This window comes from Mus musculus, chromosome 15 (assembly GCF_000001635.26).
Source record: "Mus musculus strain C57BL/6J chromosome 15, GRCm38.p6 C57BL/6J".
Taxonomy (NCBI): Eukaryota; Metazoa; Chordata; class Mammalia; order Rodentia; family Muridae; genus Mus; species Mus musculus.
The window spans coordinates 97434231-97921817 of NC_000081.6; the positions used below are offsets into that span (position 1 = coordinate 97434231).

Here is a 487587-nt window from a genome sequence, read left to right on the forward strand (position 1 = left end):
CCTTTCCCACCACACTGGTTTTTATACTGTTATTATGTTTGCATGTGTGTACACGCCTCTCCCTCCCCACTGCCCCCGTGGTGTGTGTGCGTGTCACTGGCTCTATTTTATTATTTTGAAGTCAGGTATTGCTTTGTAGCCCAGGATGGTCTCAAACTTGTTTTGTAGTGCAGGCTCAGTCCCAGGGTGCTGGGATTTCAGCTATGTAACCTGTTATGAGTGAATAGCCTCTGATCCAAGCAACCACCATCTTGGGAAATTCATCTTCACTCCTTTGTAAAAGAATTGTCCGCACTGAGCTTGCTGACAGTTTCTGTCCACTCACGGAGGAGAGGTGAGGGTCATGTGATTTTCAGAGGCGTATATGAAACTGCTTTAATTGTACATGGCCTCACGTAGAGTATATGGGACATATATAAAGAATATGGGACATAAACAACAAGGGGAGGGAGTCTCCAAATAAGCTGCTATAGGGAAGCCCTCATCCCTGCTCAGCAAAGGATTTCCAGGTCTGGCCTCTTGTTGTGGAAGAGCCCCACCCCCACCCCCATAACAACCCCTCCCCTATGCTTTTTTTATTTTTTTAAATATTTTTTTATTTTATGTATATGGATATTTTATCTGCATATACACCTGTGTGCCAGAAGAGGGCATCAGATCCCATTGTAGATGGTTGTAAGGCTACCATGTGGTTGCTGGGAATTGAACTCAGGACCTCTGGAAGAGTAGCCAGTGCTCTTAACCGCTGAGCCATCTCTCCATTCTCCCTCACCTGTGCTTTGTAAAGAAGTCCAATAAACTCAATGGTTCCTCAGAGTGACCTTCTAATAGGGTTACTCTGGTCCTCGAATTTTGAATCCATACTAGTCTAGGAGGAATCTCGTATTTATTTAATTTATTATGCTAACCCTGCTTACAAATAAAATCAGATTCCGAGGGTTCAGGACATGAGTTTTGGGAGGGCACGACCAAGCACACTAGCCAACATCGCCATCAGTCACCAGACATTTCAAATGTGAAAACAGATGCAGTCTGGCCCATGTCTTCTCAGGACCGTATTCTTCATCTCAGTAGATTAGAATTCTATCCTTCCATGAGTGTATTCTCTTGCCTCTACGTTTGACCCGTATCCAAATCTGACCACTTGTTACTGTTAGAACTTGGTTCTACATCTTCAGGCCACAACCAGGACTTACCAGAAGCTCTCTCTAGGAGTGTTAAAAAGTTGTCTGTTCTGTGGCCCTAACAACAGCTCCTAGTTTCTGGTTTTACGCTCCTTGCTCCTTGTCGCATAACTATGCTGAACTAAATCATGTGATGTGAAACTTCCCACAGCCACTAAGAGATTATGAAATGTTAGCTCTTTTCTTTCTCCTGGGGGTTGGTTTGGGGACTCTTCCTGGGGACTGCTGAAGATGGCTTTAGAGGCTCCTCTGCCCTTCATGGCAGTGACTGCCCCCTCTTCCTCTCTCTCTCTTCATCCCTATCGCTTGTTCTCTTATTCTGACTCTGAATGAATCCCCTCTCCAGGTTTTAAAGGGAAGCCTGAAGTGGGAATTTCTGGTTTCGTTGGGACTCGGTTGTGTCGTGTGATGTTTTTCTGGAAGCTGTCATATGAAAGGGTGTGTGCTGTTTCGCCAGAGTGGATGTTTGGGAGGACACGTGATGTTTGGAAAGGGTGTAAGTATAACCAGCAGACAGTGGATGATGCGCTGGCATTGGTTCGCTTTGCTGGTCCTTGTTGGGCTTCTCTGATGCTGGTCTTCACTGAAGACACTCTTGTATCGGTTTGCCTTGCTTTCTTCACCTCTCGTGACTTTGTAGAGAGAAATGCACCACAGAACTTCTGATGGTGTTCCAGCTGCTTCTTGCTGCTTCAGCGGACTTGTGCCGACCTGCTGAGCCTCGAGGTTTCTCCTGGATTAGGCTGCTGCTGTTGATTCATGGTTGATGTTTTACTAGTAGACTGGATTGCTGACAGTGAGGATTGGAATTGCCCCCAAAGAGCTCCTTCTAAGCAGGTTCCTCTTGTCCTATTCACCATCTTCCTCCCATATCTTTGGTTGTTGGGCTAACAGGGAGGTTGAAGCATTTAAGAACCATTGTTTAAATAGGTTTGTTTGTTTGTTTGTTTTTTTAAATATATAAGCCTACAGAAGCCTCTTATTCTCTTTAAGTCCTGCCCACGCTCAGATTCTTCATGCACTATACTGTTTCTGTCTAATGCTCTCCCTCCTACCTTGAACATGGCCTTGGGGTCTTCATTCTAACAAACCTCATCTCTGAAGAGAATTATGAATTATATGTAAGGTTCCTTCCCAGGCCAAGCCTTTGCTGTTATGCTTTCATTATATTTAATATAACACCCCATGCACTGTCACCCCGTGGTCTCCAGCATACACTATGCTCTCTCGCCTGGATTACTGTTATATCCTTGTCACATGTCTCTCTGCTCTTGTCTCCCTACAATCTATTCCATCTGCAGAGCCAGAATCCTCCTGTCAACACCCAGCTGAGACCAGGGCTCTCCAATGGCTCTCATCTATGTAGGAAACAGTAGAGTCCCTGCAACATTGGAAAGGCCACGTTGGCCACTCCAACCATGGACCTCATGTCCATTTGCCACAGAGCACTCCTTGAGCTCTATGAGCATCCAGACATGTTTTGCCACCAGAGTCTTGGCAATGCTGTTCTGTTTGTTTATAATGTTTTTCCCCAAATCTCTACCAGTCACATCCTCTCGTCTCTTTTAAATATTCTTCAAACAATCAGCGTTACTGTTTTCTTTCTGATTGCACCACTCCTCTGCCTCCTCCCAACCCCCTTCCTGCTGTTACTATTCTCCATACAATGCTAATTGTGTTTGTCCAGTGTCCTTTAGTACCATCTAATATAATATACAATATATCACCTTTTTGTCTCTTACTTCTACAAATGCATTTTACAAGAGCAGGAAACATTTTTCAGCTATAGGTATACCTAGAATGGTGTCTGTGTATGGTATTTGCTCTCTATTTAAGTAAATTTATTATATTAGGTGAAATGTGTGAGTGGAGAACTTCTTTCTTTTTTTTTTATACGATATGATTGAAGTGTTTTCTTGTGTAAATCTCGAGATTTATTTATTTATTGTACACTGTATAGCTGTCTTCAGACACCCCAGAAGAGGGCGTCAGATCTCATTACAGATGGTTGTGAGCCACCATGTGGTTGCTGGGATTTGAACTCAGGACCTTCGGAAGAGCAGTCAGTGGTTTTAACTGCTGAGCCATCTCTCCAGCCCCTGGAGAACTACTTTCTAAGTATAAAAAAAAATTGTAAAGAGTTATTTGATTATTTTCTTACATGTTGGGGGTTACATACACATTCTGAGGAATCCGGAAAAGGGTGTCAGGTCAGAGCTGAGTTACAAACAGCTGTGAGCTACCCAGTGTGGTTACTGACGACCAGACTCGGCGGGCTTTTTACAAGAGCAGTATGTGCCCTCAACCTGTGAGCCATCTCCCCAGCCACCTACATAGAGATTTATTAAGAATCAACCCTGAAGAAGGGAATTCTAGATTTACCAATTTACAAGTTGAAAACTTCCACATGAACAAGAAAAACGCAGAGGCTACTGAGTAAATGTCCTGGAAAAGCTACTCTCCCTTAAGCAAGGCCTTTGTGAGTTTTGGAGCAAACAATGCTCCCAATAAAACCCATGCTCTGAGCCACTGTCCCAGCTCTGGTAACAGACTCGCAATTGCTTGAGTCTGACTACATAGGTCTATATTTTCCACATAGTGAGTTGGTATAATTTGGAGGTTTTCCTACCACCTCTAGTATGCTATCTAGACTTATTTTCAAAATTCCTGTTAGCTCCTAGATCCAATTTTTATTTCTAAGCACTATATTAAGTTAACAAAACCTAAAAAAAATTAGGAAAAGAATTTGAGCCATTACTGGATTTTAAAGTAAGTTTTCTTTAAATGTAGATAGAATTATCTTAATGATACAAAATGGCTCTGCTATAAATAATCTTCAAAGGGATTTATATTGAAAAGCTTTTAGGTAATTAAGGCTAATTTTCGACATTGTTTTTCAATCAGGGAAGGTTTTTGACGGAGGCTGAGAACAGATTGAAGAGGTTGCTAGCTGATGCTTCTCTGATTGCTGATGTGCTGCAGGCCCAACCCAGAGCCCTTGCTACATTGTAGATGTTGTTTGTCCCTAGGGACCCATGCGGTAAAGGGCTGGTCCTCACGGTGACACTCCTGGGATTTAAAGGATGTTATCTCACAGGAGACCCTTAGATTATTAAGATCACATCCAGAAGGAAGTCATGTAATCCTGAACTCTTCTTCTTCCCTTTTGTTCCTTGGCTTATGATATCAGAGACTTTACTCAGCCATGAACTTCTGCTATGATGAAGCAAGCAGAAGACCAAAAGCAATGAAGCCAGTCAACCACAGACAGAAAGAACTCGTATGTTAATTTGCTTTCTGTTGCTGTGACAAACATTATGGCCAAAATCAACTTGGAGAAGATAGGGTTTATTTGTCTTAGATTTTGTAGGCATAATTTTTTTATAGCATAAATTTTAATAAGGGTCCAACCTCTCCTCTAGCCCACCAGCTAGCAGAAGTAGTGGAAGAGAAAAGTTATTAGGATATGGGGGAAGCAGACCTGCTCAACAATAGTTCTTTGCAGGTGAGCTCGATCTTCTTTGGCAGTAGTTCATCCCATAGCAAACATCATATATGAACCAGCAGCTGCAGTCCAGTCCTCTTGGCAGGTAGACACCAGGCAAGAACCAGCAACTGTAGTTCAATTCTGAAGAAATTGCAAGGCTCACCAATTGTCTTGAGGCAATGCTAGGAAGCAGCAATGTTGGTGTTACCACAAGCTGAACTCAACAAAGATATGTAAGGTGAACCAATACATGAATGTCATTAGCAAAGAATAGTGAGGCAGAGCAAACCAATGCTCAGTGCTTGTCTCCCACTGTCTGTGGGGTCATATTTATACTTCCTTCATCCCAGGTCCTTTCACCTGTCTGGTATAGCAAAACATCTTTTCACCTGTGTCCGCTTCAGAATGACATTCTTTCCTTTGTCTGCTTTAGCAAAACATCTTTTCACCTGTGTGACCCAGCAAAATATCATTTGTCATAACTGACTTTCCAAAGAAACCCGAAGTTTCCACTTCAGAGATGATAGTGTATCATTGACAGAATTCAAGACAGGAATTCAAGGCAAGAACCTGGAGGACCATTGCTTACTGGCTCACCTTCTGAGTCTTACTTAGCCTGTTTTCTTATATGGCCCAAGACTACTAGGGGATGGTACTGCTCATAGTGGGCTGGGCCCTCCCATATCAGTCATCAATCAAGAAAAGGCCCCCACAGACATGCCCACAGGCCAGCTTCATGAGGTAATTTCTCAACTGACAGTCCCTCCTCCCAGCTGACTCTAGTTTGTGTCAGGTTGACAAAAACTAACATATGCAGTGTCCAGAGCTTTAAGCCAAAATAAACCTCTTCTCTTGAGAGTTAATTATTTCAAATCTTGTTAGAGTAACTGACAGTTGACTTAGACAGGACCATTCATTAGCCTGTTTCTCACTACACAGATGAGAAAGCTAAAACCTAGGAGCCGTCTGAGACCATTCTCCTCTGCTGAGCACCTGAACCATAATCTTAGTTCCACTAGAATAAAGCCCTCGAGAGCAGTTCATTTCTCGGTGCAGTCCTGAGAGTTTAATATTGAAATATGAGAAATTATGAGAAGAGGCAAAGCCAATTTTTAAAGATTTATGTATGTATTTATTTATTTATTTATTTGAGCACTCTATATGTTTGCATGACAGAAGAGGGCATCAGATCCCATTACAGATGGCTGTGAGCCACCATGTGGTTGATGGGAATTGAACTCAGGACCTCTGGAAGAGCAGTCAGTGCTCTTAACTGCTGAGCCATTTCTCTAGGTCCCCAAACTATTAAAAAAATAAACCTATTTTTAAATTTTTATATGTGTGGGTGTTTTGTTACATGGATATTTGTGTACCACATGTATGCATATACCCCGTCTCCAGTGGTAGAGAGGGGGTGAAGGATCTGTTAGGACTGGAGTTATGGATGGTTGTGGACCACTATGTGAGAACTGAACCCAGGCCCTCTGGAAGAGCAGCCTGTGCTCTTAACTGATGAGCCATCTCTCTAGCCCTAAATTATCTTTTCTCATAAGAATAACTTTAAAAAAATTTTAAATATGGATTGGGGCATAATTTAGTAGAGTACCTTCCTACCATTCACAGGTCACTGGATTTGGTCCCCAATCCCACAGAGACAACAAAACAAAACCCTTTTCCTTCAGTTTTTAAAATATAAAATGTAACAGAAATGTAGGGAAATACATAAAACCAATATAACATGGAACTTACCAAGTCATTGTGGTGTGCCTATCTGTGATGGATAGTTTTATACCAACTGGACCCGAGCTAAAGTCACTTGAGAGGAGAGAACATCTATTAAGTAAATGTCTCTGTAAGATCAGAATTCAGGCAAACCTGTAAGACATTCTCTTGATTAGTGACTGATTGAAAAGGCTGAGCACATTGTGGGTGGTGCCATCCTGGGCTGGTGGTCCTGGGTTTTATAAGGAAGCAGACTGAGCAAGCCATGGGAAGCAAGATAGTAAGCAGCACGCCTCCATAGCCTCTGCATCAGCTCCTGCCTCCAGGTTTCTGCTCTGTTTGAATTCCTGTCTTGACCTTCTTTGATGATGGACAATGGTGTGGAAGCCTAAGCCCTTTCCCCGAAATTTGCTTTTGGTCATGGTGTTTCACCACAGTAATGTTAACTCTGACTGAGACACTATCCAAGAAATTCCAAGTTTTAGGATAAGAAAGAAGTGATGGCCCTCGCCCCACACCTCCTTTACCGCCTCAAAACTGCAAGTCCTTTCCTTATCCTGGCACGGATACATGTACCAGTACAGTTCTCTGCTTTGTATTAAGAGTTACACCATCTGACTCCGCACCCCTAAAGAACACACAATCCGTCTTCTGCACCCTCAGATAGGAAGCAGAGACACGAATGGAAGGCTGGTGCTCTGCTCAGTTTCTTTTTGATTTTGTCGATCCCTGCCCAGGGGTTGGTGTCATTCACGTTCAGGGCGGGTCTTCCCTCCTCCATTAAACCTTCCTGGAGGTGTGTGTCCATGGCGATTCTAAATCCAGTCACACTGGCAAGGAGAATTAACCATCCCAGTCTGTTACTGTGTTTCACCTTAACCAATACAGTGTCGAATTAAATACTTTGGAATACTGATAGTTTGTAGACGTAGTAACCTTCCCACCCTGTTGCTCCGTTTACCACCTCCTAAATATTGCAGTCTACCTTATGTATCAACCCGTATACATTCAAAAAACCTATCATACAATAATCTCTACTTTCAATTATAAAACTTTTTTTTTCCTCTTGAGACAATTTTGCTACTATGTAGCCTAGGCTAGACTGGAACCTACAGTGTTCCTAATAGTCCATGAGGGCTGGCATTACAGGGATGTATTGCCATGTCTAGTTAAGTTGCCCAATATTTAAAGAAAAAAAAAAGAATCAATTCTAAATTATATTTACCAAGATATTTGTCTTCTTATCATTCTTCCTTCAGCTCCAATGGTCTGAGTTTCTTTGTCATTTTCCTTCCTAGGTTTCATAGGGGTCCATGAGTAGTATAGTTTTAGTTTTCTTTAATCTGAAAATGCCTTTATTTCATTATCTTGGAATTTTTTCCCATGCATATATAGAAGTATAGGTTTCCTGTTTTTGTTTGTTTATTTATTTGTTTGTTTGTTTGGAGTGGACCACTTTTTTTTTTTTTTTGCACCCATGGTTTTAATTTGAGAGCTGTAGCCATTCATGCTGTTCCTATATTCCTAATGTTTCCAGGGAAGATGCCCAGTAAGAAAATAAAGTTTATATACACCAAAACTTACAGCAGATTCATGCAGGGTAAATCAAAGAAATTTTTTAAAAATGTTATTGTAAAGACATACATTTATGTGTATGTGTGCACACACATGTCCAGATGCCCATGGATGCCCTGGAATTGGAGTTGGAGGTGACTGTGAGGTGCTCGGTCTGAGTGCTGTATTCAGGTTCTCTGCAAGAACAGTAAGTGCTCTGAACTGCTGAGCCAGTTCTTCAGCCCCTAAGAATGATTCTTAAGCCTTATTAGTATCATTTCCTCCCAATAGCAATACAATGCTAGCGCTTCTCCAACGCGGTGCGGTGTGTACTTACAGCCACCCGTTTAACCCTCACCGCAGCTTGCCGCTCAGTCTCTCTGGCTACCTCCTCTTACTGAGTGAGAGTAAACAGAAACTTGGGAATCTTATCAACTTGCCCCAAGTCTCCCGGTAAGAAAATGAAACACAGGCTTATAACACAGCCAACATGCCCGGTGACTTGCTGTCCATGGCTCGGAAACCAACATCCATGGAAATATTAGGGAAAGGTGACATTTCTCCTGGGACAGCTTCTAACTTCATGTTTCTTTTTTCTTTCCTTCTTGACTTAAAGACGGAGAGTCCATTCTTCTGACCTATGCAAGATAAAAAGACTAGAAAGATAGTTTATGTTTCCTTTTGATTAGCAGATCCCTCCCAGCCCCAAAGACCTTTCTCGGTAGTTGTGGGAAGCCACATGTGCCGTTGCACGGTGGCGCTGGCTTCCGCTGGCCACCACGCATACATAGGCAGTAAAGTTCTTTTGCCAAGATGAGGTTTTGAGAATTAAACAAAATTAACTAATCAGATGAGAGACAAGTTAACCAATCAGATGTGAGACATGCAAATGAGGTATAGTGCATAACCAATCCAGGTGTGAGACACGCCTCTCCTAGGCCTATATAAGCAGCACCAGTTCTGGGCTTGGGGTCTCTTGGCCTCTGCAATCAAGCTCTCCCAATAAACGTGTGCAGAAGGATCCTGTTGCAGGGTCGTTCTTGCTGGCCAGTCCGGTGCGCGCAAGAGGTAGTCTCAACAAATGATGTCATGATAGCATTTTGGTGATCATCAAGCTGTCCCCACTTACCTAGACTATGCGATTAGTCTCTGCTGTCTTGAAGTGAGCTCGCTGGTGTCTTTAACACTGTCATTGTGCAGGGTTGTATTTTCCAGTCACTAATGAGGAAATATCACAAGGACGAACCTGAGCCTGGCTTTCTCTGTCTCTTAGAGTTGAACCCTGTAATTTCACTCCCCAGATTTGCAAATGAAGGTTATCTTACGATGTTTAGCTCGGTTGCTGTTCTCTCTGTGGGTGGAGCTGCCCCTCCTGTCGGGCTGACAGAAGCACACCTGCCTGCTGCCTTCACCAAGTCCTTCCTCAGGAAAGATAGCGTGGAAATCTCAAAAGCAACAGGAAGAAGACCTGCAGGATCTGGAGCCTTCGGTCCAGAACGTCTCTGCTGCTGCTGCTGCTGCTGCTGCTGCTGCTGCTGCTTCAGCTCTTGGGTGACGAGATACCAGCCTCCCTTAGGAGTGAAGGGACTCAGAGAAGCCATAACAAAATATGGGCACAGTGAGTATGCTCAGCTGAAGGCACTTAACCAGTAACACATGGGCAGACTATCCTCCAGCTTTCTCCTAGAACAGTGGTTCTTGACCTGTGGGTCTCGACCCCCACGGGCATCCAACAACCCCTTCACAGGGATCCAGTAGCAGGTATCCCGCATCTCAGATATTTACATTACGATTCATAAGAGTAGCAAACTTACAGTTATGAGATCGCCTTGAAAATAATTTTATGGTCAGGGGGGTTACCACAACGTGAGGAATGGTGTTAAAGGGTCACAGCAGTAGGAAGGCTGAGAAACCACTGTCCTAGAAACAGACCACGTAGTTTTTCCTTGAGGACAAAATGCCCTCCTCTTTCATCAGAGCCTAGGAAATGACAGCAAAGCAGACAAGCACAAGAAACCCAAGAATTGCCACAATTTCCAGCCTCTGACCTAAATCCTAGTGTTCTGTCGTCTCTCCGGAGTTTATTCTTTGTGTGAAAAGCTTTGGCCCTACCGTTTTGGGATCTTCATTTTCTTTCTTCAGACACCTACGTTACACACAGAGTATTCAGTTGTACGCCTTGCCCCAATGTCTGGTGTCAGTTTACTTCTTAGGTCAACTGGAGAGGGTAAAAGGGCAGAAGGAAGATTTTCTCTCCTGCAGTCGCAACAACAGATAGCGGTCCGGTCCATAGTTGGTGGACTATGGTATACTTTCCTAAACAGCAGCACATTCCATACAGTTAACACAACAGCCCTTCATTCCCCACACAGCAAGCTGTTTCCTATTTCCTAGTAACTGGGAAAGGTCAGGACCAAGCAAGAGTTTCCAACTAGAGGATGACGTGTGTGCTACAATGGGCATGGCTGGAGAAGTGACCCAAGCCCTTGGAGGAGCCCAGAAGATCGTGAGTTGGATCCCAGACATTGGATGGTTGGAGATTGATTTTTGCTTTTGATTGTGACTGTGCCCCGATATTTTCCCTCTTGAAGGAAGAAACTGTTTTAGTGGAGCCCACAGTTAAGAGACTTTTAATTGTAAAAAGACTTTGGATTTTAAAAGAGATGGATATTTTAAAGAGATTGAAATTTTAAGAATATGTAAAGACTGTGGGACTTTTAAAGTTATTTAGATCTTAGTGCTGTGTCATGGCTCCAGGCCAGAGCCTGTATCACCCAACATGAGGGGAACAGGATAGAAACAGGAGCCCGAGCCTCCTACCATCGTGTTCTCCTGAGGTAGCTTCTGTCTTGGTCGTTCTCTCATCAGGACCTACCTACTTCCTTCCCATCTCCTGCTCAGGTCAGTGGTTTCCGGAAGGTCGTGGAACACCCCAGCCACACCCCAGCTGCATGGTTCTAACCCTTGCCCTCCTTGCCAGGATCAGCCTCTCTCCAGGCGTTGGCATGGCTCCCTCTGTCCTCTGATCCTTCAGATCTCTGCTAAAATATCACATCACTAGAGATGCTGTCCCCGGATACCCTACTCTCAGCAGAGCTTCTCATTCTCCTCTGCCTGGGGCACCCCAACAGTGATAAACTGAGCAGAGTTCACTCTGTCCTGCTTCCCAGAGTAAATATATCTATTCTTGGGACTGCAGAGATGGTTCAGCGGTTAAAAGCATTCGCTGCTTTTCTGGGGAAGTTCGGTTCAGTTTCCAGTACCTATACCAGGTGGGTCACAGATGCCTGGGACTCGTCTCCAGGAAATCTAATGTCCCCTTCTGGCCTCTGTGGGTATGGCACTAATATGTGTGCGACACACACACACACACACACACACACACATAGATAAAAAGAAAAATTTTTAAAAAACCTATTCTTTGTGTATGTGTGTGTGTGAGAAAGCCATCAAAATGTCTGTGCTGATAATTTCCATATTTTATGCACAGTTTGTTTCCAGTACTGGGGATTGAACACAGGGCCTTTGTTTTGTGTGACAGGGTTTCTCTGTGTATCCCTGTCTGTCCTGCTCACTCTGTAGACCAGGCTGGAACTCAGAGAGCTGCCTGCTTTGCGGCCTCCCAAGAGCTGGGGTCAAAGGTGTGCGCCACTACCTCAGGCTGAACATGGGGCCTCGTGCATGTTCTATCACTAAGCTGTCTCCCCAGTCCTTGGTGCTCTACATGTATGAATTGGGTAATAAAACTAGTTCTTTTCAAGAAGAGTACACAGGCAGAGAGCAGAGGCTGTTGGCAAGAGGTCACAATGGTTGATGACCAGTTTGTGCTTAGTGCCTTCGTCAAAACACTGAAGCAGGCCAATAGAGTCTGAAAGCCCTCAGCAAATGAACATTCTTATTCTATTAGGAAGAATGGGGGTGCAATTTTGATCTAGAAAGTCAACATCCAGTGATTAGGAGAGCCAGGCAGGCACATCATCTCTCATGAAGTAAACAGCACCTAGCCATCTCCGTCAGACTGACTCGAAGATGGTGATTATACTCAGAAAGAAAATTCCAGGAACCTGCATTCTAATTAACATGGAAATGAAATCCACAGAATAAATATGCATCCGAAGTGTATGTGGTCCCAGGGCACAGCGTAGACAGATGCAGAATGATTTGATCTGGACGCATTAGCGACATGAGTGTTTGCTGGGAACATGGAGTGGAAAGTTGACATTCAGTTCAATTAGAAGGGCAGAGTGAACGGTGAAAGCAATTTCCTTTGTTCGGTTAAATCAGGCATCCATCGGATGGCAGCTCCTCTTTGACCTTCCTGGTAAGGGCCAGGGTGGCTTCTAATGACCATTAAATGAACAGCCAGCTTATTCTTACCAATGTTTAACAAGCAGGACTTAGGAAAGCTTATTCCGGATGGAAAAAATCAGTCATGGAGGGATCTGTAAGGATATCTGTGGCATAGTCTATTGTTTCAAGTTATCAGCGTCCAATCTGGGGAGTCACGAAGGACCGGTGAGCGATAAGACTGAACGGGGAGTACATCAGAAGTAATGAAGAGGCTGCTGCTCTCAGCCTCTTGCTACTTTGTGTTCCAATTGCTGAACAAAAACAAAACAGAAGACAATTCCTCTGGGTGATTCTTGACTCTGATGAAGAACAAGCCCAGCGTTTGCAAAGATACACAGTTTCGAGTGGCTGCTTTGGGGACTAAAGCTTAAGAACTGCGGTGGTTCTGTCCAAGGTGATAATTCCAGCTGCCCATGCAGCAGGGGCCCAGCTATTTCTCCAAGTCCCAATTCACCCTGCATGACATGGGAGTCAAGTCTCTTGACTGTTAAAGGCCAGGCTGCCATGCTGAACATTGTGTATAAACACAGCCCTTAGAACAGATTTTGCCACTCTGGTCTTACAGATCCTAAAGCATACCCCAGACTGAGTGTCTTGGCTCTTTAAAATGTAAACTGGTTAGATTATTATTAAGTTTAACTAAAGTATTACAAGACATCCTTTGAATTCTGTTTTAATATTATTGTTGCTGAAGTATATTTCAGCACACACAATTTTTCATATCTTAACAAAAACAGGACGACATAAATGGAAAGCAAAGGTTTTTTCTCTCTTCTCCTCTAATCCTGTTTTTTTCCTCCACTGAAACCTTGTAACAATGGCATTGTTAAAATGACCAGAATAAACCTTTAAGTTTCCCTCCTAGCAGTTAGGGACCTCTTGAATCTAATCTTTCACTCAGTTTTGATCAATAGCAGCTGGTCAAAGGCTAACGAAGGCCTAAGCCGGAGCTTGAAGAGGTTCTGGCTTCTCGTCTTCTTCGGAAAAAGACAGTCGCTGTGTGACCAGTCCCGGGAGAACTTGCTGGAAGAAGAGAACTGCGGAACTGCAGAACCACAAGTCATTATTTTGAGCCATTAATGGGGGGGGGGGGCATTTGTTATGCACCAAAAGGTGAATGTTGGCTTAGCTTCTGGCATCTCTGATCTGTAAAGACACAGGAACTTGGTTAATGAAATAATTCCAGAAGGAACCAGAGGTATGAGCTTATCATGATCCCCAAGAAGAGCATAACACAACTGTCTTAGTCAGGGTTTCTATTCCTGCACAAACATCAGGACCAAGAAGCAAGTTGGGGAGGAAAGGGTTTATTCGACTTACACTTCCATACTGCTGTTTATCACCAAAGAAGTCAGGACTGGAACTCAAACAGGTCAGGAAGCAGGAGCTGATGCAGAGGCCATGGAGGGATGTTCTTTATTGGCCTGCTTCCCCTGGCTTGCTCAGCCTGCTCTCTTATAGAAACCAAGACTACCAGCCTAGAGATGGTCCCACCCACAAGGGGCCTTTCCCCCTTGATCACTAATTGAGAAAGTGCCTTATAGTTGGATCTCATGGAGGCATTTCCTCAACTGAAGCTCCTTTGTGATAACTCCAGCTGTGTCAAGTTGACACAAAACTAGCCAGTACAACGATTATCATTACAACACAAAGGAGGCGGGAGAGAGGTATCGAATCAGAGAGGTATCGAATCAGACAGAGCATCAGACATGATAGCTGGTCCCTGCATCTGCTGTCAGTCTTTCTCCCTCCCCCTCCCTCTCCCTCTCCCTCTCCCCTCCTCCCTCCCTCTCCCCCTCTCCCCCTCTCCCTCTCTCCCTCTCTCAGAGGCCATGGAGGGATGTTCTTTATTGGCCTGTTCCTCTCCCTGTTCCACTTCCCCTCCCCCTCTCCCTGTTCCTCTTCCCCTCCCACTCTACCTCTCTCCCCCTCCCTCCCTCTCCCCCTCCCCCCTCTGTGTGTGTGTGTGTCTTTACTGTCTCAACCACACCCCCCACCCTGTAGTAGCGAAGTATGGATGGCTGTACCATCAAGAACTCATCCCAGAGAATTCTCACAATGGTGTTGGCGATTTTAAAATGTGTGTGTTGTGGCAGTTGCTGCCTGCCTGTTAATCTCACCTCCTACCACCACCCGGGGTTGAGACAGCATGAGCAGGAGGAAGCCAGAAGCTGCTGCTGGTTGAGTGCAGCCAGAGCCAGTAGGAGCCAGTCTCTGCAGACAGCCTGGTAATAGAGGTCAGGCGGCTGTGGGCAAGTGCATATGTGATCCACACTTGACTACTGCCCAGGTCAGGTGATTACTGCAGAGATGGCTCCTTGGGCGGCATATACAGTCTATATATTCTCAGCCTGAGACGAACTGATTTAGAAATGGTGCAGAGAGGAGGAACCCAACTGTACAAGCCTGTAATTCCAGCATTTGAGAGTCTTAAGCAGGAGGATGAAAAATTCAAAGCCAGCCTGGGGTACATCACAATATCCTGATCAGCTTGGGCTATCTAGAGAAACTGTTTCAAAAAGGGAGAAACAGAAGTTGGAGAAGATATTGTTTTGAGTATGTGACAAACTTCCATCTCCAATAGGAAGAACAAGAGGAACCGTAATGGGAGAATTCAGAGATAAATTCAGAGTGAACCTTAGGGAAACAGGAAGTTGAAGCTTTCTAGAAACTTCTCTTTATAGCCAGGGCTTTCGAGATTTCACAGCGAAGGGCTTCACGGTGTTCTAGTTCGTGAGGAAGGCAGCCTACCGAACCTTTCAATCTGAAGACACAGCCTGGATTTCATCAAGTTTTCTTCTAGTATTTCTCTGATTAAACTTTTCCTACCTCCTTTCCCCAGAGCCCTCACTATCCAGATGCCTCACTCCCTGTATTAGTCCTCCCCTGTTGTCCATGTAACTTTTGCCCAAATTTCTAGATTTCCCTGATCTTATTAAAGGTTGATTCCAAATAAATGAATTTTACTGGGTAATTTTTTTTTTTTAAGTTTACACTCAAAACGTAATGGGAAACGTCAGAGAGGAAGAGTTTTATGTTCTGTTATGGAAAGGCTATACAGACAGTAAATTTATAAAGTCCAAAGATAGGAAAGCTGTTTTTGTATAATAACAGCGGGGACAGAATTTATATCCAAATGATCTTATTTATACTAAGCAAACAACAAAAATGTCCGTGCTGGGGACTGGGGTTGGGGGCAAGCTCAGAGCTCTCAGAGCCTCTTTCTTCAGAGCTTTAAGCCTGGTCAGAGGTGATCTTCAAGGCAGCTTCACAGCTGAGCAGGCTGCCTCAGCAGGAGAGCAAGGGGCTGCATCTGCAGCCAGCACTGCCCCAAAGCACACCAGGGCTGGTGATGGGCACAGGAGCAGGAAGTGGGTGGACTCTGAGTCCCAGGAAGTCTCCAAGTGCAGCAGAGGGGGATCCCACAGAGGTCTCACCTCAATTGTGAGTTCAGAATTTCATTCAGAAGCAGCCTCTCTCTAACTTACAAGAAAGAGTGAAGGTTCCTGTAATTCCCGCCATATTTCCTTACAAAGCAAACGGAACGGAAGCCCCTGGGGGTGTCCTTGTGGAACTGCAGTAAGCTTTGATAAATGATCTGCTACTGACTACCTAGGCACGTGTCCACGGTGCCTGCTCTCCATGGATTACTAAGATCTATCCTGCCGACCAGAGTCTTGGTAAGCAAGCATAGTCCTACAAACAACTTTTTTTTTTTTTTCAGGGAACTTTTAAAACCCGAGGCTTACACAAAACCACCTGATAAAAATAGCCTGCTAGTTCTTGGGCTTTTAGTTTCAAAGTCTGTTTCCCCATCTGTTATCCAAAGTCTAGGTCTACACAACCAAGCAAAATGGAAGCTTGTGTAATTGTCCTTTGACTCAATGGCTAACAGGCGATCAGAGCTGGAAGGAACACCTGTGCTCGTCCGATTCAGCATCCGCTAAAGTGTGATCCCTTCAAAGCGTCTACTAACCTGAGAGTGGATGCCCAAGTTGCTTGTGTGGTACAGGCAGGGAGGGAGGTCGTTACCTTGACAGACAGCCGGTTAGATGGCTGGACCACCCAGATTGCTACTATTGTAGCTTTTTCTCTCCCTGGAGTCTACTTATCCCATTAGATTACAGAGTAAGTAGGTTCACTATGGTTGCTGCTAAGTTTTTTTAAAGTAACAATATGAAGACAGCCATAGCATCTCCCTATGGGAACGATTCTGACACTTAAGAGGCAGGCCTAGTGACCTGCAACAGTTCTCAGTTCCAGGCAAAGCTGAGTGTGCACTGCAAGGTCATCTCTTGCCTGGAGACTCTGGCCTTGACAGCATTGTGTTGCGCCTACACAAGGTAAGCTGTCTCAGGTGGCTCACGCAGCTCCCCGGTGGAGGCAAACTTTCATGGAGTCAGAAGAGGCAGCAGCAGCTACACTGGCCCTGCCTGTTGCCAGAGGGAGGATTCTATGTAACCAAGAAAATGCTCTTCTGTAAAAAGCTGAGAGCTGGTGGGCAGGAAGATCACAAGAATGAGGCTAGCCTTGGCTACATAGTGAGTTCAAGGCCAGCCTGGGCTGCATGAGACCTCATCTCAAAAACAATCAAACAAACAAATAAACAAAAACAAAAAAATCCTGGCCATCTCCCCACCCCCTACATTTGTATCTGTACCCAATACCCCAAATATTTACATCTGTATCCCAAATATTTAACTATTTCTTGCTCGGTGTCACTCTGGTGTGATTAGTGATGGTAGACCAAGACAGGGACCAAAGAAGGAGAGATGACAAGAAGTCATTTGTCCTCTGCTTGGAGAAACGTTTCATTGTTTTTTGTGACAACATGAATAGGATGATAGACTAACCAACCATGATGAGGAAGGGGCGTAGTACAGTGATAGAGCACTTGCTTGCATGTTACTCTGTCTTAAAATGAGTAAATGGATAATGTAGTGTGTGGGTTGTCATTGTCAGGCACCGGCCCTAAGTTTTGCAGTTTCATTTATTTCAAATATACTTTAAATAATCACTGAGTTTGCTATTAGTGTCATGTATGTGTGTGTACTGGGATCCGTATTTGGAAGGCAGAGAGCATCTCTGTGGAGTGGAATCTTTTTCCCAACTTCTCATGGGTTCCAGGGATTAAACTCACATCCCGAGGCGTATGCAGCAAGTGCTCTAACTGCTGAGCCATCTTGCCAGCCCCTAAAATATCCCCCCCCCCCCCAGTTTTTCAAGACAGGATTTTTCTGTTATAGCTCTGGCTGGCCTGGAACTCACTCTGTAGACCAAGCTAACCTTGAACTCAAGAGACCTGCCTGCCTCTGCCTTCCAAGTGCTGGAATTAAAGGTGTGCTACACTACCACCCAGCTCCCTAAAATATCTTAACTTTAAGGAGAGTTTAACAGTGAACTTTAGAGAGAAGAGGGACTGTAGAATATATTTGCAATAAGAAATTGTTTTTCAAAAACTGAGAAATTTGATTTTTGCTTAATTCTCTCTAATCTTGAATATTCCTACCATTAGTCTTAAAGGACATTAGTTCCTTTTGGATTATATGAACATTCTTTTATTGTTTTTAAAGATTTATTTATTTTATGTATGTAAGCAGCTGACATGCCAGAAGAAGGAATCGGATCCCATTACAGATGGTTTTGAGCCACCATGTGGTTGCTGGGAATTGAACTCAGGACCTCTAGAAGATCAGCCAGTGCTCTTAACCATTGAGCCATCTCTCCAGTTGAACATCTTTAATTGTAAATATTTCAGTGAGCCACGCATGTGGCTGTAGGGACTGGCTGGTGCTGTGTTTTATGAAGAATGGGGCGGATTCTCGGTAGTGTGGCACACATTTTTCATCCAGTCCAAATAAAGGGATATGGCACAGCAGGGGCTCTGTGAGAAGTGAGTGTGCTCTGGATGGTTAGAACGCCCAGATGAAGGTCTGAGTGCGGTCGGCACATAACTTGCACATAACCCCTATGTCTTCACTCGCTTATCTATCAGTACTGTGATGCGTGCATGCATCAAAGACGTGTTTCCAAGTGAGCCTGGAGCCTGTGCACATCGATGTGAGAGGTGAAGCTAAATCATAGGCTTTTACATTTTTTCCTTAACTATATATTCTCAGGTTTCTGAAATCAAAACATAGTGCTTATGGAATGAAAATAAAAGTTTATTTTCGAAAGAGCTAGAGGTTGCTATAGAAATGCATTTTGACCCAGACCCTAGAATGTATCAAAACAAAGATTGATCACTGAGTAGAACTATATAGTCAGCACATGTTTCTAACTAGAACAATTTGGTAATTAAATCCACCTAGAAGACCGGTGGGGCTTTATGAACTGTTAAGACGGCTGTAGTAGCCAGTGTTGCTCAGCATCATCTCTGGTCTATTAGGAGGTAGAGACAGAATGTTGTCTAACATCCATTGTTTCCAGCAAGGAGCAGGGCTGTTGACCACTATCTGCCACACCCAGAACAGACCCAGCACAGGGGCAGGGCAGGTGAGCTTAGGCAAGAATCGATAATCCATGACTAATGATAATGATGACGGCGACGATGGCGATGGATGGTGATGTTGCTGTAATCACAATAGGAACAAGATTAAAGGATTAAGGAGAAGCTGCTTTGTGCTAAGGGCTCATGGGAAGGAGCCCAGCTGATGATAAACAGAGGTTTGACTCCATCTACCCAGAACAGCAGGCAGGACCACAGGATCTGTACCAGGCTTTGACCATATCCCTGGCAGGGCCCTCAAAACTCTGTCCCACTAACAGAAAAACTGGTTCATGCTTCCAACCCTCTAACACCTTCAGTCCCTCCATATACTTATTTTATCATTTAAAAAGTAACTTTGGGGAGCCAGAGAGATGGCTCAGTGGTTAAGAGCAACCGGCTACCCTTCTAGAGTTCCTGGGTTCAATTCCCAGCAACCACATGGTTGCTCACAGCCATTTTGATGGGATCTGGTGCCCTCTTCTGCTGTGTCTAAAGAGAGCAACACTGTACTCACATACATAAAATAAATAAATAAATAAATCTTTAAAAAAAAGTAACGTTGGAGCTGGACAGAGATGGCTCAGCAATTAAGAGTCCTCATTGTTCTTCCAGAGGACCCCAACCACCTGTTAACTGCAGTTCCAGATACTCTGACGCCCTCTTCTGGACTCCACAGGTACTGTACTTTTGTGCATATACACAAAATAAAATCTTTTTAAAATATGAAAAATAAATAAATAAATAATATGGAAAAAAGACTTTTTCTCTCTCTTTTTCTTTCCCCTCCTTCCTTCCTTGTTTATTTATTTGTTTGTTTTGTAGCTTTGGAACATCAGCTTGTGTTTGGCCAATGTTGCTGTGCTGGGAAAACTGGAAGCATGAGTCATTCATATTTGTGGAGGACACAGAAAATAAACACAGAGATAAACAACGTGAGCCAGGTGTTAAGCACTGTGTACTTGTAACGAGTACAGACGAGGTCTGGAGACTGGCAGAGGTCCCTTCCATAGCATGACATGTCAGTGAGCAGGCTTTTGAAATCTGTAGGTTAAACATCCTAGGCGGAGAGGACGGAAAGAACAACGTCTCCAAGACAGACATCTGCTGGAGAGGCTGCAGAGGAGCAGCCTGGATGATGTGCACTGACCATGGGACCAAGGATGAAAGGGATTCTGAGAATCGGCCAGTGCTCTGATCCTGTAGGGCCTGCTATACCACAGTGGGGATCTGGAGTTTATGGTGGTTCAAGTGTTAGAGAAGGACAGCAATCTGGTTGCTCAGAGTTTATAACAGAATTTATTTGGCTACTGTGAAGGGAAAGAATTGGGTCTGTGGTGGTTTGTATATGCTCTGCCCAGGGAGTAGCAGGATTAAGAGTTGTGGCCCTGTTGGAGTAGGTGTATCACTGTGGGTAGGCATGGTCTTTAAGACCCTCATCCTAGCTGACTGGAAGACATTATTCTGCTAGCAGCCTTCAGATGAAGATGTAGAACTCTCAGAAACTCCTGCACCATGCCTGCCTGCCTGGATGCTGCCATGTTCCTGCCTTGATGTTAACAGACCGAACCTCTGGACCTGTAAGCCAGCTCCCAATGAAATGTTGTCCTTATAAGAGTTGCCTTGGTCATGGTGTCTGTTCACAGCAGTAAACCCCTAACTAAGATAGGGACAAATGTAGCTGCTGCCCTGGCAAGGTGGGGTTAAGGAGAGAGGCTGCCTAGCTCCACCTATGTCAGGAGGTAACTGGATGTGTAAAGTGAGATCCAGGCCTAGTCAACAGAGATTCTAACATCCAGCAGCTATAAGCTGTGGTACCTCCACTGTGATAGGAGCAAACATGGAGGAAGAATTTGGGTTGGGGGAGGTTCTGGGATTCCATGCGGGATCTGTGAAGCTTGGGAAGTTCATCACACATCCGAGTGTGAGTCTGTCAAGCAGGCATTTGTAGAAGTCTGTGCTCAGAGAGTTTGGGAAAGCCATCAGTGCTTAGACCAACACCGTCTGGTATGTGTATGATACAACCTGGTATGCTTGTAGCCCTCCTATCCTCAAAAGGGAGAGAGCAGGCAAAGTTAATTTTGATAGTGTGTTTTATTTAACCAAATATATATATAACCTCACAATTTTACCATGTCAAAGCATAAAAGTGCCAAGGAGGACTTTTGCAATTTCACGCACAAGTGACACTGAAGATTGAGGCTAGAGCCTTGTCATCAGCACTTAGGAGAAACAGCGTGTGTGGCTGGCATCATTGTGTTAGACAGCATAGGTCTATTCAGCCCAAAGACGCAATGAGAAGCAGTGGCCGCAGAATCAAAGAGAAAGCTGAGAAGCCCAAGGATGAGCCCATGGGAGCACTAGCACTTGGTGACCAGGAAAAAGAGGAGGATGGAAAAAAGTGGAAAAGGACAGGAATGGAATGTTGTGTATCCTGCCAGGGTGTGGGGCACTGCCTGAGGTGCACCCTGACCCATTCATGCCATTCTCTGAGATGTGACTTTGTATGCTAAAAACATGAGTGAGTGAGAGAGAGAGAACCTTAAATGAAGAAGACATGAGGCCCCCCCGTGGGGACCCAGAACTCAGGCCATCTGCAGTGAGAAATATGAATAAAAGATCAGATGGAATCAGGACCAAGACACAACCACAGATTGGCCAATGGGAGGGTCGTGTTGTACTGTGGTTAAGCCAGGCTTTCATCTACCCTCAGAGAGAGAGGGCACTTCTGGGTTTTGCTATCTGATCGCTATGCTTTTAGATCTGCTTTCTCTGCAACCTTGTATACTATAACAGTTAAAAGACTCTTTAATGACTTGCCCAACCCCAACACACACAATCAAGAAGCTGGAAAACCACTAAACAGTGCGACTGGTGGAGATCTGTGACAGCTGCTTCCTGTTTGGCAGAGACCTGGAAACAACTTTGCCAGTACAGGTTCCCAAGGGGTCAGACACGTGTAATCCGGATTCAGCTGGAAGTAAGAGGTAGGTGGGCCTAAGAATGGCTTACAAAGCACATAACTAGCCATTTCCCCTCCCATCTCTCTCAGAAGAACCCTGGCCCTTCCACCCAGGCATAAGAACAGGATAAACCAGGGCATCGTGGGATGGTTAAGAACAAGACACAGAGAAGAGGAGCTGGTATTGGATAAAAATCTAACAGTGACTTGTGGGATCACCCCACTTCTATCGCTGGCCTGCTCCAGCTCAGCTTCTGAACTATAGATTGGATAGCATGTCAGAAGCTATGACTAGACCAAGAGAAAAGGTCTCTGACATTTTCTTGATGATGATGTCATGTCTACAAGCACTATTCTTGAACATATGCTAAGATTCTGGGCATCTCCTTTTAGTTCCCCATTCTTGGCTATACGTGGTTAGCCAAGGACTATTTGAAGAAAGAGTCTAACATGAAAGGGCAAGATAAAAATTATTAAAAATGCTTTGGAGGTTTAGATTGTATAGGGGATGCTAGTAAGAGAAGATCTCTGATCTGGAAAGCCAAAATCAGATGCTATAAGAAAAATAGATCATTAATAAAACAAAAAGAGAACGCTTAAAAAATGGAAATATGTCACTGAAACAATAAGTTGACTATCAGGGTTGGCAGGTAGGTCGGCTGAAACAGTAGAACAAAAAAGGAGATAGGAGGAGGGGAGGATAAGAAAGAAAAAGTGAGTGATCCGCCAAGAGGCCTGGTGTCTTAATTATAGGAGGTGGAGAACATGGGAGCTAAAGAAACAGAAGCGAAGAAACAGAAGAGCAATTCAAGCAAACCTCCCCAATCTACACTAAAAGTTCAGCTGGGTCCCTAGCATGCCTCATACTGCCCCATGCAATCCAGAAATCACATGGCACAAAGGCATGGGAAAATCAGTAACGTAGTACAAAGAACAGCAATAAGGATGGCTTTGGACGCTTTAACAACAGCAGGAAGTAGAAGTCAATGAGAAATGATGCTCTTATAACCGACTCAAGATGGAGGAAGCAGGGTCGTTAGCAATGGGACAAGGCGACAGGACCCCCCCCAGCCCCCCGTGGAGCCATGGGACAAGGCGATAGGACCCCCCCGGGGGAGCCATTGGACAAGGTGATAGGACCACCCCAACCCCCCCCCCGGGGAGCCATGGGACAAGGCGATAGGACCCCCCCAGCCCCCCGTGGGAGCCATGGAACAAGGCAATAGGACCCCCCCCCCCCGGGGGGAGCCATGGGACAAGGTGATAGGACCACCCCAGCCTCCCCCGGGGGAGCCATGGGACAAGGCGATAGGACACCCCCAGCCCCCCGGGGAGCCATGGGACAAGGCGATAGGAACCCCCCACCCCCCGGCCGGGGAGGTAAGCAAGGACAGCTACTATGCGGGGTCAGATATGACCTGAAGGTGTCAAGCAGGTCTTCTGACTCAGGAAGACACGGCTCCACACAGAACGGACATTTACATAACATGTGAAACATACCATTCTCATCCTTTCCCCCTCAAACATGGAGAGAGCGTCTTCCCTCTATACTCTCCACCCCACGTCTCTGGTCCCTTCACAGCTAACCTCGAGACTTCTCTACATCCTCAGGTCCCCATCATTGCAGCCACTGTGTGGCATGGTACAGAAGAGAGATAGAGAGACAGGACACGTATATGGTCACAGAAAGTTCTAGTAGGCATTGTAGGGAAGCAGTAGGCACTGGGAGGGCAGCGAGCAGGGCCGGGTGCGTGGGTGCAGCTTAGGGAAAGGGTAGAAAATTCATTAGCTGAGAGTGAGGATGGGGGAGGGGATGCTATGAGTCTGAGAAGAGAGTCAGTTGTGGGAAATGAACCTTCCCAGAGAGGAGGACATGAAGGCGTGCTTTCCTTTTTCTTGACCCGATTATGCAAAAATTGGAATCAATGTTTTTTTGTTTTTTGTTTTTTTTTGTTTTAATCTTTTAAAATAGTTTGTTAATTCTCTGAGAATTAATAATTCAATGTACTTTGATCATATCCACTCTTCCTAATTCCTCCAGGTCCTCACCTCACTGCCCCCCTCCCCTCTCCTCCCCTCTCCTCCCCTCCTCTTCTCTATATCTCTCTCCTTCTCTCTCTCCCTCTCTCCATCTCTCTCTCTCTCTCCATCTCTCTCCCCATCTCTCTCCATCTTTTTCCATCCCCTCTCCCAGCCCCCAGTCCACTGAGTCCCATTTGGGCTGCCCATATACTCATGGGTATAGATCCTCCACTGGGGTGTGCTCGACAGCGAGCCATGGGTCACACCCTTAAAGAAGACTGACTCTTCCCCCACTAGAAGCCGTGAACTGTCAATAGCTTCTCAGTTAACGGTAGACGCGGGGGAGCTCCTCCCACTTCCACGGTCGAGCTGCTAGGAACCCAAAAGTACAGCGACTGTGTCCTGTCACATCATTTTCCCAGGCTTCCCTGACATCTGCCTCTTACGATCTCTCTGCTGTCTTCTGTGGTGGTCCCTTAGCCTTGGAGTAGGGATCACCATATTTGACTTTAATAGTATTGTCACTTGCAAGGCTGTTTTCAAAGCAGCTATCCCTAAGCTTGGCCAGCCTTGGCTGGGGATAAAAGCATAAGCCAATTTCTAGCTACCTCATCCCCAGTAATCCCCCCGGTAAAACCAGAGGATGCTGAGAAATCCCACAGCCAGGTGCTCATGGCCACAGCCTGTGCGGGGCTGCGGCAGGGCGGGGCGGGGCGGGGCGGGGTGGGGTGGGGTGGAGGGAGGCTTCCTGGAGATGTTCTGTAGTGGTAAAGCATGGAAACTTTCTCACTCAAGGGGCTTTTGATTTTTAAGAAACGGAAACCGGTGCAATCAAACTTAAACACAAAAAGAGAGCTGCTTCTGTGTACCCACTGCTGCTGGGGGGGCCGGGAGCAGCAGGGGAGTAAGTCATTTTCCTTCACTTGCAGCAAGTTTGTCTTTTTCAATTACACCACAAAGATGGGGGGAGGGGGTGCTGGGAGCCCACCTCAGCTGGTGGCAGAACCCAGCTACCAGCAGCCACGTCTCTGCTAGTACAGCAAACGGACCATTGTACATGAGTAGTATGAGACCACCCAATCCTGGTGCCAGAAAGGTAGCATGCACAACCATGGACCAATGGAGGAGAGGAGGGGCGGGGCGTCTCGAGAGTAGGTACGTGAACCTTGTAGGGACATCTAAACGAGAACCCATGAAGAGCCTACGACTACTCAGAGTCCAGTGGACTTTCAGCCCTATACCTTTCTTTGCCTTGAACCCCGCCCCCACGAAGTGGAAACTTAAGGGTTTTTGTTTGTTTGTTTGTTTGTTTGTTTTTTGTTTTTGGCGAGTCAGTTGTGTTAGATGGTGTTTTGCTACAGAACTCCAAGGTCAAGAGGATTGCAAGCCAAGCCCTTTTAGCCTCCTCTCTGGCTAGTTCTGGTATTATATTCCTCAATGCCCTCTGTATGACATGTGAGAGTCTCACCCTCCCCAAGCCTAGAAATTTACTTGTATACATTATTTTGTTAATATAGACATTTCCCTTAACATTGAAGTAACAACTTAGCCCCAGAACCTCTCGGTACTTGACACAGTAAAGATTTTCTTCAGCTTCCCAGTCGGGCTGACTCGAGGCAGGTGCCAGCCTGTAGTGAAGGGGCCTATGAGTATCTCTCCTTGGTTCTGTCAACTCTGCCCATGATCTCAACCATCCACGATCACGGAGAAAACTGATACCAATTTTCAAGCCTGTGACCCAAGCAGATACATCACAGCTGCTCAAAGCCCTTTGGCCGGGGTTAGGCTTAGGGCTCCACCTCAGAGGGGGCTGGACATTTGAGAAAGATATAAGAATGTCGAAGCCATCTCTTGTCCAGCAGAGCTGTCTGATCAAAGCGACCTGCACGGCACAGCCCCTTCTATGTTGAAATCAGCATGGAGGAGAAATAAAACTGTACTGAGATAATCTAGTGAGATTTGGGGGCCTAATTGTATTCCCAGTGTAGACACGGTCATCCCGATTAACACAGGAACGTGTAAGAAAACAGGAATGAATGAGAGAGACAGTGCTGCTTGTTGTCCTACCAAATTACCCTTGGCTTTCTCTGGAGGCTGACAAAGTTATCCAAAACTCACGGGGAATAAGGAAGGAGTGAGAACAGCCGGTGTAACTGCGCACGAAATCAGGAGGAGGAACCAACTTACTCACCAAGACAATCTCGAGGTTCAGAAAGTACAGAAAATGCAGATTAACATTACAGAGACGTCGTAGGAAATAAGGCTGCTTTTTAACAGAGAGCACGGATCCCAGAAACAGGCCCAGATACACCTGAGATGTAGCAAGCAAATTATCAGGGTGAAGAAAAAGTTCGAAAATGCTTCACTTCCTGTGTCCGGCCAAATTCGGCATGGATTGGTAGCTGAAATGCAAATAAAACCAGAACAAGGCTCGGGGGAAAATGTCCCCTCCCCCCTTTTTTCTCTTAATTTAGAACTGGGAAAGATTGAGAAACATCTTGGACAAGATTGGCACCCTTAGTCATATAAAAATTATGGGGAGGAAGCGGTGCAGCTGGAGCTCGGAGAACAGCCAATAGGAGCCAAGCCTAGCCGGGTCTCTTCTTCCCTGCTCTGGCTTCAAAAGATGAAATTAAGGGCATCAGCCTTATCCCGGTGAATCATGTCATCAGCCTTTAAAAAGACTATAGCTTCTGAAGCAAGTGTAATGGCCAATGACTGTTAACGCTAAAGCAACGTTGAAGGAAAACTTCTGGGTAGGCGGAGACCTACTATTCTAGTTCAATGGGTCAATAGTCTGGTCAAAGTACCACCCCTCAGGAAGGACAGCCTACCCCTAGGGAGGCAAGCCCACCTTAAGCCAGGCCGAAGACTAAGACAGGATAATTATTTCCTGCCCTCAGTACAGCTCCTATAAGTTAGGCTGCTTCGAGGTTTGTTTTGGATCTATTCCGGCTGAGTCCTGGCTCAGAACGGTGTGACTATTCTCTGCACCGCAACTCCCTCCTGCCCCAATGCTGGCCATAACGCAAGTACACTTTTCTCTGTTCTTTGGGCTTCCTTGCTCGTTCTCTAAAACCTCGCAGTCCGCTGTAAGACTGACCTCTACGTCAGCCCTGGTTGAAGTTTGCTTGTATTAAAATGCTAAATATTGGCGTTTACAATACAAGAGAATCTGCATGTACATAAAGGATGCTATGTATGCTATGTAACCTTGCCCCCCTAAGTTATCTCCTATTGGTTAAATGAAGATGCTGGCAGCCAATAGGTGAGCTGAAGAGACATAGGCGGGGTTTGGAGTCTGGAGAGAACTACAAGGAGAGAGAAGAAGGTGGAGAGAAGAGGAAGCCACCATGGAGTAGGTGAATCAGGAAAATGTAGCCACGAGGGCTAGCCAATTAGAGTGAAGAGCTGCCCAGATGGGACATGGCAAATTATAATTTGGGATTATGGATGGGAAATAGATTCTAATAGTATAGAGGGTAGATATCTGCCCAGCTCTAGTGCGGATTAAGGCTTATTATAAATATAAAGGTTGTGTGTGTGTCCTTTATCTGGGAACTGAGTGATCAAAGACCAGGTAGAATTCCTGGATTGGGATTAAACATTTCCCACAACAAGTGTCACCATACGTCAGACTTCCACTCAAGCTTAACTCCAGCCGCGAGCTTTGGTTTGTGGGGTTTGGTTTGGGTTTGGGTTTGGTTTTTCGAGACAGGGTTTCTCTGTATAGCCCTGGCTGTCCTGGAACTCACTTTGTAGACCAGGCTGGCCTCGAACTCAGAAATCTGCTTGCCTCTTTTGTTTTGTTTCCTTCTCTCCATTCTCCTCCTGAGCTGCTGCCTGCCTTGAGTATTTTTCTTTTAAGCTTTAATAAAATTCTCCTCAAGCTTCTTTTTTTGTTTTTTTGTTTTTGTTTTTATCAAGACAGGGTTTCTCTGTATATCCCTGGCTGTCCTGGAACTCACTTCGTAGACCAGGCTGGCCTCGAACTCAGAAATCCGCCTGCCTCTGCCTCTCGAGTGCTGGGATTAAAGGCATGCACCACCACTGCCCGGCTCAAGCTTCTTTTTGAGTCCCGTCTTAAATTCTTGTTTTAATGACACTAAGAACCCTGAGTGAGAGCCATAATTTCCCATGTATCACCTGGCAATCAGCCAAATGCACCCCAAATTTTCTGGTAACAGCAATTCCAGCTCTTGAGAAGCTGAGGTGGGAGGACTGTGGGTCACGGGCCAGCCTAGGCTTCATAGTAAGAGTCAGTCTTAAAGGGGGCAGGGGGCGGGGAACTATTTTTTGGCAGGACTAAGAATAGCATAAAATTAAGAAATAAACCGCAGAATAGAAAAAAAAAGTTTGCAATTTGCACAGCAGGGTTAAATTACTTTAGCCCGCAAAGAGATCTGAAGGATTGCAACAGAGATAATAAAAAGAATAATCTAATAGAAAAATAGGCCAAATAAATAAATAAAATAAGAACAAACATTACAACAAAGAAAAGCCAATAAATATATTAAAACACTTTTCAGTCTTTTGAATAATCAAAGAAATGTTAAGATAGAACAAGATACAACTTTTAATTACAAATGTAAAGTTCTGACCATACTGGAAAGTGTGGGAGATGGAACTCTCGTGAACTGTTAACAGAATACAGATTTCTGTGACTCCTTTTTAAAGGCACTTGGCAATAGCTGTTAAAATGTAGAGTACACACTCTCTCTTTGACTCAGCAACTCCCCTTCTAGGAAAAATTTCCCTAGAAACATTTGCACCAGAAACTAAATATAGACTGGACTCAGGCAGCATACGCTGTTATTTGAGGTAGTGAAAAATTAGCCAGCTGGCATGGTGGTGTGAGCATTTGATCCTAGCACTCAGAGGCAGACACAGTGGATCTCTGTGAGTTCAAGGCCAGACTGGTCTATGCAAGGCAATACCAGGTCAGTCAGAGCTGTGGAGTGAGACCCTGTCTCACAACAAACAAACAAACAAACAATACCCAACTAGATGAAGCCTTAATTACCTACCAGGAGGGGTTTAAGTAAACTATCATGCTCTGTAAATGTGAACCACAGGCCATTGTGATGAATCAATGCATTTGAAAAATAGGTCATAATATAAAAGAAACAATCCAAAAAGTATACTTTACACAAATATTTATGTGTAGGTATGTATATACATACATGTAAACATCTGGCTAAAACCAAACAATACCTATGATTATATTCAGCTATACTTACATTCCATGAAGATGTGTAAATCAGGAAGCAGGCTGTTTACATTTGATGCTAAACTTGTTTGAATTGTTTACTTAATTGCACATGTACTTTTTTATTTTTAAATTAATTATTAATGTGTGTGTGTGTTGGTGTGTGTGGTATAAGTGGAGGCATGTGTGTGCCATGGAGAACATTTGGAAGTCAGAAGAAAGCTTTCAGATGTTGGTTCTTGCCTTCCATCTTGTTTTTGAGGCAGGGTGTCTCTGGTTTCTGCATCACTGTAAGCTCTAAGGATCTGTCCCTGTATCTGCCTGTATTTACAGATGCTCAGCTACAACACCGTCCAGCTCTGTCACATGCATCCCAGGAATTGACCTCATGTCTTCAGGCTTGTGCTGCAAGCCTGTTTACCCATGAAACCCTCTTGCTGATTTTGAGCCAGGGTCTTAACTTTTACATCCAAAACTGGCCTGGAACTTTTATGTCAGACAGGCTCCAAATTGCTATTCTCCTGCCTCTATCTCCCGAGTGCTAGAAATAGACACACAACCCCACCTTCTGCAGAAATGTTTTAAACTTGTAAATATATCACTTCATGAATAAAACCCCAAGATTTAGATCACTAATCCTTCCATGTAATTATCAGTTTTATATTTTAACATTTCAATTTGTCTCTAAAAAGAGAATATAGGAAGACAAAAAAAAATGGAACACCAAAGTTGGTCACTCTGATAGTTTGAATATGCTTGGCTCAGGAAGTGGCACTATTCAGGGGTGTGGCCTTGTTGGAGAAGTGTGTCACTGTGGGCACGGGCTTTAGGACCCTCGTCCTAGCTGCCTGGAAGCCTGTCTTTCCCAGTGGCCTTCAGATGAAGACGTAGAACTCTCAGCTTCTCCTGCATCATGTCTGTCTGGATGTTGCCATGTTCCCACCTTGATGATAATGGACTGAACCTCTGAAACCTGTAAGCTAGCCCCAATGAAATGTGGTCCTTCTAAGAGTTGCTTTGGTCATGGTGTCTGTTCACAGTGTTGGACCCCCGAAGGGAGACCCTCACTCAAGTCTCAGGGATCGCGAGCCCAGAAAGCCACAACAGTCAAGCTTGCTGCAAACACACGAGGTTTTAATGGCACACAAACCAGCATGCTGAGGTCGAGACCCATACACCACACAGGGGTAGAGGAGTCTGACCCCAACCCTATTTTCTAGCAGGCTTATAAAGGCAAAAACCACAACCTAGGGGGAGGATCGGAGAGGAAATAGGGGAAGTCTAGGGGCGGATATTTACTTCAAGGCACCTGGGACATTGAAACATTTTGTGGTTGTTTTTCCCAAAAGTTCTGGGTAATTAGGCCATCTGGCAGGGGGCCGGGGCCCATGTTCTCAGGGCAGTCAGTATTTTTCTACTCTTCAACAGCAGCAAAACCCCAATGAAGACAGTCACTCAGAGTGCGTGGAAGGAAAACATTCATTGAGCATCATAATCAAGGAGGGAGCCACAGCCCGCAGCCACGGTCCAGCCACAGTCGCAGCCACAGTCCACAGCCACAGTTCAGTCCTCATGTCCAGGCGCACAGCATGAAAAATCTCCAGGTAGCCTTTCTCTAGCCACCTTCTAAAACCAAACCGAAACAGAGCAAACAAAAGCCCAGCTGACACCAGCAGAAGTCTCAGGTATTCTTTGAGTGTAGCCAAGGTGGATTCAGGCACTCGCAGAGAATTCGCACCAAGCTCCCCTGCTTCATGCATTAGTGGCTCACTGCCAGTTCCATCCTCCCAGGGAACACGAGCCTCATCGAGCCACACTGGGAAGTCTGACAAGAGTCAGTGCTGTCCATGCTGACTCCACCCTGACCGGTCCGTGTGTCCTCAGCAAAGTGACCTCACATCCCCCACTTATCCTCCCCCCCCACTCTGGGCAGTAAATGTTAATGAACATTGTGCAGTGTTATCCTGGGGCTTAAACAAACAGGGTATGTTCAATGCAGTGCCTCATTCCTGGCCATATTTTTTTTATCGTTATAACTTTTTAATATGATTCTGTGCTGTGGCCTCTGCTCCCTGCGTAGCTTCTACCCAGGCCTCCTCCAGGTTCCTCAGAGCTTCTGGCTTCTTTGGGCCCCACTGGTTCCCAAGGCTCAGGGCCTCTGTTGCTCTTTGCCCATTTCCACCTTCCAGTCCTTCTCCATCTGTGCCTGCTTCCGTCGGTGCCACAGGGGTGGGGTTATCCCAGTCCCAGTTCCCCCACCCCCAGCTTCCATTTTACTATACGTAGAAAACTGCAATGCAGTCAGTGTCTAAAGTCTCAGACAGCCACCGCCCACCAGTCGACTTGGGTTTTCCTTCCTTCCTTCCTCCCTCTCTATGTGCCTACGAGTGCCGATGCAGGCATTATATTTGCACATAGAGCCAGCAGTCAGTGTCAGGGTCCACCTTATTTTTTGAGAAGAGGTTTCTCTCTGAGACTGGAGCTCACCCCTTTAGCAAGACTGGCCAGCCACAGAGTTCCCAGCATCCTCCAGTCCCCGCTTCCCCAGCTCTGAGTTACAGGTGGGCGCCATGACACCTGGCTTTCTTGTGTGCGTGATGAGAATCCAAACTCAGGCCCTCCAGCTTACACAGCAGGCCCCTCATCTGCGGAGCCATCAGCCCGTATTGTCTCCAAGTCTCTCCAGTGCTTAGCATACAACCTGAGAATGCACATTGTTATATTAACTAAATGGTCAAAAAGAAGAGGCAGTGCCTGTGGCTACATCCCCAGCCTTCTGTGGACTATTCCCAGAGCCTTCCTTTTGGAAGCTGGGGTATAAGCTAGGCAAATGGAATTCTTCATTAGTGTTATTTGTTCGTGTTATCATACTAGGTGCTAAGAAAGCTATAGTTCAAAAAACAAAATTATAGAACATTATTTTTAGAAAGCTAATTGGCTGGGGCAGGAGAGATGTCTCCGTGGTAAAGAGCATGTGGTAAAGTTCTTGCAGAGGTCCTGGGTTTGATTCCTAGCATTTGTATCAGAACCTATACTGGGCTGCTTACAATTACCTATGACTCCAGTTTCAAGAAGATCCAACGCCCCCTTCTGGCGCTCACAGGCACTGCATGCACTCAGGCACACACAAATGCACATAAATAAATCTTTAAAATTTAATTGGCTTTTCTTTGGTGATTCTAGAGTTGGATAGCCTCTCACTTAACAAAATGGAATATGTTTTCCTATGAGGCTGGTGGGCTGGAGAGATGGCTCAGCAGTTAAGAGCACTGACTGCTCTTCCAGAGGTCCTGAATTCAATTCCCAGAAACCACATGGTGGCTCACAACCTCACAACCATCTGATGCCTTTTCTGGTATGTCTGAAGATAGCTACAGTATACTCATATAGAGAAGAAGAAGGAGGAGGAGGAGGAGGGGGAGGGGAGGGGAGGGGGAGGAGGAGGAGGAGGAGAAGGAGAAGGAGAAGGAGAAGGGAGAAGGAGAAAGGAAGAAGAAAGGAAGAAGGAGAGGAGGAGGAGGAGGAGGAGGAGGAGGAGGAGGAGGAGGAGGAAGAAGAGAAGGCTGGCTTCATTATAAGCAAAAAAACAAAAACAAAAAACAAAAAAAAAAAAACGGGGGGGGGCGGGACTGAAGAAAGCAGAACACATAGTAAACTGGCCATGTTGAAGTCACTCCTCTTCTAGAATTAAAGCAGTGGCCACTTCTTTACTCTGGTCCTGAAAAGGTCAGCTTAGGAACTTTGGGAAGCACTTGCCCCTCCGGAGGGGAGAGGCTAATTAGCATTTCTCAGATCACAGGGCCCGGAACAGACCTGACCTGTGAGTGGGGACACATTCCACAGGACTGACTCTTGCCCATCTTCAGACAAGGGAAGTTCTTGTTACCTCATTCCCTAAAGACCAATCAGTTTAAAGGGTGCATCGTCCTGCCAATCATATTGTGCCTAGTTGCTGATGCTCTATTCTGCCCCTGGAAACCATATAAATACTCGTCGAATGGGTGGGGACGGGGAGGGGTGTCGCTGCCTCTCCTTTGGGTCTGGGATGACCCCAGTGCACTGGAACAACACATTCCTCTTGCTTTTTGCATCGATCCAGGCTCCACGTGGTTCACTCAGGGGGTCCCCAGGAAGCTAAGGCTCCCTGGAGTCTTACAGTCCAGGTAAGCCAGTCCTAGGGTGCTGTGAACTATTTACTTCTCAGTGTACAACTCCTGAAAGTCTTGGAATCTCCAGGGTATCGTGAGCTGACTAACAGCTCCATGTTAGTCCTCGGTAGCTCCAGGCAGAGCTGGCACCAGAAAGACAAAAGAAAGAGCTTCCCAGCCCCTACCTCTGGAAGTCAAGAGGCGCTAAAGGGCAAACTGATAAACTGTCAATGATTTAACCAGGCAAGCTTGTGTGATGAGGCCTCTGCCAATGGGCTTTGTCTTCCTGGAGCATCCAAGACTGGGACAAGATGGTTCCAGGAGGGAGCCTGCCCCCCCCCCCCCATGGAGGCTTCTTGTCCCTTCTGTCAACACTGCTTGGTGTGTCGTATCTGTGTCCTTTGCAACGTAGTGGTAATCATGAGTGTTTTCAGGATTCCTGTGAGCACCTCGAGCAAATTAATCGGACTCGAGTTCAATGAAATTGAGGAAACCCAATTATATTTATATTTATAGTGTGTTTGCGAGATGCTCCAGTACAATAGCCAGAGGCTTGTGACTCATATCCCAAAGGGTGGCATGGGTCACTCGTGAGTCCTCAGCCTGGGGGAGCTGTCTCCAAGTGGTTTCAGAAACGAACTAGAAGCCCCAGCTGGTGCCTGCTGCAGAGAGGACTTCTTTGCTGGGAAGAAATTCCACAAATGAGCTCTCTTGTGTTTGGCAGGAAAAACTAAATCTGGTCGTCGTCGTCCCCCCCCCCCCCCCAATTGGCTGTTAGGATTCTCCTGATTTTTTATTTTAATTTAAACCTTGGCGTTGCAACCTTTAGATGATTACGTGATAACAGACACACGGGACTCCGTGCTCGTATGCTCTGCTGGGCCTCATACAGAAGCTTAGTGTACAGCAGAGCCGCCCAAAAGCTTTGTTCTATAATAGTAAACAAAACCAAGGATCCTGCGACTTTGTACTGGTTGCAGTTTTAGAAGCTGTGGGAAAGATACTTAATGTCACAGTGACTTGTAGAATAAATGGAAAACAAAGGTGAAGGGTGAGAGCCGTGGTGAAGGCCTCTGTTGGGGATCCAAATGGCAGTCAAGACCAAATTATTGGGCGGGGGGGGGGGGGAATCAGGGAGCAGAGCTACTTGAAAAGCCCGGGTGGGGATGAAGATGCCTTTCTTTGTGTGTGTGTGTGTGTGTGTGTGTGTGTGTGTGTGTGTTCGAGACAGGGTTGCTCTGTGTAGCCCTGGCTGTCCTGGAACTCACTCTGTAGACCAGGCTGGTCTCGAACTCAGAAATCCGCCTGTCTCTGCCTCCCAAGTGCTGGGATTAAAGGCGTGTGCCACTACTGCTCTGTGAAGATGCATTTTCAAGACAGGAGAAGGGTCAGAGGCTTGGATCCCGCGCTTCTCTGAGGAGGTCAGATGACTTCATCTACTACAGACTGTTAAGAGCTTAATAAGATATCTTTATTTTTGTTCTGCCCACAACAGGAAGCCACTGAAAAGCTCTCTAGAGGGAAGACGATAGCCTGACTCCACCCACGTGGGTCACTGTGTGGCCTTCATACAGAGAGCAGCAGGTCATCACAGCAGTGCCACGGTGAGATGATGAGGCAGCACAGCCGGGGTGGGCAGGTTTACGATGTCTCGGAGAAGAGACCTCACTTGCTGAGGAGCGCAATAGCCAGGGACAGGAGGAGTCCAGACTGATTCCAACTTAGACTGGAGAAAAGATGCAGACGATGGAGCCGTGTCCTTGCTGGGCGAAGCCTGGGGGGGGAAGCTGGCCTGAGGGACGGAATGTAAGGAGCTAAAAGCCCTGGTTCCCGTGAGGTTGAAGATGCTTCTGGGCTTTTAAGAAGAAAGTGAAGGCTGCTAGTGTCATCTGCAGCCTGGGGCCTGAGGATGGCTCTGGTTGGTACTTCAGATCTGCCAGCCACCTGCTGAAGAAGCGGGGGTGGGAGGGTGCGGCAAGCGTGGGCTGCAAGATGAGAGGAAGGAAGGGGAAGAAGCACGGTGGGAGAGGCAAAGAGGGAGACCTTGAGAAAGCTCTCCACTCAGGTGTAGGTGTATCGAAGGGAGAAGGGACAAGGGACTGCAAGCGTTGAGCTCCATCCACGTGGTGTAGCACGCCTATCATCTCAGGACCAAGGAAGCTGAGGCCAGCCTGAGCTACAGACAGTGAAAACCAAAGATAGGAGAGAGAGAGAGAGAGAGAGAGAGAGAGAGAGAGAGAGAGAGAGAGAGTGTGTGTCTCAGTTGGGAGAGGTTTGCTGAGCGTCCACAAAACTCTGGGCTCATTCCCCAGCACTGTAAACAAGGCATGGTGGTGTCAGCCTTTAAGCTTAGCATTTAGGAGATGGAGGATCTGAAGCTTAAGGTCGCTTTAAGCTACATAATGACCCAGCCTCCAACGCACATAACAGGAAGTGGCTCAAAAGGGACTCCACCTAGGAAAGGGTGTGCGCGAAGAAATTAAGAAATGGAAGAAAGGGCTGAGGGAGAGGTCGAATGAACACAGGCGGCTGTTTCAGGAGCCCAGTGGGGAAAAGTTTAAACACAGTGACTTAATGAGAAGGCCAAAGTTAGGCTTTAAATTTATGATTACTGTCCCTAAGAGAGCCATAGAACAAAAAAAACCGCCTCTAACCCGAAAGCCCATTGCCCCCAACCAGGTAACATCCTGGGATGCTGTTGTTCATGTTAGGTAACGAGCCCCAAGTTCTCACTCTGGTAAACAAGGTTAGGTAAACAAGGTTAGTTGCCCCGACGACGCACAGGCGGATGTGCTTGATAACACGTGGGCAGGAGGTGCACAGGCAGGACGTAGGCTTGATTCCAATTGCAAGATGGCACAAAATACAGAGCCTTGCGCCTTTAAGCACCCGACTCATGTCATTCTCAGACTAACATAACTTGCAACCGTGGCCTTTCTCTGGGAATCTTGGACCTGGCTAGCGTCAATCATCCTGGACAGTATTTAATAAAACGTGTTTCAAATTTAGGTCAAAATTGTGGTCATAACTCTCATTCTCTCCCAGTAGGATTAACATTAGGAAGAAGGACAGGAAATGGTATTTTTTAGGGTTCTGGGAAGCCCCTCTCTATGGTAGACTTGGAGACAGAGCTGAGAGCAGAGGTGGGCCTTGGCTGCTGTCAGATGAAGGCAGCGTGTGTGTGTGTGTGTGTGTGTGTGTGTGTGTGTGTGTGTGTGCGCGCGCGCGTATGCACAGAGGAGATGCTAAGGAAAACATTGAGTCCCATGGTGTCTACTTCCTCCGGGAAGCTTCAGAGAAGGGGGTTGGTCTGGAGAGATGGCTCAGCGGTTAAGAGCACTGACTGATCTTCCTAAGGTCCTGAGTTCAAATCCCAGCAACCACATGGTGGCTCACAACCATTTGTAATGAGATCAGATGCCCATGTCTGAAGACAGCTACAGTGTACTCACATATAATAAATAAATCTTTAAAAAGAGAGAGAGAAGGGGACTAAGGAAGGGCAGGGAAGCAAGTGTTGGTGCTTTGAGGGCCGAGAAACTAAAATGCTTCCTTAGAGGATTTCAAGGGAACAGGGAGAGAAGGAGGCAGTTCTGCAGACACCCAAGAGAGCCACTGGATTAAAGTGACACTAATTTCTACGTTCTTATTTTGTCACCTTTCGCTGAGTAGCGTGGGTAAAAAGTTGATCATCATGAAATATTCTCCCAGCATGTACTTTCCGGAACCGAGCCGGCCCTAAGCAACAGTGCCAAATAAGAGAAAGGGTTTTGCCGCAGGACGTTAGCTGTCCCTCATAATCTTTCCGTCCCCTTCTCCTCCCCACCATTCACACAGCCCACGAGCAACGTGGCAATGGAACCTGAATTCATCTCCCAGCCCTTGAAAGGACGCCAACCGTCAGAACCAACCCGTACTTGCATTTCTTTTAATGATAACTGTGAATGTCTTCACTGTGCACACAGGGCTAACAGGGACCATCAGGACCGAAAGGAAGGATGGTCTCTTTGGTAGCACCGACTGTCTCTCTCTACTACTAGGTGGGGGAAAGGAGGGGTGTCGGCCAGCCCTTGAGGCTCTTGTCTCAAGATGAAGCAGATGCTGAGGAAAGAGTTGGGAGATGAAAAGTGGAAGAGACTCAGAAATGCTGCAAACCCCAGCTCCATCATCCTTGAAGACAGAAAAGGGAAAAGAGGAAGGGCGGGAGAGCTTCTAGGAGTGGAGGAGGAGGGGGAGGAGGAGGAAGATTATTGTAGATGAGAGGGAGAGGGCACAGCAGAGTCAGGGACATCTGGTAGTGTTAGCATTGTTAGCATTTTGTCTAGGCTCCGCCCCATAGTTACCTAGCAACAGCCAGGTGTGCCTGACTGCTTGCCCCTTGGCTCTCTCTTGCCTTCTTGCTCTTGCTCTATCATCTTGTCCCTCTACCCCTCTCTCCCCATTCTCCCCCCCCCCCCCTTCTCTGCCTCTACTACCCTCTCAACTCCTCTCCGTGCACTGAATAAACTCGATTCTATACTATACCTTTGTCGTGTGGCTGGTCACTCTGGGGGAAGGGATGCCTCGGCATGGGCCCTCAGAGGCACCCACTTCCCCCACACCTGACTACACTCCTATCAAACACATTCCTTATCTTTATCTTTTTTATAAAACGCAACAGGTAGAATCCAGAGTGAACACGATCCTGAGTGGGACCGTGTGAGGAGATGGGGGAGGGAGGCGGGAGCTAGGAGAGAAAAGGGGAGACAAAAAGGCCAGCTCACCAAACTGGCTGAACTGTCTAGGAAAGGAGGATGGCAAGCCCAGCCCAGTCCCTGAGTTGCGAAGTTTAGGGTAAGGGGTGTGGTACGCCAGCTGGGAAGACTCTTAACAGTTAGAGACTGAAGGATGCTGGGAGAATCTGGCAGCCAGGTGCACTCTGCCATGCTAAACAGGCACTAGGCATGCCAGCTGTTTGTCCTGGGCTTGAGACCTAACAAAGACCCTCTTACACTAAAGCTGCTCTGTTTGAGATAGTGGCTCTTTATTTAAAACTAGAAGAAAAGCAGGACCGGATACATCAGCCTCGGTGTGTCTACCACCTGCAGCCACAGCACCTGCAGCCACAGCACCTGCAGCCACAGCACCTGCAGCCACAGCACCAAAGTGGACAGAGCGGTTTGTACAGCGTGTGAGACATCTCAAGATTGGCTCTGCTGATGGGGTGGGTGCCCTTGGCCAGGATGCCTGCTGGAGATCCACCGTCACAGGTGTGTTTGCCCACAAGCCGGTTTTACGAGTCTCACTTTGTATAAGCTGACAAGGAAAAAAAATTGCTCTTATATAAAATCCAAACAGAAAGGGTGAAGGAGAGGGACTTAGCACTCAGAGCCACTCACAGATCAGACATGTCCGAAATAACCGGGACACTGAAAGCTTCAGAACTGCAAAAGTTGCACTCCGTTTTTGCCTTCACAATGCCAGGTCTAGAAACCCTCCACAGCAAGTTTATTCTTTCCTTTCCTTCCCCGATCCTCTTCTTCTGAGACAGGGTCTCGGGTAGGCTGGCCTCGGGCTCTGTAGTGGCTATTCCTGGTTGTCAACTTGACAATATTTGGAATGAACTACAATCCGGAATTGGAAGGCTCACCAGTGACCCTTATCTGGAGGCTTGGAGATCCTTATCTGGATCTTGGTTTGAAGATCTTGAGCCATAGTGGCTATGGATTCCAGAAGATTGAATCTCCGAGTTTAAGGAACACACCTTTAATCTGGGCTATGCCTTTCATCTGGGATTAAAGGTGTGGTGGAACACACCTTTAATCTGGGCTACACCTTCTGCTGGAGACAATATAAGGACATTGGAAGAAGGGAGTCTAGCTCGAGCCCTTGCTCCTTCGCCTGCTTGCTGCGTGAGACTGAGTAACTGCTAGATCCTTGGACTTCCATTCACAGCTGCGACTGAACGATTGTTGGGAATTGAGCTGCCGACTGTAAGTCATCAATAAATTCCTTTATTATCTAGAGACTATCCATAAGTTCTGTGACTCTAGAGAACCCTGACTAATACAGAAGTTGGTACCAGAAGTTTGTTTGAATGGTTGGCTGAGGTGTTTATCAAAAGATGGCCTACTGGAAATGACTTGGAGATGCCTGATATTCCATGGCTTAGTGTTGATGAAGGGATTTTAAGACTTAGGGAAATTGCAATGCTAGAGTGGATATATTGTGTAAAGCATAATTGTCCACAATGGGAAGGTCCAGAAGATATGCCTTTCACCAGCTCTATAAGACGCAAATTGGTGAGAGGGGCACCAGCACATTTGAAGGGTTTTGTTCTTTCCCTTTTCCTTGTGCCAGATCTTAGCATTGGAGATGCTTCTGCTCAATTAGATGAATTAAATTCACTGGGTTTAGTTGGATTCCGAGGTAACAAGGGCCAGGTGGCAGCATTGAATCGCCCGAGACAAGGTGATTCTAGTTATTATAATGGACAGCGTAGACAAAAGAATGTTTATAATAACATACCCAGTAATGGTCAGCACAGGAGAGGTGAAATTTATAATGGCATGACTCGGTTGGACCTTTGGTACTGGCTAACCAATCATGGTGTTTCCAGGAATGAAATACATAGGAAGCCTACTGCATATTTGTTTGATCTGTATAAGCAGAAAAATTCTCAAACAAATGAAAGAAAGGCTACATTAGATCGTGGTAAACAGCCAAATGAAAGAAAGGCTACATTAGATCGTGGTAAACAGCAATCTCGGCCAGTGAATCAATTTCCAGACTTGAGACAGTTTGCAGATCCAGAACCCCTTGAATGAAGGGGTGGCCAGGTTCCGCTGAGGAAGGATCTTGATAAGACACTCAAAGGTTTTGCTGTTACCCTTTCTCCAGTTCTTCCCCAGAGGGACCTACGGCCTTTTACAAGGGTAACTGTACACTGGGGAAAAGGAAATAATCAGACTTTTCGGGGTCTGCTGGATACTGGTTCTGAGTTGACACTGATCCCAGGGGATCCCAAGAAACATTGTGGCCCTCCAGTTAAAGTAGGGGCTTATGGAGGGCAGGTGATTAATGGAGTTTTGACTGATGTCCGACTCACAGTAGGTCCAGTAGGTCCCCGGACACATCCTGTGGTGATTTCCCCAGTTCCAGAATGTATAATTGGGATAGATATACTCAGAAATTGGCAGAATTCTCATATTGGTTCCCTGAACTGTAGAGTGAGGGCTATTATGGTTGGAAAGGCCAAATGGAAGCCTTTAGAGTTGCCTTTGCCAAAGAAAATAGTGAATCAAAAACAGTATCGTATTCCTGGAGGCATTGCAGAAATTACTGCCACTATCAAGGACTTGAAAGACGCAGGGGTGGTGGTTCCCACCACATCTCCGTTTAACTCTCCTATCTGGCCAGTGCAGAAAACAGATGGATCATGGAGAATGACAGTTGATTATCGAAAACTAAATCAGGTAGTAACTCCAATTGCAGCTGCTGTACCAGATGTAGTTTCGTTACTTGAGCAAATTAACACATCTCCTGGCACCTGGTATGCGGCTATTGATCTGGCAAATGCCTTCTTCTCAGTACCTGTCCATAAGGACCACCAGAAGCAATTTGCTTTCAGTTGGCAAGGCCAACAGTATACCTTCACAGTTTTGCCTCAAGGATATATTAACTCTCCTGCCCTGTGTCATAATTTAGTTAGAAGGGATCTTGATCGTTTGGATCTTCCACAAAATATCACATTGGTGCACTATATTGATGACATTATGCTGATTGGACCAAGTGAGCAGGAAGTAGCAACCACTTTGGACTCATTGGTAACACATATGCGTACCAGAGGATGGGAAATAAATCCAACCAAAATTCAAGGACCATCTACCTCAGTGAAATTCTTAGGAGTCCAGTGGTGTGGGGCATGCAGAGATATTCCTTCTAAGGTGAAAGATAAGTTATTGCACCTGGCCCCTCCTACAACCAAGAAAGAAGCACAACGTTTAGTGGGTCTATTTGGATTCTGGAGACAACACATCCCTCACTTGGGTGTGTTACTTAGGCCTATTTACCAAGTGACTCGGAAAGCTGCTAGCTTTGTGTGGGGCCTGGAACAGGAGAAGGCCCTTCAACAGGTCCAGGCTGCTGTGCAGGCTGCTCTACCACTTGGACCATATGACCCAGCAGACCCGATGGTACTTGAGGTGTCTGTGGCTGATAGAGATGCTGTTTGGAGCCTCTGGCAGGCCCCTGTAGGTGAATCACAGAAAAGGCCTTTGGGATTTTGGAGCAAAGCTCTACCATCATCTGCAGACAACTATTCTCCCTTTGAAAAACAGCTCTTGGCCTGCTATTGGGCCTTAGTGGAAACTGAACGTCTGACAATAGGACACCAAGTCACTATGCGACCTGAACTACCCATCATGAGCTGGGTACTATCAGACCCTGCAAGTCATAAAGTGGGACGTGCACAGCAGCAGTCTATTATCAAATGGAAGTGGTATATACGTGATCGGGCCAGAGCAGGTCCTGAAGGCACAAGCAAGTTACATGAAGAAGTTGCTCAAATGCCTATGGTTTCTACTCCTGTTACAATGCCATCTGCTGCCAAACATGTGCCTATAGCCTCATGGGGTGTTCCCTATGATCGACTGACCGAAGAGGAGAAGACTAGAGCCTGGTTTACTGATGGCTCTGCACGTTATGCAGGCACCACTCAGAAGTGGACAGCTGCAGCATTACAACCCCTTTCTGGGACAACCTTGAAAGACACAGGTGAAGGGAAATCTTCACAGTGGGCAGAACTTCGGGCAGTACACATGGTATTACAGTTTGTTTGCAAGAAGAAATGGCCAGATGTACGATTATTCACTGACTCATGGGCTGTAGCCAATGGATTGGCTGGATGGTCAGGCACTTGGAAAGATCACAATTGGAAAATTGGTGAGAAAGACATCTGGGGAAGAAGTATGTGGATAGACCTCTCCAAATGGGCAAAGGATGTGAAGATATTTGTGTCCCATGTAAATGCTCACCAAAAGGTGACTTCAGCCGAGGAGGAGTTCAATAATCAAGTGGATAAGATGACCCGTTCTGTGGACAGTCAGCCTCTCTCCCCAGCCATCCCTGTCATTGCTCAATGGGCACATGAACAAAGTGGTCATGGTGGTCGAGATGGAGGTTATGCTTGGGCTCAGCAACACGGGCTTCCACTCACCAAAGCTGACCTGGCTACTGCTGCTGCTGATTGCCAGATCTGCCAACAGCAGAAACCAACACTGAGCCCCAGATATGGCACCATTCCTCGAGGTGACCAGCCAGCAACCTGGTGGCAGGTTGACTACATTGGACCACTTCCTTCGTGGAAAGGACAGCGTTTTGTTCTTACTGGAGTAGATACTTATTCTGGTTATGGATTTGCCTTTCCTGCACGTAATGCCTCTGCTAAAACCACCATTCACGGATTGACAGAATGCCTCATCTATCGTCATGGTATTCCACACAGTATTGCTTCTGACCAAGGAACTCATTTCACAGCCAGAGAAGTTCGACAGTGGGCCCACGATCATGGAATACACTGGTCTTACCACATTCCCCATCATCCTGAAGCAGCTGGGCTGATAGAAAGATGGAATGGCCTTTTGAAGACGCAGTTACAGCGCCAATTAGGTGGTAACAGCTTGGAAGGCTGGGGCAGAGTTCTTCAGAAGGCAGTATATGCTTTGAATCAGCGCTCGATATATGGTACAGTTTCACCCATAGCCAGGATTCATGGGTCCAGGAATCAAGGGGTGGAAAAAGGAATAGTTCCACTTACTATCACTCCTAGTGACCCTCTTGGAAAATTTTTGCTTCCTGTCCCCATATCTCTAGGTTCTGCTGGCTTAGAAGTTTTGGCTCCAGAGAGGGGAGTGCTCCTACCAGGAGCTACAACAAACATTCCATTGAACTGGAAGCTCAGACTTCCCCCTGGTCATTTTGGGCTTCTAATGCCCTTAAACCAACAGGCTAAAAAAGGAATAACAGTGTTAGGAGGGGTGATAGATCCAGATTACCATGGGGAAATTGGATTACCTCTTCACAATGGTGGTAAGCAAGATTATGTCTGGAGTGTAGGAGATCCCTTAGGGCGTCTCTTAGTACTACCATGTCCTGTGATTAAAGTCAATGGGAAACTACAACAGCCTAATCCAAGCAGGATGACAAAGGACGCAGACCCATCAGGAATGAAGGTATGGGTCAATCCTCCAGGAAAAGAGCCAAGACCTGCTGAGGTGCTGGCTGAAGGAGAAGGAAATACAGAATGGGTAGTAGAGGAAGGTAGTTATAAATACCAATTAAGGCCACGTAACCAGTTGCAGAAACGAGGATTATAAAGTAATATGAATGCCCATTGTAAATTTACTAATGCGTTTGCGATTGTACGAGGGATAGTTATATGATGTTAGGCGTATTTACAACCTTGTTATTGTTTCATGTGAACACGAGATATTATTTGTGTCAAGTTGACAAGGGGTGGATTGTAGTGGCTATTCCTGGTTGTCAACTTGACAATATTTGGAATGAACTACAATCCGGAATTGGAAGGCTCACCAGTGACCCTTATCTGGAGGCTTGGAGATCCTTATCTGGATCTTGGTTTGAAGATCTTGAGCCATAGTGGCTATGGATTCCAGAAGATTGAATCTCCGAGTTTAAGGAACACACCTTTAATCTGGGCTATGCCTTTCATCTGGGATTAAAGGTGTGGTGGAACACACCTTTAATCTGGGCTACACCTTCTGCTGGAGACAATATAAGGACATTGGAAGAAGGGAGTCTAGCTCTAGCTCGAGCTCTTGCTCCTTCGCCTGCTTGCTGCGTGAGACTGAGTAACTGCTAGATCCTTGGACTTCCATTCACAGCTGCGACTGAACGATTGTTGGGAATTGAGCTGCCGACTGTAAGTCATCAATAAATTCCTTTATTATCTAGAGACTATCCATAAGTTCTGTGACTCTAGAGAACCCTGACTAATACAGGCTCCCTGCGCAGCTTAGGATGGCATCGAACTTCTGATTCCTCTGCCTCTGCTTCTCAAGAGCTGGCATTAGAGACACGTGCCACCACATGTGACTCGATGTTTACCTCCTAAATGTCCATACTGAACTCTAGTTGGGTGTCACATATTTTAAAAGAGGTCGTTTCCCTGTAACAATGGTACCAAACGAGGGCAGCCTACTGCGTTTTCCCTACTATAATGTTCAGCCTTTTCTGTGTTTACTGTTTCCTGACTTTCAGGGACTTCTCAGCCTGCCTCTAGTAGACCTGTCTCCTGCTTCGCTCAGCTCCCATTCTGTCAGGCAATGACCTCGACAGCCCCACCCCCCTTCCCGCTTCCCCCACCATCACCACCTCATCAGCACAGAATCAAATCTCTCTCGGAAAATTTAGGGCCAATCACACCTCTTGGATCCTTACCATTTTTTTCTAAGACAGGAGTGAGTAACAACTGCTCACAAGACTGGTGATCAAAATGTTAACGTGGTGTCTCAGTTAGGGTTCCATGGCTGTGAAGAGATACCATAACCAAGGCAACTCTTCATTTCATCGGGGCTGGCTGACAGTTTCAGAGGTTCAGTCCATTATCATTTTGGCGGGAAGCATGGCAGCGTGCAGGCAGGCATGGTACTGGAGGAGCTGAGAGTTCTACATCTTCATCTGAAGGCAGCCAGGAGGAGACTGTCTTCTGCACTGGGTGGAGCTTAAGCATTAGAGACCTCAAAGCCCACCTACACAGTTACATGCTTCCTCCAACAAGGCCACACCTATTCCAACAAGGCCACACCTCCTAAGAGTTCCACTTCCCATGGGCCAAGCATATTCAAAACACCACACATGGGTAGGGAGGGGCTTGACTAGACGATAGTAGACCAACTCTGTCCCCTTCAGCTTTCCAAATCCCAGTCACAGTGCTGACAGCATCAAGATGACTTGAATATACATACCCTAAGCCCTCTTGTCTTTGTCTCATCACCTCGCCAAGTAGAACACGGGAATGGATGAGAATGAGGGTCAAGCTAGGTGAGCATAGAGCTGTACCAGTTCCATTCCCCAGTGTGGCTTCTCAGACAGATTACAGGAATGTCCAACCAAGGGTGAACCAGTGACTTTTAACTGGGAATGACTTGGGTTCCTCGACACAGCACATAGAGATATTTTTGGTTCTCACACAGGTAAGGATGTTACTGGCGCCTTTGAGTGAAGTCATTCCAGTGACTGGGCAGCCTCCCTCAACAGGGCCTGATTTGTCCCAATGCTTAAGGACCAAAAGATGAGAAACTTTGCTGCTGTGAGTGGCATCTGGACACATGTAACCCTCACCTCCATTGCAAAGCAAGCACCTCGGCTTCTGGAGACTGTGACAATAGAGCAGAGAGCACAGGGCAGTAGGGGGCACAGCACCCAGCTTCTCATCCTGACCTAACAACAGCTTTGGTGGGGGAGTCGTTTGCCATCTCTGGTTGTTCCCTTTCTTGCTGTGACTGGGATAGCCATTTGATGGGACCAGATTCCCACTATGGTGAGCCAGTGGTCCACAAGGATCAACAGGGTTGTCCCACTCACTGTCAAGCAGGTCTGTGTCTGCACAGTGGCTTGTTTTAGATGAATTTCTGAGCTTTCTCCTCCAATTACAAAGAAAATCCATAACCATTACTCTTGCGCGCGCTCGACTGGTCAGGAAGAACGACGCTGCAACAGGATCCTTCTGCACACGTTAATTGAGAGAGCTTGATTGTAGAGGCGAAAAGACTTCGAAGCCAGAACTGGTGCTGCTTTTATAGGCCTAGGAGGGGCGTGTCTCACACCCGGATTGGTTATGCACTAAGCCTCATTTGCATGTTCCTCATCTGATTGGCTACTCTCTCTCAGTACCTTACAGAACCTCATTATCATACCTCATTTGCATGTCTCACATCTGATTGGTTATACTCTCAGTACCTTACAGAACCTCATTATCATACCTCATTTGCATGTCTCACATCTGATTGGTTATACTCTCAGTACCTTACAGAACCTCATTATCATGCCTGGGCCAGGCAGTGTCTTTGCAAAAAACTTTACTGCATATGTACACATTGGTTGTTTGTCCAATCTTATGCGTGGTGGCCAGCAGTAGTCAGTGCCACTCAGCAACGGCACATGTGGCTTCCCACATCTCCCCCTGTTTGTTTTAATAAAATGAGGCTGGACTAGGCCTGTGCAATTATGCCCATCCGCCGTGGCTCCTGTTTTAGGTCGTTCCTCTAATGTCACAGCCTTACCCGTCATAGGGTAACCCTATCGCCACCGGGCTCCATGTCTTAGGTTGGACTGTGCACGAGGAAAGTTGCCCGTCTCTGGATACCGCAGTGCTGTGTGACAATAACTGCTAAATGACCTAGGGCGAACTCTGCAAAAGAGGCCAGCCAAAAAATGAATTAGTGGGGAAATCATGATCACCCTATTGATGAGCAAGGGCTGATCAATGATCATTGAGTCTCTCTCATCCCATCTCATGCTGACTAATTCTTGAGCATAGATAACCAAATTTCAGGGGAGGAGCCGTTTTCAATAGCTAAAAGTGCCTAAGTTATAATCACCTTGTCACGTTTTTGTTGAGTTCTGAATTTGCATACCAATCAGAGCATGAACACCAGTCCACAGCATATGACAGCACCAAACAAAATCACTCCCACCCATTCCTTAAAGTAAGAAAAAGCAGAGGTAAGCCAAGAGGTAAAGTCTCCAAGGGTCACTGGTTCCACTCTGGTCCCATTAAGGTTCAGGATCTGCATCTGCAGCCTCGTCTGCAACCTTTCCAGCTCCTGCGACCAGTTCCCCTTCAGGTAATTCGATAGGTCTGTACTTTTAATAAAAGAATTATTAATATACCTATTGGGACTAATGCATACATGCGATGTGGATGCCACACAACTCATTTGTATGCCATCCATCATCTGTTCCATGTCATGTTGTAAAATATCCACTCTCTGATTCACTAACATTAACCCTGAGGTGATATGAGAATCCACCCTTTGCAGGGTAAGCAATGCCTCAGACGTTTTTTCTGCTATCTGACTTATAGTGTCAGCAGTATTAATTTGATCTGCCCAATTAGAGATAATCTTTTTCTTAAAAAATATACAGGGTGTAAAAGGTTTATCCACATTATGCACAAAGCATAATGTATAATTTAAATGAATACTAGTACTCTTATACACCCATGGCTCTTGAGGAGTTTGTCGTGCATAAGGCACATCCAAAAAACATTCCTTTGCAAAAAACAAAGGCTAGGTAGAAGAATTGGAATGTACCAGTAAAGGTACTGGCCATGATCTTACTATGGCCCATAAAGGTATACTTATCCTGGTTTCAATCATCAGGAGCAGGAGAATCATCTTGGGGTTCATCTTGCTCTTTCACGGTCCTTGTCAGTCGCGTTGGGACCCAAAGTGGATTTTCTTCACCCTGTGGAAAAACACAAATAGCTCCCCGGGACCTGATTAAGATAGGATCCGGGCCATACCATTTATTATCAAGGACATTTTTCCATTTGACCATTTCATTGGGCAATTGAGGCCATTGTCCATGCCTTTCAGCTGGTGATCTTCCAGCATCATCTAATTTTAGAAAATTAAGAGTAAATATTGCAAGGGATAGAGCCATCTTTGGTGTCATAGCCTCTATTCCCCCTTTCTGTTTTTGCAAATATTGTTTCAGAGTGCGGTGGGCACTCTCAATGATGCCTTGGCCCTGTGGATTATAGGGCAGTCCAGTAATATGTTTTACTTGCATTTGTTTGTAAAATTGGCTAAATTTAGAAGAAGTATATGCAGGACCATTATCTGTCTTTAACACTAGGGGCTTGCCCCATGCAGCCCAAGCCTCTAAGCAGTGAGATATGACATGAACTGCTTTTTCCCCTGTCAAGGGAGAGGCATGTAGGACACCAGAACTGGTATTAATGGATACATGTACATATTGTAATTTCCCAAAAGATGGGATATGTGTGACGTCCATTTGCCAAACATCTAGGGGTCACAATCCGCGAGGATTAACACCCACGGAAGGTGCATTAATAAATTCTACACATTTACCACACTGTAGGACAATATCTCGGGCTTCTGTTCGTGTGAGCTTAAATTTTTGTCGTAATGTAGAAGCAGGGACATGATAAAGCTGATGAAAATTCTTAGCACTTTCTATAGACCTTTGTGATAGGAAAACCATGTCTCTGGTGGCTGAGTCAGCAATTGCATTTCCCTTAACCATAGGTCCAGGTAATGATGTATGTGCTCTAATATGTTAAATATAAAAGGGATGCTCACGCATCAAAATACAATTTTGTATTTTCCTCAAAATTTCAGATACAAGACTAGACTGTTTAAAATTTCCGGCAGTCTCTAATGCTAGAACCGCATTAACTACATAAACAGAATCAGAGATAATATTTATGGGCATAGGAAATCTTTTAAAAACTTCTAAAACCACCAAACATTCTACCAATTGAGGGGCTCCTGGTGTAAATTGCAACCTTACAGCCTTTTCATTGATTACATAACTTCCAATTCCTGTTTTTGATCCATCTGTATAAATATCAATGGCTCCCTTTATAGGGGTATTAGCCGTTACCTTTGGAAATATTACTGGATGTAATAACATAAAATGTAATAACGGATGTTTAGGATAATGATTATCAATTAAACCAGAAAAACTGCATCTAAGAATGGCCCATTCATCTATAGTAGCACACAGTATTTGCATTTGTGCGACAGTATAAGGGACAATTATGCTATCAGGCATTTTTCCAAAGTGAGTAATTGAAGTTTTTATCCCTTTGTGTGCCATGTTTGCTACCATGGTGGGATAATGCTCTATAGTCTTATTAGGGGATATATGTGGATGTATCCATACTAAAGGACCATCTTGCCATAACACAGCAGTTGGCAAATTTATGGTTCTTAATATGCATAGGTACAAAGGTTCTTGCTCATTTATACGATTTAACTGTGCTTTTTGGATAGCTCTTTCCACTTTCCTAAGAACATCAGAAGCCTCAGGTGTTAACTGTCTCAATGAGGTAATATGTGAGTCTCCTTCTAAAATTTGAAATAAAGGTTTTAATTCCGAAGTAGGGATCCTTAAATAAGGTCTAATCCAATTTATATCTCCTAATAATTTTTTAAAATCATTTAATGTCTTTAGATGATCTTTTCTTATACTAATCTTTTGTGGGGTGACACATCGTAAAGTAATAGTGGCTCCTAAAAAATGACTAACATTAGACTGCTGTACTTTTTCTGGTGCAATAATCAAGCCATTATTTTTTAAAGTTTCATTAAGCAAGCCATAAGCTTGCTGTATACTTTCTTCTTCAGGTCCACAAATCACTATATCGTCCATATAATGACAAATTTTTAAGGAGGGGAAACCATCCCTAACCGGTTGCAAAGCTTTTCCTACATATAACTGACATATTGTAGGGCTATTTGCCATTCCTTGGGGTAATACCCGCCATTGGTACCTTTTATCAGGCTCCATATGATTAATAGAAGGCAAGGTAAATGCAAATCTAGGTTTATCTTTCTTATTTAATGGAATGGAAAAGAAACAATCCTTAATATCTACTACTATAATTCTCTAATCCTTAGGTAGAGCTGAGAGTAGGGGGAGTCCTCTTTGTACAGGACCCATAACTTGCATTTATGCATTAATGGCTCTTAGGTCATGTAACAATTTCCATTTACCTGACTTCTTCTTTACAACGAAAATAGGGGTGTTCCAGGGTGATTGAGTAAGTTCCACATGTCCCAGGTCTAATTGTTTTTGTACTAATTCTTTAGCTGCTTTTAACTTCTCAGAGGGTAAAGGCCACTGAGGCACCCACACCGTGTCCTCCGTATGCCATGGAATGGGCAAAGGCTCCTCAGTGGCCCCTAGAAAAAACTCAGCCCTTTCTTATCTACTTTTTCTGTGGCTTTAACTGGTGAAATTCTACCTTGTAAGTTTTTTCCAAGACCTAGTCCAGGTATATATCCCATTCCTTTCATCATTTCCTTGCTTTTCTGAGAGTAATCATTAGTCAATATAAAGTTCATGGCTGACAACACATCTCTTCCCCATAAGTTTACAGGTAAAGGGAGTACATAAGGTTGAAAAAGTCCTGTCCTTCCTTCTTTATCTTTCCATTGTAAGGATTTTGCACTTATAGTTGGGGTAGCCTCATATCCTAATCCTTGTAAGCTATGTGACGATTGATTAACAGGCCAAGAAGCGGGTCACCAATTACTGGATATAATGCTTTTATCTGCTCCTGTATCCATTATACCTTGAAAGGTTTTTCCTTCTATTTGTAATTGTAAAGTGGGACGATTATCCAAATCTAAAGATATGTAGGCCACATTAGTTCCTGTAGAACCGAGTCCCTTATCCCCTCGGGAATCCTGGCTACTAGGGAACATGTTATGCAAACTAGGAAGAATCAGCAATTGAGCAATGCGATCTCCAGGAGAAATGGCTACAATACCTCGGGGTGCAGAACACATAATCTTAACTTGTCCCTCATAATCTGAGTCTATAACTCCAGGATGTATCATCAATCCTTTCAAAGCAGAAGAGGACCTACCCAACAGTAGGCCCACTGTATCCTTTGGTAAGGGACCTCTAAAGTCTGATGAAATAGGTTGGCACCCCATTTGAGGTGTAAGAATTACTCTGGAGGTGGCACAGATGTCCAATCCTGCTGAACCTGGAGTGGCTCTCCTCGGTCTCTGGGTGGCCTCATGGACACTGTGGTCTGAAATGCCCCATACATTTGGGGGCCCTGGGGACGGGGGCCCCTCACCCCGTTTTTTGGCTGTTGCACTTTAAACTGAGGTATTGGCCTTCCTTTTATATCTCTGACTGATCTACATTCATTTGCCCAATGTCTTCCTTTCCCACATTTTGGGCAAGTACCTGGTTCTGTCTTTTCAAACCTACTCTTTCTACCCTTTGTACACTGCTTTTGCATATGACCTGTTTGTCCACAATTATAGCAGGTTATTTCTTTTGCTTGCGCCATCAAAACTGCGGCAGCCAGCCCTGCATTTGAAAGAGGTCCTCCTATTTCTCTACAGGCTTTCATCCATGCTTGTAGCCCTTTCCCTTTCCATGGTGTGATAGCATTTCTACATTCTTTGGTACATTGCTCATAAACTAATTGTTCAATTAATGGCATTGCGGCCTCAGCATCACCAAATATACGTCCTGCCGCTTCCATCATGCGAGCCACAAATTCAGAGAACGGCTCATTAGTTCCCTGAATAATTTTTGTCAAGTTACCAGATACCTCTCCTCTATTAGGCAATGCTTTCCAAGCTTTCACTGCTGCCTGATTAATTTGATCATAGACCTGCACTGGGTATCCTAATTGATTGTTTGTCCATATACCCTGACCTGTAAGCATTTCAAAGCTCCATGCTTGTTGCCCTGCAGTAGCATTAGCACGGGCCTGACTCAAACACAGATCCTGCCATATAGACTTCCAATCTAGATACTGTCCCATCGTAAGACATGCCTTTACCACACTCATCCAGTCAAAAGGAGTCATGGCATTGTGAGCCAATCTATCAATTTGGGACTGAGTAAATGAGGCATTAACTCCATAGGTCCTTACTGACTCTGCTAGCTCTTTTACTTGTTTATGCGATATTGGCTCATAATATCGCTGTTGAGCATGATCCTGAAAAACAGGAAAAGTCTGACATATTTTTTGCAACCCTTTAGGAGTGCAAAAAGAGTGACCATTGCCAATTGCTTTCTTATCTGCATAAGGCGGAGTAGGTGGGGGAGCACTGAAACTCCTCCCTATTGGACCAGATCTTTCTGCTTCATACTCCGCAGCAGCCTCCTTCAAATCTTCCTCCTCTCCTGTTGATAATTCGGAATCCTCTGAGCTAGACAATTCTAACGACTCAGAGTCCTCGAGAGGAGGGTAAATTGACTTAATTTTCTGCTTTTTACTATTTTTTATACTATTTTTTGTATCTTTACATTTTGGGAGTTGACAATTAAAGCCATGATATAAGATCAAGGCAAGAAAGATAGCAACCCCAGTAACAATTATCAGATCTATTTCGTAGGAGAGCATGCCTCTCACATTAATTTCTTTCTACTTACCGGTACCACCGTTCCTCAGCTGAAGAGTTCTGAATCCACTCCGGATCCTTCTCAGCAGTCTGTTTTGCAGGAACACTTCATTACCACCGTTCCCCAGCTGAAGAGTTCTGAATCCACGCCGGATCCTTCTCAGCAGTCTGTTTTGCGGGAACCTTTATTAACTGCTCCTTCCCAGTGATGCAGTTCTGAATCCTCCCTGTAGCAGGGGGTCTTCACTCGTGCCTGAAGATGTTTCTTGTCCCGGGTTTTTGGCACCACTTCTTGCGCACGCTCGACTGGCCAGGAAGAACGAAGCTGCAACAGGATCCTTCTGTACACGTTTATTGAGAGAGCTTGATTGTAGAGGCGAAAAGACTTCGAAGCCAGAACTGGTGCTGCTTTTATAGGCCTAGGAGGGGCGTGTCTCACACCCGGATTGGTTATGCACTAAGCCTCATTTGCATGTTCCTCATCTGACTGGCTACTCTCTCTCAGTACCTTACAGAACCTCATTATCATACCTCATTTGCATGTCTCACATCTGATTGGTTATACTCTCAGTACCTTACAGAACCTCATTATCATACCTCATTTGCATGTCTCACATCTGATTGGTTATACTCTCAGTACCTTACAGAACCTCATTATCATGCCTGGGCCAGGCAGTGTCTTTGCAAAAAACTTTACTGCATATGTACACATTGGTTGTTTGTCCAATCTTATGCGTGGTGGCCAGCAGTAGTCAGTGCCACTCAGCAACGGCACATGTGGCTTCCCACACATTACCTTGAGAAATGGTTAATACAAAGGGTAGGGAGAAAAATAACCTATACTCCTTAGAAAGGCAATGTGTTCTATAGGCATCCAGACACTAGGCTCCACTATTTTTAAGATAGTTGTCACAGAGTAACTGTATGGGACACAATATGACCTTATAGTATATGCAGACAAGATCTCATGATTAGCCAAGACCACTGCCTTGTCTACCACTTCAAAATCTACCAGTACTCCAGCTATTAAAAAAAAGTGGTTAATATGAAGTCACTTCCTCTTGTGACATCATTTCCTCTTCCTCTTCCCTAAGGGGCAGCATAACCTATTGCCTTCAGTTGCTAGTGCTAATATGAAGTCACTTCCTCTTGTGACATCATTTCCTCTTCCTCTTCCCTAAGGAGCAGCATAACCTATTGCCTTCAGTTGCTAGCGCTAATATGAAGTCACTTCCTTTTGTGACATCATTTCCTCTTCCTCTTCCCTAAGGAGCAGCATAACCTATTGCCTTCCATTGCTGGAGGCGCTCATACTTTTCACCTTGGCTCTTTTCCTTGGCATTTGTAGTTTAGCTACTTTTGATCTTAAATCTTTAATTCTCTCTGATACCGGAAGCTTGCAGCTTAGTTGTGTTTCAGTGGCGTATTCACGCTGTCCCATAGTCGCTGTCCGGAGCCCTTTTATCTTGCAAAACTGGTGCCTGGGTTCTCTGTAAGATACCTCTTCTCTTCCTCTGCCCGGAAAAATGCAGGAAGCAGTCCAGGACCTCTTGAAGTACAAGTCTGTTCTCTAAGACACCTATCTGAAAGCCCACCAGTATTTTGTGTCATATATAAAGTCATTCTTCTCGGAAAAACACCGAATCTAGTCTTGTGTTTGGGAAGAAAATCTCTTAGAACTCAAGGGCTTTGTATCTTCCTTCTCCTGGGTGGAGGGGGTGGGTGGGGTCGGGGTGCTAAGGGAGAGGTTGGGGATGGTGGTCATTGACTATCAGGAACTACATTTCCAGGGATAGGGTATATGAGGTCTCTTAGGGAGTATGGGTAGAGAGGATCTGATTGGTCACAACAAAGCACCTAATTATCATATGGGGCAGAGCTAGAGCGGGACTTGTAGGGTGGGTCCTGCATCTGTGTTCAGGAGCACTCTACAATTAAGGTCAGGCAGAGAGAGGGAAGCCCTGCTGAGAAGGGGAGTCCTCCATGTTGCTCTAAGCTTGGAGAGCTATCCAGACACGGTGGACGGCTACCTCAATAGCAGGGCTCTCCAACACGGGGCCATAAGTTCACCCTCGGGAACAGAAATCCAGTCCTTTTGATCCCAAAGAGGCATAGCTTTCTTTCAGTTAGTTCGTTCAGAGCTCAGCTTTGCTCTTAGAAGCCCGAGGTTAGTGATTTTCCCAACTCTAAACTGTCACAGGTTTTCTTTAGCCATTTCCTTGTTTATTTTTAAGATGAAGTCTCAGGGTCCATGCTTGCCTGAGGATAGATAGATTGGGTTGGATTGCCTTGAACGCTGTACATTTGTGCCTCTGACTCTCATGTGCAGGAATTACCAGCACGCACAGACCTCTTCATGATCCTACGTTAACTACAAACACATCCCTTATTGAAGCACTTCTGGGTTCACAAACCCCTCTCCTGTGTTTTCTCACTGTCCTGTGAGGGGCACAGGCAGGGGCAGCGCATCTGCCTCCGGGATGTGGAAGTAGTAGCTAAGAGTGCAGCCAGCAAGCCGAAGAGGCCAGAGGGGATTCACAGCCTTCTGATGCTCTGACCCTTCTGTCACACCCTGTAGGACAGCCACCTAGAGGGATGCCAAAGCCACAGCCTTGGCATACTCTCACTTCAAGGAGACAGAACGAAGGAATGGGTTGGTCTTTCTAATAACTTCTGTTTCCAACTTACCACAACACAAAGATACAAAGAAACAATTTGCGGGCTGGAGAGACAGCTCAGTGGTTAAGAGTACTGACTGCTCTTCCAGAGGTCCTGAGTTCAATTCCCAGCAACCACCTGTAGCTCACAACCATCTGTAATAGGATGCAATGCTTTCTTCTGGTGGGTTTGAAAGGAGTGACAGTGTACTCATATACATTAAATAAATAAAACTTTGAAAAATAAAAAAAGAAAGAAAAGAAACTATTTGCATGAGCTCCTGTGTATGAGACGAGGGGAGATAGCAAGAGACAAAAAAGAAAAGCCAGTATTGCAAAGTTGATTGTGGACTACTGCTGCCGTGCAGATCTCGGAAAGAATTAAATTAGCAAGTGGCCCTACCTTCAATGGTTTCTCCCCGAGTTTAAATGAGGAAGAGTTTAAACTAGGAAATACGTTTAAACTATTAGCAAGACAACTAATTTCTGCTGTCTAAACTTGATGCACCCACCCGAAGAAATTCATCACTTGAACGTAGTTTACAGCATCGCTATTAGGACAGGTTCATGCTGCGAGAAAAATGTCATTATGGGAGCTCTGTCGAGGTGACCTTTCAGAATCCCTTTGGAACTGAAGAATGTGAAAAAGGTTAGTGACATCACTGAGATGCCTGCTGCTCCTTGTTTCTGTTTGCTCCATTCATTACAACTAATGACCCTCGTGCAAACAAATAGCAATATATCCAGGCCCCTCAGATAGTTTATCAAAGTGTCTACATCTCAACCGAATGCATTCTTATGTCTCTTGCCCAGAGCTTTTAGACTAATGCAGTAAAGTGTGTGTGTGTGTCTGGTTTTATGTGAACTTGGCACAAGCTTGAATTATCTAAGAGTAGGAAACTTGAGCAAATGTCCCCATAAGTTCCAGCTGTAAGGTATATTTTTAATTAGCAGTTGATGGAGGGGAGGACCCAGTATGTTGTAGGTGGTGCTATTCTTTGGCTGGTGGTTCTGGGTTCTATTTAAAAAAAAAAAAAAAGAGCAGGCTGAATAAGCCACAAGGAGTAAGCCAGCCAATAGGTAGCTTTCTCCCTCCTCCTCCTCCTCCTTCCCCTCCTCTCCCCCTCCCTCCGGGTTCTTGCCCAGTTTGAGCTCCTGCTCTGACTTACCTCAGTGCTGGAGTGTTACCTTAAGATGGAAGCTGAAATAAACCCTTTCCTCCCCACGTTGCTTTGGCTGTGGTGTTTTATCATAGGAATAGTACCCCATGTTGTTGGACTAGAAAAGCCATCGAGTGTTGAGAGCTCAGTGAGCTGTGTTGGGAGCTTGGATGATCAGACTGTTGAGAGCGGTGCAGACGATGGAGGCCTGGCTCGTGAAGTTTCAGAGGGAAGTAAAGACTCTATTGGGTCTTTTGTGTGAAGTATCTGTGGTCTCTGGCCAGTTAGGGCTGAAGAATCAGCTGTGATTAATTAAGAAGACAGCAGCGTCATGGAGGTAAAGTCTTCCGGGAAGTGATCTTGGGGTCAGCACACAGAAGCTAAGGGTTCTAAGGGTGGCCAAGGTTGTACCTCCTCCTGGCACCTGAACCCGATAGTGTAGGAGTCACCCAGGTGGAACTGGTTTTAAAGGCACCAAGGGGTCAGGTCATGGAGAGCAGTTGAGCTTGGCACTTAATGGCAGGGCTGGTAGTCCCTGAAGACAGCCCAGGAGAGGCTGTTGGTGAAAGGATAACCCAGTTGCAGCAAGGGACCTCAGCAACTTTGGAGATGCCAGCACCATGCAATGACCACCAAGAGCAGCAGCGGTGCTGGAGTACAGGCAGTCACGGCTTGGAAAACAGGCTGTGTGTGCTGCAGAGGGCAGAGCTAGAGAAGTGACCCACGCCCAGAAGATTGGAAGTGAATCCCAGGCACTGGACACTGCGTTAGTCCCACTGTGAGAATTTGGATTTGCTTTGCCCAGATTGTAGCTGTACACTCTTGAAATATGAAAGTATTTATTTTTGATCTGATGGGAGTTCACCATTGAGAGACTTTGGATCTTCAAAGAGACTGCTCATCTTAAAGAAACTGAATTTTTAAGTGTTTACATTTTTAAAAACTCTGAGGTTCTTAAAACTTGGAACTTTTATATTGTGATATTGATGTTAATGTGTGATCTTGGGGCAGAGCAAAAACGGAAAGGTTATAGTTTAGCAGCCATGTGTTTGTGTGTCGACTCAATAAAGGGTAGGTTGTGATGGCTATTTTTATTCTCAACTTGGCACATAAACCAGAGTTATCTGACAGGAGGGAATCTCAATTGAGAAAATGCCCCGATAAGTTCTGGCTTTAAGGCATTTTCTTAGTGATTGATGGGGAAGGGCCTAACTCATGTGAGCGGTGCCATCCCTTGGCTGGTGGTCCTGGGTTCTATAAGAAAGCAAGCTGAGCAAGCCATGATGAGCAAACCAGTAAGCAGCATCCCACCATGGCCTCTGCACCAGTTCCTGCCTCTAGGTTCCTTTTGTAGCCGCCTGCGGCCACACTAACTGGGTTCCTGAGTGGGAGGCAGGAGCTGTATGGAAGGAAACGGTGAGAGAAATAATGGAGGCCAAGACATGTTTCTGTTCAAGGCCCCAAAGTTTTACTAAGAGTCTGCTCTTATAAAGGGGGGAGGCCCATCCCCCGCCAATCCATTCTTGATGCCTGTTGCCAGCCTGTAGGAGGATCTGCCAGATGCGGTCTCCAGAATATCTCCAGGGCCTCTCAGCCGGTAGCAGCGTCTTGGAGAAGAGCAGTGGCAGGTGACAGAACAATAGAGCCTTCTAGGTCAGAAGGCTCCACCCCAGGTGGTCTCATACTCAGTGGCAGCAAGGTTTGCATCAGCCTGCTTCAAGGCTGGGGGAGGCTACAGTTCCTGCCCTGCTTGAGTTCCTGTCCTGACTCCTTCAATGATGAACAGCAACGTGGAAGTGTAAGCCAAATTAACCCTTTCCTCCCCAAGCTGCTTTGGTCCTGGTGCTTCCTCATAGCAAGAGTTTGTGTGTGCGCACGTGTTGAAAAAGTAAAACGTAGAAGCAGAGTTCTGGGCCTTTGGGCCCAGGCTTGGGAATGTGACCTTTGTGGCTCAATGCTCCAAGGTATGCTAATCATAAAACAGATAGTGACATTCCTCCACCCACCCGCTTCCTGGGTTCAAAGAGTATTCATTCAAAGAAAGTCACCCTGAACTACCCTGACCATTGCTGGAACCCGCTATGCAAAGGTGCTATTGTTAGGGGCTCTTAGAAACTGTCTTGAGAAATAACCCTCACAATTACCAGGTATTCCTCGTGACTCTTGTGACTTTGCACTTCCTTATGACTCTTAACTGGTATTTTTGGTATTTTCCAACAACGCCCTTCCCACCTCCTTGAGTTGTGGTTTCTTCCTTTAAATACCCCCTGACCCAGCCACTCGGGGTGCCACGGTCCTCTACCCCTGCATGATCGTGGCACCCGAGAGCGCTCTTGAATAAAAATCCTCTTGCAGTTTGCAGCAAGACTGTTTCTTGTGGGTGATTTTGGGGTGTCGCCTCTCCTGAGTCAAAACGTGGGGGAGTCCTCACGTTGTGGGTCTTTCAGTGTCTTATGTTTTTTTTTTGTCCTGAACATGTCCTAGAAGATGTAAACAAAGCAGACAGTCTCAAGGGTGTAGATTCCATTTTGGTTTATGTGAGCGAGTGTTTGCCTGCTGTGTGCCTGTGCATCATGTATGTGCCTGATGCCCTAGAGTGCAGATGATGGTGTTGGGACCCCTGGCACTGGAGTTACAGATCGTTGTGGGATAGAAATTGTGGGTGCTAGAAATTGAGCCCAGATCTTCTGTCAGAGCACCCAATGTCGTTAAGCACCGAGCCATCTCTCCAGCCACACATAGGTAACATTTTTTTTTTTTTAAACAAAGAATAACTTTTGGAAATGTCACAAGATGAAGGAAAACAAATTGGTGTGTTGAAGGGAGGCGAGCTGGGAAGGTTGCTGTGTGGGGGATTTAGCAGAAGGAGAGAACTGTTTTAGGGATGTTCACCTGCAAAGATTTCCTTTTGGTCCCAGCGTTTCACCTTCTTCAAGGCCAGACTGCTTTCCCCACCACACCACAGAGAAAGCGTTAGGAGCCATTCTTGTGTCTCAGAAACTTTGTCTTTTAGTCTGCAATGGCTATCCTTCACTCCCTGAGGCTTCCTTCTGCATTTTTGAATATCAAATGCCTTCCTTCAGATTTGAATAACCTTTAGAGGGTGGCAAGACGTTTCATATCACATGATTTAGTCACCATAGTATTTGTGACAAAGAAGATGGAGGAGCCAGATACTGGTTAGAGCCCTAAGTCAGGGTGACTGTAAAGCCCCAGCACAGACAGCTTAGCTCTGTTCAAGGAACAGCTGCAGGGAGGTGTGGCCTGGTCTCTTCAGAATGTACGTTTTGGCCTAAAGGTTCAGGCCTGTTTTCTAACATTTCCCTTGGTCTCTGGCTCCCTATACCCGTTCCCCTCCCTGAGACTAGCTTTACTTTGTCAGATATTTACGTCTATGATACGTAGCCACCCATGTTCTAGACACAAGTCTTTTCAGCTTCAAGTTATGATGATGAAATGCCTTGGAAATATGAAAGTTATTGAAACGTGGCTAGACGTGGGTTTATGCCTACTGAACTTGGAAGTTAGTGTTCCTCTCTGCATCTCCAATAGTTTCACCACTGGCAAAGGAGGAGATAGCTCTATTCAGTGGATGCCTGTTGTGAAAGCTCCTGTGGTAAATATATACAATATTTATGTTCTATATATTATTTAAAATAATTAAGAGAGAAAAAAGTGTGTCATTAATAAATATATTCAACTATAAGAATTTTTACAGTAGGGTGGGCTAGAGGGTTTGAAGCACTTATACCCAGGCCTGACAACCTGAGTCCAGTCCCCAGATTCCTGAAGGTGGAAAGAGAAAACTGACTCCTAAGATTATTCCCTGATTTCCACACATGCAGAGTGGTGTATCAACACACACACACACACACACACACACACACACACACACACACACACTTACTTATCAATCAGGTCAAGACTATCCACATGATAGTTGGAACATTGGTGAAGATTATGACTTGATATGTGTTGTTGCGCCCACCTCGGCCAGCAAGGAAGACACGACAATGGTCGGATTCTTCTCAACAGCCTTTATTGAAGGAACGCCTCGATGCTGCTACAGGGACCCCAGGAACTCAGGGAGGTCTGCTTATATACTCTCTAGCACAGGGAAAGGCTTTGTGTCCTCCTGGGATAGGTTGAACCGCTGTCACCTAATTAGCATGTACCCTCTCAGGAGGGGTTGGCGCCAGACTCTAGCTTACGCCTGCGCAGTGGTGTTGTTTATGACAACGGCATACCAGGAACCGGCGCCATCTTAGAGTTGGCTTCCTACACTGTGTCCCAAAGAGGTTACACAGTAGACAGTTGTTGGTTCAGGGGTCTCCTCTTTTCACTAGGGGTCCATTCTAAGATTCTCATGATGCCTGAGACCTCATTCATGTAGCACCAGCTCCTAACATATGCCATTTTCCTATGCATACACTGTTGAGGTCTGGTCTTCTGCTATGGATTGCAATACTCAATGCTGGCTCCCCGAGCCTGGTTGCCCCCAGGGAATCTGCATATACACAGTGATGCAAGGTAACCTTGCCCCCCAAGTCATCTGTGATTGGAGAATAAATGTGCCCACAGCCTATAGCCAGACAGAGAGAAGTAGGCAGAGTTTGAGTTCCCAGGCTTTGGGTCTGAGACAAGACCATGAGGATGAGAGAGAAAAGGTGAAGGCTGGAGAAGATGCTATGTGTTAGGCAAGTCATGAAAACATGGCCATGAGGGCTGGCCAATTGGATTTAAGAGCAACCCAGATGGAGCATGGCAAATTGCAATTCAGGGTTATGGATGGGGAAGTAGATTCTAACAGTGTAGAGGTTAGGTGTCGGCCCAGTTCTAGTGCATTATTATAAATATAAAGTAAACAAATTACTGTGCTTATTATAAATATAAAGATTGTGTGTCTTTTATCTGGAAACTGAAATATCAAAGACAGGGTAGAAACCCTCAATTGAGATTAAATGTTTACTATAACAGTAGAATAACTTGGCACAGATGTTTATGGATTTCAGGCCTAAAATCTCTAGGATTCTGGCTTGGGATCACAGGCAGCTCCCTGGTCTTGTCTGTGGCCCTGATTGATCAGTACTGGGTGAATGATCAATAAGCTATCCCTGTCTGACTGAGATTGGTGTACGTGTAGTCTGTGGGCAACTCCTGGACCCCAAAATGGGGAACTCTGACTTTGATAGCAGGGTTCTCCAGCATTCATTTAAGTTTTAAAGACCCTTGACTAATACACTGCTTTTACGAAGAAACTAAGTGGAAATAAAGGAAATTACTAGAGTACAATGACCACAGATAAAGTCCGTTCTGTTTACAACATAAGCAATGTAAGCTTAGGAAGCCATGAAGCTGTCTCTGAGGAAACAGTTGAATTGGGCTCAAGTGGCTGTCCCTCAGCCAGAGCTAAAAAGCCTAAGACCGATGGGAAGAAGCCGCTGAGGAAGAGCCTACCATAACTTTTAAAAGGAGTTTGAAATGTCACATTGGAAAAGCACCAAGCAAGAGTTCTGACCCTTACATGTTTATTTCTTCTCCCTTTAAGAGGGATCTGGGTTTCTGCCTTTCTTTCATAATGACCCTGTTGTCTTCATATTGTCTATGTTTCAGGAGTAGTCATGGCCTCTGTCTTGGTTAATGCTCTGTTGTAGTAAAGAGAACCACAGCAATGCTTACAAAGGAAAGCATTTAATGGGGGCTGACTTACAGTTCAGAGGCTTCCTCCATTGTCATCAGGGAGAGAAGCATGGTATCATGCAGGCAGACATGATGCTGGAGAGTTCTACATCTGGGTCCACAAGCAGCAGGAAGAGAGAGTGACATTGGGCCTGGCTTGAGCTTCTGAAACCACAAAGCCCGCCCCCAGTGACCACTTCCTCCATCAAGGCCACACCCACTCCAGCAAGACCACACCTACTCCACAAGGCCACACCCACTCCAGCAAGACCAAACCTCCTAATCCCTGTCAAGTAGCCCCCTCTCCCTAACGACCAAGTACCCAACTATGGGAGCCTTTGGGAGCCATTTCTTGTCAAACCAGCCTCCCACCTCTCTGAGCATTTCTAACATGTGAGAAGCTCACTGAGGCATTGGGTTACCGCTTCTGGTGCTTCTCCTGGCAAGTTTGCATGAAGGATGTGCCTGTCTGGCTTCTTAATTCAATATATAATTCCATGGCATTCAAAATTCAAATATAATCCCATGGCCCAAAACAAAACAAAACAAACAAAACAAACAAACAAAAAACCAGTTTACACAGATACCATTGAGGCCTTTTTGCTTTTATTGATTTTAGCGTATTTTCTGTTATTCTGCCTTTTTTTCAATTTGGCCATTTGTTTGATCAGGCTAACTTTACTAATAACTTAATGAATGTAATTTTAAACAGAATGCGGGTGCTTCTACAGTTTCTGTACAGTCTCACTGTGCTGGATTTAAAACAAACAAACAAAAAAAAAGGATTTGGAGAGTATTGTAGGATCAATAAACCCAAGTCATATCTTGATCATTTTGTGTTTATCGTCAATAAACCCAAGTCATATCTTGATCATTTTGTGTTTATCGTCAATAAACCCAAGTCATATCTTGATCATTTTGTGTTTATCGTCAATAAACCCAAGTCATATCTTGATCATTTTGTGTTTATCGTCAGTGGACATCAAGTCTGAAGTGTTAGTCCTAAGACAGGGGTCTAACAAACCTTCTGAGTATCCTTGCTTCTGCTTAGCTGCTAGAGTTTGAGAATGCCATCCCTTATTAGAGGCTGGTATGAGTTATACTTCCATTTTACTGCCTTTTAATTTAAGGTTTAAATCTTAATTTAATAATAATATAAAAAAACCCAACTTCATTAGCTGTTTCTAACCCCGAAATCCCCAGTTAAACCCGCCCCCCCATTATCTCAAGCCTGCTCCACTCCCATCAGACTTAAACCAACACAATTCAACTTGAAGTTTTAATTCCACAAGTTCAGAACTATAACTGATAAGCCATTTGTTGAATCTTCAAAAAGAAAATGATATTGAAGACTGGAACATAGAAAGTGATATTCAAATCATTAAAAAGAAATAAGCTTTTGAATAGTATTAAAATTTAGCAGATAGATAAATCAGTCATTAGGACACGGGCTGTCTTCTTTTACTTCCTATTGCTGGGATGAAGACCATGACCAAAAGCAACCTGGGGAGGAAAGGGTTATTTGACTTATCTATCTCAAGTCACAGTCCATAGAGGAAAGCCAGTGAGGGAACTCAAGGCAGGAACCCAAGGCAGGAACTGAATCAGAGACCACGGAGGAATGCTACTGACTGCCTGGCTCACATCCCGTTAACCTTTCTTATACCCTCCAGGATCTCCTGCTCAGGGCTGATTCCATCCACAATGGTCTGAGCTGCCACAGCAATCATCAACCAAGAAAATGCCCCACAGACTTGCCTATGCCAATTTGATTTAACGACATTTTTCTCAATTGAGATTCCCTTTTCCTAGACAATCCTAGCTGTGTCAAGTACTCAGAAGGCTAAGGCACACATGGATGCACAATAAGCTGATCTGAGCCAGTTCCACCCATCCTGACAATATTTCCACTCAGTTCAAGACCATAACCCATGGAAGGGTGCCACCCATAGCCGAGGTCTTCCCACTCAGTTAATCCCATCTAGATAGTCCTTCATATTCCTGGACAGAGGCTTGTTTCCTGGGTTTCTTAGATGCTACGCTGATGACCCATCTTGTCTATCACGATGCCCTTCCAAATAGACATCCATCCTGCCCCTGAAACCTACAAATGGTGCCTTCCATGGGCTTTACAGATGCAATTAAATTAATTGGGATGGAGAGATTAGCCCGGATTTTCCCAGATAACCCCAATGTCATCATCACAAGGTCTTTAAAGTGGGACATGGAAGGGCCAGAATTAGAGCAGACGATGTGATAATGGCGGCAGAATTGGAGTGACTCGAGCCAAGGTTGCAGGAGGGACTACATTCTTCCTGCCGAGCTTCACAGGAGCCATTCCCACAGACATCGTGACTTCTGCTCAGCAAAACCGATCGAGGACTTGTAACTTCCCCAATGGTAAGACAGTGTTTGTGATATTTAACACTATCGTGTGTGTGTGTGTGTGTGAGTGTGTGTGTGTGTGTGGCACACCAGGAGCCAGAGGTAAAGCTCTGTCTCCTGACAGCATCTCTAGCTTTGCACAAGAGACTCAGAAGTGGGCAGGCGCTCCCTGGTGGGATAGGTCATTTCATGGCTGTTGTTCCTAGAAGAAATGCAATGCCCCCTGCTGGCTCTACCCTGAGATGCCCTGTCACAACTAAAATATTAAAGTACAAGCAAGGTATGGTGGGGTTACCCGTCACACCCCCAAAAGGACTTCAGAGCAGCACACTTCCACCTTCTCTGACTCCATCTCCCCCTACCCCACCCCCACTTGTGTCAGGAGGCCACAGCACTCCTGGGAACTGTTGAACTTTTTCTTCCCCAGGCTTCTGGAGAACTCCAAGTTCAAAGGCAATGTGGATGTAGGCCCATGCTCCAGAACACTGTAGCAGATTTCTTTAAACTCAATAGAAAACGCCTTTTAAAAGGCAGTACTTAGGCCCAGTGTGGAGAGGCATACCTGTGGCCACAGCCTCAGAGTCCGGAAGGAGAAAGATCAAGAGGCCCAGGCCAGCCTGGGGTTCACAAGGTTCATGTCACAGACAACAACAACACAAACAAAGACAGAACAACAAAACAAGCAAAACCAAAATCAAAGAACAAAAATGAAAATGTGAGAAATCCCTTTGTGGGTTGTATTTGCTTTCTTACATATCCAGTTTTATAGGTACTGGTCAACGGGAGAAAAACTTTCAGTACAAAGATTCTTGCAAATGTCTGACGGAAGAGATGGGCCTCATAACAAAAGAAAACATGCAGATGTTAAAAGACAAACTTGGGTGCTTGAAAATTCTAATGAGCTTACATAAGCGCCAGGTGACTCATAGGTCGGGCAGCACACGACTCCAGGTAGATCTGTGCTCCAGCTCGGGTAAGAGAGAAGAGTTTTATTAGATATTCTTAGAAGCAAGGAAAAGAAAGTATGCTTGCCAAAGTGGAAAGTCCCCAGGGCAGCTGTTTCCCAACCTGTGGGTCATGACCCCTTGGCAAACCTCTATCTCCAAAATATTTACATTATGATTCATAACTATAGTTATGAAGTAGCAGCTAAAATAACATATGGTTGGAATTACCACCTCATGAGGAGAAGTATTAAAGGGCCACAGTGTTAGGAAGGCTGAGAACCCCTGGTCTGCAATGACGTGGGCTTTGTTCTGCCTCTAGTGCAGTCTAAGGGTCTGAGCCTCCTCAGCCCATGGTCACCCGATCAATTTATTAGTAACACCAGGGAGAGAGGAAGGGAGAGAGGGAGAGAGGGAGAGAGGGAGAGAGGGAGAGAGGGAGAGAGGGAGAGAGGGAGAGAGGGAGAGAGAGAGAGAGAGAGAGAGAGAGAGAGAGAGAGAGAGAGAGAGAGAGAATGAAGAATGAAAGAAGGGGGAGAGGAAAGAGAGAGCGAGGAGGGATGGGGGATGGAGCAAGGGAAGGAAACCTTTAGACAGAAGCAATCTTAACTGTTAACTTCTCCATTCCTTAGTCTGAAGATTCTACACATGGGCTGTGGCAAGGGAGAGCATCTAAGGTCTTTAGAACCTGGTCCTTGAGGGAGAGAGGGATGCAGGGCTGTACCCTTACAAGGCTGGGAATCTCTTGGCAGGCAACTACAGATCTACTCAGCCAAGCAGCGAGCCAATAACTGGCCTCCTCCTGCCCCATCCTGCCACACTGTCACGCTGGGGCTCCCTGCAGACTCCTGACAACATTGCCTTCAAGGGGCTGAGGCCAGAGAAGGGTTAATTGGGGTGGGTGCCCTGAGGTCTGGCAACAATTTTTGTCACTTGCTAAAGGAGGATAACTGTGGGTCCCAGGCATCTTCCTGTGATTCAGCCCTTTACTGCCTTATCCTGGGACTGATAGAGTCAACCTAGTGGAAGAACCAGGCCTCTCAAAGGGCTATCCTTCCAACACTCGCCCTGCTTAGCAAGAGCCTTCAACAGGCCTCTGAAATACTTAGACACTAGCTGGGGTAGAATGCAAACAGGTCCTAGCCGTACCATGCGTAGAAGGCCCAGCTTAAGACAACTTCTCTTTGAGACTCAGTAGTCTTATCTGTTACACAGGTCAAACGCTGCTCTCCTCATGATGTCTGTGACAGAATCACACTGAAGGTGCGCATGGAGTCATTCCATGGGTCCTAATTTTAGCAGACAAAGGCACATAAGTATGTGGTTTAATAACATACTTAAAGTAATACAGTCAACACCAGTAATATGGAAATCATTACTTACATGGTCACTGAAGGAAAGGAAGCAGGAGACCCATTTTAGGGACTGGTCCACTCATCTACTACCATGGGTAATTTTTTTTTTAAATTTTGGTTTTTTGAGACAGGGTTTCTCTGTGTAGCCCTGACTATCCTGGAACTCATTCTGTAGACTAGGCTGGCCTCGAACTTAGAAATCCACCTGCCTCTGCCTCCTGAGTGCTGGGATTAAAGGTGTGTGCCAACACTGCCTGGCTCCACCATGGGTAAAACCTGTTCTGTTCAACCGTTTTTGAGTTTCTAAGGGCCTGAAGATTAAGAACAGCCTCACACGAGAGGTGCCTGTGTACACAGGTGTGTGTATGTGTGTGTGGTATGTATGGTGTGTGTGTGAGTGTACTGTGTTTATGATTTGTATGTGTGATTTGTGTGTGTGTATAGGCTATTTACAGTGGGTGTGGTGTATATATGTATGTATGTGTGTGTATGGTATATATGGTATGTATGTGTAGGGTGTTTGCAATTTGTGGTGTGTGTGTTATATGTGTGTGTATTGTGTAAGTGTAGAACATGCACGTTTTGTGTGTAGTGTATATGGTGTGTATGTGTGTAAGTATAGGGTATTTTCAGTGTGTGTATGTTGTGTGTGTAGAGTGTTAACAGTATATGTGTGTGGTATGTATGTGTATATGTGTGGTGTATGTGGTATGTATGTGTGTAAGTGTAGGGGCTTTACAATTTGTGTGTGGTGTGTATATGAGTGAGTATAGGTATTTATAGTGTGTGGTGTTTGTGTGTGTGTATGTGCGTTGCTTCCTGAAGAAAAGACAGCTACGTTGCCCACACATCAGGAGTCAGCTTGTTGTGGTTTCTGTCGACATGCCAATCAGTTATGCTGGCAGAATTTATAATTTCTTTTACCGTCGCGTTTCACGGTCTTTTCCCTAAGGAAATGTGAAAAGACAGTCAAAGAAGAAGAGGAGAAAGAGCCAACAGGTGGGTGGGGACAGAGCGCAACTCAGGGTGAAGCAAAGAGATGGGAAGGGGAACAAAGAGAAGGAAGTGGCCAACAGGTGGAAGCCAGCCAAATTAGACTCGAGATGCAGACTTACAGGGAGGCTGTGTGCCTGTACATTAGCCATCCTGTTTCTGTTCCCATCTAGTCTCAGGCAGCGATGTATGTCTCGCCCTGCCTTTTATTTACATTTTTATTATATTTATTCACATTATATCATGTATGATTGCTCAGCCTGCGTATATGTATGCACAGACATTCTGGGTGCCTGTGGAGGTCAGAAGAGGGCATTGCATTTCCTGGAGCTGGGTTGCAGACAGTTGTGAGCCATGAGCCGAGCTGGGAGTCGGGCGCAGGTCCTCTGCAAGAGCATCGGGTACTCTTAACCACGGACTTGTCTTTCCAACCTCTATCTTTTATTTTGTTTATGGCTTAATGCTGAATTATCAGGCGCCAAGTGCCCACCCCCTGAAGCGCTGCATCTGTTGTAGGTTGGAGATAAATGAATTGACTGCCAAAACATCTGAGTGGGCGATACATGTTTGTCCTTCATGTGAGTCACCAGGGACTCCTTCCATCATTCTGTCTTGGTTGGAAACCAAGTATTCACCAGAGATAGGTGCCAATGCTTAACAACAAAGAGGGTTTAATCTGAACATATTCCTTGCCTACACACAGACTCAATTGCTTCCACGGTGCAGAAGTCTGGTCTGACTGCTTCTGTCAAACAAACCAGCAGACAGAGGCCACGAGGTTATGGCCCATGTCATGCTTCCCTACGTGATCAGGTCAACAGTATCCACCTACAGCCAAGCTGAGCAGTAGGCTAGGCAAGCCAGGCCGATGGCACTGCATGCTGGTAGTCTACAAGGACTAGCTTGCCTAAAGACACATCACAGAATGGTCTTTGTCCCTCTGTCCACAAGGGTATTTGTGAAGACTATATGTGGACCTGGGGACAGGGGATGTGGGGGAAAATGCATGGTAGGTCTTCCCATCTAGATACTGCCTGACATGGGCTCAGACAGACCAGCAGCAGCCCCAGACCCTGCTGTAAGGCACAGAGGTCAGGAAGCCTAGCGGGACAACTCCTAGATGTGGCATAGCTAGAAGCCACGTTCAGCTATCCCAGAGTAGATGTCTCTCCTGTCTTACTCAATGATCTATCACTGTGAAGAGATACCATGACCATGGCAACTCTTATAAAAGAAAACATTTAACTGAGGTTTGCTTACATTCAGAATCAGTCCATTACTGTCATGGTGGGGAAACATGGCAGCACACAGGCAGACATGCTGCTGGAGAGGGAGCTGAGAGTTCTACATCTGATCTTCTGGCAGTGGGAAGTGTGGGGAGCCTTTTGGGGTGCCATTTGGCAGGAATCTGACATTGGCCAATGACAAGGAAATGGGCTTCTGGCAGGAATCTGACATTAGAGCATGACAAAGAAGTAAGTCCAGGCAGGGACCTGACATTGGCCAAGGACAAGGAAGCAAGAATCTGGTTTTAGGGTAGAACAAAGAGGCTCTGATATATTGATCATCCTTAGAAACAGTTATCACCGGAGTGATCGTGTGGCTTTGTGTTTATTGTCTTGCTTGTTCTTTGATTATTGTCTTGCTTGATTCATTGTACTACTGGCCCTTAATACTTGCATGTAATTAAAATGGTATAAAATGCAGATTGGGAAAATTAAATTTGCCTTCAGTCTCAGAATTGACTGGGGTCATGCTACAATTTGTTTAACTATCTTTTTTTTTTTTCTTTTTAATCCTCACTCCCTCGCTGGAGAACCTGTTGACTGACTGAGTGGGCTTGGTCAGGGAAGAGCAAGTGAGCCACAAGACCTGGCTTGAGCATCTGAAAACCCAAAGCTCAACCCTGGTGACACACTTCATCCAACAAGGCCACACCTCCTAATCCCTCTCAAGTAGTGCTACTCCCCAATGTCCAAGAATTCAAACATACAAGCCTCTGGGAGCCATTGCTACTCAAATTACTACACCTCCTGTCCTATTTATCATATTCACACACACACACACACACACACACACACACACACACACGCACACACGCACACGCGCGCGCGCGACTTAGAGATCCACCTGGCAGGTGTGAGGATAGAGGGAGAGGATCAAGGGCGACTTTCCTGTTTTTGGTTTAGACGCCAGGTTGCTGCTATTTTCAGGGATGACTGAAGAGAAGCAGGATTCTCTTTTCAGAGTGGGCTGGGGATAATCAGATGTTTTGTTTTAGCCTCTGTGGGCTGGGGCAGGGCTAAATTTCTCAGCATGGTTGAAACTGAATCCCACATATAGACTACTCTCTGCCTGATTGAGAACTCTTTCTGGAACACTGATGTCGCTGATTCTGGAGACAGAGAAAGTCATTGAAATAATGTATACTTCATATTACATCATAAACATGGAAGGTCATATCTGTGTCTTCCCACAGTGTCAGAATTTGTTAACAATAAATGCACAAGGCACCATGTTCACCTCTTTGTAGGGGTCTGGTGAATTAGTTATACTTTTTTCTTGTGCTGGTGTATTTGAAAAGTCCTTAGGTGTCATCTAGTTTTCCTCATGTTGTTTCTTCTTCCTTCCTTCCTTCCTTTCAATTTATTTATTGAGGCAAGGTCTCACTCACTATGTGACCCTGGCTAGTTCAGAGCTCACTATGTAGACCAGACTGACCTTGAACTTGATCCACCTGCCCCTGCCTTCCAAGTGCTGGGGTTAAAGATACATGCCACCCACCTTTCTTCCTCTTTTTGTCATGTCTACATACCACATTTCCTTTTTCCATTCAGTGATTGACACTGATGCTGATTCTGCCCACATTTGTGGGGAGCTGAGGAAGCCCTGGGGGAATGTGTAAAGAGTAGATGAAGGCTTGAGTAAGTGTGTTGTGTTCAACATTGGCCCAGTGATGTCAAGGACCCGGTGCCTCAGAACATCATGGTGGTGGCCAGTAGAAAGCCACTTTCTTCATGACAGACAAGGATAGGGAATTAGTGATACATAGGTAAGTAGGTAGGTAGATCAATAAGTAGGTAGACAGAGGTAGATGATAGACAGATGAGAGAGAGAGAGAAGACAAATGGACAGATTGGTGATAGATAAATGATAAATTATAGATATATAGATAGATAGATAGATTAGATAGATAGACACCTAGATGATAGACAGATGGATATATAGATAGATGATAGACAGACAGATAGGCAAACAGATGAGACTAGAGAACAAGATAGCAAAAACTTACCTGCAATGACCCTACTTCCTCCAACTAGGTCCCACCTCCCAAAGTTTCCACCTTCCTAAAATGGCTCCACCACGGGGAAACAACCCAACACTTTATGAACTCATGGAGGGCACTTCATGTAGAAACCACAGCATGCCTTTACAGGTATACACTATGATAAAGCAAGGCCATGTGAAACTGTTGCTTTAAACTTATAATGAGCTTCTAGAATGTAACACTGCTTTGAATGCACTGTCAACAGTATCTCCTTTTTTGTGCTACATTTTATCTATGAGGTAACTTTTATAAAGTAATTTTGCCTAAGAAGGTATAAATTGACAGAAGAAGTTAATTGTGGCTTTGGGGGCTCTGCCCCATTCACCAAATGTATATCTGTGGCATTTGGGGCTCAGACCCAACCACTAAATGTATATATGTCTGACTGTGTATATGTATGTACATACATACATCTGTAGGTATATGTGTATGTATGAAACTGTGCATGGAGACTTGTGGAATTGTTTGGCCTGGCCAAAATATGTGTGTCTGTGTCTATGTGTGTGCTTGTATCCTCTCTTTTTCTCAAAAACAGTTAACAGACTCCAAGCCTCTCACCTGGCCAGCAAGAGGCCCTGAGCCCTAGCAATTAAGCCTCTTTTTCTTAATCCCCTACTGCTAACAACAGGAGTTAATTACCAGAAGCCCACAGCTTTTGGCCTTAGAAAGGCAGAGTTAAAGAACGAGAAAATTTACCAAAAGTAAGCTAGTTAGCCCCCACAATTGAACCTTTGCTCCTGCCATTGCCGACACCACTCATCGCTGCCTGCCTCAGTCTACCTGAAATGCTGGACTAGTCACTGGCAATGAGCTACATTTGTCTGCTTCTTTGTCAATATGAACATTTAAATGAACACGTGCAGAGACACGTGCTGCTCATAAGACTGGCGGTAAGCAGCTGTTTGGACCATCCCGGGACTGCGTGGGCTTTAACACTGGCCCTGCCAATCAAGGCGTGGGAGGCCATGTGATTCACTCTGTCTTTTTGTCTGTGCCTGTGGAGCCTCAGGTATGCTAAGCACACATTCTGCCCGTGCACCTCGTGTGTCCATCACTATGCTATGAATCAGGCCCAGAAGCTGTTTTTCTTCGGTGACTGGGTTTGTCTAGTAGAGGAATGCCATGGAATATTTAAGTTACAAAATGCTACATAAATATAAAGAATTCCTGTGGACTACATTTCATTTACTGTTGGTCTTTTTTTTTTTTTTTTTTTCATCATCACTCCTGCCCATTAAAGCCTTGGTGATTCTAAAGTTACACATACGATTGTTTTATCATTTAGAGAAAAATTATAATAATAGCTACTTGCACACCCTACAGAGGCTTTTTTTTTTTTTTTCTTTTCTTCAAGACAGGGTTTCTCTGTAGCCCTGGCTGTCCTGGAACTCACTTTATAGGCCAGGCTGGCCTCAAATTCAGAAATCTGCCTGCCTCTGCCTCCCAAGCGCTGGGATTAAAGGCGTGCACCACCATGCCCTGCTGAGACTCTTTAGCGTATTTTCTATACTACTATCTCATTGGAGCTTTGTAAGTAAGATAGGACACTGTGATTGGAATTGAGATGTCTCCCCCCCCCCCCCCGCCGCCACCCCGCGCCCCCCTCCCCCCCGCGCCCCCTCCCCCACTCCTGTGTTGGGCTGCTTGGTCCCCAGCTGGTGGCACTGTTTTGGAAGGTTGGGGAACCTTTAAGAAGTGGAGCCTTGCGGAAGGAAATGGGCCCCAGCGGAAGGCTTTAAGGTTTTTTGTTGTTGTTGTTGTTGTTGTTGTTGTTGTTGTTTTGTTTTGTTTTGTTTTTGAGACAGGGTTTCTCTGTATAGTCCTGGCTGTTCTGGAACTCACCCGACTGGCCTCAAACTCAGAAATCTGCCTGCCTCTGCCTCCCAAGAGGCCTTAAGGTTTTAAATCTGGGCTGGCTCCGTTTTCTATCTGTGCTCTGCTCCCATTCAATATAACCAATTACATTTGTCACATCACAGTCGTCTCCATCCCTTCCCTGATATGATGGATCGTGCCCCCTTAAATGCTAAGCCAAAATGAATTCTCTTCTCACATTCAGTCCTTCTAGTTAAGTATTTCATCGCCGCAGTTTGCCCCCCACTCCCACTTTTTTTTTTAATTAGTGGGACTGAAACACAGACGTCATGGGATGCACCCAAGATCACACAGCTTCGTCAAGGCTTTGGGGAGAGAGGCTGCAGGGCTTCTGTTCCTGAGGTCGGCTTTTATGCTACCAGACAGCTGCTCAGGTTTCAGCTCTGCATTGGTCCGTCTCCTACAACCCCAAATGTGGCACAAACATCCCACCCAGCACACTTTCAACTTCAGAGAAAATCCTATCCAAGAAAATGCTTGTACTACAAAGGTTTAGAAACACAGCCCCGTCTCTTCCATGAGCGCCGAAGCCACCAGGCCGAGCACGAATTTAGCGCTATATTAAAACCAAGCCTCGCGTTTCAGAAGCCAACTGGGAAAAAAAGTCAACTAAAATTCTGCATGGAGGTAATAAAAATATCTTTTATTATCCTCTACAGACAGATTGTAGATGCGCTCCAATGTTAATTTACTGTCAATTTATTCATTTTTATATAATGTCCTCCAGTCAAGGTAGATTTAATTCCATTTTTGTCTTGTGTACTTCCTTTCAAGGCTTCGTAATTTCTTTTCTATTTTTACCCATTCCACTTTTGCTTCCTGTCAATTTTTATATCAAAATCTGCTTCAGTTCCCTTTGGCAAGGTGCAGTAATAAAAATATTCCTCATGCTTGAACGTTTAAATTTGCCATTGCACTTTAAAATGGTTCTCTGTCTGTGCCAACGGCGTAACTCTTCATCCAACGGGCACGGCTCCCAGACTCGCAGACGGCAGAAACCTGATTTCTATAAGGGTTCTTCATCACTGTCTAAAATGATCTTCTTTCTCCCACTAACTGACCCTGCGCTAAGCCCCTACTGTGCGCTAGACAGTGCGACAGGAATACAACTCAGGAGATGATGTTGGAATGGTAACCAGCCAGCATCTGGTACATGGGAGCGGCACATGTGTTCTTGGGGGCGGGAGGTGGGGGGCACCCCTGCTGTCATGTGCGCAGTGGGAAGAAGCAGGATAGACACTAGTCATCTGAAGCCACCCGCTGCTTCTCTAAGCTAGGAGACTGTCATACACACACAAACATAGTCTGTCACACACTGGGGCCCTTCTGTAGTTGCAAAGGACACAGAGCCATTGGACCTAGAAGCCTGAGCCAGCAGTGGACAGTGCCGGATGCATCCTTTACTTATAAAGAAGTTTGTGCCGTTTTTATTTTGTTTTTGTTTTAAGATAAGCAACTGGGTTAATCCCTGTGAGTACTGCTCAGAACGGTGCCTGGCACACACCAAGTGTTCTGTCTTTACCGTTATCGTGGTCCCTGGTTTTGTACTTTCACGAAGCAGAAGCGTGGGTCCCGTGGCTAGGCCACCATTGTTGCAGTGTTCCTGGGAATGCTTGCAGTGGCTTCAGGCACCATGGGTGGGATGAAGCTGCAGAGTGTAGGTGGCACCTAACAAAACAGTACCATCTTTTAGCTGTATCCTGTACCATAGTCTACCTCAAGGGCAGGATTTCCCACACTGGGAAAAGCACAAAACAAGGTAATTTTGTCACATAACAACTTCATGAGAACTTCGTGAGATCAGGATGACTTTCAAACAACCAGTTGACGTGAACATAGATCTGTTCAACTACAGGTGTCTGCTTTTCCCATGTCTGTCCATACTTCCGGATGACAGATAGATAGATACATATATACTGTATGTTGTATATTTAGTCATGGTGAGGGGGGTATTGAGAGAGAAGGGAGAGATAAGAAAGAGAAGAAAGAAAAAGATGTATTGAGTATTAGAGAGGCTTCCTTCTTCCATGTCCCTTATATAGGATGCACCAGAAGATGTGGCTCAGATCAAAGTAGGGTCTTCCCACTTCAATTGATCTGGATCAAGGGTGGGTCCTCTTCCTTCAGTGATTTAGTTAAGAGAAATACCTCACAAGTGTACCCAGCTGCTTGGGTTTTACCTAATTCCAAATGTAGTCACGTTAACCAAGAATAGCCATCACTGTGTATTATGATATGCGATATATAAATACAAGAGGTAATCAACTTTATTTACATATTTCAATATATACTATATGTAAATTAAACATGTTTAAATATATTGTACAATTATATATTTACATTTTAAGCATAATATCATAATATAGTTATAGAGAGAGGCATGTGTCTCTTGAAGATGCATGTCACCTTGAAGCATGGTGGAAGATAGGGGAAGCAGACATTGGACTCCAGGAATTGACTTGGAATCCACTGTCATTACATCACACCTGTCTATAGTGCAAGGTTGAAGGCTGTGCAGGGAGTTGTATGGTCTCTTTTACCCCAGGTATATCTAAAAAAGAAAAAATACCAATTTTTTTATTTACCAATCTTATTATTTGCTACTTTGTCACTTTCTCACAATGTGGATGCTCCTGACAACATTTATAAAAATGGAACGTATTCACTAATTCATCCTACAAAGGACTTTTAGCAGCCATGAGTGGCCAGGCTCTGTCTCTGGCACTTGGGTATAAAGTGATAAGCCAAACAGGTTAAAGGTAAAACCAACACATTAGATGCCCACACTCTGCTGCTGTGTGTGAGAGGGCAGCAGTGAGTAGACTGGCTCCAGCTCTGATGGATGCCGCTGTTGAAAACAGATATGGGATTACTTCACATCCGGTTTAACACCTGGTAGTGCCTTGTACCTGGGATGCAACCTACATCCTTATGGGTCATGCATGATGCTGCCTATGTCCTATGGATCATACATGATGCTGATCTGTCTTCACTCCAACTTCAGCTCCTAACATCCATCTCCCCCTTTAGTCATCAGCAACCTCCTTTCCATCCCTCAATACATGCATCCTCTCTGAAGGATATTCTCCTTGTCGCTCTCCTCCCATGGCTTTTTGAATGACCCCTTCAGCCTCATTTTTCCCACTAAAGCATCACCCTATAAAGAGTTTTCACAGAAATTCTACAGCCCATCATCCATTCTCTTCCCCTTTATTTTTCTGTCCTTTCTCTTTGCAACACTGACCCTTATCTAAAAGAATCTGAGTTGCTTGTGTATTCTTTATTGCCTCTTTCTCTTGGCATGCAGATTGTGCGGGCTACAGGGACAGGATCTCTATCCTGCTCCCAGTGCCTAGAACTCCACTGAATGCCAAATCCTACTTGGCCATGTGTAAGGGATGGAAATGACATGCCCCCCCCCCCCCCCCAGCAGAACAGGGCATGGATCTCCATGAATGTTGATGGTTGTTATGGGCATAAGGCTTTTTTTATATAATAGTGTGGATATTTTCACATTCCACCTTTGAGAAATATCCTTTCTGCTAAGGCTAATGAACTCTGTGATATCAGAGACAGCATGAGTCCAGGAGGCAAGGATGTGTCTATGTGTCAGCAAAATAATAGAATGCTGTGACCTTTCAGGGCAGCCAGCTTTTAAGGCTGTGGGAAAGAACCCTGAAAACATGAGTTTGAAAATACATGATTTCTTAACTATGCAAAATATAAAGATGCAATATGAACTGTATAAGGAACTTCACAGATCAAAAGGAACGGAGGCAGCTGTACTATGAGCCAGCCTGTCAGAAAGAAACAAAGGCAGATATAAATGTAGGCAGATTTCTGAGTTCAAGGTCAGTCTGGAAACAGAAATTTAGGTCCGGGCCCAGGCATGGTAGGAATGGTGATTTCAGGTCAGGGTCCCACTCAGCTATCTTATTGTCTGTGTTTATCCTTGCAGTTGCTTTCAAAGAATCACGGGGCTGGGGCATGGGATGTTGATTCATGAGATAACACACAGGGAACCTATTCAGAGAATGTTTGGAGATAGGGCTACTCTGATGATATTCAGTATGTGCTTACTGGAGTTCACTTACATCTTTTCCTGAACTAAAACAACCTTCCTTGGACCGGTCTTTTGTTTCATTTTTGTATAAAAGTACACTGAAACTCCAGAAAAGCTGTCTGCAGCACAAGACTGTAGTCTGCCCCATTCTTTCAGGTCTGCAGATCCCGGTCACCAGTCACAGTTCTGCATGGGTCAGCCAGAGTCAGCTGGTAGAGCTGGCACGTGCTGGCTAGCCCTGACACACAGAAAGGCAACAGGAACCTACTCCTTACCGACCACTTGCAGCCTTCCGGTCCCCCCTAAAAGCAGACAGAAGAGATGCAAAGGGACAAGTGTAGACATGACAAATGGAGCAGAACCTAGAGGAAGACACTTCTGTGATGCCTCCAGGGTAAAAACTGATGTCGCCTTAGCTCTCTCAGCAATGGCTGGCTGGTGCGACCGATTTCATACCTGCATTCCTTCCTTCAGTTCTCCAGTGGGTATTTGTGCTGTGACTGGATTTGGCGTTAGGCTCTTTGGAGACTAGTATAAAAAGGAGACTTGTAGAAAATGGTAACTTGAATCATTTACACTCCATGAACAAACTGGTATTTACTTGATAGCATGATGCTGCTGAGCGGAGAGAAACCGTTGGGTGGTCCCCAAAAGTATTGCCTTCTGTATTCATACCCCCGTGTAAGGCTCATTCACATTGGCTGTGGGCTACTGAGACAGCAGCAAGCACAGGGTTGGTGAGGATTGAAAGGGCTCATATGAGAAAGCATCCCACCATGGTCCAAGTCCAAATTAGTTATAAAGAAAAATGAGAAAATGTGGGGTCGTGGGGAGTTCCAGCTACCCACTGGCCTTCACCAAGGCTCCAGACATGGAGTGTTCCAGACCTATCCGCCACTGTATGAGTGACCACAGCAGAAGAACTGTTCCCACTGAGTCCCAACAAACCCACTTAAAAAAAAATCCTCATAGCTATTGCTTAAAGTCACTAAGCCTAATTAGTCCTAGTTACATGACAATAAGCCATAGCCTTATACACTTTTTAAAAGAAAACAACGTATGCTAAAATTAATATCAGGCCTGGGGTTTTAGTTTTGATTTGTTGCCTGAGGAGGTCAGCTGATGGAAGAGGTTCGAGCGAAAGAATAGGTGAACCGTGGGAGTCTGTTCAGGAGCTTACACAACAGGCTCTCTGAGTACTGGTGACAGTGTTGTCCCACTCAGATCACCATCATGGCTGAGCCAAGTCTGACCCATCTTCCACACCACAGTGACACCAGCTGGTTTTAACAGACCCATTGTTCTATGTTTATTAATTCTTTAATTTTTTCTGTGTATGGAATTATATCATCTAAGCCAGTGAAAGAAGCACTTGCTGCCAAGCATGATGACCTGAGTTCAGTCCTGGATCTCACATGGCAGAGGAGAAAAATGACTTCCTCAAATGGCCCGCCATCTTCCTTGTGTACATTATCACAGAGAAAGGAGCTTCAGTTGAGGAAATGCCTCCATGAGATCCAGCTGTAGGGCATTTTCTCAGTTAGTGATCAAGGTGGGAGGACCCAGCCTATTGTGGGTGGTACCATCCCTGGGCTGGTAGTCTTGGGTTCTATAAGAAAGCAAGCTGAGCAAGCCAGGGGAAGCAAGCCAGTAAGTTGTGGGAAGCCACATACGCCATTACAAGATGGCACTGGCTACCGCTGGCCACTGCCCGTAAGTTCGGGTAAATAACCAATGTGCGCATGTGCATAAGGGTTTCACGCCAAGTCACAGCCCATCCCGGGAAATGTAAATGAGTCACTGAAAGCACAACCAATCGTGTATAGATACGCCACTCCTAGGCCTATATAAGCAGCGCCAGTTTTGGGGCTCGGCGTCTTTCGCCTTCGCTATCAAGCTCTTCCAATAAACGTGTGCAGAAGAATCCTGTTGTGGCGTCTTCCTTGCTAGCGAGTCGGGCGTCCACAGTAAGTAACATCCCTCTATGGCCTCTGCATCAGCTCTTGCTTCCTTGAGTTCCAGTCCTGACTTCCTTTGGTGATGCGCAGCAACATGGAAGTGTAAACTGAATAAAGCCTTTCCTCCCCAGCTTGCTTCTTGGTCATGATGTTTGTGCAGAAATAGCAACCCTGACTAAGACAACATGTAAACATAAAATGTGCGAACCCATTTGTTTCATTCTCCAACTTCTTGATGACACTGGTAGGCATGCACACATGCACACTTGTAGACACCACTCACACTAGTTGCTGCTACCTGTATGGACACCATACAGCCCTTGCCAGGGAACTGGGTTTCTGCTTTGCAAATTCATCCGGGGATCTGGGAGATTTGCTGAGGCACCAGGCTAGGAAGTAGAGTTTTTAGTAGAAGAGACTGAAAGCTTCTTTGAGGGAAGTTCATTCCCCAGATAGGTGTTAACTTTTGAGGGCAAGCTCTTGCTTCAACACTTCACATACAATTTTGCAAGTTGGGAGAAAGAGATCTCGCTTGGGTCAGCTAACGGAGTGTGCCATGGGCCAATATTCAGAAAAACAAGGCAGGCAGCCACTCATCTATCTGTTATAACCAGAACCTCAAGAGACCCCAAACTATCCTAAGCCTTCAGTAATCATAACCCACACTCAGACCACTCCATTTGCAAAAGGATAGAAACGTCTTCTCTTGAAGACTCAAGGGGTTCGTTCTAAAACAGTAGTTGGAAATCTAGAATCAACTCTACTCACATCACCTTAAAGACCCAACCAGAAGGTTGTGGCACACGCCTTTAATCCCAACACTCAGTAGGCAGAGGCAGGTTTGTCTCTGAGTTTGAGGCCAGCCTGGTCTACAAAGTTCTAGGACACCCAGGGCTTCGCAGAGAAACCCTATCTCAAACAAACAGAAAGAAAACAAGACCCAAAGGACGTGAGAAGTTGATTCTTTTAACTAGGGAGAGGGGACCAGAAATTGAAAGCTGATAGGGTGATACCAAGGAGGGATTTAGGCACCAAAAGTGTAGCTATATTGGGGTATGGGGCATGGAAGGAAAGCAGGCAAGCAAATGGAGCTTTGACAACAGAGGACAGATTTCCCTCTGCTTAATAGTCTTGCTGGATCCTAATGTTTAACACAGAGCCCGCCTCTTCCTAGCTATTTACAGAAAGGTCATAATGGGAACTCTCTGCCTGTTCACTAGTTAATGCTTCCCCCACCACCACCACCACCACACACACACAACCAACATTGGCTTGCAGGAACAGGGCAGCTTTAAGATGAACTGTTGCACGGGGCTGTTCCATGACACTGTGGGAAAGAGGGTCCTTCTGCAAACTTCCAGGCGTACTCCCATATATACCAGAGTGTTTGTTTCCCCCATTTTCTGTCATTTTGTCTCTTTTATCTGTCTGTAGCGTTTGTAAGAGAAGAAAGAAGTTCTCTACTGACAAGCCTTATTCGCCCTGCAATCTGTTTCCCTGCAGAGCAATTGTTGGAAAGATGGGGTCGGTAGTGTGAGAACCAAAGGTAAATGCTGGAGGTTACTGTTTTTGGCTTCACTCGCCTAAACAAGTTTGTTCAACCCAAATATGGACCTATCTCAGGGATCTGCTCTAGGGTCTAACACTGTTACTGATGCTCTGGTGTGTTTACAGAAAGGAGCCTAGCATGGCCTCCCTCCAAGGGACCCAGCAAGCAGCTGAATGAGACAGAGGCAGATACTTGCACCCAGCCAATGGTCTGAAGTCAGGGAACCCTGTGGTTGAATTGGGGAAAGGCACTGGGGAAAGGCTAGAAGAGGTCGAGGAGGAGGGTGACCCCATGGGAAGACTAGCAGTCTCAACAAACCTGGCCACCACCCACCCACCCACCCACCCTGGAGATCTCTCGGACTCTGAGCCACCAACCAGGTGACATACACTGGCTTGTCTTAGGTCCCCAGCACGTATACAGTGGAGGACTTCTTGATCTTGCCTCAGTGAAAGAAGAGGCACCTAGCTTTTGAAAGACTTGGGGCCCCAGGAAGTGGGGAGGTCTGGTGGGGTGTGGGGGGAGACTGGGAGGTATGGGGACATCCTCTTGGACATAGGGTAGAAGGAAGGGGATGGAGAGCTGTTGGAGGGTGGAACGGGACCTCCTTCCCCTCAGTCTCATAAAAGCATTTTCTTTGCTACTTCATAACTGCATTTTTCTACTCTTATAAATAGTCATGTAAATATCTACCTTTCTCCACTGGACTTAGGTGACCTCTGGGAAAGGGTTGTTTGACCCCTAAAGGGTTGTGATGACCCCCACACAGGTTGAGAATCACTATCAAGCCTACCTCCAGTTCTCCTTGTTGGGAGTTTGCATGTGTTAGTTCTTTATTTTACTTTAATGGGCTCTTAAGAAGCAGGAGGGTATATTTGTTGGAAGCATTTTCATTCTCTGTTTTTACTTTATGTCAGATAAGCATGTTTACTTGATTGCTGTAGTTCGTGCTTAGCTAGAAAGTCATGCTTGCGCCGTGTCTTCAATAAAACCTAGAAGGGAAAGGTGAGATGGTCATGGTGAGGAGGATTCTGTTTGGACTGGCTTTGTTCTCCTTCCAGCCTCTCGGGTGTTGAGCAGCCACAGGATGCATGAATCTGATGCCCTCTCCCAGGGATGAGCCACTCATCCATGACCTTACCCCGAGATGAATTACCGATGAAAGCCCAGGGGAGGAGTAGCTATGGAAACCACCAGGGAAGGATGTTGGCTTTTTCTAATGCAATGGAATTGGAACAAAATGAGTGGCATCCCTTTCTCTATTCCCATCAGCAACAAAAGTTCGACATCCTGGTTTCTCCCTTTACTTAGAGTAGACTACACAGAGAAGAACATCACGAAGATATGCTACTATTGCCTTGTTCCTCTTTCCCATCTTTCCATGAGTCCCTTTAAAAGCTACTTGGGAGAATTAACCACATAAGGTTTTAATTACTGAGCCTAAAACATCCACAAAACAAAAATGCCCCTAACCTGTAAGCTCCCTTGCCCAAGGACAGATATTTCCTGAGATGCTGGGGGCTATTGTTCATAGAATATAATAAGCCACGTGTTTCCACTTCCCTAAACCAGTGTGGTTGACCCAACTATGCCTAATATGCTTGATCACATGTGGGCAGAAGGTACATAGGCAGGAAGGATCGATAGATGTATGCTTGCACCCAATTGGATGAAGGAAGGCGAGATGTACGGACCAACATAGTTTGTGACCATTTTCTGGAAGCCTGGGATGGACCAGATGAGAATCCATCATACTGGCCAGATTTAATTAAGCTTTCTTCAAGTTTGGCTTAAAATTGTGGTAGTGGTCTTATTCTAGGTTATTTTCCAAAGAGAACTTCTTTATACTGTGAACATTGGATACCATCACTTTCAGAGCACAGGACCTCAGGCCTCTCTCCCTCTGTAGCGGTCTGCATGCAAGTATTGGTTCTGAGTCCCTTCTTTGCCTCCTGGCACAGAAGTTAAGACTTTTGTCGCATGAGGCTACCTAACTTCTCTCTGTTTTTAAAAATGCTATTAAATTCTTGTAGCCTCAATCAGAAATACTTCATGAGCTGCTAGAATTGATGATCTATGTCATTCTTGCAGCAAAAATGCCCCCCACCCAGCTCTTTGTACAGGTATATATTAGCTCAGGGAGAGTTTCAAATGGTATAATTTTTGTTTGACCCCAGGCAAAACCGGTTCTACCTCACGTGTAAGCCTCCTCTCACCCACTGTCATTCACGGTCCACCTTTTCTATTAAGGAGTCACTAAGAAGGCTCGGGACTGACCTAGGGTGAAGAATTTGGCTCCAGAGGCACGGGAATCATTCAGTCTTGTGGGCCGCCTGAGAATGCCACGCAGCGTATTCATTTCATAACTCTTATTGCTCCCCTAAAGAGAGATTGTTCTGCGTGTATGGATCCTCGGCTTCCTGTAGTCCACTTCTGAGACTGGAATTCTAACTGCTCTGCTACCATGGCACTCCCTGCCTCGTTTTGTTCGACTTTTTAGGTCAGCACAAGACCCACATGGTCATTTCTTTTTTTTTAATCTCAGGAGTTTAGCCAGTTTGATTATAGTCTAGAAGAGTCTCATGATGACGTAGAAAGTGCTAGAGGCCTGAGAACAGCTCCTCGTAACAAACCAGGAAGGACCCAGCTCAGCCTTCTAAAAAACAAAGCTGTAGACTTGAGAGAAAGAAAGCTATTCCTAAGAGGCACATGGATCTGTCAATCTGACTATAAGACAATCGAAACAGTGGACCCCAGAGAAGTTGGAGCTTCCCCAGGAATCCCATGCTGGGAGAAAGAAGGAGACCCAGCCAGAGACTCCACGCTGTTCTAATGACTGTCAGACCACCTCACCGGATGAGACTGTTCATCTTCCCAACACGGCCACATTGAGTACGTCTCCTTTTGCTTCTTTCTTCTTTTAATTGGCTTATTGGGGAGCAGTGATCAGACCTGACTTGGGGCACAGGTTGTGAGCCACAAGCTCGATAACGAAACCGGATCAGAAGGAGTTCTTGGTTCCCCTGTCCCTTGGTGCAGTGCTGCAGAGAGCTGCGCAGCCTCTCCAACAGACAGCCGTGCTTCGCTTCTAAGTAGGTGATTGACAGAAGAGAACCAGCTTAATTTGAGAGACATTATGAAATATATATCGACTTTGGAAGGTTCCTATAGAGCAGGTAAGGAAGTTGGAAATAAAAATCACTGTAGACTTGTTCCATGCATGCTCCTCCTAACGGAACGGCCTACATTTAATGAGAGTCCTTGGCCCACAAGAAACAATTGACAGAATAATTGGATCTTTCGATCTTGCTGTCATCTGAATGGCTGTTTCCCCAAAATTCACTGGTTGGAAATTCCCACCCCTAAGGTAGGGGAGTTGGGAGGGAAGCCTTATGAAAGATGCTTAGCGGATGAGAATGTGGTCCGTGAGAACGGGATTAACATCTTTACGAAGAATCTACGCAGCCTGGTTTTATGGGGGAAAGGACAACGTTGTAAACAAGACGAATAAAACGAGAACAGATTCCTGCTGCGTCTGCCAGCTATAGAGTTTCCTGTGAGCAAGACAGCAGAAGTGACCTTGATGTCACGAGAGCCTCCAGCCAGCTGGGGACCCAGACACATCAGAGTCTATCACAGGGCAGACGAAGGGCAGGAGGCAGCCTTGGCCCAGTGTGGGAGGACAGCGGGCCGTAGCATCCTACAGCTCCCTGGGGCCATGTCTAGTCCTCTGAAAGCTAATCAGTCTGTCACAGTCTGTGACCCTCGTCCTTGGCAGTGCTGACAGAGCAGAATGAGCTCAGGAAGAGAAATGCAGTGACAACCACGTCCCCAGGCTCTTTCTGAACCAGGGACAGGTATTCATCCATCCATCAGGGGGATTGTATGGACGGAGGGCACCTGCTTCCTTTGCCTGCTGGGTTGTGGTTGTTTCATACAGTGGTACCTTAATGGGCATGGAGCTGTGAATTTGGAGTTGGCTGGGTTCGGTTGTTCAGGATCAGGACGATCCAACCCTACAGCCAACACCTCACAGAGAATAGGCGCCTCTCCCAGGTTCTAAGCTTCTTTTTCATCCCAACACGCAGCCATTCTCGGCGTCCTGCACACATACGTGCATATTACGTTTATAAGCGATTCTATTCTCTGACATATCTGATGGTTTCCTGATAACTTCATCGTGCCGAGTCTTCAGATGGTCCACAGAGCTGTCTCTGCCTTCATCCTGCCCACCAGGATTGTCCTGACTCTCCCACCTCGCATCAAGCAGTTCTTCCTCAGAACCTTATCACTGCTGGGACCAGAGAGTATACTTGAAACTTGCAAAATACCCCTCTGAGGCTGGAGAGATGGCTCAGCGGTTAGCAGCACTGACTGCTCTTCTGGAGGTCCCGAGTTCAAATCCCAGCATCGCAACCATCTGTACAGCTACTCACATACATAAAATAAATAAATAAATCTTTTTAAAAAATACTCCTCCGACCCCATGGGGTGAGAATAGTATGGTATAATACGAAATCGGATGAGTTCTTTCTGTGAATTTTTAAAAAAATTTTGTTCTATAAGATTCCGGGAAAACAGAGATTGCTCCATTGGAAAATTCTATAAAATAGTTTAAAGGAAGCCGCACTGCTTCTGCGTAATTTCTTGCACAGATTAAAAGAGAAGGGAGCATTTCCCAGCTCACTTGATGGTGAGAGTGGCAAAGCCTTCTCTTGGCCCTAGTGTGGATCTTGACAGCCCAGACTGTTCCCCTACGGAGAATGCGCATGCGCATGCGCATGTGTTTGCAGGCGCTGCGGCTTCTCCATCAGAGAGCCCAGGCTACCAGGCCCTAGCTTTTTCTATGTCTGTTTGTCTGTCATTTCTTGATTGCTTCATCATGGCAATCAGGTCAAGACCCTGGAGCCATGCAAAGATGTGGCAATGCAGTGAAGAAGCCCTCTGGAATTGGCAGAGGAATGGATACTGAGATTAATAGGACAGAATGGGGAACCAAGACTTTTCTGCATGCACATATAGATAGATATCTGATTGTTTACAGAAAGCACAACAGCAGCTCAAAAAAAAACCGATAGCAGTGCAAACATATATATAAGTACTGGAACAACTTGATATCCATTGGAAAAACCGAAGAAAACTTCAATGCAAACCTCCTGTCGCATAAAAAGCTAATTTAAAATAAATCTCACCTTTAAATGTAAATCAGAGAAATTTTTTACAACATCACACAGGAGGGTAGAAACTTATTTGACATGACACCATAACAGAAATAATTGAAAACCAGATGTAATAAAAAAAAAAAAAAAAAAGGGCTGGTGAGATGGCTCAGTGGGTAAGAGCACCCGACTGCTCTTCCGAAGGTCAGGAGTTCAAATCCCAGCAACCACATGGTGGCTCACAACCATCCGTAACGAGATCTGACTCCCTCTTCTGGAGTGTCTGAAGACAGCTACAGTGTACTTACATATAATGAATAAAGAGAAAAAAAAAAGAAAAAAAAAGAAAACCAGATGTAGAGCTTTTTGCCTCTCTGAAGTCCAACGTGGAAAGACAGGTATATAACAAGAGAACATACCAACCAAGAATATGACAAATGGCTCATATCTCTCACCACAGTAAACCCCACTGTTCCCTCCCTAACATGTGGACTGTATCTCAAGCCAAGGTCAGCCTTTCCTCCCGTAAGTCGTGCCTCGTCAGGCATTTTTCACTGTCATGAAAAAAAGGAAGGAAATATGGTACCAGAGAGCCAGATTCTGTGATAAACCTGGTGATGCGTCTGTAGAAATGGTTTGCGGAAGAAATGGGGAAGAGTTCATAACTGAAGTCTGGAGAGTGCAGTCAACAGAGCTTAGTAGGTCACTCTGTCTGCTGGGAGTTCGGAAGACCACATACGACACAGTAAAGATGGTGACCATGATGCTTCAGAACGGAAGCTAGAAGCCACTCATGTTCTTTTCTGGCAGAGCACCTGGTTGGTTCCCTGTTGCCTATCCCTTGAAATATGAATGTGGCTGTATCAAAAGGCAATGGATTAAGTCATCTGGTGGAGGAAATTTAGGGTCAATAGAGCCTTCAGGCTATGGGATGGTTACTGCTCAATGCGCTTAGCCAGAGTTGCAGTGTGTGAAAGAGATGATGGTACAGGAAGTGTGGAAAGGGTGGGAACATGAATGTGGTTAACGTTGCAGACAATCTGCAAGAGGAAGCTACAGACACAGTAACTGTAATGGTTAGAAAGACAGATGCCACTGGAGAGGGACCCACTTTACACTGGGGCAACAGGAAAGATTCTATGAGGACAAACCCTCACCCACCAAAGACTCTGGAGTATAATAATAAAAACACATTTGGAGTGAATGTTTCTAATCACAGAGAGTCTCCAAGGGGAGCCTGCTGAAGCAGAGCCATAGAGGGGAACACTTTCCCAGGGACCATAGTGAAATGCTTTTCCATGGTCTGACACAATGGCACACAGGAGCATTTGTTCAAGATCAGGCCAGGGTGGCAACGAAGGTTGGTGTTGTTCACATATTGCCAATTTGTCTGGTGTATAGAATTCAGGAGTTGTACTGGCTGGTTTTGTGTGTCAACTTGACACAAGCTAGAGTTATCACAGAGAAAGGAACCTCCCTTGAGGAAATGCCTCTATGAGATCCAGCTATAAGGCATTTTCTCAGTGATCAAGAGTGGGAGGGCCCATTGTGGGTGGTGCCATCCCTGGGCTGGTAGTCTTGGGTTCTATAAGAAAGCAAGCTGAGCAAGCCAGAGGAAGCCAGCCAGTAAGTAACATCCCTCCATGGCCTCTGCATCAGCTCCTGCTTCCTGACCTGCTTGAGTTCCAGTCCTGACTTCCTTTGGTGATGAACAACAGTGTGGAAGTGTAAGCTGAATAAACCCTTTCCTCCCCAGCTTGCTTCTTGGTCATGATGTTTTGTGCAGGAATAGAAACCCTGACTAAGACAGGGTCCATGAGAACATGGAGGCTTGCATTAAAGTATCAGAAAGCCACTGAAGATAGGTAGTGTGTGTGTGTGTGCGTGTGCGTGTGCGTGTGCGTGTGTGTGTGTGTGTGTGTGTGTGTGTGTGTGGTGTGGTGAATGGTGTGTGTGTGTGTGTGTGGTGTGTGTGTGTGTGGTGTGTGTGTATGTGGTGTGTGTGTGTATGTGGTGTGTGTGGTGTGTGTGGGGGTGTGGTGTGTATGTGTGTGTGGTGTGTGTGTGGTGTGTGTGTGTGTGTGTGTGTGTGTGTGTGTGTGTGTGTGTGTGGTGTGTGTGTGTGTGTGTGGTGTGTGTGTGGTGTGTGTGCATGTGTGTGTGTATGTGTGTGTGTGTGGTGTGGGGGTGTGTGTGGTGTGTATGTGTGTGTGGTGTGTGTGCGTGTGTGCGTGTGTGTGTGTGTGTGTGTGTGTGTGTGTGTGTGTGTGTAGATTCCCTGTGTGGAGCTCCAGAGTGGGCTGCACATGAAACTGTGATGGGAAACCTAGGCTGCAATGGGGACTCCCGTCTACTGAATATCTGGGAATGTGGGCTACCTGATGATGCCATCAGCCACCACTGCATAGAACTGGCCCAAGAGAGAGGCCATGCACACTTCAGGCAGAGGGGTGGGGCTACCTAAGCCCACTGGAGCCCAGAGGATGCTACCTAGCTATTGAGCAAGAGGCTGCAGGGTCCGGTGTGTTTGTCCTGGTGTGTCCTGCTTTGTCCATCCTTTTGTCCCAATGGCTCCAGGAACAGTAATGATTGTGCCACTGTATAGCAGAAGTGTGCTCCTTGTTTTCTGACGTTTACAAAGCCTCTCAGGAGACTTTGGACCGTGCACTCTTAGGCACCGTTGCAACTGTTAAGACTAGGGAGACTTCTGACGTTGTGCGGTGTGCATTCTACATTATGAAGTGGCTGTATACCTAGGGCGCCTGGGACAGAAAGGTATGAGTCAAATGTGACATGTCTGCCACACACTACTGTATGTGAACACTTGGTCCCCCGCTGGTAATTGTTTTGGGGACCTCGGGAACCTTCAAGAAAGTAGTGGGGCTTGGTTGGTGGAAATAATTCACTGAGGATGGGACCTGAGGAGCAAAGCCTGCCCCTGTCGCTGTTTCCTGGTCTGCTCAGAGGTGAGAGGTCCCAGCCACACTCTGCAGCTGCCATGAACCCCACCGTTCCTGCCCCACCTCGATCAAATACATTCTCAAGAAGTAGCTACGAAATAGTCTTCCTCACTGAGAGAAAGAGAGAGGACAAAAAAAAAAAAAACAAAAACAAAACAAAAAAACACAACATCACTAGCCACAAAATTCAAATCCAGGCTAAAATAAGATGTCAAATAGAAAATCCTATGACCGTGCCCAAAGCTGGTGACAAAACAGGAAAACTCAACCTCTCCTACATTGCTCTACATGGCACAAACACTCGGGAAAATATGTTTCCAGTTTCTTAGAAAACTAAACACCCAACTGTGAGAATTCCATATGATTGTCACAGTTTATCACAGAAAATAAAGATGTGTATGTTAGCCCCCAAACCTGTACATATCTGCCAATATCACCATAGCCATTTGTAATAGTTAAAAACAGGAAAGACCAACATAATCTTTGTCAGTAAATGGATTAACTGTGTTTCCTCAATACCACAGAATACTATTTATTCAGCAGTAATGTGTGATGTTTATATATGCTCAGCCCAGGGAGTGGCACTATTGCAAGGTGTGGCCTTGTTGGAGTAGGTGTGTCACTGTGGGTGTGGGCTTAACACCCTCATCCTAGCTGCCTGGAAGCCAGTATTCTGCTAGTAGCCTTCAGATGAAGACGTAGAATTCTCAGCTCCTTCAGCACTACGCCTGCCTGGATGCTGCCATGTTCCCACCTTGATGATAATGGACTGAACCTCTGAACCTGTAAGCCAGCCCCAATTAAATGTTGTCCTTTATAAGAGTTGCCTTAGTCATGGTGTCTGTTCACAGCAGTATTATACATATCTGATAATATCACCATAATCATTTATAATAGTTAAAAACAGGAGAAACCAAAATCATCTTAGTGAGTAAATGGGTCAGCTGGGTTCCCTCAATACCACAGAATACCATTTATTCAGCTGTAACGTGTTCTTCTGAAAAGGCCTCTCCCTGCTTACATCTCACCCCACTCACAAACCTCTCATGCTTTCTCTAATTTCAAGGCTAGAGATGCAGATCTACCACAGAAATCCATTCTTCTCTCCTAAAAGAAATCCACTGGGAATCCAGACAGATGTGGCTGACGTCAGTCACTAAGAGCCCAGACCCCTGCCAGTTCTTCCTTCTGATGCTCCTAGCATGGTGTTCCTTCTCATGGTTATAGTAATTATAATGATCATTCTAAGAGGAATGTGAAGGTGTCAGTGACTTGGTTATTACATCCATTTTCAAAGCCAGCCTAGATAAGGGAAGTGTGAGAAAAGCACGAGCTCTCTCCACGCAGCCGTGTTCATCCTTTGACACTGCAACAAGACATTATCATCCACAACAAATGACACAGGAGCGAGGCAACACATACAAGAAAAAATATCACCCCAAAACCTTGTCTTGGTTGCTGTTCTATTGCTGAGGAGGCACCATGATCAGGGCAACTTAGAGCAGAAAGCATTTATGGGAGACTTGCTTATAGTTTCAGAGGGTTAATCTATGGTCATCATGGTGGGAGTGTGGCTGCAGGCAGATAGGTGGGACACTGGAGTGATAGCTGAGAGCCCACATCTGATCTGTAAGTTTTGGGGGGTGGGGAAAAGAGGGATGAGAGAAGAGGAGAGGAGAGGAGAGGAGAGGAGAGGAGAGGAGAGGAGAGGAGAGGAGAGGAGAGGAGAGAGGAGAGGGGGGCTGGCATGGGCTTTTGAAATCTCAGAGCCCACCACTGGTAGCCCACCAGATCAAGTGAGGCCACATCTCCTAATTCTTCCTAAATAGCTCCACCAACTGGGAGCCAAACATTCAAATATATTAGCTTATCAGACCATGTCTTAGTCAGGGTTTCTATTCCTGCACAAAACGTCATGACCAAGAAGCAAGTTGGGGAGGAAAGGGTTTATTCAGCTTACACTTCCACACTGCTGTTCATCATCAAAGAACTCAAGACTGGAACTCACACAGGGTAGGAACTCAGGGGCAGGAGTGGATGCAGAGGCCATAGAGGAATAGTGTTTACTGGCTTGCTTCCCCTGGCTTGCTCAGCTTGCTTTCTTATAGAACCCAAGACTACCAGCTCAGGGATCTCACCACCCACAACGGGCCCTCACATCCTTGATCACTAATTGAGAAAATGCCTTACAGATGGATCCCATGGAGGCATTTCCTCAAGGGAGGCTCCTTTCTCTGTGATAACTCCAGCTTGTGTCAAGTTGACACACAAAACCAGCCACTACAGGCCATTTTCATTCAAACCACCACAACTCACATGATGTGTTAAGTAAATGTACAATTCTGTGTTAGGCAGAAATCACAGATAACTTGGGGAGCAAGTGGCATCTGGGCCACAGGTTGGACATGTCCAAGAGAAAATTTCTGAAACACTGTAGACTTCTATGCCATTGGTCAAAACCGATCACATGACCATTCCTTCAAGGATGTTGGGAAATGGAGTCTCTTGGTTGGGTGGTGATATAAATAGCTAAAACCTAAGGTTTTGTTGTTTGACAGCAGTGAGCCAATTTTTTAGGGGGTTGGATTTTGTATAATTTGTGGTAATTGAGAATAATTTCATCTTTTTACTATCGAATTTTACAAAAGCACATAGCTTTATAGACTTTAAGATATGGTGTCTTAGTTAGGGTTCCTATTGCTGTGAAAAGATATCATGACCCCAGCAACTCTTTTTTTATATATATAAGATTTATTTATTGTTATATGTAAGTACACTATAGCTGTCTTCAGACACACCAGGAGAGGGCATCAGATCTCATTATGGATGGTTGTGAGCCACCATGTGGCTGCTGAGATTTGAACTCAGGACCTCTGGAAGAGCAGTCAGTGCTGTTAACCACTGAGCCATCTCTCTAGCCCCCCCCCCCCCCCACACACCAGCAACTCTTACAAAGGAAAAAATTTAATTGGGGGCTGGCTTACAATTTCAGAGGTTTCATCCATTATCATCATGGTGGGATGCATGGCAATGTGTAGGCAGACATGATGCTGAAAGAGCTGAGAGTTCTACACCTTGATTCAAAGGCAGCGGAAGGAGACTGAACCACGCTGGGTCTAGCTTGAGCATAGGAGACCTCTAAGCCCAACTCTTCAGTGACATACTTCCTCCAACAAGGCCACACCTCCCAATAATGCCACTCCCTATGGCCCAAGCATTCAATCACATGAGTCGGTGTGGGGGAGCGGGGTGCATATCTATTCAAGCCACCACATGTGGTAAAGTTTCCTTCAAGGACTTCAGACAGGCCTGTTTAAGTGAGGAGCCTCAGGACTCTGAGCAAATGATTTACTGTGCTCACAGCAAAGATACTTTGTTTCAGAGGGGACCAGCAATCCTCAACACAGCATCACTCTTAAAACAATGCCATTTCTTCTGAAGTGAAACAAAATGTCCTCTCTAACTTTTCATTCCTTTGTGGAAACAGAAACTTCAAATGCGAATCGCTCACTGGGAGCAAACAACTTAAATTCCCTGAGGCTCGCTCTTTCTGATCAGGAAAACAGAGATTAATAATACCACCATGGAGCTTAAATGAAATTGTATGCATACCATGAAGAGATGCATCAAGCTTATCCCATAAAAGTGCTGAAGCAGGCAGGAGGTAGGGAAGTGCTGGGGAAAGGTACGTCTGTGGAAAGGTACATCTTTGGAAATAGCTGGAATATTTCTCATCCAAAGTCAAGGAGAAGGCGAGACTGTTGAGTACCTACTATGTGTCAGTGTGAGCTCTAGATCTAGCACTCTTCATATTAGTTAACAAAGCATGCACAGTCATAAAAGAATGCCTCTAAAACCTGCAAAGTGAAAAATCGCCCAGCTTTGTAGAGGAGTCAACAGAAATGAGTCACTCTAAGCATGCCAGGTGACAGCAGATATATCACCCCTGTTGTTCTACAGTTTCTTGCCTTGGTGCAACTTCTTTTAATTTCACATCTCGATGTCGCAAAGATGAATGACCAGGCCCACACTGGGTGTATAGTGGCTTGGAAAGAGCCCCAGCACCAAGCTGGGGAAAGTACTGCTGTAGAAGGGACACACAACTGTCTGGGGGCTTGTGACATCCCTAGTCAGTTGTCCACCCAGCAATGGGACTTACTGATTGCTGATTGTTTATAACGTGCAATACTGTCCTTTGGTAGACAGAAAAGAAGCCACCACAGACCTGGGTGAGGTAAAGAGCATCCATGTCCTAATATATGTGGCAGTCTTTTTTTTTTTTTAAAGATTTATTTATTTATTATATGTAAGTACACTGTAGCTGTCTTCAGACACTCCAGAAGAGGGTGTCAGATCTTGTTACGGATGGTTGTCAGCCACCATGTGGTTGCTGGGATTTGAACTCCGGACCTTCAGAAGAGCAGTCGGGTGCTCTTACCCACTGAGCCATCTCACCAGCCCCACGTGGCAGTCTTTTAAAGATGTGTTGTGTATGTGTGTGTCCATGTGTGTGTCCGAGTGTGTGTGTGTCCGTGTGTGTATATGTGTGTGTGTGTCCGTGTGTATGTGTGTGTGCCCGTGTGTGTGTGTGTGTGTATGTGTGTGTCTGTGTGTGTGTCCGTGTGTATGTGTGTGTGTCCGTGTGTGTGTGTGTGTGTACATTGTTAAGTGATTACTCCAGAAGTAAATAATGACTTAATAACAACCCAATGAACTGATAAGAAGGGGGGAGGGAGAAAAAAAAGAAATGACAAAGAGGCAAGTTGGTTACAGGACATACATGGTCAGAAATGCAAGCTATGTAAAGAATAAATGGCATAGAACAGACTGTATGGCTAAAAAGGAGATTGAAGTCCGAGTTAAGATTCATGAGAGAAACTGGGTATGGGGTACAAGTCTGCATTCCCGGCACTCGGGAGATAAAGCAGGTGGATCCTGAGTTTCTGTCTAGCCTGGGCTACACTGGGACTCACTGCCTGGAAAACACAAGGTGTGGGGATATGCACAGTGCAGTATACTCAGGTGTATGTCTAGCACATAGGGGGATATGCACAGTTCAGTATACTCAGATGTATGTCTAGCACATACAAGGCCCTGGGTTCCATCCTTAGTACTGAAAAAAAAATTTCTTTGTTTTGTGTTTTGCTTGGCTATTGCTATTGTAGGCAGGCTGGCCTGAACTCACTGGGTAACCACAACAGCCCTAAATTCATTACAATCCTCTTATCCCAGCCTCCTGGACACTAAGATTACCCCTCCGAGCCTTGGCTTAGAAAGGATTTAGCACACACTACTAAAGAAATTTGAATGACAAGATGAGAAATTATTTTTGCATAAGACTAGCAGAATTTTTTTGTTAATCTTGTTGTTTTCATGAACATTTAATAACTTTTTTCCTTTTTTGTTTTACGTTGACAGTGTCCTGCCAGGCTGTCCTTGAACTTGTGGTCTCCCTGCCTCTCCCTCCCGAGTGTTAGAATTACAGGCTTGTCGAGAGCTGACCCTAAATTTTCATATGAAAATGTGATGTCTTAGTTTTTCTAAGACACCCTTTGTTCAGGGTCACAAAGACCAAGATATGTATTTAGGAATATACATTCCTAAGGCACGCATGCACACGAGCACACATGTACACACAAAACAAATAGAATGTTCTCGAAGAACAGTAAGTGTGATGCAGTTGCTGGGAACACACACACACACACACACACACACAGAGTTTGTCTTTCCCCCTGGACTTTATCAGGACTGTAACTTAACATCACCTGCACTGATCTCCACCTGCTTATATCCTTCTCTTGTTTCTTCCTTCTCTGGTGGTGGATGGTGTGGACCAGGGTACAGAAGAGACCGGAAGGCAGGGGAAACTGGACAACTCTGACTAAAACCTCGAGGAGCCTGTGAAGGAATTGCTACATCTCCTCACTTCCAAGAAGGAGCGCCAGGAAGTGGCTGCTCTTTCTCTCTGGATTCATCTTGTCTGTATGTGGTTACATTTTTGCTACTAGCCTGAGATTGCAGCCAACACTGCACGGTCAAGGGAAAATAGGAAGACAAGTCCACAATGATGTGTTTTTTTTTTAATTAAAAAAAAAGTAATAATTATCATTATTCCTTGTGTGGTGGGGAAGCGCTCACCATGGTGATTATAAGGTGGTCAAAAAGAAAACTTCGTGGCGTCAATTCTCTCCGTCCACCTTCGCATGATTTTGGGGCACTGGACTCAGACTTATACAGCAAACACCCTGAAAGCTGAGCCGCTTCCCCACCCCCACACAGATTTTCTTCAGTCACTGCCTCGAACACTCCTGAGTCCACATGACCTCATCCTGAGTGTAGGAAGAGATGGTAATTTTCCCAAGTCCATTTGTATTAAGATGTTAAAGGTTGAGTGTGAAATATCCCCCACAGCTGAAAATGCTCTTTGAGGAAATTATAGAGCTTTTAGGACAGGGGCCTAGCAAGAGCATCATCAGGAGACAGGCTTTGAGAAAGATAGGTTGGCCCTCCCTTCTAGCCCAAGTGCTTTATTCTGCTGAGATACTAAGTAACTGAGTTTCCTCCATTGTGGACCCCCACACTTCAGCTACCTCGGCTGAAGCATGCTGCAAGAAACCTTCCCTACTTAAATTGCTTCTGTCTGTCATTTGCTCACAATGACTGGAAAACAAAACAAAACAAAACAAAACAAAACAAAACAAAAAACAAATACAGATAATCGGCACTGAGAAGCCGAGTCACTACCTGACTCCGAGTGATAAACCTGACCTGTTGGTTCCAAGCCCATGACCCTGTTTTGCAGGAGTGTGGAGGGATTTAGAGATGCTCACTAGAGAGGTGTTATAAACAGGGCTCAATGAGCAACTCTGGGGGGAACTGGTAACCCAGAAGGCAGACAGAAACATGCACAGTGGAGGCCTGGCTCACAAAGGCTTGGATAGGAATGGGACTAGAGGCCATTTGTGTCACATGCAGGCAAAGAAGCTGGCTGTGGCCCTGCCTGTGTCCTGAAAGTTTTCCGGAGGCTGGGTTAGAAAGTAATGCACTGATTAATTTGGCAGAGGAAATTTCCAGACAGATTAACATCCAGATCATAGCACGGTTACCACTCAGTACTCTCAGGCCACAAAGGAGGGGAGTCGGGAGGAAGGGGGTGGAATTTTGTTTTTAAATAAGAACTGAGACCTGGAAAGGAATGAGAACTTGTGTAAAGTTGTGCACAGAGCTGGACAAGTCAGATCAGAGCAGCTGCAGATGCTGAAGAGCCACAGTTAAAGGGAAACCCAGAACTTCGCACCAGGGTGATAGAAAAGGTTTCACTAAAAGCAAAATCAAACCAAACCAACCAACCAAACAAACAAACAAAACCACTTATTCCATGTTCCAGGGTATAAAACAGCAACTTCATTTAAAAGGGGGTATCTCGACATTGGATGTTGCAGTAGAGGTTCCCTGCTTGAGCAGGGTACCTTAGGGGAATATTTGTCCCAGGTCATTCTCAAAGCCCTGTAGCTGTCCAGCGGCCAAGGATGAACTGGGTTTACCTGAAAGGGGAGCTGGAAAAGAAAAGGACAGGAGGGGACAGGAGGAGGAGAATGAAGCCAGGACAAGGCTCCAAGTTTAATATTCAGCACTGCGTTTATATAGAGCAAGCCCACAGACCCCATCCTGTGTATCAGCTGAATTACATTGCAAAGCAAGGCCAGCGGGCAGTCTATTCCTCTAAGTTCCTGTAGGAACTTGCACATGCAACCAAGGCGGATGGGTGATTACACCAAGGTTGTTAAGGTCCAGTGTGGCAAGCGCTCAAGGTCCTTCTTGCTCTGGTCCCGCTCGCACCAGCCCAAAGATTTATTTATTTATTTATTATATGGAAGTCTACTGTGGCTGTCTTCAGACACACCAGAAGAGGACGCCAGATCTCATTAACAGATGGTTGTGAGCCAACTGTGTAGTTGCTGGAATTTTGAACTCAAGACCTCCTGAAGAGTAGTCAGTGCTCTTAGCCACTGAGCCATCTCTCCAGCCCTGCTCAAGGCTGGAAGGACACAGAGGCCCACAGACTGAACTGGTGCTGTGGTGCAAGGTGCTCAGGCTACATCGTAAGGTGACAGCAGAGAGCACAGCTTGGTGGAGTCTATGGGGTCCTGGTGTTGCAGGCATTCATGATGCAAGAATTTCGGGACCATGGATGCTTGCACCAAGAGACCATGAAAAATAAAAATAAAAAATAAAATCAAAACAAAACCAAAAACAAATTGTAAGGCTGGAGAATGTGTATCAGGGAAAACCCAACAAGAGACCAATGTTGGAGATGCGAAGATCATGAGAACTTGCCAGCCCCAAGGTCCTGAGTGGAGCTAGCCAAGAAAGAAGCTATGTGTGCAACAGAGTTGTAGAGCTGTACCCAAGGCCATTGGAATCCAGGGGATGCCACCATAAACCAGACACTGGTGTGGAGTTGCGGTCTTTGGTGTTTGCCCTGAAGGGATTCCGTCTTGTTTCTGTCCGATCTCCCCCTCTCCTTGAGAATGAGGTGGCTTTTTTGGTGCCGTTGTGTGTTAGCTGGATATAAATTGGTCTTGGATTTTTCCGTCGGCTCATAGTTAAAGGGTGAATTTGACTCTCAAAAGAGACCTTAGATATCTTTGCCGTGGCAACCTTAAGATGGAGGGCGTTCTGAAGTCCCGTGGAAGTATTTTTGCATTCGGAGCTGCTCTGCAGCCCGCCGGGGCCAGGGATGGAATGCTATGGTTTGAGTGTAAGGCATTCCCCCACAGGCTCGCGTATTTGGCTGGTCACTTTGGGGAGCCTTTGGAAAGTTCAGAAGACTAATGGTTCACTGTAGGCAGGGGAGCACTGGGCAGTTTGGAGCTTTCCAGAAGCTATGAGTGGGTCAGAGGCTCCACATGGGGAAATAGAGGGGTCTGTTCTCTAGGTTTCTGAGCACAGAGAGGATTCTCATTTTTCTGTCTTGTTTCATTTAGCCCTTATGGAACTGAGGGAGAACTCAGAATAGTTCACCTCTCAAAGGTCAATTTTTGACAGGCAAAGACTGCCCACTTACAAAATTCTCTGTTCTTGTTAGTCTTTTCTTCCTTCCTTCCTTCCTTCCTTCCTTCCTTCCTTCCTTCCTTCCTCTCTCTCTCTCTCTCTCCCTCTCCCTCTCTCTCTCTCTCTTTCTTCTTTGCAGAAGAATAAAGAATTATTAAAGTAATCTTTATGTGCTTAAACATCAGAGCCTGACTTTGTAGTGTGGCCCAGAAATCGCCACAACAAATAATTTTAGCTTCAACATCATACAGTCTCCTCTCTTTTCTTCCCGCATGTCTCCTCCAAGAGAGGTTATACCTGGATTATATAAGACACTGTCTTTAAAAACTAAATTAATAAGAATGTGGCACCCTCACAGAGTAAGTTTCTTCTGTCTCAAGGTACATTCAGTGGCTCTGGGAACTGTGAAGAATTCTGAGTTAATTCAGTTGAAGTGATATATCTCTGGGCTCCTAACAAATGGGATTTTTCTTCCCTACTGTGGAGAGCTGGCTGTGTGACTCATGGCTCTGAGCCCCTAAAGGAAATGGTTGGAAATGGTCTCTGATGAGTCATTTTGTATTTGGACGGTGTGTTCCCCAGAACATGCAGGTAACTGCCAGGTGAGCAGTGAGTTCTAACTTTTTGTACAGGCCCCCAAAAAAGAGGCAGAAACAGAGATGAGATGAGATGAGAGAGAGAGAGAGAGAGAGAGAGAGAGAGAGAGAGAGAGAAGAGAGACAAATAAGAGGTGCAGAGAAGACAGAAGATTCGAGAAGTGCCATCAACACAAACTTCTCTGAGGCCTGTAGTTTGAGTGCATAGGTATTAACTCCTGCTGAGAACCCATGTGGCACACAGTCCTGGGTACACTAGACAGAAAACACATGCTGTCTGGTCTCAAGGGATTCCTGGTTTAATCACAGCTCGAATCAAAATCAGCTGAGATGCAAATGAGGCTTCCATGACAGTTCCACGTGGCAAGGGAAATAGACTAGACGCTACCCAGCCTGTTCAGGGCGGGTCAGGAAGACTTGCAGAGACATCTCTCGAAAAGACCTGAGTATTGACAAGGCTTGCAGAGCCAGGTGGGGCAGAGCATCGCAGCTAACAAGAGCTGACAGCCAAAGAGCAACTGTAAGGAAAGGGGCGTGGCTTAAGGAAAGGGGGCGGGGCACTGTAGCCAGGATTCACTGGAGTTTTTATCTCAGGGTGTATGTGAGAGAGAGCACTCCTTGCTCCTTTCGGGGCAGTTAAATCCCTAGTGTAAATGGCTTTACAAAGGGATTAAGGAGTTAGGGTTATATTTACAGTTTATGGGTAACACAAGAGTCTTACATAGTTTTAAATGAGAGTGAAATATAACAGTGTTTGCATTTTCAAAGAAATGCCCCACCCTGGGGATCGAACTTGACATGGATCGCTGGAGGCTCTCTCTGTGTGTGTGTGTGTGTGTGTGTGTGTGTGTAATGGCTCAGTGGGTAAGGCCACCAGTTGTTAACCCTGAGGACCTAAAGTTTCATTCCAAGGATTAAATGGTTGAGAGAACCAACTGCCAACAAGCCACCCTCTGACCTCTGTGTATATGTATTATGAAAGATTCTCACTGCCTTGACAATAACGTACAATCTATTCGAACATAAGCATTAAAAAATGGTAACCTCACAGGTACAAGCAAAGCCATACCACACCACACGGTTTGCTAACTGGCAATAGCATACCATAGCTCAGTACAAAGCTGGCTGAAGAATCTGCCTGACTTGCTCGGGTTCACGTCTTAGCCTCAGCACTAAATGAAGGCTGTGTGTGAGACCTGTGAAAATTAATCTCTAAGACAAGTTCTACCATCTCAAGGTAAAATCAAAGTCCCAGTGTTGCTACACTGGGTGCAGAAGGTTAATGCTGCGACAATGGCTAGAACCCAGCAGACGCTTATCAGGTGGTGGTGGTTCTGTTGAGTTGTGATGGTTTTCTTTCCCTGTGTGATTTGGGGTTCTCAGCCCAGGTAATACATCAGAGGTGGAGTCACTGCAGTTGCCCTTCATAGGCCATCTTATCCTGGAACACTTGGACTGAAAAATGGTCCAACGGCAGGCAGCTCTCGAAAGACTTAGTGATTTGCTTCCAAGAGGAAAAGCCAGGCGTGACTCAGGAATTAATCTGAATGTGTTGATAATGAAGTTGCTTCCAACCTAAGAATGAATTCACACAGGAAACGGAATGTTGAGCAAGCACCGGGTAAATTTAGAGGCTCACACGGCTCTAAATTTACACACATACGTGCACATTAAAAAAACAATGTGTATGCCTGCTTGCTCTTTTCATCTCCAGCCTTCCTGGAGAGCAGGGACGGCATATGCTTCATTGCAGAGCGTTCTTCTTGTCAGAACATGGGGAGCACTCCACCATGAGAAGTGGGGCAGGCATTTCTGGAAGACATCGAAATTGCCTATGAGACAGAAAGTCCAAACCACCCCTGGCTCACAGTCACGAGTCATTTCAACACTCTCTCCCCACCCCACCCCCCTGGTTTATAACAAGTTATATTTCTGCCTGAAATTTCCAAACCAGACCACAGTTGCTCTGTTTTTAAGTTCTCTCAGTCATATCAAGTTGCCCGAGAAGATCCATCTTGTTGGGTTGGCAGTTCTAGACAACCCATCAGAAGATGCTCAGGGTCCACTACTCCACCATTCTCCATGGTGAGTCTCTAGAACTTTGGTACACTGGAGGCTGGAAGGAACGACAACACATGTAACACAGTGTACCCCCTTGATTTGGAGACCAGGCGGAAGCCCTTCCCAGGAGCATAAGTTACTGGGATCAGTGAGCCTTTGGGAAACTTCTATTCACTTCTGTTTATTTTTAAGTCATCTTTAAAAACTAGCTTACAGAGTCCTGTTTGGAAGCTGGAAGTTTAAATAGCAGAAGATTTTGGACTTCCTCCTTGCAGACCCAGCTCCCCACAACTGTTCTGGAGTGGAGATGAGGGGGACCCGTGATTCTGAGAACACCAGGACCTGCGTGGTTGAAGGAAACAGTTGTTACAACGTGTCCTCTGCCCGTCATGTAAGTGTTCAGCACATATGCACACGCGTGCGCGAGCGCGCGCGCGTGCACACACACACACACACACACACACACACACACACACACCATAAATAAGCATGATAAGAAGAAAGAGGCCACGGAGCCTTTGAAAGGCTGCTGTATTTCTGAACTATCAGGTGGATAGCTATGGGTTTGGGGTATAGCGGAAGAAGAAACACAACCACAGATATCTTAAACCTTTAAGGAAAAACCCAGAATGTCACTTCATTTCTATCCAGAGTTGAAAAGTATAAGAACTACTTATTTGTGGAAATTCACAATGACAGTTGAAATAACGTTTGTGGGAAGCCATGACATTTCCTGGTTGCCATGGCAACCCTGTCTCCTTTCCTCCGCTGCTGTGTTCATTCAGGTGTTGCACCTAATTTAGGATTTGGCTTGCAATCTGACAACTGGGAAGATCTACCTGTCCCATCAATGAAGATGGCATGCAAATGCGGAATAGATGCTCAAATGCAACGGAAGGGTTCACCCAGGCAGCAGTTTCCATGGAGATCATATTCCCAAGTCAGTCACTGTTACAAAAACAAGGATTTACTCATCGAGCTCAGACAGAGGAGGGGATTTCTGTACTGCAGGTGTGCACTGGGCAGGTGTGAACTGGGCGCCCGTGTCTGGCTATTTTCCTGTGGTTTGCTTGCCCAGGGTTCACTGGTGCCCAGCTGGAGAACAAATGATTAAGTTCTGTTTTTCAACTCTGAGATAAGAGTAGACTTCGTAATTAGGATGCAAATCTTTAAGTAGGAAGGGAATGCAAAGGACTTCAAGATGGAGCCTCATTTTCCAAACACTGAATAAACTGAGAAGACATAGCTGGGTCACTGAACCTACTGGAGCCAGAGTCCAGCCTGATGCCCCCACAGCTACCATGGAATCTGCCATGCTCACTGCATCCAAACGTTCAAACCAGCGCTGCTGGCAGAAAGATTTTCAGGCCTTCTTAAATTAAGAATGAGTTGTCTTCGCTGAGACAAGAGTCACCAGGAAAAAAAAAATTAAACTTGTATACACATGACAAATATTCCTAATTTCCAATGTGAGTTTTGGTCCCCTCCAGTTATATGCACAGACAGATGAATACAAAGCTCGAAGAATTAAACAGGACCCACATGAAAAATGTTTCACCATGAAATATCTGTCACCAAGCATTGATCTTCTTCATGGGAGTCCTAGACTGCAAGTAATCCCTAGCTAGTATAAAACGTAGCTACTACATAAGGACCTTGGGTGCTCTCTTTGTTACCCTTCAGCCGATTAGCCAGGCCCCGTTACACCTAATGCTTAGGAGAATTAGGAGGGGAAAATAATAATAGCTGCTACTCATCTCCTCTCTCTCAGAAGATTTTCTACTTGAGAAAAATTATTCTAGACAGCATCTAGTTAACATGATGGATGGAAGAGCTTTAATGTCTTAATAAGAAGTCTATCTTTGTTTCAAGTATTCGTGTGCATTTTACTCTTTCTCTCTCAAAAAGCACGAAAATACGGATAGTTTAAAGCAGTAACGATTCTGCGCAGTTATTCCCTCAACAGGGAACAGGACAGTTGTCAGATTAACGCTGGAACGGGGCTGAGAGCTGGTTCCATGGTTAAAAGCACCGTCCACCTGGAGTTCAATGTCCCACGCCCACATGGCAGCCCAGGGATCTGACGCCCTCTTCTGGCCTCTGTGAGCACTGCATACATGTGGTGCACAAACATACATACAGGCGAAACAACTCTACTCTTAAAATAAAACTCCAAAAGTACAAGTTAAAAACAAAGTTGAAACCTCTGAGATGACAGGACACCATAGCTCTTATAACTCAGGGACAGACTTTATGGAGAGCGCATTTTTGTCGTGGCAGGGATTTGAGCGCACACTTAAAATGAAAAAAGGAAAGACTGAACGTGTGGCAAAACTGGGGAAGAGAAGGAAAATAAAGAGGAAGGGAGAGAAAATGCACAGGATACTTGTTATAGGAAGCAGGCATGAGTGTAGGAAGCCCTTCACACACTGCAGAGGTTTCAATCTGAGAAAATTATTGAGCACTGACATCCTCCGTCCTTGCAGCGAGGCAGGGGGATCTCCCAATTGTTCCTTTCTTGGTAAGAGAGAGGCTCTTTCCCAAACACAGCTTAGAAGGTCACTCAGTCTCCCTATCTCCTCACACCTCCTTGCAGCAGCAATGCAGGGGTCCATCTTGGACTTAACTCTGTAGATGTTCATGCCCAGGACTCGGAATTTAAGGCCTCAGTGTGTCAGTAAGCTGGCTCTCTGAGAAAAACAGAACTAGAGTGTTTGTTGATATCAACAGTGTAAATAACTCCTATTGTGCACGATTTCACGTTATAAATTCTTTAAAAATCAGTTCCAGGGAATTTGACACTCTCTTCTGGCTTCTTAGGAATCAGGTATCTACGTGGTACACAGACATGCATGCCGACAAAATACTCAGACATGTTTTTTTGGCTTTTTTGGCTTGTTTCATTTTGTTTTGTTTTAAAGTAAGTTATCTCAGGATAACAGGGTTAAAAGTAGAAAAAGTTTAGCAAGCCCTGGGTAGAGTAGAATCTGATATACTCTTTTATAAGGAGTTAATTTCTTTTTGTATTCTATATCTTAAGGAATTTGTCTTTAATAACTGCAGTCTAAAACCTTTAAGTTATAACTACAGAGAGACAGAGAGACAGAGAAGAGACAAAGAAGAGAGAGACAAGAAAAGAAGGAGAAGGAGGAAAAGAAGAAGAAGAAGAAGAAGAAGAAGAAGAAGAAGAAGAAGAAGAGGAGGAGGAGGAGGAGGAGGAGGAGGAGGAGGAGGAGGAAGAGGAGGAAGAGGAGGAGGAGGAAGAGGAAGAAGAAGGGGGGAGGAGGAGGAGGAAGAAGAGGAGGAGGAAGAGGAAGAGGAAGAAGAAGAGGAGGAAGAGGAGGAGGAAGAGGAAGAAGTAGAAGAAGAAGAAGAAGAAGAAGAGGAAGAAGAGGAGGAGGAAGAAGAAGAAGAACAAGAACAACAAGAACAAGAACAACAAGAACAACAAGAACAAGAACAACAAGAAGAGAGATGGAGAGAGAGAGAGAGAGAGAGAGAGAGAGAGAGAGAGAGAGAGAGAGAGAGAGAGAGAGAGAGAGAATGAATTCTCTGGGGTGGACAGACAGAAGCAGACAGTATCAGCAATGCCCTGAAGTAAACTTCCTCCCTCAGCCTCTCCTGCTTGACTAACACAAGCCACACGTGCATTCCTTCCTCTCCTCCTTTCACACTCTGCAAGGTAAAATCAGCAGTCATCTTCTGTTTACTGTCAGCGTAGCCAGGATCGTAGCTGAAATGAGAAAACATGGATAGTTTAAGAAAACGTGGCAACACAGAGCAATGAGCTCCTGCTCTGCTTTGCAGTCTGTGCGGGTCTGAGTGCTTGCAGACAACGGAATTCACTCCATCGAGCTGACATAAAATACGTTCACTAAAGGATATTCTAGAAAGCTCACAGAATCACTCAACATCCTAGAGGAACCGTTTCCTAAATTACCAATTAGAGTCCTAGCTCCAGCCCACAGGCCTGGCAGGCAGTGATGTCGCTGCTATTACCAACTCTAGAATCACCCCACCCTTGCTATGACAGAGGGCACACCTCTAGCACTTCCAGCCCTGGAAATTCCCTGTGTTGGCCACTCCTAACCAGCAACTTGTGTGCCGCCATGTTCTGCCAGTCTCTCAAAAAGCTTGCCTCTAAATCACAGCCCCATGAATCTGGCCAGCAAAGGTGATGGGCATATCTGCACCCTGGAGGTCAAGGGAGGTTGTGAAATGTTATTTACCCTGGGGAGGTTCTCAGTGAATGAAAAAAATATTAAAATATGGGCTGGAGAGATGGCTCAGTGGTTAAGAGCAGTGACTGCTCTTCTAGAGATCCCGAGTTCAATTCTCAGCAACCACATGGTGGCTCACAACCATCTGTAATGGGCATCTGATGCCCTCTTCTAGTGTGTGTCTGAAGACAGTGACAGTGTACTCACATACATGAAATAAATAGATAAATCTTTTAAAAAAATCAACTCATCTATTTATTTAAAAAATATTTTAAAAATTTAAAAGATATTCAAAACACTCAAGAAGGTTCACTCACTCTCACAAATGGCACTAATTGCCAAACCATACTTGGATAATAATTTTGTAGGCTTGTTACTTGTATTCTTCCCTTTCCTGTGAGGATCTGTTTTGTAAGGACATCAATCGTCGTTTCCCAGTTAATTCTAATATGGAGAAATCGAATGAGACACAGGTGGCAAGGAATTGCCCTGTGCTTTTGACCTTTTTTTGTATCGACTCTTACTTCTGAACAGTAACCAGCATCTTCTTGAAAATATGCACAGCATTCAAGGCCTTCAGCCATCTCGTCCTCTACTTACAGTGATGGTGAAATGGGTCAGCATACCTCCTTCAGGTCCAAAGCATGACAGCATTCATTCCAGAGATCGCTTTTTCCTTCTTTTGTTTTAGGGCACAGAGGGAAAGCACAGTTTCAGGATCCCTTGCAGCTAGGTGAGGACTGAGTTCTAGCCAATGAAATACATAAATAATGCACAAGAGATTCTCAGATGAGGACTTTTACAAGGAGCTGTGCTTTCCTTATGCTTTCTACCTGATAGGTGCAGAGGAAACAGCACAGCCACAGATGGAAGAAGACTGGGTCCATGAAACACCTCATAGACACATACATGCCACCCAGTGTGGTGGTTTGAATAAGGATGCCTTTATTAGGTTTATATAGTTGAATGTTTAGTCACCAGGGAGTGTCACTATTTAAAAAGATTAGAAGGATTGAGAGGTGTGGCCTCGTTGGAGGAAACATGTCACTGGGGGGGGGGGTGTTGATATTTTCAAAAGCTCACAGCAGGTTCTCTCTCTCTCTCTCTCTCTCTCTCTCTCTCTCTCTCTCTCTCTCTGGGTCAGGATGTAGCTCTCAGCTACTGCTCCAGCCCCTGCCTGCATCCCACCATGTCTCAGAGGCGAAACTTCTGAAACTGTTAGCCAGCCCCCAGTTATAGGTTTTTTTCTTTCATAAGAGTTGCCTTGGTCCATGGTGTCTCTTCACAGCAATAGAATAGTGGCTGAAATACCCATAAACATCCCCTTAGACTCTCATTTGAATAACTGGTTCACTTGTTTGAGCCACCATTAATTTTGGAGGTCTGTTATTTAACTTAATAGACTTCCACATTTAAGTCATAACTTGGACCTTATTACAGGCATACAAAGTGGACTCTTCCTTCATAAAGCACACATAAATATGTGGCTCTTCATGAACTGTAACAAGTTAAACAATGCACTTCTATCTCTAAATACTTCTCAGTGGCTTAGGGACCATGTGACAGGGTCACAGTGGCCAAGATGATGGTTGATTGTCACTCTTGGGGGTGTTAGTTCACCTGTGTCTCACGCAGCTAAATGCTGCAGTGCCTTTTAACTGTCTAACAAGAGTGTTCCCTTGATCACATTAGAGAAGATGGGCCAGGGGAATATTGCAAAGCCATTACAACTTTTGAGAACATTTCTTGAAGTTTTTGAGCTATTGTCTGTGGCATCATTGTCTGCCACGAGCAACCATCATTTCCCTATTATTATATAATCTTCTCTGGCCCTCTCAGCCAGGAAGTAGCAAAATACAGAAGAAATAGTCAGGAAAATGTACGTTCCAGCTCTCACCGTACTTATGGGAGAAGACAGAGCTACCCCCCTTTGAAGGTGCATTAACGTGGTCAGACTAATGGCATATTATTCAGCTCTAAGGACATAAATTTCCTGAGTAGGCTCAAGTAGGTTTTCCCAGAAATACTTAATGCACCTCAAAAAGCGAACAAACCTTACTCCCTTTTGGCAAAGAGAAAAGGTCTTTTAAGGGATAATTTCTTCACTTTTACAAATGGAAGAAACAACAGCTATTAGCAATAAATAGTCTGTTGAGCACACCTGTGTGAATCTGGGATTACATGGGGAAGATGGCCAAGCATACACCATTTTACTTAAAACATATGTGTGCCTTTTTCATTCTGTGCCTGTGTCTATATGCATGTATGATGCATGTATGTATGCGGTTGTTCTTTACTTTTGAGTTTTTATTGATATCAATATTCAGCAGCATACAACAAGACCAGCAAGATGGCTCAGTGGGAAAGACACTTGCTTCACAGCTGCACAGGCAAGGGTCCTGAGTTTGGTCCCCAGAACCCACGTAAAGGCAGAAGGAAAGACCCAAATCCACCAAGTTGTCCTCTGACTCCAGAAGATCTCCGTGGCACAATGTAACCCCACAGCTAAATAGAATAAAGGGTTTTTTTTTTCATTTTATTTTATATGTGCATTGGTGCTTCACCTGCATGTAAGTCTGTGTGAGAGGTAGGATGCCCTAGAAATGGAACTACAGACATTGTGAGCTGCCATGTGGGAGCTGGGAATTGAACCTGGGTCCTTTGGAAAAACAGCCAGTGCTCTTAACCGTTGAGCCATCTCTCCAGTCCCATAATAAAGTTTTTAATTTTTTTTTTTAAAGCAGTGTATGTTAACTTGCCTGAGGGCACTGCACTGACAGGTGAAATTAAATCCTTGTCCTATCGGCCTCAGAACCCAGACACTTGCTGCATTCCGCACCGGCCCCTCTGGGCTCCATCTGCGGAGATTTCGTAATGAGGGCTGAAACAAGAAGGCAGAGTTGTTGCTCTGTTGGCCCTCACCTAGGCACGTGCACGTCCAGGACATCTTATTCCATCCCATGCTTCCGTAACAGAATATCACAGACTGGGTAATTGACAGACAATGGGAATGTATTTCAGTGACGGCACCACAGGCTTGCAAGCGCAGTGTGTTAAGGGCTTGCTTGCTCCAGCACAGTGCTATAGAAAGCAACCTTGGGGAAAGGAGACACATGGGGGAAGGAGAGAGAGGGAGAAAAGAGGCAAAGAGGTTGAGGGGGGAAGAGGGGAAAATGCGTGCTGAGTTCACCCTTCACAAAAACTCTCGCAGGAATAAACCCACCTCCTGTGGCGATAATGTCAACCTATTTATTCATCAGCAGAGCCCACACAATCCAGCTACCTCTTAAAGACTCCACATCTCAACACTCTCGCAGGAGAAAAAGTGTCCAGCTTAGGAGATGCATTCAAACCAGAGTTCTGGAAACACACCAAAAGGACTGTGGGGTTTCAAGTGGGCCAGTTTCCCCACGGAGGACCGGTAAGTAGAGAAGGCTGCTGACACACGCACAGAATATGCTTTTGCATCTGAATTTGTAAAGTGTGAGTTATGCACGGTGTGTGTTCTGTATTCAAGTGGAAGACTCATTCCTCGGAGACAGTCACAAGAGGACCCCTCAGAACAGCCGGTATCGGCGGCTGCAATCAAAACTGAATACATAATGAGACCCACTTGGGCAGAAGGGCCATCCAGCTGAGGCTAAAGGACCCTGAACAATCTGTGGCCGTTTCTTTTACGGTGAAGTATGTAATTAGTGGTTGGTAATCTGTTTCTTAGACAGTTTCTTTAACTACCTAATAAATTTTTATACTCACTTTATTCCTCACCACATTTTATTGCTTTTGCCTCAAAGCTTTTTTTTTTTTTTTTTTTTTAAATGTCATGATAGCCATGATTGGGGTGTGTGGCATCTTTTGTGTTACCTGCTGAGAAGCAGCACTCGGCAAAAGGAACGCCACTGGTCACCAGTCAGGGACACAAGTGGTACAGCCCTTGAGGCATCATATGAATGTGTGACCAGACCTCCTCCTCTCTAGAGCATCTCTCCCAAGACCTTAGAGTCCTGAAAGGAAGAAGCAGTATTTGTTCAGTAGCCAAGCCAGGGACATCAGAGGAATTTTTCCTGCCTTGTTTTTCCCGGCCAGGACCTATTTATTATTAAAACAGTTAAGAAATCTTATCCTCGAGGGATGCCATGGTGTCAACTCAACACCTATATTATTTATATCATTGCTGTGACAAAATGCTTGATGAAATGCAACTGAGGGGTACAATGGTTCCTTTTGGCTCGTGGTTTGAGGGTAGAGTCCGCCATGGCACAGGAGTCACGGCGGCAGGCCCGTAAGGTGATGGGGCGGCACACTGCATCTGCAGTCCAGAAAGACAGAGATGGATGCTGGTGCCTGGTTTATCGTTTTCATTCAGTTTGGACTTCCAGTCCACGGGATGGTGCTGTCTGCATTCAAGCTCTGGAGAGTCCCCCACAGACTTACCCAGGGGTGTGTCTCCTCTGTGATTCTAAAGACGAACAAGTTGACAAAGAATCATCATACCCAACCATAGTTGCCCGTTTGCCCCTGGTCCCACCTGCTCCTTTAGCAGGCCCTACTCATGGCTCATTTCTCAGTACAATATGGTGTTCTCAGCTCAGGGCACCTCTAGACTCTGATTTTTGTTGGAATGTCTTATCACAGCAACATAAATGAAACAAAAATAAACTTAGGAGATAAAGGATTTTTTTTAGTTCAGAGCTCCAGGTTACAGCCCACTGCAGCGAAGTCAAGGCAGACACATCATATTCACACTCATAAGTGATAGTGATATATGCATGCTCTTTGCTCCTTTGGACTCAACTGCATTGCTCTACTCTTGAACATCGCGGTATCTCCTGCCTAAGGAATGGTACTGCCCACAGTGGGCTGTGTTGTAGAAATAGTTAATCCCAATCCGGGGTTTCTACCCTGCCTTTAACCATTAGGTCCAACATAAAACGCACATACAATCTTTATATTTATAAGCCTTAGCCAGCACATGAGCTGGGCAGATATCTATTCTCTATGCTATTATGTCTATTTCCCATCCAACAACCCCATTAGATAATTTGCCATGTTTTGTCTGAGCTGCTCTTAACTCTAATTAGCGAACACACACGGCCATTATTTTATGATTCTTCTAACCCATGGCAGCTTCTTCCTCCATTCACCTTCTTCTCTCACTTGTTCTCAGACTCGAAGCCCGGGAACTCTAATCCCCACCTATGTTTCTTCTGCCAGGCCATTTTATTCACAAACCAGAAATAACTTGGGGGCAAGATCAAATAGTGTCACTTGGGTCTATGTGTGGACTCTCTCATCTCTGGGGCAGCCAGGTCTCGGGGGCCTCACTTAGCAACAGACCAAACCTCAACACAATCTTCCCATATCAATTAACTTCATTAAGACAATCCTCCACAGACTTGCCCACAGATGAACCTAATGTAAACAATTCTTTAATTGACTCTTCCCGTGTGATTCTAGGTTGTATCAAGTTGACAAATTAAAGCTGACCATCAGAGGAGGCATCCTTGTGTTGTATCTGTTTTCATACACATGTGTCTTCTTCTGTCACATTTGCATAACCTGAACCTGATATTCTGATGTGATTGCCAAACTGTTGAAGAAATCTTATTATTAAAAACACCCCCGAGTGTAGTTGACATTTCTAAGGATTTGAATATCACACAAAAAACGAGGTCCCATGACACACCACAAAGCAGAGAAAGCACAGAACGACCATTTCTGGTTTTATGAACTAACATAGTCTCCATTTTTAGGTATCACCTTTGACATAGTTAGAGCCCAAACATCTCTCAACTCACATTCTTCTCTCAGGGGAAATAAAAGGAGTGCCATACACAAGGCAGTTAATTAATCCACCTTTGCCAGCACAGTGACTTCCACACAGGTCCCTCCATCTCTCCCTGGTACGTATTCAGCACCAAGCTATGGGACATAACACAGTAATACCAAGCGTCAAGCGCCATGGTCTCATGTGTCCCTTCAGTCCCCTAATAGCTTATTAAGCATTTTCACATCCATTATCTCGTTTAATCCTAATAGTCCAATGAGGTAATTAGGGCATCGCCGTCAACCACAGCTTCCGATGAGGAATCTGAGACTCATAAAAGAATACAGTAGGAAAACAAAGAGCCAAGCCTGCGTCTGTGGCTGCTCTAGAACCAGCAGAGTCTCGGGGTGTGGCTGTATTTGAAATGTGGGTCTTTGTAGATAGAGTTGGTTAAGGAATTCTATGTGAGGACCTCTTGGACTTAGACCTCAAGGTGGTATGGGGATTGGTGGGACAGCACAACGGGACAGCATGGGGGGACACGATGAAATGAAGTAGGGCGTGGAGCGGGGGAGCTGCAACTGTTTTTTTTGGGGGGGGGTTGTTGTTGTTGTTGTTGTTGCTGTTGTTGTTTTTTGTTTTTTTGTTTTTTAATGTAAAAACACGAGGTAGTTTAATGGCGGAGCTCCGGGTCGAAACGTATCTCACGCAGGAGACAGTGGTTTTGACCCTTTAATGGCGGAGGAGCTGCAACTGTTAAAAAAGGTTTTCCCAAGAGCCAAGGAAAGTGTGGCCCTGCTGTAATCCACCCCCCAGACACCTTACAGAATGTTCTTTCGGTCTTTATGTTGTGATTCGCTACAAGCAACTCTGAGACACCCATGGAGATTTTCCCTCATTCATTGCTTCCGCCCAATCCGAATGCTCGCTACAGCTTAAGGCGTCCCCATAAACACCCTCCTCAAAGCAAGGGGCCAAGTCCATCTCTGGCCCCTACCGGTTTCCAAAGGAATTGCACCCACTGCTCCAGCTGTAGATCACAGACAACTGCGAAGGCTTTGCACTGACCACGCGTCTGACTGTGCACCCAGGCCGTTTCAGCCCCCAGTGAATTCACTGGTGTTCCAATCCCACTCAGGAGCTCAAATATCCAGTGGCTAAGATGGGTCAGTCCTTCAGAGTTCTCCTCATAGAACTTTATTTTGGGCGACTAGAATGTCTGGAACTCTGTGAGTCAAGAAAAAGCCCCAGCAGAGGATTTTGGCTGTTGGATGGACTGTCTTGCACGCTGAGGACATGCGGGTATCCCGGAATAAGGAGTGTAGGTAGCTGTAGGTCACTCTTCAGTGGAACTATCAGCTTAAAAAGAGACTGGTGACAGACTGGGGAGATGGCTTAGTGGTTAAGAGCACTGGTTGTTCTTCCAGAAGACCTGTGTTTGATTCCCAGCACCCACAGATAGTTCTTGTTCCAGGGGATCCAACACCCTCCTACAGATATACATGCAAGCAAAATAGTAATGCACATAAAATAAAAATAAATTATTTTTTTCAGAGGGGATTGGTGTACATAGCTCCCGCTGAGGGTCCGAACACACCCTTGCAGAGCTGACATGGCGAGGCCCGTGTTTTCTGAACCTGCGGCTGACCCACTTCAGAGTCTTGCTTGTACTCTCTAGAGTCTGTGATCGGCTGCCTATTAATTAAGGCTCAAAATCAACGTGGCTTAGGAGGCTCACATAGCCTTTGCCCAAGACTTTTATTTCTCATGTTTGTTTGTTCTTATCCAAATCACTGCTCTGGCTGGCCTGGGTCTCTGTGTTAGGTCTCTGATGACAAGCAGGAAGTTTAGATTGACCAGAACCGTACAGTGAGCTTTCCCCTCCGCCATCCTTGCTCACCTCCAGATATAGAGAGCAGACTATGGTGTCTACACACAAAGTATAAGAACACTAAAAGCTCAGGAAGATGAGTTCTGGGGCTGGTCATTGCCTTCGTGAACGTTTTACCATGACTGTAATACCAACCACTCGAGCCAAACACTTAGGTCAAAGGCATAGTTCATAAGGTCAAAAGGTCAAAGGTCATAAGACCCCACCCCATTTTTGGGGGGGACACAATCTCGAGTTTGGGAACCTCAATGCTACCTTCACTTCTGATGAGCTGGCTATAGTTACAGGTTCCTATGACCTGCTTCATGTTCAATAATTCACTATAACGACTCGTCAAACCCAGGGGAACCTGGTACTTACAACTACAGTTTTATTATATGTAAGTCAGACCTGGCCAAGGGGGGAGAGATACAGAGTAAGCTCTAGCAGGGTCCCGAATACGAAGCTTCCCACTCCTCTCGCCCAGGTGGTGTTGCGTCCTCCACGCTACCCTACAGTAAGAAGCAAGACTCAGAGAATCTCTGCAACTAGACTACTTCACCCAAACTTTAGTAGGCAGAATTTCTACTGAAGTTTCGCTGCATGGGCGTGGTTGACCAGGTCGCATAACTGAACTCAACATCTCCCCCTTCTCCTTACCCTGGAGGTCTAGCCGCTAGCTCCTGGCTCTAATCCCATCCTGGGGCCAACTCCCACACCGAGATACCTCATTAGCATAAACATCTGTGATCTCGTCACATCCTTCAAATAAGCTACCAAGTGTGCCCTGAGTGATACAAAGTAGATAATAAGCATATTGTCTTCACCTGAGGAAATCCAAGGGCTTAGAGGATCTCTCGCAAGACTAGAGGGCCAAGACAGTCATATTCCTTGTTATATTCTCGAATGTACAAGAGGATTCATTCCAAGAGATAATGTTAATTCTCCCTGCCTGGGGGATTTATAAGGATTAAATAATATAACAGGTCTTTCTGACACTGGTGCTCCTCCTGAGTAGGATCTGTCGTTGTATCGCTGAGACCTGCCCCTGGCCACCTCGGAGATGCAGTGTTTGTCAGCTCTTGAGAGCAGCAGAAATGTTTTATGTGTTTTATAGACTTCATGGTAACTGTGCCTTGCACAAAACATTCTAATTCATACATATTTATTGGTGTTCTCGCAAGTCTGTCTGTAGTTAGAGCCACGGTGTTTGAGATGCATGTGCATCTGGCCTTGTTTTACTTAGATATAGAGCTCTCCCTGGACAAAGGCGAGAGTAGCAGAAGCCAGATGTGAAAGAGTGGAGGCAGCTGGGGGAATAGGCACAGGGGAGGCAGACTTCTCATCCCGCTGCCCGAACACCGCGTGCATTCCTCTTCACTCTAGACTTAGTCTCAGCATCGAAGGGAGTGAAAATTCTTGACACAAATCATTTGTTATAAAAGGATTTGAGGGCTGGGGAGATGGCTCACTGGCTAAGAGGCCTTGATGTGCAAGGACTGACCTCAAACTCCCAGAACCCACATAAAGAAGCCAAGCATGATTTCATAAGCCCAGAGGTGGGGGGAGGGGTGCAGGGGTGCAGGGGGGAGGGAATGTCTGAGACTTGCTGTCTGGCAGCCTAGCTCCAGGTTCAATGAGAGACCCTGTCCTGAGGAAATCGGTAGATAGTGAAGTATCAGGACACTAGACATCCTTCTTTGTGTGAGTTTACAGGGGTGTACATATAACATACACATGCATGTATGTATGCACACACGCGCACACACACACAAATAAATTGAAATAAAAGATTTCATGAGTATTACTGTTTCAAACATCTACAAAAGGTAATTAAAATTTATGCCATCTATAACAGAAACAAAATTATAAAATGTCTCAAGTGAACTTAGCAAATTGTACAAGGCTCCCTTGGAGACAGCTATAAAATACCGCTGAAGAGCATTTCGTTCTGAGCGTGAGAAGAATCAAACTTTGGAAACACTTGGTCCTTCAGAAGTTAATCTGTAAATTCAATCCAATCCTAATAAAATCTCCCAAAGGATTTTTTTTTAATGTAATATGGCAAGATTGAATTAAAATACATATGGAAAAGTGGTAATTGGAATAATTTTGGAATTAAAAAACAAATCTCGAGTCTTCCATTTCTAACTGTAATATAAGGTCCAATAACTCAAACAGAGCAGCATTAGAATAGGATTAGATAAGTAAATAGCATAAAATCTAAAGATGCTAAGTGCAGTGTTTCAAATGTGTGGGCAGGGTGTTTAATAAACGGTGCTGGGTTACCTGACCATCCCCTCATAAAAAGAGATGAGATGGTGGCTCAGTAGTTAATGGTGCTTACTGCTCTCACAGAGGACCCTGGTTCCGTTCCTAGCACCCACATGGCATGATGGTGACATCAGGAACCCCAGCTCCAGGGTATCCAGCTCCCCCTAGTGGCCTTTGCAGGCTACTGCACACACTTAGTGCCTACGAACTCATACATGTACACATACTGATAAAGTAAATAATTTTTAAAAGAAATGTTGTTATAGTTATCTAATACTTGTTATAAAAATAAATTCAAGGTAATCTATCTAAGTATATAACGGCATTTACTACATACAAATGAAAATGCACACATGACCTTGGATAAGCAGGTCCCTACTGGGAGGTTTAAAAGTCGTGGGAAAGAATTACAAAGTTGGCTAACTCAAAATTAGTATACTGATATGACAAACAGGTTGGAAAAAAAGGAGATTATTTCAAGTGGATGATTAGCAGAGAAGGTCCATAAGTGTATTAATAATAGATAAAAAGATTGATTTCTGGCACAGAAAAAGGATTATTTTCTACAAATGGGAGGGAATACAAACAATCCAATATAAAAATAGACAAAAAAACAAGAAGCGAATGCACAGAAAGAGATGCAAAGAGGTTACCAAGCAAGCAGAAGACCAGGATGTAAAAGCAATGATGTATGATTGTTAATCCATCAGATAACAATAAGGTTTAAACGGTCTAGTCTCAGAAGCAGCCAACAGGATCCAAAAATGACACATGTCTTTTGTCTCAATATGATCAACTTTAGTAATTTTGGAATACATATATGTGTTATATATAATATAATAAATACAATATGTTGTATTATATTACAAGAAGGTATGTTTAAGATATGGAAGAGTGAAATTGGGAAAACATCAAATGGCCTCTTAATAGAGAACTAGCCCAATAGCTCTACAGCTCTTCTGTAGAGTGTTGTATTATATAGGATGGAGCAGCATCATATAGCATGGTACAGTGTGGTATAGTGTGGTGCAGTATAGCACAGTGCAGTGTAGTGTGGTACAGAGTAGTATGGTATAGGGTTATATAGGGTAATATAGTATGTTGTTGCATAGTATGGTCTGGTACAGTGTAGTATAGTGTGGTGTGGTGTGGTATAGGGTAGTATACTGTGATTTGTGTGGCACACTGTCTCAACCATAGCAATGCATAATGTATATAATATGTACTTCATGGAACAGTGACATGTACTGATGTGGGAGATCTTGAAGGTGTGGCGTTCATGGAGAAAGTTTCGAAGCCACAGAGAATCTTATCATTCATATTTTTCAATGTGTATATTTTTGTATATCATATGTATGTGCCTGAGTGTATGTATTAATGCCCAATTTTATCTCTCTTTCTAACCTAACCCCACTATTTTGTGACCCTAGTGGATATATCTAGGAATTAGTCTTTTTTTTCCTCTCTCTTTTCCTTTGTGCAAGATTGTATTAAACGTCTTTATGGAAAAACATCCAGCCACTAAGATGCAGCCACCAAGCCCCTGTTATGCTGTGGGTACTGGATAGGGCATGGCCTGCTGTTGCGGCCAGCCAGCGGCTCACATGTCTGGGTTCTAGTCTGGAAGGCATTTTGGGATCTGGAAGAGAAGAGGGGGGCTAGGCAACGCAAGAAAGATGGAACCAAGACAACGGTCTGATCAAGGTTCGATTTTACTATTCCCGACACTGGGTTATTCTTATACGCGTTCTCACGACCGGCCAGGAAAGAACACAACAAACCAGAATCTTCTGCGGCAAAACTTTATTGCTTACATCTTCAGGAGCAGGAGCGCAAAACCCCAAGCCCCAAAAACGAAAGCCCCCTTCTTACATCTTTAGGAGCCAGAGCTCCGGCGCGCCAAAGCGCAGAGCGCGCTCTATTGTTTACATCTTTAGGCAGCGAGAGAGCGCAGGGCGCCAGAGCCAGAGAGAGAATGGCGGAAACCCCGTCCCCTTTAAGGAGGAGTTATCCTTCGCTTAGGACGCATCACTCCCTGATTGGCTGCAGCCCATGGCCGAGCTGACGTCACGGGAAAGGCAGAGTACAAGTAGTGGTAAAATACCCTTGGCACATGCGCAGATTATTTGTTTACCACTTAGAACACAGGATGTCAGCGCCATCTTGTGACGGCGAATGTGGGGGCGGCTCCCAACATCTCCCCCTTTTCTTTTAATAAGAGCAAATAGGCCACCCATATTAATGAGAGTGGAGATAGAGGTCAAATCCCCAGTGTGTAGGTAAAGGAGCCGTACACATAACCTCCTCCCAGGCTCATCACCCAGAGGGGTCCTGGTCTGGTCCCGTGTTGTTTTTCCTGGGGGAAGGACACTTGAACACTCAACCTTCTTGAAAGATGACATGTCTCCCTAGAATAGGCTCATTTTATGCCGCAGAGCCCTTCTATTGCAGTGCTTAGCCGTGCAACTCTCTCGGGCTGCTGAAGCACACTCACTCTATCCCGTGCAATGAGACTAGCCTCATGGGATATAAGAGCTGAGTGGCCAGCGACCTATTGCCTAAGCATAGATATATCAGGGGAAGCTCCATGTTCTAGTCCTGCAAGCGCCTGGGCAATAACCACCTTGTCTCTCCTAGTTTGGGCCTTAAGCTTACAGACCAATCAAAGAAGCAACACTAATCCACAGCAAAGTGTATCTCCAAATAATATCAATCCCACCCATTCTTTAAAGAAGGGAAATGTTGAGGAGATCCAATTGGGTAATCCTTTGGTCAGGGACAGGTCCAAGCGCATGGAGTTGACCTGAAGTCTCAATTCCCGAAGGATCTGTTCAAATTCAGCCGTCCAATTCTGTAACATATACTGAAAAAGACTTTTTGACAAATTAGCTGCCCTAGTAAATTTAACATACTGAATGGAAGTAACACACAATCCCGGAAACTTTTGTTTACACCCCAGCTGAGCTATTTGCCATAATATATCTAGTTGTTTCTGGACAAGATCTATGAGTTGATTAACCAGCATGAGACCTCTCTGTATCTTGACATTAGCTGAGGCCTGTTTATCTATGACTGTAGTCACTGAGGCTGACAAAGTGTTAATGGTGTCAGTCGTCTGGACCTGTCCAGACAGAGCCAAGGCTGTCTGAATTAAGGCCAAACCCAGTTTCTAGTTAGTGGTAAAAAAGCAGGGGAATACTTGAGCATTATACATCACCGTCATTAGGAGTGGAAATGTCGACATTATCCCCCAACGCTGCTCTCTCTTTATTATTGACGCCCTGGACATCACCAAGACGAGGGACATCAGTATTCCCTTGGTCAGTCTGGATTTTTCGGGTGAGTCTTTCTGGTATCCAAAATGGGTTGTCTTCATTCTGTGGGAAAACACAAACCGCTCCCCTGGATCTTATCAAAATAGGATCCGGGCCATACCATTTATTATCAAGGACATTTTTCCATTTAACCATCTCATTGGGCCTATCTGGCTCTGAACAATGACGTTCAGCCGCAGTATGGCCATGAGCATCAATATTTTAAAAATTGAGTGTAAAGAGTGCCATAGACACAGACACTCTTGGTGCTCGGGGTAAAGTCTCTTCAAAAGTTCCCCTCTTCTGTTTTATAAGATAGGCTTTGAGGGTGCGATGCGCACGCTCAACAATACCCTGTCCTTGAGGGTTGTATGGAAGTCCAGTCAGGTGGGTCACGTCCATCTGACGGCAGAACTGCTGAAATTTTTGAGACGTATAAGCTGGTCCATTATCAGTCTTAAGGAGTTTGGGTTTCCCCCAAGCACTCCATGCCTCAAGGCAATGTTGAATCACATGTGAGGCTTTTTCTCCAGTTAACGGAGAAGCAAACATGATGCCAGAACATGTGTCAATGGACACATGGAGATATTGAAGTTTTCCAAAGGAAGAAACATGTGTAACATCCATTTGCCAGACCTGTAGAGGTCGAATACCGCGTGGGTTAATTCCCACATGAGGAACTGGCAAGAACTCACAGCAGCTTTGACATTGAGTAACAATGTCACGGGCTTCTTTTCTTGTCAAGGAGAAACGACTGCGTAATGTTTCAGCCGTCACATGAAAATTGTTATGAAAATTTCTTGCAGCCTCTACCGGGGATGATAGGGCAGCAGCCACCACTTTAGTGGCCTTATCTGCCAAATCATTTCCCAGAGCCATGGGGCCAGGTAGGCCTGAATGGGCTCTAACATGAGTAATATAAACAGGAAATCTTCTAGATAACAAAACTAATTGTATCTGCTGAAAAATATTGGCAACTCTACTGGAAGGCTTAATCACTCCAGCCACTTCTAAAAGATTTACTGCATTAACCACATAACAGGAATCTGACACAATATTAAGGGGTTCTAAAAAGGTTTTTAAAACTTCTAAAACCACTAAACATTCTACCACTTGAGGTGAATTTTCATTATATTGTTTGGATACCACTTTACCATTAGCCACATAGGCACCTATGCCAGTTTTTGATCCATCAGTATATACCACAATCCCATTTTTAAGTGGGTTTCTTACTGTTATTTGTGGAAACACAACAGATTGATTTTGGGCAAACTGTAAAATTGGATGTTTTGGATAATGGTTATCTATTTGTCCTGAAAAGGAGGTAACTAAAACTGCCCAATCATTAGATGTGGCTGCCAAGGTTTGAACCTGTGCAGCGGTATAAGGTACAATTAAAAGATATGGACTTCGCCCAAAGTGGGTGATTGCTGCTTTTAGGCCTTTAAGGGCAAGCTGTGCAATTGCATCAGGATACCAATCTATTATTTTAGCTGGGGATACGTTTGGATGGATCCACAACAATGGCCCATTCTGCCACAAAACTGCGGTTGGCAATTGTGCTGTCTTAAAGACACACAAACTGAAAGGCTGCGAATCCTCAATACGTTGTAATTGTGCATTCTGTAAGGCTTTTTCCACCTTTTGTAAGGCCTGGTTAGCAGCTAGAGTAAGGGCCCTAGGGGAGGAGATATGAGGATCTCCTTCTAAAATACCAAACAAAGGCCTTAACTCAGCGGAAGGAATCTTTAAAAAAGGTCTGAGCCAATTAATATCTCCCAACAGCTTTTGAAAATCATTTAAGGTATGGAGGTGATCTCTTCTTATCTCTACCTTTTGGGGCACAATCTTATCTGGGGACACCACAGAGCCCAAGAATTGTCCTGTATCAGAAATTTGGACTTTTTCTGTGGCTATCTGTAAACCCCACTGACTTAAAGTTTTAAGTAGAAAAGGATATGCCTTTTGTAGCATGGTAAGGTCTTTATGGCATAGGAGGATGTCATCCATGTAAAGGAGCAAAATTAAAGAGGGGAATTGTTCCCTCACTGGCAAAAGAGCTTCTTGTACATAAAGTTGACACATAGTAGGACTATTGGACATTCCCTGTGGTAAGACCTTCCATTGATACCTCTTATCAGGTTCCATGTGATTAATAGAGGGGATGGTAAAGGCAAATCTGGGCCTATCCCTTGGACACAAAGGTATAGAAAAGAAACAATCTTTAATATCTATAATAATTAAATTCCAGCCACGTGGTAAGGCGGAAAGTACAGGGAGACCCCTCTGTACTGGGCCAAATAAGTTCATTTGCTCATTAATGGCTCTGAGGTCATGGAGCAGTCTCCACTTTCCTGACTTTTTCTTAATTACAAAAATTGGAGTATTCCAAGGTGAGGTAGAGGGTTCAATATGGCCTAGTTTTAATTGTTCCTCTACCAGTTGAATCACAGCTTCCAGTTTTTCAGAGGATAGGGGCCATTGAGGAACCCACACTGGGTCCCCTGTTTTCCATGGTATGGGTCGTGCTGCCCCAATGGCCACTAAGGAAAACCCAGACCCCGTCTGTCTTGGTTTCCATTAGGTGAGATGGGCTCTATCCTTCCCTGTTCTTGATGTCCTAACCCTTTTCCTTCTTTATAACCCATCTTTGCCATGATATTTTTTGCATTAGCTGAATACCCTCCCGATGGGGCGTTTTCATTGGACAAAATAAGGCCCAAATGCTGCATAATATCCCTTCCCCAGAGGTTAACCGGGAGTGGGAGCACATAAGGTATGAATTTCCCTTGCTGCCCTTCAGAGGATTCCCACGTCAAGGCAATGGAGCTTATAGTGGGACATGATTGATAACCTAGGCCCTGTAATGAATGAGATGACTCTGTGGTGGGCCATGCTTTGGGCCACCAATGTGTAGAAATTATACTTTTATCTGCTCCGGTATCAAGGATGCCTTCAAACTCTTTTCCGTTGATCTTAAGGCGGAGCTTAGGTCTATCATTCAAAGATACAACCAAATAGGCAGAATCATTTCCTGAGGAGCCCATTTTCTTTATCTCAGGTCCTGCAAATTTCTCCCTGGTATTATCAGGGAGGAGCAGCAGCTGAGCTATCCTATCTCCTTTACTAATAGAAAAAACGCCTTTAGGGCTTGAGCACAGGACCTGTATTTCAGGGGAATGTTGACAATCCATAACTCCAGGGTGGACTACTAAGCCCTGTAAAGTGAGTGAACCCCGGCCGAGAATAAGGCCCATGGTTCCCGGGGGCAAGGATGGTATAGGCTCCACTGGCACCGGCTGAATACTCATTTGAGGCATTAATAGGAAGTCGGAGGCGGCACGCAGGTCCACCCTTGTGGGTCTTCCTGGGTCGCCTCTCTGACTGCTTCCTGGGTCTGACAAACTGGTTCCCATATCTTTGAGGGCCCTGGGACCGAGGGCCCGATGACCCGTTTTTTGGCACATAAGCTGATTGACTATCAGGTGGGGGAAGGATTCTGCCCTTTATATCCCTCACAGAGCGACACTGGTCGGCTCTATGATAACCCTTGCCACACTTAGAGCAAAGAGTGAGAGTCCCTCCCTGTTTATCTGGAGCTCTGCAATCTTTCTTAAAATGCCCAGGCTTTCCGCAGTTAAAACATGTCCTCTGATTATTTCTGCCCATGGAGCGGTTTTGGGATTGAAGGATGGCAGCCACTAAACCTGCATTGCTGAGAGGTCCCCCAAGCTCTCGACAAACCCTGAGCCAGTCTTGTAAGCCTTTGTTCTTTCTTGGGGCTATGGCCGCTCGGCACTCCTTTGTGGCTTGCTCATAGATGAGCTGTTCTATCAGAGGCGCGGCTTGCTCTGACTCTCCAAAAATACGCTCTGCTGCCTCTGTCATTCTGGCCACAAAATCTGAGAAGGACTCCTGAGGTCCCTGGATTATCTTTGTTAACTGCCCAGTGGCTTCACCTGCTCGGGAGAGCGCCTTCCAGGCCCTAATAGCCGTGGAGGAAATTTGGGCATAAGCTCCCCAATGGTAGTTTGTCTGATCAGCAGAATAAGCTCCCTGACCCGTTAACAAGTCAAAAGTCCAATCTCTCTGCTCTGGAGTCAAAGCAGCTGCGTTTGTTCGGGCCTGCGCTTGTGCAGCTTCGTGCCAAAGAGCTCTCCATTCCATATATTTGCCCATACTAGGGAGAGCGGCTTTTACAATCGTTTGCCAGTCAGCAGGAGTTAGTGCCATGCCGGCGAGCCTGTCTAACTGCACCAAGGTAAAATTAGCATTGGTTCCGTATTTACGGACCGACTCGGCGAGTTCTTTAATCTGCACGTATTCTACCGGAGCGTGGACACGCCCACCCTCGGCTCCTTCAAAGACTGGAAATGCCTGTTGTATTTTCCTTTGTTCCTCTCTGGGAATGAATGAGTCTGCGCACTGCCTCTCTGCGCACTGTCTCTCTGCGCACTGCCTCTCTGCGCACTGCCTCTCTGCGCATTGCCTCTCTGCGCACTGCCTCTCTGCGCATTGCTGACGCACTACGCAGGGCGGGGGCTCCGCATAGGGCGGACCTTGAAACCGACTGCCCGGAGGTTGAACAGTACGCTGGCTTTCGCCAGCCGCTTTTGGCTTTTTTCTTGACCAATTAGCTGGCTGGTAATGGGCTGCTTCTTCCTCCCAGTCTGTTTCCTCAGAGGAGAATTCTTCATCTGCTTCAGAGCTACTAAGAGCTGGCTTCCTGAGCTCATCTAGTGACGAGTATCTCCTAGAGACCTCCGCTAATCGATCTTTTTTCTTTTCTTTTTTCTTTTCCTTCCTTCTAATCTCTCCCCAGGTATTCTTACCTGACCTAAACTTTTCCTCAGGTTCAAGACCCGTGGAAAGGCCTGTATACTTATTTTGTGTACCATATTTTCTCTTTGCTCCTACTCTCTCTCCCCGCTTTACTTCTGATAGATTGCCCTGAATTTCATCCAGAATTTTCAGCCCTATCTTAATCACCTGATAACATGTGAAAAGGAACAAAAGGGCTCCTAACACTAGAAAAAATTCAAGGCCAAACATACCTTGTAAAGCCATTTTCCACTTTACTTCTGATAGACTGTCTTGAATTTCCTTAGAAAGTTCAAGACCAGACTTACCTTGTAAAGCTGTACTCACTGGTACTCTGTTCCCCCAGCTGAAAAGTTCTGAATTCATGCAGTTGAATCCTTCTCAACAGTCTGCTTTACGGGAACCTTTATTACCGCGACCCGCAGTTCTGGTTCTGGAATGAGGGATCTTCCTTGCGCAGGTGATGGTAAACTCTCGTCCCGAGTTTTTCTTCCCGGGTTTCCTCTTCCCGGATTTTCTCGTCCCGGAATTTCTCGTCCCGGAATTCGGCACCAATTCTTACACGCGTTCTCACGCCCGGCCAGGAAAGAACACAACAAACCAGAATCTTCTGCGGCAAAACTTTATTGCTTACATCTTCAGGAGCAGGAGCGCAAAACCCCAAGCCCCAAAAACGAAAGCCCCCTTCTTACATCTTTAGGAGCCAGAGCTCCGGCGCGCCAAAGCGCAGAGCGCGCTCTATTGTTTACATCTTTAGGCAGCGAGAGAGCGCAGGGCGCCAGAGCCAGAGAGAGAATGGCGGAAACCCCGTCCCCTTTAAGGAGGAGTTATCCTTCGCTTAGGACGCATCACTCCCTGATTGGCTGCAGCCCATGGCCGAGCTGACGTCACGGGAAAGGCAGAGTACAAGTAGTGGTAAAATACCCTTGGCACATGCGCAGATTATTTGTTTACCACTTAGAACACAGGATGTCAGCGCCATCTTGTGACGGCGAATGTGGGGGCGGCTCCCAACAGGTTATGAAGCAGGGGAAGGGGCCCATTCCCGCCAAATCTTCCTGGGAGTCCAGGTGCAGGTGACCGCGTGTTTGGCTCCGGAACAGCAAGGTGGCAGGCTCCAGCAGTGGGAGTGGCAGATAGGGCGGCAGGCTCCACCCCGAAGCTCTCTTCTTGATAACAGTGAAACCTGAGCTGGGGGCGGCGGGGGGGGGGGGGTGGTGGTGGTGGTGGTGGTTACAGCCTGTGACTCTAGTTTCTCACCCTTTTGTTGCAAGGTGAGGGTGGATCATCAGACCATCCACAAACTTCATGGACTTGGCTCTCTGCCCTTGGCACTTCCCAGACGCCACAACCTTGAAGCCCGTGACCCCTCTCTCCACAATGAACAGCATAAAAGGCCCTTCACAAGCCTTCGTAGGGGTTTGTAACAGAGACTACCTGGGTGGTGACACATGGACGGCTTGAAGCCATCTATCTTTCTGCATAAAGCTCTGCGCTGCTCTCAGGGAAGTCGAACGTCTTCCAAACTGTTGCAGTCAACTCTGCGATCCCACACACTACTGCAGTCTACTCTGATGGCACGACCCTTCTCACCAAGAACATCCTGCGTTCTCATGGCTAAAACAGTGATTTCTGTCCTGGGCGTGTACTTCGGACTTCAACTCTGGAGTAGCGGTCCTCAGCCAGCGCCGAAGTGAGAAAGTCATAGTTCAGCTTTGAAGGTGCCATCAGCTGCAAAACTTGCTCTTCTTGGAAATCTGTACCATCGGTCATCTTGCCATTTTGCACTGGGGTAAGGAAAAAGTGAAATAGGGTTGTTGTTGTTGTTGTTGTTTGTGGAGGGGAGTTTAAGGAAGACTTTTTCGCACCTTGAGAGACTTCAGCAGAAAGAGCACTGTTCTGTGGCTATCTCCTGTGCTTAGGTCTGTACCCCCAATGTTTCATCGTTAGCTTCAAGAACATCGTACTGTAAGGGCTTTGCAGGTATTTGCAAGCTGCAAGCTGTTCCTGCTGTAGGCCTGACTGAGCGCCACCTATCTCTGTGTTCCTAAAGAGAGAGCAGTCTGCATGGAATATTATTCCTGATTATTTCTCATCTCCTCTATTGTTCTGCTTTGCCCCTTTAAAGAGTTGTCTTAAATCACGGGTATATTCTGATTTTATGTATGCACATCTGGAAAAACAAAAAAACCAGACAGGCATATGATCAGCCTCAATGCATACACAGCGCAATAGAAAATGAGCAAGCGGGTTTAATCAACACTCAAATAGAGGTAGAAATGACTCTGTCTTTTCATTACTTTGTAAAATAGTTCTTCGAGCATCAGTAGGCAGTGTGAAAGCGAGCAAGCAGGACTCCAAGGCGTGGGTGATGTCCTGGGCCATTTATCTCCAGGGAACAGGCTGTGTGAATCTCTTTGTCTGTGGGTGGGGAGGAAGTGAAGTGTGGAAGACAGATCACTCGCAGCATCACAAACACCAAGACTGGCCTGGTGGCTTCCCCGGGGGAGGTGGGGCAGTTTCCCTCCTTCCCTTGAGGCTACAAAATTTCTCAGGGCCCTGACACTTTGAGCCCTAAGACATGCCCCTCCAAGTCCATCCATGTTCACAGGTAAAGAGTTCTAACAGGCCTGAGCATGGCAAACATGAAAGACAGGTTTTGACCTTTAACCCCATTCCCTCTACCTTGCTAAAACTGTTACAGTCCCTCCTAAAGCTAGCACACAAGGTCCATTCCCTTATTTGGCCACTTCCTCCTGAGGCTGACCACCAAGGTCCAGCTATCAATCAAAGCCCTCTCACCTAATTAACCAATCAGAGCAAGCCAACTCATCCTGCATGCGTTTCCCCTTTGACCTCCACAAGCCGCTGTTTGCCCCTGTGCCATGTATGTCTCCTCTGTCTCCAGAGGCAGTAAATGTCCCTCGCCCTTTCTCTGTTCCCCCTTATTCCCTTCCCCTTCTCCCTCATCCTCTATCTCCTATCTTTGTTCTTTATCCCTGCTCTTTGTCCCTCTGGGGCAAATAAATCTTTGTGATAAGAACTTGGTCTTGGGATGTCTGGAGCCAACTTGGAGGTCCCTACAACAGACAGACAGCCACCTCAGCATTTATCACCCGTGAAGGTCCTTGGAGATTCTGTCACTTAGAATGGCTAGACGCAGCACCTGAAATACCTTTCCTCCATCTTGGGGCGAGTTAGGGTCTCAGCTCCATGTCCCAAATAGAAATGGAAACGAAGAAAGGATGAAGCGTGGCAATTTCCTTACAGGAAGTCTTCAGCTCAGTTTCCTCTGTACCATCCCCCAAATATGCCTTAAAGTTTACCCGTCAGGCCCTCTGCTCCAGTCAGAGTCTGACTTACAGAGTGACAGTACACAGCCTGGAGCTGCAGACACAGCTGACAGTGAGAGAGCCCTTTTCTGCAGGGTTGAGAACAAGCTTGCCAAGGTACGTGGGTGAAGTTTCCACAGGACAGGGCAAGGTGATGACCAAATGTGTATCACATAGGAGAACTGAAAGACAAGGAACAGGATGAAGAAACATCCTAAAAATGGCTGATGGGGCAGGGTAGGGTGGGTTGAGGATGGGGCAGGGTGGGGAGGGGTGAGGATGGGGCAGGGTGGGGGTAGGGATCCTCCTGGGGGAAGGGCTTTCAAGAGGTGGTGATTTTTGTCCAGTGTGGTAGTACCGGTACAATAAGGGGTGGGGCTGAGGCAGGAGGATCATGACTTCCGGAACATTCAGCCAACCTTCCAGATAGCAAGTGTATTAGTCAGGGTTCTCTAGAGTCACAGAGCTTATGGGTAGTCTTTATATAGTAAGGGAATTTGTTATGATGACTCACAGTCTGTAGTCCAACTCCCCAACAATGGTCAGCTGTGAACGGGAAGTCCAAGGATCTAGGAGTTGCTCAGTCCCACAAGGCTAGTAGACTCCAACAGAGGTGCTATCAAGTAAATGCAAGTAGGAGAAGAAGAGCAAATCTTCCTTCTTCCAATGTCCTCGTGTAGGCTTCCAGCAGAAGGTGTGGCCCAGGTTAAAGGTGTGTACCTCCATGCCTGGATCTGTGACTTCTTTCGTCCCAGGCTGGCCTTAAACTCAGAGATCCCCTTGCCTTAATTCCTGGGATTAAGGACCTGTACTACCTTGCCTGGGCCTAAGCTTTTCATGGTCACTGTGCCTCAAGATCTCCATGCATGCCAAGATCCAGAATAGAAACTTGTATCTCCCAGCCTCAAGATCTGGATCACAGGTGAGCCCTCCAATTCTGGATTGTAGTCCATTCCAAATATAGTCAAATTGACATCCAGGAATAGCCATTACAGCAAATCTCTGTCTTTAGAAAACAAAAAAAGGACGTCAAGAGCTGTCAGAGGGCTGTAGGGTGAGAGACGGCTGGGCTCAGACAATACCTTTCAGCACCTTTGTAGGGCTTCACACGTGAAGAAGCCAAGGTGCTGGGCTCCCACAGAGGGAGGTGGACTGGTGCACATTGGAAGAGTTAGAACAGGTGGAGGTCACAGTGAGCTAGACTTGCCTCCATCCTTGTGGAGAGAGAGGACAGTTTCTGAGGGTCTCTTCTGAGAACGTGATATAAATGAACCTTCTTAGGTCTCCGGCTTTTCCTGTCTTGCGTGGAAAAGACATGAATAGTTCGTTTTGGTCGAGTCTATCAGGATTTCCTTGTCAGGTTCTGAGCACTGTTGAAAGAGTTTTCTTCCATCCACACTCAGTGTTTTTGAGTAGAGCAAACACTCTCCATTAGCTTTAAAAGGAACGATCTGGTCTCAAATGTAAACAGCCTTGTTCAGAAGATTCTTCTCTACTTTCATTTCTCAGCACAGAGGGCTGGGTTTTTTTCCCCCATTAAGCCAGGCACAGGCTCAGCTTTCCACACATCTCTATGAACAGAGGAAGAAAAAGGTCACCGGGAGACAGTTACAGAACACAATTTGTGCTAATAAAATATTAATGATGCCTGGATTTGTGGCTGTGGTCACGAAAGATGAAGAGAAGGGGGCGGGAGATGGGGCCGGAGAAGAGGTAAGGACAGAGACTTTGCTCAAGTGTCTTCTTTCCTCCCTCCCAGCTGGGCTGCAACAGTAATGAGGCCTCTTGGGGACCATTTGCTTAGATGCTCAGATTTTACATTTTCTGTGTTAGAGGAACATCTTGGTCTGCAGTTCACACACACACACATACACACACACACTATAAATTAACCTATTGTAGCAACATCCACATATGCATGTATAGAATAGAGATAGAAATTGAGGCTCAAAAAGTCTGTAATCAAAAACAAAACAAAACAAAATAAAATAAAAAAACAAAAAAAAAATTCTGTAATCACAGCACTTAGCAGGTTGAGTCCAGAAGCAATTTGAGATCACCAGGGCTACAGGAGACTCTCTCAAAAATAACTAACTAAATGAATTGATCGGCAATTTAAATGTCTCTCTGTTTCAGATACACAGCACTCTCTAAGTGACTCAAGCAAGCAGCTGGTTATACAAATGGAGTGGCTAGATAGTCCTCAGTTGCCTGTATACTAAAGGAGCCTAGAAGAGTTGTCATGACAATTATTCTCCTGTAAAGTTTTCATTTCTGAAGATTTGATTTAGTATAACAATAATAGTAGTAGTAGTAGTAGTAGTAGTAGTAGTAGTAGTAGTATAGCTCTTTCTAATATACGAAACCCTAGAAACGTGTATGACAGGGCAAGACAGTGCAGAGGTTCCTCCATTTTGCATTCTTGTTGAGGTCATTTTATCTCCTTGATGAGAAGCCCTGTGGAAAATTACCCAGCTCTATTCTAGGAACCTGAGGTCCAGAGATCCTGGCTGGCTTATCTCAGCTTCTGTTAAACTGCCTGCTTATGCAGAATCTACCCTCCAGCTAGCTGCTTATCTTAGCCTCTGTTAAACTGCTTGCTTGCACAAAGGCTCCTACCGTAGTTGTGGAATGAGATGCCAGGATGTGGTTTTTGCCCTCAAAAACACTGTGCTTTAACACTTGGTACCTTAGTCCCAGCCAGCTAGAATAAAGACTTTCAATGGGCTATAAACTGTGTGTGAGTGGTCACCTTTGGTGAGCTCCCTATAGCATGTGTGGCTTTGTTAGATTCACCCGGTAGATTGAGTTACAGGTAGATTCTATGGTATTTCATCAGTCTGTGCTTTCATGTGCCATGTGGATCTGTGAGCCTCCTTAAATCCATGCTTTGGGTTCCTAATATGTTCTTTTGTAACAAGAGAACCTTTTGCTCAGATGTGCTGATGCTCATAAGGCCTCCATAGAAGTAACTATACATTAACCTCTGCTGTGGCTAAAATTGAGATGATGATGGGAAATGAATTAAATTGTAGGAGTGGGAAGGGACAGTTCTGAACAAGAAAACAGTTCGACGACAATTGATACCTTTTGCTTTTAGCTGTCTGGCTAACAAATGGTAGTTAAAAGTATATGGGGTAGTATACCATGTAGTTAGCCCACTGTGGAGAATTGCAGGCTGGTCTCCAGTCGAGCTGAGGTATGAACCCCGATGATCATAATTCACCTTCATGACACAGTAGGTGTTCCCTCATGCTCCTAGAACTCTGGCACCTGCCTAAGGTACCACCTCCCACAGCCCCCCACAAGAGAAGCATGGTCAGTAGTCACATAGACAATGGCCCAATCTTCTGACCTTCAGGCTAAACTCCTTCCCAGTTACCTAGCAACAGTAAAGACCATAAAAAGGGCTGTTCAGCCCCCCCCCCAAGCCTCTCTTACTGCTTGCTCTCTCATTCCTTTATTCTCTCACCTCTCACACTTCTCCCTCCTCTCTCTTACTCTCTTTCTCTCTAGCCTTTCTCTTCTCTCTCTCTCTCTCTCTCCTTTTCTACCTTCTCTCTTTCTTCCTGCATTTCTATAATAAAGCTCTTAAACCATAGAGAGTCTCTGCTCCATCAAGATCCGCTGCGCACTCTGGTCAGTGTTGGGAACCTCTTCCCTTATCCCTCTCTCCTATAACCCCAGGGCTGCAGGGTGTCGTCTTGGGGTCCCCAGTCGGGGACTGCCCCTTCTCCACCCCCCACCGAGTGGGTCAGAGGCAATGCCCACACAGGGCTGAGTGGAAAGTGCCAGTAACCGCCCCCCCCAACGCCTGTGTCCACCTGTCCAGAGCACAGGAACTCTGGCCGGATGTTGGGCCCCTTTTTTCTTCTCCTTCTTCCCCAAGGCCTTCCCCTGGGCCCCCCTTTTTTTGATCCCAACAGCCTACTAGTGTACTGAGCTATGAAACAGTGCTTATGGGGGGGACCTTCTCTTTAGAAGGTAGCACAGAACCTTTGTCAGGAATGTAAAGTCTTCACTAGCAGTCCAGGCATCTTACGTTTCAACCCCAGTCTCAATGCTTCATCAGTGAAAGAGTTTATGGGGCAAGTTGTGCCCATACATGACGCTCATCCATAACATGAGCATCAGACCATGCTTTTCTCTTCGTGTGTTCTGTGTGTTCTAAGAGAATATCACTGGCCATGCTATTTATGATGAACAGCCGTGTATGTATTAGCTCACAGTTCTAGAGCCTACAATGTTCCAGATCAAAGGGTGGGTATCTAGCAAGGAGTTCATGTTGCATTGACCCTTGGCAAAAAAGATCAGAGAAAGTGGTGGACCATAAGGAGGAGGAGGTGGAGGGGGGGGAGGAGGAGAAAGCAAGAGTGAAGGAGACTGAACTCACCCCCCTGCAATGAAACCACAGAACCCTTAGGCTCTAACCACCACTGGTCATTAGTCTCCAAGGCCCAGGACTTGAATGTGAAATTGGTTTCCCAGGGGCTGGAGAGATGCTTCAGTGGTTAAGCGCCCAGGTAGTTGTGGCCGAGGACCAGGTTCTGGTCTCAGCAAGTTGGGAAAGGTATCAGCAGTCAGTGCTTTTGATTCATCATAGCTCAACTGCATTCCCTGCCTAAGTTAAACCTGACACAGAAATAAAGAATTCGAAGCCTCCCAAGCCTTGCGCTACCACTGCTACCCACTCATCCCTGCTCACTGGAGACCTCCAGTGCCTTCAGGGCCGACCTTGTACCTTGGAGCTTGTTGCTAAATGTGCGCTCGTCACGTGCCTCGGATAACATTCTCAGAGCCCCACTGCTGCCCTATCCCACCACTCCAGTCTCTCAGGAGGTGCATCAATTAATCGTAAGCATGAATTCTCTCTTTATCCGGTTTAAAAAAGACAAGGCCTTCTTGCCTTTCTGAGGGTCTGGCATTAAGTAATAGCAATGAGTTTCAGACCTTAGAAACACACGTTGCAGTGAGATGATGGTTTTGAAAAGAAGTCAAAGGGATCTCACCCTCTCCCTTTTATTTCATATTTTAAGTGTTTTGTTTAAAGGTTTCTTTTACTACCCAGGTTCCAACAACAATCGTGTATCAACCCTCAATCAATATCGAATCTCCCATTGAGTAACCACCACTGTCTGGGAGCTATTTTTAACTCTCATCTCCTGTTTGTCCAGACGAGCTGAATCTTTATTGCCAAAACTTTTTTTTTTTTTTACTGCTCCAGAGATACAAGCCAGGGACCATATATGAGCGGACATGTCCTAGACTCTAGGTGAGGGTTTCAGGGTCCTGATATTCTATAGTACAACCACAGCCAAAGGGGCTTCTGTCAGCACATGCTTCCCAAATCAAGCAGCAAAGCAAAACAGATGATTTTGCTTTTGAAGATTTGTGTGTGTGTGTGTGTGTTATCTGCACACATGTTCACAAGTATGCACACCCATACAAGAGACTGGAAGAGGGCACCAAGTGTCTTCCTCTGTCAATCTTTGCTTGTTCCTTTAAGACAGGATCTCTCCCTGAACCTGGGGCTCCTGTTTTCTTGGCAAGGTTAGAAACTGGGAAGGGTCTGCAACCCCCTGTCTCTGCTCCCATCAAAGTTGAGGTTACAGGCAGGGCCCGGATGGCCAGCTTGATATGTGTGTACTAGGAGTAGAATACAGGTTCTCGGGAGTCCATAGCAAGCATTCTTAACCTCCACGGCATCACTTCAGCTACAAAAGTGGTGCTTTTAAAGCTCAAAGCTATGGTCTCTATCTTCCCTCCCCTTCTCCACCACAAGTTGTCTTCTATATTGGCTGACTTTAACACTCACTGCCCTGAGTGTGACCTTGAACTTATGGCCCTTCTGCCTCCACTTCCCAGTCGTAGAGATGCAAGGATGTGCATGACAACATACATGGTTTATGGGGTCCTGGGGACCAACCTGCAGACTTCAGGCATCTAGGACAGCACTCCTCATTGAGGAACATCCCTAGCACCTAATATAGCTCTTGACATACAATGTTCAATGTTTTTACATAATAAAACCATCTTTTTTCAAGAACCAAACCAAAATTTGATTGAACAGTCTCTTGACTTATCCAGAATTTGACTTCATAGTGATTTTTTTTGTCTAAAACTTATTAAAATAATACAGTTCACTTTTGAAGGGAAGAATTAAGTGTATACTTAGGTTTCCTGAACAAAAAAGTAAAGGCAAGTCTCTTAAGAGTAGATACCAGGCTAGGAAAATGATTCCCTGGGTGACACACATGCCTTGCAAGCATCAGGATACGATGCCCCTGTGTAAAAACCAGATATGGTCTTGAATCTCCATCACCCCAGTATTGGAGGGCAGAGACAGATGTACCCAGAGGGCTCACAGAGCAGCCAGCCTAGCCAATGGAGTGAACTCAGGACAGATAAGCAGAGAGCAACAGAAAAAGACACCAGACGTCCTTCTCTAGCCTCAGAATGTGCAAGTGAGGACCTCAGTAAGCACACACACATACATACATACACACCACACACACACACACACACACACATACATACACACCACACACACACACATACATACACACCACACACACACACCATACACACACACACACACCACACACACACACCATACACACACACATACCACACACACCACACACACACACACACATACACACCACACACACACCACACACACACACACACACACCATACACACACACATACCACACACACCACACACACACACACACACTCACCACACACATACATACACACCACACACACACCACACACACACACACACCATACACACACACATACCACACACACCACACACACACACACACACATACATACACACCACACACACACACACACACATACACACCACACACACACACACATACATACATACACACCACACACACACACATACATACATACACACCACACACACACACCATACACACACACATACCACACACACCACACCACACACACACACATACACACCACACACACACCACACACACACACACACACCACACACACACACACCATACACACACACATACCACACACACCACACACACACACACACACACACACCACACACACATACACACACACACATACATACACACCACACACACACACCATACACACACACATACCACACACACCACACACACACACACACACACACACACACACACACACACACACTCACCACACACATACCACACCACACACACACACACCTGCATGCATGATTGACAAAGATAGATAGATAGATAGATAGATAGATAGATAGATAGATAGATAGATAGATACATGGATAGATAGATAGATAGATAGATAGACAGACAGACAGACAGACATAGATAGATAGACAGATAGATAGATAGATAGATTATAGATAATTAGATAATACATAGATGATAGAATGAGAGGATCCAGCATGCATTTTTCCTAAGCTGTTATGAAATGCCTTGGTTCACGTTCCAAGCTGTGTGTATGTATAACCTAACTGAGGCTTTTTTTTTTAAGTCATAAAATCCCACCTATTTCAATGCAATTTATTCTAGACATCTCAGGAAATTGGATTCATTGCTTTTTAAAAAGAAAATAAATTTGGCAACTTAGTTCGGCCGCATCCAGTGTCATGTGTTTGGGCCCAGCACAGGAAGTTTGAAATGGCCATTCGTTCTTGCTGCCAGCTGGGACACTCACAGGCTACCTGACCCTCCAGAGTGCAGCACATTTAATCGGGAGCTAGAGATAACTGAACCAACGTTCACAGGAGTATCTTCCTAGCACCAGCTTTAAAGCACCGGCTCTCTTTGTTGTTTAAGACTGTTGTGCGTAGCCATGCTTTCTCTACAAGTTCTCTAGTAGTTCAACAGAGCCTACATATGACCCCTTTTCACTGTGAGTCTTTTGTGTTAAGAGAAAAAAAAGGGCTCCCAGTCCCAAGACTTGGCTATACAAATATTAAAGTATTGTATTTGCTCTCTGATTCTGAAGGAGCCACCATTCTATGACAATGTCGGTTTGGTTGGTGCGGGTGGAGAGAGACAAAGTCTGAAAATGGAAAATTACAAACAAAATCTTGGCTCTTTCCAACACTGAGCTAAAGCTACGGTGTTGCTGTGTGTGTTCTCAGTTTGTACTTTGGTGACACATCTATCAGACGAGGTTCCCATTCAGATAGTCTTCTAGTGAACGGGAAGACAGTGACAATTGGCAGACCTTATCCTCTACCCCCTGGCCCAAGAAGAATGTGCAGTGGGGGCTTAGAAGTGTCTTTCACTTGGCTGTACTTATCACCTGTCACTCGTCGTCATTCAGGGATAGCATTGTTCAGGAACAGTGTTTGACTTAAAGGCTAAGAATCACTCTGATAAATTATGCTACATTGTTATAATTTGGGACGTTAAGCTTCACTTAAAGCAGTTATATGGTGATTATATTAACAGAGACCGTTGTTCTTGATCTAGCTCGAGAAACTGAATCTTAATGAACATTTTACAGTTTATTTGGTGTCAAAATTAATTTATTATCCCACTACAGTGTCTGATTAAATAGCCTTAAAAATCACCTGTTGGGGCAGGAGAGATGGCTCAGCGGTTAAGAGCACTGACTGCTCTTCCGAAGGTCCTGGGTTCAAATCCCAGCAACCACATGGTGGCTCACAACCATCTGTAATGAGATCTGATGCCCTCTTCTGGTGGTAGCTGTCTGAAGACAGCTACAGTGTACTTATTTATAATAATAAATAAATAATCTTTGAAAAAAATCACCTAGCTTTATGTCTATGATAGTTTTTTTTGTCAGCTTGATATAAACTAGAGTCATCTGGGGAGAGGAACTTCAGTTGAGGAAAAATACCTCCATCAGGTTGGCCTGTAGGCAAGTCTGTGGGGCATTTTCTCAGTTGTGATTGATGTGAAAGGGTGCAGCCCACTGTGGGTGGTGCCATCCCTGAGCAAGTGAGTCTAGGAAGATGCAAGCTGAGCAAGCCATGATGAGCAAAGCAGAAAGCAGCTTTCCCCTGTGGCTCCCACCTCTGCTTCTGCTTGAGTTCCTGTCCTAAATTCCCCAGGGATGAGCTCTGCTCTGGACATGGTAGCCAAAAATCCCTTCACTTGCCACATTGCTTTTGGTAATGGTGTTTATCGCAGCAAGGCAAAGCAAACAAGGATGACTATCTCTGCTCAGTTATCTCACTGGGGACACTTTAAAGAGTACACTAGTGTCTAGAACCCACGACTATGCTTGGTATCTGTGCCACAAAACTTAAGGGGCTGCCCTTGAGCTTCTGAAAGGTCGGCTGGCCAAGTGGTACACGGCAACAAATGCTTCTCCGTCAAACGGTCTCCACGCCTTCACATAGGCTTTCCTGGCCGAGCTGAACAGTAATCCATCCCTGAGAAACAGAGCAGTAAAGTCAGCAGGTCCCCTCTCTCCATCCAAGTTGGGAATCACACTTCCACGACCAGCAGCAGACAAAGCACTCGCTACACCGCATGAGAACCCGAGTCTGGATCCTTAGCATCCAAAGAAAAACCCAGGATAGCAATATGTATTTATAACCCTGCCACGGAGGGGATAGAGAAAGACAGATGCTAGGGTGGTGGGCGGGTGCTGGCCAATCAGTCAAGCCGAAATGATGAGCCCCAGAATCAGTAAAAGGACCTGTATCAAAATGGGGGTGGGGGAGAGATAGAAGACAGGAGAACAAGAAAGAGGATATCTGTTGTTGACACTCCTGGGTTTCTGTGCATACACACACACACACTCACTCACACACACACACACACACACACACACACACACTTTCTCTCTCTCACTCACACATGCACACGCGCACACACAACCTCTCTCTCTCACACACACTCACTCACTCTCTCTCCCTCTCACACACACACTCTCTCTCTCTCTCTTTCTCTCTCTCTCTCTCATATACACATACACACAGGTCTGGACATACACAAGACTGACAATCGAGCATGCTTGATATCCAGGGAACCACCAGAAGGAAGATGAGCCCCTCACTTTAGATTCCGGTTGCCCCGGAGAAGCAAGAATTCCAGTCTAATTAACAACTGCTTAAGACCTTTCTCTCTTCCCAGCTCTAAGCCTGAAGTTTTCCAGGGATCTCACAGAGCCCCGTTTACAAAGACAGGAGCAAACCCCCTCATACAGCCCCAGTGACATCTGGTTGTACCTTCTCAGATTATAATTCCATCCAAGACATCTCCCCATAGCTACTCATTCATCCACTTGTGGAAAGACAGAGAAAAGAAGAAGAAAACGTTTTCTTAGCAACATTGAGAGCCATCAAAATAATGTGTGTGTGTGTGTGTGTGTGTGTGTGTGTGTGTGTGTAAGCTATGGCAGTTAAGCTATGACAGTTAACTGTGACACTCCCTTAAAGAGCCCATGCCCACTCTTGGACATGTCTTCCCACCCCCACCCTCCCGACACACACCATGCTCACAGAATTCCTTACTTTCTTCTGAGGGCCTCTCTTCCTCATAACCCACATGCTTAAACCTATATTAAAATATCTTTAATAAAACCTCCAAATCTGCCTCGTCATACCAGACTTGGTCAGAAATTCTTTCCTTCCTTGGAGCCACAAACCCTGATGTGGCCTGAGTTGGGATCCCCAAGAATCTGAATGGACTCCTCAGACTGCCAACAGCAAGGGACGGTGTCTCTCTTCTCCCACTGCAGGCTGAAGGACATCGAATGTGTGGGGTTTTTCCCACAATCTAGGCTATTTTCATACATATAATAAGATACCTTGGTGGTGGGGCCCCAAATCTAAACACAAAATTACACACATAACCTGAATGCGGTCGTATGCAATAATTGTAATAACCTTGTATGTAAACCATTCTGTGGTATGGAATTTTCCACCTGTGTCAGCACTCAGAAAGTTTCAGAGCTTAAAGCCTTTAGGATTTCAGCCTTCTGGATAAGGAACACTATCTGCGTGCATTTCACCATCTAGGGACAGACGGTCTTCATCAGCTCTCTACCACAAAGCAAAACCTGGATTGATTGATTGATTGATGGATGGATGGATTGATTGATTGACTTGCATCTGTCTGTCTGTCTTTCCTTCATCTCCACCTAGACAGTGCTTTTCCCATCTTAGCCTATTCACACACTTCCCAGCATCTATTTTCCACTCAGTTACGCCATGTTCGCAGAGTCACCCCAGACTGCTGGAACACCAGTCTCCTCATGAGTTTCCTTTTGTCTGATAACAATTAATATATTCCATAACTCCATGATTTTAGGGGGAAAGGTGACCTGCCTTCCACAAGGAAATTCCTGAAGTCCCAGAGTCAAACCCCAAGCTGCTAAGCTCTGTCCGTTTCCTCTTAGGAGGTTAGTCTTTATATTTAATGTGATTCTGATTCTTGCAGAGAACACATAGTAGGCTCTTGCTTTTTACCCAATCTGATGATCATTCAGTGTCCTAATTGTGTGACTTAGGCTATTTACATGTAACATAATTCTTCAATATCCTTTTCAACTCTCCTAGCTGCTTCTATACTTAGGATTCTTGTGATAACATTTACTTATTGACTTATTAGATGTAACATAATATGATTATTTTTATGCTTTCGGGCTTGCACATTTTTATGTGATACTATCTACCTTAAAATAATAGTATCTTATTTCACATATAACTTAAAGGCATCATCAGTCGGCAGCTGTGCAGCTTGCACGTGTCTGGGAAGCCTTTGTCGCTTAGTGTTACTCCTTGTTTTCCTGTGCCCTTTATCTCTAACCGTTGACAGGATTTTCTTTTTAGTATTGTTTATATGCAAAAGAATTACAGTGTATCTTGGATTGCTCATTTTCATCATGTGTGGGATTTTTCACTTTGTCTTAGAATTGTAAGTTATAGTTTACATTGACTGTGTGTGTGTGTATATGTGTGTGTGTGTGTGTGTGTGTGCACGCGCGCGCGCGCATGCATGTGTTCCTTTAAATATTTTTCTTCCCTCCTCTTTTAGGAATTCCACTTATACACACAATGGGGACCTTAATGTGTCCCAGAGGTCAGTGATGCTTGCTCTCTTCCTGTCTTCTCAGAGTATCTGAGGAGCTCTATTGTGATGGACCATCCTGACTCCATCTCCAGATCAGAACCCATTTTATTACAAGGTCAAAATAAGTTCAACCCTGCTTTCTGTAAACTTTCATCTGACCAGGTCTTGACCCAATTGTGTGGAATTTGACATGTTCCCCACCCTGTGCCATGACCTCCACCCTGATAAGATAGTCTACCAACAATTTTGAAATGTTCAGCCAAGTTCCTACAAGATCAAAATTCCTCTGGAAATCCCTGGACCCTTGAAAACTCCCTAGTCTGGGAGATACATAAACCCCACCATCTCCTGTGTTTGATGTTGTTCAAACTCCGTTTTAGGGAGGTAACCCTGTCTGACAGAAAATAAAGCTTGCTTAATTCAACCAAAGAATTTGGGTGACGGCCTTTACTCTTGTTTGCTGGGATTAACAATGTCTGTGCTCTCAAGCCGCTACTCTTTTCTTTGGCAGTAACATGAAGCTAAACAGATACAATTGTAGCTCAGATATTGCAGCTTCTATGCAAGTTTGATTTTTTTTAATCTTTTCATGTTTTTTTGAATATATTAATTTAATTCTGAGTCATTGGCATATGGAAGTTAATAGTGACTGCATTGATGGCTTTGTCTACAGTTCCCTATCTGCTCTGGATTGTCTTCAGCACACCGATTTCTCTCTCATCGTGGGTGACATTTTTCTTCCTCTTATGCCGGCAAGCTTTAATTGGATGTCAAACATTGTAGATTTGGTGTTGATGGATACTAAATATTTTTGTATGCCTACAAACATTCTTGAACTTTGCGCGTCGACAGAACTGAAGTATTTGCAAACAGTCTGAGTCTTGCTTTGAAATGTGTTTGCTAGGTGGGGCCAGAAGAACTTAGCCCTGATTTTGCCCTCCCCCTGAAACAAAGTCTCCCGAGAGCTCTAGCTGGACACTGCTCGCTGCCAGTTCTTCTCAAAGCTTCTTATTCAGCCAAGGGCTTAGGAGAATTCAACTGGACCACAGTTCTACCCGCTTCAGGATTCACCCCAGAGAGTTACCTTGTCCTGCATCCCCAGAATGTCTCCTCACCCCAGAGAGACCGCTAGGTCCCTCCCATGTTAAAATCAGAAAGTCTCCAGGAAGTGGTATGTGGTGACCTTAGGGACCGTGTCATTTGTTTCCTTATCTCGGGGACACTAGTCCTCCACAGCTTTAGGGTCTGTACCCTGAAAACTGTTGTTTCGTCATTTTGCTGAACTGCTGTTTCAGGAAAGAGGGTGATTCAGTTTCACTGCTCATTAGGGGCTGTCTGGAAGTTCCATGGACTCTACTCATTTTCTTTAAACTCTTAAAAATGTCTTGATGTGCACAATAGACTACATCACCGGTTTATTTATAGATAGTAGCTAACAACACTGAGAAATGGTTCCATGTGAAACGTCTGTGCTTTTTCTACCATTTCCTCTAGCATTCAAACAAAAGCCTTTCTTGAAGCAAGATCTTTCAATTAAACAAACAAACAAATGAAAATAAAACGGCACATCCTTCTTCTATCCTTCTTCCAGGAGCATGTATATTTGGGGAGAGTCAGTCATTGGCTCTTCAGCTCTTACCCAAACACTTAAGAAGTCAAGACACATTGAGGTCACCCTGTTATAAGCAACAGAAAGTGCAATAAATAGACTTCAGCCATAAAGGGAGTTCACTGTGCACATAGCTGAACAGTCTCGGGGAGAGGGGTCTAGCACCGCATGAGCAAGACCTCAAGGTGCTCTCTTCCTCCTCCCTCTTCCTCCTCCACTTCCTCCTCCTCTCCACTTTCCACAACCCATCCCTCTGTTGACACTGTCCTCAGACAAGTGCCGCCTGCCTTTAGGACTCTCAGAAAGCTATCAGCAACAGGGCTATGTCCATCATTATGATTCAGTAAGGGACACGAAAGATTGCCTTGGGAGTTTTCTGCTGAAGAAGCCAAGTGCCACCAGCAGCACCAGGAAATGCCCCTTCTTGTCTCCTTGTGACTCGCTGAATTAAGCTCTGTAGTGGTTGATGTTGACTGTCACCTTGACTGCATCTGAAAACAACCTCAGGACCAGCATCTGGGCACCAGCATCTGGGCAGGCCTGTGAGGGCCTTCCCGAGAGGGATAACTGAATGGGGGAAGACCCTTGTAGCATTGTGGGTAGCACCTTCCAGTGGAAGCAGATACCAAGTTCAGAATGGGAGATTCCTATGTGAGTGCCTGCACGTTTGTGTACCTGTTTGCATTTTGGGTGTACTCGTTAGTGTGGGTGTGTACTGGTGCAGGTGGAGATCAAAGGTTTGACATCAGCTGTCAATCATTTGACTAATACACGTTTGATCCTGAACCAATCACCAGAGCCAGGGTCTAGACTACTTCCACTAGCTAGGACTCTTCAGCCTTAAGGACTGAGCTACACCCCAGCCGGGAAGCACAGTGTGCTGGTAGCAGAGGGGAAGATGGGTGAAGCAATGACAACCACCAAGCATCCTTTAGGATCATCTTAGGAAGACACCTGAGTGTGTTGTCGATTGATCAGCCTGGCTGTTTACGCCGGACTGAAGAATTCAGTGTGAGGAAATATAGAACTGAGGGAACCCGACGAAGTCAGGGGAAAGCTTCCTGAGGACAGTGTGGGATCGCTGCAAAGAAGGTGGTGAAAAGAGATCCAGAGGGCTGGGGAGATGGCTCAGTGATCAAGAGCACTGACTGCTCTTCTAGAGGTCCTGAGTTCAATTCCCAGCAACCACATGATGGCTCACAACCATCTGTAATGAGATCTGACGCCCTCTTCTGGTGTGTCTGAAGAGAGCCATGGTGAATACATTTTTAAAAAAGCTTTAGAGAGAGAGAGAGAGAGAGAGAGAGAGAGAGAGAGAGAGATCCAGACACCAGAGAATTTGAGAAGACATGATCCCAGAGAAAGCAGCAGAAGAGGAGGGACATGCCAGGAAAGCTGACTGGGTAGAGCAGACCGTGCTTACTGCTCTGTCCAGGGATCAAATTTGGATGCCAGTACCCACCTTGGGCGGCTCATAACAGCCTGTAACTCCTGCTTGAAGGGATTCAATATCCCATATGGCCTTTATGAGCCTGGGCCTCCCACTGACAGGGAGCAAGGACGTCACCTCACTAGCTGCCCCTTCCCTTGACCCCAGAAAGGCTCATGTGCAAAAGACTTGGTCCCTAGTTCGTGGTGCTGTTGAGGCGTGCTACCCTCAGCAATAAGTTAATCCACAGACGAATTCTTAGCTGGAGGAGGTGACATCTAACTGGTGGAAATAGGTCAGTGAGATGAGCCTCTGAGAGGCATGCCCTGTGCCCAGGCTTGTGCACGCTCCTGCTGACTGCCCGAGCTGAGTAACTTTCTCTATCACAGCCTTCTGCCAAGATGTGTCCGCCTCACCCTAGCCTAAAGCACTGCACTGGGTGATGGAGCCAGACCTCTGACACTTTGAGCCAGAATAAACCTCCCATTCGTTTCCATTCTTTTTCTAAGTATTTCACCACATAATGAAAGGGACACGCACCACTGATAAGCTCGCATCTCTCTCTTGCTTGTAAACCCGAGCCCTGAGCACAGTGCTGGACAGCCATGACATTACTTGCAATCGTTATTGACTGACTAATGTGATCTCCCCATTCTGGGAAAAGAATAAGGAATGGTCGCTAGGCTTTCTGAGAGGGCCTCTGCAGGCAGCGATGCCTCAAAGCTGAATTATTTCTTTTCCCATGTAAGGAGCAAAGCCAGAGGGAGATCAGAAAGCGCAAGCTCAACTCAGTGACTTGACCCTGAAACAAATTAACAATACCAACACGGTCAAGAAGGACCCAGGGTCAGACTGTGTTCTCAACTTTACTAATATTAAGAGATCTTTCATATCAAAGGCTATCTTGAACATTTTGTTTTTGTTTTTTGTTTGGTTGTTTGTTTGTTTTTCTGAGACAAGGTTTCTATGTGTAGCCCTGGCTGTCCTGGAACTCACTCTGTGGACCAGGCTGGCCTCGAACTCAGATATCCACCTGCCTCTGCCTCCCAAGTGCTGTGATTAAAGGTATGTGCCACCACTGCCCAGCTGTCTTGAACATTTTGATTCACCTTCCCTCTTGCCTTTATTAGTACCATTTAAGGGACGATTTTGCTTATGCCTGAAGTCAGTTTATAAAATGTCTTTAACGTGTAATAATGGTGCATCGTAGTGGAGTAAAGTGTGGAACTGCAACACATGCACGTTGCACACCGATCAGTCCTGGCCAAGAACATTTCCCCTGCCTCACTCTTTCTTTAGGCCTGAGTCCTTCACACCCACTTCATAGCCCCTCGTTCAACATGTAATAGGATCTTATACACGGCAGTCATGTGTTGTGCTGCAGAATGCCAGAAGGCGCTCAGGCCTTCTGAGCTCTGGTAAGCACCACCCAGCCTGCCTTTAGTCCCTTCCCTCTGATCCTTACTCTCTCTTACAATCGTGTGTGTGTGTGTGTGTGTGTGTGTGTGTGTGTGTGTGTGTGTAAGAGAACTCTGCAGCAAAGGGGCTACAATAATTTTTTTTTTTCAAAAAGTGTCCAGTAAAGGATACCGTAGACAGCAGCTAGGTGTTCCAGGAATCCCAACTCTTGGGAGGCTGAGTCAAGAGGAGAGAGAGTTCAAGGCCAAGCTGGGCTGCACAAATCCTGCCTCAAACAAAACAAAGCGAAAGTAACTAAAATCAAATCAAAAACTAGAAAGGAGAAGAGGAGGAAGAGGAAGAAGAAGGAGATGAGGACATATAAACTGGCAAAGGCTTGGGAAGTGTCACGGCTCTGGCAAAGCATGAGAAAAGTCCTGAGCAAATCCTGAGAGAACCCAGAAATTTGTGGATGGCTGCATGCCGCACGAGATCTTTGTCATACAATAATCTGACGAAGGTCTAGTGTTGTCAAACACTCAGCAACGTTTCCAGCTGGTGGAACATAAACTCTGGGACTTCCTTTAAAATAACCCAGGAAAAAGGAAGTAGAGAAGAAAGCGGAGGGACCCGGGACACTAACTCTCGCAGCTGGGTAGCAGAAGTGTGGATGAAGGCTTGGGGGAGCTCCCTTAATGTGTGCTCAAAAGTCTCTTCGCAGGAAAGTGTAAACAAAACACTGTTACTTTGTAACGATTTTGTGGGACACAGGTGTATTGATCCTAGCTTACTTTCAACTTTATGGAAAGAGTTGTAAACATTCTAGAAGAGGAAGCACGCTCACCTAATTGTCCCTAGTGCGAGCATTAAGTGAGAATGGCATTCATGGGAGGCTCCAGGGCATGCGCAGGGGTCACCAGAGTCCCTTCGTCCTGGCATTGCAGGCTTACCAGAAGAGCACAGAATGGTGCTCTCCAGAACAGCTCAGCTTTAGCGGCAGAAACCTTGGCCTGGAAGTGCAGCTGTGGAGGACTTGCCAAGGGGGCATGCATCTCTGAGCTCCACCTGCAGCACCCGGCATGACAAGCAAACGGCACCAACAAAGGTTTAACCACAGGGACACAATTCTCTGAGAAGTCTGCAGGCTTAGGCTTGGAACAACTCAAAAGCCCCAAGAAGGCTCTGCACGTTTACCAATGGGAATAGTTGTGACTATCTTGTGTCAACACAGAACTTCGGTTTTCTGGTCATAGAAAAGGACTTAAGGGCTGGAGAGATGGCTCAGCGGTTAAGAGCACTGACTGCTCTTCCAGAGGTCCTGAGTTCAATTCCCAGGAACCACATGGTGGCTCACAACCATCTGTAATGGAATCCGATGCCCTCTTCTGTTGTATCTGAAGACATTGACAATGGACTCACACATACAAAATAAACAAATCTAAAAAAAGAAAAAACAAAAGGACTTAAAAATTCGAAGTTCATTCAGATTTCATAATTGTTACAGAGTTTAACTGTTACCTGCAGATACTGTATTCAGAATGTCATGTGTGGTCTCATCTTCCAATTCCTTTATCCCCTATTCATTTATTTAAAAAGCCAATGAGTACTTACACTGAGATGAACATCATTCAAGACTCGCGGGACATAGTAATGAGAGACTCAGATATTAATTGGTCAAATAAATGCATCATTATAAACAAGCCTGAGGACTATACCCGCTCTGGAGATGAGTCTGGAAAGCTGTCTAGAGAAGGAAACCTGACAGGTGAGCCACACAGAACAGATGGGAGCAAACCAGGCAAAGGGAGCGGGGCGGGGCAGAAAGAACATCTTAGAAGGAACTGCCTAAGTAAACACCTCAGCACTTGAAGGATGTGGTTCTGGGGCATTCCCCTGAGTACTGTTACCATAGCTACAGCTCCCATCACAGGACAAAGCATGGCCCTTTTACCTCTGAGCCTTGAGAATATGCTCTGGGGTCATTCATTCTTTAAAAAACAGCCAAGGCTTTTCCCAGGGTCTAAGCAAGAGAGGGTTGTGCTAGGCTTGGATTTTCACTGCCATAGACCACCTGAGCTTTCAAAGTGGATCCCAATTGGCAAAGGCCATCAACAGCCAGTGGTTGCCTGGGCTGGAGAGGGTGTGCAGAGAGGAAACCATGTATTAGGTATGAGTGCTTAGGAGGTGGAACCCGCAGGATTTATTGATGGACCAGACCTTGGCACCAGGACAGAAGAGGGGCCAAGCTCCCTACTTTGAGATGGGCTGGACGTTTCCTACCATCCAGGTTTAAGTTTCCAGGTAACTTTCCTACCTGGCCAACAGCAAAGAGGCAGTTTGCATGGCAGGCCCCGGTTCAGATTTCAGACATGCTAAGCTCAGCATGCTTTAACATTTCCCAATAAATTCAATAAGTCTCTACTAATGAATGAATACATTAAGCCAGTGCTGGAGGGGTGAGAAATCTAATGCCCAGGTTTCTTATACGTTGGGGGTGGTGGATTCTCCAGTGAATACACTGAAAGCTACACACTCCCATTCGCACATAAGCACGGCTTTGTATATAGCTCCAGATTGATCCACAGAGCCCCCAGGGATATTGAAATTCAGGCGAAGAAGACCTTCTGGCGCCTTTCATCAGAGCGATGAAACCTTCTTTGTTTGGAACTTTATAGCTGTCCTGGAAAATGCAGAAGGCAGACAGACACTTTGAGTGCTTTTAGTCACCTTGCTTGCTTCCATGTATTCTGCTACATCTTAAATCTGAGAAATTAAGGGGTGAGGAGTCTTCTCTTGCTCTTTTATCAAATATCTCAGTGACCAAAGGCTCGGCAAGGTAAGATAGTCTCCTTTTCATTCCAGCCTCCTCTGCACTGCCATGATCCAGGAGAAAAGAATGTTCTAGAGTGGGTGGGGAGATTTAGTTGACTAGCTGTGCAGTCTTGGGCAGGCTACTTGTCATTCCTGCACTTAGTGAGAGACATGTATCTTCAGGTTCACTGTCAACTTTGAAAGGTTCCCTGGATATCCCTCTGTGGGCTAGCCTGAGATCATGTTTTCACCAAGAGCTCACTTTCATGTTGACTCTCAGATTTAGAGAATACTTGGGTCTTGTATGCGTCAGGAGCTGGCCAGTCTTCCGAATCGACGGAGGGAGCTTGTGTCAGTCAGTGTTCTAGTGCTGTGAAGAGATGCCATGATCACAGCAGGTCTTAGAAAGAAAGCATTTAATTGGGGCTGGCTGGCTTACAGAGGTTTAGTCCGTTATCCTCATGGCAGGGAACATGGTAACAGGCAGGCAGGCGTGGTGCAGGGGGAGGAGTTGAGAGCTCTACATCCTGATCTACAGGCAGCAGGGAGAGAGGGGAACACTGGACAGGGCATGGGCTTTTGAAACCTCAAAACCCACCTCAACAATCCATTCTCTTCGAAAAGCTCACACCTCCTAATTCTTTCAATTTGTGTCACTCCCTGGTGGCCCAGCATTCAACTAAGTGGGGACATTCTCACTCAAACCCCCACAGGGCTCCACTTGCTCAGTTTCCCAACTGCAGGGCCTTGAGCGCTTTAAATGGTCTGAGCTTGTGGGAGAGGACGCTGCCTCTGCTTAGAGGGTCAGCTGTGACTGTAGTAGGGAGCTGTTCTGCATCAACCTGGCCCAGCCCCCATCGGCCCTGCCATCAGCCCCTCCGTTCGTCTCTGCAGCAGCACTCCGCAACTAGCTTCCTTTACATCCCCAGTGATACATTTATTCCTTGCCGATTCAAGTGACTTCTTTCACATTATCTGGGCAGAAAGTTAGAGCTTGTCTCTTATGTTCTTTGTAAGCGCTCTCATGGTGTCACTGTGGTCTACTGTGTCAGCAGCAATTGCAAGGGTGACAACAGTGGTAATGGTGATGGTGATGGTGGTGGTGGTGATGGTGATGGTGATGAGAGTGGTGGTGGTGGTGGTGGTGGTGGTGGTGGTGGTGGTGGTAGTGGCGTGATGGTGATGGTGATAATGATACCCCAACTTTATACGTGAGGAAACTCTTGCTAAAAGGGTTAGGTCACTGATTCAGTGTCACATAAAGAAGTCGTCGAGACATAATTTAAAGAGGCACAACACTAAAATTAACTGCTAAACTGTAGCTGTCCAGCAGCCACAGAGAACTGGGTACACCTGAAAAGGAGGGAGGCGAGGTGGAAGACCTCATCCTAGGTTGGAAAGACTCCACCCTAGCTGGGTGAGCAGAAAGACCAACTGTGGCAAACCATTAAGATCTGATTAGCCTGCTCAGGGCTGGGGGAAGGGCACACTAAACTGCTGTTTCTCCCATACCAGAAGAATAAACCTCTTTCCGGGAGGGGGTGTGTGGGATGTTTTAAAAAGAAACAAAGAAACTTACTATAGGGATCTACGTGCAAGACTTCTAGGAGAACTAAAAAGTAAGTCCATTATTTGAGTCTCCTGTCCCAGTGCTAAGTGCCGAGCTCAGGAAGCAGCTGAGCAGAGGTCACAGAACCCTGGAAGTCATCGTTGACGTCAGGGCTGCTCCAGCCCCAACTCAGAGACTACAGCAGACACAAAGTCTAGGAGACACTGGAAAGTTCACATCCTCTGAAGCCAAGTGTGACTGTCACCCACCCCTGATGCCAGGGTGGACAGCTCCACTCTCTCTGTCTCCCAAACATCTCAACCAAATCTAAACCACGCTGTTATAGTCAGCTTCGGTTGTCAACATGGCTCAGTTGGAAGGAGGGAACCTCTCTCTGCTGAGGAATTGCCTCCACCAGATTGGCCAGTGGTCATGTCTGTGAGACATTTTCTTAATTGTTACTTAATGTCCACTGTGGACAGGGTCATCCCTGGACAGGTGATCTGGGCTGTATAAGAAGGTTAGCTGAGGCTGGGCAATGGTGGCGCATGCCTTTAATTCCAGCACTTGGGAGGCAGAGGCAGGTGGATTTCTGAGTTCAAAGTCAGCCTGGTCTACAGAGTGAATTCCAGGATAGCCAGGGCTACTCAGAGAAACCCTATCTCAAAAATCGAAGGAGGAGGAGGGGGAGGAGGAGGAGGAGGAGAAAGTTAGTTGAGCAAGCCATGGGAGCCAGCCAGTAAGCAGCGTTCCCCCAGTCTCTGATTCAGTTCCTGCCTCCAGGTTTCTGTTTGAGCTCCTGCTCCGGCTTCCTTGAACTCTGTACTCTAACCTGTAAGACGTGATCAATCCTTTCTTCCCCCAAGTTACTTTTGGTCAGTGCTCTAATCACGGCAACAGAAAAACAAACAAACAAACAAAACAAACTAACAAACAAAACCCAAAGAAGAGCAACAGAGTCTGGGAAATGTAAGTCCCAGGCTTGCAGCCCCCGTGGTACAGGAGCAAGCATTAAAAGGTAGGAACAGCGGCCCAATCGGGTGTGCTTCCAGAGAAGGTGTGGCTGCTGACCTCCGGGTCCGCGCTAACAGTCTCCACCTGCTGGTAGACACGTGCTGGTGCAGGCCAGGTCCTTATCCTACCAAGCCGGGTCCCTGTGATGCTGAGTCACCGCGGCCAGCAAGTTCTGAATGACTGTGTTCCCTCTTGGGAGTGCTCTCCCAGCTTGGGAGGAAATCTCCCTGGCTCTGAGGAAATCCGTTGCCATACTGAGGAGAGAATCCATTAGTTGCTAAGGAAAGAGAATGTGGCCTCGTGGACCGCTGGACCCTGGTGGTTTGATCCTGTGGCTGGGGCCATGAGCCTCAGGCATGTGACTAAGTCTCTGGTTCTCGCTAGATTCCTGTGTGTAAAATCCTCTGACTTGACTCTCAGCTCCTTGCAGCCAGCCTGGCCAGCACCTGCGGCTACATACTTAGAATCTCTCAGCCCTGACCACAGAAAATCCACGCGAGAAGCACCTGTGTTGCTTTGTGGCCGGCAACATCTAATCTACGTCAGGGCAGGGAGAGATTTACCCATGACAAGGAAGGGCAAAGAGCCTGCAGTCAGCTACTATGGCCAGAAGAGCATTCCAGCCACTGGCTTTACCGCATCGTTCACCTTATTTCTCTAGCAGGAGCTCCAGTTGATATGAACATTGTATTGATCAAAATCCTAACAACCATGCCTTGGTCCCCTGCAAGTTCAGCTATGTATTTGACCTGCTGACTCTTAGTTTTTAAAGGATTTCAACACACACACACACACACACACACACACACACACACACACACACTTTTTTTCCCCCTGTTTAAGACACCTGAAGAAAATTGTTTTTCTTGCCTTACTTTAACACAGATGACCGGATCTCATGCCACCATCTGCTCTCTGTCTCAAGGCTGTGCTCACCTGTCCAGCAGTGGGTGACTCCACTGTATGTGCCAGCAGTACTCACGGGATGAGCACTGGGGAGCACCACCTACAGACGAAGGATGAGGATGAAGAGGAGGTGATGAGATCAAAGACAGGGAAAGAACAGATGGTGGCGACAGAGAAGAGCAGGACAGAAGACAAAACCCTCAGTGACAGCCACCTGGCCCAAGAGCCGTGGACTCATGGGTGGAACATTTGACTTTGGCAGGTCATGGTTCTCAGAGGTCAGAGGTCAGCCCTGCTGGTGTTGAAAGGGTTGGGTTATTACAAATTCTGTTTCTCCCTTTCCATGCAAGGACAATCATGTCCTACCTGTCCATCTAGCAATGTCCTTGTCCTGATAGATCTCAGGGTAGCAACAGAATAACAGGGGTGCAGAGCTCCCCAGAGAGGCCCCTGGGTCCACGCCAAGACCTGCCCCTCCATCAGACTCAGCTCTGGGGAACGGAGCATGCTGTAAAGGCCATTTAGGCAGAGGTGAATGCAGAGGACCCAGCCGGGTCAGAAACATGATCTGGCTTCTGATTTGACGCCTGCCCGAGTTAGCTTCTGCAGTAGGAAACTGCCTAGATAGAGGTCTGAGAGGGCCCACACCCGCGTACCACGAGCATAATGAGGCAGAGCTGGGAGAGACGGTCCATCTCCTTACTTAAGGCTTAGGTGCGCCTTTTTCTTTGTAAGTGATACATTATTTTATCATGGAAAAATTGGAAATTTGGCATCTGCCTGTCTGTCTTTTTCTCATACCCTGCTGGGCCCTAGCTGTCTGCCCTCTGTGCCCATACTTTCTGATTTGTTTGTTTGTTTGTTTGTTTGTTTGTTTTGTTTTCCAAGACAGGGTTTTTCTGTATAGCCCTGGCTGTCCTGGAACTCACTCTGTAGACCAGGCTAGCCTCGAACTCAGATATCCACCTGCCTCTGCCTCCCAAGTGCTGGGAGTAAAGGCATGCACCACCACTGCCTGGCATACTTTCTGATTTTACCTGTATTAATGACTAACCTTCTTTACCCATTTTCACATTAAATATCCAGTGTATTTTGGCATTTTTATATTCTGTTGGTATTGACTAAAGACAAGGTACAGGGGGCTGCATATCATTTAGCACATGTGACCCCACTCTAAAGCTCTCCCCTGACCTGTCCCCAGCCTCCTGCCCCACCCAGAATGCATTCACTGCTTCTCTGAACCCTTACAAGCCAGCCCATCCTGCTGAGCTCAGAAGTCCTGAGTTCTAACCATAGCCTGTCTACTGCAACATCTTCTCAGCAGTACGTGCACCACAGAGAACCACGGGCCATCTCCGAAGGGCTGGAAATGTCTCCACCGCTTTGGATTTCCAGTCATCTTAGAGTAAGAGTTAACAGCAGTTGACTTTGGTGTTCTCTGCCCATGCCACACTTCAGACGTTTTTAGAAATGTGGGGAAATGAGGAGCTAGATCTGCCGTGATAATTACCTGAAGCTCACTTAGCAACATGGGAGAAGCACTTGCGCATGCGCATGCGTATGTGCATATGCGTGTCTTTCTGCTCCGGCCTCATGAGGTCTACACACATTAATTAACCTCTTTTGTCTTTATTTTCTCTCTTTTTTTTTTAAAGATTTATTCATTTAGTATATGTAAGTACACTGTAGCTGTCCTCAGATACTCCAGAAGAGGGCATCAGATCTCATTATAGATGGTTGTGAGCCACCATGTGGTTGCTGGGATTTGAACTTGGGACCTTCAGAAGAGCAGTCGGCGCTCTTAACCACTGAGCCATCTCGCCAGCCCCAAAAACCCTTCTCTCTCTCTCTCTCTCTCTCTCTCTCTCTCTCTCTCTCTCTCTCTCTCTCTCTCTCTCTCTCTCTCTCTCTCTCTTTTTGGTTTTTCGAGACATGGTTTCTCTGTATAGCCCTGGCTGTCCTGGAACTCACTTTGAAGACCAGGCTGGCCTCGAAAACAGAAATCTGCCTGCCTCTGCCTCCCGAGTGCTGGGATTAAAGGTGTGGGCCACCACGCCCGGCTGTCTCTATTTTCTCATCTCTCATTTGGGGCTCATATTAGCCAGAATTCTTCAGAGGAGTAGAATCAATAATGTAGACTCCTTTGGCTTATATCACCAGACATGGGTAGTCCCATAGTCTCACAATGGGCGTTACAGGTTCAAGAGTCAAGGAGGGGTGGGGTGGGACCAGTAGCTGTTGCAGCCAAGACCTGGTAACTTCAGAGAGGATGTTTTGCTGAGAACAGACACGTGGTGTTTTTCTGGAAGCTGCCTGGTGAAAGGGCGTGTGATGATTTGCTGGAGCGGATGCCTGAGAGGACACGTGATGTTTGAAAAAGGTGAAAGTATAACCAGCAGACAGTGGACGAGGCTCCGGCATTGGTTCGCCTTGCCACTCTTTGCTGGTCTTCGGTGGGCTTTGTTAACGCCAGTCTTCACCGATGACGCTCTTGCATTGGTTCTCCTTGCTTTCTTTGCAAGTCTTCACTTGTTGTGACTTCATAGAGAGAAACGCACAAAAGAACTTTCTTCTGGTTGTATTCCAGTTTCTTGCTGCTTCAGCAGACTTGTTCTGATTGGTGGAATCATGTTTGGTGTTTGCTGAGTAGACTGGACCGCTAACAACAAAGATTTGCATCGCCCCCAAAGAACTATTTCTAAACAGAGTCACATCCTCCAATTCCTATTAGCCTTTCTTTCCCCATACCTCTGCTGGGCCGTGGGCTAGAAAGGAGATTAAAGCGTTAATCTAAGTAGGTTTTGAAAACTCTAAGCCTACAATGATCTTCTCTCAGCTTTTGACTGGAGCATCAGGTCCAACATAGCTTTGTGTTACACCGTGAGAGTCTTGCCCTAGAGTCAGTCACCAGACCTTTTCACAGAGAATGTTCCGAATTAACAGCCAACCATTAATGGTTCTGTATCTGAGGTCTTCATGAAGAAAAGTACTGAGTCACACGTTTATGGGAATTAGTGTTTTGTTCCCTGCTCATACTAAGCACACAACGGACGGAGGCACATCCCTCCTCCAGGTTTTCATGAGAAACTTTTCAAACCAAGATGACCTAAGAGGCCTGAACTCATTCTCCTCTGATCCCCTGCTTTAGATAATTTGGGGGCAGTGGGTGGTAAACCTCATGGCCTCTGTGCTCTAAGCAAGTGCTATACCAACAGAGCTACAGCCCCAGGCCTCTCAGAAGATGTGTAACCCCATGCCGAATGCTTGTTCCTTTCCTACATACATGGACACCCCACACTGCTAAAACTCTCCACATTCAAAAGGTTCACTGAAAGCAGTGGCTTTCATTGGAGAGCAACCAAACTGCGTAGGCAGCAACTAGAGCTATCTTGCCTATTGTTCTTGTTTTGTGTTAGCCCTCTCTTTAAGGACTGTTCATGTATAAAAGCTGTACTTGAGCATATCCCTCAATTTCCTTTACTCTGTCCGTCTCACCCCTTCCTGATTCTGTCTTTTCCACCCTTCCCTTCTCCTGAGGCTCCCAATGTTTCCTCTTCTTTCCTGCCAATATGTACATGGAAGCAGGAAGTTGGGGATAGATAGGAACGAGATGCGTTGTGCACATGCATGAAATTGTCATAAAATAAACAAAGGAGCCATTAAAAGTCCAGGAACCACACGTGAGAGAAAGCATAAGCTGCCCATCTTCCTGAGGCAGCTCTAACTCAGTTAACTTGATTGTCTCCAGTTGCATCTAGTCTCCTGCCATTCTTTCAGGCTGAAAAATCCCATTGTGTATGCACATGCCACATTTTCTTTGTGCATCCCTCTGTTGATGGGCGCCCAGGCTGGCTCATAGCTTGTGCTATGATGAGCTATGATGTGAAGTGTCTCAGTGGTATGTTGCCTTGAAGGCTTTTGGGTAAAATACTCAGGAGGGTTATGATTGGTCTTATTTTAGGCTTTTTTGAGCTAATGCCGTACTGGCGTTCATAGTGGCTGACATTCCCAACAGCAGACGTCAAGGCTTCCCTTCCATCCACATCCCCATGAGCTGCCATTTGTTTTCTGTTAGGTCCCTTTGGTCTATAACATCTGTTAGCTTCAGTACTTCTCTGTTTAGTTTTTGTGGGAATAACTTGTCCATTGGTGAGAGTGGGATATTCAAGGACCCTCCTATCAGTGTGTGAGGGTCAATGTGTGACTTAAGCTATAGTAGTGTTTCTTTTGCAAACTCTGGTGTCCTGGGGTTTGGGACATACATCTCGGTGGATTTGTCCTTTGATGAGCATGCTGTGTGCTTCTGTATGTCTTCTGAATAGTTTTGGTTTTAAAGTCTATTTCATCCAGATATTAAATAGCTGCATCAGCTTGCTTCTTAGGTCCATTTGCTTTGGATATCTTCTTTTAATCCTGATGTGGTTTTTTTTTTTTTTAATTTTTTGTTTTGTTTTGAACAGTAACTTTTTTTTACACGATTTATTTATTTTATGTATGTGAGTACAAATACACTGTTGCTCTCTTCAGACACACCAGAAGAGGATATCAGATCCCATTACAGATGGTTGTGAGCTACCATGTGGTTGCTGGGATTTGAACTCAGGACCTCTAGAAGAGCAGCCAGTGCTCTTAACCGCTGAGCCATCTCTCCAGCCCCCTGATGTGATGTGATGTTGAGCTGTGTATCTTAGGTGTAGCCAAAGAATGGATCCTGTTTTCACATCCACTCTGTTAGTGTGTGTCAGGAAACTGAAACCACAGATATTGAGAGACCCGATGCTGCACACCTGTAGTCACAGCTACTGGGGAGGCTGAGGCAGGAGGATCACTTGAGTCCAGGAGCTCTGTGTGTATTAGGCATCTGCACTAAGTTCAGCATCAATATGGCAACCTTCTGGGAATGGGGGCCCACCAGGACTCCTGTACTGCTGAATTCTTCTTCAGTGAATTCTTTCTTACACTCCCACCCTGCTGAGCCTTCCCTGAGCGATTTCATTTCTAGGAAACAAAGGCAACTGCATATTTTAAATGATCACTGTGTTTTTAGAGACTTCCCTTCTTAGCCAGGAGGTGTCCTCTGGCAAATGAGCCAACCCCCCCCCCACCCCCCTTTCTGGTTCAAGTAAAATATGTGACTCTCCTAGGGAAGGCAGCTTAGCATCTGGCAGCAGATTGCTGCATGTGAGCACCAACAAACAGAAACAATCACTGGGTAAGTCAGCAGCCCCGCCCTCCTCTCCGTGTCTTAATATTTGCTTTCCAAAAAAACAAAAAACAAAAAACAAAAAACAACAACAACAACAAAAAAAACAGTAGAGGCTCTGGAGAGCTAACTTATCTTAGCTTCTGTTAAACGGTGTGCTTTTGCCAAGCCCCCATGCAGCTGCTGAGCTTGTGGGTAAACTCAAGACCTAATATCTGTCTGTGGTCCCAGCTGCCTGGAATACAGACTTCAGTTGGCTATAACTGTCTGAGAGGTCATCTCTGGTAGGTTCCCCCTACCACTCACCGTCTCTCCCTCCAACTAAAATTTCATTTCACAGTGACATGAAAATCCTACTTCCAGAGAAACTTTTCTTTATAATCCTTTTTTTTTTTTTCCTGCAAGGTGTGGCAGCCGTGTTCATAAATACCTTAATTAGAATCAAAGATTCCAGGTTACATGATCCTTTCAAACTAGCCTAACCAGACAGAATAAGTTGGAATAATTGGCCCAACTTACATAAACATGGATATTTTATCCCAACACGCCAGGACCTGAGGCTGAAGGATTAAGAGCCCCAGTCTAGCCTGGGCTACATAGAAAGATTCTTTCTCAAATACAAAACAACAGACAAGCAAGACGGCAGGAAAAAGTCCACGGAAGGGTAATCCTACGTGGAGTGTTGAGAGTTTGAAGGGTGTAAGCTGGTCAAAGCAAGCGACTTAGCTGGCAAAAGCCTTTTAAATGCAGTGTGCCTTCTGACTTAGTGAATATTAGAATTTCTCATGAGAAAGCTCTTGACAATGTGGGTAAGAGCCTTAACTGTGAAAATGCTCAGCATTGCAGCAAAAAGATCCCACCTCGATGTCCAGTAACTGAGAATGTACTGAATGTACCGTGGCACAGTTAAGCACCATGCAGACGTTAGAGAAACACTACAGGAATATCTCTATCAACTTGGAAAGATGCGCATGCAACGTTTGGAATTCAGAAACCAGTAGACACCACACACACATACACACCCCGTTTGTGGAAAATGATGAACAGCAAAAGCATACATTTAATGTATACCACTAACCGTATGCGGTAGTATGACATCTCTGAGACGGAACGGTCGGTTGTTGACTTTTTAATCTAATTTCACTGTATTGGATTACCATGACTCTGTTACAATAAATTAAATTTCATGCATAATAAAAATATTAAAAATAAAATGCATTACGACTCAGCTTGCATGTACTAGAATATCCCCATAAGCCAGAGAACATTATAGCCACTGACGTCTGATTCTGATTAAACAGCCCACAAATCTCCTTATGGTGGGGATGGGGGCATTATCTGAGACAGTCAGTTTCAGACCCCGTGTAAGTCCCATCCTTGTTGTCAAGGCCAAACCCCGGGAAGAGTGGGCAGCCAGCTGGGAAGTGCACGAGGCCTTTCCACATCCTCCCAAGCACCAGTTTGTTAGTCCTTTCAGCCGAGGCCTTGAAATATGTTAAAAGCTCAGTAGTGTCTCTGCTTCAGCATTTGAAAAATAGACAACATTCACGGCATAGAAAAATGAGTACGTCTTCCGATGTCAGAACAGAAATAAAACAGAAAGACTCACACCGTTGGCACACTGCACGGTGTTCCAGGGAGCACCACACGAATGAGGCTGGGCTAAGCCCAAGAGCTTTGAAGGCAGGTAGACCCCCACCTTCGCGTCCTGACTCAGCCCTTTTACCAGACCTTGGATGAACTATTTAGTTTCTCTCAGTCTGTTTCTTGTCTTAAAAATAGGACGAAGGGTCTGAAAGAGACAGTGACCTTGTTAAGAGCACTCCCTGCTTTGCAGAGAAGCCGACCTGAGTTCCCAGCACCACCTGTGTTGGGCAGCTCACAACCACCTGTAACTCCAGCTCCAGAGGACCCAACACCTTCTGGTTTCCATAGGTACCTGCCTTCGTGTACAGACTCATACACAAAGATGCACACACATACAACTAGAAAAAAAAATCTTAGCTAATTGTTTCCTTGGTCATATTGAGGAGTTAAAGTAAAATGTCTGAACACCCGATACTAATAACACCTGCTATACCACAAATCCCTAGCAAATGAGCTGATTGTTATGACAGATTTTGGACACGACACACTACGAATGACTGCCATCTCTATACTTTCCTTGTGCCTCCTTACAACCGAAACCAGCTGACCCTCCTCAATACCCTCAATGCTTGCTAAACAAATTGCACATTCCTAAAATAATACTCTTGCCTTTGACTCGCTAATCCAATCGTTTGGAATTAATTCAGCAAAAGCCATTAAAATGGAGACAGGACTAAAGGTATCCCTTGTTTCAAATGTTACGGGTGATGGGGGAAAATATCAGAAATAATCCCCATGTCCATAAAAGGGAGAATAATTCAATAAATTGTGATATAAAGGTGATTTGAAACATCACAATTATTAAATATGATTCTAAAATCCGTGCAGAAATGTGGCAAACCCATAGGACCTTACAGACGATAGCAGAGTGTGCAGTGTGGGTACAGTGTGAGCACCTGCTCTGGAAACATGCGGCAAAGATGATCAGGGAACTTGAATGAGCAGTCAGCACGCAGGAGAGTCAAAGAGCGGGTGGATTTTCCTTGACTGTTGTCATTGTACCGTTTTATGATAAATAACTCACCGAGAACTACACAAAGCAATCGCATGGAGCAGAAAGACATCTGACCACCATTGTCCCGTAGTTACTTGGAGTTTGGAACAGTACTGGACCAAGAAAAACCTTGGAGACTTCGTGGGAAACTCTACATTAGTACTAAGGAAACAGGTCAGGAGAGACTTGGTTGGCAATGTAATGGTGAACATTATGTTTAAAGGTTTAAAATAACTGAGCTTAAGAGATCTATAAAACAGAAATGCCTCTAACCTGTAGGCCCCACTTGCCCAAGGACAAAGAACTTCCAGGAATCCTGGCAGCTGGTCTTGTAACTGCCCGACCTTTTTTATGTAAGTCAGCAAACTGCATGTTTTCACTTCTGTAAACAAACTTGCTTGCCCCTGACTGCCCACAGTCAGGACGCCTGCCTGATTATATGCAGGCAGGAAGTAGATTAGGATGTGTGCTTGCCTCTGATTGCACAGAGGCAGGAAGTAGTTAAGTTTTGCCATTATAAACCTCCAACTAATGTAACTCAGGGATGATGCATCTTGAGGGCAACCTTAGGTGCAGTGCTAACACCGTGGTTCTGCGGCACCAGTATCTGAATGAAGCCTCTTCTTTGTTACATTTATTCGTGGTCAGACCTGCAAACCTCAGAATGACCCCAAACCCATACCAGCTACAGCCTAAGATACAAGCTGATGCTGCTAGTTGAGCAGCCCGAGACAGTCCCCTCAAGAAACTTCAACTCAAAAGTATCTTCCCGTGACTCCTAAATTACCCCCATCTTTTTGTCTTGTGTCAGTTTGACTGGAGAGGAATTGAGACTAACGTTGGCTCAGGATACAGGCCAACACAGAACGGAGTTGAGGATGGATAAGGAAAAAGCACCAGCGTTAAGGAGAGGCAACGTATCTGGGATGTGTCTTGATTCAGTCTTGATCACAATGTTGCCTGTACTTTCTAACCTGTCTTCCAAGTTAATGGCACAAGAAGGCTCAGAGCTTAAACCAAATTTCCTTCTATCAATGCCTTCCAAACCCCCATCTTGTGAGTGTCCTGTGATCATGTATGGCACTGCAGTAGCCCTGAGATACGAGTCAGTCTCAGATATGCACTTCCTACTAAGCCTAGCTGTTTATCTTTAAGAATAGGAAGCCTAAAGTCAGACGTTTCTACTCAGGAGGGCTAGCTGAACTCCATTACAATGCACACGCATACATGACACCATGAGCCTCCCCTTATTATTCTGTCCAGCTTAGCTCTTGCTCTATGTCTGTGCTCTCCTGAACACCGAGGGGCTGAGATGTTGTCCAGGAGATAACCTCCTCTACCATAGGCCAGAAAGAAAGTCTTCTTGGCTTTCTCTGTCGAGCTTGGTCCTGTTATGAAGTCCTCAATTCTATGGGGGAAAGGACACAGTTAGTAACATTGTTGCGTTCTGTTTTCTTACAAGAGTAAGAAACAAGAGGGTTGGAACCTTCAGTACTTTTCCTGTGATAATTCACTCCACACGCTTAGAGGTTAAAAAGCAAAAAAAAAACGAAAAAAAAAAAAAAAACAACAAAACTCTTTAACACAGTGTCCATTGGGCTGTGGCCCAGAGAGGAGCTGGTTATGAATATAAGAGTCTAACTCATATACACCTTAGAGTTATGCATTTCCCATATGCTGTCATCTTTAAATTTCATTCAAGTCCTGGCTCCAGGTTATACTTTGAACAACTCAAGCAGAAACAGGAGACTGCAAGTCTGGCCCCTTGGAGGAGACGGGAGGTTTACAACAGCAAAGAGGATGCCAGAATTGCTTCCTTTTATTTTTCCATTATCTTTTTTTCTATCTCAGTTTCTTAGGTTCTGAGAACTGACTGACACACGTACAGTATTTATCAGCAACCCTATTTTTCCCTTTTCATGGTACAAGATGCATGAGAGCCAAAGTTAGGTTTCAAGTTTTAATTACTGTGGCTAAAAGATCCCTAAAACAAGCATGCCTCTAACTTGTAAGCCCCTGCCCAAGGAGAGAGACTTACTGAAATGCTGGAGGCTATTGTTCATGGAAGATTACCAGCCACGCGGGTTTGGTCCCCTACACAAGTTTGTTTGACCCAACTACACTGCATGTGCTTGATCACATGGAGGTAAGAAGTACCAGGCAGGAAATACGTCTGGATATATGCTTCCCCTAACCCCCATTGGGCTGGGTGAGACCGTACGAGGTTGCCTTTATAAGCCCCTGCAAAGTGTAACTCATCAGTATTTTCAGGGAAGCCCAGAATGGACCGAGCCTGAGTCCTTCATTCTGACCAGTACATAATTAAAGCTTGCTTCAAATTCAGCTCCAAACTGTAGTAGTGGTCTTATTCTCACCCAGTGGGATTAACAGGTGTCCCTTTATTCAAAACAAAGTGCAGATTAAAGGAGAACAATAAATGAAGGGGCTCGGCTCGGTCTTTTGATTTTAGGCAGTAGCTGTATGTGCACCACTGCACCACCGCATGGAAAAAGCCCGGAGGAGACATTAGCATTCTTCAGGGTAAGAATCGGCAATGCACAGATTTCCAAGGACAGGCATCGCGGTGGGAGATGTTCCTTAGATGCAAGAAGCCTTTAATCCCTGCGCAGATAGAACGGTGATCACAGCCAGGCTTTTAGGCTCTCCTTTGCTTACGTATTTTAACGTTCTTCTTTTTGAAGAGTGTTGTTACTTGGGGTCATCTTGCCCACTTGGCAGAATTTCTTGATAAGACCTTAGGGTTGAATTAATGGCCGACCAATAGTTGGAGATTGCTAACTACTAGGATGTGTCATAGGCAGTGGGTTTCAGTTACCATCTATGTAATCCAGGCATTTTGGTGTCTCCCCTCCTCTTCCTCCCGCTGTTTCTTTTCTTTTTCCTTCTTCTCCTCTCTCATCATGCATGCCCTTTCTGTCTTTCTCTCTCCCCTACCTCCTTTCCCCATGGCGACTTCCCTGACCCCAGTCCTTGGGGCCAGTGAACTTGCAGCTTCCCAATAAACCTGCCTTTAACATAATCTAATCTGGTTCGAATTGGCTCATTTCTCTGGCGACAGAAGAAGGAACCTATCAAATAAGGGTTTCTGGAGAGCCCAGTCAAACTGAGAACAAGACTTGGTGGGGGGGGGGGGGGGTAGGGGTAGGGGAGTGAGACAAAGGAAAACTGAGTCACAGAACAAATCCAGAGAGGAAACCAAGAAAATCAGCGCAGTGACACTCCTGACCTTAGCTAACCCAGTCTTATTTCTAGAGGTTGGGACTGTTGCTAGTCTAAAGTAGAGCTCAAGTGGTGGCTCTAAAGCCTCAATCTCTTCCTTTTCACATTTAACAGCCAGCCCTGCAACCAGTTCCGTTCCATCAGCGCCTCATTGTCCCTTTGTTCAAAGGAGGAAATTAAAGTCTAGAGAAGATGGGGCTAGGCCAGTGATGTGTTGTTTTTCTTCCTCTTCCATCTGGCCCTACAAGGTCATTAGAATACACTTTCAGCCCCTGCGGGGACATTTACATTTGAAGCAAAGTTAATTTATTTCCCAGCCTGGCAAAGGCCGTTTATTTTTATCTACGAACGTTCTGTACCCTCTCTTGTATTCTGACTGGCACCCCACTCCCTGTTCCCAGAAGGTCAGAAGAACCTTCTCTAGGCAGCGTGAGGAGGCTAGCCCTCAGAGAGGACAACAGCCTAAGGTTCACGCCAACACAAGCCTTGGAGCCAGGGAGGTTGGTTTCCTTTGGTACCCACACGAATAGTCCAAGCCTCCCTCCTTCAGGACGGTAGGCTGGCAGGCTCCCAAGGCCACTGGCCTCCCTGGTTCTTTCTAAAGATCTTCAGGAGGGTGGGGGTGGGGGATAGACCGATCTCTGTCTGGAGATACCCTTTGCATTTTTTTCCCTCTCATATGCAAAGCCTCTTGCTGATTCTTAGTCACCCTCTCTCCCCTGACTTCTGGGGTCCTGCCCCCAGTTGGCTGATTTTTAAAGAGCCCATAAAGGGTTTTGTTTCCCTACAAAAGAACAGTCTCTTCCTAGAACCACAGGTACACACAGCTGGTTTTTTGAAAGATCCTCTCTCCCAGCTCTGCCAAAACTGTAGACAAAGCTAGGAACTTAATACTATACCTTAGCAGACGGCAGTGTAGACCACTGCACAGCCATCCTTTTAAAGATGGGCTCTTACGCCTGGTGCATGAGATGGAAGGACAAGAGGGCCGGGCAAACATCAGTACCCTCTTTCGCACCTTTGTATCCTTTGAGTTGTAATCGAATAAAAATATCTTTAAGCATGTTATTCACCATTGGCCTTCTCTTCTCTTTGAGAAAGAGGGGCCAAGGGGTTGTGCAGTGTAGAAAAGAAAGCCCTAGCAACGGGAGGAGGGGTTACAGCTTGTAGATAGCAAGAGAACATGAGAGCCTCTGGGACAGCTATCCTGAGACATTTAGGGAGGGCCCTCTAAGTGTGATTTGGGGAGCATTGTGCTCTGCAATGGATTCCGTCCGGATGGGTCTTCTTGTATAGGGCGATATGTTCACTTCTAAACATCTCCAAACCTGAGGTTTATCCTCAGAAGTAGAGGGGGTACCATGAAGACACGCTGGCAGAACCCCTGAGATGTGTTGATAAAAAGATAAAGAGAGAAAGAATGTTTTATGGGGGTGGTTGAGATATGGGAGCAGGGGATGTCTCAGCAGGCCCATGCCAAGGCATTCCTTCCCCCTGAGGGACCAGCCACACGATGGTATAGTACAGTATAGTTTATTCAGGGCATGGGGAGGGGAGATAAGAGGGTAGTAGAGGCAGAGAAAGGCAGAGAGAGAGAGAGAAGAGGAGGGTGGCCATGGCCATGAGCACGTGGAGAGAGGGAGGAAGGGGAGGGCAAGGGCAAGAGATATAAGCAAGACGGCAAAGATGGAGGAAGAGGCAAGCAGCCTCTTTTATAGTGGGTCAGGCCTACCTGGCTGTTGCCAGGTAACAGTGGGGTGGGGTTTAGACAGAATGCTAACACCCTGAATTCAGAAAGAGACTCAACACCTAAGGCCACCTCCTTGTAGGGCAGCTGCTGTGCTGTAGTCTGCCTACCCCCTGGGACTCACACAGATGGCCCGATGGCCGGCACTGTTTACTGGAGACAAGGTCTTGAGCTCAGACTGCCCTGATAGCTGAGGATGACTTTGCATACCTAATGCCACAGCCTCTGCCTGTTGTAGTGACAAGTCTGTGCCACCATTCCCAGTTTATGCTGGCGCTTCATGAATGCTACCCATGACACGCCCAGCTGAACTGAGTCCCCATGCCTAGCTGTGATTGCATTTACAGCCTTTAGGAGGGACCCGCGACTGAGTGTGACTGTATGGTGCTGTGGATGTTAAAAGCAAACAAAATCGTTCTCGACCTAAAGGGAATGAGAAACCATTTTTTTTCCGGAGCTATTTTCAGTGTGTGTGGCCCAGGAACTCAGAATTAGGTTACCCCAAATTCTATGTTGCCACACGGTAGCCATTTCACAGCTGTTCATTGTTTTACAGACCAAAGGAAGTCATAAGCCAAGGCAACATTAAAATGCTCTGGCGGGTGCATCAGAGAGGCTGTACAGTGAGATGGGGGAGCTGTTCCATTGTAGAGCAAGGGAAGTGTAGTGATCCCCACCCCCACCACTCCAAAAAAACAGATAGGAACCGATCGGATGTAAGTTACAATAGGCCCTTTATTCTATTTTATTCTATTCGAGCTGGCTCAGGCCCTCCAGTGCACAGTTTGGGTGGTGGTGGAGCCCAGTTCTGGGCAAGACTTTATAGTAAGCAGCATACAGTGACAGGGGTAAGGGGGTAAGTGTGCAAGCATCTCATTGGATAGCTACTGTGGCCTTTAACATAATTGGCTGGTGCTGGGAGTCATATCATAAACTTAATTTCTGCTCTCCTCTGCATTGGTGGTCACAATGCAGGGAGCAGGCTTGTAACCTGGGGGGCACAGATCTGTTGGGGGAATAACCTGGAGATGCTGGTCTTGTTGAGGGGGTAACCTGAAGGCACTGGTCTTGTTGGAAATTAGCCTAGAGACTAGAGCTAGGCTCGGGTTTTGTTGGGGGGAGCTGGGGGGTGGGGGAGGCAACTTGGAAACTCATGCTAGGTACCGGCCTGTCAGTTTACCCGAGTTCAAACTTAGGTCAGGTTCTCTAAAATGGAGTCTGACCTTACAAGATTTGGCCTCTCACTATAGGCCTACGATGCGTTCTGAAGACATTCTTGGCTCTTGGATTGGCAGAAGGCAGTGTTCTGCTAAGTTAATAGCGTCTAAGAGGTTTTTATTTATTATCACAAGATGTTAGTTCTAAGTTAATGGCTTCTAAGAGGCTTTAATTTATTATCAGTGGTGTTAGTTCAGATACAGAGTGGGACAAGGAAGAGCTGTTCCAGAAGCTAAGCCTAGCCCAAGATTAAGTAATTAGCCTCCGAACCTATAAAATTCTAATCTCGACACAGCTCTGAAATTCCAATCAGTCCACCAGGGTCTGCAGATAACTCTGTCCAGCTTCTTTTCAGGAATTCTCAGTCAAAATGCTTTCTGTCATAAAGGGCATTTAGAAATGAAACTCAGCTTGGAAGGAAACAAGGTCCCCCTGCCACTACAGGGGCCTCATCTCCTTGACGGGCTGTTAGGCTTGTCAGTGTAAGCCGGTTTCTTTCTCCTTTTCAGGAAAGTTTCTCTGTCCATGGTCTCGGGGGGGGGGGGGGGCTCTAATCCTGGAGGGGTTGGAGAAGAGCAATTCCTTATGCTTACAGCAGCCCTTTCTGATTTACAAGGTATGAGGCTTTCACTGCTGTTGTGTTTTAGAAAAAGATAAGGAAGGAAGGAAGGAAGGAAGGAAGGAAGGAAGGAAGGAAGGAAATGTTTGGTGGAGGTGCGGTATGATATGGGGGAAGGGGGTGCCTCTGAGGGCCCATGCTGAAGTACCAGCCGCAGAATGGTATAGTATACAATAGAATAGTTTATTGGGAGAATGGGAAGGGAGGCCCAGAGAAGGGAGAGGGGGAGGGGAGGGGAGGGGGAGAGAAGAGGCCAGCCATGAGCATGAGAAGGGGGAGGGGAGTGGGGAAGAGAGGATAAGGAGAGCAGGGGCAAGAGGAGGAGAGAAGGGAGCAAGAGCCAGAAAGCAAGTGAGAGAGGATGGGGGCAAGCAGCCCCTTTTATCGTGAGCCAGGCACACCTGGCTGTTGCCAGGTAACTGTGGGGCAGAGCCTAGAGGAAATGCCTACAGCTTCGAAAAATCGAGGCATGCATATCACTAACTCGGTGTGAGAGGAACCAAGCCTTTCATTGATTGAAATCAGACCGTCTTACAGAGTCTGTGAGAACAGAGGTGAACATTGCCTGATCCCCGGACTGTGTCTCATGAAGCTCCCAGGCCCTCAGTAAGTGCCCCCCGCCCCCAAACGTGCCCGGCTCACTGAGCTTCCCACAACTGTGCTTGACCCAACTTCTCTGAACTGGACTCCACTGACCCAACTTCTCTGAACTGGACTCCACTCCCCCACCGCGCTCTGACTCCTCACGTTCACCTCACAGAGAGCAAGAACCATCCCTCCGTGCCAAAGGCATGCCAATAAAGAGGAGATCCCCAAATGACTCATATGTTTAGTCTCCCCAGTACCCAAAGGTAGTCAGTGTAGTGTCTCTGGCATGTAATGAGGCTGTTGATGGTTAGCAGTTATCCTCCCCAGGGAAGGTCAAAGCCATTAGGATCTGGGTCCTCCATGATTAGTATCCCCATGTGAAAGCTACCGGGAACATCAAGAGTTGAGACAAAGTAGCCTGTGCATAGTAATCAACCGTTGTTACATCCAAACTCATCTAGGCTCGAGCAATTGTATTCAGCAATGTGCAAAGTACCTTTTAGTGCATCTTGAACACCCAGGCTGTCACGGCAACTGCTAATTTGCCCCACCGCCCCCACGGCCCCCTGGCACTGCTTCAAGTGGACTCTGTACAGATGTTTCAGGGGAAAATGTTTTCCCTGCTCCTCTTGGCTGTCAGAGGTTTATATCATTAAGGCAGCAGCTTCCAAGTAAATAACTGAGCTGGGAATTGTCCAGAGTTGAGTGGGAGGAGGTTCCTGAGCTCTTGTGGGATCTACCTTTGAGCCCGGGTTCCCATACTATACAGCGGAGCTACAGAAAGCCCGTCCCACCCAAGTCTCTCTCTTCTGTCTCCACAACTAGAAACTATGCTTGTGTATCTCCTTACTCACTTAAAGACAGCCCCTTAGAACCAAGGCTAGAAGTGGGGCACTGTTTCTACTCTATTACTGAACCTCTGTCTTGAAGAATGGCCCTGTTCCAGGCTCTGCACACAGTCAGCCTCTGTGCACATGTCAGCAAATGGTCCCCCAGGCTCAGTTGCATTAAACAGACACAGTGAGAAAATAACTGTGAGGCCATCTATCAACTGTGCCTCCTCACCAGCAGCACATCCTAATGAAGAAGGGAAGAGAGGAAGAGAGAACGGTACTTAATATTTGTTGCTGAGTGAAAAAAGAATAAGAAGAAAGAAAATGACTAGTCCCGGATTTTGGCACCAGATGAATAATAAATAAATAAACAAATAAATAGGAAGGCCATGACTGTTCCTCCGTATGGTGAAGGAGAAAGTTTATTGTAGATGCAAGGGAGAACATAGCCAGAGGCAGGGACCTCAGGGGAGTCTAGAGTAGACATAACCCTGAGCCATGTGAGGAGAAGGTGCAGAAAGAGAAAGGAGAGGGGGCAATCACCTGCCGAAGCCAAGAGGACAAAAAGGAAAGAAGGAGGTGGGTAACCAAAATGGCTGGATTGTATAGGGAAGAGTCTCTGGGGGAGGAGCAGCCCAGCCCCTGGCTGGAGAACTAGGATAGAGGATGGGGAACCAGGTACGCCAGCTGTACCCTGTATCAGGTATGAACTGAGGGATGCTTGGACAACCTGGTGACCAGGTCCTCTTCCATCTGTTAAGTAGGCACCTCAGCCATTTTCTCCAGGATTTGAAGCTTAGCAGTTACAAATTCGTTGATTTATTTACATGTGCCAGTTGATAGAGCAAGAATGTGTCAGGGATTTCTTTTTTTTTTTAGATTTATTTATTTATTATATGTAAGTACACTGTAGCTATCTTCAGACACCCCAGAAGAGGGTGTCAGATCTCATTACGATGGTTGTGAGCCACCATGTGGTTGCTGTGATTTGAACTCAGGACCTCTGGAAGAGCAGTTAGTGCTCTTAACCACTGAGCCATCTCACCAGCGGATTTCTTCCTTCCTTCCTTCCTTCCTTCCTTCCTTCCTTTCTTTCTTTCTTTCTTTCTTTCTTTCTTTCTTTCTTTCTTTCTCTCTTTCAACCACAGAAAAATAAATTATCATGGTTTAAATTAAGTCATTAAGATTTCATTTGTCTTCTTGACCCGCATCTCACTGTACAGCCCGGGGTGAATCTGCATACTCATGTCTCATCTATGCACCAGCACACCCAACTAAAGAAGGTTATAATTTCCTTAAGTTACTATTCTCTCTCCCTCAGCTGAATAGTGTTGTGTATGACAGGAGGTGTAAGTCCTCACGGCAAATGTTATTGAATCTTACCAAGAAACTGCTAATAACCCAGGCCAAGGTATCTATGGAGTGGACACTTATAATTATTGGGGGACAGGCTTGCTTTTCTAAAAAGTTATTTATTTAAAAAGCAACAGACAGAGATGATAAATCATACCTGTAACCCCAGCAGTTGAGAGGATCTGGAGTTCACGGCTAACCTCCACTACTGGAGTGGACAGCCTAAGCTACATGAATCCCTGTTTCAAGAAACAACATCTATTTGTTATGCAGAAATATGGAGATGTATACAGTAGATGTGAAAATTGAAAATAAGTTTATTTTACATATTAGTCTTATATCCAGTCACCTTCTTATAATATCTATTTTTATTAAAAGATCTACATTTAAATGTTGAGAATAAAAGATAAAAACATAAAAATAAAAATGACACTCAATAGAAATAGTTAAATGTGCAGAGGCATGCAAAAACAGAATACCATGGCATCTTTACTGGCACTCCTGATTAGAAGAGGACATAATCTGGGAGTAACTTAAAGATGAAAGTGGGGTTTGGGCTTATATGTCCTGAACAGTGTTCATCATTGAGGGAAGTCAGGGCAGGGACTCCAGCAGGACAGGAACTTGAAGAAACTATGAAGAGTGCTACTTACTGGCTTGCTCCCAGGCTCATGGCCAGCCATTTTTCTTACTGTAGCCCAGACTCTCCTGCCTAAGGATGGTACCACCCACAGTAGGCTGTGTAGTTCTATATCAGTTATTATTATGAAAATGCCCCCAAAGACATGCCCACAGGCCAATCCGATGAAGTCAATTCTCCAGCTGAGATTTTTTCCTCCCAGATGTTGTAAGCTAACTGGTATACTGCCTCCTGGTTTATATGCCTGCTTCTCTTCTTCCTGCCAAATAATCTATATATTGAGTGAAGGAGTGACCTGAGCTGACACATTTTGAAAGGAATATATATATATCTCCAGCAGACAGAATGGCCCCCATTGGAATTTTCAGTGGCAAGGCCATCTATCCTGTTTCCAGGCATTCTTTCACTAGTACTAGAACTTTGGGATTCTAACATGGACTGAAGACCAGCAGCTTGCTAGGGTTCTTCCAGGTCTCCAGTACCGGGTTTGGATGGCTGAAACATTCAGTTTCATAGCGTTAATGATTATCGGTGTCTTGTCTGTCTGTCAGTAGACAGTCATTATTGGACTACACAGGCTGTAGCCTGTAAGCCACTCTAATAATTCTTCTATTAATATACATGTGTTCAATCTATTCAATCTATCAGTTCTGTCCCTTTAGAGAACCCCGACTAATGCACGCGAGGAGTGTTGCTGTGACAGATCTGACCATGTGGTCTTGGGGGATTATGGAAAATGATTTTTGGGTTGGGGACATCATTGAGTACACAGAGCTCAGTGGGTTGGTTTCTGGGTGCACAAAAGATCAGAATGTTGGGCTCGAGGCAGCAATGCAGACAATGAAGGCCCAGCTTGTCAAGTTTCAGAGGGATGTTTGAGAGTTCCTTAGAGACTCCATCAAGGCCGTTAAATGTTTTGAATTAAGAATATGTGGTTCTGACCCACTGGGACTAAAGAAGCAGCTGTGATTAACCAGAGATCAAATCCACCAAGTGAAACCTTTGCTTTGCTGGGACAATTGATACTGGTCAGCTGGGGCTGAAGAATCAGCTATGATTTGAAAGAAACTGACACAATTGAGACAAACTCTCCGGGGAAGTGCTTCTGAGAGCCAGCACACACACACACACACACACACACACACACACACACACACACACACACACACACATACACACACACACACACACACACACACACATACACACACACATACACACACACACACACACACACACACACACACACACACGGCTGTATCACAGGGCCACCCAAGGTTGTGCCTCCTGCTGCCACCAAACTCCGTAGCGTATCAGAGTCTCCCAAGTGGTGATGGTTTTGAAGTTATGAAGGACTTATGAAGTGCAGCTGAGGCTTGACATAGTGAGAGACCTACAGAGGCCTTTTGGTAAAAGAAGAACAGTTTCAGTTGTAGTAAACACCCAGGAACTGAAGAGGTCATAGAGCAGCTTGGTACCACGTGGCAGGGTCAGAATCCCTGATGAGAGCTCTGGAGAGAAGAAAAGTAAAGATGCAACCCAGTTGTAACAGGAGAGCCAGTGTTTCTACACACAGAAGAGAGGAGTGCATCTCTGTGAGCACGCTCTCGGGCTATGTGAGACTCTCCACTACATTATGATAAGGTGGGAAAGAGCCTCATCATGAGGAGACATTTCTAATTGTATAAATTACCTGGTCTCATGCACTCTCTTGTAGCAATATAAAACAAACCAAGACACTCAGTTATTAGTTATTATTCAAGTACTAGGATGATGCCTTAGGAGTTTCTTTACACAACTTCATGTCACATGCAAACAGAATGCCTTATTTCTTCCTCTCTTATATGGATGCCATATATATATTTCTCTAGTTATCCTGACTAGAGTCTTCAAGACCCTGTCTTGTTCATGACATCCCAGAAAGAGCTCCTGGTCTATCACCATTCAAGGTGCTAGTCACTGTGGTTTTCTTAGCTGCTGTCTTAGTTAGGGTTTTACCGCTATGACTGGACACCATGGCCAAGGCAACTCTTATAAGGACAACATTTAATTGGCCCTGGCTTACAGGTTCAGAGGTTCAGTCCATTATCATCAAGGTGGGAACATGGCAGCATCCAGGCAGGCATGGTGCAGGAGGAGTTGAGAGTTCTACATCTTCATCTGAAGGCTGCTAGCAGAATATTTGCTTCCAGGCAGCTAGGATGAGGGTCTTAAAGCCCACACCCATAGTGACACACCTACTCCAACAAGGCCACACCTACTCCAACAGGGACACACCTTCTAATAGTGCCACTTCTGGGCGGAGCATATACAGACCATCACAGATGTCCTCTATCAGAAGGGAGACTCCCTTTCTTGGTTTGTTTTTATTACAACAGAATGTTGAAAGACTCTTCCTATTTACTTTGCTTAAATAATAAAACTTAGAAGCTGAGGGTGGGGCTGTAGCCAGGTCAGTAAAGTGTTTGCCATTCAAGTGAGAGGATATGAGTTCAATCCCCGGCATGCTCCTGGGACACAGCAGCATGTGTCCTTATGATCCCAGAGCAGGGAAGAAGGAGGCAGAAACATCCCTGTGGGGAAGAAGGAGGCAGAAACATCCCTGTGGCTTGCTGCCCCATTAGTTTCTCTGAATCAGTGAGATTACGGTCCAGGAAGAGACTCTACCTCAAGCATAAGGTGGAGAGTTATTGCAGACATCCAAGGTCGACCTCAGGCACATGAACACTAACTTCTGACTCCATGGATCAACAGTTTGGGCTGTATTTAGCAGATTTGTTCTGCTTTTAGTCTTTACGGAGCTGAATAGTGGCTGAGCAGTGGGAGACAGCCTCACTCATGTGTCTGACGGCTGGTGCTCTCCCCCTGAGTCTCATTCTTCTCACGTCGTCTGTTATCTGCAAGGTTTCTAGACCATGCATCTTTACCAGGAGACCTTGAAGAACCGATGCAGGAAAGTGAGGACAGAAGACACTGCCCTCTTCAGGCTTGCTTAGAAATCACTCTTTGTTCTTTCACATCCTAACAGCAAAGCTAATTGCTCCATACACCCTAGATGCACGGGTATGGTAATAGGTTCCCCATCCTTATGGAAGGAGTCCCATCAAAGTGGGGCCAATGAATGATCCATTATTTTCCCATCTTCCTCTCTGCTCTCCTTGCATTTCCAACAGTGGTGTCTTCTTAGATAGGAAGGCATAAAGATCATTTTTCTCTGCAGTTTATGTCTTTTTCCTCAAGGGGGGAAAAGACATTAAATAAGTTTTGCTCTTAGGAAAGTAAGTAGAGAGATGTCAGAATAGGACATGATAAATGATAATGTACTGTTTGGAGCCAGGTCCCATAAACTCAATACACAAACAAAATCTGGAAAATTGTAAATAGAATTCTGTTCCTTCTGTTTTCGGTTTGGAGAATGGTATTTCTCCTAACTAATTACATTTACATGATTTGTTCATTAATTGTTTTGAAGCAGCTGTCCCATAACTAAAGGGAAACAATGATAGTAATTTGCATATTCTTAAATTATAATTAAAGTTCCAGAGACAAATTTGAGTCCTCACAGCATGGAACAGTTATGTAAGACTCTGTGTTCAGGAACATGCTCATGGGAGTGAACAAGGCTGATTTGCTAGGCTTTTCCAGTAGTGGGGAATGTGAGTGTGAACAGGTAAGTCCTTAGGGAGCCCTCACATTAGAACAGCAAGATGAAACACCTATTGATAAGTAGTACACATTCGGCTTCTAACACCCAGTTCAAGAGAAACCCTTGGGCCTGTTAGATTCCTTGGAAGAAATTTAGATGCACAATTTTCAACAATATCAGGACCAATGAAACATGTTTGAAAGATTTCAGCATCCGAGTAGAAGTTATAGACAAGGGCTCTCACACACCAGAGGAATCTGTTGATTGTCATGACTTCAAGAATCTAATACTGCACTGGGCTTTTAATCCCAGGGCTGGGGAGGCAGAGGAGGCAGAGAGGCAGAGAGGCAGAGAGGCAGAGAGGCAGAGAGGCAGGAGGCAGGTGGATCTCTGTGAGGTTGAGGGTGGTATGGTCCACAGAGCAAGTTCCAGAACAGCCAGGGCTGTTAGACAGAAAAACCCTGTCTTGAAAAAATAAAAAAATAAATGAATAAATAAATAAAAGAAGGAGGAGGAAGAGGAGGAGGAGGATCAGAATCAGAAGCTAGTAACACAAGTGAGTTTGGAATGTGTGCTCCTTTAAAACAGAGCCTACTTGATTTCTATAACTAATAATGGCTGCCATGTAACAAGCTTATCATGTTCTCTAGCCTGTTATGTGTACTCCATTATTCGGTCCTCAAGGTGCCTCTGTAGGCGGTCTGTATTAAGTAAACACACTGGATGGCTTGAATGGCAGTTTGCATCCTCATAGCACTAGAGACTGCAGCATCCAGAGCGGTGAGGGCCGTGTGGAAAGAGTTGTTCAGACATCTCTCCTAGCTCGTAGGTGGCTGTCTACCCCGTGTCTTCACACTCTCTTCCCACCATAGGTGTCTGTGTTCAGATTCTTCTTCCCATAACAGTCATGTTGGCACACCCTCATGACTCCATTCAACTTCCTCTCCCCGCTTTAGAAGATCCCTTCTCCAAGTGGCTGCAGAGATGGCTCAGAGGGTAAGAGCATTTGCAGTTCTTTCAGAGGACTGGGGTTTGGTTCTCAGCACCCACCCGGTGGCTCAGCACGGTCTGTAACTCTGGTTCCAAGACATTCAATGTCCTTGTCTGACTTCTGAAAGTGCCAGATAGTGCATACACATGCATGTGTATGCATAAGTAACCAAATACGTACGCATATTTTAAAACTCCCACCTCTAAGAGTACTTACATCCTAGCTCACCACCGGGCTGTGGTGTTGTGACTTAGCTTCAAAGTATGAACTCGAGTGGCATGGGCACCATTCGGTCCATATATTACTATATAATCCCGTTTTACAACTGAGGAAATAAGTCTAGAAGAATTGTTGGGTAGCTCTTTAAGATTACCAGAAGAGAGGGGGGGGGATAAGCGAGGGCAATTAGGAGTCAAATATGAGCAAAACATCCTAACGAAACCCATTATTTTGAATACTAACTATAAAATAGTAAGGTATGCCTCTAGGTCAGGTGGGCTCGGAGTCCTTCAAAAGCACCGTATGTTCACATAAGACCTTTTCCCTAACCCCGTCCCCCACCCCCAGGCTCCTGCACCTAGAAGCACCACATGACCTTTTAGCAAGTCTCAACTCCCCCGTTGTGGGCATCTGCCTGTGATTGCGCTAGATAGCGCACCACCAGACTGTGGTGTTCAACCCAGGGCTTAGTACTTGATGAATATTGAAATAAATCTTGTACCTCAAAAAGAACCATGACCTTGCCCAGCCAAATGGTGTACAAAATTGTAATATTGAATATCCTAGTACAGCATTTTTTTGTGTAAGAATCCTATGGGGAGGGAGATGGCTCAAAAGTACCCACTGTGTCGACGTTAGGGCCTAAATTCATATCCCCATCACATGTGGTGTCTTGCCCAGTAATGGGAGTGGGCATGGAGCTCACTGGGCAGCCAACCTAGCCAATTAGTTAACTCTGGTTCAGTGAGAGAGACTGTCTCAAAAACTAAGGTGAAGAGTAATTGAGAAAGACATCCTGATTAGAGCTCTAGCCATGTGTGTGCGCATGCACATGTACCCCCATGTACACATTTACACTCCCACGGGAACACAAACATGCTCACATCTCACACATATGTATACGCATATAGGAGAAAAAATAGTGTTTGAGATGCATGTCTTTCTTATTAACGGAAGCTTTGTTTGGGGGAGGGAGGCATTTCTGTTGTTCAGGCCTCAGCGGAAGAGATTTCCTTAGGGGTGGGGTGGAAAATTAGGAGCGATGATCCTCTAACCTGTGCTGAGGACAGGTCGGATTAGGAAGGGTAGATACATCAAAAGACCAGAGGATCCTTTCCTCTGGTCAGATTTTCTGAAGAGCAGTGCGGGTTGCCATAGCAACGGCAGCACTTTGTAGTCCCGCCCCTCCTCGCTTCCTACCTGCTGGTGTGGAAGGGCTGGAAGCGCCAGCCTTCCGCCGCAGTAGGGAGTCCTCCTCCAGGCTCTTGAGAGCCAGAGGTAGGGGAAGACTCACGCGAGACAACCGGGGAGAGACGACGGGGGTTGAACCAGCCAGGGGCTGAAGGAAAGAAGCTTAGGGGATGGGGAGGGACCTCCCCTGCCAGGAGGTGAAGGCTAAAGCGTGGGCAGGAGTGACAAAGGCATAAAGGAGGAAGCTGCCACCGTTGGCAAATAATCACAGCTGGGCCAGCAGTTCTCAGAGCTGATTATTCTGTGATCCCCGGCTTAATTGATTTTACACAACCTCCTGACTGCGCAATTGGGAGCCTCCAAACAAGAAAGGCAGTTTTCAAAGGACAGCTGCTTGCTCGAGTGGACACCCCACACAGAATTGTTTACTGGAGCTTCTAATGACTTCTTCTTCTCAACCGAGCCAGAAAATATCTTCCTAAAGACGAAGCGGGAAGGATGCCAGGGCTGTGGGTATTGCTACAGTGCGTAATGATCAGTCTTCCTAATCAAATCAGTGACTTTACTGCGAGAGTGCCCGTTTCTGCCCTAACAATATGATACGGGATTGCTAAACTAACAGCCATTACTGTTTTCTAGACTCTTCTCTCCGTTTATTCTAAGTCAGACATAATTCTACTTGGTGGTAATTTTTGCAAGATTCAAAGAGAGTAGAGGACTAGGGTTGATCATAAATTATATTGACACCATTGATGAAGACGTTAGGAAATCATGGAGTCAGAAAAAAAAATACTCAGGCTTATCGGGGTTTTCTTTTAGGGGAAAATGACCAACTCTATCAAAATCACAGAGAAAATTTATCCAAACAATACCCAGAGTCAATCACGGTCCATTGAAAAACAAACGGGAGAAATGTACAATTCTGCAGCCACTCCCAGCCAGTGCAGCCCCTCATTAACAGCAACAAGACAGTTAATTTACTTAGCAACCCGCCGCTGGCTTTCAGCCGTTGTCTTCCTCACATCTGCTGCTCCAGCATGATGCATTTAATAAATATGTTTATAAGCCAGCCATTTATTTCTGGCACCGTTTTTGCCCTTTTCTACACCAAACTTCATTCATGGGGAGGAGACGTGTTAATTGTCCCATCCGTACGTGACCTTTCGTACTATGCTGCTAGGAGATCCTCCAGAGCCTAACACTGAGCACAGTGTGAGCCGCCAAGCCCGGCAGAAGCTGGAGACAACATCTTTGTGTCATAGTCAGCAGTGAAACATCAGGCCAAGGGAATACAAACTCTGGGACGGAGCAGGAGTACCCAGGAAGTCTCAGCTCACGCTTCTCCTGACTCTAGATGGCAAAGTGTAGCGGTGCAGAGTAATGCTACATATTAAGGGGGACAGTTAAATAGAGTTCACTGCATTTGGGTTTATGAAAATGGCCCGAGACAAGGCAGGTAGCCTGTGATGCCACCTAGTTACCAAACAATCAGGGATTATTTGATTATCTTCAAAGAGATCCATTCTCCAAAATTTGCATGGATTGTCTATGAGTGAGGATGTTCGTTGTCGTGAGCTAACCAGATGGCTTAGCTGAGAGATGGCTCAGTGGTTAAGAGCACAGGCTGCTCCTCCTGAGGACCTCTGTTCGGTTCCCAGCACCCACGTGGTGGCTCACAACCATCTGTAACTCCAGTTCTAAGGGATCCCACATCCTATCCTGACTTCTGCAGGTACCAGACAGGCATGTGGTCCACATAGGTCATGTAGGCAAAGCACTCATATAGACAATAATCTTGGAATCTTTTAAAAATGTCCATCCATCACCCCATACGGCCATTGTTGACTGTGCTAGAAGTCCCAATGTCCCAGAGGTTACTTTTTTAAAGATGAGGGGTCAGCTCTCCAGAGGAACACAAGATGGGCCAGTAGGATGGGCCAGTAGAAAAACCCCTTAACCAGGAATAAATAAAATAGCCTCCTATTCTACAGGCCTACCACTAACAGTCATGCAACCTATGTTTCTGAATCTGTATCAATTAGCTATTGCCATGTAACAAGACAACTCAAAGCTGAAGGGATTAAAGTAACAGCTGCCTACTTATTCTTCTGTGACTGGGTGTTTCTGCTCATCTGGGAGCAGCTGCTCTCAGCTTGGTTTACTTATCTGTGGAGAGCCGTGCTGCGAGCAATCGTGGCGCTGGCCTCCGCTGTGCCTAACTAGTAAACAAGCCTTGTATGCAGGTGCGAGAGTGAACTCACTCCTAGTCACTCCCATTCTCGGGGTGTAATAGTGGGGTCATGGGCGAGCAACGAATCAGGAGCTGTCACGCCATATCAGGTGCTGAAACGTCACGCTGCGGGCTATAAAAGCGGCGCCATTTTCCCAGTTCGGGGTCTTCCTGAAGAAGTAAGCAATAAAGCTTTTGCCGCGGAAAATTCCGGTTTGTTGCGTCTTTCTTGCCAGTCGAGTGGGACACAATACTTATCCATCTGTGGTCACATGATGGCTCACTCCTTACAGAACTTAGTGTAGCCACAGCTAGGACAACTCAACTCTGCTTTACACAGCTTATCTCATTCTCCAGTGAACTACCACAAGTTTGTTCTCATAGTAGTAGAGAGGGAATGGTACACAGGTGATAGGGAAGGGTGGACCAGGGGTTTTTTCAGGGAGGGAAGAAGATGAGAATGGGAGGGAAGGAAGAAGAAAAGAAAGGGAGAGAACAGAGAGGAAGAGGAGGAGGAGGGAGGGGAGGAGGGAAGGGAAGAGGGAGGAGAGGAGGGAGGGTGGAGGGAGGGAGGGACAGACGACAGAGAGAGAATAGTGCGTGATCTTTTGGGACCTAAACTCAACATGGCTCTTTAAGCCTGCCTTTTCTCTGAGTGGTCATGCTTCCTAACTGGTTGCTGTGCAACGGCTGACAAATCGTGAAGTGTCTTTAGCAGATTTGACATAATAAGACAAAATTTGTAATGACATTTGGGTCACAGAACGTCGTGAGACTGTTTATTCATGCCCTTTGCCACATTTGAGGGAGGGAATGTCCTGAGAGGTATTTCACTTATGAATATCATTTGCCTTGTCCCAGGCGGCTTGCAGGCAGCCTGCTACATGAATGTATGCACAAATATCTCAGCAGACTAAGGAAGCACAGAACTGAGACAAGTCAAAATAGCTATTAGCGGGGAATCAAGGCAGGCTCAGAGTAGGAAGAGACACTAGCGCAAATATACAAATATTGCTATAAGGATATACTGTGAGTCTCATTAAGTCTTATATTGGCTCTGCATTTCCTAGAAATAACAAAAACTAAAAAGTTGGAGAGATGGTTCAGTAATTAAAAGCACTGACTGCTCTTCCAGAGGTCCTGAGTTCAATTCCCAGCAACCACATGATGGCTCACAACTATCTGTAATGGGATCTGATGCCTTCTTCTTGTGTGTCTGAAGAAAGCTACAGTATTCTCATATAAATAAAAATAAATCTTTTTTTTTTTTTTGGTTTTTTGAGACAGGGTTTCTCTGTATAGTCCTGGCTGTCCTGGAATTCACTCTGTAGACCAGGCTGGCCTCGAACTCAGAAATTCTCGCCTGCTTCTGCCTCCCAAGTGCTGGGATTAAAGGCATGCGCCACCATGCCCTAAAAATAAATCTTAAAAAAATAAAATAAAAAGGAAAAAGTCAACTTAGTCAGGGTTTCTATTCCTGCACAAACATCATGACCAAGAAGCAAGTTGGGGAGGAAAGGGTTTATTCAGCTTACACTTCCATACTGCTGTTCATCACCAAAGGAAGTCAGGACTGGAACTCAAGCAGGTCAAGAGGCAGGAGCTGATGAAGAGGCCATGGAGGTATGTTCCTTACTAGCTTGATCAGCTTGATTTCTTATAAAACCCAGGACTACCAGCCCAGGGATGGCAGCACCCACAATGGGCTGGGTCCTCCCCTCCTTGATCACTGAGAAAATGCCTTACGGCTGGATCTCATGGAGGCATTTCCTCAAGGAAGCCTCCTTTCTTTGTAATAACTCCAGCTTGTGTCAAGTTGACACACAAAACCAGCCAGTACAGAAGTGTTCCCCAAGTTGTGTTATCCAAGTTGTGTTGTAGTGGAACAAGAAAGATTTCCTGGCCCGTACCCTGCCTCCCAAGCCCCAGTGCAGTTTACTGAGAAGCCCTTCCTGTCCATTGCTCCACTGGATGCTTTCTGTTTCTACATTGCAGTAAGGTGTGCTCCTTAGGTCCTGAATGAAGTGAGCATATCCCACAAACCAACGGCAGTGACCACGTCTGGACGATGGTAAAAACTGCCTTGGGTATTCATGGGACAAGGTGAAAGGACACAGTATACATAGATTGTTTCCATTGGCAGTGTTTCCTTTTAAAAGAAATCTGAGTGTTGGGGTCACGAGGTGCAAATAATGAGGATAGGACTGCCGAAGTCAGAATTAAACCAAAAGCAACTTTATTCACCGCAGGAAAATGCTTCTAAGCAGTTAGGGTCACAGTCAGTCTCGGACGCTGACACTACGACCTTGAAAAGCACTCGAGCAAGCAGTCCCCCTTTGAAGCATAAACCCACGAGCAGATGTTCAGGGGATAATAAAGAAGGTATTTGTCAACTGAGGGTTGGTTCTCAAGCCGGGGGTGCAGCAGATAGCAAGATGGCAGTACAGGTTCAAAGCTACTCAAGGGAACAGTCTTGGCTCTCAACTGTATGGCGCTCCGCAGGCCAGGTGGTTTTACCACAATTGAGAACAAACGTAGGCCTTGAGGGCCTGAAGTAAGAGAGGGATGGCAAACCAGTGCTGGGAAGCACTTTGGGCTCCTCACTGAGCTCTGGGTGTTAGAGGGAACTCTGTGGAGATATCAATATTAATTAAACAAGAATTCATATTGAGTATGGACAAGGCAAGTTTGTAAACATATTGTGGAAACCCAAGGATTTGAGGAGCCAGGCCTCAACTGGGACATCCTTTCATGAGCCCATTGATTCCCAAAGAACTTTCCAGAACGAGTTCATAATAAATATTTCTCTGAGTGGAATTGGTACATCACGGGGCCAAAGATGATTGTTTCAAAATATCTAATACACTCCTTTTTGTCTTTGTAAGCTCTGTATATAGGAAAGTATCAGAACTTGTGTCTATAATTGTTTATACTAATATCAAAGGTGTTAACTCTAAATACACACACAAAAAAAAGGTGACTTCAAAACAGTCATCTTATGCAGGCTGCCCTGGATACTCCAGTGATTTCTAAGAAAAAGTGGAAATTTCTTCCCCAAGCAGAAGACAGACATACTTTCCTGTCTTCCAAATTGCTGTATCTCACAGTTAATAATCACCACTTCAAGTGGATATACAGAGCAATGTGAAAAAAATATAAAAGTTGCCAGAGTCAAAATGGAGTCACTTAGGTCAATTATATTTGTTAAAGTAAATAAGCCAGGCTGGAGAGAGAGATGGCTCAGTGGCTAAGAGCACTGACTGCTCTTCCAAAGGTCTTGAGTTCAATTCCCAGCAACCACGTGGTGGTTTACAACCATCTGTAATGGGATTCGATGCCATCTTTTGGTGTGTCTGAAGACAGCAACAGTGTATTCATATACATAATACTCATATACATTAAATAAATAAATCTTAAGGACTGGAAAGATGGCTCAGAGTTTAAGAGCACCAGCTGCTCTTCCAAAGGTCCTGAGTTCAATTCCCAGCAACCACATGGTGGCTCACAACCATGAGGTCTGGTGCCCTCTTCTGGCCTATAGTCACACATGCAGGCAGAATGCTGTATACATAAGTAAAAAAAAATTTTTTTAAGTAAATAAACCAGGAAGTTACGAAGGAAGGGCTGAGTTCTTATCCATGATTATCTGATAACAGTTCTGCTAGCCTGCTAGCCTGTGCAGATGCTACCAAAGCCTGCTGTGAAAGATGCTCTCCTGGAACATCTGCCCCAACAACTGGCTTCTCGGTCTCAGACTGACACCAGTCTAACCAAGGACGATTGTTTCAAAATAGCTCATGGGCTCCTCCCCACTCAGGGGTGGTGGGGGTGGGGGTGGGGGCTTCAAAAACACACTATGTGTGTACAGATGCGTTCCCACTGCAGGATTCAATCCCCTTCAGGAAGATAGTCCCAAACAAACACCACTATGCCTTGGAGAAAATCTCCCTTGTTTCTTCTTTACGCTTGAGGTGGCAGTAACATCTAGATACAAATATGAGCAGACAAAACCAAAATGATATGAAGAGCTCAGACTTCTCCCGACCCTAAATGCACAAGCTTTTGATCAGCCACGGGGAGGTAAATAAAACACGGGCCTATTGGGGCTGACGGAAGTCAACCTCAAAATTAAACATTAATTTTTTAAAAAGCTATCTGCATATGGGCTTACCTCTATAATTAGGAGCCTCGATTTGAGTGCCTACAATAAGAAATGAAAAGTACAAAGTCATGAGGATTAACAAGCTGCCTTCAAAACAAAACAAAGCTCTCAGACTTTCACAGCGCACAGGAGGGGTGTATGTGTGTGTAGACAGAGGAGGGAGGGCAGGGGGAGGGGGAGAGGAGAGGAGGGGGAGGGAGGGAGAGAGGGAGAGAGAGACCGAGAGACGAGAGACCGAGAGAGATTGGTGTCAGACTCATCCATCTGCCGTTCCTGGGATAACTCACCCTACTGGGAATGGCGTTAATGTTTTCAGGAGCATGGAGAGGTCAAGACCTAATCACTTGAAGGGCTCCCTCTCACCACTGCTACATTAAGGAGTTCATTTGCAGCACAGGAGTTTAAGAAACTCACTCAGAGATGAATGGTCTTCGAGTGTAACCAGGTGAAACAAAGTCGGCTAAGCTCCTTGAGGTCATTAGACCCGGTGCTCAGCAGTTTCCGTAACTGTAGAGCAGGCCCTGCCATGTGAGGCTTTCTGCTGCCCTTTTGATGCTTCTCTGGTGTACTGAGTTTGAGCCAACGCTCACGGGCGGAGCTCTCAGCCACCAAGCTTTAATCTCAGCCCTCTCTTGACTGGTTATTCTCAGACAGGATTTTTGTTACCATTCTGTCTAAACTCCCACAGTTACCTGGCAAAAGCCAGGTAGGCCGACCCACTATAAAAGGGGCTGTCTGCCTCCTCCTCCCCCCTCCTTTCTCTCGCCCTCTTGGGCTCTTCCCCTCCCCCCTCCCTTCCTCCTTCCCTTCCCTCTCTTTCCACATGGTCATGGCCAGCCTCTACTTCTCTACTCTCTCCTTCTCCCTGCCTTTCTCTGCCTCTACTACCCTCTTAATTCCCCTCCCCATGCCCTGAATAAACTATTCTATACTATACCCTCAGGGGGAGGGATGCCTTGGCATGGGCCTGCCTAGGCACCCCCTCCCCCCATAACTCACCACACCTTCATAGAACATACCTTATATCTCTCTATCTTTTTATAATCACATCAGTTTCAATTGCCCAGACAGGCCTATAACTCACTCTGTAGCTCAGGCAGGCTTTTGGCTTCTGATCCTCTTGCTGTCTTTGGAGCAGCTGAGATTTGAGACCTGCCCCACAATTCTGGGCCTCTCTGACTTTGTTTGATGTAAGCAATAAGGGAATGTCTCCACATAAAAGCCATATGGAGTCTTCCATTTGCACTCAAACTTCCTGCGCCCTTTAAGAGATGGGCCTTTAGAAAGAAGCCAGCAGAAACTCAGTGAGAGACCCCTATAACATGTAGCCCTTGAAACCTAAGGGAGCTAGTGTGGCAGATGATTAGCACTAGTGAGTGCCTCTATGACACACAGGACACTGTCAGAGAGGAAGAGGGGACTCAGATGCCCAGGGTTGCCCCCAAGAACAGCTTCCTGGTGTTTCCTTATTCTTTACGTCAAAGTCACCAGACAGGTCTTTTACAAACAGACAGCTCTGTGTTTGCACTCCGCTGTCACTGTTAGGAAAGGAACTCCCAGTGGCCGGTGCTGGATGTGGCCCCCTGGTGCCCCCACCTGTGCACTCAGCTCTTCTGATCAAAACCTTCTTCAGATCAAATCTGATATATACACATTCAGAGCTCAATGGAACCTCTCGGCCAGCCAGCTGAGGTTCTGTACACTGGAAGATCACGTTCCATACAACCACCACCAGCTTAACCCTGTTCTTCATTTACTACACACTGTACTGGATAAAATGAACAGAAGTCCCAGGACAGACCCAAAAAAGGACTGAGCTGCCTCCGAGTCCATCACTCATCTCTTTAGGATGCTCCCTGCATCCTGTGCCACCATTCCACTCTGTGTGTTGCTTCTATTGGAACAGTTTGCTCTTTTTCCTCGTCTTGTAAAATGAGACCGTAAGACTCTGGTGAGCCTTAGCTTACGGGGGACTCCCAGAATGGACCACTTGGAGCTGGAATTGATGCAAAAAGCAAGAGGAATTTATTGTTCCAGTGCACTGGGGTCATCCCAGACCTGAAGAAGAGGCCCGTTCATAAAGTTTTTATATGGTTTCCAGGGGCAGAATAGAGCATCAGCAACTAGGCACAATATGATTGGTCTTTAGGGAATGAGGTAGTAGGGCTTACTCAGCCTCTCCCTTCTGGCCTACATGCTCTCTGACCTGTCTCTTCCAGGAGGGGAGGGGTCCAGTGGAATTTTGGAAAATTCCAAAGCTCTGAGCTGACCTCTTCATTCCCCCCTTCTCTTTGTGCAAGCTTCAATTCTGAAGTTATTGCTGGTATTCTGATAGCTCATACTTCTGGTCTTCTGTATCTAGTTCTTTGTATCTTCTGCTTTCAGATCACTAGCTGTACTGTGCTCCCTAACAAAAGCAACCAAGCAGTTCAAAATGTCAACAATATCAGAACAATGGGGGTCCTAACAAGGTGGATATGAGGGTGGTTAACCAGGGGGAGGAGTTAAACCAAGACTTGAACCAGCCCTGACTCTTCATTTGGCTAGCCCTTCTCTCACCTTGGCCATTGAGTCTTTTAACAACCCCAGAATGGTCTATACAAAAGCAACACTACTCAGCTAAGGCAGCACATAGACCTCCTATTCTGCAGTATTATTTTTTTCAAGACAGGGTTTTTCTGTGTAGCCCTGGCTGTCCTGGAACTCACTCTGTAGAGCAGGCTGGCCTCGAACTCAGAAATCCACCTGCCTCTGCCTCCCAAGTGCTGGGATTAAAGGCATGTGCCACCACTGCCCAGTCCTATTCTGCAGTATTACTTCTGACAATGAAGTCAGTGATTCTTGAAGGTGACAGATGGAAGTTTCTATTTCTTCTACATCTAAATCAATGGCTCCCCTCAGACTTTCATAATTTTCTCCTTGTTAAGACCAAGCAGAGATCCTGGTGGCTGCCCAGGCCACCCCCAATTCCAACAGAAGAGGGACAGTGAGTGCTGTAACAGGTTTGGCAGATGGGCACATAGGATGGGGGGGGGGGGAAGGAACCAGAATCTAAAGGTACCACACCAGGCAGTCATGATCAAGACTGAGTGATCTTGAGTTTGAACAGATTGTCCATCTTCTGTACCATCCAGCGGGGGTCTCTGGGGTGTGGGGCATCTGCAGTTTTCACATAGGAAGTGTGCACTCAGGCTACAATACCATCCACCTTGAGGGCTGTGGGAATGGCTAGTAGCACCAGGAAGGCCCCTTCCATTGGGTTTCCAGTGACTGTGCCCGATGTCTCCTTACATAGACCCAGTCATCAGTCTGGAAGCAGCGAGGGGTCCCTGGCATCCCTGGAGCATTTACGGCAGACAGTGTTGGGCCAAATCTCATATTGTGGGATACCTCCTAGGAGGGCCCAGTAGACACCAAGGGAGTTGGGGTACCAAACAGGATCTCAAAAGGGGTCAGGTTAAAATGGTAGGCCAAGGGGAGGGGCACCAACCAGTCCGGGCCAGTCTCCAAGGTCAATTTAGTCAAGGTCTCTTGTAGGGGTTCTGTTTATTCTCACTACCTGCCCTGAACTCTGAGGACAGTATGCACAATCGAGCTTTCAATTAGTCCCCAATATCTCTGCCAATCCCTGACTTACCTTAAGAAACAAAAGCAGGACCATTGTCCAATCCAATTGCCTTGGGCACTCGTAACCTCTGGAAATTTTTCTTCTAATATCTTCTTAGCTACCACAGTAGCTGTTTCCTGCTTGATGGGGAATGTCTCAACCCATCCAGGGAAAACATCTACAGACACTAGAAGGTATTTGTAGCCATATCTTCCTGGCTTAACTTCTGCAAAATCCACCTCCCAATAAACCCCAGGCCGTCCTCCCCTAGGCCTTTTGCCCTGTTTACTCTTGGCTGCATAAGCATTTACTTGCTGGCACACCTTACACTGCTTTATCTTTCTGGCCCAGAACCTGAGGTAGGTATATATATATATATATATATATATACACGTATATATATATTGTATGTATTGTATATATTGTATGTATTATATGTATTGTATATATTGTATATATTGTGTGGTTATTGCCTTGGGCCATTGAGTCTCTTCCTTCTGATGTCTTGGGCAATGAATGATACTCACAGTCGCTGGCTTCATCAGATCCAAGATTTGCTACTTGTTTATTTCTTTACCCACTGATGTGAGCAGTCTCTCTCTTGGTATATAGCCTTGTGGACGTGGGCTGTGGCAAAAGCACACCTGCTATCTGTGTAGATGTTGATCTTTTTTGCCTGCTCCCAGGTCTAAGGCTTTGGTCAGAGCTATCAGCTCTGCCTTTTAGGCTGCCATTCCCAGAGGACGTGGTTCTGCCCAGACCACCTGGCACTCAGAGGTTTCAGGGGAGGTGGCTCTCCACAATGGTGGCCCCTGCCTTACATTGTCCCTCCACCCAAGTAGCTGCTACCATCAGTGAACCAAGGAGCAGTCAATCTGAGAGGTCCTTTAGCTATCCCTGGTCCTCAGCCTGAATCTGCTGGCTATCATAAGCTGGTGGGTTGAGGTCTGGGTCAGGTAACAGAGTGACCAGGTTGAGGGATGTGCAGGAGGAGGGATGTGCAGGAGGAGGGATGTGCAGGAGGAGGGATGTGCAGGAGGAGGGATGTGCAGGAGGAGGGATGTGCAGGAGGAGGGATGTGCAGGAGGAGGGATGTGCAGGAGGAGGGATGTGCAGGAGGAGGGATGTGCAGGAGGAGGGATGTGCAGGAGGAGGGATGTGCAGGAGGAGGGATGTGCAGGAGGAGGGATGTGCGGAGGAGGGATGTGCAGGAGGAGGGATGTGCAGGAGGAGGGATGTGTGGAGGAGGGATGTGCAGGAGGAGGGATATGCCAGATGGTCTCCTTTTGAACCAGTGCTGGCCGCCTTTCAGCATGTTGCCCAAATAACTTACTTTTCTCTGGCTGATTTGGGCCTTCTTGGCTGAGGCTCTGTATCCCAGTCCTCCCAGCTCCTCCAAGAGCCGTTTAGTCCCCTCTAGACAGTCCTCCTTAGTCTTGGGCCCCAGGTTTCTTCACAGGCAGGAGGGGAGTATTCCGAGGTGATTGGCACTTCCACAGGATCCCTTGTTCCAGGAGCCTGGTAGCGTGCAGCCTGGTTGCATCCTGGGCCTCCCTCAACATCGGATATTGGCGCACATACTCGGGGGAGGCCTGGGCATCTGGTCTCTGCTTAACCTCATGTACCTTGGTCAAATGTGTGGGTCGTCATGCAGCCCCTGAAACCTGCCAGTGGAGTGCGGTGGGGGAACCTTCAGGTGCCCCTTGCCTTTTGCCATATTAAAGTCCCAGTCAGGTCTAGTCAGGGAGAGCCTGCTGTCCACGTCCACGACAGCCTGGTCAATCAATGGTGCCCCTGTGTCCAAGGGGTATTCTTTCTAGTTTCTGGCTTCCTGCATTATAAATAAAACAGTCTCAAAGAGATTAATCTGCCTCTTGGAAAGGGGTGGGGCTTTGCATTCCAGTTGTACAAGTTGGCCAAAGAGAAGAGCCAATATTGCATAGCCTGATTGCCCTTTTTCAGAGGCCCATACACCATTAGTGGGAGAGCCACCATGGTATCAGGGGAGGTGGCTCTCAGACTTTGTGTCCGCATGGTGGGACTGAGAAGTTGGGGGTCTCCTCCCGTTCCTCCCTCCAGTAAAGGGGGTGCAATAGCCCTGGTTCCATATGGACAGAGGATCCCAGAACCACTACTGGTGCTGGTGGGACCAGGGGGGCAAGGGTAGGGGGATATGGAGGAGGAGGGTCCTGGAGCAACGGGTCTGCTGGTAAAGGGTCTTGGAGGATCAACTTCTCATGACAGCCTGAACCTGTGAGGTGGGTCTTGGGGAAAGAAAGGCTTTTATTCACGAGGGGAGTGTCCTCCACTAGACTTTTCCAGGTATCTACATAAGTCACTTGGTATGGGTGCCTGAGAGCTCCTGGCTTAAAGACTCTCTCCTCTCCCGCTTTGATCACCTGCAAGTCAAAGGTCCACACAGGTGGCTACCCTACTTCGAGAGTGGGCCATTCGGAGGAACACAGAGTAACTCACTTGTTCTTTTCCTCTTTTCCTAACTTCCCTCCTGTGGCTATCTAGGATGTTTAATGAGGTAGATACAGTCTGTCCAACGTCCAAAGGTATTGTCAGTCCGATGTCCAAGAACACAGAACAAGATAACCAACAAACACAGGGAATGACAATCAACACACAGTTCGCCCCTTCCATGGGCGCAGTTACAGTTAGTCCCTTCCACTGGGGCTCGCACCAGAGTTGCTCGGCAAGCTCCAGCAGCACCCATGACAAAACAGGTGCCTCTGCCAATATGGCAGGGGCCAGATAAACCAGGTTACTGCAAGACCAGTCCAAACAAATGAGCACCCCACACCAGCCGACCTCTCCCGACCCTTTTCCCTACTGTCTTCTCCCTTGGCAGCAAACCCTGTAGTGAGGGTGAACTGTAACCTCACCTCAGGTTCATCCCAGTTCCTCCAGAGCTTGGTCTAGGCAGGCTCTTGCTCCCTCTGCATTATAGACTGAGAAGGCTATGACAGGTTTCAAATTGTCAGTCTAGGAGACTAGGCCTAAGAACTGGGCAAGTCAGATAAAAGTAAGCAAACAAACAAACAAACAAAACAAACAACAACATCAACAAAACAACCCGGGCTTCAGGTAGCAAGCCTTGGGTTGGATTTTCCCAGCACCAAATAAGTCAGATAAGGGGACAGACACATCTATAACCTCTGCACTTCAGACGCGGAAGTGGGAGTTGCCACGTGATACGCTTGAGGCCAGTCTGAAAGACACAGACCCTGTCTCTAAAACCAGATGAAAAGGGCCAGGTAGCTAGCTAGCTAGGTGCAGCTTTAAGCAGGCCACTGAGAATGGACCCCTCCTTTCTGTTTCCCTGGTAACACGAGAAAAAGGAAAGCCCTTCTTTAGGATTGAAATTACTGTACGGAAAGATGAAGTGCTCAGATTTCGGTTGAAGCCGTTCCGGACCTAACGGACCTAACCAACGTTCTAAGCTACCTAAAAGCTACATACTGTTATCTCTTCCTTTTAAGGGTTAATCCAGGGAATTGCCTCCCTGGGAGACCACCTCTCCTTAAAAAGCTGGTCCTCCGAAAGTAGTGCTGGGAGTGGGAAGGAGTAACTGTCCCTTTAGCAAGATAACCCACCCATCTTTCCCAGAGCTCCGCTCTCCAGGAAGATGCTTAAGGACCCTCCCGCCCACTTTTTAACTTCCCCTTCTCTTTGGCTACTGGCCAAAACCCAAGCACACTCCCCCACACCTCCCGCAGCGCTGGGCGTGGCTTCTTCTGTCCCTCCCCCTTCTGGTATGTGTCTGCTTCCCAACCTCTGCAAAGAACTTGGTTTTCCCTCTTCCCTTCCCATCTCCTTCCTCTGAGCCATAACCACAATGGGCCATCTTCTATGTCAGGCAAGCACTGGCAATGACCACCAGGCCATGGGTCCCCAAGCTTTCTTTTCTGGTATTTTACCAGTGTCACACTTGAAAAAGAGCTATGACCTGGGAAATCCAAAGAGTAAAAAAACAGCAATTGCAGACTAAACTACAGAAGTAAATGGTCGCCCCAAAGCAGCATGGCTCTCAGGGGTCAACTGTAAAGCTTTGGAGAGTTAGAACAGGAGAGATGAAGAGGAGAGGAAAAGGGCAGCTAAGAGGGTAGAAGCTGGGGAAATAACAGGAGTTTTACCCTGGGCAGTGCAGCACTTTTTTTTAATGGTTATTTTGAGACCTGGTACTTCTGATGTAGTCCAGGCTGGCTTTGAACTTAGGACTATTCTCTTGTTTCAGCCTCTTAAGTTCTGGAATTTCAGGCATATGCTCGTGTGTATAATGTGTATGTATGTGTGTATACATGTGTGTATGTTTGTGTGTGTGTATATGTGTATATGTGTCTGTGTATATATGGTACATGTGTGTTTGTGCATGTGTATATGTGCATATGTGTCTGTGTATATGTGTGTTTGTGTTTGTGCATGTGTATATGTGCATATGTGTCTGTGTATATGTGTGTTTGTGTATGTGTATATGTATATGTGTATTTGTATATGTATATATGTATATATGTGTGTTTGTGTATGTGTATATGTGTATGTGCATGTATGTATATGTGTCTGTGTATATGTGTGTTTGTGTATGTGCATATGTGTATATGTGTTTGTGTATGTATATATGTATATGTGTATTTGTATATATGTATATGTGTATATGTGTATATGTGTCTGTATATGTGTGTTTGTGTATGTGTATGTGTATATGTGTATTTGTATATGTGTATATGTATGTATGTATGCATGTATGTGTATATGTGTATATGTGTATATGTGTATATGTGTATATGTGTATATGTGTATGTGTGTATGTGTGTGGGTGCATGCTCCTGATGGTCACTCTCAGCTTTCTGGCTACGATCAAATGTAGTGCTTGACTACAAGCACCACAGCCTTTTCTCTCTACAGTGCTAACCCATTGCTCTGGACACAGGAGTGTCAGAGAAAGGCATGCTTCTCTTCTTCCTCCACTTCCACCCACATTTGTTAGCAAAATGTCCAGGATCTACCATGGAACATGAAGGTTTTTCAAGAGGGAAAAAAAAAGCCTTCCACTTATGACAAATAAATCAAAAACTTTTCTCCAAAAAAACTGAGCCAGCTACTGCTTCACTCAGCACATCTGACATCTTTTAGGGAGGCTTCTCACCATACTGAAGACAACCCAGGCAAAGTGCTTGCTACCCGCAGGCCCTGAGCTGGAAACCTCGCACTTCCAATCCTCTCAGGAACCTAGCGATGTGCTTGCTATGGCTGTTCACGCTGACCTTCTCACCTGCCAGAGGAAACCCAGAGAGGAAGCCGGGTGTGATGGTGCACGCCTTTAATCCCAGCACTCGGGAGGCAGAGGCAGGCGGATTTCTGAGTTCGAGGCCAGCCTGGTCTACAGAGTGAGTTTCAGGACAGCCGGGGCTATACAGAGAAACCCTGTTTTGAAAAACCAAAAAACAAAAAACAAAAAAAAAAAAAAAGAAAAAGAAAAAAAAGAAATCCACAGAGGACCCTCATCTCTTCTGCTTTCCTCGCTGCTCTCTGGTCTCACGCTGTCACGGGCTATCAGCTCCTGTGGCTTCCATCCAGCTGTGCCATCTTCTGGCTCAGCCTGCCATAACTGCTGCTGACTTCGCACCCACCATGTAGATGAGCCCAAGTCAACGCTCTTTCCTGCCTCTGCCCTTCTGTGCTCCCCAGGGTAGAGCAGCACACTTGACGAGAGTCATTCTCTGATTGATTCCTGCCGTGAGCTTAACCCTGGCCCTGCAGCCATCCTAGCCCTGCCACCCATGCTGTGTTGGGAGCTCTGGCTCCAGAGTTTGTCTGTGGGTGATGGGAGCTTGAGGACTAATATGCCGCCTGGCATGCAATAAACACTCAAAAGTTACTGTAACGTCAGACATGTTAGCATTCTGTCTAAACTCAAAGAAAGAGCGTGGGGGGGGGGCTGTTGAATTATGACTGATATAAAGAATAATAGAAGTTTTAAAGCTTATTAATTTCAGACATTAAAATCCTTTAAATGCAGCAGTAACGCTTTTCAGTTGTGTGGTTCCTGTTGACTGATGCTGGCCTTCTGTCTGCCAGGCTTCTAACAGCGCTTCCTGCTCGCCTGCCGCAGAATCATCATCGTTCACGTGCCATGAGCCCTGATCACCGTTAAGAACCCAAACTGCATTCAGTGGGATTCCAGAGCTGACAGTGGCTTTGTGCTTGCACGGCAAACCAAAGACTGGGTGTTTATAAGAGGCCAGCGGAGGGCAAGGCAAGGGAGGGGGCAGGTTACCTAATGTCACGACCCACTGATATATGGCCATCTTCAGTCGCAGATGATGAGTTTAGAGATATCTCTAAACTTGAAATTCTTACTTAAAGAGAAAAGGGCCAGATGTGGTGACATATTACCTATCACCCCAGCACTTAGGAAGCAGAGGCAGGGGGATTGTTGCAAGTTGAAAGCCAGTCTGTTTGCACAGTGAGTATAAAGCCAGCCGGGGATGCAGCTACTTAAATATGTCTCCTTGATGATCATAAGGCTCGAAAGGCTGAAGAAAAATAATTCAATGGGATTCAAAAACTCCAATGATGCTGATATTCTTCTTTTGGTCTTTTTTTTTCTTTAATTATTGTTGTTCGTGGTGGTGGTGGTGGGTGGGTGTGTGTACGCGCACACATGCGTGTGTGTATGTTTGTGTGCACGCGTGTGCGCACATCTGTGAATGACTACATAAACAGGACCTGCTGGGCCGGTTTAGTATTGCTCACCTGGATAACCAATCAGAAGCTTCATCCTGAGGAGGACTAACTCTTGGCAGTCACTAGCCGCCTGTAGTTCTTTATCTGGACAGCCACACTCACTTGCTCACGAGACTGGACGTTTTTCATTCCCGGATTCTGTGCATGGTTTACCCAAAGTTACCAAGAGCTGCAAGGTTCTCTCTCCCACAGCCCTCCACAGCTTTCTCTGCTCATATGGGGGTGGGGGGGGGAATCACAAAGTTACAAAAGCCTTGCTGGTGGGGGGCACTACAGAGTGATTTATTTTGAATGTAACTAAATATTTAAATCTAACAGGAGGCATGAAAGAGATATAAGGGTTTTTTTTCCTATTTTTTTCTTTTCTTTTTCATGATGGGTAAGTATATAAAATTACAACAGTGCAAGTGTAAAACCCTGAGTGAAGCCCACTCTGCAGAGTGAGATGTTTCCTGCTCAGAGGAGACACAGGAGAGAGGCCTGTGGGTGTGGAAGGCCCAGCTCACTGTGAGTGGCACCATTTCTTGGGCAGGTGGCTCTGGGCTGTGTAAGAAAGCTAACTGTGAGCGACACCAAGCAACAACCCTCAGCAGTCTCTTCTTCAGGTTCCAGCTTGCACTCCTGTCCTAACTTCTGGCGGCGGTGATGGACTGTGACCTGGGAGTGCAAGCCAAAATAAACCCTTTCCTCTATAAGCTGCTTATGGGCCACTTTATCACAGCTGCAGGATAAAACTAGAACAAGGTCCCTGGAGAAACTTCTAGAACAGAATAGCCGAGGCTGTTAGTTCCTTCTGCGAGAAGCTATTCCCAGGGCCACGAAGGGGAGCTCCGAACCAGAAGAGCCAAAACCGTTCCCCACCACCAACCTTCCGTTTCGGTCTGACTCTTCTTTCGTACCCAGGAGAAGACAGAAGATGAACAATAAGGCTTCACTGAAGGTCTTGCTCTCTCACTATCCATTACATTAGTATTCACGTAAACACCAGACTTAGATTCTCTTCCCCAAAGCAAACAATTGTTTAGGCTTTGCACCAGAGGAAGAAAAGTTAGCATGACAATTATACTCCCGATTAAAGCTTTCCTGTCAGACTCCAAGCCTCGGGGCGTGCACTGAGAGGCAACAGCTGAGATGCTTATGGACAGGAGACAGAGGGATGGTAGCTTGGGACAGTGTCACAGTGGTGCTGTCTGCACGCATGGCGGCTGTTTGCCTGTCCTGCTGGGGAAGCCTGCTGGGGACGCTGAGATGTATAGTTTGGGACTGGGCGAGCATCTCCCACAGGCACCACCCACTGAGGTGCCCCGTGGCCTCAGCTCCCCCAAACAAGCAAAGTCTCACCACTTCATTTAATCTCCCCTGAGACCCGAGGGCACGGAACTGTTTTTAAAATAAAATACATTATCCTAATTAACCCACAAGTAAAAGCAGCCCAAAGCTTGTTTAAGAAAGTGTGGTGCGGGGCCTAGCAAACACAGAAGTGGATGCTCACAGTCAGATATTGGATGGGTCACACGGCCCCCAATTGAGGAGCTAGAGAAAGTACCCAAGGAGCTAAAGGGAACTGCAACCCTATAGGTGGAACAACAATATGAACTAACCAGTACCCCGGAGCTCTTGTCTCTAGCTGCATATGTAGCAGAAGATGGCCTAGTTGGCCATCACTGGAAAGAGAGGCCCATTGGACTTGCAAACTTTATATGCCCCAGTACAGGGGAACGCCAGGGCCAAAAAGGGGGAGTGAGTGGGTAGGGGAGTAGGGGGAGGTATGGGGGACTTTTGGGATAGCATTGGAAATGTAAACGAGGAAAATACCTAATAAGAGAGAGAGAGAGAGAGAGAGAGAGAGAGAGAGAGAGAGAGAGAGAGAAAGTGTGGTGGCTTGAATTAGACGACTTTCACAGTCTCAAGCCCTTAAACACCTGGTCCCCAGTAGGTGGTGCCGTGCGCAGAGGTGTAGGAGGTGCGGCCTTGTTGGAGGAAGTGTTTCACTGGAGATGGCTGGTTTTCTTCCCTCTGCTCTGTGCTTGATGCCTTCTGGTCCAGCTGTGATGCCCTCACTCCATCACCACGGGCTCTGTGGAGAGCCGTGCCACGAGCAATCGCGTGCGTGCCGCCAGTAATCGCTGTGGAGAGCCGTGCTGCGAGCAATCGCCATTATAAGATGGCGCTGGCCTCCGCTGTGCCTAACTAGTAAACGAGCCTTGTACGCAGGTGCGAGAGTGAACTCACTCCTAGTCACTCCCATTCTCGGGGTGTAATAGTGGGGTGATGGGCGAGCAACGAATCAGGAGCTGTCACGCCATATCAGGTGCTGAAACGTCACGCTGCGGGCTATAAAAGTGGTGCCATTTTTCCAGTTCGGGGTCTTCCTGAAGAAGTAAGCAATAAAGCTTTTGCCACGGAAGATTCCTGTTTGTTGCGTCTTTCTTGCCAGTCGAGTGGGACACAATAAGTGGCGCCGAGGAACCCGGGAACTACCATCACACCGGCGCAAGGAAGATCCCTCGTTCGCGGGGCGGAACCAGAACCGTGGGACAAAAGGCTCTACAAGGTACATACAATCTTGAACTTTCTCCAGAGTTAGAAGCCCTTTTGATTGTTTGCACGGCGATTGTACTTTTCCTTTCGGTTTCGTTTTGCTTCCACTGCTGGAACTGCTGACTGGTTCTTAGTCGCGGTCAGGCCTGGACAGCGCCTGGACAGCGACCAGTTTCAGTCACCGTCAGGACTGGACAGCAGCAGTATGGGAATCTCCCATTCTATAGTAGTGGCCTTACGCTCGGTCCTGAAGCAGTGTGGCCTAAAAATCATCACTAAGACCTTAGAGGGATTTGTCAGAGAGATAGACCGTGTCGCACCATGGTATGCTTGCTCAGGGTCGTTAACTGTCGCCTCTAGGGACAAACTGAAAGGAGATCTAGTTAGGGAACAGCAGAACGGCAAACTTAAAGCAGGGATCATGCCGATGTGGAAATTGGTGAAATCATGTTTAACAGATGAGGATTGTCAGCAAATGGTAGAAGCGGGGCAGAAAGTTCTGGATGAAATTCAAGAAAGTCTATCAGAGGTAGAGCGGGGAGAGAGAGTAAAAGTAGAGAGGAAACAAAGTGCACTGAAGAATTTAGGCCTTTCCACGGGCCTTGAGCCCGAGGAAAAGAGATATAAAGGAAAGAATGCCTTGGGAGAGATTAGAAAAAGGGATGGAAAGGGAGAGAAGAAGGGAGATCGAGCTGGAGAGGCACATAAGGAAAGGAGCCTCTACCCGCCACTGGATGAATTTAAGCAGCTAACTCTTAGTAGCTCAGAATCAGATGAAGGAGTTAGCGCCTCTGAAGAAATGGACTTGGAGGAGGAAGCAGTTCGTTATAAGGGAGAAAGGTACCAGCAAGGTAAAATGCAAGCTACTCAGTCCAGAAAAAGGCCAAAAGCGGCTGGTGAAAGCCACCTTGCTGCTCAGCCTCCGGACTGTCGGCTTCAGGGTCCTAGTGCACCTCCGCCTTATGTGCAGAGGCACCATTCAGAGCCTTATGTGCAGAGGTATCATTCAGACTCATTTATTACAAAAGAGGAACAGAGGAAAATGCAACAGGCATTTCCAGTTTTTGAAAGAGACGAGGGAGGGTGTGTTCACGTTCCAGTAGAGTATATACAGATTAAGGAGCTTGCAGAAGCAGTCCGTAATTATGGAGTCAGCGCTAATTTCACTGTAGTACAAGTTGAAAGGCTTGCGACTCACGCTATGACTCCTGGTGATTGGCAGACTGTAGTAAAAGCTGCAGTATGGGGATGTATCTTGAATGGAAAGCCTGTGGCAGGACTCCTGCCAGACGCAGGCAAGGGCCAATGCCACCATGGAAGGGGACCAAAGGACATGGATGTTTGAATTGCTTACAGGTCAGGGACGGCATGCTGCTAACCAAACAGATTATCATTGGGGAGCATACGCCCAGATCTCAGCTGCCGCTGTTAAGGCATGGAAGGCACTCTCTAAGAAGGGAGAGGCAAGTGGGCATTTGACCAAGATCACTCAGGGCACCCAGGAGTCGTTCTCAGATTTTGTGGCTAGAATGACAGAGGCAGCAGGGAGAATATTTGGAGATACAGAAGCAGCTATGCCTTTAATTGAACAGTTGATATATGAACAAGCTACCCAGGAATGCAGGGCGGCTATTACACCTAGAAAAAGCAAGGGACTGCAGGACTGGTTGAAGGTTTGCCGTGAACTTGGAGGGCCACTCACTAATGCCGGTTTAGCAGCTGCCATTCTACAAGGGCAAAAACGCCCTGACATGGCTGAGCTCAAACTCTGCTATAATTGTGGCAAACCGGGACACTTAAAAAAGGACTGTAGAGCCCTTGTCAAAAGGAGAGCGCCAGGACTGTGCACTAAGTGTGGAAAAGGATATCATTGGGCTAGCGCTTGTCGTTCAGTCAGGGACGTTCGAGGCAGGCCCCTGCAGCCAGGATTCCCTCAAGCAGTAGATAATGAGACCATTTCAAAAAACCAGTACAGGGCCCTCAGGTCTCAGGGCCCGAAAACATACGGGACCTCGACAGGCGAAAGGTGGACCCCACAGTCCCCAGGGCAACAGAAGGCTCAGCTGGACTGGACCTCCGTACCATCACCTGATTCATGCTGATCCCCCAAATGGGAGTGCAGCCTATTCCTACTAACTATAAAGGACCTCTGCCATCCGGGAGTGTCGGCCTAATATTGGACAGGGCTTCCCTTACACTACAAGGTCTTATTGTTCACCCTGGAGTCGTAGATCAAGATTATGAAGGGGAACTTCAAGTTCTCTGTTCCTGTCCTCAGGGTGTCTTTTCTATTTCACAAGGGGATAGAATAGCTCAGTTAATAATTCTGCCAAGCCTACATGGCTGTTTTCCCTCTTCTGGTGTCCCTCGAGCTACCAGAGGGATTGGTTCTACTGGAAACTATTCGGCTTACTTAATAATGCCTTTAGATTCCAGGCCATCTTTAGAGTTAGTTATAGAAGGGAAACAATTTAAGGGGATTTTAGACACAGGAGCAGACAAAAGTATTATTTCTTCTCACTGGTGGCCAAAAACTTGGCCCGTTACTCAGTCATCACATTCTTTGCAAGGTTTAGGTTATCAGTCCTGTCCCACTATAAGTTCCCATTCTTTGAGCTGGACAGTGCCTGAAGGTCAAATGGGATGATTCACTCCTTATGTTTTACCACTCCCAGTAAATCTCTGAGGGAGAGACATCTTACAGGCACTAGGACTGACCTTGACTAATGAATACTCGCCACAAGCTGTTCAAATGATGAAGAAAATGGGCTATAAAGAAGGAAGGGGATTAGGGAAAGGAGAGCAGGGTAAACTTGAACCTATCCCTCAAAAAGGTAATAATGGGAGACAAGGTTTGGGTTTTTTCTAGAAACAGCTGTTTAGGGTTCCATGCCCATACCATGGCTTACAGAGGAAGTTGTATGGGTTCCTCAATGGCCTCTCTCCTCTGAAAAATTAGAAGCAGCCACAAAACTAATTTCTGAACAGCTACACTTGGGTCATTTAGAGCCCTCTACCTCACCCTGGAATACACCTATTTCGTAATTAAGAAAAAATCTGGCAAATGGCACTTATTACATGATCTTAGAGCAATTAATGCACAGATGCGTCTGTTTGGACCAGTTCAGCGAGGGCCACCATTGCTTTCTGCCTTACCCAAAAATTGGGAAATTATAATTATAGACATTAAATATTGCTTTTTCTCTGTACCTTTATGCCCTCAAGATAGGCAAAGATTTGCGTTTACCATCCCAGTCATTAATCATTTAGAGCCGGATCAAAGATACCAATGGAAGGATCAAAGATACCTCAGGGGATGGCGAATAGCCCCACCATGTGTCAACTGTATGTACAATTGGCACTTAAGTCAGTTAGAGAGCATTTTCCATCATTACAGGTGATAATTTATATGGATGACATTTTGATTTGCCATAAAAATTCACAGTTATTGCAAGATGCATACCCTACATTAATAAAAACGTTAGGGCTATGGGGATTGCAGGTGGCCACCGAAAAGGTGCAAGTTGCTCGAATGGGAGCCTTCCTAGGGTCACTCATTTATCCTGACAAAATTGTTCCTCAAAAATTAGAGATTCGCAAAGATCAACTACATACCTTGAATGATTTCCAAAAATTGTTAGGAGATATTAATCGGCTGAGACCATTTTTGAAAATTCCATCAGCAGAATTAAAGCCCTTATTTGACATATTAGAGGGAGATACCCGTATCTCTTCCCACAGAGCACTTACCCCAGCTGCATGTCAAGCTTTACAAACTGTAGAAAAAGCCTTACAAGATGCTCAATTACAACGCATTGACGAGTCAAAGTCATTTGAATTGTGCATATTAAAAACTGCACAGTTACCAACAGCGGTCTTATGGCAAAATGGGCTCTTATTGTGGGTCCATCCTAATGCTTCCCCTGCAAAAATCATTGAGTGGTATCCTAATGCAGTTGCTCAACTTGCACTTAGGGGGATAAAAGCAGCCATTACTTATTTCGGGAAAGAACCTTATATGCTAACTGTACCTTATACTTCTGCTCAGGTTCAAACCCTGGCAGCAACAACTAACGATTGGGCAGTCTTGGTTGCCTCCTATTCAGGACAAATTGATAACCATTATCCAAAACATCCAATTTTACAATTTGCCTTAAGCCAAGCTATAGTATTTCCAATAATAACAGCCAAACACCCACTTCCGGATGGGGTAGTAGTGTATACAGATGGATCTAGTATAGGTGCATATGTAGTAAATGGCCAAGTAACATCTAAACAATATAATGAGACATCACCCCAGGTTGTAGAGTATTTGGTAGTTCTAGAAGTCCTTGAAACTTTTCCAGGACCGCTCAATATTGTATCTGATTCCTTATATGTAGTTAATGCAATTAATACGCTTGAAGTTACAGGCTTAATTAAACCATCTAGTAAGCTTGCTCACATTTTTCAAAAAATTCAGTCAGCCTTGTTACACAGAAGACATCGTATATATATTACTCATGTTAGAGCTCATTCTGGCCTTCCTGGCCCCATGTCTTATGGAAATGACTTAGCAGGCAAAGCCACTAGAATTGTGGCTGCTGCTCTGTCCTTGCAGGCAGAGGCTGCAAGGGAGTTTCATAAACGCTTTCACGTGACGGCTGAGACATTACGCCGCCGTTTCACTTTAACCAGGAAAGAAGCTCGTGACATTGTCACCCAATGTCAAAACTGTTGTCAATTTTTACCTACTCCTCATGTAAGGGTAAATCCTCGAGGCATCAGGCCATTACAGGTCTGGCAAATGGATGTCACTCATATTTCCTCCTTTGGGAGAAATCAATATTTACATGTTTCTATTGACACCTGCTCTGGTGTAATGTTTGCCACACCTTTAACAGGTGAAAAAGCCTCTCATGTTATACAGCACTGCCTAGAAGCGTGGAGTGCTTGGGGCAAGCCCACAATTCTTAAAACAGATAATGGGCTAGCATATACTTCTACTAAATTTCAACAATTTTGTCATCAAATGGATGTCACTCACCTGACTGGCCTTCCTTATAATCCTCAAGGACAAGGCATTGTGGAACGTGCCCACCGCACACTCAAATCTTATCTTATAAAACAAAAAGGGGGAGTTGATGAGATTCTGCCCTCAGTGCCAAGAGTAGCGGTATCTATGGTGCTCTTTACACTTAATTTTTTGAATCTCGACAAACAGGGACGTTCTGCAGCTGAGCGACATAGCTCAGACCCTGATAGACCAAAAGAAATGGTCAAATGGAAGGATGTTTTAACTGGTCTGTGGAAAGGCCCAGATCCTATCTTAATCAGACCCCGGGGAGCTGTTTGTGTTTTTCCACAGAGTGAAGACAACCCATTTTGGCTGCCGGAACGACTCACCCGCAGGATATTCATCAAGGATGGTGCAGAAGATGCTGACCTCCCGAGGACTGTTCCTGATCCTGACAATGCTGAACTTGTCTCAGGTTTCTAGTATAATGGGCGAACAGAGATGGGCTATTCTCTCGACTTTCCCTAAACCAATGCCAGTTCGCCATGATGCTATAGTTTTTCCAAAATTCTTTACTACTAATAAAGCATTGGATTTGCCATATTTACCCTATGATCCCACCCGAGCACCATTAGGAGAAAATTGCTCTTTACTAGAACAGGGTTCTTTATGTTTTCAAATTAATGGACCAGGAAATTGTATGAACCTCACAGCCCGAGCTTTGGGGAAGTTTAATGAGCATCGAGGAGGTTGGGTGAGCACAACCCAAGATACTTCCAATGTAGATATAACCTTTACAAATTGGACCTTTTGGCAGGAGGTAATTTGGGTTAATGGTACGTTTCTACCACCTAACTTTTCAGACAAAGAACGTCCACATCAACCAAAATTAGCCCCTCATTGTAGCTTGGAAGATGAAGGGCTGATCCTGCCTTGGTCTGATTGTCAATCCTCCATCACTCGTTGGGCAGATCAGAGTAAAACTTTTTCCTTTTCTCCCAACATGATAGATGACCCAGAGAAGGAATTTGTTATGAAAAAAGGGACTTTTCATACAGGACTTTAGAATGCATCCCTTTCACAAGTGGGTGCTTTGTGGAGTCAAGGGCAGTTGTACAGAACTCAATCCTTTGATTTTTATCCAGGGAGGAGCAGTTGGAAAGGCTTCTTTTACTGGCATCTCAAGATTTGCTCAGTATTGGGGAATACATGATGCCTCCCAGGACTCTTATGGATATACTAATACCAGTGTAGAGATCACTGGGTTCAATAAAAGTTTGGTAAACCAGATTAATTATCCATCTACCCCAGTCTGTGTTTACCCCCCTTTCTTGTTTATTCTTTCAAATGATTCATTTGAAGTCTGTTCCAATGATTCTTGTTGGATTTCTCAATGTTGGAATGTAACAAAGAACACCCATGCCATGGTGGCACGGATCCCACGTTGGATCCCTGTTCCGGTGGAAACACCCTCCACCTTATCTCTGTTTCAACAAAAGAGAGATTTTGGCATTACTGCTGCCGTGATCATAGCAATTTCAGCCAGTGCAGCTGCTGCTACAGCTGCAGGGTACGCTATGGTTAGTACAGTTCAATCAGGCACAAAATTAAATCAGCTTTCAGCAGATCTGGCTGATGCCATCACTGTCCAAACTTCTGCTAGTACCAAGTTAAAGGGAGGGCTGATGATTTTGAATCAGCGCCTTGACCTGGCAGAGGAACAGATAGGTGTTCTATACCAGATGGCCCAGTTGGGTTGTGAAAGAAAACTGGAAGCTCTGTGCATTACCAGTGTCCAATATGAAAAATTTACTTATGCAGCTAATCTGTCTAGACAGCTTTCTTTATATCTTGCAGGAAATTGGTCTGAAAGATTCGATGAGACTCTTGAGGCCCTGAGAGCGGCCGTTCTAAAGATCAACTCGACATGAGTGGACCTGTCATTGACAGAGGGCCTCTCCTCCTGGATTTCATCTGCATTTTCTTATTTTAAGGAATGGGTGGGGGTAGGTTTATTTGGTGTTGCCACCTGCTGTGGACTTGTGGTCATGCTCTGGTTGGTTTGCAAGCTCAGAACCCAACAAACAAATGACAAGGTTGTGATAACTCAAGCACTTGCTGCCATCGAGCAAGGGGCCTCCCCCGAAATCTGGCTATCTATGCTCAAAAATTAGTTGACATTGGTGGCTGGCCTCTTTTATAGAGTTCACCCTAGGTCATTTAGTAGTTACTGTCACATAGCACTGTGGTATCCAGGGACGGGCAACTTTCCTCATGCACAGATCAACCTAAGACACGGGGCCCGGTGGCGATAGGGTTACCCTATGACAGGAAAGGCTGTGACATTGGAGGTATGACCTAAGACAGGAGCCACAGCGGATGGGCATAATTACACAGGTCTAGATCAGCCTCAAATTTTAATAAAATAAAAAGGGGGAGATGTGGAAAGCCGTGCTGCGAGCAATCGCCATTATAAGATGGTGCTGGCCTCCACTGTGCCTAACTAGTAAACAAGCCTTGTACGCAGGTGCGAGAGTGAACTCACTCCTAGTCACTCCCATTCTCAGGGTGTAATAGTGGGGTGATGGGCGAGCAACGAATCAGGAGCTGTCACGCCATATCAGGTGCTGAAACGTCATGCTGTGGGCTATAAAAGTGGAGCCATTTTTCCCGGTTCGGGGTCTTCCTGAAGAAGTAAGCAATAAAGCTTTTGCCACGGAAGATTCCGGTTTGTTGCGTCTTTCTTGCCGGTCGAGTGGGACTCAATAGGGCTCCAACCCTCTAACTCTTGTGTACCTAATACAGGAGCTACACAGACACTTGCCCAACCCCAAACTCTATGCATCTCAGTGGATTTCTATACAGTTAGAATGGCCGTTCCGAAGGAATGAAGGCTCTCTTAAGGCTTTACACTCTCACTATCAATTAGAGAGAGAGAGAGAGAGAGAGAGAGAGAGAGAGAGAGAGAGAGAGAGAGAGAGAAATCATGACAGGATTGAAGCAAAAAAAAATCCCTTATGTCATCTATATACTATTTTAATCATCATTGTATATGTGAACAATTCAGGTTTAGCGAGATTAAGTGATAGGAAAGAAATTAAAGATATTAAATAATGGATAGCAAGATAAAAGTGCTTGCTACACAAGCCTGGTGGCCTCACTCGGATACCTGAACCTCATGTAAAGGTGGAAGGAGATGACCAACTCTACAGCATTCTCTGGCCACACATGTATTGTGGCAAATGTGCTCCCACACACATCGCGCACACGTGCAATAATAATTATTTATACATGGGCGTATGCAGGATGCAGCTGAGGTGCCTCCTGTCTTGATAGGAACAACAGAAGTGACAAAATTGCTCGCTTTCAAACAGAAGGTCTTCTTTTTCAAAACAAGCTCGTGTTCTCTGTAATTTCTACTTGCTCTTGAGTACCCAAGACATTGAAAGGAGGCTCATCAAACCTAAACAGTAGTGAACAGTGGGCACCACGTTAACATCACACAGCATTCCTGTAGACCAGCCGTTCTCAACCCATGGGTCATGATTCCTTTGGGGCATTGAATGACCCTTTCACAGGGGTCACCTAAGACCATCAGAAAACACATATTTACATTACAATTCATAACAGTAGCAAAATTACAGTTATGAAGTAGCAACAAAATTAATTTTATAGCTGGGGGTCAGCACAGTATGAGGAAGGTTGAGGACTATTGCTCTAGACACTGCCACCAAGGCAGAGTTTGATATGTCACCAAGCTAAGTGGCCCCAGGCCATGAGGCCACTGATCAGCCAAGACCCATCCGATCCTCTCCAGTCACCTCCTAGATTCTTCCTGCACTGCCACATGTCTATTAAGATACCATGAACTTGTCACATTATACACACACAGCCTGCTGAAGATGACAATATTATATTAATGTGCATTAAAGATTTCCTGGCATTAGAGCTATAGGTCTCCCAAATGAAGCACACATCCATTGTACTTCTGTGTGGTTATCAGGATGCAGGCACTCAGAGAACAATTGGGCAGCCGAGAACATTATGTCCTTTTTTTACAGTATTTCAGTTCTGGGTCTGGAAAGACCTCGGTTAGAATGTGAGGCAGAAAATCATACAAAATGAGTAGAAAATTGGAGTTGTCTGGCTGTTTAAATTTTAAAACAGAGAAATCAAAAATTTCCCCCTGACTCACACAGCACAAGGAGGTCCTGTGACTTCCTCAGCTCTCCCTACCATGGTGTAATGTGACTTTCGGTCAACCCCTGGGGACCAGGGCTTTCATCATGGAACATGAGCATGGAGGTTGTCTTCTGGAATATCTTAGGTCCTTTATCCACCATGACAGATTTAGGTGTCTGAGCATTCACTGTGACACTGATCTCAGGACAAGATGGGAGCCAGATGACAATGCCCTCCAGCTGATCCATTTGCCCCACATTATAAAGTGATAGCCACTTGTCTATTAAGCATGCCTCCATTACATTCAGCCTCGTTAAAGTTTGAGGCTAAAAACTTCCTGAACCAAGGAACAAATATAAAGCCTTGCTGTTGGGGAGTAGAGTAGGCAGAAGAATGTGAGGGAAGGTATTGGATTTACGTTTGTGGTATAATGGCACTCTCCAGCAAGTGCTTCAGGGGGAGGTGGGATGAGGTGCTGAGTGAAAGACCCTGGCTGGCTCCCAAGTTCTAGGACTTCTCCAGGAGCAGAAGACTTTCAGATAACTCATTACACTGTCAACTTGCTTGGGCCGATCCTGCGATTATGCTTTTGACAAATATTTGAAGGTGTCGTCAGTTTTTCAGAATTCCACAAGGGAAAGGCAGGCCACTGAGCAGGGTACAAGTGATCTTTGAGGGGAATAGGAACGAGGAGGGCTCTTTGGGAATGAACGAAATAAAGAAGGAGGGTAAAATATCGCTAAAGATGTTTGAAAAGTTATAGGGAGCTATAGTACTAACCATCTTTTAAAAACCTATAATTTGAATAACTTGGTGTACAAATATGCATATATAGTTTAAATGAAATTTTCCCATCTGAAATGACAACGCTCCATCCAGCAGACAAAGTCCATCTAACAAAAGCCCCAGAGCCAGGCCTGAGAAACCACCTTTTGAGTTGTTGGTCAGGGTTATTCAAGAGACTCCCTGAAAATACCATCTTCTGCAATTGCTGTGAGTTGCCCCCCACCCACCCCAGGCCAAGAGATGGGGTGAGTCCCTATTGCTGAAGGCACCATGCACTTCACACAAGGGGCTCAGAGGACCCTGAGCTGTAACTTATTTAAAAGTTTCCTCCCTGAAGACTACCTCACAGTCCCAGAAGGCACCATGCAAGCTTCCAAAGGAGGGAAGCAACCAACACTCCTACCCAAAATGTATGCCTTCCCAAAGCACGCAAAATTTGACCAGTGCAAAATATGGAACTGCTTGCTTGTTGTGATGGTTAATCTCAATTGTTACATGATCTAGAAACAGTTGGGGGTGGTGTGAATAACTGGAGAATTATCTCTATTAGATTAATTGAAGTTTGAAGATCCACTTTGGGTGGCACCATTCCCTGGGCTTAGACCGAATAAAAAGGAGAATCAGCTAACCAGATGCTTGAAGCCCCTGCTGCCTGACTTCTACTCCATGATACATTGTATCCTTTCTATCTTGAATTGAACTTGTCAGGGCTGTGATTATATCACGGCAATGAGGGAAAAATAAACAATAAATATTGTTAGCGTTTATTGCTTTTTATTGACATTTAGTACAAGACTCTAACCAATTAAAGTATTCTTTTTCAATGAAACATTCTCCAGCATCCTCAATCTGGCCTTAGGGCAATTACCCAATAGCGATATGTATAAAATTGATCCTAAGATATCAGACTTATCTGTTTGAATGATGTTTTCCACTTAGTTTTTGACCCTTGGGAAATAAAGCATTATACCTCATTCAGTCTCAGATTCTTGGATTCCAGCCTCATTACTAGTACATAATTAGGCATTCCTTAAGAGTATTCCAATCAGTGAGGAAGTGATCAACGGCTAAAGCCAGTGTTAAACTCATAGGCGAAGCAAACATGTCCTTGCTCTTTAAAACACACACAACAAAAAGGACATGTTTTTTTGTCTTTCCTGGTCTTCTAGAAGTCTGTAAGGACTGGTCTCAGGGTGAGTTCCTGATACCTTTCCTAAGTCAGTGATGCGTGAAGCCTGGATCCCTTCACAGACATCCTCCAGTGCTGTTCTTAAATATGATCCTGCAATCTGAACCACTCTTCCAGAGCAATCGTCACAGGCAGGACATCTCTCTAAAGTTTTTCTTCTTCTCTCCTGGTCTAGGGATATGTACTTCTGATAACTTATTTCATCTTTGAAAATTTTCTTTTGTCATGTTAGAGCCCAAACACTTGGATCCAGAGGGCTATCAGCATAACATCTGCCTAGACTACTATGTTTGCCTTTTCTCCCCCAAAGAGAGAAGATCTTAAACACAAAGCACCTATCTGCCTACAATACAATAGGAATCCAAACTCTGTAACAGTCTCCTTTGTCAAGGTCATATTTATTCTTAAAAATAGTTTGAATCACTCTAGGAAGCTGGTAGTGGTTCTTAATGGTAGAATGGTTGGCTTAAAGTGCCAGGAGCTACAGCTGTGGAAAAAGCTGTGATGGCGTTTGGATTAGCTTGATGACGTCACAGTGGGGCTCATTATAAATGTAGGAGGCTATAGCTCTGCTCTTGAGGAAAACTGTTCTGTCTAATAACAGCGGCATCTACTCCACTACCATTCTGTACTCTTCTGTCTTAGTTAGGGTTTCCATTGCTGTGAAGAGACACCATGACCACGGCAACTCTTATAAATAAAAACATTTAATTGTGTTTGGCTTACAGTTCAGAGATTTAGTCCCCTGTCATCATGGGGAAGCCAGATGGCACACAGGCAGACATAAGTGCTGGAGTGGTAGCCAAGAGTTCTACATCAGAATAGGCAGACAGCAGGAAGAGAGTGACACACTGGTCCTGGCTTGAGCATCTGAGACCTCAAAGCCTATCACAGGTGACACACTTCCACCACATCTTCTAAATATGTCTGTGAATCACTTCTAAGATACCCGTTGGTGCTTTTTTATACAGCCCCAGCTGTAGATTGAGAGACCCTAGGAGACTGATTTGCTGTCTATCATGCCATTTACATTCAGTGACATCTGTCTTGGTACCCAGGTATTGAAGCAGAGACGCAGGAATCACCAGAAGCCCTCCAAAATTTTTGGGAGTTCTGTGCAGCTAGGGGAGGGCAAGACCAAAGGTTTGCAAAGCCCTATGGGACACCAACCTCTAGGTGTCAGAATCAGCAGCTGTACTCACAACTCATCAAGGGCTCCAGGATCAATAAGAATGAGCCTGGACCACCAGCTTTGTGACTGGCAGCAGAGAGCCTTGTGGTACATACAGGAAACACTGTTGGGCCAGTTGGAGTGGTTCAGATGGGCACAGGGGCCCTGTCTTCCAAGAAGCTCTAGATAAATTAAGTCTCAACTTTCTCTCCCTTAGACTGAACCTAGTAGCCAGGACCTTTCAAGCCTCAAGGTCAGTTTGCTGTGAGACTGTGTCTCCTAGAAGTGTCTACACCAATAAAGTCTCACCAATATGATTACATAACCAAGAGCTGAACAATACAACAACAATAAATTTGCCAAAGCAGATGAGGAGAAAGACAGTGAGAGCTCAACCCTACATAAAGATGTACAGGCAACTAAGGAATGGTGAGAGCAAGAGAAATAGTTTTTCCCAAAGAAAAGCACAGCAACTTATTATCCAATACCCAATGATCAATCCTGAAAACATACAGGTAAGTAACATTATACAGTCTGACCAGGAACTCCTAGGCTGAGTTCAGTCAAGATGGAAGCACCTTGGCATTCCCTGCTCTCCTTGCTTTGGGCCCCCATTATCAGGATTACAGCTGGGGGCAGTGCTTGGAGCTAGAAAAACACTTGGAAGTGGAGTCACACACTGAACTGACAGTGTCTCACTGCCACCTTCTCTATCCTAGAGGAGAGTCCTCAAGAGTCAATAGACCTTCCTTCCTGACATCTGTTCAGATGGTTGGGGTCTGAGTTCCTCCAAAAGACTTTTGGATTTCCAACTTCAACTAACCTCAGCCAGACTCTATTCATCTCTGAAGCTTTCTTCAAGCTTTTACATTCAGAGACTGTTCAGAAATAGAAACATGTTGACAGCTGGTCAATGTTCCAGGCTTCTCCTGAAGGCCTGGAGATTGGTCAGAACCATCCATAGAGAATCTTACACCTGAATTTCGGATTGGCTACCACATGACATGCTTTTAAATAGCAGAAGAGTCCCATAAAGCATGAGAGAAGTGCTATGGTAACCTAACAGGCTAGATGAGAAAGAAACTCACTGGAGCTCATATTCTGGGGCATGGTCTGTGAAATCCCAGACAAGCCCCCAAGATCTTGCTGCATTTTTTTGTACCTGTGAAGGTGTCTCATAAGCTATAAAGGATAAATCTCACAGACTTGAGAAAATTTACTCTCAAGCAGTGTTTCTCTCTACCTTCCTAATTCTGTGACCCTACAATATAGTTTCACATGTTGTGCTGAACCCTGGATCATGATATTATTTCATTGCTACTTCATAATTGTAATTTTGCTACTGTTATGAATTGTAAATATCTGATATGCAACCCCTGTGAAAGGGTCTTCAATCCCCCATAGACTCATATGTTTGATTGCTTAGCCCAGAGGGAGTGGGACTATTAGTAAGTGTGGCCTTGTGGAGGAAGTGTGTCACTATGGAGGTGGGCTTTGAGGTATCATATGCTCAAGCTACATCTAGTGTTGCACACAGTCTCCTTCTGCTGCCTGTAGATCCAAATGTAAAACTCTCAGCTCCTTCTCAAGCACTATGCCTGCCTGCAAGCTGCCCCGCCATGCTTCCCACCATGACAATAACGGACTAAACCTCTGAGACTGTAAGCTAGCACCAGTGAAATGTTTTCCTTTATAAGAGTTGCCATGGTCATGGTGTCTCTTCACAGCAATGGAAACCCTAAGAGAATCAGCAAAGAGGTAGCACCCCACAGCTTAAGACCACTGCTCTAGCACAGCAGGAAGTACTGCTTGTGGGAGGTTCCCCAAGGGTAGGAAAACTATTTAAGCAGTGAGGTTTACGGGTTTTTAACTCCTTGAAGAAAACTGATGGGGTAAAGAATGAGTGCTCTTTTTCTAGCACACAAGATGGCTGACTTCTTATTGCCCCCAGACTGCCTGAGATAGACTGGTAAGTTTATCAAAGGGTCAGTAAGTAGAGCTATTAGTTTCTATTTTCTTGTCTTAGGCTTACATGGAAAGTTTGTTTTGTTTGTTTGCTTGAGTGTGTTGTTGTTGTTGTTGTTGTTGTTGAGATACGATCTACATATACATGTCAGGCTTTGAATTGGCTTTGAATACACAAATTCAATTGACCTAGGCCCTCTGCACACATGTTACAGTTGTGTAGCTTGGCCTTCCTGTGGGACTCCTAACAGTGGGAGCAGGGGATGTCTCTGACTCTGTTGTCTGTCTTTGGGATCCTTTTCTCCTACTAGGTTGCTCCATCTAGCCTTAAAGGGAGAGGAGGAGGAGGTACCTAGTCTTATCACAACTTGATATGCATGGCTGGTTGATTTACATGGGAGGTCTGCCCTTTTCTGAAGAGAAACATGGAGCGGTGGATAAGGGGGTGGACTGTAAGGAGAGGGGAGAGGGGAAACTGCAGTCAGGATGTTAATTAATAATCAATTAATTTTTCATTAACCAATTAATTTTTAAAAATTCAAGATCTTCCTTCCAACATTTTCAGAGTGTGGAGAGTACAGGCTTGTGTGAGCAGGCTGTGAAGGTCACTTTGGAAGGACCAGCCTTCTCCTCGGACTGTGTGTCGCACACATCTCAACCTCCCTTTCTGCATGAAAGATCATTTCCTGTCTGCTCTTTCCTCTCTTCCAAGCCTCACTCTTTCTTACCTTTTCCATCCTCACCTCCGACAAGCACTCTCACCCTAAGCCTATTTAACAATATGCAGTTCTCCAGCAATCCACTTCACATTTTGTTTTGTTTATTTTTTTTAATGTTTTGTGTTGTGTCTTTATTTGCCAATTCTTTATAGTCCGTCTCCCCTTGTTAGTCAGTGAGGTAGCAAGAGGAGGAATGTATCTGCCTTACAGATCATTGTACTGTCAGATTGGGAGATGACTATCAGCATCCTGACGTGATTGGTTGACTAGATAAATTAACGAATGGCCCCATGCCTTTGCCCATGCTGTCTGTTTCCATATAAGATAGCCTTTTCCTTTGGCCTCGCTGCTTAAATCACATTTCTCTTCTAATGCTCAGTTTAAATATAAATTCTTCTGAAAAATCTGACTGTAGTTTTCTTTTCCTCTCCCACCACCCACTACTTACCCACATGTGTACATATGCACACACACACACACACACACACATGAATGCACACACATGTATATGCCATGCAACTGGGTTTCTTTGTCTCCTGAACTCTCATTACAACCCTCCCTCAGGCATATGTAACAGGGACAAGTGGCCATCCAGGAAGCATTTGCCTTTCATGGTTCAGAGCTGGTGCCAGAAAGTAGCCATCAGACCATGATCTTCCTGGGACCAGGATGACGGAACCCTGACAAATCGCTTGTAGACATCACTTCTTAACCTGTCCCACAAACATGTCCTGGATCACAGTCTGGCTTCCTCTCACTTATACCTGCTCACTGACATCCTCTGAGTCGGGAAGGAGCTCTGAGTCTGTGGGAACTGGTGGAATGTTTGCAGACTGTCTGCCAACCACCCCCCACAGGGCTCGGAGCCACATGTAAGAAATAAATGGCAGGATGGTGAACCATAGGCTTTGGGAGCCACCATCCCAGCATTTATCTCACGGTTACACACACTGACCACAGGGCAGAGGCCATCCGTATCCCGACATCTGGCTCCAAGTAGTCCATGTTTTTTGAGCGGGTACTGGAGGTCACTGACCTACATTTCCAAGGCCTGGAGATCTATCTCTGTACAGCCGCTGTTGGAACGTGGTCCAAACAATGACCCATGCTAAACAATGCCTTGGGGAGCTCTGAGAGGGGTTCCAGGAAAAAAGGCAGAGGGTCTTTATGTCAGGTTCATTTTGCTTCCTAGATTGCTGGTGGATGGATGTAATTTTAATTCCTCCCACAACGAGCATTTATATTCAATTTCTAAGACATGTTTATCCTTGTTGGATGTCAGATCGTAGCTATAGAACCTAATCTGGTCAGTGTAGCCTGAATCCACATATGGCCTCCTGCCTTGCTTTTGTGCTTTCCCAGGTAATCTATATGTGCCTAGCAAGTGTGTTTAGCTGGGTCTGTTCTGAGAGAGTTTTCGGAAAGGGCAGCTCTGTTCATATATGTGCTTCCTGGTGAGAACTCAGACAACCTTCCTTCAGTCACCGCTTTCTTTTTCACAGTCAGTATAAAAGTACACTAAAGCTTAAGGAAAGTTGTCAATGGCATCAGACAGTAGTCTGCCCCATTCTTTCAGATCCTGGGTCTCTCAGACAGATCTGCAGAGTCAGTGGAAGCCCACAGCTACTATCCGTGGACTTCCTTACCCGGTAGCTCAGCTTTCATCCTCCATCGTAAGACCTCACTGATGACAATGGCTTTTGAAAGAGCAGTCTTCGCCTGAGACTGATCCTACCTTCCCCCCAATATGTTTGGTTTGTTTCGTTTGGTTTTAAATGGCGCCTCTTCCCGTTAATGAAATAAATGCTGCCCAATTTCCTTCCTCCTGTCCAGCCTAAACTAATCATGACTGATTCTGAATTGGGTGGATTTAATCCTGGTGAGAGCTACATTTCAGTGAGAGTCTGAAAAGTGTAGGTGGAAGTTAATCACATTTCTGAAACAAACAATAAAACCCAAGTGGATTCTGGGATGCCAAATAGAAGTGGACATTTCTGTCCCAAGCTCACGTCCAGACTGACGAGCAATGTCTCCGTCCATTTTGTGGTGTCAGACCAAGTCACCTGGGTAGGCTAGGTAGAGCAGGGACTGACTTCTCATAGTTCTAAACCCTTGGGATTAATTGTAAGGCCAATCACGGAGTATCGGCACCATTCGATGAAACATTTCTTACAGAAGGTGGACAGGATCTTTCATCCGAGTTAAGTGTCAGCTGGTCTTGGGTAGCTACATGTATACCAAAACAGTGACATCAGCACCATCCAGTGCCATACAAAGAGAGCTTGTCACTTCCATTTATCATCCATTGAAGGAGCGATATTGTATACAGCAGCCTGGATGGGGGCCCTACATTACTTAGTTTTCCACAACCTAGAGACAGTCTCCATGAGCCATCTAGCCTCCTCAAGCTGAAGTACTACCATCACCACAGACCTCTGAGCATCTCTCCATCGTTGATGGTCTCAGAAAGGCTAACTTGCACAACTGGGCCCAGCTCAAGCCCAAAGATTGCCCTGCAGCCTGCTGTGTATGGCGCTGGGACTGGCTTCCCAGTTCTGAGGGGTTCTGGCCCAGCTCTGTGACCCGTCCTCTCATCAATCATATGGAGCTGTCGAGAGGACCCCATACACTTTACGTCGTATACTGTGAGGTCATGTCAGCCAAGGTTAATCTGTTTTTAACTGTGTACTCTATCATGCATGTCTTCTGTGAACTGCTGTGCTAGCTTAAGAGGCTTCTGGCAGCTCACTAGCATAGCACTTGGCTTTCTGTTGATTTCTCCCTGGGAACTTGACACAAATCTTGGCACATTTGCCTCAAGAGGCCAGGACAGACTTCTGTATCTACATTTCTATCATCTCAACTTTGATTCTCTCTCTCTCTCTCCTCTCTCTCTCTCTCTCTCTCTCTCTCTCTCTCTCTCTCTGTGTGTGTGTGTGTGTGTGTGTGTGTGTGTGTGTATTTCCCCCTTTGGAAGATGGAAACTTTCCTGTTTTCCTTTTCTCTCCCGCCCTCATCAAAATCGCCTTCATAAAGACTTCCTGGGAACAGCACATACACGTCTGTTACTCACCGAAGACAGGAAGCCCATGGCAGATCAAAGTACAGATATTACCAAAGTCCAACTTGGTGAACCAAAGAGTTTCATTTACAGGAATATGCATGAGAGGTTAGAGACAGGAGGAAAAATGATTCAAAAATGGCTACATCACCAAAGCCCATCCCAACATGGATGACAGCTCACAAAAGCCAGGAACCTGGAGCACACTGCACAGCCTGCAGGCTGCTCAACAGTTTTAGAGAGTGTCCTTTCTGAGTGACTCGGGTGGTCAAACTTCTTCCAGGCAGCTCTACTGGGCTCAGACTTTTTTGCAGCTCTGCTTGTCTGAGAATAACTCTGAGAAGTCTCTATTGCTTACTCTGGGAGGGCGGGACTTAATGAATCTGGTCAGTTTCAGGAACTTCCTAAAGGTATTTTGAGTTGTTTACCGTCTGTCTTAAGGAGCTTCCCTGTGAGAGGGAATGGCTCAATCCCAGAAGAAACTGCTACACCACAATCAAAATGTCTCTAGTCTCTCTCCAATTCTGAGGCCATTCAATAATTTTAAATATTTGTCTGAGTGGCTTTCCACTTCTGGCACTAATAGTCTGTTTCAGCTCATTTAAGGTGCTATAAAAATTTTTTAGAGATTAGGTGTCCTAGTTATTTTTTTCCTATTGCTGTGATATGGCACCATGACCAAGTCAATCTATAAAAGAACATTTAACTATGCTTACAGTGTCAGAGGGTTAGAGTCTATGATGGGGGAGCAAAAGCGTGGTGGCAGGAACAGCAGAGAGCTCACATCTTCTTCCACAAGTAGGAGGCAGGAAAAGATACATTGAGAATGACAAGAGTTCTTGAAATTCAAAGCCCACCCCCAAGGAAACACTTCCTCCCCAAAGGCCACACCTCTTAATCCTTCCCAAACAGTTCCAGCATCTGGGGACCAAGATTAAAACAGATTAGCCTATGGAGGCCATTCTCACTCTGAAGTGACCGAAGTAACACCATCCTTCCCTGATCTCACTCTGACTCCCATTCTCATTCTGAAGTGACTGAGGTAACACCATTCTGCCCTGATCTCACTCTGACTCCATTTTGTGTCTTGTGATGCTTTTCAGCCCCTAAGACCCCAAACAGTCACATCTGTCTTGACTGTCTTTGGGACTTTCCATGACCCTGATTATGGCATCACCAACCTTTCTGCCAAATACATAGTCAAACCCAGTGCTCACCTAACCTACATCTGTGAATGATGTCATTGTGGGTCTCACCTTTACATCTACTGTACTTCGGAGCTTTGGTGCTGAGAGTTTGTGAGGACAAGAGTTGATAGCTAATAAAGGGCTCTGATTTGGCCTTATCTGTGTGGTAGTCTGCAACTACCTTACCTGAACGATAACAATTCAACCCACCACACTGGGTAACTGTTTTACTGCTGTGAAGAGACGCCTTCAAGAAGTATTTACCTCCCTCAGACCCATATCCTAACCCCACACACTGGAATCAGGGTTTCCAGATATGTCAGGATGGGAACATTTCAGCCCGTGACACCATTGAGTGTTTCCAAAGAGGTTTAAGATGCTAAGCTTTCTGCGATTGAAACTATCCATCACTAGTTAAGAAGATACAATCTGCTTCCTGTGGGCCTTGACACTTCAAAGCAACCTCTTTCTAAAGAAATGTCTGATTTACTCATTTTTAAAGTCATTGATATGTCTTGATTGCATCTGAAGAAATAGGAAAGAGAAAGAAGTGATGGGCTCAACTAGGAAAAAAAAATACTTAAAATAAAACCCAGCCGTTCCCAAAGGGCATCTTCATGTCAGTTCAAACTGTGCAGCTTGACTGATGTGGAGCTGTTTGTTGCCCATTGAGTGCCGTGCGCAGATACTTACCTCAGCCTCCACGCTCCGCAAGAACAGTTTAGGAAGTGCATAATTATTTCAGCAATTAAACCTAGCAAGTACTGAGAGTGGCTTAGAAAGCAGCCACATGGAAACTGGATTCTGAAGGATTTGGAAGATAAATACTTGACGAGGAAAAACAACTGAGACAAAGACTGAGAGACAAGAAATCAAGAAATCGGAAATGCAACAGAAAGGAAGACCCAGCAACAGGAATGGAGGGTGGATTTGAGCCTTAGAGGGGGAAGAGCAGGGCTGGGCCTCCTAGCTGTCAGCTGGTGCAGTCCCGGGACCTACTCTCTTCTTGTTAGCAGGTCACTTTCCATTAAATCTCTAAGGTCCCTGAAAAGCTGTTTATGACGGTCCATGAGAAGCCGCTAAACAGATACTTGCATTTTAAAACTAAAAACCCATTTAAAATGACTGCTAATGTGCCTAATATCCGGCTCCTCTTTCTGCAGGTCCATGTGGCTACTTCTTAATGTTTTTCCATTTTAAAAGTATCAGAGCTCCCTGTCCCTGCCACCCCCAGGAAGCCTTCTGCCAGGCTTTGCTTGATTAATTCTTTTATCTGCCTCGGAGTCCAGGGACCTAGAGTAATCTGGCGCTCCCCATTCGCTAATGCTATGACCTAGATTGGGCCCATTTCACTTAATAAACAGGAAACTTGTAGCCTCAGGCTGCCGATCCATCTGAGGCTGCTTCGGGCCTATGGTTTGTTTATGGAGGATGTTTTTGCCCGCAGTGAATCAGGCATCAGCTGCTGGTTTCTTCTGAGTTTATAGAAACAGACTGAAGTCTGCAAGAAAACTCCAGGCTCCTCAAACACGCTCATGAAGGTGTTATTTTTGTCTCTTAACATCCTCAGGGGTTGGGGGGAAAAGCCCTGTATATGTCTTCCCCAGATACACTTTGACAGTCCCTGTCCCCTTCTGATAACTGACTAGAGGCAAAACACATTGCCCACAGCACTTACCCACAGCAAAGCATTCATTTCCAAATCTCCTGGATTTGTTCTGATATTATTACACCATAAATGCACAACTGCAGTAGTAACTTAACTAGTACTGCCTGGGTATTCAACTAACTAGCACTGGCTGGGTATTCAACTAACTAGCACTGGCTGGGTATTCAACTAACTAGCACTGGCTGGGTATTTAACTAACTAACACTGGCTGGGTATTTAACTAACTAGCACTGGCTGGGTATTCAACTAACTAGCACTGGCTGGGTATTTAACTAACTAGCACTGGCTGGGTATTCAACTAACTAGCACTGGCTGGGTATTCAACTAACTAGCACTGGCTGGGTATTCAACTAACTAGCACTGGCTGGGTATTTAACTAACGAGCACTGACTGGGTATTTTAAGCATACCAGGTTCAGGGCTAAACTCTTAGTGTTCATTAACTCATTTAAGCCATAGAACACTATGCAGTAGACACCACCACCACCACCACCACCCACACACACACACACTTTATAGACATCCAAGAACACATATCTCAGTAAAACCATTAAAAACAGGGCCTGTCTCATTCCATGTAGACTTGGTTATAGTCATGATCTGGAATGCACAGAGCCATGGGACCTGAATCATTGTAACTACTTTAACCTTGCCTGATCTGTTTCCTGGCTCTCTTCCCTGGCCTGTTTCCTGGCTCTCATCCTTGCAAGATCTATTTCTCACCTCTGTAAGGCAAATGTGATTATGCCCAATGCTTCAAATGAAGAAATAGAAACTTTGAGAGTTTGCACGTCTTACCCAAAATAGAACTGTCCTATTTATTGTGGGGTATTCACCAGAGAAGACTGCCAGGACATGGGTTAAACCAATAGAAAGTATTTGCTAGAAACTACATGGGGAGTTCAGGATGCCAGTGTAGCACCAAACCTTTCTCAAGGTGAGCTTTTAAGCACAAAACCCATGTACTGGGGTGATATACTTGAGTTATCAAGAACAGTTAGCCAAAGCAGAACTACAGATGTAAAAAGGCAAGGTTAATACATTCTGAGACTTCCCCAGAACTATGGACTTTGGTGAATTAGGCCTTTGGTTTAGTTTTGGCAGGTGGTGCTGTCTACATGCCGAGCTTTACAGCCTGAATGGTACTTCCAACATGAAATCCATTGTGCTAAGGTCTGTCTCAGGGGCCCTGTTATAGTCCAATGTGGGGAGAGAGTGATGGACACAGAACATCTGGCTGAATTAGAATTTCAGATAATGAATAATATTTGAATTATATTTATTGCTGGCATCAGAGACCAGCTTTGCCGTCGCTAGTGGCCTCCGACTCCAATGATGACGTCACCGCTAGATGACAAGAAACCGCCTGCATCTGTTGTCACGACAACCGCCACACATTCCCAGCATGCACCTTGCCTGCCCGCTTTACTTGTGCATCTCAACTGTGCGCGGTGGTGCGCCTGATTACGTCACAGCCCGAATAAAAGGCAGAGACCCCCAGCCCCTCTCCCCTTCTTCTTCGTCGTCCCCCCCCCTTTCCTCCTTCCCTTTCCCGCTTTCCCCAATAAACCACTTCTTGTAGAGCTGCGCTGGCCTGGGGTGATCTTTCCAGATCCGAGCTGCCTTCTAACACATTTATTCTAAAAACAAGAATTATTTGTCTGAAGTTGAATGTCATATAAAATTAATGGTAAGCAGCAAATAGCCCGTTAGCATAAACACATCCTAATAAATACATTCTAATTCTTATCCAAACTCTAAATCTAACGGGGTGCTCTGTGTGTTCATATATCAACCTTATCCTGAAGTGACTTTATAGTAGGAAGCAATGCTTTGACTGTAAGGCGGGTTTTCTCCCCAGGTCCGGTCTCTATCCCATTAAGGAGTTTTTCCCTCAAGAAAACAGCCTCATACCCATTAGTCAAGCAGTCATGTAAATTAATAATTTTTTACTATAGGTAAATTGACCTAAAACAGGCATGAATCCTGTCCATACATGCTGGTCTCCAAATTATAAATGTATTTTCTCCAACTCAACAGGATTCTGTTTTCAGGCCTCCTCCTACTGAGCTGATGGAAGGTCTGCTGTGAGTGAGGGGTAACCTGATGAACCCCGTCTTGGGAAAGTACCCATGAAGAATAAAAAAATAAAATAATGACTGCCCTGAGAACATGGGCCCCAGCCCCTGGCCAGATGGCCTAATTCCCCAGAACTTTTGGGAAAAACAACCACAGAATGTTTCAATGTCCCAGGTGCCTTGAAGTAAATATTCGCCCCTAGACTTCCCCTATTTCCTCTCCGATCCTCCCCCTAGGTTGTGTTTTTTGCCTTTATAAGCCTGCTGGAAAATAGGGTCGTGGTCAGACTCTTCTACCCCTGGGTGGTGTATGGGTCTCGACCTCAGCATGCTGGTTTGTGTGCCATTAAAACCTCATGTGTTTGCAAGCTTGACTGTTGTGGCTTTCTGGGCTCGCGATCCCTGAGACTTGAGTGAGGGTCTCCCTTCGGGGGTCCAACACCCACAGTGCGTAGAGTGATCCTGTGCATTATAGTTGTGGGACTGTAGCCTGCAGGAAGTCAAAGGGAGAAACTGTAGCTTATAAACCCCTGGTTCTCCAAAGCAGGACGTACGTCACAATGCGGCAGAAGGCTACTTTATCACCCTGCTGGATTTTGTTTCTCTTCAAATTCCCTCTTGTCTCTCCCTTCATTCAATTAGCTGCTCCTGTTTACTTCCCCCTCCACCCGGAAAGGGAGAGATGCTCACTTGTGAGAAGGTCCGGAGACCTTGTCCCTAGGCTGAGCTTCAACTCTAGGTCCTACCTGGTGCCAAGTGCCTTAAGAGAAGAAGGCTTTTGGGTCAGTGTGTTGTAAGCTAAGTGGCTGCCTAAGGCCCTCTGAGTCCTGCAGAGCACACTTCCAGAAGGGTTGGGTTGCAGGCCTTGGCAGAGCCTCTGGGTGACTGTGCCAGAGAATAGAGGGACAGGTCATCTGGGCTCCTGTCACCTGTCACCCTCTCCTCCCCCTGGACACAAGCTGTCACACTTCCTTCTTCCACTCCTTGGGGAATCACACTTCCCTGCAGTTTCTGGTCAAGAACGTTTCTCTATTCTTCGGAATCCTTCTTGGGTCCCTTGAGGTTGGGGGTGGGGTGGGGTGGGGTGGGATGGGGCTGCGGCAGGGAAGGGGGGATGGAAACGTATGTACAGATATACAGAAGCAATGGAACAAAGCATTGGTTCTTTGAAAAGATAAACACGAGCCACAAACCATTAGCCAAACTAACAAAAAGAAAGAGAAGGCCAAAATTAATAAAAATTACAGGTCAATATGGAGGCTTTATAACAGATAGCAATGAAAAACTAAAAACAACTAGAATTTATCTTACAAACATCTATACTTACAAAGTTTGAAAATCTAAAAGAAATTGGTGAACTCCGAGATGCATCTGTCTATAGTTTTTATCACAGTGAAGCCGAGATGAGATAAACCATGCAAACTGATTGTAACAAATAACAGGATTGAAGTAGTAAATAAAAAAAAAAAAAGTCCAACTGGAAAAGCTTCACGCCCAGGGAGATTCCCTGCTGGGTTCTATGAGACCTTTAAAAATGAACTAACACCAATGTCTTTTTAACTATTTCATAAAGTAGAAAAGAAAAGAGAGGGATTTTGTCAGATTCCCTAATACTAATAACAGAAAAATTACACAATAAAACTTATAGGGTCTAGAGAGATGGCTCAGGGGTTAAGAGTACTGACTGCTCTTCCAGGGGTCCTGAGTTCAATTCCCAGCAACCACATGGTGGCTCACAACCATCTGTAATGGGATCCAATACTCTCTTCTGGTGTCTGAAGATAACTATAGTGTACTCATACATATAAAATAAATAAATCTTTTTTTAAAATGTTAAAAACATTTTATAGACTAATATCCCTGGTGAACATAAATGCAAAACGTCTCACTAAGCCAAATTGAACAGAATACTAAGGATGTCATTTTCAGGTTGGTCTCATCCCTTAGTTGCAGAGACAGGTCAACATAGGAAGGCCAATGCATGCCAGTCACCACCTAAACGAACTCAAGGACCCAAACTTGATTATCTGAGTCAATGCAGAAAAAGACTTTGACCAACAATTCAACATCATGGTAAAACCCTTGCAAGTAGCATAGTTCAACAAAATTAAGGCTATACATAATAAACCTACAGCAAAGATTATACTAAATGGGAAGAAACTCAGTGCGTCCACTGCAACAATGCGAGACAGTTCCTTTCTTCACTAAATGTAACACTTGGAGTCTTAGCGAGAGCACTGAAAAAAAACAAGAAAAAAAGAGAAGAGAAGAGAAGAGAAGAGGAGAGGAGGGGAGGGGAGGGGAGGGGAGGGGAGGGGAGGGGAGGGGAAAGAGAAGCAAAGCACACACATAGGAAAAGCAGAACCTAGAATATCTTTATTTGGAGATCATATGATTCTAGACGTAAGAGTCCCTCAATATTCCACCAGCAAATTCCTACAGTTAACAAGCCAACTCAGCAAAAAGAAGTGTAGGCGATTTCTGTCCACCAGTCCAGCTCTAGAGAAGGAGCTAGAGGGAGAACTTCAGTCTGAGGGGGTAACCACACCCAAGAGAGTAAACGGCCCCAGAACAGTAACTCAAAAGAGGAGGGGAGGGGACCTGTACCACAACAACAAGATAAGGGGGATTAATGAACACTGCTCATTCATTACTCTCCATACTAATGTTCTTAATTCCCCAGTAGAAAGACATAGACTAGGAGACTGGTTTAGGAAACTGGATCTGTCTTTCTTCTGCCTCCAGGAAACACACTTTATCAATCAGGATTCTCTAGAGAAACAGAACTTACAGAGAGAGAGAGAGAGAGAGAGAGAGAGAGAGAGAGAGAGAGAGAGTGTGTGTGCGTGTGTGTTAGGGAAAAGGGAGGTTTATTAGAATGGCTTACGGACTGTGGTCCAGATAGTCCAACAATATCTGTCTATCAACAGAAGGTCCAAGAATCCAATAGTCGTTCAGTCCGTGAGGCTGAATATCTGAGCTGGCCTTCAGTATGACAGAATCTTAAGGAGGTAGACTCTAAAGCCAGTGAAGGAATAGACTTGCCAAGGAGAGTGAAAGTAAGCAGGCAAAGAGAGCAAGCTTCCTTCTTCTGAGCCGTTCATACAGGCCGCCAGAAGAAGGCATGGCCCAGATTAAAGGTGGAGCTTCCCACCTCAACAGATTAGAAGCGGGTCTTCCCACTTTAAATAATTTAATTAAGAAATAAATCCCCCCCGGGGAGGGGGAGAGTATAGGGGACTTTCGGGATAGCATTTGAAATGTAAATGAAGAAAATATCTATTAAAAAATGGAAAAGAGAGAGAGAGGAAGAGAGGAAGGAAGGAAGGAAGGAAGGAAGGAAGGAAGGAAGGAAGGAAGGAAGGAAGGAGGGAAGGAAGGAAGGAAGGAACCCCTCAAGGCCCAGCCATTTGGGTTTTAGTTCATTCCAAATTAGTCATATCAACAACCAAGAATAGCCACCACAGCCACCTTATCAAGGACAGGCTTCATTTTCAAGTAAAAGAAGGGAAAAATGTATTCCCAGCAAATGGACCCAAGAAGTTAGCAAGTGTAGCTTTTTAAATATCTGAAACAACAGACTTCACGCCAACACCAGTCAAAAGAGATAAGGGAAGACACTACATACTCATCAAAGGAAAAAATCCACCAAGATGAGATCACAATTCTAAATGTTATGCGCCAAACAGAAGTGTGCCAGATTCATAAAATGAACATTACTACAACTAAAACCACACACTGAGCCTCACACAGTGATAGTGTGTTCAGACCTCACTCTCGCCAATAGACAGATCATCCAGACAAAAACTCAAGAGAAATGCTAGTATTAAATAATATCATAAATCAAACGGGCCTAGTAGACATCTACAGAGCATTTCACCCAAACATTAGAGAAAATACTTTTTCTCAGCAGCCCATGGAACCATCTCAAAAACTGATCACATATTAAAACATAAAACAAGTCTCAAAAGTCTAAAAAAAAAAAAAAGTGAAATACCCCGTGACAGCCCATCCACTAACGTAAACCACCACCCACTGAAGATGCTGACTGACAATAGAAATGGCAGAAAGTATACAAACTCATGGAAAATGAACAACTCACTACTGAATAAAAATTGTATCAAGACAAAACCCAAGAAGGACATGTAAAGCTCTTTGGAATTGAATGAAAGTGCAAACAGAGAACATAGCAAACCTACGGGACATAATGAAGGCAGCGCAGAGCACTAAGGGTATAACAAGAAAAAACAAAACAAACAAACAAACAAGAAAACCACACAATTAAATTTTAAAACTTGGATAATTTCATATTAATAACATACTCTAGAAAAACAGAAAGGATTAAAACCACAAAAGAATAGTGGGGAAGAAATAATCAAACTCCATGCTAAAATCAATGAAACAGAAACAATGCATGTATCAGTTAAAGACTTGGTTCTTTGAAAAGATCAACAAGATTGACAAACCTTTAGCCAAATTAACCAAAAGACAGAAAAAGACCATCCAAGTTAATAAAATTAGATATGAAAAGGGAGACATCACAACAGACAGATGCTGAGAAAGTTCAGAGAGTCATAAGAACATACTTTAAAAATATGTATTCCACCAAACTAGAAAACCTAAAAGAAATGGATAAATTTCTTGATACACACAACCTGCCAAAGTTAAATCAAGATGAAGTAAATAATTTAAACAGACTCGTAACTTCTTATGAAATAAAAGATAAAAGCAGAAACTAAAACTCTCCCAACTTAAAAAACAAAAAAACCTCACAGGGCCAGATGGATTCAGTGCAGAATTCTACCATTCTTCCTTCCTTCCTTCCTTCCTTCCTTCCTTCCTTCCTTCCTTCCTTCCTTCCTTCCTTCCTTTCTCTCCTTCCTTCCTTTCTCTCCTTCCTTTCTTTCTCTCTTTCTCTCTTTCTCTCTTTCTCTCTTTCTCTCTTTCTCTCTCTCTCTCTCTCTTTCTCTCTTTCTTTCTTTCTTTCTTTCTTTCTTTCTTTCTTTCTTTCTTTCTTTCTTTCTTTCTTTCTTTCTTTCTAAAAAGATTTATTGTATGTGAGTACACTGTAGTTGTCTCCAGACACACCAGAAAAGGGCATCAGATCCCATTACAGATGGTTGTGAGCCACCATGTGGTTGCTGGGAATTGAACTCAGGACCTCAGGAAGAGTAGTCAGTGCTCTTAACCTCTGAGCCATCTCTCCAGCCCTCTACCAGGCTTTCAAAGAAGAACTAACATCAACAGTTTTCAAATAATTCACAAAATAAAAACTGAAGGAACGTTTCCTAATTCTTTTTACAAAGCCGCTCCTTCCCTGAAACTAAAACCACACACAGACCTGAAAAAGAAAGAAAAGAAAAATTGCACCAATTTCCTTATGCAAAGAGATACAAAAGTTCCCAATAAAATATTTGCAAACTGAATCCAAGAACACATCAAAAAGATCATCCAACATGGTGAAGTTGGCTTCATCTCAAAAATTCAGGAATAGTTCAACGTGTACAAGTTAATAAATTTAATCCACCACATAGACAGACTGAAAGATAAAAACCATGTCATCCTCTCATTATTTGCAGAAAGGCCTTTGACAAAATCTAATACCCCTTCATGATAAAAGTCCTAGAAAGATTAGGGGTATAAGACACATACCTTAACACAAAAAAAGAGTACTTTACAACAAGCCCACTATGAAAAATCACTGTGGCTATTCCTCAGAAAGATGAGAATAGATCTACCTCAAGATCCAGCCATCCAGCTCTTGGGCATCTACCCAAAGGATGCTTCATCCTACCGTAGAGACACTTGCTCGGCCATGTTCATTGCTGCTCTATTTGTAAGAGCCAGGAACTGGGAACAACCTAGAAGTCCATGAACTGATTGGTGAACGGGCAATCAAAATGGGATGCAGTTACACAATAGGGTACTATTTAGCTGTTAAGAAAATGAAATCTATAGGTAAATGGATGTAGCTGGTCACAATCATCCTGAGCGAGGGGACCAGACCCCAAAGGACAAATGTTTCCTATTATAACATGCAGATGTTGCTCTTTAAGCTTTGGATGTGCGTGTTTTGATCCAAATAAACCATGGAGGTTAAGTAGCTAGGAAGGGACCACAGGTGAGATCTTCCAAAGAGGGGCAGTAGAGTAGTGTTGTAAGGAGATGAAGGGGAAAAGGGAAAGGAGAATTAAATACAGAGAGGGATGGGGAGGGGCAGGGCAAAGGAGGGAAGACAGACAGGGACAGTGCAAAGCCACATGAGAACCTACTGTTGCAGAAACATCCTAAAATATACATATATGAAAGTATTTAAATGGAGCTACCATACTGTAGGTTTAGATTTTTTTAAAACCCACTTTTAATAAGGGTTCTTAAATGTTTTAACATATTGCTATATCCATAGATCAGAACTGCCATCAACCGTCACAGGAGCTTCTTACAGTCGATGGTAATCAACCCAGAGACTCACAACTGGGCAATCTGGAGAGAGTCAGAGTCCTTGGAACACTCAGTCCTAAATGAGACGTCTGCATCAAATTCCTCCCCTTGGGGTTCAGGGAACTCGGCAGAAGAGGAGGCTGGAAGATCGTAAGAGGGAGAGGAGATGGATGGTCCAAGGGAACAGTGTCCTCCTGACACAGGAGGATGGGAATTCACAGAGACTGTGGTAGCACCCACAAGGCTTGCACAGGTTCAAACCAGACAAACCTCTAACACTGACCACAAGAAGTGGACACAAAGCCCCACCTAGAACCAAGAAGCTCTTGGTAATGATGCCTACTGTGAAGGAAAAATCAGTTTTCTCCAATGGAGCATGAGTGGGTATACAGAGGAGGTGCCGTATCTAGTAGGAGTAGTTGACCAACACTAAATGAATTACATATTAGTGTATTTGTGTGTGTGGTTTTTTTGTTGTTGTTGTTTTGATTTGATTTTTTAAAATCTCATTGGCTTTCTTTTTCTTTTCTTTTTTTTTTTTAGCTTTTTTGATTTTCAATTTTAGTTTTCATTTTGTTATTCCTGTTTGGCTTATTTGTTAGGGTGTTTTTGGTTTGTTTGTTTGTTTGTTTTTGAAAGAGGGAGAGAGAGAGAATGAAGGTAGGTGGGTAAGGCGATGGAAAGGAAACAGGAGAAAGAAGTGAGGGAAGAGAAAGAATTTGATCAAAAATATTGTGTAAAAATGTTTTAAATAAGTATACCTGATAAACTAATCAAGAAGGTAAAAGACCTCTACAATGAAAACTTTAAACACACATACCAAAAAAAAAAAAAAAAAAAAGAAGACACTAGAAGATGAAAAGTCCTCCCATATCTACAGATTATAAGAATTAATGTTGAGATAATGGCTGTCCTACAAATTCATTATAAACCCATAAAAATTCTAATGCCATTCTTAAAAGATAAAAAAAAAACAAAAACAAAAACAAAAAAAACAGCCGGGCAGTGGTGGCGCACGCCTTTAATCCCAGCACTCGGGAGGCAGAGGCAGGCTGATTTCTGAGTTCGAGGCCAGCCTGGTTTACAAACTGAGTTCCAGGACAGCCAGGGCTACACAGAGAAACTCTTGAAAAACAAAAAAAACAAAAAGCAAAATCTTCAAGATTCATATATGGAAGCACAAAAGACCCTGGACAGTCAAATTATTTTGGAGCAAAAGGAATAGCACTGGAGGTACCGGCATGCCTGGTTTTAAATCATACTGCAGAGGCACACGAACAGAAACAGCATGGCACTGGCCCAAAGCAGATACACATGGCAGTGGGTCAGTGGGATACAAGAGAAGACCCAGATTGAAACACACACGCACACAACGTTGTAAAAAAACAAAAACAAACAAAAAACCAGTGGATAAAAGACAAATCTTCCACAAATGGTGCAGAAAACTGGCTACTCACATGGGAAAGAATGAAACTAATTTCATCTTTCTTTCCTAGTACACAAATGTCAGCTCCAGATGGATCAAAGACCTGAATCTAAGTCTTGGAACTCTGAAACTGTTAGAGGAAGAAGCAGGAGAAACACTTGCAGGTTATAGGCAGAGACAACGGTTGTCTGACTAGGGCTCAAGTCCCTCAGGAAATAATGCCAGCAACTGACAGGTGAGCTTTCATGAAATTGAAAAGCTGTTGCACGGTGAAGGAAGCAATTAACTGAGCAAAGAGACAGCCTACGGAGTGGGAGAAAATCTTCGATAGCTACGTACGTAACAGAGTATTATATCTAGAATATACAAAGAACTCAAAGGAAAACTAAACAATCCGACATTAAATAAACTCAATGAATGGTCTAACAACACAGAGAATTCTCAGAAGATGAAACAAAAGTGGCTAATAAACATGAAAACTTCAAATTCACTAGGCATCAGGGAAATGCAAATCCAAACAAGGAAAAGACACAATGAAAACTTAAAAAATACATGCGCCTAAGGAGTGATGCTAACTGCGAGGCTGAGCGCATGCGCTATCCCTATCTAACGCGAGCGCATGCGCTATCGCTGTCTAACGCGCTCTGACCATGTGGCGTCCTCACTATGAACTACTCTTAGGCACTCTAAGAGTGAGCCAAATAATCTTCTGGTTATAAAACGCTTAGTCTCTGCTACTGTAGCAGAAAATAGAATAAGACTGGGAGTCAGAGATGCAGCAGCTGACACCGGCATGGGAATCCCAAGAGAGAATCACAGTAGCATCAATGTGGACTCATAACAAATGCCAATTTGTCCAAACTCTCCACAGTGTTGCCAAAAGAAAGAGTATCCCCATGGACCTGGGTTTCAGTGCTTATTCCTGCCCCAGCCCCATGTGAGCAAGGCTCACCAGTATCAGAGGCATCTGGGCATGAGATCTCCAAGGGGAAATCAAGTCAGGCATACTGAGTCGCGCCTCGCTCCCCCATCTGTCAGATCTTCTCGGCACCGTAGGGAGGTCTCTGCCCACACTGCCTGTGGGAGTATCGGCAGTTCTTCCCCACAGCTCTTCCAACAAATATTACTACACATGGTGTCAGAGGCCAGGGTCAGGCTGGTAGCCACTAGCCTTTCCCAGCATGCTCGATGTTACACACAAACCTGACTTCCCCATTCACTTCTCCCCTGGAGGCCTCCCTTTGTCGAGACTCAATCTATTCATCCAAAAGAAAGCCCCAGACTTGACAATGTTGTTATTGAGGCAATGGCTTCGAAGCCTCTGGTGGGAGAGGTACCAAACTGCTGCTGGGTGCGGCCTTACAGACACCAACTAGTGTCAATGTCTGAACAATTTCCCCACAGCAGGACAGAGGAAGGATCCTCAAAGCCACACAGATCTGGGGAGCAGGGAGAGCCTGAGAACCCCAGACAGGGGCAGGAGCCCTGGAGCCTCGTTTTCAATAGATTCACGCCTTGAATACTATTCCAAAAATAGGACCTAAAAGCCAGAGGGCTCCCGAGTGAAGTAGAGATTTAATTTAGATAGCACAGCGGGAAGAAGCGTGAAATCGGAACCGACAGCAGGCAAAGGGCTGGGATACTTCCTCCAGGACGTGACCCGGACTCTAAATGAGAAAACGTGGTTCTCCACCAGGACAGATCGTCACGTTCGCCAGCATTCCCTAACCAGTGTACCTACAGCTGCAGGGCTGCAGCCCCGCTCCGATGAAAAGCCCTGCTCCGAGCTGTAGGCAAATGAACAAGAGCTGCTGGTGCCAGGCCAATGAGGACCGTCATCGCCAGCGTCCTTCCTTCCTTGTTGATTTGGGTCATGGGCAGACCTATATGGTTCTGGGTTGTTAAGTCTGCCCGAGATGCATCTCAATTGCTATGTGTGCATCAGGGATGGCTCAGCCCACACACACTCCTCGCAACATTTCACAACGTTCCTCTCCATCCTGTAATACACGGTGTGTTCACACCCAGTGATAAACCACAACTACTCTCACTGGCGGTTATAGTTTGCCTTCTATTGCTGGGCTAAACACCATGACCAACAGCAACTTGGGGAGGACAGGGCTTTATTTCCATTTATTTCAGCATCATGAGCAGGAGCTCAAGAGAAAACTGGGGGCAGGAGCTGATGGAGGGGTGCTGCTTACTGATTTGCTTCCCCTGTCTTGCTCAGCCTGCTTTCTTACAGAACCCAGGACTACCATCCCAGGGATGGCACCACCCACAATCAGCAGAGCCCACACCCCACTCCATCAATCATTAGTCAAGAAAACACACCACAAGCTTGCCTATGGGCCAGTCTGATAGAGGTTATTTTCTCAGCTGAGATTCCTTCTTCCCAGATGGCCTCAGTTTGCATCAAGATGGGGAGAAAACAAAACAAAACAAAACAAAACAAAACAAAACAAAAAACCAAAAAACCAAAACTAACCAGCATGCTATGTTGCAAACCCCATACCAAACATTTATTTTAGTTAAATAGTTTTTACCTTATGATGTGGCTTTTTATTATTTATTTATTTATTTATTTATTTATTAACTGACAGTTTGGGAACTTTGGTCCCAGAGCTGAGGCTCAAACATCTGATTCTTCTGGGTAAGTTCTGATGCTGTACCTCCTCTCCAGACAGGATGCATAGAAGCCTGGGTGCTGTCCTTCGTTCATCTGCTCAGTAAACATTTACTGCATAACTACAAGCCATTCTTGGTGGGTAAATACAGTAAGCAGATAGGATTGCTATTTGAAAGGAGCTAATATTTCAGACATGGGGGAAAAAAACGTAAGAAATGAATGCCCTGGTACGTGGAAAAGATAAACTGAGTCACGATGCTATGAAGGAGGGAAGATGAGAGAAAGCTCATTCTTCAGTCGGTACATGGACCCCGGACTGGAGCAGGACCACGTTTGATAGCTCTCACTTTCATCCAAGGTGGCATACTCCACAGTTGTCGCTCAAAAGAAGCCCACCTTTCTAGGGTTTGTTTTTACGAGTAGGTTTTTCCTCTGTGGGAATTTCAGAGAGCCTGGCTCTTGCCTCATCCAGTCTGGTTCCTGCTGTCACTTAAAGCAACCTAATCCACAAAGAGCATCTTGCCTGGTTCAGTTAAAGAAGGAGAAAGGAGACCTGGCCCTGGGCCTCACCCTACAGAATATAGATAAATGTCCAGACACCACAGGGCAAGAGGTGTTCCAGCTCTGCACCCCAGTTCCCTCACTGGATTATCTTTGTGAGGAGTGACATGTGTACATGTGTCGGGGAGGTGTCCCAGCTTCCAACGGCTTCCTTGGTTGGCTGAGTGTAGAGATCTCTCCCACTGCTAAAGGACAAAACCTACATAAGACACAAAAGAACCCTTACACCTATGGACCCAGTTCTCATTTTCAGGTAACAAATTCTCAGGAGCCATGCTTGGTGTGGCTAAAGGACCCAGGTCTGTGCAGGCTGGGAATCCAGCAAAGAAGGACACCAGCTTCCAAGGACAATGGACAACAGGCTTAAGCCAGTTTTAGCTCAACATAGTATGCCCAATTCATGCCCTTGGGTGACAGGCTTTTCTGAATAGCCGCCAGCCACACATTCGGCACCATGAGCAAGCACACAGACGGGTATGTGAGTTCACCCTGCCTTGTCTCCCCTTCCACAAACTGCTGTCTGTCCATCACGGTTCTTTCCAATGGAGAGGCTAATTAAGAAAAAGCACACAGAGCCTGCAAGAGCCTAGACGAGCCAGAGAAAACTTTCACTGACTCTTGGAGATAGATCAGAAATTCATTCACTGAGAAAATGAAGTCTATTCATCCAGCTCCTTAGCCAAGTTCACTTTTATACAAACATGAATATATGTCGTGATGGTCCAGCCCGCTCGACAATAGCTGACAACTCCGAATGTGTCTCTCGGACTCCGCTTTCTCCTCCCTGTAAAGCTCCTATCTTCCCTTCCAGACCTGGGAAAGTCCTCGTCATATTCAAAGGCCTCGTTCACATACCATCCTCTGTGGCAAGCTTTTCAAAATGTTCATCCCACCGTCCACGAGGAAGCACACTGCTCCTTGGGTGCTGTGTTCTTCCTCAGTCAGCTCCCCACCGTTTATTCAACCATCCTACAAGGCCAGTGGCTTGTGCTCCCAGGTGCTGACCTGAGTCCACTATCCACAGGAAGGCAAGAGTCCTGCTTCGTTCATGCTTGTGGCCCTGGTGCCATGCACAGTGTCTGGCATTTATGTGTCCTCAGTCACCAAATGACTTCCAGGCCTCAGTTTCCCCTCCGTAGAGTGTCAAGGCCATCCACAAGCCAGGCTCTGTCCACGTGCAGTATGGCAATGTGAAGTCCTGCCTTGCCCTCCACAGACCACCTCACTAGGAGTTGATTCCTTTCACCTCTTCCAGCATCCTAATGAACAAGAGGCAACAATTCTGATATTGTGAAGTTTATACCTCAAGGGGGTGGGTAGGGAGTGGAGGCACACGCTAGCAAATAAGTAACTATGCCTGTCTTCGTCAGGGTTTCTATTCCTGCACAAAGCATCATGACCAAGAAGCAAGTTTGGGAGGAAAGGGTTTATTCAGCTTACACTTCCACGCTGCTATTCATCACCAAAGGAAGTCAGGATAGGAACTCACACAGGGCAGGAACTTGGAGGCAGGAGCTGATGTAGAGGCCATGGAGGGGTGCTGCTTACTGGCTTGCTTCCCCTAGCTTGCTCAACCTGCTTTCTTATAGAACCCAAATCTACCAGCCCAGGGATGGCACCACCCATAATGGCTCCTCCCACCCTTAGTCACTAATTGAGAAAATGTCTTACAGCTGGATCTCATGGAGGCATTTCCTCAAGGGAAGCTCCTTTCTCCGTGATAACTCCAGCCTATGTCAAGTTGACACACAGAACCAGCCAGTACAGTGCCAGAAGATATCAGAGAGCTCGAATAAAATTAAACAGTGTTTAAGAAAAGTTTCATGAGTAAGAGAAGAAGTTAGCGGCTCTCTTAGAGGAGGTGAGACCGAGCAGGTGGGTGCAAAGGCCCTGAGACAGCATAAGACAGCACTAACAGAGAGGAAAAGGAGCAAGGGGTGCTGGGAACGCAGTGACCACGGGAAGAATCGATAAGCATTAGTGGCTGAAACAGACAGCAGGTAGATCACGTAGGGGCTTAGTAGACTGTGAATAGGAAGCCTATTTCGGGACTGGCATAGTTAAGAGTACTCACTACCCTTGCAGAGAAACCCAAGTTGGGTTTCCAGCACCCACTGAATGACTCATGATCATTCATAACTCCAGTTCTAGGGGAGCACATATCCTCTTCTGGCCACATGGTGCACAGACATACATACACACATACATACACACATACATACACACACATACATGCATGCATACACATACATACATGCATGCATGCATGCACACATACATGCATACATACACACATACATATACACGCATACACACATATATACATACATACATACACACATGCATACATACATGCATACACACATACATATACACGCATACACACATATATACATACATGCATACACACATGCATACATACATGCATACACACATACATATACACGCATACACACATACATACACACACATGCATGCATGCATACACACATACATATACACGCACACACACATATATACATACATGCATACACACATACATACATGCATACACACATACATATACACGCATACACACATATATACATACATGCATACACACATGCATACATACATGCATACACACATACATATACACGCATACACACATACATACACACACATGCATGCATGCATACACACATACATATACACGCATACACACATACATACACACACATGCATGCATACACACATACATATACACACATACACACATACATATACATGCATACGCACATACATACATGCATGCATACACACATATATACATGCATACACACATACATACATACACACATACATACACACATACACACATACACACATGCATACATGCATATATACATACACATACATACATACATACATAGAGGCAAAACTCTCATATACAAAAATTTTAATTAATATTTAAAATTTTTTAAAAAGATGTTATATTTTATTAAAAGTGCAATGACATACCACTTACAGATTCTTTTATTTTCTCTTTTTTGCTATGTATTTTTTGAAAGGGTTTCTCTGTGTAATCCTGGCTGTTCTGGAACTCCCTCTAGACCAGGCTAGCCTCGCACTCAGAGATCTGCCTGCCTCTGCCTCCTGAGTGCTGGGACTAAAAAGGCCCTGTGCCACCACACGCACCTAACTTTCCAACTCTTAATCCAGCAGTGGCAAGAACTGACTTGTGCTTTTAGAAGTTTGGTGGCTGACGTGGGTAAAAAGATGCTTGCCATGAAGATAAACTGAGTTCTTTCTGTCCCTAGATGTGGGGCACCAACTCCATGGAGTTATCCTATAACCACACCTGTCATTCTCTCTCTCTCTCTCTCTCTCTCTCTCTCTCTCTCTCTCTCTCTCTCACGTATACATTAATAATAAACATTTTTACTTTTACCTTTGCGATAGAGAACGGCTTATAGGGACTAGAAGCAAAGAGAACAAATAGCAGACTAGGGAGATGTTGACTGTAGACTTTACCTCGTTGGTACAGCAAAGGGCTGGGAACTAAGTGAGCTTCAGAGAGGGAACTATGAGGACTTGGGAGAGGGGTGGCCTGGGGGCTATTGCACCAAGGACGGGGATGACTATCTCTAGATCTCTACCCATTCAGGCTGAAAACCACAGGTGGGGAAGTCCTGGAAGATTCAGTGTCTGGTGAGAGCCTGTTTCCTCACATGGTGCCTTCTTACTGCCCCCTTGTGGTACAGAAGGAGCAAGGCAGCTCTCAAGGGCTCCGTCTTTCTGTATTTTCGCCTTCCTAGTTGCTGTGATGCTACCCGGCAGAAGCAATTTAGAGAAGGAAGGATTTCTCTCGCGAGGACACTGCCCACTGTGGCAGCGTTCACAGCCTGGCAGCGGGAGCCTCGGGCAGATGCGTGCTCCATGGCGTCAGCCAGGAACAGCTGGCTGATAACCCTCAAGACCTTTCGCCTGTCAGCTAGGTGCAGCGTCCAGATTACACAGCCTCCCGAAACAGCGCCACCAGATGGAGACCAAATGTCCCGAAACACGAGCTTGCAGGAGATGTTTCACATTCAAACTGTAACATTTCCCAGAGCCAGCCTTCGAGACTCCACAGAATCGTGTAGAAGGGACCCAAACAATAATCTGTTAAAGATAGATTACCATGCACTAAATCTCACCCAGAAGCTTCTGCCCCTTGCTGCCCCCTTGTGGGCACAGGGATGTTGGGCAAGGAGGTCTTAATCTCACACCAGAAATTTCCGGGTGAGATTAAGAATTAAGTACAGAAGATATTTTTAAAATGATTAAAAGCCAGTGCAGTTTTGCATATTTCCACTGCTAATTACAACTGAAAGGACGTCGTGTACAGATCATTCTAAAAGACAATTCTAAACGCCTGGTGCAATGGCTTACACCTTTAGTTCCAGTACTCGGGAGGCAGAGGCAGGCAGATCACTTAGTTGGAGGCCAACCTGGTCTACAGAAGGAGTTCCAGAATAGCCTCGGCTACATAATGAGACCCTGTCTCAAAAGAAGGAGGAGGAGCAGGAGGAAGAAGAGGAAGAAGAGGGGGACAAGGATGAGTGGGAGGAAAAAAGCTGCTAGTAAAGTAGAGAAAAGAAGAAAGACTGTAGCTGGGCAGTGGTGGCACACGCCTTTAATCCCAGCACTTGGGAGGCAGAGGCAGGCAGATTTCTGAGTTCAAGGCCAGCCTGGTCTACACAGCCAGGCCTATTCAGAGAAACCCTGTCTCAAAAAAACAAAACAAACAACAACAACAACAAAAAACCAAAAAAACAAACCAAACAAACAAAAGCAGACAGACTGTCCGGGGACCTTGGGATATGAGGAATACAGTGTGAATTCCCCGAGCTTAGTGTTTTTCTCACATACCAAACAGCTACAAAGGCCGCCAGCAAACTAGAAACACCAATTGTGTGCATTGCAAGAAAGCTCCTAGGATCACCCATAGGGGACCAGCAAGAGCTTTTTCTCATTAGCCACCGCGGTGCAAAGGGTGGCGCTGACATTTTTCCCCCCAGCATTGAAAAGGAAGGCTGTCAGTCAAGAACTCTGGATCCAGTCAAAACATAATTCTTTCGACGCAGTTTTGGTTTTGTGAGCGTTGTGGTTTTAAGCAGTGGTGTCTTTTTAAGTTTCTATTTTGGTGCCCAACCATCGAGTACCATGTTGTGTTCATTAGATCCCTTTTATGAATGTATATGACCCCATTACTATAACTCACTTTTTCTAACGTTTTAATGTAGGGTAATGTCAATGGACAGTCGTGTGATGAAGTTCACAATGTACCACCTATGTACTTAAGAGTTTATGGGGTAAACCAACCAGCTTGAAACGTCACGATGGGCTTAAATGAAAAGCACAGCGCCACCTCCTGGCCAGAAGCTAACAGTGCAGCTGTTTAAAGGGCGCAGTTCTGGATTTACTCAAATCATCACCAGATCTATGAAGTGTAATTTAATTAACGAAATTAAGACTCTTTGGTTTCATAATAGCACATGTAAAGGAGAGTGTAATTAAATCCCAGTGTCTATCACTATAGTATGAAAACCTTAGTCCTGAGTTTGGGTCGTTGTCAATTAGTTTCATTGACCTGTAACAAATTCTCTGATTAACAGTTAGTGTGCTGAAAAGTTAATTCGTGATAGCTTTCTCCTGGTGCCTCGACGTGCAGTGACAAATCACGCTCTGAGAGACGATGTGGAATACATGGGTTCCACGCATGTATTGTACAGGTGGAGCTGACTTGGCCATGTCCGCTTTGAGCCTTGGGACTGAGGTGTTAGGGTTATTATCCGGGGTTTTGAGGTTGAAACGTGATAGAGTGTGTACGTAAGGGCAAAATAAAATTTCCCGTACGCACTGCCTCGAAAAAGAAAAAAGAAACAAAACAAAACCCGAAACTCGGTTGGCGCACGTCAGACCCACTTCCTGCCTTCTTTCTCTTTCAGGGCTTTGTCTTTTCAAGATTCTCCCATTGTTAAGGACGTGGAATTTCCTCGGCCTCAGCCTCCCAAGTGCTGGGATTAAAGGCTTGTGCCATCACTGCCCTCCAGCATATTAACAGCCCGACAGTCACCAGAGACATTTAGCCACTGTCCAACCGCACCACCTTCAGCGCCGTTAAAAAGGAGCCTTTTCACCGGCTCCTTCCCACCTGTATTTTCAGGATATTTCTTCCTTTTCAAAGTCCACTATGATGTTTATTTTAAACCGGGGGTTGGGGTGGAGGTATGTACTGAAATATATTGGGGGTTTGCTTCTTCAAAACACCCTCCAAGTCTCTGGAAAGACCTGATACACATCTACTTTGGGGTGGGCAGACAGCGTGCCAGCCTAGCCACGACTGGACACTGGTCGTGAGCCTCGAGCTGTGCGCCTGTCTGGGCAAGGCACCAGGAACTCAGCTTCTCTGTCTGACCTGCCTATGGCCCAAGGGCAGGGTGAGTCCCACAGCCCTCTCTGTGTGCTGGCTTTTTAGCTGTACCGCCATCATGGCTGGCACGGATGTTAGCTGTACCACCATCGTGATGGATGTACACGGATGCAGCCTCTGTGAGATGCCTCTTGTGTAAATGAGAGAACGAGCTGTTTCTGTCACAGCCCCCAATGTCCACCCCCACCCCACCCTACCCGGGACTCACTTTGTCCTTTTTCTGAATAACACATTCAAAAGTCATATCCTAATTTTTACTATTTATATCTGATACTAATCTTGTTTGTCAACTTGACTGTACCTAGAATCAGCCAAAACCCAGGCTACCGGCATTCTTGTGAGGAATTTTCTTCTTTTTTTTTTTTTAATATTTATTTATTTATTTATTTATTTATTTATTTATTTATTTATATGTAAGTACACTGTAGCTGCCTTCAGACACTCCAGAAGAGGGAGTCAGATCTCATTACAGATGGTTGTGAGCCACCATGTGGTTGCTGGGACTTGAACTCAGGATCTTAGGAAGAGCAGTCAGCGCTCTTAACTGCTGAGCCATCTCTCCAGCCCATGAGGAATTTTCTTAATCAGATTATTTGAAGCAGAAAGGCCCACCCTGAATCTGAGCTACAATTCTGGTGGCAGCCTGCATAAAGGACACAGAAGAAGGAAACTTTGCTCTCCTGGGCAAGCTCATCTATCTTGTTGCTGCTGGCATTCAATCCAACTTCTTTAGGTTCTCAACACAGACTGAAAGCCAGCAGCTCTTCAGATCCTCCAGGACTCCAATATACATATATGTATATACATGCATGTGCGTGCACATGCACACGCACACACGCGCACATGTGTGTGTGTGTGTGTATTCATTCTGACTAATGCAACACACTAAAGACTTACAAATTCAGCAGTCCATCTTACTAAGAAATTAAATTCACTTTCATGGTTGCTAACAAATGTGGACAAAATGTGCTGCTATTTTCTGAATGGCCAGCAGGTGGCAGTAATGCCAACAGAACGCCAACAGCCAGCCTGGGAAACTCTAGCTGTTGTGTCTTTGTGTTCTCAAGGTCAGCTTTTGTCACCGAGTGAAACAGAAGAAAGAACATAGACGTCTAAATCGTGGTAGCCTCTGCATGACCCCCAGGACAACCTGTTCTCCTCTTATTTTCTGAGTTTAAACATTATATGCAAAGCTCCGGGTCCAGTGACTAACACACGGTTGGAGCAATAACACGTTATGATTAAGTCCATTTGAAGTGGTGTGACCCACAAAAGAGAGCTCTACCGAGAAACAGAAATGCAAATCGTGTTCTTTCTCACTCAGTGTTCAAAACACGTTTGAGAGGAGTGGCTCTCTGAACATGATCTTATACAAGAGAATTGAACTAATACTCCTTAACAATGAGAAAAGGTCTTTAATGTTCAGGCAAGGGCTTTGTGCACGTTCAAAGGCTCTCCGTCTGGAGACCCCATTCCACGGCATTTGGATTCCTTCATTGTTCTCTTGTTTCGTGAATATCTAACTAAGCACTGCCCTGTGGAAGCCACTTTCTGCATAACCTCATAACCACACAGAGAGCAGATTCTTCCTAGTCCCCACTCGCCTTTGCTCAGGTTTGCTTTAAAAATAATAAACAATTAAGCGGCTTAGAAGCAAGCATTCTGTTCTGGGGGCTGAAAAGAAAAGATCGTGATACTGTAGACGCGGTGCTTGGGGAAGGTCCATCTGGTCACTGATACTACCATGGGCCCCGTGATTGGTGAAGGTCCCTCTGGTCATAGATGCTGTGACCCCGTGCCTGGTGAAGGTCCTATTGGTCACTAATGCTCCAATCTGGTGCCTGGTGAGGGTCCTGTTGTGTCTGGCCAGTAGATCACAACCTGGGTTCTAGCCTGGAAAGGCATTTTGGAAACCTGGAAGAGAAGAGGGGCTAGGCGGCGAGAGAAAGAAATGCAGCTTAGACAGGCATTCTGATCAAAGCTCAATTTTACTGTTCTGCACGCAGTTATGAAGCAGGGGAAGGGGGCCCAATTCCCGCCAAATAATCTCGGGGTCCAGTAGCAAAGCGGCAGGTTCCAGCGGTGGGCGTGGCAGAAAGATTGAGCAGGAAGCTCCACCCCCGAGCAAGCAGGTTTCAGGCTGGGGGAGGGGAGACTACAGGGTCCCTCTCCTCTGGTCCCAGATGCTGTGACCCCATGCCTGATGCAGGTCCCTCTGACTGCAGGCAACCATCTTGCTGCATTCCCGCAGTGTAGAGGGAGAGGGTAAGCTCAAGAGAGGAAGAGGAAGCCCTCTCCTCTCCTCTCCTCTCCTCCCCTCCCCTCCCCTCCCCCTGCCCTCCCCTCCCCTCCCCTCCCCTCCCCTCCCCTCTCCCCTCCTCTCCCCTCCTCTCCTCTCCCCTCCTCTCCTCTCCCCTCCTCTCCTCTCCTCTCCTCTCCCCTCCTCCCCTCCACTCTCCTCTCTCCTCTCCCCTCCCCTCCTCTCCCCTCTCCTCTCCTCTCCCCTCCCCTCCCCTCCTCCCCTCTCCCCTCCTCTCCTCTCCTCTCCTCTCCTCTTCCCTCCTCTCCCCTCCTCCCCTCTCCTCTCCTCTCCTCTCCTCTCCTCTCCTCTCTCCTCTCCTCTCCTCTCCCCTCCTCTCCCCTCCCCTCTTCTCCCCTCTCCTCCTCTCCCCTCCCCTCCCCTCCCCTCCCCTCCCCTCTCCTCTCCTCTCCTCTCCTCTTCTCCTGTCCTAAGAGCACTAGTCTCATCAATCTAGCCTTGTGACAGATCATCCATCTCCCAGAGGCTCCATCTCCAAATGCTACACACTGAGGCTCTGGGGTTTTAATGTACAGATCTGAGGTGGATATAAGCATTCAATCCATGCACTTAAAGCCTCTACATTTAAAGACCAGGCCTGATTTTGAAAAAAAAAAAAAAAGGCCGTAAGGCACCAGCTCCAGGAACAAACTGTAAGTCCCAGAAATTAGGTGATAAGACCATCAGCTCCAGAGACGGACCCTAAAATCCAGAACAGGATCATAAAACCCCCTCCCAAAGGAGACTTCTACAGTCCTTCCAAAAGCAGGTCTGCCGCAGCAAAACCCCACTATGCTGGTATTAGCTTGTCTTAGTTAGGGCTTCTAAAGGGAGCAGGGGAGGAAAGAGTTTATTCCGCTCACACGTTCTCATAGTTGGCCATCATCAAGGGAAGCCAGGACACAAGCTCACACAGGGCAGGAACCTGGAGGCAGGGACTGATGCAGAGGCCATGGAGGGTGCTGCTTACTGGCTTGCTCCTCATGGCTTGCTCAGCCTGCTTTCTGATAGAACCCAGGACCCCTCAGCCCAGGGGTTTCCCCAGCTACAGTGGACTGGGCCCTCTCCCATTGATCACCAATTGAGAAAATGCCCTACAGCTGGATCCCATGGAGCCATTTTCTCAGCTGAGGCTCCCTCCTCTCTGATGACTCTGGGCTGTGTCGAGCTGACATAAAAGCAGCCAGCACACCCTACAACCTGAATGCGGCCTCGCTCACCAAAATGTGTGAGAACTTCTCCATGCCCAGGAACCTGGACCAGCCACACTGTGGCTCTGAGCAAGTCCCGAGGGGGAGGGGCAGGATGGAAAATAAAGAGATAACAAAGGGAAAGAGTCAAAAGCTGGGGTCAGGAGGGCTGAGGGGCTGAAGACCCAGGCCAGCAAGTTTATTAACGGTACAGTTCTTTTATTCCTCAAACAGAGGGTGAAGAATGTCAGATGGTAGAATTATAGGGTGCTCAAAATATCCCAAATTCCACTTTGGCAAGGTACATTATGGGATGGCAAACAAAGCATTTCACACCTCAGTGTCTGCAACATTCAGTCACATACACACACGTGAGGAAAATGCCAAGTGCCAGTTCCTGGATTACTGTCCTTGCCCGCCCCAGGCCCTAGCATCCATCCATAGTGTGCCTTGCATGGCACAACCCTGGATTGGCTGATGGCAGGATGCCCACGTCCTATCATCAGGGCCTCTGGACAGTCTTCAATCCAGCCTAGCCCACGACAGTTCCCCAGGATCCTAGTTACTTTCCTAATAAAAAAAGACTTTGACAGAAGAAACATCTGAGAAAGAAGACAATGGGTCTTTCTCCATGTCCGCAGTCCAGGAGCCCAGGCTGGGAATGGTGCAACCGACAGTGGGTGGAGCTTCCTGGCTCAAATAATGCAACCAAGATAATCTCCCTGGGGCATGCTCAGAGGCTGGCCCATCTCCCAGATGACTCTAGATTTCATGTTGGAAGTTGAAATGAACCATCACTAGCCTCCCGCAGTCTTCAAAGACCACGGTATCTGATGATACACTATGAGGACCTGACCAGGAAGACAAAGGTCTATTTCCTAATTTTTATTTTATGTGTGTGTGTGTGTGTGTGTGTGTGTGTGTGTGTGTGGTGTGCGTGTGTGTTGCACTGTGGAGGTTCAGAGGCACTCCTGTGGGAGTCAGTTCTCTTCTTCCACTCCATGGGTTCTGGGTATCGAACTCAGGTCATCAGACTTGGCTGCAAGTACCTTTACCCACAGAGCCATCTCGCCAACCCTTGTATCCTAGGCATTACCCTGAACAGACAGACATACAGCCCACTGGATGCGGAACACCAAGTACTGAGCTCTTCTCACCAGTCAGTGGCTGAAAGGTTTTTGCTCTGCTTGGAGAGAAACCATGGGTAGACAAGAAACTCTTCAAATATGAACTTCTAGAACTTTCTCACCCCCTTGAGACTTAACAGCTGCAAGGGACTAGAGTGGGCAAGTGATATAGGAACGAGCAATGGCCTCTAATATGGCAGCTCTCGTGGAAGTCTACATACCAGAACCATTGCCCTCCCTGTACCTATAGATCGGCTACAGGGACCCTTGGCTACGGCAGCCAGTGGCACAGGTCTCAGCCTCAAGGATGTGTGTCCTTTGGAACTCTTGGCAAGAAGCGATGCAGATTGTCTTCTCTGGCTTCTCCCAGTCTGCTCTCTCCCCATCTGCCATCTTTTGTTTGTTCTCTTCTTCCTCCTTGGCCTCTTACACTCCTCAAAGGCTATTTGGTTGTTAGTGCCCACTGTGATCACTCGAGAGTACTTGCTTCTTGGAGACAGCCTGTGAGAGCCAGGGTATACAGCTGAGGCACCTGCCTCTACTCAAGGTCTGAGGCATCTAGAGGGCCATTCGGGAACTGGACGCTGAGCATGGCTGGGATGAGTCAGGCATCCTCTGCCACAGGGAGCAGGGACTCAATGGACAGGTGGGATTTCTGGGCAGAATCAATGCAATATGAGGCACCACACGGGAGGCACAGAGGGATTTGATCCCAGGGGATATTGCTAGTACAGAGTCCTCTGACGACTGATGCTTCTGCACCTGTCGCATGACCACAGGCCTCTAAGGCTTATGTACCGCCAATCTTCCGCACCCAAACATCAGTTGTCAGTACTTTGTTCTAGAGAGCCAGGTATGAGGCTCATGAGCTGGGCAGCATCAAGTCCTAGTGTGGGGTGCTTATGGGCATCTGTGGTTTTCAGCTGTCAAGCTATGAGGCAGCGAGTGTGGTATCGATACTGTTAGGTTCCCAGTGGGCACCTGCAGGACCCTCGCCTGTCAAGTCAAGGCCCAAGGCCTGAGCTTTTCCAACCATCAAGCTGCTACTTGAAACCAGAGCCAAGGCTGCTGCTCAGCCTACTGTCAAACCCTGCCTACTGCCAGTCTCCATGGTAACCACCCTTCTCTGTTTCTCCTTCTCTGTCACCAGCTCAGCCTGCGCTCTCAAGAGCAGGCAAAGAAAAGGCCACAAAGAGACGTCTATAAGACCTGATGTGGCAACACCAAGGGAGATGGCACAGAGGGTTCCCTAGGCAACTTCCAGCAAGCCTCACTGCCTATCCACACTATCCAAGAAGGGGTGCTTAAACCAGTCACAGCCTGACACTTGTCGTCATAGTCCCTCGGGAAGTGGTTCATCTAGGCTACAGTCACAGAACACACTGTTTCTAACAGCCTTGGCAGAGGCTGTGTCTTCAGGTGCCAAGGCAATCAGCGCCTTTCACTGCCATCTTTTATATCGTTGTATCAAGGGATCCACGGAGTATTCCAGATGGCTGGCGCTGGCACAGGGGAGTCAGGCTGGTGGATGGACTCAAGGCAGTGCAGGGCTGCACAAGAGTCCGAGAACTGCTCATTAGACACTCAGATGACCCTGTTCCCAGCGCTGGTGCTATGGGGAAACGAAGGAAGGCGTGCTCGCAAATATAAACTGAAAGAGCTTAGTACCTACAGTGCTTCAGACAGGCTGAGTGCCCAGACACAGGCGGGTCCTTGCTCTGTCTCACCCCAACCTTGGGCAAGCCCATAAGGTACTCGGGAAAGGCTGTGTGTGTCTAAACTTTATAAAAGCTTAACAGAACACACAAAACAGTCATGTGGAAAAGAAGTCTTTTTATTGCCCCAAATGATTCAACAGTCAGTATAAGGAAGTGAGCGGAGTTCCACTATAGACAGCTTCCTTTTTCTAAGTGATTTCTCCTTAAAAGTCCTGGGTATCATTCTAAAGTGGATTGACTTGAGGATCCTACAATAAATACCCGGCTTGAGAAAAGGAACCCACTAATTCTAGCCTCCCACACAAGTGGTGATACTCTAGACAGATCAGTTTATCAACATTAACTGGACTCCTGTCATGACCAGGTGAATATTACCACTGACATGTTTTTGTTTTGTTTTGTTTTGTTTTAAAAAAAAAAAAAAACCCTTTTGATATACAAGCAGCTTAAAGTCTGGCACGTAGCCAACATATTACAGATGAACAATAACAAATGGAAAGTAAATCAGATGGGCACAGGTGGTGTAGACCCACAATCCTGCAGTTGGGAGGCAGGGGCAGGAAGGTCAGGAGTTCGAGGCTAGCTGATTGCTGTACCTTAGTCTTAGTCCCCTCACTGACTGGATCTCTCTATGAACAGCATCAACCCTAAGAAGTCGGCCTCCTCAGCATTACCTTTCTTCTTCACCTCAAGGAAAGACTACAGTACACAAAGGCCACCAGGCATGTGGAGTGTCAGGCAACCTCGTACAGCATCTCTGCTCTCACTTATTTAGCAGGTGACACTAGGCGAACGACCCACATATGCTTCCATTCTCTTACTTGGAGACAAAGTCTGTGGCTCCTGATTTGCTAGAGAAACCTTGGCCTCTTTGTCACTGTACAGAAACTGTCATGGCCTGGATCTGACCCAACAAGTCTCCCAGTGGGTCCCGGGCTCACACAAGGATCCTCCTGCTGCCCACAAGTCTCCAGTGGGTCCTGGGCTCACACTCCTCCCTGCCAGGTGCTGATCCCCTCCCTACACTCTGCTTCCTCCCTAGCCTTGATGGTTCTTTGGAATCTTTTCTGTCTGAGCCTAATGTCTCCTCCATGTTTGTACTTAGGACCATGATCGCTGGTGGCCAGGGGCTCAGTTTAAATCTTAGCTATAACATAAAACAGCCAGTTCTAAGAGAACAGCTTCTCCTGGCTTCCTTCCAATTTCTGCTGACCGTAAGACAGGTGGGAAGACCCCACGTGAGAGCACTGCTTGGGCCTGCTGTGGTGGTTTGAATTGCTTGGCCCAGGGAATGGCACTATTAGGAGGTGTGGCCTTATTGGAGGGAGTGTGTCACTGTGGGGATGGGCAATGAGACCCTGTTCCTAACCACGTGGGAGCCAGTCTTCGCCTAGTGGTCTTTAGATAATAATGTCGGACTCTCAGCTTCTGCACCATGCCTGCCTGGATGCTGCCATGTTCCTGCCTTGATGATAATAGACTGAACCTCTGAACCTGTAAGCCAGCCCCAATTAAATGTTTGTGTAAGAGTAGCCTTGGTCGTGGTGTTTGTTCACAGTGGTAAACCCTGGCTAAGAACCCAGGCATACAAAGTCCTAATGCTTTGGCACTCATTGTTCCTGCCTCTGGGGTCTTTCCTAAGCATTTCCCATGGGTCCCTTCTGCACCACCCAGAAGATCTCATGTGGCTTAGGGCCATCACTCCCCCAGAGTCATTAAACTTCTAAAAGCAAAGTCAACACTAACCCAGAACCTCACAGAGAAAAGGTTTTGCAAGTAGGCATGGGTTATAGCATGCAACCTGTAACACGCTTGCTACACGACTCACCACCAACACTCATGGAAGCTGGACCAGGTCTGACGCCAGAGTGAGGACTGGGCAGTGAGTGCCAAGTCTAGACAGCTGTGAGCATCACAAACAGCCCGCAGCAGGAGCTGAAGACACTGTCTTGGTCCCATTGTTGGTAAAACGGTTGCTTTGTTTAGGTGCACGGGAAGGGAGAGAGACAACTGTGCTATCTAGTCAATACTACCCGCCCCACAGAAACCACTTTATTAATGTGGACAGGAAGTAGCTGTGTGTTATAACTATAAAAATTCATGAAAATATAAAAATGTTAATTGAGACACTGAGGAATGTAACTAATATAGCATTTAGTTATTTATAAAATGAAATATCGACCCTTATAGATGTAACTCATAAAAACTTAGTTTATTTGAAGCATCTCTCACTAGTTAGGCCACAGAACACTTACAGTGAATCAACTGCCATCCAGAGATAGGAAACTCCTCTCGGGTAAGGTTTCACTTTTGTAAAAAGTCAAACACTTGATTTCAGTAAGGAAAATAATGTACACAGAGGCGGCAACGTCCGATCATGGAGGTCAGCCGCCGTATCTTTTCTTGAGTTCTTCAACAGAATCTTCCTTCAGGTCTGATTTTTCTAAGTGATTGAATAATACATTTGTAACTAAAAAAGAAAAAAAAATAGATGGTATGTCACTCATTTTAAGACACTATGCAAAACATAAATTCAAGATTAATTTGACCCATCATTATTTGATTTTACCATCTTTTTACCATTTTTTTTACCATCTTTTACTAGTAATTACCATTTCTCATAAATTCTTGTATACTTATGGATATTTGTTTGTTTGTTTGTTTGTTTGTTTGCGTAGCCCTGGCTGTCCTGGAACTTGCTCTGTAGAGCAGTCTGGCCTCAAATCCAGATCTCCCTGCCGCCTCTGCCTCTGCCCCTCTGCAGTGCTAGAATTAAAAGCAAGTCTGTCCACCATGTCCAGCTAGTCTGTACATTTAAAGAGTAATCTAAGAAGAAGTTGTTCTTTCCGGACCGACCGTCTTGTGGCCAGTATAACCTTCTCCTCCACCCTCAATGACACCAATCTAAGCAGTCCCGGGAAACACTGATACTGCTGGCTTCTCCATGCTGAACTGGAGTGAGCCGTCCCTATCAGCAGCAGTAAAACAGGTAAGCACAGCTAACGGTTCTGAGCGCTTAGTGACTGGGTCCACACAGTCCCCATGTTCTCAGCAGACGGGAGAAACCCGGCCAAGATCCTGCTGCCAGGGTGATGTGAGGAACCAGCTCAGGCGCTCCACGTGCACCCTGGAGAGAGAGGACTCTCGTGTGCTGTGCACCGTCACACATTAGGGCCCAGTGCAGAAGGCAGGGTTCCTGCTCTCAAGAGCTTGCATCCCTTCTGAGAAAGAAAAAACACATATTCGCAAAAGTGCCACACCTATTCATCAGAAAGAAAACGGAAGCAGGGTGAGGGACGGGGTGGGGGTGGGGGCGTGGGAGGCAGGCAGGCACTCTAACCAGAGAATTGTTGGCCATGAGCGAGAACCGAAGGAGTGAAGACACAGGAGCGGATATTCAAGAGGGAAGAAGCAAGGCCCTGAGGGAAAAGGAGTTTGGCAAGATAGCTCAGCCGTCTAATGACTTGAGTTCAAGTCCCAGGACCCACATCAAGACTGAAGAACTTACTCCCAAAAGCTGTCCACCTACCTACACACACACACACACACACACACACACACTGCTGCTGATGATTTTAAAATGCAAAGCTAGTGTGGTGATTTTAAAAATGACAGAAAATAAAGTCAGAATATTAATAACAGTAATACTGACTGGGAGTTTGGGGAGATGTTTTTGATCAGGTAACGATAAGGCTAGGGATAGGTTTCATCTGGTTCAGTGTCTCATGCTTTTGGGTTCAACACCTAGAATACTACGCCAACAGTTGTGGTGGCAGCACCTAAAATCCAACACTCCCAGGCATAACAGGAGGAAGCTCAAGGTCACCCTTAGCTCTGAGGGAACTCAAGGCTGGCCTGAGATGTGTAAGACCCTGTCGCCACACAAAGGAAAGCAAACACTCAGAAGCTAAGCCATGGGGCCTGCGTGGTGTCTGGTTTGTGCTCTTAGCGAATTTACATCACTATTTATTTACTAGGCTCCATGAAGCTGTAAGGCCATTTGGTTTTGACACACTTTCTCTTCATAGTCATAGGTAAGCTCTGAATGTCCCCAAAGGTTTTTCTGTTTCCTATATATTCTGCTCCAAATGTCTCCATGCATTTCTAGCTATGCACGGTGGCACATGCCTGGCATGTTGGCACTTGGCTCTCAGGAGGATGCTGTAAGTTGGTAAGTTCTAGGCCAGCCAGAGCTACCCAGTAAGACCATATTTCAAAAAACACAAACAAGGCCTGGAGAGGACACAGATTTGGTTCCCAATGCTGACAAGCTGGCTCACGACTGACCAACTCTAGCTGTAGCCCAGGTGTACACACAGTGCACACACACAGGCTCACAACTAACCATAGCTCTAGCCTCTCTAGCATCACGGGGCACACACAGTGCACACACATATAAAATAAAAAATACTTTAAAGAAATCTTGCAAAATAATAATTAGCATACTTATAACTGGATGACTTATCTTCTGCCTAAATACAGAAATAGACCTCTGTGGTGGTTTGAATATGCTTGGCTCAGAGAGTGGTACTATTAGGAGGTGTGACCTTGTTGGAGGAAGTGTCACCATGGGGGTGGGCAATGAGACCCTCCTCCTAACCATGTGGGATCCAGTGTTCACCTTAGTGCCTTCAGATCAAGATGGAGAACTCTCAGCTCCTTCTCCAGGGCCATATCTACCCGGACGCTGCCATGTTCCCTCCTTGGTGATAATGGACTGAACCTCTGAACCTGTAAGCCAGCCCTAATTAAATGTTTCCTTTATAAGAGTTGCCTCGGTCATGGTGTTTCTTCACAGCAATGAGACCCTAACTAAGACAACCCCAGAACTCTGACTAACTGAAGTGTTCAGAGTTTGATGGTTCTGTCAGACTGTAGTGTAGGTAAGGATCGATCTGAGGGTCACCATCTGCACTCCTGGCCCCAGCCCTAGATGCCAGGCGCACTGCACTAGTAACGCTCTCAGTGCTATTGCTGAGACCATGCGGAGCCTCCAGCTCCTGCCGATCCTGGAAGGTCCTGTTCCCCACCCCTTGTCTAACTGACTTTTGCACTTCAAAATTCAGCTAAGAGACTCAGGGCAGCCTCTCAGAAGGGATCACACACACCCTGTACTCAGCGCTGCGGCAGGACCCTTTGCTTGCTCCACAATGGCAGAATTCAAACAACAGAGCCTTTGTACCACTGACTACATCCAAGAAGGTCCCAGAGCACAGCTGTTTCCTACCTGTGTGGCCTCACAGTGACCCCCACGCCATGGCTGCCTCCTGCGTGGGAGGATACAGCAGCGCCTACGCCTGAAATCCTGCCAGGAACTACAACACAAGCCTAACTGCATGGATCCAACTGCGCAAGCTGCTTCTCTTAAATGGACATGATTTGTTTGACTGTATACATCTTGTGCATGGTCAAGCAGTCAGAAATCAGCGCAGGAGGATGAGGGAGGAGCTGGGAAAGCTGCTTTCTCAGAACTTACGCTTTCTCTCAGGTCCTGACATAAACATCACCGCCATGTCAAACCTTCTCAGCTGAGAAAGTCGTTCTAAGACTTCAAAGATGAGAGCTGGCTTTTCCCTCCTGAAACAGTCCAAACATAAACATGAGTGGTCAGGTACAGGCAGAGGGGTTCTTTTTTTCTAGTAACAACAAAGTCTTCATTTCCCCAAGGGAAGACTGTGTTATCATAACGTAAATAAATGAACCAGGCCACTGAAGACATCACAGGCTCCTCTTCAGGAGCCCAGCACCCTATGGCGCTGCTCTCACACAGAGGTCTCTACACACTTCCTCTAAGAAGTCTTCCCTCACTTACACGTTCCCACATCAGTGTCTCTACAGCAGTGAACCTTACCAGGAAGCTGATGCTGCCATGTACCAAATATTAAGATTAAAGAATTAATTTTCTGGACCTGGAGAGATGGCTCAGTGGTTAAGAGCACTGACTGCTCTTTCAGGGGTCCTGAGTTCAATTCCCAGCAACCACATGGTAGCTCACAACCATCTGTAATGGGATCCGATACTCTTTTCTGATGTGTATGAAGATAGCTATAGTGTACTCAAACATATAAAATAAATAAATCTTTTTTTAAAAAGAATATATTTTCTAAACCGTTGGACATAATATTACAATGGGAGAATACAACTAAAAATTTCAACTTACTCAATGTAAAAGTCGTGTAGAATCTTAATGATTTGATTGAATACATCTGGATCTAGGTTTTTCTGAAACAACTTCGGATACAAAGATGGTTCGATATTCTTGGAAAAAAAAGAGAAAGTTGAATTTGACAATATTTATATTACATGTGTTATATAATAATTGCTCAAATAAAAATATTATGAATAATTCATAACACTAATACTTGATGAGACAGTGAGGTTTTACTTAGACACAAGTCAAAGAAGGATGGAGTGATGGGGACCTAAGACAGCCATGGCTTTAGCTGGAGCGCTTCCAGCTCATGCAGAGGACCTGGGTTCAATCCCCAGCACCCACGCAGCAGCACCCCTGCATCTCCAGCGCCAGGGAACCCAGCACATTCACACACACACACACACACACACACACACACACACACACACACACACACAGGGAACCCAGCACATTCACTCACACACACACATTCACACACACACACACACACACACACACACACACACAACCCAGCACATTTATTCACACACACACATTCACACACACACACACACACACACACACACACACACACACACGGAACCCAGCACATTCACACACACTCACACATACACACACACACAGGGAACCCAGCACATTCACACATACACACACACACACACACACACACACACACACATATATACACACACACACACACACTCATACATATACACATATGCATAATTTAAAATAACAAATAATTATAATAGTTAGAAAATTTCATGAAAAGAAGAGAGGGACCCTCATGAGAGAGCTCCCAAATTATAACTACAAACAGAGATAAAAGCAGACTTGCCTGAGATATTACTTGAAGTAATTGTTAACTACAAAAGTGTAAGACACTATTACTACACTTGAAGAAGACTATACTAATCCATGATTTGCTAAATTCACATGACCTAGCTTATTTTCTTGAGTTCACTTTCAGGAAATAAATGCCCAGATAGTGCTAACACTGCCTGGTACACAGAAGACCAAGGATTTCGGGGTTCCTCCCCCCAGAGGAAGATTAAATATTAAAGCTAAAGCTTAGTTAGGCAATAGACTATGACATTAGGCTTTAAGCCATTTCATACACAGCTCACTTCCCGGATAGAAAACCAGGATTCCTGATTACAGTCCGCCCGAGACAGCGCACAGCCAGCAGGGAGAGGCACGTTCTGTTGTGCTACACAAAAGGCAAGCAGCGCACTGCTGGCTCCCCTCCCCCACCCCCCAGCCCTGCTCACCTTTACATACTGATACAGCATCTCTGGGGAACTTCTCAACTGTCTGAAATCAGACTCGAGCTGGAAGGAGTTGGCAGGAACTGGAGGCAGACCAGCAGCGGCCAGCTGACCCGGCATCTGCTCTGCCCTCACGGAGGCCTTCTCACTCCCAGGCTGACGCGCATCCTGCTTCACCCCCACCTGTGCTCTGGAGGATTTCCGAGCATTAGCCAACCAGCAGCAGAACGAGCAGCCAAAAGCAATAAAGGAGAGAGCAAGGGGAATCCTAACATCGGACCTCGCTGACAGTGTGTTTGCTATCTGCATCCTGACAGTGTCCAGTTCTTTCAGTGTGCGTGTGTGTTTGTGTGCATGCACGTGCGTGCACATCTGGCTATGCAATGGCTGCAGTCGCCTGCTGGTTAGTGGATGAGCTGGCCCACTCTGAGAGGATCATCTCTATCTGGTATAACCCAGCCTTTCAGAAATCTGAATTATCACAACTTCAAGATATTTCAAGAAGGAAGAAATACTTCACTTTACTCAGCATTTCTGAATAATGCATACAATACCTTAAATAAACTTCTACTATACGCTAGTGTTTAAATACAAACTTCGTGTGTTTACTAAGTGGTGATATAAGATTAACCAGAAGCTGGAACCCACCCAGTGGGTCCGCACCTCCTCCACAGCCATCAGTAAGGACGCTGTGTGCACTATATATTGTTGTTGTTAATAACAATAATTAATAATAATTCTGAGTTGGAAGACAAGTGCGAATGTTTCACTCAAGGCTTTCCACAGACATCACCACACCCCACTCTCACCATGGCCCTGTGCCTGTATCCCTGGCTAAGGCCCCTCCTCCCTAAAACTGTCTCTCTTCTTTGATCTTGGCTCTCAACTCTAAACTATATTTAAAAACTGTTCGACAGTCTTCAGTATTGATGGATATAACAGTGGTAACACTTAAATTCCGAATTCTTATGACGCTTCCTTCTATCACATCCTCTCTCCTCTCAGCAGTGAAGTAGATACACACTAAGTTCTAGGAGAGAATGAGCACCGTCGACCTGGTCAGGAGTCAACCCTTTGCTCGTCTCTGACTCGCCTGTGACCTCCCCGGGGAAAGGAACTAGGATGTCCCTTAAGCTCAGTCTCAGTCCCAGTGCAGACGGAAAAGCTCGCTAGACCGTTCGTTAGTTAGCTGCTCTAATATCAAGTCAGAGCTCTTCTCAGTAAGCAGACTGCCAGTGCGGTGACCGTCGTTATAGAGACAGGGACAGGGACAGGGACTATACTCACTGTGGGGCTGAAGTGTCACTGACTGCTTCTATTTTCAACACTTTAGCTCTTGGCCTATCCCCTGCAGGCAGAGAGACGCCCTCGCTTGGATTCTTCTTGGTTCCAGTGCCCACAGCTGCCGTTGCTCGATCACTCTCAGGGACAGTGGCAGAACTATCTGGTGCATCAACAGTCTCTATCAAATTGCCAGTTTCTTCAATAAAAACCTTCTTGAGTGCTTTCTAAAACAATTAAAATTGATTCTTTAATCAACATATTAAAAGTTTTCCCATCTTAAGGTCACAAATTTAAAAAGACTGCTATGTTCTTCCAGCTAACATCCCAGTTAAAAGTTAAAATTCAATTTGTCACCCAGACAGACTTAGGAACATACTATGTCTGAGAACACAAACAATAAAACTCTTTGCCTTCCCAGGTACCTAAAGGTGGGAATTAGTTACAAAGGTGAAAGGTCAACTGCCAAGAGCAGGAAGGGCAGGACAGGCAGGCTGCCAGGCAGTCCATGGGGGGAGGGAGGGGAAGTGCAGACAGCCAGGACAGGACCCTCCTGACAGACAGACAGGATCCTCCTGACAGAATGCGTTCTGTGGGTGAGGGAAAAGTACAGCAAGGGAAGAGAGGGGCCAGCACTGCATGAGAGTCCAATGTGAAACTCTAAGCACTCTCCAGGCGTGCAACGGCTGGATAATCCAGTCCAGATTTGCCAAATCGCGTTTACGAAGTTGGTAGGGGCTATGCAGAGTGGTTTTCCAGTTTAATAAATAACCTTCCCTATTACCAAGTAAGCACCAAATAGGCGGCAGCCTCTCTTGTTGCTGCTGCCGTACTGTCAGACTAGCTGCCGTGCTGTCAGACTAGCTGCCGTGCTGTCAGACTAGCTGCCGTACTGTCAGACTAGCTGCTATCAGAGGGCTGGGGTTCACACCTGCATCACCGAATCCTGCTCTACGTGGGTTGCAGGGACTAACCTCAGGTCAGCAAGCCTGCACGGCTTTTGCCACTGCCAAGCCCTCTCCCTGGCTAACTGTCCACTTCTGTCTGTATTACTTTAATCACTTATTACGTTTACTTGTTGGGAGGGGGTCTCGTGGAGGTCAGAAGAACTTACAAGTCAGTTCTTACCTCCCACTGCATGGATCCCAGAGAATGAACTCAGAGTGTCAGTCTGATGACAAGCACCTTCACCCAGGGGGCCATCTCGCTGGCCACTACTTTAATCTTTTAACTGTTTTTGTTTTGTCTTTAATTTTAGTATTTATACTTCTATACTACATCCACTGTGTTGTGTGTCTCGATGGAAAAGGCACTTCTGTCTGTCCTTCCTTTCTCTAAAGCTAAGATGCACTGTTCTCCCTCCTGCTGTCCAGACCTCCAGCCTCTCCTTCTCATTCTTTACCCCCACTTTTCTGCTTCCCCATCTCCCTCGTTCACTACTTAAATGCTGATACTCTCAACTCTGAAACAACAACGCTATAAACTACATTTCCCCAACTAAAGCCCTAGTGGCCTTCCTAACCAAAAGCACGTCTTCTCTTGCTGTCAGCAGTTGGGGAAACTAAAATCCAAATGACACACAGACACAGTAAAATAAACACTGAAACCACGGGAGTGTGCACTATGCCTGCTCCCGGCAGGGCTGACACCCTCTCAATAAGGAGAACAAAGATGAAGAGGCGCCTGAAAGACCAGAAAGAACCTGAGCTCTACCCAGAAGGATCAAGGACCATAAAAGGGACCCAAATAAACAAGGACGTCAGCTCAGGCATGGACAAGAAGTCACCAAAGTGGAGGAAGTAGTCAGTCACTTAAGGAGAGATTCGCCAGGAAACTGACACCAACAAGGAACCAACAGAGAGCACAGAAGCCGAAGGACCAGCAGAACAAAACCCGTCAGAAAGCATCACCAATCGCCAATATCTAACAGAACTCCAGAGACGAGCACAAAGTTGAGCTGATAACAAAATGTCAAACTGACTCAAATTCCACTATGTGAGATCAGGAGGCTAAACTGTAACTGAAACGTAAGTTACTCTAGAAATCAAAGCTGGTAATTCTCCCTAATACTGTCATTCTACGGGATTTATTAAAAGAGTGTTAAATAGGTACGTCAGGAGTTTTCAATGTTTTAAGCTTTCTAACTCAACGTTTGTTTCCAGTTCTAACATAGCAGCGGTAACCAATGGCAAGGGAACGAGAGCGCTGACTCACAGGGGAGCCCCGAGGAGGATTATCCACAGCTTTCACCACATGGTGTCTCTGTGTGGAGTCAAGGAAGACATCATCCCAGTGGCCTTTCTCTATTAGTTCCTTGAAAAGAAATTTGAAACAACTATCAAAATACTTGAGTTAATTATATTAACCAACAAGCTTACGTGTCCAATAATACGATGGTATTATGGTGAAGAAAACACTACCTTTTTGATTCTGGAAAGCTCGGTCGCCGCTTGCTTATTTCCAGGTTCCAGAAGTAAAACAGTCTCAAAGTCTAACGAGAGAGAACGTTAACAAATAACAGTGAAATGATCAAAACACGACATCGCCGTCAGTTAATAATTCCTTTAGTTTATTTACGTGCTTTAGCTGTTTGCTACAGGTTCTTGTGTAGCCCAGGTTGTCCTGAGCCAGCTATTTATGATAACCTAAACCCTAATCATCTTGTCTCTACCACCCAAGTGCTGGGGTTGAAGCAAACCACCACACCCAACAGACAACTCCTATCTCTCAGTGAGGTCTGCTTGGGACCCTGGGAGGGGAGCAATAGTGAGAACCAGGTTTGTTAAGCTTTCACACGGACTTTCTCGGACCTCTTACTGCGCCCTTGACTTACAGATGACACAGAGCGACTTAGGAAGCACTGCACACTCACACCTAACTCCACTAAGATGAGAACACCATACCCAGGAATATTACTCAGTTTCTAAAAGGCAATGAAACCAGGTGTGGTCACACACACCTGAAATCCTAGTACTTGGGAGGCACTGGCAGGACTGCTGTGAGGTCAAACCTAGCCTGGTCTACAAAGCAAATGCTAGGACAGCCAGGGCTAACACAGCAAGACAGACACACACACACACACACTCACTCTCTCTCTCTCTCTCTCTCTCTCTCTCTCTCTCTCTCTCTCTCTCTCTCTCTCTCTCTCTCTCTCTCTCTCTCCTCTTCTCTCTCTCTCTCCTCTTCTCTCTCTCTCTCTCAAAACCCTGAAGCTGGTAAAGGCCCCTGCCACAGACCTGACTGCTCCAAGTTCTACCTCCAGGACCCACAGTGTAGGAGGAAAGAATTAACTCCCTGCCTCTGACTTCCACGTGTGTCTGTGACATGCACGCATGTGCATGCACATGTTCAGTAAATGAAAAAAAGAAAATGTAAAAACGACTCTAAGAAGAAACTGTGATGATGGCACCTGAGCACACGGAAAGCTTAGAAGCAGCTAAGTTAACAGAAGCAGACGCAGCAACACGGCCAGGAGACGGCCATGAGCCTACCAATCGGCAAAGCTGACGTGACTCAGGGGGCTGAGGAGTTCAAGTCCAGCCAGGCTAAGCAGTAAGACCCTGTCTCAAAAAAAAGTAATGACTACTAAAATAATCAGGTTAGTAGGAAACAGAGGCTGCCAGGGGCTAAGGGAAGAGGAAGATGAACAATTAGTATCTGATACACAGTTTAGAATAAAGACCAACAGGATTGCACAACACTGAAAATATACACTTGAGATGGTAAAAAAAATATCAAATTACTGCTGTGCAATCTTACCAGAACTTGATAAAACAAAAAGCAACGGGCTGCAGCTATGCCTGGCTCGGAGAGCAACTGACAGATTTAAATGTCCACATCAGAAAAGAGAAGCCTGAGATCTGCTATACCTAGTGACATCGAGGAGTTGGGAGAAAACTGGCCCAGGGCCTGGATTTAGACCCAGGACTCTGTCTTAGCTTCTCTGTCGCTGTGATAAACGCCATGGCCAAATGCAGCACAGGAAAGCCAGGGCTCATTTCAGCTCACGGCTCTCAGGTCACACTCCAGCACTGACCAAGTCAGGGAAGGGACTCAAACCCTGGGCAGGCAGTGGTGCAGGGCCACAAGGGGTGCTGCTCAGTGGCTTGCTCCCGAATTGCACAGTCGCTTTCACAGAGCACCCAGGACCTCCAGGCCAACAGGGCGGCACTGCCCACAATAAGCTGGGCTCTCATGTATCAATTAACAATCAAGAAAGTGCTTCCCAGAATTGCCTACAGGCCAAACGGTTAGGGGAGCTTTCTCCCCCCCCCCCCCCCCACAGATTTCAAAGGAAACAAAAAAAGAGAAAAAAACAGCAAGTGAGACCAAAGATGAAGGAAGAAGGGATGAAAGCAATGAGGGAAACACAGGTAGGACCAGGCCAGTTCTCTGAAGACTGACAAAAGGAACCTACAGCACAAGGTCAAAGGGCAGGAGGGAAAGCAACCAAACACACACACGCAAACACACACACACACACACACACACACAGACACACACCAGGAATGAGAAAGGCCAGGCAGGGGCGCTGGAGCAAGCATTTAATCCAGCACTCAGAAGACAAGACAGGGTTTGAGGACAGCCTGGTCTGCACACTAAGTTCCAGGGCTATGTAAGCGATCCTGTCCCCAAAACCAAACCAAAACAAAAAGAATAAGAAAGGAATCACTGTAGCCCTCACGTTAACCTCGATGCCCAGCTGCTGACGCCCTCTCTTCCTATTGCTTGTTTTTCCTGTTCACCTACAATTCAAGTTTTTCCTCAGGTGAGTGTGTCAGTTATTCTGCAGTGTGAGCAGGTGAGTGTGTCAGATTTTCTAGTCTTACCTTGCTTGGCCTCATTGATCTTTCCCAAAAATGTCCTTGCTGTTCCTCTTCTGGCAAACGCTTTTGAGTATGAGCCATCTAGTACGATAGCTTGTGTGCAGTCTCTTTCAGCTTCTTCATATCTATTGAACACAATACAATCACTAACTGAACAACAAGAAGCTTACAGACAACAGAATCCTGGGACTGGCGAGACGACGGCTCAGTGTTACCAAGCCTGATGACCTGAATCCATTGCTGGGACCCACATGGTGGAAGGAAAGAACCAAGTTGTCAAAGTTGACCTCTGACCTCCACCTCCCATGCCTCCTCTCGAGTGCTGGGGCTAAAGGTACACACCACCACAGCCAACATACTACTGAGTTCTTTTTGTAGGTTTTACTGCAGTCTGGTACCTCAAGAAGAGGACCCAGTTTGTTCAGGATCCACCCTCTTCCAGTACTAAAATCCTGCCTCCAAGGTCTGTCACTTTTATTATCTCAGTACCTCATCACCTTCTGAAGCTGACCACTTACCAAACCACACTCCACAATTTCCCTCCCCCCGGCCCTTCCTCGCTGTAACTCAGGCTTGCCTCACTAGGAATACAATGTTTCTTACATACAGTAGCGACACTAACAACCTGGATGTCTTTCTTTTTCTTTCTCTGCTGGGTGTGGTAAATGTTCCTACGTGTGAGTGTGAGGTCAGCAGGAAGTGTCTGTCTGTGGTCACTCTCCACCTTTATGAGAAGGAGTCTTTGGCTCAGTGTGGAGGTCACCAACCGATTGGCCTCCTGGCCTGGCAAGCCTGAGACCCCCTCCCAGGGCTGGGATTAAAGGCTGGGATGCCACGCCCCGCAGCATGTGGGTTCATGTGGGTTGTAGGATACAAAGCAAGGCTCTCATGCCTCCCTCCCCACCCCACACCCTCCACTTCCCACTCCATCCATCTAACGAGACACAGTCATGGAACTCAAACCACAAGACTGCTCCCTCAACAAAAGCTGATCGTGCACTCTATGTTCTACATCAGACTCTAATATGTAAAACTGCCCTCCAAGTACAGAAGGCTTGTGATACTCCGTGTGACCCTAAAGCAAATACCAGAAAAATAAACACAAATTACAAGTAAGAGTAGTATATCCTGCTATGTCTCTACATGTGACCCTACCTCAAAAGTAAGGAGACTCAGCAAGTACAGGTCCTTGCCACAAACATAATGACCCAGGTTTGATCCTCAAACCAATGTGGGAGAAAGAGAACCAATTTCTGCAACCTGTCCTCTGCCTTCCACACATACCACCCACACAAACAAATGTAATAATTTTTAATAACACACAATATACTCCACACTGTACAATTCTATTAAGAATGTAAAGATAACAACACTCACATGATACATACAGTACCACATGCACACACATTCCTTCTCTCTGCGTTTCACTCTCTCATTAACTGTGAGGAAATTACAGTTACTAAATCCCTGCTGGGGCTCGGCTCAGCACTGAAGCACTTCTCTAGTGTTCAAGAGGTCCTGAACTCTAACCTAGCACTGCTGCAAAAATAGAAACTAGAAGAAAGAAGGAGGATTCAAACACGGAAGATAGATGCAAAAATACTAAATCAACTAAAGTTAGCTTATCTACAGTCAATGTCCATCCTGAAAGCAAAATGGAGGCAGAACTAACCTCTGAATCTTGAGATAGGCCATCGCTCTGTTAGCTGGCAGCAGGGCGTTGGTGCGGTCCGCTGCTATCCCGCGGGTGTAGCACTCAATTGCTTGCTCGTATTTCCCCTCTTTGAAAAATCCGTTGCCCTGTTATTTTGGAGAGAGGTATGAAAGTCAAACGTGCTGAACATTACCTCAATTCAGATCTTGAGAAAACACGGATATTAAGTCAGTGGTTATACTATGTTCTCGCCCTAATGGAGTCTAGAGAAGGGGACAGCCCGTGTGTGCAGTGCTGCCCGAGCAAGCATGGGGACTTGAATTCTGGCTTCCGGAACCAGCGAGGAAGCCAGAGTTCAGGCCTGTCTACCCAGCAGGTCTAGCCAATTAACCTCCAAGTGCTGAAGAGATCCTGTCTCTACAGTAGTAATACAACACAGAGTAACAGAGAAAGACGATCTCTGGCCTTCACACAATTAAACCCAACCTCACATACACGTACACACACATACCACACATACACAAGCACACACACTTAAAATTACAGTAATAACTAAAGTCTAGTTTATGAGATACCTAGAATACATTAGCATGAGTTCTCTTAAGTGACAGTATTCTCTTTTCAGCACAAAAACACTGCAATTACCCCAACTTCATCAGTCACCTACTAATTAAACAGGAAAGGCCTAAGCATTACACCAAGTCTTTACCGACATTAGAAACTAATCAAAAACGCTTGCTGAGCCGGGCAGTGGCAGTGCACGCCTTTAATCCCAGCACTTGGGAGGCAGAGGCAGGCGGATTTCTGAGTTCGAGGCCAGCCTGGTCTACAGAGTGAGTTCCAGGACAGCCAGGAATATACAGAGAAACCCTGTCTCAGAAAATTTTTAAAAAATGGAAGAAAACAACAACAACACCCCAAACAACAACAAAAACCGCCTGCTGAGCTTGCTGGAGGGCATGGCTTACAGATAGAGAGCTTACTATCAGGTATAAGGCCCTGGGTTTGAGTCCAGCACTCAAAAGGGGGGGGGGGGGCGAAGAGAGGGGAGGGGAGGGGAGGGAAGGGGAAGGAAGGGGAGGGGAGGGGAGGGGAGGAAGGAAGAAGAGGGGAAAAGAAGAAGCAGGAAATAGAGGAGAGAGGGGGAAACTGTACAAAACAATTACAAATGCAATCCCCCCAGGACAGTGGTTTTCTGAGACAAGGTCTCCCATAGCTAGAGCATCTAGAAGCTCACTAGGTGGCTGAGGCAGCATTGATGGTCCTCCAACCCGCACCTTCGAAGAGCTGAGATCACAGGCGTGCACTGACATAGCCAGCTCCAAGTCAGTCTTTTACACAGCCCTCTCTTAAGTAGCATCAATACACCTAAATATAATGCACATTTTGTTTGTTGGTTGGTTTTTCGAGACAGAGTTTCTCTGTAGCCCTGACTGTCCTGGAACTCACTCTGTAGACCAGGCTGTCCTTGAACTCAGAAATCTTCCTGCCTCTGCCTCCTGAGTGCTGGGATTAAAGGAGTGTGCCACCACACCCAGCATACATTTTTTTTAATGTTGAGATTTATTAATTTTTATTTTATGTGTATGAGTGTTTTGCTGCATGCCTGTAGTGGCTATTCCTGGTTGTCAACTTGACTATATTTGGAATGAACTACAATCCAGAATTGGAAGGCTCACCAGGGACCCTTATCTGGAGGCTTGGAGATAGAAGTTTCTGATCTGGATCTTGGTATGGAGATCTTGAGCCAGTGGCTATGGATTCCAAAAGATTAAATCTCCAAATTCAAGGTCATCCAGGATTAAGGGTGTGGTGGAACACACCTTTAATCTGGGCTACACCTTCTGCTGGAGACAATATAAGGACATTGGAAGAAGGGAGTCTTGCTCTTGCTCCTTCGCCTGCTTGCTGTGTGAGACTGAGTAACTGCTAGATCCTTGGACTTCCATTCACAGCTATTACTGAACCATTGTTGAGAATTCAGCTGCAGGCTGTAAGTCATCAATAAATTCCTTTATTATATAGACTATCCATAAGTTCTGTGAATCTTCTGAACCCTGACTAATACAATGCCTATCTACGTATCATGTGTGTGCCTGATGCCCAAGGCCATGAAAGGGTATGAGATCCCTGAACTTGGAATTACAAATGGCTGTGAGCCATGATGCAGGTGCTGGGACTCGAACCCAGGTCCTGTGCTCTTACCAAGTGAGCCATCTCCCAGCTCCAATGTAAGTTAAACTAGATTGAAAATAAATTACAACCAGTAACCTCATATGTACATTTTAGGGACCTCTGTGGACCCACAAAAGGCTGTAAGTTCATTAAATTAGGGACTAGAGAGACGGCTCAGCAGTTAATGACACTTCGCAGAGGACCTGTAATTCCTCAGTCTTCTGAGGGCATCAGGCATGCGCGAGTGTGTGCGTGCGTGTGCGTGTGTATGTGTATATGCAAACAAATGTGTACTTTATGTTTATCGAATAGAAAATAAATATCTATCTTTAAACTTTATTTATTTACTTTTTCTTTTTTGAAACAGGGTTTCTCTGTATAGCACTGGCTATCCTGGAACTCACTCTGTAGACCAACTGGCCTCAGAGATTTGACCTGCTTCTGCCTCCAGAGTAACAGGATTAACAGCGTGTGCCACCATGCCTGACTATGAAATTAAATTACACTAAAGTATAATTAGATCATTTCCTCCTTAAAAATTCACTAAATTTTCTCAACTGAAAATATATAAATTTCAGTCAGAAAGTTTTGCGTGAATTATAGGCACATTATAAAATAAACTATAAATCGTCTATATTAGATTTAAAATTACCTACATATAAATACATATAGTTTGATCCCTAAACCTAAGCACGCTTATAGTCATTTTGCATGTGATTATTCTTCTGTATTAAGGCGTCAGTAACTCAAATGTTGAATAAGTAGCCTCCAGATATTTTAGTGTACTTAATTTCCACTTCCTACTCAGAAAAAAAAAAATTGAGGTTAGAGACAGAAATGTAACTAAAATACAAGAAAGTAGGAGTCGCCATGGGCGTGGTGGGGCAGACCCAGGCGCAGAGCCCATCGCTTACCAGGTCTTTCTCCGCTATGGCCTTCTGCCTGCCCTGCTGACCACCGGTTGGTTTGCTCTCCCCTGCAGCTGGCTTACTCTCCGCAGCAGCAGCTGCTCCAGGACCCGAGTTTTCCTTGGACGTCAAAGCCTAGGAGACACAGCACTCAACTAAAATAAAACAAGTAACGCAAGACGCGTCCATGTTAGACTCGAAATGTAAACTACTGAACCATGTTACAATTTCTTTATACTCAGGTAACTGGAATACTTTGTATTTTAACTCATCCTTTCTACTTACTAAAGTAAAAGCAATACATATGTATGTACATAAAACAAATGTAATATGCTCCACATTTCAGCTAAGATAAGCAGTATCCAGCAAATATAGCTGGTATTTACTAATCTACAAATACCTGCCAAATCTCTACACAGTCCAGGCACTGTTCGAGGTGCTGTTTTTCAAACATGAAATAACTGAGACCACATTACTACATTTCCCAAATTTATTGTTCAGTTATTATTTGACCTAATAGATAAGAAAGTACACTTGGCAACTATAATGAAGATGAGATTTTAATCAACAATTTATGTGAGTAAATGATATTTAAATCAGATTTCCTCGGTCACGGACACTTCCCTCCTAACATGCCAAGATGGCAGAACAGCTACAGCTTTAAAGGAAGGCCAAACGCCAGGAGCCTGCCAGGCCCTGCACCGTCACACACTCCTTCACAGCTGAGTACTGGCTACCGCAACTTTTCTTTTGAGACGTGCTCTCAGACTGGCCTCAAGTTCATTATGGAGCACAAGCTGGCCGCAAACTCGGGCTCTGCTGCCTCCCTCCACCTGGGCTGGGATTACTGGAGCCATCCGGAAACCCGTGTCCGCTGTGCTCCTACTGCTAGGAGGTTAGGCTCTCACTAACACGCAGCTCACTCAGCACAGAGTGACGAAATATACAGGCATCGATCACAGAGATAAAGCGCGCGCGCGCGCGCGCGCACACACACACACACACACACACACACACACACACACACACACACACACACACACACACACACATGGGGTCAGGGCGTAACCCAAAGCTGGGCTGGAGACGCTTCAGTGGTCAGAGGCACTGCGGCTTTTACAGAAGACCCAGGTCCAGGTCCCAGGACCCACATCAGTGGTCCACAACCACCTGTATGTAACTCCAGTCCCAAAGAATTTTATGCCCTTTAATGAACACAGACATGCACATAACTGAAAATAACATATATCTTAAAATTATTTCAACTAAAAAATATTTCTAAAAAAAGAAGGAAAACAATTTAAAACTGTCTGTCCTTGGAGGAAAAGCAAGAAACAGCCTTGGAAATCTCAGCCAACTCTTTTCTTAAAAACCATATTTTATTTTTATTTTATATAGCATTACAATTTACATATAATAAAATGCCTTGATGGAGTTGTAGGTAGAATTCAAGGAAAATAAAAATTTAAAGAATCACTTTCCCTAAGTGGGTCAACAAGCTAACCTGTAAAGATGCTTCCCCTCGAGGGGTCTGCATCACTGCATCACCGTGTCGCTACGTCACTGCGTCACTGTATCGCCTCTGCCTTACTGGTCTGGTTAAACTGAATAGTACATGAAATAAAATCATAATATTTATGTCTAATCCCAATACCTGGGTGACTGAGGCACGATGACTGCTTCAAGTTTGAAGCTAGCCTGGGCTAAATATGGTGAAATCATAAAAAAGAAATCTATTTGGAGGCAGGGAGCTGATGAAACAGCTCAGTGGTTAAGAGTACTGGCTGTTCTTCCAGGACCCAAGTTCAATTCCCGGCACTTACACGGCAGCCCTCAACTGGCTATAGCTCCAGTACCAGGAAATCCAATATTCTTTTGATTACCACGGGCACCAGGCTCACATGCACACAGGCAAAATACTCATACACAGAAAATTAAACTTTTTGAAAAATCTCAAGGATATACAAAATCTAAGGAAAAATGTTCACCGCCATGACATAAAACTCAAACCTAATGCGCTTAAATGGTTATAATTTACCTGATTAATTTTCCTGAGTTCATTTGTTGCTTCAAAGTTATCTGGCTCCAGTTCTAACACTTTCTCATAATCTAAGTAAAACAGGAGAGAGGGTGTTTGGAAGAGGATGTTTTTACAACCTGTGCAAGCCACAGCCACCAGCCACAGGTGACACCGAAGCAGCTACTCTACGGTGAAATGACTAATGGCAGCGATTGCGCTCCTAATCACTTTTTATTCTCTCCCAGGGCAGACAAAACCCTAAGGAAGTCCTTTCACAAACCAGGGTCCACCAGCCCGGGGGGTTATGCCATCAGGAAGCACAGAGCAAAACCCACGCACATAAGTTCTAGTCCTACTTTGTCATTATTACGCAGGTCTTGTTATGGAATAACAAGACAGAATTTACTATAAACAACCATGCTGTGCTTGCCTCCTGACTCACTACAGCCAATTCATCTCTCTTTGCAGATGAGGACTGAAGGTCAGAGGCATGAGTCATTGCTGTGGCAATGTCCAATTACATAAAAATGAAACAAAGTCTGGCCAGTGGCAAACAAACGTTCTTCCCCAAAATAAGATAGCTTTTAAATCTCAAATAAAAAAAAGGGCTGGGGGCTTAGCAGGTCGAGGCATCACCTGCCAAGCCTGGGCCTCTTCCACCCGTGGAAGCAAAGAACCGACTCCCTCCAGGTGTTCCCTGGCTCCCACTCACACTGTGGCACCCGCCATGAATTTACACGCACCTGTATGGTTTTTAATTATAAAACGAAAAAAATTAAAATTGCCAAAACAACAAGTTTTGTTCAAAACGTTCCGTAAAAAGAGCACTGTGCTGACGTGGTGTTCTCTGTGTGCTGAGAGCTAAATCTCTGAAGAAATACGTGAGGAGGACCCGAGGAGAGGAATACCTTTTCTGGCGTCCTCTAACTTCTGCAGAGCAAACCGAGCTGCACCTCGCCTGGCGTACGCCTTGGTGTAAGTCCTGCTCAAGGCGATGGCCAAGTTACAGTCAGACTCAGCAACAGCAAACCTGAAATGCAAAACAATTAAAAGGCGATTTACTTCCCAGTTACACGCACTCCTGCCCCTGCTTTTATTTAATTAAACTCAAAAATGACCTCTTCCCTCACCCTACCGCAGTGCAGGGAACAAAACCCAGGACTTTGCATATACACTGCTATATATGCCACTATATACTCTACTATAGTCACTACTGTATACAATATTATATATGTCCACTATTGTATGTGATACTATGTATATTCACTATAGTACACTACTACTCAACACACCCATCTATAGAAGCAGTGATTTTGGGTTTTTTTTTGGAGACAAGTTCTCACTATGTAACCCTAGGTGGCCTAACCTGAAATTCAACATGTAGACCAGGTCTGCCCTGAATTCCCAAACTTAGAGATCTGCCTGCCTCTGCCTCATGAGTGCTGGGATTAAAGGTGTGTGCCACCACTCCAGGCAATTTCTGTTTTTTTGTGGGATTTCAAGAGTCTATAAGAAAAGAAGAGACAAGTTACAGAAATGTCAGAAGACAGCTGTCATAACAACTGCTGAGCTGCTTGTGGGGCAGCACTCGGGAAGCAGATGCAGGGGGATTTCTAAGTTCGAGACCAGCCTGGTCAATAAAGCTAAGATAACCAGGACTACACAGAGAAACCCTGTCTCTAAATAAATAAATAAACAAACAAACAAATGTCAAAGAGTTATGCTTTGGAGTTATGGAGAGGAGAGGAGAGGAGAGGAGAGGAGAGGAGAGGAGAGGAGAGGAGAGGAGAGCCATTTTATACCCACTAAACAACTAAGAAGCCAGACCTGCGCCCATGCTGCTAAGGAGTCAGAACAGACACTCTCTGTAATGCCATGGAAACAGGAAGCAGCACAGTTACATCTCAGCCCAGAAGGCTACGTGGGCTTTCGCCACCTTTTTCACCTACTACAGTGTGCAAAGTGCTCAGCATGAATGAGAGACTCACAGCACTCCTGGCTTTGTGTGTTGAGGCAGGCAGACCCTTCTAAGTTGCCCAGGCAGGCCTTAAACCTAGGGTCCTTCTCTGCATCTGCTTCCCAGAGTATCTGGAATTACAGGCCTGTCATTAGGCCTATATTACCCTCCATAACTTAAAAATATGATATATGTATTATAGTAACAATAGAAAAATCTCAAAGCCTAGCCAGCATGGTGATAAATACCTTTAATCCCAGCACTCAGGAGGCAGGGCAGGAAGATCTCTGTGAGGCCAGTGTGGTCTACAGTGAGTTCCATGCCAGTTAGGGGCACAGAATAAAACCTTGTCTCAAAAAGGAAAAAAAAAAGAAAAGAATAAAAAGAAAAGGAAAGAATTAAAAAGAGAAGAGAGAGCAATGTCATTTCTATTTCCAAATAACTACAGCAGTGAAAATGTCTTCCTTCTGAATGTTTGTCTTTAGAAACGCCCATACTAGGCCAGCTTACGAGCATGTAATGCCCCCAACATTAACTGTGCACTTCAGAGCCGGCAGAATGCAAAGATAAGCAACTATTGGAATATAACTTAAGTTTACCATAGAAAGGTCTGCAGAGTAAATAGCAAAGACAGTTTTTCAAATAATACGAAGAAATTAACACCTAAGAACTTAACAAATTAGTTTTTCTTCTCTTTTCTTCTTCCCTCTCTCTCTGCCTCTCCCTCTCCGTCCCTTGCTAGTGCTGGGAGCGAGTGAACACAGGCTTCAAACAGGATAGTCAGGAGTCCCCAGCCCTCCGCCACAACAGCTTTCTAAAAATGAATTAGGTAAAGAACATCACTACTTGACTTCCGTGGGAGAGACTCCTTCGTACACCAACTCGGAGCACTTGGTCTAAGACCCAAATGTTTACAATGAATTAAATAAATTACTCCATAAGGGAGTAGCCTACAGGAATTTGCAGGGTGAAAGAAATGTGGTGGTATGCTTTCAGTCTCTTCTGCAGTTTATTAAAAGCCTCTTGGAAACCTCCAGGCAGGCATGCTGGTGCTGCCTTTGATCACAATAGGGAGGCAGAGATGGGTGGATCTCAGGTCTACACAGAGTTCCAGATTGTTACAGAATGAAACCTTGTCTCGAAGAAGAAAGAAAGAAAGAAAGAAAGAAAGAAAGAAAGAAAGAAAGAAAGAAAGAAAGAAAGAAAGAAAGAAAGGAAGGAAGGAAGGAAGGAAGGAAGGAAGGAAGGAAGGAAGGAAGGAAGGGGGAGGGAAGGAGAGAGAGAAGAACAAAAACAAAAAGCAAAGCAAGCAGAGAGAAGCCCACTGCACACACAGAGCCCTCACTTTTTCAGTCTGAAGTAAGCCGACGCTCTGTTTGTTGGCAGCACGGGATTGTAGGGGTCAGCATCCATGCCTTTCGTGTAGCATTCAATGGCTTCATCGTACTTTCCTTGCTTGAAGTACTTATTGCCCTGCAAGAAAAGAGAATCAAGCAATAGGGTACAATCCCAGCGCTCTGCCAGAAGACTGAGGCGATCAGCTCAGGGAAACCTAACAAAGGCAGCACTACAGTGTAACCTGAAAGGGAACCGGAGCCTTTCAGAGCCCTGAGGATGCAGGACTAAACACCCAGTACTTTAGATTCTGCTCCCAGGTTGGCCGGTTCCGGGGACAAGAGGACAACAGAACACCTGCTAAGTGTCCTAAAGCTCCACAGGTCACCTGACTTCAGAAAGAGGTCACAGAGATCAGAGGCCGGCCTGTAAGCCGTTCATTCTACAGTGAGGTGAGTCACGTCTTCAACAAGTCCTTGATGTGTGACAAGATGCCACAGTGATAGAACACGGACAATCGGAAGACCATAACTTAAAGAAAAAACACTGATTTTTATTTTTGTCCACCTGTCTAGGCGGCCACACACCCAGCAGAAAGTTCATCCAAAAGGCAGTATGATGGTAATAAGAAGGACCAACGGGATAAACTCTTAGGCAGGCAGACAGACAGACAGACAGACAGACAGCAAGCTGGGGCCTTAGAGCTGCCCCCTTAGCCCTGAGTGTGGGCTACTAACAAGCCAGTAGGACACTCACAGCGACACTGCAGTACTAGAACCATCCCCTCCACTTCTGCCTCTCAGTGCTCACAGCCTTCCTTCACATCTGGGCTTGTTCTACCAACTCTCTTCAAGGCACTGTCGGCATCTATCAGCGACTATAATCTCAAGCTGTTTTCCTTTTAATTTATTCCACTTTTCAGAACTGTTCTTGGGTTCTGCCAGAGTGTTGATGTGTGGCTATCACCATGTTCCTTTCAGTCCACGGGCTCTCAGGTAAAGATGATAAAACCACATGTACTGGAAATCTGTGGCTCTAACGCGTTACTAAAGGAGGCCGTGCGTTTACCCCACAACCAGGACAGACAGTGGGTCCTCGTCCTCTGCCACTGCCAGGGGCTGCCATCGCTTTAACATCACGGCTCTCAGGACCACAGGCCTGGCTACTGTGAGTCCCGATCTCAGGAACAGCAATCCTCTATGCATTTTATTAATTTCATACGGTTTGATGTCTCAAGTAATGACATCCCTCCTCCAGACTACCTTCAAATGACAACCCACTAAGCTATAAGCTCAGGTCCTCTCATGTCCCACTTGGGAAACACAGGTAACACTTCTGGTCCCAGCATAAAAAAAAATCTCCATGTCCCAGTTCAGCATCAGACCCTGAAGATTAAGGAATTGACATCTCACAGGGGCAAATAAGGCAGGACAGAAAGATGGAAAATTATTGATACATAAGATGGGAACGGAACCTTTCACCCCAGAGTTTCTGATTAAGAGATATTTTTGCTAGCTGAGAGGCAAAAATTCTAGGACAATTAACGTTTGCTGTGGAGGTGGCTAACATAAAAATAATATTCTCTTACGTTAAAATAGCAATGTCCCACACTTAAAGCCTGAATGTATATGACCTTGGGTGGGGTCTGATTTCTTCCCTAGACAGGATTTCCTGAGGATCCACTAGCAGTCAACTCCTACAGTGTTACCGACCTCCGCTCTGCTTACAGTGGAGATGGCCACCTTCCTGCATCCCTGTGTGGTTCATTCTCTCCCTCGTCAATACCACTTCTGTCAGGGGCTGCCACCTCATTTACGGTTCTTAGCAATCCTTCAAAGGCACCTTCAAACCCACCAAAATCCTGCATCTGACTGTTAGGCACATATCCAAGCTCTGGATTGTGTCTCTCCTCCTGAGTACCCCTCTTTTTCTTAATGTGTTTGCTTAAGCCTGTGCTAAAATGTATGTACTAAAACCTCCCTCTCCAAAGAAGAAATGATAGATCCTGAACGTCTCAAAAGATAGCCAGAGATGGTGCCTGATACAGAGAAGTGGGGTAATGCTTAAACCAACAATCTCATACTCACTTCGTTACTTCTGCCTACCACTAAAAGCAAGACTAATCGCGGGTGCTGTCCAAGCACTTGGATCACCTAACACATCAACTGCTGAGGTTTAGCAACGCTCTGTTCCCTTTGAACAGCTAAGAAAGTGAGCTACAAAAAGCTTAAAGAGCTCATCACAGATCAGAACCAGGTAATTAACGTGGCTCTAGAACAGGCTCCTGGCTCCACGCCCTCCCCAGTAAGGAGACAGCCAACACGACTTAAGTGTGACGATCTCTAGAACAAGGCTGAGAACTTTAGAATTCACTCGACTTCACGCACGGCCTGTCTCCCTAAGGGAACCCAAAACTAACCTAGAGTACCTTTTCTTTTAGAACAAGAGCTTTCTGGGAATCCACACGAATGCCATCTTCATCCGACTCTGACTCCTGGGACAGAGAATCGTGGGTGCTGTCTTCTTTGTCAAGCTCGTCGAGAATCCTGTCCTGCAAGCACAAGCAGATGAGTGCGCGTCCACCACCTCATGGGGCCGAAACTGTTAGGACACGGACGGGAGCCAAAAGCACCTCCTGCAGTCGGGTGCCACAGTCACCACATCTAGCTCTTACACAATACCTTTTATAAAAGGATTTTAGTGGTGGAGTGTGTGAGAACGAGACAGTGAGACAGACAGAGGAGAAGAGGGGGAGGAGGAGGGAGGGAGGGGGAAGGAGGAGAGAGAGAGTGCACACGCATTATACACATCTGCAGATGTCTGCGGAAGCCAGAGGGGGGATCAGATTCCCTGCATCTGGAATTACAGTTGTGAGCTGCCAGGTGGGTGCTAGGTAGGCTTCTATGCCCTCCGCATGAGGAGCCAGTGCTCACGATGGTCAAGCCAGCCTTCCAGCCCCACCCACTACTGTTTAAAAGATTACACTGTGAGTGACTGCCCTCCAAAAATCAAGCAACCGACATTATGGGGTGCTCATCTGCACCTGCCCCTGACACACAGATTGCGCTGCTGGATTAGTTGATGGTGTCCACCCCTCATCTCCACAGAGCAGGACAGAAGGGTTTTACCTGAGTGCTTGCTCCCTACCACCTGGCTGGGCTGCACATGGGGAAGGGACTAGCGTGCACAGGGGTAAGAGATTAGAGGGGGCGCCATCTATGTAGCTATGGGGACATCTTCATTGCTAGATACAGCTGGTTTGAAGAGTATTCTACAGCCCTGTTAGGAACCCCTCTCCAAGGCTCTCTAAGGGGCGCCCCCAAGCACCCTCTGGTAGAAATGTGCCTCAGTTTACCATCTGGACCTTGTTTTCCATCTTCCCCCAAAGAAAGAATTTTAACAACACAGTAAATAAATCTTTTTTAAAAACAGACAAAAAGACCAGGCATGGGAGTGTGCACTTTCAAACCCAATACTTGAGAGGCAGCAATAGGCATATCTCTGTGAGTTACAGGCCAGCCTGGTCTAAAAAATGAGAGGAAAGAAAAGAGAAGAAAAGAGAAAAAAAGAAAAGGCAAGCAAGAAAATAAATCAACAGGGTTGGAGGTGTTTCTGCTCTCAAGAGTCTTGCTGCTCCTGCAGAGGATCCATCCAGGATTGGTCCCCAGCACCCAGAGGTTACAACTACCTGTAACTCCAGTTCCAGATCTGACCCCCTCTTCTGGCCTTTGCACACAGGTGGATATTCTTATATATAAGCAGGCAGAACACTCACTCATAACTTCTTAAAACAAAACACCAAAGAAATGTTTATTCTAGCCACACAGCTTGTACACCTCTAACCACACAGCATGGAGCACGCACACCCCTAACCACACACTTTAAGAAGTAGGAGTCCAGAATCAGGTAGGCCGATTGGCCGGTAGGTTGCCTTCACGGGCTAACGTGCCAGTAGCTCTCTGGAGCTTTGGGGAAGGTTCTGAGGCAGAGGTTGTCTAATTACAGCAAGCGTCATGTGGGGGATGGGACTTGCATAGTCACAGGATCTATCTCAGATCTAGGAAAGCAGAGCCTTCTACTGGTCTACTTGTGCTAGCTGGGTTCTGTCAGCTTGACAGAGGCTGGGGTCATCTGGAAAGAAGGGACCTCATTTGAGAAAATGCCTCCATCAGATTGGCCTGTAGACAATTCTGCGGGGGTAATCAATCTTATCAACCTTGAGGGCCCAGCCCACCATGGGCAATCCCACTCCTGGGCGGGTGGTCCTTGAATAGCTTTTGGTCAGTGTTTTATTACAGTGATGGGAAGCACATTAGGACACCCACTTTCAGATGATATGGTGGTATATACCCGTCTGTAATGCGGCACTCCCGAGGCTGACACAAGAGGATCTCAAGTCCAAAGCTAGCCTACATATGACTACATATGAACCCCTTCCCCACCATTTAAAAAAAAGGGGGGGGGCGCGGGGAAGAACGCACAGGTCCTAAGGACACTGTTACTTTTCATGTCACCTGTGACTAGTAGCTGACTCCAAGACATGTTTAAGTACTAAAAAGTACATAACTAGATAAACTTACCACATCAAGTTTTGCCCAGGCATCATAGTCGTAAGATTTTATTCTGTTTTTCGTGTTTTCTTCTTTGGTTTTTCTGGAAGACTCTTTAGCTTTGCCTTTCTTCTTCTTCTTTCTAAAATTCCCATTTCGAATAGGAGGTAAATTCTAGACAGGAGAAGAGAAGAAAAAAAAGAAAGAAAAAAGCTTTGGCATTTTGCTCTGTTACTTCTATATAACTAACAATGTTTGAAATGATAGTTTCTTTTGTTTCTTTTGGTTTTTCTGAGACAGGGCTTCTCTGGATGCCCTGGAACTCACTGTGTAGTCCAGGCTGGCCTCCAAACTCAAAGATCAGGCTGACAGCTGGGCATGGTGGCGCACGCCTTTAATCCCAGCACTTGGGAGGCAGCGAATTTATGAGGCCAGTCTGGTCTACAGAGTGAGTTCCAGGGCAGCCAGGGCTACACAGAGAAACCCTGTCTCGAAAAAACAAAAAGAAAAAAAGATCAGCCTGCCTTTGCCTCTTGAGCCCTAGGATTAAAGGCGTGCGCCACCACTGCCTGGCACTAAATAATATTTTCAAATAAGAAATTCTTTCAATTTAATTTTCAAGTTCATTTTCTACTACTGATGATGTGGACTGGAGACACAGCTCAGTGGATAGGAGCTCTGGCTGTGCAAGCAAAAGGACATGAGTTTGAATCCCCAGCGCCCGGGTAAAAGCCAGGCATGGCCACACACCCTGCAATCCTGTGGGAAACACACAAGCAGATCCCAGGAGCCCTGGGGCCAGTCAGCCTTCAGGGTATGTCAGTTCACAGAAAGACCTTGTCGCCAAACATAAGGTGCGGAGCAATGGAGGAAGGCACCTCCGTGTGCACCACATGGGCACACACACACAAGTGCACACGTGTGGGCATACACCTCCCCACCCCACCCCCCACAAAAAGGAGTAATTATGTTTATAAGTTCAGCTCACTACTGATGAATGCTGCACACTGTTCAGTCACAAGAAAAGCATTAACATGAAATCTGAATTATGCCTTTAAATCCACAGCTATAAATCCAAACTTCAAAAACTCCCCGATTCTCACTTAGCACGGCGAATGAGCCGATGTTCAAAGACAACCTGGCATGCCTCCACTGGCTACATACGACATAAAAACCTAGCCAGATTTCAACACACTGGCTTAACAAGAGTCTTATCTGCATTTTAATGCCAATACTGTTTATAAATTATTAAATATATGATTATATTATTTTCAGATACAGACACCCCTACATATTTTGAGATTATTTAAGTATTATCACATGACCATCCTCTCACTAAATACCCACTAAGACTTAGAATAACTTTGATAGGTTAACACACAATTATTCAAAGCTCCGTAAGGAAGCAGAATCTCTGAAAATGTCTCCAATGATGCAAACCACTATAATCTCAGCATTTTTTGTTTTTGTTTTTTTTTTCGAGACAGGGTTTCTCTGTGTAGCCCTGGCTGTCCTGGAACTCACTCTGTAGACCAGGCTGGCCTCAAACTCAGAAATCCGCCTGCCTCTGCCTCCCAAATACTGGGATTAAAGGCGTGTGCCACCACTGCCTGGCTGATCTCAGCACTTTTATGTAACAAGATCTTATATAGCCCAGGCTAGACAGGGTTCCTCCTTGTAGTCTTGGCTGTCCAGGCATTTGCTCTATAAATCAGGCTGGCTTCAAACTTACAGAGATCTGCCTGCTTCTGCCTCCCAAGTGCTGGGTAGGATAAAGTGTGCGCCGCCACCACCACCTAACTTAAACTCTAGATCCTTCTGCCTCCACTGCCCGACTACTAGGATTCCAGGCAACCTCAGGACTCGACAGCACATTTTACAGGGCCATGCTTTATTTTTAAATATTTCTATAATTTAAATTTAACGATAACATGGCTGGGCAGGTCAAAGTGCTTGTTGCAAGCCTGTTGACTCAAGTTCGATTCCTGGAGCCCACAAGAGAGAACCAACCCCAGGGGGTTGTCCTTTGACTTGTAATCCTGTGCTGTGGCATGCTGGTGTGTGTGTGTGTGTGTGTGTGTGTGTTTGTACATGCACACCCACGTGGTACACACACTGATGATAAGTAGGTTCCGCTGCACATGAGCAGAGACCTTTCGCTCACCTCCTCGGCAACGCCACCCTGTCTTCTCAGCTCCAGGTCCTTCTCCTTCATGTCCTTCTCCCAGTGCTCCAAGTCCCTCATGAAGTCCTGCAGCTCCTCTGCGTTGTGTTTCACCTGGAGCTGCAACTCAACTGCCTTACTCGCCGAAGTCATCGTGTCCTGCCAAGTCTGGAGCACACAAAGTTTTGAGAATCAGAACGGCAGATGCATCTATTTACGATGAGGGGGTGCGTCCCCGTAAAACCATCATCACTTCAGCGTACTGTTAAGTAGAAAACCGCATTTACACCTGGTGAGATGGTGCATGCCTGAGAGCCCAGTAGTAACAAAAGACTCAAGGTCAGAGTAGGCCAATCAAGTGAGGAGCAGGGAGGACCAGGCAGCAGAGAAAAGCTGAGGGACAAAGAAGAGGTGAAAAGTTGACTCGGGGCAGACAGTAACACACCAGGCCTGGGGGTGATAGCCGACATTCTAAAAGTCACATAAAAGTAATTGACTGGTAATATAAAAATAACCCGATGCCTGATTAGATCGAGACGTTGGGAAGAAGAGAAAGATTTAAACGATGTTCTAGATTTCTGCTTGGTAGAAACTGGTAATATCTTTTTAAGTCAAGAAATCCAGCTCTGAGGGACTGGAAAGGAGGCTCCTGACTAGAGCACTCAACACGACGCAAGCCTAACAACGTTAAGGCTTGGTGATACCTAGTGGTACCCACACGATCCCTGGTACCCCACCCACACACAGGTGCAAAGGGAAAACTGACTCCACAAAGTTGTCGTCTGATGTGTGTGCCATGGCACATGCATGCACCGTCGCACGCCACATATGCATAGCGTGAAAATAAAACTTTGGCAAAGCAATGCAATTGTAAAAGGAAAACGCGCACGTTGGGGGAGGGGGCAGATGAGTAAGAGGATTGTTTCAGTCTGGAATATGTTGAATGTGAGCACTTAGGGGCCATCAGAAGGTATTGAGTAGATAGAAAGGACTAGAGAGAAATGTGGGTGACACCATTAATAAGGTAGAAACTCTTGCATTTGAACGTGCTCAGAGACTGTACTGACGGAAGCTCGGCAGGGCCTGAAGAGTGGCAGCCTTAGGGAACAGGAAGATCAGAAAAAGGAGGTGGCAGTACCTATAGGGAGCTGGGCCCATATGAGAGCTGCCACCCACCCACCGCCTGAGAAAATTAACATGTTAAGTAGGAAAGTTTAGCAGCGCACACACGTGCTCGTATGTTCATGGCGTTAGGTCATAAAAAGACTGAGAATAGTCGCAGGATTTTTACGGATAGAAATGAGTTAAATGAATCACGTTACATGGGACAGGGGTTAACGTTGTCTTTCCTAATGTAACTCCATTGGAAGCACATGAAGCTCACAGCGGTGCACAGTCGACCACTGCTTCTGGTTCCAGCTATCCAGGAGGCAGAGGGGGCCTCACAAATTAAACTCAACATGACGCCTTAGCACACCTTAAGAGTAAGTTTTAAAGGGCTAGGACATAGCATTTGCCAACATGTGAAAGATGCTGAAGACTGTAAGAGAGACAGAAGACAGACAGGCAGATAGATACAATGGGTAAAGTGACTGGACTAGGTACCTTAAGATAGGAATACTTGGAGGGAGGTTATAAGAGCTTTCCCCCCCCCCACCCCCCACCCCCAGTAAAAAGAGGCTGTTTAAAACGGCTCGGCCCGACAGTGGTGATGCACGCCTTTAATCCCAGCTCTCGGTAGGCAGAGGCAGGCGGATTTCTGAGTTCAAGGCCAGCCTGGTCTACAGAGTGAGTTCCAGGACAGCCAGGGCTACACAGAGAAACATTGTCTCGAAAAACAAAACAAAACAAACAAACAAAAAGTGTAAAACGGATCTTCTGACTCAGCCTCAACGAGGCAGTTTAAGCGTCAAGCAGTGTCCACTTTTGGTTATGCGCATGCATTTCATTCATAAACAAATCCCGCATAACGCTTTGCTGAACACAAACCAGTACACCTGCAAAACGAGACCCTTAAACGCTGCACGTCTTCAATCCCAGCACTCAGGAGGGAGGCAGAGGCCCGCGGTTCGAGGCCAGCATGGTCTACTACACAGCGAATTGCAGGGCAGCCTGGGCTACAGAGAAACCCTGTCTCTAAACAAACAAGCAGACCATGAGATGCTGTAAGGGCGGCAGCTCTCCTTCCACCCACCCCCGGGTCCTAGGGCAGCCCATGCTGCCAGGACGGGGTTCGTTCCGCAGGCAACCAGAAACTTCCAGAGCCTGGGGAACCACGTTCACGTCCCGTATCAAGCCAAGCCTGCATACCCTGGCCTGACGGAGCCCGCAGGTCCGCCGCCCTCGCGGGACCGTGGCTCCGGAGGTCCCGCCACCGCAGACCGCCCGAGCCCGGACGCGGAGCCAGCTCAGGCCGAACCCTGGGCAGCGCGCGGAGAGCGCACTCGGGAACCAGCCCCGGCGCCCCGCCGCTGCTCCCGGCCCGGGCCCAGCCCCGCTCTTCCACCCCACGCCCCTGCAGCCAGCGGGAACGGTAAAGCCTACTCACCCGCCACGGCGGCCACCAACCTCACCGGCTCCAGGGAGACGCACGGCGTCCTACACCACCGCCGGAGGTCTGCGCCTTCCCACAAGGCCCCGCGCGCCGCTCGAGCGTGCGCAGAAGGTTCGGCTCCCGCGCTCGGCTGCTCTTGCTTTGCTGGCGGTGGACGTAGACTGATGTTCTAACCTCTTCTAGACTAAGCGTGAGGATCCCCCAAAGTGCACCCATCTTGACGTATTGACCTCCAAAGCATAAAGCCTTTTACTCCCCTCGATTGTGTTTCTGAGAGCTGCCCTGCTTTCCACTAACGAGATGTTTGTAGCCTCTGAAAATCCTAGGAGAAAGTTACTGTAACTTCTAAGAACTGTCAATGCTGGAACTCTGCTGTTTTCTCTCTGAGTCTTGTATGTGGCTGCTGGTCTTCCTTGTGCTTTTTTGCTACTAATCTTTTTCCTTTTCTAAGATTATCTGTAGATTTCGGGCTTGTGTCTATCTTTAGATAGACCCTGGCTTATCTAAAAGAATGACTGAAACCTGTAATGCTTGCTTCTGCTTCCTTTGTGAGTGAAGCTGTTTCCTATGTAATAACTCTGTTGTACAATGCAATGGGTATAATTTTTTAAGTCCACAAACCAACTTTTTTCAAACTGAATGGAAAACATATCATCTCAAAGATCAGTTATTCATTCACAAGTTTGACTGAACCTTCGAATCACACAAGGGAGGCAGCCGTGCAGGTGTGTATCCCACACACGCTGATTTATGAATCTTATCCCAGAGGTTTGACATAATTAATCTTCGATACAACTTCAGCATCAGTCATTTTCAAAGCACTGGGTACAGCTGTGCAGCTGCAAAACACTAATCTACCTGCCTGTCAATGAAAAACCGCCCCTGGTCTTTCCTCACTAGGTCATATCATTAGGATCTTTCTTTCCCTCATGGTGTGACTGGTTGTCTTTTAAGTTCATTTAAAAGTAAAGATCAGAAACTGAAGAGAAGTCTCCATGGTTAAGAATGCTGTTCCCTGGCTGTCAAGATGGCTCAACGGGTAAGAGCACTGACTGCTCTTCCAGAGGTCCTAAATTCAATATCCAACAACCACATGAAGGCTTACAACCATCTGTACAACTACAGTGTACTCACATACAATAAATAAATAAATAAATAAATAAATAAATAAATAAATAAATAAATCTTTAAAAAAAAAAGAAAAGAAAAAGAAAGAATGCTGTTCCCTGTTGCAGAAAACTTGAGTTCCCAGCACCCATGTGGTAGTTAACAGTTCTGTAACTACAATTCCAGAGGATCTGACGCCCTCTTCTGGCCTCTTAGCACCAGGCGTGCATGTGGTGTGCATACATACATACATATATGCAGGCAAGCACTCTTACACATTATAAAAATAAAAGAGCATTATTTTCTGATGATATTGTAGATAAACTAGCTTTTAACAAAGTGTAACTGTTTCTGTAGCAAATCCTACTCTGTGTACTCCACCACCCACAGCAGGTGCCATTGCAGACAAACTAGGTTTAAAAAAATGTTTTTAATGTGGATGCTCGGGTACACCTTTAATCTTAGCATTGCAGAGGCAGAAGCAGGTGGATCTCTGCGAGTTCAGGGTCTACATAGTGAGTTCCTCACCAACCGGAGTCATGTGATGATACCCGGTCTGAAATAAACAAAAATAAATAGAAATAGGGCTAGAGAGGCGGCTCGCCAGTTCAGAGCACCGGCTGTTCTTCCAGAGAACCTGGATTTGATTCCCAGAGGTGGATCATAACTGTGTGTAACTCTGGTTCCCAGAGAACTGACATCCCGGGGCACCAGGCACACATGTGATGCACAGGACTACCATGAAAGCAAAACACTCAAACACATAAAGTTTAAAATAATTTTAATTTAAAAATAAATAAATAAAAATTTAAAAGAATCTAAATGTGTCTAAATTAGCCATAATTCTATTTAAAACAGACGTTGACATTCATAGGAAAGCAACTACATTTGCTATCTCACTTTCAGGCAGGGTTGATGGAGAAGGGAGACAGCAGGGGGCCAACCAGCTGCTCCACTGAAACTCCATAGCACCCTTGGGTGGTGAATCCTTCCCCCTCCCCCGATGTGTATACTGAATACAATCAATTGTAACAGAACCATCTCCATGGCCATTGCTTCCGAACTTTGAGGTACTATTGTCCCACTTGTGACAACCGTCCCCTCTGTGAGCTCAGACTGGACCATCTTCTCTGTAGATGGCATGCCTCTCTGCTTCTATTGACAATTATCTCTACATAGGCTTCCGTACAACAGGCAAACCATGTCTTCCCAACCCCTCCTGTGAATAAACTGTAGTCATCTCCATTGAGTTTACTGTTAATCTCTTCGACAGTTGTTCTCAAGGAAATAATCTCTTTATTTGATGTCTGTTGAAATTGTAATGGTCATGGGAAGTAAACACAAATATTTATCACTGCAAAAGCGAAACGCTGCAGTGACTTCTGAGAATGCTGTTGAGGTTTCATGCCGCAATTATTGATCTCGTTCAAACAGTTAAGTGCGGAAGGAGTCTGACCAGTGTTCTGGGTCTTAGGAAAGGATTACTAATTAACTTGTTTCCTGGTTGGGTTTGGTGTTTTGTTTTGCTTTTTTGGATTTCGGATTTTGTTGTTGTTTCTCGGGAAGACTCTCACTTTGTAGCCCAGGCTTGCTTATCTCACTCTTAAGCTCACAATTTTCTTCCCTCAGTGATGTGCACACATGGCATTCACTCACACAGACTCAGTCCTGCGGGGACTGGGGTTATAGGGATGAAGGACCATAATCAGCTCCTAAGTGCTCTACAAAGACAAGGTATGAGCCTTGAGACTCTGTATCATTTGGCTGTATGTAAAAGGAAGCCTGAAGTCAAATTGAAACAGATGTTTCTCTTTTTTTTAAAAAAAGACTTACTTACTTTTCAGAGTGTCTGTGTGAGTGCCCGAATGTATATCTGTCTACCATATGAGTGCCTGGCACCTGTGGACACCAGAAGAGGATATCAAATTGGAGCTGGAGTTTCAGGCGATTGTGAGTCACCTGGTGTGGATGCTGGGAACTGAACTCATGTCCTCTGCAAGAGTATCAAAAGTTCTTAACTGCTGAACCAGCTCTCCAGCCCTGCTATTTGTCTCTTATATAAGACAAAATGTAAACAATCCAGACTGGTATAATAGCCAGCATCAGTCAGATAGAGGGTCCTAGTAACGTGTGTGTGTGTGTGTGTGTGTCTGTGTGTGTGTCTATGTGTGTGTGTGTCTGTGTGTGTGTCTATGTGTGTGTGTGTCTGTGTGTGTGCGCATGTATCTGTGTGTGTGTGTCTGTGTCTGTGTGTGTCTATGTGTGTCTCTGTGTGTGTGTCTGTGTGTGTCTGTGTGTGTGTGTCTGTGTGTGTCTGTGTCTCTCTGTTTCTCTGTCTCAGTCTCGCCCCTCCCGGCCTCATAGTTTTTACTCACAACACAATCTCAAGCTCCAGTAATCTTATCTAAAATCAAACCAGCAGGGAGGGACAAAACCATGAATCGTACAATACAACCCTCTGCTTGTTAAGATGGCTTTCATAGCCGGGCAGTGGTGGCACACGCCTTTAATCCCAGCACTTGGGAGGCAGAGGCAGGAGGATTTCTGAGTTGAGGCCAGCCTGGTCTACAGAGTGAGTTCCAGGACAGCCAGGGATACACAGAGAAACCCTGTCTTGAACAAAATAATGTCTTCCCTACGGTATGGAGGGGTGGTGTGGCAGTTAGAAGTCCTTGCTGATCTTTGAGAGAACCAGCTTTCTGTTCCCAGCACCCATACCCACGGTGAGCAACTCACAACCATCTGTAATTCCAACTCACTTGCACACAAGTGGCAATCACTCACACCGATACAAACACATACATAGAAGTAAGAATAAGACCCATCTTTTTTTTTTAAATCCCTTCCAAGTGAGACATTGCATATAAAAGAGCTGCTTAGCACAGCTTTAACAAAGGTTACGTCACCCCTGACCGCTGCCAAGCTTAGGTCTAGACCCTGGGACACAGTAGCATCATTGTGTCTTTCTGTTTCCCAGTTATCAACTAAGGAGAACTTTAAAGAGACCAGTAAGAACTGAGAGGATGAGGGACCAGTGGGCAGAGGTTAAAGTTAATCTGGCAAAGGTCGATTGCCTCTCCTTAGTGCAAAGTAAAATCTGCATAAACCAGACAAATAGGAATGACAGCCTTGGGCTGGAGAGATGGCGCAGTAGTTAGGAGGACTCGCTGCTTTTGCAAATGTCCTGAGTAAAGTTCCCAGGACCCACATGGGGGTGGAGCCCACCACGGCCTCCTGTTCCAAGGGATCAAACACCCTTCTCTGGCCTCCACAGGCACTGAACGGGCATACGTGCAGAAAAAAATATTTACATGTAAAATAAAATTTTCAAATATGTGGTATCCAACAACTTTCATCCCAGCACTGGGGGAAACAGAGGCAAGCAGATCTCCATGAGTTCAAGGCCAGCCTGGTCTACATAGTCAGTTTCAGGATAGCCAGGGCTGCAGCTACCCCATCCCCAAAGTAAAATAAAATAAACCAAGAACAACAAAAAGCTGAAAAGAATGGCGTATTGTTTTTCCATTGCTAATTGCACACTGGTAATTAGTAGCTTCCTTGTGTTACTGTTAAAGACACTGATCTGAATAAGAAGTCTGTCCATGTGGGCAGACCCTGGTTAGACACATGGTGACCTAACTTCAGTTTCTATACTTTGACTACCAAGCCCTCCTAACCCTTCTCTTGCCCACCGGACCAGAGACAACTCCTAGGGAAGTCAAGACAAGGCCCTGCTACATCCATCTTTGGCTCTGTGCCTCGAAGGAGTTAGTCCTGCCTGACACCTTCCTCACACTGTGGCCTAAACAATCTGATCTGTCTGTCCCTCCAGCACCCTGCCTTCCTTCCACTCCGTCAACCCTGCAGCCACAGAAGCTGGCTCTGAGTGTCCTTCTGCTCCTTACGTATGTGGTCAGGGGCAGATTACTGGGGCTGAAACCACCAATCTCCATCCCTTCCTCACAAGTCTAACTCGTGTGACAGGTGTACCCGGAAGAATTCTTTTCTTCCTCTCCAGGATAGAGACTTGCTGAGCCTCAGCTGCTGCATCTAGATAGCACATTCACGAGCCAGACTGCAAAGCGTCCCAGTCCTGCTCCGAGGAGGCCAGAGACTGACAATCAAGATCAATAAATACAAGGATGAGACACATTTCAGGTTTTCTCCAGTGGCTTTAATTGGAAACTTGACGCCTCTGAGCTGTGGTACAAGCCTGGCTCTGCAGGGTCCACATCTGGCTCCTGAGCATCAGGTGCAAATAAACATGTCATTTGGGGTTGAAATTAGAAACCCCGGGGTCCCTCTTCTCCCAGCCCAGAATGTTTCAAACTACGGCAGCTGGATAAACATTAATATAGTTGTCAATGACACCAAGTTATAGATGGTTGTCCTCCTTTGATGCTCAGCCATCCTCCTGTGAGGGGAATTCTTTTGAAATGAAACAAAACTGTGGAATCAAACGCATGTCTGTAACTGCACTGAACATCTGCAAGTGGGAAACTTCTGGAAGCAGATGCTGAGTTGGCCACACAGACGTTTAGGACTGAGGAAACCACATACCCTAGCCCACATACCTCCCAACCCGTGACTCTGCACTGTCCTTGGCTGACTCTCTAAGATTCACCTGCTCGGTTCTAAGGCTTGCTTCTTTGGGACCCTACACAAGGCTGAGTCACAGCTGCGGAGTGTGTGCACTGGTGGCCACTTGGTAATCCTGAATTTCTACTACCTGTTCTCCCTAAAAACAACTGAAGACACCTTTACAGTCATAATACCTTCAGCCCCCCCCCCCAACCCCCAGCCCCAAGGAGGGAAAGGGCAGACCCCTCCCCTTCACATTAGAGGGAAGTATGGAGCCAAGGACTTGCTCATGGCTCCCAAACTCGGCAAAGAGATCTTGAGGGCCGCTCCTTTCTCTAGGCAGAGAGAGCTCTGTTTCCCAGTTCATGTTGCCAAAATACAGAGAGACAAAGGTTTGGCTGATTCTCTGCATTTTTCTAATTATATCTTTTTCTTCTTTTTTTTTTTCTCTCTCCCAAGTGGGCATTTCTAGATTCGAGATTCCTTTTACAAAACTGAGCTCTGGGATTCCTCCCAGACTCCTCCCTCCCCTCCCCAGTAAGGAGCAAATAGCACCAGGACCCTGCTTGTCCCTCTGCCCTCAGGACCCCAGCTGGCTGCAGGCTCTATTGGGAAGAAGACACCACGTAGGCTGTGGCAATGTACTTCTTGCCATTTCCGTAGGTGGTCTTATCCCAGGTGTAGGTCTGGATGGCCAGAGGATAGCCACCCAGGCTCAGATGGCACCTGTAGGGAAAGATCATGAACTGAATTAGTGGAGCCCACAACTTCACTTACGTCTGTTCCACATGGGGAAGATCTAGTCATCCCAGCAGAAGGGCCCCAGCCTCCCATAGAGTGACCTGCATTCCAAAGTCCCTGCTCCAACTCCCTGTTTTCAGCAAGCTTTCCAAGCCCAGACCTTGATGTCTCTCTGCCTCTGGGACAATGCCCTCATCCATCCCAGAGCAATACTCTGCACGCCTCGAGCCGAATGCTTCGGAAATTAGGTGTTTGCTTTCTGCTTCAAGAGTAATAGGACTAGAGCAAGGCACTGCGGCACACATCCATAAACCCAGCGCTCGAGAGGCTGTGAGGCAAGAGGCTCTGTAACCCTGGGTCCATGGTGAGGCAGAGCCCCCGCCCCCCCCAAAAAAAAACAAAAAGTATTAGGACCCAAAACAAGTTCTCAAATGACAGAGACCAGTTATTATCAACTGTTCTCTTTGGGACTCTCTGGTTCTCCCATACAGCCTCATGTGCCGACCGGGGAGGCCCAGGGAGGCTCAGGGAGGCAGGGCAATCACACTGCTGGCTTCTCGAATGCTCCACTAAAGGAGGGAAAAAGGCAGGAGATGGTTCCACTGCTCGATGAAGACTGGCCACTTCCAGGCTAATCTAACTACTTAACCACTGAAGGGGAGAACAGTGGTTTCTGAGTGCCCCAGCAGACTCACATTCTCCTGATGCTATCCTGGATGACAACAGTCGGAGATACCCCTCCTGCCACAGTCCTTTGGTCACCCAGCACTCACTTTTTGCCTGGCCTGGTGATGAAGCACAGAGAGTAAAGGGCAAACTCGAACTCAGGGCTGCTGCCAATGAAGACCGAGCCCACTTCTTTGTAGTAGCCATCCCAATTGAACTGCATGGCCAGGACATCGGGGTAGGAGTCCCACTGCAGAGGAAAGGACAGCCAAGGTTACGTGACAGAACCAGGCAGGCTCCAACACTCAGCTAGTATGTATGAAGGTCTATGAGGAGACATTGGCTTCTTTAAAAAGACAGAAGGGACAGTCTACTGTGCAGAGTGTCTGAGTCCTGCTCAGACCCACTGTCTGAAACTACGAGCTGCAAGGTCACTATAACATCCACGGGCTCAAGCCAGAATACAGGGACACCTGTTCCCTATGGCCCTCCACATGCAGGAGATCAGTTCATTGCCCCCAAATCGTTTTCTGGTTTAGGACAGCAAAAGTTTCAAATGAAACATGCAGATTAGCTCAGTTAGCCAGGCTGAACGTTCCGGTCACCCTTCAAGGTCATCCAGGCTGGGGTGGGGGGTGGAGGTGGGAGTGGGGGATGCATGTCTTTGTTCTCTACTTTAAAGCCTTGACCCTTGACCTTGACCCTCCCCTGGGAGCTGGAGCCCTCTGCCTCCTGTCCCCAGCAGGTTTGGAGACTTTACTGTTGGTATTGGGGTAGAAATCTGCTCTCTAACAGATGAGGACGTGATGTCCCTATCCCCTGTTGGGAGGTTGTGAGGGCCAGAGTGAGAAGCAGGTCTGACTGCTTGGAAGGCAGGGGAAGAGCAGGAAGTCCAGGCACCACCCAGGCTCCTCCAGCCCAGGTACTCACGGGCCCGTCGTAGTTGTGACTGTAGTAGTCCAGCAGACCCTCCTTCTCCTGCAGGTAGAAGCGGATCCAGTTATGAAAGCCAGTGACCTTGCCTTTCTTCACTTCGCCTGTAATGAAGAGTCCAAGGTGGGTGGGTGGTGTGGGCTCCCTTTCCATCTTCTCCTCCACAATCCCCTTTCTACTGCTCCACGCCAAGCCTGTCTCCAATGCCCAGGCTCTGACTTCTAGAATATTCTCCCGTTTACTTGGCACCATGCCTGACACCCTCATATGCTTGTCCTTTCTATTTTGGCTCATGACCTCAGGAGACTCCTTTCTCCTAGACAATCCACCTCCCTGGCCTATTCCTCTGACTGTTTGTGAAGGATCAAGCCAGGCTCTGTAGGAACTTTCAGGGATGAAGGGACACAATTGTCTCTGTAGGAAGTCCCTAAGCAAGTGATAGAACCAGAGAACTGCTCAGAGGCAGATGAGCCAGTAAACACATGCTCGCACTAGACAGAACCCTGGAAACTCAAGGCTGGTGTTGCCCTCTTAGATATTCTAAAGCGACTGGCATTCCTCAGCATGACTTCTCAGATGCCTTCACAGTTGGCCTGGGAGTCCCTCTCTGCTCGGTGGCTTGGTGGCCTGTTAACCAATGCTCAGGGCTGTGCAGACTCGAAGCAGACATCTTTATCCCTCCCACTCTTCCCGTCCAAGCAGAGAAGCCTACCAGAGAAGACATGTTCAAAGCCACTCGAGTCCCCTTCATCATTGCCTCTCGAGTACAGCCCAAACCACATGTTCTTCAAATCGTCCACAAACTCTTGTTCTGAGCTGTAACGGTCTGTGGAAAGAAAACAGAGAACTCTTCAGGAAGGAGGTGGGTCAGGTCCTGGGAAGCAAGGAAGGATACCTGTTCCAGAGCATCAAGAGAGACAGGGGTTCAGCAGGTATGGCCAGGCACTCATTATACATGGTCAATGGGCTGAGGAGTATGCATGTGTGCACATGAGCACGTGCGCACGCGCGCACGTGCGCGCGCACACACACACACACACACACACACACACACACATACAGGGTCTGTCTCTACAGCTTGCTTTTCATGGGAAGACATGAATAATAAACAAAAATAATAACTAATGTCTCAGATTAGTACAAAATCTACCCTATAACAACGTGAGGAGGAGATGGGAGTCAAACCTGTGTGTTTTAGGGTTTGGGTTTTTGTTGTTGTTTTAGATGGGGTCTCATTAAGAAGCCCTGTGTGTTCTGGAATGAGATATGTAAAACAGACAGGCCTTGAACTCACAGAGCTCTGCCTACCCCTACCTCCCAAGGCAAAGGAGTTGGAGCTGGGCCAGGAAGGGGGGCTGTTAGTGACCAGATACCTGCAGGATAAGGATTTCTCTACTCAGAAATCCGAGGAGACATTTCCAGGAGACAGTGAGCAGGAGGGGAGAAAGTCAAGTCAGAGAAGGAAGCAGCACCCAGATCCTTCAAGCCACAGCAGTAAGGCCAGATCTACTCCAGAGATATTACTCTAGCAACAATACACCAACAACACAGCTCTATGGAGCACTAGCTGCATTCACACTAGCTATATTCACACTAGCCGCGTTCACACTAGCTGTATTCACACTAGCCGCGTTCACACTAGCTGTATTCACACTAGCCGCGTTCACACTAGCTGTATTCACACTAGCCACGTTCACACTAGCTGCATTCACACTAGCTGAATTCACACTAGTCATATTCACACTAGCTATATCCACACTAGTCGCATTCACACTAGCTGCGTTCACACTAGGTGCATTTACACTAGCTGTATTCACATGGGCTGCATTCACACTGGCCACATTCACACCAGCCGCATTCACACTAGCCACATTCACACTAGCTGTATGCACAGTAGTGTACCAAGTGAATCTGTAGCAACACTGAATCTTCACATAACTAATGATACTTGTCAGCCTGAACTTGGAGATGCAGAAACTGAGGTGGACAAAAGTCACAAAACTCATGCAAGAGGACACACACTGTTAGCCACTGCACTTGACCCCACAGAATATGGCTTCGAAGATGGAACTCTTACATCATGGCAGGTTCTCTGTGGTAGACAATGGCCTGGTTGGTTTTTGATCAACTTGACACAAGCTAGAGTCATCTGAGAAGAGGGAACCTCAACCTAGATAGTGCCTGTCAGATTGGCCTGAAGGCATTTTCTTAACTGATGATTGCCCACTGTGGGCAGTGCTGTCCCTGGGCAGGTGATCCTGGGGTCTCTAAAAGAGCATATGGAACAAGCCAGGACACAGTGGCCCTCCATGGTTGTTTTTTGGGTTTGTGTGTGTGTGTTTTGTTGTTGTTGTTGTTTTGTTTTGTTTTTAGCAAAATTCTGCCTCCAGTTTCCTCCTTGACTTTGCTCAGCATTGGGCTGGACGTGTCAGATGAAATAAATGCTTTCCTTTCCAAGTTGTCTTTGGCGATGGCGTTTACCACAGCAACAGAAATCTAAGACAGTGGATGTGACATGAATGGACAAGACAATAGACATGAAGGGTTTTTTGGGGGGAGGGGGCAACTATAGACACATAGACATACATATACACATACATACATACATGTATACATACATACATAATAAACATACGCATACACACATACACATAGATATATACATAGATATACACATAATAAACACACATATATACACACACACATATTAACACACATATACACATAATAAACACACATATATACATACACACAGACACACACTCACAGACATACACATACACACACACCCTAACTCCTAGGCTTCAGGCATGAGAGCTGATGGATTATGGCAATGTTTCTGAGATGAGAAGACCAAGGGAGGAGCAGGTCTGGGGAAGAGGTGGGAACAGTGAGTTCCTTCTCTTTACACCGTGTTATGCAAATAACAGATAGCTGAGTGGAGTTGTTGAGAGGGCCACTGGGCCCCAAGGGGGAAGGTCAGAGCTGAAGTTTTAAATCAGGGACTTCCAGAATTATGTGGAGGATCCAAAAACAGATACCAGGAATATTCTCTCCTTTCAAGGACTTAGAACGCTGACGGGAAACAAGCCTGAGTAGACATGATAACAGACCGGCTTCACAGACCGAATAGCTACCCTTATTAGTACTTGCTGGGCTTCCTCTTTGATGCTCCGCAAGCATCAGTCCTCAAAGACCTCCTGTCACAGATAAGACTGGGAGAGGTGACATCCAAACTGCGCAGGTCTGCCATGTACCGCCAAACCACATCCCTGCCACCACATGATTTATATTGAGTAGCCGTTTGGTTAACTCACATTCTGGACTTTAGGAAATCAAATATCGAGTGCTGGCATCTGAGAAGGGCCAGGCGAAGCCGGTATACTAAAGAGAGGTGGAGTCTATAATAAATGATAATCCATGAATCTGAAGTTGAGTCAGCTCCCAAAGTTCTCACCTCTAGTTACCATTAATACACAGGGCACTAGAGACTATGGGATTTGTTTGTTTGTTTGTTTGTTTGGTGGGAGTCCAAGACAAGGTTTCTCTGTGGAGCCTTAGCTGTCCTGGAACTCGCATTGTAGACGAGGCTGGCTCAGAGCTCACAGAGATCCGCCTGCCTCTGCCTCCCGAGTGCTGGAATTAAAGGCGTGCACCGCTGCTACCACCACCACCTCCACCTGGCTGAGATTACGTTTCTAATAACGTGGACTTTGGGAGGCTCCTTGACACTATAACACCACAATCACACAGGTGGTAACAGAACTCAAGCCAAGTCTGTCTGACCTGAGTTATTTTCAGCCATATTCAAATATCTCAAGCTCTAAAGATATGCTGGCTTGAGCCATCGGAGCCTTCGTAAACATAACAGAACAGCAGATCCAGGGTGAGGGAGAGGGGATGAGTGCTGCGAAGCCTGAGCTAAGTATTGGAAAACGGCTTCCGGTCCCTTGTTCTCTTAGGACTTTCGGCCTGGCTAGACTTCCGGTTCTCTTACTAAGAACCAAGGGCTTACTTAGCCCAGTGGTTCTCAACCTTACCTCTTTGGCAAACATCATCTCTAAAAACATGTTTACATTATGATTCATAACAGTAGTAAAATTACTGTTATGAAGTAGCAAGGAAAATAATTTTATGGTTGGGGGTTGACACAACATAAGGAACGTATTTAAGGGCAGCAGCGTTCCGAAGGTTGAGAAACACCGGCATGCCTGTCTCTTGTGTGTTTACTGCAAAGCAGGCACCAGGGGGCATCCCAGGATTGCGTGTATCTTAAAGAATCCCTCCCGCGGTTCACCTCTAACAACAGTTAGTAACTGTTGTTGTCTAAGGTTGCAGACAGGTTTGCCTGCATGCAGTCCCCAGGGCCAGCCACGGAGACCCATACTGATCCGCGTCTGAGACAGAATCCAGCTTGCCAGAGTTCAGGAAAGGAATCTGGAGCACACTAACAAACAGAACCCAGAGCCAAGAAGTTCCAAAGCCAAAACCTTTTTTGGTCTGATTTGCATGAATCTGTATCTGAGGTGGTCCAGCCAGACCTCTTACCAAGAGACAGGCTCTCTGAGCCTTGGCTGGTTCCCTGTTACTGCCCAGAAGGAGGTGGCGGGGACCCAAAACCATGGCTTCTAACGTGACTCTGGGATTGGTGAGGTGACTGAAAAATGCCCAGAGTAGGAGAAGAGCTGGGGATGGGGACCCTCAGCCCCTTCAGAAGGTAGACAACTCACAAGATATGTGACATCCAGTCAAAAGATGGGATACATACTATAGGCAAGCCAGAAGGCCACTCTGCTCCTGCTAGGGCCCTGATCTCAGTGGCTTGTCTGTGGCCGTTTCTGGATGTTACTAGTCCCCATTGCTTGCTCTCACACCCTGACCCACCCCACCCCCACTCCCACAGAGACCTCAGCGGCGTCTGTTTCTCCTGGAGACACCTTACCCCACAGCTTTGAGCAGCAGAGAAGACTCACTCACTTTGGTGATGGAGAAAGCTATAGAGTTCCTTCATGACAGCCGTCTTCATGACCTCCCTGAGGAAGACACCCTGCTCCTCCAGTTGCTGGGCACTGAAATGCTCCCCGTGGCCTGTGGCCCGCTGGTAATTGTTGAGTAAGTTGATAAAGGCTGCATAGGTAGGCTTGGAGAACAGCTTCTCGTTGACGTAAGTGAAGAGCCTGGGTAAGTGGATGGAGACCCATTGAAAGACCTGAATGTGCACTTGAAACTCTCCTCCAATCTTCCAGAAAGACCAGGGGCAGGACACAGAGATGGCTTCAGGAGCTAGGGGCAACTTGAGGTGTTTTGGGGAGTTGGGTGTTGTTTTTGTGGTTTAGTTTGGTTTGGGGTTTTGAGTTAGGGTTTTTCTATGTAGCCCTGGTTGTCCTGGAATTTACTTCGTAGACCAGGCTGGTCTGGAATTCATAGAGATCCATTTGCCTTGGTTACCCAAGTGCAGGGATTAAAGGAGTGCATCACCATCCCCGGACTGAGTTACTTTTGACAGCCAACTCTGAGGTCTGTTTCCTTCCATCTCACCTCTTGGAAGGCCAGCCCCAGGAACCTGGCTATACAGCCACCTAAGCTCAAGGTGATTTCTTTGTTTCTGGACACCAGTTGTCCATGTCAGAGGGACATCGTCTCCCTGTGCATTTGCCTGACTTGAGGAACAAAGAGCCAAGGCGTCAAAGGAAGTGAGGGTGAAGGAGAGACAGGGTGAGGGGCACTCACGGCTCTGGGCTTCGATCCACTTGGTTCCCCGTCTCTGATGGGGAGATCCGGTTCTGACTGTTGAGCACAATGTCTTCCTTCTGGGCTTTGTTGGTATCTACCCTGTAGATGGTCTCGGAGATGCTCTCAAGCTCCTCCTTAGTGACGGCATCGCTGCTGTGGGAGAAACCCTCTGAGAGGAATTGGGAGGTGGCATGAGAACTAGAGAGAGGCAGAGCACCAACTGTCTAAAGATCAGTAGAGTCCCCCTTGTCCCCCTCTTGGCCCCTTCTGGAAGCTTACTCTAGTGATGCGGAACACCGCCCAGTATTTTGTAGTTAGAGGGCGGGACGGTAAAAGACCCCTAAGGCCAGCACGTGCCCCAGCCATGATGTGCCCAGAATGTCCATATCACCCTTCTGCACCAAGGCTCCCAAACCGAGGCAGGCATCACAATCGCCTGGAGGGCTTATCCGATTGGCTAGCCTAGTCCAGAGTTTCTGAGCAGTAGGTCTGGACCATCCTCTCCTAAGAATTCTCAGCTGCTGCTGCCGGTCCAAGGACTACACTGAGAGAACTCTAGACCTTTCCCGCGTGTCTGGGGCTAGGCTGACGGAGCAGACTGACCATGATCACCACCACACAGACTGTCAAAATCCTCACAGCAGTTTCCAAACTCTGGGCAGCGGTCATTACAGTGGCAAGGGTGGTGCTTGTCGTAGGCTTCCCGGCAGCGGCCCTGGCAGGAGCTCGGTGCGGAGTAGAGGTCTAAGAGGACAGAGAGGGGGTTGGGTCCCTGGCAACCTGCTAGAAGCCTGAAGACCAGCCCTTCTACCCACACCCTTAGCTAGGCTCCTTACTAAAGGTCTCCTGGAAAAAACCACCACCAACAACAACAAACAAGCATAGCTTCTTGCATACTCTGCAGTCAGGAAATCCTTTGCTTTCTGATGCTGGGCTCTACTCTGGCCTGTTGTTTTTATAATCTCCCCACTCTAAAAATAAAATCTCCTTCATTTCCCTCCTCAGGCCTCGGATGCTTTCCTGGCCACCCCTCCCATCCTCTTGGCTGCTTGGATCACGCCAGTGTCTCCCCTGGACAGGTCCAGATTGATTCTTCTGGCTTAGGCCTGGGTCCTTGCCCCTAGTGAGGCACCCTCTCCCCTTGTCACCCCTGGGTGTCCCCATCTGGGCTTCAGGCTTACGGCTGGTTGGGATCTTGTCCTCTGGATCCAGGAATGCCTCTGGCTCTGGGGGTCCTTCTTCAGCTATGACATAGGAAAATAAAGTCACCATCCATGCTGGGATTTCCTTCCAGCTTTCCCCCCAGTGCTGGGCTTCCTACCCTGGAGGCAAGCACATGTGTTGAAAGGGTATTCGCACATCCCATCCCAGCCCCCAATCTGACACAGGAGGCTGAGGACTGAAAAAATGGAAGGCTTTCCAAGGTCAGATGACGGAAAACTTAAACAAAACAAAACAAAAATAATTTCCCCAGGTGACAAATTTTCTACCATTCTGGCATTTGGTGCCCACTGCACCCAAAAGATATAAAAAGAAAAATATGTAAAAAAAGGAAGAGACAGGGGAGCCCCTTCTGGATTGAAAACCAACTTGAGTTGCCCCACATGAATAGAGCAGTTTAGCATTCTCCAAATGACGAGAGACTCTCAGTTGAGAACTTCCTGTCCCTATTAAGAGGGTGAGTGGGGACCCACCTCTCCCTGGGGGGCTGGGCAGGTGTTAAGTATTGTCGAAGCACGGTTTAAAATCTGTTCGAAATCACTGCTAATAGTAGGATGCATTCTTCTAGTTGTTCCTGTAAGCACTCCTTATGACGTTTGCCTGTAAATCAGCGTGGGATGGGACAGTTTGACTCCCTAATGGCAGCCTTAAGATGCCTGGGGTTACAGCTAGCCATACCAGCTGCGTGCCAGCTGCAGCGTGTGCAGGAAGCCACCAGATGATGGTGGCTGCTTACTCCGGATCCTGAAACCACGGTCCCCGGCACAACCATTTCAAACGGTTAGCACCACACTGTGCAATTGCCAGCTTCTGAGGACTGTAGCAATTTACACCCAAGCCAACCAGAGGCAGAGCCTTTGCCCTGCTGGCCGGACCCAGCTTAGCTGTGGGTCACACACAGCCTCATATAGGCTCACATGACTGAATACGGGGTCACGGAGAACTTGCCACCAGTAAAATGTCTCTGGACAGGCAGTGGGTGGGAAAAAAAAATGAAACCCAAAATAAAACATGTAATGAATCTGAGGTGTTTCTGGCAGGATTCAATCACGTGTCATGTGGCCTCACTGCAGGTTTGGCTCTGAACATACAGCATACCCTGTGCGTGTCGCCACGGCACGCAGGCCCAACAACTCTGTTCTAGTTCAGGCCTGCACAGTGTTATGAATTACATGGCCCTTTGCTCTCCTCCCACCCCTACCCTCCCCGTGACTGCTTGGGTTATCCCAGTGTCTCCCTGGACAGATCCAGACTCATTCTTCTGGCTTAGGCCTGGGTCTATTAAATGTTTCGTGAGACAGGCCCTCAGGTAGACCTGGCTGACTTTAAACTCACTATGTAGCTAAAGATAGCCTCAAACCTCTAGAACTTCTGCTTCCACTCCCCAAGTGCTACGGGTTACAGCTGTGCACCACCGTACTCGGCTATTACAGTGAATGCTTGATATACCTGTTTTATATAGCTATGTGCCCAGAGTCACGTAGAAGTCTCTCAGGCATAAAGGAGTCCCAAGTGGGAACAGTTGAAGAAGCTTGGTCTGATGGAGAGAGGAATGATCGCAACTATCTCAAAAGGCCGATGCCACAACTGGAGTAAGCGCCAAGCTTTATCTGCAGGCTGTGGCTGGTGCTAACACCCCTTCTCCTCCAACTACAGCATCAGGCTTCAGGAGCTGGGCAAGAGATGCCCACCTGTGCTGCCAGTCCTGGCACTGTGACGTTAAACCTAGAAAAGCATCCTCTCTCCCTCTTGATGGGCTGATCTGAACCCAAATTAAAAGGCAGCAACTGAGCCGGAAAAATTAAGATAGCCATCACAGCAGCAAGAGGACAGAGGTCAGGCAGGCTAGAGCAGGGAAGGGGGTGTGTGCAGAAGGGAACCATGGGAAATGTGTGCTGCTTTTAATACAGGCTTTAGCTCCTGGGGAAAAATAAGGTCAAGGACCATTGTGGATTATGAGATATGTGGCCACTCCGTTCATTGGACCATTAACACATGATTACCGCTCCTGTTGGGTCAAAGAACCATGCAGAGGGTAAATGAATATTTCTTACTGGTTAGGCCTGCCACATGCTCAGAATTATGTCTCAATAAAACTTGACCTCAGTTCCAATCTTGTTCTCACCCTAAGTTTCAAAAAAGGTCGCCAATAAGGCAACAAGGTGGTATGCTTGCTCCTTGGAACCCCTCTGTGGTGGTTTGAATATGCTTGGCCCAGGGAGAGGCACTATTAGGAGGTGTGGCCTTGTTGGAGTGGGTGTGGTCTTGTTGGAGGAAATGAGTCATGGGGGGGGGGCTTGGAGACCCTCCTCCTAACCACATGGGAGACAGTCTTCTCCTAGCTACCTTCAGAACAAGTGGTAGAACTCCAGCCCCTCCTGCACCATGCCTGCCTGGACACTGCCATGTTCCCGCCTTGATGATAATTGACTGAACCTCTGTGCCTGTAAGCCAGCCCCGATTAAATGTTGTCCTTTGTAAGATTTGCCATGGTCACAGTATCTGTTCACAGCAGTAAAACCCTAACTAAGACACCCTTGCACTCTGTAGCATCTTCCTCACTTTGCCACATTTATTTTCTTCACTGGCTCCTCATCACCCTTTCCTTACCCTTTGTAGATGTAACAGTGAACCCCAAAACCACAAAGCTACCAGCTAGAGGTGGCTTTGGGGGACATTGATTTGCTCTCTCAGATCTCCTAGTTAAGTTCTGTCACATTCCGGGGATTCATTCCACCTTTGCAAGTGGCAGGCGATTGAACAAAAAGAGAGACAGTAGTTGCTTCTTCAGCGATAGGCTCCTTGATAGAGGCCAGAGCCAATTGCAGGGTCAACTTCAGTTAAGAGCCATATAACAGCTGTGGGATCCTGGTGCTGTAACACTTACAGAGCCCAGAGGACCAGTACCCTAGACCCACACAAGAGCTGTAACACTTATAAAACAAAAGTCCTGGTATGGGAGGCCTGCCCAAGAACTGAATCCTAGAAAGTCCCTCCTGCTGTCCCTCCCATCTGCTGCCTCACTTGCTGCTGTCTGAGTGAGGCACGCAGAACAAGCTGTCAAGGACAGTAGTTAAAATGTTCATTATGTACCCAAGATTTCTATCCAGGTAGAAGAAAAGGATACCAAGCAGCTGAGGGGCAGCACCCCCCCACCACCACCACCACCACCAACTGCTGGCCGGACTCAAGAGAATGTTCTCAGGCATTAACAGATACGAGAAGCCATCTTCCCGTTCTTCCTGGCTTCACCTGGCAGAACAGCATGTTTGTCTCACTGCCCATTCCCTTACCAGAAAGGCTGAGTGACTAAAGCCTTGGCTCTGGGCAGAGGGGGATCTAGTTAGAATGGAGAGGAGGAAAGGCTATTTCCAAGGGTTTGAACTCCCCCTCTCATCACATGGTGGAGCCCAGCTGCCCAGATCCACAAAGAAAGGGGCAGCACTCCGGTGGCTCTGAATCAGTTGGTGAGATTGTTGGCTAGCCCTGCACCATCACCATCAGGACCACAAGTCAGGCTATCTGCTCAGATGAGGCTCAAACCATCGCTGAGTTAGTGCCAGGCTGTGTAGCAAGTGTTGGAAATCTACAAGCATCCTAGCTACATTCTATGCTGAATAGACTTTTGTGAGCTGAGCCAGACTTTCAACCAGTCCAAGATATTTTGTATAGAAAAAGATTAAAAAGCTCTGAGCTGCAGATCAGAAGGCGGGGGCTGAAATGGCTCTCAGGTTGGCTTTGCCTCTGTCAGCCAGCATGATGGCTCAGGGTGAACAGCCCTTTCCATGCCTGCTAAGTGATTCGCCCAGTGAGCCGGAGCCGGGCACGGCAGGAAAAGCTCGGTTCTGATTCTGTCAGTGAGCTCTGGGCCTGAGCCTGCTCGTTAGGACCTGTGCAAGTAGATATAGGTGCATTTTGTGTAAATTGAAGGCTGTTTCATGTGAGTGGAAGCAAACGTAGGAGGAGCACATGGCTGGGTCAACAGAAGACACCTTTGAGCAAATTAAGAAAAGGTGTTCCGCCAGGCGGTAGTGATGCATGTCTTTAGTTCTAGCAACCGGGAGGCAGAAGCAAACAGATCTTCAAGTATGAAGCCAGCCTGGCCTACAGAGTGAGTTCCAAGACAGCCAGGGCTACAAAGAGAAACCTTGTGCCCATCCCCAAAACAAAAAACAACAAAGAAAGGAGCACGGGCGTGGGAGACTCTTAGCAAACCTGGGTCTTCTCCAGAGCTCACATCTTGTGAGAAGGATGCTCATTGCATTTTGGTCTAGCTTGCCAGCTCAGCCAGGTGACCTGGCACAACCTGTATAACCACACAGACCTGTCACCCTGTCACCTATGACTGGGCTTTCCGTCACCCGTGACTATGCTTTCCTAGCTGGTGTGGGCCGCATGGTATGACAGCAAACCCAGAAAGGCTTCATGTCACAACAGCAGATGATCCTTCTACACGAGAGTCTGCAGTACTGCAAGCATCAAAACAAGGAGTCTGTTCAACTTATTTTTCAAGGTCTGGAGAGATGGCTTAACAGTTAAGAGCAGTGGCGTAACCGGAGGAAGTTAGATTCCCAGCACACACATTGGGTGGCTTGCAGCTAGCTGCCCATAACTCCAGTTCCAGGGAGCTAACACCTTCTGGCCTTCTTAGCTACACACACACACACACACACACACTTACTCACTCACTCACACTCACCCACACATGCTCACACAAATGAAAAAAATATTTGAGAAACATTTTGTCAACAAGTATTCCCTTAGCTGTGCCTGGGCATAAAAAGCCTGTAACTCTAGCATCCTTGGCAGTCTGCAGAGGAAGATCATAGTTCAAGGCCAGTTTGTGCTACATAGTGAGTTCAAGGCTGACCTTGGAAACTCAGTCATATCCTGTCTCAAAACAGAAAGTAGAAAACGAGCTGAGAATACAGCTCAGTAGAAGAGTACCTTCCTCACGGGTCTGAGACCCGTGGTTCAATCTCCAGTGCTGAGGAGGGAGAAATGCATTTGGATTTGTGCTGCTGGGGAAATAAACGGCCTTTTGGGGGAAGGGCATGTCCTGCTTTTTTTTTTTTATTTTGTTTTGTTGTTTGTTAGTTGTTATTGTTGTTATTTTGAGACAGATTCTCACTATGTAGCCCCAGCTATCCTGGAACTCATTGTATCTACCATGTTGGCTTCCAACTCATGGAGATGCCCCTGCCTCTGCCTTCCAGAGGGCAGGAATTTAAAGCAGTGTGCTACTCCATCGGGCATGGGAAAGGAAGTTTAAAGCCATGGCTGTTCAGGACGTTCCCTGGAGAAGCATGGTCTTTGTTATGACATTATAGAGGCCCTGCTATGTTCCCTGGTTCATGAAGATTGTGAGTGCTGCCTACCACTTATGTGTGTGCTTTCCAGTGTGACCAATAGTGAGTAATGTCACATATACCAAAGCGTCACTTTGTTTGTTCTCCGATTTGGGGCGCGGTGGGGGGGGTGGTACTTAAGCTTTCAAGATATTGTTAATCCTGATGGTTCCCACAGATCGTCCAAGTCAATAGCATCTGTTCTACTTTACTTTAGGAACTTCTTAGAAGGCCTGAGACCAGCAATCACCAAATCCCTGACCCTTGTAACCTTGTAATCTCTGCTCTCCACGATCTCCTCCTGGGTCCTAGAACCCTCTCCTCAGTCTCCAGCCTTGCTCTGGACATATGGACACCAGTCCAGACGTGCACACAGCCTGGCCTGCTGTGTCTCCGACCATTCATCCCACAGATGTCTCACCAGTGCACAGATGTTCATAGTCGTCACAGCAGTCATCATGCTGGGGACACCGGCGATCACACTGGCAGACAGCATCCCGGTTAAATTTCTCATGACAGCGAGATGCGCACGACTCCAGGTTTCCTGTGACAGTCAAGGCCACCGGTTCAGCACTTTAGGGACCCCACGCTTTTCCTAAATCGCCCCTGCAGGAGAGCTCAGGGACAGATAGGGGAGGCCATTGCTGCCTGCAGGACAAGCTTGCTTACAGCCTCCCAACTCAGTATAGACCTTCTCCACTCTCAGCCTGCTTGGCATGATCCCGGGCTTAGAGCACCAACCTGGGGCTCAGACTCAGGTGCCTGTTGACTTGAGGGACCCCATGACAGAAACAAGCAAAGAGGCAGTGTGTGAGCAGTAAGAAGACGGTCACAAACTCCCCAGCCGTGGCCTGACCAGAGTCTACCGCCACTTCCCAGACACGGCAGATGTAGCCAGAGCTTCCAGATTACCAAAAGAAACCTTCATTTAGGGGTGAAAATTTCTCAGATTTTCAACTCCCACCAGGCTGAAGGAAGAGGTCAGCGGCCAGAAGGAGAGTCACTGCTACTGTCTCCAAGTCTTCTGCCACTCCCCTAGGCCACCCCTCCCTGCTCTCCCGTCTTCTCCCCTCCTTCACCCTTCTTTCCACCCTGCTCCCCTGTCACATCTTTGCTCCTTCCAGCCTCTGGAATGCATTCTGTGCTTGGGTGGGGAGCGAGGCCGATGTGGGTGAGAACTGGGCTTTGGGACAGGATTCTGTTATGCAACCGCAGACCACATCCCATGCCCCAGACAAACCGCTTACAGAGGCAAGCTTTTGGTCACAAGAGGCATATGACCAGAACTTTTTGTTTTGTTTTCTCGGTTTTGTTTTGATTTTCAAGACAGGGCTTCTCTGTGTAGCCCCGGCTGCCCTGGAACTCACTCTGTGTAGACCAGGCTGGCCTCGAACTCAGAAATCTGCCTGCCTCAGCTTGGATTAAAGGTGTGTGCCACCACCACACCTGGCAATGACCAGAACTTCTGCAAAGAACAAGACAAGCACACAACCACTCTAAAAGAGAAACCAGGTCCCACTCTGCCCACTACTACAGCAAATGGGGAGCAGAAGGTGAAGGAGGGGTCGCTCCACTCTTGACTGAGGATGTTTTTGTGGTGGCTCCTGAGGTCTCGGGGTCGAGAACACTGAGCTGGGGGATTAGCCTGAGGCCTGTGCAGAAGGTCAGGATCAGAGTCAGAAGCCAGGCACTTGTTTATAACGCCAGGACTTGTGAGCCAGATGCAGGAGGATCAGGTGTTCAAGACCAACCTTGAGAACAGAAGTGCAAAGTCGGCCTGAGCTGCATCAGATTTTATCTCAAAAGAAGGGGGTTAAAAAAGAAAGAAAAGAAAGGGAGAGGGAGGGAGGAAGGGAGAGAGAGAGAGAGAGAGAATGAGAGAGAGACAGGCCATGAGCACCTGGATTGGTTCAATGAGGATTTAAAAACCTAACTTAAACCACAGGGCTGGAGTTGTCCGTGAACTTAGAACTACATCAAGGAGGGGCTTGCACTAAATTGATTGATAAAGTAACCCTTTTGTATTGCTATTTGGGCAAGGACTGGAGCAAGATGAAACTTGACATTTACAGCTGAGCATGTACCCAGACTAGAAAGGGAGAAAGAGAATCATTTTCGCCTCAAGTGAGACGTGGAGTTGAGGTTATATCATGCCTAAGGAGGGGTGCACAGCGGGGTGAGGCTGGACTCCGAATTGGAATCCTGGTTATCATGCCTTCTGGCTTGTGCAAGCCTGGGCAAGTTATTTAACTTTCTGTGTCTCTGTTTTTTTTAATCTGTAAAAATAGGAAAAAAAATTAGAGTCTATCCCATAGACTATAAGAATTAAGTGAGTTATCATTGGCAAGGCGCTTCCTGTGGCGTGTGACACAGAACAGAACCATTTCGGTCTTTGTTCTGTAAGTGAACAACAACAGCATCCCACATTCATATCAAAGATGGCAGATGTCCAGACCGGCTGCGGCAATCGTCCTGGTCAGGGAACCTGCACACAAACTACTTTGTCTGACTCCCTCCCCGGGTTCAGCTGGACCATGCTATGAGCTGGTGGTTAGCACGTGTGCGTTGGGATGGTTTGTTTACCAACTGACATCATCATCATTATGGGTCTATTCTTCACATCTGAGAGGTGTCAGGTCCAGGTTAAACCAGGTCCCGAGGCCATTGCATATTGAGTGCAGGGCTTCCAACATACCCAAGACGACAGGGCATTGCTCCAGTGGATTGTCCCCAAAGGAGGCCAAGTCCAAGGGCCCTTTTGCATCCAAGCACACAGGAAACCCTTCATGAATCTTAAGTCATCTCACTTGGCACCTAAATGCTAAGGTCTTAAGAAAAAAAAACGTTCAGTACAGGAAGGCTGGGTCAGCTGCTTGCCCTACTAGCCTGGCAGAACACCCAGAGTCCCGAGGGAGAGAATGCTAGCAAGCGAGGGGCCTTGCTCTTAATGGGCCACCGAAGCAGAGTCCAAGGGTGGAATTCCCCCGTGAGTTCTAGGGCTGGCAGGAGTAGGGGAACGACTGAATAGCTGGCTGTGGAGCCCAGGAGAGCTCTCCCAGTGGCCCATGCTGTGTGCGTTTCTCATTTCTGCATCTGAGCTTTAACCCCAGTAAGAATCCCATGGTAGCAGGTCTCACATTCCTCTGTGAATTTGTTTTGCTTCAAGGTAGCTCTGTGTCATAGGGGTGGCAGGCTGGGGTGGAAGGAATTTTTTTTCCTCACAGGGAATCTCAGTGTGCTGTAGTGGGGACATTAGATGACTCCTCACTGTGACTCTGGGTTCCCACCCAGTGCCTCCCTTTGTCACAAAGCCTTTGTATAAACCTCACTCACCAAGCTAGGGCTGACATCACTGTTCCAGCAGCCTTTGTCCCTCACCCCTCTGCCTCATCTCGACCTCTCTTCTGCCTTCCTTCATTTTGTCTGTCCTCTCAGCTCCGGGTCCCCCTTCCACTCCCCGTTCAGAACCCCGATTTTCTCCCCCGTGAAGAGCTACACTTCTTTGCCTCCTCTCAGACCATAGCATGCCACAACCTCCACAGCTCTTTCCCCACTGGCCATCAATAAAGGTTGGTGCCAAGCCTGGATAGACAGAAGATCCCTATACATCAGCCCTCAGGCTCTTTGGCAACCGAGGCATCCCCACATGATGGTCTCTTAGGGAAACCCAGATGTTATTTCCATGGAAACCCAGTGAACCAAAAACCTTCACCTCCAAGACCAGCAGCTTCCTGCCTCTGTTTGCTTGAACCAGCCAAGGTCTTGGAAGGCATCTGGCTTGTAGACCATGGCCTGTGCCTGGCCATGACCCCTGGTGTGGCCAATACTTCGGTATCCATGTCTGAAGATGCTGGACGCTCACTCCTGCCCGCTGCTGTCTCTCCATCCCCTCTCCCCTCACCTCCCATCCATGTAACAGCAGAGGCTAACCATCACTTTCAGCCCTAGTAGCCCAGGGCTGCCTGAACCTCTAAAACCACTACAGCCATACCCTCGGGGACCTCCTCCAAGGACCAGATGTCTCCCACGCAGTCCTATCCCAAGCTCCTTGACCATCCATCCTCCTACACTAGTTAGTCCCACACGCTCTCCTCTATTCCCTCAGTGGGCAGACCTGAGGTAAGGTCCCGAGCTTACATAGGCTTCTTTCTTCTTCTTTCCCTTCCTCCTCTTCCATTCCAGCCCTAGGCAGAGCTGAGTCCTCGAAGAGATGCCTGTAGTGTTGAGAGCCATGGGAATGGCTTTTCCCCTCCATGCCTTCCCTATTTAGGAATCCCCCTGGGGTTTCTCTGTGCGTCCCCTGATGGGGAAGATCGCAAAATTCAGCTCCTCCTAGAAATCTTTATGCTACAGACCCAACAAGTCCCAACGGGCTGAGCCCTCGACTGCTCCTCCTGCCTTGACTTATCAGATCCTGTCCAGAGTCCGAGGCAGGAACACCCTGGGAGGCTGGAATGGCAGGAACTCTGACTCTCCTGGAGCTCAGCTCCCTCCCTTGGCTCTCCTCCCTACCACCCACTAGTCGCTAATTAACACAGCAGTAGCAGCTTTTGCACAGTTACAGAACAGGACAGTGTCCCTTTCCTCTTCCAGTCCCCATCTCCTTCCATCACTACCTGCAAATGCAAGGCCCATCCCTTCTCTACCTTTCAGCTCCCCTAACCTGGGGCAACCCCACCCCCACCCCATCACACTAACCAGTCATTTGTTCTTTCCCAAGTAGGACAGGGCTCACCTCTGAGTCAGGGGCTTTGGTTTCCTCCTGAGCCCACCCATCTCCTAACTCCCACCTATCACCAGGCAGCTGAAGAGCGAGTGACCAAGGGCATCCAGGTAACCCCAACTCAGCAACCTCCTTCCCTTCCAAACCATGTAGTAGCCCCAAGAAAACAAAACCTCATCCAAGTATGGAGTCTGGTTTTTCTAGTGATGTTGGAGCTGATCCTCCAAGATCTCAGCTCTGCAATCCCTCCACATCATTAGCCAACTTCAGAGCCTGATCCTGCAACCTCAAGCAAGGGCAGGTCAAATGGTCCACTGGGTTAGGACATCATTCATCCTGTTATGCCCCAGCACTCTGTTCTTTAGGCAACCCAGCCTACGCCCGTGCCCACCAGAGAATGACTTACCAGCCCAGGCTAGACCACAGAGCATAGCCACTATAAAAGGAACACGGGCCTTCATGATGCCACCTGCAGCAGAGCGGCCGTTGGACTTCCCACCACAATCAAGATGAACGTCACAGTGCCCAGATGAGCCGTATCCCTCAGGCCGATCCTTTTAAAGACACCAGGACTTGTGGATCTGGTGTGGCTGGATCCTTCCAGGAAGGAAAGGGGGGAGGGAGGGATCACAGATGGATAGGAGGTAGAGAGGAGGAGGAGGGGGAGGGGGAGGGGCCCCACAGCTGTTTGAAGCCTAAGAGAAGGTGACTAAGCAGGCAGGTCATGCCAGATGTTTAAAACAGGTAATGCTTGCTATTTGTAGCTGGAAAATAGGCCACACTAGCAGACGCAGCAAGATGAACCTAGTTTGGCAGGTTCTCTATTCAAGTGAGGAGCACTAATGTGTTCCTCTTTGGATGATCTATTTTAAACACCCACCTACCCCCAGTCCCAGACCTGGCCTGCTGGAGACTGTAGTTCTAGATTCCCATTCGAATGGCGGTGGTCACATAGCTGGTGCGTTTCTCATTCAGTATAGAAATCCCTTCCGTGATCCCAAGTGCTTGTGGGATTTTCCCTTGGGTGTCATCATGCTTGAAGAGGTAGAGGTGCATCCTCTCTGGACTGCTCATCTCCCCTCACAGATCTCGTTCTTAACCCCTAGGACTTTATAGCCTAAGATGGACCAGCACAGAGAAAATTAGTTAAGGGATCTGGAGGGAAAGACAGCAGGACACTAAGTCAGCAGTCATCAGCTCGTTCACGCAGAGGTAACTTGGGGAGAAACTTGGATTTCCTTCTGGCTAGGTTTTACAGCAACTTGGCACAAGTTAGGGTCATCTGCGAAGAAGATGCCCCCATAGGCAAACCCGTGAGGCGTTTCCATGGTGGATGACTGACATGGGAGGTCCAGCCCACTGTGGGCGGTGCCAACCTTGGCCACGTGGTCTTGGGTTGTATAAGAAAGCAGGCTGACCAAGTCACGGGAGCAAGCCAGTGAGCAGCGTTCCTCCATGGCTTCTACTTAAGTTCCTACCTTAGGTTCCTGCCCTCAGTGATGAGTTGTGACTGGAAGATTGTAAGACAAATTAAACCTTTTCCTCTTCAAATTGTTTCGGGTCGTTTTACCACAGCAATAGAAACCTTAATTAAGACGGATGCTCACAGCATTGTATACAAGCACCCAGAAAAGGTGGAATGCACCCCCAACAGGATTTTCTATCTGCTGGTCATCTAGGAACCCCACCGCTTCCCCTCCTCGGCTCTCTTGCAGCTAGATGCTCACTTAGGCTTCTATCTTGACAAGCTTTTCCAGGGAGCCACTATGGAAACTCCAGAAAACTGGGACCAGCGTGGGGAAGGATCCAGGGAGGTGCATGGTGAAGGGTGAGGGGAAAGAATGCTAAGGGAAAGAGGCCAAGGCTGCTAGGGCTCAGGGCAGGCAGCCATCAGAAATGTTGGAAGTGGGTATCCTGTTTGGTGATAGCTATCCAGCCGCCATTTTATACTAAGTGCTATGTTGTAACGGGGTTTAGACCTTAACAATTCTCCCTGTGAGTTATATATCTATTCTCATTATTGATCTGTCTGCCTACTTACAACCTACCTATCTATTTCATCTGTGTGTCTGTGTATCTGTCTGTCTGTCTATCTGCCTGTCTGCCTGTCTCCATCTCTCTGCCTCTGTGTGTGTGTCTGCGTGTGCCTGTCTCCATCTGTGTGTGTGTGTGTGTATGTATGTATGTATGTATGTATGTATGTCTGCTTGTCTCTCTATTTGTGTGTATGTTTGTGTGTCTATGTTTATACGTATGAGTACAGGGACATGCATGCTACCGTACACATGCAGAAGTCAGAGGACAGCTTCGGGTGTTGGTTCTTGTTTAAGACACGATCTCTATAATCTCTGGTGGTCTTTGCCAGGCTCACTGGCCTGTGATCTTCCAGCCATTCTCCTGTCTGCACCACCTCCCATATTCCCAAAGGAGTTCTGGGATTTGCATATTCAGGCACTACTGTGTCTGGCTTTTATTTGTATTTTGGGATCGTAACTCTGGTTCTTGTGTTTTCATAGCAAGCTCTTTCTCTGGCCTTCCGGAAACCATTGATCTCTGCTGGTAAAAAGTACACATGAACTTAGCAATAGTCACTCACTGGGAACCAGGACCTGGCAGGATCAGAGGTGGAGATGGAGAGAGACAGACAAACAGACAGAGGCAGAGACACAGAGAGAGACAGAGAGACAGACAGACAGACAGACAGACACACACACATACACACACACACACCTACACACACACACACACACAGAGAGAGAGAGAGAGAGAGAGAGAGAGAGAGAGAGAGAGACTGGCCCCAGGAATATAAAATGCCCCCAGGCCAGCCTACTCTACCATGCTGATCCTGTGACACCAAGACCAATAATGTCAACACAGAGCAGAGTCTGGAAGAACTTTCAACTCTCCCAGCTCCGGGAGGTCTGGATTACATTTCCAGGGTGGGGGTGGGGAGGAGCAGATTCAGCTTCCAAAGAGATCCCAGTACATAAAGATGCTCTCTCCAGGCTGTGGCCTAGCCCTAGGAAGAAGGCCCAGCCAGGCCATTCCCATCTGATCTCACTAAGGCTCACAGCTGGCCACATGTGGGTTCCTTTCCTACAGCAGTTTGAATGCGACACAGCACAGTAGGCTTTTCAAGCCTTTTCCTTTGAAGTTTGCAGGCAGCCTGACTTTCAGCATCACGGTCAGTTACTGCCTGGGCCCACTCTCTCCTAGTCCTGGGCTGTAGGAAGCCGCCCTCACATTCGCCGTTGCAAGATGGCGCTGACATCCTGTGTTCTAAGTGGTAAACAAATAATCTGCGCATGTGCCAAGGGTAGTTTTCCACTACATGTGCTCTGCCTTCCCCGTGACGACAACTCGGCCGATGGGCTGCAGCCAATCAGGGAGTAATACGTCCTAGGCGGAGAATAATTCTCCTTAAAAAGGGACGGGGTTTCGCCATTCTCTCTCTTGCTTTTGCTCTTGCACTCTTGCTCTGGCTCTTGCACTCTAGCGCTCTTGCGCTCTGGCTCCTAAAGATGTAAGCAATAGAGCTCTTGCTCTCTTGCACTCTTGCTCCTGAAGATGTAAGCAATAAAGTTTTGCCGCAGAAGATTCTGGTTTGCTGCGTCTTTCCTGGCCGGTCGAGAACGTGTGTAAGAGTTGGTGCCGAAACCCGGGACGAGAAATCCTGGGACGAGAAAACCCCAGGACGGAATTTACCATCACCGGCGCAAGGAAGATCCCTCATTCCGGAACCAGAACTGCGGGTCACGGTCATAAAGGTTCCCGTAAAACAGACTGTTGAGAAGGATTCAACTGCGTGAATTCAGAACTCTTCAGCTGGGGAACGGTGGTAATGAAGTGTTCCCATAACACAGACTGTTGAGAAGGATTCAACTGCGTGAATTCAGAACTCTTCAGCTGGGGAACAGAGTACCCGTAAGTATAGCTTTACAAGGTAAGTCTGGTCTTGAACTTTCTAACGAAATTCAAGACAGTCTATCAGAAGTAAAGTGGGAAATAGCTTTACAAGGTAAGTCTGGTCTTAAACTTTCTAACGAAATTCAAGACAGTCTATCAGAAGTAAAGTGGGAAATAGCTTTACAAGGTATGTTTGGCCTTGAACTTTCTCTAGTGTTAGGAGCCTTTTTGTTCCTTTTCACATGTTATCAAGCGGTTAAGGCAGGGCTGAAAATTCTGGATGAAATTCAGGGCAATCTATCAGAAGTAAAGCGGGGAGAGAGAGTAGGAGCAAAGAGGAAATATGGTACACAAAATAAGTATACAGGCCTTTCCAAGGGTCTTGAACCCGAGGAAAAGTTTAGGTCAGGTAAGAATACCTGGGGAGAGATTAGAAGGAAAGAAAAGAAAAAAGATCAATCAGCGGAGGTCTCTAGGAGAAGGAGCCTATACTCATCACTAGGTGAGCTCAAGGAGCCAGTTCTTAATAGTTCTGAATCAGATGAAAAGGCTATTAGGGCCTGGAAGGCGCTCTCCGGAGCAGGTGAAGCCACTGGACAACTAACAAAGATCGTCCAGGGACCTCAGGAGTCATTCTCAGATTTTGTGGCCAGAATGACAGAGGCAGCAGAGCGTATTTTTGCAGATTCGGAGCAAGCCGCACCTCTGGTAGAATAGCTTATTTATGAGCAAGCCACGCAGGAATGCAGAGCGGCCATAGCCCCAAGAAAGAACAAAGGCTTACAAGACTGGCTCAGGGTTTGTCGGGAGCTTGGGGGACCCCTCATTATGCGTTACTTCCATTCAGTATGAGAAATTTACTAGGGCAGCTAATTTGTCAAAAAGTCTTTCTCAGTATATGTTACAGAATTGGACGGCTGAATTTGAACAGACCCTTCGGGAATTGAGACTTGCCATCATTCAGGTCAACTCCATGCGCTTGGACCTGTCCCTGACCAAAGGATTACCCAATTGGATCTCCTCAGCATTTTCCTTCTTTAAAGAATGGGTATGGGTGGGATTATTTGGAGATACACTTTGCTGTGGATTAGTGTTGCTTCTTTGGTTGGTCTGTAAGCTTAAGGCCCAAACTAGGAGAGACAAGGTGGTTATTGCCCAGGCACTTGCAGCTCTAGAACATGGTGCTTCCCCTGATATATGGTTATCTATGCTTAAGCAATAGGTCGCTGGCCATTCAGCTCTTGCACCCCACGAGGCTAGTCTCATTGCACGGGATAGAGTGAGTGTGCTTCAGCAGCCCGAGAGAGTTGCACGGCTAAGCACTGCAGTAGAAGGGCTCTGCGGCATATATGAGCCTATTCTAGGGAGACATGTCATCTTTCAAGAAGGTTGAGTGTCCAAGTGTCCTTCTCTCCAGGTAAAATGACACGGGACCAGACCAGGACCCCTCTGGGTGATAAGCCTGGAAGGAGGTTTTGTGTACGGCTCCTTTACCTGCACACTGGGGATTTGACCTCTATCTCCACTCTCATTAATATGGGTGGCCTATTGCTCTTATTAAAAGAAAAGGGGGATATGTAGGAAGCCGCCCTCACATTCGCCGTTGCAAGATGGCGCTGACATCCTGTGTTCTAAGTGGTAAACAAATAATCTGCGCATGTGCCAAGGGTAGTTTTCCACTACATGTGCTCTGCCTTCCCCGTGACGACAACTCGGCCGATGGGCTGCAGCCAATCAGGGAGTAATACGTCCTAGGCGGAGAATAATTCTCCTTAAAAAGGGACGGGGTTTCGCCATTCTCTCTCTTGCTTTTGCTCTTGCACTCTTGCTCTGGCTCTTGCACTCTAGCGCTCTTGCGCTCTGGCTCCTAAAGATGTAAGCAATAGAGCTCTTGCTCTCTTGCACTCTTGCTCCTGAAGATGTAAGCAATAAAGTTTTGCCGCAGAAGATTCTGGTTTGCTGCGTCTTTCCTGGCCGGTCGAGAACGCATGTAAGACTGGGCTGTGTGTATGGTTCAGCCAGCCACACCCACGCTGGCCTCTGTAGAACCTCCTCTGCTCACTGGCTGTCTGTCCTGACAGAGACTCTGCTCCGGATATCAGATATTGTTTCATGCCTCTGACACATCAGGCACCTCTCACTGGCACCAGTGAACCCCTGCACTGCCACTCAACCTTGTACCCATCCAGCCATTTCTGTGGCTCATCTCTGAAATTCCTTCAGAGGGAGGATCCCAAGCCCCCCCAGCTGCCAGTCTGGCCATCTCACATGTGTTAGAGAACGGTCACTATGTGTCCAGGAATGGTCATATGAATGCATGAGGGGACTGAGCAGCCTCACACCTTATCCCTTGTCACTAAGGACTTGACTAAAGATATTAGCAAATAGAGGCGCAGACGACTTATCCTGTGCACCGACGGGAATTGGACCGAGGAAGTAGGACCCAGAGATTCATGCTGAAGTTGTATTTTATAAGAACTGTTTTTAACTATTGTGTGAGCTTTTGTGTCTTTTTTCTTGTTGGTTTGTGTGTGTGTGTGTGTGTGTGTGTGTGTGTGTGTTTTGACACAGGGTTTTCTGTAGTCCAGGCTGACCTTGAACTCACAATGAAGCTGTGATGATTTGTCTATGCTCAGCCCAGGGAGTGGCACTATCAGAAGGTATGGCCCTGTTGGATAAAGTGTGTCACTGTGGATGTGAGCTATAAGACCCTCATCCTAGCTGCCTAGAAGTAAGTATTCCACTAGCAGCCTACAGATGAAGATGTAGAACTCTCAGCTCCTCCTGCACCATGCCTGCCTGGATGCTGCCATGTTCCCACCTTGATAATAATGAACTGAACGTCTGAACCTGTAAGCCAGCCCCAGCAAAATGTTGCCCTTATAAGAGTTGCCTTGGTCATGGTGTCTGGTCACTGCAGTAAACCCTAACTAAGACAGAAGTCAAGGGTGACGGTGACGTTGAATTCCTGCTCCTCCAGCTCCCAAGCTTGGGGCTTACAGAGCAAGAGCCTCCTGGTATTTATATACACGTATTTGTGGCCAAAAGAAATTGCGGGTAGAACCTAAACTCTCAAGCTCCCTGTGATGGCTGGGTTGTGGTTTCTCCCTCAAGAGCTCACATTTTGGAAGTTTGTTCCTAGGCATGTTGATGTAGAGGTGGCAGGTCTTTAAGAGGTAGAGCCGAGGGGTTGGAGAGATGGCTCAGCCGTTAAGGACACTGCTCTTCCAGAGGCCCTGAGTTCAATTTCCAGAAACCACATGACAGCTCACAAACATCTGTAATGAGATCCAATGTCTCCTTCTGGTGTGTCTGAAGACAGTGACAGTGTGTACTCATATATATACAATAAATAAATACATCTTTAAAAAAGAGAGAGAGAGAGACCCCAGTGGGAGGCGACTGAGGCACTGTCTGCAGAAGGGACTAAGGGAGTTCTCGGAGGGTTCCCAGGTTAGACCCCAGTGGGAGGTGACTGAGGCACTGTCTGCAGAAGGGACTAAGGGAGTTCTCGGAGGATTCCTGGGTTAGTGCTCCCTGAGGGGCTGTGATACAAGCGAGCCTGGCCCCTCCACCTTGTCTAGAGCTCCGATGTCTACTTCCTACAAACACTTCCTTATGGCGCCATACACCACTGGGCCCACACCAAAGCCTGAAACAATGGAAGTTCACATCATCTCCAGCTTCTGGCCTCCATCCTCTTTCTAAGCCAGACATTGCATGCCCAAAATCTCGGCTCTCTGGAGGTTGAGGCAAGAAAATATAAGTATCACGATGAATGTCTGTTAAATACTTCATAGTGAAACCTGGTCTCAAAACAACCAGACAAAAATTACAACTTTTTCCTTTATAAACGTATCCAGGGGCTGGAGAGATGATCAGTGGTTAAGAGCACTGATTGCTCTTCCAGAGGTCCTGAGTTCAACTCCCAGCAACCACATGGTGGCTCACAACCATCTGTAATGCATACAATTCCCTCTTCTGGTGTGTCTGAAGGCAGCTACACTGTACTCATATACATAAAATAAATAAATATATCTTTTTTTTTTTTAAAGAATCCAGTGTCTGGTATTTTACTACAGCAACATCAAACTAACTAACACACCACTAGTATATTAATTTGTTTTGGTGCTACAACTTCAAGGGAGGGTAAGAGGATAGATAGACAGAACCCAGGATTCTAGCAGCTTCTGAATTGGTAAGATAGTTTCCTGCTCTTTTTATGGATCCTGGAGTAAAGATGTGCATACTTGAAACACTTGCGGAATGGCAGGCAACTGTGCCAATGTTTGTTTTATACACCTCAACAGTGCTGATGAAGTAAAATTGCTGTCACAGGGCCTCCACCCGCTTTAGAAAGAGCATAGGCTTAGCACGCACACAAAGACACGGATGGGACTGGCAGACAGAGATAAGGAGCCTCAAGGAGACAGCAAGGCTGTGAGCAAAGGTGTGTGAGAGAGAGAGAGACCAGCCCTAGGCTGAGCAGGAGCCAGGTGTGGCAGGAGACACCTTACCAGCTTCTTGCCCTGGGTGTGTTGGCACAGTCAAACTGTTCTAGCTTCGTAAAGACGGTGACAAGACACAAGACTGCCGGGAGCAGTTCCTGGTCCACGTATGCAAACCTAGTCTGCCAAAATCACCGTGGTTGTTACGCTAGGGAGTCAGGCTCTGAGGAGTGTCTCCTTTTCCCAGGCACCCCTTCTTCACTCAAGGACCTGCAGATTGTTAAGAATGGAATGTCACTGTGCCACCCCACATGTTGGCACAGCAGATGCAAGGTGAGTTAGCCAGAATCTGAAAGCTGGGACACAGTGAGATGATCCCTATTTGAAGCTCTGGTTTGGGCCACCAGGACACAAGACTGAAGACACTGATCCTGAAACCAGGCCACATCTGCAGTCTCAGCCCTGCCGTTCATCACCTCGTACAATTCCCGGGCAAGTTTCCTGACCCCCCTCAGTCCTCAGTTTCCCCAGCAGATGCAAAATGGAGTGGGCATGAGACCCTAACAAGCCTCCGTGAGGACTGAATGGCTTAAGACTTGAACCTGTAGAACAGTGCCTGGCATGTGACAGAACTAGGTAAGTATTTTTTTACAAAATGAAAGTAGGGGCTGGCGATGTAACTCTCCGTAGGTGCATGAGCTCCCGGAGCCCACCCTCCGCAGCACATAAACTGGACACAGGGGTGAGTGGCTGTAAAAGCTCAGCGTCTGAGGCAGAGGCAGGAGGATCAGATGTTCCAAGGTTAATAGGAGTGAGAACAAGAAGAGGCAGTAATGGGCGAGTAAAATAGAAATACATTTTATATACATGAATGAAATGCCATAATGAATCCAATTGTTATGTATAACTAATGTACATTAAGGGAAATTAATTTAAAAAAAAAAGAGTGCTCACTGATCTTGCAGAGGTCCTGGTCTTGATTGCTGGCACCCAATGGCGACTCACAGCTGCCTGTAACTCACTCCAATTCCAGGGGATTTTATGCTCTCTTTGACCTCCATGAGCTCCTCTGTGCACATAAACTCACACGAGTGTGCACATATACAAGTAATAAGCACACCAATGCACACATAAATCTGTCTTTAAAAGAACGTTTAAAACGATCCTTAGCTACAGATCAAGCTCAAGGCCAGCCTAGAGTACATGAGACTTTCTCTCAAGTGGGAAGAGGCTCAATTTAAATAGGATGACTAGGGAAAGCCCCTTGTGTGTGTGTGGGCTGTGGGGGGGGGGGAGAGAAAAAAGACAGGGACTGGTTTAAAATAGAGACACAAAGCATGTCTTAAAAATAAATGTAAATTTAAACGTAAAATTTGGTTTCCGTCCAGAGGTCCTCCAGCGAGTCGCACTGTCTACCTCACTGCTGGAGCCTGGTTTCTGAGGTGCAGCCTGCAGCCTTCGCCTGCTCTGTGGGAAGTCAGCGTTCCTAATACTGCGGTGGCTCACAAGCTGCAGTCACCTGCAGCTGCTTGGTGTGAAGACCCAAGAGAAGAGGCAGGCACTCAGGGAGCCTTCCAACCCAAGGGCTCTCCTTGCAGGACGCCGGGGCAGGCACATCTTAGGACTTCCTGGCAGACCTGAATGAGACCTAGCTCTGCTTTGCCCTCTGAGAAATCCTGGGATGCCCCAGAGCTGCTGAAACACTCCATTTCTCCAGGCAACACCCTGGGCTTTGCCCCAAGCACCCTCTACTGCTATTGCCTAGGACGGATGGTTTGTCCCCTTTAAGGAAACCCTAGAAATGTTCGTTAGTGTTCTTAGGTTCTCCATCTACATTCCGCTTTCTCTAGGCAACCCAGTCACCCACCCATGCATCCATAGAGGCAGACGTTACTTAAGAAGTAGCAAAGATGTCAAGCTCTTTGCAGGGGACAAGAACGCTTTGCTTATCAACTGGGTCACTTTTAAGTTAGCCGATCAGATGTGAGGGTGAGCTCTGGCCTCTTAGAAGCAGGTACAGTTTATCTATCCCCATGTGGGGATAAAAACTGCCACTCAGTGCCCTTGCATGCTCGATCAGGAGCCATGCTCCCTTTTGTATACTGTCTTTCACTCACTGTCCTGAGGGTCACGGTGGCCAGCCGCCATCCACACAGCCACCAGAACCCACAGCTCCCAGCACTTGGAGTTCAAGCTTTCTCCCTGCTTCCAAAGGTGCTGGTGGGGGTTCAAAGCTCCTCCCTCAGTGTTCCATCCACCCCTCCTACCCTATCCATGTTCTGGGATGTCCCCTCCGGCCTGGAAGAGAAAATGTTCCTGAGCAGCTAAGTCAGTGTGGCTTCACAGCATAGTCCATTTATCACCAGCAGGAGGGACACAACTCCCTGCCTGGGCTGTAAGCCCTTCGTCCTGAGGTGCCCCAGTTAGGCTATGGGAGGACTACAGCTCTCCGATCTGATAGAGGAATCCCCCTAATCAACGGGGATAAGTAGACAGGCCCAGGTGAACAAGCCCGGGGCTCTAGCAGACACATAAGGTGACCAATTTTTGTGTCTATGGACACGTGGAAGGGATGGATTATGAAGTGCAACATCAGAGTTGGCTCCAGCCACTGGCAACCATACCCGCCTGAAACTCAGGCAGTTCACACCTGTGGTGTAGCAGAAGCGCCCTCAACAAGAGGCGAGGCTCTGCAAGCTGAGGCCCGAGGAGTCCTGTGAGCATGCGTTTCAGTGTGAGAGCAGTTCTGGGCCTCGGGTCTTCTGGCAAGAGGTGAGATTGGCAGCCAGAGGCTTTTACTAACTACTCTCTGAATGCAACGCGACCTCTCAGACCGTCCTCTTCTGATGGGCTTGAGGGAATCGATCCAGGAAGGTCAGGGCAGCTGATCTCATCCACAGAACCCTCCCTTCATGTTTGGAAATCAGATGCTATGCTAGAAGAAAGGACTCCACGCCTGGACTATTGCTGCTGGAGAAGAAAGTGACATCCAATGAGGTGGCACTGGGCCTGCCAGGGACATGGCTGACACTTACGCAGTCACTTCACCAGGCCACCCTGTCATTAAGCCGTTAGGTGACCTTAGGCAAATCTCTGTAGCTCGGTTCCTCTGACTGTGAAACAAGGTAAAAATAGCCTGAGCTCCTATTCTGTCATCAGATAAAAATATGGCGGTAGAGGGGAAAGCCCGCTGAACAGAGAGCAGAGGCACCATTCAATTCTCAGATGATTATTATCCTGACAAATCTCATGAATAGCAGCCACGTCAGAATGTCTCATTTTTGCCACCTGGGAAGCAGAGTGGTCTCTGTTTCAGGGCTGTTGGGGACAGAGAGCTAAGAAGCCTGTGAAAGCAGCCTGCTCCCTCCCAGCTGAGCTGGGTCACACTTTTGTGCTAATCCTCCTATGGTGGGCAGAATGGCTTAGAGGACAGGAGAGGGCTGGCTCCAACCTATCTACCCCTCACCAGGCATTGTGCGCTGCTAGAGGAAAACCTCCCCTAGCGAAGTCCTAGCCCAGCTCAGCCTGTGGCTATAACCCTTACAGGGACCATAAGGGAAAGGGGAGGGTCACAGACCGGTGCAATGAAACTTCCTTCCGTTCTGCTTCTCCTCACTAGACACACATGCAGACACACAGACACACACAGACACAAACACACAAACACAGAGACATACACACACATACACAAAGACATACACACACACACACACACACACATACACAAAACACACAGATGCACAGACACACATACACACAGAGACATACACAGACACAGACCTACACACACACACACACACACACATACACAAAACACACAGATGCACAGACACACATACACACACACAGAGACATACACAGACACAGACCTACACATACATACAGACACACACATATATCCATAACACACACACACAGAGGCACACAAGCATGCACAGACACACATATACACACAAACGCAGAGACACACGCACAGTCACACACACACTTGGGCCTGGATACATGGTTGCTCAGCTCTTGTCCACACACACTCACACGCCTATGCTCTACCTCTTTAGGTGACAGGTTTTTCAAAGGCTAGCTCTAGGGCTTTCTCCCTTGTCTCAGCAGACCTGTGATCTTGGTCTCCACCACCACCCACCCATACGCACCCTGGGCTTCTAGGGAGCAGGAGCAGGTTCCCCACCCTCTGCCTGAACACCAGGAGCCTGCTGCCACGAGGACTCTGTACTCTGAGCCTCCTGTCTTCCAGCGGTGACCTGGCTCGGACATCCACTCCCCAAGTCTGTGCTCCCTGCCTGTCCAGAGAGTTCTTCTGTCTTTCCCATCAGGCTCAAAGAGGTCCAGCCTGGGGTAGAATGGCTAGGAAGCTGCAGCTTGTCTAAGCTGGAAGACCCACAAGGAGCCCAGACTTCTGATCAGAAGGTAGGTGTGTCCAGCGAGGAGAGGACAACGTCTGTCTCATCGCTGGGCTGGTTTCACCCGAGTCCATGATGGGAGCAGAGCTGAGACTGACAGGCATGGTCTCCACTGCCACACTGACAATGGCTGGGAGGACAAGAATGCTCCAGGGACTCTTTCCTGACTCACGGATGCTTAGGCCTGATTTCATGATTGCTCAGCTTTGGTCTCTTCCATCAGATCTTCCCTCCCTGCCCACGGGCGAGGGAACTGGTTTGGTCATCCCTGGCAGTCAATCCATCCCGAGAGCTGTGTCAGACTCTACTCTGGGAGATGCAGCTTGTCCTCCGGGGCCACACACACAGGACTGGGACAGTCACTCTGGGAAAGGCAACACCTGCTGTCTTGTTTGTCACTTAACGACCAGATATCATACCCATATTACAGATGGACAAACGAAGGCCAAGAAAGACCATTGGTACACCTGGGTTCATTAGACCTGAGGTGTAAAGTCCTTGCCAACAGCTTGGATCTCTCCTGGGAGCCCGCTGACATGACGTCAGAGTGAAGTGTCTGGCAGTGTGGAGGCCAGGGGGGGAGGAGTGTGTCAAGTCTGAGCCTTGCCACTGCACCCGTAGGACAAGAACAGGGCTGCCCCAGCTGCCTCCGGCCCGCTGCTGTGAGCAGACCTCCTCAGACACCTGAGAGTCCTGCTGCCTGGAGTTTACACAGGGTCATCCTAGAGGCTGGGAGCTTTCAGATCAGATGCGTCTAGAGCTGCCAGGCTCCCAGCACGGAGAGTAGAGAGGGCAGCAGTCCTCTGTGGAGGTTCTAGGCCTGGATCTGTGTCCAGGCAGGGACTGAAGAGGCCGGGAAAAGAGGGCCTTAACCTCCACAGCCCATGTGGGATGGGGGGGGGGGGCGTTGGGGGGGCAGGACACTCATCGCCAAGGTGAAGAAATTGGTTAGGCCTCCCAGTCTTCTGTCTAGTCTCTTCTCTCACCCCCTTGAGGCCCCTGCTCAGCATCTGACACCTAACAGGATCAGGAGCTATCTGCTGGGAGGGGAAAATAGAGGATGTTAGCTGCAGCTGGACTCTCATAGTGTCTCTCTCCGTCTCTGTGTATGTGTGTGTGTGTATATATATATATATATATATATATATATATATATATATATATATATATATGGTTTTTTTTTTCTTTTGTTTTTTCAGAGAGCTGAGGGTCCCCCAAGTGCCTGGGACAACACTGGAGCCCATCTGAGCAACCGCTAGCCTCCCTGGAGCCCAGCCCGAGATAGATGGTGGGTGTCTGCTTTTCTGTACCCAGGGAGCAACCTCCTCCACCAGCTTTCCCAGCCACACACCCAGGCGGTAGAACACACACGTATCTTTGTTAATTTATGGAAACAATACAACTCCTCTGAGACCACCGCTCTAGGCAACAGCCCTGCCTACACCCAGCTGTTTATCTCAGATGTGTGGAGAGAAAAGCAGAACTCTCCACCCTCTCCCAGGCAAGGCCCCACCCAGGGCTCTCTCACACACACACACACACACACACACACACACACAAACTGTGCAGATGTGAGCTCACTGGCCCCAGTGAAAACAAGCACGAGGCCTGGCGACCACTGGATGGTACAGCTGCACGTACAGTCGTACAGACTTGCAAACATGCAGATGTACAGACGTGCAGATGCGCAGAAGGCCCGGTGGGAGGGCTCTCTACTGATCCAGAGTCCTGTACCTCCCAGCTCTCCTACCCACGGCATGGCCTCAATGTCCCCCCTTTCCTTGGCCGTGAACAAAGATCTCCATAGCTGACAGTCATCACAGGGACAACTGCCCCGACACTGCCCACTCCAGGGCCTTGAGTCCGCTCTGTGGAGAGCCCTGCCCAGCTGTGGCTGGCCTCTGGACCTCTTGGTTGCACAGGCTCTGGCTTCCTCGGAGAGAGTGCCTGCTCCAGCCAGTCCTTCCTCATGGTTCCAGCTCCCGGGAGAGGCGGGACAGTTCCCGCTGGTTGTCAATGACCTTCAGCTGCTGGACATAAGCCCAGGTGCTGGCTGGACTCCGGGTGCTCAGGGACTGCTCAGAACCTGGAGGAAGGGAGAGCCATCAGAGAAAGAGAGAGAGAGGTGCCATGGTCAGGTCACCACGCCTACCTCTCTCTCCGGGGAGCAGCCTCAGCTCTCTCCCCTCCCCTACCTCACATCCTCTCAATCCAAGTCCCCAGACTACTGTCTCTCCCACCACAGAGTCAGGAGGGCAGTGGATGCAAAGTCTGAAGAAAGAAGGTCCCTCCGCCCACCAAGATCTATCTCAGCATAGTACCCCTTCTCTGGGTCAAAAGGAACTAAAACAGACTGGATATGGTGGTGCGCGTTTATAATCCGGGAGCTTCCGAAGCTGAGGCAGGAGGATGGAGAGTTCCAAGCCCTGTTTCAAGAAACAAGAAATGGCCAGGCATGGTGGTGCGTGCCTTGACTCCAGCACCCAAGAGGTGGAGGCATGGGGATCTTTAGGAGTTTGGAGCTAGCCTGGGCTACATAATGAGTTCCAGGCCAGCAAAGCCAAAAAGTAAAGCAAACAAAAGCTGGAGGGATAGCTCAGGGCATGAACTGCTTGTCCTAATAACTTGTCTGTAATTCCCATGCTGAAACAGTCAGATCGCTGGGGCCAGTCTGACAGCCCAGGACACTTGTTAAGTTCCTGGCCAGTGAGAGCTTGTCTCACAAAGAAGAGAGAGCGGCTGCCCAAGGATGACCCCCCCCCCCCAAGGCTGAGGCTGTTCTCTGCCCACCGGCCCTGGTGTGTCCTCATATGCAAATGGCTGGCATCCAACCTCACACATACGCACAGGTGTATACACACATCAATAAAAATAAAACTTGAAAAAAAAGTTCCTTGTGATACGCGTGACGCATGCAGGTGTGAGATAAGGCTATTTTTTTTTTTTTAATGAAAACACAGGAAATAGCTCAGGCTTGGAATCTCAGCCTGGGCCACGAGGCAAGACCGTCTCAAATAAAAATCAACCAGTCAAAAAACAAAATGTAAAATAAAAAATAGGAGTAACTCAAAATTCATCGTAGTGGCTGCTGCGGAGAGCGAGCCAGTGGACAGCGGAGAACCAAGTCGCCATCTGTGTTCTCCGCCTTGGACTGAGCCACGGGTTCAGAGTATTATCAGCATGAATATATCAAGCCCAGGCCAGGTACCATCGGCTATGACTACTCCATAACGGCATGACCTCCCATCAGATAAGTACGTAGGATGGAGTTATCACAAGAACTTCACCTCCAGCACTCTCTTTTAGCTTGGGCTAGCGGGGATATCTGTCCCATTCAGGCGCCAACGAACTGTATGAAAGTGCCCGTACGTAAGCGTCTGTACGTACGTAAGCGTCCGTACGTAAGCGTATGTACGTACGTAAGCGTCTGGCTCTGTCCAGCTACGCCAGCTGTCAGTACCCTGTCCCGTCACTTACACGTGGAGATCCTTGATCCCTGGCTGTCCTCGTGGATGTGGGACACTCGGCTTCTGAGTGGTGATAGAGGCGCTGGGCAGAGAGAGAGGGAGAGTCAGGGAGATGGCCCCACGGAGCCTCCCTGGGGGATGCTGAGGGGCTGTCGCCCAGGAGAGCATCTCTTACCGGTACTGTGACTTCGGCAGTGGTGAAGCATCCGCACCGCTCTGGCCATCATCCGCTGAGGACAACACAAAGTCATGAGACCTGGCCTGTCAGCCCAGGGTGTCCCCTGCATATGGAGCTCCCTTTGAACCATTCTGATAGGGACTAGGGGTCTATAAAAGACAGGGTTATGAATGCTTCAACCTGGCACATCCACGTGCTCAATAGGAGCTGGGCAGCAGCTGGAAGACAGGGATCGGGGAAGGCTTAGAGATAGGAGTAGAAAGGGCTCTTATTGAACAGTGTGATGATTTTTTAAAAATAAGATCTATTTATCTGTATGATATATATTTATCTGTATGATATACGTGGTCACTGTCTTCAGACACTCCAGAAGAAGACATCAGACCCCATTAACCAGCTGGGCATTGAACTCAGGACCTCTGCAAGAGCAGTCAGTGCTGTTAACCACTGAGCCATCTCTCCAGCCCAGAACAGTGTGATGTTTGAGGCTATCATCTAGTAGCCCTAAAGGCAGACCCTCCCACATGCAGTAGAATGAGACAGGAACTACTTTAAAACAAAAAACAAACCAAAAAAAAAAAGGGGGGGGGGCGCACACAAGAATCCCAGCACTTGGGAGGCAGAGGCAGACGGATTTCTGAGTTCGAGGCCAGTATGGTCTACAGAGTGAATTCCAGGACAGCTAGGGCTACACAGAGAAACCCTGTCCCGGGAAAAACCAAACAAACAAACAAACAAACACCCCCAAAAAAACAAAAACAAAAAAACAAAAAACAAACAAAACCCCAAAATCAAAAACAAGGTCTCTCTATAGCCCAGGCTGTTCTTAAATATAGAATCCTCCAGTCTGCCTCCTGACTACTGGGGTTACTTGCATGCATGCCTGGACTCAGGTTCTATCAGTGGAAACCCACCCCTGCCCCTTCCTGGGCAGCTGTCACACTGCCAACCCAGACTGGAGGTGGGAGCCCACTTTCCTGAACTCACCATCTTCTCAAAGTTGATGAGGTTCTCTACCAGTGTGTGGTTCCCCTCATGGATGAAGGTCACGTCTGCAAAGGGAGGACTTTCTTTGCTAATAGGTCCCCAAACACCTCCCCCTCCTGCATCCCAAGAAAGCTGAGGGGCCAACCGTCGGAAGCCTAGGTCCTGTCCCAGTCACACTGCGCTTAGCCTGCAGTAGCCTCGGAGCCATGGCAACTCGCTGGTATCTCCTGGGGTATCTACCACAGCCTCGGCGCAGCCCTGCTGTGTTCCTGCCCTAACTTCTTTCAGCTTGTCAACCTCTGATTGAGCTGAGCGCTCCCTGGGTGTCAGCCCTTCAGCTGTCATTGCTACAGAGTGTTAAGGGGCCTACCTTTGAGCAGCAGGGGCATGAAGGGGATGACAGGAGGGGAGAGCTTGGTGAGAGCCAATCGGTACACTCGGTGGTTCCAGGAAGGGTCCTGTGAGGAAAGAAGGCTGCCCTGATGGAGGCTGCATATGATGGCCCACCACAGACCCAGGCCACACTCGAGAGACTCCAAGCCAGCCTCCCCTCATACGGAGGCTCACCGAGGCAGGGTCTGTGGTAGACCAAACAGCACTGAGGCCTGGCTTTCTAAGTTCCCAGTGACCCCAGGAAATCTTCATGGTGATTAATCCCAGAGGGCCCCAGGTTTCTAGGAAAACCTCTCAGCCTCTCTATCTCTCCGGTGGGTGTGTTCCCCTGAACACCCAGTTTTCTTGAGAACACCCAAGACTGAAAACACCTTGGCTTTCTTCTCTCTGGAACACTACAAAACCTTCAAAAAAGTTCCCACTCCCGTTTCATTCCTTACTTTAGTCTTACAAGCCCTTTTGTCTGGTCCACAAGCCCTTTAAGGGTCCGGGAGGGTCCAGTGACAGACACCCTCTTACCTGATACACAATGGGTCACAATGACACACAGTAGGTCTTCTGCTCACTACCTCAAGGAATACCTCTTTGCTGTCAAGTTCAGCCCAAACCCTTGGGCAGAGCAGCCAGAGCCTGGTATCCTCTGACTCCTCCTGAAACTCAGACCCAGGACATCCCCGGGGGCCTGCTGTGGTCGCATATCCAGGGCAAATGTCCTCTCCATGAATAGCAGAGGGTAGAGTATAGTTCACAAGCCCCTATCACTATATTGAGTACCCTCAGCCAGCACCCACAACCACAGGCCAGAGGGATCCAGGCCCTAGGTGGGCACCAAAAGCCATGAAAGGCCCAAGCCAGGGTCCAGGGAAGGTGGAAACGGGTCCAATACTCACCAGCAACCTTTCCAGGGCTGAGTACAGCTTCCGTACTTTATGGGGCAGGCGCTGTGAAGGTGAGACAGGTGAAGGGCCACGGCTGGGAAGAGAGAGCCCCCTAACGTCTCCCAGGAGGGCAGAAGCCTGGCCTTGGCAGAATCCCGGATACTCACCTCCCAGGTGTGGGCCAGCCGGCTGATGGCCGAGTTGCTGAGGCCAAACATGACCGCAAAGAAAGAGTTGAGGTTCTTCTGCTCCTTGAGGCTGTGAGTGAGCACAAGACCCAGACACCCTCAGAGGAAACAGCCAAATCCCCAGTGATGTAGGGTGGGTGGGTTAAGTAAGAGGCAAAGGCTCTGGGAACCCAAGAACAAAAAGAAGGCAGATTGGGCAACGCAGCAGGCAGGGAGAGGGGTTAAGAAAGGGTGGCTGCGGGACTGGCAACACACCACCCTGTCTCCGCACATTCCACTGTCCTCCCCATACCCCATCATCTCCACACACCCTGCAGTCCCAACAGGCACTCACTGGGCTGCCAGCTTGATGAACTTCCTGAGTAGCTGAGCCCGGGAGCCAGGAACAGGGCAGAGACAGAGCTCTGTGGCCACCCAGTACTGCAGCTCGTTGAAGCGGCGCATGAAGCGCTCCAGGTTCGCGGTGGTGACATCCCGCAGGTGCTGGGGGCCCAGTACATAATGGATCAGCTCCACCTGGACGGGCCAAAGACCAGGTCAGCATGCTAGGCCTGGTGTCCCGCCCACACCCTCCTCCTCCTGCTCTACCTCCTGCACCTGGTGGATCCTGTTGAAGAGGTTCCAGTCATGGTCGGTCAGCTGGCCTGCCAGGTCCTTGGCGCTCACTAGGTCCAGCATCTCAGAAGAACCCAGAGTGGGGCCCAGCTGCTCAGGGTGTGGGGTCTGTAGGAGAAGAATGCTCAGACACAGGGAGGACCTGGGACAAAAACTCTGCCTGTGGTGGTGAGAGGGACAGCGGACAGACAGACAGGGCACTGGGAAGTAGAGATGCTTCTCGGGTCTGTGGACGGTGAAAAATGGGCTCTCCTGAGGGGTCACTGTTCTGACAGTTCCCTCATGCTGGAACTCTGGCTTGAGACCCTGGAGTTAGGGTTAGCTAGCCCCTCTTTCCCCTTGGCATCTCTAAATGCTGTGGCCCACCCTCCCTTTTCTCCCAGTGAAGACTCAGGAGCAGCCAGAGGCAAGCACGTTCCTCCATTCTCTGTGGCCACCCCCCAGAACCCACCCTGCCTCCTGGTCCCAGAGTTCCTCGGGCTCTGGCAGCCTGCCTGTCCCTACCAGCTCATGCACTTCCTGTGGGTCGACAACAAAGAGCCGCTCGTTGAGCCCCAGGGATGTGGCCACACCACGGGCATCTGGCTGCAAGCCAACGACATCTGTGAAGACAGCAGAGGCTGTGCTGAGGGGAGGTGGTTGGGACAGAGGCCAGGGAGCAGCTGGAGGCCCTGCCTAGCTGAAAGTGTTCTTCTTCTGGAGATGGCTGGGGAGAGACTCTAAACGCACGGGTGCTCATGACCACACCTCGACACTGCCTGTGGCGTTGACTCAGGCAGCACCTGAGACTAGTCACTTATGGACGAGACATCCGCCTTCCTGACCCTCGATTTCCTCTTCAATAAACCAAAGCCTGTAAGGCTCACCCCAACTACTTCCCAGGCCATTTTTATAAGTGTGGCTGCTGCAGGGAAAAGATGTGTATAAAAAAAAAAACTTCTGGAAATTAGGAAATGGCCTATCTACCTCTTAATGTTGACTTTCATCACCTATGGACTGGACAATGCTTGAGTCTTCCGGTCTCTGGGCCCTTGAACAGTGGCTTCCAAAGTATGGCATACAAGACTACTCATGTGTCCAGAGAAAAACTTAGCTCTTCTATTTAATCCACTTTATCTATTTTCTTCTATTAATACATTTCTTCTATTTTGTGTATAGCTTTATAATCACATGTTGAGGAAGTGGTTTTATATATAATTTATATGCAAGTGTACACTTAGTGAGATTTGTATATTTTTTTAAAAAATTATTTTATTTATGTGAGTACACTTTAGCCATTTTCAGACACACCAGAAGAGGGCATCAGATCCCATTGCAGATGGTTGTGAGGCACCATGTGGTTGCTGGGAATTGAACTCAGGACCTCTGGAAGAGCAGTCAGTGCTCTTAACTGCTGGGCCATCTCTCCAATAGAGCATTGGCTAGTGACCATCAGTGGTCTGAAAAATGACTGCCACATAGTAGGATCTCAATAAAGGAGGACACTGAGCAGCAGTGACTCTCCAGGTAGCCACCAGAGGGCAGTGCTTTCCAGAGCAGAGCACACAGGTGAGCTCTAGAGTCACTCCTGCTGACTCCTGAAGGTTGAGGGCTTTTCTCTTAGCCACCCTTGCCACAGTTCCCTGATGACCCCAGTTCCTGACTGCTGGGCTCTGACCGTCAAGTCCAGGCTACACTACTCAAGGATAACAATGGCTTTTAGTGTGCCAAAAATCTCCCAAAGCAGGTCCTGATAACATAGACAGGAGTCTAGGAAGAGACGTGCTAGACTCAGGGTTGCATGCCTTGTGGGCATCTGCAGTCTAACAGCTACAGACTCTCATAAGAGTGCAGTCACTTGGCAGACAAGGACATGGAGACGCAGAGAGGCCCAGGGTGCCCCAGTTGGGTCGTAGTTAATGTGAAATTCTCTCCTAACCCTGGGAGTCTATGTTCACCATCATCCAGCAGATCTGTCATAGTTGCTGTAGGAACTAGCACATTGCTGCTGCGTAGATGATGCTTCAAAATGTTTTCTATCAGGGCCGAAAAGGTGGCTCAGCAGTCAGGGACACTGGTTACTCTTCCAGAGGACCTGGGTTCTATTCCTACCACCCACTTGGTAGCTCACAACCTTGTGTACGTCTTGTTTCAGGGGATCTAACCCCCTCTTCTAAGTTTCACAGGAATCAAACACATGTAAGCCTGCAGAGGCCATCCATTTGGGCAAAACAACCAATACGTATAAAATAAGAACAATACTATTTTTAAAACCTTATTTTAAAAGTGTTTGCAATCCTGGCTAGTTAGTTCATCATTCTGACACAAGCTAGGCTCATCTGGGAAGAAGGAACCTCAAGTAAGAAAATGTCTCTGTCAGGCTGGCCTGTAGCAAGTTCTTGATTAATGATTGATCTGGAAGGCCCAGCCCACTGTGGGCGGTGCCATGCTGAGAATGTGGTCCTGGGTTCTATAAGAAAGCAGGCTGAGCAAGCCACTAGGAGAAGCCAGTAAAAGCCAAGGCCTCTGCTTTGGTCCTTGCGCTGAGTTTCTTCCCCGACTTCCCTTTACAGGGGACTGTTTTTTGTTGTTTTGTTTGTTTGTTTGTTTGTTTTTCGAGACAGGGTTTCTCTGTGTAGCCCTGGCTATCCTGGAACTCACTCTGTAGACCATGCTGGCTTCGAACTCAGAAATCTGCCTGCCTCTGCCTCCCAAGTGCTGGGATTAAAGGCGTGCGCCACCACGGCCCCACAGCGGGCTGTTAAGCTGAAAGATGAGATATACATTTGTGTCTCCAAAGTTCTTTTGATCATGCTTTTTATGACAAAGCCAGGAAGCCTGCTGAGTAACTTAAAAAAGGAAGACAATCTAAAGTCAAAGGCTAGCCACAGGCTCACTAACTCCATTAGCTCTGGGAGTAGGCCGAATTCTCTTGAGCGCCAGCTTCCATGGTGGAAAAGAGGGGATAGGATTCCCTCCTGTGGGCTTAAGAGATGATTCAGGGGTTAAGACCACCAACTGTTCTTCCAGAGGTCCTGAGTTCAATTCCCAGCAACCACATGGTAGCTCACAACCATCTGTAATAGGGATCCAATACCCTGTCTGGTGTGTCTGAAGATAGCTATAGCGCACTCATATAAATAAAATTTTTAAAAAATCTTTAAAAATAAAGATATCCTCTGTCGAGACAGCGCTGGGGAATGAGTGAGTGTATAGGAATAGGCGCTCTGAACACTTTCTTCACTTCATTCTCACAAATCCTCTACCAGGCCCCGCCATTTTACCATCTCTGCTTTACAAACGAGGAGCTCATACAGAGAGCTCACACACCCCGGGTCAGGAGCCACAGCCAGTGAGCGAACCAACCGGCTGGGTCTCGAGCATTGCTTCTGAAACAGCCAGGAGAGATGTGGTAATCCTGCCTCAATTCAGGGCATGACAGTAACGGTCTGAATTCAAGGGAGTGGGTTTGGATGTGACAGTGCTCTCTCAGACCAGCGACACAACTCACCACCGGCAGAATTGACCTTCACCAACACCTGTCCCTTGGTCCAGTGGTCCTCATGGGCCAAAGCTGCCATCACTTCTCTCACCGAGGCCGTCACCGGCAGGTGCAGGGTCAGCACTGAGTGGTCAGGTCTGCAGATGTCGTAGGGGACTGGAGAGGAGGGGTGGAGATGAGCTGGAAGCAGAGGCCTGGTCTCCCCTCCCCACCAGGAGCAGGGCCCTAGCTCAGCAGCAAGAAGACTCCCATAGGCCAGAAACAGGATACAAGGCACAACAAAGTGGGTTGATATCAAGGCCCAGTGGGGAGTCCGGGACCTGAGGAAGCAGCACGGGTGGCTGAAAACCTGCTTGGCAGCTGCAGTAAAGACCCTGAGGAGGGCCAAGTCTTCCCCTAGCCCACAACAACAGCAGCCAGGCAAGAGGGACAGAGACAGCATGCCTGACCTGCTCAGTTACCCCACCCACCTTTGTCCCCAACTCGGATGGCACCCGCGCTGCTTGGGAGGGGTTCCTCCTGGTTAGGGAGCCAAACAGGTGCATTCCGGGCCTGAAAGGGAAACAGAACAAGGCTCCAGAGACCAGGGACAAGAGACAGGGGAAAGTCAGGGAGGGTCTCTGTCACCACCAGCAGGGACCCCCAAAGGATACATCCTACTACCAGGGGCTCTGCTGGACTCAGGAACCCAAAGTTCAGGGAGGGCAGGGAGCCAGGCTTAAGGAGACCCAGAGGTCAAGTTCAGGCCAGTCATCTGATAGGGGGGAGGGAGTGGGGTTGAGCCACCTCTATAAACAGGGCAGGCCAGGGCTGTTCCAGGATGGAAATGTCTGGGCCTGGTTGCTTTTCTTCTTTCCTCCCTTCTGCAAGCATTTGCTACAAAGTGGGCGGGCCCAGCTGTTTTTTTTTTTTCTCTTTCCTTCCCTCAGCTAGCATTTGCTACAAAGTGGACATTGTTCTGGATGTCTAAATATGCACGGTCGTCCTCAGAGAAAAATATTTTTAGTCCCGGTTGATAAATGAGGCTCAGAGAAGTGAAGTGATGGGCTACAGGCTACACAGCCACCGCGTGTGGCTAGAAAACTTGCTCCACACCCCCAACAACACCCCCTTCACCTCCCCCCCACCACCACCCCCCTGGTCCCAGTGGGCTGCAAATGTCAGCCTTTCTGTGAGCTGTCCTAACATGGGCTCACCTGACTTCCCCTTTCTCTCCAAATCTGGTACTTTCTCTCTGCCTCTAAATGGAGCTGGCCCCCTGCTCGCTGCCCCTTCTGGACAGCTTCCTCAGAGTCTCCCACCAGGAGTGCCACCTGAGCACCTGAACCTGTGCTGGGCTCACCAGGGCCCCAGCCTTAAAGTTACACCCCCATCCATCACCCAGTGCTCCAGGCTCTCACACCTGGGGGTCCCCTCATTCCTGTCCCTTCCGAGTTCATACTCCTCACTGCTCCCTAGAGATTACCACTTTCTTCTGGGTTCTTCACTTAAATGGGTCCCCAGTGCCGTCTCTCCTACCTCAAAAGTACCCCCCTCCCAACCGGGTGCAGCCACTCACTTCTAACCTATATGAGCAGAGCCACACTGAGCTGGGGACAGAATCCATCATTGCTTGTCCCCTTTAACCTCTCCAACAATTCCAAGGCGGGACCCTAGGAGGAGTCACTCTGGCCCCTGACCCCCTTCCTGGTCTCCTCTCCAGCCTCTAGCGCTGCCTGGAGCCCTGTTTGTCATCGTCAGCTCCTGGGACATGGTCAGCTCTCTAAGCCTCATGGTACGTCAGCACATCAGCGAGTCATCTTTTCTCCGCCTGCTCTCTCAGGCGCCTCTGACTGCATCAGGAGACTATTTCACAGTTCTGCTCCTCTAGTGACTGTGAACCCACAAGCGGGGGGGGGGGGGCTCCTGCCACACCATCTAGCATCCAGCAGGGTCTCTGACATTCCTGGGTGACTGGCATTGATTCCTCAGTGTCAGTCACATGCAGAAGCAAGCAGAGGCCCCTCATGTCCAGCCCTACATCCTGATGGGATGTGACAGATAGGAACATAGAACACATCGCAAGTTCTGGGGTGTGGGAGAGGAGCCTAGTATCTGAAGAGGAGAAAGGAAGAATTGTAGAAAGCAGGGAGAGGGGACCCCCTGGGTATGGGAAGTTTGAGGCAATGAGCCAGGTTCCCTTAGCAAACAAAGGAAAGCATCCACTCAGGATGGGAACGGGGAAGGCCTCTTGGGGACACACATTCTGGCTCTGTTCAGAAGGAGCAGGGTCTGAAAAGGTAAAGGGTAACAGAAGACAGGCCATGCAGAAGGCTAAATACAAATGTCCTGGGGTGAGGCTAACTGTGACTACAGCAGGAAGGAGCCTCTGGCTGGCGGGGCGGGGCCAGCTGCAGCCAAGGTGCTCACTTTTGAATTTACATCCCTATGACCAACCCAGCTTCCCTTCTTCCTAGTTCTTTCTCCTACTACTCCTCAACCAAATCTTACCTCCAGTCACAACTGCCACATCTCCTCCCCAGCCCCACCTGGAGCCCTGGGACAGGTCTTATCAAGCCATCTAAGCGCCTACACCACCACCCGCCAGAAACCCTTAGCTCTCTGGGATGAACCCAGTCACCCATCTCATCTCCCAGCTACAACTGCAGGCATGAATCACCTCCCAAAGGAATACAAGCTCCTCAGGGTAAGGATGAAGGTGTCCCCTTCATCCTTGTAGCTCTCACACAGGACACCAGCACAAGCCAAGGACACTTGGGTGTTGGGGGGCTGGAGGGACAGAGGGAAGATGGTGGGCTGGGCAGAGGGGAAAAACAAGAGGTAGGACAGGCACCTTGGTCTGAGGAGATACGTTCCCACAGCCATTTTCCAACCTGCAGAGAAGAGTGAGAGAGAGAAAGAGCCACTGAGGACCCTGGCAGGCAGGACACTCTCAGGGCCAGTGGCCACAGTGGTCTGGATCCCATCTTGCCCTTCCCAGAAGTTCAGAGGGATGTGAGAAGGGACATACACAGGGCAGGGGGCAAGGTGTGTTTAAAACCCGGATTGGCTTCTGTGGTTTCCCAGAGGCCAGAAGGAAGGAGGAAGCAGGAGCAAGATACAGGTTCTTGGGATCTGAGTGAGCTCTTGCCCCAGCTACCCCCAGAGATGTCTGAGGAAGTAAGATAAACTCAAAGGAGTTGATCGATGGACAGGGCCAGTGGACATCGGTACCATAGTCCACAGTAATTGGCCAAAGGGGAGATGTAAGTACGCAAGTGCATTCAATGTATAGAATGAACGAAAGGATGACTGTAGCATATGTGGGAACGGAACAATGGCTGATAAGAACCCCTCACGGGCTAAGACAAGCTGTCTAGCCTGGAGGCCTGGATGCACAAAGAGGATGGATAAGCTTTCGTCACTGGTCACCTGTGGTGTCGCCGTCTCTCTGGATACTGTTCCCTCAGCAAGTTGCTAAGTCGGGCATCTCTGCTCACCAGGTCTGAGAGTTTCTGGGAAGGGCCAAGAGTCAGCCCCTGAGATGGCTGCAGCTGTACCTTCCTGGGTCTGCCCAGCCAGCCCAGCTCTACTCCCAGGTACCTGGAGGAAGCTGGTGGCCACGGGATCCGAGTGGAGCATCGGGCTATACAGGGCCACCCATCGGCCAACTAGCCGCAGGATCTGCTGCCTCTTGTTGCAGATGTAGGTGCTGTGCTCCTGCTCGCTGCCTCCAGCAGGGTCTGCTGGCTCCACGTGGAAGGTGGACACCGGTCAAGGGAACCACAACAAGCCACTGAGGCCACCCGTCATACAGGACCCGACTGCTCAGGGATCCAGGGAAGGGTCATACGGCGGCCACTTTGAGATTCCTTCCCTCATCTCGACACACCATCCCACCCCCTTACCCACATCATCCTGTGGGTGGAAGGATATTGGTGCAGGAGGGCAGTGAAGAGCTGGGTGCTGGGCATGAAGACACTGTGGGTCAGCAGGAAGTCACTGAGGAACGTCTCTGTTGGGCAGGGTTAGGGTTGGGAAGGGATTTCAGCCCGAGTCATAGCTCACCTATATGGGCACCCGGAATATACGTCCCCTAAGTCAGCACAAACAAGGAGAGCAGCACCCAGCCCCTGTGACAGTTCTCTCCACCCAAGCAAAGATCACTTCCTGCCAAGTGCCAGGATGCACCAATCTAGAGCCTGCCGAGGTCAGGCTGCAGTACCCTCCCGATGACTCAGAGAACAGGGAGAGTGTCTTCTGTTGCTACCTGTTGGGTCATGAGCACTGGAATCCGGTCTCATAGCCTCCAACAGCAGTTCTAGGATTTTCTCTGGGGTGCCAGACATGACCGTATACCTAGGGGTAAAACAGTAAATTGATAGCATGTGCCCTAAGGACATCACCCCCACCTCTGCACACAGACATCAATAACTGATTACATCACACCTTACGATTGGCTAGCCCTATTCCATCTTGGAGAGGGGGCATTGATTATCCTCTCAGTCTCTCAGTGTCTCCCACCCCCAGATGGGCAAAGGGCATCAGCGTGGCATGGAAACAGAGCAAGGCTTGGAGGTGCAAGAAGCATACTGGGTAGGGCAGTGTGGAGCTGTGTCGGAAGAGACATGATAGGCTTGTTACCGGTTCCTGCCTGGGGTCGGGGGACGGGAAGGGCCAGCACCCTGAGAGGTTCTCTCCAGAACTAAGACCACTTTGCCGTGTTCTTCCAGTCTCATGGTTTTTGCTTCCACATCCTGGAGAAGGAGCCACATTCACGCTAAAACCCTAGGCTACCCTTCAGATCTCCTGTACCACCTCTCTTCCAAACCTAGAGCCCCAGAGGCCCCCTAAGGGGCCTCAGCTCTTCTCCAGATCCACCTGCATCAGACCTCTTTTCCTCAGTGCCTCCACAGACCCAACCCCTCAATCCCTGCCCCTGGCCCGTCCCTGTTCTCTCACGCCAAACTGTGGGTGTCCACTCCCAGCCAGATCCCAAGTGTCCTTACAAATTCTCTCTGAATGCCAGTGCCTCTGCCTGGATCCCCCACCATGTCCTCACCACCACCACCTCCCAACCCCCACCCTGAGGCACCTTGATGATGCGGTTGAAGTCCTGCTTGTCCACACGCAGAAAGTGACAGTTATTTTCTCGAAGGATGATGGTGGCTGCCCGAGGTGCGTCGTTCACCAGAGCCAGCTGTCCAAAGTCATCTCCCTCGTGCAACGTGGTCACCAGCCCCTGAAGCCAGAACTCAATCACAGCCTGTCCCTACCCACCAGCCCTTGGTAGGAGGGACAGACTCGGCCACATGTGTGGGATCAGCAGCCTTGGGGCTATCAAAGGGAGTGTCCATGAGGACATGAAGCAAAGACAGTTGACATCTATCCCAGTGGGCTGGAGGGATGGCTTACCTTGCCATGGGTCACCACATTGACAGATCCCTTCCAGATAATGTACCACGAGGTACCCTTGTCCCCCTGGCTGAACACTGACAGAAACACCAATCAGATTTGTCCCTTCCTATCACCCACCACTGCCCCATGGCTCCAGACACAGTGGCCCAACCCAACTTACACACAGTTCCTGCCTTGCTGTGTGGTTCAAAGAGCAGAACAGCAGCTAGTTCCCGCTTCACCTAGGGGTGGAGAAAAGAAGTTCAATAGAGGTAGCCTTGGGGAAAGAGACAAGCTGAGAGTCAGGGTATATCCAAAGACAGCACTGGAGGATAGAGCTATGGTCAAGACACTTGTCCCTAGGATGTGGCAAAGACAGTAAGGGAACGGAATGGACAATATTTAAACTGAGGTCTGGTGGTAAGAAACTAGGTGGAGAGACTGCAGAGATGGCTCAGTGGTTAAGAGCACTGGCTACTCTTCCAGAGGACCTGGGTTCAATTCCCAGCATCCAGGTTGACAGCTCACAACCATCTGTAATGTCAGTTCCAGGGGATCCAGTGCCCTGTCCTAGATTCTATGAGCACCAGGCATGCATGTTGTATACAGACATTCAGGCAGGCAAACACATCCATACACATGAAGAAATAAAACAATTTAAAAACTGTAATTTAAAAAAGAAGACCTTAGACAAAGGTCTTCCTCATAGCCATAGACAAGGGGAGGAAACTTCCCTCCTCCCTCCTTCCTCCCCTCCCCCACTTCCCATCTAGCAGTAGGAAGGGGTCTGGCTGAAGAACAAGCCAGTTGTGTGTACTGACCGAGTTAGAAAGGTGTGCCACCGCCTTGATATGCAGCAGCTCTTCAAAGATCAGGTCCAGTTCTTCATCCGTACGCTGACCTGGGCTGCAGGAGCAGAGGAAGCCCTGAGAATCGTGGACCGGAGCCAGGGAGGCGCCATGCCACGCCACCTGCCCGCTGGGGCCTGGGGCCAACTGGCCACTCCACAGCAATCAGTCAAGCCAATGGTTATCAATAGCAGGCTTTGTGGGTGAGCCCCAGGGACGGGCACTGTGCTAAGCACTGTCTGTGGACTGTTTCATTCCACTCTCACGAGGACATGAGCATGGTGATCCTCACTTGACAGAAGAGGAAGGAAGCTGGCTGGAGAGGCCCAAGTCACCCAGTGAGTAGCTAGCTGGTTGGACTAGACTTTGAATCCTGACCTCTTTCTGTCCAAAATCCACATCCTCTGCCAGTGGGTAGGGCCTTTAGATCCTCTGGCCCTACACCCTCAGGAATAGGAGAGATGGTCTGGGATGTGGGGGCTGAGCCTCTACTGCCTAGGTCCTTTCCCCAAGATGAATCAGAGAGTCTATGGAATCTGAACTGAAGGCCATGTGGGAATGGGAGCAGAAGCAGGCTCTTCACTCACGGCTTCCGGAGCGCCACGGTGAGTAGGGCATCAGGCCCTCGCTGGGACAGGAGGGCCATAGCCTCAACAAGCTCCTCTTCCACATCTTGAGTTCCTGTAGGCTCGGGCTCCGGTCCAGGGAACCTGTAGAATTGGGCATCTCGGTCCTGGAAGGTCCAGTCATGTTTTACTGGGGAGCCAAGATATGGCAGAGAAAAGAAAATCAGGTGAGGTGTTGATTGGACTTAATTCTAGCAATATCAGAATGCCTTAATCCAGCGGTTCTCAAACTGTGTATCGATACCCCTTTGGGGGAAATCACATATCAGATAATTATATTATGATCCATAAGAGTAGCAGGATTATAGTTATGAAGTAGCAACAAAATAATTTTATGGTTGGGGTCACCACAACACAAGGGGTCTCAGCCTTAGGGAGGTGGTGAACCACTTGCCTTAAACCTCTCCACAGCTCCCACCAGAGTCCACTCCCCAGGTCGGGTCTCCCTACCCCCCACCCAGTCCTAGTGCCCAATCAGAGTTCAGCTCACCATGACAAAGGGCACCCTCATCCAGCAACACTTGGCAGATGCCCACGGCTTGGCTCCGTGAGTGGACCCCAAGCCCCAGAGCCAAGATCCCATCCACTAGCTCCCGGCCAGAGCAGCAATGCCTGTGGGGAATGGCAGGGGGTCAGAGAATCAAAGTGGGAGGATGTGGAACTCTATCCAAAGGCACCACCCATCCAGGCCCACGTACAGCTCTTCTACACCCCCCACTCCCACCACCCACCACTCCCTAAACCCCCACTCCCCAGCCCACCCCCCCGCACCCCTTTTTAAAGCAGGGCTGGGCCCAGATGCTTGCCGGAGAGAAGGAAAGGGAAGAAGGCAGGCCGGACCCCAACTCACCACTCACCGATATAGTCGCAGATGGTATTTTCTGTCTCGGATGAGGGTAGGGTACGTGGCCAAGAGATGGCGGTGCAGGAGCTTCCCTGCCTTGTGCACATGCTCTGTGGTGGCCTGGGACGAAGCGGGGAAGGGGACCACAGACTTTGACCCTGAACACCGCCCCCTGCAGCCCATAGCCCCTCCCAACTCTGCCTTCCTCAGCTCATACCTGCTCCAGACTCACTCTGAAATCCAGGGAGTCCTCGCTGTTGGTAAGTGGTGTCTGAGGACAGTACGAAGAGTTTGCAGGTCAGTGGGGGCTCTTCGGACTCACGGAGTAGGACCCCTCCCTGCCCCTCTCAGAAGATACCTTTTCCCACACCAGTGTGCGGCAGGTGAGAACCCCAAGATTTCTATTCTGCGCAGCCAGGGCCCACACGTACTCAGGCTGCTAGGCAAACAGGCCCCGTTTGTAGCTGGTCGGGGGTGGAGCTAAAGGAAGTTAGAAGATGTGCTACAAGATTCAGGAGAGGCCAGGGCATGAACACCTTAGGAGGCCTGGGAACACCAGCTTCCGGCAGGGTCTACAGGCTGACCTCAGGCTCAGATCTGTGCCCAACCACAGGGTCTGGACTAAAGCTCTATGTACAGAATCTCTAAAGCGTAAATGAGCGAAACTCTCGAGCTTTTGGAGGGCCCCCACGAGCCGGCACAGAGTGCGTGTTTAACCACTGCCTGGTGTATGGTTGTGCACATATTAGCTTTTACTCTTTAAAAAGGCAGAGGTGTGGCCGTGGCTGACAGGCTTGTTTCTCTCTAGCAGATACTGCAAGCCACAGCCCTGTAAGGGTAGGGAAGGCCTTGGTAGCCCGGAACTGGCTTACCATAGAAACATTGCCTACTGATGCTCTTGGTAACAATGTTTCCATTAGGGGCTCCAAGGCAAAAGTGCCCTGCCGAACAGCCATGAAGGCCCTCACAGCCCTCTTGTCCATCCATCTGAAAATGGAGAGCCTATGCCCAGCTTCCGGCAGGCTGCTCTGTTCTCTACAAGCCCTCTCAAGGCATCCTTTCCAGCTCAGAGCATATCCACCTTCCTGACACCCCCACATCCTAGGTGTGCTAGGCAGACATGATGTGTTCCCTCACGACTTTCAGGGAAACAAGACTGGATGTGAATTCAAGCGCCCTGCATAACATAACCACGCAGGCGCAGGATTGTCAACCAGGTGTGGGTAAATTGGAGCTCCCACCCAAGGCGGTCTCATTTCCATCCATTCTGCCCACCACACCTCCCTACACTCAAGGAGAAGTGCTGGCTGGGGCTGTGGGATCCAAGACCTTTCTCTGAGACGCAGATCCGAGCAGAGGCATCTTTTCCCTCTACCCAAGCAGAGACCCGAGGTCTGACGTGAGTGCCTAGCCCAGCATGGGGTGGAAGTCACTGGGTGTCCCAAGGGTATCTCTGTCCGGGTCACGAGCCCAGGCCGGTGCCAGACACACAGCCCTAGAGACTTAAGGACAGGAAATGAGGAGGAGGAGGAGCCAGAAAGGGAGGCAGAGCAGGAATGTATCCAGCCAGGCCCTATGTTGGAACAAACAGTGCCCGAGTGCTAATGACTTCTTGTTATTTGTATCAAAATGCCCAAGTCAACCTAGCTCCTGTCCCAGCTCCCTGTGGCGCCCACAGCCCGGGCTCTAGCTGGACTCGGTTACTATTGTTGTTAGATTTTGTGTGTGCACATAGAAGATAGATGAGGGTTAGATTCCCTGGAACTGGAGTTACAGGTAGCTATGACACTGTTGCTGGGGGTCAAACTCAAGCCTTCTATAAATTCAGCAAATGTTCTTATGCACAGAGCCATCTCTTCAGTTACTTTATTTTCTTTTTGGGGGGGGGGGCGGGGGGGCAGGTGCAAGGTCTCCTGCAGTCCAGGCTAACGTCACTAAGTATCTGAGGATGACCTTGACCCTTTGATCAGTACCCAGGGCTCCATGCATGTTAAGTGAGCACACTACCAACTGACCCCTTCCTGGAATTATCCTGACCCGGGAAGCCACATGACCAAGGTGGTCACTTCCTGCCTTGCCCCAAGGGATGGGCACCAGAGTCTGCAACCAGAAGGCATTTTACTCTGCTAAAGAAAGCCTAAGCAGAGAGAGAGAGAGAGAGAGAGAGAGAGAGAGAGAGAGAGAGAGAGAGAGAGAGAGAGAGAGAGATTCACTGCCAAGGGTTACACAGTTGCTCAGCAAGGCAAGATCTGAGGTGCTAGATCGGAGGTGCTGCCTCTGTGTGAAGCAGGTGTTTGGATTCTATTTCTAAGCCAGCGAAAAAAGGTTACATAAGCCACCCTAACAGGTGGTAAACAGCACTCACACCGGAACTGCCTGACTCTACAGCCCATGCTTCCAGCCCTACCGCCTCTCCTGAGTTCAACCCTGTTCTCACGTCTTCACTGCAGGCCACAGCCATAGAAATAGCAGGGCCACTCTGCCCTCAGGACCATTCTACAGGCAAAGCAAGGGACGAGCCTGTGACCACAGCCCTCTGTGTCCCTGTCATGCTCCTGTGGATGGGACACTTGGGACCAGGCAGGGGGAGGACCGCTAATGAGCAGCAGTGGGCATGTGTGTGGCATCCAGATGCCTGTGTTCAGATGCTGGTTTCTGAATGGCAGCCAGAGTGTGTAACCTTATGCTGATTCAAGCTCTCCGTGGGCAAGCTTCTTGTCTGTGAAGGGGACTGGCAATAAAAGTACATACTCCCGAGAGTTATTATCATATTATTTAAGTAGGTTAATAATCTGAAACCCATAACCCATGGGATGGTGCCTGCTGCCCACAGTAACTGCTTGGCAAACGCTAATGCAGTAACTGGGTTTTTTTGCTTTTTTTTTTTTGTTGTTGTTTGTTTGTTTTGTTTTGACTTTTCAAGACTGGGTTTCTCTGTGTGGCCCTGGCTGTCCTGGAACTCACTCTGTAGACCACGCTGGACTCGAACTCAGAAATCCACCTGCCTCTGCCTCCCGAGTGCTGGGATTAAAGGCTTGTGCCACCCCACCCCACCACTTTCTTATTTCTTATGTATACCTACTGCCTTGACATAGGAGCTACAGCTGGCCCTGGACTTGGACTCATGAGCCTAATTGTCATTTTGAGGTCCTCAGTTGGCTCAGCCTTCACCTGCCAAATCTTCTTAGCCTGGGACAGGAAGGATCCCAGGTAAAAGACGATGTGCTGGCATTAGCCAGATGGCTGGCCCCACCCTACTTCCCTGTCACTAAGTGTCAGAGCTTGGCTGGAGAGAGAGTCAGGGACAGCCCCAGGACCCACCAGACCAGTTCCTTTGGTCATGGCTAAGGTTGTGCATGGAGCAGGGACACAGAGGGTGTCGGAGGTATTCTGCAGGTAGGTCTTGCAGCTCAGCCACTCAGCAGCTGTGGAGCCCTTCACCAGCTGCTTGACCTCTCTGTGCCTCCCTCCTCACATCTGTAAGATTGAAACCATCAGGACTGATCCCACCAGGCAGGCTGTTGTGAGCACATTTAGTATGACAAAGACGAAGCTGTCACAGGGCATGGGACACAACTACTGTGACTCTTAGCCACTATCATTATTTGGATGGATTTGAGAATAGAGCCACTTCCCCCCAAAACTGTCCGGTCTTGCTTGAGCCTGTGGGGCCCACCCAAGGTCGCTCTGAGCCTTCTTCAGCCCGTGCATGCACACACCCTGCTGCCACTTGCAGTGTCACAGGAACACTTCACGAATCAAAAGAGCCACAAAAGAGCCAAGAGGTGCAGCCTCCATGGGGGTCAGAGAGCCTCTTATGTCCAGGCTGAACCTACCTCACTCCACTCATAGGGATGGGCGTGGTGGGGAGAGGGGAAACAGTTATTCCAAGCAGCCTAGACCCATTGCCTCCATACCTGGCAGAAGAGGGCCTTGCTTTCAGACCTCTGACCCCCTTTACACCCCAGCAGCCCCCACACAATCTGGCCCGTCCTTTCTGAGGTCTTAGGGGAGAACGAGATTGAAGAGGACTTCTCCACCCTCTCAAACTTCCGATCCCAAGAAATTCCCCAGTGACCTCATTGTCCCGGTAACTGACCTTCTCCTACCCCCTACCTAGCTTCCCCAAGCTGGGAAGGGGACAGGAAATGCACAAGTAATTATAGCCTGAAAGGGAGGGCGGGTTCCAGCCGGCTAGATTGCAGCAGGAACTACTGGACTGACCCAGAGCCTGTGTAGGGTTGTGGGGTAGGACAAGCCTCCCCTCCCATCCCCGCCCCTATCAGAAAGACGCAGGGAGAGAGGGGCTAGCAGGGACTCAACTCCAGTGTCCAAGGGTCTCCTCTAGACCCACCTGGGGCTTTCTCAGCCCAGTGTCCTCTATTAGAAATGGAAGTAGTGTTTGGACAAGGTAGGAAAAGGAGATAACCAATGATGATATTTTTTTACTCAAAAAGACTTGCTGGTGAGAGATGATCCTCTCTAAGACTGTCACCCATTCCTGTCTTCTCTCCACCGTCCACACAGTACCCTCTGCCCCCTACACACACACACAGAGAGAGAGAGAGAGAGAGAGAGAGAGAGAGAGAGAGAGAGGGAGAGAGAGAGAGAGAGAGAGAGAGAGAGAGAGAGGGAGAGGGAGAGGGAGAGGGAGAGAGAGAGAGAGAGAGAGAGAGAGAGCATACAGACAGGACTGTTGTGCCCAGTAGTTGGAAAGAGAAGACTCCTGGAGCCTGGAGCCTGGTTCCTGGCTTCCCCCTCCCTAGCCCTGTCTTTCTCACTGGCTTCCTTCAGCAGTCCTTCTCCACCCTGAAACCTCTTCAGTCCCCCGTGGCCGGTGCCAAGCTTTATCCACGCAAATACCTCACCCCAGGAGCCAAAAAACAGATTCAGCCCAGTTCAATTGTTCACAAAAGGAGACCGTTGCCACGGTGATGTGTCAGGAACAGTAACCAAGCTAATTTCACCCCCATTTGACCTAGCCCCACATCTCCCACTGCCTCACAGAAAGAACTCAAACATGTAAGCCCATGCCTGGCACATGGAAGTGATGGATAAATGATAAAACCCTTTCCTGCTCACCCACCGGTGGCTGAATGGGGCAGCGCAGCATGCCATACACACGGGGCATACAGGCATACAGGCTCATTGTGTGACCAGCAAAACACACACTGCCACCAAACTTCAATGCCTTCTCTTCACCCAGATGAATTTGCTCTGGAGAAAGCTGCCTGGCCCACCAGCACTACAATCCCGACTCTTCCAGCCCTGACCCAGCCTGGCAGATGGCCGGTACTCACCCAGCGGAGTCCCTGGATGCAGCTGGGGCGCCGGTGCTCGAACACTAGCTGGTAAGAGCAGCAGCGGGGACGGTGCATTCTCTTCAACACCATATTGAGCAGCGTGCCCTCCGGAACCACGTCCGGGAGACCTCCCACCTGCGGTGCCCCCACAGCTGGACTCTCCACCACAGCTGGGCCCACCTGCCAGTGGTTCTCACCTGGCCAGCTGACCTGTGATGTGGGGAGGAAAGAGGACAGCCATCGGCCGGAGGAGCTGGACCTCCCCACTACCACCCCTGGCTTAGCGTCCTCTGGACTTGGACTGGTCATGCGGAGGTGCGGCAACCCTGCCAGGAGCCGGGGGAGGGACAGGAAGACCTGCCCCGGGTCCTGCTGGCTTGGCGCACCTAGGGGTCTCCACTCAACTCACAACGATGGGGCTCTTCTCAGTTCTGGCTGGAATTCGGCCCCACCTCACTACCCATGTCCTGAAGGCATGTCCACCTTTGTACACACACTAGATCCCCAGAAGCAGCTTTTCCTCAAATTCTCCTCCCCGCCACTCTCTCCCACCCAAACTCCCCCACGTGTCGGCTTCCTCTCCCGCCCTTTCCAGCAGCTTTCTTTGGCCCTGACTCCGGCCCACCTTACCTTCATGTTTCTTCTCCAGCTCACACCGCGGTGCTCGCCCTAGCAAGAGGCTGCAGGATCCCTGGAGCGGTATGAGTGTGAGTCCCGAGATGCAGCGAAGGGCCAGCCCCTAGTCAGACAGGTTGCCTGGAGCAGCAAGATGCAGGGCTAGGCAGATAGGGTTTGTCCTGGGTGAATAGAGGGCTGGGGGTGTGGGGCAGCCCCCACCCCTTCCCAAAGGCTAAGAACTCCAAGCCTCCGCCTCCGTCCCAGATGTAAGAGCCAGCTGGCACAGGGCGTTCAAGCGAAGCTGCAGCTGGCACTGGTCCGGGCGGGAGCTGTCACACCCCCTGCGCTGCCCGCCCCTTCCCCTCCCCGGACAGGCCGAGGGGGCGGGGAGCAGGCACGAGCTTTACGGTAGGGGTGGGCATAGGGGAAGGGGCAGAACCAACAGCTGATGGAGTCCCTACCCGAGACTACGTCAGTGGGTTCAAGCTCCTGTCCCGAAGCCTCAGCGGGTAGGAAGTGCCTTAGGGTATCTGCCCCTGCAGCTGCCCGGGTGCCGGGTTAGGGGCGGTGATGGCTGCACCCGCCGCCACGTGGCCAAGAGGAGAAATGCAAACAAGGAAACTAGGGAAGGGGGAGGGAGTGAGTCATGGCGGCCCCACCCGGGAGGGAAATCCGGGCTGGGGCCGCTTCCTGGCCTGGGGCGTCCGGCCTCCCGTTTGGGTTCAGGGTTTCCAGCAGCCCGGGGCTGGAACTGGGCAGCCTTCCCGTGGGGGAATCTCGTTGCCTGGCTTCCCACCTTTGCCCTCCCAAACGCATACACTGGCGCGGGTGGGGAAATTGAGGCTGGCGGGGAGGGACTGCATTCCAGATGGAGAGAGAGACAAGTGGTTGGATTTACTGTGCCGGGACTCGGATTTGTTGCAGAGTTTCAAAGACAGCCTGGGCTTTGGGGCCATGCCCCGCCCCCCAAATGCTCCCCTATGCCCGGCTAGGTGGTGAAGGCAGAGCACACCTCCTCCCTGGGCCTCTTTGCCCCTTCCGCACAGATGGCCGGCACTTCGCACTTCGTCTCACTCGCTCCTGCTTCCTAGTGGACAGACTGTGACCAGGGACGGTGATTTCCGTGGCGCCCGGTGATTGCTCAGGACATTGATGAGGGTCTAGAAGAAGGCACAGGTTCCACCCCAGCGTTTTAAAGCTTTCTAGCCTCCTCTCTTCTTTCCCACTGCCATTAAGCCAGGAAGCGGGAGAGAGGGCTAAATCCAGCATAGCTAAGCCCATTTCCACCCAGAACTGAGAACTTTAACCATCATTTAAAAACTGAATTTAAATGTGTGTGTGTCTCAACAGTTTTTCTCTCCCCAAGGGCACGACTGGTTTAACTCCTCAAATTCTGGTTCCATCCTATTGGCATGAAATGGAAAGTCTGAGCTTTGAATGAACATTTTGAACAAACAGGTCGTCTGTAGTGCCCACCCTTTGAGGCACACTAGTGAAGATTTCTCTGCCCCTGTGAGGAAAGAGGGAAACCTAGAAAGAAGTCTGCCTTACAATTCGAAGAATAGCTCGTATACTTGGCTTAAAAGGAGAGGAGATGGGTGGGTAGTGTCTCGCATGTGCAGTTGTAGGTGAAATGGTGGCCGCAGTCAGGATGCTGGATCTGCCCTAGTAGGTCTTGCAAAAGAGTTTTCTGAAACTAACTGTGGAGTAGGAAGGGGGTGTTTCCTATTCCTGCTGCCCCACTTAGGTCAGGGGAGAAAGATGCTAAGAGATGCAGCAGGACCTGTGACTACTTCTTTTAATGCCTTTTGGGGGGGGGTGGTTTTTTTTGTTTGTTTGTTTTTTGTTTTTTGAGACAGGGTTTCTCTGTATAGTCTTGGCTGTCCTGGAACTCACTTTGAAGACCAGGCTGGCCTCGAACTCAGAAATCCGCCTGTCTCTGCCTCCCAAGTGCTGGGATTAAAGGCGTGTGTCACCACCGCCCGGCAATGATGGTTTTTTTAATGATGGTTCTTAAACACTTTAACCTGCCTTTAGCCCATCAGCCACCAGAGGTAGTGGGAAAGAAAGGATATGGGGGAAGTTGGAAATGGGCAGTTCAGTTCAGCAGGCAGCAGCGGCAACTCATTCACTCACAAACACTTCATGGATACACCAGCAGTCCAGTTCTGTAGAGTCAGGCTAGCATCGGGAACACCAGGAAAAGTTCTCAGCTGTGTCTCCCTCAGGGAAGGGAAGATCCGAGAGACCCACAAGCGTTGCACAGCTAGCCGTACCAGCAAGCCAAGCTCTGTCTCCGTCATTCCATGGAGTCCTATTTATACCCTTCAAACGCCCCATGTCCTCCACGTGCCTTGCCTCACACGGGTTTTGCCTCAGCATGTGCATCCGATCACCCCAAGTCTGCAGGAAGCAGCAAGAAACCGCAGTATATCTCCAGAAGGTTTTTGGTGCATTTGATGCGTTTGTTAGAGTCCCCGACAAATGCAGCTCAACTGCACATACGTGGTGGACCAATACATGTGTGTCATTAGCAAAGAATCCTTCATCACGTGTCCTTTCATGTGCTTGCTCTGGCAGAACATCCTTTCACCTGTGTCTGCTTCAGTGAAATGTTCCTTCACATGTTCGCCCCATCCAACCGACTTCCCAAAGAACCCTGAAGTTTCCACTTCAAGAGCCTGCTTACCTGTTGACCTAAACTAGGATGGGACGTGCCTGGCCCCTGTGTTCCATCCAGGTTGTCTGGCTCGACTTCAGCCCCAGGATACCCCGTACATGCTCTCTCCGCACTACAGGCATCCTGTAGACTGCAGTGCCTAGAGAAGATCCTAAGACACCAGAAGGGGCTGTGTGTGTGGCAGCCAGAGCCAGGCAGGCTATGACAATTACTATTCATTACTCATTCATTTGACAAGATTTACAATCACCTAGGTGACCAAGCTCTGGGCTCTCTGAGGGTGTTTTTAGAGATACGACTCACCTTGAATGCAGGCTTCACCATCGCACCATCCCCACAGACGGGGTGACTCCCCAAAGGGAAAGAAGGGGAGCTGAGCATGGCGTGACCGGTCACCTTTCTCTGCTCTCCAACTGCCAGGGCAAGGTGCCCAGCTCCCTAATGCTCCTGTCATTCTCCTGGATAGACTGGACCTTCAAACTGACTCAAAATAAACCTGCCTTAAGTTGCTCTTTTTTGTAAGGGCATCGAGAGAAGCAGTCAGCGCACAGGAAGCACCCAAAGAAAGCTATTCGGATGAGCAACAATGAGTGTCCCAAACCCATTGGCCCCCATCTTGCCTTCATTGTCTCTGCCCCCGAGAAGTCACAACGCTGCTTTTTGTGCTCACCTAGTTGCTGGTGGCCTGAGCCACCAAAGGGATTAGCTGTCCCTTCCCTGGCAGCAGTCAGGATCCCTGCCTTCTGACGGTGCAGTGTGCAGCGGGTCCTCTCGGGATTCACAAATGGGACCTAGCCGGTGCTTCTTGTTGGCTGCTCCGTTGAGGCTGAGGTCTGGAGGGTCAGGGGACTGGAAGGGATATCTGAAGAAGAGATCCAGGCCAGATGGGTCATCTTGGAAGTGATCAAGCCATATCCTGTTGCAGCTGTCCCCAACGGTCATTACATGCCTGGTAGGGACCTTAGACAAATAATAATTATGGTTACCACACACCCTATTCTTAATATGTCATATTCACTAGCTTATTAGTAACAACAGCCCCGTGAAACGGCATTATCGTTGTCCCATTTTTCAGATGAGAAAGCTGAGGCTCCAAGACATCAATTTGCCCAGCAATTCCCACCTCACAAGCAGTAGAAGAGTGAATGGTTCTACCCAAAGGGTCACTGAATCTGTGCTTTACCATTCTGGAGCCCTAGGGCAGAAAAAGTACCAACAATTCCCACAAAGAAGAAACACTCACATCAGGAGCTCTCGCCCCAGCCCTAGGTGTTCTGGCTCTGGCGGTCAGAGAGGATGATGTGAGAGCTACTTCAAATCCACTTCGTATAGGCTGTCCCTTCAGTGAGTTTCTGCTAGAGTATAGGGCCCCCCAGAACCCTCCCTGTCTCTTCAGGTAAATGACAGTTCTCCCAGAGACTGGGCATGGAGGTAGGACAGTTGAGGGGAGTTTCTGAGGGCAAGGCTTTGACTCTGGACTGTGTTTCTTCCACTAAGGCCTCTTGGCTGACTCTGCACACACTGAGCCCACAGCTTCCTGGATTCCTACTGGAACCTTAAAACTCCGCGCGTCCAAGCCTCCCTTCCTGCCCCAGGGGGCTCCTCCTCTTGCTTTGCCTCTCTTGGGCTCCTGGAGTCCTGCCACTGTCTAAGCAAGAAACCTGTAAGGTAGCTCCTTTCTCTTACATCCAGTCAATCACCTAACACAGGCGCCCGCCCGCCCGATAGCTCATCTCTGCTTCACTCGCTGCAGCCCAGTGGAGGTCTTGTGGCAGTTACTGTGGCCGCCTACTGCTGTCTCATAAATATCGTTTTTCTTTCTTTCTTTTTAAAGATTTATTTATTCATTTATTTATTTTATATGAGTACACTGTAGCTGTCTTCAGACACACCAGAAGAGGGCATCCGATCTCATTACAGATGGTTGTGAGCCACCATGCGGTTGCTGGGGATTGAACTCAGGACCTCTGGAAGAGCAGTCAGTGCTCTTAACCTCCGAGCCATCTCTCCAGCTCCCAAACACCATTTTTCTTGTCCTTACAGCTTTTATTTGCAAGTGATGGAGCTGGAATACAGAGAGGTGAACGCAGTCTAAAGGTCACAGTGATAGCAAACGGTAGAACCATACTTGGTTGTGTAATGACAGTCCATGCTCCATGTTCCTATCTAATACCTCTTCAGCCACCTCTCCCATCCCTGATCGCTACCTCTGGCTCGCCTCCCTTCATCTGCCTGCTGTACTCCCTCAGCATCTTTTGAAAAACTCTCGAATCCATTTGACATTTACTGCAGTTGCCAGGAACCTTGTTGTAAAGCTAGGGATCGGATGCCACCCTCCGACTCTGGGGACAGGCTGATGGGGTAGCTCGGTTGATAGAGAGCTTGCTTAGCACATACAAAGCTCTAGAACCCATTTCCAGCACTGAATCCCAGCCCTGGAGAAGGGGAGGCAAGAGAATAGGAGGTCCAAAGTTGTCCTCAATTATATAGCAAGTTCAAGGCCAGCCTGGGCTACAAGACACCCTGCCTCAGGCATTGGGGTGGGGGCTGGGGAAGGGTCAGAAAAAAAAAACAACCAAAAAACCAACCAATCAAAGCTTTGGGAACATAAAGTCCAGCGGGGTTATCTTTCCATCTCGCTCACAGGCTAATCTGACCGTTTTCCCTCCCCAGCATAGATGTCTGGCGTAAATAGATGCTCCGTGATTGCGAATAGGGGTGAAGTCAAGGGGAACCCTGGAAACCATTGTGGGCCTGCATTCTGCAGATGCAGGGGCAGTGAGAAGGGACTGGTGCTGTCTGTTTTCAAGGGGTTTCCTTCCTCAATACTCTCTTATCTTCTCCCCTCTCATCCTGTGCCACACACAGATGGCACTCACAAGGCTTAGCCATATTATGTGAGTTTGGAAGAAGTTGTTAACTTTTGGCCTTTGGTGGAACTGCAGAAAAGAGGCATCTTGGAGGTTGACCCCAACTAACACACTAGAGGAGTTTAGGCTTGATGCCAGCCCTCTCCTGGGGTCCCTGGATGTCTACCATGGCTATGGCTAAGCAACCATGGGGAAAGATTAAGAGCAGCACCCAGCCGCCCCCCACCCCCATCTGGACTCTGCCTCCTGGCTCTGGAAAGTCCTCTAACTCTTTCCCTGGGCTCCTTCCCCCAGACTTGGTTCCAGTTCAGTTACTCATCTCCTCTCCCGCCCATTCCTGGGGTGGGGGTAGAGGCAGGGAGCTGGAATGTGATGGGCTCTGAGCCAACCCTTCCTAGGACTAACAGGTCAGAGGCAGCCACTCGGGGGCCACTCTGCACAGTGATGCGAAGAAGCTGGTCCCTGCCTTTCTAGGTTGGGGAAGTGGGCAAACAGGGTTTACAGGCAGGTCTGGAGACTAGAAGGGAGTTTGCTGGGACATGAGTGGGGAAACGGCTGGTGCTGAAAATCCTGGTGGGTGACTGAAGAGACCTGAGGCGGTGACCAAAGGGTGAAGAGATAGTGGGCAAGGACAGACACATAGAAAATGAAAGGCTAAGTCAGGAGGCGCGTCAGGTACTCAGAAAACTTCATGTTACATGTGCATGCAGAAGCCATCTGCTGATTCCTATTCTCTGTTTCTGCTTCCACGGAGGAGGGGAGAGGGAGAAGAGAAAGGAACACACACACACACACACACACACACACACACACACACACACTTAGGCAGGAGGGAGAGAGAGAGGTACTAGAGACATCATATTATCGTATTTGACCTTGAGTGCTACTTTCCCTTAGACTCGGTTTCCCCCCTCCTTCCAGTACCTTCTACCTTCCTCAGTTAACCCTGCCCCCACTCCCCCCACAGCTGGCCACCTGCAGACCACCCCCCACCCCCCACTGCTCTTCCACTGTTCCCAGTCTTCCTTAACCAGTGGCTCAATGTTCCTGTCCCCCACTAGGCTGTGCCTTTGGCCTCTGTCCAGGCCTCCCTGTCCCCTGGTTTTGGAAGCTGGCAGTGGGGGTGGCTGCAGGAACCCTGGAGAAGTCCTGTTAGGTAGGCCTCAGGAGACATCCGGTCTGCCCGCTGGCTTGTCCAGTTGTCTCCAGAGTATTGTCTGAGGTGGAAGAAGGAGGAATAGGGCAATGAGGACGCACTGGCATTCAGGCCAGGAATAGAATCTCTTTCCAGCCTCGGAGTGGTCCCAATCCTGCCCCCAAGTCCCCCTCAGGAAATGCTGGGGCCAGGGAGGAAGCTGCACAGTCCAAGACTTCCTGGCACCAGACTACTGCCCGTTTCCTCCCTTCAGAGAGGCTCTGGTCAGAGAGACCAGAGGAGGTGCAAAGATGGAAGCCAGAGAAGGAAGCCGGCAGACAAAGGGAAGTCTATAATTTCACAGAGAGGCCTTCACAGATGAAATTGCCTGAGCATGGCCAGTAGACTCAGCTATTTGGACTTCCCATCTTGGGACTGCAAGGAGCGCTGCTCCTCCTCTTCCTCCTCTTCTTCCTCCTCCTCTACCTCCTCTTTCTCCTCCTCCTCCTCCTCCTCTTCCTCCTCCTCCCCCTCTCCCTCCCCCTCCTCCTCTTCCTCCCTCCCACTCCTCCTCCTCCTCCTCCCTCTCCTCCTCCTCCTCCTCCCCCTCTCCCTCCTCTACCTCCTCCTCTTCCTCCCCCTCCTTCTCTTCCTCCTCCCCCTCCTCCTCCTTCTCCTCTTCCTTCTCTTCCTCCTCCTCTTCCTCCCCCTCCTCCTCCTCCTCCCTCTCCTTCTCTTCCTCCTCCTCCCCCTCCCCCTCCTCCTCCTCCTCCTCTTTGTCCTCCTCAGGATTCTTTACCTTCAGGGGAAGGGGCAGGCCAGCCATATGCTCCCTATAGACACTGCAGCAGAGTTGGAAATTCCAGCTGACTGCCCAGACCCAGACTCTCTCAGCTTTCACAGAACTGCCCTAACAGGCCCTAACAGGCCTGCAAGTGTCCTACCTGTGCCAGGCTCCTCCAGAGCCCTGTGCTCCCTGTCCCGTGCCTGGCACTCACCATACTGCACACTATCTATCCTAAGAGTCCTCTGGGGAGGACATCAGGAGTCATAGAGCAGGAACTGGCTTATGGAGTTGCTGTCACCTTCTTACCCACTGCAGTGGCTCTGCTTCATTCAGGCCGCGTTCTTCCCATGCTCATAGCAGCCTTCAGGGAGCAGGGTTGCCCTGAGATGGTAGCGGTCAGGGAGGTCCCCCTTTCTACCTCCCCCATGGGTGTAGCTTTCTGTATCTTTCCACCCACTTCATGGCATAGCTCTGCTTCTATTGCCCCCGTCCCCATCCCATTGCCGGCTTATCCTTTCCTCCTCCAGAAGGGGCTATCCAGCATGGCCGCTCGGACCTCCCTTGGGTGCTATGCTTGGGACCTTGTTCTGGAAAAAGCAAGGACAGACGGATGTACAGACAGATGTCTAGTCCTTCACTCGCCGCTGGTCTTGTGAGCAGGAATCAGCCTGCTCTGCAGGAAGCTCCCAGGTGAATTACTCATGTAACGAACCCATCCCAAATTCCAGGCTGAGTGTGAATCTTCATCACTCCACGTGCCAGGGTGCCAGGCGTTGGAGGCTGCCCCTCCACCTCACAGCTGCAGCCTGATTCTTCCTCCACCCGCTTCAACCTCCCGGGACTCACCCAAGTGAGTCAGCCCCTTACCCAAGTGAATCAGCCCCCCGTAAGCCCCATGCCGCAGTCCCCGCTGAGGTCAACACAGGCTTTACCTGCCCTCTGCTTCCCAGACATCAACATTCTCCGCACCCAAGGAGAGAGGAAGGAGATTGGAATTGGTCCTGTGGCTGGAGCCCCACATTACATGTCCTAGGCTGCTACAGTGATAGTAACATCATCCACTTCCTCCCAGTGCCCTTTAGCTTGCATCGAAAGGCCTGTGACTTCTGCCTGGCATCTCTTCCTTCACTCAACGTCCTGCCTGTGAAAGAATCCCTAGGCCAGTGTTTCTCAACTTGTGGGCCATGACCCTTCTCACTAGGTGGGGGGGCGGGGGGGGTTCTCCCAAGACCATCAGAAATCACAGATATTACCGTTCATAACAGTAGCAAAATTACAGTTGTGAAGTAGCAACGAAATTAATTTTACGGTTGAGGGTCAGCACAGAATGAAGAGCTGTATCAAAGGGTCACAGCATTAGGAAGGCTGAAAACCACACTGCTTGAGGCTCTCAGGCAAGCAGAGAAGTGGGGGTTCATTGTGATGGTGGATTGCAAGCAGGTCTCCTTCAGCCCTAAGAGCCTGTTCTAGCGGTCAGAGGGTCTGAGAGCATCATCCTAGGGCCTTGAATCTGGATCCTTCCTGGAGCCTCAGAACAGGGGTGCCCAGTGATCGGAGCCCTCCCTGTGGCCAGACACCTGCAGTCCCTCTTTCTGAAGCTGTCTGGAGGAAGATGGAGCTGCAGACACGGAGAGAGAAAGCCAGGTTCCCCTCTCCTGCGTCAGGCAGAGAGAATCGGGCTGCCACAACCAAGGGCTTCTTCAGTTTTGAGAGTCTCAGGATTGTGGGAGGACAGGGTGATGAGGTAAGATCTGGGCAGAAGAACCTAAGACCCCATAAGCTAAATTTACGTCTGCAAAGCTCTAGTGAACCTGCATAGCTGAGTGTGCGAAGGTGCAAGACTGGGGAAGGTCGCCCCCTAGAGCCAGGACGGAATACTTCTGTGCGGACAGCTAGCCTTTCTATCCCTCAGGTACTGCTATGTTCCTGCCTGGGCCCCTGGGAAAACAGGAGGATTAGCCATTACTGATAGCTCTAGACCTGTGGTTCTCAGCCTTCCTAACGCTGTGACCTTTAACACAGTTCCTCGCTCTGTGCTGACCCCCAAACTTAAAATTATTTTGTTGCTACTGCATAACTCTAATTTTGCTGCTGTTGTGAATCATATTGTAAACACCTGCATTTTCCGATGGCCTTAGGGGACCCCTGTGAAAAGGTCACTCAACCACTGTTCTAAATCATGGGCTTTTACTTGTATGTAACACAGGACAAGTCGGCCACCAAGATGGCTTATGGTTAAAGACGCTTTCTGCCAAGCCTGACGACCAAGGTCCAATCCCTGAGACCCATGTGGTGGAAAGAGAACACCGATCCTGTTCTCTGATCTCCACACTAATGCCTTGGTCAGTGGCCACTGTGCTCAGATGTGATGGTTGAACCTTTTAGAAAGAGTAGAAAGAGTAGGAAGTGCCTGGGGGTGTCCTGTTTTAGAAAGAGGGTCATAAAGATCGTAAATGGGCTTTTTGAAGAAGGAACATGGGAGTTGAGACTTGAATGTGTTACTCCCAAAGATGGGAGGGGAAAGGTCACCAAACCATCATGGCCAGATCAATTAGAGCAAGCAATTAATGAAGACAACGTCTTTATTTGTGTACGTGGGCTGCCTCCCCCTAAGGCAAGGTTTGCAAGGTGAGCATTGGGTGTGAGGAAGACTAGGCTTTTATAGCTCAGGGCTAGGGGGCTTCCTGAGGCTGGATTTGGCAGGCAATATGGGCAGGGTTCCAGGAGCAGAATCATAAGGGTAACAAGTTAGTCCCCCTGAAACAGAGACATAACAAGGTAGTCAGAACGACAGGTAGGCAAAACAAGGTAGTCACAGGTGGTCATATAACCTTTTGAAAAAAAAAAAAAAAAGGTAGGATTGTAAGATGGTTATAAACAGCTTCTTAAAGCAAGGACATGATTGCCCTTCCTAGGACAGGTAATACAGAGCCATTCATGGTTAAGAATACATGTAGGGCAGAGCCCAATCTTTGAGAGACAGGTTTAATCATAAACAGGAGTGAACCTAGTCTTTATTATAAGAGGGCTTTTAACCCTAAAATGGAGGCAGGCTGGTTCTTCAGAATGGCAGATCAATCTTAGGAACATTCAAAGAGCTTTCTGGACGCACAGCACAAAGGCTCAGGGCTAGAACGAATGTGCTACATTTAAGAAACCTACCAGCAGGCTGGAGAGATGGCTCAGCAGTTGAGAGCACTGCCTGCTCTTCCGAAGGTCCTGAGTTCAATTCCTAGCAACCACATGGTGGCTCACAGCCATCTGTAATGAGATCTGACGCCCTCTTCCTGTGTGTCTGAAGACAGCTACAGTGTATTTACATAGAATAATAAATAAATCTTTGGGTCACAGTGAGTGGGGCCAGAGCAAGCAGGGGTCCTGAGTTCAGTTCCCAGCAACCATATGATGGCTTACAACCATCTGTATAGTTACAGTGTATTCATATACATAATAAAAATAAATAAATCTAAAAAAAAAGAAAGAAAGGAAAAAAGAAAGAAAGAAAGAAAGAAAGAAAGAAAGAAAGAAAGAAAGAAAGAAAAGAAATCTACCAGCAAGTGAGGCCAGTAGGAGCTGGCAAAGTGTTAGTTGGTTTACTCATAAGCTATGGGAAGCCATGCGAGGAGTGAAGTGGAAAGTACAATGCTGTGACGCCAGGCAGGAATAGGATTCAAAGGAAAAGAAGCAAATGAGGCCAGCTAGGAGGCTGTGGCAGGGGTCACGATGGTGAGTGGCACTGGGATGTAGACAGGGGACGGGGGAGACTCAACTAGGTCTGCTAGGCCTTGCATGAGGGGAAGGGGAGACTCACAAGCAACACCTAGATTTAGTTGTGTAGCCTCAGTCCACAAGGATTCGCCCCCAGGGAACATCAGAGGTTCCTCTGTGGAGAATTAAGGAGTAGAGAGAAGGAAGCCCTTGCAGGGCTTAACTCAGGTTTCTGGAAGATAGCTTAGTGGATGTAGCCCTAGCACCGTGGAGGAAGAGAAATGTCCGGAATGTGTCTTTGGGGGAGAGGGAGGAAGGAATTTCTTAGGAGGCAGGATGTCTGCCAAAGGGAGTTACCAACATTGGTGGGAAAGTTCAAAAGTGACTTCAGAGACTGGCAGTCAAGACAAGTGTCCTTCAGATGGCCTGAAGAGGAATGACAGAGTGGCTGAGGATAAAGGCAACCCCTAAGCCCAGCGGTGTAACCCCATAAATATGCAGGGCACACTCACTGTTAGGATCCACTGAAGACCTGGGGAGACAGAGGGGTTGACTGCCTTGGCCCCAATCATTTACTCCTGACCCCACAGGGCCGTTCAACACAGCCTCTGGGCTCATCACAGTGGAAGGAGGGAATTCAGGACATATAGGATATCTTCATGAGTCTCACCTAGAAATGCCCTGTGCTGTTGCTGCCTGTAGTCATTGCTCAAGAATCCATGGCATTGGTTCAGCTCAGATACATCTACGTAGAGTGTCAGGGTAGAAAGGCCTCGCCGGGCCTGGAAATATGCCTTTACCCGAGCCTGGTACAGTGATCACTTTTTAATCTCTCTCTCTCTCTCTCTCTCTCTCTCTCTCTCTCTCTCTCTCTCTCTCTCATACACACACACACACACACAGGGGGAGGGGAAGAGAGAGAGAGAGAGAGAGAGAGATTGAGAGACTGAGAGACTCTTATGTAGCTCTCTTAGCTAGGGTTCTATCACTGAGAAGAGACACCATAACCATGGCAACTCTTATAAAGAAAAACATTTAATTGGAGCTGGCTTACAGTTTCAGAGGTTCAGTTCATTATCATCATAAAGGAAACATAGAAACAGGATGATGTAGGCAGATGTGGTGCTGGAGAAAGAGCTGAGAGTTTTACATCTTGATCTGCAGGGAGTAGGAGACTAAGGGCCACACTGGGCATAGCTTAAGCAATATAAAACCTCAAAGCCCGCCCCCACAGTGACACACTTCTTCCAACAAGGCCACACCTCCTAACAGCCATGTTCCCCATGGGCCAAGCATTCAAACACAAGAGTCTATGGGGCCCATTCCTATTCAAATGACCACAGTCACCCTGGCTGTCTTGGAACCTGTTATGTAGACCAGGGTGTCCTGGAACTCAGAGACCTGCCTGCCTCTGCCTCCCGACTTCTGGGATTAAATAGTAGGTGGTATATATCCACATACCACTAGAAATAGCCCTGCGAGTGTTTCTCCTCTAAAAGATTTTTGTAATCTAGATATGACAGTTTAACTTGTCTCCTCAAGACATAGCTCCTGTCACGTGACCCCCTTAAAATATTGATGATGGCCTCTGCCACAGCACTAGTGACTTGCTATATTGAATCCCTTAACATCTGAGCGCTTCTGACAGGCTCAGAAGGGTCACTGTTCTCTCTAGAGGCGTGGAGCAACAAGAGTCCTGAGTGTTTAAAGCTGTGTTGTCTAATATGTGGCCGCTTAGCCAGATGCAACTATTTTAATTAAAGTTAGACATAAGTAAAAACTTGGCTGAGCAGCCAAACTAGCCATCTATCAGCCACTCAAAGGCCACATGTGATCCCGAGGTGGGGGTTGGGGGGGGGGGCGGACTGCATAGCCCAGATGTACATTGTTTTCTTTGTGGCTGAAAGTTATTTTGGGTGGCTTTGAGTTATTAGGAGACATAGTCTATAAACTGTGAAGCCAGACCTCTGAGTGTACTGGAGTCTCCAGGCCTTTAAAAGCTCCTTACTTCACCCACATTTTCCCATATGCACACACATTTCAGCCTAGACTTGTCCCCTTTGTATAGCCTGGGCCCCAGGCTGCTGTTACATAACCAGCCCTTGTTATTTTCTTGCACAAGCCCATCTCCATACAAACTGCTCAACACGCTCGGACGGTCGCTCACAGTACTTTGCCCCGCTCCCTTCCGTCCACCGTGGGAATGACGGAACACCTGACTTTCTAGGTTAAAATAATTTAAACGTTTCCAGAATCAGTTTCTTCTTTCCTTTCTGTCTCTGCCCGAGGCAGCTCTTGCCAGGGCAGGGTTTGGCTGCTACTAATTACGCTTTCTGGATTTTTACTGAGAACTCGTGGTGTGCCAGGAAGTCAGCCAAGCAGCAACTGCTCCTCAGAAGTCTTTGAAGTGGGCACAGTGGCTGGCTGTCTCCATTTTGTAGCTGCAGTAACCATTGTACTGAAGAGGGAAGGACAGGTTCTCCCTGCTTCTTGTCTTCCCCGGGCAGTCCCTCTTCATAGTAGTTAGTGTCAGGTGATATTTCTAGAACACAGTTACTCCAGGCTGTGAGGAGGGAGGTAGATGCAGCAAGGCCCTGCACACACACACGCACACGCACACGCACACACACATATTGTGTGTGCATGTGTGCATGTATGTCTTCAGACACACTGGAAGAGGGCATTGGATCTAATTATAGCTGGTTGTGAGCCACTTTATGGTTGCTGGGAATTGAACTCATGACCTCATAACCTCTGGAATCTATCTATCTATCTATCTATCTATCTATCTATCTATCTATCTATCTACAGATATACAAGATTCACCTATCACTCTAGCTCAAATCCAACAGTCCAGCTACAAAAAAAAATATTGTTATCATTTCTAGAACATTCCACTGTGCGTGCCTCACCTCCCAGGGTTGTCTTATGTACTGCTCCTAATTCCTAGGGTATTGTCCATCCAGGCCAGCCCTGAGGCTATCTATGGCAGGGCTCTGGACCTCAAGGCTGTGTTCCTCTGGGTGACTCTCACTTCTCCACACGCCACCCAGAAGATGGCTGAAATGAATTTGTACATCAAAAATCATCCCTTGTTTTAGAAACGTACCCAAGCCAGGTGCAGTGGATCACACTGTAATTCTAGTGCTCTGAAGACCAGGCTGCAGGATTTTTGATTAATTAATTAATTAATTAATTATGTATATGAGCACACTGACATTGACACACCAGAAGAGGGCATTGGATCAGATTACAGATAGTTGTGAGCCACCCTGTGGTTGCTGGGAATTGAACTCAGGACTTCTGGAACCCCTGAGCCATCCTCCAGCCTCCTAGGCTGGAGGATCTTAGAAGCCAGACTCCCTTACACAGTGAGAGCTCGTCTCAGGATTCCAAACAACCCGAACCAACCAGTCACAGCAAACATTCAAATCTGAAAACAGCGAAAGGGGCACTGGCATTAATTTGGATATTTTTAAAGACGCTCCCCTCCCCGCCCCGCCCCCTGATTATTTTTAAAGGAAGATAAATGTGAATTGCGTCACGTGCTTGGCAATTAATTGAGCATTCCTCCTTAGACGGCTTGTGCCTAAATCCCCTTCATTGGTATTTAATGCTCGCTTCAGTCAGTCACAGTCATCTGCTCAACAGATGTGTGCTAAGGGAGTTTGGATGCCTCACACTCTGCTAGGTGTTGGCGGCCCCGAAACTGGGACCGCTGCTGCTCATGGAGATGGTCTTCTAGAAAGGTGAATCAGGCAGAGCTTTCAAGATATCCGCATCACAAGCTGTGAGCGCCCTACTTGATGAGTTTGGCTGCGTGAGGGAGTTAAGCGTCTGGAGTCTGGGAGTTTATCCTGGGTTACTTTGGTCCTTGTGGAAGAAAGAGGGAGGAGGGGGAGGGAGGAGTCTCCGCCAGTCGGGAAGCAGAGTAACTTGCAAACAGCTGTTCCCTACAGCTTCCCTGGGGAGGCAGCCCGGGAGTCCTCTTGCTTTCAGTGCAGTGACATTTCTATTTGGATCCTTGACCTAAGGACTATAAAGCTTCGATGCTTCTAAATGTATTAAAATTGTGGTACTTGTTGCTGTAGTGAAAGGATGCTAGTTATTCACACTGTGAGGTCTAAGGGTGCGCCGGGTGGCCCGGCCAGAGGACTCTGGGTTGAAGAGTGCAGAAGCCCGGCTTTTGCTTTGACCTTCCCTGTCAGCAGTCCATACTGACAGCTGAGCTGGTGGAGACACGGGGCGGTTCTGCTGTGGATGCACTGCAGAGGCAGGGGCAAGCTTGCAAGGCTTGCAAGGGATTGGGGCATGAGAGTTGAGGAAAGGAAAGGAAGAAAGTGTTAGAGGCGAGTGGGTTTGGCCAGCCACTCCCCACACAGCGGCTTTGCAAAGGCGGGCGACCCCTGGTGGAAGGGTAGGGTCCTAGGCTCATCCTCAGACTCTCATCTACCTAGCTGATCCTAGGCGGGCCTGGAAATGCGTCTTTATCAGAGTCAGCTACAATTTCCGAGACAGGGTTTCTCTGTGTAGCCCTGGCTGTCCTGGAACTCGCTCTGTAGGCCAAGCTGGCCTCGAACTCAGAAATCCGCCCTTCTCTGCCTCCCAAATGCGGGGATTAAAGGCATTTGGCACCACTGCCTGGCCAACGATCACTTTTTAATTTAATAAACTAAAATGGTGGCAAACGTGTGGAGCAATCTTGTGCTGTGTGTATAACTTTTGGGAAGGAAACCCACTGCTTCGAAATATGGATAGAAAGATTTTTTTCCCCTTATTTTGGTCTTTTGAGACCGGGATTCTCTGTGTAGCCCTGGCTGACCCCTGTAGACCAGGCTAGGCTCCAACTCACCAAGATCCACCTGCTTCTGCCTAGTGAGTGCTGGGATTAATGGTGAGCACCACCACCACCTGGCTGGTAAAAAGAATGAATATGTTAATTGTTGTTATATTATTTTAGATTTTTTTTCAAGTTTTATTTTACTTATTTAATTTCGGGCAAGTTGGGGAATCAAACTAGCTCCCCAGATCTGTTTTCTTGCCTCGGCCACTTCCCAATTGCCAGGATTCCACGTGTGGGCCATCATGTGCAGTTTTATGGGTTTTCCTTGTTTGTTTTGGTTTGTGACTTTTGTGACTGGGTCTAGCTTCCCTCGAACTCAAAGAAATCTGCTTCCCTCTGCCTCCACCTCTACCAGTGTAAAGGCATGCACCACCACAGCTGGCTAGTTTCTATAGCCTTAACTTGTCCTTTTAATGAGTTTGAACTTCCCATTCAAAATTTAATCCCAGAACTCAGGAGGTAGAGGCAGAAGGGTCTCTATGAGTTCCAAGCCAACCTGGCCTACATAGGGAATTCCAAGACCGACAAGACTACGTGGAGACACCACGTCTCAAAAAAAAATTCAAAAGTATTTTAAAAATTAAAAAGTGCTCATTGGGGCTGGAGAGGTGGCTCAGCGGATAAGAGCACTGACTGCTCTTCCAAAGGTCCTGAGTTCAAACCCAGCAATCACATGGTGGCTCACAACCATCTGTAACGGGATCGGATGCCCTCTTCTGGTGTGTGTCTGAAGACAGCTACAGTGTGCTCACATATACAAAATATTTTTAAATGATCATTGTAGCCGGCTCCGGTAAAGACGGTATTTCTAGGCCAGCCAAGGCTAGATAGGTGGCGTTCTGGGGATGAGGCCAGGACCCTGCCCTTCCACCAGGGGTCGCCGGCCTTTGCCAAGCGGCGGTGTCGGGAGCGGCCTCCGGCCGGGGAGGGCGCTGTGCCGTTGGCACCGGGGGCGGGCTGGGGGCGGAGCGCCGGGCGGCAGCGGCTCTGGCTCGGGCTCGGGCTGGGGCTGGGGCTTGGGCTCCAGCTCGGGCCCTGCACCTGTGACTCGGCGGCGTTGCTCCTCCGCTGCCCCATGGCCCCGTCCCGGCTGCAGCTCGGCCTCCGCGCCGCCTACTCCGGCTTCAGCTCGGTAGCCGGCTTCTCCATCTTCTTCGTCTGGACGGTGGTCTACCGACAACCGGGGACTGCGGCGATGGGGGGTCTCGCAGGTATCCCCGGGGGACGCGGGGTGATCGGGGCGGGCTGCGCGCGGCGGCTGCGGTGGCGCTGCCCGGGGGTGGGAGCGTTGTTTACTCCAGAGAGACTGGAGACAGCGCAGGCCCGGGTTCCTGGGCAGTGCCCGGGCCTCTGGGACCTGGCGCCTTATGAACGTGGCGGGACCTAGGGTGCCCACAGCCCGCCCCTGTGGTTCGCACAGCTCTGCGGCTCCAGGGCTGTTGCGTCCCCCGCACCCTGTGAATCTACCCTCCACCCCGTGTCCACTAGAGCGTCCTCTGCGCGCCCATCTCCTGGCCACCCTCGCTCCCTCAACACGCACACTGTGCGGGATTACCGCATCTCTTATAATAAGTGGGGTTCGTGGGGAAACCCATCAGCCAGCCCCCTTCCAGCCCCAGAGGCCCTCTGCCGAGACCAGGACTGTACTGTGGACCCGGTGTCACTGGACATTCCCTTTACACCTGTGTCCATCTGCTCTGGTCGGAACCAGTGGGAATCTGCTAATCCCTGAGGGACGAGGAGGTGGCGAAGGCCCAGCCGTGCTCTCTAATGTGTAATTTTGGGTCACGCCGTTTAGCCTCTCTTGTGTGAAGGCCAAATATATTATTTACACGTATTATCATCATTTAATATTTTTTTGCTGGGCTAAACAAATCTACTCTCCTTATGTCATCTAATCCTAATAGTAGTCCTCTGAAGTAACATTATTTGTGCCCATTTTACAGTTAGAAAAAAATCAATCGAGGCTTACGGTAAATAAATAATGTGTCCAGGGTTTCAACAGCCACACGATGTGCCCCCAAGATGGCTCAGCCTTAGCCTGGCCGACCCGATTTCCATCCCTAGAACTCAGAAGGATTCAGGTTGGCATGCTAAAGGCATTAAAAGCCCTATGGAGGAAACTAACCCAACAGTACGACAGCCACATGAAGTAATATGTATGGCGAAAGTATGTGTAAGGAAAACGTTTTAAGATACAACATTTATTCCATGGCTAAAATCCTTGGCCAAAGATCTAAAAATGGAGTAACTCGAAAGAATTAATTTATGCTGGGCAGCAGTGGTGCATGCCTTTAATCCCAGCACTCGGGAGGCAGAGGCAGACGGATTTCTGAGTTCAAGGGCAGCCTAGTTTACAGAGTGGGTTCTGGGATAGCCTAGGCTACACAGAGAAATCCTGTCTCAAAAAACCAAAACAAATTCACTCATGGCCTCTGAATGCACCAAGTGCCGTTCTGAGAGAGAGAGAGGGCCGGAGGTGGGGTTTCTGCCTTATCAGAGGGCATGCACGTCTCCTAAACCTAAGGCGTGCCAAGCAAGAGACTGGGGGCACCATGAAGGTTGGGTTTGATGCTCTGGCTGGGAGTTCTCGAGCCCTGTATGGGTTGGGGGGTGGGGGGCACCTGTGGACTCCTGACCTTTCTGGAATAGCCAGCACCCAAGCCTACTTGTGCACAGAGCCTTTCCCCTCTACTGCCCTCCTCCACACTTCCTATTGGCCCTGCTGCTGCCAGGTTTGGAAGGCACTGCCTTGGCCCAGGGCTGGATGCTGAGGCTTGAGATAAGCTCTCTGGATGCTGGAGGGAGGAAAAGCTTTGCTGGGGTCAGCTGACTTGGTTCAGAGTCAGGCCAGTGGAGGGAGCCATGTGAGGCATGGCAGTGCCTGCTGGCAGGAGATGCCGCTGACTGAGACTCCCCTCTGGACGTGCAGTGCTGAGTGCTACTGTCCACTCTCCCAAGCTGTGTCTGGCTGCTTATCGCTAGGAGGGAATGATACTCAAGGGAGGCTGAGGCAGGTGGATCTCTGAGTTCCAGGACAGCCTGGGTTACACAGACAAACCCTGTCTTATAACAACAACAAAGAGTGGAGGGAGGGTACCAGCCCCCACTCCTGGCAGCCACAAGGGCCTCCCTGTGACCCTGCTTGTTAGTTCCTTGACACCCTTGCCTGACCTGAGGCAGGCTAGCCTCGAAGCTGCCTTCAGAGACAGGCACGTGGCCACAATTAGCTGGGACAGGAACACACAACTCCCAGGTTGTTTGGACATTGGCAACCTGAGGTGGTTGTGAGGAGCCAAAACTGCTTGGTGGAGGGGGCGGGTGGGCACTCATTCCCGACCCGGCATGAGTTGGGGCAGGGGGGTCCACAGGCAGTCACCCTCCTTCCTCTTTTAGGGTGGAATGTCAGCAGGTTTTCTGACTTGCAAGCACTCCACTTCTGACTCAGCATTTTGCAGCCCAGAAATTGCTGAGTCACAGGGTCCATCCTAGTGGGTTTTGCCCGTGTTGGTCAACTGTGGCTGTCGGGCATGCTGGCTTCTGGAACACGGTATGTATGAGCATCTGGGGGTGGGGACCTACTCTTATCCTGGCAGGAATCTGGGAGGAAGTGACTTTGCAAAACGGCAGTGGCCTAAAAAAGTGTGGGTTTGCTGGAGAGGCCTCATCAGACACCCCCCCCACCCCCACCCCCACCCCGCTCTGCACTGGGAGCCCTAGGTAACATGTCTGCTCTGTGTCTAGAAACCATGGAAAGTACTTGTTCCTCACATCCAAACATCTCCATTCTTCACAATTGAGCTTTGATGGAGAGGCCCTCTAGCACCCTGGGTCTCCTTTGTCCTCAGGGTAGAGCAACAGGCCTGGGGTGTGTTCTCAGACTCCTATACCAAATGCCTGTATTTACTCTATAGGCTCCCTCGGGCAGCTGGAAGTGCTTTCTCTTACCAGGCCTAGGAACCCAGAGCCTAGGCAGGTCTAGCCTTGGAGAAAGCAGAGGGAGCCAGGGTGAGATCTAGCTTGCTGCTGCAGCCAGTTGGGGCTGGGGACTTGTCCTTTCTGCTCCAAGTTGTATAGACCAGGCATCTCGGAGCCCAGTATCTCAGGAAAGGGAACAGAGAAAGGCAGAATATAGTTGCTTCCCACAAGAGTAGAGAAGGGGACCTGGGAGGGACACTTCCTCGTTGGGTGACCACTTGTGGAGGGCGTATCGCTCCAAGGAGGGCCAGGATGAGATGAGCCCTCCAGCTGGAGCATGCTGCCCTGCAGAAGGCCTGGGTATAGGGCTGGAGGTGGGTTCAGGGCCACCTGAGCCCCCTTCCTAATTCTCTTCCTGCTCTCAGTACTTCTGGGCGTATGTGGAGGTGAGGGTTTGGGGGACCCCTGGGTCGGGCTGGTGGTCTGAGATGGCTTCCTAGTGGTGGTCTGCACACTTCCTAGTTTAGCGTTTTCTAACCCGGAAACTGCTTAGCCACAGAGGAACTGCTCTGACCACCTTCCCCTCCTAAGCTGGACTCCAGAATCCTCAAGTGGGAAAGGATCTTAGAACTCGGCTGTTGCACCTCTTGTGTGAGGCGATTGGACAAGTCTCTGAAGGAACTGGACTATCCCTGCAATGAAATGCTCAATAACAAAAGCCCACGTACTCGGGGGTGGAGCTTACGGGTAAAGCCAGCCAGCCCCGTGCATGCGCACAGAGCCCTGGGTTCAATCATCAGCACCCCTAAGGATCCTAAGCACCCAACCAACTCCCTGCAGGTGAAAACGTGAGGGGCAGGGAAGACTTCTGTGGAGGTTGCTGGAATAAAATCCAGATCATGGAGGGTAAAGCAAGGATTAGGGTTCTGGCTTCCTCTGGCCTGCTGCGGCTTTCTGCCAAGATAGATGGAGGCATGTTTGTTTTTCTCCACCCAGAGCTCCGGGGTGATGCGAACCCATTCCTCGGAGGAAGGTTGAGGGCCAGTTTGGGCTGAACTGAAGGGATGGTGATGGTGGGGGGTGGGGAATGTTCTTGGGCGAGCAGGTAGGGAAAGCAGCGTAGGTAGGTAGGTGCTTATCCAGCCGGCCAAGGACCTCAGGGCTTGCTCTGTTTTACAATTGGCAGCTCCAAGGACAAAGCAGTGCCTTGGCCCTAGGTTTCCTGGTTTCTATTATCCCTGCTTTGTTTTTGCCCCATTGCGACAATTAAGCTGGTCATTTGCCACCTGCTGCACCCCGGGCCTCCTAACCTAAAAGAAGTTTAAAACATCTTTGGCATGTCAGGAGCAGAAACATTCAATCACCAAAGACTGCGCTCATTTCCCAGCCTAAGGAATAAGACGCTCGGGGGCCGTCAGAGGGTCCCTTTGCTTCCCTCTGTCCCTCTGAAAGGTCACAGCACTTCTGCTGTATGCATCTGATGATTTGAAAAAGCTCCCTGCTTCTGGATGCAGGAGCCTGCAGGGCCAGCCCACAACCCACGTCTGTCTTGAGAGCTTACAGCTGGCCGGCTCTCTTCCCTCCGTCTTCCTTTGCTTGGCCCCACGGCCCTGCTCCAAGGCCTTGCCAATGGAGTTGGCATTTGTTTGTTCTTTGAACTGCACCAGCAGGCACTGCCTGGCACGGAGGGTTGCATTGGATTCTATTGTTATGGACTGAGAGCAGCTGGCATGCTAGGAGAGGTGCCCACAGGCCCAGAGGGCATGCCCAGAAGGGTCTGGGAGGTTAGGCTGCCCTTTGCCACACACTGGAAGAAAGGTAGTAGGCTTCAGCCAAAGCAAGTAGGCCACTTGAGTGGTGGGTGGCCCTGGGCGCCTCATGACAGGGCTTCCCTTTTTTTTTTTTCCCCCAAGACTGGTGCAGAGTTGAGAAGAGCCCTGGTGCCCAAGAGCTCAGCTGCAGGCTCCAGGGCCTGGAGGGTGTGGTCCCTGGGACCAGGCAGAGGAAGAGCGTGGGAGAAGGCCTTCTTCATCACTTCAATGGCTTCAGATAGGCATCAGGAAGTCTATATATAAAGTTCTCAGAGTAAAACTCCAAACAAATCCTGTTTAGGGAGAATTCTATCTATGGACATATGCGTATTAGAAACTAAAACTGACACCCTTTTAAGCATTTAGAAGATATATTTAAGATAGTTTTGTTTGTTTGGTTGGTTTTGGTTTTGGTTTTGGAGACAGGGTTTCTCTGTGTAGTCTTGGCTGTCCTAGAACTTGCTCTGTAGACCAGGCTAGCCTTGAATCCAGAGATCCACCTGCCTCTGCCTCCCGAGTGCTGGGATTAAAGGTGTGTGCCACTGCCACCAGGCTAACAGTATTTTCGAGATAGGTGTGGTGGTGACGTCACATCTCACAGATATCACAGTCATGAGAGCCATCGTGCAGTCCTGGTGTGATCGTGCAGGTAGATCTGGCCTAGTGGACCTCAAGGGCCCTCCTAGGTAGGCACCACTGGGCTAGATGCCAGGTGACCTGGCAGGCAGGCAGGTGCCTGGGTGCTGCTGACTGAGTCTGTCCCCGCAGGTGTCCTGGCACTGTGGGTCTTGGTGACTCACGTGATGTACATGCAGGATTACTGGAGGACCTGGCTCAGAGGGCTGCGCGGCTTCTTCTTCGTGGGTGCTCTCTTCTCGGCAGTCTCCGTTTCCGCCTTCTGCACCTTCCTGGCATTGGCCATCACCCAGCATCAGAGTGAGGACCGTCCAGGGAAAGGAGGACGGGAGAGGGCCTGGATGGCTTGCTTGACCCTTTCCCCACTGCCCGGGCTCCTTATTGTTGAAATAGGGAGAATGAGAGCCCCCATCTCCTCAGGGGTAGGAGGGTTCGAGTCCGGTAGGAGTTGCTGGGGGTCCTTTAATCTCTGCCTAGCATCGGGCGGGCAGCGCCCCCTGGTGGTGGTGATAAGAACTAGCAGAGGCTGATCCTTGTATCCGTGATGTAGGTTGGAAGGGCGTGTGCCACAGAAGCAGGGGATGGGTACAGACCTGCTGGCCATCTCTGACCTCCTTTCACGATCCCAGCTTTGTAACCAAACATGCAGTGTTTGTTACTCTAAACCTGCATCACATGCCCACCTCTATTGATTCTTTGATAGCACTGATTTCAGAGGTCAGGAGGCTGGAAGGATATGGAGTGGGAAGAAGGGGCTCCTAGCTGTGATGCTGTGGGCAGATCTCTCAAGTTACCGTCTGGCTCTTTTCCCTGCAGGTCTCAAAGACCCGAACAGCTACTACCTCTCCTGTGTCTGGAGCTTCATTTCCTTCAAGTGGGCCTTCCTACTTAGCCTCTACGCCCACCGCTACCGGGCTGACTTTGCGGACATCAGCATCCTTAGTGATTTCTAACCCAGGGAATGAGGTCACCACAGCCTGGGGGCCCTCGGGATCTGGACTCAGCTTCCGAGTCAGCAAGGGAGCTCACCCCAACCCCTGGGGAACTCCAGAACCATGGCAGAGTATATGGGCCCGTTCAGTTTCTCAGAAATCTGTCTGGTCCCCTTTTGGGGAAGATATAGAGCTGTTAAAGGGATACTGCCAATCTGCCCAATCTGCCCGTTAGCCCAGCTAGAGGGCAGCTTAGACCTTTCCAAATAGATCTATTTTCTTAGCCCTCTGAGGGATCTCTGTAAGTAGGGCCACGACAATGAATTCAATGGGTAGGATTGGAACTATGGCTAGTGACAGGGGCTGGGACAGGCTTCCTTGCTACCCCAGACTTCATTGAAGCTGTGTGTGGGGGAGGCATCAAAGGTCTGGTCAAGAGAGGAATCTTTAGTACAGATCTCCATCCCCTGTTCCCCACCCTGTTACCCTGAAGTGTCGGGTAGCCAAACTCACCGGTCCTTAGGGAATTGACAATTGGCTCCTTCCCTAAGCAGCACAGTTGGACAGAATCCAGCGTCCGTCCGTCCTACCTTCCCATCCAGAGTTTGTTTCCCATGAGGGTGCTAGCGCCAGCCAACCATTCCCATGTGTCGCATATGCACACATGACCACACACACCAGAGCAGGACTCCTCGGATGAGGCTAGACTTGAGGACCACAGGAAACACACCCCTGCACTTAGAAGGGCTTTGGGATCGGGGGCAACCTGGTGGGGGCAAGTGGGAGCTCTCCATCTGTACTGAGTCTCCAACCTTGCCCCTCACTGCACAAGACCACCCTGACCGTGAGGACCTCCTCCCTGCACCAGATCCTAACTCTGACCTTTCACCTTCTCTCTCTCCTGAAGGAACTCTTCTGAGTGGACATGGGCCCAAGGCCTTACCTAAGCGGAGAGGGAGGGCAGGGGCTGCTACTCTTCTCTGTAACCTTCTCTGATGGGTTGTCACTTTGCACGTCTACTCTTCCACTTGGGCACTGCCCCCAGCTCTCTGCCTTACCTGTGTTATGGGCACTTAAGCAGAAATACAGCGGCCATTTTAACCAGCCTCAGGGTGTTTCTTTGGGGGGGTGGGCGGTTTTGAGAGGGGACAAGAGTGGGCAAGATGGGGGCTCTAGCTGTCTGATCATCTCCCTAAGTTTGGGGCTACTAGACGGTATTCCTCATCTCTGGTCCCCTATGGGGAGACCACCAGCTGAGATCTCCTTTGCTCTCCCAGTTCTGTCCCAGCCAGGGTTAGGATGCCCACAGACTCAACATCCCTGCAGATTCCATCTCCCCACCCTAAGCCAAGGTAGATGGGAAAGGGAATCTTTCTTTTTCTACCCCAGCCAGACTACTTGGGGCTCCAAGTTGACCAGGATGTGTGGATTCAGAAGCAGAAAGGCAGGAGCTAGCACCTCTCTCACGCTGGGTACACTTGTCCTGGCCTGTGTTTGCCTCACCCTGGCCTTTACAGTGTAAAAACACCATGGGACTTTAGAGCAGGGAAGGATAAGGAACAGTGTCACTTCTAGAGCCTTCTGCTGGTAGACGCTCCTACTGATAGAGGAGGTAAAGACTACTGACCTCCCGGCTAGGCCTGGCTTAAGCCAGGCGTGCCTGCGTCACAACCTTTTGCGGTGTCTTAGCAACCTGAACCTGAGATCTTATTCCCGAATCCCACAGGGCCCAATGTGCAGGGCTCAGCCTGGGGCCATCTCCCTTTTCACCTGGGTTGGTGAGCATGTATTTGGAGTGGTTTCTTCCTGCATGTATTAGCCAAGGAAGGACAAGGGACTAGAGGGTCTGAGTTAGGTCCAGACTTGTCCCCTTTCCCCAGCCCATCACAGGATGCTGGGTGCACACCCACTCCACTGACGATGTCCCACCAACATCCAGGAGGCGTTCTCCCAAGGACTTTAAAGCAAATAAAACATATATTGTTCAGAAGTTTGTTTTTTTTTTTCACTTTTTTCTTTTTTACAAAAACATGCATACATAGACAAGGTACGGTGGGGTTGTGGGAAGACACACACACATATACCCTCTTGCACGCACTCATACACACACATACACACAAATACTCTTTCTTGGTCCCAGACCTAAACCTCAAAAGCCTCGAAGACTTCTGGGGTGGCCTCCCCTCCCCCATGTCTGTCTACTCTCCCATCTTGTTCCCCTCAGCCAAGCTAGTCCTATGTGGGGCAGCAGCCAGAGCTGAGGGGTGGGAGGGACCCCAGAAACAGAAGGCTCATACTGGGGACAGTGACCAGGCATCCCTGGGATTGTGTTGTGCTTTTGAAGGGAGATGAAGGTTTGGCACCGTTGGGTTAGGAGACACAGGACTCAGAGAGCACCTGTCTGCTGCACCGGGGCACTGAGATGGTCCACATAGGGTGGCCTCTGGCGAGACAGTGACTGATGGGAGACTTGCAGGTGACTACTACTCACAGGGAGAGAGCAGCTCAGAATGGCTCTCAGAGCCCAGAGCTACCAGAAAGGCATTTGAGGAAACAGGAGAGAGGAAACTCTCCTGTACTCAGGAATAGGGGACCCTTGGCTCCTCCAGCTCCTAGCCCTTCAGAACCTGAGAAAGGCCACCCTGGCCGAGGCCAAGTTAAGAATAGTGGTTATGGGTGGCCCAGTTGAGCCAGTCCCCCTCTGTGCAGTCCTGAGGGAGGGATGGAGACCACAGCTAGGGGTGTGGACACCAGACGGCCTAATCTGTTCTGGAAGAGCCCAGCTGTGCCCTAGTGCCCAACCTGCTTCCTCCCAGAGTCCTCCCTGGTCCCCTACCCAGATCCCATGGTCTTCTCAAGTTCCTTGGGATAGCCGTCAGGGTAGGCTGTGCTCTGGACCTGACTACCTGCCCAGAGGATCTCTGAAGACCCAGGACCAGGGCTGACATCAGAGACGAGGAGAGCCACATTTGAAGCGCGATCTGTTCTGAAACCCTAGAGGTTCATGGGTTCTTCCTCTTCCACCAGCCGCTCCGAGGGCCTGGGAATGGGACAAGGGCGGGGTGTAGGAGAGCCACGAGATGTAGGCATGCCTTGGTGGGGTTACCCTCATAGTCAGGCTTTAAAGGCCTGAGAGATTAGCTGCATGGGGGGTCTGAGGTCTTCGACATGGGAGGATCCGAGGAGATTCGAAGGCCCTGGGCTTGGGGCTAGGGATCTGGTGTTACCTGTCTTCAGCCAGGATGCCCACAGAAAGGGATGCCAGCGCGGTCACGGCTTCCACTTCTGCATCAGCTCCCGGCACTCTGGGTAGCCAGGAGTCTGGACAGGAGGCCAAGCGCTGCATGCAGCCCCAGTATTTCCCTAGGACGAGAAGCTGGGTCAACTGGGGAAGACAAGCTGAGTTATATCCTAGATATAGCTCAAATAATACCACAGCTGGGGACTCAGGCCCAGAGCCCAAGGATAGTGGCCACATCATCAGCTTGGGGGCCAGCCTCCCCTCCTGCCCTCTCAGCAAAACACCCTCTCCCAACTCACCCCTTCCCTATACCCCTGGGCAACAGGGCAGATTCAATATGGCTATGAGGCCATCTCCACAGATAACTAATCCCCTTTCGCATCCTCCTTGGCTAAAGTTCCACTCTCACAGGCTGGAGAGATAGATGAGCAGTTAAGAGTGCTGGTTGCTCTTCCAGAGGACCTGGGTTTGACTCTCTGTGTCTACTTAGTAGGTCACCACCGTGTCAAACTTTGGTTCCAGAGATCTGACGCCCTCTTCTGGCCAATAGGGGTATGGCACACACATGGCACAAAATAATTTAAAAAACAATGGTATAGTAGCACACAGGTTTAATCCCAGCACTCGGGAGGCTGAGGGAGTTGGAACACTAAGTTCAGGGCCATGATCTACAGAGTGAGTTCCAGGACAGCCGGGGCTACAGAGAAAGACCCTGTCTCCAAAAATCCCAAGCATACATAATAAAAGGTGTGTGGATCCCAAAGGCCAGGAGAGTCACTTGTGCCTACATCTTGGCTTATGTCAAGGTTTTCTCCTATGCTGGTGCCTTAGCTTCCTAGAGCACAGGGTCCTTATGCGGCCTATCCCTAGGAGCCAGCATGCTAATAAATGCCTGCAATCCCAGCAGGCAGAGCCGAGATAGAAGGATCACAAGTCGGAAGGCAGCCTGCGCTACGGAAACCAAACAACTAAAGAGCTAGGTGGAGCTGGAGCCCAGCAGTAAATGCCTAGGGAGACCCTGGTTCAATCCCCGGAACCAAGGATGGGGGGAGGGGGTAGTAGGTAAGAAAACCAGGGCACGCAGAAGGGGCAAGCATCCCCACAGCTGCTCAGCACACACCTCAGGTCCACGGGACACTCATCATCCTGCTGTTTTGACAGAATGATAAACGTGCAGAACCTGGCCCAGCTCAGTGCAGAACCTGGCCCATAGGAGGTTCCACAGTCGGCTCCATCTGTGGCTTTCTGTCTGGTTCCCCAGCCAAGCCCTGAATATGAGGAATGTACTTTGCCACTATATCCCAGCATAGACTCTCGGCCTTCACAGAAAGTGTGTAACCCAGAGCAGTGTCGAACTAGCTTCCACCTCGTTGAAGCTGAATCTTTAACATGTTTTCATAATGTGGGCTCTTTGAAGTGGTTATATTCTGAGAGCCAGGCAGGCCCTTCCCACAGCTTTCCAGTCCCCGTGACCAGCACTGAAGAGGTTAAGCCTTTTTGGCAAACAAGACCTGAGTGTTGCTGTCAGACCCCTGACCCAAGACTATACAGCCAGAGATGGAAGGCCAGTCCTTGTCATAGGAAGCCACTGTTTTGTTCAGTGGGAGGGCTGGGTTACCCAATCATGGGGCTGTGCCCACCATTACTCCTGAGGAGGTGGTACCTGGGCATCCTGTCCCCAGCTGTCAGTGTGCATCTGACCTGGCTGGCACTGGGATCTCTGAGACTCTGGTCCCCAGGATGGTGGGCCCTTGAGACTCTCCCAAGTTTGGACCTGGCCAAGTGCCCCAGGGGGAAACTCACTGTGCACCCTGACCACAGCTTCCAGCGAGCGGATGGCACTGAGGTTGGGTTTCTGTTTCCAGCTTTCTTCTGAAAGGGGGTCCACCTACAGAAACATTCCATGAGGCACCCCACACTCAGCTTGCACAAACAGGCATGAGCTGTTGTTGGCTAGCTCTGCGACATCAGAAGACGCTGGCCCTAGACCTGACCTGGGGAGGGTCCCACTGTGCCACCTACCAAACACTACCAAAAGAGGATGGTGCCATCCCTACCCCTTCCCATGTTTTCTACCCCATTTGTCCCATAACCACGAGAGCCAGGCTCATCTGCACCACTGAAATACAGCTAGCTGGGGGCCAGGGGGCTTACCTTGTTGCCCAGAAGAGCAGCTACACAGGCCTCCGAGGCATCACAGATGGCCGTGAGGTCATGTCCACCCTCTAAGGCCAACACCACGGCGCCTCCTGCCAAGTTCATCAACTGCTGCGTCATGTACCCAAAACCTTGATGGTTGAGGTAAGAGAGAGTAGGGGGCTGAAGGAGAGGCAGACCCATTTCCTGCCTCCGCCATTTCCTCGTTTGCATCTTCCTTAATAGATCGTGTCTTAAAGACTAGACCCTAGTGCAACACCTGTCCATATGCTTCAGACTAAGCTTTGAGAAGCGAAGGGTCTTATATACAAGGTCCCACAGCTAGTAGGTGGCAGGGCTGAGGCTTGGATCACAACATCACTGTCAGCCACAACTACCTCTTTGTCTCCAGGCCCTGGGGTGTAGTGAACTACACCAACAGATCTGTTCTGAGAACACCAATCTTCTAACTCTCTCTCTCCAAAGCTCAGTCTAGAGACCTGGCTTCTACAACGGGGCTTCCTTCTGGCAGACCTATGTCTCCGGGGGTCTGACCTATGAGATTTGGCCTAATCTAGAGAAGCAGGTCTGTCCTGCGAGGCTGTGCTAACCTGCAGGCCTAATCCAGGCCTTACACGTAGCCCTAGACCATAGCCACTGCCACCTGCCCCTTTCATCTTGGCAGCGTGTCCCTGTCCCTACACAGCCTGGCTCTTAGCCTCACGACTCCCCCCACAGCTGAGGCCCCCTTACATTTGGCAGAAACATGGTAGCCACCCAGCGGGGCTGGGTGACCCTCCGCAGCATCAAACCCAGCAGACACCAGGACCAGGTCTGGAGCAAACTCTCGGGCAATGGGCATCACCACTATCCTGAAGTTGCAAGGAGAGGCGTCGTCAACCCGGCCCAACACACGGTGCAGGCCAGCCCATGCTAGCTCCTCCTGCCAACCTCGCTGAGGACACCAGCCCGTAGGACACCAATGGCATTCGTGGTCTGATCTCCTTCACTCTGGCTGTGGCTCTGGTACCCCAGCCTTGAACTCAGCCACGCAGAGAATTTAATGAGCAAGAGGCAGAATGGAGGCAGAGATATCAAGGACAGGACAGAGAAGTGTGGGGTGCAAGCACAGTGTGTGCTTCACACAGCAGGCTACTCGGGACGACTCTGGTCACTCAGCCCTGGGGACTGAAACACCCAGTACTTTGGAGGAAACTGAACACAATCTATGTAGAACTGGCCGTCTGAGAGCACACAAGGGTGACTAGACCCTCTGGTCCTGGGCCTGCCAAACTCCATCCTCCTTCTTCCTCCCCCTGCCTGCCCCTGCCCAACGCTGGTGTCCATTTAGGCATTTAAGCCCAGCACCGATCCCAGGAAGTTCTACTCAGGGGCTCCTGCGGAGTTAATGTTCATGAAAGAACCTCCAGAAAAGGACTTACAGATCTAATTCTAGGGTTCCATTTTCCTAAACAGATGTGGGGGACCTGGGGTGAAGGAGACAGGGGCTCCTTACAAGAGCCCAAAGCTCCTTCCAGGGCAGTTTGTAAAGTGAACCCATCCCTCTATGAGGGCAACAATTAAGGACGCCAAGTTCCTCTCTCTCTTCCACGTTATAGACTAGCTGGCTGGAAACTCAGAGATCTGCTTGCCTATGCCTCCCTTGGATTAAAGGCATGTACCACCATGTTTGGCTGTGTCCCATTTTTTTTTTAAATTAAATTGGAGCTGGCCTACAATATCTAGTGACCAAATGGGAACAGGCTGACAACCCAACTCATCACTTCCAACCTAGGGCGGTGGGAATGGGAGGGGAGGTAGTCTTGCCGGCCTGGCTTCCTTTGGACCCCAGAGGACTTACCTGAAAGCAGCCAGGTACTCAGGATCCCCCATGGGTGGATCCAAGCCCCCAGCCCAAGCCACGTTGACATTGAAGCCCTCGCCACTGCCAGTTCCCACCTGGAAAACAGGATGCAAGGAAGACGTGAGGAGGACAGAGTCCCGAGCTCATCCGACTTCTTCACTTCCAGAAGCTGAGGCTCAGAAAGGATAAGCCGTTTGCTCAGGCTTATCACACAGGACAGGGGCAGAGAGACAGGGGGAGAGTCAACGGACCGGAAGACGCTGCTCCAGCACACACTCACCTCATCCACGGCCCCACTGCCTGGGAAGAAGTTGCCGTCGTCATGGCGATGAAGGGAAATGTAGAGCACACTGGGGTCCTGGTAGAAAGTCTGCTGTGTGCCGTTGCCATGGTGAACATCCTGTAAGATACAGCGGGCAGTGGATAAGGGAACCGTCCAGAAGCGGAAAGATAAAGGACAGGACACAGTGGAAGGATTTCAAGGTCGGTAACCATGCCGAACACTGCGACTCTAGACTGGCGGGGTCAAGAAACTACAGTTTCTAGGATCGCATGACTTGAGTGGCCCCAAGTCATCTACTGTCTGGCAGTGATTCCCCATCTCTGCATGGAAAGATTCTTACTGTCTTGTGACAGCGTCTGACTATGTAGGCTCGACTGGCCTGGGACTCATTATCTATACCAGAGTGGCCTGAGACCATGTGGACCAGAGTGATCTGGAACTCACTATGTAGACCAGGGTAGCCTTAAGTTCACAGAGACCCATCTGCCTCTGACTCCCAAGTACTGGGATTAAAGACTTGTGCCACCATACCTGGCAAAGACACTCTTCTCTACATTGGGGTGTGTGTGTGTGTGTGTGTGTGTGTGTGTGTGTGTGTGTGTATGCGTGATTATCTCTCTGTGGACACATTCTCCTCACTGACTTGCACAGTCATAAAACAGTGTACACTGCCAGGGATAAAGCTTAAAAAAACCCAGACCCAGCCTTCTGGGAAGTCCTGGGTGTTGTCTGCCCTCAACTCACAAGACTGCATATAGATTCAAATGTGGAAAACTCCCCCAGTGTCCTCAGTATCTACTTAGACATGTCCCTTTCACATCTGTCCATGCAGATGAGACCCCAGCTTGGTAGTCAAAGGCATACATTCCAGGGCTAGCTGACTAGGTCTCCCATCTCATGAGGTGAGTGACTAGTCACGATAGGAATCTCTGTAGGTGCTTTCTTTGTCTGTGAAATGCGCTATTTCAGGACTATAAATGGGCTACTGTCAGTATCTAGATGTGACTGATGATCTACTGATCTTATATATTACTGTTATGGCTACTAATTTGGAGGGGAAACGGTTTGCTCTGCCAAATAGAAGCCAACAGAGTTATGACTGTAAATGAACTCCCATCCACCACAGAAGTGTGCACTATGCACACCAGCAGCTCCCACACACCAGCATTTTTGGCCTCCTGGAAGTTCTATAATATGGGTGCTGCATTCACCCAGATTTTAATAAGGTAGAGGCTAACGACAAGCTTAGATGTGCAGCCCCATCTTCCATGTCAGGCTCAGGGTTCTGCAGGTAGGCCTGGCTCTGATGACACCAGGAACCAGGACCTACCCAGTCAACAATGAGGATCTTGCTGGCTTTGCCGTGTTGCTGTAGCTGTCGGCAGGCGATGGCCACGGAGTTGAAGAAGCAGAAGCCCCTGGAGAGAGGAGAGAGGGTCCTGCCAGCCCATCCTCGCACTTCCCCGCCTACAGGAGGGCTTCGGAGGCCTGTCCCCACCTCATGCCACCTAGGGCCACCTCTCTAACGCCTTACATGGCTGTAGAATGATCTGCATGGTGTCCCGGGGGTCGCACCACAGCAAAGCCATTCTGAAAGGGGAGAAGCAGTAGGTATTGATCGGTTCAGCAGGCTTCTCTCGGTCCTCGCTTGCCTGAGCCTGTTTCTCATGCCCAGCTGCTTTCTCCAAGGATTAAAAAGCACGAACAACACAGTGCCCTGCTGAGATGTCCAGACATCTCCCTCCACGCAGCTGCCATGGCTTACAGGCTGCACTTGAACACAGTCCCCCCTTCCTGATAGGTCCTGGCTGTCACCACAGTGACACCTATTGACTACTAGTAAAAACCACGTGTGCCCGGCCCTGTGCTGAGTACTTCATAGACACTGCATTGCTCCTCACAGCATCATCCCTAGAGCACAGAACATTGTCGTCATCCCCGACTGACAGGTGAGAAAACAGAGTTGGGTGAATTAAACAACCCAAGTTACGTGGCTGCGCACGGTAGGGCTGGGATACTCAAATCAGGACAATTGCCAAGCGCTCTGTGATACTGATCGCATAGTGCCTGCCTTGGGCTGTGAGCTCTCAGATCACGGGACTGAGCGCTTCTGGGGAATCATCACAGGGGAACTGTCCTAGAACAATATGTACAACCCCCGACTTAATAGGCAGGGTCCTCTCCCTAAACGGCCTGTAGTATTCAAAAATGGCCACCATGCGTCTACAGCCACTAAATGATCTCGGATGGCCAGGACTGTCCAAAACCCTAATGCCCAGTGGCCTGATTATGTGAGTGACATGAACTTGGGGGTCAAGCCCCACCTCGGTTCCAGTCCCGATTTCCCTTGCAAAACCCTGTGGCAGTATCCACACGGAATAAGAAGGCTAAAGGCTGGGACTTGGACTCACTGCCATCACCCTGGCACCAACTCTTGAGCTTATCAGCCTTCTATCCAAAGTCCCTACCTTCAGCTCTCGGGAAGCTACTTTGAAGGCAAGGTCGGTGACACTGCCCGCAGCCCAGCGGGCTGCATTGGAGGAATGCAGCTCGTTCCAGATGGTGTCAGTATCGACCTGTGGGGACCAGGGTCAGGACTGCATCATTCAGTGCCTTCCTTAGGAGCCAGGGCCCAGCGAGGCGAGGCGGTACCCACCCCATGGCCAGGACCCCAGGGGCAGGGAGCTGGGCAGACAGAGCTGCCTCCCCAGTGCCCCACCGCCCAAAGGCAAGGCCTCCTGTGTCCCCCAGTCCCGGGAGAACTTCTTCCCAGTGTTAAGTCCCAGCACTAGCTCCTGTGTGGCCAGCACTCTGCCTCCCCAGTCTGGGGAGGGGGCATGGCGTTACCTGGGCGGGATTGGGGTTTGGGCCGGGAGGGGTTTTAAGCCCCAGCTGACTCTGCTCAGGCCCCGCGGGACGGTCGGAGCTGGAGGGGCCGTCTGCACCACTGTCTTCCACTCAGGGCCCCTAGCCCAGGCTGGGAGGCCCCCCAAACCCAGTCCCTGGGCCTCAAGGCTAGGGAGGGGCCGGGGGGCATGATGGGGAGATGGGAAGGGCGAGGCGGACCGAGAGAGGCCAGGAAGGCAGAAAGAGTCGCAAGAGGCTGGAGAGAGAGAGAGAGAAAGGACAGAAAGGGAGAGGAGGGAGGAGAAAACAGAAGCAACAACAGTTGGAAAAACCAGAAAGTGGCAAGAAATGGGGAGTTGTGAACAGGGCACTGGCTGGCTCCCCAACAGCCCCCTTGATAGCTCCCACTTGCCCTCCAGGACCCAGCCTCCACCTCATTGCCACAGGCCTTGTCTGGCACCATGACAGGAAGGCCAAGTCAGAGGCAGCAGAAAGATTCCCAGCAGGTGAGGAGGAGGAGGAGGCAGCGAGCAAAGCTGGAAAGCTGTGCCCCGGATAGGGACACAAACCTTGGTCCTAAACCTCTAAGTACATGGGATGTACCCCACAGCTCCACATGAGGTCTAGAGATCAAGCAGGGCACACCTCAGGTTCCCGAGAGAGAGACCCACTCCAGTATGGAATGAATGGCCAATGCTTGTCCCCTGGGGTCTAACGAAAGGGGAGTCTCAAGCCCCAGTGTGACCCTACCTTAAGCCTCACTGAACACCTACCAAATACCTTCTAAAACGGTGAGGCACTGGGCTCTGCACTCATGGGACACTCATGAGACTGGGATACACCTATCACAAAGAGCTTCTGGCTACAGGGGATGCCCTGCCTTACCCAGTCTGGCAAAACCACAAGTCACAGGTGGCAGAGGGGTGGAAGTAGGCCAAGAGACCCGAACGAAGAGCTGAAAGCCCTTGGCAATGCCTACTTGAGATCTCCAGGCATACTCACCCCAACCCCGCCACAGGGTAGCATCACAAACGTCCGCTGTGCCAGGAGTCCTGTGGGGAAAGGCCCAGGTCGTGTAAGTAAGGGACATGGATGCCCTAAGAGAAGTAGGTATAGAGGAGGAGGCAATACAGGGAAATATACAGGTGGAGGTGGACAGCGGGGAGAGAGGGTGGAGGTGGGGCGGGGAGCACTACGGATAGACGGCAGGAGGTGGGGGTGTGTGAGAGGATATGTCGCCAGGGCAGCAAGCTAGCATGGGAATATCCAGGAAGCTGGGTCAAGAGCACAGAAGTAGGTGAGACAGGCAAGCTTGAGATGACTTGGGGCCAGATGTCATCTGTCTCCCTCCCCTACCTGTAAGCTTCCCGTTATCCAGTTTGAGGCGGCTGAGTGGGTTCGTGCCGTAGAGGAGCACGTGCCGTTCAGAGTGGACTGACTGCAGCTCCTCTAGGGAAGCCTTTCGGCCTCGGAGACACTGAGGAAGGACCCACAGAACTCGTAAGCCTTGCTCCCTCACGCCTCTGCCTTGCTCAGACTCCCCACTCTTCCATTCCTCGCTGGCCCTAAGGCCTCCCACCCCTCCTTTTGCATAGCCCCACCTCCTCACCTCACACTGGCTGCGGAGACCCCGTTCCTGCAGCCGGGACCAGATGCTCTGGATGCGGCCTGCATGCTCGGGATGCTTGCTGTTGTCTCCACAGGAACATTGGTGTTTCAGCATCACCGAGTCATAGACCAGCCCTGCAGGAAGCCAATGCCAGGGCTGAACGCCAGGGAGACCTCCATCGTGGAGACCCGCCCACAGCCAGGGAGCCAGGCATGCGCACTTCTGCATTCCCTCTCCAACCCGTCTGTGGAGGGCCATGTTTCCCTATGCACAGGCCTCAATGCTTCTGGGTCCTCTTACTCCTCACTAGGCCCAACACACCTCTTATGCCTTTGAAAGTTCATGCCCTAAACCCAGAGAGACTTAACACAGGACATCCTTGTAGTGGGTTGACTTAATGCTGCTAGTATTCTAATGATAATTTGGGTCCTCCAAAACCGTTCGCCTCAAAGACACTCCACGTGTAGGACACTGAGGGGCCCTGCCCCCCCCCAGTTAATTCTGATTGGTAAATAATAGCTGGGAGACATAGGTGGGGGTTGAGTTTTTGTGGGCTTGGAGCGAGGAGATCACTAGGAAAGAGGGAAAAAGGAGCCGCCATGGAAGAAGAAGGGGTGAGGAAGAAGAAGGAGGAAGAGGGGGGAGAAGGAGGATACAGAGAAGAAGAAGAAGAAGAAGAAGAAGAAGAAGAAGAAGAAGAAGAAGAAGAAGAAGAAGAAGAAGAAGAAGAAGAAGAAGAAGAAGAAGAAGAAGAGGAGGAGGAGGAGGAGGAGGAGGAGGAGGAGGAGGAGGAGGAGGAGGAGGAGGAGGAGGAGGAGGAGGTGCAGGAAGGAGATGGACAGCTGCCATGGACTAAGGGACAAGAGAACGTGTCCCAGAGGGCTGCCCAATTGGGTTAAGAGCAGCCAAGATGGAACATGGAAATTAGTTAAGTACTAACTCGGAGTTATCGGTAGGAAAATGGATTCTAACAACATGGAGGGTGGCAGTTTGCACAGCTATTGTGCTGACTAAGACATATGAAAATATAAAGGCTGTATGTGTGTCTTTTCATCTGGGAACATACACAGTCAAAGGTGAGTAGAACCCCACCCCCACCCCCCCACCCCCGAGCTGGGATCTGTAACTATTTATCACTGCACATCTCCCTCTGGTCACAAAGCCAGGGGCTGCCAACACAGAGGAAAAGCAATTCCAGGGAAACCTAAAGACTGGGAGAGGGGTGCGTGGGTGGGTGGGTGAGCACCCTCATAGAAGCAGGGGGAGGGGAGATGGGATGGGGGTTTCCGGAGGGAACTGGGAAAGGGGATAACATTTGAAATGTGCCGGGCGTGGTGGCGCACGCCTTTAATCCCAGCACTTGGGAGGCAGAGGCAGGTGGATTTCTGAGTTCGAGGCCAGCCTGGTCTACAAAGTGAGTTCCAGGACAGCCAGGGCTATACAGAGAAACCCTGTCTCGAAAAACCAAAAAAAAAAAAAACATTTGAAATGTAAATAAAGAAAAAAAATATATATGCACACATAGCCTGGGAGAGGGAATCCCATGACCAGTCTCCCAACTGCACATGGAAAACATCCATAAAATGATTTTACCTTGTAAACAATATGCAAATAGCATGAAGACTATTTACATAGCATCAACATTGTAGTAGGTATTAAAAGCAAAAACAAGACATGATTTAAATATGTGGAAAGATACTGTACTGGCTAGTTTTGTGTCAACTTGACACAGCTGGAGTTATCACAGAGAAAGGAGCTTCAGTTGAGGAAATGCCTCCATGAGATCCAACTGTAAGGCATTTTCTCAATTAGTGATCAAGGGGGAAAGGCCCTTTGTGGGTGGGACCATCTCTGGGCTGTAGTCTTGGTTCTGTAAGAGAGCAGGCTGAGCAAGCCAGGGAAGTAAGCCAGTAAGTAACATCCCTCCATGGCCTCTGCATCAGCTCCTGATTTCTGACCTGCTTGAGTTCCAGTCCTGACTTCCTTTGGTGATGAACAGCAATGTGGGAGGTGTAAGCTGAATAAACCCTTTCCTCCCCAATTTGCTTCTTGGTCATGATGTTTGTGCAGGAATAGAAACCCTGACTAAGACAGATACGCATATATTTAATGCAAGCACAGTGCTGTTTTACATGAAGGACTTGAGCATCTATGGTTTTGGTAGGTTTACAAGGTGGTGTTGAGGTCCCAGAATCAACTCTTTAGGGTACTCAGGAACTGTAGTTCAGCCCCAAGGGAAGTCTACAGAAGCCAACCTTATACACACACATTGCTGCTGGAAGGATCCGTGTCTATAAAGCTCATCTCAGAGACTTTCAAAATGCTCACATTGTTTGTCCCAGGGATGCTACTCCTTAAGAGTGAGCCTGGAGAGAAAATCCCAGACCAAAGAAACAACTTAAAGACCAAGTGTGGTGGCGCACACCTTTGATCCCAGCACTAAGGAGGCAGAGGAGGGTGGATCACAGGCTTGTGAGCTTCAGGCTGGCCAGGACTTCACAATGAGACTCTATCTCAAAAACAAATGAAGAAAATTAAACTGAAGCCTGCATGAACCATGCCTTGGAATCCAGCCTTGGATCCCAGCACTCTGGAGGCAGAGGCAAGCAGAACTCTTGAGTTGAAGCCAAGCCTGGTGGTCTACAGAGGGAGTTCCAGGATAGCCAGGACTACATAGAAAAGGCCTGTCTTGTTAAACCAAAACAAACAAACAAACAAACAAAAAAACCCAAAACAACAACAAAAACAAAGAGAAAGAAATTAAAATTAAAAATGTTTAAACTCCCAATTAATAAGAATTAAGGTTAACACTGAGCGAGGCATGGTGATTTATACTTGTAATTCTCGCACTTGGGCATCTATGAGAAAAACAGCTACAAGTTCAAAGCTAACCTGGGAGGGACAGCCTGTCTCCAAAAGCTGAATTTAAGAGAAAAAAAAGGATAAAATACAAGATTCTCAGTTTAAAGGATTCAAGACTTTCTGTAATAACGTGCTGTCAGATAAGCCAGAGTACAGAGCTGGTAGCAGCAGCGTGGAGACAGAACAGCTGACCAGAATCCAAGCAGGATTCTAAGTCCAGTTCCTAGCACTATTAAAAAAAATCAGTGATAATAATAATAATAATAATAAATCAAGCAGGGTGCAAAATATAGCTTCATGTTTGTGACATTAGGCAGGTACGATGACTAACTAAAACCCAGAATGAAGTACAGCAGAGTCTAGGACACTAAGATACTTGGTGATTTTCTTACTCTCTCTCTCTCTCTCTCTTTTTTTTTTTTTTTTTTTTTTGGTTTTTCAAGACAGGGTTTCTCTATGTAGCCCTGGCTGTCCTGGAACTCACTCTGTAGACCAGGCTGGCCTCAAACTCAGAAACCCGCCTCTCTCTCTCTCTCTCTCTCTCTCTCTCTCTCTCTCTCTCTCTCTCTCTCTTTACAAGCACAGCAGTAGTAAGTAGCATTCTTGGCTTTTGTTTCTGAGTTTGCTTTTGTTTTAAAAGAGCTGGTCGCAGTAGCAGACTCAAATTCCTGCCCTGGCCCCTGACTGCCCCGCTTTGTCCTTTAACCGAAAGCTAGTCACTGTCAACTTAGGTTTCCTAAAGTCCCGAAGAATCTGCCGGCTTCACAAGCACCATAGAGCTCAAGAAAGATGGAGGAAGAGTTCTGTGACCTCTGGAACTGTCCGAAAGGCAGTGCGCAGACGTGGACTCATGCCCTGTCACCTTCCCACTCCCACCCTCACCCCACCCCCGCCTCCTTCACAGTCCCTCTCTGGTTTTACCTGTAGCAGGTGTCTCTGAGCTGTTGAGGACTTGGGTCTGACAGGTGGGCTCTGGGCTCAGCAGGGAGACAGGTGCTGCTGGGGAAGACTGGGTTCTGGACAGGGGCCGGTGTCCAACCTGGGCCAGAGGTATCAGCACGGAGTCCCCGGGGCTTCCCTGAGAGAGCCGCCCGGCTAGATGCTGCTGCTCCCAGGGTGGCACCTGAGGGAAACATGACCACAGACTCCGGTTTCTCAAACTTGGCCACCTGTTCCTACCCAAGGTGGAGGGACCCTCCGGATAGACTCCTTTCCTGGACACATTCCAGATATGAGCTCTTTGACTTTCCTGAAGTTCCATACCCAGACTGATGTCCTGATTTCACAAGAACTCCTTGGGCCCTGAGTCTGCTGTCTGAGATCACCTCTCATAGAACTGCGATACTAAGCACAAGCGACTGCCTGAGATGCTAAATGCGCGCGCAGACTTTCACCACCAAGTGCTGGTCAAATCCCAATTCATGGAGCCCTTCGAAGATAAGTGGGCGGGGAAAAGTCAACTCACACTGACATGATTAGGTCAGGTTTCATTGAAAAGGTTTGTTGTCCTTGTGAAAGGGACCTTTGAGTGCGGCAGATGCTCCTTCCTTTGCCCCCAGAACACATCCCCTCCCCCACCCAACACACACCTCGATTTCACCCTTTCAGCCTACAGAGCTTCAAGGTGACCAATATCTGCCTTTCAAGGCATCTTGTGTGTCTAGGTTCTGCTGCACGGGTCCTGGCAAATGAGCACTGCCTTGACCCCCAGGCTATTTATCTAAAGCCAGGGAATGCTCGCTGCTCTCCCTCATCTTGCCCCAGCTACTTTTAGATACAAGAGAGCCAGCTGCAGCGAGAAGTGTAAAGATGGAGTATGTGTGGTTCTGTGAAAGGCCAAGAAGTAGATACAGGGTCTACTTGAGAAAGCAGGCTGCTGGAATATATGCATATACACTCACACACGCACACATGCACGCACATTCGCATGCGCATCAGCATCCTGGCATGGGTCTTGCTTGATTTCCTATCTCCTTCCCTTCCCCATCCTATGCCAAGCCCCAAGCCTTCTGGCTGAAGTTTCTTCAGGGTCCTTGGGCACAGCCATACCTGTTGATGCTGCTGCAGAGAAATGGAGCCTCTGCCCTCAGGAGGCCCACGGCCTGACTCCCTATGTTCCAGGCCATCATTCGCCATAGGTCCCACTCCCCCACCATCTGTCTCTAGGTCCTCAGCCGAGGGTATCTGTCGCAGTCGGGGCTTCTCACTGGGCTTGGCAGGCCTCTGGGGAGGGGAGATGGCTGGCTGAGAAGTGGGAAAGAGAGAAGGGTGGGTGGCGGGTAGAGGGTTGGATAAGGCTACATTCATCTTACTAGGTCTCTGGCAGCCACTTCTCTAGCCTTCCTTCTGCCTAAGTTCCTAAGTCCACAGGGGCTCAGTTAGGCATGCCCTTAGCACCTCCCCTCCCGGGATCCCCTCACCTTGATCAGCTGGACGTGAGGTTTGAGCCGATCCTGGCGGGGCTGCAGGGGGGCCAGCAGAGGGGAGGCTGTGGCGCTGGGGGGCAGGGGCTCTGAGCGGGTCCGGTTAAGTGGTCGATGGAGGCCTGACCCAGAGAGCCGCTCGGTGGTCAGTAAGGGCTGGGCAAAGTGGAAGGGCAAGGGCCCAAGGCCAGGCACTGGAAAAAATGAGATGGATGTAAGGAAGGAGCCCCGGGAGCCACAGAAGGACACAGGGGCATCGAGCAGAGGCAAGGCTTGGCAAGGAGTTACAAACAGTGAGGGACTGGAGAGCGAGGTTTCCTCAGAGCTTGGCCCCTTGTGAGGGTGCACAAATCCTGCCTATTCTGGGAGAAGCGGCAAGACTCACCAGTCCACAGTGGGGCATGAGAGACTGAGGGGTCCAGCAGGAGAATGGGTTGCAGGCGAGAGGGTAAGGTGCCCCCAGCCTCTGGCTCCAGACCGTGGTGCAGGAAGAGGGGAGCATGGGGGTTCCCCAGTACAGGACCCCGAGGGCCTAAAGTTGAATGGGTCCTGCGGTCACCATCAGCCTGGAAGAGGTAAAGTCAGAGTTGGAGAGGATTCCGGGAGAGGAAGATGAAGGTGAGGTAACAGGACACAGGCGGGAAAGAGGCCGGAGAAGCACGGAGTGGGGGCAGGGTGCCCCAGCCACTCACCCTGGCAGGGGCAGGCAGCCCCAGTGTGATTGCGGGCAGCAAGGACACTGTCGGCAAAGCGAACGGGGCCAGAGAAGTCTCCTGCAGCCGCAGCCGCTGGCCCAAGAGCGCCTGCCATGGGGAGCAGGGTGACCGGTCACCAGTCCTGGAACACTACCCCTGGTATGCCGTCCCCAGAACACCCAAGAGGCCCTGCTCGGGACTGCCCAGACCCTGAAACCTCAAACCAGGCCAGGCCACTTGCTGGAAAAAAAGGCTGAGACTCAGAACTGCCCCCAGGAGAGCCCAGTGCCCAACAAGGCCTTACCTCTGAGCCTAGGGCAGGGTTAGGGCCATGCTCGCTGTCATTAGGGGAGCTGCACCCTGACGCGGGTGTGCTGCTACTACTGGGGGAGGAATCTGAGGGCAGAGGAAAAAGGAAGGCACGGTCAAGGGTGAGGAATGGACGACCCTGGACAGGTCTCTCAGCCACAGCTTCTTTCCTTCTGGATGGACTACCGCTTTCTCCCTGGAGGACTGGAGAGCTGCCGGACCACCCCTGGATCACCCCTGTGCTGCGGCACCTCTGAGCAGTTCTCACTTTCCCAGCAAATGTCAGCTCAGGAGACTCAGCGGGGTTAGGTTTTTAGCCCCCACTCGCCCTCCCGCAATTTCAGCAGTCCCACGTTGGAGGAACCACGTGGCCCAAAGAAGGGACCATGGCATGTAAGGCCACTCCAGGGCCCCGGGCTTGCCTCTTACCTCCAAGGGTCTCGGCAGGCCTCCTCCGAAGGCTGGGCGGGGCACTCTCCTTCCTGAGCAGGGGATTCTTGCGTCTCTCCAGGGATTTCTTGGGTTTGTAGCGCAACTTCAGGTTGGGTTCAGACACTGTGGAGGAACTAGCGTCACACCTTCGATAGGCCAGCCAGCCTTCTCTTCTCTACTTCTCTCTCTCTCTCTCTTTCTCTCCCTCTTCCTCTCTCTCTGAGACAGGGTCTCACGATGTAGACCAGGATGGCCTCAAACTCACAGAGATCCACCCGCCTCTGCCTACTGAGTGCTGCACTATCATGCCAGGCCTCTTCTGTGCCCTTTAACATCCCTCCTCTATGGGTTAAAAAGAGAAAAAAGCAAAGCCAGTGTGTATGTGTGTGTGTGTGTGTGGGGGGGGGTTATAAGCAGTGTGCTAACTGTCCCAATCCACCTCGACCCCATACTCCTGACCTAAATCTGAGGCCCTTTGTTTAATCTCAGCCCCTCAAAGGTCCCCATCTGCCCAGCTCACCTGTTTTACGCAAGGGAAAGTGTTCCGGGGGTTCAGTGGGCAGGCTGGGAACAGGAGGCAGGAAGCTGCTAAGCACGGAGCGGGCAGCACCCTCTGTGTCCAAGGGCTCAAGAGTTCTGCAGGGTGAGTGTCAAGGCTACTTCAGAAGCCCAGGATGCCCCAAGGTCCTGCAATCTCACTTGGCACAGGCACTTTCTTTCCTAAGCATGCCTGCCAGGAAAGCAGCCACTAACAGAGCTGGGCAGTGTGGAGCCAGCATGGCAGGAGGCATCTCCAGGTGGCAGTAGTGGGCCACCCGTGCTAATGCAGATGTTCTGCTTCAGGTATAAATCCCAAAGCCTTGGAGCTTAGGGCTCCCTGGAGACTCAGCGGCTCCTGTACTAGGAGCCTTTTCTAGGAACCAGGGTTTCTGTGCTTGCCAAGGGCCTCAGGTGAGATGTAGGGAGAAAACTGAAGGGAAGAGGAGAGCAGCTATGGGTTGAGGAGGATTGGAGATTATATTTAGGCACAGAGTAAGAAACACGTGATGGGTGTGGGGGAGGAGAGGGGCCACATGCACACACACAGGTGCATACCCACAGGTAAACACTCACAGGTGCACACTCACAGGTGCACACCCACAGGTGCACACTCACAGGTGCACACTCACAGGTGCATACCCACAGGTGCATACCCACAAGTGCACACTCGCAGGTACATACCCACAAGTGCACACTCGCAGGTGCACACTCACAGGTGCATACCCACAAGTGCACACTCGCAGGTGCATACCCACAAGTGCACACTCGCAGGTGCACACTCACAGGTGCATACCTACAGGTGCACACTCACAGGTGCACACCCACAGGTGCACACTCACAGGTGCACATTCACAGGTGAGTATGTAGAGATGAGGGAGCACTGAAAGGACCTGAGGGACAGCGAGCTACCTGTAGGGAATACTGGGGCTGCTGGGATGGACTGTTCTCTCAAGGGCTGCCTGCTGTTTCTTCAGGATCACTTCAGCCAGCTTCTGCTTGACCACACTGCTGGCTACGGCACCTGTAGAGGCAGAGAAATGGAAAGGCTGGCAACAGGTGGATAGGAAGTCTCTTGGGTACATTCTCTGTAAACTGCCAAGGCCACATTTTCAGTACAGGATGTCTCAGGGATTCCTCAGCCAAGAGAGCTGGCTACTAAATCCGAGGCCCTACCCATCCTGTGAAGCCTCTAGACACTCCCACACCTACCTCTGTTCAGAGGCAGAGCCAACAGAGGGCATCCAAGTAAATGGTGCCCTTCCTACTCACCCCTCCCAGACACCCAGGCAGAGAAGAGGGGAGACGAGCCCGACCCTTACTTCGCTTGCTCTTGTCTTTATTGAGAAGTTGCCGAAGTTCTTGCTCCTGCTGTCCCCCCTGCAGCTCCGGCATTGGTGGGTCCATGGAGAGCTGTGGACAGAGCTGACTGCTCAGGAGGGGCAGGAATAGAGGCTAGAGCTAAGGTCTAGGGAGGCTGGGGCAATCTGTCTTTACCCTCATGGGCTCGGCTGAGCGCTGTTGCTGGTGTAAGCCTGCCAGGAAGAGATGGCGGTGCAGGCGTTGGGGGTGTTGCAGGGTCAGCAGCGCAGGCTCTGGTGGGGGCTCCACCGTGGGCCGCTGGCCCACCCGCAGGTCCATGGGTTGGGGCTGAGAGCCTGGTGTGTCTGGCTGGAGGGCAGGGCAGCCTGGGGAGACACAGCAGAGTCAGGTGGAAGACTAGTCTGCAGGGACTTGGTCAGAGACTACTGAATCCTCTGGGGCTGACTCAACATAAAGTCAAAATACCCTGAGGGGAGCCTCTTTCAAACTTAGGCCAGTTGGTGAGCTGAAGGTAGGAACTGGCTTCCATTCTACCTGTGGGAAAGGAGGTCTACAGACTACAGATGCGCTCCCTTCTGCTTGCTGATGGCTAGAACTGAGCCATTTGACTGGAAGCATGGCGCCTTTCTCCAGAATGCTCGTCCACTGGTTTGGGGCTAAGCTTACAGGATTTAATGAAATGGTGATTCCGTTCTAGGCTCTATACCCTCCTTGCCTTTGCCCTTCTAGGAATGTGGTCAGCCTGGCTTAGCTCGGGAGCAATCAGGCAGGTAAGCAGGCCCGGTCTGCTCAGTCCCCAAGTTCCTGGGCCTCCCACACCCTCAGCTGCCACTCTCTCCCTCCCATTTTCTGTACCATTCTGGTCCTGGGATCCAGACATAGAGCCCAGAGCTCACGATCAGCCCTAGGGCCTACTGAACCCTGTCCCCAGGGTACCCTCTTCAGCTCACCGGGCCCGTGAGCTTGTGCTGCCTACGCCAGCCAGCTGTGGGCCTGGTCTGGCAAGGACAGCAGGCTCAGCTGCCTCTTCTCCAGTGTCCTCTGCACCCACGCCAGGAGCACCTTGCCAAGGCCGTGGGTGCAGGAGCTATTTATAGCTCACCAGCAGACCAGGGTCTGTGCCAGCATAGCCAGCTGGCCAGGCTGAGCAGCCAGGGATGCAGAGATGCTGGGAGGTGGGGCTGCTTCAGGGTAGGAGGTGGCCCTATGGAAGGGAAAGGATGAGAATACAAGAGAGGGGGGAACTCCCCCCCCCCCAGAGGCCTTCCCCTCACAGAGCACCACAGCTCTCCATGGGGTCTGGCACCAACAGGGAAGGGTAAGATCCCCTGCAAACCACCAATGAGAAAGTTTAGAAACTCAGCCAGCAGCCTGACACGACCATAGAAGTTACAACCTTAAGAGTTGTGGTGCGTTTGTTCGTGTAACAAAACCCCCCTCAGCTCCGAGCCAGCCTGCCTCGGATGCTAATGATTGCTATTTGTTATCCCAGTGAGGGTCAGGGTGAGGGCCTGGAGCCACCCAGCCAGGGCCAGAGAGGGGACAGTATGCAGACCTGTCTAGCCCAAGGTTCCATTTCCCCACCAACACTCAGGAAATCACCTCCTTTGGAAGGGGCTCCCACTGGGCAAGGAAAGAGCTTGTGGGACGTCACAAAGGGGTGTCACACGAGAGAAGTGTACTGCGAGGCCTTCTGTGGCCCTCCAGTTACTAAGCACTCTGAGAGGGCAACTGTGCATCCAGATGTCGCCCGCAGTAAACAATGCCTGGTAGCTACCCAAGAAATCATTCCAGTCGAGTATGAGCCTCCACTGGCAACATATTCCTGGCCCACGAGAGGCCTTAGACATCCCCAGTTCTGGTGTACTGGCTTCCTGAGGTCACTCCCTTGATGACACAGGGCTTAGGAGAACCCAAGGTGGTTTTCCCATACCTGAGGCCTGTGGCTTCAGCCTTACCAAACTAGGGAGCAGCCACCTAACAGCCACCACAGTCCTTCATTCAGTGTGACTCCCGCCAGAGCACAGGGATGCTGGGAACAGAGGACTGTCTTCAGAACTTTGGGGAATGCCTGTGTGGGGGACCTAACATTTCTTCTCTCTAGAGAAGCTGTAGGCATTTCCCCATAAGCACCGCCCCCAACGTGGTCTGCTCCACCTGAACAAAGCCACCAACTCCGGTAGTGCCTTTTATCCTGTAACAAAGCCTGCACCTTTTATTCCCCCCTGGCCCTTGGCTCAACAGTGTCTCCTGCCAGTGCTGTCTGCTTCCCAAACCCCATCTGCTGCTCAGCACCCGGCTGGACGCAGGCCAGCCTGCAACACCCTTTCCTCCTGGACTCCACGTTGGCTGGTTGGCTGCTCCCAGCATCGTGAGAGTCCAGTGGCAGCACCGGGCCTGGTAGAAGCTCCAAAGGCTGGCCTCTGGTGTGCTATTGCTCATCAGCCCAGGACTTAGAACACAACCTGGCTTAAGGCAGACAGTAAACAGAGCCACGGGGGGATCTTGCTGTTTCTCCTCAGTGGCCCAGGACGGAGCCTTGCAGGGATAAGGTCCATTGAATAAACACAGGTTTCTTTCGGTTAGCAGAGGTCACGTGTTGCTACCATTCCCCTCCCCTTCTTCCGTGTGTCCTGTCTTCCCAAGCTTTAGGACAGCTGAATTAAGGCGAGGATCCCGCTGCCTTCTGGTTCTCTGCTATGTGGAATGGATCCCTACGTGCTCAGTAGATCCTCAGTGGATATCATCCATCGGGAGTGAAGGAAAAGGGGCGCCCCCCCACCTCCGTTCTAGACCTAACTCCATGGGTACATTCTAAATCTGGGTGCCAATAGGAAGTTAGTCCAGTGCAGGCCAGTCTCCCCGGACGAGCGAGCGAGTGACAGCCAAGAAGGTCCAGGCCAGCAGGGAGGACCCAGGAGAAAGTCGTTGTCTTACCAGTAAGAGACATCTTTCCTCCCTGCAGGGCCCATATGAGGACGAATGACTTGAAAACAGGAATAGGGACCGCCCACTGCCTGACTGGGGTCTGACTGGGGAGGGGTTGGGGGTGGGGCTGGTGGAACGGGGTGCCGACTGGGGCAGGGTGGGGGGTGTCTAAGCACAAATGTTAGATTCCTACTTTCCTTTCCGTTTTACTATCCCCATCGAGGACAGACATGGCGTCTGTCTGGCTTTCCTTTCCCCGTTGGGCTTCCTAGCCTGGACCCAAAGTTGCCTCTCCCGTTGTTTTTTTTTTCTTTTTTTCCTTTCTGGAGACCCAACTTTGTCCCTTCCCTGGAGCCTTCATCTTTCAACTCTCTGGCCCAGCTAAGTCCCCACTTTGTCAAGCCCTCAGTGTCACCTTTCCCAGGCTGTTTGCCTCCCTCTTCCTCACCCCCCTCACCAACCAGTCTCTCCCAGGTCTGAGGCCAGAGAGACTGGGGCAGCAGGCACCCAGGCTTACCTGGGTCCCATCTGTAGAAAGAGAGGTCACAGTGTGTCTGTGGGACAAGGGAGGAGGGCCACTGCCCTCGGAAGGAGGCAGGCTCCCTGCCACTTCAGGCTCTTTCTTTTGCAGCCAGCTACTGAGTGACTCAGCTGCTCAGCTGCCTGGGCACAGTGCACAACAAGAACTTCAGGAGGCCCGAGCTCACCCAGCAGTGCCCTCATCCCTCCCTGATGTGGAAGATAGCATCTTCCCTGGGCAGCCAAAGCATGCTCCCAAAAGCCTGAGGGGAAAAAGGCAGGCTGGGAGGTGCAGTGGGGCCAGAAGCGGGAGCCTGTGGCTGGGGAGGTCAGGAGAGAGCTGGGGAGAGCAGGCCTGGAGAAGCATTCAGGGAACGTCGGGGAACAGGAATGGTCCTCGCAGAAGGAAGGGACTGGGCTGTGGCTGCAGGTCCGGGGAGATCTGGTAGTAGCTGTGAAGTGCAACAGCCCAAGGATCTCAGTATAGAGCCCTCTCCCCTGCCACCCATTCTGTATCTGCCACCTTGATTGTCCAAGAAAAGAGACCTACTAAGCCTCAGGCTTCTTTCTGAGATAACCTGGGCTCGAAATACTTTCTTTGGAAACGGCCACTTCCCTCAGGCTCCTCCTAAGCCCTCTCAGAATCCACAAAACTACTACAGAACCAAGGTTGACAACAGAAAGGCCAAGGCAGGCTGGGAGGGGCAGTAGATATGAGTTCTCTTACCACCCTCCACAGTGAACACACCCTCCTGCCATCCCAGCTCAGGGCCAAAGGACTGAAGGCCCTCTCAGAAAGATCAAGGAATCTGGGAGCTTTCTGTAGGCAGCAGTTGGTGGGTATGTTCCTCAGACTGGACCAAGTGCAGAAGGCTACTTTCGGAATGGAGATGGGTGCTGCTTTCTGGAACTGTACTTAGTGTGCGGCTCCAGGCAAGAGAGACTTAAGGCAACCGTCCATCATATGTTCACACCCATGCCTCACGGTACAGGCTCATCCTGACCTGCTCTCTTCACCCCTCACCCCTCACTTATTCACAATGTCTCACACATCAGCATATTGTTAATTTCAACGGTATCAATGGTAGCACTTATCGGCCATTATCATCTGCAGTCACACCTCCTAAGGCCCTTTTGGGAACGAATGAATCACGCACAATGATCCTCTCACGACTTCCTGCCTAAGACACGCATATTTCTCAAGGTTTGTGATCTCCAAGAAACACCTATTCCAAGAAGCAGCCTCCTCTGCCCAGGAATAATCAACATTCTAGGCATCTTAGGAGTCCTTTCTTCTATGGGCTCTGGTCTGGAGAGGTTTCTACATTGACATTTTGCAACAGGGCTTCTCTGTGTAACTCTGGCTGTCCTGCAACTAGATCAGGCTGGCCTCAAACTCACAGAGAGGCATCTCCTTCTACTTCCCGAGCACTGGGATTAAAGGCATGCACCACTGCCAGCTTCTGTATAATAACATTTAATCTTGGTTGTCATCTTGGTGTACCTAGGAAGGAGAAGACGCCTCAATTGAAGAATTACCTCTATCAGACTGGCCTGTGGACATCTCTGTGAGGCATTTGTTTTTGTTTGTTTGTTTATTTGTTTGGCTGGTTGGTTTTGGTTTTGTTTTGTTTTGTTTGTTTTTGTTTTTTTAATTGCCAATTGGTGGACGAAAACAGCGCCACCCCTAGGTGCTGGGTGGTAAAAGCAGGCTGGGAAATTGGGAGAGATCTAGCCAGTAAGCGGAGCTCCTCCATGGTCTCTGCTTCAGTTCCTGCCTCCAGGTTCCTGCTTGAATCACATTCCTGGCTTCCCCCAATGATGGGTGCACCATGGTGGCATGGAACTCTCAGCCAAACAAACCCTTCCCTCCTCCACGTTGCTTTTACTTTTAGTCATGGCATTTACCACAGCAACACATGAATACCCTGTTAGGCCCAGAGTCCGTCCCCGTCCCCCGTCCCCGCCCCCCCCCCCCCCCCGCATCCTGGGAATTCACTTGCACTTCCCCTTCACGGTGAGACCTGCTGTGCCCTGCACCCCTGCTAACCACAGATCTGGGTGCTGTGCTGAGAAATTAATAACCTTGGGTCTTGTGGTTTGTTATGGAGACCGGAAAGGATAGTTTGTGGCGGTGACCTATGACGAAAACTCTGTCCAGAAGAGCCACACGGACGTGTGTGCATGCACACTGGCAAAGAGGCTGGATCCAAAAGCACTTTCTAGAAGGATCTCGTTTACCCCCTAGCTCTCTGCTAAGTGCCATGGAGTTCAAAATACTGGGACTACGTCTCTGCGCGAAGAGGAAAGGCATCTCCTGGCACTGTGATGAGGGTAAGCTGACGAGAAAAAGAGGATATTCTGCACCTCAGGACCCGCTTGAATTTGGGGACTCCCCCTTCTCAATGACCTCGATACCTTTTCCAGGGGCTAGCTGTCATTGATTTAGGGCCAAATCACATGAAAAAGAGAGAAGTGACCTTAGGGACCAAGAACACTGCCCAGGGCTTAAGCCTTTACACAGCTCTTGGTTGGATTTGGGGCTTTCTTCAGGAGCCTGGCTACAGCTCACTTCCACCTCTTTGGGAAGCAACTGCAATCAGGAGGAAGCAGGTCACTCAGTCTGGGGAACCTGGATGTACCTTCAGGAAGTTTCCTTCCTGAACCTGCGCACCAGGCTCACCCAAAACCGAGAGCCCCAGATACCCTGCTCCTGTGGGGACATCACAGCCCTCAGTAATCTCCAGATTCGATGCGAACACCACAGGGTTCCACTCTGGGGCCCCGGGACAAGCTGAGTTTCTGGGCCTTACATCGAGGTCTCAATCTTGCCCACAAGGTGACAAGAAGCCTGAACCCACCTCCCTAGTCCCTGGATATTAGGTGGAAAGGAAGCTAAAGAAGACCAGGCCTCCGTTGCAAGGGGAGAGCAGCCGGAGGCAGGAAGCCAAAGGCCTGGGTTCCAGGCCGAGCCCCTACACCCCAGCTTGCAGCTCAGAGTCACTAGCCATGATACAGAAAGAACAAAGCCAGCCGGGCGTGGTGGTGCACACCTTTAGTCCCAGCACTTGGGAGGCAGAGGCAGGCAGATTTCTGAGTTCGAGAGGAGAGGAGAGGAGAGGAGAGGAGAGGAGAGGAGAGGAGAGGAGAGGAGAGGAGAGGAGAGGAGAGGAGAGGAGAGGAGAGGAGAGGAGAACAAAGCCCCAATTCCTTGTGGGCAAGAGGAGGCAAGAGGGCCTTAGGAGAGTTCAAGAATAAACAAGGAGAAGAAATATCTTGTTTGTCATGGCCTGTGAGAGCCATGGAGAGAGGAGGGCTCTTCTGACTGAACCTAGGACACCAGGAGACCGTGGAGCATCAACAGTCTCAGACCAGTGCTGCCATGGCACAGGGAGGTGTGTGTGGGGTGCTAGCTCATAACCAGCAGTAGCCTAGGCAAACCAGTGTGAGGGGTGACTTCAAATGCAGGCGCTGACCCCCTCCAGAGGCCACCAGCCTGTTTCCTGCTTTCAAGCAGCTTCAAACAACCCTTGCCTGCAATCCAAGGAGGAGGCAGGGGGATCAACCCTTTGAGGTTTGACTGGGCTACACAGTAAAGTACCCTCTCTTTCAAAATCAATCAATCAATCAAGCAAGCAAGCAAGCAAGCAAGCAAGCAAGCAAGCAAGCAAGCAAAGAAACATGAAATACAGCCCCAAATCTTAAATACGAAGGCAGGGTCTCAGCTCAGGCTGACCTCCAATTCTCAATCGTCTTGCTTCTGCTACCTGAGTGAAGAGACTGCAGGTGTGTAGAAAACAGGGCATACCTCTATCTCTAGTTAATACTGTTTTTTTTTTGTTTGTTTTTGTTTTTTTTTGCTTGTTTTTGTTTTGTTTCAGACAGGTTTTTTAACGTGGAGCTGAATGTAACCCTGGATGCCCTGGAACTCACTATGTGGTCCTCGCTGGCCTCAAGCTAAAAGAACATTTACTTCTAGGAGTGAAATGTGACTGGCTTTACAGTATTTTTAGGAGCTAGGGCGATAGCTCAGTTGGTAAAGTGCTTGTGGTATGAGCATGCTCCAAGCCGAATCTCCAATATCCGCTTAAAAAGCTGGAGAGACAGCTCCACGGATAAGAGCACTGGCTGCTCTTCCAGAGGATCTGGGTTCGAGTCTCAGCACCCACATGGTGGCTCACAACTGTCTGTAACTGTTTTCAGGGGACCGGATACCCTCTCTAACCTCTGGAGGCACTGTACACAATGGTAACATGCATACATGCAAGCCAAAGTTTCACACATTTTGTTTTTCAAATAAAAAATTTAAATATATATTTTATCTTATGAATAAAGCACACTTATATTCATAAAAACAAGACATAAAAGCTGGCTGGGTATAGTAGCATGAGATGAATTCAGCACTAGGCAGGCAGAGATAAAAGAGTCCTTAGAACTCACTGGTCACACAGATTGGCCACGTCACAGCAGGAGACCCCGACTCAAAACACACGATGAATGTCCTTTGAGAAATGACATCCGAGGCTAGACTCTGACCTCTACACATATGTGCACCCCACACACATGAACACATGTGCACTCACATACCCGATACACATACATACACATGAGCACACACCTGCATGTGTACGCATGCATGTATGCACATTGAACATATATACACAATTGTGCATGCTACATACAATTTTTTAAAATGTATTACTTCATATTACAATCTAATAAAAGAAATACTTTTAAAATATACGTATTATTTATAGCTACTTTAAAATTCAGTGGGGGCTGGAGAGGTGGCTCAGCAGTTGGGAGCACTGGGTGTTCCTCTAGAGAACCCGGGTTCACTTCCCAGCACCCACGAGGCAGCTCATGACTGTCTGTAACTCTCGTTCCAAGGGACATGCATATCGATGCAGGCAAAATACCCATAAATAAAATAAAATAAATAAATCTTTTTTGAAAATTCAAAAGAACCTAAAAACATAGGACAGAATGTAAGTTTCTCACTGACCCCAGACTCCCTAAAATTTTCCTTGAATCCAACCCTTTTATAACAGTTTCTGGTCTCCCCCCCCCCCGCCCCCTTCCAAAGCTTCATGTTCTTAGCTTTGAACTGCTTCTTGCTCAGATCTACCCAGAGCCCAGGGGACAGGCAGTGGGCTCCCAAATGAAGCCTAGGAGGGGAGCGAGGGCCCATGGCGTTAAGGACGGTGGTGAGGCCAGATGGGGAAAGCCGTGTGCGGAACAACATCTCTTAGAACTTCAGCTGCCCCGGCTGCAATCTTGCAGCTTCAGATGATGGCTCAGACCAGCGCTGCCCTGGCAGAGGGAGGTGTGTGGAGGCTGCTAGCTCATAACCAGCAGGAGTCTAGGCAGACCAGTGTGAGGAGTGATTCGGAATGCGGTCAGCCATGCACCCATCTTGTCTGCTCCGAACCTGGAAGAGCCCCCACCCGACACCACAAATGGGCATCTGGTCTTAGTGAATTCTCCCTCATCAACCACAGGCATTTGTCTCCTCTCTCTCTGAGTGTGTGTGAGTGTGTGTGTGTGTGTGTGTGTGTGTGTGTGTGTGTGTTTCCCCAGCTCCATCACTTCCGCCCTTCCCAACTACAGTGGCTGCCCACTCCCTTCCACCCAAACTGTTCTGCGCTAGTACCAATTGCTCCAAGTGCCTTTCACGTGCTAATACACCCAACGCTTGTTACAAACCCCACCAGATTACTGTTTTTAGCTCTAGTATATCGATGGGTAGACTAAGACCCTGAAGCACTAAATAACCTGTGGTTAGGGGCTGGGGAGATGGCTCAGCAGTTAAGAGTACTTGCTGCTCTTGCAGAGGACCGGGTTCGGTTCCCAGCACCCACTATGACAGCTCACCACTATCTACAACACCAGTTCCAGGGGATCCTGTACCTCTCCTGACCTCCATGTGTTCCTCCTGTACACGCACCTGCACATACATACACCCAGGGACGTGTGGCATAGAATTAACCATTGAAAGCTCAGAGTCACAAAGCATGATAGCTCTAGAACCCTGCTCTCAACTAACGCGCGCCTTGAAGCTGGCTGGCACAGGGCAAACACAAGGCAAAGGAAGCTCTTCAGAGTGTGCCAGAGGCTATCTCGTTTACCTGTGGGCACCCATGAAGACAGCCCGAAGAAGTCACCTGGAGGAACTGGAGTTGGTAGAAACCAAGCAATAACAGGACTGTTGGCCTGGGGGCTTAGAGGGGCATCTGCTCCATTTTTCTGCTCGGTGGCACCCTGCTGTGTCTCTTCTCTAGAGCAACCTTCCCAGTGCTGCAACCCTTTAACACAGTTCCTCATTTGACCCCTGAACATAAAATTATTTTCGTGGCTACTTCATAACTGTAACTTTGCTACTGTGACGAATATCTGTGTTTCCCCGATGGCCTTAGGTGACCCCCGCTTTGTAGATACAGACTCAGCTGTCAGGTGGGCAGCTTGGGATACAGGCAGAGGTCCGGGCTCAGCTACAAGAGAGACTTCTTGCATGCGGCTGGACATCCTGAGATCTGAAGGCTGGAGGCTCAGGCTTCACCCCCCCCCATACCCCCCACCCCATGCCCACTCACTCAGTGAACAGGCCCTTTCCCCTCTGACTCTGGGTAACTGGAGCTCTAGAGTAGTTATTTTTAGCTCTTGACACCTGGGTATTTTGCAGCCACAGGATGTCCGGTTTGGAGTCTCTTTCTGGGAATCCCACATGCGGCTGTTGTAAACAGCCCCACACAGTGGTAGCCTGCGCCAGGAGCCAGCCTCCCTCCCCACCCCCACCCCCCGCTTGAAATTAATCAAACAGGAAGTAGATGTAACTATGACAGTGGCCGCTCAAGCTTCCCAGGAGTGGCAAAGTGTCCCCCCTGACTCCGTAGGTGTACCCGGCTCTTCATGCCACCTCTGGTGACCTCTCTCATGGATCCTGAAGTAGGGGTCCTGGGTCATTTGTGTAAGAGTGTGACGCTCTGAGACCTTGCTGCTCTCTGCTAAAGGACAGCGAGATTCTGAGTCACCTCTTGGAGCCTCTCTGGCTGCTCAGCCTTTCTGAGCTGTCTCTGTGGAGCAAGGACACACAGGACAGAGCTCCTCTGGGCCCACCATCACTTCCCATCTCCAGGACTGCCTTGCAGCCTGGCCTGCTCCGCACTGCCCTGTGCACCTGAAGAATTCCTGAGCAGACAGGCTTCCCAGGCAGTCCAAACTGCCCTGGTATTTCTAAACACAGAAAGCCCTGGGGCACATAAATTCTCCATTCACCCACGACTCCTTTGCTGTTAGAGCTCTATTGGAAATTCACTCTAGTCAGTATCTTTTTCTATCACAAGGAAAAGATCCTAAGCAGGCAAGGTCCCGTCTGTAGCGTGGGGGGCTATGAGTTTAGAGCCTGCTAGGCTTTGCCTTGTCTCTCTCCTCCTCTGCAAGCCCTGGTACCCACTTCAGCAGCCAATCCCTGCCAGCCTTTCTCAACTACTTGCCCCTGCAACAGGAAACACGGTCACCACCCCAGTGCTGCTTCTGGGCCCGGTGTCTTCACCCCCTTGAGGGTTGCTGTTGGGTTGGGCCTACCTGTGAGCCCCACTCCTGTTAGCTCCTATCTGCCTCTCCCGGTGGCTTGTGTACCTGGAGCAGTCCCTTCCTTAGCACCTTCTATCCAAGCCACCCAAAGGTCTCCCAGACTGTCCCTGTGACGGCAGGTAGAAGGTCCAAGTTACTTAGTATATTATTCTAGCCATTAGTTAATAACATTAGTAATGACCGGTGAGCATTATGTTAATGCTGACTGACAAAGTATTCCTACCGCAGAGCCTTAAAAAGTCGACGCTGTTTCAAAGGAAACTGGAGCTTGAAAGGGTTAGGAACATGCAGAGGGCCGTGTGGCTTAGCCATAGAAAGCTTGTCTACCATGAGAGAGGCCCCGGGTTTATTCCCAGGAGGAAAGGAGCGGGGGGGGGGGGGGGGAAGAAACGTGTTGCCTGGCCTTCCAGAGCCTACCTAAGCTTCTGATCAGTACACCTCCTAACAGGTGACGAGGCCACCAAGCAACACACAGAACAGTAGAGGACCTCCTAGCATTGGCATGCTGCCACAAAGTTTGAGATAGTCCATCCAAAACATACCAAATAACAAAAACACCATCTCTGCCTGAGCCCCTCACGCCCTTGTCTCCAGGAGGGCTCGTCTCTACTTCCTGATTCCTGTTACATTTCCCCGGTTTCTTCAATGTGCATCTTACCATTTTATTGGCTTCCTGTAAGCTCCCTCCCCTCCAGCAGGGTATAACTAAACAAGCGGACCTCCCAGGGCTGCCCTGGAGGATCACATGCTGTGTGTGAGAGCACTCTGGAAATTGTCAAGTCCCATCGAGAGTGCCAGTTGCATAACCAGAGCAAAGCCACCCTAAGACTGGCACTCAGAATACATTCCCTTGGAAGGATGTAGCCTCTCCCCTGGGCAGACCTGGGGCAGGTGGAAGGGTGGAGGCACACACAAGTGCAGAGAGAGAGGAGCACCCTCACTCTGGACAGTCCAAGTAGCCCTAGGTTTGGGGAAGGTGGGGGACACTGGCCATAGACCCTGTCTGCCCACTGGCTTAGGGGTAGGCATTTAGTACAGACCAAGCAAATGGGAGGCATCTGGAGTCTGAATAGCTGCAAGCTATGAATGCTGGCACTTAGAGATGTTACATTAATATTAATGACAGCAAATACCCCAGACATCCCCAAATCCAGTCATGCCATAGTACCCTCCCTCTTTGCCCGTTATTTTTGGAAAATGGCAGAAGTCTACCGGGCAGATTCTCCGGGTGATCCCGTTCCCTTCTGCAGCCAGGCCTGCCCTTGGCACTTACCAAAGATCTTTCTAGACCACAGCTCCAGCTAGGGTGCTTACAGAGCTTTCAGAGAACTGAACAGCCAGACGCATGGTCCCGAGCTATTGGTTTGAACAAAGCAACACCAAGAACAAATAGGGACTGGATGAGATCATGACACTGCCTAGGAAGGTCGAGATCGCTGGCCCAGAAAGCAGAGTTGCACAGTGCAATCTCATTTTAGCAAAAAGGACAGCCCCTTAAAGGGGTACACGAGAAAGCGGGGAGGCGTGTGCTGAGGGTCCAGGGTCCCTCACATGCAGTACGTGGCTACTTTCTGTTAACGCTTCTGCTTTATTCTGTCGGTTTCTACAGAAGGACCTCTGCCGTTAACAGGCCATTTTACACACAGCACACATGTACACACCCTGGAAGCGAAGTCACTACATAACCATAAGTCTCATGAGAACCAGGCTACAGGGCTTTCAAGGACTCCACGTATTCTCGAACCCCACATCCTCAGGGAATCCGTGTTCTCTACATGCTAGGGCAGAAGCCTCTTGTGAATCATGCTGAGAGCCTAGCCCAGGCTAGGCCACGTCAGGTCTTACTTAACAAATGCCTGTCAGCTGAATAACGATACTTCCTGAAAGCAATGCCTCATGTGTCTTCCAGGGCCAGCACACTGGGAATACAACTGTTGTCACTGGCCTGCCACCTCTCCTCTGCTTCACCCTCCTCTTAAGGGCTGCCAGGGAGGAGCTAAAAGAAAGGTCACCGACGGCAGATGTTGGCACAGCAGATGTTGGCAAGGTACTCCACATAGGAAGCCATCAGGGGCTGTCTGCCCAGGGTGGCATGGCAGTCCCCTTGACAAGCCAGCTGGCTATGAAGCCTAGGGTGCCCCCTCACCCTGCTTCTCTGAGAAGGGAGTGAAGGAGAAGCAGGAGTCCACCCTGTGACTGTGGGCTATACACTCTTGCTGTTCCAGGCCCACAAGGGTGGAGGAATCTAGAGCAGGGAATTTGGCCTGGTTTTTCCTGTGAACTGGGGCTGGGCCTCCTTCTGTCATGGCTCCAACATTCTCTATTTCTGACCTTCAAAAATATGAACAATAACATCAATAATAAGGATGACTATTCGGTGTGCACTGGGGTCCTCCCAGACGTGGCATAAGTCACTCACACCATCCCCTTTCATCTCCATAGCAATCTTGTGAGAGTGAAAACATTATTATTTTCATATTAGTGATTAAAAAAAAAAAAAACCTGAGTCGCTGGGAACTAGGTGCCTGCCTGAGCTTAGCTTGTGGCTGGAGAAAGTGAGATTCAGCCCAGACAATCGTTCTTCCCTCTTGTCCCTTCTGGAAGTGCCTCCTGTTTGATTTTGCTACTGGCACTGGGCACTGGAGCTAACATCTGCGGGGCACTTTAGACTCCTCCACAGATGCCTGCAGACAGGTCTGGAGAAATCTCAGCATCCTCACACAAGCCCCTACAACTACAACACTTGCATTCGAACCCAGGTCCTGGGCTTCAGTCTTCCCCATTTTACACAACCCTTCTGGCCCAGAGCCAGACCTCTTTGAGCCCTGGGCTCCCTGCGTGCAGCCCTGCAGAGGGTGCTGCCTCACCAACTCTCCACGGTGACTCACTCCGGGGCCCAGGGGAAGCACAGCCCCGTTTGCCGCGCCTCCAGCTCCCCGCCTCCACATTTGCTAACCGAAACCCGACTGCTGCTATTTTTAACCCTCCAGCTCCCCCTTGCTTGGGGCTCCCCCCTTTACCCCCACCCTCTTGCCCCAACCCGGTGGCACCACTCTGTCATTCTGAGAGCACTTCTACAACCTGAAGGCCCCGTAGGGCGCAGCGGATGCCCCAGACGTGCAGGTTTGTGGGGCAAGCAAAACAAGTCGGTTACAGCCCATGTCTCCGAATTCCCCCACCCCGACTCTTTCCGAACCTGTACCTCCCAGCCTGCCCTGCTCCTCCTCGTCATCCCGAAGGCTGCAGAAGGGAAACCGGACCTCTGGGCCGAGGGCCACCTTAGGAAAGAGGAGTGGGCTTCTTGGCTCCAGCTCTGCAGGGAGCTAAGCGGAATGCAAGAGCGAAAGGGAGTTCCTTGTTCATTCCCAGCTCCCGAAGGAAGCCGAGGACTGACCGCCAGGGTTTCCCATCCCAGCAGGGCAACATGAGGAGAAGGGAGGTGGCCTGGAGATAGGGTGGGGACACTGAGTCTGATCTGCCAGCTCCTCTCCCCGACCCCTAGTAGGAGCCTGCAGCTGGGGTTGAGAAGGCTGGGAGGCAGGGGGCAAGGAATAAAGGCACTTGAAGTTCCAGAAGAGAGGGCGAAGGGGAGAGAAGCAGACCTCACAGACCTAGTTTCTTCCTTCAGGCTCCTCCAATCCCTCGAGGCTGCACTGTCTTATGCCAGCTGCTAATGGGAAGCTCTGGGTCTCCCAGGGGAACCCCTCTACTGAGGAGAGGGAGGAGACGAGGTCTGGGGGCCGCCGGCCCAGAGTAGGAAGGTTATGCCCAAATTGCTGATGTGAAAGTTAACCTCCAGAGAGGGGTTTAGGGGCAGGCCTGCAGGTGGACCCAAGGGGGCACTTCCTTCTGGCGGAAGTAGAGCAGGTGGCTTGAACCAGACCCCTCTGTCCCTCTGGTCTGAAAATCGGCTAGCTTAGGGAGCAGATGTAAGGGCACATAAAGAGGGCCTCTTAAGCACAGGTCTTCCCTGCACCCTCTTCTGAACGGGTGCCCCCGCTGGGCAGCTTCTCCTGAGCTCTGCCCGAGCCCCTACCCTCATTTCTGATTCTGTTATCTCCCAGGACAGACGTCTTCTCTGAGCCTTGATCCACCCCCTCTCTTTGGTAGCCCTGAACTAGATAAATAAATCCTAGAGGCCATAGAGGCAGTCAGCAACACCCAGAGGGGCTGAAGCCGGGACAGTGATCCCCCCAAGTTGGGAAGGTAAGAGCAGGGGAGTCAGGAATGGGCGGTGCTTGGGAGACCCTGACAAGAGTCTGCCATGTTCTTAACCTTAGTCTGAGCCCTATCTGGCTGCCCCTGCTCTTCTGTCTCTCTGACAACCTGTGGGGGTGGGAGGGGGGCTGCCTGTGGAAAGCAGATTCTGCTAGTCACCAGGCTGACAGTCCAGCTCCAACCCTCAGCTAGACCTCAGTCCAGATCCCTCACCTGGGTCCAGGGAGCTTCCGAGAATGTCTTAGCAGGCTGTGGGGACTCACTTCTAGTCTGAGGAGAAAAGGAGTCAATGTCACTGAGAGCTCCCATGGCCACTGTGTCCAAGGAAGTCCTGTCGGGTTGTTTATTGCTGGATCCAGGGAGTTTTCTTCAGAGAGCTAATCACCACGTAGAACTGTTCACATCTTCTTGCCCACCCATGCTTTCTTGTTCTCCAGTAAAGCTATAGCGCCCTGAGGTCAGAGGTCAGGCTCTGTGCTCACCTCACATCTGCACCCAGTGTATGGCACAGAGCTCTGCAGGTCTATAACAAATGGATGAGCTGCTGAGTGGCCAGCTTGGCAAATGACCTTCCCTGACTGCCAGTGTGGTTCTTTCTTGAGGATTCCAAAGTTTTCCCACACAGGAGGAAGAAGGAGGGTAGCAAGAACAAGGCTAGAAAGGCTAGAACCCCCAAAGGAAAAGTTAATGTTACTCAGAGGTCGGGCATCTACACCAGCCAATGCTACCTGGTCCCCTTCACCATGCTGGGCATGAATACACACACACACACACACACACACACACACACACACACACACACACACACGCATGCACACACGCACGCATGCACACACGCACGCATGCACACACGCACGCACGCACGCACACACACACACACGCACACACACACGCACGCATACCCAAATCCTGGACCAGTCTTAGGAAGCTTGCACTTTGTCTTGAGTTCTTTCTCTAAATAGCCCGTGACCTCAGACACACCGCATCCCTTTCTTTCTGCAGGTCTATTCCACAGAAATAAACAGAAAGGCTGACCCAGGCCTCTGCGCCTCAGGCATGGCTCAGCACCACAATCACCCACCATGCAAGTGAGTGAGGTGCCTCCCTCAACTCCTGCCAACCCTAAAAGATGGTGGGGATGGGGCCCAAGGATGTTTTAAAACACATTCTTCACAGGATCCTGAAGCAACTAGCCCAGTAACTGGCGTTAAAGACTATGGATGGATGCCAGATGTGGTGGCACGCCCCTTCCATCCCAGCCCTTGGGAGGCAGAGGCAGGTGGATCTCTGAGTTCGAGGCCAGCCTGGTCTACAGAGTGAGTTCCAGGACAGCCAGGGCTACACAGAGAAACCCTGTATCATTAAACAAACTAACAAAGGAAGAAAGAAAGAAAGAAAGAAAGAAAGAAAGAAAGAAAGAAAGAAAGAAAGAAGAAAGAAAGAAAGAAAGAAAGAAAGAAAGAAAGAAAGGGAAAGAGAGAGAGAGAAAGAAAGAAAGAGAGAGAGAGAGAGAGAGAGAGAAAGGGAAAGAGAGAGAAAAAAAGGACAAAAACCATGGGCTGTGCTTTTACAAGTCAAGATCTGGACACGTGTAAAAGTCTTACATAGGTACACAATCCCTAAAACCTGTCTATAGGCACTATATACCCGACACAGAGCCATAACTTACAAAGGTGCACATGACACAGAAGACACACATCTGTGCCACATGTGTGCATACCCCCAAACACCCACCAGAGCCAGCACATGGATCACAGATTGCCACAGAACCACCACATCGACACACACACAGCCCTGGGCAAACACAGACACCCACCACACACCCAGTGCATACGCACATATCACACGGAGGCTCACACTAAACAGATGCTAGCCTGAATTTATTTTGCCTCTGGGAACAGGTCCAGAACTAAAGGAGCCATGCTCTGCTGATGAAAACATCCCTCCTGCCTCTACCACCCCCACCCCTTGCCCCAGGCAGCTGGCTCGTGGTCCACAGCCCCTTGAATGACTGGAGGAGGGTAGAAGAGAGAAAGATGGGATAAGGTGAGGCAGAGGCTGAGAGTGGTATTCTAATCTGCTTGGAGACACCCCCCAAATCCAGCCCAGTTCTCTTCCCTTGCCCACCAGGAGACATCATGGGGCCCGGAGTCAGTGCTTGGTCAGGCCAGTTGACTGGATTCTCAGGCCCTGGTCCTACAGAGCAAAAGGCTTAGGGAGTAGCTAGATGTGGGGGCTCCCAGTACGTGGGGCCACTAAGGAAAGGGCTGTCTGGAGTGCCTTCCTGCAGCCCTAAGGCCTGAGGCCCCCATGGAATGTTACCACAGAAACAGGGAAAATATTATAAGGAATACAATACCCGGCAGAGTCACCTGCTCACCAGGCTTCCTGCTGCGCTACCCACCCCCCAGCTCATGGCACTTAGAGCCTTCCCTAGCCTCAACCTGGGCCTCCCCGCCAGAGCTCTCCTTCCTGTCTCCCCTGGATTAGGGAAGCTGCTTCAAGCGAAAGCTCTGCCCTTCTGTGGTTCCAAACAACATCAGGGATGGTGCACTGGGCCCCTCACTCCTGGTCCCTACCCACCCCCCAACACAGGAAATCAAGGCTTCCTGCCCCAGAGGAAGTGCCCCATCTAGTGAACAAATCCAACATATACAAACTCAAAGTCCTGGAGCTGGCGCCTCCAAGGGGACCTGCCTTCAAGCCCTGCAATACCCCATACTCTCCTGCAGCCTCCAGACCACATCTAACCAAGGAAGAGCTCAGAATAGATGCTGGCAGAGGCCGGTCTGGTTGGTGCCATTCCTTGGCTAGGTGACTCTGGGCCTTACATTATTAGCTCACCTTTCTCTGGGGGCTCCTGTCAACGTTGAAACGACCAGTTCTTAAAGAAAGGCAAAGAGCAAAGAAGGCCAAGAAAGAAGTGTGCCTACAGCTATAAAAAGGTCCTCATTTCCAATCCCATCACAACTGAGCCACTAGGAACTAGATAGGTGAGAACCATTATCCCTGAGACAAGGACACAGGAGGCTCTGCCTGTTCCCTTACTCCCCGTGGATTACTGACTGGCTATGTGCGGTTGGTCCCTCTAGCTCTGAGCTTTGGAAAGTGAACTGAGAATCCTCCCCACCCACCCACCTTATCATGTTAATTTTGAGAAAAGCCTGCTTAAGTAAGGTGACCTGCTTAGAAGAGAAACCTTCTTTGCCTCAAAGCTCAGCATATGCCCTTGAGACACAGAAAAATGCCCCAGCTAAGGGGCCAAACTGAGCAGCAGGGGGCTCAGATGCACCCTGTACCTAGCTTTTCCAACGCACAGCTCTGAGGGTCTAGCTTGGAAAGGACATCATAAAACTAAAGACAGAGACACAAGCCTCAGCCCCATTGGGTTCAGGACTTGGTCCAATCTCAGTTATCTGGGTACCATACACTGGAACTGCTTTGTGCCTCATTTCCCCCCCAGGAATCACTGTAAAGAAGAAAAGTACTTAGTTACTGAGGGGAGACGTGAGGCTGCAGAGAGCAAGGAGGTTAAGAGTGAAGGATGATTTGCGGCGGATGGAGAAGAGGCTCGGAAGGTTGGCACAGAGGGGAGGCACGACCGCAGCCCATGGGGGTCCTCTTGGGAAGAAATGGGTCACCTAAGTACAAGTTAGAGGATAGAAACCAACCAAAGTGACAGTCTGCAATGGAATTTGAGCAAATCTAGGTAAAAGTCTGGAGGACTAGCTCCTGATTCCAGATGTTGCACTCCCTCCAGGGCCACCGAGGGCCAATGTCCTATTATCACCCTGAAACTTTGGCAGGCAGAACTGGGCCTCAAGCAGATGCTGCGTTGGGATGTGGGAAGGGATACTTAGCAGCAAGCCAACCCCGCCAGATGATGCAGGATGCTTTGGGGGAGTGCTGGACAGCCAGCAAGGATAGTTCAGGGAACCAATGGTCAGCCCTAAGTCGGCCCCAAACCGGCAGCCAGTGAGAAATAAGTGGGACTCATTAAGCGACCTGCATGCAGGACTTAGGTTTTTCTTCCAACTCAATTGGCGGAGAAATCGCAGTGGCGAAAAGACAGTTCAGTTGCCAGATTTGCCCGGGTTCTCATACTTCTCAGTACTATCAGACTGGGGGTGGGTGGGGGTGGGGGGGCTAGATCCAGCTCCCCACCTCCCTACCTCTCTCAGTACTCAGCCTGCGGCCCCCACTTCCCCACGCCTTTAACTGTCCTCACTGCTAGGCTGAACACAGTGTCTGTCTCTCTATGATGGGTGATCAAGGATAAGGGGTGATGCTCAGAGAAATCTCCCAGCCCAGTACCCCTCCAGGGGACGTTTCCCTCAGCTACAGGATCTGAGTAGGGCCCTGCCCAGTTCTACAAGACAGGGGCGCTGATGTCCAGCCCTGCAAGTTCTGCGCCAGTTCAGTGGGTCCTAGCCTTTGCCCTCCCGCTTCCAAACCTTTGGTCCCGGAGCACCGCCCCCTCCCGGGCCTCGGCGGCCGGCCGTGCCTCCCGGATCCCGGGGAGGAGGGTGACGGGACGCCCGGCCCTTGCACAGGCGGCCCCGGGCCTCCCACTGCCTCCCCGGGGCCTGTCGCTGCCCGGGAGCGGGCGGATGTGGGCGCCCCGCAGGAGGCCGGAGCCCTTCGGCCCCGGAACCAGCCGGGGCAGCGAGCGGGCCAGAGCCCGGGCGAGCGGGCGCGGTCCAGGGCGCGCGGAGGACCCGGCCAGCCGGACCGGCCGGAGACCCAGCCGCAGCCGGAGCGGGAGCCGGGGCGAGCAGCGCAGGGTGCCGCGCGCAGGGCGGGGCGGACGGGGAGGGGGTGGCCGCCCGGTACTCACCCGCGCCGGGGCTGTGCATCCAGGGGCCGGGGCCCTCAGAGCCGGGGGCTCATGGCGGGCGGGGGGCCGGGGCGCCGGCCTCACATCCCCCCGGTCGCCGGAGGCTGCAGAGCGACTGTGAGACGGCGAGAGGAAGGGAGGGGGCCGGGAGGGGGAGGGCCCTGGCAGCCTGGCCGGCCGGGTAGGATGACAATGGAAGGAAATGCTTTATCTGAGTCTGAGAGCGGGCCAAGGGGGAGGGGAGGGAGGGGGCCGGCGCTGGCGGCCCTGGGACACACCACCCGGGCTTCGCTCAGCAGCACACAGCCTGGCGGCAGACACCGATCGCGGCGGGGCGCGGCTCACCGCCCGGGAGGCAGCGCCGAACCCGGAACGCGGGACGCGGCCGGACCCGCGCGCGGCCGCGGAAGCCCCAGCCGCCGCGCGGCGCTGCGCCCCGCGCACAATTCCCGGAAACCCAGATACCTGAGTGCACGCACCCGTGCATACACAGCGTACACGGGCGTGCATCCATGTTTACACAAGCCAGGGTGCTTTACGCTTCGGGGAAGGACTCCTGTGCACACATCTACACACTTAAGTCAACGAGGGCAGCGCTACACACAGGGAGAGCAGGGCACGCTTGGAGTCTCGAGCAAGGAATCCCAGACGGACACCCCTGCCCCATCCTAACACACACACACCACACACACACACACACACACACACACACACACACACACGACTCTCCTCAGGAACACTTCAGGATCTGATTTGAACCACTGCCAGTCCAACCCCAGTGGCACCCCCCGCCCCCACTGTCTGCTGAGGGGAGCAGAAGGGTCCAGTCTGTTCCTATTAAAAGAAAAAAAAAAGGGGATGGGGGGTGGTGCAGTTTTCGAAACTTAAAAAAAATTTTTCTCAAGGGATTTCCTTCCATCCTCTCCTCTTCCTCTTCCATTCCTCTCCCTCCACAATGACCCTCCTTTGCCCCCCCACTCCTGGACCCTATGAGTCAAACTTCAGCAATGTGCCCAGTGTCCCCCAGTGCATTACAGCGGATCACAGAAATGTTCCAGTCTGTGAGTCGGAATGCAGCCGCCTCCAGCCCTCCCTCAGCTAATAAACTCAGCTGAGGACTGGCTTTGCACTGAAGCCCTCCCTGCCTCTCCCCCATCTTAGACGGGAGGAGGTCAGATTCAAGGGTCAGGGGCCGAGGACCTTCCCACTGAGTTTCCTGGCTTGGCCTGTCAGTCCTGTTGCCTCCAGCAATTTGGCAGGTCAGAAAACTGGGAAGGGAGAGCGGTCATTCACCAGGAACACTATGCTCCCCTGCCCTTGAGGTGCCCGCCACTGAAAGGCAGCTTCCTTCTGGTCCCAATCTACTCTCTGAGTCCTCGGAACTCCAAGAACCTTTAGAAGGGGAAAATGAGGCAGACCTAGAGATGTGATATCTTGGAAGCCAGAGTCTTGAGTGGCCTAGAGGGACGTTGGCCATGTTGCTAGGTCACACACAGGTCTAGACTCATGTGCCCTTGTTCAGCTGCTAAGTGTAACTCCTCTGTACCTGTTAATGGGTACTACAACCTTGCCCTAGCATCCATGGCCTCTTGCAATGTGGCACCACACACATCCCTGCCCAGTGTCTCCTGGTACTTTGCTCAGAGGTAGTTACCGTTATTACTACCACAGCCAGCCCTGTCAGCTAGCTGTTCATGTCCCCATACTTACCCACTTCCTTGCCTTGGCCTAAGACACTCCCTACAGAGTAAATGCCGCTCTACCTTTCTCCCTTCTGTTGTTGAAATCCCTTCATCTCCTCTGAAATGTTTCACGATTTCTGTAGCCTCAGCCGGAAGGATTTTCTTTCCCTTGAAGGACTCCACCCCAGCACTGATTTTCTCCCAGCCGCACTGACCCTCAGCTGTCTAGTCTATGAGTCTGAATCTCTTCTTTATCACAAGTGTTCAAGGTACCTAGCTTGGAAGCACTGCCTCAGCGTGGCTTCCGAGTTCTTCATTGACTCATGAATATTCATGACCTTCCAAGATCTCCCTCCAGCTAGACATCTCTAATAGACCCTCTGTCGGAAGTTGTCCATTCTGGCTCTGCTAGACACTTCCTCATCCACTGAGCTGTCTTTCCAAACCAGAGCACTCTACTTCCAACGACTTCCGTGAGGGTTACAGACTTCAGGGGAAAAAAGAAACCTGTGTACAGAGGACCCCCAATCTCTCTTGTTATCTCTCTCCTCCTGTAACCGTACATTGCCCCCACATCTTCCTTTCCTAAAGCTGTTTCTGTGCTGAATTTCTTGTTCGTTAATTTCTACTGGCGCAGCATCCGTGCATCTGCTCCTGAAGCTACCTCTTCTCTTCAGTCTAACCACTGACTTCTGAGTGATTGGGATAAAGATGTGTGGCCACCCATCTATGCTCACCACCCGTCTATGCTCACAATGGTCACCTGTGGCTTTCGGTTCACATCAGGACTCACTGCCTGCAAAATGTAGGCAGAGAGGAGACCAGCACTTGCGGTATGTTTCTGGGGTGCTGAGCCAGATGTTTCTGGGATGCTGCCAGAGTTACCTATGACTCCAATATCCCCTGCCTCACAATGGATTCCCAAGCCAATGCTAAGTTCCATGTTCCCTGGTGGCACATGTTAGCCTCCTGGGACCTCTAGAGATAGATATACGACAGAAAAATCCAAGCTACCTCCTTGCTATGATGGCTACCACGGGCAATTTCTCAAGAGCCCTTGCATCCAGACTTCTCACAGCCTGCTCAGCTGAATACCAGGTATAAGAGACAGGCAGACAGGCAGACAGGCAGACAGGCAGACAGGCAGACAGGCAGACAGGCAGAGGTAGAGGCAGAGGCAGGTGGGACTCCATGAGTTCATTATTAGCCTGGTCTACAGAGCTAGTTCCAGGACAGCCAGGGCTACATAGAGAAACTCTGTCAGGGGGGGGGGGGGGTGTATTCGTGGAGGGACTGGTCCTGTAGGATCTGCCATGAGTTGTTCAAAGCTCTCCCTGGGGGTCACTGGACAACAAAAAGCCTGCATACCCCTTTCTGTTTTCTGTCCACTTAAGGCCTCCACATCCTTTTCTTTCCCCTTTCTTCTCTTCTTGCCTTGGTGGGCTACCTTTTACCAAGTGTTTACAAAGAGTCCCACTCTGGCCTTTGGGCAAGTATCAGGTCATTAATTCTTCTTCTATGTTTTGAAGATTTGTTTAGTTTTATATTATGCATACGAGTATTTGGTCTGCAAGCACGTATGCATATATGGTGGTCAAAGAGGACAGTAGAGGTTGTCTGCCCGCCTGGAACCAGGAAGGTTTGTCAGATCCACTGGAACTGTAGTTAATCTACCCATGGTTGTGAGCTTTTATGTGGATATTAGTTACTGAACCCCGGTTCTCTGCAAGAGCAACAAGTGTTCTTAGCCACTGAGCCATCTCTCCAGCTGCTACACACACACACACACACACACACACACACACACACCTGCCATCTCTTAGTCTTAATTATCCTTGTTATGCTCATAAATCGAGTATGGCCCATAAAGGTGAAGAAACCCGACCAAAGTTGCTCAACAACTTAGAAGCCATCTGCTCATTCAACAAATGCTGTTGGGAGCCCACTTAAGACCGAGACTCAAAGTTGCAGAGAAGTAACCTGAGTGTCAAGGCACTAGCAACCAAACCTGTGCGAGCCTTCTACAGGTGCTGACTGCAGCTACCCCAACCTGCACTTACTCTCCCACATGCCTCACAAAGCCAGCCAGGGTGTGCTCACTCCCCAGCCCCACACCCACCCACCCAGTCCGCAGGCAGCAGCATTGCATGGAATTAGGTTGAATCCAGGATCAAGTCCTAACTGCTTTTTGACTTTCAGATTAACAGGGTAGGTTAAGTCTTCAACTTCAAATAAAGGGTTTCCTGGGACTAGAAATAACAAGTAGAAGAAGCAGGCCTAAGAGATGGAACCAGGTTCAGTGGACAGCTTGATGTGCAGGCGTGAGGAGGAGAGTTCGAATCCCCACAACCCATAGAAAAGCTGACAGGTGTGGCAGCTGCCTGTAATCCTAGCATTCTGGAGGCAGAGTCGGGACTCTCTCGGAGGAAGGTGGTCATCGAGCTGGCTAGCTAGCTCCAGGTTCAACAAAAGACCCTGCCTCAATAAACAGAAGCGAAGAGCAGATCCATTAAGGAAGACACCGTGCTACCTTCAGGCCTCTCCATGCACCTGCCGATGTATAAACCTGTACACATATGCACCTACACACATCCAAATACCAGACATGTATGCGTGTGTATTTGTGTGTGTGTGTGTGTGTGTGAGCGCGCGTGCTTGCACATGCATGCGCGTGCTAATGTGCACAGACACACACACACACACACACACACACACCACACACACACACCACAACGCACATATGCATGCACTTGCGCATACATACAAAATAAAATAAAATAAAAAAAGAGACCAAAGAGATGGTTCAGTAGTTAAGAGTGCTCGGGGTCCCTGCAGAGAGCTTGAGTTCAGCTCCCAGAATCCACTCAGGTGGCTCATAACTGCCTGTAACTCCAGGTTCAGGGAGTTCTATAGTTCTCTATACAAACACACACACACACACACACACACACACACACACACACACACACACACACACAAATAAATAAATAAATAAATAAATAAATAAATAAATAAATAAAAGCCTGTGCACCCCGTGCTGCTCAGGAACCCTCCCTTACCTCTCCCTCGGGTACCAATGCTTTAGTGTGCCAAGCAGAGGACAGAAAGAGCAAACAATTTGCCCAAGGCCACAGAGCCAGCAAGTGGCCTGATCCTAATATATCTGACTCGGAGCCTGTGTAACGGCTCCAAACTGGAGAGAAGCTATGCCGCGGTCTCCAGCTCCGGTGTAGCCTGGTTACTTGAGGTTTCTTTTGATCCCTGTTTGTCACTCCCGATAGCCAGTTTTCCGTCTCACTGAGCCCAGTCACGTGGGCCCATCTCTGTCCTCCATCTTTCTCTGTTACATTGCACAGGCACGGTCAAACAGACTGTATGAATATTCTGGGTAAAGCTGGGGGGGTGTGGCTTAGGGGTGCCAGCACTCGTGCAGACCCCACTCTTTAAGTTCACCTTCTGAGACAAGAAGCGTTAGGCGCCCTCTAGGCTAGGGCGGAGTGGTTGGATTACAAACACTGTGCTGTCATGGCTATCCATCCAGATAGCTCAGGCTGGGAGGGCTAATGACTGTGGGGAACGAACAGGCTGAGAGCTACCCAAGTCTCTTCCCTCTTCCCCTCACCTCCCTCCGGAGTCAACAAAGGTGATGTGGTTTCTCTTGTGGTCTGTTGCCCTAGACACCTGCAGCTCTGAATATACGTGTGTGTGTGTGTGTGTGTGTGTGTGTGTGTGTGTGTGTCTGTGTACTGGCAAAGTGGTGGGGAGACGCATGGAGAAAACACTGGGACAGGATGGGGAGGGGCAGGAAGCCAGGGACAGTTTCTTCAACCCCAAGGTGATGGGGAAACCAGTGTCAATGTTAGCAGAGGCTACCCCTTGACGACCCCCCACAAGGAGCATAAGGAAAGAGCTGGAAGAGAAGCATTGTGGACCTCAGGTTCCAGGCCTGAGAGTAGAACTTCAGTTCTAGGCCAGTTCAGCCACGAGCTTCTTGGGTGCTGCCTAAGCCTCTGTTTCCTGCTCTGTAAACCAGCAAGATCTTGGCTGCCTACTTCACAGGCAGAGTCAGAAATCGCATGAATAATATATGCAAGCGTTCACACCACCGACTTGGAGTTTGTGTCATTGGGTGGCTTGAGCAGTGCCCGTGCAAGCTTTGGAACCTTTGCCACTAGAGTGTGTGAGCTAGTATAATCGTTTATTGTCGCTCCTGGATAAACCACACACACACACACACACACACACACACAACACACAGAGGAATGTGGAGATAAAGAACACTAAATATAAAAACAAAAACACAATGTGTTGAAGAAACCAAACACACAGCATACTTGAAAGCCTCTCACAAAGCCAGCTATGTGAAAGATGTCTTGGTTTACATGATCTTGGCTCAGTCACAGCCTCCCTCTTGGGTCTCAGTTTCCCCTCTGCCGCTTGAGTGCCTGGCTCCAGATCAGTGCTCCTTTTCTCTGAGTCTAAAGTCACTTTCCGATTCTGTTATCCCAAGTGTTAATGAGTACTTGGCAGGGAGGAGAGGCTTCAGGTCTGAGGAAGATCAGAGCTGAGAGCAGCCTGGCTACAGGAAGTCCTGAGCTGAGCTGGGTTTTGACAGAGCCTAGAAGTGTGAATCAGTGGGGCTAGGGGTGGGGGTGACATTCCAGGTAGGGAGAATGGCATGCACAAGGGCAAGGGCGAGGCTAGGAAGCTGAGGGGTGGCAAACAGATTAGCGAGGCTCAAGAATGAGGTTGGCAAGGGCTGGAGGGAGCCTGGGGAGGAAGTCGGGAAGGGGCAGTCCCCAGGCCGAGTAGCTAAGCTGGGAAAGTGGGGGAGGAAGGTGGGTGGGGGAAGAGACTCTCTCAGCCCAGAAATGGATGCCAAAGCGCATCTAGCCAAACTCCAATCACCCCTGCCAAGAGGACTCACCCACCAGAGAAGGCCCTTCCCACCCCTCCCTGCTCTGCTAGCTCAGCCCCACCCCCAGCCCCCGAGGTGAGCCAGGACCCCCGAGGCCAGGGCCTCCTCCACCAAGAAACAGATGGGGCACCACCCCATCCTCGGGGCAATAATGCAGCAATAAAATAATAATCACGGCTAGGAACTATGACAGAATAAATTGTCTTCTACCCGCCCTCTGATATAGTAGGTCCCACAGCGGCGAAACTTCAGAGTGTGACTCTTCTATTTACTAGAATCTGCTTCTTTGAGCTACGGGAGATTTATAAGGTCACTAATGAACAAAGTCCCCTGACCAGACATGACCTTAAAGCTACAAAGTCCTCCTAGTCCCCCTGGTATGTTCTAAAACTCACAGGCCATTGGCAGGTCTGGTTCAGTTTGGGGCTCCCTGATCTAACCCACACCATTCCTTGCAGATGAAGAGACTGAGGCATGAGGGGAGATAGCTTGCCAGGGGTGACATGGTTAACAAGTGGCAGGGCAGGGAGAAGACTTCTGCTCTAGCCTTCTAGGTCAGTACTCCTTCTCCAAGCCAGCAGCCCAGCCCCAGCCGCCAGTGCCAGCAGAGATTACGGTCAGGGAGGCAGCCACTGGGCCATACTCTAATCATGAGAAGAAATCCATTTGAGTTGCAAAATACCTTTCTGCATCCAGTTTGCAATTACTCGCTCCAGTGGGCCCCTGCAGGGACACTGTGGTCCACCCACTGGCCTGCTTGACATTGGCCTTGTCATATCTCCCAGCATGACCCTCTGTTCCTAGTAGTTGCTCTGACTGGAGAAAGAAAGAGCCCGTTCTGTACAGATCTCCTCTTTGTGGGCCATGGCCTCAGAATGTCAGGAGAGAGGAGAGAAGGTCTTGCCCAGTGGGGACACTCTTCCCCTCTCCCAGAAGTGTCTTCTAAAATGAATTTGAGTTGTGTGTGTGAGTGTAGTGGGGTCCACATAGAGAGCATGGAGTTAAAGGTCAGGGGGAAACGCTGAGCTCTTAAGGCACCCACTCCTCTTTATCTGCTCACAGGAGCATCTACTGTGGCATACTTCATCGTAGAGGCGGGATAAGCCACCATCTACCATGGAGGAAGTCATCTTTACCCAAAGAGAGTCTTGGAAGAGAACCTGGAGCTCAGAAGGCTACCCACAACAGCAAGGAACACCAGCAGCATGGACTACAGAGGAACCTTACAGAGAGGGCTCCACCAGGTCATCAGCCCATTGTGGATTGGATCAGGGAAGGTTAGATCAGAATCACTTGCCCCTTGGGCCCTGGTTATCAGAAGGAAGCTTAACAGTAAGTCTAGCAGTCTCTACCTTACCAGGTCCCTCTCTCCTGTTGGGCCCAGGGGGTCACAGGCAGAGGGCAGGGAAGGCTTGGTATAAACAGCACCTCTTTAGGAGCCCTGTAGCTAGGGCTCCAGAGTTTTCCCTGAGTGTTTGAAGATACAGAGAGGACTATGGTAAGATACGGAGGTGCTGCACTGTAGAGAAGATTAAAGATGTGGAGCCCTGGGCTGGATGGAGTTGGTTTCTTCTCCAGTATATAAGGCATATTGTTTAACCTGGAGGAGGCTTGGCTCACTCTCTCTAGACCGGGGCCAGAAGTGCTGCCATATTAGGGCTGTGGAGATCAGGACATGCAGTGCTGAGCACAGTGCCTGACGCATGCTGTGCTGTGCTAGCGCTGAGTGTGGACGCCAACAACAGGAACAGAAGAAAGCTTCTTGTCTCTTCTGTCTCCCTCAGTCTGGGTCTCCCCACAAAGTCAGTATCAGATGAGTACTGAACTAAGTTTACTTGCAAGTGAATCAAGTAGTGTCTGTAGGCTCTTTACTCCAGCACCATTCTGGGGTATACAGTGTAGCCTAGGGAGGTTAGCGAGGTAGAAACATTGATACAATGTTTCTGACCCTCCTGAGATACTCTGGGATTTTCTTGGCCTTAAAGGGAGCCTGGGACAGACTCAGGGGACACCATATGAATTGTAGAAGGCGCCTGGCTCCTTCTCCAAAATGTGGCACTGCACATCTGGAGTGATCTGCGCATCTGGCCGCATCCCTGGGGCAATGGCCACAGCTGCTGACATTTGAGGGAGGAGAGGGCCAGTTTTTCAGCAGGGCCTAGGGGGCTATAAATAACCAGCTAAGAGGGCCAAGGGAACCAGGTTGACCTTTGGGGGGCAGGAGCTACAGGCAGTGTCCCCCTCCCACTTGGGTCCAAAGCCAAAGTTTTAGCAAAACAGGAAGAAGCAGTGGCAGTTGCTGGGAAAGTAGGAGTGGCTCCCCTTCCCCCACTTGCCTGGAGCCTTAGGATCTCAGCCAGGACCTGGGAGAGGTGGAGTCAGCTAGGCGGGAGGGAGGGGCAGGCTGCTCAGGCAGATGGGCCTAGTCCCTGCCCTCCTGTGGCTTAGCTGGGCACAGACAGGAAGAAGAAGGGAAGCCTAATGGAGTGTGCCTGTCTCCTCCTTACTGCCTTTTCTTCCCTTTCTATTCCTGACCAGTGGACAAAAAGGTTAGGCATGGAGCAAGCACAAGATGTGCCTAAGATGCAAGTCGTGAATTTGGAGGCCCAGGGTCAAGGTGAGCTTACAGCCATCTTTATTCCCAACCAGCATGTATGTAGGCTGAGACTAATTTCAAGTGGACAGGAACGGGGTACTCCAGACTTGAGGAATGACACCTCTAGCTTTCTGGAAAGGAGGCTGAAGAGCGGGTAGGCAGGACCTGGTCCAAGAGAAATGGCAAAGAACTGACCTGTGAGCTTCGAGTAGATAGAAAGCTAGGGTAGTCCTTAGAGCTGTACATGGGGCAGACTCCAGGAAGCAGATCTCCAGCTCAGAGGCAAGTCAGGCTTGAAGGAGTTTGCCAGCAAATGCACTGCTCTGCTTTGTATGGGAAAGGCTGGGTACTGAGAGTCTGCAGACATCTAGTAGGTGCGTTGCCTAGCACACATCTTTAGGGATCTTGGTGCTTAAACCCATTGGGTCATCACTGGCTCCTTAGCCTTGAGCCCATGATTCCCCCTACTGGACAGTCTAGACCAGAACCATCCAGTAGAGACAGAGTAAAGACAGTGTGTGCAGCTTTACATATTCTAGTTGCCATGCCCACAAATTCAGAAATAGATGATTAATAGTATATTTACTTAATGTATATTGAAAGTATCATTTCATATCATCAAAATAGAAAAATTATTGTCTTCCTTGTTTTCCATACCAAGTCCTTGAAATCCAGGGTGTTTATTTCACTTACAACATAGTTCAGTTCTGACTGGCCCCTGTGTCTGTGGCTACTGTAGGGGACAGCACAGTTTATGACTTTGAGCTTAAGTCCTTTGTCCCTTAGAAAGACCCCAGGAGGTGGCCAGCAAGGTCAGTGACATAGGTATATTTACTTTAGTAGAGCGGCTGCTCATCGCTCTAGACCTGAGATCAGTTCTAGCACACGTGCAAGCAGGGAAACTGAGTCACGTAGCAGCCTGCATTCTCAACCCCTTCCCAGGCCTCTTGCTCTGGACTGAAGATTGGGAGGACCCCACTTCCTCTTTGAGAACACTAGCCTGGGTTTGGAGATATGGCTCATCGGTTAAGAGTTCTTGCTGCATTTGCTGCTCTTCCAGAGGACCCTGGTTCGGTTCCCAGCTCCCATGTGACTGCTAACCACCACCTAATAACTCCAGATCCAGGGATCCAATGTCTTCTTCTTAGCCTCACAGGCACCAGGCACTCATGTGTTGCAGGCAAATTAATACAAAGGAAATAAACAGATCTTGAAAGGCAAATGGCAGCCTCCACTTCCTCTTTCCCTTCTCCAAAGAGCCCCAAACTCAGGTGGAATTAGGGAATTTGGGGTTGGGGAGACAAATTTGTAGGGAAATGTGGAACCAAGCTATGAACAGGTTTGAGGTTCTTGGAAGACAACTTGAAGATACAGAGGTGACAGTGGTCCTCTGGAGCTCAGAAGAGGAAACTAAATAAACCAATAGGCTGAAGAATGGAAGCTGGGGGAGAACTGAGTGGAACAGGCAGAAACCGAACTAAAGCAGGTAGTGCCGGGTCAGCACCCCGAGAGCAGAGAGAAAGCACATGAGAGATCTGCAGTCATTCAGCAGTCAGCTTTGAAAACCCTTCCCACAGAGAGAGCACACAAATTGACAGGCAGCCCCAAAGCATTAGTAGACTGAAGTTCAAAGCACAGAAAAAGACTCTTCAGGCAAAGAGGAAACATAAAGTTAGGGGGATGCTTGGCCCGAAGGCGCTCAAAATAATGCCAACCAAACAAAGAGAAGGTGGGTGCCATTTCAAACCCCAGAGAGGCCGATGGCATGTGCTCACTGTTAGCGGTGGCAGACCGCCTTTGAAGTCAGCTTGGCAGTCTATGGTGAGAACTATGAAATGTGCCCCCCATCCCCCATCCCCACCCCTCCCATTGCTGAGTTACCCCACCCAAGTGCACTCTAAACCAAGTATCTCTTGTCAGTTAGGGATGGAGGCAGAAAAGGTCCAGGGCGGCCACATTCACTGTTAAGCTATTCGTAATATGGAAAGTTAGAAATAATTTGAATACACAGTTGGAAAATGATGAAGTAGAGGACGGTATTTCCACTTAGTAGAAAATTATAAATCTGTTAAAAAGATGTTGATGAATGTGATATAGCATCGTGGGAGAATACAGAGCCGTGGGTGCCTTGTGATGGAAAGTGTATAAAATCATAGGAACAGAACAAGAGGTTGAGAGGGTACACTCAGAGCTGGGCATGGCTGGTGCACACCTGTGATATTAGCACCCAGGAGCCTGAGTCGGAACAGTTCCAGGTTCAAGGCTAGCCTTGGCTACATGGAGAGACCCTTTCTGAAACAGAAAGGGGAAAATAAATAAATAAATAAATAAATAAATAAGGAAGTAGTTAGTGGGGCCAAGGGGCAATGTGAGTGTGCATGTTTTCTCATCCGTTAGCAACATGGAAGCAGGATGAAGACTCACCAAAGCCTCCATTTGGCTATAAAAAAATTATGAGTCCATTTACTCTGAAAGTCCATCTCTTCAGCTCAATCCTCATATCCTAGCATCATGGACATGAGCTTCATTCTCTTGAAAGCAGAAAGCCCACAGCAAGGCAGATTGGCCCAGAACTCACCCAGGCTCCCTGCTGGGTCCTAGGATGTTCTGGGTCCTAGGATATAGGCAGAAAATGGAACTTTGTTGTCCCCTCTGCTACTATTGAGGACAGGGCCATGGTATGAGCTGAGAGGGAGAGGGCAGAGCAGGTACTGAGGACCAGTGGGTGTGTCACGTGTCTGAGTAGCGGCTACAGCAAGATTAGGGAAGGGTTGGGGGATTCGTCAAGGAGCTGAGGGGATAGGAAGGCTCCTGGCTCTGGGGGAAGGGCTGGCTGGTTGTGGTTGACCACCCGCTGTTTCACATCACCCTGAAGGTGACAGGAGATGTGTGTGAGCCATCACCTCACTGTTCCCCACAGGAACTCTACCTGGGCCCCCACCTACAGACATCATCCGGCCTGAAAAGCCTTGGGTTCCTCCCTGCTCAGCTGCCTTCTTTCGACAGACACACTGAGGCCTTGAAATAACACATCTTTATTTTCGCTGCCCTTTCCACATCATTTGCCTGTGATTCATTTGTTGTCAAGAGGCATTAAAACTTCCAACTCCCAGATACCAAGCACCCACTAGTCTCAGTCCCCCAGTAGTCTGGTCTCCTATTCTCATGTGCCAATGCTCTCCCCCTTACAATGCCTTGCAGCCACCAACACGGTCCGTGGAAGCCCCTCTTCCTACATACAGATGTGGCCTCCACTCAGGGTTGGGGTGGAGGGGTTGAAACCGCTCCACAATACATTCCCCTATTTCTCTGCCCAAGACTCTGGGCCTCAACCCTCGGATGGGAAGATCTCTAGCGTTTGAGTTTGAGATAACCTCAGAAATACAGGAATCCCTGGAAAAGGGGCAGTAGATTTCTTTACTTAGAAGCAGGAGATGTAGAAACCCCAGCTCCCCACCACCACCACACCCCAGCTCTGCCCCAGCTCCAGAGGCAGCACTTTTCTGAGAGTCCCCACCTCCTCAGTGTATCTGGCCTGTTCTTCTTCGTACCTTAAGGCCTGGGCTGGGGTCCCTTCCCCATCATTGTTTCCAACTGGCGCAGAGCGTATGTTTCCGTCTTTGTGTTCCACATGCACATGCTGAGCGGGGGTCAACTCTCACACCATCGTTTCCAGCTAGGGCTCTGAGTCTCCCTGACCCTCTCTAGGGCTATGGAGGTGCATCAGAAGCTAGAGGGTAGAACAGCCAGGGGAGGAAGGGGGTGAGGCGTGAGGAGAGGGTGGGAGCGGGGTCGGGTGAGGGGAGCTGCTGTGGTTGGGTTATCTGATGTGGGAGCCAGGTGTGCAGCTTCGGGGCTTCAGGGTGGGGGAGAGCAGCCTGAGAAAGGAGACATGGCAGAAGCAAGAGCAGAAAGTCTGTGTTGAGAACCCTGAATGAAAGAGCAGACAAACTCTGTCAGAGGCCGCTGCCATCCTGGCTCTAGGTCTCCTAGATACGGGGGGTGTCTCCTTCCTTGCCAGCTTCATTCCCAGAGAGATAGGCAACCCGTTCTCAATAAATGTGGCAGAGGGAGGGGTGGCCATGGAGTCTGTGGCAGTGGGGACAGGGTCTGGCCTTATCCCGAATCAGAGCGGTTGGAGACAGTTGCTGGTCTGTCATCTCGGTTGGGGGTTATGGGTGGAGAAGTCTTTGTGGGAGGAGATAATGGCATGCAGATAACAGTGCCCAGGGCCAGATACCCCTCCACAAGTTCTCCACTACCAGATCCCCCAGCCTCTGCAGAGCCTGCCCCTGCTCTGATTCTGGACTGGGCATGGCCTGGCACCGGGTGTGCCCAGTTTCCAGGCCGGGTTACAAGAGCGGCTTAGAGGGCAGAGCTTGTGAGTTTCAGCTCCTGCCTCTGCCAAGCCTGGTTTGGGGGAGGAGCTAGTGGGAACAGGTTGGAAGGAAGGCATGACTGGGTAGAGGAGAGCATCTGCGAGCATGAGGGGAATATCGCAATCGAGGCTGGCGTCTCTCAAGCAGTTACTGACAGACTAGGCACGGTTCTCGGCGCTCTGCCTTTAGTTATCATGGTACCTTTCTTCAGGGAACAGTGACAGTTTTTACAGAAGAGACAGAGAACATCCCCGGAGTATAGGTGGGGCTGGGTCCCATCCCACCCCTGTGTGCTTTTTCTGCTGCCTTAGACAAAGCTACCAGGCATCGTACCACAACTCTCCCTTATGTTGTCATTGTAAAAAACTCTGTGTTGACATTCACAGGGGAGTAAACTGAGGCTCAGACAGCCCAAGCCATTTCCCCAAGGTCACTTAGATGTTACCAAGATGGCCATCCCCTCCTTTTTATTTTATTTTATTTTATTTTATTTTACTTTTTGAGTCAGAGTTTCTCTGTGTAACAGCTCGGCCTATCCTGTACTTGCTTTGTAGAGGAGCTCAGAACTCACAGAGGTCAGCAGCCTGCCTCTGCCTCCTGAGTACTAGAATTAAAGGCATGTACCACTATGCTCAGCCATCTTTTAAAACCAAATATTGTTGATATATTTTTCTTTTTGAGACAGGGTCTCACTGTAGGCCCGGAGCTCGATATGTAGACAGGTTGTCCTGGAACTCACAGTGATCCACCTGCCTTTGCCTCTCAAGTGCTGGGATTCATTTGTGTGGGGGCAGAAGAGAGTTGGGGGCAGCAGGTACACATGCTTACAGTGCAAGTGCGGCAGGGAAATTTACGAGATTCTGTTCTCTTCTTCTACCATGTACGTAAGCTCTAAGGGCTAGCCTCAGGTCATCAGACTTGATGGCCATCTCAATGGCCCAGGAAGACCAACTCTTGAAGCCCATGCCCTCATTCACTAATTGGCTTTTCTGACCAAGACTGGGGAGACAGGTGGAGAAAGAGCTGATAAGACCACAGAGCTTATCTGCCTAAGTGGTCCTCCTGGTCCAGTACTGTGTTTAGTCTACCTTAGGGAAGAGCTGTAGTGAGCATTTACTAAGTAAACCAGCAAACGTCCAAACAAACAATGTCTGGAGATCTTTCAGGACAGAGGATTGTGCAGGTGTTATATATCAGTCTCCTCCAAGACTAAAACATTCCATCCTCCAGGGGAGCTCCTTAAGAAGGGAGGTAAACAACAACAAAACAGCTTCAGGAAGTCCCTGAAACTGACAGGATTCACCTGCCAGTGTTCAAAGAGGACTCTCAGGCAAGAAAGGCTACCAGGACGAGGCAATAACCAGTAGAGCTGCTTCGGAAAGGTTCAGACCAATTGAGGCACCCCGAAAAGGACATTCTCCAACTTGTTGGGTTGCCTGCAGGTTGAGCGCGTACTCCAGGTTTCCAGCTTTGTGAACTGTCACCTCTGCTAGGGTGGACTTTGGTGATGCAGCTATCTTTGAGTCATTTCTGCTCCTGTAAGTAACCCTTCAACTCATCTACCTGTAAGTAACTTGAATAAAACTCATTGGTTCACCAAGTTGGATTTGGGTGGTATTTGGACTCGGTCTGTTGTGGGTTCCTTATCTGGGTTGAGTAGATGTATGTGGGGCATCTCCCCAGGAAAAGTTTTGCAACACAACAGGAGCCACTAATACGCCATCTGCCACCCTCTTTGGTCTCTGTTACAGCCCCTCCAGCCCTCCTCTATAAACACAGCAGAAAGCAGGGAGTCCCTCAGGGTGGGGTTCTTATCATCGAGGAAGTGGATCTGGCTTCCCCCATCTCTTTTTTTTTTATCATTTCCCCCCACCCCATCCCCTTTTTATCACCCGGGGCGATGCAGAATCCACTCCCTTGAGCCTCTGGGGTCCCGGGTGGGAGAAGGCACCTGGGTAGGGGCAGACACAAAGAGCCCCAGCCTTTCATACCTGGTCCGGTTACCTTCAGTTCTCAGACCTTGTCAGGACAGGCTTTGGGGTCCACTATCATGATTGTTTGATCTGTCTGGCCTTGCTAGAAGGCAGAGGGAGAGTGGGTAGCCAGGCGCTGACCAGGGCAGAGCACCTGTTCTTGGGGCTGGCCAGTTGCCACAGGTGTTCACAGATGGCTGCCGGGATTCCAGTTAAATGGGTTTGGGCGAGAGCAGCAAGGTCTTTTGCAGAGGTCTCTTCTGGGGTCTACATGAGAACTCTGCCCTGCACCCCAGGACTGCCTGGGGTGTCCCTTTATCTTCCTTTCTCTGCAGGTTAGGACTCTGGAGGGTGGACCTTTCTCCCTGGAGTCCAGCACAGATTTTCAGCTTGGAATTGAATACTTGACTTTCCCTTCTTGAGTGTCCTGGATCCAATAAGCCTGGATTCTGACCCTGGGTTCAGATCTGGTCTAATTCTACAGGTATCCTCTAGGTCTATATAAGACTTGGGGCGTAATAGATGGGCCCTGAGTCATTGACAAGCTCCCCACATGCATGCAGAGGATCTAATCTGTCCAAACAGCCTCCTTCTCCACCCCTCCCTCATGAGCCGTGCTGTCTTTTACACGGAACCAAAGAGTTCCCAACTAATGCACACAAAGGCTGACCTGCAGGAGAGTTAGCCTCAACTCTATCTCCTTCAACACCTACCTAAGTTGGAAGAGTAAAGACCAGGAGAGTATTGTAAGTACGAGATGGGGCTGGAGAACTAGCTTAGAGGTGAAGAACACTTGTTCTTGCAGAGAAACCATGTTTGATTCCTGGGACCCACATGGTAGCTCACAGTCATTTGTAACTCCAGTCACAATGCCCTCTTTTGACTCCTCTGAGCACCTGGCATGTGTGCGGTGCACATAGACACATGCAGACAAAATATCAACAAATTTAAGAGAGAGAGAGAGAGAGAGAAAGAGAGAGAGAGACTACTGGAGGACAAAATGAGGCGCCAAGGGACTTGAGCAGCCTAATACAAACTGTCAGCTTGATAGGAATATTTGGATACCGGATGGTTCAAACACCCATCTGGCCAGATAGAGAAGACAGGAGATACAGCAGAGGCTTTCTGAAGAGGTAGTGGGCATGTTGGATTTGAAGCCACATGGATTTAACTCTCCACCTCTCCCAAGTTCAAGGAAAGGATTGACATTTGCATAAACATTTCCATTTCATTTCCCCAGCAAAGGGTTTGTTGATTGGTTGGTTGGTTGGTTGGTTGGTTGGTTGGTTGGTTGGTTGGTTTTGAGAAAGTCTCTTGATACAAAGCTCCAGCTATCCTGGCCCCTGGAATCTTCCTGCCCCTGCCGCTGGAGCACTGGAATTACAGACCTGTGACACCAAAACTTTTAAAACTCGATGTTTACTGTGGGAAAAAAAGGTCTTTGCAATGCTCACAGAGGTGGGCAGTCCACTGCGTCATGTTCATCCATCCACATGTTCGGCTGGATCTATGGAAGCCCTACTTTGTCCCAGTCTGGTAAACAAACTCGAAATGCATGCTGCCCTTCCTTCTATGGCACAGTGAAAGTGTGATGTTTACCCAAAGTGGGCAGGTGAGGTGGGGCAGGGGTGCAGGGTGGCAAAAGTCAGGAGGGGAGCTGGGAAAACCATGAAGTCTGAGATGGAGATTTAAGGAGCAAATGGAACTTGTCTTAGGAAACTATAAGGGTAAAGGACCAGGGGGTTTCTTGGGGGGGGGGCAGTGTGCAGAAAGCATACAGCATAGGCCCCAAGGGGTAGCCTCGGGGCCCCTGTGGGTCTTGGAGACTCTGCAATAGCAACCGTTTTCAGTTCCTTTCATAATAACACTACCAAGACAGTATTTACTTTTTCATTCCTATTCCTAATGATATAGTGCCTCCCCTCCCTCCAAGCTGCTTCTATGACTACTTGGGATGTCACACCAGGCTGAGTGCAGAAGCTGATAAAGAGTTTAACTGGCTTCTGTTATGTCCAACATTAAAGCGCTTTGGAAAACAGTATTCTTTGTCATTAAACTAGTGTTGCTCCAAAGAATGGTCCTTTTAATAACAATCGTTTAAATTAATGTCAGATAGATTCATTTTGTTATATTTAGAAAGGTAATAGTATTTACTTTAAATCCCTGTATTGATTTCTAATATCATAAATATTGCCATTTTTTCTTTTTTTTTTCTTTTTTTTTTTAGACAGTGTCTCATGTAACTCAGGCTGACCTCAGACTCTCAATGTAGCTTAGGCTGGCCTTGAACTCTTGATCCTTCTGCTTCCATCTCCTGCGTGCTGGGACTACAGCTGTCTACCATCACACCTAGCAGCTAGATATAATTTACAAAAGCAAAAGTTCTCAGGGTTCCTTCTCTTTGTGAGGCGAGAGAGTCCTCTGGCTGAGCATCTGAGAACTGCTGGGCCGCAGGCTCCAACACGCACAAGTAGAGAACTGGAACCTGTTGGATACAGCATTGGCCTGATCACTTTTAACATCTGGTGCAGGAACACAAGGACCCTGGAGAGATGAGGTGGGATTTACACTGCATGCTGGGATACGTGAGCGGGGAAAACGTGGCACAACCAAAGCCATCAGATCAGATCGGATTCTTTAAACTTGTGCAGCGTCTTCTTTCTCTGAGCGCGTACTACCGTCAACCTCCGGGGTGGGTGTGACCCACGCGCCATGACGTCAGGAGGTGGGGAGCGGTTGCTGCTGTCTGTTCTTTTCCGTCATTTATTGTTTTGTGGGGATGAAGTTGGAGAAGAAAGGACTGAGATGGAAGAAGCTGGTGACAGCAGTAACCATAGTCCTCTGTGTCTCAATTTGGATTCCACTCCCAGCTGCCCACAGTCTGGTTTGGTTGGGTCCAATTTGGCTTATTAAGTGGCTCACACGCCCTCTGGTGGCCAGATGTTTGAATGACACTTTCTTTAGCTGCTGATATTTAGGGAACAGAAGCCCCTAGCAAGAGGCAGAGATCTGAAGAAGAGGCCTAAGACATCATTTGGGGACAATCAAGCCTCCAAGAATCAGTGATCAGAGCATGGGAACAATGCCATCTATCTTAGGGCATATTTATTTGGTCACCCTGCAGCTCAGCAATGATGCTGGCAGGCCTTTATGGTCGATGGCTATGTGCCAGCTACTGTGATGAATTTCTTTTAAGATTTATTTATTTTATGTATATGAGTACACTGTAGCTGTCTTCAGACACACCAGAAGAGGGCATTGGATCCCATCACTGATGATTGTGAGTCACCATGTGGTTGCTGAGAATTGAATTCAGGACAGCAATCAGTGCTCTTAACCACTGAGCCCTTGTGATGAATTTTAACACACTTGTAGCAACAGTAACCCTTCAAGGTGGCTACTGTTACTGCTACCATTTATAGAAGAAGAAACTAAGGCTCAGAAGCATCATGTAACAACCTCAGGACTGGGTGTAGTAGTCTCCTCCTTTAACTGTTACTGTGGTTTCCACTGCTAGTGTCTCAAATGGTCTGTTTGTGAGTCTGTGCTTAGAAACTTTGGAAAGAACACACAATCAGCCTTATGGGCAGCCTGAGGCTTAGCTCACTCTCGGCACAAGTAGGTGGTAGAGGCCACAAATACAAGATCTTGACCTTAGGAGGCCCTGGTTTGAGGTGTCCAATGTTCTGGGGTAAGGGGAGGGGAACACCATCAGGTGCTTTCAGCAAAAGGACCTTGGGGGGCCGTTGCTGTAGGGTAGTAACTCCCCCTAGTGGTGGAGCTCCAGCTCAGATTTCTCTTCTGGGAGAGCCTCAAAGGACCCTGTGAAGGGGGATGTCTGCCTTCCCAGATCCACAAGGAAGCTACTGGGATAATTTTACCTTCTCCTCAAGTTTGAACAGTCCTCTGAAAAAGGTCTCTCCAGGGTAGATAAAATGTAAAGAAATATCTTTCACTCCTACCAGCCCTTGGTATATGTCAAGGACATGTCAAGGTCACCCCTAATTCTGGGGACAGCCTGTATCTAACGGCTCTTTGATGTAAAAGTGGAAAAAATCCATCTTCCTCAACTGGATATCATCCAAAGGCCAGCCCAACTCCAGGCTCTCCTTGAGAGGCATTAGGCCAATGGGATGTTTCCCAGCGCAGCTTCTCCCTCTGTCTCAAGCTACTTCTTGAGACCTCTCTCCAGTATGGAGAAGTCCTCTATGGCCCTCAAAGTACATTTTAGGGTATGCTTCTCCTGATCCCCATTCAAAACACTCCCCAGTATATGACAAGTGCAGATACAGGAGACTCGGAGCTGTTATCTGGAGTAGCGAGCCTCGCCCACAACATCTCCTCCCTCACACTACCAGGAGGATTGAGTTTGAAATTAGTCTGTGCTCAATAGTAAGTTCCAGGTCAGCCTGTGCTGTATGGTAAGACTCTGTCTCCAAAAATATAGCACTAGGGAAGACGGCTTGGGATGACCATCCCTGCCCAAAGGACATTATCCCTCATGGTAGCTCTGAGGCCACTGAGCACTGGTAACTCTGAGAGCCATGGTTTATCCAGTTAAAGAGTTGAATGCTCATTTCGTTTTTTTTTTTCCACAGTTATGAGACTCTTTTTTTTTTTCCTGAAATGTCTAGTAGAAACGCCCTTTTGTTTGTTTATTTTTTGTGGTTTTGAGACAGGGTCTCTCCACATAACCATTGCTGTCCTTTGGTTTTCTTTTCTTTTCTTTCTTTCTTCCTTCCTTCCTTCCTTCCTTCCTTCCTTTCTTTCTTTCTTTCTTTCTTTCTTTCTTTCTTTCTTTCTCTCTTTCTTTCTCTCTTCCTTTCTTTCTTCTTTTGTGAGTTTCTTGTTGTTTTTTTTTTTTAACTTTTTAGCTCTGATTCTTTGTGAACTGCACATCATACATTCTGATCGCACTCATTTCCCCATCCCTTCATATCTGCCCTCTACCCTTGCAATCTAACCCCCAAAAGAAAACAAAGACAGAACAAACAAGCAAACAACAACAAAATCTCACTGTGGAAGTTGTAGTGTGTTCCAGTGTATCACACAGTACACCCTTTTGCCCCAGACGGATTTACTTCAAATGTTCATTGCAATGAGTCAGGTCTGGCTCAAGCCCTCTGGCTTCTGCTACACTATCAATCCCGGCTCTTCACTGTAACTCCTCTTGGATATCCTGTAGTTGCCCTGTGTCATGGAGATGCTACAGCTTTGGGTCTTCAGGACTAGACCCTTCACACACTCCAGCAGTTCATAGATGGGGTAGATGGTGGGGTGAGCCAACTCAGAGACCCAGATCTGGGCCTGGGTGGAAGCTAAGTTGGGTCAGCCCACCAGCTCTCCTGCACCCACACCACCAGGGCTAGCTCTCCCGCTTTGTCCAGGCAAGGAGTGGGGACACTCTCCCAGGTGTCACAGCAGTGAGGGGCGAGGCCAATTCTCCTAAGTATGGTTGTTGGTGAGGGCAGGGCCAGTTCAGCACAGGGCTTGAACATCAACATGGCTTCAGGAAGTAGTCCAGACCAGTGACATCTGTATGACCTTTGGTGGTAACAAGGGCCTGGCTGGATAAGACCACAGACCCAGACATGGCCCCCTTGTGGCAGCATGGGCCTGGATGTCACCATGGCTTCAGGTGGCACCATAGGACACTCAGATCAGTATGCCCCCTGTGGCAGCATGGCCCTCAGATGTCCACATGGTCTCCGATGGCATCTCAGAACTCAGATATTCGCATGTCCTTTGGTGATAACTCAGGCTACAGATATTGACATAGACCCCACCTGCAGCAGGACCATGGACCCAGACACAGCCTGCAGCATCCCAGGCCAGGATATCACCATAGCCTCAGGCAGCAGCATAGGCTACTGAGATCAGCTTGGCTCCTGGTATAAGTATAGCCTCCATTCATCACCATGGTCTCAGGCATGGTCAGCCCAGCCCACTGACATCCACATGGCCCTCAGTGGCAGCATGGACCATGGACATCATTAGAGACCCCAGCTGCTGCAGTAGCACCATGGACCCAGACATGGCCTTTGACAGCAGCAGGACCTTACCACAGCTTCTCATTTCTGCCCGTTCCTCACCACCACCACATCTCCAGTTCCACCTCTCTCCACAGTGCCCACACCTCTCGGCTTAGCCTTTTCTCCCTTCTCTCTATTGTGTGTTCCGTCTTTCCCGGCTCCCTATCAAATATGTGCTCATTGTAATGGTGTCCACCGCAGGGCCAGGGCAGGCGCTTAGGCGTCTTCTTCCTTCCTTTGCTTTTGATGATTTTCAATTTTTCTTTTGTTTGTTTGTTTTTGTTTTTCGAGACAGAGTTTCTCTGTGTAGCCCTGGCTGTCCTGGAACTCACTCTGTAGACCAGGCTGGCCTCGAACTCAGAAATCTGCCTGCCCCTGCCTCCCAAGTAATTCAGCAGGGCATACTGCTGCATGACTTTAATTTCAGCGCTCGGCAGGCCGATCTCATGAGTTCAAGGCCAGCCTGGTCTAGAGAGTGAGTTCAGTAGCCAGGGCTACACAGAAAAACCTTGTCTTGAAAAAAAAATAACAGAAATTATGTGGTTCAACAGTGCAGGTATAGAACAAAGGAGAAGATTGGCCTGTGAAAACTCAAAATCTCTTTGATCTGATTTTAAGACGTTTTTCTAGACTGTGTGTTCTCCTGCATCATCTCTGAGAACACCGAGGATTTGAGCTGTTTCTCAGTTTCACATTCCTACAGACAGAGACAAGCCTGCCTCAGGCAGCTATGGGTTTCTGTCTCTAAGTCAACTTATTTTTCATGACAAAGGCCCCTAGCTCTGGCTCCAGGTTCCTCTATTCCCATCTCATTCTGCTGGGACATCTTAGTTTGTGGCTTGAAAACTTTTCAGATGTTTCTGCAAATTAAAGTAAACCACACTCCCAGGTTTCTGAACTAACCTTAAAAACAAGAACAAACAAACAAACAAACAAAAAACCTGGGTAGGACTCGGCAGTGACATTTGCAATTCCAAGTCCTTGGTTGAGAATTCTTGTGTGTATCTCACTCCACTGGGCCTCATGGAGCCGTATTTGTGCACAGGGGTTACTGTAACACCCTGAGTCTGGGCTGAGCAACAGTTTCTAACGCAAGAGCTAATGTTACCAGTGATCACTTGGCTTTCTTTCTTGATGTTCTTTGGCAAGGGCCACACCTAACTGGGGCTAACACATTAGGCCAAATACTTCTAGTGTGTGTGTGGGGGAGCACTCTGTGATCCAGCACCTCCATTTCCCCATCACTGAACGGAAGCCTTCACATCCTACTTAGGGTGGTAGCAAGAGGGCCTATCATTTGTCACACCACTTAACTCTGTAGGGGGCAGTAGAATGTTGCAATTAATTAAGACTTCCAGAGAGAGGTACCCGGGTCTAAATCCCACCCCTCCCTCACCACCAGTGAGCTTTGGGTGACGAATCCCCTCCGCCACGTGGAGACAAAACCAGCGCATCTTTCACGGGGTCCTTACAAAGAGCAAGCAAGTTGGTTTTCATGAGGCATTTATTTACAGCGGTACTTGTCACGTAGCAAGCGCTATGAAAGTGTGAGCATCTTTTATTATCATCGGCAAAGCTTTTTCATTGGTTTATTTGACAAGCTCCTGGAAACAAAACAAACAAACACTTTTGTCTCTCTCTCGGGAAGTCTCTTAGGAAGCTCTTTAGAGCCATGTCTGACTTCCACCAGATTTGTCATTTATCTCAACCATCTCTGGTGGCCTGGTTTGGACTCCTCCCCTACTTTCTCCCACGCAGGCAGCAGGAGGATTCTCCTATCTTGGGAAATCTTGCTGATCTCTCATTTTGGTACCCATTTCCGCCTCGGAAGTGTGAGCTCTTTCAAGGCCCTGCCTTTGTACATTCAGAATAAAAATAGATGATGCTGTTCTCTCCCAGTTCGGCTTCGGAATCCTACTTGGTCCTGCTGTCTTTTCCTCCCAGCTCCCTGACTTCCCTTTGGGCACTTCTCAGTGATGGACCCCTTGGGCTGAGAAACTGGTATTCTCTGGAGGCCTGTGGAGTTTCCTGGAGAGGCAAGGGCTGGGAAGACAGAGGCTTTCCAGTGCCTGATGCACACAAGGCTGATGCAGAGAGTCCTAAAGCCAAGTCTCACTCAAAGAGGCCAAGTGCTTGCCTCCTTAGGATGGGTGGCTGAGTTTATTACCCAGGGAAAAGGGATCGTAGTCCCAGACATAGGTTTATGCTGATATCCAGGGTTTCCTCATAGCCTGGCTCAGCTACCAGAGCAGTGGAAACAGGCTCACTACAAAGCAGCCCGGGACCATAAGTTCAAATTTTCTCCAGGCCTGGAGATGCTTCTAATTATATGAGCCCAGGTAAATCACACTCTCCTCTGATGTCAGGTTCTCATTATAAAGGAGTCGAACTAGCTTATCAACTTTCAGACTTTCCCTCCTGTTGAGTAGTAAGCCAGATCAATGTGTTCTGCTGCTAAAATCAAAGGTCTTTCTCTAGGGTTTTTTTTTTTTTTTTGTATGTGTGTGTGTGTGCAGTAACAATAATCATTAATATACAGTATTTTCACACACACACACACTGCTCTGAATCAGGTGCCACCACCCTCAGTGTTAGAACACAGTACAGGTGGGGTCTAATTCTGAGAACACCTCTGATGGAATGACTTTAAAATAAAGCCTTCTGCATGCCGTAATGCAATATGGGAAAGCCATTCTCAGATGTTTTCCGCTTGAATTCTGGGAAACATAGGGCCAGGTGGACACTAAGGGTTCTTCTGATGTTAAATGTGATTGATCTCAGGATTTTCAGGGAATCTGGGGCTCGTGGGGCCATGCTCCGTCTGACCTTAGCCCTCTATTGGTGCTTCCAGTGTGGCTGCATTCCCTAGGTCAAACATTCACTGGAAGGTCCTTCTGTGAGTCCCCCTTATGAAGAGAACCTCCTCTGCATGGGTCCCCCCACACCCCCACAACGCATGATCAGCAAGAAGTATATTTGGGGTGAATGAGACCAGGGTTCCAAAGTCCTGGACTGGGCTACTACAGAGGAAGAAATGGAGTTTGAAGATACGTCCCTAGCCCATCACCTGACCGTTTCGTAGGTCTACATTGACTTTTGGGTGGTAGAGTGAAGAGTCAGGAGGAACTGGACCAATATCACTGTACCACAAGTTCTAACCTGCCCCCTCTACCTTTTCCCTGAGGTGGGAGAGCTCATGTCTGGCTTTACACCTGAAAAGCAGACTTGGAGGTCCATCTGGGCCACTGTTGGTTTTCTGCCATCCCATTCCACTGGGTGGAAAGGGTAGCTTTTATTGGTAAGTGGGGTGGAGATGTGACACTGTTGCTCCAAGTGGGGGTGATGGAGAAGCTGAGATAACTTCTGGGATACTCTTGGTGATCAAATTGTAAGGCCTGGGTGGCTCAAGGACCTGCTTTCCTGGGTAGGTGGTAAGGCACTGGCAGGGGAAGGGATGAAGACAGGGCTAGGGACGTTCTGAAAGTTGGGGTCAACTTGGTCCTGACACATCTAATAGCTATAGAGGAGAGGAGGGGTCCCAGTAGCTCCAGGCTTCAGACACCTCAGCTTGGTGACAAAGATAGATGGACCTCCATTTGTTGTCCTGCTGGGAGGCTGGCTTTGCCTGCTCCTCATTGCTTGGGCTCTGTATTCCATTCCCTGGGGACTTTCCAATGGTGGTTTCTAGGTCCCTGGTTCTAGGGATGGGGGAAGAAGTCCACTTTACCAGAGGTACTGGACTTGGGGACTTACCATAACAAAACCTCAAAGGTGGGAACTGCAGGGCTAGGGAGGGCTCCTTGGTTAGTGTGGTAGAGTATTTGGTCATCTTGGCAGTGAATGAGTCCATGAGTATACCAGCAGAGGAAGGAGGCCCCACAGTGACTGACTCCCCTGGGTCAGAATAATACAGACAGGTGGCAGGAGGAGACGGGACACACTAGGGATGATGGGTAGGTTGTGTACCCTTTGTAGGCAGGGGCAGGAGTTCTCACCAGGCAGGTAGGTTTGGAATCGGGGTAGGTACAGGTACCTGTCCCTGAGGAATGGACTCATCTCTTCTGCCTGCCTCCCTTGACACAAGCAGTGGCCCCTTATGGCGGAGGCATTCCCTAGGCAGAGCTCTCTGCCTTCAGCCTCTGCCCTCTACCCTCTTCCCCCCATCCCACACTTGAGTTTCTTTGTCAAATAAACAGCAGTGTCTCCTAACTGAGATCTCAAGGGACAGGAGCAACCTGCAGTCTACAGGAAAGGGAGATCAGGTGTGAGGCTGGGCAGGAGAAAGGATGAGCCAGACAGACACGGGCCACGGCAGAGGAGGAGCTGAACTCCAGGAGGGGCAGGAGGCACTGCTGGGCTGCAACCAGCCCAGGGCCTGGGCACAGGGCCCCAGAGGAGCGGCCCTACCCAGGCACCACTGCAGGCCACCCTGGTCAGGAGATCTCATTGCCGAACACCTCTAGCACAAGGGGTGTGAGCTTCATGCTGTTCTCCGGCTGGAAGGAGAGGGAACGGTACTGTTTGGAGTGCTCCTCATTGAGGCTTCGCAGGTCAGCCAGCTTCTGGATCATCTTGGCGTAGAGCTGGTGGCTGCCCGGGGGCGGGTGGCGGCAGCGGATGTAGGTCTGCAGTGTGTTGGATAGGCGGTCCTGAATGGCTTCAACCAGCTTAGCATCCTGTACCCCAGGTCGGTCTGTGTCACAGGATGGAAGAAGACAGGATGCTTGTGGCTTAGTTTTACAGTATCCACCACACAGGTGCCCTATGTCAGCATCTCCCCCGTTCCCCATAACATCCCCTGCATTTAGGACCAAGTCCTTTCCTGGGCTCATCTGGTCCTGTCCCTACCTCATCCCATTCCTTCTGTCTCTAGGTTCAGTCTTTGCTTTGGTATCCAGGTACTTCCCACTCTCGCTAACAGATCTCCCCTTTGCCTGGGCATCAGCTCTTGTCTTTCCCCCTGGCTGACTGGTTATCACAGAACAAACTCAAAGCTCTTCCTGAAGAAGGCTGTTCCTGATAACCCTCCATCTCCGTGACCCAGATCTATGCAGGATCTCTCCAGTAGCATCTTCATATTCAAAACTCTCATTATAGTGCAGATGGGTCCATACCAGCATTTACTTTTCCCTAACTCTCAGAAGTCTATCCTTTTTCCCATGACTCCCTGTGCCTTGCCCAGTGTCTGGCCATAGTAGGTGCTCAGTAAACCATCATGTGATTAAGTGAGCACATGCCATCTGGACCTCAGGAGGGAAGCCTATGTCTATCCCTTGGGCCTTCAGCCTTGGTATTCCTGGCCACAGGCCACTAGATTGTCCCCTGTGTGCACATGGTCCAGGTTGAGCCAGGGCTCTGTCCTTTGGGCTTTATCACCAATATAACATCTCCAAGACCACAACAACTTCCTTCTCAGTACCTCCCCCCCCCCCCATTTTGGCCTTCAAAGTCAACCCAGGCAGAAGCATCAATTACTCCCCAAGGATTTGTGCCCTGCCTCTGAGGAACCACAGATGACTGGAAAGTTCATCTGGGGTCACACTAGAACAGAGCCTGAGTATTGGGAACACCCAAGTCCTATGAATGGCCTGTGGAACCCTGTTCATCTGGTTCCTCAAAGTCCCATGAATCATCCTGGCCTCCATAAGACAAAGCCACATGTGTTGAGCGACCCCTCCACATGCCTTCTGGGCTATGTAAACCCAGCAAAGTTAGCATTTCCTTATTTCATTATCGCTTCTCTTGTTCATTCCTCTTTCAGACTGCCCTGCTGGCTCTGAGCAGGTCTCTGTCCCTCACAGTCCCCACGGACTCCCAGGTCTCTCAGCTCCTCCCTGCCAGGCTCCGTACCTGGGGAGACAATGCAGATGGCCATGAGCAGCACATGTTCTTCCTCATGGAGGTTCAGCTTCTTCAGCCCCACCTGGAACTTTATGAGGGGTTCGATCAGCTCCAGGGTGTGCCCAGCTGTGAGAGAGAACAGCCAGGGTGAGGTAGAGACATCCACCCGACCTGAAACCACCCCTGGGCATTACCCTTCCCCTCCCCTGTTGTTACCCACTCCCCTTCCGTATATCTGGTTAAACCCCCACAAGTCCAGAAATAGGATAGAGACAGAGTCTGGGAGCTGGAGGGAGTATAGGTGGAGTCCTACCGCACCTCTGGAGACATCAGTGATGTCATATTTGTAGTCTTGGCTGCCACAGTCCCAGGACATGTCATCCAAGGTAAAAGACTGGTTGGAGCGCAACATGATCACCTCAATGGCACTTGACTTAAGCAGGACAATCTGGTCATCAGAGGTGAGGTCCCTGTTGGGGACAGCAGGTGGTGAGAAATCAGGTAACTGGTTCAAGTCTCAGGCAACCCGTTAGTGTTTGGACGGAGCTATCCTCGATGGCTGACCAGCACGGGGCTGGCTCTTCCATCAAGGGGTTCCAGGTTGGTTGGAATGGGAAAGAAGGTATCTGGAGGGAGAGAGCCCAAGGCTGTCCCAGTAGCTCAGTAACCGAAAGCTCGAGCTACCATAGACAGGGAGGGACAGTCAAAGGAAGCTCCCTGTGTTGTAGCACACAACCCAGGTTTGCAAAGGGTGTAGCCAAAGCCACCGTCAACACTTTCTGTGTTTCTAGTAGTCTAGTCCTCCCCAGTAGACAATTCTGTCTCCAGGACGCCTCATGAGCCCTTGGCTTCTTAACTTCCTGCTTACACTAGGGCCTGCTCTGTCTCAGAGCTCCATTGTTTTTTGGGTGTGTGCATGTGTGTGTGTGTGTGTGTGTGTGTGTGTGTGTGTGTGTGTGAAGGCCAGAAGTTGATGTCCAAAGTCTTCGATCCAACATCTCGTTTGGAGACAGGGTCTCTTGCTGAACCCGGAGCTGCTGGTTTCAGATCGACTACCTGGCTAGTGAGCCATGGGACTTTACTTGCTTCCCGATGCTAGAGCTGGGGTTATAGATGCGAACTGGGTGTTAAGTGGGGTTCGGGGATCTGAACTCAGGACCTCATGCTTGCGTAAGCAGGCAATTGATCTACTGAGATGTCTCCATAGCTGTGGTGGTCTGAATGAGAATGGTCCCCACAGGGTCATATATGTAAATGCTTAGTCACCAGGAGTGAGGCTATTTGGGAAGGATGAGGGGTGTGGCCTCGATGGAGTAAGTGTGGTCTTGTTGGAGGGTGTGTATCACTGAGGAGGTGGGCGTTGAGGTTTAAAGAGCCCAAAGCAGACTTAGTGATTCTCTCTCTGCCTGCTGACTGTGGATCAGGATGGAAAGCTCTCAGCTACTTCTCTAGAGCTGCCCATGTCTGTTCCCCCGCCATGATGATCACGGACTTCCCTCTGAGACTGTAAGCAAGCCATCCCCACCCCCCACCCCCACCCCCGCAGTTAAACGCAAGAGTTGCCTTGGCCATGGAGTCTCTTCACTGGAACAGAACACTATGACAATGGCCTTCCATCATTTGTGCAACAGCCTCCTACTGGAATCCCAGTGCCTCAAGTCTTTCATTGACTTTCCTGATGCTGCTACAATGTCATTCTTGCGCCCGGGATCCTCCCTAGAATCAAAGCCCCAAGATCAAAGTCCAGACTGCAGTTTGGCAGTGGTTGGTCTTTCCAGGCCTCTTTCCAGCTCCCAATGCCACCCCCTCCTCCATTCTTGCAACACAGGGCCACTCTGCAGTCAATTGCTATGCATGCCTACACATCACACCTTTGAATATGCAGAGCCTCAGCTGGGAACAACTCTTCCCTTCAATTTTTTTTTTTAAAATTACATTATTTGTCTTGTGTGTACGTGGAGGGGTGTGTGTGAGAGCCACAGCATGTGGGTGAATGGCAAAGGACAACTTGGGAGCATCTCTTCTCTTCTACCATATGGGTCTCATGGATTAAACTTAGTTTTCTGGCTTGACATTGAGACCCTTTATCATTTTAAGTACCATCAGATGCTTTAGATAGGTTCAGACACACCTTCTTTTGATGATCCCATCCCATCACACTGGCCTTCAAACCAGTGTGCCGTCCTGCGGCATCACGGCCTCCAGCAATCTAGCTCTTTCCCTGTCACTGGTACATACTGATGGTGCTCATCTTTGACCTCTCCCTTCTGGTCCTTGCCTCTGTCTCCGCTTGTTCTGCATTCTGGACACTGGGGTTTCTATGTAGCCCAGCCCGGCTGGCGATTCCTCTGCCTCCTGAGAGCTGGGATTGTATCTCCCAGTTCTAACTTTTGTTGTAAGCTACCAAGAGCCAAAATCAAGTCCTAACTCCCTTATTGTTTTCCCCCACAATGATTACTGAACGCTGGATACAAGAAGATCAATAAACAGGTTGGTGTGACAAGAGGCCAATCTTCTGAGTCAGGAGCTGGGCTTGTCTGAGCAATGGCTGGGGGTGGGGAGCAGGTTGATAGGCCAACTTGCTTCCGGCTTTCCCTCCTTTTCTTTCCCGACTGTGTCTAGACTCCTCCGTAGGAGTCTCCTGCAGGCAGGATAAGACACTTTCTTCAGCAACCCAGTATATAAGTGTCTCAGTAGATAAATGCAGGAAACAGTTGATAGATGGTTGGAAATGAACAGCTTCCATGGCCAGAGGGCTAGCCAAGGGTCAGGACTGAGAAAGCACACAGAAACAACACTCGGAAGGCTCCAATTAGAGACTCCATGGCTAGTTCCACCTCAGCATGCTTGATGAAAGGCTGTGACTGGAAATCTGTAGATTTCTCCAAGAGCCAAGCTCACAGCCTCTGGACCCAACTGTGAGGCTGTTACACAGTGCCTGGTCAATGGCCCGTCCCTATCCCATAGGCTTGCACGTGTTCTAGCAGGATACCAACCCTCCAGACTTCTCCATTATCTGTGAGAGCTCCTAACCGTAGCTAATTGAGCTTTTAAAAAAGATTGACTTATTTATTTTATGTATGTGAGTACACTGTCACTCTCTTCAGACACATCAGAAGAGGGCATCGGATCCCATTACAGATGGTTGTGAGCCACCATGTGGTTGCTGGGAATTGAACTCAGGACCTCAGGAAGAGCAGTTAGTGCTCTCAACCACTGAGCCATCTCTCCAGACCTAATTTAATTTTTTTTAAAAAAAATGTATTTATCATTACTATCACTATCGTGTGTGAGGGGTCTGTGTGCACATGCGCTATGGCATACTTGCACGGTCAGAGTGACACTTTTGGAGAGCCAGTTCTCTCTTCTCTCCTTTCACCATGGGTTCTGAGAAATTGACCTCAGGGCACCAGGCTGAGCCAGCTCTCCAGTCCTGATTTCTCTTTTTTCTTTTCTTTTCTTTTCTTTTCTTTTCTTTTCTTTTCTTTTCTTTTCTCTTCTCTTCTCTTCTCTTCTTTCCTTTCCCTTCCCTTCCCTTCCCTTCCCTTCCCTTCCCTTCCTTTTCTTTTCTTTTCTTTTCTTTTCTTTTCTTTTCTTTAGAACTACAATGTCCTACTTTTGTTGTTGGCAACAGATTAACAATATGGTATCTAAGTAGATGCACATTAAAAAAGTAAAAACTAAGGGGGCTTTGGGGATAGCATTTGAAATGTAAATGAAGAAAATATCTAACAAAAAATAAACTAAAAACAATTGAAAAAAAAAGTAAAGACTAACCGGTATAGTGATAGCATTTAGGAGGCTGAAACAGGGGGAGTTTGAGTCTGGCTTGGGCTACATAGTAAGTTCCAGACCAGCCTGAGCTTCAAAGTGAGAGACCATGACACAAGCAAGCAAGCAAGCAATCAACTAAGCAAACAATAAGCCTGGCTAACAATAAACAAAGCTAACACCGCTTCCATTTGAGTTTTAGCTCGCTATTAAATCTTGGGGAATTAAGAAAAAGTATAAAAGCCCATGAAAAACAGTGTAGCTCTTAGTAGGTAGGCGGTAGATATTATGTTGCAACACACGAGGTATCCTGGCCACTTCTCATTTCTGCACCTCCAAGTGACCGTGAGGAAGGGCTTTGCTCTATTCAGAACTGATGAGCAATCAGGCCTGCTGCTTGAATCGAGATTTTAATAGGATCAGAGTCTCTTGTGATCCGGACAGACTACTGCTGTGAGGGAAACCTGCCTGAAGCCCACATTACACCCGCCGCTGGGAAATGCAGGGACTTTCTAACCACGGTTCCAGGAAACTGGGAAGGGAGCTCGCTCTGCTATGGCGGGTACTAACCCAGGGCCTGGCCAAGTGCTGTCTCCTCCCAGTAGCAATTCACAGCTATTGCCACTTCTGGTTACCCTAAGTGCTCCCTGGAACTCTGTGGCTGTCTGGCCAGCCCCTCCCTGCCTGTCTTCCCACGGTATTGTACCTCCAGCAGATTTCCAGCTTAGTTCTTATCTCTTGGCAGCCATTGTTTACATGTCTATCTCTCCTATCAGACCCTGAATCCCTGGAGGCCAGAGTTGATCTTCTAATCCACGTCAATCCCTCAAGGTTTATACAAGAAAGCTGCAGAATGGGAGGATAAACGGCGGAGTGGGAAAGAGCCCAGGGTGAGGGCGCATCACACCCTCCAGCCTGCGACTGGAGGAGGAGTCCCCAGAAATACAAGTGAGGCTACAGGCGTTTAGCTCACGAAGCCCAGTTTGAGAAGTACCCTACATCGCTGGCTGTGTACGGCAGTCTGCGCATGCTCGGCCTGTATCCACGGCTGCGCATCCCCGACACCACCTCCTCCACGCACTTCTTTTGAAGCACGGAGAGAGAGGTTTGTGGGTGAGCCGGAGCAGACTGAAGGGTGGGAGGTAGGATGGGGGAGCAGAGCCAAGGGTGCGCTACTGTGCCGTGCAAGCCCAGAAGAGCCTATCAAGTCCTGCCCTGGCTTGGGCCTGTGCCCAAGCTGGAGTCTCATTCCCATCCCCACGCCCCTCACCCACATAGAAGTCTAGTCCCGCCTCTCCCCACCTGTCTCCCTCGCCTTCGGGCAACAAGATCAAAGTTGCCAGGGATGCTACTACTGTTCTCAGAAAAACACAACTCCTTAGTGTGGAAACCGCAGACCCGGAGAGCTGCCGGGCTGGCTCCTGTCCACGTGCAGCATCCTTTCTGTCTGGTCTGGGTATCTACATTTCTGCACTTCCAGAACTCGGGCAAGGCCTGGTCCATTTTTATTATAAAGCTGCTTGCTCTGAAACTTCTCAGGCCACGCTGAAGAAAGAGAAGCTAACCTGTGGATGTTTAGCACCCATTTAGCCCACGTTGCAGGAATACCTGGGTGGCTCCCATGTCTGTTCACGTGTCCCTTATTTTAGCCATGACTACAGCGCTAAGCTAGTGAACCCTGTGGGGGACATGGGGCCTGAAAGGAAAGAAAGGAGTAGCGTGTCTCAGCCTTGGAGAAAGGGTAGAGGAGAGAGAAATGATAAGAGCTGACGATATGGGAAGGAAACAGAACTTGAGGTACTCGGGAAGGATGGGTGTTGGGTGGTCTGAATTAAAGATGTTTTCTCTGTATTCAATAATAGCCGCCTCTACCGCTTCCAAACACCAAACTTTGGCATCTAATGGGGGGGTGTCTCAGGAGCCCCCTGTCCGCCCTCTCCCACACTATAGTGAGGAAAGATGGAACTCCCAGAGGAGAGTGGTCCTCAGAGTCAGATGGAAGCCAGCTGCTGCCAGGACGTCAGCGCCTTGGAGTGTTTTGACTCCAGTTATTTACATAAAACACGTCTTTGGAAGACATGGAGTTTGCAGACAGCAGCATGAAGCACAACCAAAGGAGCTGGCACTTGTGCTAAATAAAATGTGTGGCCTGTCCCACAGCAAGGCTCTGAGGGTGAACCAGGACTTGTTCCACACAGGAGCCTCCGTGTGCCCAGCTGGCTGACAGAGATCTTGCTCCTGTCACCACAGCTGAAGGTGCAGTGTGTGTGTGTGTGTGTGTGTGACTGTGTGTCTCTGTGTGCGTGTGACTGTGTCTGTGTATCTCTGTGTGTCTGTGTATATCTGTGTGACTGTGTCTGTGTGTCTGTGTGACTGTGTATGTCTGTGTGTAACTGTGTCTGTGTGTGTCTGTGTGTGACTGTGTCTGTGTGTATCTCTATGTCTGTGTATGTCTGTGTGTCTGTGTGACTGTGTGTGTGTCTGTGTGTGTCTCTATGTCTGTGTATGTCTGTGTGTCTGTGTGTGTCTGTGTGTGTCTGTGTGTGTCTGTGTGTGTCTGTGTGTGACTGTGTCTGTGTGTCTGTGTGTGTCTCTATGTCTCTGTGTGTCTGTGTGTCTGTGTGTGTCTCATCACTGTTTGTCATGTTTCTCTTCCACATGTCAATCCCTGATCCAGTCTGAGTTGGTGAGCAGTATAAAACAACACTCAGGCAGTCGTCTCCTGTCAGAAACTTGCTGGGACGTGCTGTGTTAGCTCTGCTAACTGCCATTGTTGAGAGGACGGCGTGGTACTTGAGATAAGAACTAACTGCTTTTCCTCACAGTGGTGGGCAAGACCATGAAAGTCACCTCCTGTTAGCCTCTATCCAAAGGTGGCCATTCACCAGTCATTTCCTGCTCCCAAGCCCCAACACCAGGCCCTAGTTTCCGTGTTTGGGAAGTAGTCTGCTCTCAGCAACTGCTACCATGGGAAGTGATGACCGTATTGTTTTGTGCTGACTGACTTCTGACTTCTTCCTACTTGTTGACCACATTATGTAAGGGTTTTACAGAAATGTACCTAGTGAACTTTTAGAAACAGTGAAGACATTAAATATACATAAATATAGATCTAACCGTATTTCAATATAGATATTAAAAGTGACAATACGCACTGTTTTAAGAATATTTAACACTGCATGGATATTCAGGGATAAGTAACATATATGTTACTTATTTTTATATGTATATACACACACATATATAAACACATATACATTATATATAATATATATAATTATATTCATATAATATAGATATACAATATATATACACTATAATATATAATTATATATGTGGGGTGTCTGTTTGTGTGCAGGTCTGTGTGTGCATGTTCATATGTGTATAGACATATGTGTGGGCATGTGTATAGAGGCCAGAGGTTGATACTGTCTATCCCCCTTGATCTCTTATAACTCTATATATTGGAGCAAGGTCCCCTGAGCCCTAGAGGTGGCTGATGTATCTAGTCAAGGTAGACAGCTTGCTGGGGATCCCCTCTGCCACAGAATGCTGGGATTTGTACCAAGCAAGCCTAGATTTTTTTTTTTTTTTTAATCTTTATGTCTGGGTGTTTTGGCCTGGGTGTACATGTATATACCGCAAGCATGCAGTACCTGTGGAGGCCACATGAGGGCACTAGATGTCCCAAAACTGGAGTTACAGAGGCTTGTAAGCTATTGTGTAGGTGCTGGGAATCGAACTTGGGTCCTTCAGAAGATAGTCAGTGCTCTTCAGCCAGCTTTCCAGTCCTGGCCTGGATTTCTTTATGTGGGTAATAAGGATCTGAACTCTGGTCTTCATGATTATACAGCGAGCGCTCTTAATCACGGAACCATCTCCCCAGCTCCAAATGCAATTATTATTGAAACAAACTGACATAATGCAGGCATTCATGTGAACGAGTCTGTACAGCGAAATGCCTACTTTAGTAGGTTCTTTATATCTACCTATTTCAGTAAGAAGGCTTAGTATCATTAGGAAATGGTGTTTTGATACAGATTTGAATAACAAATGGCCAGGTCATGTATTCCGGTGAAACTGCCACCATTTTTCTAGGATACCTGAATTATTTCACAAGTCCAGAAGTCCTATACATTGTATTCACTGTTACCTCATTCTGGCCTCAGAAGTGCATGTTCAGGATCGAATCTAAAGGGATGCTATAAGGGCTAGCTAGCTGCAAGCCAAAGGAATCAAGTGGGAACCAGCTTCGTTCGAGGAGCTGGGAGTCCTTGGGCTGGTTCTGATGTCATAAAAAGATCTTAGGTGGCCATGAGACCCTGGTGGGATTTCATTTCATCCTCCGGGAAGCGAGCAGTAGAGCTCCTGTCAGGACTGGCTCTCAACACAACTGTGGGCAGCTACATGTAAGAACGTATATCCTGGCCTTGTCCAGGGGTTCCCGTTGGGCACTCTGGGGCAGGCCTGAGGCTGTGTGTGGAGGAAGCAGTAGAAATGAGCCAAGCACCTTCCAGGCCCGTAGGGGATTCTGACAGCCCCCCCCCCCCTGCCAGAGCTTCTTACCTGAAGCCAGGGATCATCTTGGCAAAGCCGATGACCTTTTGGATGCTGTAACTGACAAGATCAGCCAGGTGGGGCAGCATGGAGAGCGGAGACAGGTCCAGGGTCACAGAGGGGTCATCGGAGCCTTCTTCATTCAGATCCATCGTGGAAAAGCTGGCCGGTTCCATCATGTCTGGGGATGAGGAGGAAAGAGGCAGAGAGCTATTTAAGGACACCCAGGCAGGGCCCTCCTGTGAGAACCTTGTGTGCCTTAGAGGATCCAATGGTGACTGCCCTTTCCCAGGGTCTGTTCCTCTCCGGACTCCCTCTGGGTCTCTCCCCATCTCTTTAGCTGTTTGAGGCAGTAAATTCAAGGAACCAGAGATACTCAGGAAAAATATCCTTCTTAGCTATAACTTTGCAAAGTATGGACTTCCTATTATTCTCAGTGTTAAAATGTGTTTGGGACCTTTCCACCCGTGGAGCAACACACTCCCCTTTATCATGATCAAGGAACTACAAGGTAGAGGATATCTGCATTTTGCCAACTATACCCTGGAAGTAAATATAAACTCCATGCTGGCATTTGTAAAGATTAAAGCATCAAAAACTCCTGCAGTGATGGATGCTCTTGAAGACGGATAGTTGTGCAGGTAATCTAAAAAGCAATTTGAAACTTGGTGTGAAAAGCCTCTAGTTGCTGGGTGTGGTCGTGTATGCCTCTAACCTTAGTTCTCGAGAGGTGGAGATGAGAGGGATGGATGGACTGGACTCTGACTGTGGACTGTTAAAGCCTTTGTTGTTGTTGTTTTGTGTTTTTAGACAGAGTCTTAATTTATATCCCTGGCTGACCTGGAACTCACTATGTAAACTAGGGTGGCCTTGAACTCACCGGGATCTGCCTCCTGCCTCTAGCACCTGGGTGCAGTGATTGTATGCTCCACCCCACACTCACACAACCATGCACATGAATGCGCACCCACAAACCCACAAAGAGTTTCTTTGGTGCTTCAATCTTCACAAATACTAGCATCAAGTTTATATTTGGTTCCAATGTCTAGTTGGAAAAATGCAGATATTCTTGTACTTACTTGATTATGACAAAAGGGACCTTTTCATCCCATGGGTTGAGGGGTCCCAAACACACACACAGGAGAGAGAAACAGAGAGAGAGAGAGAGAGAGAGAGAGAGAGAGAGAGAGAGAAAGACAGAGAGAGACAGAGAGAGAGACAGAGAGAGAGAGACAGAGAGAGAGAGACAGAGAGAGAGAGACAGAGAGAGAGACAGAGAGAGACAGAGAGAGAGACAGAGAGACAGAGACAGACAGAGAGGGGAAGAGAGAAAGAGAGATGATGATTCACAGTTAAGTGTAGAGTAATCCCAGTTCCATGCATTCATTATAAGAAAAAAAATGGAATAAATATTTACCCAAGAGAAAAATTAAAAGACTAGGAGCCAATCTAGATATCCGACAGCAGGGAATTTTCACTTGTTACTATATGTCACAATACTCTTCAGTCTCCTAAAACTTTAGTTTTAAGTTTTAAAAATTTTAGTGTGTGTGTGTGTGCTTGTGTGCCCATGCACACACACTCACGCACATGTGTGTACATGAGTCTAGAGGTCTAGTATCTGAAGGCTATAATCACCCAGAGTGGGGGTTCCACCCTCACCTTCTTCCAGGCCCCAAGAGGAGGACACTAGGGCTGGTTGAGAGGTAGAAGGGAGGGGCAGGGCAGAACGAGGAAGGACGGATGATGCAGGATGACAGACATGAATGTATAAGGGGGCCGAAAGCACAGTGTGCCATGCTCTCAGGAGTAGCAGGCGACAAGTTGTCCAAAGCCGTGATGTTTAGTTCCCCAGTGTTCAGGCCCTTCCCACATCATAGGTCACCTCCCTCCATCAATTTCACCCTCCAAAGAGTCCAGGAGCAAAACATTGAATATTGACCTCCAGAGAGGAAGTCAAGGGTAGGGTCTGGCTCAGAGGCTGAGCGTGACTCAAGAAGGCCCATCTATACAGCCAGAACCTCAGCTTGGTCTCTTCCCAGCATGCATACCGCACAGCCAACCCCCTTTCTGTGAAAGAGGAACTGTATGGAGGACCCTGTGCCACACACAGTATGGAAATGGGAGATTTCCATCACTTCCCCTATAGCCTCAGGGCGAGTGGGCCCGAACACCCACAAGCCTGTTTTCTTGATAGTCGTGCTCCTTACCCAGTGAGGGGGTGTACAGATCAGAGTTTGAGGAGGAGTCTCCGGAGAAGCTGAGTGTGGGCCTTGGAGAATAGCTCCCTGTACTTACGTCTGCACGAATTGGAGGCTGGAAGGCAAAGATGGGTTGTCTTTGGCAAAGAGGTCCCTATTTGAGGGCCCCTCTCCTGCCTCTGAGGGCAAAGGTCTGCAGGGAGAGAGGAAGGGCTCGCCGTGGGCAGCACAGCCTCCGAACCTTCCCTGGGTCCCAACCTTCTAGCCCTGCTCCCCGTGCCTGGGCTATACCTGATTCTCCACTAGCCTGGTTCAAGCCACAGGCTGGCAGACGTACCCGGAAGTCCCGGAAGTCGGCATAGGTGGGGTCGTAGGTCTTGTGGTGGGCATCGAGCAGGATGGCGATAATGTGCTGTTGCTCCTCAGACAGCTTGGGCCTCAGACTGTCCTTCAAGGCCTCTTCCTCCTTCCTCTTCATGATCATCTCTCGCTTACGCTGCACCTCCTCATCTGTGAGGATGACTGCGGGGGCAAGAAAGCGAGTCCAGAGTCACGGCCCAAAACTTACAGGAACCCTTCCTCCACTACAAAAGGGCCAGGACGGCTCCTTACACTGCGGCTCCTGGGGACCCAGCTGCCATGTTAGCGCCGATGCCTTATCATGGAGACAACCCGGTTTTCTACAGCGAAAGGGCGGGTGTGTGCAGGAGAAGAGGGTATGAGAGGAACAATGTAGGTACTTGGAAGGCAAGATCCTCAAGGACCAGTTGTGTGACCTTGGAGAAACAACAGAGTTTCTGGGCTTTTTTTTTTTTTTTTTTCTCTTGCTCGTAAAAAAGGAGCAGTTTAGAGCATATGGTCTCATCCGAGCTCTGTCTTTCTCTCGCTCTCTTACTCTCTTTAACACTGGGAGGGAACTTTTTTTCTTTCTTTCAAAGACTCATTTATTTTTATTTATATGAGTACACTGTAGCTGTCTTCAGACACACACCAGAAGAGGGCATCAGATCCCCATGTGGTTGCTGGGAATTGAACTCAGGACCTCTGGAAGTGCAGTTAGTGCCGTTTTTAAAAAAAAATTTTTTTAAGATTTATTTATTATTATATGTAAGTACACAGTAGCTGTCTTCAGACACCCAGAAGAGGGCATCAGATCTCATTACAGATGATTGTGAGCCACCATATGGTTGCTTTGAGGATTTTAACTCAAGACCTCTGGAAGAGCAGTCAGTGCTCTTAACCACTGAGCCATCTGTCCAGCCCCCAAGGTCTCTTTATTGGAGAGGATGGGAAGAGAGGGAGAGGAGGAAGAGATGGAGACAGAGAAACCCATCCCAGAAGATTACCTGCCTTGAGAACTGGATGTATGCCTGGCACACTGTTAGATGCCAGTCCTTGCCCTTGCCCCAGGGTCCATAGCTAGGCTCTTCCTGTGTTGGAGCTGGGATGCTAAGCAAACCCCCGTGAAGTGGCCATTTTCATTGGAACTCAGCCATCTGCTCTATTCTAAACAACGCGAAAAGACGTCGCTCCTTTGATTCTCTGCAAAACAACGTCTCTGTCCTCCAGTATTGGTACCAGGAATATTCTGAGCCCTCTTGGAATCCCTGGCGTCTGGAGCCCCATAGCCCTAGTCTGGGGTACCCTGTCCACCTGGCAGTAGGTAGCTAACTGTTCATGGAAGATCTTCTGTCACCTGCAGGTTGGCACAGGGGCTTCTGCACTGGTGCCTGACACCCAGTGTTGGGCAGCTGCTTGCAAGGGCAGGTGGGAGCAGGATGCCTGGCACAGGAGTGAGGCAAACAGACCGCCTGGCCAGGGCTTGCAGAGCCTGATGTTAGGAGTGGGCACGAGGGCCCTCAGCCTGTATCTACTTGCTCTGCACCCAAGCTGCCAGGGCATCTGCCTACAGAACTGAGGAGTTTCACAAGAGCAGGAGAAGGAACTGGATGCGGAGAGTGAACGGGTTGTGGGTTTCAGGAAGTGTCCACTGACCTCAGCCCCTCACGGAGAGAGAGGATGAGAGCAGTCAGTGCGGGGTGGGGCCGAAGAAGTACCTAATGGTAGGACTATCAAAGCCGCAGGGATAGCAGGAAAGGGAAATATTTGGGAAAGATGGAGTCTTCTTTCCCAAGGTACACAGACTGGGAACAGTGTCGAGAGGAAGCCACGCCCAGGTGGCTGATTCATCGCTGCCTCTTCCCACAGAAGGTGTTGGCTCAACTTCTAGGAGGTCAGGCAGGGTTGGGGGAAAAGGAGCTAGGAGGCTAGGAGCATCCCAAGGGGAGAAAGGGCCTAAGGTCATGGCCCGTGGAACCACGGTCAGGTGTCCGGTCTCTCCTGCCCATGGTGGGCACAGGGAGAGACGGGTGCTCAGGAGGCAGGGCTCTTCCTGTCTCCACTGTGGGCGTCCACAGGCATGTTGATGAGCCTGACAGATTCTGGTAGCCCTTCCAGGATCCTGTATTGTTGTTCTCCCTAGAGCCTTCTGCATCTCCATTGTTTGCCAGGATCCAGTCGAAGTCAAGGCCTTTCATGATCCCGCTCCTTAGTAACTCATTCCAACCCCATTTCTCAGCATCCTTGGACACAGCTTCTGTTCCAGGCAATGCTGGCATTGCTGAGCTGTAAACACGACCTGCTTACACTTGTTCTGGATGCCTGTCCCCCTGGGTCTTCTCTACCCAACAGCTATGTGTATTCTGTCTTTCTTCAGTGGCCAGCTCTTAACCAGGAAGCCTTTCTTGATTGCCCCAGTGGCTCTGAGCTCTTCTTATTCCTGTGTAATTAGTGTTTTGCACACTCACGGGTACCTAAGTCTCCCACTCTTTAAGACTCATAGCTACTACAGGTTTTAATAAACACTGACAGAGGAACAAGAAATCTGGGGCTTTCTTTTCTAGAGCCCAGGATGCAAAAGACAGGGGCTATGGCTTACAATTCTCTTGTCCCATTACAGAGCTTCGTCGGGGATGCCTGCCACAGAGCGTGCCAAGTAGTCTGACGCCAACTGCCAAGCACAGCAGCACAGTGTGCCCATGACTCAGAGTGAGACTCTGTCTCAACAGACAAAGACACATGGGGATGGAGGGATGGCTCAGTGGTTAGAGTCATTCCATAAAAATGACTATGTAAGTCATTTTCAGGGCACAGAGAAGGCCGGAGAGGACTGCACCAGGCTGATGGTGCTCTGTGGTGTCAGGAACAGCACCCATAGCACGCAGGTTCACGCAGGTTCACGGGAAAGCCCATAGAAGACGACCTCTTTGACTTAAACAATTGTGATTGAAATGCTTCTAAGACAAATTGGTCTTTAAGGGACCACGAGAACAACCATAAGATTTTCTCAGAGGATGCCTTCACACTCTGCAGGCGCAAGGATAACCCTAGAATTGTATGCTCCGTGGTCTTTGCGTGACTTGATATGATTTCTGTTGACACCTCTGCTAGGTTATATATTTTTTCTGTTTATTGGTGCTTGGTTCTAGAAATATGACTTCCTTTCTTTAAAAAATAATAAAATTATTATCATTATTATTATTATTATTTAAATTTTAGAAGTGATTTTCCTGCATTGTGTATCACATGCATGCCTGGTGCCTGCAGAGGCCAGAAGAAGGGGTCAAATCCCCTGGAACTGTAGTTAGAGGCACCTGCCAGGGGGTGCTGAGACTCGAACCTGTCCTCAGGAAGAGCAGCCAGTGCTCTAACCACTGAGGCATCCCTCCAGCCCCATGTCCTTTTCTTTTAAGACAGAGTCTAACTCTGTATCTCTAGCTGTCCTGAGACTTACTATGTAGACCAGGCTGGCCTCAAAATCACAAAGATCTGTCAGCCTGCCTCTGCCTCTTAAGTGGTGGGTGAACACCACCCTCCCTCCTCCGGCCTTGGAATTACTTTTGATCTTTTGGGACCTAGGATTTCTGGTGATCAAGTTTGACATGATGAGAAGAGAAGAATAATTTGTGACTTTTTTTAAAAAATGTGCTAGGAATTGCGGTAAGTGCTGGTGCACATATGACAGTCCTTTAAGGGAAGCATCATCCTTGTCCCTACTTTACAGAAGAGGAAACGGAGGCCCAGAGAGGTGTGTGGCTTGCTCAGGGTGACACAGCTAACGATGGTAGAGCCAGCGTTCAGACCTGGGCAGTCTGGTTCTGGGGTGAATGGTGATGCCCACAGCCCATCTGCCTCTGACTGAACCCAACTGAACTGCCCTCTCGGGATTCTGTCTCTCAGACTTGGAGTCCTGACACAAAGTGTCCCAGGTGAAGCAGAGGAGTATAAACCATTAAAGGGACAAAGGTTTTCAGTGGTTTACTGGAAGATTCAGAGTTAGCCTTCAGAGGCAAGCGGCACAGCTCTGAGTGAAAGGCCAGGGCCGGCTGGCCAAGCCTGCTGACCTGGGCTCAGCTCTTGGGACCCACACTGTGGAAGGAGAGAACTGACTCCCCTTGTTGTCCTCTGACCTCCACGTGTGTGCTAGGACACATTCCCCAGCTTAAACAAATAAACGAATAAGTTAAAGTTCAGAGTTAATCTTTAAGATCGGTCTTCCCAGTTGCTTGCATTGACTAGCAGCCATGGCCCATCTACTTGGGGATGAGCCGTGAAATCTGAGACTTGCTGGCTCCCATTCAGGGCCTCCACAAGGCAACACTGGCTTGGGACAGCCACACGCCGTTCACATAATCACCTACACTGTTGTCCATTTGTGAAATAATTTACTCTGAGGGCTTGTTAACCTCTCAGGCATTTTAGAAACAATTTTCTCGGTGAGCTGGCACTTCGATGTCACTACGGCTGGTTAGAGGATGTGCTTTCGAAGTGAACCCAGAAACCTAGTAACCGGGTTCTGGTGAACTCTGCAATGAGGGACATTGAACCGTCAGTATCGGCCACTGTCTCCACTTCCTTGCAGATCCCTTGGGGGACATGAGATAGCCTCGTATAGTTATTTGCACATAAAATATGTCTCCCATCCAGTGAAGCCTAGGCTCAAGTGGGGAAGCCAAGATCTGCAAACATGAACTGTTTTAAAACATGCCATGATGTCACCGGTGACCTCAAAACACTAGAGGAGAAGACATGACATTGTCTTCCCAAATGAATGGCACAGACAATATCAGAACTAGGCTAAGCTCACTGGTCTCTATAGACCGATGAGGTTCAGGAGATGCAAGCATCGTGAGAGCGGATATCCAATCATTGAACACATTTACTGAGCACCCCCTACGTCCCAGGTGCTGTATCAACCTTCAGGAAACCGGGGAGGCAAGATACGCATCTGTGGAACATCAAAGTTGGCCAGATGTAGCGAGACACAAGAACCCAACTCCATATTGAAGACCCCGAAGTAGAGGGCTGAGGCTCACCCGAGCTTGCACAGCAAGACCCCATCTCAAAAACAGCAAGAATAAGAAACAGAGTTCAAAAATGAAGTGTCTTGGATTCTAAGGGCATGAAACCGTCTAGGAGTCGAAGGAATCTTTAGAAAGACAACGCTCTCTTATGTCTATTCCTTAGGGCTCCAGGCAGAGCATGGGGAAGAAATAAGCTCTGACTCATTGGGAGTGCCTAGGGAGCTTCCTAGGAATGGAGCCCACAGGCCAGCCCTAGGGCAGAATAGATGCTGATATCAGGTTAGCTCGGAGGCCTAACAGGCTAAACCTCTTGACTTTCCTTAGCTGCTTAAAAAAAAAAGTAATATTCACACGCTTTGCTTAGGGGCTGTGAGAATTTAAGAAGAAAATTTGTGTTCTCTTTGCAGTATTTGGCACACAGTAGGTGGTCAATAAACACTGGTTTCTGTCCTTGTCGCCTGTCTATGCTTCTCTGTTTCCCTATGAAGAGCCAGCTCCCCGATCTGGCTAGAAGACAGACTGGGTATAGAGGGCCCTTCCTAGTGTTTGAAAACAGGGATTGTTTCTGAGAGGAGTCAAAGCCTCAAGGGACAAAAGCCAGAGCAGGGGCTGGTTTGGAAGGTTCTAAGCTAGGGATTTCAAGCCCAGACGTCCAAAGACGAGCCATCCAAGACAGGAACTACATCTCCTGGGAACACGATTCCCTCCAGAGCTGCTAGAAATGGTTCCGTTCTAGTCGGATCTCTGGCCTTTCCATCTACGGCTCCGCACAGCTCACTGCTGGGAGCACCTGACTGAGGGCAAGACGGGACATGTGAGACTTCATGGAGTACATAGATGAGACCCAAAGCTGCTTTGGAGGAGGCCATCTACTTCTGTCTGTCTGGCACCATCGTGAGATATCATATATCTTGGACAGGGGCTCTTGACTGGGTACTTGAGAGCTGAGGTGCTACTTAGTAGAGCTCTTGGGAGTTTTAGAAAAGGGTCCTGACTTAGCTGCAGTCCCAGGTAACCACTGGCTTGTTATCCGACTTCAGTCCTGGTGTTTGTCCTTTCTGGGCCTCTGAGGATCTTCAGGAATAAGCAACAGCAACCCACTGAGTCCAACAATGGAACCCAGAGCCATTCTTGGATGGTGGGGACCTTAGGACACGAAGGAACCTTTTCTCAAGGGGTACACCAGAGTACAAGGCACAGACCAGGACCCACTAAGAATGTTTGAGAGCTCCTAGCAAGCATAGGGCCTCCTAGTCTCACTCTCCAGTATAAACACAGGGGCCGGGGTGGGGCAGTGACTAGGTAGCAGCAATGACATGTCCAGACCTGCACGCTCCTGTGGTATGAGCAGCAAGGTCTGGAAACTCCGGGGCTGCCAGTGTTTGGCTGGAAGCTGGGATCAGGACAGAGGAGGGTCAAGGTGATTCTGCCCCGGCTTCCCATCGACAGCGTGTTCTGCTTATTCCTCCCATGAAACATCCTCTCTTTTCTATGACTTTGGTCGGCTCCTGATGTGCCTTCTTGGGTCCTCAGCCCCTTTCCCCTTCCTTACATTCCTCTAGCCTAGAGGCCTATGGCTTAGCAGGATGATGGGCTATGTCCTAGAGCCTGGGTGTGGGGTCTGAGGACAGATGCTGACATCATTGTGCACAGGAAGCAGAATGGAAATGCAGGGGCTTTCAGTGAGGACCCAGTGCCCGTGCTCCAGCCCAGGGGCCAGAGGAGCTGCTAGGGGCTTTCAGTGCGGACCCAATGCCCGTGCTCCAGCCCAGGGGTCCCAGATGAGCCTCTCCCAGCCCAGGGGACCCAGATGAGCTGCTCCCAGCCTCTGCTGAATTATATGGGTTCTTTCTTCACCCACAACTCCTTGATGTATTCCAAACTCCACTGTGGCCAGCTTTGCCTCACCCATACCCTGCCCTGCTCCACAGTCCTTGGGGTTACATGGTAGGTCCGGGAGGAGCTCTGTGGAGCAACCTGGATGACGGTAACCACCGCCATCTTGTGACTGCAGTCCCCGCACCCCATTCCCGCCTGACCCCCGACACTCACACTCCTTCATCATGCCAATGTCCACGCAGCGTTTGAGCCGGCAGGCCTGGCAGTGTCGCCGGTTGTCCTTGGTGATGCGGCAATCTCCATTGAAGGGGCAGGTGAACAGGGCCTTGCGCTTCATGCTCCGCCTGCCGAGACAGCACGATTTTGCACTGAGTTGCTGACCTTCTGGCTCCTACGTCCCAAGAACAGCCTCCAGGGGCTGTAGCTATGGAGATGTGGCTACAAGGTCCTCAGATGTCCATTTTCTATTCCCTTGGATCACCCTCAATGACCCTAAGCCCCACCCTGCACTAGGTGTACCAACCAAAATCTAGCAGTTCACAGTGACTGGAATATGGGGGTTAAGATAGCTATTTCCTCAGCTGGGTGGTGGTGGCGCACGCCTTTAGTGCCAGCACTTGGGAGGCAGAGGCAGGTGGATTTCTGAGTTCGAGGCCAGCCTGATCTACAAAGTGAGTTCCAGGACAGCCAGGACTATACAGAGAAACCCTGTCTCAAAAAAAAAAAAAAAAAAAAAAAAACAAAAAAAAAAACCAAACAACAAAAAAAAGATGGGGTCGGTGAGGTTAAGAAACTATTCACTAAGAAACTGAGGCTTCAGATTGGAGAGTCTGCGGGACCTGAGGCTCAGCTTCTATCTTCTTGTACTGCTTTCAATGCTAGAACTCAAAGTGCTCAATAAAGTTGAGCCCTCAACCAAACAACTCAAGCCCCAGTCAGCTGGTCCTTGAGCAAGGCTCAAGACCAAATGGGCCCAGAATGAAGGAAGTACCTTTTACTGGCTTTGGACTTTGGCTCTAGTACCATCCACTGACGACACCCAAGGGGGCAACATCAGAGCTAGGGTTGTGACCTAAGTGGATAAGGCCAGGCTATTAGGGGTGGTGAAGCTTTACGTCTAGCCCCCCCCCTTGTAAATGCTAGGGGAGACACTGAGTGGTATGCCAATGTCCACCTTGGTGGGGACAAGAAGAAACTTGGGAACCATCAGGGTTACCCAGGAATGAGGTCAGAGCTACCACATTGCTCTATTCCAGGACAGGAGCCATGTGCCTCCCCCACCCCGCTTCCCGATGTGGTTCTTGAGGTTTCTTTCACCTGTTACCACAAATGCCCACGAGTCTCTAAACCTCCTGGAAGACCAGATGTTTCTAATTCAGAGCAAATTCTCATTTCCTTTTTGTTCCCCAAACTAGGCATTTTGTCTGAGGTCTTAGTCCACCCACTGTGGTGTCTAGCTAAGAGTCCTGGCTGTGAACCCTCCCAAACCATGTGTGCCAAGACACACTCCGACGTGTGCCTTTCAAAGTGGCACGGCAAAACCTCGAGCTTTGGTCTATGGTGGTGCAGAGGGCTTCTTGGACACCAGGCAGAATATCCAGAGCCCTTCACAGGCCTGTCTGTGTTTCCTCACGCACCAGTGGTCTTGCCTCAATCCTCATTGAAGTGCTGTCGCTGTGACAGAAGCAGCTTCGGAGAGAAAGGTCCGGGGCCATAGACCATAGTAACAGGGAAGTCTCAGAGGCAGGAATGCGACAGAATCGCTCATAGCACATCTGTCCCTTAGTGTTGTCATAATTTTCCAAACACAAGAAGTGGCCTGTGCCTTTATGAAGCTTTTAAATTATAATTATTACTTTTAGGTATGGTAGCCAGCTCTTCCTGAGTTCCTCTTATACGGAGCAGGAGGAAAGAATGGTGTCTGGGAAGATGGCGTTTTCCTCTCATGCTCTAGAGCCACAGAGAGTCCACTGGCTGCCTCATGCTCAGAACCAGGACCCTGTCCAGAGCTGGCCTTCTAGGTGTGTCTTCTTTAATACGGAGGTTTTCTGGGTCACAGGCCATGCTGGCTTGGAGACCAATTTATTCTCTGACCTCCCACTTTCTCAGGGCACTTAGGCATGTGGCTGTCATCTAGCCTCGGCCCACAAGGAGTCAGGGCAGCCAGGCCACCCAGCCCTGGCTCTGTGCTTTGTCCTAAAGATCCACACCCTACCCTGCCTTCCTCCCGAAGCTAATTGCCTATGAGCTAGTTTGGTTTTGAGAAACAAGAGCCTTCTCATTCCACGGGAGCCCGGTGCCTCTGCTGCTTCTGCATCTGAACCCTGTCATTCTCTAACTGGCTGGCAATTATACCCTAGTTCAGGAAGGGGACCGGGGGTGGTGCAACCAGGCTAAATATAGAGGCAGTTTCTAGAAAGCCAGGGGTTAGAGAGGACACTGACCAGTTCTCATGCCAGAGACCAATTCATCAAAACAGAAGAGAGACAAGAAGTTCACAAAAACATAAAGTGCCAGGGGCGAGGGCCTCAGGCTGAGAAGTGGGTGGCTTCTGCCAGCAACATGGTGTCAAGTGCCCTCTGGGTTCTGACTGTGGCTAGGTTTTAGAGATCTCAGTGCCTGGGCAGGGCACAGGAGCTGTGTGGAGTCCTAGATACGGGAGAGTGTGTGAGATCAGGAACACATTACCTAAGTTGATTGTTGTATTTATCTCACTTCACAGTGTGTGTGTGTGTGTGTGTGTGTGTGTGTGTGTGAGAGAGAGAGAGAGAGAGAGAGAGAGAGAGAGAGAGAGAACACAATGCGTTGTGTACTTCAAAATAGACCAGTTCTCTTTGTCAAATATAGCCAAGTAAACTCGGGCAAAGCCACCTGACATGGCCATTTGCAGCAATACTGATGGACTCTCAGCAGATGCTTATCAGAACTCTCAGGAAGGTTACCACTGGTCAAGACCACAGCACTGCTTTCTGGAAGGCATGAACCCTTAAATGCCCAGGCTAGAGATCTATCCCGTGGGTAGATCAGGAGTGTGAAGGAGAGTGAAGACTGTCAGTTTCACCCGTTTCCTCGAGACCCTGGAAGCTGACGTCATGCCCCTCGCTCACATTTTGGGTGCCCAGCCAAGGACTCAGCAGACATCAGAGGCCCAGATCATTGTGGCATTGTGTGCTGTTTCTTCTGATGTCTAGAGCTACAGGCATGGCAGTAACCACAGTCCAGTTCAGTTCCAGAGTCTTTGACTGAAGGGAAGTTCCCTCGGAGCCCATCGGCCCAGCCTTCATTTCTCTTCTGATGTCTAATTATTTCTATCCTGAGCCTCTCCTGCCCTCCCACCCCCGCCAGAGATCCCTGCTAACCCATCACACACACACCTAAGTCAACACAGCAAACACACAGAGAGAAGCATCTCAGAACGTGAGATTTTACAAGAGGTCCATAGCAGCTATTCTACCCCAGAGTCCTCCCTACCAACGTCTGACGTTTCTCCCTAGCACCCTTAGTGATAGTTTGGTGCTATAGTTATTTGGCGGAATAATTACTGTCTTGATTCTATCAGCAGTGCCAGAAGGCATAATGAAGACTTAATGCCCCATAGTTAACAAGGACAACAACTTAGTATAGTGAAGACCTGCAGGACTCCAAAGCTTCTGGTCTTACACTCGGGGCTCTCCATTATGAATCTATCACCTCTCGGCCCAGAATGGAGCAACCATCAAACACATGCCTTCCCAACACAAGAGCAGAGAGAGGCAGAGGTTGTCTGAAAGACTCCTCTGGGGTGAGTGAGGAAGATTGGGTGATTGGTGGTCCCTGGCTGGATGGGTTGGACGTGAAGGGGAAGCATCCAGCCACGTGAGCCTCCTGCTCTAGTTTGCCTGTTCACAGACGGGATGCTCAGGGTATGAGGGAGGAATTCATGCAGACAGCTCAGATTGGCACCCCAATCCCCATAGTCTCGATTCCTAAAGATGCCAAAAGGAAATGGAAGCCTCTCTCTGTCGTGTTGCTGTCTCTCTTGACCTCCTACTGACCCTTCCTTCTGTGCTTTGGTCTCTTTTCTTTAAGCACATGACTCTTGGGGCCATCTGCCAATAACCATCCACCGCCTGTAGCTCTGGTAGAGGGAGAGTTGACCTGGACAAAGTTCTCTTCAGCAGTAGTGACTTCCCAGTGAGTCACCGACGTGGGCCCACAGAAGGTCATCTTTTCTATCCATTTGACTTCATTTACGTACTCTGTGTTTGAATCAACTAAACAGTTCCCCATTTCTCAGCTTCCTTCACAACGAGTTCTTAGAAGAGCTAGAAAGAACGGGCGATGTTCCTGAAAGCAGAGCCACTCCCCGTGTTCCTGGACTCTCACCCTCCTGCCTTTCACCCACTGTGCACTGGAAGACCCATAATCAGCCAGGCCACCAAGGACAATGGGGCCAGCAAATGAAAACACATTTTTTTTTCTTCCTATTTTGGAGCTCACAGTGCTCAGCTTCACATTGGTCTTGTTTGTTTGCTTGTTTGATTGCAGGATTGGGGTCCAATCTAGGAACCTCGTACAAGATATTCAAACACTCTGCCATTGAGCCACACCACCAATCCACAAGGTTTTTGTCAACGGATATTAATAGGATGGGGAAGGCAAAAAGGAGACAATGAGCTGTGTCTCAATCTAACTTCCAGGACCCCCTCTTGAATATCTTCTTCAACCTTGTTCTCTTTCTTCATCAGAGGGTCCCTGGGACAACCTTCTTTGTCTTTTATGCCTTTGTTTTTACAACAGACATTAGACAGAGACATTCATTACCAGAAATTCATCTACATCAACCTATAGATTATCCATTACTATTTTATGAGGTAGCTGTACATATTGGTCACCTTTTGGGACTTTCTTAGGCTCTGCCTGTTGAATATATAGTCAAGATGCCTTGGGCATTCACAAGTTTACTTTGCAGGCCTTTTATATTATACCATAAATATCATCGCTGGCGTTCATTTTCTCCAGAAAAACAGGAAGGGCATAGAACATGGAACAGTCCACGGGAGGAACTGGCCAGCACTGGACTCTTAGCTCCCGACCACAGAACAACTGAACCATGACCCAGACTTCAAACTTCACCATCACCCTTGGACTTGATTGAGCCTTGGACTTCCTGGGCTCACCGTAACTAGTGTCTCAGTAGTTAGAAGCCAAACACTAATGGCTGAAGAAGACAGCCTGTCCCTGGGCTTGGGAGTAGCCCGGGGCAAAAATTCTCCCTATAGCTGCCATGACAGGTAGGCCGAGCTCCTGAAGAACTGTATCTTGGTCTCACGAATCTCTGTGGTCCCAAGGAGGCTGTGTGCCAGCCACCTCTTGGGGTATAGGCAGATATAAGTCTATGGAGTACTCCAGCAACTATGTGAACTGGGTGTGGGGAGAAAGGAGGCTATCCAACTAATTCTTGTTACCACAGGAGCAGTGATCTGTCTCTGAAGCCACTGTCAACCCTGGAGTCCTGGATGCTGCACTGTCACCTGTGAGCCTTGAGTTATAACATTCTTCATCATCTTGATTTAGGTATGCTTTCTATCTAAAGTCTTCCTGTTGAAATACATACAGGGCCGGCTTATTATTGATGAGCTACCAACAAACTGCATCGGTCACAGAGGGAAACTCACACACATGCTTTCTCCACAAGGCAAACCACGGCTTCTTGAATTCTAATAGTACACAGCACTTTAGTACTAAACTTAGGAACCATTTTAAGTAACAAGACCACCAATAACTATAAAAACTTTTCCAAAAAGGCAACATAGCAGTAAGTGGGTAAACAGCCAAAAGAAAGATATGGAGGGGGAGGTAGCTCAGTGGTAGAGAGAGCACTTGTCTAACATGCTCTCCAGGTCTACGGGGGTGGAGGGAGGGGGGATGACAAAAACACAAAGATGTTTGTGTAGAGTGAGAGCTAGAACAGAGAGAAGCATGGTGTCCTTGCCCAGCCTTTCCCGAGAGGGTGTGTGCCAGGTGATTCAGCTCTGTGCTGTCCATAAATGACAACCCAGGTGTGGCAAGGATCGGTTCTGGTAAATTTTGGCAGCTGGGAACATTTTTAAACATGGAACGCACACACAATGAGTATCACCTGCATCTATATGAATTTATTTACAGTTTATTTATAGAATTACAAACGTAATCCAAGGAAAGTCACAGTGAGCTCTCGACCAAGTCGCCCCTTAGGGTTCCATTTTCCATAGCTGGGTCCCAGGGGGAAAGGCAGATAGGAAGAGTAAGGTGACTCGGGAGCAAGGGGCTCCATCAATGAATGAAACAGCTCCAAGAGCGGTTGGAACATTATAGTTAGAGATTGGTGACATGTGATCTCTAGTGAGTCTCAAGTGTGGCAGCTCCTGGGTTTATGTCCATTCAAATTTGGTGGGTACTGAGTGCTTGAAAGAAAACATACCAGGATGGGTATTGGGAGATGGCTATAGAAACTTTTATTGGGCAGATTTCCACCAAGGGGAATTAGCATGTGCCCGTGTGGCCGAAAAGTCATATGCCACCCTGTCTGTATTCTATACTTTCTGCATATCATGTCACTAAATCTCAGATGTGGGCATGTGTGTAGAGTCGGTTAACTGAAACACAGGGGCATTCAGAATGATTAAGGAAGGTGGGCATTAAATTGATGGCATGGACAGCACTCAATGGCCTCTTGACCAGTTTTACGACGGTGTTGGTCTCAGAGTGCACCCAGACTCTCCTGTGTCTCTCCATAGGTGGCTGCCCCGCCTGCACTGGCAGCAAGGAGTCCAGGTGGCACCTGGCACTTAGGACTTGAACTCTGGAAGACCTACCCTTCAGCAGTGTGGGTTTCACACTGCCGTGAGGCCTAACAGATGTGACTACGAGACAATAGCCAGCGACACTCTTGGTCTGGTTCCCTAACTAGGGAGCAGCTTTCTGGGAAGCCAAGAGGGGAGTCTGTGCCAGGCCAAATAGGTAATTAGCACTAACAGAAACCCTAGTGCCCAGAGATCAAAATTGCTCCAGGCCATGGAACACTGGCTCCCCAGTAAAGGATTGGTGAGTCAGACCCCTGTGATGGAGGAGTGTCCCATACCAGGGACCCGGACGCAGATTCTCTCTCTCACTAAGCCAGGTGAGTTTACCTACCACTTCCCACCACTTTGTACTACCAGGCTGAGCTTCGTCGTCTGGTTCTGAACTTGATTTGCTTTTACAAACTTGATTTTCCTGACAGTGCCCTGTTCTTCCACCTGCCTGCAGTCACTAGTTATGTCCCAGGGAGTTGCTTCTGGAATATTCTCTTTCCAATACAAGCTGAATGGTAATTTTTCAAACTTCCTGCTTCCTGGATCCCCTTCTCCCATTCTTTCTAGTCCTCCATCCCTGGCTTTTTTGAAAGGCCATCTTTGGACCCTCCCAGTACTGTCAACATATAGTCTTTGCCTGCAATCCTGGGGTCACATAAGAAGAGTACTGGAACTTGATATGCTATGCTCAGTTGATATCCCTGGGAGGCCTGTCATTTTCTGAAGGGAACCAGGGGAGGAGTGGACCAGGAAAAAAGGGGAGGTGGGGGGTAGGGCTGGGTAGGGGGACCTGCTGTCTGGATGTAGTATATATGAGAGAAGAATAAATAATACATTTAAAAAAGAATGCTGAAGCAGACACTGGCCCTGACTGACCTAACAGGAATGGTGTACACCCCTGATATTGACTGGCAAGCTGCCACTGGCTCACCTAGGTAAAGCAGCCTATGGGTGAAGAGTCCAGCACAGACCGGGTTTGGTAACCATTGAAGGCTCTAGTCTCTCTCGTTCCATGGAAGAGTTTAGAGGGATGAAGAGGCAAGCAGAAAGGCCAAATTCTGGGGCTTCCCCCAAGACATGGCTGGCTCTTAAATGAGGAAGCTGTAGCTCTCAGCAAGAAGGGTCATTCAAAAGGACACAGACATGTTGTTCAGTGCAGCGGGGTCAAGGCCTAGTAAAAAGAAATAACCACCTCAGGAAGGCAATTTCTGAGGGGTCAGAGGACACGGTGGGACTGAGAAGATCCAAGGAGAAAAGACCCCCGTTGCTCTCAGTAACCGGGAGAGCCACCATGTTCCACAGAAAGCACAGAGGCCCTCTTGAGGGAAAGGCTTGCCTCTCTCTCTCTTCCTTCCCTCTGGAGGGACTCACCTGAGGGAAAGGCTTGCCTCTCTCTCTCTTCCTTCCCTCTGGAGGGACTCACCTGAGGGAAAGGCTTGCCTTCCTTCCCTCTAGAGAGGGGACTCACCTGAAGAAACCCTTGCAGCCTTCACAGGTCATAGCGTTGAAGTGGAAGCCCGTGGCTCGGTCTCCACACACTCCACAGATCCGAGGCACATTCCGGTCAAAGTCACCAGGGTCAGGCAGGGAGGTGCTGGCTGCCATTGCCTCCATCCCTGTAAGAAGAGCAGGCAGGCCACAGCCACAGTGAGAGTCAATGCCAAAAGCAGCTGGCACCTTCAGCATAGCCACCGGCCACCCTTCCCTTCCTGGTGGAGAGTGGGTGGCAGTTCTTTGGTGGAGAGCTTTCCTGGAGACAGAGTAAAGTCAGAGTTCTTTGGAGCCCTTGCTGCATGGCTGTCCTCACCAAGGCAGAAAGAACAAAGCTCAGGATCACACCACATCCAAACCCTGTACCTGCCAGCTCCTTTGGGAGAGGCAGTGGGCATCCCTGTACCCCACTGTCCTCATCAGAAGAGACGGTATGCTTTTGGGGGTGATCTGCAGAAATGTGTGCACACCCCTTGGCACAGGCTCCCACCCAGCCGACTTGATCAGGCAGATCAGAGCCAGTGTCTTACTCAGTGTGGCCTCCAAGAGAAACAGAGGAAGAGCAAGGGTGTGGAAACCTAAGCTCTTGTCCTGAGAGAGCCTGCTCCTTACAGCCAGGCAGCCCAGGGCCCCGTGCCCTTAGTGACGTCTTTCCATCTTTGTTTCCGGTGCACTTTGTGTGAGTTTGGATGTCCTTCCGACCGATGTGAGTCATAACCAATTAGCTAATTTTGTTTTCAGAGATGGATTCTATAAGTGGGCATTATCAGCTAGACATGGATCTCACACTTTGAGGAAAAGGGAGAGACAGGGAACGCAAGTACGCCCTTCTCAAGAAATGGCTGACCTTTCTTTTCCATTAGTAAATTTGGCCCCTGGCTTTGCTTACTGCCTCTGACTGTTGTGAGGCTCAGACATGACTCTAGGACACCTCAGGTCTCCCTAAAATGCTCTTGGACTCAATCTCTCAGTTCTTGTGAACCCTCTCATGACATGTGACCCAAGGCAAGGTAGGGAGGAAAATAGCAGAGAAATGGGGATGAGGGATGAGCACCTCCTTCTCAGATAGGGATGAGGGAGATGCATGTCTGCTTCTGACCCAGGCTCAGGTATAGTAGGTGAGAGAGGGAGGTTCTGAGGCTGTGGGACCTCAAAGCTCATTAGTCTGATTTCGTTGCACCCCAACACCACCTCCCCAACACTGGCCGTAAGGTAGTACGGATGTGACAGCTCCCAGACGGAAGCCTAGAGAAGTCCCAACCTTGAGGCGAGGCACGCCGACAGCTACTGCCGCTGGCAAATGTGTGACTCAGACACTTTACTTTTGTTTTTATGTCATGAAGAGCTTCGTGACAAAGGAAGAATGGGAGCAGGCAAGCAAGGATATGACATTGTCACACACACCCCCCCAAAGAAAGCCACATGGATGGCTACTCTGAGTGAACTGTTCCTGGGAACTGTTACACAGCAGGAGTGGGATTACTGATATTTCCTTTGCAGCTCATTTCAGACTTATGAATTATGATTCCTGCAGGTGCATACACACTTACATAAATATACCGTATACTTTGATTAAAAGGAAAAAGTGAAAAACAAAGAAAATCCCCAAAGAGATGAAGCTGTTGATGGACAGGAACACACAGCATCATATAGGAGCAATATTCTCTTTGAATGGCAGATATCTATCCCATTTCCATTAATATATATATATATATATATATATATACACACACATATATATTGCTTTATGTGCCTTCTATGCATATCTGAAAGCTCTCTCTGTAAATTTTTTAATTACCCTTACTTAATTATTTTGCATGCGTCTGTGGGGAGGTCCTGCACCCTGCACACACGCCGTGGTACACTTGTGGGAGTCAGAAGACAAGGGGAGGGGTGGGCTGACTCTCTTGCCACTCAGTGGGTCCCCAAGAGTAAACTCAGCTCACCAAGGTTGGCAGCCAGTGTCTTTCCCCACTGAGCCAACCCAACAGCCCGCGAATATGTGCTTTTTAAAAGGGTTTATTTATGTCATGTATGTGAGTACAATGTCACTGTCTTCAGACACACCAGAAGAGGGCATCAGATCTCATTACAGAGGGTTGTGAGCCACCATGTGGTTGCTGGGAATTGAACTCAAGGACCTCTTGAAGAGCAGTCAGTGCGCTTAACCACTGAGCCATCTCTCCAGCCCCTGAAACACTTATTAATCTCAAAACAATTAAAAATAAAAGGGGCCGGGCGCGGTGGCGCACGCCTTTAATCCCAGCACTCGGGAGGCAGAGGCAGGCGGATTTCTGAGTTCGAGGCCAGCCTGGTCTACAAAGTGAGTTCCAGGACAGCCAGAGCTATACAGAGAAACCCTGCCTCAAAAAAAAAAAAAAAAAAAAAAAAAAAAAAAAAAAAAAAACCAAAATAAAAATAAAAGGGAAAGTGACTTGTGTCTGGCAGCGTTATCTCTACATAGATGTGTGCAACCTGTTGCCCGTGCACCATATGTGGCCAAAGGTAGCCATAAATGTAGCTCCACACAAAAATATAAATTTACTTAACACCTAAGATGTGTGTGTACGTGTGTGTGTGTGTGTTTGATGGGTTTTATTAACTTGATTGTGTGTCTCTCAAGCATGAACTTTGTGGCTGTGATGTTGCGCTGAGATGTCAGAAGGCTGAACACGCCAATGGGATGAGTCTACATCCAGGGAGACTCCTACAAGATTCTAGGACACAGCAGGCATCTAAGATATGGGCAAGGATCTCAGGGCCCAGTGTCATTATGGGGTAACAGGAGAAGCTGTTTGGGATGCTTGTGGTTTCACCCCGGGTCACTGGAGATGCCTCTGCCGCACCATAGTGTTACTACAGAGCTGGGGTCAGCTGGGCCCCTGGCGTCCTGGGGGGTTGATGGGAAAAGAGAGTTAAATGGGAGCTGAGGGAGAGTACCAGTTAGTTCAGTCCAACAAGACGAGTCCAACATCGCATGATCTCATTGAAGAGGTTGTGATGCAAGCCAGCTGGAGCTACGGAGCCACAGCATGGCACAGTGCAGTGCTGCCACGGGAGAGGCAGTGCCTTCTCATCGGGGATCTCCTGGCATGGGGCTGGGAGCCATTGATTGCACTTGGCTGGAAAGAAAGGCCAGATCTGGCAGCAAGGGGCCCAGAGCGAAGAAGATCATTGCAGGAGAGCAGAGAGAACGGCCAGCTCTGCCTGGGGCTATTACTACAACTAGGAAGCCAGTGCTTCACCAGAATCCAGATAGAGTGGGGACGCTCAGGACTCCAGGGTTCTGGACGCTAGACGTTCCAGGAGGCACAGGTAGAGAACACGGTGTGCAGAAGGGAAAGAGAAGATGGGACGCACATCCAGGAAGATCAAACACACTGGAGGACCCCACTGACCCTGAGGGAGCTCCAGCTCTTACCCTGTCCCCCACACCGGAGTCCCAGCCACAGGTTTTGCTGCTATGGGCCCCATATGTGCAAAGGCTGGCCAGCGTTCCTGCCCTCCCTCTGCCTGCTACTCTTCAGTGACCTCTCCTTGCCACCCAAACACACAGAGACGTCTAAAGAGCTTGTGGTTGTTGAGGACACACGTACCTGAAGGAGCAGGGGCGAGCAGAGCCCAAGGGTGCTCTCCTGGGAAGACTCACAGATCTGTCCAACCAAAAGAACTCTGAAATGAACAAGGGGGAGACATTTTACCCAAGGTATCTTCGATCTCCCAAACCAGTCCTTTAAGGAGCCCAACATGGCGCACAAGACCTGCCAGGGGAATTCAGGCCTGAGATAAAAACAGGAAGAAAGTGTCTTTGGGGACAGCTGTTGCTGTCAGGGATGATGAGGAGTGAACTGGATAGCAATCAGAATGGCTGTCCCTTAAGGCAGAGGGCAAGCGGCACGCAACTGTTGCAGGAAGCGAGGGTGGCAATTGGAACAGGGTGGGAATTAGAGCTCCCTCCTGGTCAGTGGGGTCCTCCCGTGTGCTCGGTCTTTCCTGGATGCATGTCCCATCTCCTCTTTCTCCCTTCTGCTTCCTCCCACATAGCTCCCCTGTCTGAGACAGACAGGATGCCCCTGCTGCCCCTTGCAGATTTGGGGGAGACTCTGGAAAGTAGAACACAGGGCAGCCTAGAATGCAGCTGAGGGCTAGATGGTGAGCCAGGTAGGACTGCAAAGACTTTCAGTGCTGGGAACTACGAGGGTTGTGATGCCAGCCCGGGGCCCTGGCCTCTGGGGTGTCGCCATGGGCAGGCATCTGTGATCTGTTGTGGAGAGTGAGAGTGGGAATGGAAGAGACCGCGCCACACAGACTTCCAACAGGATGTTTCCTGCCACTGTCAGCTCTTCTCCAGACAGGCAAAGCCTGAGACAGGACTGATCCATGGTCCAGACTCAAGGTCCTAGAGGCACGACTGGTTTCCAAGGTGGGTTTGGAAAAATTTCACTCTTCCTCCATCTATCTACTGTGAGACAGACAGATTCGTACACATATGCTCACACAACACTCCCTCCCGATAACACTAGGAGGTGAGTGTGGAAATGTATACGTGAGGGTCCTGGTACCTGAGCCCTAGAAAGGTACTTTAAACCACACCCCAAGCGGAAAGGGTCCAGTCTGCCGGCTATTGCTGCTCTCCAGAGATCTGTTTCACAGTGGCCTGACTAGGTAGGGGAGGGAACAGCCTAGGAGGCCTCTAAGACCTGGGACCAACCCTAGAATTCCAAGTCACCAAGCCTTGGCTAACCCTTGGGTACCACCAGTTCCTTAGGAGGTAAAGAGGTAAAGGTTAGACAATATGATCGGATCTAGGCTGCCCCACTGCAGGCTATGAGTGATGGGAGGTGTGTCTGCTGGGGGAAACCAGGCCAGACAGGTGTCCCCTCTGTTCCCGTGGCTCATGGGTCTGAGACCACACTGCCCAGTGGTGTATGAATTTACTAGGCTTCCTTCCTGCTTCTTAGGAAGTCTATGGTGAGAACAATGGGTAAGAAGGGGGTCACTGCTTTCCTGTCTTCAACCACTAAGGCTTTCAGAGGTCAGGGTTCATTCAGGTAGACCATCACCCTTGAACTTAAAAGGAAAAAAAAAAGTCTGGAGTCTATCTAACACATTCTAGAACTGCCAAGCGATACATACTTTATTTAGTTTAATCCTCACAGTAGTCTTTGAGCTGGGGGGAGGGGGGGCAAGGGGAGAACTCTCATTTTATAGATACCCAAACCAAAGTTCAGAGCGTCTTTCACCGGTGGGTGGTACCAGCAAGGGCAAACGAGGGCAAGCTGATTCCATCGCCAGAGTTGCCTTCTACAAACTCCTCCCATTCCCGGTGACAGTCATCAGAGCAGACACCTACGGCTCTGTACTGGGCTCTGCTCCAGGACCTTCACAGGCTTCACTAGTTAAGCCTAACCACGCCCTCATTAGGCAGCACTGTCATTATCCCTGTTTTAGGGATGGGAAAACCGAGGGAAGCGGACTGTTTGGAGCTTAGCTGAGTCTCCATCCACACTCCCAGTGGGAAATTGCTCAGCTGCGTCCCCAGCCTTAAGCCTGGACAGCCTTATTGTCTACTAAGTCGGGAGACAACACAGACAACAATCCCTTGATCCTGAGGGAAGAATTGATGTCAGTTCCCTCATCTGGGAAATTCTGTCCACCACACACTCATCTGCTGTCCAATCAAACACTAGATGGGCCTTTCAGGAGAAATTACGTTCGCGTCAGCTTCTGGGTCCAAGGTCAAGTTGATATGAAACTGGGTCAGAGACACAGGCTTAAAATGGGGACCAGTGGAAAAAAGCACTTCATGTCCCCTGTCCTGTAAATCTACTCTGAGCACAGAGAATACCCCACTGATTCTGCTGGGGCTGTCCCCAGAGCCACCTGCTCCTAACCCTGACCTAGCCCTGACCTTGCCTTAGCAAGAAATGAGATCACACAGTTCCTGCCCAGCACCGATGTCACAACCGTTGCCACCCTGGCGCCCCCACTTGCGCGGTTCAAGCTATAGGTGCCACGTTCTGGCAGCGAAGACCCTGAGCTCAGATGAAGCCCTGTACTCACGCTAGAACCTCCCTTCAGGGTTCTGAGGGTGACTGAGTTGTGAGTGTGCAGATGACCTGAAGCTGGAAAGGGGCTAACCACTGACGTCTTCTCCAGCTCCCAATGCAACAGATCGTCACTGAAATTGGCCCCTGATAAGCCGCAGCATACTTGGGTGGCATGCTCATCTTTAGATGCTAATAAACAGGAAGAGTATAGCGCCCGGTGAACAGTATGACCCCAATATTCCCCCAATATACCCCAAGTGGACAATGAGTTTCAGCCAGCTTGGGACCACAGTGATCAAAACTCGGCTTTTTAATGGTTGACACTTGTTCAAAGCCCCTACTCTTTCTAGAAGGAAACTGCAAACTAAGCCATTTCTCCACAGGAGAGAGAATCCCTCTTCCTGACCTTCACACCTACAGAGAGAACTGCACAGCGGCTCCTCTAGGGTGAGCAGGCCTACATGCCTGCTAAGAACTCTGCACGTGGACTTGTGTGTACATGCCTGTCTCTTACTTTTTTAATCTTTATTTTAAAATGTTACCATCTTTCTCTGTCTGGCATGTGCTCTGTATGACCCTTCTAACTCGTCACCTAGGCATAGCGGTATCAGGGCCAGCCACTGTGACACACTTCCATCCTTCTGCCCCACCCCCTCCATACCCCATTCTGTCTATACCTCTAGACCCAATCTCAGCATTATCTCCTAGAAGCTGGGGTTGGGGTCAGGGAGCAGAGTGAAATAGGAAAGGGGAGAAAGTACTGTCCAATCAAACTGCATCTAAATTACTTCTTGCTCACGGTCCCCACCTCTACACTGTAGATTGAGAACAAGTGAGAACGGCTGGGAAATAGCTTATGCAGGCTACAGTTCCCAATGTGAAGCCCCTATGGTTACCAGTTGTGTCAGAAAATCTCATCACTGAAAGGTGAGCTACCGCCACCTAACCCAACCATCTTAGGGCCTTCCTAGAACATTCCTGTTGGTTTTAATGAAAAAGAAGAAATGTCTCTCATGTCGACTCACTCTCTTTGGATGAATTTTAGAAAGCTCATTATGTACAGAAGCCATGTAGGTTTCAATTGCTGTGCTGGACCAGCTTCTTTCGGAAGAGCCTAATAAGCCATTCCCTTGGGGTCTTTTTGGTAGGGCTTAGAGGGGCCACCACATGGGATCATTGTGCAATTAGAAAAGATGACCCTTCTGCCACCAGTCAGCAAATAACAAAACCTACAATGTAATGGTGTGAATGGGGTAGCCTCCGAGGGGTAGGAAACTCTAGGCTCATTTCGATTTCATTGATCCCCAGGTAAGCTCATGGTTTCTACAAGGCGAGGCTGTGCCTGCCTCTGTGGGAGGGAAGGGGCTGGCAGAAGCCTGTGTGCGGCCACCTGTGCGCAACCACAACGACAACAGCCTGCTGCTGCCTCTGTCCTCAGCACGGCAGCGCCTCAGCACATTTATTATGCTTAACAAACATATTTAACCTCTAACTGAAAAATAGTAAATCCAGTGGCTGACCGCCCCAGCCATTAACAGGAAGTCTAAGTTCTTAATCAGCCATTTTGAGACTATCTATCTCTGATATATATCTCTTGAGAACCCTTCAAAGTCATGACCTGGTACCCCACAGCGTCAATGGCTAGACAGTCATGCCATAGAAGCCAGGCTACAAATTCCCATTTTCCAAGAATCCCTTGGCTGATGGTCCTGTCACGTCTGGGTGTCTCAGAATTGGACAAAATTCAGAGCTGGGAGGCCACAGGCGACGAGACAGGAGACTCGAGGCTTGCTGGGAGGATTTTTACTTCTTATCAGCAACAATTATTCCTGCAAGCTGCTTTTTTTTTCCAGTGGAAACGCTGCCCTCAGCTTTGTCAACAAGATTTCTGGGCTGATTACTGCTCTCAGGGTAACAGGCAGGAGGCCCCATCGTCGCTGGAAAGTGTGGGCAGCCCCAGGGGCTGGTGAGGCACACAGGGAGTCAGTCCCATCTTGAGACACAACACCAATCTCTCGGGTTTGACAGTTGAGGGAAACTGAGGCCCTCAGAAGGAAAGAGACTAATCTAAGGCTACAGAACAAGACAGTGTTTCCTCCCCACCCCTCCTCACCCCACCCCCTGGCCTAAGAATAATGCGCCATACATAGGATGGGGTTCATTCTTTAAGGCGGTTGTGGGAAGGCACCTGTAAAAGCCCTGATTACAATGTCGTGAACAATTGATATCAACCCGGCTCATACAACAAATACTGAGAAATAGAAAGGTGGCTGAGGTCTACACACTCTCCTCCATCTCCATACACACAGCTCTTGGCTTCAGCCTTCATAGCCAGTGGGCAAGGAGTCAGGATTGCTAGAAGCCACGGAGACGGGAAGAAGCTACACCTGGCCTGATCTTCCTCCATGTGGGCCCAACTTCCCAGGATATCCAGGTGGGAGCTTCTCAGGGATGTCTGGTATAGGTCAAAGTTGGTGGGAGAAGGGGGATTTCCCCCCAGTGACTTGGAGATCAAGAAATAAAAACTAGATCAACCCCAAGCATATAGGGAAATCCGGACTCCTGTGAGTATCTAACCCTGCAATTGCTGATTTAGCTGAGAGCTAAATTCGTCTTTGTTTTTTAAAACAACATCAACAGTAAAAATTCACTGCACAGTAGATACAATGGTTCTTCTTTTGAGACATCCCCTGGTGGGGTGAGGGCCTGCTGTGCACTCCTTTAATCCCTGCAGTTGGGAGGCCGAGGCAGGTGGATCTCTGTAAGTTTGAGGATAGCCTGATCTACAGAGCCAGTTCCAAGACAGCCAGGGCTACACAGAGAAACCCTGTCTCAACAAAACAAAGCAAAGCAGAAACAACACTACACAAGGCATTCCCAAGCCCAGCTTTGGGTGCCCTGTGCCTCTTTCTCCAGGCTGGGATGCTTGCAGAAGTTCTGGAGGCTGATTCATTGGCGCTCAGGAAGAAGCCCGAATATTTGGAGGTCCTTGGCTCCCTGCCCTTAGTTGACCCTGGCCAGGTCTGTTTGTTTGTTTCCTTATTTCCCTGCTGAAGATGATGCCACTTCTGTCACTCAGGTTCTTTTTGCATCAGTGACCACGTAATACTCCAGGTCCTTGTGAGTTCTAAGACACTGGCAGCCTGGCCTCTAAAAGCCAGCTGGATACTGTTTACTACCTAATCCCTGTCCCTCAGTGTCCTTCCCTGGCTGCTCATCCACAAATAGTGACACAGCAGTGCTCCACCGTTGGGTCTGCTGTGAGGACCAGAGGAGATGCCCGAAAGGCCATCATCACCACAGAAGCTGTGTTTGCTAGATCGGCCAGAAGAATGAGAGGGGCGGCAGGGTCTAGACTGGGGAGGGCAGGAATCCTACACTCCGCCCTAAGATCTCCATCCCAGATGTTGCTCAGGAAATCACACATTTGCCAGGCTGCTTAAATAACTAGCTAGTCCATCCATTTGCCATGGCTTATAAAACACTGGCTTCTCAGACTGGAGGAAGATGGATCGTTTCTCTCTTTCTAAATAAGCAGAGAAACTGGCCTGTGTATCTCCACAGGAAGATAGGCTTTCCTAGGTTCTCTCCATAAGGAAGATTTTGCTTGTGGTTTATCAGTCGCTACTCTTTACTAACCCCTGGTCAAAATCTGGCATCTGTCCCCTTTCACACCTCTGTCCTCACCACAGAGGGACTGAATTCATGCAGGCCCCCAGCTGTCTCCCTGTCTGCTATGAGGACACAGGTGACCTTCACCCTATTCCTGCCCACCACACAGGGAAAGGCAAGTCCCAGGGGCTGGAGCTGGGAGGTAACCATCAGAGATGTGGTACCCTGAAACCCTGACTGCCCCGGGTCCTAGAAGATCCTGTCAGAGGGCCTAATGCCGGCTGCAGTGAGACCTTCACTGGCTTTTCATTCATTCTAGGTGGGACAGGTTCTGAGGCCTGCATTGGAATCAGTGAGAGGCTCCAGGCTTCTCTGAGATAAGTAGGCGTGACAAGGTCCAGCTCCCATGAGGGACCAACTGGGTCCTTAGTGAGGAGAGAGGTGTCACCATGTGTCCAAGCAGCTTCTCAAGGCCTGGGCCAAGTGGAAGAACCTCAGCCTTAGAGGACACCAGCAGTCACCCCAAGCAACACCAGCTGCACCCCAAGCAACACCAGCTGCACCCCAGTTTTGGTTAGAACACCCCCATACCTTTCATTTGCCCAAGCGCTTGTCATCCTTGTGTGTAGATCCCTCTAGGGACCCACTGGAGGGCAAGGAGGCAATGACGTTTCTTCTTAACCTCACAGTGGTGTACACTGGGTTCCGTTACCTTATGTTTGTACTGGGGACTGAAACTACAGCCTTGAGCATGCCACACAAGCATTGCACCACTGAGCTATCTCCCTGGCTGCTACTTGATTGTTTGTTTGGTTGTTTTTTTTTTTCGAGACAGGGTTTCTCTGTGCAGCCCTGGCTGTCCTGGAACTCATTCTGTTGACCAGGCTGGCCTCGAACTCAGAAATCTGCCTGCCTCTGCCTCCCAAGTGCTGGGATTAAAGGCGTGTGCCACCACTGCTCCGCTTGCTACTTGATCTTTGACGGTGACTTCTGCCTAGCCTTAGCACCCACTACAAGACAAAGCTGGCCCTAGAAGCTGGAAGTATACAATGGGTGTGATGTAGCTCTGGACTTCTTGAAGCTTATGGTTCACAGGGGGTGACAAATAGGACCCCTTGATTGAGGGTGGCATGTTATAGAGCAGGCAGGTAAGCACAAGAGAGGATAAAACCATGTAGGGGAGCCCCTGGCCTCATCTCCACGGGATGTGGTATAGACCCAGAGCCCTAAGGGAATTCTCATAGAACCATTAGTCACTGAGCTAGGAGGGTGAGGCAGGGGAGAGAGAATACTAGAACGCTGCAGCCCAGCTCGAGGCCAAAAGGAAAAAAAAAAGGTTTCATGAGAGATTATCAAAAGAACAAATGGTTTAACAAGGGCGGACGTAAGCTGGAGAAAAGGCAGCTACACATCCCCAGTCAACTCTTCTTCCATTCATCAAGTTGTCCCGAGTGGCGAGATATGGTTGCCGGGCACAGGAAGCACAGACACCTCCCAGTTTCCAGATCTCCAAGTCTGCCTCTGCTGGGCCTCTCAGCCTACCCTGCCCTCTCGGCCAACGAGCCACCTCCTTGTTGCCAGGAATCACGTGAAGGAAGCAGTCGGGTGTGAAAATATACAGCGCTCACAAACAACGGACATCACGGGCAGGGGTGGCAGGCTGTCTATAAACATATGCCAACCCATATAGAGACCAGATGTACAAACTCACTGGTGGTCCACAGCCAAGCCTCATCTTACCCTCAAAGCTCCAAGGGAAAATAATGCTTGAATTAAATGTATCAAGCCAAATACTTTTGTGTGTGTGTGTGGGGGGGGGGGGTCTCCCAGGGCCACAGGATGGTAGGAAAGATCCTTGCCCAACTCCTGCCCATTGGGTATCTTCCTGTTCCTCTCAGGAGAGAGGAGTTAGCCCCTGGGTCCTGGGAAGAATGGCTTTTCTCTCTTCTAGTAGTCAGTAACCTGCTGCCCACAAGCAGGGACCTAAGCAGACGGTGGCTCTTGGTCAGCTTCCCCCGCTGAGCCCAGCCGCTGAACCGTAGGCCCCTTGAGGCGGAACGCCCCATGTCTTCAATTTGCCAGTAGAACAAACATCATGGAGAAGGTTGTGAAAGAGCCACTCAGAGCCCCGCTCCACAAAGGACTAGAGCAGAAAGCATGGTGTGCTTAGCCTGCCCCTGCTCCCGCACCCCCATTGCCTGCTGTCCCCTGGAGCTAGGCTTTGGAGAGAGGAAGTGATGATGACCAACCGTGCTCTCTCACTACCATCTTCCCTTCCAGGCCGGCTTCACCCCATCACCGTGTACCTGGAGCCGCTGCCAGCTGAGCATCCAGTGCGCAGCTTTCTAGGCTAGGCCAGTGGCCATGATCCTTCCTGCCCCTGGGAGGAGAGGTGGGTGACCCCTCCATCCACTGTTTCCCCTTCTATCCCAGAACTCCTCCTGACCTGAAAAACAGTTCCGTAGCCGGGTTCTGGATTGAAGTTTAACAGAGACAAAAATAATTCTCCCGAGTGAGCTATTTTCTGCCCGGCTTTTGGAATAATAGCTCAGGGTGACAGGCAGTGGGGGGTAGAAGCTGGCCATGGGCCACCAACCTCTTAGGCCCTTTTCACAAGCCCACTGCCTACTGCCTCTGAAGCCAGGCTTTAAAGAGACGTAGCAGCTCAGTAGTCAGCAGAACCCAGTCGTGACTGTCTATCAGCACCTGCTGCCACCTGCCACCACCTGTAGACTGGGTACAAAGTGACAGTCCGGCCCTGTGGGAGCCAGGGATGGTAGGTCTCCATGCATAGCTCTTGCTCCTACAAAGAGTCTCAAGTAAGCTCTACAAATCTCACATGACCGTGGAATCGGCTGAGATAAAACACTTCCAAATGTGTAATAAAAACCGCCAAGCTCCATCTGTAGGAACGTTAGCTGTTGCTTGACTATGATTCTCCCAGGCACTGAAGGGGAGGACCAGATCTCAGGAAGAAGGCAGCAGCGAAGAAAGACACGTTTAAGGATCAGAGGAGCGTGGTCAGCTCTCTGCCGGCTCTCTGGAGCGCCAAGACCAGCTGGGGAAAAGCTGATGCAGAACAGGGCTTGGGAGTGGAGCTCAGTGCTGGACCACAGAGTCCCAGGTTCAATCCCCAGCCCCAGGCTCAGGCACAGAGGCCCTTTGTAGTGTATGCTGAGCAGCAGGTTTATAACAAAGCTCCATTGTCTGTGTGGTTTTGTTTCATTTTTGCCTTGCACCTCTTTCTTTAACTGTTTTAGCTCCTTGTGGTTTCACTTGCTGCTTTCTTTGTTTATTTGTTTGGTTGAGACAGTATCTTATGTAGTCCAGCCCGGCTTCTAAGTCCCTGCATAGTCAAAGATGACCTTGAACTTCTCATCTCCTGCTTTCCTTTCCCACGTGGTGGGATTACGGGTGTGTGCCACCAAACCCAGTTTATGCCATGCTGGGGAGTCAAACCCAGGGCTCTGGGCATGCTGGGCGAGCACTCTACCAACTGAACCACACCCCTGGCCTTGTTAGCTTTTTAAAAACTTTCTCTTGATGACTTTCTCTCTGATGCTCATGGGGGACCACTGACTAGAGAGATAGAACAACAGGGAGGGGGAAATGGAGGGACTCCAGGTGTCACCTGAACTCTCTCCTGATCGCTCACCACAGACAGGGGGGAGGGGAGGGTCTAGCCTCTACTCCTCTAGGGAGCGGCTTTCTCTGACTTGCTCTGTGCAGCACTCACTGTGGAGAGTGCCAGAGAGCCCAGAGGACCTCCTGGCCCTGAATTCTGTTGCTTATGCCCCTCACCCACAGAGATTGCAAGTTTTAAAAATTCATTATCAGCTGGGTGGTGGCGGCCCACTCCTTTAATCCCAGAAACAGGCAGATCTCTGTGAGTTCAAGGCCAGCCTGGTCTACAGATTGAGTTCTAGGACAGCCAGGACCACACAGTGAAACCCTGTCCTGAACCTTGCATCTGACCCCCCCTACCAAAACAAAAATCATTATCTTTAAAAACAGAGAGATTTCGACTGATAGAAAGTGCTCGCCATGCGTAAGTACCAACATTTGGATCCTTAGCATTCATAAAAGCCAGCATGGTGGGTGTTGAGCTTGTTAATCCTGGAGAGGAATCAGTCAGAGATACGTCTCAGCCAAACAGGTGTAGGAGGGACAGAGGACGACACATGAGCGTGACCTCTGACCCACACACATGCACGTGCACACGCACACACACAACCCCATTCCCCATGTGCACTGGAGAAAAAAAGGAAGAGACAGGGAGAGGTGGGTGGGTTTTACTTAAAAACAGAACCAAACCCGCACACTTCATATCTAGCATGTCCAGCTTGCTATAAAAACCTAATTGGATCATGAGGCCACACTGGGCTGTGGCTCCAGCAACACCTTTGCAGGCCTACTGTGGGCCCCATCTGAATACCAGCCGGAAGTCCTTCAGTCTCTCTCACCTCCAGCTTTACTCTCTGGCCTTGGCCCCTGCACCACCCCGAAACACAGCTGAAAGGGCAGTGGCTCTGGAGCCAGCCTACCTGGCTGGGCCCAGTCCCTAGTCCCTCCCTTGTACTGGCTGCCCTCACAATCTCTCTCTCTCTCTCTCTCTCTCTCTCTCTCTCTCTCTCTCTCTCTCTCTCTCTCTCTCTCGGCTCCTGTTTCCTTATCTACGAGATGAGAGAAATCACAGTCCACACCTTCTAAATCAGTGAGGCGTCCATGGGCTAATTCGGGCCAACTGCTTAGTCCCGTGTCTGGCACACGGCGCCTGCTCAGTCACTTTAGGTGCTGGTGACTGTGCCCAGTGGGTATAATCGCTGTGGAAGATTCACCTAAATGTCAGCCTGGGCTTTAAAGGTAGCGTAACCGTGCAAAGAGCTGTCCTTCTCTGGGCCTCTGTGGCTCGGCATAGGCATACTCGGTCTGCCTGCACACAAAGGTATTTGTATCTGATAAGCTTTGTCTGGATAAAGCTGTGCTAGGTAGGACCCTGTGTTGAGTCAGGACTTTTCTGGGATGGGACCTGTTACTGGGGCTCGTAGGAGAAAGGAGGACTCAGCAACTGAAGACATCATCCCAGCATGGTAAGGTCCAAGATCTCCTCGCCCAGGCTGCCCTCGACTATTCAGCCATTTGCCATTCAAGGGGATTCTACTATGGATTTGATTCTTTCTTTTTTCCCAGAATCAGGACATCTGGGGACCTTATCAGGAGACACCTAATTTGAATTATTTCCCTTCACCTCCAGTTTCCCAGGCTGCACGTGGGACTGTAACAAAGGCCTCAGATCTCAAGTGCAGTTCATTAAAATGGAATTTTACCTGAGGCAGCCCCTCCCCCACCCCTGAGCATCATGGCACCCAAGATGTGCGTGTGCTTGCCAAATAGGCTGGGCAGAGGTAACTTCCCATCCCTGGCACCAGGCCGGAAATTCAGAGCCATCTGGAACAAAGAACTCTGCCCCGAAGGTGTTTTCCAGCATCTCCGGGCCAGCTTGAAGCTGTCCTGCTTACTCTGGCCAGACCCCACCGGCCATCTCACCATCTTGTTTCCAAACCTTGTGAACGAGAAGGGGAGGGGGGCCTGAGGTCTGAGCTGAATAACCAAGAACTGCCGTGGGAAGAGGGCTCCTCTCCGGTTTAGAAAGGCCATAATTGAAGTACTGGTTCTTTTGTAGTAACTTAATGACTTTGGGCAGAAAAGTCAACCTCTTAATCCCTTTGAATCTCCATTTCCTCTTCATAAATCAGAGTCATAAGCAAGGGAGGGATATATAAAAAAAGCATCTGATACAGAGCCTGGAACATGTTAAATTTTACTAACCTTTGGTTACCATGACTTTCAGCCATTATATAATATGCTAACCTCATAAGGGTCAAAGGTTGCTGTCAGGAGAGAGATGCTGGGTGGAGTCGGGGGTGTGGGCAGCATGGGGGGCGGGAAGACAGTCGGGACCTGGCTTTAGTTAAGCCTGGCTTGGGCCTGGCATCCAAGGTGAGTGAGGCTCAAGGCACAGGTACTTGTCTGCTCTGGGAATCGACAGGCACCGACTGGCTGGAGTAATTACAGACTTGACTGACAGCTAGGGTGGCCCTTGCAACTGCCCAGCCAGCCACATTCTTCAGTCCGGTGGGTGGGTGGCTAGGTGGGCAGCTGACTGTTTATGTATCTACCGGGATGCTGGATACTTAATAACTCCTTTCCGCAGTATGCCCAGGCAGGCTGTTCAACATTGAGAGCACTTGGCTCCTTTCCCTGTGGCAACTTCTCAGCTACCCCCATCTCAGCCCTCCGGCTGCTTCCAAGTCGATAAGTAAGAAAGCTAAAGAAACAAGGTCAGACTCGCAACAACTGACCAATGAAGCATCTCTCTTTCCTGGCATTTCTCGAGCAGCTTAGAAACTCTACAAGGCATCCCATCATAGCCCTATCCTCAGTGCTACCTACGAGTAGTTACTGCGGAGGGGTCACACATTCCGTGTCATTGTCTCAAAATTTACATTCAAGGGAAACGTGTGCTTTCCCCAAAGCATTTGACAAAAACGCAACTCAGTAGGTATTGCACGAACATCTAGTGTAGTCTCGGTGCTAACATTAGACTCTGGGATGAGCTAAAGTGTGGTGAGATTTTAGTAAGCATGCAGACGTGGGGTCAATCCCTCATCCGTTGCTGACGGAAGGCCAGAAACTTAAGACTTTGGCCATACTTAGAGGTCAGGCACAGAGGTCTCAGGATGCCTGGCCCACCTGTCCACAGTGACTCAGACAAGCACCCCCACCAGCCAGAAACCAGGGCCATGACAATACCACCGTAGCTAAAAGTGGCTGCATAAACTTGTCTAGAACAATTCTGTCATTTTGGAGATGAAGTCGATATTGAGTATTGAAAACCAGGGGGGAAAAAGGGACCTTCTATTCACAACCAAAGGGAGAAGTTCGAGGTCTGTCTGTCTGTTTGTCTGTTTGTCTGTCTGTTTGTTTGTTTGTTTGTTTGTTTGTTTTTAATATCAACTCCAAACGTGGGATCCTGCGTGGACCAGTGATGCCTTTAGATGAAGCAGGAAGCAACCATATTATCATTTCACAGTAGCCCTGAACTGAAAACAACGCAGAGGTCTGTCCACAAGAGGGAGGACACACAACGTGTGGCATTTTAACAACGGAACGCTCGATCGCAGCGTTAACTAATGTGTGTCAGTGTGGAAGAGCACGTGGGTCCCGTGAAAAGGCATGTGACAGAGAATGGTGTGTAAACAGCCCCGACGCCATGCGACCCAGCACCGTACACTGTCTCAAAAACACACGTGGAAACTTAGAAAAGAAAGCAAGGAATAACAAACCCAAAGTTACCTCACCCTAGGGAATGACGAGAGGGCTCTGGTAACCAGGGCAAGACCAAGTAAGTGCTGGTTAAGAGACTGTATAGTCTGGGGAGAAGGCACAGTTGGTAAAGTGCTTGCTCTCCCCAAAGCAGGAAGACCTAGTTTGATCTCTGAGTGTCTGCGAGTTGTAATCCAAAGTGGGAGATGCAGACAGACAGAACCCTGAGGCTCACTGCCAGTCTAACTTAATTGAGGAGCCCCAGGACTGGATGGAGTCCCTAAGGTTAACACCAAAAGTTGTCCTCTGGTCTACACGCCTACACACACACACACACACACACACACACACACACACACACTCACACACACACACACACACACATACACACACTCTCATACACACACACACACACAAACACACACACACACAAACACACACACACGCATGCACACATTAAATCTTTTCACATTATTGATTGATTGATTGATTGTGTGCGTGTGTGTTCACCACAACAACATAGATGTGGACTGCAGAGGACACTTGTGGTAATGCATCGTCCCCCTTCTGTCATATGGATTCTGGGGACTGAACTCAGCTTGTCAGTCCTGGTAGCAAGTGCCTTTACCCCGTGATCCTTCTTGTCAGCCGAGACACGCATATACTTTAAAAAGTAAATGCTCTACTCCTAACTTGGGTGGTTAGTATAGTTGCATACCATCTGTAAACATGTTATATATACTCTTGAATGATATTATTTCTCAATTAAAACAAAACAAAACAAAACACAAAAGACGATTGAAAAGCTCGGCGATGCTCCCAGGTTCCTTGTCTCACGCTTGGCAGAATGAGAAACCAGTTTACCACATCTGCATTCAACCATTCCTGAGGTCCCACAGGATCTCTCACAATGAGTTTCTGTGCTATCAATTTGGATTGTTGTTGTTTTATATCCCGGCCTCGATTTCCCCTCTTTCCTCTCCTCCCATGTGCTATCAACTTAGAAACATTCATTATAACCTTTCTTTTACTGTTAAATTCCCGGTGCCTTAGCCCATGTCCACCGAGCAACTGTAGGAGCTTTTCAGAAGTCTACTCTGCCAGGCACTTGACTTTCCACTGTTAGTTCTCAGTAATTCTGCAGCTTGGCTATGATGGCCCTCAGTTTACTGATAATGAAACAGGAATTTGGAGGGATTAAGAAATTTCCCCCCCCCCATGGGTCCCACACAACTGGAACAGGGGCGATCCCAAAGGCTGTTGCCTATATTATACATGGGATATGTTCTTCTAGCTTGGCTGCCTTCAGTGGGAGAGGAAGTGCCAAGCCTAACAGAGAATACCCAGGGGACCCCCACCTGCTCAGAGAAGGGGATGGGGGTGGAGGGAGGATTGTAGGAGGAGGTGAGGGGTGGGGGGGAAGTGAGTGGGATGTAAAGTGACTAAGTAAAAAAAATTAAATTAGAAAAAAATAAAAAAGAAATTTGCCTCCAAAGTCATTAACTAGAATGTGACCAATTCACAATTCTGCCTCTATTTCTCCTGCCCTTCCCAGCTGCTAGCCCAGCCTCAAAGCCTCCTGCGTGCTGGAGGACACTGTTGCCTGTTAATGTCAAAGGTAAGCGAGTTAATGAGCTCAGGAACTCAGCACAGGGCCTGACTGGAGATCTCAGAACAGGCTGGAGTCCATTTCTCCAGGCACGAAAGCTCTCGGGGGTCAGGAGCCTCAGAGAGTCAGTGGGAGCAGGGTGGGGCCAGATAAGGAAGAACAGCACAGATGAGCTGATGGGACAGTGGCCTCTTTAACCTGTTCACCTAGCACTCCACAGCTGTTTGAAACGGAAAGAGGATTCCTTCTACCCTTCCGGGGCACCTGAGTATCGCCGAATTCTGTGCAATTTTTGCATGACGCTAAGTTTCTTTGATGCTTCTGAAATGGGATTTGTATCTAAGACCAGGACAGAGGCACAGAAGTCGGAAGGAGACTTCTGAGACACTACCATCCCCTGAACAACCTTTGACCCAGGGAACTTAATGCTCAGGTCAGCTTGTTCAAACTAGTGAGTGAATCTGACCCCACAGCTCACACACACTGATTACGAGCCTATAACACGGAAGCCAACGGCACTAAGTGTCTGCGACTTTACTGGGAACGCAGAAATGTAGAGTTCCTGGGAGTAACTACTGTAATTTCAGCAGTCCTGACTCTCTGTCTTCACGTTGCAACTCTGCTAAGCCTCAGTTTTTCCATTTGTAGAATGGGCACAGGAATTCTTCCTTCTTAACACGAAAGACCAGGAGGCTGTACCTACTAAGCACATAGCATCGGGTATCTAGGGCCCAGTGGGCCACTGTTCCTAGAGTTATGGTTTCAGCACCAGCAGGTGGCACACACTAGTCCTGTCACCAGCAAAGACTTGAGAGCTCCATAGTGTCTGGAATGTCACACCATGCAGAATACCTTAAAGGTTCGGCTTGGCATTGGAAGAGCAGCGAGAAGCAGTAGCTTCCCGGGAACGGGAGCTTGGTGCTGCCCAAACTCTACTTTCCCGCTGGTACAGCTGCCTACACCCTGCTAACGACAGGACCCTCCCCTGTGCAGAATGAAGACTTTGTGCGGCATCTGGTTCTGAGAACACTGCTTACTTTATTCTTTGGCACGAGACCTGCAGGGCAGGTTCACAGAAGCGTGGCACACACTGAGACTCTCACAGCGCCCTCTGCTTCTTCCTCTAGCTTCTGCTGTTTGCCCACTAGCCACCCTGCCCTCCCCTAGCCAGCTCAGTAGGGAGGGGGGGTTCTCACCACCTCCCCACTCTGTACAGGCAGGCAGGACTTGCCAAGAGGTCCCTCTCCCTCTTTTCATTAATAGTGATGAGAAAGAATGACTTCCGGCTTGCCAGAGTAAACAGTCACCCCACAGTCATGGAGGCTCCCCTCCCCTGTGTCCTACGCCCTAATCACTCACACACTCGGCCTCTGGGGACTCTCCAGAGAGGATGCCCTGAGTATCTGAACCACGAGGCCCAGGACTCAAAGGGAGGGCAGTTTCTCTTCCACATGTCACTACCATAGGATGAGGTCGCTGCCACCAACACCTATAGCTTAGGTTGAGCAAGATGTGTCTGTCCCACCCTGAGCCATTTCTCCAACAATCAGAGACAGGAAGCTCTAATGCTAGCATCCAAGGGTGGCAGTTCTATGCCCGACTTGGTAGCTTTGCCCCAGCTCTGCTTCCTGTCTTGACTGTCATTTTCCTGGATCTTGATTCTAGTTGACCTGTGCCCTTTATCTACAAGGATGAGATCTGAATGCCCTTCCCTTCCTGGTTGTCTACTCTCATTAGAGAGGGACTTCTTTTGGACATGGGAGAGTCCCCAGAGGTCTGGGAAGCTGGAGGGACCAAGAAAGCAGCTATAGGAAACAGGAAAGAGGAAGCATGCGGCCAACTCTTAGTTTAACTCTATCCCAGTTCCCTTGGGGAAGCTAAAGAAGAGCTGGCAGGTCTTCTTGTCCCTTTCTGAGCTGCCGTGGCACAGGAAAAACCAAAGGTAAGGGCAGGATAAGGACAAGCAAAGGACAAAAGAAAGTCATTTCAGCGGTAGGCTGAGTCTGGAGATGAGGTGTCCAGGGGCGTTGCTACCCTTAAGGAAGGCCTGGGATTGGCTGACCAGGCCAGGGATTGGCTGACCAGGCCAGGGATTGGCTGACCAGGCCAGAGAGTGGGCTGAGGTGTTGTGATTGCCCTTGGGATCAGGCTGCCCCACGTTCACCTCAGCCTCAAGTCTCTCCCGACCCTCTTGTCCCTTTATCACTCCGAGTGACCTCTCCTGGGTTTGGATGGTAAGGTATCCAGCTTACTCTGGTTTGGGTTTATGTCTTGGCATAGCCACACACAAAACCCCCTTCACTCACTCATGAGAAACCCAGTTTAGATAATAAATCATAAGTCGCTCTGTGCGTGCGTGTGTGTGTGTGTGTGTGTGTGTGTGTGTGTGTGTGTGTGTGTTCATCGGGCAATGACATGAAGCAATGTTAAGGACAAACAGGAGAGAAGTGTAATTAAAAGTGAGGTCCTGGTAGTCGAAAGCTGCTGCCAGGCTGGCTGCAGCCCAGTCAGAGCCTCCCGAACTGAAGAGCAATGGAAGACAGTGCCAGGGCTGCTGTCCCTTCTGGAGGTTGATTTGGAGGCTGAATCGAGTCAAACAGATCTGCTTTGCTGGCATCTCTTGGGACAGGGGGCTGCCACCATGCTGGGACACACAGAAGGCTCTCAGTCGAATATGGCCATGTCCTTATTCCCTCTACCTGCACCCCAAATGAATTCACAACAGTGGCAAGCAGAAGCCCACGATCCAACTACAAATTAGATCCTGGCACCCCAGCCTTGCTTAGCTGCTGTGTAGACGGTAGGAGCCAAGAGGCTGATCTCAGACAATTTCTAAGATATAGGATGCAACACTCAACAGCAGCATTCTCCTGTCTTGGGTGACTTCTCGGTCTACCTATTTAGACCCTAGGCCTTCCTCTACTGAAAGCCTAGGATTTGCACATCTACAATCTGTGCTTACGGCAGAGGGCCAGGGGGTCTCTAGGGGCTTCCCAGGGGATTCAGTCCCTCCAAGAGATCAGTTCAGAGGTGGGCGGGGGAGGGAGACTAATAGATCATGTTATAAATAAGTAGAGCCCAACGCACCAGGGCCGCTAGAGTATACGCAGACTTATGACTGTGCCTGGAGAAGAGTGGGGGTCGGCTAAGCTGCCCCACTTTCTTCCTTTCTCTCCTTTCCCTTCTCTATCTTGGTCAGGAAGCAAATCACAGTTGACCAGGAGTACTGACTGGGGATTCCTACTTTTTGCAGTTTGAAGCAATGTCCCTGTTGTCCTCCCTGTGTCCCTCACACAAGGTAGAAAAGGCTACGGGTCACCTATTTCTGCTCAAGGGGTCTCTAGTATCCAAAACAAAGGCAGACACTTTCACTCCTACTGTCTCCTGTTCTGGCTGCACACACTATTCTCTCCAGTCTTCAGCTAGAGAAGGAATAGAGATGGCCCCCAAATATAAAAACCCTTAGTTTACAGAGTTGACGGTCCTGGGTCCAGACAACTGCTCTCTGCCCCTCAGAAGTCCACTCTTCCTCCCTAGCCTGGGGAGAGCATTCCTTGCATTTTCTGCTCCCTCGGCCTTCTGATTTCTCCTGCATGCCTGCCTTACGGGACAAGATGGGTACCTGACAAGGTAGAAATGGAACCAGTGCCTGGTAACTCCACAGTACTGGGATGTGCCTCTAGTTCTTAAGAATAGGAAGAGGTGAGGATTTACCACAAAGCCACTGTCTCTTCGTGGCCATCTCCTGGAATCATCCCTTGCCCATCAGCCTTTGCTGACATTCCCCCCCCCCCCACCTCCTGTGTCATGAAGAAGATGGCTTTCCTCGGGGCATCGAGGCAGACCTGAACTCTGTCCAAGGGAACATTTGCAATGCCCAGAAAATGCCTGCCCAACTGCTTGCCTAGGCTCTGGCCCCTCTTACCGCTGCTGGGCCCAGACAGGAGGCTGACTCATTCACCACAAAGAGGAGGAGGAGGAGAAGGAGGAGGAGGAAGAGGAGGAGGAGCAGAAGGAGGAGGAACAGCAGGAGGAGGAGGGTTGCTCAGACTCAGAGAGCCAAGGCTCCCAGAGCCCAGGCAGATTCAGCCTCAGGTAGGGGATAGTCATAGTGGAGACAGTGGACTTGGAGATCACACGCAGATCCTACCTAGATTCGCCTCTTGCATCCAAGTCCCTTCACTCTCCAAACAGAAACTAGTCCTTAAAACCCCTTTCTCAATTTCCACGCTCACCCTCGAGTCCCTCTGGACATCTGTGGACAGGCTCTCCTGAAAGAGAAACCTAGCACACTGGTCTCAAAGCACCGGCGGTTTTAGAAAGGCAAGCACAAAAGGAAAAAACTCCATATAAAAGATTCCACTCCACTATCACTGGTGATCACACATGGCTCCGCGAAGTAATAAACAGGCTCTACACACTCCACCTCCAGAGACCTTAGCACCATCGACAGCCAATCACTCCCTTCTTACTCCTCCACTCCAAGTCAAAGCGCCCGTCCCAGGAAAGAAACAAACGCTTCTTGTTGTCCAGCGCTGAGCACCCTCCTAGCTAAGGACTCCCACGCTGAGCCGCCTGAGCATCGCGGAGGTGGCTGTCCCCTCGCCAGCCTCGTACGAACTTCAGCTTTCTCAGACTTGGGTGCCCTCTCAGAGTCCCAACCTCATGGCACCACAGCCCGGATCTCAGTCGCCAACTTTGCTTTCCGAGTCTTGGACTCTAGCGCTTGCACCCGAACGCTGAGACCTCTAGATCCCAGACGCCTGCCCCGGGTCTAACCACTCACCCAGAACCCCCTTCCCCCTGCACCCCGATCCGCACCTGGTCTGGCGGTGGACACACAGCTCGGCGCTTCCCGTGCTTAGGGCTCGGCAGCAGCTTTTTGACAAGCAGAGACTGCTCAGCACCTGGCCCCGCCCCCGCAAGGCCCCGCCCCCGGACCGCCCTGCCCCTCAACCACGCCCACTAAGTTCAGTCCTCTGAAGCCCTGAAACTTTCTTGACTTGGAATCAACCACTGCACTGTCGCCTTGGAGGCCCTGCCTTGTGAGGGGCTCCAGGACCGCCAGCCACAGTGCAGCACAGGCGTCTGCCTTCCGTGGAACAGTATTTGATGATGTCGTGTGTGCAAATCCACGTTTCTGCCTGTGATGATCCGTGATGTAGCCACCACCCACCCCTGCCGCCGTGGTTCTACCCAATCTGCTGTAAACGCCTCCCCCAGGTGTGTCACCCGTACCTGAGTTGACCCGGGACCCCGACGCCCGCGGCGCGCTGCAGGGAGCCGTTCTCTGCGCGCGCCGGATGGGGAACCTCAGGTGAGTTTCTCCTGCAGGGCGCTCAGCCGGACTCTACTGGTTAGGATTAGCCCAAGAAAACCAGATTGGAGGTTGGAGTTGCGTCCTCTCTCCTACCTGACGTTCTTCTGCTAACTACACCGACGGAGCATGTTCCTGGCTAATTGCATCTCATTCCAGCAAGCCTTGCTGTAGCTTCTGAGGTCTCTGCCTCCCAGATCATCCCTTGCCACCGAGACCCTGGTGTGAAGGAAAGGCACAAAGTTCACCTCAAGACCTGGAACTGTGCATGGCTCCTGAGAACTCATTGTAGAAAAATTTGGATAAAGATTACTCTACTCACACGCTCCGTGCTCCGCAGTCTATAGGGGTCCCTTTTTTGAGTAGGAGATGTATGCATAAATAAACATAAGGGTGTTCTAGAATACAGATACCCCCAATGTCACTGGACAGTTGGTGACCTCCTGTAGTTAGGAAAGATAATGTTTAGGAGGCTCAGTGGGGACAGGGAGGTGGAGAACCCAGTGATTTGCACAGACCAAGCCGTGGACCAGTGGAGGATGAGAGCCCAGCCTGGCGGTTAGTGCACTTCTCATTCCTCACACAGAGGTGTTAGAGTGGAAGAAATACTGCCCCTTCCAGCTCTTGCTGACTGTCCCCAAGAAACCAACGGAGGCTAAATAGAAGAAAGAGCTTCCAGACAGTGGGGTCTGAGGGGAAGCTGTGAGGAGCTCTTTAAGAGACGGTAGTGGAAACATTCTGGGAAGGCTTCAACGTTTTCAGAAAACATGTGACACATGGTGTTTAAACTCAATGAATGAATGGAAGAGGCCTTTTGGGAGCCCTCCCAGGCTGGTGTTTATTCTAAATGAAAAAAGAAATCATTTATTCTAAATGAAAGAATCACTTTCTAGAACATCAGGGGAAAGCTGACTCTCTCAAGAAGAAAAGCACAGGAGGGAGTCTCAACAGCCAACACCTTAGGGCATTTTGAAATCCCCCCCCCCACCCCCAACCCCCCCAACCCCCCCAACCCCCCCCCCCGTGAGCCTCTGCAGGAGGCGATGGAAGATGTGCACCTACATAAGCCATACTGACCTTACTGGGAATCTTTTTCACAGCCGTGAGCTGGAAGTTCACATAGGGTAGCATGTTCTCTGGATGTTTTATTCAACCTTCATGTCAATCTTTCAAGACAGAGCAGCAAAAACTCCGCCCCCCCCCATCTTAAAACTTGGCATTTTTGCAGCTGGGCAATGACAGAACCACTTGAACCCCGTCTTCTTTATGACTGACCTCCATCATTTCACACTGCCTCTCAAAAAAAAAAAAATCCCAAGTAATTTTCACCTATTGGATCACAGTCTAGAAAAACCAACCATGTGAGGAGAGGGGCAAAGAGATAGCTTGGCCATTAAAAGCACTGTCTGCTCTTCCAGAGGACCAGGGTTCAATTCCCAATACCTACCTGGCAGCTCACAACTGTCTGTAACTCTTGTTCCAGGGGATCCAACACCCTCACACAGACATCCATTCAATCAAGTCATCAATGTACATAAAATAAAAATAAATAAATGAATAGATAGATAGATAGATAGATAGATAGATAGATAGATAGATAGATAGATAGATACATGCCCTTGGTGTTAATTAAAGAAAAAAAACAGCCAGGAAGAAGTCAGATGTGCTAGGTTTGTCAAGGTTCTAGGTGTCCTTGCTGTGTTTAACACACTCCGTGATTGGCCCAATAACCACACCCCTAGTGATGTCCTCCGAGACTCCCCCAATTCCCGGACCACCTCCTCTCACCTGGCTCTCCAGACTCTAGTCTCCTCCTTGTCTCTGTCCATCAAACCCTTTCCACCATCTCCCGGCAACAATGAGCCGCTGTAGTATATGTTCCTCTAGCCCAGGGTTTCTCACCTTCTAACAAGATACTTTGTATTTATGTTGAATAAGAATTTGTTCTACCCCCAGCTTTGTTCTCAGAAAAGTAACTTTGTAACAGTGGGAAAAGCAAGATTTCTTTCCCCCTCTCTTCTTCTAGAAAGAAGGTCATTGTCTCCTGACCTCACACATACCTGGGTAGGTCCTGGAAGGAAGGCTACATTCTCAGACTTTCTTTCCTGGAAGCCTTGAGAACAGACAACATTCTCTGGGAACTCTACTTCAGAACTAGTAGCTTTAAATTACTTTAGAGGCAGGTGGATCTATGAGTTTCAGGCCAGCCTGGTCTTAGAGTGAGTTCCAGGATGGGGAGGGATACACAGAGAAATCTTGTCTCAAAACAGAAAACAAAATTCCTCTAGATTGTTGCAGGACCCATGTGCCAGATCCTCTGTGTAAAGTATGAATTTTCTTTTTTCTTTTTCTCTCTAAATATACCATTCTCTATTGTCCTTAGAAGGGTGGTGTTGGTCACTTGGTCAGATTGTCTCTGTTCTGTATTTATCTCTGATCAGTTTTACCAGAAACTACCTAGGAATTCTGTAACTCGGCCATTTAAAAAAAAAAAAGATTTATTTATTTTATGTATGAGTACACCGTAGCTGTCTTCAGACCCACCAGAAGAGGACATCAGAGCCCATTACAGATGGTTGTGAGCCACCATGTGGTTGCTGGGAATTGAACTCAGGACCTCTGGAAGAGCAGTTGGTGCTCTTAACCACTGAACCATCTCTCCAGTCCCTAACTCAGCCATTTGTATATTAGCAAATAACCCCTGCCAGGGACATGCTCTTTGCAGGAGGGACTTCAGGGCTTGGAACCGCCTTGTGCATCCCATAAGGCAAAGCCTCGTCTCTGGTCATTTCTACTAGGCCCTGGGTGTCTATGGGTGGTGTGGGCAGATGTGGCCTGTCGTCAGCCTATGAGACCCCCTTTCCTGCATCCTGGGCAATAATGTCTCAGAGATTGGCTGGCCCTCTCTGAGTTCCTGGCCATGATGTAAGATCCCAAGCAAATCCCTTTGTCTCTGACATTCCCACAGACCCTGTGCTTATGACAGAGGGGTTTCCCTGATAAAAGAGTGGTGCCTTTTGTGCTCTCAATGGACTGCTTCCCTCTGACCATTTGCTTGTTCCCATCCTTGGTCTTTTTCCTCCTCTGTAATATTTTATTGTTATGGGCATGTGAAAAGACAGACAGCAAACAGATGCCAGAAGAAGATGCCCCGAGAGCCACGGAGCTGCAGGGTCATGGTGGCAGAAGGGACCAAATCTTCTCGCTTAGCTCCTCCTTTAGACGCTTTTATGAAATTAAAAGTTTGGAAAGGTTAACTCAGCCGTCTTTTAGGACAAAAGGGATCTGGGACCGTTCGTGTTTGTGTTCAGATGATGCAGATGAAATGAATAAATGGAGGCGCTGCACGCAGAGAAAGCAATTGCACCAAAAGGGCTCTTCCAGGGCAATGGCTTCCAAACGCCAGCGGCTAGCTAGCAAAGACGCACATCCATCATGACCCAGACTGCATGCAGAAACGTTCTCATGAAGCAAGAGCTACACTGAAGTGGGTTCTCTCTGGGTAAGAGAAAGAAAGAAAGAAAGAAAGAAAGAAAGAAAGAAAGAAAGAAAGAAAGGAAGGAAGGAAGGAAGGAAGGAAGAAAGAAAGAAAGAAAGAAAGAAAGAAAGAAAGAAAGAAAGAAAGAAAGAAAGAAAGAAAATTTTTTTAAAAAGTAAAGGTGTGACAGCCCCTAGGTATTGTGGAGGAGGAGGCTTATTGTAGATAAAAGGGAGAGCATAGCGAGAGGCAGGCACCTCTGGGATAGTCCAGAGTGGACATGACCTTGAGCTATGGAGAGGGGTGAAGGAAGGGAGGGGAAGGGAGGGGAAGAAGGAAGAGGGGGGAAGGGAGAGGGGAGGAGAACCACCAACCAAGAGGTGCAGCCTAGGCCAAGAGGATGGGCAAGAGGAGGGTAAACTTAGATTAAAATGTCTGGATTATATAGGGAAGGGTAGCCCAGCCCCTGGACAGAAGAAGTTTAATGTAGGTAGGAGGTAGGGCATGCCTGCTATACCATATAACAGGTAGGGACTGAGGAATGCTGGGAGAACCTGGTGGCCAGGTCTGTTTGACATGTTAATGCATTAATTAGGTTTGAGACCCCCCCCAATCTCTTTCTCTTACTCTCCCTCTCTCCCTTTCTAGATCTCTACATTCTAGCTCCCTCCTCCCTCTAGCTCTCTGTCTCTCTCTCTCTGTCTCTCTTTCTGTCTCTGTCTCTGTCTCTGTCATCTCTCTCTCTCTCTCTCTCTCTCTCTCTCTCTCTCTCACACACACACACACACACACACACACACACACACACACACAAACACACACACTCACACACAGACACAGACACAGACACAGACTAGATTGTAGCCTCCAATCAGGATTTGTTTGAGTTTGCCTTTCTGAGTTCAGCACACCATGGGACACCTTCCCAAGAGCCTGGAACCTGAGCTGAGAGACCAACACAGAATGCCAGAAGCACCATCAAGAATCCCACAGTGGGGCTGGTGAGGCGGCTCATTGGTTAAGAGCACTGACTGCCCTTCCAAAGGTCTTGAGTTCAAATCCCAGCACCCACATGGTGGCTCACAACCATCCTTTAGGAGATGTGATGCCCTCTTCTGGAGTATCTGAAGACAGCTACAGTGTACTTACATATAATAAATAAATAAATTAAAAAAAAAAAAGAATTCCACAGGGGCTCCATGGTGGCATTGGAACTTTGGGGATTTCTTTTCCTATGGTGAACATGAGGTCCCTGAGACAACCTGTGTCTACCAAGGTTTGCTTTCGTGGCCTTAAGTCAAGTGTTACCTGACCACTGTCTTGAGTTTTCTAGCCTTCCAGCCTCGGGCAGCCTATGGCATCTCAGGCATCCTGGCTTGTCCAGCATAGGCCAGCTCTGAGGAGAGTCAAGAGTGAGAGCCACAGACCCCACCTGCTCTAGAAACAGTCAGGTGCTGCCAGGTAGCCTCTGGCTCTAAATCCTTCTGGCTCCACGGCTCCATTCCCAGCAGCCCAGCTCATGTCTTATCCTTGAGGGGTTTGGGCATCTGTTTATCATCTGTTCCCACATCCTCCAGTCCAGGTTGCCTGCCAATCCATTGGCCCGCACACAGTGTCAGTTGGCATGTCCTGGGGGAGTCAGATGGGGAAGTGCAGACTTCTACCTGGATCTCCAAGCAGAGGCAGCGTGGAGCTCTCCCAACCTCCAGGTATTTGCTAGGCTCCTGTCCAAATCTGCAGCAGACAATGATGACACTTCTCCAACCCCCGTAGTCAACCATTAATACTGTTGGAGTAAGTCATAGGCTCAGAACCTATGACTTACTCCTTTCCCATCCAGTTACTGTCTGAGCGGTTTTTTGTTGTTGTTGTTTTGTTTTGTTTTTTTGCAAGGATCATGAGTAAGTAGTCTTGCAGAAGGTGAAGAGAATCGCACTTACAACCCATCTGGGAATTTCTAGTTTGTTCCTCTGAGGAAGAAGGTCTTGTGGAAGAGCCAAGTGATGGAGGTAAGAGGAGAGGCTCTGTGGTTTAGGAATGACACAGATGACAACGGAGTTACGTTACTGTCATAGTGCTGCCAGAGAATTTAGCAGGGGAAAGCTGGCTGCCTTCTAAAATCCCTCCTTGTATAAAGCAGTGTCTCCAGGGAGGGTGGTTGGGCAACCATCTCCCTTCCTTCAAACCAGTGAGCAGAAGCCCTGTAGCCCAGGTCCTGACCACGCCTACGTGTTTCTTCAGAACAGAGAGGACATTCCGTCAGCAGCCCAGGAATGCGTTAAACATCTCTCCCCTGGGGCCCCGACTCCAGAAAGATGTGTCCGTTGACAGCTCCTCTTTGGCCTTCAGCCTGGGATAAGCACACCACAAATCCTGGCTGCCCCCCTCTGAAGTGCTCACTTCATTGTTCTTAGCTGTCAAAGACGTCAGCATGGTTAGAGCTTGTGTGTCTGCTGTCCACGCCCCTTTCCAGCTGGAGTTATTGTGGGTAGGGTGGCAGAGATGTCTTGTGCTGTGCACTGTCGGGGTGTCCTGCCACCGAGAAGTGACCTCAAGATGCTTTCATTGTGAAAACCGACTCACAAAAGAGAAACTGACATGTATGAGTGAAAAAAAAAAGAAATAAAAAAGGGAAGGACATGATTGCTCCTAGGTAGATATGGTGGAGGAGGACGATTATTGTAAACAAAGGGCAGAACATAGCCAGAAGCAGAGGCATCTGAGAGACTCCAGAGAGCACAGGACCCTGAGCCATGTGAAGAGGGCGGGGGAGGACAAGGGAGAGAGGAGAGCAGGTAATGAGGTGCATCAGCCTGGACACCCAAAAGAGTAAATGAAAAAGACTGGGTACCCAAATGGTTAGATTCTATTCTATAGGGAGGGAGAGCTGGGCAAGGGTAACCCAGCCCCTGAGCTGGAGAAGTTAAGGGTAGAGGATGTGATATGACAGCCAGGAGGGGGCTCAGTAAGAACCTGGCAGCCAGAACTGCTTTGATATGTTAAATAGGCACCTCAGCCACCGTTTGTCCTGGCTTTGAGACCTAACAGTGCTCATGCATAGACATCATTTTAAAATGATTACCATTAGCTAAAATCTCTAGTCACGCTATGGGTGGGACTCGTCAACAACAGTAGTGAATATCAGCTCAAACTTCAAATGATATTCTTGATACTTTCTGACCTTTGTCCTGACTCCTCTAGCATCTACTCTTTGCACCGAGATATTTCACAGAGCAGATTTGACGCTTGGCTCCTGGGTAAGAGGGCCAGAAGATGGTATTGATGTCTCTCTAACATTACCAACATATTAAAACTTGATTTCTTTTTTTTTTCCCAGTGATTTATTTTCCAGGAATTCAGGACTCGGGAGACAAAGCAGCAGGAGTTCGAGGCCATACTCAGAGAGTTGAAGACAGCTCAGGTCACACAAACCCTGTCTTAAACAAACCAACAAGGAAAACTCAAAAACAATTAAAAAAAAAAGTCAGACTATTGCCTCTCTGTGCATAGGGAAGCACACAGAGCATCTTCTCTTAGGGACCATTGCTTTAGAAAGGAGAGAGGTAGTGTCTGGATCCAGAAGTCTCTGCGTGTTAGACGTGCTGTCGAAGTTTTAGGCTTAGCGAGCTATCAAGCATTGACTTATCAGATGAGTCCGCTGTCTGACTTTTACACTGCTCTGCCCCTTGGCTCTGTGCTGCTTCTTGGGGCGATGGAGACACTGGTTTTGGGAAAGGGAGTTAGACATACTGTCTTCAACCTCCTTCATGAACATTCTGTCTCTGAAAGTTAAAGCTTCTATACATGGGACGACTTAACTGAAGTCTTTGGTTTGGGCCATTATCAGTTGGTTTTGAAAGAGGTTTGGTTGGTTTTTTTGTTTGTTTGGGTTTTTTTTGTTTTGTTTTGTTTTTTGTTTTTTTGTTTTTTGTTTTTTTTTTTTTTTGAGACAGGGTTTCTCTATCTAGCCCTGGCTGTCCTGGAACTCACTCTGTAGACCAGGCTGGCCTTGAACTCAGAAATCCACTTGCCTCTGCCTCCCAAGTGCTGGGATTAAAGGCATGCGCCACTACTGCCCGGTTTGAAAGAGTTTTAACTTTGGAAAATACTGGACTTTATATCTGTGGACTCTGTATGCCTAAAGAGCTCTCTGACACCTTCTATAAGGTCCCAAGAATAAAGAGTGTAGGGAGAGGCATGTTGGGTTGTGTGTCTCTTGTTCGTTGAGTAACTTGGGGCAATCGCTGGATCTCTCTGAGCATGTGATATACCATCAGTGGAATAAGAGTACATTCTAGTCACAGGGCTGCTGATTGCAGTCATTGGCAGAGCCCTTAAAGTAGTGCTGGTCTCTGGAGTCTCAACTGCATATTTCCTTGACCTTTATAGGATGTTGGCTTTTAGATAGAATCCAGGCTGGATTCTTAACTGAATCCTGAAACTTACTAGGTAGCCCAGTCTGGACTCAAACTCAAGATCTTTGACCTTAAATCCCAAGTGCTAAGATTATATGCTTTTTAAAATAATAACAATACATACATACAAATTATGTAAATATGAGATATGTTATTATATATTATTGAAAATAAATATTTTTATTTTGATACAGAGTGTTTATATAGTCCTGATTGTCCTGGAACTCATTACATAGATGAGGCTAGCCTCAAACTCACAGAGATCTATCTGTCTGGCCCTGCCTCAGGAGTGCTTGAATTAATTTTAAATTTAATTCTATTTGTAGCGATTATGTCTGTGGTGTGTGTGCGTGTGAGTGGAGGGAGGTGCATACCACAGCTCACATGCAAAGGTCATGGGATGATTTTCGGGATGAGTTCTTTCCTTCTATCATAAGCTCTGGGGGTCAAACTCGGGACACCAGGCTTGGGAGTTTAAGGGAAAAGATCTTGAGTTCGAGTCCAGACTGGGCTACCTCGTACGTTTCAGACCAGCCTGGACTCTAAATGGTCTTGATCCTCTGCTGGTGTGAGTGTCTTCCATTTCTGAGTTTAATTTTCACCCATGCAACAACACTAGGCGGCCCAAGCCTCGGACAGTCAGATTACTCCTACTAAGCCACACGTGGGCAGCACTCTGGGCAGTTCTCTCCAGCTGGCTCTGTGGTTGGTTCCCCATGGGAGATACCTTGGCAAGGAGGTTGGCGGTCTTGACCTAGGACAAGATAGTCAGGGGCTTGCTTGCTATGGGACCTGGCTATTTATTGACCTGGGTAGCACTTAATTGTATGCATTTTCTTTATGAGAGCTCACTACATTCTTCACCCGAGATGGGTGGCCTTGCCTCTATGCATGTTATAACTCAATAAAAAGTCCATTTAAAACCTAGTTCCGGTGACGTTCTTGAGAGTCCACCTTCATCGTGTTCTTTATCGTGTTCCTTTTGCAGATGAGAAACCGATGCTCAGAGTGACTTGATGTGAAGAGATGAGATCCCTCCCATAAACGTAACCAGCAGGCAATAAACAGGGTAGCTATATTGGGACCAGGAATTCCTTTGGGAGAAAGAACTGTGTTTTTGTGTGCTCTCAGAACCTGGCGCAGTGCTGTGTGTGCAGAGAGGGCTTCATACATGACTAGCAACCAAGGTTTCTAGACAGGAAAATGTAGCCTATGTTTTCTTAAAGAGCTGAGATGGATGTTATGAACAGGATGCCCAACCAAGAACCATGGGCCACAACAACTGAATCCTTGATGCTATTTTTGCACCCAGAAACTTATTGCTTCATCATAGTGGGAATTAGAAGGAAATCTCAAAGACAAAAGTAAAAAACAGAAAAACAAAACGAAACCTCTTGTGTTTTCTTAAGATAATTGAGTTGAGTTAATGCTGTCCTCCGTGTTAGGCGAGACAGTACCCAGCGTGTCTCTGTCACCCTACCCACCACCTTTCCCCTGATTCCTTGGATCTTAGACTTTGAACTGACACTGCATCTCCTGCAGGTTGGGCCGGTGCACTCGGGCCCAACAGTAAGAAGGCTCCTTTCGAGTTTACAGACCACTAACTTCCTCTTCAAAACTCTCCATGTGACTAGACACAATCCCTGCGTTGTGGTTGGTCACAGTCCCTCCTGAGATCGCTTGTTATCTTACTCCATTAGATGATTGATTGACATTTGATCCCCAGCAATTAAAAATTTATTGCTGTGTTTTTTTCTTCTTTCAAACATCACGTACCCATTAAGGACAGAGCCTTTGGGAGGGACTGTGCCAAGGTTGACAAAGGTAGTTCGTTTCTCACCGTTGAAAGGGTTAGTTGGAACAACAATCTTCTAAAATCCTAAGTTAATCACCAGATTGGCACTGAAGAAAGACATCCACAGAGATCAAAATAAAGGGAGCCTGTGGTCCCAGGTAGTTTGGAGACAGAGGCAAGTAGGTCCTAAGTCAAGACCAATCAGACAACTTAGCAAAAGCCCATGTCAGAACAGATTATAAGTCAATTAAAAGGGCGAGTGGTGTTACTCAGTGGTTAAAGTTTGCCTAGCATGCAGGAGGCTGTGTTTGGGTCTTTAGTCCTGTAAAATAAATAGATAAATAGATAAATATCTGCCAGGCGGTGGTGGTGCACGCCTTTAATCCCAGCACTTGGGAGGCAGAGGCAGGCAGATTTCTGAGTTCGAGGCTAGCCTGGTCTACAGAGTGAGTTCCAGGACAGCCAGGGCTACACAAAGGAAAACTGTCACAAACAAACAAACAAACAAACAAAATAAATGCATACACAGTGATTCCATGCTGCTACTGATGTAATCCAACAGAGCTATCACTGCAGTCCCCAGCCTCTTTCCAGCTCTCAGATGCTGTCAATGTCAAAGTCCCAGAACACACAGGGACACAAACCATGGCAGAAATAGCTCCAAGAACTTCGGATAGTAAGACTTGCAGTCGCTGTATAAAGTAGGTTTAATTGGTTTAAAGAAATAAAAGATAAACAAACAACAACAATGACAAAAGGTCAGGTAAAAGGAAACTCTAAATATGAAGACTTGGGGGGGGGAGCCCAGATGAATTTCGAGAAAGAAAAGAAAATACTGTGTTGAATCTTAAAACTCTTTGGGTAGATTAAGTGGCAGTTTGGCAATAACTGAGAGGAGAAATGAGTGAACTGGAAGTTATAGCCATCCAGCCCCACCCCCACTCCACCCCCGTGACCTGGATATGATGGAGAGAGTGAGGGAAGTGTGTTGTGCTCAGTCAGGACAGCTGGGTTCTAGAAAGTCCAGGTCATAGGCAAAGAGACAATGGCTACAGTGGGTCCAGCACTGCGAAAGCAAGAAGCCCAGTGGATGTCAGGAGAACTGTGTTTTAAAGTTCACACCCAGGAAAGTCACCGAAAGCCATGAGAGAAACGTCACCTACCATGTCATTTGCCGGGGCTTGAGACTGACTCTTCGGCCATAGTCAGATGTAGAGGCAAAGGCAGTGTTGACACGCACCGGCAACCACAGTGGTTCATCACTCAGTAGACATCCTAGGGACAGAAGGAGAGTGACTTAAGGCTTCAGATGCCTGTGGAGAGTCTGCCAGGATTCTCAAATGGTTCTAAGCTTGTGTGCAGGCAATGACAGAGCCACAGACACGGACAGCCAAAGGACAGGTTCAAAAGATGAAAGGTTCGCAGTCACACTGAGAAACGTCTCAATGCCAGGGAGACTGGGTGGGCAGAAGAACAAGAGAAGGCAGCACAGAGGTGGCTCAGTGGTTAAGGACGTTGGCTGCTCAACCCTGAGCACTGTAGTTCAGACCCCAGCACCAAAATCATGCAGCTCACACCCGCCCGTGACTCCAGGTCCAAGAGGTCCCACACACCTTCTTCTGGACTCTGTGTATACATTCACCCAGACATATAAATAAAACGAAATAAAATTTGAAATAAGTGAAGACAGAGACGACAATGAACAAACGTGAATTAAGTTCCAAGTACAGAACGTTCCACCCAGTAATTAAGAGACTAAGTATTGTTTTTGAACACTGGTAGGATGTTTATGAAAACTGGCCATGTTAGGGCAAAAACCTTGTCTCAATATTCAAAGAATCACTTTCATACTAATTGCATTCTCTGACCACAATCCAAACTAAGAAGAAGCAAGATCAAGCAGGATAGGGGAGGTTGCTCTGGCAACACCAAATTGAACAATTTAACCTGGGCATAGTAGGACATACTGGTAATCCAGCACTCGGGAGACAGAGACAGGAGGCTCAAGGTCGAGTCTGGGAAGATGGCTCGGTGAGGAAGAGTGCTTATTGTGCAAGCTTAAAAATCTGATTTGAAATCTCAGCGCCTGGAAGCACCCATACCCCCTAGCACGGTGCACTGGGGGGTGAGGGGGTGGGGAGGTTGGAGACAGGAGGATAGCTGGAGCTTGCTGGCTGCCAGCCTAGCTCCAGGTTCAGTGGGAGATGGGAATAAGACAGAATAGTCTGTGTTCTCCCCTGGCTTTGACTTGTGTATACACACACACACACACACACACACACACACACACACACACACCACACACACACCACACACACACACCACACACACACACACACACACACACACACACACACACCACACATACACCACACACACACACACACACCACACACACACACACACACACACACACACACCACACACACCACACACACACACACACACACACACACACACCACACACACACACACACCACACACACACCACACACACAGACCACACACACACACACACACACCACACACACACACACACACACATACCACAAACACACACACAGACCACACACACACACACACACCACACACACACCACACATACACACACACACACACACACACACACACACACCACACACACAGACCACACACACACACACACACCACACACACACACACACACATACCACAAACACACACACAGACCACACACACACACACACACACCACACACACACACACACACCACACACACACACCACACACACACACACCACACACACACCACACACACACACACACTCACACACACACACACACACCACACACACACCACACACACACACACACACCACACACACACCACACACACAGACCACACACACACACACACACACACCACACACACACACACACACATACCACAAACACACACACAGACCACACACACACACACACACCACACACACACCACACATACACACACACACACACACACACACACACACACACACCACACACACACACACACACACACATACCACACACACACCACACACACACACACACACACCACACACACACACACCACACACACCACACACACACACACACACACACACACACACACACACACACACACCCCTCCATCCCACCACACACAAAGTTCAAGGTCTTCCGCAGCTACATAAGGAGCTAGAGGCGGACCTAGGATACAAGATACACTTTCACAACAGCAAACCATCGGGAGGGACGGCTCAGCGTGTAAGAGAACGAGCTGCTCTTGCAGAAGCCTTGAGTTTAGATCCAGCACATGCATTGGTGGCTCACAACCACTTGTAACTCTGACTCAAGGGGACCTGATACCAATGGCCCCCGTGGCCACTGCACACAAGT

At 48.0% G+C, this 487587-nt stretch overlaps 6 protein-coding genes and 7 long non-coding RNA genes across 61 annotated transcripts; 6 read left to right on the forward strand and 7 right to left on the reverse strand.

Annotated features, from left to right (window-relative positions):
• Positions 1–176979: 176979 nt before the first annotated feature.
• On the reverse strand, positions 176980–186044 carry Gm41394. Of its 3 annotated transcripts, none has more exons than XR_875642.2 (3): positions 183869–186044; positions 178938–178967; positions 176980–177395 (listed from the first exon to the last, which is right to left on the reverse strand). It is a non-coding gene; the product is annotated as a predicted gene, 41394 (long non-coding RNA). The 3 variants fall into 3 exon arrangements; XR_001781757.1 differs by lacking the exon at positions 183869–186044 and adding an exon at positions 182566–182870; XR_001781756.1 differs by lacking the exon at positions 183869–186044 and having other exon boundaries at positions 178938–179098.
• A 54822-nt stretch (positions 186045–240866) lies between these two features.
• Positions 240867–271592, reverse strand: Rpap3 (RNA polymerase II associated protein 3). 4 transcript variants are annotated; one of them, NM_028003.2, is made up of 17 exons: positions 271520–271592; positions 268972–269139; positions 266838–266981; positions 264686–264808; positions 262268–262395; positions 259874–259995; positions 258984–259054; positions 256952–257080; positions 253881–254008; positions 252212–252333; positions 249803–249873; positions 249597–249695; positions 247389–247609; positions 246105–246291; positions 244840–244937; positions 244156–244256; positions 240875–241149 (listed from the first exon to the last, which is right to left on the reverse strand). In NM_028003.2, the coding sequence occupies exons 2-17, from the start codon at positions 269122–269124 to the stop codon at positions 241064–241066; spliced, it is 1983 nt and encodes a 660-aa protein (NP_082279.1). In that variant the 5' UTR covers positions 269125–269139; positions 271520–271592; the 3' UTR covers positions 240875–241063. The 4 variants fall into 4 exon arrangements, with proteins under 4 accessions (XP_030104642.1, XP_030104643.1, XP_011244037.1 ...); XM_030248782.1 differs by lacking the exon at positions 271520–271592 and having other exon boundaries at positions 240867–241149; positions 256952–257100; positions 268972–269077; XM_030248783.1 differs by lacking the exons at positions 258984–259054; positions 268972–269139; positions 271520–271592 and having other exon boundaries at positions 240867–241149; positions 266838–266915.
• Positions 271593–276784: 5192 nt separating this feature from the next.
• Positions 276785–297175, reverse strand: Endou (endonuclease, polyU-specific). 5 transcript variants are annotated; one of them, XM_006520618.2, is made up of 10 exons: positions 296554–296575; positions 292277–292399; positions 286468–286530; positions 285890–286030; positions 285284–285455; positions 284531–284730; positions 280266–280379; positions 279551–279657; positions 278728–278870; positions 276785–277939 (listed from the first exon to the last, which is right to left on the reverse strand). In XM_006520618.2, the coding sequence occupies exons 1-10, from the start codon at positions 296558–296560 to the stop codon at positions 277819–277821; spliced, it is 1191 nt and encodes a 396-aa protein (XP_006520681.1). In that variant the 5' UTR covers positions 296561–296575; the 3' UTR covers positions 276785–277818. The 5 variants fall into 5 exon arrangements, with proteins under 5 accessions (XP_006520681.1, XP_006520680.2, XP_017172000.1 ...); XM_006520617.4 differs by lacking the exon at positions 296554–296575 and adding an exon at positions 295568–295709; NM_001168693.1 differs by lacking the exon at positions 296554–296575 and adding an exon at positions 296985–297175 and having other exon boundaries at positions 276789–277939.
• A 9614-nt stretch (positions 297176–306789) lies between these two features.
• Gm33531 (predicted gene, 33531) lies at positions 306790–312239 on the forward strand. 2 transcript variants are annotated; one of them, NR_168678.1, is made up of 5 exons: positions 306790–306946; positions 309264–309357; positions 310550–310638; positions 311092–311396; positions 311596–312239. It is a non-coding gene; the product is annotated as a predicted gene, 33531 (long non-coding RNA). The 2 variants fall into 2 exon arrangements; NR_168677.1 differs by lacking the exon at positions 311092–311396.
• Positions 310540–334189, reverse strand: Rapgef3 (Rap guanine nucleotide exchange factor (GEF) 3). Of its 17 annotated transcripts, XM_030248523.1 has the most exons (29): positions 333614–333737; positions 333165–333311; positions 332532–332744; positions 327449–327502; positions 327245–327351; positions 326878–326999; positions 326349–326517; positions 325735–325819; positions 325095–325155; positions 324932–325008; positions 324612–324758; positions 324161–324273; positions 323787–323875; positions 323453–323531; positions 323120–323279; positions 322949–323031; positions 322371–322410; positions 320008–320089; positions 319547–319693; positions 316561–316658; positions 316039–316164; positions 315776–315957; positions 315421–315511; positions 315266–315316; positions 314353–314440; positions 313983–314047; positions 312993–313047; positions 312828–312899; positions 310710–311436 (listed from the first exon to the last, which is right to left on the reverse strand). In XM_030248523.1, exons 2-29 carry the CDS (start codon positions 333168–333170, stop codon positions 311318–311320), a joined length of 2781 nt encoding a protein of 926 aa, XP_030104383.1. In that variant the 5' UTR covers positions 333171–333311; positions 333614–333737; the 3' UTR covers positions 310710–311317. The 17 variants fall into 17 exon arrangements, 13 of the variants coding, with proteins under 13 accessions (NP_001171281.1, NP_659099.2, NP_001344559.1 ...); NM_001177810.1 differs by lacking the exon at positions 333614–333737 and having other exon boundaries at positions 310540–311436; positions 333165–333436; NM_144850.2 differs by lacking the exon at positions 333614–333737 and having other exon boundaries at positions 310540–311436; positions 315776–315924; positions 316030–316164; positions 333165–333436.
• Rapgef3os2 lies at positions 327348–334607 on the forward strand. Of its 2 annotated transcripts, XR_384421.2 has the most exons (3): positions 327348–327614; positions 332438–333661; positions 334145–334607. It is a non-coding gene; the product is annotated as a Rap guanine nucleotide exchange factor (GEF) 3, opposite strand 2 (long non-coding RNA). The 2 variants fall into 2 exon arrangements; XR_003951459.1 differs by having other exon boundaries at positions 332438–334607.
• Positions 334608–335712: 1105 nt separating this feature from the next.
• On the reverse strand, positions 335713–340727 carry Gm46535. Its single transcript, XR_001781758.2, has 3 exons — positions 340637–340727; positions 336503–336792; positions 335713–335983 (listed from the first exon to the last, which is right to left on the reverse strand). It is a non-coding gene; the product is annotated as a predicted gene, 46535 (long non-coding RNA).
• Positions 340728–350134: 9407 nt separating this feature from the next.
• Positions 350135–358462, forward strand: Slc48a1 (solute carrier family 48 (heme transporter), member 1). The gene is made up of 3 exons (NM_026353.4): positions 350135–350386; positions 355673–355840; positions 356357–358462. The coding sequence occupies exons 1-3, from the start codon at positions 350251–350253 to the stop codon at positions 356491–356493; spliced, it is 441 nt and encodes a 146-aa protein (NP_080629.1). The 5' UTR covers positions 350135–350250; the 3' UTR covers positions 356494–358462.
• On the reverse strand, positions 358431–410272 carry Hdac7 (histone deacetylase 7). Of its 21 annotated transcripts, none has more exons than XM_006521210.3 (26): positions 397129–397537; positions 392505–392561; positions 377208–377398; positions 377033–377123; positions 376623–376734; positions 375694–375809; positions 375171–375296; positions 374737–374828; positions 374430–374540; positions 374123–374303; positions 373735–373931; positions 373364–373558; positions 372236–372437; positions 368453–368586; positions 368200–368320; positions 367846–367895; positions 366465–366572; positions 365531–365586; positions 365327–365414; positions 363994–364113; positions 363711–363808; positions 362603–362721; positions 361868–362001; positions 361517–361601; positions 359700–359835; positions 358431–359512 (listed from the first exon to the last, which is right to left on the reverse strand). In XM_006521210.3, exons 3-26 carry the CDS (start codon positions 377349–377351, stop codon positions 359467–359469), a joined length of 2862 nt encoding a protein of 953 aa, XP_006521273.1. In that variant the 5' UTR covers positions 377352–377398; positions 392505–392561; positions 397129–397537; the 3' UTR covers positions 358431–359466. The 21 variants fall into 21 exon arrangements, 16 of the variants coding, with proteins under 16 accessions (XP_006521273.1, XP_006521271.1, XP_006521268.1 ...); NM_001204276.1 differs by having other exon boundaries at positions 358434–359512; positions 373364–373537; XR_003951414.1 differs by lacking the exons at positions 392505–392561; positions 397129–397537 and adding an exon at positions 366844–367099.
• On the forward strand, positions 396456–407803 carry Gm33636. 2 transcript variants are annotated; one of them, XR_001781759.2, is made up of 4 exons: positions 396456–397075; positions 404791–405005; positions 406267–406345; positions 407267–407803. It is a non-coding gene; the product is annotated as a predicted gene, 33636 (long non-coding RNA). The 2 variants fall into 2 exon arrangements; XR_384426.3 differs by lacking the exon at positions 396456–397075 and having other exon boundaries at positions 401849–405005.
• Positions 410273–413244: 2972 nt separating the features above from the next.
• Positions 413245–438624, forward strand: Gm33690. The gene is made up of 2 exons (XR_384427.4): positions 413245–413422; positions 438038–438624. It is a non-coding gene; the product is annotated as a predicted gene, 33690 (long non-coding RNA).
• Vdr (vitamin D (1,25-dihydroxyvitamin D3) receptor) lies at positions 420197–474066 on the reverse strand. The gene is made up of 10 exons (NM_009504.4): positions 474005–474066; positions 454183–454258; positions 450564–450711; positions 442494–442624; positions 435416–435600; positions 435088–435193; positions 432887–433058; positions 424868–425019; positions 424559–424675; positions 420197–423401 (listed from the first exon to the last, which is right to left on the reverse strand). Exons 3-10 carry the CDS (start codon positions 450707–450709, stop codon positions 423142–423144), a joined length of 1269 nt encoding a protein of 422 aa, NP_033530.2. The 5' UTR covers positions 450710–450711; positions 454183–454258; positions 474005–474066; the 3' UTR covers positions 420197–423141.
• On the forward strand, positions 447468–449836 carry Gm52171. The gene is made up of 4 exons (XR_003951465.1): positions 447468–447553; positions 447733–447836; positions 449039–449421; positions 449524–449836. It is a non-coding gene; the product is annotated as a predicted gene, 52171 (long non-coding RNA).
• Positions 474067–487587: the final 13521 nt, after the last annotated feature.

Coding starts and splice junctions, on each gene's coding strand:
- Rpap3 (NM_028003.2), bottom strand. CDS start 269,124: ATGACTTCGGCGAGTAAGGCAGTTGAGTTGCAGCTCCAGGTGAAACAC. Junction 266,982..268,971: donor AGGGTGGCGTTGCCGAGGAG/GTGAGCGAAAGG, acceptor TCTCCTGTCTAG/AATTTACCTCCTATTCGAAA. Junction 257,081..258,983: donor AACTCAGGAAAATTAATCAG/GTAAATTATAAC, acceptor TGTGTCTCCTAG/GCTTTGACGTCCAAGGAAAA.
- Endou (NM_008902.3), bottom strand. CDS start 286,911: ATGCTAAACTGCTCTATTCATGTGGGGCAACTCAAGTTGGTTTTCAAT. Junction 285,456..285,889: donor TCTGTGTGGTGGTGATCATG/GTCAGTCTGCTC, acceptor AATTCCTCTCAG/AGGGTTTCTCCCACAGCAGC. Junction 278,871..279,550: donor GTCACAACTACGACGGGCCC/GTGAGTACCTGG, acceptor TTTCCTCTGCAG/TGGGACTCCTACCCCGATGT.
- Rapgef3 (XM_017316582.2), bottom strand. CDS start 332,843: ATGACCAGTCCAAGTCCAGAGGACGCTAAGCCAGGGGTGGTAGTGGGG. Junction 324,274..324,611: donor ACTTCAACCGCATCATCAAG/GTGCCTCAGGGT, acceptor CTCCTTCTCCAG/GATGTGGAAGCAAAAACCAT. Junction 315,512..315,775: donor TTCATCAAGCTGGCAGCCCA/GTGAGTGCCTGT, acceptor GCTCACTCACAG/CCTCAAGGAGCAGAAGAACC.
- Slc48a1 (NM_026353.4), top strand. CDS start 350,251: ATGGCCCCGTCCCGGCTGCAGCTCGGCCTCCGCGCCGCCTACTCCGGC. Junction 350,387..355,672: donor GGCGATGGGGGGTCTCGCAG/GTATCCCCGGGG, acceptor CTGTCCCCGCAG/GTGTCCTGGCACTGTGGGTC. Junction 355,841..356,356: donor GGCCATCACCCAGCATCAGA/GTGAGGACCGTC, acceptor TTTTCCCTGCAG/GTCTCAAAGACCCGAACAGC.
- Hdac7 (NM_001378971.1), bottom strand. Junction 376,735..377,032: donor TAAAGACAAGAGCAAGCGAA/GTAAGGGTCGGG, acceptor CTGCCTCTACAG/GTGCCGTAGCCAGCAGTGTG. Junction 367,896..368,199: donor GGATAACGGGAAGCTTACAG/GTAGGGGAGGGA, acceptor CTTTCCCCACAG/GACTCCTGGCACAGCGGACG.
- Vdr (NM_009504.4), bottom strand. CDS start 450,709: ATGGAGGCAATGGCAGCCAGCACCTCCCTGCCTGACCCTGGTGACTTT. Junction 435,194..435,415: donor CCGACTTCCGGGACTTCCGG/GTACGTCTGCCA, acceptor TTTGCCTTCCAG/CCTCCAATTCGTGCAGACGT. Junction 424,676..424,867: donor CATCACTGATGTCTCCAGAG/GTGCGGTAGGAC, acceptor TCTCTCTCACAG/CTGGGCACACCCTGGAGCTG.